This window comes from Dermacentor albipictus, chromosome 5, assembly GCF_038994185.2.
Source record: "Dermacentor albipictus isolate Rhodes 1998 colony chromosome 5, USDA_Dalb.pri_finalv2, whole genome shotgun sequence".
Lineage (NCBI taxonomy): Eukaryota > Metazoa > Arthropoda > Arachnida > Ixodida > Ixodidae > Dermacentor > Dermacentor albipictus.
Window position 1 is genome coordinate 70,352,416 of NC_091825.1, and position 576,716 is coordinate 70,929,131.

General features: G+C 46.5%; 3 protein-coding genes and 1 long non-coding RNA gene across 7 annotated transcripts in view; 2 read left to right on the top strand and 2 right to left on the bottom strand.

The window, feature by feature from the left end:
* Positions 1-86,479: 86,479 nt before the first annotated feature.
* On the bottom strand, positions 86,480-224,962 carry LOC135899776 (uncharacterized). Its single transcript, XR_010563722.2, has 3 exons — positions 224,508-224,962; positions 119,134-119,226; positions 86,480-86,610 (listed from the first exon to the last, which is right to left on the bottom strand). It is a non-coding gene; the product is annotated as an uncharacterized lncRNA (long non-coding RNA).
* A 10,227-nt stretch (positions 224,963-235,189) lies between these two features.
* On the bottom strand, positions 235,190-472,109 carry LOC135899735 (solute carrier family 35 member F2-like). Of its 2 annotated transcripts, XM_065429062.2 has the most exons (8): positions 471,389-472,109; positions 363,859-364,307; positions 259,192-259,301; positions 248,594-248,787; positions 246,797-247,125; positions 241,663-241,718; positions 238,486-238,640; positions 235,190-237,371 (listed from the first exon to the last, which is right to left on the bottom strand). In XM_065429062.2, the coding sequence occupies exons 2-8, from the start codon at positions 364,110-364,112 to the stop codon at positions 237,075-237,077; spliced, it is 1,395 nt and encodes a 464-aa protein (XP_065285134.1). In that variant the 5' UTR covers positions 364,113-364,307; positions 471,389-472,109; the 3' UTR covers positions 235,190-237,074. The 2 variants fall into 2 exon arrangements, with proteins under 2 accessions (XP_065285134.1, XP_065285135.1); XM_065429063.2 differs by lacking the exons at positions 363,859-364,307; positions 471,389-472,109 and adding an exon at positions 338,648-338,787.
* Positions 472,110-489,974: 17,865 nt separating this feature from the next.
* On the top strand, positions 489,975-536,674 carry LOC135899734 (venom serine carboxypeptidase-like). 2 transcript variants are annotated; one of them, XM_065429060.2, is made up of 6 exons: positions 489,975-490,165; positions 506,826-506,968; positions 511,262-511,442; positions 522,085-522,436; positions 523,764-524,010; positions 535,378-536,674. In XM_065429060.2, exons 2-6 carry the CDS (start codon positions 506,868-506,870, stop codon positions 535,937-535,939), a joined length of 1,443 nt encoding a protein of 480 aa, XP_065285132.1. In that variant the 5' UTR covers positions 489,975-490,165; positions 506,826-506,867; the 3' UTR covers positions 535,940-536,674. The 2 variants fall into 2 exon arrangements, with proteins under 2 accessions (XP_065285132.1, XP_065285133.1); XM_065429061.1 differs by lacking the exon at positions 489,975-490,165 and adding an exon at positions 490,206-490,336.
* Positions 536,675-560,984: 24,310 nt separating this feature from the next.
* Positions 560,985-576,716, top strand: part of LOC135899775 (uncharacterized) — a 48,251-nt gene continuing 32,519 nt past the window's right edge. For both annotated transcript variants that reach the window (XM_065429110.1, XM_065429111.1), the window contains exons 1-3: positions 560,985-561,079; positions 564,736-564,785; positions 569,465-569,543. In XM_065429110.1, coding sequence (XP_065285182.1) covers positions 561,076-561,079; positions 564,736-564,785; positions 569,465-569,543 — 133 coding nt within the window. In that variant the 5' untranslated portion in view covers positions 560,985-561,075. The remainder of the gene's footprint in view (positions 561,080-564,735; positions 564,786-569,464; positions 569,544-576,716) is intronic.

Consider the following 576,716-nt stretch of genomic DNA (forward strand, 5'->3'; position numbering starts at 1 on the left):
TTCTTATCTAATGGATCAGTAGTGCAAAGCGATTGCTGCAGTGTTTTGAACAATGTGTTTGTTACTCATTTTCATAAGAGCACCCCCAGAGTACGTCAGCGCATATACCAACGGCCAACTTCTTACTCAGGGATCATTCATTCATTTCATTGATTTATTGATACTGTCAGCCGAACTTTGCGCTATTACAGGATTGGTAGGTCACAATACAAGCAAAAATATATTTACACAATAAAGAAAATAAAGTACATTTTGGCTAATGCACTGATAGTAGCACCATGGCAAATACAGCATGTAATACAATACACAGGTGCACAGTATAACCATTAGGCCAAGTTATGGTATGCGTGCACATGTGCTTTCGATATTTTCAAGAAAATCACGTTATGATGACGTCCTTACAGTTGAGTCTGATAATAGATTCCATTGTTTTATTGCTCTCGGAAAGAAGCGGTATTTAAAACAATCATTGCGAGTAATTGGAGGAGCGATATACATACTAAGGCGATGACGAAAATAGTTACTAGGAGCGAAGAGAAAATAGCCATCTTTATCAATTTTAACATGGCCAAGAATAATAATAAGAAGAAACTTCAAAAGGTCATACTCAGTTCTAGACTCTAGAGAAGCAAGTTCAGCAAGTTCACATAACTGGGTAGGAGAGTAGGAACAAAGACATTTGTTAAAAATAAACCCTGCAGCAAGCCGTTGAATTTCGTCCAGCTTAGACTGATTAGATGAAGTCGATGGGTACCACACAATTTTTGCAAACTCCATAACTGGTGGAATCAAAGTTTTATATGCCAGGAATTTAGTTAAGGGGTAGCATTATACAGATTTCTTCTAAGCGACCACAAGGATTTCTGGGCCTTGGTAGATACTGTCACGTGGTCGTGACGTTGAATAACACAGTAGCAGTACTGTGAACGACAAAACTAACTTTTATTGGGCGAACCTGTGCCCACAAAACGGGCTACACTTATAGCGCAACGATAGCGGCGAACACGCTCGGCGATCGTCGAAAATCTGATCAGCGGGTCAAGCGCGTCGGCTTTTATACAGCAATCACCGAATGTTCCAGATTAAACGTTGGGACCCGCATGCCTTCTAAAATGTTCTACACCATTCGTGTCAAGCGATGAAATCAGATAACACAACGTTCGGCGACAACAGACAGCGGATAGAAGCATCGATAACTTTCCAGAAACTTCGGACACATGCAGGCGCGTCCCGCGCTCTGCGATAACATTTGTTAGGCGACAATACTTCTCGCCCGATAAAGACAAGTACACGTGTCAATACGCCCCTCTTAAAAAGCATCGACCCGATGCTGCAAACAAACGAAAGTAATAAGTAAGCACTCATAGCAAAGAAAAAAAAAATAAGGAAAGTTCGTTAGCGTCCGTAAAATGGTTTAAGACGCACCACGTGGACCACTTCAGGTCGTGCGCGACGTCGCTGTGAATGCGAAATGCCGTCTGGCACGACCTCATAGTCCAGAGCGCCAATACGTCGGATGACCTTGTAGGGTCCGAAATAGCGTCGGAGTAGTTTCTCACTGAGTCCTCGTCGGCGTATCGGTGTCCAAACCCAAACACGGTCGCCGGGCTGGTACTCAACAAAGTGTCGTCGCAGGTTGTAGTGTCGGCTGTCGGTCCTCTGTTGGTTCTTGATCCGTAGGCGGGCAAGCTGTCGGGCTTCTTCGGCGCGCTGGAGATAGCTAGCGACGTCAACATTCTCTTCGTCAGTGACGTGGGGCAGCATGGCGTCGAGCGTCGTCGTCGGGTTCCTGCCGTAAACCAGCTTAAACGGCGTGATCTGTGTTGTTTCTTGCACCGCCGTGTTGTAAGCGAATGTTACCTACGGCAGGACGGCATCCCAGGTCTTGTGTTCGACATCGACGTACATCGCTAGCATGTCGGCGAGGGTCTTATTCAGCCGCTCCGTAAGACCATTCGTCTGCGGGTGGTAGGCCGTGGTCCTCCTGTGCCTTGTCTGACTGTATTTCAGAATGGCTTGGGTGAGCTCCGCTGTAAAGGCCGTTCCTCTGTCGGTGATGAGGACTTCTGGGGCGCCATGTCGAAGCAGGATGTTTTCGACAAAGAATTTTGCCACTTCGGCTGCGCTACCTTTCGGCAGTGCTTTAGTTTCAGCGAAGCGGGTAAGGTAGTCTGTCGCCAAGACGATCCACTTATTTCCGGTTGTTGACGTCGGAAAGGGTTCCAGCAAGTCCATCCCGATCTGCTGGAATGGTCGGCAAGGAGGCTCGATTGGCTGTAGTAATCCGGCTGGCCTTGTGGGCGGTGTCTTGCGTCGCTGACAGTCTCGGCATGTTCTGACATAACGGGCGACGTCGGCGGTCAGGCGCGGCCAATAATACTTTTCTTGTATCCTCGATAGTGTCCGGGAAAAACCGAGGTGTCCAGCGGTCGGATCGTCATGTAGGGCGTGCAATACTTCTGGACGACGTCCTGACGGGACAACAAGAAGGTAGTTGGCGCGGACTGGTGAAAAGTTCTTCTTCACGAGGAGATTGTTTTGAAGCGTGAAGGAAGATAATCCGCGCTTAAATGCCCTGGGGACAACGTCGGTGTGCCCTTCCAAATATTTCACCAGGCCTTTTAGCTCCGGGTCTACCCGTTGCTGTTCAGCGAAGTCTTCCGCGCTTATCATGCCAAGGAAGGCGTCGTCATCTTCGTCATCTTGCGGCGGCGGGTCAATGGGGGAGCGTGATAGGCAATCGGCATCGGAGTGTTTTCGTCCGGACTTGTAGGTTACAGTGATGTCGTATTCTTGTAGTCTGAGGCTCCACCGCGCCAGTCGTCCTGAAGGATCCTTTATACTCGCTAGCCAACACAACGCGTGATGGTCACTGACGACTTTGAATGGCCTGCCATAAAGATAAGGGCGAAATTTAGCTGTAGCCCAAACGATGGCGAGGCATTCCTTTTCGGTCGTAGAATAGTTGCCTTCCGCTTTTGACAGCGACCGGCTAGCGTAAGCTATCACCTGTTCGACTCCGTTTTTCCTCTGGACTAGAACGGCACCAAGGCCTAGGCTACTGGCGTCAGTATGGATTTCTGTATCGGCGTATTCGTCGAAGTGCGCAAGTACAGGCGGCGACTGCATGCGTCGTTTGAGTTCTTCAAATGCGTCGGACTGCGGCGTTTCCCACTTGAACTCAACATCACATTTAGTTAGACGTGTCAACGGCTCGGCGATACGTGAAAAGTCCTTGACAAAGCGCCTGTAGTAGGCACACGTGCCAAGGAATCTACGCACTGCCTTCTTGTCAGTGGGCTGCGGGAACTTTGCGATGGCAGCTGTTTTCTGGGGGTCGGGGCGTACTCCGGATTTACTGATGACGTGGCCTAGGAACAGAAGCTCGTCGTAAGCGAAGCGGCATTTTTCTGGCTTCAGAGTGAGCCCTGATGACTTGATGGCCTCTAGTACTGTCCTAAGCCGCCTAAGGTGATCGTCGAAATTTTCGGCGAAGACGACGACGTCATCCAAGTAAACAAGGCAGGTCTGCCACTTCAATCCTGCTAACACCGTGTCCATGACGCGCTGGAAAGTTGCAGGTGCCGAGCAGAGTCCGAATGGCATGACCTTGAACTCGTAGAGGCCGTCTGGCGTGATGAAGGCGGTCTTTTCGCGATCTCTCTCGTCGACTTCTATTTGCCAGTAGCCAGACTTGAGATCCATCGACGAGAAGTACTTAGCGTTGCAGAGGCGATCCAATGCGTCGTCTATCCGTGGAAGGGGGTATACGTCCTTCTTCGTGATCTTGTTCAGACGACGATAATCGACGCAGAAACGTAGGGTTCCGTCCTTTTTCTTCACCAGGACAACAGGGGATGCCCACGGGCTTTTCGACGGCTGGATGATGTCGTCGCGCAGCATTTCGTCGACTTGTTCTCTTATAGCTTCGCGTTCTCGCGGCGAAACTCGGTAAGGGCTTTGGCGGAGTGGTCGAGCGTACTCCTCGGTGATTATGCAATGCTTGGCGACTGGTGTTTGTCGAATCCTCGATGTCGTCGAAAAGCAGCCTTTGTATCGTCGGAGCAGACTTCTCAGCTGCTGTTGCTTAATCACTGGGAGACTTGGATTAATGTCGTAGTCTGGGTCGGGAACCATGGTCGTCGGGGTAGATGCGGCGGAATCCGAGAGGACAAACGCATTACCGGTTTCCACAATTTCCTCGATGTACGCGATCGTCGTGCCCTTGTTGATGTGCTTGAACTCCTGGCTGAAGTTTGTCAGCAACACTTCAGTTTTCCCTCCATGCAGTCGAGCGATCCCTCTTGCGACGCAAATTTCACGGTCTAGCAGGAGACGTTGGTCGCCTTAGATGACACCTTCTACGTCAGCGGGTATTTCGGTGCCGACCGAAATAACAATGCTGGAGCGGGGCGGGATGCTCACTTGGTCTTCGAGCACACTCAAGGCGTGGTGACTACGAGGGCTCTCCGGTGGTATCGCTTTATCTTCCGACAGCGTTATTGACTTCGACTTCAGGTCGATGACTGCGCCGTGTTGGTTCAGGAAGTCCATACCGAGAATGACGTCTCGTGAACACTGTTGGAGGATAACGAAGGTGGCAGGGTAAGTCCGGTCATGAACGGTAATTCTTGCCGTGCAGACTCCAGACGGCGTGATGAGGTGTCCTCCAGCGGTTCGAATTTGAGGGCCTTCCCACGTAGTCTTAACTTTCTTCAACTGGGCGGCGATGTGTCCACTCATGACGGAGTAATCAGCCCCTGTGTCGACTAAGGCAGTGACTGCGTGGCCGTCGAGAAGCACATCGAGGTCGGTGGTTCTTTGTCTGGCGTTGCAGTTAGGCCGTGGCGTCGGATCACGGCTGCGTCGTGTTGAACTGAAGTTGGAACGTCGCGTCGTCAAGTCGTCGTTCGTCGGTGTAGTCTTGCCTTCCTGACTTCGTCGGGACGGTGGCGTGTCGTTGTTATGTCGTCGAGATCGTTTCGTCGTCGTCTTCGTCGGCGGCGGAGGATCTTCGTCAGTTCGACGAACAGCAACCGCACCTCCATCGGTTGCTGCTTTTAGTTTTCCGGATTAGGGCTCGCTGACCGGCCCCGGGCTGGGCCAGTGTATGGTCGGCGCTGCGGCGACAGGTAGCGTCCTGGTGACGGCGAACGGGATGGCCGTCGAGGGCTCCACTGAGTAGCGGCGAGGTAATCGGCGATGTCACGTGGGCGCTCTCCAAGCCGTGGACGCGGCGCGTTGACGGCGAAACCTCGCAGTCCCATCTCCCGGTACGGACATCGTCGGTAGAAGTGACCCGCTTCTCCGCAGTGGTAGCAGAGCAGGCGGTGGTCAGGAGCACGCCAAATGTCCGTCTTCCTCGCGTAGGTGCGCTGGGCGACGGGTGGTCGTGCTGGCGGCGGCGGCGGCGGACGACGAAATTGCGGCGTTACAGGGCCCTGTCGCGGTCGCTGAGGAGGGCCTTGACGGCGTACGACGGCGGCGTAGGTCATCGCTTCGGGTTGGGGTTGCGGTAATTGAGGTTGCACCTCCGGGACTCCAAGCGACCGCTGAACCTCATCTTTGACGATGTCAGCGATCGAGGCCACTTGAGGCTGCGACGACGGGAAGATCTTCTGAAGCTCCTCTCGTACGACTGCCCTGATAGCCTCGCGCAGGTCTTCGGAGGCCAGTGATTGAACTCCGGCATAGTTTGTAGCCTTGGTGCGGCGGTCGAATTGCCGGTTTCGCATCTCGAGTGTCTTCTCGATGCTAGTGGCCTCGCGAAGAAACTCGTCGACAGTCTTCGGTGGGTTTCGTACCATACCGGCGAAAAGTTCCTCCTTAACACCACGCATGAGTAGCCGGACTTTCTTTTCCTCGGACATTTCCGGGTCGGCGTGGCGGAATAGGCGGCTCATTTCTTCCGTAAAAATCGCGGCGGTCTCGTTGGGCAACTGTACTCGGGTTTCCAGTAGTGCTTGGGCTCGTTCTCGGCGTACGACGCTTGTGAATGTCTTCAGGAAGCCGCTTCGGAACAGCTCCCAGGTAGTCAAGGTGGCTTCTCGGTTCTCGAACCACGTCCTGGCAGCGTCTTCCAATGCGAAGAAGACATGTCGGAGTTTGTCTTCGCTGTTCCAGTTGTTAAAAGCAGCGACCCTCTCGTATGTCTCAAGCCAGCTTTCTGCGTCCTCGAACGTTGAACCGCGGAACGTCGGAGGCTCCCTGGGCTGCTGCAGCACGACGGGGGATGCTGGGGCTACCATTGGGGTGGACTTGGTGGCGATCTTCCTGCACGTCTCAGGTAGGAGTCCGTGCTCTGGGGGCAGTCCTTGCAGCCGGCGGCTAGCTCGCTGGTCTTGGGCGACGTTGGTTTTGTCCTCGGGCTTCGGGCTTGGATCGCGTCTTGGCGGGGGCGTTCGGTACATGAACGCACAAGCACCTCCACCAGATGTCACGTGGTCGTGACGTTGAATAACACAGTAGCAGTACTGTGAACGACAAAACTAACTTTTATTGGGCGAACCTGTGCCCACAAAACAGGCTAAACTTATAGAGCAACGATAGCGGCGAACACGCTCGGCGCTCGTCGAAAATCTGATCAGCGGGTCAAGCGCGTCGGCTTTTATCCTCCTGAGACCCCGCTATGGGGATTTGTCCAATATATTGGACATTCAGATATGAGACAGTACTCCTGTGACAAGGCTTTTATCCTCATAAAACCACACCGTACAGCTTATTGGACATCTGCTTGTGCCATCTATGCAGCATTGATGAAAATACATCGTTTACATTCCCGCCGAAACAGTTCCACAATGGCGGAATTCAGCGGCGCGGCGTTTTGCGGCAACTGCCAGAGAAGTAAGCACTGTTTCTAGTATTTCTACCTGATTTTAGGGCATATCTTTGATTTTGTATTAAAGTTAATACAACAGCGTACGCGCAGCAAAAAAAAAATTTTAACTGTTCGCGCGCTTACATTATTTTAATATTCCTTTGATTTCGTGTGTCCATTACGTTGGACGCTAGGACTCATCCCGGTTATTTTGACCGCGCTTTTGTGATGGCCTTGTTATGAACAGCAGGCGAGTACTGTTGGCGTTTAGCGGCTTGTGGATGAAATCGCGTCTCTTTTTTTCTTCGGGGGACCGGCTTCGCGTGTCTGATGAATTAAGCCGATAATGTTTCTTTATTCAATCCATGGCTTGGACCAGCAAGACACCTACTGTCGCAGGTGGTCTCGTAAGGGAAAAACATATCAATATCCCTCTACCAGATATTGTTCGCATGTACAACGTCAACATGGGCGGTGTTTACAAGGCAGACCGAATGATAAGTTGCTACAGGGTAAAAGCAGGCGTCAACAAGTAGACAATCAGAGCCATCTTTCACCTCTTCGACATTGCCCTCAACAACTCCTGGCTGAGAACACGCGGGACTTACGCTCCCTAAAGAAACAGCGGAAAGAAATACTCAAATATATGCAGTTCCGCCAATCTGTTGCTGAGACTCTCGTGGCTCAAGGGAAGAAACAGGATGAAACGGAGAGTGAGAACGAAGCCGAGTGGCCTCCGCCATCAAAGCAGGCTCAGCTGTCTCCTCGAGAACCCCAAGAAAAGAGCACTACCCACTACTCAATATTGGCAGACACTGCAAACGCTGCCCGTTGCAGACTACAGGGCTGCCACATGAAAACAAAGTTCTTTTGCACCAAATGTCTGCTCTTCTTCTGCATCACCAAGGACAAACAGGTGTTTTGAAATTGCCCACGAGAAATGAACACAAAAGCAGAATTTTTTTTTTTGAGCAGAGGAATGCTCTTTTTATGTACTTTATTGACTACTTTGCCTTTTGAGTTAATAAAATATTTTAGCACACGAGTTTTTCGTAATATCTGCGGTGCGTCATTACGTGCGCACTGGGTGAAGAAAGACCGGGTAGCATCCCAGTGTCCAATATATTGGACATCGCGCTCAGCTTGAATTATCACGGCTATTGAAAAAACATTTAACACTTTTCAACTTCATAACCATACTGATTTATTCTGAAAGTTTGGGGAAAATCTGTGCACCCAAATGCATCCCGGGTCTCAGGAGATTATACAGCAATCATCGAATGTTCCAGATTAAACGTTGGGACCCGCATGCCTTCTAAAATGTTCTACACCATTCGTGTCAAGCGATGAAATCAGATAACACAACGTTCGGCGACAACAGACAGCGGATAGAAGCATCGATAACTTTCCAGAAACTTTGGACACATGCAGGCGCGTCCCGCGCTCTGCGATAACATTTGTTAGGCGACAATACTTGTCGCCCGATAAAGACAAGTACACTTGTCAATACGTAATCAACGTGTTCCTTCCACTGCAAATCTGAGGTAAGCTTAAAACCCAGGTATTTAAATAATGACACTCTTTTTAACACGACACCTTCAATGGAATAAGCGTAATCAATAATAATTTGTTTTCTAGTGATTGACATGTAAACCGTTTTGTCCGAGTTCAAAACCATTTGCCAGCTGTCACACCAATTTTTTACCTTTTGCAAATTTGAATTTAAATCCGTCTGATCGGCAGGTGATTCAATGCGGTTATATACGCAATGATCTGCGAAGAGCCTGATGGGAACTTTAATGTAGTGCGGCATGTCATTCATAAATAATAAAAATAACGGGGGGCCCAATACATTTCGCTGGGGTACTCCAGACTCTACAGGCAAAAAAGAAGACCAGTATCCCTCACATGCGACAAATTGGTCCCTATGGCTTAGATAGGACGAAAACTATTCAGATAAGCGAGAGTTTTTCAATATAGTTTTAATTTTTAAAAGCAACTTTGGGTGTGACACTTATCGAAAGCATTGGCCAGATCTAAGAATAGCCTGTTTGGCCTGTTTGTCCTCGGTTATTTATTATATGTGTGAGATCGTGAACAGTCTCCATTAGTTGAGTCACTGTAGAGAGTCCATGACAGAACCCGTGTTGGCATTTGTTTAGGATATGGTAGTTGTCAAGGTAGAACAACAGTTGCTTAGATATGATATGTTCAAGTAGTTTCGAACACGTGCTAGTGAGGGAGATCAGCCTATAATTTTTAACGTCTAATTTGCTACCGCTTTTATGAATTGGGATAACTTTAGCACGCTTCCATGCGCTGGGAAAGGAACATTGGTTAATAGATGCCTGAAAAATGACAGAAATTTAGAAACCCACTCTGCGCACTTTTGCGAAAATTCATTAGGAATTTCGTCAGGCCCCATACTTTCTTTAGTGTTCATGTGGAGTAAGAGGTTAAATACACCTTGTTCGTCAATTTTTATATCTTGCAAAGCAGACCTTTCAGATTCATCTGTCAAATCGGGCAGGAAGCCGTTATCGTGTGTGAACACTGACGAGAAGAAAGAGTTGAAATCGTTTGCCTTCTTTAGAGCGCTATCTCCAGATTCATGCTAACGAGAAGCAGCTGGGGGGTTAATATATCGCCAAAATTTTCCGGGGGCGTTTTTCAGAAAAAAATGTAAGGTGACATTATAGAATGTATTTTTAGATTCTTTGATTAGCCTTTTTTAATTTGCGACTCATACTAGAAATGCAGCTTTTGTCAATTGGCCGGCAATCCTTTGAAGACGCCTTTTGCTTCCATTTTAGCTTTCTTTTTGCGTGAATCATCTCTCTGGTTACCCAGGGATTTTTTCGTTCAGTTGTTTTTAAACGTTTTCGGGACAAAGCTTTCCACGCAGTGCTCGACCATGTTTGAAAAAAAATTCCATAGCTCGTCCACGCTTGCGCCAAAGTGGACAAGACATAGGAACTTATCTAACGAGACTTCGAGGTAACCTAAAATATATTCATCATCTGCTGATGTAAAATTCAAAGAACGGTATTTTTGATGCATGGAAGAGTTTGCGCAGACAAATTTAAAGATGTCAATACCATTTTATGGTCTGAACTACCATCCTCGATGTCACAGCTCATAATAAAATAACGTAGGCGATTTGAAACGAAAACAAGATCTAAAAGCGTTGAAGATTCCGCACCCACTCTTGTGAAGCCAGACAGAATTTGAGTCAGGTTATAATTAAATGCAATATTTAATAACTGCTCAGAACTCCGTACTTCGGTTCCGCCTTAAGAAGTCGACGCCCAATCAATTCCAGCCAAATACATACGCCGTAAGGCATATGTTGTCATGTGGATGCACGTGCAAGTTCATAAAGGTTTCCAAGCTTTATAGTACTTCTACAGAGGAGTTGGGAGGCCGGTACACACCACCGGTGAGCAAATTACGGTCATTCAAGGTAGTTTTATACCAGACTGTTTCGAGATAGCTTGGATCATAAAGTACTGTAAAAGAAATGCCGCTTTTCAGAAGTATAGCTACCCCACCCCCTCTAGTGCGCCGATCCTTTCTTATTATAAAATATCCGAGGGGTGTTACTTCGACATCAGTCAGATCCGGGGTCAGCCATGTTTCTAATATTACCATTGCATCTGGATCGTGCTCTATTACAATGCTTTCTAGGCTATCTTGTTTGTTAAGTACGCTCCTTGCATTCAGGTTAAGGACCTTAAAGCATGCAGATTGATTTTGGTCGAGTCAGTCGGCACCCGAAGCCGAACGAAGCGCGGCCGCCGGAGCCTGGTGTGCGTATCGGCGGCTGTTAACCTCATCCTAGGCGTAGAGCACATTGTTAACTTTTATCTTGTCACAAGCCCATGTGACCTTGGCTCCGGTTTTCCTCTCCTCAGTTGTCGACTTCCACAAGTTTTTCCGAGCAGTAGCAACTCTTTTAGAAAAATATTCTTGCACGCTGAACGGGGTTCCCTTTAATTTTGGGCAGTTTTTAAACATTTTAGATTTTTCCCTGAAGTACCCTACTCGGAGTATCACTGGTCGACATGTTCCTGGGACCTTCTTGCCCAACCGATGAATTCTTACGATAGAGTTAAGTTTTTTATTTTAAAATGTTCGCGAACACATCGTCATTAACCTTCCGTAGGAGTATTTCCTCAGTTTCAAGTCTGGCCACTTCTATTCCCCTAACACTAATGTTATTGTGCTTTGAACAATCCCATCGCTACTGATGCAGTTGGTGTTGAATGGCTGATTGTCAATTTAAAAGTGTCTTTAATGACCGGTCCAGATAGAATCTAGTTCAAGATACAGAAGCGTACATTAATTTATTCTTCGTTGATATCGCGAAAGCTTTCATTGCAGACGTTTACACTGCCCTCTGATCGGAAGATAAGGAATATGGTCTCTGTGTATAAATCTGTTGATGATCAACCAATAAGTACCATCCCATATCATTAAGATCAATTCAAATAAAATCTTACAAAACATAATATACACACACCTCATTGAATTTCTTGAGTTCAATTCGTTCTTCAGTATTTATCAGCATAAATACCGTAAAGCAGTTTTGTGCGTAACGCAATTCCTAGCGAGTTATTCATTAACGCGGATCATGACGTTTATACTCATTGCTTATGTTTGGATTTTGTTAAAGCGTTTGACTCCGTCTCACGCGGTTAACCCATCTTCAAGATTAATCCACTTATCATAGATCCCAGTGCACTTGCATGGATCAAGGAATTTCTCTCTAACGGTAGCCAGTATGTGAAGGCTAATGACTTGTTCACCTAATTCAGCCATACCATCTGTGTCGCGCAAGGGTCCCTTTTGGCCCACTGCTCTTCGTGATTTATATTAATTATGGTCCTACTTGCCTTTCTTCCTCAGCTATCTGACTGTTTGCAGATGACTGTAGGTTACCAGAACATTACTCACCACGCAATTATCTCAATCTGCAACGCGAATCAGATGGATTATCTTAATTGTGCAGTGAATGGCTCATGGCACTAAATACAGCAGATGTAAAAGCATGCGAGTTTCTCGTTCGACCATTACTCATTGTCCACGTACTTACTCCCTCGATGGTATATCATTGCCATGTTTTGACAGTTGTAAATTCCTTGGCGATGACATTTCTCCTAATCTTTCGTGAAATGCGCGTGTCGGATATGTAACTAACAACGCGAATCGCGTGCTTGGTTATCTCCGATGAAATTTTGTGGATGTGCCATCATCCCTGAAGTTAACACTTTCCAAAACCTCCACATACTCTAATTTAGTGTACGCATTCGCCATATAGGATTACACTCAGGCCACCCACCTTCAACCCCTTGAAGGCATTCAGAATCGAGCAGCAGGTTTCATCTTGTCGAATTATTTGCGTCATTTTAGTGTCACTTCTGTGAAGAAATTGCTAAACTTGCCTCACCTTTCGTTGCGTCGAATGTCATCTCGCCTTAACCTCTTTCACGAAATCTAGTATTGCAACAACGATTTGATGGACGTCTTAGAAAGACGTGTATATATTCAAGGGCTGATCATGACTTCGTGGCGGGTCTACCTCTTGCCACTAAAAAAAAAATGTGCAAGGGCTCTTTTGTTCCTACAGCAAGGGTCGCATGGAACCACCTTCCCTGCACAATCGCAAGCATAACTCATGACCACGAGTTGAAGATCGCTTTACAAGATGCCTTCTAACATTTTGTTGTTAGCTGCATGTCTTGCCATTTCCCCCACTGCTTTCTGTAGTGCCTTGCGCACCTCAAAGCATTTTTAGTAAATAAACAAATAAATAAATAAAAATAAATAAATCAATAGTGTGGTGATACCTAGGAATGCATATGCCACAATCTTCATGGCTGCAATCACACTATTCATCTTCACCTACACAGCGGAGCCCTCAAGCTACATTCTACGGTGTTGTAGCTTGTTACTAGGCTGTTTTCGAATTACGGCCCCTAATGATTAGCGCCTCACCCCAGTGCATGCGCAGAACCCAAACGATTTCTTTAGGTTCCGGTTTTCGTACGCCCTGTAACGCTAATATTAAATATAGCGTGGGTGCCTCAATCACCTCATAACTGCTTTGCGTCATCTCAACATCGCTGCGAACATCTACAAAACTTGTCAGTGCCACCTCTTTGAAAATAATAAACTCCCAGGTCTACTCTTCATCCTGTAGAATATGACAAACTGCATTCTTTCATGCTTCTTTCTTTGTGACATTTAGGTTTTTTTTTTCTTCAGCGAGCAGGAGCGGCGCCCCAATCATATCACGCTAACGCAAGCCGGGAACCCTGTACTGAAGCACCTCCCCTGCGGGGCAGACCGTGAATGCACAACGGTTGCTTGTTGGGGCACCCTAAGCTCGAGACCCCTATTCTAAATCTCCCTAATAATATTCAACACCATCTTGATTCAAGCGCCCAAAGTGTGCACTATCTGCGTTTGCGACGTCTCCGATAGCCTTACGCGTACCTCCAAATTTATGGGATTGCGAGAAACGTACACCTGTCCCCGCTGTATACAGCCGTGAAGCATCTCTCTGAAAATTGAAAACGCGCTTTAATTGTGGGCTTTCATGCGCAGTTATTTTTCTCACACGTACTGGCCATTCACCTACTTGACATCGCGTTGTCAGCGGCCCAGCGATGCCCCCGCTGAGAGATCGTGAGCCTGAATCCTAGAGTCGTGTTACCAGACGCTTACCCGTCTGCCAAAGATAATTATTTAGAAAGAGTGTCATCGCAAATGTCGAAATTATAACCAATTGTAACAGCAGCCAATCCGGCATCCACGACGATCATAACGCCACCTCATCTACGGTATCCAAGCCTCGCACTTAAACTCTTGACACATAAAACTTAAGGTTCCTCAAGAGACCTATGCTCCTTAACTCACACCCACGTTTTTTTCCAGCATATACATACTACACAGCCTCACATAGTGCTAGGTTCATCATCATCATCATCATCGTCGTCGTCATCATCATCATCAGCCTGGATACGCCCACTGCAGGTCAAAGGCCTCTCCCATACTTCAACTACACCGGCCACTAGGTTTGTGCCAGGTTATTGCACGCTTAATTATCTGTTCCTATGTTCAAGCGCTCTTCAATGAAGGGCACAAATAGCAATTGGCAGTGCACAGCCATTCACTCACAAAGAAATGGTGCAAATATTGAATGCCATGATGGCCCTTATGACTAAACTGCACACTAGCATAGTAGCTGGTCTGCTGCGAACATGGGAAACACGTTTGCGATATGTACGAGGAATGGGATGAAATTGTCATTTATTTAATTACCATTTCGACCTCCTTCACACCACCTACATTCTTTGTCCCTCTCCCTCATCCGTCTCTTTCCCTCATTGTGCAGATACATTCTTGAGACATGCCATTCAGTACAAGTTTTCCGCCACCTACATCGCTATAAGCAGGCCTGCAAGAGCAGTGATGGCTGCTTCAGCAAGCACGCGGAGTCGCGTAAGCTAATGGAACCGTCGACATAGGGGTGAACCCTACGTGGAAGGCACACCACGGTATACTTAAATTAAGGTTCCTTTCTTTATTCGCGATACACTCCGCCAACCATAACCATACTCTTTCGAGAGACCGAGTGCCCACACAGCATTCGCTAATGAATACAGTCGGAATGACGATTCTAAGGCCGCCTGCTTTCTGCTGGCTGAACCAGCAGCCTCAAATCCTAGCACTTCGCGCCAAGCCGGTGCACAAGCGAATCACCGTGAGCCCGGCGACGAGCAACAGGCGCGGCATGCAAGCGCTGCAGTGATAGCACAGCTTCCCCAATTAGCGGAGAACGGCGTAACAGCGCGCGAAATCAATCCCCGGCAACCATCCACAACCGTGTTCTTACGGCATCAGTTCGTAGGAAGAAACAGAGCGTGCAAAAGCCATTGCACCCCCCGTCTCTACTTGACACGTGACACACCCCACTGGACTCCCACATGTTTCGTTCAACTTTCCATCCACTTCAATCCTTACGCGCCCTGCCTAGAACAAGCGCTTCTTCTGGTCGCACTAGCAAAAGGTGCACGTCAGCGGTGCATGTGCCAAATACTTCTGCTTTGCAGGTAAGGTCACACCTAATTTCTCCCAATCTCACTGCTGGACGCTACTTTATTACTTTCGAGAACACGTGCGCGGCCAACATCCTGGAACGGGATAGCTCAATTGACGGGCGCGCACAAATTCAATGCTACTTAGGCAGTTTCCGAGCGTGGAAATGCTTGTAGAACTCTGTTTGACCAATGGGTGAGCGCGCGTCTGGAAATTGTTGCACGCTGTAAAAGCTGTAAAGCCACTGGACTCAAAATTTTAGCGTATGGTCAAGAGACACAGCAGCGCGAAGCATTACCACAGCAAAGGCAAGAGTTTTCTCGCATCGTGTCTCTGATATTGTGGCTGCCTTGAAACTAAGTGCCAAGGCACTCGGTGGTGCCGAATTCTAATAGAACTCGAACCTGGTGTTTGCTGTTGATCATGACTATCCTCCATTGACGGTTATTATCAGCAGTTTACGAAACATACTTAAAGTGGCGAGGTTGTTTTGAGTATGTTTAGAGCGCTTGGAGTGCGATTGCCACCGTTTCCATCGCTCGGGAATGAACAGAAAGAAAGCAAAGATGTGTAGCAGCAAGTTTGGTACCCTTCCTTGGACACATTAAAAGAAGTTGCATGGGGAATACGTAGACTACTCGTTTATCAGTTTATTTGTCCATTTTTTTCTTCCTTCTGGCTTCACTATGTTTTCATTTTCAATATTGAGCGTCATTTTGTCTTTTTACTCTACGAAAAATTCTTGCTCAAAGCCCGCCTCTCCTTTTTTTCAATCATGTACTATACAATCTAAGTTGCGAAAGCGCAAGAAGATTTCTCGCACTCTAACTAGCTGGCGACGAGACGTCTGTAATGTGTTAGATATCGAGCTTGTCCAAACATCGGTGTTGTCTGTTCACACACTGGTGGGCTTAAACTCGCCGGCACAGAATCTTTATTAAAGCCATACAATTTTATCTCACGCACTTCCGACATGTTTTGACACTTAATCATGTCCGCGTTCTGCCTTAACATTGTATTAGTGCATATCCTGTGCATTTAATAATGTTTCTCGTTACAAGAAGTTAAACGCTATTGACTCTTTTCACTAATATTTACGTGCATATTTTCAGAGAAATATTGATCTATGAAGATCATCGTCTACCTTTTTTCTGATATGTTTCTTTCGGTTTTATCCATCAGGCAGCTCATAAAGAACGCTAAATAATATTTCAGTCGGTGCCTCCTCCCTGCAGCATCCATGGAAATGATCGTGATCAAAAGACTCTTCAGAGAAGCGGTGTTGTGCCAATTCAGTTCTTTGTGGAGCTCACCTCACAAGCCATGTGTGATCAAGGGTCTCAAAAGAAACCAAGCCACTTTACTGCTCCGCATTCGCACGGGCTCTGCTCGTACGCCTGCGCGGATTTATTAGACTGGTCTGGCGTTGTCTCCATTATGTTATACGTGGGGTGTGTGCGGTGATATAGAACTTTACCTAATGTGCTGTACTCTGTAGAACGCAGAAAGGAGTGTGTTATTCGGGTCCCTCAAGAAGACAGGAGTTCCTCACAGTTCTCTTCAGGACATCGATTTCCCGCACTGGAACCAGTTGTATAGGAAGGAGGTTTCTCGTCTTCTTTTAAATTACCTGCAGGACACGGATTTGGCCTCCACATGGTCACCTTAGGAGTGACCATTTGTAATTGTGAGGTCTGTGTATGATTTATGTGATTTATTTATTTTAAGTGTCGCTACGGTGGAGCAATTGCCGGCAGCAAGTGCAAAGCTAATCCTATCTGTAGCCTACAACCACTCAAGTCAACTCAACAACTCACTACTAAGAGGCGGCGTCTCAACAGCGTGCTGACCACGTATGCAGACGGAGCGCGCAAACACCCGCAAGCAGCATGGCTCCTAAGCGTGCATTCAATGTCAGAGGACACCCAGGCCGTGGGATAGGAGCATCTTCGCTGCGGAGTGAAACGTGCAATATAACCATTGAATTACCTACAGACCTTAAATTAAATTATAGTTTAGCACTTCTGCCATGATGCGATGTGCGATGTGTGATGTGAGGCAATGATAACGCTTCACACTGTCAGACGAACAATGACGCACAACAACGACTTAAGCAGACACGTCTCTCTTTGTGTTCGGTGGACTACGCAGGCAAACACTAGTGGTGCGCGCAAGTTAATGCGTAACATCAACTCAGCACTCTCATATTTGACTAAGCACTGACGAACTTACACGTTCGCCACCAACATCACCACTAATTATCGTCAATCACAGCAAACAGCATACAAAAAAAGCTTCGTTTTCATCAATTCCCACAGTGCGTGGGATCCGCCGACGTATTCTCACCGCTGTTCAACTCGTCTTTCATTTCCACTGACCCGTCCCTAGAGCAGGGTAGCAAACCAGAATCTTATCCAGTTAACTAGTTTCCAGTGGCGGCCTGTCGGAGTCCAGAAATTCTTAGCACCCTCTCCTGCTTTACAGGTCTGACCACCGCCTTGGTCTTCCCACCTCCGAAGCTGGTAGGGACTGAAGGTCATTGGTCGATTGGAGGAGTTATGAGGGAAGTAGTAGGTCATGTAGGCGGTGAGGCCACCTTATGACGAAGAAGTCCGGCCTGAAGGATCCTACATGCATAAAAGCTCCCTTGATTTATCTGCGATAGACGGGTTTTGCTGACTGCGATAGGTAGATCAAAATAGCGTTATTTGTAAATGGTATTAACCTCGAAGTTCTAGAATCCCACGTGCGCAGGTGACCGTCAACGCTGCTAGGTACAAAAGACATTTTCGATGAGATTGAACAGCTCTTAAAGCGAGTAAGGTGGAAAATAATTACGGAACTGGTCGCACCGATTACCCGAAAACCACGAGTCACGGACGCACGGAGGTACATCATGGCGCAGTGGAACACTTTATTCTACGTCTGTGGTCGTTGTGCCCTAATCGAAGTCTTTATATTTCTAGTTGACGTTTGTCGCCATTACATTCACTTTACCCTCCATGCAGCTGAACAAATTCCCTTGCGACCCTTGTTCAGCAATGCATGCAGCAGCAGCTGTAAGTCGTCCTCGACCATTCCTTCTATGTCTGAGGCTGATTCTGTGCCGCCGGAAATCGGGATACTGGAGCGAGGCGAGATGCTGACTCTTCTCATATATTCGGGGCACGGCAACTCAGACTTTTATTCCCTAGTATCGCTTAGTCTGTGAACAGCGTGATCGACTATACTTGGAAAATGACGGTGCCGAGCTGGCTTCGGTAGTCCGTCCTGAGCATTACATCCGCCGAGCAGCGTGGCAGGGTAACGAAAGTCGCTCGGCAGGTCTGGTAATTTACCGTAACTAGTTGTGCGCAGATTCCAGTAAATGGCGGCAGGTTATTTCCAGCTGCCTGAATTTCAGACCGGTTCTATGCAGTCCTTACTTTAATTGATTTGTCGGCGAAGGTTCCAGTGATGAGAGTAGTCAGCTTCTGTATCCGCTGCCTTGAGCCGTCGATAAGCATGTCACGGCACGCATTGTCCCCTTGCTGTATTCTCAAGTCGGAGGTCTGCGCTGAACGGCCTTGTCTCTAGTCCGAGGCTTCGTCTGGTTGGTGCCTTTTCATGACTTACTTATACTACAATATGAGCCGCAAACATAGTAATAACATTTTTTAGCAAGTCAGCTATAAATATCCATGCAACGCTAGGTGAAAAGCGAGTAATCGTTTTCACCCGCCGAGGTTGCTTAGTGACTACGGTGTTGGGCGCCGAAGCACGGGGTCACGAGATCAAATCCCGGCCAAGGCAGCCGCGTTCCGATCGGGTCGAAATGAGAAAACACCCTTGTACTTAGATTTGTGTGCACGTTAAAAAACCTCCGGTATCCCAAATATCCGGAATACCCCACTAGGGCGTGCCTCATACTCAGATAGTTGTTTTCGCGCATAAAACCCCATACTTTATTTTAATAATCGCTGGTGTTCACATACATTAGAAAATGTTCTAGAGTACATTTTTCCACGCCCAATTTAGTTACACGAGATATTTCGCAAAAGAATTGGCCACAACGTTAAAGAAGTTTCGGGTACTGTAAGCGCATGACGCACCGACTGGCTTCTTCATCACAGGGATAATACTGTGTGATAATGGCCACCGGCAGGAGGGAAACCAATTGACGTGCGACAATCCCTAACTCAGCTTCTTTACCCAGTAAATAAAGCTCTGGAATATGTTATTTTAACTTAAATTAAACTTTGTAACTTCTTGTAAGGCAGCCATTCAACTTGCTTAGCTTTGTGTGGCTTATACGAGATTTTCATCTCTGACTCCTATATACTGTATGCTTCTGAATAGAAATGACCTGATAAAATTAAGCCAGCCGTCCTGTCGGTGGGCGTCCCTTCGTCTGTGCTGCTCAAAATTTTGGACTAAAACCACCTACTGCAGCTTGGAATTACAGTGGACTCCGCGGGTGCGATTTCTGAAGCTTCTAGGACCTATAACGCTTGCCATAATTTTGCGGGAACGCAACGTTGTGTGCACCGTACCGTGGCCTGCGAGACAGTAACGACACACCCGATGAAATTGCGGAGGGCACGGCAATACGCTTAATATCACATGGAAGAGTTACAGGCCACCACATAACTTGAAACGCAGTGCAGTTTGTCTACCTGGTCCGGCAGTGCTATTTGCGACACTACCAATTCCGTAAGAGAGATTCTAGCAACACTGCCAGCCAATTGGAATTGACAAGATCGCGCATTCCAAGAAGTGGCGGAATTCCGCAGTGGCCACAATAAGACCGTGGGTCGATCTACATCGAAGCTGCACACCTTTATTCTGGGTGTGTCGTGCTGCGCATCGCCCCTCATTTGATGTGACCTGACGTCACTAAGCTGCGCGCATTGGCTTGTGCTGTAGTTGCAATTCATTCTCCGCAAACAGCACCGTCGAAACAGCTCATCGACAGTCATTGTTGCGCCACTACAGGAGGCATTGAAATAGAAGGCTGGGCTATGCATCATATTACATAAGCGATTCGTGCCAAATATAAGGATGCCATACTTGTCCAATTTGTGCTATTATTGAACACCTTTGGAGCTGTTGTCCCCGCCAGTACGCCCTGCGTATAAACGCCCCTGGACAGCATAATACCGCCTGGTCTAAAGTCTCTTTTCAGTAGCGAAGCCCCGTGAACCGTGGTAATGCACGACAATCTCACAGAAAACAGCCAAATTGTTTATATAGGCTACAAGTGGACAGATCTGTGTGACTGCTAGTAGATTTGGAGTGCAAACTCGCTATCGCCATTTCTCTCCCTTTCTTCCATTTTTCCGCGTGTTTCTCCGCTTTTCCAAAGTGCAGCGCAGCAAACTTTCTTTTCTCTGTATGTTATTCATACTGCTGTCTGCAGCAAAATCCCTATGTGTGTCTCTATCTATCTCTATCTGCGTCTCGTACACATCTGCCATGAGTGCCTCTACATTTGTTCGTTTACATGCGCGTCTGTAGCTGCACGCGCCAGCAGATGACGGTAAGCGATGGCAAACGTTGCGAAAGAGGGAGTAGGCATTAGCTTCCGCTATCGTGCGCCCCATCGCATGCCTGAAGGACGTCTAGCTCCTCCTCTTCCACCATAGCTCCCCGCTCACTAACAGACGCCTCTAATATAACGGTCTTCGTTCGCGAAGGCAAACAGCAGCAACTGAATATTGGAAGCGATTGCAGAGGCATAGAGTCGCGTGCTTGCATAAAGTTTCGCTCCTCACCTTCGTTTGGCTTCGTGGTGCTGGTGTTTAATGTCATCCTCTAACCTTAGTCCTGTTTCTCACTGGTTGTTAAGCTGAGTACTTTGTTCTCGTCTCTCTCTTTTTTTTTTCAGACGCGTTCATTGTCCATGGCTTGTTCGTGGTTCCGTTCGCCCGACCCGTTATTCCCGGTAATGAATGCATGCAGCCGCAAGTTTCCCACGCAGCCCCTGCGGGCGAATGGAGCTGTTTCTATGCGCACGCTTGGCTAAGCGAGGCGCGAAACATGCTAATGGCCGTGGTACTCATAGCGCTGCTGGTGTCTCGCTTTCAGCCTGTAATAAAGCCTCTTGTGTAATACGGTGCATCCTGCATATTTGCAGGTAATATTACAATGTTTTTTTTTCTACGTACCGGCTTGTGCAAAGATATTTATGGAGCACTCATGCGTTGATGCATGTTGTAGCGCCACGCTGACAGCATCGGTTCATTGCTCACTAAGCGAGAGCCTATATTCGTCGACATGCTTCCACCAGTTCTGCTCTTCTCTGTTCATGCAGTCAGTCAACAACTCCTCTTCTTATCGAGCCACTCAGTCATCTCTTCATGGAAACTAGAGGGAGCTCTTTAGTTGTTTTCATGGAATTTGTCGTGCTAGAAGCACTCATCTACAGGCTACTCTGCAAGAGGAGGGATTCCGGAGCAATTTCAACAACCTCGTATTCTTTAATGTCTACCAATGCATGGTCCAGGGGCGTTTTTGCATTTCGCTCTTATCGAAATGCGGCCGCCGCAGCTGGGATTCACTCCAGCACCCTCGGGGTTAGCAGCGCAATACCAAATCCAATACGCCACCGCGGCGGGTAAGACGGGCTTTTAATTAGGCCAATGCAATAGAAGAGGGTGTTTGCGTACGCGACGGGCCGCGTTAAGTCATATATAGCCGATGGTAGGCTATCCCTAGCTAGGACGTGAACCCCAACACAACACGCCGTCGTCGTCATTCCATCATCATCATGAATTTGTGGACAACCGTCGTCATGCAGCCGTGGTTGTTCCTCATTCTGTTGTACTTATGTCCGTTTCGTTTCCTCATTGTCGTCATCACTCCAGAGTTGTCATCATGTTGTCGTCACACTATCCTCGTCATGCCGTCGTCCATATTTCAACATTGTCATATCATGTCCTCATGTCACCGTCGTCATTCGAACGTGGTCATGTTTTTTTTTATCCTTGCATCATTGTCACGCGACCGTCGCATTCTGTCGTCGCCATTAGGATGTCATCATAACACCACTGTAGCCAATCTATCATCCTCACAGAGTCGTCGCCATAAAGCCACTCATAAGGTCACACCATCATCTTCATATTTTTGTCCTTGTATCATAGTCATTCCTTTATGTCACTAAGTTAAGAGGGACAGCCGTGCAAGCTCGCGTCCCATTTTCGTACTCGGCCACTTATGCAGGTATTCAAGGAGTCCCTGTTGGGTACTCTGCGGGACAAGGTGCCCTGTCAGCTTGCAGGCACGTTTCCTACAGCCGTAATCAGGAAGGAATCATCACAGAAGCACGTCGAAGATCAGTAATTCTTGAATTCACCAAGGATTGTCCCATGCCATAATGTGTGTTAATTGGATTGAACAGTTACCCTGTGACTGAGGACGTGGGATCTGCAACACAATGTTACAACTGCCTAAAGCATGGTGATATTACAAAATACTGCAAAGGTACTATCCGCTGCAGGTATGTGCTAGACCCATTCAAGCCAAGATTGTGCTTCTAAGGCTCAACCACGATATGCTAATTGCGGTGGATGTCAACCGACGTCGTACGGACGATGCTCAAAGAGAAGGGCAGCTACACTTGCACATGTATTCGAACAAGCACTAGGAAAACCCTCACCGCGTCGAGAGCCCTCACCGAATTCAGAGCTCGTATTTACGAGCCCAACGGCTGTCTACCACAACGCGTCCCATCGCGGAGCGATGCCGAAAAAGAGCCTTGTCGATTCTGACACCACGACGTGGACAAACATAAAAAAACCCAATGCTTCATCTCTTCGGGAATCCCGAGAACCTACTGAGTCACTGCACAAAACCTCACAAGACCTAACAGCTAGTCAACGTACCACCACACCCCGGAACACCGGGGAAGTTAATGTGCATGCTTCTACCTCGACAACAAGTGAAATAAATATCGAAAATTTGATTGTACCTATGCTATTTGGTGCAATGATAGCTTTTCGTGGCACTAATCCTGCAGTTAGTAATCTCCCTTTGGTTGAGGCTGTCATGGCTCTTGAGCCCCTAGTGACAGCCTCTTACACGTCAAACTTCATTTCTTTGTTGAACCAACAATGGCTTCTTTGAGTACCTCAAGGCCAGAGTTACCACAAACATTCATCTTAATTTGTCTACTAGTTTTCAGTGGGATGCGCGAAGTGTGCGTTAGAAACTCTGATTATCAGCACCTTATACGCACCTACAACTTTCCTTTTGTGGTAATACTCGAGTCTCGTGTAGACCAGACCTTCCAGATAAGTTGTCATCATTTCCTCCATTCGCAGCGGACGAATGGTATCAGCCGGCTACTGGTTGGCTTCCGCAGCGACGTTCCTGTAGCCGAGACTGTTGTCTCCCCACTTAACACGGATGAGTACATCTGCGCAAAGACAATCATTAGCAAGCAGACGTTAACTCTAATAGCTGCCTACTTGGAGCCAGGGGCGGTATTTGATGTGCAAAGATTAGAAAATTTAATCTCAACAACAGCTGATACACACTCACTTGTGGCGATTTTAACACCCATAACGTAATTTGAGGCAGTATGCGCACCTGTGGGAGAGGACATAGGCTAAATATTTTACTCATGGACCATCATATTGAACCATTGTTCAGCGGTAGCATTACTTACCTGAAGGGGCCGCGAGTCATCAGGTGCATTCATCTATCCTTTATGTCAAGTACTTTTGTTGAATGGTTTAGCTGGTGCACTGACCTCGAGACAAGGGGCAGTGACCACTACCCGATTCTGATATCGGCTTTTGGTTTACAAATGCTTTTGCTTAGAGTAAAAATAAAATGCGAAGACTGGGATGCTTTTAGAGATACCCCTAGCCGAGGTATTACAGCTGTAACTCGAAACAGCAAACTTGTGCCGACAATAGCCCATTGCCTGAAGAAAACATTGCGTACTACATTTTGGCACCCCGATATTCCTGCTAATGATGAAGAGTATGAGCACCTTCGCGCTATCCGAAGACGTGCGGAAGGAAAAGCCCTGCGTACTAAGAATTGAAGCTCTGCGTTCTTCTGAACGAGCACAGCGTTGAATAAGACGCAATCTCACGAAATTGTGTCGACAATGGTGGAGAGATTTCCGGGAAACGCTAGATTTCCGTAAACCCTTGGCTATTATCTGGCGCGTCATCAGACGATTGCGGATGCCAGCCGAACAGTTATACCCATTCATCGCCCTCTCCTTAAACGAAGGACTAACCACGAAACAAACTGCAGAAAAATACTGTAGGCTTCTTTCTGGATCTGGGCATCGCGGTACATGCAGCGTGTCTCCGGCTGACAGGCAACCTCCGCGAACGTCTATGGATGTAATGGGCCTCCCGTTCATCATGGAAGAACGTTCAGCGGCTATAGGTGATACGAACAAAAAGTCTTCTCCCGGCCTTGATGAACTCCGCTAGCAAGCTACAGCGCACCTTTCCCGCGACTGCCATCTCCGACTGCTGGAAATGTACAATACTTCATGGACAAGTGGTGCCTGTCGAATGGAAAGTCGTTGAAATTGTACCTGTCATCAAGCCTGGAAAAAGCAGACTAGCTACACATCTTTCCGACCTATCACCCTGCTCAGCAGTGTTGGGAAATCAGCGGAAAATCTTATTCACAAGTGAATGGCATGGTTCCATGAAACGCGAGGCATCTATCCCAAAGAAACGAATGGATTTCGGCAGAATAGATCAGCACTGTACAACATAATATCACTGATTTCCTCAGTAGAACAGCATCGAACTACTGCCCGTATTCCCATTGTCATCTTCCTCGACATCAAAGCCACCTTCGATTCTTTTTAACATCATTCAATTCTTCAGGTCTTTGAGGCTGTAGGTCTTGGAAGGCGCATTTATACATGGCTATATAACTATCTCAAAGGACGGCAGGTTTTTATGGTAACTACAGAAGGTCTGACATAATAGCCTGCGTATTTGTCTCGGTCTTCCCCGGGGGCATTCTTGTATAAAGACAGTAGCCGAGGCCCACTGTTCAAATCTTGACCTGCTATCTATTCAGGAAACCCCCCACATTCATATGAGGCACCTGGCTCAAAACAAGGATAATTTCTTGAGAAATATCAAAATGCAAAACAAGTCTGAATTCGAGCAAGCTCTTCGCGAAATTCGACTTACTGCCACCAAGCAGGCACCACAGATCATGCCACTATAATCCCCTCCGAGGATGCTATTTCATCTACACATTTAAAAGTACATCCCTGGAATAGAGACCAAGAATAACATGCCTCAAGGAGCTACTTTACAGACAGCACTGGCCTAGATGAGCAAGTACGCCACTACGAAGCATGTATTTACTGAGGGCTCCTCTACGCAACGCAGTTCTTCTTGGGGTATTTTCGTTTCTTCCACAGACCAGACATATTCATGGCGTTTAGAGCAAGGGACGTCATCAACATCGTCTGAGCTGTACGCGATGAATCAGTTGCTAAAATACATGCTACGGCAACTTCAACAACAATGGACAATCTTCACAGACTCGAAAGCAGCATTGCAAAGCTTTTCAACGACAAGCGCTAAATCAAGCAAATACATTTTGGTCCAGGACATAGCATACCTACACCACTTGGCATCTAGCGATAGACGAGCGACAGCATTTCAGTATCTTCCAGGGCATTGCGGTATAATAGGTAATGCAAAGGCGGATGAATCTGCCGGCAAAGGACATAACCTTATAAAATTTATAAAAGTATTTTGCACTAAAAGTGAAGCTGCAGCTTTGCCGAGCGCTCTACTTAAGCTCTACCCTGGGCAACCCGGCTCGCTGTGCGCACCCACCGAGAACGCTGTGCCTTGAAAGCCATCTGTGACGGGGACACAGCTCTGCCGTGCGCTGTGTTTCGGCGGCTCAGTTGGCATTGATGCGAGACGCCGAACGAAGGTAATTTCGCTCGTTGCTACTTCCGCGCTTCCTTACTCAAGCGTTTTCACAGCTAGTGTCCGCGGTCATCGCGTGAGATTCATTCACGTCTGATAGTGCGCGCGTGACACCATGCTTGCTAATTTAGTTAGTATGGCTATCTTTACAAGTTTACAGCGCCGATAAAACTACTATCCTTACTTCCTATAGCAGTCCACTAGTTTCCTATAGCGATTGATGCTTCGCCTTTAGGGCGAAACGGCCACCTTTTCTTCCGCAAGCCAGGATCTCTGACTAGCCCATGGTTGAACGGGCAGCCCGTCGGGCTGCTCTGCTGAACGAACAGGGTTCGAAAGCAACCATCGGACCAACTTGGGTCACTGGATATGTGGCAACGTTTATTAAGGTGCCACTCCTCAACGAAGTTCTTTTTTTCTTTATTCTTTATTCAGACATATCCCCGCTTTGCCCGAAAGCGTTACAGCAGGGGGGTTACAAGCATGAAAAGAATACATCTTGATTCTCACTGCACACCTGTTCACATGACAGTCTATTCCACTGAGCGATAGTTTTTACAAAAAAAGAGTTGGCATACAGGCCCGTCCTAGCCCGGTATTCTCTAATTTTGCACAGGTGGTCAGTGCGAGCCGATATATAGTGCGGCGGTTTTAAGTACATTTCCCTATCAATTCCCGTTTTGTTATGATAGATTTCATATAGAAGCTTTAGCCGCAGCCTCTTTCGGCGAGACGACAGGGACTCCCAGTTGAGCTCTGTTTTCATTGCTGTACAACTGTGCCTCCTCCCGTACCTATTCAAGACGAACCTGGCTGCTCTGTTTTGTAGTTTTTCCAGTTTATTTATCAGACATATCTGTGACGGGTCCCATAAGGTACTAGCATATTCCAAAATAGGTCGTATACAAGTTAGGTACGCCGTGCTTCTAAGGTTGGAATTTGCACATTTTAAATTTCTTTGAATGTAATTCAGAGCAACTGCCGCTTTGCCAACTACATAGTCCACGTGTGCCCGCCAAGAGCAGTCACCCGACAGCATTACGCCCAAATATTTAGCCTTGGATTTAGTACCTAATATATTATTCATTAGACTAGAGCTGGCATCGATTACTTTTTTCTTCTTTGTAAACCGCACATGGACGCACTTTCCGGTATTCAAATTCATTTTCCACTTTGAGCACCATTCGCAAATACGATCTAGGTCGGCCTGCAGTTTGAGAACATCGTCTTCATTATCGATTTTTCTATACACAATACAGTCATCTGCGAAGAGCCGCATGTTAGAGTCAATACCTAAGTTAATATCATTAATATATATAAGAAAAAGAAGAGGCCCCAGAACTGATCCTTGCGGGACGCCTGATGCGACCTCAAGATAATCTGAAGTAGTACCATTTAGGACCACACTTTGACGGCGACTTGACAAATAGTTCTTTATCCAGCTAAAAACACTAGAATCTATACTTAGCATTCGAAGTTTATGAAGTAGTAAAGAATGGCAGACAGTATCAAATGCTTTGCGGAAGTCCAGAAATATGCAGTCTATTTGTCCACCCATATCAACCACTGACGCCAGGTCATCATAAAATTCAATCAGTTGTGTCGAACATGAAAACCCCTTGCGAAATCCGTGTTGTCTGTTTGTAAGCAATGTGTTGTCCGTTAGATGTTCCATAATAGCCTTATATATTATGTGTTCCATGATCTTGCACGAAATCGAGGTAAGTGAGATAGGCCTATAATTAATAACTTCTTTTTTAGAGCCCGCTTTGTGAATAGGGACTACATTTGCAATTTTCCAGTCCTGTGGCATCTGACCAGTAGTTAATGACTTGTGAAATATTAAGTAAAGGTAAAGCGAGATGGCGTGAGAACACTGTTTTAAAATTCTCGGAGAGATACCGTCAGGGCCAATAGCCTTACTTTCATCAAGGTTTTTTAGCAGAGATTCAATGCCGCTAACGCTGAGTTCGATTGGTTTCATAAGAGGAACGTTGCTTTTGGATGATTTTGGGCTGCATGCAGATTGAGAAAGAAAGACTGATTGGAAATATCTGTTTAGGCATGTCGCTTTTTCTGCATCGTCAGTAAGAATGCGTTCATTGTAAATAATTTCATTTATTCCAACAGGATCAGACCCACATCCCTTCAAATATTGCCAGAACGGTTTAGGATTTATTTTCATTTTGTCATTTAATCGTTTAAGATACTGTTCTTTTGCTTTTTTCGACAGGTCTTTGTATTCGCGTGTTAATTCTTGCAGCCTTTTAAAACACGCGTGTGTTTTTGTTCTTTTATATCTTTGAAACACATGCCTTCGTTTTTTAATTAACCTCAATACACGAAAGGTGATCAATGGTTTCTTACGCTTTTGGAGTCTAGCCGATTCAATACTTGGTACGAACTTCTCTGTAAGGTCAAACAGCTTTTGTTTAAATGTGCTCCATAAAAATTCTACTTCATGTTCCTCCGCAAAGCATTCAAAAACAGGAAGAAAATCAAGAAGTTTATCAGAAATTGATGAATAATCGCCCTTTTGAAAGAAGAAAATTTTTCTGCTGATGCACTTTTTTATGCGCCGTACTTTCGTTTTGATCTCTGCAGCCACAACCCGATGATCACTGATACCTGGAATGACATCAACATTACCAACTAAATTTGGCGAATTACAAGGGAGAAGATCTAGGGTACTATTAATTCGTGTGGGTTCGAGGACATACTGAAAAAAGCCAAAGCTATCAACCAGGTTCCTCATTTCTAGATTAATACGGTTTGCACTCATTAACTCGCATGTACCGTTTTCCCACTTTAGGTCGGGTAAGTTAAAATCACCCGCAAGCAGTATTATTTGCCCAGATACCTCCGAAACGATATCGCACAGTAATTCTAAAACACTGAAATCCGTACTTGGTGATCGATAAAACGCTCCAGTGACAAAAGAAAGATTATTAGCCAGTGTAACTGTGCACCAAACCGACTCGACTGAGTCATGACCGATGTTCAACATCGAAGACGAAAGGGACGAATGAACTAATATAAAAACACCACCGCCATGACCCGGCCTGTCGTTGCGATAAGCAGTATAGTTGCAGGGGAAGACCTCGCTATCAGTAATGGATGGGTTTAGCCAGGATTCAGTACCAAACACTATATCTGCCTTTAATGACTCAACCAATCCGGCAAACTCATCTATCTTGTTGACTATGCTACGGCAATTTACCACCGCAATAACTAAATCACGATAAATAGAGCAAATATCATTTGTACGTCACCGTTTTGACAGGGCAATAACTTCTTCCTTCTCATTGTCCCATGTAAATGCTCTGCCATTTATGATCAGTTTATCGTCCTTCAACTTAACCTGGTTTTTCTTATCCGCCTTCTTTACTTTGCCGTATTCCCAAAGTTTCTTTCGCACTGCTCGAGTTTCAAATGAAAAGTACTGTTCTACACTGTAAGAGGAGCCCTTGAACTTGCTTGCATTCTTCAAAACGGCCATTTTTTCTTTATCGGATGAAAAATTTACAATTATAGGTCTTTTCTTCCGTTCATAAAAACGACCAACCCGATGTGCCCTTTGAACCGACTGCAGTTCGATTCCCAAATTTGTAGCGCAGATACCCTTTACCAAGGCTTCAGATTGTTCCCATGTTTCGGACCGATCATTGTCATCTATCCCGTAAAACACGAGGTTCGATCTACGGCTTCTGTTTTCGAGGTCTACATTTTTCTTTTGCAGAATTCTTACTTGATGGCTTAGGTCCCTAATTACAGTTGCTTGTTCCTGTACTAGCTTCATAACGTTTCCTATCTGGTCTTAGGTTTTATCAAGCTTGCTGTCCATTTCAGCCATTTTGGCATCGTGACTGGTTATCCTGGCATCAATGTTTTCTAACTTATTCATAATAGTATCCTGTAGCGTCTTTAAGAAATCCATTTCACCTTTATCAAAAGGCCCAGGGTTGAGCTCAATGTCGCCGGAAAGAAGCAAGAGCAAAACGAGCCATAAAACTCGGTTCACAACCAAACGAAAACGTCTATCACCTCCAGTGCACTGTACTCGCGCTGTAGATGCAACACATGCCCGCGTGGGAAGAGCCGGAAACGCCATGACTGCTTTAGAAATTTCAATTAGGTGAACAGTACTAACCTGCAGAAACAACAGTGGCGTAAGCTGCATGTCGGCAAGCGTGCCGGCTCTAAATCCCAGGCAGTCAAGGTGATGTGCAGCTATATAGGCCAGTCCTTGGTCACGTGCTTCGCAATGCTCGACGAGCCTGCCGTCGACGTCATGGTCGAAGAAACCATCCCAGTGAGCCTTGCAGCGTTCTTCGTACAGCGATGAGCTTGCGTCGATACTCGATATGTGCGATGATGGGGCAGAAGATTGCTCGGGGTAGCACGGATTAACCGCACGCCCACCAAGCGGTCGATGTGCGATCACCGTCCAGGAAGCACCGAAAACCTGCAGAAACAACAGTGGCGTAAGCTGCATGTCGGCAAGCGTGCCGGCTCTAAATCCCACGCAGTCAAGGTGATGTGCAGCTATATAGGCCAATCCTGGGTCACGTGCTTGGCAATGCTCGACGAGCCTGCCGTCGACGTCATGGTCGAAGAAACCATCCCAGTGAGCCTTGCAGCGTTCTTCGTACAGCGATGAGCTTGCGTCGATTGTCGATATGTTGACGCCATCATAGATCGCTGGGGTTGCTGGACTGGGTATGACATGGGTGGGTGCCCCTTCTTTAATGAGTCTCTCTCACCCTGACTTGGAGCATGGTGCATGTGCCACTCGGTGTGTTTGGCTCTCCGTTGAACCTATTTGATGCCAGTATAGGTCACTGCATTCCTAAATAACTAATTACAAAAAACATTTACCAAAATAATTACCTGAAAGTTTTCTACTAATTATTTTATGTCTCATAATGCAATATAGAAATTGGAGCCGGCAAGACCACAAGCCATATTCACTTTAAAAAAGAATCTGTGGAGGACATGATTTACGAGATATGTACCATGAAACTTGAGGTAAACGATTCACTGTCGTAGCGCTCACTTTTCAGGCAACACGCTGTTTTATGCTTAGAAACCTAATATTAACTGGACCGCCAATGCATATCGTCGCAAATTTCGGGTGTAACTTGAAACTGGTGTCATCTTGACAATTCGTTCTAACTGAACCCACCTAGCAAACTTCCCGGCTATAATTGACAAATTGCAATATTTCGCGCAAAGTATACAATAAAAGTGGTACTAGGGAATTTTGAATAATTAGTTGTTTATGTATTTCGATTTCTTGTGCAAGTAACGTCCACCTATTTTAGCAATCCGGCTGAAGGATTATGGCTCTGCTATTTTTTACAGGTGATTTTTTTTAAGTTACTTAATGTCTTCGCAGAAACACTCGATATATTCCCCAGCCATTCTTGATCTTTCTTTTGTCTAGCTTTACCGTTAGGCGCATGACGATCGTTCCCCTCACAACAATATCCACTTGGGCCATCGCACATTATTCGGTCTACTTACTGCCCACTGTTTCTGAAAGAACAGGAGGTGACGTGAACTCACAGCCCACTCAAGGAGTTACTCCTGGGGTATGCAGAATAATTTCAGTGTAATATTTATCGCCACGACAATGACCTTTATTTTAAATGCGTAAGTCCTCAAAAGCGGATCACCGCGTCTTGCGAAACGCCTTAGCGTAAGCCGCAACAAAATGGTGAAGCAGACGCTTCACGAGACGAAGCCAACTGCTGTTGGCTTGAGTCTGTCCGGGGCCACAGTTTGCAAGACAACCTGGCGAACACTGAATCAGAGGGACAGCAGCGTAGATATAGCGACACACGGCTGGCTGTACGCTACAGTGCTGCACAATTTAGAAGCATGAGCTATTTATTAGTTCTGAAAGATTTTATCAGCAGCTCAAGATGTAAAGGAAGAGCAAGACAATTATTATAACAATGAAATAAACATCGAACTCCATCACTGGTTACGGTACTGGACCCATGATAATCATCTTTACTGGTGCCAACGTAAACAGAATGTACAAGATACAGCATTGATGTCTTTTACGCATCACGGAGACAGCGCAAAATTCTATTTTAATACAACGGTCCACAACTCTGCTTCGTATTCGCTTCTTCTATGCAATGAAGTGCGCTGTGATGGGCGGTGAAAAGGCAAAGTGCTGTCAAACAGTAGGGACAATGGTTTGACTTAGCTGTCTGTCCCAAAGATATGTGATAAAAGGTGTCTTAAGCTACGGGGATTCCTATCTAAATATTAGGAAAAGGAGAAATCGTGTTTTGGGGCAACCACTGCACCAAATTTGATGAGGTTTGTTTCATTTTAAAGAAAAAAATTATCATGTAGTGACTGTAGCAAAATCTTTATTTCGGACATCATTATAATAATAAATATTGTAAAAAATTGCAAATTTTCAGAGAATGATACTATCAAATATAGAAGCCTGTAGCTAAACAATAAAAAACAATATCCAAATTCTGAAAATTGCATGTACTAGAGCGTCTAAACCCGACATAATTGATGTATTATACATGGTCTTCAACTCTACCACTAATATGTTAGTTGGAATTTACCAATGCCGCTGTAAACAATGCAGCAAGTTCAAAGAATATATATATCGCCACAAATTTGTCCGCTTTTGATGATCTAATGGACGGAGTTTACAGAACTGCGATATCTGTTGTTGGTGCAGCCCTGCAAATTTGTCAACTTCGTGCTTCTATTTTTTTTTTCAAACTGACCAATCCTTGAGAATCCCTTTGTAAAATGTCAGGCCATAAATCAAAATACCTCTCCCAACAGTCACTGAAATTTTGGGTTATCTCATGACTGGAACAATTTGAATTCGAATGGGCCCACCGGTTATTTTAGAAAAGGGTTTTTTGCGTTTTACATGTAAATGAATAGGCGGCATTGGAGCTGGGCGCGAGCTAAAGCTTCCTTTTAAGTCTACAAAGCGGGAGCGAAGTTAACGCTTTAGCAATTGGCTGTTGCCCTTCAACGGGCATAGAGAACGTAACCATGCATCCAGAGCTTCAGCAGCCAGGACATAATGAGTGCCAAAGCCTAAACGTTCTACTAAATTATCGTTCGACAAAATTATCTACCGGTCCTCACAAAATGCGGTAACCTGCGCTTTTTTTAGCATACCGTTGTTTTAAAGCTAAGACTGTGAAAGGCAGGAACACCGCCAGCAAGCTCACGTTCATAACAACGCCACTGCCGCTGATTGTTCACGTCGGAAATCTAACATTGCAGTGGTTATGGTCGTCGTGACTCCTCTGCGTCGTAAGATTAGAAACAGGATTGAGAAAATCCCGCGCAATTCCATTGAGAATCAAAAAAATCTGTAACTCCCAGAATTGGTGCACAGTCATCTGCAGCGCTCCTCCGATGACTTCTGAAGCTCGAATTGCTCGTCTGAGTCCCACCGTTCAGAATATAACACCATCCCTTAGCAAACTAGGCATTCAGCAGCAAGCTTAACCGCGGCCGGCTTGAAGCACACGCACACTTCTATAATGGAAAAAGAATACAGAAAGAAAAAATATATTCCGACCGACTCTTTGAGCAATGCCTACGCGACAGTTGCAAAGGCAAAAGAGCCCGCCTCGGCGACAGAGTTTGGAAAGAGATTAGGGAAGCCCCCACCCCCCGCCCTCTGTAAGGACGGAGGCAGCTCTGTCGCCCGAGGTACAATGCATGGGAACACGCAGAAGCGGTGTCGAAGACGCCCGACAAAACCGATTTCGGAGCATTCACCGAAAACCTCGCACACTCACTCACTGTCACTTTTGACCGCCGCTCTGAGATCTGACTGGCGAGAAATCGGAGGCAGAGAACAAGGCAGCGTCCCTCTTATTCTCGGGTTTCGAGATTGCTCGAACAATAGCTTCATCTATAGACGTGCCGTCGGCCTATTAGCTTGTTTCGATCCGTCGGCTTTAACATCCAATTTATATTCCTAAACAGGAAGGGAAGCATTGCGAACGCGCGGTAGGGCCTCTTGTTGAAAGAGTAAACTAGTTCATTGACAACGAGCGCTATTCAAGATCAAATTTCCGTTTCGTGACTCATATTTCTCTCTTCCTGTCCAATGAAATCTCTTTTGCTTTCCCCTTGTGCTGAAAATCCACTCAAACTGTTTTGTTTTTTTCACATACGTATATAAGCTGCCTTCCCCCCCCCCGTCTCTATAGCACTAAAACAAGCGACAGATGTAGGCACAGACAACTGTTCATGATATTAAAACATCATAATTACTCTCTATTATGTTTCTCTGTCTTTTTCAATCGAGCACTAACCTATGCTTCCACTATGTCTGCGCTTAGTTCTGTACAGTGATTCAAGGATGCAACATATATTCTAAGAAATCCAACAGTAGAAAGCGCAAGCCCTAATCGTGGTCAAATTAAAGGTGAACAAGTTTTGGATAGCCAACAGTCCCACTTTCTGATAATAAATTGTCATTCGGCATAACTGAGCGTTTCGGAGTCCGAGCGCTTAATTTGAGAAACATATGACAATCACTGATTCATTATTTTTATTCAACGCAGTGCCCCACGATCCCGCTTCCATATACGAATGCTCCGCTCTGATACGACTACATCGTGATAGCAACAAAACAAGAAACACCCACTGAAACTTGATCAACGAAAGAAAGAAAAGATCGAACGCAAGCCGATACCAGAATGCCCTACTTTATAAATAACTACCTATACTTTGCATGGAATATTCTAACAGACCAATTTATCAAAGCTTTAGGGAAAAAAAAGTAAATTGACACCAATCGTGGTGGTGTTCTGTGGAGCGCGCGTATGACTTTATGAAAAGTACAGGGGAGAAAGAGCACCAACTTCCCACTTATCTTTATTTTCGAACTGCTAACCTTACCCTTCTTTGTAAAGAACCACTTCTCCCTCTCAGTTCATCTTAAAGTAGAGCAGGATATATGCGTAGGTGTCTAAAAATTATAACAAAATCAGGGATAATAGGTCGAGTCAACTCGCTTGTAGCCCGTGCCCACGATAACCCCTCAACCTGACCAAGTAATCACGCTGAACGCGTGTTAGTGCGATAGAAGGGGCTCTTATACGCCGCTTTCACGGAGCGAGCGAATTGCTTCTGCTTCTATTACTTCACGTGTTAAGTGCGACCTGTGCCTAGCCACTACTAGGCACGGATAAGAAGGGGGGTGCATCCACAATCGCATCAGTGAATGCCAAGACGGCCCTCATTGGCCTTCATTATTTAGGTGCGTGCGCAGCCTTTCGTTGAGGCATTTGCTGATCTGGCCGACATATATTTCTATCCATACATCAGAGGGATCGAGTGGGACCTGTGCTGCACAGAACAAGAAAACATGTTAGCGCGAGGTGCGTCAACTTGTTTGCACAGTTTTTGCGGCTTCTCAGGTGCCGAAAAGAACCATCTTCACACTTGCGCGCTGACCAGTCTTCTTTAACCGATTCAAAAAGTTGTGTAGGCAGTGTAGAACAACTACCCGGCTCTTTATAGAGGTATCACGTTTTTGTTGAGGGTTGTCCCCCTCGTTTGACGAGCTTTAGCAACTTCTAGGCCACCGCAAGAAGCAAGTGGTTTAGGCAGCCAGAGCCTACCAAACGCCCCACCTGTCGTGCGAAGCTGCAATGCGTTCCGAGAGGACAGGTCCTCTTGACAACGTTGGCAAAGCATAGTTGGTGATGCCTCTTTAAGCGCAGGTTGGTGACGCCTCTCTTCGGTAAGTTCAAGTGAGTGGTGTTGAAAGGCAAAATTGGCTTACCGCTTCTTTGCTCATACAGCCCGGAAGCATGAGTGGGTTACATTGAACATCTCAAGTCAAGGAATCGTAAAGTGTCATAAAAATGCAAGTCATATGTCAGCTCTAGAGGCTGCAAACAGGTATAAAAAACGGCCACAATGTCAGAAATAAATTTATGCACATTTTCACTGTCACAATCAACAGGTATTAGAACATCACCGACGTAACGGCAGGCCTTGAATATAAGAGTTATCATGTTTATTTAACAACCTGCGATCATGATGAGCAAGAAAAATTACTCTGAAAAGGGTGGAAGAGAGATCCAATAGAGATCCAAAGAGACTCCACTTACTTTAAATAGTTACTGTCATTATAGGACACAAAGGTAGCTATATACATTTATACCGTACCTACACAGCGTTTCGGACAGGCTAAAAAAACTGGTCAGCGTAACAGTGTAAGGATGGTTTTTCCGACACCAGAGAAGTTGCGAAAGCTGTACAAACAAATTAAGACACCTGGCGCTAACATACCTGTGAAGCACAGGTCATGTTCAGTCCCCTGCATAGTGGGCTCGCGCTTACTCGATCTCACTGACGTATGGAAAATAAAGATATGTCGGCGAAACCAGCAGATGTTTCGACTAGAGGCTGCGTAAGCACCTAAATAATGTGCGTAAAGTGATGAAGCACAATCTCGGCATTCACTGCCCTTGGTACCAAGTGGTACCTTGGTACCAAGTGGCATGCTCGGTGAAAGCTGCGTATAAGCACTCCTCCTATCGCACTATCACGCCTTGAGCGTGATTACTTGGACTGGTTGGGAGGCCATCGCTGGCACGTGCCATACGCGAATTGACTCGTATTGTTATCCCTGGTATTGCCATTATTTTAAGACACCCACATATATATATATATATATATATATATACATACTGTTCCTCTTGAAAATAAATGTAAGTTGCAACTCATCATCCTTTCTTCTTGCTCCGTTTCCTAAAGCAACACGTACACTGTGCAAAACACCGCAATGAGCTGTCTTCAAAGTCTTCAAAGCTTTCGCCCGTGGCACCAAACGCAAAGGCACCCATCTAACCCCTGTCTTCTTTTCGTAAGCTCCCACGAACTGCAACTCACAGAGGAAGTGCGGGAGCTTGATGGAGCCTTCTGCAGCCAGGGCACAGCCTTTCAAAACCACCCAGGAGTTTCACCATTAATTAGTACCTTCAGCAACAGAAGACACGTTGAAAGTGTCCCGTTTTATTATCGCCGCATATAATTAGCGGAAACAACATGCGGTGGCTCCAAGCAGGTGATATCTGAAGAAAATGACCTTGTATCCGCGCACTCAGCGCTACAAACAGTTTGACGTTATTATGCGTGCCGAATAATAGAAAAGGCAGCAGAATGAAACAGAGCGTAGGAATAAACGAAACAGGTAGCAAAACCGAATGTTGGGTTGCGGGTAATGGAGCGAACCTGCTGAAACTCATCTTAGTGCTCACTTTCATGCGGGGACCGAGAAGCCCTTCCTTCGACCACCGTCTGACTGCCTTCATTATAAAGTATAATGAACGCCGTCTAAAGCAGTTACTAAGAAAAGCTCGGAAGCGGCTTGGCCGCTGCGGTTCGATGAACAATGACCGCGAAAATAGGCACCCGGCAGTGGGAAGGCGGTTGGAAAGGCGGAACAGGGGCTGCTACACTGGTGACAGCCAAACTATGCCGCTACAGAAGCGGACTAGGCATGGGCGCTGCTTTCAACACAGCCTTGAAGTGGTGTTGTTTATTTAGAAAGAGCAATACGCTTCTAACCGATTGTCCGCTGAACAAGGGACACGCACTGTGTTTTGGGGCTTCGAGTGGCGCAATCCGGAGCTTTGACAACGGAGGCGATAACGGGGTTGTGTGTTTAGACCTGTTCACTATGCATTATACGTTTTCAGCGATGCTTTCAGTTTTACTTCCTATGTTTTAAGACCTTCAGAAAAACAATATTGTGTACTGGTGGTTACAAGTTCCCGATAGCATAGGTGGCACCAGCGCAGTTTGTTAAGGAAAACCGTAATAACATAAACAATTCTGATTGCTTTCAGGAGGCAAAGGTTTGCAGAGGTGGGTATCATCTACATTTTAACGCGCCAGGCACATATAAGCGCGAAGAACGTTGCGAGGAAGGACTCTTAGATCCCTGCAAACTACCAGCATTGGCACAGTAGGTTGCGGTAATGCAGGCCAAGCAAATTACTGCTTGGTCTGCAGCTTCTGTGCGCTCATCTTTGCAAATTGGCATATACATGAGGGTAGTAACACATTGTTTTAAAAGAACGGGTTCTGGCGCAGAAACGTGCACATCGCAGCTGCGATGTCCTCGCGTTCTCAAGATCCGATGCTCGTGTTGTATTTCACCATGTGGCGTTATCGTATATAGCTTCTTCAGGTTCTTAAGCTTCTGATAATGATGGCAATGATAATAATGACAAGCAGAAGAAGAAGTACAACTACCTCAAGGTTCCCCTCGCTGCTTTTGTCTACGCTGACATCGTTGTCCTCTGGCATAATCTCGTGATTGCGACTCGCGCGAGATAGAGATAACTTTTTTATGGGAAGCAGGGAAGTTTTATAGCGTGTTTAAAGTCATCCGCATGCTGCTCTCCATGAGGAAGTGGACTAATAATCGAAAAGCTCCGAGAACAACGGCGGGAAAATCGAAAATGGAGAAATAGGTTAGATGTTATTTGGTGTGGTATATGAAAGATGAAGGCGGTGTGAAAAGGAAGTTAGCTTTTTCTAATACGTATGTTAAGCCTTTCCTGAAGCTTATCGAACCAGCCAACATCGCGAAGAAAAAGAAACGACAAGCTTAAAGCCCGCCGCAGCCTAGAAGGACAAAGCATCTTACGTAATGTGCTACTCGGCGTCAGTGGCGGCTGAGTGAGTAATTTTGCCCGTTTGGTCTTCATAGAAAGTTGTTTTATTGTTGTAGGCTGGATTTCCGGCATTTCGGCAGTACTACATAGCATTGATTGGTGTATTGTCTACGTCGGCGTAAAAAATGTTTGGAAATGAAGCCTTCAGGCGAAGAAAACGATACAAGGTTTCTTTTCACCGGGAAACCTGCCGTAGAAGTTTCAATCTCGAGACAGGGTCTCACGAGTGAAGGAAGGTGCACCGGCGAATTGGTTGGTTTCCAACGCGGTTTCTTACTGCATGAGGATAACGTTTCTGCATCGCCGTAGCATCACTTCTCGTTAAATGTATCTTTACGTACGCCTTGTTCTGAGGAGCTGTTTAATCCACTTCGTCCGTTATCTCATTTCTGTGCCTGCCATGGTATCCTGAAAGCTATTAGAATGTAATGTAGCAGCGAGCGGTGGTAGGTAGGCGCCGAAAGTAGCCGATATCTCTACTCTCAGGATGTTGGTTCTGTCCTATTAATCTTCCGAGCGTTATGGAGGGCTGTTGAATCTAAATATAGCCCAATAACTTGGTGACTGCATGAATGTGTAATAAACATAAAAGCAAATAAACGAACTTTTTTTGCGGTCGCCGTACGCTGTGATGTCGATGAAAGATAATAGTAGTCTGTGAAACCATAAATGCCCACTGCTCTGTTGACCGATTGTTGAAAAATTAATGGATTCGCAGCCAGATATTGTAATAGCACTTCACAGGTAAACGCAAAACGTTTAAAGCCAGGGAACGTTCGTCATGCTTACCGACGTGCGATTCATCGCAGAAAGGAGACAGGAGAGGGTCAAAAACTCATTGTGAAACGATTGTTTTGCAAGAGCAGCCCGCGCTCTCCCGCTAGGTCAGTTTACATCGACTGGTGAACAGAGAGGTTCGGAGGGACTGAGGCTGCTGGCGCTGGCTGTAGCTGCCGGGTGCTTGAGGAGGCGTGATGTGATGTCGGCATCTGGGAGCCCAGGCATGGGCGGTGACGCTTACTGTGGCCGCGTGTCAAGGATGCCTCGTAGTTAGCCCCGCCACGCCCGGGCCCGGGCCTCACGCACAGCAGTCGTCACTCGCGCAGCCGCCCTCCATCTCGGCAACCCGTACCCGCTGGTACCGAAATTCTAGGGGGCCCTAAGACCCCGTTCGTACTCAGTGGTGCCAGGCTATGTGCCCTGACCGGGGCTGAGGACCATTAAATATTCGGGGCTATCCGCAGCGTTCGGTTTCCTTGGGTGGTGGACGCCGTCTCGCTTCTCCTTCCAGTTCTCTCGACACCATCTGCTTTGCGCTCATGCTCCGCATGTGTGGTCCAATCGTACTACAACGCACCGCTGAAGCATCACGAAGCCCTGTCATTTATTGGGCCACTCACGCGCACGCGAGGCCAAAAAACATGACAGTCATTGCCGTACTTCATCATTTTTGCTTTCCCATGGCTCATTCAACCATTCACGTGCACACGTGAGCCAAGTCCCAATGGCACCCGGTGAGCCTTCGTTGTCGCGGTTATCTCATTCGTCTTGCTTCACCACGCGTCTTTTCACCGTGAGCATGCACGTGGTTGCGCTACTTATTTCCGTTCATTCACCACATTCTACGCCCCATAAGGAAAGTTGTTTGAGGAGAAACAGCGTTCCCAGGCAATCCCTAGAAGCAAGGCAGAGCACACGTATTTCAGCACAGCGACCAAATGAAAGGAACAAGTAGAAGGACCACGGCACTGCACGACCTAACAACGCGACCGTAACAGCATATTTAATTCAACCGGTTAAGCAGACGCTCGAGCACCGAGATGTCAATAGGGGCCATTTCTTTTAGCGAGTCCGCTAATTATATGCCTGCTTTGCCAGAATATTCTGAAGACCACTGCAATACAACTTGTTTTCGTTCAGTAGACTGAGTTATGCAGTTCAGTATTGCATCGATATATTGAAGGCATGCTAAACCCGGTAAGGAGTCCGTACAAATGACGCACTTTTTTGTTTCCTATATTTATATAAGAAATTCGCGCTTACAGAGATGCAATCAATTTTCTTCCATCAATGCTACATGTACGAGGCTCATAACTTTGTATTTCATGCAAAATTTGGGTTGAGAATCATCCTCTTGGGCGTGTCAAAATGCGTCGTACACAACAAAGTATTTTTCGTTGTGCTAGGACATAGGCGCCCGATGCTTTGAACTGGCGTAAGCAACGGCCATCATGTTGGCAAAGTGAGCCTAGCGATAGCACCAATAAGCGCTAGAACTACATTTTTGTCAAGGACGCGTATTTCTGTATTGCTACTTTAAATTAGGGACATCGGGTAGCCGGTAACTGTCACAATAACACATACTTGGATAGTGGTCACAACGGACGTAAGCGCTAAAAGTAACTAGGGCGCTAGTTCACTTTCTACGCTGTACGGGCCTGGGCGATGGGTTGTGATAGTGACTTGAGCCACCTCAATTTCGTGCATCCCTTTCCTTTCCTGCCCATGTTTGGTAGCTAATCAGAATTTTCCGCTAAAGCTCACCACCTTTCCTTGGGTTCTTTCTCCTTCGCTTTATTTTGCAGGGATCAAGCTCTTTCTGTTTTTCCTTTGGAGAAACAATTTGCTCAGATTATATTTTACGCTTATTATTTCTCGCGCAGCTAAAAAACCGAAAACGGCAATCCAAAATAAACAAACACGAACTGATGGCAAGGTACTACGCGTTCTTCTCAAAAGCCAGAAACCCAAGCGGACATTACATTCTTCCCGCAGCAAAAAAAGTGAAACGACGCGAGCCCCTTCATGGGAATCAAAGCATTTACAGCGATCGATTCAACGAAATCACGAAGCAGTGACGTCGAGAAGCGCCTGGGATACGGAAGAGCTGGCTTTAACGAGCCGTTGCTAGGAAAATGATTGTGCGCTATTAAGTCAACAACAACGGCTCGCGCACAAAGAAAAAAGTGGAAAAGAGAAAAAGAAACAAATGAATAAGTAAAAAACAAAAGCAGGAGACCGGCACAAAAGGCATGGAAGTACAGAATTCAAAAACTGAAATTGCTGCCACGGTGAGTAAACGGCAGTGAGTCATCCATCACATTCCGTTGTGTTATAGCCTTGCTTAAAGTAAAGCACCATAATGCCGACAGCCTGCAGCTTTTCCGAGCCATTTCGACCATGAAGTTGCGCGATTCATCGGTGTGTTTGTGTTTGGCAGGCGTCCAATAACTTCCGTTCAGTAACTCGCTTGCTGTTACCGCCGATGCATCTTGGCCGTTCGATGTCTGCTACCCAGAGTGTTATGGTCCGCGCTTGTATTCCGCCTGACGGGCTTAGGGCAAAAAGCACAGTGCCTGGGATTGGAACGCAGAGTACTTGTTTTATTTTCTGTATTCGCCGCTCTTTTAGCAAAATGTGTCGTTAGTAGCGGGTTATATTAACTGTTATAGTACATTTTCTTTGTAATTTGGTAAAGCAATTCTCGAAAACGGAGCGCCAAAGCCCCATATACGCTCTGTGTTGCAATTTCTTGTTGTTCAGCCTCGTTCTTTCCAAGAGGAAAGGACCGACCGTTAAATCGCCGATTTAGACAAAAGTGTACAAAAGTCAAATGGCTACCTGAATATCCATCATTTATAATCCCTACTTTGTGTGCCAAGAAAAATAAATTTTCTTTATGCGGCTTTGCCATTTGTTATATTATTATTATTATTATTATTATTATTATTATTATTATTATTATTATTATTATTATTATTATTATTATTATTATTATTATTATTATTATTATTATTATTATTATTATTATTATTATTATTATTATTATTATTATTACCACTCACCGGGATGCGCTCGGCGCAATGGCATCGCAAGTGTAAAGGAGTCGATTTGGCTATATAAGTCAGCCTACTGCGCTGTGAAATATTGTTGACTGGATCTTATATGCAGCTGAATATTTCCCCTGTTTTGTTTGATGAGGTCGTATCTTCTATTGAAAGAGTAATATCTCCCCGTAGTAAGCGCAGAGTAATCCTTCTTAGTGAATTTAATGCGCCTGGAATTGATTAGAGCATGCTTAGATTTTCGCATTACAATCATTACGTACAGAAGCAATGCAGCCTGTTGGTGGAGTATAGCATAAATTGATCGCCAGTTTATGTGGCAATGTTTTAGACCTTTGCATCTCGAATGCTCAAGTTTTAGACGTCTCGCTTTTGACATGTCCTTCGTCCGTCAAGATAAGCATCATCCGTCGATTAAGGTGACTGCCTCTGTGCCAGCCCTGAGGCAGAGCTCCTCCAGTGCCACAAATGAATCATTTCGTTGTGCTTTCAAGCTTGGTAATCATCTTGGGTCATATGATCTCTTGTGCGCCACCGAGAGGTGACTGGCTACAGAGAAAAACAATGTTGATGATCAAGTTTACGGAGCTTGCTTTGAGTGGTAGGCGCAAATGCATTCCGCTATGCAGACCTAAACGCTCTAAATGTCCCCACCGATTCTCGTCTGAACTCATAATTTCCCTAAAACATAAATATCGCCGGCACCAAAAATCTAGAATTCCTGGGACGAAGGAGTGGAGAGAAGAATTCCGCATTTTTCGGGTTGTCTGTAAGCGCCTCTATAAGCGTGATCAGGGCTCATATATTGCATACTTGGAAAAGAGCGCCTCCGACCGGGTGCCGCAATTTGGAAAGTACATCTGTAAGTGCTCTAATATACGTGGAGAGTTCTTGCCTGCTCGACTCCAGGAGAGTAGAAGTCCAAACAGTCGCGGATTGGTTTGCTGCCCATTTCTCACCACTATATATAGCTGCAGGTCTCAACGCTGGAGTCAGTCAGCAGCACACGACGGTTCCTACATTTACTGCTGCTTTGTTCGATGAAAACCTTATCTTCGAATTCCTTATGCGCTTGAATCCTGTGGCCCCGATGGCATTCCCTCCGCAACTCTAAAACCCTACAGCAGTATATCTGCTCCAGTATTGACATCTATATTTAACAACTTTCCCCATTTTCTCACATGTGCAAAACTGCTTGCGTTTTCCCTGTTTAAAGTCTGGCTATAAAACAGACGTCTTGAATTGTCGCCCGATTTCTCTTCTTTGTGTCTCGTCTAAAATGTTTGAGCTTGCTTTTCACAACATATTGTATTTTACTGTGAAGAACTCTCATTTCGAACCATTATGGATTTCACACGAGTCGCTCCGCTACCACAACTCTCGCAAGTTTCATGACTCAGGTCTCTGCGCGGGTGTTTCAAAGGTGGCAAGTTGACAGAGCTTACTGTGACCTGAGCAAAGCCTTTGGGGTAATATTCCACTCACTGCTTCTGATCAAGCTTATGCACTGTGATGTCGACCCGTCAGTTGTGAACCTCATGCGAAGCTATCTTCTTGATGGATCATGTTATGTTAACATCAATGGCCAAACATCTTCTTTTTACATGGAAACTAGCGGCGTCCCTCAAAGATCAGTATTAGGACCTCCCCTCTTTTTTATTTTTTTATTACTGACAACCAATCCGTTATTTGGAACTCTTTTTTCCTTCTATATGCCGATGACTAAAAATGTTAAATAAAATTCACAGTTCTGATGCCTGTAGCACCCTGCAGGCAGACCTGCTTTCCTTTTCTAAATGGTGCAAAGGTAACATCTCCATGACTGCAGCTAAGACCAAAGTCATAACTTTCACACGTAAAACAGCTAGCATTTCTTTGTCTTATTCTGTAGATTCTGTGCCGATGTGTCAGGTCTCTGAGATCAATGATCTTAACGTACATTTTGATGCAATCTTACACATTTCTGCTCGCACTAAACCCGTTGCTATGCGCGGTACGCGCTCTCTTGCCTCTGTTTGCAGACTATCGAGGGAATTTAAGTCGCCTACACTGTTGCACACGTTTAACACAACTATATGTCTTCATCAGCTTGAATATGTGTCGGCTGTCTGGAAGGGCTTTTCCAGGTCCAACAGTGATATTATACATCGGGCCCAGAAAAAGTTTCTAAGCATATATCATCGCTTCGGAAGCACTCACATTGGACCTTGTTCTAACCCTGTTGGATTATTGTCATTGCAATGCTTCACTACCGACGTAATCGTGCTGACCTCCTGTTTCCATTCAAACTCCTCCACGGTATCCTCATCTGTTCCGAACTCCTCAGTTGTATCCTGCTTCGTATTCCGCGCAAGGTCACCAGAGGACATAGACCTTTCCATGTCCCTGCCTGTGGTCAACAACATGCAACTGTCCACAGAATACGGTGTCTTCATAACACCTATTTCCATGATCTTGATAGTTTTCATAACTCGTTGTCATCCTTCCTTTATGAACTTTCCGTTGTTGTGTCATAGTATCATGCATTGTTAAACTGCCCTTCTCCTCCTTTCCCTTTTGTATTTACATTGCATTTTGTTGAATCTTTGCCATTCACAATTGTTCTTTTTATTCATTGCTTTCTTTTATTATATTGTCCTGCAGTGTTCTTTTTATGGATCTCAATGCACACGCGCGCCAACATTCAGACCTTAGTGTTGGGTCCGAGCTCATTAAATTAACATAATTTATTCATTATTATTATTATTATTATTATTATTATTATTATTATTATTATTATTATTATTATTATTATTATTATTATTATTATTATTATTATTATTATTATTATTATTATTATTATTATTATTATTATTATTATTTGCCGACTGCGCCAGCACTCAGACCCTCGAGATTGTTCCTGGGTACTTTAATAAACACCTTCGATTGACTTACTGATTGCTTGCTTGCCTGATTGATTGATTGATTGATTTCGACGAAACGCTTGCCTTCTTTTGAAACCCTAAACATGCGAAACAACGCGCTGTTCGCGCTCTTGGTATTCTTGTTGTACTATGTAGCATAACTTTCATTCAGCTGTTGCCCTTTTGAAATTGTATTCTACTGTGTGCCTTCCAATACTTGTTCGTGGCAGAATGTGCAGATCTAATCCTGACTTCATTGAAAGTGTTCAAAATAAATATATATCTATTTTCAACCACCACTTTTCTCGTTCTGGTGGTTATAGTCCCTATAAGTGCCCTATAATCAGACCTGTTAGAGACATATCTTCACAGCATGACGCACACATCATGTGGGCAAATGGCCTCACAGTAAACTGGCTTTGCAATTTTGAAAAGGGTCTATTTCCAATTAATACAGTTTCTTGCGAGTCAACGCCCCTGCGGTACTGTCATTTCTTTTGAGATTCGTAACTGTCGACATAGCCAAAACTGGCGCAGCGGGGACACGCTGGCTGATTATAGTTTACTAATTAGCCAGCGTTTACTAATAATAGTTTACTAATATTGATATCACTAATTGTTGTGTTACGAATAGTGTGCGTGCCCCCTTATGCATGTGCATTTTTTGTATGTGGGTGTCTCATGTCATCACTACATATATTTTTAAGGATTCCTCCCCCTATACGTCATAATAACTCCATACTAACTCAATAATAACCATAATGCACGTGTTTGTATGCATTCTGCTCTATGTATATGATAGGACAATTTGTCTATGTGCAACTGTGTTCCTGCTGGTCCAAGTAAATATAAGTGAGATCGTGTGTACTTGGATATTTCTGTCAAACCACGCTGTCTATATAGGGCTCAGCTCTTTTGTATCGGGGCACTAGCGTAATTGGTAATGTTCATATCGTCTTTGGTTGGAATGAGCTTTTTCTATGTACCTAACGAAAAAGATTGTTATTGTATGACGCATGTGCACCAGATATCAAGCCTAGCAGGAAGAAATCATGCAGGATGATCCGATTTAAACAGTCGCGTGCGGGAGTTCCGGACAGATTTGCTTTGTTTCCATCAGCTGACATTTTTTGTCAGCTTGACACGACCACCACGCACAAGCTAGGACAGGAACACTCCAGATACCAGATACGATAAGCGCCAGAGGCGCTCCCGCCAACCTGAGGGACCAGTAACTTTATGGATATCGGTAGAAAAAAAAAAAGGACCTCGTCTTTCCGCCGCTTCGGAGGCACTGACCTCATATCCATCCTACGTTCTATAAAGTCTTAGGTGCCTTCAATTCATTCAGGCCCGGTACGTATGACAAAGCTCATATGCGGATGCGGTAATAACTTGCTCCTTTTGGACATCTCTCCCCATAACGCCGCGGCAATAGCCCCTCCTTCCTGCTAGCCTCTAGGATGAAGGCGCTGAAACTGGAAGATCATTTTTCATACAATCTTCTTCCGTCCCTCCTCGCAGACTTAGACGTGCACCATGTCTTTACGATATACAGCGGCCCGTCACATTTGCTTTTCGTAAGATCTCCAAGTTGCCTAAGCTACGGCTATCACATGCCTGAACGAACTCAGTGGGTTATAATAAGCTGTAATCGATCCAACAGCCCCAGTATACATCAAGCGTGTCTCAAGAATCGGTCCTGGGACCTTTTATTTGATTGATACGTATCAATGATATTTTGCACTGTCATAATATCAAAATCGAGAAGAAAAGTGAACAAGTACAGGGCAGTGGATTAACCCGACGGACGTTGGGCTGCCTATCCTTCACGAGAGAATGAGGATAAGAGATTAAGGATGCGGGATTGGGAGAAAGAAGGTGGTGGCGAAGGCAAACGCGAACGAACAGAGTTGTCGTGCACAGTGGTGAACACAAAGTTCGCTCAGGAACATCAATTTTAGGACAGTCGTTAGAACATGCGCAGCTTTCTGCGTTCATGACGGGTTATGCCATGCCCCCTTTATGCGGTCGTAACGTAGCACAAGGGTGAAATGTTGCAACAGGAGAGGCATGATGATAACTGCAGCTGCAGTGATGAACACAACATGAAGAAATCCCGGTTTTAATTCTCCTAAGTGTGCTAAATCACCAGCGTGATGTCGCGACTAATTCGGCGCAGTTGCTTAGTTGCATTTCGTCATTGTAGCGGGACAAGCATTAACTGTGCGCTATGACCATGTTGGGCAGCGTCATCAAAAAATAAGTTGCTGGAAGTGCCGCAGTGACCTGGCAGTCACCAGCCAATATCATTAGGACCTTTTGTGACAGCGCAATAATAACGTTTATTATGTGTGAATTCAACTGCTGTTTATTCCCATGGTGCAACGTCATCTGCAGGCATTGGAGGGACCTTTCGGGATAACACAAGAACGCTCGTGTACATGGTGATTGCTGTTCAACATTGTCAACAGCGGGTTTAAAGGTGGCAGTGTGTGATCCTGTGGAATTTGTCATTAGTGACGTTCAAAATTTATTTGTGACCACGCAGGCCACACTTATCACATCGATCGCCCAACTGGGAGAAGTGGCCAAATGATCCGCGTAAACTTAAACACAGGCGGTATATGCTGCGTGTAAGATCGATACAGTGAGCCACTTTAGGACCGTTCATGATATTTTGGTCTTCTTCGCAACATTTGGCATTTGGAGGTGTATTTGAGGCAAGAGAACGCAATTTATATCGAGATACATCGAAATACAAGATACAAGATTTATGGAGATACTTCGCAATAGAGATAGTGATCGTGCGGCAGGTGTAACGGTTTTTTAGAGGGAACGTCCATGACCAACGCCGGTTCTTGAACATGCATCCTGAGGTATCTCCACTGACAAGAAAGCAAGGCGCTGATAATGAATCCAAAAGAAATGTCGAATACGGCGTCTAGGCGTACTGGGAGCTATAGGCGCCGAGAATGGATGCTATCTGGCAATGGCTTGCAGCGGTTGAGTTACACCGAGGTAGGCCTTAAAATGTGCGAAGAGCCTGGTGTTGTAATGCCTGAAGAGCACCAAAGCTGGTTTTTCCTATGTTAGATAAAAAAAAGCAGTATCGTAAAGATCGCAAAACTAATGTTCTGTTTAGTTCAAGCATGAATGTTGCTGATCTGCACCACGTCTTCCTACCGAGAAATCTGAGCAGGTGCGCATTGGACCTTATATTCTCCTTTAGCTGGGAACAGTTTCCCGGGACTCTGTAAAAGATCTCCGTCGATGATGACGCCTAGAAAGCGATGAAATTTTGCATGTGAAACGGCTTGCTTATTGGCGGCAGTTGAATATCATGCCACTCATTTGCGAATAAAGGCTTGAACTTCATCGTCGAACTGTTCGGACCTGGCGTTCTAAATAAGCTCCTGTGACCATGCGTGCGTGATTTACTGAGCGACCCAGAATGAGTCTGATGTATCTGGTCTGCAACATGTCTCAACATCGAAATATGGTGGGCAAAAGAGTACAAGAGGCCAAATCTTATCAAGTGTTGGTTGATTGGCTATTCTTGCAAAGTCTTAAATGCAATCGTCCAACTTCATTGAACATAACAGAAATAAAGGTGCCGGCACCATGATTTACTTGTTTGATGGCCCCGGAAAACTTTTGAATTGAAGACACAGCGGCTGTTCAAATAATCGGTCACCTGTTGCTGTTTTTGAGTAAAACTATTTTAGCATATATTTTAAGAGAATGTAAAGTACGTTACAGAAAACGTTTCGGTAAATTCTGGTAAACGTGACTTTAGGAAAGGCTGAGCAAAATTTGATGAGCTACTTTGTGTTACTAACGTAAGGCCAGTTCTTCCTTCTCGAGATACTCAGAGTTACATTAAAACAGGTCCAGGACAACGTCGTCCGTTTTCTGACGGCTAAAATAGCTGATAAGCTCGTACAGCTTTAGGAGTCTCTGGTGAAAAAAAAACAAGGTTTAAGGCAGACAGCAATAAAACTTGGCCTGCTTTACTCCATACACCTTTCAAACATTTGTGCCATTAAGGCTTTTCACGCTTTCGCACCCCTCTTCCTCTCATATTATTTCTATGAATCCAAGCTGGAATCGAATGCGATTATTTGGTCGCCTACAATCCACCAGCGGCAGAGAATTGAAATTAGAGCTAAAAGAAACCTTGTTACGCATGGTTCAATAAACTCTTCTTTTTATGATTTAGCTACGCCTTAGCAAAACGCTGTTTCAGGCTTCCGATAAAGTTGTCGGGATACGCCATAAAATACTTTTCCGTTAACAGTGGGGTCGACGCCATGAACACCTTGCTTTCTAGAGAAGCCTCGCAAATGAGCTCTCTGCCTCTCAAGCGAAGACATTCAAATAAGAATTTGCGATTTGTCCCTGTTTCTTTTTTTTTACTTTCTTACATAACTCGTTGCACGCACCTCGCATTGACAGCCACTTAATTCTATTAGGCACGTCTCAACGCTTTGAGGATAGCCGTCGAAAAAACCCGGAGTGTGAAATGGATTTTCTTAACAGGTTTAGGGGCGCCAGATGACGGAGATCATTTTACTCATTTCCTTCTTTCCATGCAATATTTTTTGAAGGTAGCTGAACCCTAGAAAATAAAAAAAGAAAATATAGAGCACGTGAGCGGTTACATAGAGTGCATGGAAAAGAAAAAAATGAATAAGTAAGAACTGAGACGGAAGATATTCATATAAGAAGTGAGAGGAAAAAACGTGCTGCTCGTAATTTTCTGTTACGGAGAGTGATGCGGAGACGATGCGCAGAAACCTTGCTTCCTGCTTCCTTGATCAATTCTAGCAAATGTGGAGAACCATTTTTCGTGTCCCACCGGTGCGCCATTGTTTCCTCATTCTTTTCGACTTCTAACTTTGGACCAGACCTTTAACCTCGAATTGTTCATGGCATCGTGACGACATCATAAATTTGCCACCACCAACAGCCGACGATGTCGTGGCGAATGAAAAGGGAAGAAGTAGGAGCTGTGTGTCAGCGTAATTCACGGCTATGCAGATATCGTTGGGGAAGTGAAATTAGCTGAAAAGACACAAAAATCACGTAGCCGTTGTAACAAAAACGGAAATGTTGGGTTTTCGTCACTCATGCTAGTATATTAGTTCTTAGCCTTTGTTTACTCGAGGCTCAGTAGCTTAACGATCTTTTAAAGCGAATGCCTTAAGTGGATCATGGGTAAAAAAATCTGTTGCTCGGCGCTTTGTAAAAGTTGACCGCCTGGCGCTATGGCCCAAATTCTATGGCACCAAGCAAAATTGATGGTGTCACCCACAGCCTTTTATGGTAGTCGAACCCATGACCTTTGGTGTTATTTAAGGCAAACTTTTTAAGACATGGTTAACTAAGATTGAAGTAAATAAGGCACTCGAACCTACGACATTTGGTGGGAGAAAACAAATAATGGGAAGTAAGAACGCATCCAAATGAGGATGTCAAGTGACTTAATGAATGTCTCGTTAACCATTTCAGATGGAAAACAAAACTCAAGCAGCTTTTTTTATGCGAAGCATGTTACTAGAGCTCAACCCAGCTCCTCAGGCGCGGCGGTGTCGCCTTCAATACCACGTGACACCGTGACGTCACGACAGAGGAGAAGTGGCTTTGGCTCAACTCTTGCAAGATGGGCTGGGTGGGAATCGAACCAGGGTCTCCGGAGTGTGAGACGGAGACGCTACCACTGAGCCACAAGTACTTTTTTTTTCACGAGTACTTTTTTTTATTTCTTTTTTTCTCCATAGCAGGTACCATGCACGGAAGCGTTCTTTCTTCACAGCTTTTCTAACACACACACACACACACATACACTGCGAATTGCACATCTATATGAGTATTCATCTTTGCTGCAGGCGCTTCTGCCACACCTGCCATCGCTTGCTAAACTCATCTTCGCCGCCCAGCAGCGAACTTGTATACGCAAAAGCATCACAAAAGTGCGTCCACGCAGGTTTTGCGTTTTCTAGTGCTAGGACGTAATCAGTTCGGGATCTCCAAATTGCATACAAACGTAGCAATAACAGGGTTTCAGCACTGTTATTTTTGTCATCTTCCAGTGTCAGATATTTAACGTTATCCCAATTTGGGTATATCTCCACGTCAAACACAATTCGTATGTTGTGCCAAAATAGTACTGCATTTGTACAAAACAAAAATACGTGCTGCAACGATTCTGGATAGGGACAGAGAGGGCAGTCCGTTGACCATGGCACGAAGAAACCCTTGTTACGTAGCCATGTTTTTACAGGTAGAACTTCGACATGTAACCTAACAAAGAAATCCTTAATCGCTGTTTTTACAGGATATTTTGGCAGACGCTTGAAAACGTCAGACTCCAGCTGGCTTCCAACTCGAGACCGATATAGGGATGGTGGGAATAGCATATCTATAGTGTTCCAGTACAGACTCTTCCGTTTTACATTTTTTAGATACTCTTGAGAAAAACGCTGCTCGAAGAAGCGAGCTGCCTGCTCCACCTCCCTGTAGAATTTTAGGGTGCGGGCTCGTGGGACTCCTTGGGCACCTTCGATCCACTCGCTTAAGTATCCCCCTCCTAATTGTTTGAAAGAATGACGTATTATATGATGAGTTTGGTTTTTGAAAAAAAGGTACCTGTGAACTTTGAGTTTTATCTCTACGTTTACCAGCCCTAGGCCTCCTTTTGCCTTACTTAAGAATAAGTTACTGCGCCTCATGCGCTCAAACCGCGACTCCCAAATATATGTTGCGCAAAATCTATGCACTCGATTCACCTGAGCCGGCAAACAGGGCATCACCTGCGCTGAGTACCATATAGCTGGAAAGAACACAGTGTTACACACAAAAGCTCTGTTCATAAGCGGGACCGTTCTCCCATGCCACTGTTGCACTTTTGCCGCGAGGGTACCACTTCGAATTGTATTTTGTCCATTCTGTAGGTTGGCAGTATTAAAACACACACCGAGGTAGCTGATGATTTCAGACGTCCACTTCACCTCTAGGAAGGTGGTTGGTTTTAAGTCCCAGGCACCTAGCCATGCACCCGCGCACTTTTCTCGATTCACTTTAGCACCAGAAACTTTACAAAAGTCCATGACATGCTGCACACCTTGGCGGATTTCCTCTCTGGAGGCACCCACAAGCGTAAGGTCGTCGGCGTAGGCGAGGACTTTCAGAGAAGTATCTGCGAAACTGAAGCCTGTTATGTTGCTGTCGTTCAGAATTGTTCGGCACAAGGGTTCTAAGTACAGAGTGAAAAGAACTGGTGACATGGGGCATCCTTGCCTAACGGATCTGTTGAGCTGTATGGTGGGAGTTGTTTGTCCGTTGATTACCAGTCGCGTCGTCACTTGTCTGTAGCAGACACCAATATATTTTAGGAGTCGGTCCCCAATGTTGCAGGCCTTAAGCAAGTTGAAGAGAAAGTCATGTGTTACTCTATCGAAAGCCTTGCTCAGATCCACTTGCAAAACCGCTGCCCTGGATCCACCAACGGAGGTAGCTTCGCACAGTATCCTCATAGCGTGCAGGTTATCACTGATGCGACGGCCTTTGATGCCATAAGATTGATGGTTGCCTATAACTGCTCCGAGGGCAAAGTCCAGCCGTCTAGCTATAATTTTAGCAAGTATTTTGTAATCAGTCGTTAAAAGACTAATGGGGCGGAAATCGCTCACTGTCGGCACTTGCCTTGAATGCTTCTTTGGCAGTAAGACAGTAAGACCTCGTCGCATAGATGGAGGCAGTAATCCTCGTTTCAAAATGTCATCATACACATCTCGTAATATTGGGACTAATTCCGGTGAAAATTTCTTGTAAAAGGCAGTGCTGAGTCCATCTACTCCTGGCGATTTTCTTGGTTTTAGCTGCTGTATGGCCCATTCTATTTCGCTTTCTGATATACACTCATCTGTTTGCTGTTTTGTCTCGTCATCTATGCAGTTTAACGTTGAGGCATACTTTTGCAAGAGTTCACGGTCGCATGTGTAACTTCCGTGTTCGAAGAGGCCTTTGTATGCTTGAGTGAAGGCAGTCTCGATGTCATTTTGTGATTTGAGAATACTGTCCCCGCTCTGTATTGCTTCTATTCTGTTTTTCATGCCGCGCTGTCTTTCTTTTGTCTTGAAAATCTTGAGCGGTTCCTCATCTCTCTGCTGTGATTCCGTCCTAGACCTGATCATAGCGCCTTTATATTCTTTCTCCAAGATTGACAGCAGCTGGCCTTTGCACTCTTTGATATCCTCTGTGAGGGTACCCGGGTGACAGTTTTCGGCTTCGATTAGATTTTTGAGAGTTCGTAGCAAGCTCAGCTTTTCGCTCTTCTTCAGTGCTGATTTTTCCTGTCCTTTTGCAAGTAGAAACATCTTACATTCTTCCTTTATCTCTTCCCACAATATCGTATCTACCTGTCCTCCTTTCGTTTTTTCCTTGATTAGATTCTTAATGCTGCCGAACATTTCTTTGTCATCCAGCAGACTCTCATTCAGCTTCCACAACTGCCACTCTTTGTGCCTCTTTCTTGTTATTTTCTTTTCTTCAAATACGGCTGTGACAAATGCATGATCTGAGAATGCAACAGGTTGCACTTTATAACGCACGTTGTACGATGAGAGGTCACTAGACACGTAAAACCGATCAAGCCTTGAATGACAGTCCCCTTGCCAATGTGTAAAACCATCATTATCTCCTGGCGCAATCTCGGTAACATCTTGCAAGTCATAGTCTCTCAAAAGCCTCCTGAGCTCTGCTAGGCTGGTATCTGGCGATCGCTTTTTCGAACAGTCTGAAGCACGTAAAACACAATTAAAGTGTCCGGCAAATATGGTACGGCATGGTGAGTCAAGATACTGCCTCAGGCCTGAAAAGAATTCTTTTCGTAGCGGTGCGTCATTCGGAGCATGAATGGAAACAAGCTTGTATGGTTCATTCCGGTATATCAAATCCACACTACATACACGGCCGTTTCGGTCCTTGTCCCACTCGGGGTACACTAGTACCGCTGAGTGTTTCTTCACCAAAACTGCCGTCCCTCCGCTGTAACCACAAGCAGGCGAAAAATAAAACGAGTAATGGTTACGAACAAAGTGGTCCATCTCTTCCAACTGCACACTCGATGAAAGTTTTGTCTCCTGAATAAACGCAATGTCAACATTTTCTTGCAGTAGAAGATTGAGAAACCACTGCTTCCTCCTGCGTGCGACCAAGCTCACGCAGTTAAAGGTTGCTAGCTTTAAGTAAGCCATAGTGATAAAACTGCCGATACTCCGGCCAATGATGCATACCTTTGAGGCGTGGTCTTTCCGGCTCACAAGGAGCGCTTGTGACGTTTTTCCACGGGCGCTTTCCGAGGAGCCGTGGTAACACGGTTCCTCTTCATGGCCGCTTTCGATTTTACTTTTTGCACCATGCTTCTCATCTCTGTAATGCTCCCTGATGTGCCTTCATCCTCGTCCGAACCAAACTCAGGCATCCTTGTGGCCCTATTGCTTGCGTCCTCCGGCTCAGACTCCAGGGAATGGTACACCTCTGGCGTCTCCGCTTCCATGGGAAGGTACGGGGCTTCAGACGCCGCTGGCGTCTTGGGACATTCCGCTCCTAAGTCCGCAATCCCTGCTTCTGTCGCAGATATTGCGTCGTCAGACGCCACGGGCGTCTCGAGGCGTTCTAGTTCTGCTGGGTAGCTCACTTTAGACGCCGTCGGCGTCTCCACAGGCACTGAAGGGCACGGAACTTGAAGCACTACACTGCACTTTTCTTCGGGCTCCCCCGAGATTTTATCCGTTGTTACAGCGACAACAGGTGATACAGGCTTCATTGGAGAGTCGGCCTCAGCTTCTTTTTTCGTGGTTGGTGTTGCAGGCTCAGGCACCCACGAGGAAAGATTGATGTTACGAGGCTGTAAAGATTCTACAGCTTCATCCTCGTCCATGAGCGCATCTGTGTCGTCGTTCTTGCCGTCTTCCCGTGTCATGGCAGCGTAAGTTTTCCTGCAGTCGTCAGCTTCGTGACCAAATTTGCGGCATGCAGAACACCGCGGGATACGACAATCCTTTCTTATATGGCCCGATTTTTTACATCGCAGACACAGGGGTGGTCGTCCAGGCACAATTACAAGAGTGTTGCTGCCCTGAATACGAATCTGATGCGGAAGCGATTCGACAGTAAATCCGTGTTTCAGTCTCAAAGTCACCGACCTAGATGAGGTTTGCGCTCCCTTGAATTTTCCAGTCATCCACGTTTCTCTACTCATTTCTTCAATTTTCCCGTATGGTTCCAACGCTTTTCGCGCGGCGTCGTCACTGATATGGTAAGGAAGCCAGTGAAGTTTGACTCTCACCTGACTGTCGTTGGGGTCGATGACAAGGCATCTTTTACCCTTGATGCGCAGTTCCTTTGCATCTACGAGCACTTGTTTTGTGGCCATGGAATATGTCGTTAGCGCCCAGACGTGATTCATCTGGTAGGCACCGATCGATGCTACATCCTTGACTACTTGTAGGCGCTCAATTTCTGCTTCGAAATCGTTGATTTGGTAGGGCCTGGCAGACACATCGCAATGAAGAAATACAGTGTTCAGGGAAGCGTTTCCAGTTGGCAGTTGGGGCAGAATAACCTTGTAATCCTCATCAGATACAGTAGAACCACGGCCTGAAGCCGCTGACACCGCTCGGAGAGAGCACATGATCCCAGCGTCCGACGCGCACGAGAGCCGACGAAGGAATGACCACTGAGCCACAAGTACGACGCTTCAAAGCGGTACAAAAGCGCCTCTAGTGAATGTGGTGTTGCCTTAGAAACGAGCTGTTTCTAAGACTCAGGCGTGCGTCGCTTGCTCAGGCGCACATTGCGTTGCCGCGCCGAACGCTGCGTTGCTCGACGCTCACCGCGTCCAATGCGGGGCGTCCAAGGCGAAGCAGAGTAACGCATGAGTTGTTTCTTCGTCTAGCCGAACCAATTATAGCCAAGCAACAGCAGTTCACCAGGCTAAACAGTGGTTCAACAACTAAAATAAAGGCTAGTATGCTTCGCATCCTGGGCTTAACCTTACCTAAGCCACAGCCATTTTTTTTTATCTAAACCGCTCTCAAGCTATACTAAAGTGCAAAAATTGAATCAGGCGGATGCGCAGCGTAAGGCGCCGACGCAGCGATGTCACGACAATGAAGTTGCTATAAGACGTTTGTCGAGAAAAAGAAGTCAACAGGTGTGTACACAAAGCAGCACCACACAAATCTTGCTATAGGGATTGTGTGCCTCTTTTGTCACAGTGACACGTATCCACTCTGGGCTATCGGCGAAGAATAGGCACATCGAGTGCTGCCTAAGAAATGGCTACAATCATACAAAGTAAAGCAAATCAAACCCGCTGAACATTCTAATATAAAAATAATATATTATAATATACTAACTATTACTATATAGTTAATAATAATACTAATATGAATATTCTAATGCTATAGTGAGCGGATATTAGGACGTTCCAGCCTTAACTAAGAATTTTATTTGTGCGCAGAACTTAGGTGCGTTTCCTCGCTCTACTTTGGCGATCAGCAAATACGGTTTAAGTAAGACTGTTTTCTGCTATTTACAATCTGCATATAAAGGCTCTATATGCATGTGCAAACATTATTACAGTCTGAAAATGACGCACGTAAATCCTCTAATTGAAGTAGTAACTTAGCGCGATCAAAACCACATATATATTGCGCTAAGTTACTACTTCAATTATGGAAAACCAACTAGCTCCACAATGAACTCTTCTAGTAAATGCCGTGGAACAACGAAACAAAAAGCTTCGGTTTAAAGAGAAATTACGTCAATGAAGCGTTGCGCAAATAATCCTGTCGTAGTGGTCACAGTTAAGAGTTAGTGGTAGTCCCGTGAACTTGCTTTGTGCGTGTTTTTACTTTTTTCCAAGTAAATATTTCAAGTACCAGTCGAGCACTTTGCTTATACGCCGCTTTGTAGCAAATGGTTGCTGTGTGAATCACCACAGCGGTTGGGCAGAATTTCCAAATGGGTCAGGGCGCCGCCCTTCATTACGTACTTATTTATTGACATGGCTTTTTTTATTTTAAAGCTTGTCTCAGCACCAGGGGTATTTCATAAACATTACTTTGTTTGGTTGAAGAATGAACACGTCTTAGATCAATCTAAGACGTGTTGCGGCTTCAAAAAAGCCACCAGAAACTGTAAACTCAAGTATGATGGACGCAACCACGTCGCCGAAGAAAAACGTCCAAAGTGTATTTTACTTTGCTTTGCGTATGCAGCTAATGAAAGAAAACGACCAAAGAGAACCAAAACCCCCAGCATACTAAACGGAGAAGTCATCGTTTGTTCAGTAATGCCGGTGCCAATAAGGCATGATCGTGCACCTATGACAACTAAAGATGCAATGTGGGACCACTTCTATTTTTTTATGCAGCAGTTTACCTGGGAAGACGCATAATACGCATCAGCAAAGGAGTATAAGTAAACAAAGAGAGCGACAGAGAGGGAAACGCATGAAGGTTAACCGAGTACGTGCCTGACTGGGCATTTGGGGAAGAGGAAAGGCAGACGAGAAAATATAAGCATAACTATAAAAAAACAAGGCAGTCATTATGAACACGCTCGCAGGGAAATGTTCGATAAAAGTCACAAGTATATTTGCAGTGCACTCGCATTCGATACGCGTCATAAAAATTTTGTGGCCACCTGTGTTCTAAAATTTTTAGGCGAAGATCCCAGAATGTATTGCCTCTGAGAGCGGTCTGTCATCTAGGCGGCTGAGACGAATTCTGAGAGCACAACCTTGAGCGTTGAAGGATGGGCGCTGGCAGAGAAGAAGGCATGAGCCAGAAATTACGTAAAAACCAGAAATACGTGGTGAAGCCGCCTTGAAATTTCCGCCACAGTGCGCTGTAACGTCATGGGCTTTTATGGCATCTGCTCGGGGCCAGGTAACTTTACCCTGAAAGTGTTTTATGTCGGGTCCCACCAAAAATCGGTCCTGTATACGTACGTCAGGCAATCATATTCACGCAAATCCGCGAGATGTCGATACTTTGTCCAGCTAATGGTTGTTATAGCAGTCATGTAGAAACGTTACAAAGGTTTAGTACATTAAACGAATTGTTCGCTTCAACATGTGTATTTACTATACGCGTATACGTGTATAAGCGAGCGCGCGATGCTGCCGGGGCTCTAACCGCGTAATGTAGCCAATTACACGCTTGCCGTTTTCTCACACACCTATGATGCCTGGTGGCCTCCGGGCTGCTGTTTATACTGGGCAGCATCACTGACCCCGCGTGCTTGCTCTCGCTGTCATTGCTTGGCGCTTCGAGCGAAACTATCTTTAATCAAATAATGCCCATTTATTAACTTGCATTTTTGAATGTACAACGAGGCTTCCCACTGCTTTTATTATACACCTTTCTTTTTGCATTACTACCGGTCTTTCTGAAAGAGGGTAGAGCCAAATTTTATTGATGGATGAACTACACTGTGCTCTAAACTGGTCAGTGACATAACTTAGCAATTTGAGCAATTCGAAAGCACCTAAGTGTGCCTTAATGGCCTAAATTCCATAAAGTCCTTTGAAATTTGTTACGTCACACTGATGGACTGACTCTGAGCTACCGGTGTGAAAGAAAAGAAGCTTGACCTTAATTATTTCTTCGATCGAGTAAGCAACCTTTTACCTGAAAGTAAAGGAGATTATAGTTTTAAAGAAATACTTTCACTGTCTAAACTGATTTAGCGTTCTTCTCTAATGTCCCTGTAAAGGAAGACGTAGAGGAAAGGTTGAGCACAACAGACACGGAAAGAAACTGGGACACTAAAGGGTCGCAGAAGACGAAGAGCAGCGTGATCCACATTGCTTTCTGGCGAGCGCCTGAGTAGAACCACAATAAGAATAACGGACCTTATATAGGTCAGCTGAACGTAGAAAAGAAACGTAGAGTTACAACACAAAGCAAGTGGCGGAAACAAAAGAAAGAAATGCAGGCCTAAAAATTTCGAAGCAAGCTTGCACCGTTGCATTGCTGGCGATCACTCCGAGATGGTCATGTGGCAACGGGCCCGGCCACGCTTGAGAACGGCTGGCCTTATTACAGCTTTGTATTTCATATTTGCGCGCCAAGATATACCACTGGAAAATTTAACTACGCTTCCTTTGCGTCTGATGTTTTCAAAAGTACCTTTTTTTTCTTTTGCAATTTGTTTGTACTGTTTAGGAAAACAAGAACCCAAACAAGAACTCTGCGAAAGGAAACGACATTCGCTGTTACCGAAAGGCGCCTCGCAGGCCCTCGGTTTTGGAAAGAGGGCAATGGGGGTGGGGTGAGGTGAGGTGAGGAGAATGAGCGTGAGAAAGAGCGGATGAAGACGGCCGGCCATCGGGCACACACAACAAAACGCCTCTTGCTCGGCTTCCTGCTTCTGATTCCGCGCCCGCTCTGCTGTGGTCAGTGCACGTGATTAATGCCTCGACTCCGATCCCCGGCGAAACGTGCAGACTCGCGGTGGCGGTAGCGGAGCGTCTCGGGAAGAGGCTGCCGTGACCACCCAGCGAGACGGACAGGGAGACGTTGGACCGGCACAGTTGCCCGACAAGACCCGAGACTGGCTTTCATTGTCCGGAGGTTCTGATTCCCTGAGTTCTTGGCGTTTCTTTGTCCTTAAATGCATTCGCGTTTGCGCATCTGCACTTCGGTTCAGGAGTAATTTTGCATTTCTAATTTGTTTCGACACATTTACTCACAAGAGTAAATTTATTTTGACAACTCCAGAGCTAGTGACGTCAGCGACTACGTTTCCATCACATTGGCATTCGTTCTCTTGCTCTAACAGGCAAGATTACGTGTTGTAGGCAATGCATGACTTGCGCAACATCATTTTAGCCTCTTAATCCGAATTATAATATCTGCTACCACAACATGCTCACTAACCCACGTGGCCAGCATCCTTTTGTTGACATCATAGCAATCATTTTTCATTCTGTCGCTCGTTGCATGGTCACTACCTTCTAAAGCTTTTTTACACTCCAAGTTTCATCCCCTTGTGTTAGTGCTCTTAAAATAGTAGTGATCGTGTTTTTTTATTCAAGGGCGAATGATGAGACCAGAGAATATGCAGGTATCAAATATGAACGGCTGATTAAAGAAAAGGCTAATGCGAGGTTGCTGGGACATGCCTCACTCCATCCTGGAATTGCATGAAGACCACAAAAATTGTGCATGTTGCTAGTGCATGCAGAAAAAGATTAAGAAAACGACTGGTTCCCATTTATGGCACAGAGACCGAGCCAATGGAGAAAAAAAGAAGAAAACGAGTTTCCAGATGACGCATGACCGAGCGAGGCCACAAAATAAGAATAATACAGCCAATCACAGACTGAGAGGATTTTACAAAAATTAAGACAGATAGATAAGGAAAAAATCAGTTCGAAGCACGCTGCCCTTCAAGGGGTGCTGGAGAAAGTTGTCAGGCCCTAGGTCCGAACGTCACAACCCCAAGCCGAGCGAATCGAATTTCAGCTATGGCAATCACGACCTCCCCTTGCTGCCGCCGCTGGGACACACGGACCTGACGCTACTGATTCGAGTTTTCCCGAGACTGGCCAGAAACAGAATGTGTCTGTCGTCATTGTTCGTCCACCTTGGATGCCGAAACTTCTTCGACGCAACGTTATGATGATGATTATGATGGTGATAATTTATTGGCATCCTCTGCGAAACGGGGTGGTAAGAAATACTCACTTTGCCTGCCTAATCTAATCAGCCAATCTGCACATGCATGTCTAGGATATTGCCAACTTGTCCCTAATCTTTTCGTGTATATCTACCTGGTGCGGTCCACTCGAGGTCTGGTCTGCTTTTTTATTACGAGTAGATTAAACTTCTCTTGCTTATTTCCACTGCTGACCAGTTAATGCTTCCACACGCTCTGAATTTCAGGGCTTCTGAATTCTGGACGTCACCTATAGGTCTCGCTGGGCGAAAACCTTCATATTCCATTATAATTGGCTGTGTTGTTTCCGAATTATTTGCTGCAGCCAACAAATTATTCATCCTGTGACGAATATTTCCTTCAGCATGTTCTTCTCCTTAGGCAAGCAGCCCGGACCATGAATAGCAATTCACTGCTATTTGTGTTACTGTACAGCTTTCCCTTTATCATTCTTTCTTGCAATTCGTGTACATCGCCATGGTGTGTTTTGTTTCCGTTCGTTTCATCCAGTTTATTCTCTGTATTTTGTCCCGCTTTCATTTTGATTACTGCTGGTTGTCAGTTCACCCTTTTATTTGCACTTGACCTGCTATCATACTTTCTTGGACCTCTTGCTCCATTCTTACCTTCACAACCCTTCGCGTCACCTGGTGGCCACTTCTTTGAGACTTTTCCGGCCACATTTCAGTCGCATTTTACCAGGAAATTTCTTGAACTCCAACTGGCTTCCTTGATTAAGCTACGAACTTTTGCTGCTATCAGTTTACTGACACCTGGAGATTGTGTCCTTTGTGTTATATTTTTTTTTACACAAACCGCGGGGTCGGGGTGGGGGCTTGTCCATTAACATCGCGCTCGGGCTTTGCCTAAAAAGCGACGTTACTACCCTCAGGAACCTCTTGCATCGGACATGAAGTGTGATGACTTCTTCACGCACAATGCGGGCGCCTGAATGCGAGCGTGCTTCGCTGCCCACTGCTGAACATTGGGCGAGTACGTATATCGTTCGCTCTGATTGATAGCACACATATTCTGCACAGCACAAAAGTCATATACACACAGCGCCCCCGTGTGCTCCTTTATGCTTGCGTACATGCTGTCGAGGTGGGTGCGCGACTATTCGTGCCGCATAGGTCTTTGCCCTCATTTTCTCTAGCCCCCCCCCCCTCTTCCCCTCCTTGTCATGCACTCACGCTGTCGCGCCGCGAGCTCCTAATGCGCCTCACACTTGATCGCAACTAGCTGGACCAAGATCTTGCTTCGTGCGTGCTCGCGTGCGTGCGATGGTGCGGAAGTCATCGTCATCCTGCGTGTCTGGCGCCTGCCATTCCGTTTCTGCCCGCGACGGGTGACAACGCCAGCTGCGCGTCGCCTGGCCAAAGAAGCAAGAGAACAAGAATGAACCAAACGTGGTGTTAATGATCCGAAGCGACGGCTGTCTCTCTCTGCCGGTGGGCAGCGGTGCGAGTTGCTTCGGGGGCGGCGTCGTTGTCGTCGCGCACGCCTACAGGAGACACGTCGCCCTGCGGTGCACAGAGCAAGGACGATTTGTCCTCTACGAGGTTTCGCGTCAAGATTCATAATCTCATTGAGAAACAGAGAATATGTTGCAACAACTTAGTTATGCGCAGTGTCTCGCTTCCTTGAACAAAAAATAAGTGAGAGCTAGCTGACTCTACACTGCTGTAAAAAACGATTAATTACGAAATTTACTCGGAACGTTCTTCAAGCACGAACACACTGACGCGAAGGGCTCTGAACTAGGCGTTATACCTTTGCCATCTGAGGTTCACCATTTCAACGAATCGCTTCTCTGAATACTTTTTCGTTTGCAGTTGTGTGTTAAAGTAAGACCACAAGGGCAATAATATTGTATCCTGTTTAGTTCACCAAAACGTATAACGGGACACCGTACGAGTCATGTTATTCGAGAATTTAACAAATACGTTAAGGCCACTTGCTGTACCTCTACTTTCCTATCGCAACTGCACCTCATTTGAATATTTGCCGAGTAGCCATGAATTGCAGTGTTATATGACTAGGAATATTTCAGTGTTAAAGCATATTCATTTGATGCCGGCCATGTGCCCGTAGAGCTCACTTGAAGATAGTTTTGTCCGGCAACAGGAATAGATGTGATAATGACAATTTACATTAGATTAGATATTTTACTGATAGGAAAAAGGCATATTATAGTATGTGTGTTCGACTAGAGATCACATCGTCATACTCACCGTTTCTGAAACCGCTCTGGAACACACTGGTGAGTATTGAATAATCGCATGTTGCACAAGTGCTGGCCAAGCGATTGTAAACATTTCTAATATCAAGGAAAGAACGAATCAACATGAAGCCACATGTGCAGGTCGCTGCGTTACAATAAAATTGCCGAACACAGACGGGCCTCACAACAGCAGGAAATTATCTTGACTCGTGAGACAATATGACAAAACAGTTAAGACAAACAATATATAAGCAGAAATGACTTTATTGAAGTTGTTTTCACAGAGCTTAGATGTGGCACAACTAATTTATTTATTATTTATTTATTTATTTACATATACTGAACCCCAATATTGGGCTATAGCAGGAATGGCAACATTATGCATTACTATACATTACACATTAAAACACACATACACAAAAAGATGAATGATCAAATAGAAGCGCTTTGCATGTTAGTGACGTGCTTACCTATGGTAGCTATAAAATCTTTTAGTGATAGTGAATGAATGTTACCGGGTCGAAGGAAGAAATCCGCGTAGAGAATTCCAAAGCTCTATTGAACGTAGTAGTACGAGCACAAATAGATGGCATGTTCAACGCGTGGGAGCAATGGGTGCAACTTGCGTTAGCAAATGTGAAATAGTTAGAATCATAAATACCAGAGGTGGAGTTATTCATTGCATAAAAAAGTTTGAATGCTTCAATGCGATCACGCGAAAGTAAAGGCTCAATGTAATGAAACTGCGGCTGTAATTTTGACAAGTGAAACGGCTAGATTTTCGTTGAACAGTATTGTGCGAGCTTATTTCACATTGTTTGTAGGTGAACCAAACAACAGATGCATATTCTAGAACAGGGCAAATTAACGTTTTATATAATACCAGTTTAGTATAGCGGAGGATCTTAGCTAAAGTTCGGCGGAAATAACATATTTTTTAGGGCTTTCCCGTTTACATATTCAACATGTTTAGACCAAGAAATATTTTCTGTTAGAATGACTCCTAAGTATTTATATTGAGATAGTCTTTCAAGTTGGATGCCATCAAGATAATAATCGAACGAGAGGGGCGCTGTCTATTGTCAAACGACATCACGACTGTTTTAATAAAGTTGATGTTCACTTGCCATATTTTGCAATAAGCGCAGAAAGACGTAAGGGATGGGGCAAGATGGTGATGGTCATCAATGGAGTTACCAGATGCGCATTGTACAGAGTCATGTGCATAAAGTCTGAGTTTAGTTGAGGTGCTAGGAGGCAAGTCATTAATACATATTAGAAATAATACCGGGCCTAATATGGAGTCCGGAGGGACGCCTGACGTAACGTCGACAGGACTTGATTCCACTGAGTTAACAGAAACAAATTCTGAGCCACAATGAAGAAAACTGGCTATCCAAGAAGCAAGAAAGTGATTGTTAAATTTGACGTATAATTTTTCCGGTAGTTTAGAATGAATCAAAGAGTGAAAAGCTTTAGAGTAGTGAATAAAATGGCATCCACTTGATTACCTATGCCTAAGTTAGAAGCGATATCATAAACCAAATCGACTAATTGCGTTGCAGTGCTATAACCACGACTGAAACCGCGCTGTGGCGATGTTATATTGTTATTAGAATTAAGGAATTCGACCATATTTTAATAGATAATGTTCTTTAACGTCTTGCACGACTGGGGCATGAGAGACATCGGCCTGCACTCAGGCAGACGTTGTTTATCACCCGATTTATACAAAGGCACAACTTCGGCGGTTTTCCATATAATTGGTAACTTCACTGGAGCGTAAAGATTTCTAGAAGATTACAGTAAGGCGCTGAGCTGTCCATAAGGAGTATCTTACTACGAAAGAATTCAGGATGCCATCTGAACCGGTACAATCTTTAGTGTCGAGAATCAAGATTAGTTTTAAGACACCATCGGAACTTATTACGATTTCGCCTAGTTTATTGGCTTGTGCATCATGACTGAACTTTGGTATTACATGGTTATGGAGGATGAAAACAGAATGTACTTACGAGTTAAAATGGCTGTGGCTTAGCTAAGGTTAAGCCCAGGATGCGAAGCATACTAGCCTTTATTTTAGTTGTTGAACCACTGTTTAGCCTGGTGAACTGCTGTTGCCTGGCTATATTTGGTTCGGCTAGACGAAGAAACAACTCATGCGTTACTCTGCTTCGCCTTCAAGAGTGGAACGCGACAGCGTTCCCGTCGACCCGCCAAGGGGTGTAAGACAATGGGCTACGGCGCAGCGACTACGCGCCCCGCATTGGACGCGGTGAGCGTCGAGCAACGCAGCGTTCGGCGCGGCAACGAAATGTGCGCCTGAACAAGCGACGCACGCCTGAGCCTTAGAAACAGCTCGTTTCTAAGGCAACACCGCATTCACTAGAGGCACTTTTGTACCGCTTTGAAGCATCGTACTCATGGCTCAGTGGTAGCGTCTCCGTCTCACACTCCGGAGACCCTGGTTCGATTCCCACCCAGCCCATCTTGCAAGAGTTGAGCCAAAGACACCTAGAAAATCAGTCTCTGTAGCATGCCGCAACCTTCGCTTCTCATTCCAACGAGCAGCTCTGTCTCCAGGAGGCATCTCACCTCGTGAGTGTCTAGCAGAGGCAAGCGCAGCTGCTTATATACCACCGCGACGCCGCGAGCGACGGTGCGAGTTGGAGCCCCATTTCTCCTCTGTCGTGACGTCACGGTGTCACGTGGTATTTAGGGCGACACCGCCGCGCCTGAGGAGCTGCGTTGAGCTCTCGTAATATGCTTCGCATAAAAAGCATTCGAAACTACGATGGGGTTTTAGTAATAGCGTCGTTAATCTTGAAAGAGGTACTGCGCGTTGCACTATAGATAAAATTGGTGCCCAGAGCCTGCGAGGATTTGATTTAGGTATTATAGGAAGTTGCACTGAAAAATACGAATCCTTAGAACTTTTAGTACGAGTGCGAAGTTCCTCCTTGGCTTTTGAAAAGAGACGCGAAGCGTAGGATTATAATGCTTTGGTTTACGTAGTCTACCAGCACGGCTTGCCTACTTCTCAGACCTGCAGCTTTGGATTGCAATTTTCTAAGCGACAGCCACTTCAGCAGCAAATCAAAATGCTGCAGCGCTGCTTGCAACTGGTTCTGTTTGTTCCGCTAACTTCTGCGGATGGGAAAAAGACGCATTCCGTTGCCTCTGCCGATGACTCTCCCACCGCCTCATTCTCTTGGATTTCCCTCTGTCAAGTGGATCTTTGGCGTCGACGAAGCGAAGAACGAGTGCTCAACAAATAAAACTCAGAAGGACCGGACCAAAGGCAAAGCCCCTTATCGAGATGTACTAGATCCACCGAAGGGAACAAGTCGTGGAACTCTACCCCATCAAATGCGCGGCGTCTCGCCGAAAAAAATATATGTATACATACAAAAAAAGAAGAGGGCAGGAGCAGAACATGGGGAAGTCGAGACACTTCCCTTGTCACGACGAAGGAGTGGCCGCCCCTCCCGTTCGGTTGCCACCGCATCCACCGCCCACGAGTCCTCCCGGGATGCCGCCCGCCTCCCCCGCCGGCGGCTCCCGTTCTCCGACTAGAGATGCCGCAGCGCAAGATCGATTCTACTGCTGAACTCAGAAGGGGGCCAAGCGGCATCGAATGCCTCCCTTCCCCCCAACCTTTTTACGCAAATGTACCCCCATTGCGAGGAATACGGATTTTGGTGGTTTGGGTAGAGGCGGTAGGCGCGGCATTCGGTTTTTATTCCTTATCGGTCTACCATGTCTTCAGCCCCGCTCGTACCTTTTTCTCCTTTGATGAATCGTATATTCTTCGTCTCTGCTTTCCCGCTCGACGTGCCCCTACAGCCCATGCGCTGTCTTCAAATTTCAGGAAATCTCCCCAACAGCGAACGCGGCTCTGGTAAACAGATTTTTTCACGAAGAAACTATACGAAATACAAATAACAAATTCAATAACAAATTCTTGTATGACATAAAACCGCACTTTGTTTCTACTGCATATTAAGGTCGACTACGACTAAGGCGACGAGAATTTCGCACTGGGCACCTAGTATGATCACATCGTGGCAGCTTCCCACTTCTAAGAGTCATCGGCATGCTTTCGCAGACACGTAATGTTTTATCAGCAGGGGGCTCTCTTTCGGGTATAGCCACTGCATTGATGCATTGATTAGGTGGTTGAGATATCTGACAGGTCTGAATAGAGCGCACTCAGGAAAAGTTAAAGGAAGCAAAGAAGAGATAGAGCCATGGCCATTGCAGGCGCAAGTGACTTGACGATATTAAGATATGAGTTTTAATTAAGAGATAAAATATCAAGTATGGATAGACAAAATGCTAGATCGTAAAATAAGTGGTATAACCAGATTAGCTGAAGCAAGCTGAGTCACATATCCTTTTATGCTCCTAAAGCTAGCTTTCCTGCTATTGCAGGCACATGCTTGGATAAGCACATACTGGAGCTTGTCAGCTGGACCATGTGCGTCTAAGCTGTGCTCACTCGTTCACTCGAGGTATTTGCTTACGCTGAAAGTCACTGCCACTATTGTTTCTTCACAATTTTTGTACACGTGCTTTCACCTGCGAACTTCCAGTGCCCCCGGCTAGCTTGGTTGTTGTGCAGCTTTATGTGCTAGGGGAGACATCTGTAAGAAATTGCATCCTTAAAGAACAAAGAAAGGATGTCGGCACTGCGAGGCCTTCCATTTAAAACTTTCGAAGCGTAATAAGGCTACATTCTGCTCGACCGAGTACCCTGACAAAACATAAAGCACATTTGACGGAATTAGATGTATACCAGCTCTATCCTTTTTGTTTTTTAGCTGCCCCAGTTCTTTACTTTAAAAAATTGCCTATGGCAGATAGCACATTTTTAAGCCCCGATTGAGAGGACATTACTTCTACGAGAAATCAAACTGCATAATCAGCTCATTAACAAGAAATCACTAATTAACTTTTAAAATAATTACTCTTAGGTACGTATAGCAATTTATGCATTGTAGCCGGTGAGTTCGAAAGGTAATCCGCTTGAAACGAAGTCTACAGGTGACTCTTTTTAACCTTGAACGAGCGCACAAATGCGGTCGTATATTTATCAAGAGTTTACTACCGCCACAGTTTACACAAGTAAAACGTTATGTTCATTGTGAGCTATGTGAATTTTGAGCGTCTCGTATTTCTTTAGTGAATCTCATTCTTTATGAAGAGAAATAAACTACGTTTCTTCATGTGTGAGCGTCTAGTGAGCGTGTAGTGATTTTTTATCTTTTCGTTTACTTAGTAATCTACCTCTCTGTATGAAGTGGCAGGGAGATTTATCGATCGAATCGGACGTCTGAAAGCATCTGATCAGTGAGAAAAGATGCATTGGGGTAGTCCGATCTACTTTAACGCCAAGTCCTTAGAATGGCAACACCTAAACATCTCGTAGGTAGGAGTGCTGCATTCATCCGCCACACGGATGCGGTCACCGTGGCAGAGAAACATATGGCCTTCATATTCAGCAGCAGAACTCTGAACGCTTAACAGTGCCTCCATGGCGGCAGAAGCTTGATCTGGGCGAGTTTGTTTAACATACTTGAAGAAACGAAATGAGCGCTACAAAGACGCGGACTAAAAAAAGAACATGCATGACGGTCAGGTGCATTCATAGCGCTTGTTCATCGTACATGCTCTTCTGTTAGTCCGCGTCTTTGTACAGCGCTCATCTCTTTTCTCCACGGCTGGTACAGCAGTTTTTCCATTCTCGTTACTACCGCACGCGGAAGTAAAAGTTTGCAACCACTACGCCATTACCATGCGCAGTACACAAGGCAATGACGAAAACCTTTCTGTTGAGCAGTTGCTCACGAAGTGCTGCTCTCGAGGCATCATGCACAATGTGTCTCACTCTTTTCTCAACGATGCTTAATTTACCATTGGGCCGCGTGGCAAAAGCACACGTTTTATAGCAACGTCATCAAGACGGGCACGAGAAAGCAAACAGCAGCGTGCATGAGCGTTGCTAATGAGTTGCAAGCGAACGTTTGTTGTGGCTTAAACGGGACGCTTGGCTTGGTAAAAAATGTAATAAAAGCATTACTTAACTACATCAAAATCGGCGAGGTGACAACTGGAAGTCTAGCTTCATATGCTCGACACGTAGCTAACAGTTTTTCACGGCTCCTTGCCACACTCCACGCTACTGTACGCGCTCTTTATCATGAACATCATGCATAGGTACATCGTTGTTTGCTTTCTAGACCGTTTAGTTTCTTGGTGTTCACTTAAAAGCAAACTTTTCGCCTTTGAGTGGTAACTGCATTTCTGCAATGAGGTCATGCCGTTTTTTTCGGCACGTTTATTTACACGGAAGAATGCAGCAGATTTTCTGATCGATTATGCACATGAAATCATTCACGGTTTGGTAGCCAAGATGGGCGGCCTATGTGTAGTTTGTAACCAAGGTACTATTCTGTGACGCTTGATGAATGTTCTATAACGACGTGACATTGATAGCGGCTAGCAATGCGAACTTGTATATTTTCGATGAAGCCACCAAAATGCACAAGCAAATTTATGCGCAACGTCATTGCGCTTCGGCCAATGATTAAAACTCCGACAAATGCGTTATCATACCGCAATTTGATTGCGCCAGCAAGAAATGTGCCTGCATGTCAAAATTTTTTTTCATTACTAAACGCTATTAGAAATTAGGTGCCAAAAGAAGCAAGTACCTTAACATCTTTTTTTTTTATTTTAAATAGCAAATACCCGAGAAACGAAATGAACGCAAATGTAACTTCTTGTTACGAATACGTACATAATTGGCGATGGCAAAATATTGTTGCAAAAATTTATTTGATTTGCAGTGCGCCATACGGGTCAGGAGTATTGGCCTTTTTTTTTCCCAATACAATATTACCGAAACTTTTTGAGGTAAAGTTCTGTATTTGCTCGTTTTCTATTTTGGACGAGAAATCCGAAGCATAGTCACACAGTGCACCGTGGCTGCTTTGAATTTATTGTCTTGCACGACCGCCTTCGCTGATCAAGTTTCGGGAGCTGCGGTTAACGTTCCAGGGAACCGGCCTCTTGTTTTTGTCTTTTTTTTTTGCCGAGAGACGAGGAAAAAAAGTGAAGGAATGCAATGCAAAAGGCACTGCGATGCAAAGCAGAGGCAGCTAAACCTGCTGTTTCCTCCCCAGATGCTGCGTTTGCCGTCCCCCTACCTCGGTATGGTAACTACACATTCAAGCCATGATCGCGGCCCGCTTCTGGCCTGAAAGAGAGCTCAGCGGACCGCAGCGAAGCAAAACTGAGCTGGAGAAAGAGTGAGTGGGAGAGAAACGGATGTGCTCGCTTGTCTTTGCTTCTGAAAACTGAGCACGCCTCCCACATGTGATCCAGTTTACACAAAACCGCTGTTAGGGAGATTTATCTTTATTTTTTTTTACCCGCCAGTTTCCTTTCTACAAGAGAAAACGGGAAAACCTAAAAATAGCCAGACAAGATCTGTATTTCTCGTCAGTTAAGACGCTTTTACTTTCGTTTTTGGGCATTTGGTGGAGCAACCGTGCGAAAAAAAACAAAAGATTTACGAAACAGATGTTGGCAGTATTCTTCCGCCTAAACCGTCTGCGCTTACCGCCGGTGACAGCAGTGCTGAAGAGAAAAAAATGCTAAGGACATAGATCAGTTGCATTTTCTGCTTCTGTCTCTGTTCATCGCAAGCACAGTAGGCTAGAAAAATAAGATATGTTTATCTGCAGCCGTTCAAGTTTAATGCACCTCTGTAATGAAGGGCGAGGGCACGATCCCAACGGAGAAAAGCTTTGCGACCAAGATTTTCCCTTGCTTCGAATACACAAGGATGCAACGAACCACAGCGTATGCGAACCATCCATCATCGTTCACAACACGTCTACAACATGGTAGCTTAAAGATTGATCGAAACGAAGATGAGGCGCACAAACTTCTCGTGCAAAGAATGCGGAAACCCGATCGGTGGCAAATTCCAAGCTCAGACAGTTCGCTTCCTCTAAGACTCGCTATTGCTGCAGTAAAGCCCGCTCTGCAAGAACGCTGTCACTCGCGCTTGACACAACATTCGCTGCGCGATTTGCAAACGCAGACAGCACGCTCCCTCTTTTAAAAAAAAGCGAATGTCGCAGTAAATAAAGGTCTGCAGAATTCCTTTTATTGTGCCGAGCGCGGCCAGTAAAATTCCGTCAATCCCGCACCAAATGAAGGATTCGCGAAGCACTTTACCAGAAAGAATCAGCCTGCTACAACAGAAAACACGCTTGTGGCGAACGAGTGACAAGCAATTTCAGAATTTGGAAAAAGAAAGTCGCCATGCTTTTTTACAAATGCAGAAACAAATGAGCGAAATCTTGCCTTGTTATTGTATTTCCAGTCAACCCTATTGTTTCAAGGACTCCATCTCATACACAGAGCAGAGTTGCCACGCTTTCAATACGCGACGTCCTTACTGCAAATTTCAACTGTGTGAGGAGCGCCTGAGATGTACGGTCACATTCGCGCAAGCAGCGTCGCCTTATACCATGAAAAAATCAGATGTCTGGGAAATCCGGGCAAGACAGCCGTCTCACAACTCTCGCATGAGATCGACAGTAAGTGAAACCAACCTGCCTCCACGCAGGAATTGCACTTTCCTGAGCAACCACCGTCTGTGACGCTCTCAAATTCTGTAGCGAAAGTGCAGGTCTAGGCATTCCATGCCACGCGACCGTGCTCAATATAGTTGCAAAACAGCAACAAATTGAACAAATGCAGCATTCCAGGCAGTTGTTCGTTGTATGTGACGTGTAACTGCAGAAGGTTGCATACATCACCCGATTTCCTTTATTTTTAACGAACAATCGCAAACAAGTTCTCTCCAGTGAGCCAGCAACAGCTGTGATGCAGGAAACAATGTTATATTTTCGTCTCTGTACACGCTACCACTGTCCCCACTAGTGACACAACCCTTACTTAACTGCAAATTAGTTTTTGAACAGCCGCAAAACTACCAAAAAAGTGTGTGCATAGCAGGTTTTTCTGCTAAAAGGTTTAAGCGAGTTCCCCACCGAGTCCTACTGATTGATTAAAGTTGAAACTTTCCGCTTAATGAGCTGCGAGGTAAACAGCGGCAAACGAGACACTGAGCTCGTTAAATAGTTTTCATGCTGCCACCATTACCTGACTGCAACGACGGCATCGATTTGGTAGGTAAAAAAAAAGAATTTGTATTTTCATCAGACAAACATTCCAAATTTTGCTCAAGAAAGCACTGGCGTATCAAGAATACTGGGTAACGGCTTGTTTACTGAGTTTTTTTTTGGCAAACTGCATTACAAGCACACATACAATACAACAGACATACAATGTGCAAACGTTAAAGCACTTTCCATCCTAATTTGGAGTAGACAACGCCTTATTGCCGTAGTGGACACGCAGGCATCCCCTCAAATAGGAATGCCTTGCGAAGAACGACAGATTGGTGAACAAAGGATTACAGTAGGAAATGTGAATACGGAGGAGCACAGATTCACGGTATTAAAAAGAAGAGACTCATTGGGTTCTGTAGTAATTGAGCTAATTCCCACCCATTTCTTGCCGGTAGCTGAACTGTCTGCCTTTATGGAATGCATTTTTTTTTAGGAAGGGGGGGGGGGGGGGGCGAACCACTCAAACTGCCTGTTTCAGCTTTTTTTTTCCTTACCTCCCCCATCACATTGATGGAAAGAAATAAAGGTTAAAGGTTGTATGCGCCAAATGAACCATTTAAACTACCAGCCATGAAATAGTTGACTAATGACTAATAGTTGACATGACTAATAGTTAGGCAGGAAAGAGGACTTTGCCGAAAGAAGACAAGATGTTGACGACCGCAAATACACAAAACGTCCTGATTAATCTAGCCCGCTAAGGCAAGATATAACCACGTTCGTTAGGGCGTTTAATCCGGGCCATTCATTAGTGCTGTTATTCTAAGAGTCATGAGAAAAGACGCGAGAAAAAGAGGAAACGGGGCTTTTTTTGTTGTTCTTCTTCAGCCATTTCGGGCATGCAGCCTAACCTGTGCTGCGCAAGCTCATTCACTTCTGTTATGCTGTACATGGCTGGCGCGCGCGTCCATGTGGAGGTAAATTATGGCAGATGGTGGGGTGTGTGGGGGAAGGGGGGGGAGAGGGTTTGCCGGCGGAGTATTCTAGCGCAGGCGTGCACGTAATCATACCAGCAAAGCAAGGAACGAGTGCTGTTGGCGTGGGTCTTGGACGTTTCATTACTCGTCGTTGCAAAAAGCGACAAGTCGTGCCTCCAACCTCCACTAACGTCCTTCATTAGAATCCTGTCCCGGCCTTTGCGGCCGGAACGCCTCTCACGCCACGTCGCGTATGACGCAGAAGAAATCTCAACGCCGCTGACGTGTGCTAGCTGAAGCACAGCTAGTATGGAACGCTGCGCGTAATCAAAAGTCCCATACCTTGCAGGTGTCAGAAGGCTAACGAGCGTGTACATGGTTATCAGAACGGTAATTGGATGGAAACGTGAGACGCCAAAAGTAGAGCGATAATGGGATTACCGAAGTGTTCCTTTGCAGTGATTAAATAAAAGCCTGAACTCATCCACTTCTCTGAGGATGCCACCACGTATTTACTTGTGCTTCATCAGGTTGTTTTATTTTACAAAACAGTACTGCGCAATCCCACAAGGTGGAGGAAGGGTCGTGAAATACACAAAACCGTTTGATTATTTTGTTTTATGTTGCCATGGTATTAGTAAGCCCGGAAGCCGTCGACATGTTCTTTTGACGAGGGCCTACAGTTTGGACAGTTTCATTATATTTTGCATCTCTCCCATGGAGACGAACAGAACACAACGAGTTACACACAGTTTGCACTGTGCGTACAGTTTCACAAAGAATGCAAGTGAATTCTTGTGAAAGTGTTTCACAAGAAACAGTTTCACAAAGAATGCGAAACTGTTTGGGCAGGCAGGTTTTGCCTTCTTTCAAAATAAATAAATAAATAAACAAATAAATAAATCCACACAGTTCCCATCCTCCAAAGAAGACAAATCCGTCAGAAACAATCGCAGGTATACAAGCATTCCTGCAGATTCTAGCGTAGACGCTATTTGGACGCAAGGCCGTAGTCAAAGTTCAGTTATCGTTCAGTGCAGCTGCTTTAGCGCTCGACATAAATTTCCCTATTTCTAAACATCACTTCAAGAAAGCTGCAAGATGCCATGACAATCCGTGAGTCTTTTTTTTTTTCATCCAGTAGCCCCATTTTCTGGGTAGTTTCGATGTTTCCTTTGAGGTGTTAAGCACACAACGCTTTGACACCTTCGTGCCGCTTTTGAAGAAAGCAATAAAAGCTTTTTTTATTTGTATAATTTGTACTGGCCGACGCTTTCAATTGAAACTTAGCACTCAGCTTCCTAAGGCACGCTTGGTGCCGCATGACTGATCAGGCAGCTTGGTGCTGTCAAACTGCACTTAGCAAACAGCCATATCTCGCTCAGAAGTGCTGGACTGTCAAAAATCTTACAGTGGCATCTTGGAATATAAAAGCAAAATTCACGCCACCTTCCAAAACATAACAAGAATAAAGTAAAGCTCCCCCTACGGGGAACGCATGACTGCATATATTCAATACAAGAAAACTCTGTGCTTTAAACATCACTGCTTCTATATGCTCAAAAATGACTTTTCGATCACAGTTAAATAAACTACAGGATAAGTTTGAGGGCGTATTTACTGTTTAGTTTTAGCGCTGGAGCCATCCCCATCTCAGACTTTTCCTCACATTCTTAGTAAACATGTCGTTGAATGACGCCAGACTGATCGCGCGCAAATGCTGCCGTGTTTTAATTAATATCTGAAAACATATTTATCCGAATTGTACAATGACGTAAGTGGTCCCGGTAACAAAAGGGTTCAATAATGTTTCCGCAGGCAAAAAAAAAAAAATACAGCGTGACTGCAGCTGAATCCTTCTGGACTCAAGCAGTCACAAAAACCCTTTATGAGCTCCTTATTCCGGCAATACCTTGGGAAATTTCTCGAGTCATTAAGCACTACCTGGCGTCCTCGAAAATTAAGCAATCATCGTCAGAGCCATCGGAAGAGATCCTGGAAGCTCTTGAATACGCCCAAGAGGCTCTCTGATAGGCTAAATAAGCATAACGCTTGCACGTAGCAGGACTGGGCTGTCGGCAACGTCATTGAATGTCCAGGACGACAAGCAGAACATTTCGCCGCCTGCAACAACGCTGGGACAACGAGAAACATGCTACCATATATTCCGCGTCTTTACGGAGCGTACACATCACGTGCAGGTATCATTTAAGTTCTCAACCACATGAGAACCACGAAGTGTTCTCTTCACAAACGTTATGGGAATTCGCAACGACTATGGATTTTCTAACAATTTCAGGTTTGTAGCGAGAAGAAACGTAGAAAGAAATTGCGGATTTGCTCCCTTGTTTGCTTGTCGGCTTCATTTTACTTGTCTTGCTTCAACTTAAAGAGGAGCATGCAGGCGGAAAGCACACTTACATAAATTGGTTCTGTACTTTCTTCTTTTTTTAAAGGTTACAGTGCCAGTGCCGCTGTAACCTTTAGTGAGCAAGGTCGCTTCTACCTTGACGTGAACTATGGCAAAGCTGTGCGCCATACTGGAAGCAAGGAAGTTGATTGCCTGAAATTATCCGGCTGAGAAATAGATAGTCTGCGCGCACCCCAAAACCCTTGAGCCCATTAGCGACATCCGCGCAGACGACTCCATGACATTATTGTTTTGCTTGAGAAAACGTTGCACGGTCGCGGACACCGTCCAAAAGTTCAGACTTTCTGTTATCTTCACCATCGGATGCGAAAACCTTAGCGTGGCCTTCGCCAATTGTTTCGTAGTGACTGAAAACACTGATGTGTCATACTGTGCTGTTAAGTTGTCAGCGTTGCGCGCAGGAGAGGCAGGAACTGTGCAGCAAGCGCAGATATATCGGGCATCGTAGGGTTTCCCTAGACCCTATGAGCGCCCACCATCGTCTTCTCCATATATTGCAAGGACACTATCATATGATATACGATTTTTTTCCCTACGCGTGACCCAGCGCGAAGGTACTCGTAGTGAGCGTGCATTGGAACTTAACATTTCTTTAGTTCTCTTTTTCTATCTGAAGCTGGGCATGTATTCTGTCATTCACTATAATTTTTTTCTGCGCTTTCCAGGAAGGGTATATATATATATATATATATAAATATATATATATATATATATATATATATATATATATATATATATATATATATATATATATATATATATATATATATATATATATATATATAGGTCATTTTTGTCACTGATAGCGCCTGAGTCCATAACGCGATGAAATGGAGTTACAACAGGAGAACAGTGCATCCACCCTGGCAACCTGCTGCAGCAGATACACTTTCTGGTCCCTGCCTAATGGAGTTACTATTTTTGCTTCATTGCACTTTTTTTCACACTTTCGCTGAACGTGGGGAAAAGTTCAAGCCTAACCTAAGATGCTTTACAGCTGCTGAACAAAGACCGTAACGTTATGAAACAGCTCTGAAACTACCTTCGCAGCTGCAGTGACATCGCTCAGTGGGAGTCCGTACATTCATCAGTGGCGCCACTGTGGCTCTCCCGTGTACTAGCGAGAAAGTCTCGCGCGAACTGAAGAAGTGCCCCTGCTCGTCCTCTGTAAAGCACAATGCGTGCACTTTGCGTGCGGCAGAAAGTGTATCGCGTTCGTGCTAAAACGTGATTCATATGGACGTCGCGTCGCATTGGATTATGGTGGAAAGTGGACACTGCCACGTGAGCAGCCTTGAATACCTGGCAGGGAACGCTTGGATCCATCTAAATGGAAAACGCTCTTTCCTTCCGCACCAACATAACTGGGCCGAACGAACTTGCGAGCAGCGCAGTGAGCCGGTGGTTTCATTATTGGAGGCTGTGCGTACCGGATATATGTCTGTATTTACAATGCCAACTGTCATCTAGGTGAAGAACGGTCAGCGATGGGGTGAGCGAGGCACGTCTAAATGGCGTTCATGTGGGCAGGCAATTCACGCATGAGGCGAGAAAGGCGTGCAGCTAATTAGAAACAGGCGCCGCTGTGGCAACGAGTGCTCCTGGATGAGACGCTTTTAGGGAAAGTGACGTTGACACGGTGGACCTGTTCCCGAGGGAGACGGGATAAAAGGTAGCCCGTGACGTCTGCCTCGAGAGAGGGAGAGCGGTCATTCTCTTTCTTTCTTGCAGCGACATTCAACTATAGCGTCGACAGAGAGTGCCACTCGCAGCGTGTCAGTTCAAAAGCGAGGCCGCGTTTGATGGGCCACTTTGAGGGCAGCTCGAGTCCTTATTAGAGAATCCGCAGCGCAAATGTGTCAGTGGTCGCACTCTGCAAATGCAAGTGGAACTGCTCGCTCAGAGAGCGGTCGTGGCAGGCGTCGTGGGTGCCCGTTCTGGACCGCGTCAAATTCCGCCACACTTTCCAAGTAGTCTTAAATCCTGACAGCTATGAGAGGCTCCCGTTACCGCTATGCCTCCTCTGTTTGGCTCAATATAGCAGGATAGTGACACTGGACAATATAGTGGAATTTGACGCTTCCACAAACGTAACCCCCCCCCCCCCACCATCTAGTGCACGTTTACTGGTTTCGGGCTCCGAGGCATGTCGCGCGTTCCGATGGCTCCAAACACTCGAGGCTGCAGCCGGGCCGCGTTTCCTGCATTCGCTTAAACAGGCAGCCTCTGCAACTGGGCTGCCTCTCGGGTTCTTTCCAGTAATATGAGTCATGGCGGCGCTTGAATGCGAGCTCTGTGCTCGCTTTCCAGTGGTCCCATAGGTATGATCAAAGAAATACGCTGCAGAAGAACTGAAAGCTGGACAAATTGTTACTTATACTGCGTATTTCAGGATAGGCACACGGAAGAAAAAGGAAGGCATGGACGAAACGAGCACAAGTGCATTCTTGTCGTAGGAAATTGCATCCTGTCGTCCATGCCCTCCCTCCTTGTTCTTACCGGGCCACCCAGAGGTGAGAGAATTGTGAGGCAAATGCCAGCCGTGTCACATGACCTTGTATTGCTTCCTTTGGCGGCTGCGTTCGCCTAAGTGGATCACATATGGCCCGTCGTGTGACAACTTTGAAACAAAAAGTGCCAGTCAAGGCTGGCGCAGCGGCATACGCAACGCTACGTATTCTTGCCGAGACACAAGAATATGAACTGGTGTTTTCTATTTCTATTCTTTATTCGTCAATTACCCCGCAGCACCCAAAGGCGTTACAGGAGGGGGGTTGCAGCATGGAATAAAATAAATCTTTGTTCGGACAATGCACTTGTTTTTCAGTGAGCTGTCCTCTAGCATAAACACATGCCATGAAGGCACCCCTTTATAAGTAAAATTTATTTTTTCCTTGATTCACTTGAATTTTCTTTACATAAACAATCTCACTATAAAACAAATATATAGATAGAATTACTACGAACCGGCATAGTCGGAATTGATTCATCGTGGAACTTTGCGATACAGAAACAGGGACTGCTTTCACAACTGTGTTTCATACAGAACTGCTTTTACCGAATCCTGAGATGTTTTGCGAACTTTGGTAGGGTGCTTAAATCTCGTGTTTTCGAATAGTGAGACCAGTTATTAGAAAACACTCCTTCCTTGTGTATCTTTCTTCGTCCCTGTTTGTGTAGCGCAAAGTTTCACGAGGGTATATAGATATTACGTACGCTGAGTGAGGGTAGTAGGAGAAAAGACAAGTGAGAGAGAACCTCGTGCCAAATACTAGCCAAAGTCAACTTAATTACTCAGTAGTTATTGAAACGAAAAGAGGAAGTCAGCCCTAGAGCGGTTTAGGATTCTGGGGTCTTCTCTGATTTTAACACATGAGCAGCGGGACATTTTATCAGAAAAGCAAGCACCAACGTAGGTGCCTTAACTGCATTCACCTAAAGGAGTCCTGAACCACCCCTCGGGCTTGGGCGAAAATCACAGTCGGTGAATAGCATACACTGCTCTGAACATCTAATCCCAATTTCGCAGTCGTGAGCGGTGCATGGAACTCACAAGTGGAGCACGAAGTCACCTTTCTCCCAAGCACCCTCTTTTCAAACGAAGCCTGCTCGTCGCCTATTTCTGGTCGCTTCATTTTGTAATATAGCAGAGAAACATACGCGGCTTGTATTGCGCAACAGCTGACATCAACCAGAAAGGGTGCTTCAATTGAATTCAATTTTTCCAAAAAGTGTGCATAGCTTCTTACGATTTCAGTATACCAATATGCGCAGGTGATTAGGTACTTTATCTTTAAGGGCAGAGGTCAATTATACGGACAAAATGCTTAATAGCCTTGCGTATATTGCAACACGAGTGCTACAACGACAAGAAACAGTGGAACCAGTGGGTGAAACACCAAAATTTGCGCTTACCGTTGACATAGAGATCTTACTCACGGGTTTACTTAATGCGTAAGTTTCATAGCAGCCAGCGATTCATGGGTCAGTTGCGGCTCGAAGTAGCGTTTAGGCCATGAATCTTCCTTGCGCAATGATAAGTTAAATAAATTATGGGGTTTTACGTGCCAAAACCACTTTCTGATTATGAGGCACGCCGTAGTGGAGGACTCCGGAAATTTCGACCACCTGGGGTTCTTTAGAGTGCACCCAAATCTATCTACACGGGTGCTTTCGCATTTCGCCCCCATCGAAATGCGGCCGCCGTGGCCGCGCAATGATAAGTACGTCCAGTAGTAGGCATGAAAAAAAAGGGTCTATTTTACATTATTTACACTGGTTCCAGATACGAAAGCCCACTAAATGTTGGAGCACTTAAACGACAGTAGTTCACATGAGAACACGTCAGCACAGCTCCCCTCTCACTGCACCAAAGGTATCTGCCTTTAATGCCGTCGTCTCCCCTACGATACTAGACTAGGGAATTTGATGACTTTATCTCATCCCACAACAATCGGCGAATCGGTCGCAATATCCCTCCCATGATGTCGCACCATTCTGCCTCCTATATGTTGCACCATCGCCCCCGCATATGACGCAAGCGCGTAGAATTCTGAGAAACCGAGGTCGACGCTTTTCCCATGGCAGCCTTCGACGTTGGTCACCTTAATCAATTAGTTCAGCTTGTCAGGGTCCGGTAGAGTAATTTTCGCAGTAGTCGTCACCTCTATATCAGCTCCTTTGTTTGCGGCTCACAGTCTGTTTTGAGTCCCGGCATTGGCTGGGCGCACGCTGATGAGAGAACTGCTTCGTTGGAAACGTCTAACGAATGCTCATCGCCGTATTGAGACGAAACAGTAATTTCTTAAAAGAATAGCTGCAGACACGTGGACTTATTGGAATCATTACAACTAATTTTTGATGCCACAGCGAGCCACTGACAGTGCTCGCCCTTTCATAGTTGTCAATATCTCCACAACCACTTTGGTTATACGTCAATTAATGTGTGTCAAGAGCAGCTATACTGACTGTAGCTACATACCTTGGTGCGTCAGAAGCAACGCGCACTTGTTTATTCAAAGCAGAAGGTGGTGGGCCCAGAGCAAGGAAGCAACAAAAGAACAAACGAAGCGGAAGACGAACACAAGGAGTCACATGTCCAACTCGTATGCACTTAGCATAGCAAAAACATGCCGCGTTGGAGTCTTCCACTGATCACATCAGGCATGCAAAAGCAAACAATTTTCTAACTATGCGAATTGCGCCCCAAACTTTCCACTCCACAAATACTGATAATGCAAGAACGACGAAAGGTGTAGACTATTGTCTGCCGCTCTGTTTGTTCGTTAAGGCGAAAGGCAGGTGAAGCAACCTCTTCAGCGTCTAGCCTGGGCGCTACAAAGATCGCGTTCTGTTCGTGCATGTACGCGTATCGCGCGCAGTCACGCTTCGCGGCAGTGCCAAAAGGGAGGGAGGGAGGAGGTGCTGCGGGAACATCCGTAAACAAATCCGTGTCGGCAGCTTCCACGGCGATCGGGACAAAGGCGCGTGCATATAAGGCAGAAGCTTACACCCTCGCTCCCTCGAGATTGCGGAGGATGTTTACAGAAGCGTCGCACATTGCTTGCTGAATCGATATCGCACCTCACCTCAGCGTGGATAGCCGCTCTCCTTCTGCAGACAGCTCCAAGAAGTTACCGGCGGCTTAGGGTGACCTCCACACGGGCTGGTAGAGGGGGGAAAATAAGAATAAAATTGGATTGAGGCCCGCTTGACTTAAGGGAAGAAATTGATCAGTGTAGGCGTGTATGTATTCTTTGCCAATAACGTTTCGATCGATCAATCAATCAATCAATCAGCAGTTTAATACAGGAATAGAAAACATATTAAAAGAAATATACTATACGATAACTTATATTGTCATAGTTATCGGTCCACTCTGATCCACACGCTTATGCACGCCAGTGAATGAACACAACTGCAATGACTAGGTTACATATGCATGGGTATAAACATAACAGCCGCTGAATTTGATAATCACATGCAGGATAAAAAATTCAGTACTAATCATGTTCAACAGTGTTCAGCATAAAGCACAAACCAAAAAATGCATGAAAGTTCCACACTACAAGTGACCTCGCCTGCGAAACATTGCAGTAACACGCTAAAGCACTTACTTCACTTCGATCTAGTCGTTTGATAACATCATCTCCCATTATATCGTTCTATATAACCTGCCTGCTACAGGCCACACCAAAACACAAACTACGATCACGTCAGAGCCAGTTAGATGCAGTCAGTCGACGCCATGGTCCTACACGGCGTTTTTCTCAATGCACACAACGGCGGTTTCGTGTGGTAACCGCAGACGCCGTACTCCCTAATTTAGTGCATATCTGACAATCTGTTTCATTACTCGTAAAACAATCTCGTGTGTAAACGGCAAGCAGGTCGAGTCTCGTAGGCTTGCGGCGTGATAAGTGTGGCCCGTCAGATTACCCAGCCTCTAAATATCTGCCTTTCATTTCCAAGTGGCATTGAGAGTAAAGCCATAATGTGGAGTTTTTGCCGCAGCCTGATTAAGAAATTTCAGAAGAGACAGTATTGCGTAGGAGAGTAGCGGGCCAGTATTATAACAGTAGTTGCAACAATGGCAATAGCTGCTGGAGAAATATTTTTTTTCAAATGTATTCAAGGTGGTTATGATGTCGCGCCGCCCTTTGTGTACGAGGATGACTTTAGGGGCGTCGCGTAGAGAGTTTTGCTCAAAAGATGGAGACTGGTTGGCGTGCAATATATCGTTCTTGTGCTCGTGTGAACGGTGTCGACGGCACAAGGAAGGCGTACATGACAATAATGACGATCAGCCTTAGATATGGCGCATACACGAAACAGAGGATGCACGGAGATTCGGCGGTTGATTAGAAACAATGTCGAAAACGTTGACGGCGTGAATGCCAAGAATGACATCGCAGCAAAAACAGTGCGTAATTTGCAGAGTATCTCGCAGGACTCCTGCTATACCATCAACTACCAGATATATAACAAGGCGAAAAAATTAGAGGGAAAATGAACGTTGCCCAATTCTGTGATACATGCGTCATTGCGCGCGTTACAAGAGTAACATCAATTATGGGATAACTTCTGGTCTCAGAATTGGTTAGCCCCCGGTTGGAGGCCTTTGAGGCCATTCATGAAGCCTAAATGCAAGAAGCATTTAGCATGGCAGATTCGTCACGATGGTGGCTCAAACATTAATATAGAAGCACACTGATCTTTAAAAAAATGGTGTAAAAAAACTTTATATTTTACTGCCATTTTCACTGCTACGCTGGTGACACGTTTGGAAGCAAGGTGCTTGGACGTTACCTTCCTAAAAGATAGGAGCAATATGGCTGTTCGCAAATTGTTTAAAATAATTACACTAACCACAATGCAACCTTAATAATATTAGTAAACATAAGAATAGAAAATTAACACGATGCAGCAGGATTGCCTGAATTGACTTTAAACAGTGAATTCTTGAGCCACCGTGAAAAGAAAAAAGGAAGAACTGGCAGAAGCCTTTCGCTAAACAGCTGCGAAAAAAAGATTTTATATAAAAAAGATACTTATATATGGCAAACCTAATAGTGTTAAAGTTTTTTAGTATACGCATTTTAAACTTTAAAAAACATGCATTACATTGCCATAGAAGAAGGAGGTTGCATACACCTAAAGGAAGATAACTTCACAACTCATTAATGCAATGGACGCTTTTATTTCCGTAACATTACATTATTTATAATTAGCATTGAAATATACAATGCAATTTATCTATTTTACTCAGATTGTTACTTTGAATGTATACAAAATATATATGGGACCACACCCCTGCCCCGAACGAACCGGCTAATAACGTTTGCCTTTGTTTCCGGTGTCTCGCACTGCATGAGCGCAATATATTGAGAAAAAAAATGGCGCAAGGGAAAACAAATTGGTTATAAATTATGGCATGTGTACTTACTCTAATTCTATTATTTAATTTTAACTTTCAACGGCCTTTACTCGAGCAGTTACCAAAAATTATTTCCAAATATAGCTTTGAATAAACCATCAATTTCATGGCTAATGCCGCACAAAAGGTTTCAGTTACTACATGTTCGCTGGTATAACAACAATAGCTTCGTTTTGTTTACCGTGGACGAATTCTGTTGGAGTAAATGAGCTCAGACGCGAAGTATATGATGGAATCTCCTGCCTACTTTTTTTATTTGCCTCTTTCTTCGTTGTAAGACGATCCGAGTACGTCCACTGGCCGTTGGATGTTTAGCTCGGTTGTCCACGCAATGAACAACGACTCTACGACGAGCCACTGGCCACTCGTTGAACGGTGCAATGTGCGGAAGCACTCGGTGACCCGCGCTCGTGGCTGCCGCTTGCGGTCAAGGTACTGACAGAAATGTGTCAGTCACTCGCTTCGGACAGGCGTCTCGCCTTAACGGCCAGCTACTAGACGAGGTAACGCCGGAAGAAGTAAAGAAAGCCTTAGGAGATATGCAAAGGGGGAAGGCAGCTGGGGAGGATCAGGTAACAGCAAATTTGTTGAAGGATGGTGGACAGATTGTTCTAGAGAAACTGGCCACCCTGTATACGCAATGCCTCATGACCTCGAGCGTACCGCAATCATGGAAGAACGCTAACATAATCCTAATCCATAAGAAAGGGGACGCCTAAGACTTGAAAAATTATAGACCGATCAGCTTACTGTCCGTTGCCTACAAGGTATTTACTAAGCCAATCGCAAATAGAATCAGGAACACCTTAGACTTCTGTCAACCAAAGGACCAGGCAGGATTCCGTAAAGGCTACTCAACAATAGACCATATTCACACTATCAATCAAGTGATAGAGAAATGTGCCGAATATAACCAACCCTTATATATAGCTTTCATTGATTACGAGAAAGCGTTTGATTCAGTCGAAACCTCAGCAGTCATGGAGGCATTACGGAATCAGGGTATAGATGAGCCATATGTAAAAATACTGGAAGATATCTATAGCGGCTCCACAGCCACCGTAGTCCTCCATAAAGCAAGCAACAAAATCCCAATAAAGAAAGGCGTCAGGCAGGGAGATACGATATCTCCAATGCTATTCACAGCGTGTTTACAGGAGGTATTCAGAGACCTGGATTGGGAAGAATTGGGGATAAAAGTTAATGGAGAATACCTTAGTAACTTGCGATTCGCTGATGATATTGCCTTGCTTAGTAACTCAGGGGACCAATTGCAATGCATGCTCACTGACCTGGAGAGGCAAAGCAGAAGAGTTGGTCTAAAAATTAATCTGCAGAAAACTAAAGTAATGCTTAACAGTCTCGGGAGAGAACAGCAATTTACAATAGGCAGCGAGGCGCTGGAAGTCGTAAGGGAATACATCTACTTAGGGCAGGTAGTGACGGCGGATCCGGATCATGAGACGGAAATAATCAGAAGAATAAGAATGGGCTGGGGTGCGTTTGGCAGGCATTCCCAAATCATGAACAGTAGGTTGCCATTATCCCTCAAGAGAAAAGTATATAATAGCTGTGTCTTACCAGTACTCACCTACGGGGCAGAAACCTGGAGGCTTACGAAAAGGGTTCTACTCAAATTGAGGACGACACAACGAGCTATGGAAAGAAGAATGATATAGGTGTAATGTTAAGGGATAAGAAAAGAGCAGATTGGGTGAGGGAACAAACGCGAGTTAATGACCTCTTAGTTGAAATCAAGAAAAAGAAATGGGCATGGGCAGGACATGTAATGAGGAGGGAAGATAACCGATGGTCATTAAGGGTTACGGACTGGATCCCAAGGGAAAGGAAGCGTAGCAGGGGACGGCAGAAAGTTAGGTGGGCGGATGAGATTAAGAAGTTTGCAGGCACGGCATGGCCACAATTAGTACATGACCGGGGTTGTTGGAGAAGCATGGGAGAGGCCTTTGCCCTGCAGTGGGCGCAACCAGGCTGATGATGATGATGATGATGATGATGATGACGACGATGATTAGACGAGCGGAAAGAGAAAATGCTTTCGTTTTCTCCCTGTCGATTTACAGTTGGGAAGTGTGTGTGTGAGCCCACGCGTGTGCGTATGCTTGTGCGTGTGAAGAAAGGGAAGAGTGTACAGTCTACCACTTGGCCTAACGCTTGCGTTCACAGCATAGGCTAAAAAAAGCTTCCTCGATGATTACAATACTTCTTAATGCGAATTTCCAGGCAGCTGTTGAGGTCTTTTGAATTCATGATAATAATAATATTTGGGGTTTTACGTGCCAAAACCACTTTCTGATTATGAGGCACGCCGTAGTGGAGGACTCCGGAAATTTTGACCACCTGGGGTTCTTTAACGTGCACCTAAATCTAAGCACACGGGTGTTTTCGCATTTCGCCCCCATCGAAATGCGGCTGCCGTGGCCGGCATTCGATCCCGCGACCTCGTGCTCAGCAGCCCAACACCATAGCCACTGAGCAACCACGGCGGGTTGAGTTCATGATATATTATGGCAAAGAATTTGATTTGGAATGACAAGGTACTCTCGGCGGTGGTGCTGAGCCTCTGCTCTGGCAGATCGTTTAGCGGCAGCGGCAGATTGAGCATTTACACCGGGTGCGTCGCTCATTGTTCGGAAAGAAAGCGTGAACGCGGGATCGCGTGGCTCTCGCGCCGCGCATTCTGTAGCGGCAGCGTCGCCGCAGGCAAAGTAGTTCTTGCGCAGTGGAGCCAACGCCAACTCTGTGTTTCCCCGCTGGCCGCATGCCTGCTCTTGCCGGCACTCCGCTTCTCTCCTCACCCTTTCGCCATTTCCTCCTCCGTATTCCGCTTCCTGAAATAACCAGAAGAATAAGAATGCGCTGGGGTGCATTTGGCAGGCATTCTCAAATCATGGATAGCAGGTTGCCACTACCCCTCAAAAGGAAAGTGTATAGCAGCTGTGTGTTACCAGTACTCACATATGGCAGAAACTGGAGGCTTACGAAAAGGGTTCTGCTGAAATTGACGAAGACGCAACGAGCTATGGAAAGAAGAATGATCGGTGTAACGTTAGGGGATAAGAAAAGAGCAGATTGGATGAGGCAACAAACGCGGTTAAATGACATCTTAGTTGAAATCGAGAAAAAGAAATGGGCATGGGCCGGACATGTGATGGAGAGGGAAGATAACCGATGGTCATTAAGGGTTAGGGACTAGATTCCAAGAGAAGGGAAGCGTATCAGGGGGCGGCAGAAAGTTAGGTGGGCGGATGACATCAAGACGTTTGCAGGGACAACATGGCCACAATTAGTACATGACCGGGGTAGTTGGAGAAGTATGGGAGAGGCCTTTACCCTGCAGTGGGCGTAACTAGGCTGATGATGAGGATGATTCCGCTTCCTGGTTGCGCCGCACATTCCTCTCCACTTTCCTCCTCGCGTCTTTTATGCCCCCCTCCTCGCTGCGCTCTGCGTTCGCTTTCATCTTTCGCTGCGCTCTCAGTTACGCCGAAGGTCGCCGCAGGAACGGGCGTTTAAGAGCTGAGTTCTAAAATAAACAGCGTGAACGGCTAAGAATGAACTTGTGGTAATCTTGCAGTACCTGCTTGCGTAGCAGCGCTTATACGAGCGAGCTGGTTGATACTTGAAGAAAACAAAACGCAACTTGAACAAGTCGAGCGCTAGAATAACGCGGTGGGAAGAACCGAACGAATAAACACGCACCGAATGCCCAGCTTCTGTTCGCAGTCTAATGAACGCCGCTCTAAACAGCGCCGCTTCCCATTCACAGCGCTCGTTTAGGAAACACTTCTGGGCATCACAAACGGTCCACAAATAAACACCTACCACACAACATGGCGAAAGCGACCGAGGTTTCACTGGGTTCGAGGGCTACGCTCAGTTCCCCCAAAAAATAATCAGGGGAAAAAGACGCAACATCGAGCAATTAGAGATTCGGAATTCAGGTCGAGGGTCATTTGGCGCCCCACCTGCGCGCTGCAGTATCCTGAGAGTGTGCAACGTGACGTCGTTAAAACTGCGCCTGGCCATTGGAAGCGGGAGTGCGTCGTTCACGATGTTTTCCCGCGACGCTGTTAGCCGATTGCGCGATAGCCCGGAGCATGTCAGTGGGTGAGATCAGGCCCGCGAGGACGGAAACCGCGGCTCAGCTTACCGCGCACGGATTCGTATTTGTTGCTTTATCTGTATTATAAGAAGCCAACAATCAGAGGCACCAAGGACAACGCAGGGGACATTATTTTACTTACTAAATGAACTAAAAAAATCATAAGTTAATGGATTTGAAAGTCAATGAAAAAACAACTTGCCGCAGGTGGGGAACGAATCCGCGTTACCGCATTAGGCCTGTGATGCCCTAACCAATTTGCGAGTGGTGGCGCTGGCTAACGCTCTCCGGGTTAGTCCTAGTAGCAGCACATAAATACCCTGGAAAGTAGACGGGGAAGTGGCGCCGCCGTAGCTCAATTGGTTAGAGCATCGCACGTGTAATGCGAAGGCATGGGAACATTCCTCGCCTACGGCAAGTTGCTTTTTCAACCACTTTCAATTCCATTAGTTTTTAATTTCTTTATTTCAATTTCAAAGTACAATTAATTTTCCCTGCGTTGTCCTTGGTGTCCTTGTTGGCTTCTTATAGTATTCCTACACGCCTGTGGTATTTAATTGTTTGGACAAGGTGTGTGGCTGCTATCACTCGAGAAAAGAGGAGGAAGAACGAACTGGGCTCGCGCTGCGAAACTGACCGGTAAGCGCCACCACTGCTGTTGTAAATATAACCTGTAAATAGTTGCTCGTCTTATTGACTCGTCCTTCGCGTAACATTGTGGTTGAGGTGGAACGTTCCCCGTCCTCGCCACGGAGCTCCGAAGCGGCCGCACTGTCGTTTTCACAGCCATGGCTTCCACTGAAACCATCCCGTCACTACCTACACCTGCGGCGCCAACCACAACGTACGTTACGGTTCCTAGTCTCCGTGATCCTGGGACATACTCCACCGAAAATGACGTTGACGTCGACGACTGGCTAAGGATGTATGAGCGTGTCAGCCAAAGCCACCACTGGGACTCTACCATCATGCTTGCCAATGTGATCTTTATCTGGACGGGACACCGCGTGCATGGTTTCGCACCCATGAGATTTAGCTCTCCACCTGGGACATTTTCAAAGAGCGCCTTCGTGACCTATTTGGCAACCAGTCAGGTTGCAAACAGGCTGCGCGAAAGCAGCATGCCGCCCGTGTGCAGTCGTCGACCGAATCGTATGTCTCCCACATACAGGAAGTGCTCGCGCTTTGCCGGAAAGTCGCCCAGCACATGACTGAGGTTGACAAGGTGAGCCATATCCTAAAAGGCATCGCAAATGATGCCTTCAATTTACTCGCCTATAATGACGTTTGTACCGTCGACACCATCGTCAAAGAATGCCGCCGCTTCGAGGTAGCCAAAAGCCGCGGCGGCGTCCCACAGTTTTCCCGGCTCCCAAACGTCCCTGCCACGTCCTCCTGTACCACTCTTACCGCCACACGACCATTGCAATAGAACATCACACGTATCGTTCGCCGTGAGATTGAAGTGGTGAGTCCGGCCCCCTTAATCCACTACTCCCTGGTGGTACCTTTGACCAAGCGGCCCGCAGTATTTCCGTTATTCAAGCAGCTGTGCGTCAAGAAATTGCAAACCTTGGCATCACTACCACCTGCTCTGTCTCCCGACCTGATTCGGCAGCCCTTTCCATGTCCACAACCTGTAATGACCAGTATTTCTCCCCCAGACCACGCAATCCTGCTGAATGGCGAACCCCCGACGACAAGCCGATCTGCTCCCACTGCCACCGCCTTGGTCATGTATCCCGCCACTGCCGCACCACCTGGATGCCACCGTACTGGAGCTCATTCCCTGCTTCTCGGCCATACGCTGACGCTCGGCGTTATTCACCTCGCCGTCTGTACCTTACTTCTGATGCCCCTGACAGCCGCTCCTGCGTGCGATCACCGTCGCCTCAACGCCGTCGCTCCCCGTCACCTTAACCTCGCCGCTTTTCCTCGCCAAACCGACGGACGGAAAACTGGGTCATGCAGCTCTTGGAGGTAGTACTGCATCACGTTCATCCTGTCCAAATCCTCCGTTGACGCTCCTCACCAACACGAACCTAATTGCAGTAGACGTAAATGTTCCGTTCACGGCATTAATTGATACTGGAGCCCACATATCCACAATGAGCGCTAACCTATGTCGTCACCTTTAGTGAAGCTATTAGTGAAGATAATGAATAGAAGGAGCAGTCCTAACGTGCGTTGTATGGGGTGCGAGTGTCTCTAGCTACCCTTTGGATGTAACGCGGTTTGAGTTAATAAGCGATGCTAAGGGCGAAAATTTTGCGTGTATGATATGTGTGTGCTATAGGCTCCCAATTAGACCGTCTAGAGCACGAAAAAGATAAGCTAGGGTAGCCGGTCAATAAGCGCTGAAACGAACATGCTAGTCAAAGTAGAGCAACAGCTGACGGCCGCCATTCTGCGATGCAATGGTGGACGCTTGGATGATTGCACTTCAGTGTACTAGAATACGATTGAGTGTGAAGAGCGGCTGGGCCGGCGCATGCTTTGCTTTGCAGTGAGACGCGTGACGACAAAATTACTGTGGCAGCGCTGAGATCGAAGCAGATTTAAAGTGCCTCTATAATTTTGAAGTGCGTAAAGGCTTTTATCCAGTCGATGGCACCAGTGATAGGCTGATCAGTCACATGTGACCTTTCCCTGCCCCTGTGCCGCCATGCAAGTTCCGGCGCGCCGTGCGGAGAGCGCGCGTTTCGCCGGTTGTGCCATGCACATTGCTGCGATAATTTCGTTCCGGGAGGGCTGAAATGCCTTGTTGCTGTGCGGTTGGGTGCCGAAACCGGATGGAGGACTGCTAGAAGACATTTTGCATCCCGCGCAGCAAACACAACCTAACCAGAAGAAAAGTATGGTTGCGTGGAATTGGACGGAAGGACCTTGAACCGTCGGTAACTGCACGATTATGAGAGGTAAGTAACCTATAACGATGCAAAGGTGCTACAGAAAATATACACGTGCATGTGTCGAGCTGCGATAGTATTAAGCTCGCGCGCATGAATGTTAATGACCGAAGTTAGGGAAGATTATTCATTTTAGTTCGTTATGAGCCCGCTGAATAGCTCAGTATGACCTAGGATGCGAAGGGCCGAAATGTCTTGTTGCTGTGCGGGTAGGTGCCGAGATCAGACGGAGGATAGCAAGAAGTTATTTTGTATCCCGCACGACAATCAAAACCTAACGAGAAGATAAATGTGGTTGCATAGAATTGGACGGTAAGACTGAACCGTCAGTAACTGCACGACTATGCGAGGAAAGTAATGTACAGCGATACAAAGGTGCGAGAGAAAGTATATACATGTGTGTGCAGAGCTGTGATAGTATTTCATTCGCGCGCATGAATGTTGACGGTCGAAGCTTGTGAAGATTATTAATTTTAGTGCACTATGAGCCCGTTGACTTAGCACATGCAGTATGACTTAGCATGCAAGTAAATATCCCAGCAGAAGCGCATTAACTCGCTGACAAATATTCGCATTGCGTTACGTGGTATGGGAATTCATAAATTTCAGCAGTAAATTCTACTTTTACACTTTCCTGTGTTTGTGCGTGCGTTGTTAACTGCGCCTTACAATGTGTCCAAAAAATCATTTCCAACTCTGCATGTCCTAATCGTATTTCGTGCATTGCATATGTGAATAAATATACTCCTAAGGGCCTGCATTACTCTGCTTCTAAAAACAAATACATAGCCACTGCTACTCACCATCAAATAATAAAGTAAAAAGCAATATGTCAAAGTACATTACATGCAGCTGTGAGCTCGTTCCTTCCGAGTTTACCTTACCCTCAAAAATGCTTCAGTAATCGGCGATGTCATTCTACTGATGAAAAAGGCACAACTGCAAATTAATACAAGAAACATGCCAGAAGCGACACACGAATTGCCAGCAAAACAAAGTGCAGTAATAGCTAGGGCAATTCGCATGCGTTTTGTATAAGGTCCATCTAATTCCTAAGGGGCTTTAGCGGTGCACGAAGGGGCAAAGGCAAGCCGAAAAGGCATAAACATAATTCGCGTCACGATTCAAGTTTACGTGGCGACGTCACATGGTTTACGAGAACCGTCAACCGCATTCACTCACGCGCGCACACTACGCTCGATGTTGGTGTGCCGCTGGTAGCCCGAACACGATCGAGGAAGAGTGGCTGACACGATCCATACCACCGCTTTAGAATGTCACGACAGTTGCACTCGCTCGTAGCACTGAACCGCAAAACACAACAGTCGTCGAGTAATCACTACACGACAGACACGCTCAGTGGCAAGAAAACTTGGCGCACCCATTTCAACACATACACACACAGGATGTTGTTTAGTTGCCGTGAGGATCACACGTTTCAGCAACTTTCTATCGAAAGTTTTTCGGTCCGAGCCACTGTCAGCCTTTATTTTCACACGCATTCTTCGTTAAAAGCAAGCGCTTCTAAAGCCGTGCGGATTCTGCGACCCGTCTAGCGACCTCTCCATCGTCACTGCCTCAACTCTTTCACCTAGATGATGCCACCCTCCTTTTAACAAGAAAGGAGCACCTCCGGCGCCGCACACATGCTCTCATACCTCCGTGTGCGGTAAACCTTCCCCGCGGTCTTACCCGTGCAGAGGAGGTTGCGCTTCGGAGGATCCGGGTCGGGGTTGCCCTCACTCCTGCCATGACTAGGAATTGGCCGCACTTTCGCCCGCTATATCCTCGTCCTGAGTGTCCACTCTGCAAGTCGCGAAATGTTGAAGCCGACATCCACCACCTGCTGTGGGTTTGCCCTGCACCAACACCGACGAGGCTCCGGCACGTCGCAGCAGCGGGACTCTCGCCGCATAATCTCAGCCACTACACTGCTTGGACGCAGGGACTGCATTATCGATCCCTCTTGGACTTCATTAGGTCAGCAAATCTTTTTTCATTCATTTAATCATCCTTATTCACCCCCATCCCATACCCTTGTATACCCTGAGGCATTTATCCTCGCATTAAAAAAAATCGCTATGTGTGCGCAGCACCCTTATAAGCAAAAAAGTCACAGAGCAAACAAAAGTAAGCGCAAGCAATCACCCAGGCTCGCGCGAATAGACGCAAAACATGTCTCGCGTTGTCTTCGGCTCCGACTCCGTGTTGTTCACCGTCAAGTGCTTCGACTCTTTCATGAAATGCAAGTAAATCCAAACTTCATGCTCTTATTAAATATATGCAGATAATTTATGCTGTAAAAGTGTAATGTAATTTAATACAAGTGCAAACGAACGAAATGTAAACATGCGAAATCGAGCCGATCCAGCACTCATTCCGCTTTCTTGAGCATTTTTCTTACAGCTCTTATTAGAAATTCAAGGACTGGTTTTAGCAGTTCTGGCCCTTGTTTCGTTTTTCAGCACAGTCAGGCACCAGTAGGTTTTATTTCCGCGCATGTGCAGATATTTGTTCACCTGGTGAATGCCGCGGCGCCATGATTTAACGTGGGCGCCGTCTGCTACAAGAACTTCCTTGGTAGCGCGCGCGGCAGATCTCTCTACCTTAAAAACTAAAGAGGTACCTTAAGTGCATAGAGTTAATACAACCAACTCTAGAGGAAAAGCTGGGCTGAAAAAGGGGACCCACTAGGGCACCGCCCTGTATACTTGTCAATGTGGACAGCTCAATTACTTTGAAAGGGCTGAAAACAAGCAGAGGTCACCTTATGCTTTATCATTAAGAAAGGCATACCTGGGATGGGGGGGGGTGGTATTCTGTATGAGTCCACCTAGTGGAACGTCCATTTCGGCCTCTGCTGACTGGCTAGGGCAGCTCGTACAGCTGCGTTCAATCAGCAGCAGCTGGAAATGGACAGTCCATTAGGTGGACTCTTACAGAATACCCCCACTGATCGGTTTATGACGAGGATGTGGGGATGCTAAGTTCACAGAAAGCGATTGCTAAGCGCGTAATTTGTGTGGATCACGTGTACGCATTGTTTCAACAAAGCATAGCGCGAATTTTGGTTTCGGATCTCTGTGTTTTTGGATTAGTACTATCGTACAGTTTAGGTTTGACATGTGATCGCGCGACGACATCGGGCTCTATGGCACATTCGTGCCTTTTGTGCACCCCAAGAACCGAAGTGCTCTAGCATATACCTTCACATGTAAGTGAACGAATGTATCTTTTTGTTCAGAACATCACGCGAGCATACAGCTCTTGTGATGCATCGCAATCGTTTGAGAAGCGTAGTAGTAGAGCATTTTTTTACGTGCGGAGCGATGTTCTTATTTGCAGGTTTCCCTTCGGTAGCGAATTGCTGGACAGGTGAAGCAGCGCACCAGAATTGTACTGGCGAATCTACAAGCAAGCCATAAAATCTGTCTAATCGTTGCACTTTGAACAATGCTGCTTTTACAAAGACCAGATCAGAAAAACAGCCTGATGCCGAGTATTTCTGTGCCAAGAAGCAATCATCAGGCGAGTGCCTAATACGGAAGAAATCGAGTGCATGAACCAACATATTAATAGCGTGGGCGTTTTATTAACTGTGCAAGATTTTCAACACTTCCCTGCATACCATTTTATGTGGCGTGTCTTTTCTGGTCACAAATGTGTGCAGCGAATCTCGAAGGTCCCGTTGCAGTCTTCGACTTTGGGACCCTCGTCTGTATATTGTCTCCTACCGCGCTTTGCGGTTCCCGATTTCAATGCATGAGCCCTATGGGTATCTTGTTCTCTAGAGTCGGTATAGTAACTCTATGCTTAAGTGGATTCGGCCGCATCAAGGTCGCGCCGTTGGAAAATGTGGGCGATACTTATCGGAAGGGTCATTCGTACTACTTCGCACGCTGGTAGCTATGTGCATTCAGGCCGCTCAAACGCAGTTTATAACTGGACATGACACGTGTTTATGCCTTAAGAATTGATGCTTTTCGTTCTCGTTTTTATTTCACTTCATTTTTTTTTAAATTCCGCTCGGTGATTCGAGCGGTTTAATGCCGCTGTGTCGGCTTCCATTCTGCCATGTTATTTTAGTTCCCTTTACAGTACAAATATTTTCTTGATCTTCAAGCAGCGTGTATCTTCCGTGTGTAGTTTTGCGCATATAGTTTTCCATCAGTAGGTTTTGCGAAACGCAGACGGAAAAACAGATAAACTTCCTGCTTGCCGCTTCAAACAAATAAAACATATCTGCCCCATCCGGCACCCTGTACTCGGATTTACAGAAAGTGTTCTTATAGAACAGAAAAGAAACTGCAGTGCAGCATTTCATTCATGTTTCTGTCTTCAACGCATAACTGAATGCGGAGTAATTTGTACGGTTTCGTTTATTGTCGCCGGACCTCGGGCGCCAAAAAGAGTTGTAGGTAGCCACTATACATGCTAATCTTTGGCCCGTAAGCCGTGTGAAATTTTTTGCCCAGTCCATGCTTAGCAACAACAACGAAAAAGAAAGGCGGCGTGGTAGCCTAATTAGTAGCTACATATTGGATATGATGTGCAGCTAAACTCGAGCTCACGGGTTCGAACGAGGTCGTAGAATTCGATGGGAACGGAATAAAAGAAAAAAAAAACAACACTCGTGTACTTCTGTTTAGGCGCACGTGAAAGAACCCCAAGTGATGAGAAATGAACCGGGTGCTTCATAATCATGTCGCATAGGTAAAATGCCAGATTTTTAAATTTAAGAATACAAAAAAAGAGGTAGCTGCGTTCTTCGGCTTTCTTCAAGGGGTGTAAATGAAAGACATTATTCTAGAGTCTGATTTCTGAGACAAACAAGTTGCGCTTATCTTATATTTCATGCCTCAATTTAATGGTGGTCCCAGCTTTACGTCCGCTCAACTAAGCCGTTTCTGTATTATAAATGGCTGCTTTCAGTTATCCGGTGCGCTATCATGAGAACAATAAAGAAGCAATTAAAGGAACCGCATGCCTCAGATACACGTAGAAATATTTGTAGATTTGTTCTGTTCGTGGAAGAATGTAGATGTGGTACCACATCCGGCAGTGTGGGAATGGGGAGGTCAATCCCACCGTTCGTTACCAGTTGTCAAGATTGGAGTCGGGCATGAATTAGATGGTAGCTGGCCCATGCCGTCGTCTGACTTATCCACGCAGAGGATGTTGTTGAAGGGAAGGACTGCTTATCAATGAGAACTAGGAATATAGGCTTATTTACAGTATCTGCATGAGGACGTTGCAGTTCATCAGTCTAGCATGACTGCGAGAGAAAGTACACTGAGCAGCCGCACAACAGCGGTTCACAAACACTCGGTCCTCCCTCCATCCCAAGGTGAGGGAAACGTTCGACCAGGCACCGTAGGTGAGGGCTTACACACACGCCTCTTTGCGCGAGGTTCACGGTCCCCAATCGACGTCAGATGGTCTTCGCAGAACTCGGAGCTGACGTCAGGAACGGCACATCCGATTCCCCGAGCTGACCCCCGCAGCGCGGCCGCCGGTTGTCCATTGCCTTGTGCCTTGAACGGCGCGTGGGAAGGGGCCTCCGGAGACGTTCCCTCGGCAACCCCCCGCTCATACCAGATCAGGTCGGCGGTGACGGGTTCAGTAACAATAGTTGATCCGCCGATCACGTTTAGTCACAATGGCGCCGAGACAAGAGCGTAATGGTGGCTTTCCAAGAAAAGTTGACGCCGCTGTCGCAACAGGCTGGCAAAACTTGCACCTCAGTGGGCCGTTCTTAACAGCAGCCAGTTTTAATGGGTGTCGGATATGGTGATACTGTCAAAAAACGTTTTCCTTCCATGAATCAAGTTAGCAGATTTACAGGCTTGCCCAAAACGGGATGTTTATATTGAATGACAGCTGCGAACTTGTTCAGTACAATCAATTAGCACCCGTGCGTTAATTCCCTCAGGAACTTGTGCGCCTATGCGCAATATCAACGATTCACCAGTATTACAATCATTCGGAATAACAATCCCCACTTGCATCGGTCCCTCACCTTGAAGACTTCGAAAGTGCTGTTTGTTATGCGATACATTCAAATGGAAACGGCTCTTCGATATTTTTAATAGTGAATTCTGAAGTCGAATACGACCTGCTGAACAGAAAATACCATTCGATCCGACTATTTGTTTCTACTTCATTTCGCCTGCGGCCACGTTGAAGATCGCCAGACAAACCACGAATATTACATTGGTAAAGACTTCCCGGTCTCCCCTATTCAGTCGGAGTACATATGCAATGTATTTCATATTATATTTCTTATTATTCATGTTAACGTCCAGTAACTGCCTTGATTCCTTTTCTCGGAAAGTCGATCGGGTCACCTGGGACTGGTGGAGCTTTTAAAAGAAACACGCTTATTCCGGTCGGGAGTTTTTATTTTTCAATCAGTGAATTTAGAATATTCGATAATTTTTTCCTTCCATGTTTGTCTTTGATATAATGTCTATGTACCCTCAGATTTACGTAGAGGTGCATTGGACATCTGCAACTCTTCGCACCACACAGGCAATAAATATGCCTTATTTCGCTATAATTTTACTGTTTTCTTTGATAATTGTCCCTGATCGATATTGCACCAACAAGAGCACGTAAAATGACATAATATCAGCGAAATTTTCCTTCCTAGCTTCATGTTACAGATATGCGGCGTCTGTGGCAAAACTTACTTGTCACTCTTAGAAAACAGTGTTAAAAATAGCAGTTCGCCAGGCTGAAACTACAATCTGTACCACTCCACAATAGTCGGGGGTGCACCAAAGCGAGTGGACCATAAAAAATTTTACTGCACAAATTTTCTGCAAGGAAAACTGGGCGTCCGCCAGCGTCTGCGCAACGAACGCGCGCTCGCTAGTAGATGACGCACTTGACAACGACAGCAAAACTGAAGGTGTCATGTATAACCCATGCTTGAAATATGTATACGTAGCAAAAGAGTGTCAATATAAATTTTCAGTTTAAATAAAGCACCATTATAAGTGCGTACGCGTGCAGTCGGTCTGAGCGCCCGCAGCGAAATTACGATATTTATTTATTTATTTTTATTTTCAATACTGCTGCTCTCCTTCGAGAGCGTGGCAGTTGGGCAGTACAATAATTCATTTGTACAATGCAAAGAAATCAAAGTATAGATTATACAAAAAGTAAGAAAACGACATAAGCAGTGCAAGTTATACATAGTACTATACAAGTAAACCATGATAAGATTAAACGTAACAGTAAATAATAAAAAAAGATGTAAAAGAGCAAAATGCTTTATAACAAAAGCACAGATATTACTAAGGGCTAGTAATAAAACAGAAATAGCTAAAATAAACTACGAGTGTTAGGGAATCATTATGGCAAACGAATAAGCTGTCGAAAATTAGAGTGTTTATTAAAATTTCCTAACGAATAAAGCAATCTGTGCCGGTGTCCCTGCATGCATAATAGGTACTGTTATTCACACACAGTTTTTTCTATTTGTGAGATAAATTCGGAAAATGATTCAATGTTGGTGATAGCAGGATGAAGTTGGTTCCATTCTGCTATCGCGAGCGGGAAAAAAGAATACTTAAATGTGTCATTTTTGCATGTGTATTCTGTCAATGTGTGCGCATGCTTGTTACGTGTAGCTCGAGTTTCGGAGAATGAAATGTATCGGGAGGTATCTATTCTATAGTTATTTTTTAGTAGTTGAAACAAGAATTTTAAGCGAGCGTGTTTCGCTCTTGTGGATAGCGTTCGCAAACCAGACTGGGTTAAAAGATGTGTTGGCGAGTCTGTACGTCTATATTTGTTATGGATGAACCTCACAGCTTTCCTTTGTATTGATTCTAGCTTACTTATGTTAGTCTGTGTATGCGGAAACCAGACTGTGTTAGCGTATTCGAGAACAGGCCTTACAAATGATGTGTAGGCTAGCAGCTTCGTTGACTTGGTTGCGAGCGCCAGGCTTCTTTTTAAGAAAAATAGTTTGCGCAGCGCCTTTGAGATTATATTACTGATATGGTTGTCCCATTTGAGCTCCGAGGTTAATGTAACGCCTAGATATTTGTGTTCTACAACTCTGTTAAGTGGAGTGCCATTAATTGTGTAAACAAAAATTGATGATACCGTTTTCCTGGTTACAGACATGATCGCGGACTTTTGTATGTTTATTTGCATCTGCCATTTGGAGCACCAATCAGCTATGTCAGCTAGAGAATCATTTAATTTAATATGATCATTGTAATTGTTAATTTCTCTGTATATGACGCAGTCGTCTGCGAATAGCTTTATATTGCAATTGATGTTAGCTGTGATATCGTTAATATAGAGTAAGAAAAGCAATGGTCCAAGCACAGACCCTTGGGGGACTCCGGATGTTACTGCGACTGTGTTAGAAAGAGTTTTTTCGTAGACCACAAATTGCGAGCGGTTACTTAAGAAACCTTTTATCCAAGCAGAAAGTTCTCCTATACCAAAAACCTTTTCAACTTTAGCTATTAATTTGCTGTGACATACACAGTCGAAAGCCTTGGACAAATCGAGTAGTATCAAGTCAGTTTGACCGCTGTTATTAACTGTAATAGCAAGATCGTGGACTAGTTCCGTTAGTTGGGTTACTGTCGATAGACCACTGCGAAAACCGTGTTGGTTGGGTGAGAAAAAATTAATGCGTTCTAGGAATACGGTCATGTGCTTTAAGATTATGTGTTCTAGAAGTTTACATGACGTGCTCGTTAGTGAAATGGGTCTGAAATTTGAAGGTAATGTTGTGTCACCTCCCTTGTGAATCGGGATTACCTTTGCAATTTTCCAATCATGAGGTAGTTGCGAAGTCTTAAGTGATTTCCGGAAGACTAGGCCAAGGTATTTACTGCACCACTCTGCATATCTTTTGAGGAAAGTATTGGGTACGTCGTCGGGGCCACTACCTTTCTTGGGGTCAAGTTTAAGCAGTAGATTGAAAATACCGGCATCCGTAATGTCTAGTTTATCGATTTTCGCGTGATGTTGCGTTGCAAATGGGGGAATAATGTTATCATCTGTAGTGAACACTGACCGAAAAAAATCGTTATATGCGTTAGCCTTAGCAGTTTTTTCTTCGGGAAGAGAATGTGATGTAGTATTTTTATTAGTACGAAAGTAATTCCAGAACCTCTGAGGGTTATTAACAAGAAAATTAGGTAGTGTTACATCAAAGTAGTGCTGTTTAGCACGTTTAGCTTTAAGCTTGAATTCAGCGATGGCATCCGGTAATTTCTGAATTCTGGATTCTGCACAACCTTTTGTTTTTATTGCCCTACGTAACCTTTTCAAACGTCGCTTTGCTTGAATAACTTCTCGCGTGATCCATGGATTATTTTTTGGAGGACGCTTTGTTTTTGTAGGAACGTAGTGAGTGATGCAGTAAAGTACAACCGATTTGAAGTGAAACCAAAGGGAATTTACATCTACTGAAGCATCGGAGCCAATTTCTGAAAAATGCTGGAATTCATGAGCGAGGTGCATTAGTATGCTGTTATCGTCAGCGTTTTCGAAGTCTGTTACTATAGATACAGAAGAATGAGTGGTTATGCTGCCACCAAGAGGCACGATGCACACTGGTACGTCGTGGTCTGATATACCATGAACTACATCAGTTTTTATGCGATTTATGTCGAAGTGGTTACTGAAAAAGATTAGATCTAGTATGTTCCGAGTATTTCCCTGTGAGCGGGTGGGGCATGAAACGATCTGATGAAGATTGAAGGTTAGCATGAGGTCAAGCAATGCATCCGAAGCTGATGATGAGTAGCACATACTATTCCAGTTAATGTCTGGCAGATTAAAGTCGCCCAAAAGGACAACGCGGGAACCAAACACGTGGCGTTCTATGTAATCATCAATGACACTGATAGAAGCATCATCAGAGTTTGGGCTTCGATAAACACAACCTATGAATACGTTTGTGCCGTCACAAAGAAGTTTACAAAAAATGGCCTCATTGCCTTGTACCTCTGGAAGGGCTATAAAGGAAAGGCCCTCTTTTATCAATAACGCCACTCCACCACCACGTGTGGGGCGGTCCTTCCGGATCACAGAATAGTTGGGCGCTGCGAACTCGTGATCAAAAATATCAGGTGTGAGCCATGTTTCTGTTATGGCTGCTAGGTCAGGTTCATGATCAATTATCAGATTTTCAAGTGATTCCGTCTTGTTGATGACGCTTCTTGCGTTCAGCGTGAGGAGTGTTAGTTCGCTAATTTTGCAGTGCGACGAGTAGTAGCTCCCTTTTTTGCTTGGTCGCTGGACGCACTCACCGCCTTTGATGTGCCTGCAGTAGCTACTTCTACGCGTTTTTCATTAAGTGGTACCTTGTCCTCTTTCTCATCGCTCCAAACATATGCTCGATTATTTATATGTAGCTTATCAAAGACAAGGGAAACTTTCATTTCATTGTCGGTTTGTTTTCGCACTGTTCCAAAGTTTCCTACGAGTATCGCGTACGCGTTTCGAAAAGTCTTCTGCAATGGATAGGCCTGTACCTTTAAGTTTGTATCCCCGTTTTAGTATTGAAGATTTGTCTCTCGAGTCAAGTAGCTTAAGAATTGAAGCGGTCTGCGCTGGACGCATGAAAGAAGACGAAGGAAGGTGCTAGGGGAGAAGTGAGAAGGAAGAAGTGGGAATAAAATGGCGGACGACACCCGTCTCACTTAGATGATGTCATTTCTGTTGCCGTTCTAGTTAGGAACGCTACATTTTGGCGCAGCCGACAGTTTTCGAAGACCAGCGATGTGGGTGACGTTTTTCGTCGACCAGGCGTCATCAGAGTCTGTTGTGTTCACCCGATACCAAGTGCACGGTGAGCCAGCGACGGACCTTCCTCTTGAAGTTAGTTCTACCGCGCTGATCAACGTGGTACTGCAACAAGCTGCAATCAGCCGCCAAGCCCTCGTGCAAACAGGATCGGTGACAGTGAATCTACAACTGCAGACACTGAGCGAACTCGTTCTGGAACCCATACGACGTGGCACCCTCAAAGAGGAAACGCCTGCCGGGAAGGTGAGCCTAGACTTAAGTGTTATGGAACTGCAAAGGAACATTATACAACAGATCGAAATAATGAGAACTTTCGTCCAAGCGCTTAGTCGAGAGCAGTCAGCACGAAGTATTGTTGAACCAGATGTTTTTGAAGGAAAATCGCAAAATGCACACTACTGGCTGTGTTTTTTCGAGTACGCCTGTGACAAGAATCTGTGGCACTCCGACGACACAAAGATTTTGCATATGCGCCGCTATTTGGGCGGTATAGCCAGAAAATGGTATGACGTGCAACTCATGGATTATGGAACAACATGTTGGGAACTGTGGAAAAGCAACTTTTTAGGGGCTTTCGAAGGCAACGCAGTAGAAAGATGGGATGCGGCACTGCGGTTCAGTTATACAGGTGGCTCTCTGCTTGAGTACTGTCTTGAGAAGCGTCGCCTGTTGTATTCTGCAGAACCGAAGCTGTCGTCTTCTGCTGTTGTAGCTTTGATAACGCAAGGGTTGTGTATCGAGATCCGTTGTCATGTCCAGCTCAAAGGTCCAAGAACGTTTGATGACCTTCTGAACTTTCTACAGACCTCAGTGCCAAGAATTACATCGAGAAGACAGCCAGATGGTAGAACAGAGCAACTTGATTCCAATCTAGAGTCGTTGCCGTCAACTGAATGTGCACACAGCTTCATAAACAAATCTCTGGGAAGCGTAAATCATGACTGTGAGGATGGTGAAGTACCAATTACCGCAGTTCACGGCAACCTACTTCCACATAATCTGTCTACCGTGCGTCACAAGCCCCAGAAAAAGAGCTTCAGTGAGACAGTATATTTGGTGTCGTCAAGCTTATTGTACGCCCCCATTAAGGTAGATGGCATTGAAGTGAAGGCTCTCGTTGACAGTGGAGCTTCGGTATCTATTATCAACAAGACTCGAGTGGATGCCAGTCGTCTGCACGCTGGTAGAACATTGCGTGTCCAAGCCTACGATGGGTCAGTGACCATGCATAGCGAATGGGTAACCCTGGCTATTGAATTTCAAGGAAATGCTATTACCAGTGACGTATTGGCCATTCCCAATGTCACCTACGATTTTCTTTTGTCCCGTCCAGACATGAAAAAACTTAAGATGAACCTCTATTGGGATGACAAGGTAATGGCCGAAGACACGATAAGAACAGAAGACCCTGGTGAAGAACCTAGTGTATCAAGGCTAATTTTTCACCACGAAGACATCAAGACTAAGTACCCAGAGCTTATATGCATAGGAAGCTACCCTCCAGCAATGAAATCCCATGTCGTTCCTTTCGAGCTCGCAGATAAAACAGTGGTTCGTAGAACCCCCTATAATATGTCCAGAGATAAAAAGGTGTGGCTGAAAAAGGAGTTGCAAGAAATGTTAGACGCAGGTATCATCCGGCCTTCTGTATCCCCATTTGCTTCTCCTATCACTATTGCACCTAAAGAAGACGGGACATTCCGCCTGTGCACAGACTACCGGGCTCTCAATCGTCAAACTGAATTGATACCTTATCCAATGCCGAGAATCGACGACATCATTGACGAAACCGGTGGTTGCCATTGGTTTTCACGAATAGATCTCTGCAAGGGCTTTTGGCAGATTCCACTAAGTGAAGAAACGAAGAAGTACACCGCGTTCATAACCCCATTTGACTTGTTTGAGTACAACCGCCTACCATTTGGTTGGAAAAACTCCCCTGCGTGGTTTCAGAAGATTATGACGGACATTCTGAAACCTTACCTGGGCACATTTTGCAATGTGTACATCGACGACATCATCATCTACTCAAAGACAAAGGACGAACACCGTAGTCATCTTTCAAAAGTTCTTCATGCCCTCAGTCTTGCCCAACTCAAAGTCAACTTCAAGAAAAGTGCGTTCTTTCAAGATACCGTAGTATTTCTTGGCAGGGTGTTTGATGGACAGACTAAAAGCACCAAGCAAGAATCGGTTGAGAGAATCTCCAAGCTGGTAAAGCCTTATGATGTGCACTCCCTGCGCGTTTTTCTTGGCCTTGCAGGACACTTCCGGGCGTTTATCAAAGACTACGCACTGAGAACAAGGTGCCTCACACGTTTAACTCAGAAAGACGTGCCTTTTCATTGGGACGAGAAGTGCGAAGCTGTCTATCGTGAGCTTGTAAAACTAATATCGTCGGACCCCATCTTGCGAATACCGGATTTTTCCTTGCCTTTCGTGCTGAACACGGACGCATCACATTATGCTACCGGTGCAGTTCTATACCAGAAGCCATCCAAACAAGCTGATCAAACCAAACACTACGTCGTGGGGTACTACAGCTATACCCTGAAACCCGCCGAAATCAATTACTGTACCACAGAAAAGGAAGCTCTGGCCGTCTTAAAAGCTGTGCAGTACTTTCGTACTTACCTGGAAGGTGCCAAATTCATACTTTTCACGGACCATCAAGCATTGACTCAACTTCTGAGCATGGCCCAGCCGAGAGGCCGCATTGCTAGATGGGTGAACTATCTGCAACAATTTGATTTCGTAATTTCGCACCGTCCTGGCCCACTCCTCACTGACGCTGACGCACTATCAAGATTACTTGTACAGGAATCAAGCAATAATCCAGATACAATCAATCATATTAAGCTATGGGAAGGTACAGAAGAGCTCCAGTTTATCAATGGAAGGTATCACGTACCACCAACTATGATTCCAAGGATTCTTCATCTATACCACGACACCCCTGAATCGGGTGGACATGATGGCTTCTGGCGCACTTATAAGAAATTGCTCATGAGATTCACATGGCCGGGCATGAAAAATGACATCAGCCATTACATCCGTACATGCCACCTCTGCCAGGTGAACAAAGTTAAATTCAAGCAATCGACAGACGTTATGACAAACCCTGAATATTCAAGCATCCCGTTCGAAGTAATTCATTTGGACTTCGCGGAGCTCAAAAAGAAGGCGGAAGGAGTCAAGCGAACGCAAGCTTTCTTGCTCTCCATAGATGAGTGCACACGGATGATTACGGCTAAAGCTGGCAAAGAAGACGCAAACAGCGTAATAGACCTCCTCAAAGCTGAGTGTTTTAAACACACAAAGACGCTCGTCTGCGACAACGGGCCGGCTTTTCGGAGTGCCATATTATCAAAGTGGGCCCAGGAGCACGGCATCATGATAAAGTATTCTTCTCCATACCACCCGGCAACAAACGGCCTAGCGGAACGTGCCATACGAGACATCAAACAGTATCTGAAGATGTATCCAGACTTTGCCGGTGGCTGGAAGTGTTGTCTCGAGGCCGCTGTGAAGCATCACAACAGATCATACACCACGAGTTTAGGCTGCAGCCCTCATTTTGTAACTTCAGGTACAGCGCCCATACTTCCTGCAGATCGTGAGCTAGGTCTCCTAGAGAACCTCGAACTTGCGGAAGTAAGGAAAACTGTCAAAGAACAGGAGATCTACAAGCGCCGCATGAAGCGAAACTTTGATAAAAGGCACAGTAGCCAGATACCGGACATACAGCCTGGAGACTATGCCCTTGTAAGGAAAGGAGCTGTGCCCTCAAATTCAAAATATTGCGGACCATTTCAAGTTATTAAGACTGCATGCCAGCATGGAATATTGAAAAATGTCTGGTACGCCGGAGCCTCGGGCCAAACGGAGTGCGCCGCTATTGGAAACGTATTCAAGTATTACCCCAGGAGGTGTAATTAAAAGAAATCCGGAAGAGTGAAGCGGTCTGCGCTGGACGCATGAAAGAAGACGAAGGAAGGTGCTAGGGGAGAAGTGACAAGGAAGAAGTGGGAATAAAATGGCGGACGACACCCGTCTCACTTAGATGATGTCATTTCTGTTGCCGTTCTAGTTAGGAACGCTACAAGAATTACAGGCCTAACCTTGTTCGGCGCTCCTCTACCAATTCGGTATATACGTTCGATTGCTACTTGTTTTAATTCTAGAGTATCTACAATAATGTTTTTGTTCACCGCACTTTCAAGTATCAAGGGTGTCTCTCCCTCTACCTCCGGTAAGCCATATATTAACAGGTTATTTCGCCTGCTACGATTCTCTAGATCGTCGATTTTTTCTTGCATGTCTTTGATAAGAATATTCATGTTTGCTATTTGTTCTTGACAAGAGTCGACCTTTTCTTCTAGTTTTGTTAGTTGGTCTAATTTCTTGTCCATTTTAGCCAGGCGACTTTCCTTAATCTCTTTTATATCCGCAGCTATTTCCTTTAATTGTTGGCTGATTTCAGTGCCTGGATTCGTCTCAATGTCTCCGCCAAGCAATAAGAGTTCATGTACATGCATCGCATGCTCAATCACAACAGCACAAAGCCGTGGGCACGGCAGCACAAGCAAAAAGGGGTCATTTGAGCGGATACACTTTCCATATCGCCTCCTCACCTGTAGGATGAAGATAAGCGGATTGTTAGCTGACCGCATTCCGTGAGTGCCACCGTGCCCAATGGCTCGGCCCTGCTTGAGGTGGTCTTTTATAGCTGGGTTGAGTGGTGGCACTGGGCACAGGTCATGCGCACAGCCCATGCTCCCAGCGTCCGCGCAGGTGGATGACGAGTGATGCAGCACGGGGTCCCATGACTTGAGCGGCACGGAATCTCGTTGTAGGTTGATAGCGGTGGCATTCCCGACGCATGTTGTTCCGGCTTGTCCTGGTGGCTCGAAACTCGGACCGACATAGAGCAGCAGTCCGGGCACAAGCTGTAGGATGAAGATAAGCGGATTGTTAGCTGACCGCATTCCGTGAGTGCCACCGTGCCCAATGGCGCGGAGTGCGTCTCCGCCCCAATCCAATTCGCTCGTAGCGCCATCGCTAAGTTTCTTCACACGCGGCGCCCCAGCGGGAGAGTGCCGTTTGTCCCACCTAACGATTGTATAGTACACTCTATGCACCGTGACGAGGGCTAGCGCCGAAGCGGGAAATGGGCAGCAAACGAACATCTCCACGCCGGGAAGCACTTACTGATACGTTAGTGATAGTCTCTAGAATAACTAAACAGACAAGTTTCAGAGTATCGCATTGTTTTCACCACGCTGCCTGCCCTCCCACTGGCTCGCGCAGATCACGTGGTTTGTCACCGGTATACGGTTTCCAAGATCCGGCTGGCAGACGCTGCAGGGCATGCGGTGGTGATGGAGAATGCCATGTTCGTTGTTTGTTGTCGAGCTTACTTGACTACAGAGTGCAATTCCCATTGTTTAGAGCTCCCTGTCTTCATACCCGGCAGCTGCGCAGGCGCCTGCAAGACCCGAAAAGCATTTTTTTGTCTCGCGGTAAGGGTAGGCTTACCGGATACGGTGTGCCTTGTGGCATCATTGAATGGCGCAAAATTTCTTGGCCCCCATCTTGAAACACTCACACATCAGAGTTACTTTTCGTTGCTAGTTCTTGTCTCCTTAGCGAGGTTTAACCTTAACTATTCAGGTAACGTTTGCGCAGCGCACTTTTTATTTGCAGTAGGCCAAGTTGCCATGGTGCGCCGCTCATAATGGCGGGCTTGGATTCCAAACTCTTTGGGAAGGTATTGAGCGTTGTTTTCATAATGGAGGAAAGGAAAAAAATCTAGGAGGGAGGTCACGTGATTCCGCTAGCCTCGGCAAGCCATCCTCCTCTGAAGCCGCTCCCCTCGCTCTCCGAGGCCTTGTGCGCGGTGCCTTTTGCGTAGGATTAGGCCCACATAGTTGTCGGACCATTCGAGATTGTTTGGTACGTGGTAACTTTCAGTGGCGCACGCCTGCCGTCACAGGCATAAAGGCACGCTGGAAGTATAAGCCTCGTGCGCGACCGATGGCGACGCTGCGAACGGCGCTCCAGTGACGTCAATCGGGGACCCGCCTTTGTCGTATGCTACTCTCCTGCGATAGAATAGCTTGATTTTCATGCGATTTCTCGCGCTCTGACTGCATCTCGCGTAACATGGCGCTCTCCCACCACGGTATGTACTTTTTTGCTAATATTATTACTATAAATGACAGCATTAGTAAGGCAACAAACGTTGCATATTAAGCATGAAATGCTGTTAGCTCCCTTTGTCGGCGACGTTCAAGCTACCTTGAGTGAAAACCTAGACTCAAACGAGAACATTAGGGCAAGCTGAGAGAAAAAAACGAAATCATCCGGGCAAGAAAGTGCGATGTCTGGTCCCCTACCAATTGTACAGGGCCGCATTACATACGCTACTTAAGGCCCGAAGAAGTTATAAGAAATATTGCTTCCGAGTTCTTCCTAGTGTTTGTTCACAATATCGCTCAAGCTGTAACTTCTAATACATTGAGGTTTTATTTGTCATCTCCAATAGGGACGTTCAAAAGGCAGGTACAGGGCACCGTACCCTTCATTGTCATATTTTGGCGCTGAGCACCGAACGCCAGTGGTCCGGGAGTTCCGCGGCGTGGGTTAGGCGTCGCCGTAGTGGAGGACTTCGAAAGGTTGGACAACTGGGTATCTATAACGTCCATCCAATGGACGGCACTCGTACGTTTTTTTTTTTTTTTTACTTCACCTCCATTGAAATGCGGCTGCCGCAGTCGGGATTTGATCCCGCGACCTCGTGCTTAAAAGCGAAACGCCACAGCCGCTTAGTTATTTGTGATTTTGGATTATATTGGCGATATATAGGATAGACAGTGCCATAGCTAAGTGCAGAATAACCATTACTTTATTTCGTTTGACATACTTAGCAATCGTACCGAATTTTCCGCATTCTTTAGAAGTTGGGGCTTATTCTACAATTTGGCGACTGTTGTGTGAAGTGTTACAAAAGGAAACTTGGCACTTTCACAAAAATTACCTCTGTTCGTCAGCATTGTTTTAAAGACGCTAAAATCATTGGGGGCACAAGATTGCAAACAAAAAAGTGTAATGCTCAATGTGCCACATACCAGAAGGGTACTCCCTCCCAGCAAGTATATTCAGATAATTAACTTCCTAAAGCAGGCAAGATCGGCTGCACCAAAAGCGATGAAGAAAATAACTGTGCTCTAGAAACAATTTTGTCAATATCTGCTGTTCCAAGTTTAGTGATGCTTGCGTCAAGCGGAAGTCATGGCAAAGGCCAAGCAACACATGTGGTTTAGATGAAAATGATGATTTACTGACATCCCCCTTTTGCAACGGTGGGGTCAGAAATATTCACCTAGCCTAGTTGAGTTAATCGTGCATGCCACGCATAATACCTAGTGTAGCGCTTTGTATAAATCTCCTTAATGTTTATTTCTCTTCTCCACAAGTTTTATAGCTACCTTGTACCGTTACCTACGGCTGTAACGGACCGGGTCCTGCCAATTTCTTCACCACATTTTTCCCCGTCAGTACTGTAGACATCTCTTTCTTTTCTCGACTGCTGATGGGCCGATGCTTCACTACTTTAAATCCATGTGCTTCTGCAAGATGCAGGTTACTTACCGTTCTCACTGAGTGAATGCCTTTCCATTCCATGAGGACGTGCTGAGCGGTTTGCCGCCCAATACACATGCCTCAGTGCGCTGCGAGTATTTTCTCTCGTACTTTTGGCTTTAGGCCACCAGCCCAAACCCCAAACAGCAAGGCACTGCGCTTTGTGGCATCGTACAGATTTTCCCTTCTAATTTCTTTCTTCCCGTTCTTGTAAATCTCCATGGTGTATTTTATTGTTTCTTTCCATTATTTCCATCAATTGCACTTTCAATGTTTCTATCAGTTTCTTTTTGATGACTCCTGGTTGTATACATGCATTTTCAGTCACCCTATACTTGGTTGCTAAGTTTCTTGACCTCTTTCTCCATTCTGTTTCCAAGCTTTTCAAGTAAGGGTACTTGTGAACTAAAGCCGCCTATTTATTTTATGGGTGTTCCTGAGCTTTTCTTCAAAACTAACTGTTCTCTGCGCTTCTATGACTTCAAAAGAGGCCCAACTCATGCGCCCTTGCACTGCCTGATTTGTGGTTATACCGTGGGCTCCTAGACCTACCGACTTACATATGTTTGGTTAACTTCCAGCCACTATCCGATTTAAAGCACAAAATGAGATTCGCAAACCTTACCTCAGGCACCATTACTCCTTTCGAGATTCCGCACACCATTTAATATTTATTATGGCCCCGAAATTTTCTGTTTCATTATTGCTGCATTCCACTTCCTCTTTATTTTCAGATTATCTTGGTGGACTCTTGAGTAATTCTTTCTTTCGTTTACGCATGCACCCAGTTACTTTTATTGTTTGACTAACCTTGAAGAAATAATGAATCATATTCAATTGCAACCCAACAGCTACTCTATTGAAGGCGACATAACGTCAAGAGAAACAACAGTATTTCTATACCGATATTTGTAAGGATATGGCGATGACTTTTTATTGAAGTGACACAGGGTATTTACTTGTCTCTTCATTAAAATTCCGATTCCCGATTTCACTATGCTAAACCGAAGGCCTAGTTTTGTGGCTACATTGCCACGCACATTCGCAAGTTTCTTTAAATCTTTTGCAATGTCCGCTATAGTAGCACTGTATCTCCCTCATACGTCAATCCGGAACCTCCTGATGCACTACTAGCCCATTACGCATGATGAATAAATCAAATTCTAATTCACAATTGGGACAGAATGAAGGGACATAATGTAGGAGAGACTGTGGTGATAATGGGTGGCGTAATTGACTTAGCGACAGGACGGGGCTGAATATTGCGAAGCAAATATTGAAAGGGGCTGACAAACTCAGGACAGTTTCCAAGGAGGCGCAGTTCACATTCCGCACTGTGCGAGAATTAAAATGAAAGCTAGTTCTTGCAGTAAACAGAGTTATATTGGACGTTATAACGCAAAGTTATTCCTAACCTTTCTATTCTACTTGGGCAATCAGCCCTCCAATATTGGCCAAAATTCTTCCGGGTAGCCCCCATTTCACTCGTTGGTTACGCAGCGTCAGGAAAACCGCGAAAGCTCATCATCTGATATGCCGTGTAGACACTGATTATACATGACTAGAACGAAGGAAAATGAATTATTACCGATTCTATTGCACTATCAGCCCTCCGCACATGGTGAACAGTTCTTGGGCTGTGCCCAAATTCCCTCTGTCTGTCAGCGACGTGCGCGCATTAAGATGCACTAATATGCCGAACAAAACCGAAATATATTTCGGAATAGCCTGGGACTGCCCCGCTCTGAAATGAATAGTTGGCTGCCCGCCGATCTCTCTGGCACTGGCTACTCGAAGCTGCCGGGGACAATGGATGTATTTGCGTGCAATAAAAATTTTTTGCTTGGCAGCATAATGTTGCCCAGTCCTTTCAGCACGTACGCGATACCTCTCTACCAAATTGTCTTCGCTGAGTTGTCTTCGCTAGTTGCACTTTTACCCTTCGGTTGCATGCCGCGGCGATTGTCTACCTGACACCAAAAACTATTTAAGATGAAGCGGGTCAACCGCAGAAGTCGGCACCACCCTCCTCGCCAGGTTATCTACTTTCACTGCGCTAGCCTGGGCCGACGCCTCTCAGGTAGCACAAGGCCTGTGTACTTCGATCCATGACGTCATGCTATCTTCTCCTACAGCCATAGAATCTAATGGGGATGCTCTCGAGTACGCCGCGGTAATTTTAATGTCACCGCTTTTGTCCCACCTGGCTCGACAGGGGAAATTTTCGTCCAAGTAGCATGACGTCATAAAGCAGATTGCACAAGCCTGCTTTCTAGAAGGCATTGCCCGGAGCCACGGAATCTCTTTCCCCTTCTGCGAGCTCCTGGTCCCTGGTCAGCCAATTAGATAACAAAAACTTGTGAAGTAAGACAATGCCATTCGATTTGAAAGCAAAAAAAAGTAATCGCCTATACACGAGGATAGCGTTTCATTGGCACGTTCAAACAAAGCTGCTTGTGACCCCTGATTGCTTGAGTTGGCGGTTATGCAAATCTGACCTGAAGAAATTAGAATAAAAACAGATTAGAATAGCTTATATTTATAAGGCCCATGGACTCTAGATAATGCGATGAATTTCACAGTCATTGACATAAACCAAGAAGTGCACCGGAAAGACTGCGACGACGCTTTTATGCGTGATGGGATACATTTTAGACAGTGTTGTAGCCCTGGTTGAACGTTGATTCGCGGAACACACATTTTTTAAGGCGTAGCGCAGATACTCAGGAAGGCAGACTGAGTACCGAATCAAGCAACAAAGCAGCACGGAGCGAAATTAAAACAGCCGTTAAGTAAAAACGCACACAGGATAAATATAGAGAGTCTTAAGATTTGCTACACACTAGACATGCAAGGTAGTCGCAAGCAGAATAAATGATTGGAAATTCAAAAGCAGCAGAATAACAAGGCTATAAGTATGTATGCCTTGACTGAAACGCATCTACTAGATTTCGAGCAGCCGCCTGTTATTGACAATTTAGTATGGAAAGGCTGGAACAGAATGACTAGACCATGGAAAATTGGAGGTGTGGCATTACTAACTAGCTGAGATATGAAGTGGGGAAAGGCAAAAGTTACATTTCAGGCACATGTATTGATTAGCTGTACGTGGGAAGGAAAAGAAAACGTTGCTGGAAGTACCTTACGTATGGAGAGGTATTGATAGCGGGGATAAAAATAGAGAATTTATTGACTATTAGAAACAACATTAATGTGTTTAAAAAACAGCTCAAGTGATATTAGAAGGAGACACGAGGCGCACACGAAATGTCTAGACGGATGTATTCATTACAACAGTTCTTTAGTGCTGAATTTATGCGAGGAACAACAGCTTGTACTAATTAACAGGGAAAATATCTGCCATCGGCCGGTAATGCAGCAATACAGAAATAGGCCGTCATGTGTCGTGTACGCTTTAATCTCAGAAGCAATTTATGAACGACTAGACTAAATGCCGATAGCTGAACACGGAACAGATAGCCTGGGTAATGATCATAAGCACATAACTTTCACATTTCGGAGAGTCACCGACGCAATACACAAATCAGCACAATCGAAATACTTAAAACTAGATCAAAAGCAAAGATCGTAACTTGCAAGGAGCGTAGAGCAGTTAATGTAGGTCCTTCCTACAGCAGTCTGGAATTGAAAGGAACTCGTAGGAGTCACAGAATAGGAGATAAGACAAACGTGGATAAAACATTCTTGGAGGGGAAGGAGAAAACCACGCAAGTAGTGGAACAAGGAAATAAAGCAAGCTATAGCAGAGTGTAAGCAGGCGCCCATAGAAGTCAAAAGCAGGTATCGAGAAGCCAAAAGTTGGCATTATACGAAGAAGAGGTCCTGCTAAGATGGAACAAGTACCGGGAAGAGAAGTGGGTGGCGGGCAGACAAGTGCAACGAAAAATGAAATCTACAAGTGAAAGTTATTGGCATGACATTCGCAAAAAAAGAAAAACGCACTAAAATGACTCCGGAATAGCCGAACTACACTCGAAGTTCCAACTAAAAATAGACAACGGCTATAAGAGTTGAGGACGGTAACGTCCTTCAACGACACCAGACGCTACGGTATATCAAAGATGTTATTAGGAATAAATTTGGTAAGAAAGCGAAGTCCAGACTCAAACGGATGCAGCAGCTGAAAAGTCTGACAGATTTAAGTTTATTGTAGAAAGATTTCACTGAAAGAAAGCTGACGAAAAGGTTCCTAATAACACGGCCGTAAGACCAAATGAGACCTCAATACAGTTAATTAAACAGCTGCGTCCAAAGAAAAAGGCACTGCTGAAACGAATACCAAGCTATTTCGGTGCTGTGAAAAAATCAGTATGAACCTCATCTGTAAGGGTAGAGGAAATAAAGATAAGACGTGCTCGTACAGGCCAGTTAGAGTACCGTCGGTTGTATCAATAATCGTATTTCAAGCCCAAAAGTACAGTTCTCGAAGCGAGTGCAGAGACACGATATACTGGGGGAACTACAGAATGAGTTCAGACCAAGCAGATGCTTAGAGAATAATATCTTTGTACTAACGCAGTGCCTAGAAATATTAGTAAATCTGAATGGCCCTCTATGGAAAGCATTGGCTATTCGCAATGTCCTTCCTTTTATATCTGAGCGAACTCGGGAAAGAAAATTAATGTAAGGTCAGATTGCCTAGAGGTAAACAGCGATGAAATGTGTTAATGAAGTTGCTCAGTTTCATAAATCATTTTCGTAATTGTAAGGTTAGCTTTACCGCGATGCAGTATGACAAGGTAATGAGGTGTAGTCAGTGTCACAACCGGAAATTTTCCCTCCGCAAAAGCCATTTCCTCTACATTAAGTAAAACCGAAGAAATAAGGTCTCCAAAAAAGATAACACATATAAACATTTATATTAAAGAGATGAATCCGTAGTCCTCGATAAAGACTTGAACTGCTGATTTCGATAGCCTGACTTACAGTAGGACCAAATTTCGTCGATTACCTGACTACATATGCAGAAGGCTATGACAAAGACATGAGCGTATGAGACAAGGGTAGAGGTCTGGAGCTAACGCGCTGCGAACTACCCCGTTAAAAAGCTATTTCTCTTTAAATTTTCTTTTCGCTTTGTCTTTGTTGATTCTTTGAGACATGTTTATGAGATGTTATATATATTCATTCTTATACCACCAAGTTTACGTCACACCCGTAGTTTGGGTGCAATCTGAAAGAAGATAAAGAACTCCAGCAAAGCTGAAAGACATTCTTTTTTTGTTTGTTTTATGGGTGTGGCAGAATAAACGGGAAGGAGAGGCAATGATACCCGTTTCTATGACCAGAGAATGCGTCCCAAGAACACTGCGACGCGCAGCCCGCACGCGCCTGTACACCTTACGTAGCCAAGAAGGTGCAATGAAGGTGGCAATACAGATTTTGGGCTCATTTCTTCCGCAGTAGAATCCCAAACCCTATCACAAGAACAAGGACGAGAGGTAAGAACAGCAACGCGTTAGTACCAAGTTGAAATTTGGGCTTGTTGGTAGGGCATTCTGATTGAAACCACGCGTTAACTGGGACAAGAAGAAAAAAGAGCGCTCTCGTTTTTTCTTGTCTCAGTTAACGTGCTGTTTTACTCATAGTGTTACTAACCGCTCCTCCTGTAAAGTGCCCACACGTCGCTGCAGCCACCGATGCGAAGCTTGGAACGACACAGTTGGGCGACAAACCCACATGTCATCGTTGCTCTAGAGTTAAAAGTTTTGCCTGTAAGGTAAAAAAAAAAAGAAGCTATGGCCTCAGCGCAGTGACACGGTGACAGTTTCAGCAACGGCAGCCTTCTTTCGTTTTGCTTGTGAGCGAAGCCCATTTTGTTGGGCGCCCGTTGTTTGGTGGCATGACCCACTTCCCGCCAGCGGTTTCAGCCGTTCTCTCGGTGGCTTTTGAAACTGCAGGTGGCGGCGGACGCTGTTAGCGACGCTCTTTTCAGCTCGGCCGCCTCCGTGTTTCCAGCTCCCTCGGTGGGCAATTTTTCCATCAAAGCCACGCTCTTCTTCGTCGGCCTTTCCCCCTTCCCCTCACATGGGCGGCAGCGTACTTGCCACACCACAAATTCGACGCCGGTTTTCAAACCTTCCACAATCTCTTTCGACCCACACCCAATTCAATCACTTACCTCGCCTTCTCTGCGCTAAGCTTGCGTTCCTGGTGTAAGTTACAGAGAATGCTGCCTAGCACAGGTCTGTCCTATACCCCCGCCCTTGGTAAAACGCTCGTCGTGAGCCTTTTGCTAGCCTCAATTTGTTTCCTTTCTTACAGAAAAAGCCCAGCGGGCACACGTCACAGATGTTCCTGGGAAGTATAATAGGGGATCAAAGGTAAGATACATGTTGAAAGACGCAGGTAACACTATGATAAAAGGGTTCCTTGTACAGCTGCGCAGCATCGCGGAAAAGGACACATGAGAAATGCAGAGGCCCGTTGTGGTGTATCTTTCCGCGATAAAAAATGGTTTTAACGCGCGGAAACATCGCACCGAAGAGCTGTCCCTGGTCCGTAGCTCTATGAGTACGGGTAGGTTTATGCTGCAGCTTTTCACTTAGCGAACGCTGCTGTATAAACGCGGTAGACTTTGAGGATGTATGCCACACTGAATTGGACGATGTGCCGCAGTGCTTCGCAGAACAACATGAACTTCCCTGCTCGTTCGCGCTAAAGATTTGTGCCCGTTATTTCCCGCGCCACCAGGCCACATCTTTCGGTACCATCTGGCGAGGAACTAACGATCTGGAAAAGCACTCTGACGGCTCTGAGCGTCTATCTGTGCCCGTCGAGAAGCCGTACATGGAAATCTGCGCATAAATGTCGCTGTGAACGCCCAACGTTTTCTTTCAAGCAGGAAGCATTACATAAGCTTTTGGCCGTAATAATGGCGTTTTCATTCATGTGCAAAGGAAAATAACATCAAAGTGTGAACAATACAAATATATTTTGCTCAGGCCTTACTCTAGCGCAAGATGCATGGCCAGAAACCAAAAGAAGAAAAACAAAAGTCAGTACCGTTTAGTTATTCCATTCGTCATTCAGCAACTTGTGGAAGTTAGCGCTTTCAATTCATTGTAAGGGCGGTCGAGAAAGAACCTCTTCACACATTCAGCTTTCTCGACGTGCCTGAGTACTCTCTTTTAGACAACTTTATTTTCATGTGTGTATATCACATGGTGTCCGATCGATACAAGAGACTTGACCATAAGTTTTCTTAGCAAGAACATACGGCCGGCCAGTTAAATCTTCGGCTAGGCCTCGCAAACGCCGCGTCTGTACAAGAGCGCAGACGGAAGGCAAAACTGTGAATGCTAAGCGCTTGCATGCACAGCGAGTGCTTAAAGGGACACTAAAGCGAAACAATATATCAGTTTAGACTAATGAAGCATGGCTTGAGAGCCCTGCAGGAAGTCTTTTAAAAAAACAGTTTGATTATTAGATGAGAAAATGAAGGTCCAAGTATCAGTATTTGAATTTCGCGCCGAAACCCCAGCGCCGGTACGTCAGCCTGACGTCAGGGATTCCAAAGTATGTTTTCGCATTTGGGCCGCGTTGGCTGAATAAAGGTTCCCGAAACTTGGCATGTTTATTATTTCGTTCCTTTAGAACACAATGTAGTCAATCTGTACCGCTATATATAATTAGTAAGCCCTAGAAGGCGCCATTAAAATCCACGAAGTCACAGCCCTCAGGTACGGGAACTTAAGTAGGCGCCGCCACCCGTATTTCGTTCTTGCGCTTTTTCTGGCTTACCTAACGTGTTATCGTTGTAAGAGTGGTGTTTCTGGTGTTGTACAACGGTAATTTATTGATGCAGAAGAAATCGTTTTTCACTTTAGTGTCCCTTTAACATCGGCTGCCTTACAAATTCTCACCGTCGTGAGGCGCTGGCGGACAGAATACGCCGCGCTTGCGCCGCCTAGCTAAGATTTAATTGGCAGGCGTTACGTCGGCACGAGAAGCCACCGAGGTAGTCAGAGGGCTTCCTACACTCGATGCGGTCACGCCGTATGGCTTCAGGTGCTCTACTTTTAAAATGCCGCACATACAATGAAGCCACTCAAGCCGGGTACATTTTGTTACAGCGAAGCTGCTAGCCTCTAGTTGGTCGAGATTTTTTGTGTCAGCAAAAAAATATATATATATATATGCACCGAAAAAAATTGCACATCTCCTTTGGAAGCAGGCATATAACACACAGCTAAGTATTCAGTTCAATAAAGAAAAGCACGAAACAGGAGCCAAAACCACATGATGGATGACAAGGCACGCGTGAAGAATGCGAGGCAGGCTCCTCCTCCCCGCTTGGGTTTCCCGGTAAAGATAACGGTTGCATCAGCTGCTCCGGTGGGAAAGGGGAAAGAGCAGTATACAAATCAATGAGTGACGTCACCAAACTTCATACATAAAAGGGAGACCTGCCTAGCCACACATTCAGTTCATTGCAAGACCGCTATAGGTAGACCACGAAAAGTTAACACTCCCGAAGAGAAGCGTGATTACGATGAGAGTCGCAGATTGCAAAATCGTAATGCTTAACAACGGTGTCATGCAAAGTCTAGGCAGAACAGTAAAACATTTCATGTCCTCATTGACGGCATTTGAGTGGTTTTCCAACAGCTCCGGTGGCCATCAATTTTCGCAGTGTCGCGATGGCGAGTCAATTTTTTTCTCTTCCTGTCGTGCACACTCCGCCCCAAAGTCTGAGGAGTGTTAACAACAAAGCTTCTGGAACTAAGTGTGAGTGAATCTTGTCGGAAGTACAAATAAAATGCAACACGTATCTGCGTTTTCTAAAACCATTCATATAAGGGGTAGCACGTACGCCTCAGGCGCATGTGGCATTTTTTATATGTGCGCTCATATGAACGATGTTACATGTGCTCATATGGGTGAATTGATATGTGGTTATTATATGTGCAGTCTTACTTATTGAATCGTAACCGCAATATTACGCCGAAAACATCTCGGTGCTCGGTTAAGGGTTATACAAATGTAAGGCAAAGTGAAATTACGGAAAGTCTTTGTAATCCGAGCACAGCCAATAACACACTGCTTGAATGCCTTCCCTGCTGAAAATAGGCTTCTTCAAGTTAAGTCATTTTGATTGCATTTGTCTTCCAGACCTTCAAACACGAGTTCCAAGATCTCTGAATGCCCCAAAAAGTGAAGTGGTGTTGCCTTGGCTTGTGCATTTTCCAGCGAAAATACTCAAGAGGCCGAACTCCACAAAGCTTTCCGTTCGTAACTGCTCCTATTCACTGGCTTGTGGTCTTCGCTAATCACATGCCTATCGTCAGGATTAGATGGAATATGCTCTCACTGAAAATCCTAGCGTAAGAGCTTTTTGTGACTACGTGCCCTGATTCCTTGCATCCGCAAGAAAACGCGTCAAAGATGCCTCGGAACCGAGATGTTCCACGCATTCATCCGATGAACACAGTGGTTGCTCCTTTTGCATTGGGTGGTCAGTTTCAGCGTGTGGAATAAAGCCTCACACAGTAAAGCAGACGCACTCAGAAAATGGAGGACAAAGTCAAAGGACAAGTTCAAGGTTAGCACTTGGTTCTGTATGCCGCTTTAGTTCGCCGCAGCAAATAGGTGCACAATGAGACGCTAAACCCATCCAAGTTTCGTTCACGCAAGTCCGCTTACGGCATTGGCAACATGCGCTCGTTTTCTCTCGTTCGCGCCCGTGCACAGTACTTAAATCCAGCATTTGTTTCTGCACTTCCGGCGTCTCTAACTATAGAAGACTTCCATGTTTACAGATGCTCCGGCTGGAAGCGCAGCCAAACAACATAGGCGACTCTGCAAATACGCTGCTCCGCCCTAGCACAGCGCCGCGTTACCAGATACAAACACCGAGAAGCAAAAAAGTAAAAAAGTGAACTCACATGCCGTTGAACCACACGTTCATGTTATATCAGTGATTGCTGGGGTCGGAGCACAAGATCTGGGCCTTCTTTATCTGTTTCACTGGTTTGCTGCTGCAAAGATAAGAAGTAGCCAACATGTGCACCAACGCCGTACTCGTCCATGCGACTGTTATGATGCTGGCTGAAATTAGCCTCGCGGAATTTAGTAGTCTTAACGATTCAGCGAACAAAAATCAAATATAAACCTTCCATATGCATTAGCTTATACTAACGTGCCAGAGTACACTTATGTTTCGCTATAAACCAAAGCGCAATTTTTGTTGGACTCGTTCATATTTATACGGTCTGGAAAAAAGAATTCGTCCAGTGTCTCGCCCAACAAATCACGACATGTTTTCTGGTTAAATCGCTAGTGTATGTTTTTATCCCTACCCGTCTTAGATTGCGGAGTTTTAGGCTTTATCTAATGCACCTAACTGCAGTAATAATCAGCAAATTTTGGACAACTATAGCTGTGTCACCGGGGAAAATGTAGGCCCACTGCGCAAATGAAACAAGAAGATGAAGGGCTGCATGTGGGACGGACAAGAAAATGGCGGATGTGTTAACGCATTGTTTGACTTCAGCGGCAACGGTCCCTGACAAAATTTAATTAGTAATTATCATAAAGCTATCGATGCCCGCCGTCAATATTAATAACGCGAGCACCAAAGACAATGAATTCTGACCTGCACTTTGCTTGTTATCGTAGCCAGTTCTGACCGTGCCAGTTTTAACGTGGGGATGTAATAGCCATCGCATGCCAGCACTCCCGTGTACGCAAACGAAATTTCACAGTTGCAAAAGGAACCATGATATATATATATATATATATATATATATATATATATATATATATATATATATATATATATATATATATATATATATATATATATATATATATATATATATATATACTTTGCTACTCTGCACTAGCACACTGAAAACCCTGAGACGATTCCAGCGACCATCCCACGAGAAAAGCCACAATTTATATGCCCAATGTTATGCGATAGCCATGATATTCTGACGGGGAGTAAATGTAAATGCATGTGCTGGAGCTCGGCAGGTGATGTAATTTCAAGAGGAGATTACCAGTAGTGTGTTGGATTAAGAGAACAGACGGGACTGTATCTTAGCGGCAGCTGAACAGCCGACACGTTGATGAAACTAGAACATTTGGAGGCATGTGACAGACATGCTGACTTTAACGAGAAGCTATATAAGAATCGTCTTTGTCTGACAGCCTGGTACGCTTCTCCATGCGCTGGATTAAAAAAAAAGTCGCAGCATCGCCAGAAAGGCGAAGCATTGATTGCAATAAAGAATGTGAAATTAGCCACACGAAATAAGGACTGCACATTTATCGGCAGTACCAACTTGTAAACATTCGCTTACTAACAAAATTAACAATAATTGTGTCAGCCCGCGCAGCAAACATGAACACATGACATTCGATGACCGCGGACACTCGCTGTCGAAATGCTGGCGTGTGTTGGCGCGACAGCAGTAGTGAGGGAAGTGACCTTCGTGCTGTCTATCGCTTCAACGCTAACTGAGCACCGAGAACACAGCATGCACAAAACTGCGAACCATCGACGCACCTAGACTCTGCCACCAACGCACATCGCTCTCAAGATACGGCTGCGCGACTGTGCGCAGCCGGCACATATGCAGTTCTAGCCGGAGTAGAACACCATCCGCCTCCACCCTTCCCTCCCTGGCCTCGCCCCGGTGCCTCGCAACGCTGGGAGCCTCGCGCGCGACGGAAGACGGCGCGCTTCCTTCCCGCTGTCCTCCATTTCACGCGGGCAAGATTGAGCCCCGATCGTCGGTTCCCCTTGAACGCTCTCATTCGCACATACAGCGCAGGGTGCGCGGCGACGGTGTTATATCGAGCTTCTACTTTATACGGAACATCATGGCGACGGTGCCGGTGATGGCGATGCCGACAGCAGCGGCAGGAGTGCTCCTGCCGTGTCCATATCGTAATAAACAATGTCGCCGGCCTGTGCGGCCCATCCGGCGCGGCAACTGCGTAAGCCGGAGGAGCGGTTTCACAGGAGTTCCATTTTAGGCAGCACGCACTAGAGAGTCTTCGCGGCGAAGACTCTCTAATTCGTTTTTTAGAGAACAGACTCAATGGTCCGCCCAGTGCCTACGGCGAGCTGCGGCTTGTGCTGCTCTCTGCAAAGTAGTCTGCTTAGCGCGACGTTGCCTGGTTGCAGCCGCGCGCGTAGCTCTACAATTCGATTCTTCAGCAGTGGTTTGTATCTTGCGAGGAGGCGCCACAACATGTACCGAAGAGTAATCACAGGTACCGAGACTACGTGGCGCACATGCAACATCCCTTGACCCGTGGCACCATACGATGCTGTTGATGATGATAATAATCATTTATTGACATCCCCTTTCAAACACCGTCGCGACAAATAGTCACCTAGCCTGTCTGAGTTAAGCAGGTCTGGCTATATGTGCCATGCAACTGCTACCATGTCGGGAAACCTAGTGGAATACAACGAAACTACAACGCAAACTATGCCCATATCGACGCTACGCAGCGCGTATGTCACATCACATGGCAAGTGGCACGATACTTACACGTGTACTTGTTTATGTTCATTGCGTGGGTGCATTTCACCATCTAACAAATGTTGGCGCTCAGCGCGGGACGCACCCGCATGTATGCGAAGATTCTCGAATGTTATCAATGGTTCTGTTGTCACCGAATCTTGTGCGATCTGAATGCACGTGCCATGCGGATTGTGTAGAGCTTTCTGGAAGACACATGGGCACCACCGCTTACCCTGAAACATTTGATGACTCGTGTGTAAAAGCCGACGTACTTCAGCGGCAGGTCAGTTTTCGACGATCGCCGACTGTGTTCGCCGCTATCCCCGTTCTTTAAGTGTAGCCTATTTTTGAGGGCACATGTTCGCCTATAATAAAAGGCTAGTTTTCCATAACCAGTATTGCTGCTTTCTTCACCGTCACTACTATGTGACAATGCGATGCCAATCTTGATGATGGTGATTATTTATTGACTTCCCCGTTGGAATGGGGCAGTGACGAACAGTCACCCTGCTTGATGTAATCAGGTATGGTATAAAGGGGAAATCATACATCCACCCTTTACCCAGCAATTGCTACAAGGGAAACCCATACGGGTTCGTCGAAAGAAGATCCTCAGAGTTGAATAAAAATTCGTCCTGGTGCAGGACTCGAACCCGGGACCACCGCCTTTCCGGGGCAGCCGCTCTACCATCTGAGCTGACCAGGCGGCTAGCAGATGGCAGGGTGAAGTCAAATTTGTCGACAACACGAAGCAAAGACGAAGTTCGTGTATGCAACACTTGCCTTTGCATTTGTCGCTCATGGTTTGGAGTAGTTTTTACTAGTGGATACTGCTAACTCACCGGAATGACCACAAGTCGAGCATTGGATGTTTGCGGGTGCGAAGCGGTGGTGCACCTTCTTTGTGACAGCCGTCGTTTCAGTGCACAACGAAAGGTCCGCAGCACCATGATCGACAAGATTGACAACGGTCCCGTTACGGAAGCCTGGTCATAGCCGACGTAGGCCCGAAATGCTTTAAAAGCGGTGGTGGGCTTTATAAAAGAAACGGGACTAACTTAAAAGCTGTGGAATTCGGGAACTCATGCGTTGTGCTTTTCTTAATCTTCTCTTGTTTTCTTATCTTTTCTGCCCTTACCTCATTCCCCGCTGGAGAGTAGCCAATCGGACACTTAATCTGATTAACCCCTCTGCCTTTCACGTCTCTTGCTTTCCCTCCCTCCTAAGGTGGGATACACGAGCCCCTGGCCGTGATGCCCTTGTGGTCGTTTCATTGTCGTCATTCCAGCTTCGTGATATCCTCGTGTCGTCATGCCATCGTCGTCACGCCGTCTACCCCGACTAAGTGGTCCAAGTTAGCTAATAGCTTGGGCCGCCAGGTATGGGCTCATGGTCGTGATGCCGCCCTGGTGGTTGCATCCTCGTTATTCCAGCTTTGTCATCCGAGAGTCGTGATGCCGTTGTCGTCGTGCCATCGTCTTAAGAGAGATGTCATTCATTCGTTGTCATACCACCATAATGACACCGTCGTCATCTTTCAGTCGTTCACATTCTCGCTTTGTAGTCTGCCACTCGTCATGCTGTAGTTGCATCCACTCTAATACAACCCAGGGGTCCAAGTGGTCTAATAGCTTTGGCCGCAAGGTGTGTTCAGGGTCGTGATGCCATCGTCGTCGTTGCATTGCCGTCATTCAAGCTTTGTCATCCGACTCTCGCCATGCCTTCATCCTCATGCCATCTTCGTCAACAGACCTTATGCATTCTTTGCCACACCGCCATCGCAGTACCCTCGTGGTCGTTTAGTCTTCGTAATTCCAGCTTCGCGATATGACACTCGTCGTACTGTCGTCATCGAGCCTTCAACTCCGAGTCAGTGCTATCGCTTTACCACTGTGATCACTTCAACAACGCCACCCGATTGTCATCATGCCATCACCGTCATACCGCTTATGTCGTTCCAGTGACGTCAATCTTTGTTCGTCATTCTATCATTCTATAATGATTATGCTGTCCTTGTCGTTGCCTAATCACCCGCCAGTCATTATTGTGCATTCGTTAGACCATTGTCGTCGTGTCGTCGTAGTTGTGCAGCAGTGGTCGCATCAGCCACATCACCCGGCTCTCATCATGTTGTCATGGTCACGCCATTGTCATCATACAGGTTCCGTGAAAGCCACTGTCAACATACACTCATTGTCATGTCGTGGTCCCTATACCGTTGGTACACCATCGTCGTCACTGCTTCGCCGTCATACAGTCGTCTACAAACACTCGTTGTCATACCCTCGTCTGGATGCAGTCGTGGTTGTTACAACGTCATCGTTGATTTCCACACCCGACGCCCATCATGCCATCATCGTGAGCCATAGTTGTCGGAGTCATCATCATATCGTTGTCATTATGCCATCATCGTCATAGTCTAATCTTACCATCTTTGTAACTTCTGCAACGCCATCGCAATCTCGTCATCCCGTCATTGTACCACCTTCGTCGACCCATCGACGTCATTCTTTGTTCGTCATGTTATCGTAACCATGCAGTTAGCATACAATCATTATTAGGCCACCACTCTCATAACATTGCCGTCATCGCATCGTTGCCACAGAAGAGCTATCAAGCATCTGTTGTGATGCGGTCATCGTCACGCCATTGTCCTCACAGAGCCATCGTCATCTCGTTGCCCTCACATTGTCTTTTTACTTTGTCGTTGTTATACCAACATTATAGTTGAGGAATCAACCTCATTTTCGTTATGGCCTTGTCCTTATACGCCCTTGTCAATCCATTCATATGATTCCTTCTTCGTCATTCCATCGTAACTGCGTGGGCGTCATGCAATCGTCGCCATGCCTCCGTGCTCATGGGCGACCATGGCAAGCGAGTGTGATAGCAGAAGGGTTGAAATCTGGGCCAGTTGGTACATACTTGAACGAAAAAAACCAGTCAAAAACACAAAGGCCAAGAGGAGAAGTTCACACCACAACGACTGGTACCCAGTCGTTGTACCCAATACCCAGTCGACTGGGACCCAGTCGTTATGGTGTGAACCTCTCCTCTTGTCCTTTGTGTTATTGACTGGTTTTTTTTTCGTTCGAGTGTGATAGCAATTGAATGATTTCGAAGTATGTCGCAAAGAGCTGAAGCAAGAGAAGTCCCAGAAGCACCACTAGACGTGCTAAATAAACAACTTCGGGAATGTGATCTGCCGCTACTTGTCTGAGTGCTATTTGCATTACCATCGACAGTGATGGTGAGATGAGTTTTGCCGTATTTTGTTTATCATGTCATGTATGTTAACAAAGCAGCTCCAGAGAAGACCTATATGCCGCATTGACGATTTAAACGACACCGTGCTCTCTGTTTCACGCCCACACTATCACCGCGTGACACGTAAAACAACTATAGCGAAAGCGTCGTCGTGTTACGCAGTGTTTTGTCCAGCGTGTAAGCTTCGCTTTCGCCCTCCAACGAGATCATTGAAGGAGTGTCCCGTGAGGCCGAACATACCTCAGATTGGACCCAGCCGACCCTAAGGAGCTTAAGGACTCCGAGATACAATGAAAAAGAAATGAACCTAGACGAAATCATCAGAACCTCATCAACAGGAGCCAGAAGGAGCAAGCAATTAACGAGACAAGCAATTAGCGGAGAAAAAAGTGTGCACTGGGCTAAAATACAAGGAAGCTAGCGAGGGTGATCCGACTCGAAGAAGCTGTCGAGCGATGAAGACGGCATAGAGCAGTGCTTGACGTCAGCAAACGGAAGCGGGGGAAGAGGATTAACAAAAATCCTAACCGCTAAGACGGCACATGTGTTCCTCGACAATCTTCATCTTGTGTCTTCCTAAATGCGTTTTTTTTTTCAGGGCATTACGTTGGCGGCATTCATGCTCGCTTCATGTGAATCGATCACTTACACGTGAAGCCAAATGTTTAAACGAACACCTTCTCTCCACAGCTACGTGACGTCATAGGCATATTCTGCAGTAGTTCTCTTCTTTTTCTTTTTGTTCGCCGCACTCTCCGTTTCATAAGCCACTTGCGGCATTGCAATGCGGTGCATGCGAAGACAGAGGTAACGTCGACGTCCATACCATTACTGGGTCTGTGACCTAGTCACAAATGTCGGGCGCACGTATGTACTCGGTTTTTAAGCAATATTTTGCTAGGCGACGTGAAGCACGTGCCAATTGCTTTAAAATGCTTGTTGGCGTTGGCACAAGGCAAGTACTCGTGTGTATTTGGCACTTTGGATGAGCATTTGTTCTTATGAGAACCCACCATTTTACAAGCATGGACAGGTATTGGACAAATGGCCCGAAATGAGACGTCCGACGTGAACTTATATAGGGTGTCCCAGCTGTCGTTAGCAACGTTGTTAAAAGAAGCTGCCGCCATTTCACCCACCGCAAGTGAACGTACAGCGATGCTGGTGCGGACGTTAGACAAGTACTACCAGCCCATCTGACGTTGAATGACAATTACAAAAAACCACCACCACAAGCGACGTTTGTCACGCTTGCACGCACGTTTGCGGAAGCGCAGCATACTTCATCATTCTACTAGCTTGCCCGCCAAGCTCAAGTGCCTTATTGAACTAAATAATTCTTTCAAAGTAAATTGCGCCTTAAACTCCGTAAAGTACGAATCAAAAACAAACTGCAATCACGATAGTTTGCGATTGTAATTCGAATATGCGAGAAAACATGAATCTGCTACGCAGAAACTCAAAGGCAAAGCCCTCTTCCAGGTACTGTTTCAAGTCTGTCAGAGCGGCCGTGGTAGCTAAGTGGTGATACTGTCAGCGCAGCATACATCCTCATTCTAGTAGGCCCTCCACCTAGCGCAGTTGCGTTATGGAATTGAATTTCTCAAAGTAAAATGCGTGAGAAAATTTGTAAAGTGCGGCTTGCACGCACCCTACAGACAGGACAGCATCACATTGTAATTCGAATACACGAAAAAGCAATTCTTTTATGCCGAAACTCAAAGACAAACCTTTTTTTTTTTTCAACTGCCGTTTTCATGGGTGAGCGCGCCAACAAAAATCTCAACTAAGTCGTAGTGAACACATTTTCTAACGCAATGAACTCTTAAACATTAAGATGAAGCTTTAGCTCGGGCCCAACTTCGACGCGGCCTATTCAAATACATGTAAAACACAAAAAAGTTTTTGTGCGGTAACCCCTGGACCGATTTTAATGAAATTTGTTGCATTTGAGAGAAAAGGTTGGATTCTAGTGACTGTTGGAAGCGCAAATTCGATTTAGGGCCTGGACTTGTGTTTCAAAAATTTTCAAAAATTCAGGAGTTCAAAAAAATATAGAAGCACGAAGTTTAAAAATTAATAGCCCTACCTGAACAGATATCACGGTTCTGTAAACGGAATCTATTAGAGCATTCGAAGCGGACAAATTTGATATGTGAGTTTTTATTTTACGTGAATTTCATATCTTACGTTGTGCACGAGGGTTCTGCAACAGCTGTATTTCTATATTACAGAATTTTTTCAGATTCCTGTATAACATATCAATTTTGTCCGCTTAGATATACTATTAGGTGCGATTCACAGAACTTGGATATCATTTTTTATTGCTAAGTTACAGAGTTGTAAACTGCATAGTTTCGTTCTCTAAAAAGTTTCCATTTTTGCCAATTTTCAATAAACATTTACGACATAAATGAAAAACTCGAAACAAACAGTCACTATATGTTAAGCTTTTCTTTTAAGTGCAACAAACCTCATCAAGTTTGGTGCAGTGGTTTCCGAGAGAAATGAATTCTCCTTTTACACGTATTTAGATAGGAGCCCCGAGCTAAACCTTCCTCTTAATTAAATTCGATAAGGCACTTGAGCATGGCGGACGGCATAGAAGAATGAGCATGTATGCTGCGCTTAAGCATTCGTGCGTGCGCACCTGAAGAACGTCGTGTGTGGTAGCAGTGCTTCTGTGAAAACTTCTAACATCAGTACTTCGTCTAACGTCCGCACGAGCTTCGCTGTGCATGCACTTTTACCGAGTGTAATGGGAGTGGATTATTTTTTTTTATTTTCAGTGGTAATCCATAGTGTCGAATTGCACTCGAGGTGTTTCTGATGCGTCGGTTTCTTCTAGTGCGATTGCGGACTGAAACGTGTAAAGTGTCTCAACGCACTGGCTTGACCACGAGTAAGGATGTTCGACGCCGCTTGTCGACGCATGCATCCATGGCATAATGGTTTCAATATGACAGTTGTGTGCTAGAGGACCTGTGTTCGAATCCTGCCGTCGGACAATTCCACTAATGTTTATTGATAACGGTGCAATTTGTTGAAATTTCGGCGTTTGCAAAGTCACAAATTAGTTTGAAGCAAAAAGGAGAAGTTTAGGCAAACCCATGTAGTAACAATCGTTGCCGTGCTGGCTAAGTTAGCCTGCTTGCAGCTTGTATAAACACCATCGCCGCAGGCCTTTCTATTAATCATTGTACGAAGCTCTATGCATAAAATGGTAAACTTCTTTTCCCGGCACAGTTCCTAGATGGCGCCACCACGTTAAACACGTTCGGCGTTAGAGGCCAGATACGTACAAAAAAGTGCGTCGAATTCGACAAGAAAGTTGCGCATTACAAGTCTGCTGAAAGATATCAAATTAAACCCAGAGTACTCGGAAACAATAAATAAACAGAAAATACAGTGCTCAAAGCGGCTCAGTGCGATGGGAAAGGACGCAGTAACAACCTTTTTGGTCGAATGTCGCGCCCCAGATTAAATTAGAAAGCTGAATAATATTTCCCAGCTAGCCAGGCAGTTACCATGCATAAAGCACCCTGGCGGCGGAAGATTGACGAACGAGCACCATATAGCCACATAATAGTATGTTGCTAGCTAACGTTATCTGGGACGGTCTGCATACCTAGGTTGCCGTATACAACCACAACGAGCCTGGTATGGTTCAACAAAAGGGCTCACTTTGAAAAAGTCCATAACTACCCTTTAGGTTTCATGACAAATTTTGCAATCAAGAGCGGTACGTGGAGCTCACAAGTGGAGCGCGAAGTCACCTTTTTCTCAAACAGTCTCTTTTCAAACGAAGCCTGCTCCTAACACGTTTTGAAGCTGCAGGCGTCTTGCATATGTCTTCATATGCAAGATTCCTGTAGACAGCTGCTATTGGCTCATAGCTGGTATCAACCAAGAAGGATGCTCGGATGTGTCTGCTTCTCCATAATGTATACTGTATAAACTAAGCACTCGTAATCTGGATTATAACCTTTTGAAGTGGATCGACTGTCTTCTACCTCATCACAATTTGTCAGCAGCAATGGTCATAATTATCCTTTCTCTTTTGTGAAATAAAGTATACCACACGGTTCAGTACTGCGTCCCCTTTTATTCTTCATATACATTAACGACCGACCTTCTAGAATCTCGTCCAATCTTCACCTCTTCGCTGATGATTGCGTAACTTTTCTTGAAATAAATATCTATGGGAATATAAAATTGTTACAGGCAGACCGTAACACTGCTGATGTAAGAAATGGTTAATGGAGCTTAATGACAATAAATGTAAAGTGTTAAATCTATCTCGTACAGCCCCTAATTCACCTACATATTACCTAAATAACAGTACTCATGAATCTGTCAACACAAATACCATGGCGTTCACATAGCAAGTAATCTCACTTCGAATATTTGTTCTGATCAAACAATTACATAATTTACAAAATTACATATTTAGCAATGCCAATAGGACATTAGGTTACTTTCACCAAAAAATTTCTTGCGCTCAATCTACCCCAAAGCGATTGCATTATAAAACATTAGCACACCCAAATTTAGAATATGCATCGGCAGTTTGGAACCCATCTCATAGCAGTCTCAGTATATCTATTCCAATAAATCGTAATGGTTCTGTTCGTTTCATTTTATCTAACAAAAATCTGAATGCAAGCGTAGATGACATGGAAACTATCCTCTCATCTCCATTATTCATTCACCGACACTAGATATCCAAATTAGCTATATTTTATAAATTACACCATCAAGTGGTACTGCGAAACGATCTCATTCCGCTACCCATTTACGTTTCACATCGCACTGATCATCGTCACACTGTAGGCATTAATTTTAAAAAAGAACTAATTAAATCCCTTTTCTTCCTCGCCTTAACATCACGGCAACAGAACCACCTTCCTTTTGACATTATTTTAATTAGACTGATATAAATACTGTAAATAAACCGATATTCCTCGTTCTCGATGAGAAGCAGTGCTTCCCTTCATCAACGTCCTCAGCGTGGATAAGTTGGACGACGGCATGGGCCAGCTACCTTCTAATTCATGCCCGACTCCAGTCTTGACAACGGATCACGAGCGATGGGATTGAACCCCCAATCATAACAGTACAAAGCTTTGAAACTATCGCACAAAAATTATAAACATGTATGCATGTATGCATATCGTTTGTATGTAGGTCGACCTCTCTGTCTTTCCTATCAATAAACTCTATTCATTCATTTGTATGTATATATGCATGTATGCATGTCGTTTGTATGTTTGTATGTATATATGCATGTATGCATATCGTTCTTATGTATGCATGCATGCATGTATGCATATCGTTTTTTTTTATTGAGATGAATATTAGGAGAGGTTGGCGCCTTTATGGTGGCACCGGCTACTCCTTGTCACTTGGCAAATGAAACAAATTTGCGTAAAAAGGGAGAATAGCGACACGAAATATGGCCCTCAGTAAAACACTGGATGAATAAAAACTATACAGTCCAATAGTACACGAGTCGCAAAGTTCTGTGGATTAGTTCAGTCCACGTACGCATATGTAAAGTCAGATATTTAGAACAGCCATAACACACAACACATGTAATGCACTGCAAGTACACAACAGAATTATACATATTGCATAAAAGTTGCGATCGCCACATAAACCAATTATGAATCACGAACAACGTTTATGTTACTCATTTAGCGCATTCGGATTATCTGATACCTAATATTTTCCCAAAATGTTGGTCTCCTCTAAAACCTTTTTCAGACCAAGAAGCGCTCTTTTTTGAAGGCCCGCAGTTGGCCATGGGCCAAGTATTTTTTTTAGAGTGAATGGTCTTCTGTCTAATATTAACAAATTTGCTTGCAGTAGCCTTCTTTGTGGATTGTATTTAGCGCACTCGAGAAGAAGATGACGCACATCTTCATCTGCATGGCCACAAGAACACTGGACTAGAAACACGTTTTATCCTGTACAGGAAGTGTTTAGTGAATGCAGTACCAAGACGCAGGCGGTGTACCAATGTTTCAAATTTTCTGTTGTCTCTTCGATTTTCCGGCATTGTTAAGCTTATGCATGGGTCTATAAAGTATAACTCAAAGTTTTTAGTTTGCCGATCAAACCAGGTAGTTTTGCTGAGGCGACAAGAAATCTGTCTCAGGAGCAGACGGACTTCACTACGCAATAGAGGAAGATTGGTTGTCTCCAGGTTATTCTGCGCCCGATTCGCAGCGTTTGTACGTATGTATGCATACATGCATGTATGCATATCGTTTGTATGTATGCATACATGCGTGTATACATATTGTTTGTATGCATGTATACATATCGTTTTATGCATGTATACATGTCGTTTGTATGCATGTATACATATCGTTTGCATGCATGTATGCATATCGTTTGTATGCATGTATGCATATCGTTTGTATGCATGCATGCATATCGCTTGTATGCGTGCATGCGTGAATGTATGCGTGTGTGCATGCATGTATGCGCGCATGCGTGCGTGTATGCGTGCGTGTATGCGCGCACGCCTGCATGTATGCGTGCACGCCTGCATGTATGCGTGCACGCCTGCATGTATGCGTGCATGCGTGCGTGTATGCGTGCATGCGTTCATACATGCGTGCATGCGTGCATGCGTGCTTGTATGCGTGTATGCATTCATGCGTGTATGCATGCATGCGTGTATGCATGTGTGCGTGTGTGCATGCGTGTATGCATGCGCGTGTGCGGGCATGTATGCGTGTGTCCGTGCCTGTACACGTGCGTGTGTGCGTGCATGCGTGCATGTATGCGTCTGTGCATGCATGCATGCATGTAGGCGTGTGTGCATGCTTGTATGCGTGCATGCGTGCTTGTATGCGTGCATGCATGCGTGTGCACATACATGTATGCGTGTGTGCATGCATGTATGCGTGTGTGCATCCATGTACGTGTGCGTGTACGCGTGTGTGCATGCATGTATGCGTGCATGCGTGCGTGTGCATGCGTGCGCGCGTGCGTGTGCGTCGCAAAACGTGAACTACTATACGTTTCTGCCAAATGACGAAGTTTGCACAGATATTCCGCTGCTACGTACCCACGTCAAACTTATGGGAATATGTGCGGATAAAAAAAATTTGCACATTTAAGAATAAGTAGGCACCAGCACACACTATTGCTCACGCAGACTTTCAGCGGTGATTTTTTGAAATTTGTAAAGTGTTACATTGAACAGCGGAATATTATTTTTTTCTCCCCTCATCCAGTGTCCATCTCCACGCGTGAAGAGCCCTCGATTTTGAGCGTCGCAGCGCGGACGAGCCATACACGCCCACCATTGCCACGGCCGCAGCAAAACCTGTAAGACTGCGCGATCTCGGAGGCCATACGCTACGTAGCGTAGATGCCGCGGCCGCCGCTGGTTGTCACGACGAGCCTGCTCACTAAGCACACTGCGACTCGCTGAGGACTACCGCGTTTAGCGGATCGTAGGTGCCAAAGCCGGAAACAGTGGCGTCTAGGAGGAGGAGATAAACTTTAATAAAGAAGAGGTCTTAGGCGGGAGTTGGGGTGACGTTCCCCTCCCCACGGTGGGCTCCTCTTCTAGGCCGGACGCCAGGTGGCCGACCGACGATGTCGTTTGGCGACCTCTTCGGCCCGCTCCGTGACTCGGAGTTGAACCTCCGGGTCCGTGCTGAGCAGCACGGCCTCCAACTGCGATTGAGTAGAGAGCTGCAGACTGTTCGACGGCTTGTCTTGATTACATGAGTATAGGAGGTGTGGTGTGTCTGCCTTATAATGACCACAGACAGAACAGACGGGGCTGAACTGCTCTGGGAACCATATGGAGTATATGTACGGATTAAAGAAAGTTTCTGTTAGGAGCTGCCGCCAACTGACTTGTTGTGTTTTACTTGGAGATCTATGCGGTTCTGAGAAGATCTGTCTTTCTTTCTTGAAGTTGGTAGTAATTTCTTTGTAGGTCGTCATTCGCTCCTTGGCCGACCTGAGCTGGGGGTAACGCACCTTCCGGTTAACTACGAATCCTCGGGCAAATTGGTGCGCCGACACATTTCCTGGATGGCGTGACTGGTTGGGGACCCAGATGAATGTGATCTGGCGGGTATTGGAGATTTTTTGTAATATTTTGATGGCTGCTGAGTGGGCCTTTCCTTTGCAAAAATTTCGAATCGCGGTTTTAGAGTCGCTGATGATGTATTTGGCATTGGTGGAGGTAATGGCTAAAGCTATAGCAGCTTCTTCGGCCTCCTCCGGAAATTTTGTTTTATCGGTTGTCGCCGATACGAGGAGAGAACCTCGATGATCGACAACTGCCAGGGAAAAGGCGTCTCTGTCCGCATGTTCTGCTACGTCCCCATGCGCCGTGTCTTTCTGAACTGAAAATCTTTCGTGAAGTTTTTGTGCCCTAGCCTTTCTTCTGTCTGTATCGTAGTGTGGATGCATGTTTTTGGGCAGAGGATGGACTATTAAGTGTTCGTGCACGTGTCTTGGAATTGTCAAGGTGTGTGCACGCATTTCTTCATATTGTATTCCTTCCTTCTTTAGGATGAAACGACCCGTGTCAGTGCCTAATAGTCTTTCGTATTCTGCGGTGAGGTGTGCTTCGATCATTTCCGCTAAGGTGTTATCAATTCCTAACTGTAGTAGTTTTTCATTTGGGATATGAGGAGGGAGGTTGCGCGCAATTTTGTAGGATTGTCGAATTAGAGAATCCACGTCGTGCCTTTCTCTGACTGTGAGGGTGACGTATGGTGTAGAGTAGATGATTCTACTAAGAACGAAGGCCTGGATTAGTTTCCTGGTCTCGGCTTCTTTAACTCCTCCTCTCCTATTCGCGATGCGTCTGATGAGGAAGGAGATTTGGTTGACGGTGTTTCTCAGCTTCTTAATCGTCGTTTTTTTGGTTTGACTGTGCCAGCATTCCCAAGACTCTTAGTGTTTCCACTTCTGGGATGGCTGCCCCTTCCGCGTATATTTTGATCTCAGGCGCTTTACTTTTTCTTTGACGCTTTTGGTGTAAGATAAGGAGTTCAGACTCTTTGGGGGAACACGCAAGTCCCGCGGCTTGTGCCTCCTCTCCTACTACATCTGCCGCTTGTTGTAGCGTATCTTGTATCGTGCCGATACTCCCCTTGGTTGTCCAAAGGGTGATATCGTCCGCGTACAAGGAAGGTTCTAGGTCTGGGATTTTGGCGAGTTCGTGTGCCATTTTGATGAGGGTTATGTTGAATAAAAAGGGGGAGAGGACCGATCCTTGCGGCGTTCCTCTGTCTCCTAAAGTGAAGGTGTCGGATTTGATTGTGCCAATTTGAATTGAGCCATTATATCGGAGAGAAAGTCCTTGATGTAGTTAACCGTTCTTTCGCCTGCATTCAATGGTGAAAGAGAAGCTAGGATTGCCCTTGTGCTCCTTTCTTGCTCCTGAGAAAGGACCTCGGCTGCTAGTCTGAGCATCGTGCTGATAAATGTGGACTAAAGCCGACCATAGTGTTCGAATATAAATTCTCTTTGTGCATGTGGGACTGCAGTCTGCCTAGTATCACGTGCTCTGTCAGTTTTCCTATGCAAAAAGTAAGCGAAATAGGTCTGAGGTTTCCAAGCGTGAGCTTTTTGCCCGGTTTTGGGATGAATTTAACGATGGCATGTATCCAAGACGCTGGGAGTTTTCCTTCCCTCCAACACCCGTTCGCAAAGTCCGTGAGGGCTGTGATGGAAGCGTCGTCTAGGTTTCCGAGTGTCTTATTGTTGATGCAGTCCTCTCCCGGAGCGGATGTCATGCGTATCTTAAGGAGGGCTGCTCTTATTTCCGCCATTGTTATGTCAGCGTCCAGGATGGGGTTAGGTTGTCCTTTATAATCGGGTAGGGACTTCGTCTCTCGAGTTGTGCAGAAGTATTTCTGCTGTAGCGTGTTTATAATATATTGATCCGTGCCTGGGTCTATTTTTAAAATTTTGGTGGTTTCCTTTTGAGTAGTAGCTTTGTTCGATTCCGGATCAAGGAGATGCCGCAGAACCTTCCACGTCTCTCTCATGCCTAGATTGCCGTTTACATTTTCGCAGATATGGTTCCACTGCTGTCTTGCGAGTTCTGCGGAGTGGTGTTGAATTGCTTCCATGAGTGTGACTATCCCGTTTCTAAGCTTTTTGTTGTATTTTTGCTTAAGCCATCTTTTTTCTAGGCTTTGCCTTGCCTCCCACATGTGTGTGAGGCGGCTGTCAACCGTATTTACGCCTAGGTCATGTACTACGTCTTCAGAGGCCTTTGCCACATCTGATAGGAAGGTTTGTGTCCACTCTTCTAGGTCTGCGATCGGTTCCTGATTTTGGTCGCGGATCGTCCTCAATTTGTCCCAGTCAGTGATTCTGTTTTTTCTGGGCTGAGGTTTGAGATTGCCAATGACAATTTTAGGCGTTAAGATATAATGGTCACTTCCCAGATTTTGTCTGGTGTTTCTCCAGCTTAAGTCTGGGAGATTTTTGCCTATCGTGAGGTCCGGCCACGTGTCCCTGTTCACGCTGTTGCCTATCCTGGTAGGTTGCATGGGGTCCGTGTATTGGGTTAGCCCTCTTTGCTGGATAAAATCCATTAAGGCCGTGCCTTTCCTGGATATTGTTACGTGTCCCCATTGCACGTGTTGAGCGTTGAAGTCGCCCACAGTTAGGATTTCGTTTTGGTCTGCGATTTGTAGGGCTTTGAGTATAGCGGCTTTCGCTGGTCCAGCCTGTGCCCTGGGGTGGCTGTATGCGTTAAGTATGAACAGAGAAGAGGAGTTTCTTTTGCTAGGTAGAATTTCGATTAATATAGAATCAAGCTCTACGTCTTCAATCTCATGGTTAACCATGGTAAGGTTTCTATGTATACCATCGTATTGGCTTATGGCTGTTCTGCGATGTGACATGGCAGAACTGCCCGATACCCTGGCAGTTTTAGCCGAGACATTCTGGGTTCCTGGATCGCAATTACGTCAGGTTTTTCGGATTGGGATTGAATGTGTAACTGCAGATGTGCTTTTTTGTTGCGCATAGACCTGCCTGCCAAATTGTTATGGCTTTAGGATTGGCCATTTGGCTGGGATTGATCGATTGGCGCCCCTTGAGCTTACGGAGGAAGCCGACGTAAAATTTCCTGCAAAACAGTGTCGAGTACTCCGAACTTGTGATTTACATCCTGTATGTGTTGTTCGAGGCTCTGTGTTAGGTTGTCAACTCTTTGTGTTAGGTTATCGAGTTTCTGGCTGTGCTCTTCCACTTTTTGTTTGAGTTTTGGGGCTCTATCTTCCAGTGAGGGATTTCTAACGTCAGTTATTGCTCGTTTTTTGCGAGGTGTTTGTTCCTTGCTTACTACGCTTACTACGCTTACTGGTGTTTTGACTGATGCGGCCACAGTAGTTTCCATTTCTGTGACCTCCGGCATTGGGAGTGGTTGTGGAAGAGGGTCCTTAGATTTTGCGGGGACTTTTAGTTTACTATTTTCTTGTTCCAAGTGTTTGATTCAATCCGTGAGTATTTGAACGTGGTGGAGTGCCTGATCGAGTTTAGACTGTAATGACTGCAGCTCCGTCCCCTTTCCGTGAGAGGCCACACCCACCCAGCTCACCTGTTTCGGTCCGGGACTCTGAGTCCGGCTGCTGGTGCTGTTGCCACCTCCGCTGCGGCTGCAGCTTCCGCTGCGGCTGCTGCTGCATCCGCTGTCCAAGGACGGGAAGGAGCTCGAGCGACCCTTCCTTTGGGTGGATGTTGCGCCGTCGCAGGTGTGGGATTTGGATCTTGACAGGTTCTCCGATGTTTTCGTTTGGGGCCGTTGAAATCGTTTCTTGCAACTGTTATCGCCTGTGCGGTGCCCTCCTCCGCAGAGAATGCAAACTGGGTCGCAGATTTCTTCCTTTAGGTGCTGGTTGCCGCAGTACGGGCGCCGTTGTTGCGGTGGCTCCGGACATACGTCTCTTCTGTGTCCGACTCTTCTGCAGTTCGTGCATGCCTCTATTTTCGGAATGAAGGGGTAGACTGTGTACAGGACTCCGAAGTATAAGATGCTATCCGCTAGTTCGTCCGCGTCGAAGTGGAGCACAAGGGACTTTGACGTTCTTCCCATGGTTCGTGCTTGTACGATTTCAGGGTTTCTTTTGTGCAATTCTGTCGTCATTTTTTGCTGAGTTTCGCCATCGTAAGCCCAATAGATGATGCCTTGCAGGGCCCTGTCCGGAGGGGCGATGTACGATGTCATGACGTCTTTGCCTTCTGTCTTGATTTGCTTGACTGCGACGTAGCGTAGTGCTTTTGCCTGCACCGGCGTCGATATGGTAAACACATTTTTTGCAGAATTTGTTCTAGAACTGGTCTTTATCAGCCTCGGTATCGGTGATGCCGCTTGCTGCTGCGATCGCGTGTCTGATGGACTTCTCTGTGTAGCGCGTGAAATCTGCGCCACCTGTTGGTCTGTAGATGATTTTATAGTCCTCCTCCGAGAGTCGGGGAAGCGGTTTCTTAGGATGCAGTGGAGGGAGAGGTTGCGCCTGCGGCTTCTCGGTCTGCTTATTTGGCTTCTGAGCTGTTAATGACTCAGCTTTCAGGTTCTTATTACGATAGGAAACAATCGTTTTCGAATCGGTCGTATCGACTTCGACGTGCACATCTCAAATAAAATTCGAACTGCGTGCCACGGTGACGTTCAGTAGGCGGAACGTTGGGGGTATGCCCCGTTCCGCCGTATCCATCGCAGTGCAAGACATTGAAGAAAGAGCGGGAGCACCGCGAAGGAGGTCTAAGGTAATCTTTTATTGCCAATAACTCCGCTTCTGCTGAACGCATGGAAATTCTTTTTGGCGTGAAGTATTTCTCAAACAGTCTAGTACAACTTCAAATGCGTTTTCTGACTTCGGTAAGAAACGTTTCAGGGCTATTTTACTATTTGGTGCCTCAAAGGAATAAAACACGTGATCACTGCGTGCTGTATTTTCGTGCACGTCTGTGTTTTCCACAAATGAGATATTCTGCCGCCGTTATATCGCCGCGATGGGTCGGACATCCAAAACCACTGCGACACGCAGAATGCCATCGCGTCTAACAGCATGAAGTCCGCCGCTACTCCCTGCCACGTACGGAGTGTTGCGCCAGACGATGGTAATACGAGGCGGTTAGAGGTATGCTGATCGACCTGCGCCCGTCTCCATTTGTTTGCACAGCTGTTTATGAGGATGCCTCCGTAGTCCTGAACAGCGATTCGGGGCTATGAAAAATAATTAAGTCTGTACCCGACACAAACGTGCAACGGCAACCCATATGTATCCATTAGTAAAACTAATACAGCGCAGTGTAGCGCGCAGAACGTGGGCGCGTGCGAGTCATCACAGTTTGTGTTTGTCGACTCTGTCGCCGTCCAAGAAGTGTTTGACAATGTAATCTACCAGGCTTTAACACTTTATTTATTGAGTCTAACCAACACTGAAGGACGGGGAATTGGTAGACGCTTTTTCTCTCTTTTATGCTCTGTTTCTACAATGCGTATACTATAGTGGATTTCGAGCGACTGCATGTTGCGTTGCGACGTCGTGTGAATAAAGCCTGCACGTTTAGGCATGCTCTTGCAAGGGCAAATTACAACGTGGAGCTTTGTGGCCAAGCAAAAATAGTGAGAAAATTAATCATACGTCAGCGTTCCAATCCAGTGCCAGCCCAAACTTCTGAAACTGCTGGCTGAGCACGATTTTCTCTGTTCTTGGTGCTTCAGTTAGCGTTTCCTCACATCATGCACGAAGTGCTTTCCGACATGACTAATGACTTTGGGCCCTAATTACGTCTTTTCACGGCTCTTGACAGCGCCGATGCTAGGCGACCATTAACCTACCTACCCTAAGATTGCTACAGCTATAAACCATTATGCCGTAAACTCTGGTGCAAGTGTGGCAACGCAAGTACACTGTCATGAGTGCTGAATGGGAACTGGCGACTTTTATTGAACCTAGCTGGCTCACTAGAAACACGGCGGCGAGACCCGGCTATCGAGTGGGGTGGGTAGCAAGCGTCTTTCTTCTTGTCCTTTTCTGTCTCTTCTCGAGCACTGCGCACACTACTGCGGGTGACATTGTCCCGCTTGCTCGTAAACAGCATCGGCTCGATGCTGAAGAACTGGTGCAAGAAAGGAAGAGAAAGACGACGCAAGGCAGAAACTCGCGCATAGAACACAGAGAGAGCTACAGGAAAGAAAAAGTGCAACAGAGGTGAAGCGTAACGTGCGCAGTCTCAAGAAGCAGGTAACCGCATTAGCTACCAATAGGAGAGTGAATATGAAAATGAATAAATATAAAAAAATATGGTCACCAACGCGCAACAGATAGTTTCACGTCTACGACGTGAACAATATATCATATTCACCGCAACTAAAGACGGGGACAGCGGAAGAGAACACATAAGAACACGGGCGGTACCGCCCGTGTTGTTTATGTGCTTTCTTCCGCTGTCCCCGTCTTTAGTTGCGGTCAATATGATATGCAGTAAACACCAACTAGGCCAAACTGAAGTTCTTCTGACAAGAATGAATAGAATTTATTGATAGGAAAGACAGAGAGGTCGACCTGAGCTAGTACGCTCTAGTCTGCTACTCTGCACTGGGGAAGAGGGAAGGGGAGTGATAGTATTGGGATGGATGATGGTGATAAGAGAAGTGGTGAGTGCTTATGTACATGAGACAGTTGCCTTGCTAGAGCCGCTCGTCGAGCTTGGTGTCCTGCAGGAACTTCAACAATACTTTTGTTGCACGCACTGAAATGGCAGTGTCAGGCCATGGGCCGAGGGTAGCTTCCTATGACAGTAGTTGTCTGCCAACGCTGGCTAGGAAACTGTCTAACGTCCTTCGCTCCAGCATATATGCTGGGCAGTCGCACAGTACGTGTTGCAGTGTTTCGGGCATCTGGCAGTGTACACAATCAGGGCTGTTCGATTGGCCGAGGAGGTGTGCGTAGCGGCGGGTGAAAGCAACGCCGAGCCGAATCCTGTGTAGCAATGCTGTTTTGCTCCGTGTAAGCTTCGGGGGCAAACAGAATTTACCGTCTGGGTCAATCAAATGTAGACGTCTGTGAATGTTATCAGAGTGGGCTCTGTAAGCCTTGTAAGGTCCTGCATGAGTGCCTTGATCATGGAGTTCATGTCAGGTCGCGAGTAGGCAATCCGTACTTCATCAGAGGAAGAGGAGTCCGATCTTGCCTCACTGTCAGCGAGTTCATTACCAAAACACCACAATGGCTAGGCACCCATTGAAAGGTGATCACGTGGCCACTTAACTCGGCACTGTGATAAAGTTCGACGATTTCCAGCATGAGCAGATAGTATGGTCCTTTCTTTAAAAAATAATTTAGCGCCTGTAGCGCTGATTTGGCATCGCACAATATCGTCCATTTATGGGGTGTCTGCGTTCTCATAAAACGGACAGCCTCCCGTATTCGCGCAAGTTCCGCAGCCGTAGATGTCGATTTGCGGTCTAATCGAAATCGTTGAGTAATTCCAAGTTGTGGGATGACAAATGCGGCCGTTGTGGCAGATGGCGTGACCGAACCATCGGTATATACTTGTGCAGTCCCACTATATAATGTAAATATATGGGACAGGGTGAGCTGCTTCAAGCAATTCCGGGTATCTGAAGCCTCACTAGTGGTCTTGGCAATGTCCATGGAAGTGTCGCGGAGATGTCGGTGGCCTGGAATCTTGCAGGTACAATGCTTGCGTGGCATGCAATAGCGTTAGAAAAGGCCGTCAAGGCTGGTGCTCGGAAGTGTCGACACATGGGTGGTGTGAGAGTCTGGTCAGCAGGCGAAGATAGGTCCACACAGGTTCACAAGACCTGTATATGTCGATAGGACAAGCCCGTGCTTCCGCTATTGTGCCCTTAGTTGACGTGCAGCGTGGCAAGCCAAGACATATTCGTAGTGCTCGTGCCTGAAGGCTCTCCAGCGTGCGTATACAAGATGCCCCATTGTTAGATAACACAGGCATGCTGTAGCGTATGTAGCTCACAAAAAGTGCCTGGTACACTTGGCGCAAACTTCGCTCAAAGGGGCCCCATCTCAGTCCTGATATTACACGAAGAACGTGCATGAAGTTGGTCAGTTTAGCCCTAAGCGCAGTAACACGTTTGGTCCAAGAAAGACTGCGGTCTATTATCATGCCAAGATATCTCTTGTGGGTGACTAAAGGGAGCGCCGTTCCGTCGACAACGATTGGATAATGTGACATTGATTTGCGCGCGAATGCATGACTGCACACTTAGTTGCTGAGAGTCGCAGGCTTCTACGGCGCAAGTACTTCGCCGTTATGATAGCCGCACGTTGGAGCCTTGCACGCACTTGTGGACGTGTGACCCCAGATGACCAAATACAGATATCATCCGAGTACGCACTGATACGCGCTGTTTCAGGTAGCTCGTGTGCAAGGCCCACCAGTATGATATTGAACAATATTGGGCTAAGGACACCACCCTGCTGACATGAACAATGTCAGAGCTAGGTGGTTGCCTGCGCCGTGTTTGCATCACACTGTCCGGAACGACTTCGTAGTTCACGTTACTAATGCGGTGCAGCATTTTTTATGGATCTAAATATCGGCTCAGCTACTTATCACAAAGACGACGGCGGTGAACAGGCGTCCACTCCCATACTCGGTCTTCAGGATTGCGGCACACTTCTCTGTGGCGGTTGTTATAACGCACTGCATCCACGTGCTGCTGCTGACCGATGTGCAGGTGTGCGAGCTGGCGAGCTTCCTCAGTGCGTTCAGCAAATTCCTTGGCGCCAGTAGTGAGGCGCTGGGTGTCTTGACCCGGAAGCATAGCGTACAGCATCGTTTGAACTTCGCGGCTGTAAAGGACATGAAATGCTGTGAAGCGCGTTGTTTCTTCTACGGCGGTATTGTGCGCGAACGCCACCTACGTAGGGCAAGATGCGATCCCATGTTTTGTGTTGGATGTCGATGTGCATAGAGATCGTGTCTGTGACTCTCTTGTTTAATCACTCCGTAGCACCGTTGGGCTGCGGATGGTAAACAGTCGTCGTTCCATGTCTGGTGTTGCTCAATTGAAACATTTTGTGCATGAACTGTGCTGTGAACGCCGTCTCTCTCTCTGTGATTACAGCGCGCGGGGCACCGTGACGCAATACAGCGCGACACATGAAGAAATGCGCTACCTCTGAAGCCGTGGTTCTTAGGCGCGCCCCTGTCTCGAGATAGCGGGTTAAATAGTCAATCGCGACAAACCCTCATTTGTTGCCGTCGGTTGACTAAAAAAAAGACAAGAATGTCCAAGCCGTCTTGACCGAATGGCTTATGAGGTGTTTCGATGGACTGGAATAACCCGGCGGGCTTCAGTGGGAGTAAATTTCGCCGATTCACGGCAGCCTTTGACATACTCTTTGACGCTTACCGTAAACCCAGGGCCAGTAATACATCTCGTGGACTCTGGCAAGAGTTCGTGAGGAGCCAATGTGAACAGATGTCTTCTTGTCACAACAAGCGAAAAGAATGTTGTCCCGCAACACTTTTGGAACCACCACGAGGCAGACTCGGTCATTCGAACGGACGTTTTTCTTATACAGCACATTGTCTCGTAGACAGAAGGACGTCAATACGCGAAGTAGATGGCGTGGTATGGTTTTTGGGCGGCCTTTTAGGTGGTCGATGATAGGTCGTATTTCAGCTTCGTCATGCTGCCGTCTGATGAAGTCTGATTCAATAATCGCGCCCAGGAAGCACTCATCGGCCTCTGACGCTCGACTGACAGGGTCGGTGGGTGTACGCGACAGTGTGTCAGCGTCTTCGTGCATCCGGCCAGGCATGTAAATGATAGTAACGACAAATTCCTGTAGCCGCAAGCTCCACCATGCCAGTCGTCCTAAAGGATAGCGTATGTTTGCCAACCAACATAGATCGTGGTGGTCAGTCACTCCTCCGAAGAGACGGCCGATGAGGCAAGGGCGAAACTTCGTGATTTTTGTTTCGTTTCATGTTTTTGGTGTTGGTGCGGGTACATGCTCATTAAAATGAAAATAAAAGAAAGAGACGTAGTCACCTATAGTGCTGACGACGACGCAAACACGGCAGCTAGACGTCGCTACCAGCTATTTAACCCGGTACACCGAAGCCGAAGCTAATCCTCAAGGAAACGCTTAAGTTCTTTGTCCGCCACATCCTACGGCGTGGTGCACCCTATGTTCTCGTCACCGATCACGGTGCAGCATTCACAGCCGAACTTATGCAGGGTATACTCCTGCTGACGCATGGTTCTCACCGCAATAGCACTGCCTATCATCATCAAACAAATGGATTAACAGAACGTCTCAACATAACGCTGACTGATTAGCTTTCCATGTATACTGACGTAGAGCATAAGGCGTGGGACGAGATTTTGACCTATGTGACATACGCCTATAACGCTGCTGCACAGGAGACCACACAGTTTACGCCGTCTGAACTTGTATAAGGGTGCCGCGTCACATCACCAATTGACGGCACGCTACCTGTGGCTGATAATAGCCCGACCGACGAACACGTGGAAGGGTTCACACGAAGAACCGAAGAACCATGCCAGCTTGCTCGGCATCGTATCCAGAGACAACAGCGTAGCGACACCGTTCGAAATAACCAGGGTCGACGTGACGTCTATTTCAATCCTGGAGACTGCGTGTTGGTCTGGATGCCCGTCCTTCACCGGGGCTCTCGGAAAAGGTGCTGCGCCGGTATTTTGGTCCCTACAAGGTTACACGCCGCCTCAGTTACGTAAGCTACGAAACCGCCTCCAACAGTTCTGACCCCGGTTCGCTCCGTCGTCGTCCTCGCGTTGAATTTGTCCATGTAGTGCTCACGAAGCCATATTATGCGCCTACGTGAACGTCCGGACTGCACCTCAGGCACACTAAGTTGTAAATGAATAAACCAATGGTCACCGAAAGGCATCAAGGAATAAAACTTCATCAATCGTTTCAGGCGCACTGGAGAAGGCAAGATCTAGAAGGTTTCGACCGCGAGTTGGTACAATAATCAGTTGAAAAAAGTTAAAGTCTAAAGTCAACTCAATAAGCTCAGCTGAAGTGCGACACAATGATGAGGAATTCGACCGATCTATCTGCGGCAAAGGGAAATCACCAACCAGGTAAATGATTCCAGCTGGATATTTTTGGATGGCAGAAGTAAACCTGCTATGAAGTTCAGAAATGAAGAAATGATCTGATTCAGGCGGGCGCTAGCAGTCACCAACCATTACTTTCACCAATAGTGTTGCAGAAGCAGCCCAGATTATTTCAAACGATGAGTCTGTATGGACGCGAAAAAAATGTAATGCTTTTTTGATGGCGATTAGAACACCGCCACCTCTTTTGAAGGAGCAATCACGCCGGTATATGCTATAGTTTTCTTTACTGAGAAATATTTTATCGTCCGCTACATCTGGATGTAGCCAAGTTTCCATTGCTGCAACAATAGGGATGTTAGTATAATCTAAGAAAGAACTCATATCGTCACGCGTAGGGAGCAGGCTTCCGATGTTAGTAAATTATAATAGTAAACGTGGAGTAGCACCAAATGACCTGGAAATTGCCCCTTTGCATTTGCCCTTCTTTAACTATCTTGTGGAGAGGACAGCGGAGTCAGTTGTACGGTCATAGACTTAGGTTTTCTTTTCAATATAAAGTTTATCTGCTACCAGTTTACTTTTCTTATCCTGCAGCTTGGCGAACTTCATCAGTGTTTGGCTTGCTTGCCTTGTTGGCAAAGAAAAATCTTCTGGAATGGAACAGTTTGAACCTTCCAGCTTAGGCGATGAAGAAAGAATTAGCCCCTTATCTTTCAAAAATCGTTGGGCGAACTTTCACAATCGATGTACACGTTCAAACTGGGATCCTGTGAGTGCAATTCCTAACTTTTCATAGCAGAAGGAAATTACTTTTTGCTCGGGATCATCCCAGTTTTCATTCTCGTCCGCAATACCAAAGAAGAGCAAGTTCGACCGACGAAGCCTGTTCTCGGCCTCGTTACATCTCTCTGTAACATCAGCCAGTCTTTGAGTGATTTCACGCAAACCGGGGTATACCGCGCTGGCATCGGGTTGGCCAAACGGTTCTACCTTGTCCTCCAGAGCTGTAACATTGTCGGAAAGCTTCTTTACGGATTGGTGTGCAGCATCTTGCTTTTTTTTTCTTTAACGCCCTTCAGCTCATTCAGCATTTCCACTTGACAAGACTCGAAGAATGATGACCACTGCGAAGAATGAGGTGGGACTTCCACACCACAAGAAGGCGCGCGCAAAGGTCGACGCAATGAAAGACGATGAAGGTCATTGGCTGCACGCTTCTCTTCTGGTCCTCCATTAAAGAGGCAGCCTCGTTTTTGACAGCTCCCCTTTTTAACCCATGTCACAATATTATCTGATTAGGTTCTTAGTCGGTAACTAGAGGACTTTATTGTCTTTATTTTCACTGTAATTTCGGCTCCGTTCTAGTCGTTCTTGGTGTAGTCTACGGACCAAATATCGCTGTTTCGGTGTCACTTCTTTTTTTGCCTGCTGCCATAAGCACAAGCCATCAAACGACTGTCACATTCTTCCGTTGCACTTCAACGGAAAACTTCGAGTTGCTGCAATGTCAACGAAGACGACACCCACGTGGCATCAAACAGAGCGTGTCTTACTGAAAAAAATCTATACGTGCAGCCTCTCTACAGGCAAATAACTCATCTATGAGGCCACCTCCAGCCGCCACATGCATACATCTTTTTGGACAATAATGGAGGAGTGAGAACTAGTTCTCAGCAGCGAGTGCGGCAGCGCAAACGCATGCAGCGAGAGATGAGAAATATTCACTGCGGTACTCGGCCTAGGAAAGCAAGGGAAAGCAGAACGAAAAGGAAAGGTGAGCGCGAGGGTTCAATCGCCACAGTGACGTGCACGACAATCAAGCACCCGGTTACACCCACACAAACAAAAACACGAAGCCCACTTCACACCGGGTGAGCAAGCACAGCCAGCGCATTCCATTCGGACTGCATTCAGCGCCTCCCAACTCCCATTTCGGCGCGTTTCATTTCGCTCCATTTACTCTCGCTTTCTTTTCTCTCCACTTCGCGCCCTTGGGCCTCAAGGACAGAATAGATAGACCAAATGTCGTACGCAAAAAAAGGAAAAAGAAGAAAAAGAAGGTGGAGGGTGAGCAGGAATGAGGCTGTGCACTTTTTCACCCTCTTTTTTTTTTTAGAAGGCTCCACTACTATACTATGCATTCTACCCAAGGATAAATAGGATAACGATGACAATAGCCCTTGTTTCTCGAAGTACTCTCATTCCCTGTTTCGTTCGCACTCTTCAATGAGGCGTTTCACCAAAAACCAATCGAGAACACAGCTTTGAGGAAGCACTACCACTACTAGAATTAGTAAAGAAAAAAAATAATGGGGCTTGTCGCCGCAAGAATTAGCTTATATTGCCAGCATCCTTCGTTAATCAGATAAAATGACATACAAAGGCTCGCGCGAAGTTAAAGCTTGTTAATGACAGCCTTTTTATCAACGCAACGCATTCGACCAGTGCGCTCATGTTCATGTAGAAGTGCCTAAATATACAGCTTCTCTGTCTCGCGACAACGTACGACGTCGAAAGCCATAGGAAAGAAGGCCTATTAATGCTAACACACGAAGCATTGCTAAAAAGCAGAAATGATTTGAACGAACATATTTGTTATATGATATCCCGATAATAGGACTAACGGAAACTTAGTTGCACATTGATATTCAGAACGATGAGACATTTCCCAGCTGTTACAATGTTACTCGCAAAGACAAGAGCAGGGGCGGTGGCGTTGGCCTATTGACAAAAAAAGAGTGAAATATGAATCGCTCCCGAACATCGGTGATCATGAAAGTGTTTGGTGTAGGCCATTTCTCGGTAGGGCTGTATTACTTACAGAGCGCCAACAAGTTCACTAGATTTTTTGGGGAAAAATCATACTCATTTGATTACAGTCACAAATATAGGAAGTAGAATAGGACTTCTGGGTGATTTCAATTTACTGCGTGCTGATTGGAATAGACTAATTCCAGGTTCCGTGAATCCCTGGCACGCAGACCTAATGCTAAATATAATGGTAAGCCACAACCTAGTACAAATAGTGGATTGCCCAACACGGATACAAAATCGTTGTGAGTCAATTCTAGACAATATTTTTCTCAGATGAAACTTTCAGTCATGGTGTCACTGTTGAAGATGGAATTTCTGACCATAAATCTGTAGTAGCTGTCCTTAGTGCGACGAACAAAAAATTAACTAAATCCTCAACAGCCTACGTGTACGATGTCCATCGAGCTGGTGACAGGTCAATTCTGGACGTTCGAGAGGTAGGTTTCGACATGCTTCCACAGGAAAAAAGATGACTAAATCGCGGGAGCACTTTAAGTCCATGATATACTGATTGTTTATCTCGCTTCGTTCTTAGAAACGTAAAGCGAATAGAAAGGGCAAACCGATAGGTATCCTAAAATATTCCTTTAAAGCGTCGACTCAGACGTGCACGAAAGAAGGTTCGAAAGGCAGCTGCAACGATATCAGGGCTTGGTAAACAGCTACGAAAAGAGCTGGAAGGTACCCTAATTATTTTCTTTTCGTCTACGCTTACTGATTAGATGGTTCACAGCCCGAAAAAATTTCGGACGGGCTTATCTCATTCAAAGCTAATGATACATAGTGTCATAGTCAATGAAACCATTTGTAGCTAACCGGTAAGAAAGGCTGAGGCATTTAACTACTTTGTGATAGGGTTTTCCTCTAAGAAAGAACATCTGGTAGAAGTTGAGGTAGACGAGGGGCATACCAGTGACGTGATTATTCTTGAAAAACGAATCATAGCGCTGCTAAATCTATATGCGATGAAAAGTTGTGGTCCTGGTAAAACACCGAATGCTTTGCTGAAACGTTACTTTGAATGGGTTTCTAATTTTTTAGCTGAATTATTCTCAGCTTCCCCCGAAATCGTTTTGTTACCGGATGAATGGTTAGTTTTCCGCGTGGTTCCAATCTTCAGAGTTGGCGACAAGTTAAAGTAATTACCTTCTTATCTCGAAAACGTGCGCCGTATGCAAACGATTTGAACATGTTATTAACAAATATCTGGTACAATATGCCCAAGACAATCAATTATATCCTAAGCAACATTGTTTCCGCAGGCACTTGTCAACCACTACGCAACTGTGAGACAATTCCGGGTTACCGAGATACTATAAAACAGAAAGGGTAAGCTGACGTTATCACCCTGTATTTCTCAAAAGCTACTGATAAATTGCCACGTAAAACTTATTAAAACTGAAAACGCACGGTATAAGGCCCATGATAGTAAGAGGGATTGATGCGTATTTGCGTAACAGGTGGCAGCTTGTGAAAATAGCCAATTAATACTCAGCTTCTATGTATTTAACCTCTCGCGTACACCAAAGATCTGTGACAGAATCCCTGCTACTTTTGCTTTACATCAACGATATTGCTAAAGATGTGGACCCAAAATTGAGGTTCACCCTTTCGCGGACGGCTGTGTTATTTTGTCTAGCGAGGAGCGTCTGCGACCAATCCCTGATAAATATTTCCTTAAACATAATTTCTAATTGATGGGTAGCATAGGAAACAAAAGTTAACTTCAATAAATCGGTCAGCTTGAACGATAGAAAAACAAATCACCATTGCAATTGACTTACAAAATTGGACGTTAGAAAATACGATGAACAATGAAGATGAAATATCTGGATGTTAACATCACACATAACTTAAGCTGAAACGAACACGTTGTCAATATTTGTAGATCGGCGCAGCAAAAGCTCGAAATGTTTCGATGGAAATTAAAACAAGCGTCTCTTGACGTAAGGCTGAAGGTTTACACTAGCATTTGTCGACCTATCCTGAAGTTGCGAATACAGTATGAGACCCGTACCGACTAACTATAATAAATCAGATCGAGCAAGTACAGCGTTTTGCTGTAAGCTTTATTTTTTCTAATTACGAGATTTTTCTTACAAGATTATTTTTTCTAAATACTGGCACACTGACCGAATCACTGCTGCCTGCAGAAGGCCACAAATTCCCTACCGGTCTTATTGAAAGCAAGCGACCTGCATGACTGCCCGTGACTGTTAGTCAGCAAACCTCTACGAAAGTTGTGGTCCCAACAGAGTGTTCACACCGACTTCCAATTCTTTCTTTTCTTACCACTTCTCCGAGTTTAGGGTAGCAAGCCGGACAAAGCCTTGGTTAACATTCCTTTCTTTCCTTCTCATTTGCATGTCTCTCAACCCTCTCTTTCTTTTCCCACGTCACTTCCCAACTTTTTCCGTTGCACTAAAGGACATCAAAAATGCCATACCCTTCCTTGCATGCAGCCTGGGAATAGGATTGTATGATCAGTTCGTAATATTGTATGAGCGATATCCCGCCAGCACGACGCAATCGCAAGCCTAAGAATTTTCCACTTTCATCACTCTATTCAATCAACAGGGGGTTATGAACTAGTTTTTCTTTCCTTCTTATATAAGAGATCACTGGTTCTCGCTTGCGAACATTAAATGACCTGATCAACAATTTCTAGCTCTTGCTTTCATATACTAGTGGCGGGAGGCCAGGAAGGGAGGGAACGGGGCTATTTCATGGTTTGGAATGCTTGAGGCACTTCGGTGCTTGCCTACTAGCCCGATCACGACGTCTATTCACAGGGCTCAAGGGAATGTCCCATAGCTTCGGCGTCGCATCGCGGGCGATTACTTCGCACTCCTCCCGCGTTCTTTGAAATCCTATCTCTGGTCAATTCAATAAAGTCCGGTGCGTTAAGACTGCTTTATGCGGCCTCTAATAACGCGCGCCTTCTCGTGGCTTGCACAATATGCCGACTGCAATAACCTCTTCGTTCAGGTCGAAGAATACTGGCTCAGAAACTGGAACGAGTGTTTCTTTAAAACTGATCTCCATAAGTTGAAAGGAAGTTGAAGTTTTCGTTATCAATGCTACATATTACTAACCAAGCCAAACTTCACTAAACGAGAGCTAAAATTACATTAGGTCTCTAATCCACAGTGTGTTCTTCGTATGTATTATTATCACGCCTCATATTGACCGTCCCGTTTCCGTTGGACGCCCCTTAGCTTCCCTTGAATTTTTTTTTTATTTAATGAAAACAAAGATGGTCATCCGCCCGAATGTAGCACGAAGTTGCACGTTTTTCAGAAACCCGTATGTGTTCTGAGAAACCCCTTCGTGTTTCCTTCCTAGCTTCGTACAACATTTGCGTGGATGACAATTATCCCTTTCACGAACCCTCCTCCACCTTGCGGGATTCCGCTAAACTGATTTACCAGACTTCTTTACACTCTTCAAGCTTAAGCTTCAGAAAAGGTTACTTGGGAAATGTAGTGATGGTACGACGTGTGTCCAGATGAACAAGTCGCCAAGGGATCGTACTCTACACAAATCATTGGCTGTGCCTTTTAACCCGCCGTACAAGGTCCCAACCGCTCAAGTTACTCATCGGTCAACATCGCCTGCATTGGCAAGGACGTACGCCGAGATCTTCGACACATGCTTGGGAGGACTCGTCTTCTGAGCAAGTTCCAGCAACAAAATGTTGCTCGAACGGCGCTCCATGATTTCGTCTGTGCGAAAAGTCATGGCTCAGCGCTATAGGGGGCTCACGAAGCTTTGCTAGAGTTATTCGCAACCACGGGACTCTAGTTTCGCCGGAAGTTGTAATACTCTGTGGGTGATTCGTTGTCTTGTGGCGTGCGCGAGGAAGGCGCCTTCCACGTCCATCTTTTTGTTTAGTATTTTATCTCATTAAACCAGCACGCGTGGTGTTCCATTCAGAAGACAATTGACAGCCCGCTTCTCTTTCACTCTGTAGGGCGTTTATATATATGTACTGGTGGAGGATGTGGCACATTATTTCTGCCGCAGGCGTCATGTCTACGTGAGCTTTTTGGGTGAAGGTAACCGGTCATAGACCCACACATGCTAAGTGGAGGCGGCATCAAAGCTGCTAGATTCGAGACCCTTGCTATGTAATGAACGAGAAGAAAGGAAAGCGAGGGGCCCAATTTTAGAGCGCATCTCTTAGGAGCCCGTTCCTGCATTGAGTGCCGGCGTGTCTCGTAGTCGTTCCTCGGCGTAACCGAGCGAACGAGCACACCGAAAGATGAAAGCGAACGCGGAGTGCAGCGGCAGATGAAAACAATAGTGGTGCGAGGAGGAAAATGTAGGCTACAGTGAAAGCATGAGGAGGAAAGTAGAGGGGGAGAGTGTGGCGCGAAGTTGAGGAGAAAAGCAGAGTGCCGCACGAGACTTCGAGACGGCGCCATAGTATCTGTAATCTGATTCTATGGCCTGCGCGAATGACTTAGTACTTTCTGGAAGTCACACTATTACATTGGAATCTTCGATGACTCATACATAACAGACGCGCTTAACCCGCAGATCAAATTTTCGACCGTTGTTGAATCTGCTCGTCACTGGCGCTGTGCTTGAGTGTTACTTGTTTTGCTGAGCACAAGTGCAACCAATAAAGATTAAAATTTTTAACTCACACTTTCTATTCTGTCTTTCTTCACTGTCACCGTGTAATGAAAATATAATCATAATGCAAAATTATGTCTGCCAGCTCTTTCTTGATAATAAGCGACGCAACCAGTGGAAGCGCTTGGTCTGACGCCGCTGCTAAACTAGCTGTCCGATCAGAAGATCAGCGGCCCCAAAGTCGACCTCCAGAGGTACACGCCGCCGCAGCACATGCTAAGGCTCGTCGCTGAAAATAAAGAGCTCGATAATCGTGAAGTGCTCGACATATCGCAAAATGAAAACACGTGTAGAGATGCGCTGAAATTTGGCATTAGGAAGTGTCGTAATCGTCAGTTAATTTTTTATTCGTCATATCGTAAGAAGCCAACAAACAATGGTACGAAGAACAACATAGGGTAAATTATGTGCTGTTCTGAAGTTATTTGAAAGGGGATTCTGAAGGCAGATTGAGGGCGCCGAGACAGGTGGAGCTTTATCAGGGGAAGCAGGTGATGCGAGGGTTGAAACACGTGTGGTGAGACCGGTGATGCGACTCTCCGCGGAGTACATACGCTGGACTAAACAGTTCGTCAAGGCATGCTTGAAAAGAGTCCAGGAGAGCCGCTAGGTCGGGCGCAGGCTAACAGTGAGTGGAATTCGAATCGGGACGGTGGATGTTTCAAGGCATCGTACTGTTATGCGTGGGATCGCTGTACGCGCCTAGGGACGCGTTGGATGGTTTCCACCACCATTCATGAAAAACACTCATGCGGAACTCACTACAAGCAGACGCTTTTTTAATTCTATTACGTCCAAAAGCCATCACCCATCACCCACGTGTAGACAGGCTAGTCACATTCAAGACTTGGTTGGATAGAGGACGCTAGCTGCTGCTGTATATAACACGCCCCTTTTTCGGGTTTTTTTTTTTTGCAAGTCCATGTTATTTGGAGGACTAGTCTCCCAGATCGGGTATATGTCGGGGCTCGCTGAAAGCCACTGCGTACCTGCGATGTTCATTTGGGCATCACTGACGTTCGAGTGCACGTTCGAATACGCGGCTGCATCTGTGTATATTGTGTTGTACGTGGGATTATTTTCATACATTGTTCTAATATGTTGTACACGTGCTTTTCGCCTTACTTTATTGTATTCAGGGTGCATGTTTTTGGGTATGGGTGCCACTGTTATTCGAGCTCGTGTTGAGGTTGGGAGTGGCAATAACTGTTCGCTGATAAATTGTGGTTGCGGGGAAATACGTACCCTTGTCAGTAGGGCCCGTCCTGCGTGAGTGTAGCTCAATCGTTCCCTGGAACGATTGAGCTACACTCACGCAGGACGAATGTGTTGTGTACTCCTAAGGCTAGCAGGCGATCTGTGGGCGTCCCCTTGGGTAGTCCGAGGGCCGCTTTATATGCTGATCTTATTATGATGTCGACCTGCCTTTCCTCCTCGCGACTAAGGAAGTGATAGGGCAGGCCGTATGTGACTCGGCTTATTACTAGTGCTTGAACGAGCCTCTGCGTGTAGTGTTCTTGCATGCCCACTTTCCTATAAGTTACACGACGGATCATTTGCGCAATGTTATTTACGGTGGTTGTCAATGTTTTGATGGTGTGGGATGCGTTTCCGCTACTTTGGAGCCAGAAACCCATGATACGCATCGCCTTAACTTCTTGGACCGTGTGTCCTTCCACAACGATATTGACAGGTCCGTTGGATATGTAGCCCAACGAGTGTACCCGAATGACCTGCGATTTTTCGGGGGCACATTTGAGGCCACTACTCTTCGAGAATTTGTCTACTTCCTCGGCTGCTTGTTGTAGCACTTGTTCTTTGTGTCCCAGAGAGCCCCCTGCTGCCCATAGCGCTATGTCGTCTGCGTACAGTGTGTAACCCAAATCGGGGATTTGGTCCAGCTGTCGCGCCAGGCGACACATCGCTATATTGAACAACAAAGGTGAGATTATTGCCCCTTGGGGTGTTCCTCTACTGGGCATATTGAACTTTTGGGAAGCGAGTTGACCGATTCCTGTCGTGGCGGTGCGGTTGGCGAGAAAAGCCCGCACGTAGTTGTACGTTCGTTCTCCACATCCCGTCAATTCGAGTTCCTCCAATATTGTTTTGTGCGAAACGTTAACAAATGCTCCCTTGAGGTCTAGTGCGAGCACTAGTCTTTCCTCTCCGCAGGCGATGTTAGCTATAACTTCTTCTCTGATCAGTAAGAATGCGTCTTGACAGGATAGCCCCGCACGGAACCCTATCATGGTGTTTGGAAACCGTCTTATTTCTTCGTGGTACCGCTGCAGTCTTGTTTGTACTACTCGTTCGCACAGTTTACCCAGGCAGGACGTGAGAGAAATGGGCCTCAGAGCGACTAATGAGGGGGTCTTTTTAGGTTTGGGGATCATGATAATTTTAGCGTGTTTCCATTCCGGGGGCAATTGGCCTTTGAGCCAGCTCTCGCCGTTGAACACTCCAGGTTCCGAAGCATCGCGTTCGTGATGGCATCAGGGCCAGGAGCCGAGTTTTTAGCGGCTGCTTGAGCTGCCTCAAAGACTTCTGCATATGTGAAAGGTTCATCTAATTTCGAATTCGCCTTTCCAAGGTATGGTCTCGTCTCGTTTGGGGCGTCTGTGTTTGGTGGTGGTCCTACGTATCGTTCTTTCAGTTTCTCTAGTAATTCCGCGTCTGTGCCTGGAAAACTGTCCGATAGGATTTGGAGAAATAATCAGAAGAATAATAATGGGCTGAGGTGCATTTGGCAGGCATTCTCAGCCATTATCCGACGAGAGAAAAGTATAAAACAGTTGTGTCTTACCAGTAGTCACGTGCGGGGCATAAACCTAGAGGCTTACGAAAAGGGTTCTACTTAAATTGAGCACAACGCAACGAGCTATGGAAAGAAGAATCATGGGTGCAACGTTAAGGGATAAGAAAAGAGCAGGTTGGGTAAGGTAAAAAACGCGAGTTAATGACATCTTAGTTGAAATCAAGAAAAAGAAATGGGCATGGGCAGGACATGTAATGAAGAGGAAAGATAACCGTTGGTCACTAAGGGTTGCGGACTCGATTCCAAGGGAAGGGAAGCGTAGCAGGGGCGGCAGAAAGTTACCGTGGGCGGATGAGATTAAGAAGTTTGCAGGGATACCATGGCCACAATTAGCACATGACCGGGGTAGTTGGAAAAGCATGGGAGAAGTCTTTGCCCGGCAGTGGGCATAACCAGGCTGCTGATTGTATATATATATATATATATATATATATATATATATATATATATATATATGTATAATGTGTGTGTGTGTGTGTGTGTGTGTGTGTGTGCGCGTGTGTGCATACTACATCTAATACTGTCTAGCATTAAGAAAGGTATGGGAATTGAAACACAGTCAGAATTCTTTTGAAGCAGCTCCATATTTTTGATATACTAGATAGACTAAGTGCACCAACTTAGGGGTTAGTCGGTAATCTAAACCACCAAATGCCGACGCGAAAACAAGAAAAAACAAAATCTCTGGTTTGAACTAGTTGGTAAGCAATACTTCATGAACAAATTTGTTCTTCCGGAACTTGTTCTTCGGAAGAATTGTTGTAGTGAATAAAGTCAGTTGGATGTTAAGGCCCGTCTCATCGTGTATGCTCTTTATTCGCGTCTTCTTTTCGCCGTTGCTTTTTTAAATATAACAAATGGAGCTCGTCGATATCCCTACTTCCCGGCGGTGTTATTTTTACGTCTTGTCCGATTGCAAACTTTCGCACTCATGCTTCTTCGAAACTCCAATTCAACTGGCGGCATTGACCGAGGCACTATTCCTAACGCAGAGCGGCTCGCCAACTGTAGAACACCGCCCGTGCGTTGTCTTTACCGCCGTTATTTTTCTCCGGACGCTCGCGCTCTTTCCATACGTCGTCGCAATATCTCCTGGTAAATTGAACCCGTTTGTGTAAGGGCAACGATGTGGGAAGCTCATCGCTGTTTTCGTGCTTTGCTGCGGCTTTGCAGTGTTTTTCTCCTTCCAGTGCGTTACACCCAGCCTACGTTTTCGAGTGCTCGTGCGGCAGTAATTTCTTGCCCAATATCGTCCCAATTCGAGCATGTTCAAACCTGCGCGAAGCAAAAAGCAGGAAAAGCACCCCAGATTGCAAATTCGCACAATGCTCTACGTCCCGCGCAAAAGCAAGTCAAGTTGGGTGCGGTTCTGCAGTATAGCAAGCAGTATAGCTTGCTCCGTCGGCTGCTCACTTTGTCTTTTCTTATTCTGCTTCCATTCTACATTCGCCTATGAACTGACACTCGCGTTATTTTAGAAAACGAATGGCTATACCACAGCGGAATCGCGTTTCTCTCGCAGCAGGAAAACGTGCTCCGAAATTTGAACCCCTACTAAAGACCACCATAATAAATACGAGCGAAAATTGCACGCACAATAAGATAATCGAGTTTTTGTGTTTTTTTTTAGATATGAGAACCCCGCCACATCTGTGTTAGCGGCGCAATATTTTGGCCTCGCGTAGATGGACAACCTTGCCTCTCTCTTTTCTCTCTTAATGGTCAGACCTAGCGCTGTAGCATTTGTTCACTAGACAATTTATGGCTGTAATACGCACCCAGTAAGGCAGGAAGTTCTGTCCGTACGTAGTTGGGTGACGGCGGCGTGGGAAAGGGTGAATATATAAGCCGGCGCACGAAGGTCTTACGCTTCCTGTCGGTGGAACACCCACACTTTCTCTTTATTGCACGTCTCTTTTTCTCAGAGAAAGATTCATAGCTCGTAGTTTGTGCAGCAGCTTTTATATATACTCGTGTTCAACTTTTCCACTATATATATAGTCGAGCTAAGCCGCGTTCATCGTAATCATAATTTTTTTATTCAGACGAATATTTCCATTCGCCGGAAGCTTAGGAGCTCAAAAGCAAAACCATTTACCTAGAACGTTCTCTGTTCACAAACGAAAAACCATCATCATTCCTTTTTGATGATGGAAGGAAGTACAGAACGTGGCTTATCTCATTCTTCAACGATGTTCCAGGATGGATAAAAAAGTTAATTGCAGTATGCGCGCTGATTCCTGCGCTTCTGTCCTCTATTTCCACGTTATCCGTACTACATTCATCGCTGAGGTCTAATTTCTTTTTCTCTCGGCTAGATATGTTCGTCCGGAATCCATATCGCTCACACACTTACAGTGGCCGTCGCTAATGAGAACTCAATGACTGGGGCGTTCTACGTTTTGGTCTATTTTTTGCACACGTTACATTTAGCCTCTGGAAGGCAGCTTATTGCGAGTCATCAGACGTATAATGTGAGGCGGCTTTGCTCCTTCCCTGAATGCGAGGTTTTTTTCTTTCTTACTGCTATATATAGGAAGTCGCTATATTAAATTTCAGGGCTTGGTTTGAGTAGAGCCATAAGTATATCTCCTCTCCGGTATTCGCCTTGCTTAAGCTCTTTCTGCGGTACCCTAAGCGGCTACATAAAAACAAAAGAAAATTTCTTAAATCAGCTTACAACACCCGGGTATTCTTTAAACGAACAGCTGGCAACGCCTTCAAATTTTCGCCTTAGCGAAAATGGGCTATCTATCAGCGGAAAAAAATCATGAGCCATTGCACTCTGTGAAGGAGGATGACCAGCGAAGCTGTTTAGCACACGACACAGAGGTGACCCAGAATGCCGAACGAAAGTACGAACATATTTAGGTAATCGTGACGACACAGGTACACACACACACATTCGCGTATCACCTCCTGTCAACTGTGTCCGTCACGTAAGACAATGAATGGCTTATGGCTTATGCCTCCGCGAACGCGGTCTCCCCATTTCGACAGAAGTGAAATTGTAGGCTCGAATATGAGCGGCAGCGGAGCCAGCTGCGGACGAAGACGACGACCGGTGCATGAGCAGCCGCACGAGCGCGTTCAAGTGGTTGTGCCAATACTTTTTACATTCCTTTTTATATAAGTTGTACAAAGCTTTTTTAAAAAAATCTAATCTTACCTTTGTACCAGAGACCTCTTTGGGTCTCTGGCACAAAGTGTGATAAGGGCTGTTTGTGTGATAAGGGTAGTTCCAGGGCGCGTTACAGGTGCCCGAGCCCACAGGGGCATGTGCCATTAAGCTTAGGCTATTTCTGCACTATCACGAGGATCGGCCCACATGATGATAGTTTCTGCACAAAGATGCCGAAAGACCCCGGATCGGAATCATATACAGCGTCGCTGTAAAAAAAATGGGAATATACATATCTGGAAATCACCCCAGAACCGACGCGCCGATTATTTCACACTAACATCAAAGATTTCACGACATTGGGATACTTTCTTACGCGTGCGTGCGTGCGTGCGTGCGTGCGTGCGTGCGTGCGTGCGTGCGTGATTGGGAGTTTGTGTACACGTGCGCATGTCTGTAAGTACGCGTGTGCATGCGGGTGTGCGTGTGTCATCGAAAGAAACTTGGCTTAGACTTCATTTGCTTAGACACCTGAACCACTCGCGGCTCGAAGGCGAGTGAAACACCGCACCCCGCCTTCTGCTTACCCTCCCCACAGCCATCATTTTCCTTCTCCCTTCGCACTTGTCTAGGACACACTCGGTCACTGCACCAGCAGCCAGCTTCACGTTGGCGCTCTTGTCACGAAACACCTGCTACTTCCGGATACCAGGATGCCCCGTTTTTCGGCAACATGCTGTTGCCACCGGACATACCTTGTAAAACACGTGACACGAAATACATGAAGTAAAATCATAGTTGCACGTTAAAGAACCCCAAGCGGTTCAAATTTCCTGAGTCCCCCGTTACGGAGTGCCTCATAATCAGAAAGTGGGTTTGGCACGTAAAACTCCATAATTTAAGAAAGGAAGGAAAAAACCATCTGTTTAAACCTGGTCCCCTTGAAGACCCATTCTGGAGCGCTTCCACTTTGATCAGAATTTTCCTTTGAAGACTGCAACTGTTACCCCTTTGAGTATTCGAAAGCAGCGAATATTTCAGGACTTCAAATCGGGGATGATCGAATTGAATATTAATCGCTTAGCAAAGACTATTCAATATTTAATGAGATTTTCAGATATTCGCTCACTCTTAATTACGTGTTTAAAAATCATATCATTAGTAAGTGATTTTGTAAACTATCCACAACTGAAACTTCATCCTAGCTATCAAAAACGCTATTATGGACTATCGCTTAAGTTTCACGTGCTTAAAGCAAACTTTCTAGGAATCAAATACCGATTTGCATAATGGTACGTCTGGCATTAGAGAGTTAATTATGTTGTTAACGGAAACTTTCATGCGTAGAGGTCCATTAGTTTGTACGGCGGCGACGCAACACTGACTCTGCCCCTACTCAAAGTAAATAATTGGATTTTTTTTGTGCCTGCGCACTAGCTAAAGACCTTTTACGTATTAGTTAAGGCCGTCGCGACAGCTTCCCTCTAACCTCCTAAATGACTACTACGCTGCTTTTTGACTATGTCTCATCCCTAGACATAAGATATATCGCTGCACAGCGTTCCTGCTAGGCAAGCTGAAAGTGCTGATGCCTTGCCTCGTTGCGGTGTTGATTTGTTGACCTTATGCCTCACCGAACGCCGCTCCCTATACAAGACAGCTAAGCCAGCGGTGGCCTGGCTCATACGGCGGCGAATGTTTGGCAATAACACAGTTCCAGCGATGACGTCCTTTATGTCGCTCTGCAATATCACGACGAAGGAAGCCACACCAGCCAATACGAGGGGACGCTGAAACGCACGTCACCGCTTCCCATTGTTTTCGCTTGCACTTGTGATCTGCACTATGAAGCACACGAGCAGACCTAACGCACATATACATAATCAGGCAAGATCGACGCAGCGAAATAACAAAAAAAAATACAGGAAAACGGTACGGCGAACAATGGGATGCGTCCTAGGCAATATACAATCACTATGAGAAGTCATTCGGCGTCAAGAGTGCGCTTGCGGCACTACTTGACTTTTGCAGTTCGACACAACTAAGAGCGCGGCTCTGAGACCCGCATTCTCTTATGTTCTTTTTTTCTTTCTTTGCCGCCTCCTCCTTTCCTCTCGCATCTTTATCTCCCCACATCATTTTCCCCGTGCAGTGCTATTGAGGTGTTCTCCTGTGAGAGACAGTTACGGCACTGCACTTATCTCTTCCATTCTCTCTAAAATCACTTCACACACACACGTCAACTTGTTGCTGTCGTCATCCGCCAATAACGCACTTTAATGGAAAGGCTCAGCATAAAGCGGCTGGATCTTCTGAAAGTAGCGAACAGCCTTGATCTCGCCACCGCGCTAGACTACTGAAAAATAAATTCAGCCCTGCTCCTTCTTTGGGCCACGAAGAGCTGGCCTCGCGCGCATCGTTTTCTGTTCTCAACCGATGTGCAAGTTTGCATCCGGAGGTGCACTTCGATACAATATGGATTTGATGAGATAACGGCTTTCGCAATTGTCCTGTACTTCTTCGTGTCTTCACGGAAACGGAGATAATGTCTTTGAGAGAGGCACCGAGCTCCAGTATTGGCCACGTAGTGTCACACGACGCTTAATGTAACCGGCTCGTAGCGTACACATAATAAATATTTTCCTCTTATCACACACCACGAAGCGCTGCCGGCAAATACTGCTACAGTGAGAAGACCCAGGCATAGAGGTTCGTGCATAAATTACTTGAGGAAACTCTGGAGATAAATTCTGCGGGAGCGGCAAGCGGGGCGTTTCAATCAGCATAGAGATGATAATCAGTTCACGGATTTGCCTAAATTTCGTCCATCTGGCTTTAGACAGCTTGGTGACTTTGTAAACTCATCATTTTCAGCAAGATGATGTGCTACAAATAATCAAATATTCTTAAAATTGCCCACCAGTAGGATTCGATAACAGGACCTCTAGGCCAGATGACCGATATTGATACCATTACGAACAGAACGCATGCGACTACGAACAGATTAGAAGAACCTTAGGATTTTCTCGCGAGCAAGCCAGCGTACTGAGACACTTGGGACGTTTTCGATTTCGCCACCTCATCAGGCTGAACCATTAAGATAAGTACCTGTGCTGAGTGCTTGCACAGGCTTCTGCCTTTAGAGAAGTGCTGAGTACTGTGAAACTTAGGACAATCAAGACAGATAAAGCGAATTGAACAAAGCCACAAGAACGGCTGAAGTCACAAACACGAACATCAGACATATCTATGTACTAACCATCATTGCCACGGTGCCTAAGCAGTAAGGGTGGCTGGATGAATGTCATGAGCGTCCCCTTTGAAGCGGGGTGGTGGGTTGTGCCACCATGCTGTTCTTATTTTGTCTAATGTCCTACCTATCTTTTTGACAAGCACACACAAATTCCTAGTATCAAACTTTCTGAATGACTACTGGAAGCATTGATTTTGTACGCCTTCGTTTTTTGTGGTCTCGCTACTTTCTGCCACCAGACCTCTAGTTGCCCCATGCTAATCTCTATTGCGGACATGTTTACATTCCCTCTGCTCTCGCTCAACCCAAGAGCATCAAGGAGGCCAGAGAAGCCAAAACCGACAGCTAGGTAGATATCTTCATATTATAATAAAACATGTTCCATTGTTTGGCTAGCTTTACGAAAGCACATGCTTCATCCTTGGTGTACCTCGCTCCATAACTGCGCGTTCTAAGTCATCCTAATATTGCCTGGAAAAGTAAAGAGCTTCCCTTTGAGTTATCATGAATTTTCTTTCTCAATTTCGTTTTTCCCTCTGAGGTAGTTACTCATACCAGGTTTCTTTTCAATTACCGCCACCCATGAGATTTCCTCAGCTTCTCTTTGCGTTTACCGGTCGCATACTTACTTGTAAGCTTCCGAGTTCTTTTCCTCCACTGGGAATCAATGTGTTTCCTGTACAAATGCTTGAACGCTCTCGCAACCCATTTACTTTCTTTGAAGTCTTCAAAATTAATTTTGCTCTGAGCTTCCCTCACTTCAAAACTTGTCCAGCCCATATCATCCTGCACAGCCTCATTTTTAGCCCTCCCGCCAACGCCCAATTCGAGGCCTGCGACTGACCATTTATTGCCATCGAGCGCTGATTTTACCCCTGACTTCAAGCGAAGAATCGTATTTCCAAACGTAAGTCTTGAAACCATTACGCCTTTAGACATACCCCGAAAGACATCGTACCTATTGTATCTCCATAGACCTCTGTGTTTCATTTTGGCCTCATTTCTCTTCCCCTTTGCGATTATTGTTTTTTTCCTGTACTTCCATATATTTATTGCCTTCGGTTATCCATACACCAAGCTATATGTACTATTTTAGTCGAGGTATTTTCTGCCTCTGTATGACGCTGTATGTTGACTGTCTTATTGAATACCTTAAAATTCGTTTTTATGGCTAAGTTTTAACCCTAAATTCTCCCGTTCCTGTCCACAGATATTAGCCAGACGTTGATTATAACTTTGCTTGTCAGCAAGCAACCCAATGTCATCCGCATAACACAAACCAGGAAGCTGCTGCTCTAGTATTGGACCAGCCTGGTTTTATCAGAGATTAAAACCGATATTGATTCCTTCTAGCGCCCTTACCCTCCTTACCTTGTAGAGTATAAACAGCAGAAGGGATAATGGACACTCTTGTCTCATCCCCTTAATGTTATGAACTTGTTTCTTACTCCTGATCCCTTCCTATTCAACGCAAACGGTATTTTCTAAGTAAATCTCCATCAAAAGACGTATACAGTCGCAACCTAAGCCTTCTCTTTCCAGAATATCCCGGAAAATATGGCGGTCTACGTTCGGATATGCTCCAATAATGTCTAATAAAGCCACATGTAACGGCCTCCTTTCTTCTCTGGTTATTTCAATACACAGAGTAAGAACAAATACTCATCATCTAGACGTCTACCAATTTTGAAACCATTCTGAAATCCTCCCATTGTGCCATTATGTTCTGCCCATGCTTGAAGTTTTAATTTAATCGCCTGCGTCGCTAACCTGTATATTACCGATTTAATGGTCAACAGTCCACGTGAATAAATTCTATCTTTTCTCCCCTTGCCTTTATAAATTAATTGCATTCTACTGTGCCACCAACTGTCACATACATTCTTTCTTTTTTGATTTCCTTTCTCTCCCGTATTTCTGGTTTCAGCAGAACTTCCTTACTTTTTGGTCCGCCTTCATTAATCAGCCTGACGGGAATTTCTAACTGAGTAGCTATGCTCTTAGGCTTTCTTCCAGATTAAAGTTGTCAGGACCAGCTCCTTTTCCACCTGGTTTTCTTTCATGCTCTTTTTTCTTCTAAGAAACCACCTCGTCATTGCCTTGAAGTTATTTGGCAGTTATTTTCAGGATGTAAGTTAATGCCACGACCGATTCCAGTTTGTTTTATACTTCATCTGGGATGTTTTGTTGTACTGTTCCAGACTTCTTGCCTAATGGGTTAGTGTGCTTTCAAAATATTCTTGGTGCGGCCTTCTTTCTCGCGTATTTCTGACAACCAACGTTCACTTTCACCTTTAATATTTGCGCGAATCCCCCACTATGGCCTCCCCCATAATCATATCGCGGTTTTGGTTCATAAAAGGCCTTAATTTGTAGCATTTTAATCAGTTTCGACCCGCTACATTTCCTATTTCCTATCTACTTCATCCTTCGGCTAATGCAACGTTTTTTCCTGCCTATGCGCACGTGATGCTTCCTCTCGTTCATCGATCGATTCCCATGTTTCCCTGTTCCACTAGCTATTCTGTTTCCTATTTCTTTTCCAACAAACATGTTGCTTCTTCTTCCTCAATTCTCTCGTCATTACATTAAAAACTCATCATATTCCCACTCATCTTTTTGGCCACTTGCCATGTTCGTACTCGACTCTTGCAACTATATTTGTTATTCTTTCAGCGTTGAAATTCGGACTGACCATTCTTCTCTTCTTGCGCTCTTTCCCAACTACGAATCCCATATTCGAAATGATGCGTTGATTGTAATTCCCTATGTTTCTGCAACCTTCGTTGTGAAAGACCATTTCTCTGAACTAATTTCTCTCAACAATCACTGCGCCAGAGTTCCCTCTAGTAATTGTTGTAGGAAACTCTATAGATTCAAAGGGGCTTCAGCGATGATGATGCGAATGATGATGATGATAATGATGATAATTTCTTGTCATCCCCTTTGAAACACAAATATGACAAGTAGCTAGTCTGCTCGAATCTATCAGGCATAATGCTATACAAGCCCTTCCCTCTAGCAGCCCAGCATACATATCCTTAACCTTCCCTCTCTTCCTCAAAACCTATCTGTCTACCTTAGACGAATACCTATGCCTGCAGCGGATCCGGTCACATTAATCTCTTCCATGCTTTTTTTCACCAATACTCCCATGTCTCTTGCTTATCTCAACTTATTACCGGTCGATTCTTGCTCCCACTTTAAATCCAAGTGCTTCCGGACGGTGTACGTTACCTAGGGTCTTACTGAGCGAATACTTTCGCATTCCATTAGCATTTGCTGAGCGGTCTCCAGATTTTTTCTGCAGTAGGCACGTGCCATATCTTTTTGCGAATACGTTTTCCTGTATGTTTTTGCCCTTAGACGACCAGTTCAAGCCTCATATAGCAAGGAATTACTGTCCTCCATGTTATTGTAAAGATTTTTATTTCAATTTTCTTTCTTTCCGTTTTTGTAAAGCTCCAATGTCTTTTTAAGCTTCCGTTCTCTGCATCCAATTCACCGTCTCTGCTTCTCTAACTTTTTTGTTTACTCCTGGTTCTCTATTTACACTTTCAATTACCTGTTACTTGGCTACCAGCTTTCTCGACATCTCCGCAAGCGATGGATGGATGAATTTTATTAGCGTCCCCTTTGAAACGGGGTGGTTGGTTGTGCCACCAAGCTCGTATTTTTAGCTTGCATAAAGTCTTAAAATGTTTTAACAGACAAGAATGCTCTCCGCAAAACTTCCTGAACCACTATTGGGAACTTTGTTTTTGTACGCCTCCATTGTTTGTGGCCACCCTACTTTTCCTGCCACCAAAACTCCAAATCCCCTTTTACTAATTTCTATTGCTGGCATGTTTACTTTCTGCCTGCTATTCCTGAACCCAAGGGCCGAGCATAGAGTTGCTGTACAGGCCCTAAAGGGATCATACACAGTAACTTTAGCGGAGCCCAGTCTGCTGCGTCGTCTATCACAAGAAAAGGCAAGTTAGCTCAAAGGCCTTTCCTCATTCCTGTGCTCTTTGATCAAGATTTGGTGCGCTTCCAGCTCGGTACCCTACCGGCAAGTTCTGTCACGGCACTCCAAGGCGGTCCTCGACACTTAACGCCGGAATAAGCGTAAGAGATAACGTTTTCACTCTCCCTATTTCTTTCTCGGTCGCTCTCTATTATCCCATGCTACTTGCCTTTTGTCGTTTCCCGTAAAATCTGGCAGTCAGTGCGAGAGATGCTCTGCGGCAGAATTCACGCATTTCTTTTTATTAACGTGATTTCAAGACAGAAGTTCGCGCCTTGAAGTGACATAGGCTACTCATCTTCGTTTGGCAAACAAATCGACTCAAATGCGCCGAAAAAAAAATCCTGTATGCAGTCACTTAGCTAGAACAGCTACAATACTCTGCACCATATAGCCCATAAAACCACTGAATATAGCACAAGAAGACGCACAAATATGTAGGAACATTCACATATTCAGAAAGTGGTTTTGGCACGTAAAACACCATAATTTAAGAAGCATTCACATAAAATGAATATACTTAACGTCTTCCGAAAACACGCGCAGACGTACGCCGCCGACGCTCAAAAGCTACCTTCTCTTGTTTTCCGTTGTTGCCGCTTTAATTTCCCCTTAAGATAATGTCACACAAAGAGAGGGAAAGCAGTGCGCTCATATTCGCAGCGCCGTCGGCTACGATGCGGCCGCGCATGGCCAGTCCGGTTGGTCGTCAGCAGCCAAGCACAGCATCTGAACTTATGTCAGAGCTTTCGCTCACGGTAAACGTTTCACAATCGGTGCCAGTGTTCACAAATATGCGTACCATTGATGCGCCGCTTTTCAAGGACAGACGCTGTAGCTGGTATATGTATCGCCTTTGGCGGTGACGCACTGCAGCCGACCTGCGAGGAGCTGGCGCTGACGCTTTCCAGCTTTGCAGGCCGGTCATTCGCGCGTTGATCGTGCGGCACGCCAGCAAAACTGTCGTATGCACTGCTGCATGGCATTTGAATTGTGACACTTCTCGCGTGGCCGACCACGTATGGCTCCGGAGGCCCCTGTGCCACCACGACTTGTTCGCAGCTAGCGTGAACATGCAGCGTGCATTAGTTTGCTGTAGCATTTCCTTTCTATGATTTCAGCGTTTCTCACGTGCCTTTATGAAGTATATCTATTCGTAGATATATTTGACACACTCTTGACGATGCGTCCATGGCGCACAAGTCGCTGCTGTAGCGACTGCGCTGCATACGCGACCGAGAATGTTCATTGCGTACAGTTTTGGCGATCGATTAATTCATTTTTTTTTTCGAAAAGGGGAGGAGGTTGCTTTATGCCCTCTTAACGCTTTATTTACTATACTCATGGCCGTCAGCAGTTAATATTGCACAAAACGCAATCTTATGTATTCATATACTTGAGGGAGCAATTCACTGTCACGTCTCTTGGTTGCCTTTCTAATAATATCACAATATAGGATTTGATCTGATTCTTCATTCTAAATTGTGGGATAAGGAAAATGAACATTTTCCGCTGCAAATTTGCTCGTTTTTTAAATTTTTTTTCCCAGGTTCTTGGTCAATAGTGCACGTATCCAACCGCTGCCTTACTGCGACAAGCACACGCAAATTCAAGCCAATTCTTTGTTCCTACAAATGTTTTCAGTTGCTCGTGGCTGAACTCGTTGGACGGCTTGAATCGGGCATTCGCTATTCAATGTATCTGTGTTACTAAGAGTGGGCGCGTGTTGAATAATATGTGCAAGCGTTTTATTAGGCGTGCTCGTGTTTATTCATACCATATTACAACTGATCTGATTTGGCAAAAAAATATGAGTTTCCTGGGTTGTTTTTTTTTTAGCATTGGCAATGTTTGTTGGGGGGCTTGCGAGCTGGGGCAGCTTCGTCTCTGGTTGTAAAGACATGTTATGTAAAAGCTCATTCCAGAAAATGCAAGAGCAGGGATGTCAATGTTAAAATATTGTGACAGTTCCTAAATATGCTGCAAATCTCACTGAAGACTCTCAGAGTGTGCATGTTACGTATATTTTTGTCATGAACCCGGAAGGCCACCCTCATATACGAGAAAGTTTTACATAGGTGAGAGTGGCCTTTTAGTCTTTAGACGCATATGTACAATGCAGCAGTGAGCCTCGAATAAGTATTGCTGCGTATACCTAGGCATAACAACAACTGTTCAAAGTTGGACGCTCCTGCTCTTGTAATTTCTGAAACAAACTTTCAGTCCTTATTCTGCTTTACAAGCATGGCTCAAGTTGCTTTAACTAATTGCCGCAGAGCAAGATCGACACCACTGCAGTTACTCTAATCATCTGCAACAGATTTACTGCCGCTACTCCCCCCTTCCCCGAGAATAAATTTTAACTACTCGACGGCTACTACGTTCCTCGGAAGTGGTCGAGTGCATCTACGCTACTACTGGTACAGTACATGTAAGCCAGGAAAAGCGTTGTATATGTGGCACGCAACTACACCACCGATGGCGTAGCCTTTAGAACTTCCTAACGCCTTCGGTATTTAGAGTTGGGTTAGCCTCTCCCCTTCCTGCCTTGTTTCTCTCTCTTCTTCTTACTCGCGTGCCTTAACCATCGTGTCTTTACTTGACTTCTGAAATTAGTGGGCAGATATATATCGCGTCTACATCTTGTCGCCGTCATAGCATCGATATTAGAGAATAAATGAATTTTTTTTTCGCGATTTCAGGAAAAACACTCGCGCACATAAATTTACAGTATTAAGCTGACACCAACAAATTGCGGGTTAGTAGCCGCCTGATACATATAAGCTTTCCTTTGAGGCGGAAAAACTGTCCCTGCGCAGAATCCGCAAAATATGGTGTGGAGCTCACACAATTGTTACTTACCGTTCAACACAGAGAATTCCGGTGCGCGATTGGCGCCGAAGAAAAACGCGTGTTCATGCAAATCAATTTTTTGTGAACCCTCGACAAGAAATGCCAAGACAAAACACACAAAAAAAATCTCGCACCTTTTGAGGCTTATTTATTTATTTATTTATTTATTTTATTTATACATACTGCTGCGCAATTTGCCCTATAGCAGGAGTGGGTTAAGAAAAGGTACAGAAGATGCAATGGAATATACAGCGGTAAACACAAGCGAACACTTTACAAACGAGCACCGATGGAAGATTTTGCCCAGTAAAAATAATCGCCATCTGTTTTGCGCGCATTCCCTTCACTTAATGATCTGCGTTTACAACGTTGCTGTCAAGAACGCCATGACCCGCCCGTACGCAAATGCAGTTCGTGAGCTTAAGGTATCGGGCGCTCGGTGGTCAAGAAAGAAAAGAAGCGCAACTATAGAGTACGTTTGTTTGTCAGGGACCAAGATAAACCTGAAAAGGAGTACATTTATTTTATAGTGCTGAGGAAACAAATAGCCGAGTTTATGCCTGAAGGGCCTCTTCCGAATCGCAATGAAATTGTTCACAGCTTCTCGTAAGAATTATCGTTGCGCTCTGGACTTGCGCGCGTCATGACCAGTCGATATAGGACATTCATTTCGCGGCAGTAACCATTGCGTGCACACGCTGCTGCTTGCGCTCTCGTAGGCTAGCGGGCGAAATGTCCGGCACAGGAGTCTAGTAATGTTATTTGATCTGTGGATACTCGCTAAGCTTAAACGCGTTCTGTCGTTGCTTCTGTTTTTTTTTTCAACGCGGTAGCGTTGTTGGCCACAAATCGCAGCAAACCCGGTGTCGGCGACAGCGGAGTTGTCCGTGAGCGAAAAATTGCCGTATATGTTTAGGTATATGTATATATGCCACGCCTTGGTACATGACATGCGATAAGCGCGGATTATATGGCCCCACCGTTCTAGCACTAAAGTTGGTAACACCATGTCTTACATTCGTGAAAAAGTTATTCCTCGCTACATTGATAATCATAGCCCTCAAACAAATGTCACGAAACTAAACATCGATAGCGCATGCCTTTCTTTTTTTAAACCTTCTCACACCTAAATATTAGAAGTCCGAAGCAATAACAGAAACCTGAAAATTATGCAATTTCTTTTTTTTCTTTGAGCGGCTGTGCACTGCCTCTGGGATCGGCAGACGCAAGAGGCCGCGTTTCTACCAGAAAGCTCACCTTGGTACACAGCATTCTTTGGCAGCGTTTTCCAGTTCGCATTATGGTTACGAAAGCTGCAGTTGCCGGGATGCCCCAGGAGCAGTCAGGCAGCTTTGAATGATATCGCGTTCCACTCCAAAGGCGAAGCTTAAGCGTCCTCCAAGTTCTTACATGTTTGTTTAGAGAATTATTCAGGTAAATGCGCTACTACGCGATCATGCATAATATTTGAGACTTGGCGACATTGCATGAGCAACACGCATATAGCAAATAACTCCCGTGTGCAATTATTTGATATTTCATAACGTATTTCACCAAATGTAGTCTTGATCCCCCTTCAAGCCCCTTGTCCACTGAGCACCCTGCCATGAACAATAGGTGCATCCTGACGAGATTTTCGTTACTATCTGCCCACAGGGCACACGCCATAGCTAGTTGTGGCTGTTTTTTTTTTTTAACTAGCACACAAAGGGCTACTGAATGTTGCGCCCGGAAAAGGTCACAGGCCTGCACGGCACACGTAGCACATTCACAGCGTTAGCTGGAGGAGCGGCTCCATGGGAGCTCCATTTTCGGCAACATGCACTACAGGGCCTTCGCGGCGAACTCTTTTCGCGTCGTGTTCACGAGAACGAACTGAATGGTGCGCCCGGCGTCGACAGCGAGCTATGGCTCGTGCTGCTCTCTGCACAAGGGTCTGCTCAGCCCCATGTTGCCTGGTTGCAGCCGCGCACCTAGCTCTACGATTTGTATCTTCAGAAGCGGGTCGTACCTTGCGAGTAGGTGCCATAACGTGTGTCGAAGAGTAAACACAGGTATCCAGACTACGTGGTGCATATGTCGCCTCCGTTGACCCGTGGCAAGGTACGTTGATGTTAAAAAAAAAGTTATGTGTTTTTTACGTGCCAAAACCACTTTTTGATTATGAGGCACGCTGACCAATTTCGACCACCTGGGGTTCTTTAACGTGCACCTAAATCTAAGTACACGGGTGTTTTCGCATTTCGCCCGGTACGTTGATGTTGATGATGGCGATGAACGAACGTGTAGTTTTATTGGCATCCCCTTCAAAATGTGTTGCTGACATGTAGTAAGTAACCTTGTGTACTTGAGAAATAACCGGTATGTCATGCATGTTTTTTTCTTTACAATGACATTTATACGTCTCCATAACATTCATTTCCTTCCTCAAGACTCCTCTATCTACCTCATACCGCTACCTTTCAATCTGCCACTGAACCTACCATCTGGCGTAATAATATGCAACTGCAATGCAAAGGCGCACATCTCTAGCTCCCCGTCATCCGTAGTTGTACCAGATCACCAGATCGCCCGGCTGAAACACACGAGGAAGGTTCTACTACGGGAGTCCATTCCTAGCTTCCTTTCTCCATTTTCCACCCACCACCCCAGAATAGCCCAGGTTCTCATCCACAAAGCAAGAGCTAAGGCATCCATTACACCGGATGTTCTGGGCAAGAAGAGAGGAACACAAGTGGAATGCCCCAACTGCCCTGCGATCAACGTCGATCTCAAACGTCTGATCTGGTCCTGTCCTGCCACAGCCAGCCTCACGGACAAGCACACCCGACCTCTAAAGGTGACATCGTACGAAGACTGGGTAGCACCGCAAGCAGATGCCACCAAAAGAATTAACGCATTGCAGTCCTTTGCTAAGGAGGCAGGTATCCTTCCTTTCACCTGATCCTTTACCCCGATCGTAGGCCACGGACCATCCCTTCTAATAAAAGCTTCAATCAATCATATAGACGCTACATGGCGCAAATCTCACATCGCAAAGCAAGTGGCACGATGCGGGGCTATTGATGATGATCATTTACTGGCAACCCCTTTAAAAGCAAGCGGTGACATAGTCACCTAGCCAGCTTTATTTAATCAGCTACACAATGTATATTTTTGCTAACATTATTCCATACATCTCCTTAAACTTAATTTTCTTCCTCAAGCCCTCTTTAACTACCTTGTACCGCTACCTCTGCATCTGCTACGTCACGTTCTACCTGGTGCAATAATGAGCAACTGCATATTGGGACACTTGCATCTAAGCTACGCGGCATGCATTTCACGTCGCGTGCCTCCTTGCGCGCTAGCACACGTTCATAGGGCATTGTACCGCTTCATGCTAGCAAGCAGGTTGCATGCTGCTGTAATAAATGCCATGAAAGAAAAAAAAGCGCTGGCATGGCTCAATAGTAGATTAGCTAACAGCCACGCAGCGAGCACGAGTTCAATCCAGACGGCAACTTGGTATGTTCTTTTTTGTTTTTGTTTTGTGCTTACAGCGTCAGCTACTGTGGGATCATTCCAATCCCAATTTCGGTTGCTGACGATGTCCGCCGCCGCCGTGAATAAGCAAACAAAAAAAAACAGTATGCGCCAGGATCGGGCCTGCTGGGCGCAAGTCAGCTGCTCTACCACTGGGCCACGCCAACGCTTGATAACCTGCTTTATAAATACATCGCAGACACGCGATGTGACATGTGCGCCGCATAGCCCTGATACGTGAACGTTTTCCATATTCTTATCTATGCCAGGTAGAAGTCCATGTATCGGATGCACCGATAGCGGTTCAAGGTAGTTAGACAAAGAGTTTGAGGAAGAAAAAAAAATTAAGCAGATGTATACGAGAATTGTAAAAAAAACCATATGGTGAATCTAATTAAATCAAGCTGGCTAGCTGATATGTCACCGCTTCGTTTAAGAGGAGTTGCCAATAAATCGTCATTTTCATTAGCATCGTATTGTGCCACTTGTCTTGCGATGTGAGGGGCGCACTGCGTAACGTCGATACTTGCGCGCTTTTCAGTACAGTTGCATATTATAGCACCAGGCAGCAAGGCATACAGAAGTTGCATACATAACGGCACAGGGCAGATAGAGAAGTCTTGAGGAAGAAAAAGAAGATTACGCAGATGCACAAATATTGTTCAAATGACAAACATCTATCCCATACCTGATACATTCAAGCAGGCTTGGCTACTGTCACAGTCCCGTTTCAAATCATCATCATTAGCTATATTTCGTGCCATTTGACACGCGGTATCACATGCGCGCCGCGTAGCGTAGATACATAACACTCTGCATTAGCAGTTCCGCTATATTCAACCGGGTGTCCCGGCATGTAGCAGCTACATGTTGCATGTAGCCGGACCTGGTCAGCTCTGGAGGCAAGGTGTCTATTTGTCAACACCCCGTTTTGACGGGGATACCATTAACAATCAACGCACCGTGCCACGGGTCATGGGGCTTATCGGCCCGACTCTTAGCCAATCCCCGTCATTGGGTATGTGCCAAACACATTAAATTCATCATCATCATCATCATCATCGCCACATGTGCGCCACGTAGTCTGGAGACCTGTGTTTACTCTTCGGCACACGTTATGGCGCCTGCTCGCAAGGTACGAACCGCTGCTGAATACGCGAATAGCAGAGCTAAGTCCGCGGCTGCAACCAGGCAGCATCGGGCTCAGCAGACCGCGGTTCAGAGAGCAAGACCATCCGTAGCACAAGTGGCAGCTCGCCGTCGACGCCAGGCGGGCAGTTCAGATCGTTCACGTGAAAGCAACGTGAAGAGACTTCGCCTCGAAAACCCTGTAGTGCGTGGTGCCGGAAAGGGAGCTCCTATGGAGCCGCTCCACCAGCTTACGCTTTGAGTGTGCTACGTGTGCCAGGCAGGCTTGTGACTTTGTTGTTATTCCCGGCGATGGCTGCTACGTACATTGGCCACTGGCGGCGGAGGCGGCAGCGGTGAACAGCACAAGGCAAAAGGCTATTGGAATGAGCTCCTAAAGGCTTACGCTGTAATAGAAATAATCGCGCGTAAAAGAGTTGTCGACTTGTTTGTCGTTTGACATTTGTGTTTTTCACATTCGTAAGTGAGAGATAAAACGCCAGAGAAAGGTGGCAGTTCAATCACAGAAGAAAATGTGGTTTCCAACCCTACTCTGGAAGCCTTGGAGGGGAAGAAAAAATACATATACAACGATGGCCGAATTGGTAGCACAAACCAAAGCCAGAAATATCTTTCTTTCTTATGTTTGCCTACCGTATGATCTGCCTCCTTTTACCTTCTACGGCGTTCTTGGTAAAGGTTTCAGGGCATCTGCCTATCAATAAACATTGCTCTTTACCACACTATATCAAAAATAAGAAGAAGGAGAACTGATGAAGGTAAAGGACAAAGGCAATTGAATGAATTAGGTTTTACCGGTTACGTGAGAAGACGCGTAAAAAAGAAGGGTAATTTTGCACAGTATGATACTAGATAGAGCTCGCTTATCTCGTCTTACAGTTGACAAACATTTTACAACGACGCTAACGATGACCATCTTAGCGCAGTTACTTGAGGCACAACTAACCCCGAAAACTTTCCACGGTACTGCGCACTGGCAATGCAAGGAGCGTCGCCGGATGCGGGAAACCCTGTAAATTGCTACTAAGTGTTTCAAACAAGCTAAGGAAAACAAAAAGGAAAATACCCGATGCAATAAAATTAAACGAAATATAAGCAGTACGCGCACCTAAAAACCAAAGGCACGGGTCGCGTTTCCTACATATTCGCTTCCTTCGGTGTTAGCGCAGAGGAGCGTATTTGTACAGCTCCGCAGCCTGCTACGTAAAGAACGGTCTTCGCACATTTTACTACTATCTAGAGCGCCAAGGGGAAAAAGTGGGAACCAAATTTTCTCTGCTAAAAAAATTTAACCATGCCAAAAAGGCAAAATCCTAAGGAAAGCAGTGTCCTACATAGCTCTGCATTAGTCACTGACACAGAGTTATAAGCCAGTCAGACTGCGCCCACAACTACGTTCAGTGAAGGTAACGCAGCACCACTCCTACTGATCTGACCGTGCAATCGTGTCCGACTTGCTGTTTCACGTGTCTGGCTGCGTAAGCTTCGAATCTAATTAACTAGAGCCACGGGGCCACAAGCAGGCAAATCAGATAGATACTGCAGGTGATAGGTTTTAATGAATCGGGTGAATATAATAATCAATGTTTCGGATGTAACAGCCATTAGCAATGCTGTCGGGCTATTCAAGAAACCAAAACAAGGAAAACAGATGCGACCTAAAGTGCCTCATAGCTAGAATATTGCACGCGCAATGGGGAAGCTGTTTAGCTGGCTTAGTGTTTTCCTTTAGAAAATCAAAACATTGTTAATGTAACATAACATAGTTATAATATGAAGCACGAATTTTCAAGCTGAACATTAAACTTCAAGAGCTCTACAGAGCTGCCTTTTCGCTCACCGCAAATCAGGATAGATGTTCAGTTGTAGACACTCGCCACTGTGACCTTTTTCGTTTGTTTGCTTTCGGAAGAAGGGCGTACAGAACTCGGACTTCTGTTGACTCAAAGAACCGGCACATTAATTGCGTGTGCCGGAAAGCGCAGGGGGTGGAAAAGAGTAGCAGCAGAAATAGTTATTACAAGAAGACGGATCACGCAGTACCGGCTATAACAAATGAGATTTACAGCAAACGAGATAAACGAGATTCTAGAAAGCACAACCAATCTTTCCAAAAACGAGATTCCGTTGGCTCACAGTGAGGCCAGAGTGGATTTCCAGGCTTGATGGCCAGAAATGGAGCAGACGGCGCAGTTGTAAGCCTTTGGAGTTGCGGTCCAATAAAACCAAGTCGCAGACAGATGGGAAAAGCGAGAGACGAACACGGGCTTTTCCTACAAACAGCCGTCTCTGGAAAAACGAAACGAACATAAAAAATAGGACAGCTACACAACAAACTGCTAAGCCACCACTCTGCGTGAATCGACGAGGGTCATCGTTGGTCCATGCACGCCACCCTTCAAGTTGTGAGAAAAATTCTTCTGTGGCCAATAAGAACTATAAGAAATGCAGTGTGATCTAATAAGAATATGTGTGAGCTCTGTTGCACCTATGATCACGTCTGTGATCATCATCTGGGGAAGAAGTAATCGCGTTTCCGAGCAGTGAGATCCTCCTTAATACCATCTTCGAAGTCCTGTCATCGTCGCTCCCTCGTCTTCTTTACAACTGCCATTCGGCTGTCTTCTTGTCGCATCGCCTTCACGTTGTAAGGTTGGTGCAACTTTTTGACCCCCCAGTGACCTCTGCCGAGTTCTTCGTCATCTCGGAGTTGCGTCTTTAGTGCATGAGGTTTGCCTGTTCATGACGACAGTGAACGGTTCTTCTTATTACGCTCGTAATTATGGAATGTTCAATATTTAATTGCTGCTATATACTACTTCTTTTATATCTGAATGCGCATGCTTTTATTAAAAATAGCAAAGTACAATAAGCGTAACTTCGCCATCACGATTAACTCTTGCTCCGACAAGGGCAACTTCTTGAGCAGTTGCAATTGCAAGAGAAGGAAATCCAGTTATGATTTCCTTTCCTTTTTAGAAGAAAGCCCAAAGCGCGAACGTTTCCGCACTTTGCCTTCATTGTGATGTGGTCAGCGCGGCAGAATTTCGAAATGGCAGCGAAATGCAAAAAGAACGCTTGTCTACTTAGATTTCGGTGCGCCTTCAAGAACCACGGGTGGTCAAAATGAGTCCAGGCTTCTCCACTGTGGCGCCTCTCATTATTATTTGCGGCCAGGACACTAAACACCAAAATTTAATAATTTTTATCTATTACTTCACGACTCAAGTGACATTGAGAAAACTGATGGAGACTCTTACACCAACACAGATTATACAGCTCTTGTACAGAAAGAGAAACGAATGAGGTAAGGCATGTGACCAACGAACTACGATAGAACAAGCACGACAGTTCCCTATTCACAAAGCCCTTTGCAACTTCGTCATTTATACGCTCCGACGAAATGCAAGATAGCTTGCTTCAAAAATTTATTGAATTTCACCATCAGCTCAAAATGACAAATATCTCTCTGAAGCAACTCATAGTCGGTTATCAGCCATACTGAGAACCCTTTAGCACATTTTGCGAGTAGCCTTAACTAGCTGATTCCAATACATATTGTCCGTATTTTTCTACACTTGAAATTACCATAAAGAAAGCATGCCAGCTATTTCTGGCCTAAAACTGAATAGTTCTGGGGCAAATAAGGTTGCCGTGGCGGTCCTTTCGTACTTCAATAGTTTTTTCCCATTGGTGGAACAAATAACTAAATGCATTGTATTAAAACTAGTGAATTTATGTATTTATTCGTTCTTTTAAACTGTTTGAACTTACCGATATCCGCATAAGAAAAATTTAAGATCAATTAATTATTCATTTGCGATATGCTGATGAGGCCATACAGAAACATGCTAATGGTTACTATCATTATATTATTATTCGGCCTGAAAACGTATATGCGATGAGAAGAGGAAAACAGGGAGCAGGGTGACGGCTTGCAGCTGCCTCCCAAATGGGCATAACGCCTGCATATACTTTAGTATTTTTTTTAATAAAGAATGTGGTTCAGACGCACTCTCGGTGTTTTAGAGCCTCTTCTTGTTCGACACTTTGTTCGCGTCAGCTGGGGCGCGGAGTACGCCGGAGCTCCGATCATCACTATCAAAACACTTCGCACTTAATGGAGAATTAATTATAGAACATTCGAAAAAGAGCGATGCGCCCGATGCACTAAGCAAAAATAATTACATTTCTTGCTGGGTGCAGTCGCAACACGAAACACGCCTTCACAGCTCTGCCGATGCGCATTCCGCACTTTCTCGCCTATAGCCGAAATTCGCAACAAATTAAGCTGTATGCGAAGCAAACATACAAATGGATCGGATATGTAGGTGTTTTCAACCATTCCATCTACATATTTTTCATCAGAAAGCTAACCATGTGAGGAGTTCCTCAATTCATTTCCAAAATATAATGACAATATGAATTCCATGACCTCCTCTTACTATTAAACGCCGTATACTTATAACGACGTACACTGGAAATAGTAAATTCTCAAGATTCCTCCTGATGCAGCCAAAAGAACCAGCAGCGAAAATTCCAGCCCATATCTAACGTCTATTTTAGCGCGAAGGGAAGGAAGTAACATCCGTGAAGCCAGAGCATAGCACACGTTGCTCTCACGGTTGCAACGAAAACGTAAAAATAACGCAAAGATATCGCACCAAACATTGCAAACAAAACTCCATGCACGTGTGCACTCCTTTACCGGCATCAAAATCAGCGTTGCTTCCCACGCTTTGAGCCCAATACCAGGCGAGACCCGCCGAAGCAGCCGAGCAAGTTCCCGTGAGACGAAAGAGCTCCGATCCTGTGCTCTCGAAATGATTGCGCCTGGACAGGGGAATCAACGAATAAAATATCAACGAAAAACTCGAATGGGAGCTCGTTATGAGATGGTCCAAGGAAAATAAGTGTATCACGCCGAAGGGCAAAACGCGTCAGCGCATTGTATACTCGCGAGAACGATCTATCAATGGTGCGCTACATTTCGCGCGAGATATAGTGGTCCCGATTGAAGGATGCCTCGGGTGCCGTCTCCTCCATACTCGCCTCGTCTTCTGCGCGTTTGTGTTTGCAGCGTGGCCATAAGCTGCCGTTCGTTCTTATACGCCGATTCCTACCATCGTCTTGGACATACGATTTCTTCGTATTCGAGATGGGCCTAGCCTGTCAATGCATTCGATATAAAGAAAAGAATGGCCCCAAGCCCGAGTCTTCACTATCTCGGTTTACTTTTCTCTATTCCTCTTCGATCCACTCGAAGTGATCCAACAACGTATAGCACTGTTATAAAGGCTTTTTTTGTTGTTGTTGTTCAAGCACCACTACATTTAGGAGAGTGGTACTCAAGTTAAGATAGTGCAGTTGCTTCAGAAGCAATATTTATGTTCTCAGCTTCGCCTTTGTTGCCCATTCCAGTTCGAACACAGCAATACGTTCCACTAAACTTCTCCTAGATCAAGGAACATCCGGTTTAGCTGGCTTCTCAAAAGCGTCGGAGCAGTTTCTCCCTCCTTGATCGAAATTCAAGCAATAGAAAAAAAATGTCGAGAAAAAAAATTCAAGGCAGATCAGAAAGTAAAAGGGAGGCAGACGTTCACCAAAAGCAACGTTTTGCTGGGAAGATGCGAGGAACAAAAAGGCGTCTTCAACGTCGGGTCATAAATAACTCTCCCACTCTGGAAGGCGGATTGATGGCGGGAAGGACATGAGCTATGTCATTTTCTTTAGTACAACCGCTATTATTGGTGCTTGTTTAAATATGTCATAGTTGCTTGTTAACGTACACAAATCTCACAAAAATTTAACGAAAGTTGAGCATTTATTTTAATATTCCATCCGAGGTCCATCGTAGTACGAAGGACATCGGAAGTTTGATGCGAACTGTGTGTTTGACCGTAAAGGCAAAACCGTTTCTTGGTACCTGCGCAAATGATCTGCCCAGCCTTTGATACCGAAGGTTTACATGAACCTACTATTCCACCAATTTTAACCCAGAGACATATGGAGCGAGAAAATATTATCATGAAAGGATGATAAAGCTGTCAGAATAGGCGGAACAAGAACTTGCGACGCAGTTGTACTGCTTCGCTTGTCGGCGAATAGGTCACAAACGTGTTGTTAATATGTATTGCCACCAGGCCTATCGCGCACAGTGGGTTTGTGCCATTAAATAATGCATCATCATCGGCATCGTCACATAGCTCGTCTATTAGCAGTTTTATTTATTTGTGTGTCTCGGGCTGCTTGTCATCTCGCATACTGAACTTCTGAGGGCCAGACATGCTTCAAGCAATGGGTGTGGTGCCCCCGGGGTCGCACCCTATCATGCCTTCTGAGATTAAAGCCAGCTATTACGCCAGACCACCTCCTCCAGATACAAGCGGCCGCAACCAGCCTGGAGCATGGATTGCACCCTTGTACAGCCACAGGTCACAATTGTATTCCGTCCACACTAAATTTCACACTTGCACCTGTCAAGATACTACTGAGACGCTCTCCTGTTAGGACGTCAGCCTGCCTGAAGGTCAGGACGATGTTCCTGATACGCCAGAATCCCGTGCTACTGTGACGTATCTGGACACTACCGCGAATTCTCGCCATGAGTCAGAAAAAAACACACTGAAACACCACCCCCTAAAGGCTGCGGCTGACCAAGAAGGTCGCTCATACCAGTGAACTTTCTGGCAGCTGAATACACGCCTAAGCCGAACTTAACCATAGGCATAAGATAATATATCCTGAGTAAATTACGACACGCTTCATTCCGCTCCCATTCAAGACATTCTTTTAAGCGGTAGCTCCAGCTGAAGTACTGCAAGTACTATATAACTAAATTTTGAGCCACCAGGCTGTCATTATACGCAGTGCAGAAACTTCTGAATGCCTTGTGAAAATCTAAACTATTGCTGAACTAAGTGTTGAGGCCTACGAACCATGGTCAGCAGTTACGAGCACGCACCATCAAGTGAGTTTCTGTAGACCTTTATCAAGCGAATATCCTTACAACTCTTCGAAATAGCTCCCTTCAGGTCTGAACAGCGACTGGGAGCGTCAGAAAACGTCCGTTTTGCGTATACCACAGTAAGTGCTCATGAGTATGTCACTTTAGTCCACACACTTTATTCGAGTTTACTTGTACATTTACGCTCCGAAACAGTGCTCCAAGTGCCAGCCCTTTGGGCGCATTGCTGGTACTTGCAGGTTACAAGCAAGGTGCCCACACTGCGGGGCAATCCCCGACCGATCTGCCTGTGGAAATGAGGAGCGACAGTACTCCAAATTCAGAAAAAAAGTATGAATCCGCATCTGCTCACTGCGATATTTTGCGAAAAGAGAAAGAGATACATAATGGGTTTTAAGTCATACTTTAGTTAAGATCTCTCTCCCTGGAATAGAGGAGTGCATTCCCACATTGGCTTAAATCTGTGCATATGCAGGTGACATCTGCATATGGAACTCTGGTCAAAGCAGGCGCGTCCTACATGCAAGATGGCAGAACGCTATCAATTATATTGAAAAATGTATATTCGCACGAGTTCTAACAATGTCGCCAGATAAGTGTGCCGCCGTTGTTTTCACTAGGCGTTTTGTCTCGCGCTACACGTCAAATGCTGCGCACTTTCTCATTGGGTACGTGTCAAGTCATGTTTCTGTTCGAATATTAAAAGAAAATATAGATTGTACGTAAGCATCTTCCGTATGCTATCAAGCAACACTGTGGGCATCTCCGTGAATGCTCTGCTACGCATGTATACGGCTCTCTATGAAGCTGTCCAGCTTATGTTACAGGGCATTCCCCAAACCAACATAAATTCGCTCTCTATACGCAAGCAAAAGCTTTGAGGGTGTAAGTGAATGAATGTTTGATGTTTATGTTTAATGGCGCAAGGGCGAGATATGGTCAAAGAGCGCCATGCATACCTTTGAGGGTGTACCTGAGCCTATCGAAAAACACGAAGTGTAGGAACCCTTGCAGCCTATCGTTTCTGTGCTTCTGTTGCAGGAGTTTTTTCGAGTCCACATGGCTTTGCTGCCAGAGTGCTGGATCATCCGCTTGCTTCAGACAGGGTTCCAATCGTGCGGAGCTTCCTCCTGGTTAATTATCAAAGCCCTTCGATGCCGACGGAGCCACCGCAGAAATTTCCTTTGCGCTCAATTGCCACTGCCATGCTAGGATCAAGAGCGACATATACTCCCCGTCCAGCGCTGATATATTTACTATAGAACAAATTAAGACCAGCCACAGGGCTCACCGTCATGTTTACAATGATGGCTCCGTTACCTCTATATCATCTGCCATTGGTGAGCGGCTTCATTCGTCGAGTATTACCATCTACGCCACTCTCAGTCACCGCACTTGAGCTACAGCCACTGAACTAGCTGCACTGCGGGTAGCTTTTATTTACTTCATAGACCACAGGGCGTAGTGTTAGGGCTATCTTCACTGACTCAAGAGAAGCCTTGCAGTCCACTGAGTCGCCACACACGCAGGTGGAACTTGCCATTTACATCACGCGCCTATGCAATAAACCCTGCGAAATGCATCCTAGCGTTGTTCTACAGTGGTTACCAGCCCACAGTGGAATACAAAGTGACTTTCAGGCTGACTGTGCTGCCAAAGCTGGACACAACTCTTCGAGAGAAATGGTACAGACACCTGTTTCGAGAAAGGGCGCTGCGACACTTGTATGCGCACGAGCTTCTCGTTCACAGCGAACCCGCTCGACAGATGCAAGCCATCATTATCTACCCCGGTAGAGAATCGATCCATCTTGTTACTTTTATGTGCCGCGAGGCCGTAATAGGCAACACAAACAGGCTTTCGCCGCATACGACTCAACGTGGCCTACACGAACTACTATTTGTGCAAAATTCAACTGACGGATTCGTCAACGTGCACTGTGCACAACGCCCCTAGAGACCAGCAAGATGTTTTGTGCGACTGCTGCCTTTAAGCGTCCGAGAGACGGTCTTTGAAGGAGGCACTACACTTGCAACGGAACTGAAGCTTGGAATAGTAGCACTTTCTCCGCCCGTCGCAAAGCAAGACCTGCGCATTTCGCGCCACTAAAGAGCTCATGACATTCTTTCGGGCTACAAGCCTTAAAAAAACTTTGTAAATATCTTTATAATGAATATGTGTATGTGTGTTACTGTATGTGTTGTTTAAGTGTTTTTCACCTTCTATATGACAATTATCACCCAGCACTTGGAGTAGCATATCGTTAAAGCTTGTTTCTCTCTCTGTCATAAAAACGTAGCTCAATGAGGCGCTTTGCACACTTTCTTCAAATGAAACACAAAACTTCTATGAAACATGCGTATCAATTAGAGTAAATTTGTAGCCGCAGGCAGTGCCCATCGACCAGAGGCATGTAACAAAGTCATTGCCCCAAATATGGCTAGAAAACTACCGCCACTGCGTTATACAAGATAAGGAAACGCCTTGCGTCCGGGAGCGTCATACCATAAGCGGATTACAGCCAGTTTGTTGAGCATTCGAGGAGGGTGCGGGCGGGGGGGGGGGGGGGGGTAGGTGCAGCAGCACAGGGCAGACAGCGATTCAAGACGCTATAAACAGATGCGCGGCTTGTGGTTTGTATACTTATGGAACTGCACCCCTGTCGGTCCTGCGCTGTAGCCCACATGAAGGCAGTCCACGTCTTTCCTCGAGCGGCCTCATATCCTCCTCACCGTTCCCTGTTACCATACTTCATGCATGTACACAACGTTGCCGGGTCTCTTGGTTCATTTAAAGGCAATTTACCCCATGTTTAAGCGTGCGGGAACTGGCGACTGGCGCTCGAGGCGCTTTTCCTCTATTGGCGTACTTCTTTCAGACCCTGAAAAACAGTTATGTAGCACGTATACAGCAAGAGAAAGCTTTATCAGGAGTTTCTCATGTATCGCTGCATTTTTTTTCACTGCCGCTTTTCATCTAAATATAATAATAGAGCAATTGTTTAAATATTTAAGACTGATCTTCTAATTAAGGGAAATGCAAAGAAATAATGCATCTCCAAGCGACGCCAAACAACGTTACCTTGGTTCGGTCCAGATACGGGGAATTTGCATACACCTTTAAAATTTGGCTGGAGTTATGTTCGGGCACGTAAAATTTCGTCATTTTTTATAAGCGGGATTTATTATACGCGTCATATATAAACAGCGGGAACTTTTCACATATGACGTTCGAGCAGGGGGGAAGCATGAAGCACTATAGCAAAAAAAAATTGTCTGAGGTTTAACTCTTTTAAACCTAGATATCACGACCGAAAGGTCTGTTTGGCGTGGTTTTGCAAAGACTATGAACATAGTGTTTCATTAAAGTTAGGCCACACGTTGCCTACGCTGCCGAGTGGCTTGTCCGTGAATTTGTGGTGAAACTTGGCTGTCGCCGTACAGCTTGCCGCCAGCCGGAGGGCACGGTTCTTCAAACGTTCGTTGTGGGTGCCGTTGCTTGTATCCAAGGCTTCGTCTCCTTCTCATTGTACGTGTTACAGAGCGCGATGGTGGCGGTTGCAGCATCTTTGATCTTGGCCCGCTTCCGCATTCCGTAAGCTTTTTATGCGAAGCATATTACGAGAGCTCAACCCAGCTCCTCAGGCGCGGCGGTTTCGCCTTCAATACCACGTGACACCGTGACGTCACGACAGAGGAGAAGTGGCTTTGGCTCAACTCTTGCAAGATGGGCTGGGTGGGAATCGAACCAGGGTCTCCGGAGTGTGAGACGGAGACGCTACCACTGAGCCACGAGTACGATGCTTCAAAGCGGTACAAAAGCGCCTCTAGTGAATGCGGTGTTGCCTTAGAAACGAGCTGTTTCTAGGCTCAGGTGTGCGTCGCTTGCTCAGGCGCACATTTCGTTGCCGCGCCGAACGCTGCGTTGCTCGACGCTCACCGCGTCCAATGCGGGGCGCGTAGTCGCTGCGCCGTAGCTCATTGTCTTACACCATAGAGTTTCTCACTATAACACCTAGAGTGAAATCTGGCGCCACCGTCTATGGGAGTTTCTTAAGGGGGCACCGTGCCGTCATGGGAATGATGGTATATGTGTCTGCGAGGCTTGTGTTGGCTGGTGTTGTAAGAGGCTTCGTCTAAAAAGTGGATATGGCTACACAAATAACGCGTTCTCTAAGTAAAATCTTCATAAAATGTTTTCATTCACGCATATTACATCTTTACTCACCTACAATGCATGATCATGAGAATAAAAGCAAGAACAGACGACAAACTGTTTCAAAGCGAGCGCGAACCTTGTCGTCTGGCCTCCAACTTTAGCGGCCCGCTGATACTTTTTACGTAACATGTAGTCGTACACGCAATAACAAGTTCTCATAGTTAAACAAAACATGTTTTTGCGTGATAATAAAGCTAAAACAGCTTTTCACGTGCTGTTTTAGTAGAAAATGAATCATTGTGACAGACAGAACGGTTCTTGCCAAGCGTGTCTTCAAGGTGTCCTGTGTCTCCGAGAACGATGCCAATCCGAAGTCACAATATACCGGCATTCCCATGCATACCACAGCGCAGCAGCGCCAGATTTCCCTCTAGGTAATGTAGTGAGAAACTCTATGTCTTACACCTCTTGGCGGGTCGACGGAACGCTGTCGCATTCCACTCTTGAAGGCGAAGCAGAGTTACGCATGAGTTGTTTCTTCGTCTAGCCGAACCAAATATAGCCAAGCAACAGCAGTTCACCAGGCTAAACAGTGGTTCAACAACTGAAATAAAGGCTAGTATGCTTCGCATCCTGGGCTTAACCTTACCTAAGCCACAGCCATTTTTTTCTCTTCTTCCTTCTCCTTTTATTCCCTTTACCCCTTTCCCCAGCACAGGGTAGCCAGCCGGTACTTACACTGGCTAACCTCCTTGTCTTTCCTTCCCTTTGTATCCTCCTCTTTCCCTATAACGTGCTAACGCGGCGTCACTTTGCTTCGGCGTTTCAGCAGGCAACTTTGCCTTTGCTTCAGATTTCGCAGCCTGGCATCTAGCTATATATACTAGATTATTGGATTCAGCCTGACGCTTGCGCTGAAGCAAACGTGCATAGGGCCCAGCGGGTGCGCCATCCATAGCGAGACTGAGCGAATAAGCGCCGGTAAAGCAGCCGTTAAAAGCAGCCCGTTGTGCCATTACCACAAGCCCGGATTCCGAATCTGCAAGATGCAGAATTTATCCTGCGAGCGCCCAAATTCTCCCTTGAAAAGTTAAGATGCTGAGCCGTCAGGCAGCGGTGTCCTGCGGGAGAAGCCTCGGCGAGCAGCATGTTCAGACGTTTCAGCGAGTGCCAGACAGCCCGGCGCCGCACCTCCTTTTGCATGGAGGTCACCGTGCGCGCGAACTTTGAACCGGGTGGCCAGCGCGGTCGCTGGTTGGACCTCTCGGACGACCGCCGAGTGCTGACTTTGTATTGGGCCGTTTGAGTGACAATGGTTCCTCGGGGATTATAAAAGCGGCGACGCGCCGCCTGAAAAACCGGATCCGCCGACCCTCCGAGAGCACAGTCCCGCTCTCGACTGGGGTGAGATGTGTCACGCGTTTTCGCCGGACGTCGCCGTGCGGGAACAGTCGCGTTTGCTGTGAGATCTCGGCCCCAGTGCCGACCCGTTCATGTCCTGTATAATGACCTGTATATAGTGTATAAAGTCACTTTTGTTATTCTCATCGACGCCTGGCTCGGAGTCTTCGATACCAACGCTCTGTCACGAAACGGGTGACGAGCGCTACGCGACCACAAAGTCGTAATAGTGGTGCAGCGGTGCAAAGTCGTAACAAGCCCCACTATACGTGGTAGGCGAGCGTCGGAGCGCGTTGGCCGCGCCCGGTTACCTTGGCTGCGCCAGTGCGTCGAACCATCGGTCGGTCGAACTAATGGACGTTGTCGTTATCGTCAAAATGTGTAACATGTACACGCTTTCACGTTACGTCGGACTATATTAAGGCGGAAGCCTTTATTGGCTCATTGTCAAAGTCATCTGCCGTTAGCAGAAACTGTCACAGCCTTGACTGGTCTCATCTGTGTCGTGACGTCACTGTCGCTAGGCGCAGGTGTGTGCCTCCTGATTGGCTCGCATGCGTGACGTCACTGTCGTCAAATGCGGGTGTCGGGATGGTTCGGCGCCGCGCGGGATGACTCATCACATCGGCACGCGTGGCAGCCGTGTGTTCGACGGTGCGCAGTGACGTCACTGTCCAGAGGCGCCCGTGGCGATCGTCTGCTTTGGTGTGGTGTGGTGGCGGCGGTGGCAGCAGTTTACTTTGCGGTATCGTGTGGGAAGGATGCCTCGTCTCGCCAAACCAGTGTCTCCCAACACGCGACGTGCGGCAGCCCTTGAACGCAAGCAGCGCTCAAGAGAGGCTGAGCGTATACGTCGCATGCATCAGGCTGGCGAGGCGCGTCGACACCAAAGAGTCCAGGGACGCAACGTGCCAACGCAAGACAGGCAATGCGTTTGAAGCGACTAGCAGCATCTCCGGGAACCAAAGCAAATGAAGCTCGGATGCGCCATGAGCCCCATCTCGCCGCGGCAAGCCGAGCAAGTACAGGGCACTCGAGCGAAGTGGATGAAGAGGATGACCAACTACACCCCGACACCGCCATGGAAGACACTTCTGCTCCTGATCCACAAGCGGCGCTGCAACAGTTCGGCGCTGCAAAGCAGCCATCCTGGATGAGGATCCCCTAAAGCACAAGGAGTTCACCGGCAATGAGTTGCAAGCCGACATCCTCCTACATGACAGCTTTGAAATGATGGACTCAGAAGACATCGAAACGATAGACACAGGCGTAAACAACGTTGCAGGCATTTAATAAACAAACAAGCATTCACATACCAATGTACGAGTTGTGTGCCTCCGTGGCGCCTCCGACGCAACAAATCATCATTGGCATTGGCGTCAGGCTTCCGCCGTTTCACACTTTAGTCTCGACAAAGTGTCTTCCGTTTTTTTAGCGCTTTAACCCTCACCTAGTCACGTGGTACCGCAGAGGCGAGGCTCCGAGCAAGCGCAGCTGCGACGCCTCTCCGCAGTGAATCACGTGGCGTGACATGCCACCTGCCACACTTGCGCTCGGGTGGCTCAAGAGCCTTGCGACGCGATGAATGACATTGGACACACGGCGCTGTAGAGCTTTCGCTCTAAAACATGACAGGACTTTTTCTGAACCATGTAGTCTGGCATGTCTGTCATGCGCCCATTTCAATGTACACTTGCTTCATAGCGACGACATTCCAGGCGTGAATGTCAGACTTACTTGTTTAATACGGGACATACAGTTGAATTAGCTGGAAAATAACGGTATGTGGGAGAACAAGACAGTAACTTTGTGAGTTTATAGTGTAGCCTCATACGAAGAAGGAGGCAGAGCATTGCCCACAAATTACGTGTCAGCAGGTACACCCAGAATATTTCTTGTTTTTAGCTATTTCATATCATATGTGCTCGTACATGGTGAAGGCGCAGAAATAGTGCCTGTTTAGCTCAAGAAAAGGTACCTCTTGATACCAAAGTATACGACTTATAGGCCAACTGCAAAGAAATTTCACTTTGGCTTAATTCAGTTTAAAGAAGTAGTAGGCGCGCCTACACAAATCTTTGCAAAGCCGCGTGGCTCGTAATTGCATTTGTTTTTATTTTTTTTTATTTTTGCAGGCAGCTCCATCATATTTGAGCGCGCCGCGGTGAGCCGTGGGCTGCGCGTTATCTCGGACGTCATGCGTAACATTCAGCGAGCGGTGATGACGTAATTTTTTTTTCAGATTAGGAATTAAAAACGACCACTTTTGCGGGCTTTTCGTGACGCTTCCGCTCGAATTAAAAAAAATCAAGTTTTGCACGTGGTTCCCCTACATATACCTACACAATCTTAAACTAGTTAAATTCAACTGCGAGGCTTTTCTTTCGAGGAACCCGCATGGGTTTCCTTTGTAGCACTTCGCTACGCTTGGGTAGATGTTTCATTTGCGCTTAATAATTACATTTCTCCACCTCGCGGGTTTACGCAGAACTATTACGTCAAGATATTAAACTAGGTGTTCAAAAGTGAAAAACTACTGGGACACAAGCTAAGGCGCAAGAAAAAACAGGACACGGCACTCTGCAAACAGGAAGTGCCGCGTCCTCTCTTCTCTTGTGCCTTAGCTTGTGTCCCAGTAGTTCGTGCTCTGAATTAAGCCGTGCTGAACTAGTCGTTTTGAGCGGTCCAAAATTGCGTTGCAGTTTACCCTTTAGGTGGTAGAAGATACACAGTAACGAAGTCAGATTACTACCGTATGAGCAGTATCCTTCCTAGTGTCAGTATCGCGAAATAACTGAGGCCTTTAATGCAAGCGGAAACTAAACTCATCAGCAGCATATTATCCGTTGGGCCACCAAGGTCATTGCTCGATAGCAAGTAATCTTTTTCAGAACAAATAGTAGAGACACCGAAGAGTTGAGCGCAAACTTACAGGAGTAAGAAATTGTGCAGGAACCATCTTACGAACAAACAGAACAAACGAAGGAGTCAGACAGCAAGCGAGAGGGGGAGCGAGAAACAGGTAGCTTGAGAGAGCGAGCGGACGAACAAACGAGTGAACGAAAGAGAGAGAGAATGAGAGAGCAGAGAGCGAGTTGTGGAACATCTTCCTCGCCAAGTCCGGCCACACACCTTCGATCGACCATCCGCTACCCACCAACCATGAAAACGGCTGAAGGAGCCAAAGGAAGCTGTTCACTATAAACATTGTGAGCGTGCGGAAATTAGAGTTTAGCGAAAAAGCAAGACAAGTGTATATGCCACAGATTATGTAATTGTTTTGTTTTAGAAAAGAATGCTTACATATGTATATATATTATTTGCTTTTTTATTTTTAAGCTACAGGCATTGGGGCAGAGGAAAATACTCTGGCGAGTTGTAGTGGAAAGCATGTCACCAGATAGCTAGCTTTAGTTCACAGTTGAATTGATGAAAGGAATTGTTCTGTCAATACGTTTTTGCTTGCCTAAGTTTGTTTGGCGAATTATGCGATAACTGCTAATTGAACGATTACTAATCTAAATTTATATTCTTCTGAATAATACAATAGCGCTTATATTGCAATTTCCAAAATCAGTATATATCCAAACATCGCAATTTTCCTGCATCAAAGAAACGGCACAAGTGGCCCACGTAGTGCCTCCACAACGACCAGCACTTAAGTTTACATGCACCTTTCCTGCATAAACATGGCTTTAAATAACAAAAATTTCTATATAGCCACCTACCCGCTTGTTCACAACTGTTGGGGCAACGATAAGACGATAAACACGCGCTTAAGGAGCCAGGTAAATTCTCGTACGAACGTGGTTGCAGAGTTTGTTGGAGCTAGTTTGCAGTGCGTGCAAAGGGTGAGGAAGTTCTCGCGCACTCATTGTTGCAGGCCGCTTAATCCCAGGTTTCGGAGACGCGATGAAGCGAGAGACAGTACGAAGCGCTCGCGTCCCACTGTCAGCGCTCTTCGATCAGCACGCCGTCGTTGTGGCAGCGAGTGCCCGCGGTCATTGAGTGTCTGCGGTCATCGAGTGAGATCTTTTCGCGTTGGCCTATGCGGGCACGTGACACCACGCTTGTTACTTTCACTAGTAGACGAAGCTTTGCTTAAATCTATATGGCCGATAAAACCATTGTTATACGCATACATATACAGTCTTTGAAGTGATCTTGTGGTAAACAAGGCATTCATGTGCGAGACGACGTAAGCAAGCTGACATGTTATTGGGAAGATTAGTAATGTAAATTAGAGAAAGCAAGGGCTCAAACACGATTCCCTGTCGTGTACCAGAGGTTACGTCACAGAGTGGTGAGGAAAAGCCGCTGACAACTGACTTTTTGTCGGAACGAGAGAAAGTAACGAAGACAAGATAACGTGCGAGAATCAAGACAAAGGCTAGATAATTTAGTAAACAACCGGCCTTGCACAACTCTAAGAAATGCTTTTCAGAAATCTGAAAAAATATATCGTCTGTTTGCTGGTTTTCATTCATGATAATATGCAGGTCCGTAGTAAAGTGAAATAACTGGGTATCAGGTGAGTAGCCTTTCCTAAAGCTATGCGGACTTGAAAAGAAAAACGTCATTTCATTCCAAATGGTTGCAAATGTAAAAAGCGATAACATGTTCATTTAATTTACATCATATGCATGGTGAATAAATGGGATGATAGCTATCAGATGAGTTTTGGTTACCCGTTTTGAAGAGAGGAATGACCTTGGCTATATTTTAGTCGGTAGGCAGCTCCCTGTATGATAATGATTGCTAAAAGACATGACAAAATCTGGTTGAGAATTGAATTGATTTGATATTTTTAAGAATTTCCAAATTCAGGTCGTCCGCTCCGGCTTATGGGAATAATTTAAGGTGGTTAATTAGAGGTGTAATATCCTGAGAACTATTCCTGATGGGCTCCATGATTGAGTAGTCGCGATCAGGAATAATTGGCATACTGGAATAATCTTCATTTGCAAACACTGATGCAGATAGTCTGTTAAACGCAGTGGGACGTTAAGTGTCAGTGGTAAGCCATCAGTATAACCTAGATATTTCGGGTCTTGTTTATTTTCGGTGATATAATTTTCCAGGAGTTCCTAGGATTAGTTTGCAATAGCAACGAAAGACTGAGAGTAAAATATTTGTTTTTGGCAGTTAAAATTAAATTATGGGGTTTAACGTGCCAAAACTACTTTATGAGGCAAACCGTAATGGAGGACTCCGGATATTTCTACCACCTGGCGCTCTTTAACGTGCACGTTGTTGTTGGCAGTGGTAATAGCAGAGCAGTAAGTTTTGAGATAGTGTTTATACTTGAGCAACAAAGGCGGTGAGGAAGTAGATTTAACTGTTCTGTACAGGCGCTTTGTTATTCCGTAACCGCTGTAGGGCCTTGTTGAACCATGGATTAGTTTTACCATTAGGTAATGTAATGAGAGGAACATGCTTATCTATAAGCGTAGTGTCTGAATATAAACCGAGTTGCTTCGGTACATCGTTGGTTTCTTAGTGGGGAAAAATACCTGATTAATGAATGTGGTGAGTTCAGTGTTAATTTCACCATATTTTGCTTAACTATATTCTCGAATCTTTTTAGTTATACCTAAACACAAACAAGGAACTAGGACATCAAACTACAACACCTCATGATCGCCAAATCCGTCAAGAGACATAATTTGCCCAATAGTTTCGATAGCAGTGGTTAGAATTAAATCTAGTCTGTTAGAACCACGGGTATTATGGTTAATCACTTGAAACACGTAGAAATGTAGAGTTAGGTTGATGCATTCGGTCGCGACATGATTAGATGAATACAATTTAGCACATTCTATATAAGGCAGATTGAAGTCACCAACAACTAGATGTCACTAGGCTAACAAAAGTCAACAGTGGCAGAAAAGCTAGACCGGAGATGATGAATTAAAGAAATCCCATAGTCAGGTGGGCAGTAACACACCCCAATAAGTCAATTCCAAGAGCTAGTTTTGCAGGCAGTCCATACTATTTCGAGATTAGAGTTGTAGGTGATAGCTATGGGTGGTAACGTTCTTTCAATAGCAAGAAACGCCCCACCCCCTCTTTAATCTTTGCAGTCATGTCTGTTGATATTATACGCATCGGCGCCAGGCAAATTTTCATTGCCTTCGATAGCGGCGTGCAACGAATTTTCAGTTAAGGCAGTTGTGTCAGATTCACTATATTGAAGAAAGGAATAAATTCATCGCGCTTAGACATCAAGCTTCGGATATTAGAAACTGAAAGGGACAGCGTCGGAGTATAGGGGCATGACGTGTGATGATGACGCTCCCACGGTCTTATTACATTTCCTAGTTATAGTGTGATTAAAGCGACCGAATCACTGGCGCGGTAATACGCATACGTATGTATCCGTATGATGCGCATGGGTATGCATTGCGTATGATGCGTTGTATGCGTATTCGTTCGTTCTCGCTTCACAAATAGCAGCAGAAAAATTCTCGCGGATAACGAAACCGGTATCGCTCAGTACGCACCCATTAGAAAGAAGATGCTGTTTGTCCTTAAAAAAAAGGTTATATTGGCTCTGATTAGTCTGTGCCTATAAGACTTGAATTTACCCAGTCTATGAACGCTCTGAAACTGGGAAACAGGGATAGATAAACCTAGGTGCTCAGAACAAAATACTATAATTTTGTTTTCAGAATGTGCCCAGCTTTCGTCATGTACATCATCAACGCCAAAAAAACAGCATGTTGTTTCGACGCAATTTGTTTTCAGTATCATCGCATCTTCAGTAAATGGTACAAACCTGGGAAGAAATGTCTTGCATAGGTAGTATTGTCAGCTACAAATGAAACAGCTCTATAAAATGAGGTAGTTGATTAAAGGGCTGGCACTCTCAACGTCAGCTGTTTGGCTTCGTTATCGGTGTCATGCTGCGTTCCTTTAACGCTTCTCGAATTCGTTCAGGATTGTAGCTTGGCCAGATCCAATTCTTTTCACACTCTGCAAGAGGGCCTCCAATGTTTCCTTTTCAGTTGAATTCACAGGCTCAGGATTGCTTTCGACGTCACCCGACAAAGAGTAGCTTACCATAAAAAAATAAGAGAAGGCAATATCATAAAGACATAACAGGCTTCACTGTGCATCAATATTCTCTCCAGCGCACGACACCGCAAACAAGCAATAATCGCTGCTTTTCACACGGTAGCTCCTCCTAAATAAATAACCTGCAAAATCCATAGCGGTACGATTTCCATGAGAGTCACGGTGCCACTCCAGGCTCGCTCTCATATGCGTTGTCGATGTGGAGGATAGCAGTGGAAAATCCCCGTTGCCAGGTGAAGAAAGTGTCGTGAACCAGGTCTGGTCAAGAAGCAGAGAAAACGAAGGTCGTTCAGCGGCAGCGGATGGTGGTGAAGCAGCATGCTCCGGGAAACAGAATGAAGCACGTGAGAATGCAGCCTGCAAAATCCCCAGATTTCCAAGACTTCCATGACGGTCACGGCGCCGTGCCCCAGTTATTATTTGGTTATCAGATTACCCTTGTTACTGAGCGACTAAACGTTAGGGTCTTATTTCACTGCGAGGGTAGATGCGCGCTTTGGAAATTTTTGACAACACACTATATAAATAACGACACGCAAAATAAATGCACTTATTTGTAGTCAGCGCTCGTCCTGTCTTTTCTCCCGTTTTTATCGCACCATTTTTTTGCCATGACGTAGTGCCTCCTCGATCAAAGAAGTGCGCTTTATTTGCTTTTACCGACAAACCAATGATCTTGTAGCCTGTTTAAGATAGGAACCAAACATTTTCAAGACCAAATCATCTACTTATAGGTGTTATTATTGACAAAGATATTTCCGACCGCCCTACCCATGTGCTTGAAGAGGCTCACCTGTATCGATCGCATACTAATATTTAGAGCCCATAAAACTTGGGTCACATGCGCTAAATCAGTGCTTCAATTATAAGGAATGATCTTCCAAGGATACTTGCGGCACAGCGTAACAGTGTTGTCCAAGGCTAACGAAACGAAAAAGAGTATTCAAGGTCGAGCCTTTTGAGCATGTCTGCGATTACCGCAGTGTTCGTCAACCACTACAACAATTGTCATCGCCAAAGACCAGCGCCAAACGACTTGCTATACCTGTCGAAAGACTCGGATTGCATATTCCACACATATTCTATATTCCCGATGACCGACTTCTCGCTTGCCAGAGAAGAGACCGCAGGCTACTTTTCTACCGTGGTTGCGTCTAACGAACACTCCATTGAGGCACCTGAAAAAGCATATTTTGTATGTTGCAGTTCCAGGCATCGCGAATAAGAATAGCTTGTGCCCGTCGGCTCTTAAGGAGATCGCATTGACACTCCTAGATACGTCGCACGCTGAGAGAGTCCTATGTATACACGGATGGTTTGGTCTTGGAAAACTACAGGGGCAATTTTGTTGTACTAGACCGTTCGGTCATCAAGTTCTAGAATTCGCACGTCGCGATGTCTAGGGGATCAAAGCTCACCGCTGTTTGGCGCTTCCGCGAAATATGTTTAAGATGAGTAACCTCTCAAGTGTGCAACACTATGCGATTCTAAGGGAGCTTTTTAAGGCGTGACAAGTTATGCCGTAGAAATAACGAACAATGGCGTTCCAAATAAGCAAACTTTGCGCTAGCTCCGCTCATATAAACCATATTCTTCCAGTGGCTTCCGGAACATTGTGGCATCGTTGGTAACCACGCTACCGATGACGCTGCCCACTGTGGCCACGCTGGAGCGCGATAACTATGTATTACCATCAAGATTCAATGCAGCTGGACAGCTTCGGTGTCTTGCACGTAGTATAACATTGGCTCATAGCACAACCCAGCACAACCCACATACCCAGCACAACCTTAATCATCGCTTGTATAGTGTCATTACAATTGCAGTTATTAATAAACGCTTCACGATGTGACGCAGCACTCCTGTGTAGGCAGTGGGTAGGAGTAGCGTCTGCTAAGTCGTACAGCTGTCACATTGAAATTGCTGACTGACTGTTGCACGCTATGTCACCTTATCTGCCACTGCTATCCGCTTCGACAAACAATGCCAGATTCTCCATCATGCCTTGAACATAACGGACAATCGGACTTTTACCTAATAAAAGGTCCTGCAAGCGTGCCATCAAAACTTAAGCGCCGAGAAAACAACATAAGCTCTTCTTCAACACCTCAAGGTGACATATTTGTGCTCTCTAGTGTAAAAACACTGAGCACTGCCTAGCGCCCGCGTATAAATTGAACTCTTGCCTTCTTTCTCACTCTTTTTCCCTCTGTCCTCCCCTCCCCACGACATTCTTGCAAAACTATGCGAAGTCTAGCTAAACTTCTGCATCTCCTTCCGCCCCTCTCTCTTTCTGGGGCCCATATTGCGTGTTCTTCAAAAGCATTTTTAAGAGGGACTTTCCAGACTCAAGTTAAAGCAGGGCATACAATACCTTCTGATCTCAGAGGTATGTTCTAAACTTCTACAGTGTATAGTGCACTTCTATCAAAAAGGCATAGTTGAAACACGCCAGGAGAAAGTAGGCAAATGCAGTTTTGCATGAAAGTCATTTATTAGCCTAATGTGTTTTTTTAAAGTATCATGATCATTGTCGTCTGCATGCATGAAAAATTCCCAAGCAGAGATCGGGAGGAGGAAACTAGGCTTCGTGCCAGCCTGAAGGAAACAAAAAAACATGAGAGGGATAAGCTTTAACTTAACCCGATAGGGGCGGGCACAGAAAACACAAGACGATGAGGCCATGAACGATGTAGAAGGGCCCCGAACGAGCAACCATCCTGATGCCCTACAAGAAGAGTCAGGAGCAAAAAGAGGCTCAGGGTTTCCAACTTCGCCGTTAAAAGCGAGCCTTTACGCATCGCACATTCATTACCTTGCCCGGCGTACATCCCTTTTACTCGATGAATACGTATAAAAGTTTACTCTTCCATTGCAAGTTTCTTTTCTTCTTTACGTTGTTCATGATCTGACGTCGTCGCCGCATGCACTTTGCCTCCCTCACGCTTAATGTCCATTATGACAATCCCGTTTTGTATTTGATGAGAGCAGTTTGGCCTTCTTGGTGCATGACGTCATAATTTGTCGAAAGTTGGCGCGTGTGTGGCTCGCCTCCTGTCAGTGTCTCGTATTGGCACCATTTGTTTAATATTTATTTTGATACTTCACGCACCAGGTGTCGAGTGGGCATATCTAAATACTAAAGGCGTCCATAAAGAGGTCTGTTTCGGTTCTTGGTCCCATCTTAACTCCGTCTCAACAGCTGCATCGTACTGAAAGTAACAGCGAGGCGTGACCACCGAGACAACAATCTGGGCATTCCCAAAGTAAAGTTCAAATGCGTTCAGTATAGGAGGGGAGCATGGAGCACGTGAAGTCGTTCATCCAAGTCACGTTGAATTATTTCTTGCCTATGTCATCTATTCCGCTGTCTCTCCATCCCCGTATAAACCATACATTTTTAAGTCGCTTCTTTTGCTTCATGGGGAATGGAACAGGCCGAACAAGTAGCTGCGAAACATTAGAGACGTCTGCAACTAATATTGCATGTAACTTGTTGATATCCTCGTGGCTACATGGAGTCACGCTCTAAGTGAAGTTAATCGAAGATAACAACGCCAACTGCCTCTCGGCGGAAGAGGTATATCTAAGCAACAAGCACATGTTGAAGTTTAGATGAAAAAGAATGGTCAACACGGAGAAAAAAAGAAACACGTGGTTGGATTCCTTGCCCTACATGCAAATCAATCTCTTGGCGAAGACGTACCCACCGCGGTATCTTAGTGGCTATGGCATTGCACTGTAGAGCTTGACGTTACAGGTTTGATCCCTGCCACAGCTTCCAGATTTCTACGGGTGAAAATGCAAGCACGCCTTCTACTTAAACTTAGACGCATCTTAACCAATAGAGAGTTATAGCTCAGCGAGTTTACGGGCCACTGCGCTGTGTGGTATGCTGGGGCGGTTAGCGTGTTTACCGAGCGGGTCGCTTGCTCACTGGTCTGGTCTCCCCAGTGCAGCGCGCGCAGCGGACCAGCGTTCTCGCGAAACAAGCATGACGGCCACCCACATTAACAGCGGCATGTCGTCGGCGTCATCTTCAAACGTGGTGCTGGCTCGTCTGCAGGCGAAAATGCCTAGGAGGTGCTTCACCGCTGAAGAGCACCACTGTATTCGGTGAGAGGTTTCATCAACGAGGCCCTTTGGCGAATATTTGAAGGGGATGATCGCGATCTATAACCTGAAGCGAGGGTACTGATCTTTTCACACTAAGCCCAACCTTGTTCTACAGGTGGCGCAGCGAAGTCAGCAAGTGCTCGACGGACCGAAGGATCGCTCAGCTAAAAGTCTTCCTTTCGTGCGGCGCTCAGCTGCCGTTCCCGCTCTGCGCTGGGGGCTCACTGATCCGTAAACCGGCTAAGCTTGCGGTAAGAATTATTACGGAGTCGAACACTACTGCATGCATAGGCGCCGACTATGGAGGGGGGAGGTGGGAGGCGGCGGTTTCCGAGCCCCCTGCAGAATTTTCCGGAGGGGCTTAGAAACCGGAGGGACTCTCAGTTGACCGGCTAGGTCACCTGACCTCTCCCCACTCAATTTCTTTCTTTGGGGTCATCTGATTGATCGTCACGGACGCCAGATGAGCTCAAGACAAGGATAACGGATGTCTGCCGTAGAATTAATTCCAGTCAAGGAAAGCCATCGAAGATGTGATCAAGTGCACTCAATACTGCGTAGATCTGCAGAAGGAGACCTCACCGAACACGTCTTTTAGGCAGCTGCTGGTGTGCAAAAGCGCTTGCGAATTTATACACAATAAGGGCACACTGAAATCTTATGGTTTTAAATGCGTAAGCATTTCCATCCTTACCCTACGGAAAAACCATCCGTCCATCCTTCCGTCCGTCCGTCCGTCCGTCCGTCCGTCCTGTAAGACGATCGCTTTCAACATAGGGCCCGCAGCGAGCGAATTCACCTGGCTGCTGCCCCTCCCTTCAATGCCAACGAAACGGCGAGAACACAGCGCTCGCGAAGCTCTCAGCAAATGCCGCATTTTGCCGCTTTCGCATATCGCTTCCAAGCAACAGGCCGCGCCGGCGAGCCAGTATTAGCCGCCTATGCAGCACGGTTGATGAGAGTTCGTAATGGTTCCGTGTACTGAATAAATGTTGCATATATTTCCTTCATTTGCTACATCTCCCTGGTCATTTCATCCCACGTACATGTCCGTTGCGGGCTATTTATAACACCAATGAACATTGCTTCTACTCCCCTCTTCTGCGTCGTCTCTTGCAGGTCTCACTAAACTGTTTGGCGTTGCAACCACGCTTCTCCGTTTGACGGTTCTTTCGCGGTCGTTGTCGCAATTATACGAAACGAACCAGCATACTACAACAAAACATCTATGAGTACTACGAAATGCTTATGCATGGTTCAGATAAATCCCACAGAAGTTTCGGCGAGGATTTTTCATTCATTCTTTTCTTTTTCGTGCCGATGTCTGGATTGCCAATTAGGCACATTTAGAAGCGATACATTTACTTTGTTGAACGCATCGGTTTCACCTTCTCTCTAAACGTGAGTCCCTTGCAGGTCTGTTTATTTTCCTTTTTTTTCCATCAATCTGCTCTTGCAGCACGTGTACACTACAATGAAAAAAGAATACCTTGACTTTAATTCGGCTTTGTTCCAAAGCAAGTTTCTCGCACGACATAGTGCTGCGCGCCTTCTCTTCCGATGCGGTGCGAGTAGAGCTGGGATATTGAAACGGGCTATGCCTTTTCCATAGCTTTCCGCGTTTCGTGCGTGGCAAGAGTGGCACGTCAGCCGTGTTATCAAGGGGCTTTGGTTATCAATTCAATCAGTCGGCCTTTAGAGTCGGATAATAAGTGTGGCGTAGAAGTGAGAGGAAGGAATAGCTGCAAAGCCGAGAAATCTGCTGTTGGTGCTCCTTCCATAGCATTATCATGGGGAGATGCTGTCTCTTCGGGTTTGCGGCAGGTAAAGCAGTTCAGAATCAGAATTCATTATTATAAGGTAGGTCACATTCAAGTATTTAGTATACAGAAGGCGGTTCTATAGCCAAAGACTGTATCGAGACCTGCCGTTTCTTTTAATCACCTTAATTGAGGGCACTGCTTTATGATGCGACCGGGAGCGCAATCACGTGGTATTTGTCATTTTTCGCGGGGTTTCTTTACCAGTCGGAAAAAATCAGTGCGCGATTAGTACGTCGCTGAAATCACCGCAGTTAGGTGCCATTGGGGGGTGCATACAAATGCCTCATTTACACTTTCATAATTACGGCAGTACTTCTCGAGTTAGGTAATTAGTTATATATATACCTAACCAAATCTCAGTAACGAAAAAAAAATACTGGCGGCTTTTCCACTGTGCTGGAAACAATATGCCCTTGGTTTTCTGCGAGTAACGCAATTGCTCTTTTTTTTTTGAAGTCTTGGAGCACGATAGTTCATTGGGACACCCTATATACACCCTGCACACCGAAATGAGGCCAAGCCGCATTTGCTAATAATCACAATCAACAGCAGCCATGCGCAGATTCGCCTATACTCGAACTCACAGAAAAAGAACAAAGAGAGAGACAGAGAGAGAGGCTGCAGTTTAGCCGGATAGGCGAAACAGTATTAGTGATAGCCAAGTATGCGACAATTACACGACCGAAGATAACACCACCAAGAGACGCCAGACTTTTGGTGGTGCGATGCGAGAGGGCTCAGGCTACGAAACAGAACTGTCGCCTACTACGAGTTCTTGTGTATACTGATATAAGACGGCCACTTCAGTGAACAATTCTTTGGAGGCACACGAAGTTTCTTCAAGTGCAACAGGTAATATATATATATATATATATATATATATATATATATATATATATATATATATATATATATATATATATATATATGAGGTTCGGAAAGCTAGTCAGGCCTATGCCCTCCAGCCTCACCCCCCCCCCCACCCCGCCCTGGACAAATTAAAACTTTCCGCCTATGACTGCATGTTGTCAGGATTGGGGGCTCAATCCCATCGCTCGTGATCCTTTGTCATGATGGGAGTCCGGCATGTATTCGAAGGTAGCTGGCCCATGCCGTCGTCCAACTTATCCACGCTGAGGAAGTTGATGAAGGGAAGAACTGCTTCGCATCGAGAACGAGGAATATGGGTTTATTTACAGTATTTAAATCAGTCTAACATGACTGCTTGAGAAAAAGAGTGTCAGTCCAACATGACTGCACTAGAGAAGTGTGTCCAGCATTCGCACCACAGCAGTTTTAAACACTCGGTCCTCCCGCGATACAAGGTGACGCGAACGCTCGTTTACTCATTGTCAACTTGCCGCCGTTCCGCAGAACAGTTTACGCACACATAGGTACACACATTCCGATGTCCGGCGCCGATGTCAGAGGGGCGCCGTTCTGGGAAGCTCGGAGCCATGGTGGGTAGCTCGTTGTCCTGCGTCCCGGAAGGCGCGTGGGAAGCAACAAAAAAACGGCTTTCCCGGGGCGCCTCGTTCACGCGTAGCAGATCAGGTCCGCGCAGGAGAGCTCGGGCACAATAGTTCGCCCGCCGAACTCATTCTGTCACAACGGCGATGGGGCTGGAGGATGGCGGCGGTGTCAGCACAAAGCCCGCTTCATCGAACGCATCCTAGCTGAAGCGACGGAGAGTGGGGGATGCGTGTCTTGTTCCCCGGTCGTAAGTGGGTGGCAATCTTGCATTGCAGCTCGCCATTCTTAACAGCGCCTCCATGGCCTGAAAAATCTCGACTGTCTAGCGCTGACAGCCGCTAGGCAGGGAGAGAACGGCTGGTGGTCAGGGAGCGATTGATGTCTTGGCTCGCAGCGACCACTTGAGTATTGATGTCACCGCCCGAAAACATCCAACAAGGACAGGCAACTGCAAAATGAACCCCACAACACGGCTCTGCGCCGAGATGACGTGCATTGGCTCTCACTTTAGACCCGCTAGGCTTAAAAAAAAAAAAACATAGGTGCAGAAACAAAAAAAAATGCTGCATTTCGCTATGCCAATTTCTGAAGCAAGTTCCTGCTGAGAAATTCAGCAGTCATGGAGGGAATCCTGCTAAATGAGAGGGGATCTTCTTCGCTTAATAAAATTAACACTAGTAACCCTAAAATTTAGGCGGGACCCTCAAACGCAGAATTCAAATTAGCCTGCTCAAACCATCCGCATTGCTATGCAACTTTCCCTTCATATATCTAACGGAGAAGTTGTACTCTTGGAGAGTGAGGCTACATCGGAGCAAGCGGCCATTTTTGTGTGACATTTGATTGCGCCACGTCAGAGGACTGTGGTCGGTCTCGAAGATGAACTTCACTCCGTACAAGTAACACGACAACTTCTGGGCGGCCCAAACTAAACAAGCACATTCCTTCTCTGAAGCGCTGTAGGCTTCCTCCCTTACATTTAGTTTACGGCTGGCATAGAGGATAGGATGCTCCTCGTTATCGTCGCCGACCTGACTAAGCACCACGCCCATACCTCTGTCGCTTGCATCTCAATGAACTATGAATTCCTTGGTGTAGTCTGGCGCGCGAAGCACAGGACGAGAAACCAATAGCGTTTTCAAACTTTGGAAAGCGTTCTCTTTGTCCTTATCTCAGTGTACGTTACTCGGTGCTCCCTGTAGGAGGGCGTCTGTTAATGGACTTGCCAATTGCGAGTAATTCGGAATGTACCGTTGATAGTACCCCACAAGTCCCAAAAATGAACGAAGGTCCGTTTTCGTGCGCAGCTGAGAAAATTCTCGAATCGTAGCTATTTTCAGCGCAGCAGGTCGTCTCATGCCCTGACCGACAACATGGCCCAGATAAGTAACCTGCGAACAACCAAACCTACAGTTTTCCGCTTTCATCGTTAAGCCGGCTTCCCTCAACCGTGAGAACACCTGTTTGAGGTTTGATACGTGTTGTTCCCAGCTGTCCGAAGAAATTGCTACATCATCAAGATAGGGCAAGGCGAACTCCTGCAAGTCTTTTAGGACAATATCCATTAACTTAGAGAAGCTAAACGGCGCGTTCTTCAGCCCGAAGCTGAGTGCGAGAGGGCGAATAGTGCCCACAGCTGAGATGAATGCGGCATAGCGGCTGGCTCTTTCTGAAAGGGGAACTTGCCAGTACCCCCGCACAATATCTATGATTGAAATGTATTTAGCAGCGCTAACTCTTTCAATTCGTTCCTCAATGTTGGCTATCGGGTACAGCTGATCCCTAGTGATGGCATTTAATTTCCCGTAGTCAACACACGGACGAGCGTGCGTCCTTGTTAAGGGTTTCTACGAGTATTAGCGGTGACGTGTAGTCACTCTCTGCGGGCTCAATAACTCCCAACTCTAGCATGCGCTGTATCTCTGCCTCCATAATCTCTCTCTGTCTTGGAGACAACCTGTAAGGTTTTGGTCTTACTGGTTCGGCTGATGTCAGCTCTATTTCATGCGTTATTAATTCGGTTCTACCCGGCCGATCGCTGAATCTGTGGAGATATTCCTCTAACACCTCTTTTAGTTCATCTAGCTGCTCGGGTCTTAGAGCGTGTGAGCTTACCGAGTGTTCTACTACTTATTCTAGGCCGATTTCAGAGTTGGAGGTCACCCTATGCTCCTTAAACTTGGTACTAGTGCCATCCCCCTCTTTGATGGTATAGTTAACGACTCCACTCCGCTCTACATACGGCTTCATCAAATTACAGTAATATATCCTCACTTCCTTCCTGCGACCGGGTATTCTCAAAGCATAGTTAGTATCTGAAAGTTTGTGCAACACTTTAACGGGCCTGTCCCAGTGAACTTCAAGCTTGTTCTTTCTTGAAGGTTTGCGGATCCTTACCTGGTCTCCGGCGTTAAACGTAGGAAGCCTCGCATTCTTGACGTAATAGAATTTGGCGTTCTTTTAAGCTATTGCCATGTTCTTTCCCACTAGTTCTTGGGTTGCGCTTAGCCGTTCCAGCAATTTTAGCACGTATTCAACCACTGTTGGACTCTCCCCTCTTTCCTCCCACATCTCTCAACATTCTCAGTGGAGAACGAAGTGTCCTCCCATACACTAGTTCTGCTGGTGAGAACCCTGTCGCTTCATGTGGAACGGTTCGCAAAGCAAACAAAGTTGCCGGCAGACAGTTCTCACAGTCCTCCTTATGCTCGTAACAGAGCGCACGCAAAACTAGCTTAAGCACCGAATGCCACCTCTCTACACTGTGTGACTGAGGGTGATAGACAGAACTGTGTATTAACTTTACCCCGCACTTTTGCAAGAATGTGGAAGTCAGTGCGCTCGCGAATACTGACCCTTGATCTGCCTGAATTTCGGCTGGAAACCCAACTCGTGCAAACACTGTCAAAAGCCCGTCTACTACTTCGGTGGAACTGAGCTCTTTCAAAGGGATTGCTTCTGGAAACTTGGTAGCCGGAAACAGCATGGTAAACAAGTACTTGTAGCCCGCTTTTGTTTTTGGAAGAGGCCCTACCATGTCTATTACAAGTCGTCTGAAAGGTTCTGTTATTAAGGGCACTACCTTCAGTGGAGCTTTCCATGTCTCTCCTGGTTTACCAGAACGATGGGAGGCGTCGCAGGCGTCGCATGATCTTACAAAGTTTTCTACGTCTTTGAAACAGCGAGGCCAGTAGTATTCCATAAGCAATCTTTCTTCTGATTTGTTTATGCCTAGGTGGCCGGACCACCCATTTCCATGACAGAGACTCAAAAGGTCCTCCCTATACTTAGTACGTACGCCTAACTGATCTAAAATCCTACCCTTTCGATCTCTGTAGTGCCGATACAACAATGCTCCTCTCTCATGTATTGTCACGTTGCGCCTAGCAATGTCTTCTTTAGTTGTGTCATGTAATTTAGCTAAGCTCTCATCATTCTTTCGCTCGGCTGCCAGTGACTCTCTATCCACACGTAAGAGCTGATCAAAGTTCTTTGAGGCCGGTGATAATAACGACCCTGTCTCGCTTGTGAGCGCGTCTACTTGCTCTTCCTGCAGGCTAGAACTCTGACACTCTAGTGCTATGCTCTCATTGAGCTGGTCAGCTGGCAGGCTCTCCTCAACTGTTCTTTTGTCCCTCGGGCCTAGCTCGGATTCGGGTATTGAAGTTATCCCCTTTTCTGCTTCCACTGAAGGAGCTAGTGCATTTTCAGTCGAAAGCGCCGCGACCTTACGAGCTTGGCCTCGGGTCAATGCCTGTACTATGCCCTCTCCCAGTTTGAGACCTTTGTCACGCAGTAACTGATTCGAACGATTCGACAAGATGTAAGGATACTGCAGTGACGAAAATTTGGAAACTGCAGCCTCAGTCTCTAGCTCCCCGAATGGTCCACTGATTTTGACTTTGGCCATGGGCAGACACACGCTGTGTTCTTCTACAACCTGTTTTATCCATGCTACTTCTCCGGTGAAGTCATCTACTGTCACGTAAGACGGATGGACAATGTCCATCGTGGTGGCACTGTCTCTTAGCACTCGGCATGGTTTTCCATTGACTTGCAGGTCGTGAAGATATGGACTTAAAAGTTCCATATTCTCATCTTTTTCCTCCACGTAGGAGAAAACTACGCTAGGCTTCCCCCAGTTCACAGCTATATGTCCCAGTTTGTGGCATTTGTAACAGCGAATTGGTCTAAAAGATTCGAATTTTTTTTCTGTTCGTTTTGTGCGGTTACTTCGTTAAGTTACTCCTCGCTCTTTTCTGCGGGCTTTTCAGCCATGTCTACAGGCTCCGATCGTCTAGTCCGCGCACCCATTTTGAACGGAAATGGTTTCCGCGGTCCATTTAGACCATCCCAGTTTCCTTCCTCGGCGTTCAACTTTCTACGGGTTGCGTACTCTTGGGCTAATTCAGCCGCCCTTTCCACAGTGTTTACATTACCTCTGTCTTGCACCCACAGTTTCACAGCTTGGGGGATGGTTCTGTAAAACTGCTCTAGACACATGCATTCAATGATCATGTCTCTGCTGTCGTACGCTTCCGCGCTTTAAGGCCACTCGACTAGGTTGGCCTTTAAGCTATATGCAAACTCCGGATATCCCTCGCTATCTTTCTTGCCTGTGCTCCTAAACCTTTGTCGAAAAGCTTCGGCTGAAAGGCGGTATCTCTTCAGGAGACTAGCCTTAACTTTTGCATAATCATATGCATCCTGTCTACTCAATCTGGCGATTACTTCCGCCGCCTCACACGGCAACATAGACAGCAACCGCTGTGGCCATGTACTCGGGCCGAAGTTCATCTTTTTGCAAGTCCTTTCAAAATTGCTTATGAACAAGCCTATGTCGGTCCCGACCTCAAATGGCTTTAATAGCCTGTCCATGCGGTGCGATTCTGCCTCACTTGATCGTCCCAGAGCGCCTTCACTTCCTTGAGACAACTCCAAACGTTTGCGTTCAAGTTCAAGTTGCATTTTTCTTAACTCGCGATCTTTATCGCGTTCCTCTCTCTCTAGTTTTTCTCTGACCCGTTCTTCTCTTTCTCTTTCCCGTTTCTCTCTCTTTTTGAGACGTTCCAATCCCATTTCAATATCTTCCTCACTGGCCTGATTGGAAATTAGCTCCAATAATTCCGATTTTAGCATTTCCTTGCGCACATCTAGGCCAAGTTCCTCGCCAACAATCAACAATTCGTCTCTTAGCAGTGTTCTTAACTTCAAGACTGCTGCTTTACTGCCTTGATTCTGCTCTCTAAATCTAGCTAGGAAAACACAACCTAGCTAATACTCGACAATCTAGCTTCCCTACTGTTCTAAACAGAACAACCACAAAATGAAGCCTAGAGAGTCAAAGCAAGACCCAAGCACCATGTCGCAAAGTCCATCTCACCGCTGTCAGCCAGTTGTCATGATTGGGGGCTCAATCCCATCGCTCGTGATCCTTTGTCAAGATTGGAGTCCGGCATGAATTCGAAGGTAGCTGGCCCAAGCCGTCGTCCAACTTATCCACGCTGAGGACGTTGATGAAGGGAAGAACTGCTTCGCATCGAGAACGAGGAATATGGGTTTATTTACAGTATTTAAATCAGTCTAACATGACTGCTTGAGAAAAAGAGTGTCAGTCTAACATGACTGCACGAGAGAAGTGTGTCCAGCATTCGCACCACAGCAGTTTTTAAACACTCGGTCCTCCCGCGATACAAGGTGACGCGAACGTTCGTTTACTGATTGTCAACTTGCCGCCGTTCCGCAGAACAGTTTACGCACACATAGGCACACACATTCCTATGTCCGGCGCCGACGTCAGAGGGGCGCCGTTCAGGGAAGCTCGGAGCCATGGTAGGTAGCTCGTTGTCCTGCGTCCCGGAAGGCGCGTGGGAAGCAACAAAAAACGGCTTTCCCGTGGCAGCTCGTTCACGCGTAGCAGATCAGGTCCGCGCAGGAGAGTTCGGGCACAATAGTCCGCCCGCCCAACTCGTTCTGTCACAACGGCGATGGGGCTGGAGGATGGCGGCGGTGTCAGAACAAAGCCCGCTTCATCGAACGCATCCTAGCTGAAGCGACGGAGAGTGGGGGATGCGTGTTTTGTTCCCCGGTCGTAACTGGGTGGCAATCTTGCATTGCAGCTCGCCATTCTTAACAATGTCTGATATCATATTGACGTTTGGCATGTAAAGTCCCCAGTATTGATTATTTTAAAGCTCTGAAAAGAGGTATGCAATGCAATGGTATGTGATGTCCCGTTTAGAAACCTTTGGGGTATAATAGATTAAAAAATAATTAAGTATCTGCCGGTTCTGCTCTTGGAAATTCGTTCGCACTGCATTGTGTTCTGTGCCTCTATCAATTCATCCAGCGTGTTAAGTAGACCCAGATCGAGTAATCTGCTCATGCTCGTGTTCATTGATAACCCTACAGCCTGCTTGTGGCTTTTCCAATCAGCCTTTCCGTAGTTTGTTTTTACGTTTTCTGCCACTTGAGGTAAGATGGCACGTACGTTATTCGGCTAATTACGAAGGCCGGAACTAGTCTGAACATGTTACCCTTTTTCATCCAGCTGTAATTTTTGGTTATGCCTCTGACTAACCTAACGATATGTACGACCACGCCTTCCAGCCTCCCGATGGTCTCGCCGTTGTGGCCGTTACTGGAAAAGTTAGGCATCGGGTATCACGCTCAACACGGCATCAAAGTCGGCGTACCGAGCAACGTCAGGGAGAGGTTAGTCATCCCTCCGCTAACGAGGAACATGCACCCGTAATACCACAGCGGTAAGAGGGAAAAGAGAGCAAAGGGCGCGCAGAGGAAATTGGTAGATTACGAGAACGTTTTCAAGACTAGCGTCATGGTACGCACGGCGCACGTGGAGACGGCAAATCAGGTGTCCATCGCGCTCACGGGGGGCCCCACCGCGGCCGAAGTGGTAATCAGCGACTCTCAGATGGCAGTTCGCAACTACGCCAACGGCCGCATTTCCAGCGAGGCATTACGAATACTACTCGTGGACGAAATCGAGAATACGGAAGTTTACATCGTATGGGCGCACGCCCAAACCACCTCGCTCACCAGCAACGAGCCGGCGCACTTGGCGGCTCGAGGGCTTGCGGACCGCGCCGCCACCATCACTACTACCACCGCCGCCACCTCGGCCGCGACGTCGGGTGAAGGGGGGGAGTGGGAGGATCGCCTGACGAATACACACACAGAGAAGTCACACAACATTACATACTGGCGACGTACGAATTTCCGCCGCCACACCAGAAAACGAATAAGCGACAAGCGGTCGCTTGGCGACAGGTGCAGACAAGGATGTTTCTCAACCCGGTGATCTTGAATCTCTGTTAGCCATAGCTTTATTCGTCAAAGCAATGGAAGCTTTGTGAGGCCTGCGCAACATTGGAGCACATGTTGTGGGAGTACGAAGAGGGGGGGGGGTCCCAGAGGGGGACGCAGCCTCCAACCGAACGCGCTGGGAGGCCACGCCGTTCAGCTCTGCCTACGAAGATCAATTCTGGGCCGTCCAGCGGGCCGAGGAAGCCGCCAGAGCTCAAGGGCTCATGGCCGATGCATAGGCGGGGACATTCCTCCAATCCTCGAATAACTCTCCGTACCGTTCAATAAAGTTCTTATACATGGTTCAGTGCAACAGACGGTGCAGTAAAATGCCATGATATAAAACGACAAAAGAAACATAGCCCTTTCCGCATGCAGTTTCAGACAGAAGCCGAGTTCCTTCGACACCTGCCCCCAGTTTTATTTGGCGGTCGCCTGTCTGCCAGCGTCTGCGTGCACATCCTTAATTGTGCCTGGTCAGTCTGCTTGCGCCTATCTTTGACAATCTTCATGTTATTTCGTTTAAAGCGAAGGTTTCTTAACCTCTTCCTCGGAATTTATTGCTCCTGAAACTGCTGCTGACGGCGGTATTGCCGAATGTCTGAGTCATAAATAAGTTAATCTCGTCATCAAGCTGTTGTTGCCGTACCAATGTCATCACTGCTATTTCCTGGCTCGTTTTGGATGATTAACCTGTACTGGATGTAGTGCGAATATAGCTCCGGATACTGTGCATCAGATGCAATAGAACTAAAACAACGTGCGGCAGCAAGTTATTCACTAAGACATTTGTCGTAGTAAATCAACTGCCGTCCTCATTTTCTCGCCATGTCTTTGTCATCACGACTTCGTTGCCATTCCATCGTGATCCCTGCATCTTCATTCCACCTTCATCCCATCGCCTTCACGTCGTCGTCGACGCACCGTGGTCATCCTTCCAGCATCGCCATACCATTGTCCTCAAGCAATCATCATCAGTTTATTGTAATTATTTTAACATCACCAACCTATTGTCGTCATACCATCACTATTATGCCAGCCTCATTATAACATGGGCACCATTCCAGCATCGGCAGCACGCTCTCATCCTAGTCATAGCTTCCTCGTCACTTCAATGTAGTCATCCAATTGCCGTCGTGCCCTGGTGAGCACATAGTCGTTGCCATTCCGTCATCGACATATCATTGTCATCACTGCATCGTCGTCATGCCTTAGCGGTTGTTTTTATGTCGTAGTAATTCCCATTGTTGACAGGCCGTTGTCATACTAGAGTAACAATTTTACCACCGTCATCATATTGCCGTCATACCGTCCTAGTCATTTCATCTCCATAATTTCGTTCGTCACATCGTCGTCGTCACGTAGTCGTACCAACCGTATTGTTCTAACCACCGCCTCACGTTATGACTTTGCCATCGCGTAGTGGTGGTTAGAACCCTACCTTGCTGCGTAAGTGATGTACGGTAACACTGCGTACGACTAGGAATGCCTTTGCGGGTTGCGTGACAGTGCCCACAGAAATAGTTCGTGTGCACGTGCGTGTGTGTGCTTAGGGTTTTTTTTTTCTTTTTTTACCCTTCTTTCTTTCTCACCTATTGCATCCCCTTTCCGCTCCCCCAGTACAGGGTAGCCAACCGGAGATAATCTCTGGTTAACCTCCCTGTCTTTCCTTTGCATTTCTCTCTATATATTTATAGCTATCGAATCTCTAATCCCCTGGAAATCAATTCCTATAACTTGCTGCTTATGTAAATCAGAACAAGCACTTACCTAAGACATGTACCACATTAGAAAACAATAAAAACAAGCTCTCAATTTGCTGTGAAGGGGAACTGGAAACACTATTCGAAAGCCCTGCTTCCGCGCGAAAATATATAACAAATTCGAGCTAAAGGTGAGAGGTGTGTCCACACAGTAGTGCGTTTCAAAAGAAAGATAGCAAACTCTTCATCATACGGAGAACAAAATAAAAATGTCTAATCTGTATACTACTGAAGTTCACGAAACATTTTTGCCGTAGATACCTCCACAAGTTTTCTTTAGATCGTCAGGCATAGAACGTTTGCAGACAGTGCCAAGCATCATAACCCCAACCTCGTGCCAGCTACATTAAAATTCCGGATGACGCATGCATGTCCCCTCTAATTCAAACTGCTTATGTTGCTGTCTGCCGTATGTCGCTGCAGTTGTCAAAACATTGTCTCTGCACACAACGAAGCAGAACAAAAATGACCTACGAACTACGCCAAGTCAACACGACTATCATTTTCGATCTCTTTTAGTTGTGCCATGCTATCGCCGTTGCAGCTCAATGGCTATGACTTTGTGCTACTGAGAATGAGGTCATGGGTTTGATTTGTGGCGGCGGAATGCAAAAATATTCGTGCACTGCGCTTTGGGTGTGGGTCAAATAACTCGAGGCGGTGAAAACTAATCAGTGGCCCTCCACCACGGAGTCCCTGATAACTTGCTCTGCAGCTTAGACATGTTAAATTCCGCAATTTAATTTTATTTACCGTGTCTAGTCGGCGCTTCACATATAATCCGGAGCTTCATAATTTCAGCATGCGCGTTTCAACGACACCTCCGAGTTAGTGAGTCGCAGAAACGCTCCGTAAAAAAAATGAAAAGCAAATGAAAGAAAAACAAAAAGATAAACTTTCATTAGTGAGCCAGGACCCAAACACTCGATAGTTTTCGAGGCGGGTACATTATTGTATAAGCAAGAAGTAAGACCCACAGCGCATAAACACGAGGACAAAGATGCAAGACACGCACATTGTCATGTTTGGTGTCTTTCCAGCTAGGATTTTTGTTTACTCCTTCCTGATGAGCCAACGCATCAACGACAGCGCTTTTTCTAGATTATCGCTAGCATCACGGTACACTCCGAGCGGCAACAGGTGCTTGCAGCTAAACTCCGAAAATAAAATAGAGAAGAAACGTTAAAATTTAATAAAAGTAAAATGTGTAGTACGTGCCCATGCCAAGGTCTGAATATTAGGCATGCCACTGTGGGAGGCTCATGAATAACTCTGACCAGCTGATGTTCTTCAGCGTGCGCTTAAGTTAAAGCATACGATGGTTTCTGTATTTCATCCGTATCGAAATGTTGCCGCCGCGGGCCGGGATGAAACCGACAACCTCGAGCTTAGCAGAGCAGTGAAATAGCCACCGACCTACCTCAACGGGTCTCTAGCGAAAAAGAAAGTTCAATCAGAAACACGGAGTTCGAAAAGCAGAAATAAAAAGGAGCTCAGCTGGCAGGTGGTTCCTAGTGGGTAGAGGATTTTCACTGCAAATCACTTCGCCTTTCAACAAATCTGCAATGCTCACTCATATGTGCGAATGTGCAATCAACAAACAGACGAAAGCATACTGCCAATTGGCACACTGCACCCACACTTGTATGTGCGCATTTTTTATATCATTTCTGTACACTCTTTTGACGGTCCAATGTTGTGCATAAGCCGGCGATGAAAGTTGCCAATGTTTTCAACAGCATCATACGAATAAATAAAAGTCACTATTTCAAGGCATAACCAACGCTTGCGCTATCGGCGGCAAGTACGTACGGACTCGCCATCTGTCGGAAGCGCCTCCCTTGCGTAGTATATAAGGGATCACGCAGCGCGATCCTCATAGGTTTGGCTGTTGGCGCCCAATAAAAACATCACGCGGGAGCCATCCTGGTCATTTCTCTAAGTACTCTCAACGCAAGGGAAGTTTTTTACTGTCAAAATAATAATCTTGGGCAAACAGAAAGCCCAGGACCGCTTACAGACTCTCTCTTTACCGAATACGCACAGTTAACGCCCACTGCGCGCGGTCGCCGCGACGGAGTCTCCCGAACCGGCTTCTTGCGTGAAAGGTAGGCAAACGCTGAGAACAAACTATGCGAAATATGTTCTTAGAGTGGGCCGTCTGTATAACCAAATGGAGCATAACAGAATGAAGCCTCAAATACGCGATCGCACGGTTCCACCGCGACCGACTGCGCTTCTGCATGTATGTCGGCGCACAATGTTTCCCTTACGCAGTGAGCGCGTTTTCGCACAGTAACAGTGCCGTGAGCTTTAGGCGGCAGAATATGAACATTTGACAATACACTAGCAACCATTGTTGCGTGGACGCCATCAGAAGTGTTCAAAAGTAATTTCATTATAGAGACTGACGCCTACGGCGACTGTGATGTGCCGTCGCGACGATTCAATCTCTTTTTTTTAAGTTCTGGAACACTTCAACATTTCTGAAGTTGCGTCGCACTGTATGTTTATCGGTCTTCTCAGCGTGCGATTTCTTTCTGCTTCTTTTTCGCAATCCAGTGCATTAATCCATAGCAGAAACGTGACCATATACCATGCCTTTCTTTTAATGTGCGTCTTACCGTTCCCTTTCCGTTCCAGTGAACTTGCCAGTATCTAGCATCAACAAGTTCATAGACCAAACCGTCATGACATAAACCGTGCAGCGGGTGCGGGCGAGCGTCTCAGTGAGCGTTTTCTGCTACTTACCGAACATCGCAGTTCCGGCGCCGTAGCAGAAATCTTCCTCGCGTCTGTGCTTGTTGCATACCCGAGTTGCAACCGATGGCTGTTTGCTGGTTCTAAGTTTCGCGAGCCAAGCTTCACGCAGCTCCTTGTCCTACGGCTACATGTGAATAAGGCTGTAACCGGGCTCCGTTGCATATGTCCGCCACTGCAGCACCGAGCAGTGGCCTACCATGATGCACGCCTCCAAATTCAGCCACTAAATATTATAGTACTTTCAAATGTTGTCAAGCAGACACCCAAGACGGTAAAGCCTCACCACTTAACCAGAACCGCAGTGCAGCTGGGACCTTAAACTTTCGTTTTCAGCTCGCATCGGCGCTTTCGAAGCAGCTCATGCGGCCGCTGTGTCCACGTGATCCCTCATTCCACGCCACGACGATGTCAGAGCCAGCTTTTTCAGTGGTGGAACTCGTCCCTAGTACGTTTAAGAAGTAGCAATCAAACTGCCGCTCTCGGGTTTTTTTTTTCGCTCTCTTTTTGTTACCGTACTCCAGACATCCGTGAGCCTATGGCCTTCGAAGAACGGTGCAATTCGTTCAATCACCATTTCGTTCACGTCGACAGAGATCATTAAGGCGAAGTAAAAAGGCAATCAAAATACTAACTAAATGCCGGCCGGCTAGTGCAAAGCATGGAAGGAAAACTAATATCCTAGTCGGTGAACGCCGTTTACGCTAGAGAAAGCCCTGTGGGCGCGTATATCGTGCGCAAATCGGCCTTGCTCTTCTAATAACCAGTACAAGCGCCGGACCATTCGTTGATGAGGTCGTTTAAGGCGATTTTGGACTCCTACTCAACACGGGAAAAGGAAGAGAAGAGGAAAAGGAATCCGTGCGTAGCTGTAACAACGCACTCTTAACGAAACATTCCGCCCCTTACTCTTCCCTCTTGTTCTCTTTCTTATACCTTTGCCCATTTCGTGATTTTTTTGCTTCATAATTCTTTTTTATACGTTCGCACTAGCGAATGCATAGAGAATATTCTTCTCAGGCACCTCCCGCTCTCTAAAATAAAAAGCTTTTAAAATTAAACTGGCATGAAATAAAAATGCATCGCGGCTCCGATGAACGGGGCCACGGGCTATGAAAAGAAATGGCCCCACAAAAGCACTGAAACTTCCGCGATGCCCCACTTCCGCAAACTCCCTTTTTCGTTATTTTCGCATCCGCCCATTTCCCGACGGCATATTTCGTCAGGGCTCTCATACAGTGCCCCCCTAGATCTGAAGTTTAGGCTTCTAATAAAAGAATGATAATGATCATTACCTTAGATTTAAAAAAAGGAGGGCGCAGTTGCAGGAGCGACATGTCACAAAGTGTTTGTTTTCTGCTCCTTCCGATTTTTAAAATGAGACAGAGTCCCCGCTCATAATTCTCCCACGACAGTCTAGTTCCTTCCCGAATGCTCCTTCCATTATCACTCTTTCCAATCCCCTTATCTCTTTCTCTCTCTCTCTTCGTTTTGAAGACAAGCATCATGCATTTACACCTGTTGTCGGTAACGCGAACTGAATCGCCTGTACACTTTCGTACTTGGTCTGCGTTCCTCTCCGTTTTATTGGCAGCGCCGGGGACGACGAGAAACGATGGCTGTAATATTTGCGCGAGCTTGCGCTCAGCTTTTGCGCACCGCCACCGCTGAGTTCATGCTCATTGCAAGCGACCAATGATAGGGTTAACTTTATCGGCAAAGGAATAAATGAGATTGTATAACGTAGGCAGGTGAAGCCAACTTTTTGCCTGCCTTGAAGGGCAAACGTTTGAGCTACGGAAAGAGAAAATAGCATGGACGAAAGGTTACGTCAAATTAAGCGTTATTTGAGCAACAATGTGCTTCCAGCATGTGACGTAGTCTGTTTGTGCTGCGAGGGCAAGTTGCACTGTGTGGCCGCTGGTTGCAGAAACGCGCCACTGCGCTCGTTCGGTGGTTCCTACGCTTGACATGCGGTCGCTTCCGTGCAGTGAGTACGTCGCATCTTGCGACGTGTGAAGTACGAGACCTAATTTTATTTATAACTACAGGACGCGCACCTATATATTTCTTTCATATCTGACGCGCAACTTTCCCGTTACGGTTGCCAGCAGTGAGAGAAGTCTGTCTTGTCTTCGTGGCATTGTCTGCTGCGTGTGAAACGGAGTATGGACGGTGATTTATAATTTACTGTGCATAGCGAAAATTTTCGACGCAGCCTAGTGAGGAGAGAATACTTCACACACAAGAATAAAAGTTGAAGTCATCCTAACTGCTTCAGGCGCCCAATAATTCTTTTGACTTACACCTTAATTTCCCTGCATTTCTTACATCTTCAGAATCATATGTAAGCGTACTGCTGCGAAATAGAACATCAATTTTGAACTCTTTAGTGAGTTTTGTGAAAATTACAGAATGTGGAATCCATGGGAAAACTCACTATGGAACATGAGATATGCGAACATAAACTGTTTCACGTCTAGCAGCCTTAAAAATCACCTACTTAGCCACTTGAAAATTATGCCTGCTGCGACACACAGTGAAAAACAATAATCGAACTGAACCCTCCATATACGACATACTGACACCGAGCAAAAACACTCAACCTTTTACTTTCCCACTCATTTTACTAAAACATTTTGCATATTTTATACAAGATTGCCGCACAACTCCAATCAGAAGTGTTTTAAGATGTATTCAACATAGCTTAAATAATATTATTTTAATCGATGTTCTTGCTATTGATGCAAAATTTCCGCATACACATTTGTGCACACTGCGCCTTCAAAGGCTAATAAATAAGTCAAAGAAAGACTTTTTTTTCCAATTTTTGTACGATAGCCCGATACCGCCGCCTTACATGTGTCATAAGTACCAGGCATGTTTGACTTTTTTACAGTGATCCATAGCAACTGCTGCACGAAAACAAATTTTCTTCAAGACAATGCCGGGTAGCTTCTATGGCAAACCATGCTTAACGGCGATGCAGATTAGCAGATTCGTTATAAATATAAATTATCTTTTCATCTATCCATCTGTATATAATTGAGCCCATAAGAGTAGCTTCAGCGATACGCGCTGCAATTGCAAAATTACAGCCAGTCGGTATTCAATATACATGCACGTTAGGTAGGAATCCTGACATTTGCATCTGTTTAGGGCTACTAATCCCTGAATTTTGTTTAATAAGCACACCCGGTTTTCACGTATATATATTTAGCAGTGCTCAATTGAGGTTGGGGGAAATAAGTACATAGAAGGTAGTTTTACTGTCAAGAATGCTATTAAATGAACGTATGCCTTTAACACTGACCAATTTCAAGATCTCACATGTAACGTATTTTTCAAGTAAGTAATTGAATAGTTGACCATAGACTCTCTCACACTGTGATAACTGGTGTAGGGGTTGAGGACGGATTTCGGGATGAAAACAAACTTGGGAGGGTTTATTTTACATTATATACAGAGAGGTGAGAGTCAAGTAACAGTCGTACAGTCATTGCGGGCCGGCAGCAACTCGGACGCTGCGGCCCGCGGCAAGAAGTTCGAGAGAGGTGAATCCGGGAATGCTCTGGTCTCTCTGAAATACTTCTTTTAAACCCTTCGAAGACTGGAAGTCGCGTCATGTTCGGCCAATGGGAGAGTCCGCTCAGATGACGCTATTTTCGGCCAATGGTAAGGGCCCGTGCGATGGTGTCATACCCGGCGAAGAGAGTCGGCGCTTGGTCCCCCTGCGGTCTTGCCTTGGCGACTCACAACTCGCCGTCACAATAGCCAGGTGGGGGCGACGGCGGAACAAGGCGGGCAGGGTGCCTTACTTTCACGGTGCCTTACTTCTCCCTGCGGTCTTGCCTCCCTGGCGTGCGACGCGTCGGCACAATGGGCGTATGGGGGCTACGCTGCCAGGCCTTCCCGGTACATCAAAGCCGTCTTACTACGGGACCCACTTTCCTTGCAACAGTGCCGGGCTATCCCTTCACTTTCTGGAAAAGTCAAGCGTTGAATAGCTCCGCCGGCGGCGTACGAACTTGTTTGCAAGTGAACTTGTGGCCTCCAACTTGTTTGCTCGAGCGCCCCTCTGGAATGTGCTTTCCGCGTTTCTGCGCTTCTCAATTAGCTGTGCTGCGATTCGATGTGGTCTGGGGAACTCGAAGTAGGCGCAGGAAACAGCTCCATATCTAACACGGGCAACATAAATAACAGGAAGGTAAGATAATATTATCTATACTCTGGCACTGACGCTAGCATACAGTGACCTGTCTCCAGTCATTTCGACCGGATATTACGAGAGGGAACAAATGATGTGAGACTTGCAAAAGTAAAACAGCTTGGTTAAACGAAGTAACACCGTCATTTAACTGTTACTTTAAGCATTTAGCCCCTGATGCTTTCTTGTGCACAGCAACCTGACTAGTTCCTGGAGCGTAGTAGTGTGAAATTTGTATGAGGTATTTTTCTTATTTCAATCAACCATCATGACTTCCATGTATCGGTAGCATTTCGTGTAATTCGGTGCAATGTTTTTTCAATACATCAGTAAAACGCCATAACGATGTTATCCCTTTAGTATCATTTTATGCACATCGCTGTGAGTTCGGCTTGTCATCACATTAAGGTGTTATTCGTGCTTACATGTTACGTGCTGATATGTATATATTTGTAACTTTGGCTCATGTTCCCAGCACAATGAGAGGAATTCTTTTATTAGGCGCCTAAAGGATTTAACTATTTCTATTTACTTTTAAGTACAGTTTTCTTATCTCCACTCTCTGTGTTTAACTGCAATTTCTATTGGGACAGTGGGCTCTTTAGAAGCCAAACTTCCTATTTTGTTGCACTTAATAACAAGCAAGGAAAAGCAACAACATTATCCGATTTTGTGCTGCGATACGGGCCTTTGGTTGCAAAAGTCCGCGACTCACATCCGCTGACCCCAAGTAAGAAGGAGACAATGGAGACAGCCATAGATGAGGAAAGAGTGCCGCAGTTTGCCAACCGATCTCTGTCAACATCTTATGACAATTGCTATGGGCGCCCGCAGCCACGAATCACACGGCTTCGTCTTCCGGCGACGTAGAGGAGGGGCCTGTTATCCTTCTCAAGTTATCTCAGGATGTTATCCCTCTCAACGAGATAGTGCACTGGATGGCATGGCGCATGCTGCAAAACACACAAACTGACCGAGCAGATCAAAAGTATAAAACACGGGAAAATTCACCTCGGCGATTGATTCGTTTTCCTGTCTCTTTTTTTTGTTTGCCCTCTCATTGTAGATAGGAAAAAATGTCAGCTTTTAGTCAGCTGTTTCATCAGCTAATGCAAAAAAAGCAATGCACACTGGAAAACGAAAAGAATTCCAAGCAATTACAAGGGAATATTTACACATAAGTGTAGCATTATAAGAAAATTACATGGAATGAGCATGTAGATCATCTCCAATCTAAATTGTCATCTGCCATTGGTGTTATTGCTCGTCTGCGTGGCTTACTCCCGACCAAGGTAAAAATAATGCTGTACAATGCTCTGGTGGTATCTGTCATGCAGTACTGCGTCATGGTGTGGGGTACAACTGGTGTAACAAACTTGCACAAACTACATTTGCTACAAAAAAGAGTTGTGCGTTACATAGCTGATGTCCATTATACGCACTCCACAAAAACACTTTTTTCTAAATATGAAATTCTTCCTGTATTTTGTTTTTACAATTATAGGTTGATGTTGTGCTACAAAGATTTCGTAAAATTTGGCATTGATGATACAATTCATCTGGCAAAACTTCGAGAAATTACAAATATTCGACAGACCCGACATAAAGAAATGTGATTCGTACCTACCCCAAGAACCTCCTATGATGAGCAATCTTTATCTCATACATTACCTTCGCTTTTAAACCTATTAGACCTACAAAATTTTGATCCCTCCAGAAACCGAAACTCTCGCATTAAACGTTTTTGTCAACTTATTTATTTGCAAGACTAGACCATGCCTTCTTATTCTCCTAATTTTGTTCCCCACTGTTATTTATGAGTGTTGATTATTTATTGCCGTCTTGTTTCACTCTGTATTACCCGTTACATTGTGATGCTTTTTTTATTTTATTTTTTCATTTCTTGTGTATGACTGGCTGTCATCTTGCTGTTATGCCAACTTACAAGGGGTCGGGACCTCGTCAAGCTGTCCAAGCTTTTAGTCCTGTACTCCTCCTTCTTTAAGGAAATAAATTGATTGATTGATTGATTGATTGATTGATTGATTGATTGATTGATTGATTGATTGATTGATTGATTGATTGATTGATTGATTGATTGATTGATTGATTGATTGAATTGTACCAAGTACCTTCTCATCCGATGTATGTTTGCCTCAGTTGTGGCCTCTGTCGTCGAACAATTATTTATTCGAGTGCAAGTGTTGCGCATATTTGTAACTATTGTACCCGAACGTGCTTCGCGAATTGTCCTGATTTCAAGAAGTGCCGTTTTGACTTTTTTTTTTGCGAAGCCGTGACCACCCGCTCCCTTGCAGCATCTTAAGCGCGACGGGCATCCTATTACGTCACAGGTCACGCTGCTGCTGTGTGCCATGTGCACTGAATTTTGTTGTTAGCCGCGACGTCGTATAGCGCACCATCGTGTTCGTCATCTTGCCTCCAGCGCCCTCTCCGATGGACGCGGTCACGGACTTCGCATCGCTCCTTTGTTTTCTCAAATGATTCTCGACTCCAATATGTTCCTTAAATCCACCCGGCTGAGCACAACGCCCACCCTCGATTGAAGAATGCGCTAAGCGCCCTCAATAATGGCTTTAGAATGGGGGCCTCAAAAGTTAGGAGCCACAAAGAGCTTTTCGGGTGTTAGCATTGGGGCACGCAGGAGTAAATAGCTTTGGAATAGGTCTTTGAGTTTGCGGATAGCACCTTTCGTCAGACGAAAGATGCCATAAAATAAAAATAAAATATACCATTTCATGATAAACGAGTAATTCTTACTTTCGGCTTTTCGCGTTTAATTACGATGTAGAGGTCATTCTATTAGCAGCAGGCAATCTGTTGCACTTAGTTTTGGGTAAACAAACTTGTGTGCCTTCGCCAGCCAAGTCAATTCACAAGTTTTAGACATACGAGCCATGAAATCGCCAATTGAATTCGGAACCGGCAGCGTCTAATGAATCAATCTTCATTGCACACGTTATTCGAGAGAAAGCGATAACCGCAGTTATTTCTCCTAGCTTACGAACGTAACGCGCTACCACGAATCGAGCCCCATTTCGCGCTAGGTTAGAGCCGTCGCTTCGATGGTTGCCTCCATGTTCGTTGAGGAAAAGCTTCTGGAGCAGTTTTGGGGCTATCACTTAATCAGTACAATAGTCGGAGAGAAGCCAAAACGGCCTAATCGTCGTACACAGGGTCTTGTTTCATTGATGGATATTCGGGAGTGCCTGCTGGTAGCTGTGAGCTTGGCTGGCGAGCTTTCTTTGTAGCTTCTAGCTTGGTAGGGCATGATGCGAAAGTGATGTAATGATCATGATTGTTTGTTTCGCTACTCTTCATCGGAATGATGCTGATGCTTAATGTTCCATGGCGTTGTTTTTGGTTCAGTAAGGGCATCATGATTTCGAGTGTCCATGTTTGAGACATAAGCAACAGTGCAGCACAGAGGACTCGAACATAAGGGGGCACCATACGCAGCCATAATTCAGGATACGTTCTCGTGGAGAAAAGGGACCTTAAAGCGTAATCGAGCACGTGCGACTGCTTCCCAGGTAGTGAGAGGCCGCGACTTCGTGCGTGGGGCGTGATAGCTCCTCCAGAGGCTTGTCAGGCCTCTTCGTTGAGGTTAGCGAATTTACCGATAGCGTCTTAAATCAGTACCAGTGGCGAGGTAAGCCAGTACCCAAAGGACACATACTTCTGAAACCTGTATCTGTCGCAATTCTTTCAGCTTATCGACTAGTGTCATAGCAGGCAGCCATAATGTGGCGGTAGTGGTAGGTTTGTGTAGAGTCAAACCCTGAAATCGAAGTCTCGAGCCAGGCATCCACGGCAGCTTGGATGATATGGTGAGGCAGGGCGGACATGTCGTAGCGAGAACGAGGCTTGATAGCAACTTTGTACTTCGATGCCGTTGCCTACAGTGGAGTACATGTACGGGTCGGTCACATGGGCAGACCTTGTGATAGGAAGTCTTTTTCCGTGCCGCGGAGCTACCTTTCCCTCTGGTGACAGGCCAGTAGCTTCTGTCGTTCACTGGGCCGAGGTAAGCGCTGTGACTGCAGGGCTGCAGTCAACTTCCATGCTGGTGGTATTCATGCCCCCGCTTGAATTTTGCACGTTGCTCTACTCCCCGAAAAGGCGATGCTCTTGGCACGAATAATGCTTCCATGATTGAGGACCCACTCCTTCGGCACAGGGTGCAACAGCTTTGATGGGCCAGGCCTGTGCAGCGAGCGCCGCGGTGGCGTTCTCGCTCATGAACTCGCACGTGCAAGAAGACTATCTGCACGCCGCAGCAGAAAGGTGTAGATGCCAAGAAACCATGTTTTTTTTTATTGCAGCTATGGTTATGTAGTAAGTAATGAAAAATAGGCAGTAAAATCACCCCACAAGACACCACGACCGGTACTTTTTAGGGTTTAAGAGCCTAAATCAATATAACTGAACAGTCCCCACAGAAAGCGGCAGTAAATGTTTGGTGTTTCAGGCAGCGAATCACCTTTCAGAGATAGAACAAATGCGGGAAACACTTTTGACGTAATAAATTCTAACGAAAATATACAATCCTTATACAGTAATGGGCAATGGAACTGCTTCAAGTTAAACAACTTCGTAGCTCTGAATCCTCAATACCTCTTGTTTGCATTCCCGGATCAAAATAATATTGTTTAAGAATAAGAACGTAAAAAATGTTGCGCAATGCCCAGGGGAATTTCAGGTAATTGTATTCTCAGTGCACGATAGAACATAAATGCCATATATTTTCAATCTATCAGCGACGTGTGTTAAATGTCAGCTTGCTTACATTTTCGTTTTAGTTAAGCTCTGCAGGTAGTATGCAATCGCGCATGTTACGTTGTTCATTCGTTAAAAGAGTATTTTGGGGCTTCATTATTAGAACATACAAACTGCGATCAATATTCTTTTTACATAGAAATAATCCTTGTATGTTTCACCCATTACCGACTTGAAGCATGTCGTTAAAAGAGGAGAAAAAGTCACTCCGAAACTCCTGCAACGGTTGTCGAAGTATGAGTAAGCACTGTGACACTTGCTCATCTCCACGCACTCCGGCGTCATTATCAATGCTGTGAAACAATGACAGCGCTGCGGCGACACCAACTGCTGCGCCCGGCGGCGCAAGGTGAATTGATGACGCAAACAAACTGCTGTGCGAATGGCGGCACCAGGTGGGTGGATGACGTTCCGATCATACCAAGTGGTTGTGTTCAGCTCCTTATCCATTCGCGTCGAACTATTAACTGCAATCAACCGTACTCCGGCAGCCGCTGCTTATGGATCGGCCACGCGGGTCATATCTTGAAAGTTATCTGCGATAGGGACACAGTGCGCCGGGTGCTGATAACTTCGTATGCGCTGTGTTCTCTCCGCTTAGTTGGCGTTGAAGTGAGGGGCAGCACCAACGTCAAATGGTGCTGCGGGCCCTATATGAAAGCGTTCGTCTTACTTGACGGACGGACGGACGGACGGACGGGCGGATTTCTTCGTTAGGTAGGCAAGAAATACTTACCCATTTAAATATTCCAAATTAACATTAACATTGAAGAGCTTAGCAGGCGCCCAATTTCTGGGCGAGCACATAAACTTCCTGTAGCCGGGTGAGCGTGCGAACGTGAGATCGGCCAAGAGCCATCCAGCAAATTTTAGTGGACATCAGTGTCCAATTTCTCCTAACGGGCTGCGTGCCAACTACAGCGCCTAATCGTGTAACGCGCACCTCGTCTAGCCGGCCATGCAAAGTCAACTTATCCTTTGATAATTATCCCAGCGAAGCGTCTACACAAGCCAGATCTGTAAACCTAGCACGCCACGCCGAGTTTACGCCCCCCCCCCCCCCCAAATTTTGGGTCTGCGTAAGCGGTTTAATTGGGTAGCGCCCAGTTAGCCGCACTGTTAAGCCCTTTGGTGACCATATTGTTAGCATGAGAATAACATAGCGTCGGTGCTGTTGAATGTGTCCTCCACCCATCCACCCCAAGTCCCAAAAGGGGACTCGCGGTTCCATACAAAGCCGCACTAATTCTCAAAGTGGACAACTGCTTTTACCGTATGCGGCCACAGATTCGCCGCTTCACGGGCTGTGCTTCTTTTTTTTAGTTTAACGAAATCCATTAGCCAGCGCTAAAATACGGTTACCTTATCCTTTGCGCGCTCGACTTGTTTGGCCTAGGTAACCGGTGATTTGAGCGCTTACATGTTTAATCATAGGATCTAGTTTCATGGTGTTTAAATCAGTAATCCTATACCGGTGTGACACGTACACTTCTGATCGCGATCGGGGCCGGTCTGGATCGGTTTTCTTGATCGCGATCAACAGTGGTCGTTACTACACGGTCCAACGATCCGTATCGAGTTCAGTAAACATATTTTTATGCCATCTGTGCATGGCAGTAACGTGCTTCAGTGTGCGTTAAGCCTAGAGATACACCACATTGCCTCGAATACACTGTCTCTGGTAACGTTTTGAATAACGCTGAGGCTTTCGTATGTACAGGGGTGTGGAGTCGTACGCAAATCACGCGGGTTAATGAACACGGCCAATGTGAAAGAACAAGCTTTATAATTACTTTTCTCGGCGCCGGTTAACGTTAACCTTGTGGCCTTTTTACAACTACAGCAGCAACGTAAATAAAGCTAATGGTTTTGTTTGTTTTCCGTTTCCTGCTGTAGTTCCACCTCGATGGTGCCGCCAAAATCAGTTGCTACAAAGACCTTTGCGCTTTCATTTGAAACCACTGAAGTAGAGTACCCTGCAGTCAAACGCAAGAGCAAGCACACACCACAGAGCAATGCGGAAGCTGCGGCAGACATAAAAAAAGAAACCTAGCTGTGTTTCTGGCGCCACAAATTGCTGCCGTGGCCAAAAGTAACATTAACGAATGCCAGCAGTCTGACTTCCTTTTTTTGGAGGGGGGGGGGGGGGGGTTGCGCATTCGTTTAGTTCTTCCTTAGAGCGAAGCTACGCTTTTTTGTTTTAGTACTTATTCGCCAGAGCGCCCTCTAAATTACATTTTTAATTGGATCCGCTGAAAGAACGTTTCCCCTACTGCGGATGATCACATAGCAACTGTAGACACGACACAGCGCCTGTACGGGAAGCGGTCTTGACATAGCAATGTTTCGCACACTCTCGTCTTTCAAGAGCGTCTTCGTGCGCTGCTTGAAAGAAGACGCGATGAGACGAATGTTTCACTCACACCGGGAAAAAAAGCAATAATAAAAGTACTGCGCAGAGGTAGACGAGTGTGCTTGACTGTGCGCAAACTTGCTCGTACGCAGCCGAAATTTTCGATTCTGGTTTGTTAGTTCTGGAGCTGCCGTTTCGGGAAGCCCCCAGAAATGAATACATTTTTTACAGCACTGCGAGGCAAAGCGCGGAGAGTGAAAGGCGAAAGATAAGTAGGAAGAAAAAAAAGAAAGCTACTTCCTCGAATCTTCTTTCAACTCGCGAAATGACTTTGCTTTGCGCCAGGACTTCTGTTAGTGACAGCAAGTTTTAGAGCACTAGTATATATTTTAGCTTCTCGATAGGTTTAAAAACGCTGGAGTTAACGGTCCTGGTTAAAGAAGCAGCCCGTAGAGACGTTGCTGATCTCGTGTTTCATTTATGAAGAAGGTGCCATTTGGCCGAGGCACTCGAAAGAGCGGAACAGAAAAAAAAAAGAAAATTAACGCACCACAGTCATTGGAAGGGCACAACTGGCACTTCCAACGGGGAAAAGGGTTAAAACATTAGGTGTTACTAAGCCAGACAAGTCCAAGCGCGTAACGCGGGTAAACTGGTGACTAGCACTAACAGAGAACAATTTTTAGCAATTACCCCATGCAATAATCGCTTTCTATGACATTGACCAAGTGAACACAGTAATTTCCAAAGTTATAACTCCCGTGTTGCGCGTACACCCTAAGAATGTTTTAATAATTCAGCAGCATTGTAGCGGCGAGGGCAGGCGGGATCGGAGAAATTATGCGCGAGCGTGCACGACAATTCACTCTGCGAGTGCTATCTGCGGCGCTGTTCACTTCGGGTGTGGCCCTCGCCGCTACCTGCCGCCGACACGAGGTGCGGTCGACGCTCGCGCGATAATATTAAAAAATTGCAAGGTTGTACAGTCGAAATTGTGCAGGAACAACGATCGCGTGATCTATACTGCACAATAAAGCGAGAACAATTTTTGGAAGTGTACCGGCATTCTGCTGGTATCCAAACCTGTCAGTATAGACGGCGATCACGCTACGTCGTGGACGAAGTTTCTTGCGGTGCTAGTAGTACCCGGACGTGGCGGCCACAGTGATTTCAGTGCAGCATATTTTCACGCGCACATCGCTTTGCTTTTTTGAAGGGAACCGTTTTTAAAGGGAATATTGCTGTCATGTATTGGTCGCTCGGTGGCCGTCACGCTGCCAGTTTTCTTGTTTACGCTGCTTGTCGACGTACTAGTGCACAAAAGTGGCGGATCCGTTGGTATCAATTCTAATCACCTATAGCTGTAGGTAGAAAGCAAAAGCGTAGCGTGTTAGCATGCCGCGCGCCGAAAGTTCTAGGCCATGGCCTAGAACTTCCATATATGGAAGAAAACAAAAACAAGCGTATAGCATGACTTCACGACAATGATGAAAACAGACCGGAGCATGCAGCAAAGTTGCTCACGTGTTACACGCCAGCTAGGCTCACTTGCAAGCAACGGACCGTCAAACGTTCCACTCCGACTCCTTGTTCCTATGCTGGTGAAAATATATTTATACTTAGGCCCTCACGTTCAAAATAGGCCTTGGCAACAGTGTTATGAGGGCGACGACGTCCTTGACCCAGAGCGGATATTTGTTAGGAACGTCGTCGAGCACACAGGTGAATTCCTTGTTCAGAAACCTTGAATAGTGAAGGCTCAGTGACGCGACATAGTCAAAAACGAAGGAAAGAGCCAGGCTAACGCGTGGCTTCGCCGATTACAGAAACCAGAGTGCAACTATGGCTATGACACACGGCAGTGATAGCGTTTTTTTCATGCGTGAGAGGCAAGTACGCATCACTTAAATCGGCAATACTAGAAAATATTGGTGCTGTAATGGCACTAAATAAGAACTACTAAACAATATGACCGTAACCAAACTTACCCACACTTCCGTGCTGCAGCGCACGTACGATAACGTTGGCCCCTTAAATACGCCGTGAGGATTCTCGTCGTCGCTGTCTTTGAAATGAGTTCCGCGCTTTCGCTACGCTGCCAAGTCCAGAGCTCAGAAGAATTTTCAAACACCGACACAAGTCCCTGCAGGGCAACGAAGCTACAAACGCAGAAACTCAAATAACAGATTCAGCAACACCTAAGATGCCTACGAAAGCTGCCAGGGTCCGCACTGTGTGGAAATGTTCCTTCTTTAAATTTTATTCCTCAGTGTCTTTTCCCCGGATTGGCCAACCCCGATAATAACGATAACCTGGCTAGGCGACGGTGTCCGGGTCAATCAGGAAGCGCGAGAAGAAAAAGAAGACAGTCGTTGCAAATTCTGGCCTCATCTTCACTTACATGACTGACTAGTGGATGAAGGAAAAAATTGACCGGGTGTGACAGCCACCTAGATCCAAGAAAAAGAAAGAAAAAGAAGCAGTGGGAGAGCTGCCAACTCTGGACAACGCCCCCTAGAAAGCATAAGGCCGGTGCACATCAATCCATGACGTCATACTACCTTGCCCGACTGTCATTCAATCTAATGGGGATGCTCCCGAGTTAGCCGCGGTGATTTTGACGTCACCGCATTCGTAACACAGTGCTTTACAATGGAAATTTCAGTCCAAGTAGCACGGTGTCATAAAGCAGAGTGCACGAGCCTGCTATGTAGGAGGCGTGCTATGGAGCCAGGTTTCGCAGTACCTTGCCCTTTGCCATGGTACACTCTACTAGACGGAGGTGGTGTGCTCAGGGAAGGCTGAGGCTCCTTTTGTAGACTCCTTTTGTAGACTCCTTTTGTAGACGTCACCAGGTGGCGCCACTTTTGCATGGGCATCATGGAAACCACCGCATCTCCGCTGACACGCTCTGCAACGACGGCTCGTTGCGCCGGTTGCGCTTGTGAATGTTTGAGGCTGTACCATTGTTTTTTATTCAAGGTCCTCACATACTCCGAGGTGAAGTTGTGTGTGTGATGGGGTCTAAGAAAGGTTAAAGCTATTGAAAAAGAGAGCGAGCCAACTCGCTACAAAAAAAATGGCAGTATAATATCAAGTGTTACACAATAGGTAGCTGTAAAAGTCACGATTGTTAGTTGCACATCATTAGGCTGAAGAAAATCAATAACTGTGGAAATGCAGGTGCAATTCTTACTATTATGTGTCACAAATGAGAAGAATTATCAGTGACAAGCTGCTCCTTCGTATGCAGATATCACTTAAACAATACATAGACAGTCCGTAAAGAGTCTGGCTACTTAATTTCTAAAAGTCCCAGGACCAACACGTTATTGGAGATAGCAACAGTAATTAATAACACAATGATTATTTACCTAACTATTCAGTTATTCAAAAAATATCCGTAATGCAAACCAGCAGCACACCTAGTTCGAATTTCCTGAATAAATCATAACTAATTCATTACTTCACTAATTCAATAAATATTTGATAAATACATAAACAATTATTAACTAATGTTTCACTTACATGAATAGTTCCAATGTTGTGTGATTAAAATTAATACGCTACCTAATATTGCACTCGGATCTTTATATTGCGTTGGCAACCCCTGTGTATAATTCAACTTGGAACACTTCGGGGAAAAGCTAGCCTTTATTTTAAACGAATGCGTCGTTTGCACGACATAAACTACAAAAAAATCACTAAGAGCACAAAGTTCGACGCACACGGCAGCTGCGCACAACCAGCACTACTGACCAACAGCAGGAAAGAGCGACGTTAAGCCCTATGCGACGGGTGCTTTCCCATGGGCTGGCATCCGAGTGCCGAACCTTTCCGCATGGTCCGCCTCACGACAATGCATGACGTGAGCCGCCCCTGAATACACTGGCCCCTTCTAGTACACTGTAGCCATGGGCTTCGACGCCGCTGCGACACCGCTATCATTTGGATAATCCACTTAGTGCCATAAATGATAAGAAAAGTTAAAACTCGAAATCGATCATGATAAATTACGGCGCACAGGGTAGTGTTAGGAATGGCCGTACGGGGTGGCAACGTGCCAGCTTTCAGCCCGATGCACGTGTTGCAATCCCACCAGACGGGGCGCACTTCAGAGAACTGCGGATGACCGGCAGCCACGTGGCGCGCGGTCAGCTCAGGAATGTGGTACTCGGCCGCGCCACCCGGGACAAAGCAGAGTTCTACGAAGCCCTCTGACGTCGGCTCCGGACCTTTGCACATCTGTGTGTGTGCGACACGAGTATGTGCGCCCGCCTCCTCCAAAAGGGCGGGTCATCTTCGGTGACGTCGAACGGTGACGTCGAACGATGACTGGACGAACGTTTCCGTTCGCTTGGAACCAAGGGCTTATAAGCAGCGGTTGCCGGCTGCTAGAGTGTGCTCGTCGTCGGGTGCTGAGTGCTCGTTGTCAGGCTAGAAATGTACTAGTGAGCGGTGTGCTCGTAAGGTGTTTGATGTATGTTCGTCTTGCGGGCTCCATATGGGAGTCACGCTAGAGTGCCAATGTATCTTGCTTAAAATGTAAATCCTGCAAATAAATACTGCTCGCCTAGTCCTATCGCCCCAAGGTACTTACTCCCTACATCTACGACCGCTCCAAATCTTACAGTAGCAAGTACGGCAGTCGGCTTCGTGCTTTTTCTTTCACTCTTGACAACCTATGCAGGAGCACTTTTATCGTATCAGGGACGAGCGCTACCCCTGGAAAGGCTAGCGTGCTGTGTCGGTGTAGTTGTGACATGAAGCACCACGTGGGCACAGGACACAGCTTGCACACTGACCAAGTCGGAAGCACTAAAGCGACATGACAATTAAAGGAACGAAACTTTTTAGCATGCCACGTCACACACAGAGGCAACAACATGGTCTCTCATTGGTGGAGGCGCATCAGGAACAGGCCAAAAGAAGAACACAGACGACACAAAGCTTTGGCGCTAACTTTCAACGAGTAGTTATAGCTGGATAACAGCATATGTATATATTTACACATGTACTTCTTTACGTTTTTCGGGTAGCCGCTTTTCACCGTCTAGCAAATGTTATCCCTCAGCGCGGGACGCGTCCGAATGTATCGGAAGTTTCTCGAATGTTATTGATGGTTCTTTCGGCTGTCTGTTGTCACCCAAGCTTGTGTAATCAGATTGCATGTGCGACGCGAATTGTGTAGTGTGTGTACACGCGTGCCCTTCTCTTAAACGGACACTTTAGCTCGGGCCCAACTCATGCACGGTCTATTCAAATACATGTAAAACAGAAAAAACATTTTTGTAAGATACCCCTGGAGAGATTTTAATCAAATTTGTTGCATATGAGAAACTAAGTTAAATTCCAGTTACAGTTGCAAGCAGAATTTCGATTTAGGGCCTCAAATTTATATGACAAATTTTCAGTAATTCAAACGTTCGAGAAAGATACAAGCACTAAGTTTACAAATTAATAACTCTCCATCAAAAACAGGTACCATGGTTCCTTAAACGGCAGCCATTAGATCATTAAAAGTGAACAAATTCAATATGCCATTTCATATCTTACCTGAATTTGTTACGTTGTGTGAAAGGATGCTGCAAAAACTGTGTTTTCGTATTATTAAAGTTTTTTAGATTCATGTGCAACTTATCAATTTTGTCCACTTTAGATGTACTATTAAATGCAATTCATATATTTGTGATACCATTTTTCTTGCAGTTGCAGAGCGATAAACATGATAGTTTCGTTTCCTGCAAATTTTAGATGTTTACCAATTTAGAATACAAAGTTGACGACCTAAATTGAAAATTCGGGACCGAGAGTCACAAGATTCTTTTAGCTTTTCTTTTAAATCCAACAAACCTCGCCAAATTTGGTGCAGTGGTTGCCGAGGAAAACGAATTCTGCTTTTACATGTATTTAGATAGGAGCACCTGAGCTAAAGCTTACTCTTAATATTTTGATGTGCTCCGACTAATATGAAATGCAACTATAGCGCCTCCCCTCCACCTCCTCCACCCCCTCCCCCCAACCACAGGTGGGTGGCTTTTGTGATTGATCGCTTCGACAGCGTATGCACAATTACGAGCAATTCTTCCTGTCGGGCGGGTTTTTACCTCACACAAGAGCACGCAGTCACTTTCAGACCGACATTCGAGCAAAGCTTGACTAGTCTTACATTGTGAACACTGCCTGTGCCCTTATTCGTTTCTGCACGCTATTGTGCAACAACACACGTCAATGCACAGCACTGTAGCGCAACATAACGAAGTACGTGGAGGTTCCAGCGCCAGTTGAACGCACACTAAACCACCTTGTTTGAACAGAAAAACTAATCTAAAGCAACAATCAAGTATGAGGAGGTTTCTGAATGCTCTACAAACTACCAGCTATTGATTCGCAAATCTAAAGAATGCAGTAAAAAAACTAACCAGGTGTCTGCTGTAATGAGCAAAAACTAATGCTCCCGGTAAGATAGAAACTCACCTGCTTTCGCATTTGCGAACCTACTGCTTGGCTGCGTAGCATGAGCATCAAGCCGGTTAGTACTTACGCGAACAAATATTCAAATTTCTTTTTGCGTAACCCGACTTACAAATGTTGGGAACTGGAACCAGGTGCATATTGTGCACATTTCAGATTTTTTTTTCCTCTCAGTAGTTACAATAAAGTAGCAAATTATTACTTTCATTCCTGTTCCTTGGAGTGCTTCTTTGAAGTTTGACATCATAATTCTAAAAAAGTGTCTGAGCAATTATTACCAGCTTTAGATTCATTGGAAACACCGGTGATAAGCGATATATTTAAGTATCGCGGCATACGTTGCGACTATTACGTCTTGAAATAAAACGTTGTAACATAACATGACCTCAAATGAGCACGTTCCCAGCGGTAACAAAGGAGTTAATTGAATGCTCGCCCTACTTACGTGCGTACCGCAAAGTGCCTGGAATGACGTTATGGATGCTTCACATCCGAGGTGAAAACCCCTTTGCATGTGTTTTTCGTTGGAGATTGAGAGTCCACTAGCTGTTCTTCCTCGAAGGTCGCTTCTGGTCTTCTGTTCGTGTCCGATGCCGGGGGTAAGACGAGATCGCGTCCGTCGAAGGCACGTGCTATCGTGGCACGTTTTTTAGGGCATAATCCTTTAGTGGCTAATGAGTGTCCGGGCGCAAACCATGGTGGACGCAGGAAAGCGGTGATCACCGGCGAGGGGAGCATGGAGAGGAGGCGCCATGCCAGTGGCGCTGTGCGAGTGGGCGCGTGGGCGGGCGCGGCTTGGGGGGGCGCGCACATCGTCGACAAACCTTGCAGCCATATGGCAGTGATTGCTTCTCGTGCTTTCGGCCACGAAGGCGTCCATTTGCAGAACAGTTCAGATAACAGCTACAGAGGCATTCATACATAGGCTGCCGCCTATCGCAGTTTAGCTGAGCAAAGTGCCCATTGATTTTTTTTTTGCTCTTTCGAGTTGTTTCACCAACGTGCCGTTGTCCTCATCGAGGCCGCACGAGCAGGTGTGCATATTTTAGGGCGGGCGTGGCTTGCACAATGCAATATTCCTCCTGTAGTACAGAACACAATAACATAATAGCTTTCGGTTTCGATAAAAAGAACTGTAATTTATTCTACAAATATTCGAGAAACAAGAAATAACATCTCAACCCACCTAAGCCCGAGTGTTCCATGGCATATATACAAGTAACAGTTCCGCATTGCCCATCGGCAGCGTTGTCAAAGTTTTCGCAAGAACAACTGTTCACACACCTCGCAGCACGATTGCTGTCGAACCTTCTTGCGTTTGTTCTGAGCTTTATTGCACAAGTTTTGATTCAAAATTGCAACAACGAACGCAGCTATGGCACAGTAGTGTGAAGCGACAGAAATTAACACAGACACATGGCGACGATATAGTTAACAGCGTACATCTCACCAAAGCGAAGCAGCTTGGCGCAATTAAACCACGTCTTGCGCACCACATGACACAAAAATCAAATAGAAAATGCGCAGTAGATAACATGAAATTGCGTGGCGTGCGAACCAATTCAACACCTTGAACCATCAGAATGTTTACGCACTCATAAAGTCCCATTAGTCGTAAATACCCCACTAAAAAAAGAAAGACACACCAGTCAGTGCTCAATAAACGTTCTACTGACGTGATCCGGGCACGTGTACGTATCGCGGCGATTCACGCAAAGAACGCGGCCCCCCACAAAGTTCTGTCAACTCTAATCCAAACGAAGGCTTTGGTGGTCGGTGGTGGCCATTTGCGGTAGTGGTGGCCCTTTGCAAGGTCGGTGGTGGCTATTTGCGTTGACATACTTACACCAAAAAAAGCTGCGGTCTCTGATGTGCAGGAATGGTTGATGCGCCACACGACACAACTTGACACACCGTCACCTTTGAGAAGATGCGTACAAGGACATCTAACAAATCGAACTCGGAGAAGTGGTTCATTGAGGGTCCTAGACGATTGGACGGTAGGGCAATTTGTTTCTGACAGTCACTGGAATTCGAGAGGTGGACGCCGCCATTTCCACATATATCCTATTTATTGTTCTACTTCAACAAAACAATCAAAACGAGTGCGCCTTTCTATGCGGTAGCTTTGCCAGTGAAACATGAGCTTTGATTCAGTAACATTACTTTGCGAAACACACGCTGAAAGGCGTCGCGTCCGCCCGTTTTCATGTGGGATGATACAAGTCAAGCTTGGTTACGCAAAAACAAAGTCACTTTTTGCTGCCGTAAAGCGGGGCTCAAATAAATACGGTAGGTCGATACACATCGAGAAAGTGTCTCGCAAAGCTCGACAAACTTGCGACACAAATCCCGCATTACCTTCATTAGAGCGGTGCATCAAGAAAACGCTGCAGAGATTCCGAGTACTATCTACTAATGCGTAAGCATTCTTTGGCTCGGCTGTTACTTCGCTTCGGCGTACTTGTTTCTCCTGGCTCATGCATGCCTACCCAGTGCTTTTCCGTTGCTACACAAATGAAACCCGTGTACTGAACGTTGTGGAGGTGAGTTGCCAGGAAGCTGCATGGCCCCTTCAAAGCGATCGCATCAATTTACCCCGAGCGCCGTCACAACCGGTTTCACCGCAGCTATTTCTTGCCTTTTTACAGGGAAACTGTATATGTATAGACGACTCGTCCGTCCATCCGTCTGTCACCTGTACGCCGAAAACTCCTGCATACGCGAGAAAAAAAAAAGAGAGGCACACGATTGGCTGCGCCAGTAGCGACGTCGTTGCTCTCCACCGCAGCCGAGTGCGCGCGCAGCTGTTTATATCAGTCTCCGAAATGGGCAGGCCACGCGTCATACGTACTCCTAAGGAGCAGGCAGCTTTCGATCAGCAATGCCGTGAGCGGAACCGCGAACGAGCTCGTCTACTCCGTGCCGATGCTGCAGCCGGGCACAAGGTAAGCTGGTGCAGCCGAGCGCAAGCAGCCACCGCGTACCGAGGATCAGGCAGCCTACGAAGCCGTCGTTTAATGAATCGTCGCAATTAATCTAGTCATGAAAACCGGGGCCGCACGTTTCAGCTTCGCTGGTTAACCATATGTACACGGAGAGCTTGGTCAGTGATTTTTTTTTATTTTTTGCTTTGCTACGACATTGACTTGGTGACGGCGAGTTTGCCCACTTCATTTAACGCCACCAATCATTCGTTAAAATCATTACTGTTATTAGTAATATTATTATACTATCATGACATGTATAAATAAGTTATTTTTACATTGCGCAGCCCCACAGCAGGCTTCTCTGGAGACCAACCCGTTATGCGACAAAGTAAGCTTTCAAGGCAACCTGACTAGAATGGTTTTCTCGTGGGATTTACACTACTGTAACGATTAAATGTGTTAACTTCGCGAAGTACGCATTTTTGTACACATAGGAGGCATTAAAATTTTCATGTGACAGATAGATCTTGCTGGGGTACTCGCCAAACAATGCTTACGCATTCAAATGTACGTTTTGTATGCATGGCTCGTTTGGTTCGATACACAAATACGCAATTCTCCGTAAGCACAAAGTAGGCTTTCGCCACACATTGCCTTTCCTCAACTTGCTTCCAACGTCAATAACTAAACAGAGCCCTCCTTGGCTAGATGCTTCGAGGAATTCGAAAAAAAGTACTATTATTCCTTTTTTTTTTTGCTCCGATGGTGTAGTACATTCGCAAATGCTTTAATTCCAGCAGTAGTTTCATTGATATGCATACCCTCGTGCTTTTTTCGCAATGTCTAACCAAACGTTTTCTGCGAGAAGTCCTCGCATTTTGCCGGATTCACGGGCTTTGCTCCGAGATGAGTAAAAGTAAAGATTTTTCGAGAGAGAGCCGTTATGCAGTGACTCTGAGTGACTTTTGCCCCTCAAACGACACTGAAAGATGTCAATAAACTTTGTTAAGGTGTAATATAAGGCTCCAATTGACTTTTAGGCTGACCGTCAGCGTTCGTGGCGTGAGTGACAAACAAGGAAAGAAGAAGAGGCGCAGAGAGAGAGAGAGAGTGCGGTCAAGAAAGAGCCTTTTCAGAAACGCCCATGACTTAGCAGCAGACATTCATAACATGAAAATAAGAGAAAGAAAAAAAAACATGACATAAAAGAGCGTCCTATGTATAGTGCATTTCCCATTAATTATCTGCCAATCAGTTCTTTGAGTGCGTACAGAGCAAAAGATGAAAAATGGCTCTTCTTTTTCAGGCTGCGAAAGCTGTTCTGCAGGCGTTCTAGCTCAAACACAGGCAGAAATCGATATGGTTTCAAGACTATGCTTTTTTTCACTTTCTGGCTCATTTCTCCCACTCCCATCTGGACGCACCAAAACATACCAGCTTCTGAAAGACTAGCAGCTCGCCACGGACAGCGTTTTCTTGCATTTCATTAGTGTGGTTGCGTGAATAAATTACACTTCACCATGAATCGAGCCTTCAGCTTCCGGAATCCTATTAATGCCATCAAAACGTGCTACACTACGCTTCGCGGTGGACGCCTCAAACGAACTAGTATTGTTTGCTACGTGATTTTATGGGCAGCCAGTATTAGCCGGCGATACTTGGAATGGCGTAATTATTACTCATTCCTTTGTGCACTAAGTAAGCAAAACGCTTCAAGAATAGTCGCATGCATTCGCTAATGAAGCTGTCAGTGAGCAGAAGCCAGTTCCGAAGCTGATGATTTGCGTCCGCTTGCGCTTGCAAATTACGGCGCAAGTTCTTTCAATGTGTAAGCACTTTTAGAGTCAAGCTTGTAAATGTAGTAAAGCATTGTGTCGGGCCAGTTGTTGCACATCAGTTCGAAGTATGAAACACTGCAGTAAAACGTGAATGAAAAGAAGGTGCCGAAATGTCAGAATGTCTTTTCAGTGCATTCCTTTCGTCCATGTTTTATCTGGCAGTATTTACTTGAGGGTACTTAAACAGTGCGCGCTCAAATTTAGTTTTTGCAACTTGTACCTATTAAGGAATATGTTTTATAACAGATGCACGTTTATCCGACGTTTAGCGATTCCTTTCTCACGTTGTCGTTGTTTCACATACCATGAACAACATTAGAACATAAGTGCACTGGTACCATAAACGAATATATGCCTCAATAAGTTAAGAGAATTGCTGTATCTCAAAGATTCCTTTTATACGTGTTTTTGGCAGTAGCACGGCAATCTGGTCAACAAGCTTTTCGGAAGCTTTATACGCGATCGCAGTTCCCAATAAAAGTTTAATGCAGTACCATCAGACAATTGTAAATATTCCTAAAACATGGTGAAGCGGCTCAAATCAAGTGACGCATTCCTATCGCTGCGAGCTAAAATCCCGAAAATTCGACAATACTCATCTTTTCATCCGTCAGTGAAGCAAACTGCAAAATCGTCCCATCATGGGACAGGCAAATTCTACACGAATCCCATTCGCAAGGCCTGCTATGGTGCAGCGGTCGCACTCGTGGCGATCAATAATACGATACGAAATTTTTATACACCCCTACTGCATAGGTGGTGGTGGTGGTACTGCATAGGTGCATAGCCTACTGCACCAAATTTGACGAGATTTGTTGCATTTAAAAGAAGATTTTAATCTATAGTGACTGTTAGTTTCGAATTTTCGATTTAGGTCTTGAGTTATTCGTAAAGAATTGTCAAAAATCAAGAATTTTCAAAATACGAAACTATCAAGCTTACAATTCTATAAATGAGCAACAAATTATGATAATAGTATTCTGTTAATTGCATCTAATAGTAGATCTAAAGTGGTCAAAATTCATATGTTACACATGAATCTCAAGAAATTTAGTAATATGTAAACACAGATTTCACAGAACCCTTGTAAACAACGTAAAATAAAATGACATATGGAATTTGTGCGCGTTCAATGGTCCATTCGGTGCCGTTTACAGGACCGCGAAATCTGCTCTTGATGCAGAGCTATGAATTTGTAAACTTCGTGCTTCTATTTCTCTAAAACTTTCAAATTTAAAGAAATTCTTGTAACAACATTCAGTACGTAAATCGAAATTCCGCTTCCAACAGTCACTAGAATTTAACTTTCTCTCTCAAATGCAACAAATTTCATTAAGATCGGTTCAGGGGTTATCTGAGAAAAACGTTTTTTTTTCCTTTTAGATGTATCTGAATAGGCCGCGTCGGAGTTGGGCCCGAGCTAAAGCATTCTCTTAACGCCGACTCAACTAACAGGATGGCCCTCGGCTCTTATATGCTTCTCTATTGAAGCCGATGGAGCACGTGCCCAATTACAGCGTTGAATAACGGAAGAAACATTTAGTGGCAAAACTGCTTAAACCAGCGAGGGCATTGTCAAATAAAAACAATAACAAGGAAAAGATTGCTTTCTTGATCACTATGCGTGCACATACAGTAAGGCATTTCTTCACGCTCAGGACTTAAGTTAAATGCATAAAGTGGAACCAGATAAATAGGTTTATATATTTAATGCTCCCAAACATAGGCAAAATCAACTTTGCAGGAACCTTGAAACGCTTACATCACTTGGAGCAAGTTAGCGAGCAAAAGAACTGAAAATCAACATTGCATTTTCATTTATACTGGTTTGTTTCTGAAACTACTATAACACTGCTTTAAACATTACGTAGACTTGCTGAATCATTAAAACGCTGTCTCAAAGAAGATCTACTTGATTCAACATAGATTGCACTTATGTAATATTCCGTCCCAACATAGGAGAACAGCCAACCTATCAGTGACTTCTCAGCATAAAGATTAAATTTGGCGCTAAAATTATTTGACTAATTTCAAAGGAACTCAAAAATGACCCTTGACATTTATTGATCCTCTTTAAGTTGACACAGGCTGACAAAAACAGACGTTTCTAACAGTCGCTTCCGGAAGCAATTAATGTTAGCAAGCACAAGCTGAGGGCTTGCTTGAGCCATAACTTCTGTCGAACAACTGCTATCGACACCTTGTTGAAGGTTTTAGGCGTAAAAGCGTTATGCCCTAGATGAAACACAAAAAATTCAAGGACGCCCTGTCATTCCTTGTTTAATTCAGGAAGAAATCATAGTAATCCAAGAACATGCGCATTCTAAAACCATAAAAACATCATTATGCAAGAGAACACCGATATTTGCGCACAAACTTGCAGTAATGAAAATAAAGGTGATTCAATCACTATACCCAACACTCGTCTAGCTCACACAAATCAGCGTGAAAATTTCGCAGAACTTCGCCTGCATATTGAACAGAGGCATCTAGTAGGAGCCTTTCATTTCAACAAGATCAGATCTACGTGCGTCATACTTCCAGATATTCAACAACATGACGTCACTACGCCAGGTAACAACAAATAATAGGACACATGCTTCCTCTGCGACACATGTCATTTTGTTCTTCAAGAAGCCATGCTACGATTATTATGCCAATAACATGTTCACATGGCAGAAGCACCAGGACAACTTGCCTTCCCAACCTAGAAACCCTTCTTGAAGTAGATCGAAGAAGAAAAAAAAACCCAGTGCTGATTGCTTCTTATCAGGCACAACAATCCTGAACTCATACTTAAAACTTCACTTGAGCAAACAACAAGAACAATGAATAACTCATGATTGTTTTTCTTAATGAATGAACGTATGAAAAGAAAGCACGTGTCGCTTATTTATCAACAGATTAAATGTTTCCCAAGTTTTCCGTACAGTGAGACCCTACAGTAGGCAGTCAACACAACCTAAATGCCACAATTGTGTCCGGTATATATAGCACATTGAACAAAACTGTGAGTACACTGAAGGGCCATTAAGGCTGTTCAGTATATTTCTTATCACACATGCGGTAACGAGCACACGTGCGCGGTTACAGAGCATGTGAGTGCAGTTTTGAACACGTTATTCGGCAGGGCCCGACGGGCAGGTTCCATGAGATCCACACTGACACCGAGATGTTCCCAAGCCTGTTAAAAATACGTTCGTTCGCGCAAACCAACCCACGGCGTCAACTAGAGGGAAAGGTTGGTGATTCATTGAGCAACGTTGGTCGTCGGTGTTGGCGTAGCGGGCGGTGGCGCTGGGCAGCCGCATGATCAGGAGACAGCACCGTTGGTCTTGGGACTCGGCTCGTGTTGGTGCGTTCCGTATGCATGCACGCTTACGGCGTGCGACACGGAGATAAGAGGCGCCGAGCCGTGCTCTGTGCCGGATGACCCGTACTGGGTCACGTGGCAACCGCCTCCGGCCACTCCTACTCCTGAAGGTGTGTAGGCCAGCGCTTCCTCCGAGTCCCTCTCCTGGTGTCCGAGACCCAGAGGAGTCGGCTTGGCCGAGTACAGCGCCACGCCCGCGATTACCAGGCTAAAGGACACCATGTACAGCCAGTGGAACTGCGATAGCAAATTTACAGTCACATTGAAGTAATGCAAGTCGAGAACGTTTTAATAGAACAACGGCCGTCAATGGACGCGAAATAAACTTCTGTTAACAATGCTTTCGCGTTCTAAGCGAAGTTTTCTTGTAAAATGGCTCCCTCCCAGACGCTGCGACATCGCGTCTCCACAGTTCTCCCCAAGAGCTGGGCTGGTAAATCCGACTATCCATTTCGCTCGATTATGCGCCTTTCTTAACATCTACCGTTTCAGACCGACCGATCGTGGTGATAACGTAGTCGGAGCGCGGCCCGGGCAACTGACGGTGCTCGAGAAGAAAAAAAAACCAATAGAATCGCTGCATTATTCCGGCCCTGAGCTATCTTTGGTGGGTTCAGGCTTGTAGAAACTGTTCACTGGCACTCGACTATCACCTGTAAGTCTACTAAAATGAATCAGTGCACACAAGATATCAACAGCGGATCACGAAAGCCACATCCAGTTGGGATGGGATTTGGCTAAGCACACCCGGACCGACACACACACACCCACACGCACGCACACACACACCCGCACACACACACACACACACACACACACACACACACACACACACACACACACACACACACACACACACACCGAGACGCACACAGACGCACACGCACGCATGCACGCACGCACGCACGCACGCAGTCTGCTCTCTGAGTTCCCTTTGACTTTTTAGCCACCAGGCATGAATTATGACAAACTATAAGAGGCTCTGCCACAATGACCACTGCTATTCCGAAAATAAAGGATGCCATAATTCTCCGCATTTACTAACGCACCCTCCGGTACAACCCTCTCGCTCTGGAACGAGACGTCCCGCGCTACCACCACGGGAAATGGAACTAATGTACTCGAGGTACTGTGCAGTTGGGTATCAGACGTCCTAATTACCACCTAATTATCGCGCAACACTCACGCTTCACAATTCGTTCGGTAATTCGTGCATCACTTAACCGCCGAGTGGCATCGCAAACAGAATTTTAGGAGTGAGCAAGATTTGAATATGTGCAAGGACGTTAACCATGTAAAAAAAAGAATAAAAAGAAAGCTCGTCCTAGAAACACAGTGCAAACTGCAATACCTTGTAATGGAAGACGAATACGCCAATGGCGAGGGCGTAAAAATCGGCTGAAAGGATGGAGAGGTTCGCGGCAGTGGCGCTCGACAGCCGAATGACCACCGGCATCAGCAGGTACAGCAGGAACAGGCACCCAGAGAAGCCCAGCAGCATGGACACTGGGCGGATAAGGTCGGGCAACGTTGAACGGTTTATGTGTCTCGCGTCTCCGTACGAGCGACAACGCTAAGCGGGACTTTTTTGAGGTGGCCACTCCAAAACGCACCGATATCCGCGCCTGTATGCAGTTAAGAGTTCAACTACTGGATGAGTGATAAGAACAAAGGATAGTGTGTCCACACAATATTTTCAATGGCATTAAAACGAGGAAAGCGAATGAATAACTGCATGAGGCCGCGTATTAGATTCCCTACCGCGGCGACCACGTACCGACGAAGGTGAAATGCGAAGGAGCTAATTAATGCACCGTTCTTTAGGCGCACCTTGAAAAACCGCAGGTAGTCACAATAAATCCGCAGTCATTCACATGCTGCGTCTCTCATAGGCTACTGTACATTGTCCTATAAGTTAACTTACCGAGGGACTACCCTAACGAACATGCTTCTTGCAACCAGCGGCAAGCCATTGCCTTTCTGCACTTAGGGAAATTAGATTTAAGCAACTCTTGGCGAGCTTCCTTTTACATACTTTGTTGCCTCACATGTTGTTCATAAAAAGGCACTAACATGACGCTGAATACATCTTCCCTTTTTAAGGTAATATAGTTCAAAATGCAATTGATAGATTTATTAAGAGGAAGCTTTAGCTCGGGCCAAACTCCGACACGGCCTATTCAAATACATGTAAAACGCAAAAACGTTCTTTTTTTCAGATAACCCCTACACCGATTTTAATTAAAGTTTGTTGTATTTAAGAGAGAAAGTCTATATCTAGTGGCTGTTGGAAGCGAAATTTCGAGTTAGGGCCTGAGTTCTCTTAAAAAGATTTTCGAAAAAAAAGTTTGAAAAACATAGAAACACGAAATTCACAAATTAATAATTCTGCATCAAGAAAAGGTATCGCGATTCTGTAAATGGTGTACATTAGATCACTGAAAGCGGACAAATTCGATATATCATTTTATATCTTACGCGAATTTGTAACATGTACAAAAGTTCTGCAAAAGCTGTTATTCCATATTACTAAATTGTCTTGGAATTCATGTGTAACATATCAATTTTGTCCGCTTTAGATGCACTAGTAGATCCATTTCCCACAATTGTGGTATCTTTTTTCGTGGATGAGTTACAGAGTTCTAAAACTTAATTAGTTTCGTTTTCTAAAAATGTTCCATCTTTGCCATTCTTTAATAAAATATTCACGACCGAAGCCAAATATTTTAAACCCACCGTCACTAGATTCTAAGTTTTTTCTTTTAAATGCAACCTCGCCAAATTTGGTGCATTAGTTGCAGAGAGAAACGAATTTTCCTTTCACATTTATTTATATAGGAGCACCAGAGCTAAGGCTTCCTCTTATTCAATTTATCGACATATTTCTGGTATATGTGCTATCCCGAGTCCACAGAATACGCTTTAACCTACACAGGCAACCTTTGGCACACAACCATGTTTCATTTCCTTCCATTACTCCTAGGGCCACTCAGGCGTTATCTAGAGAAGAGACCGTAGAATTGCGCTTATCAAGTTAGGTTATACAACTGTGCTTGTAATTTTCTTTCTCTAATCACGCCTACGTGCATGTTAACCAGTGAAAAAGCTTGTCTGCCGAGGTTGCCTGACGACCAGCTGTAAACTCAGCTACGTACAGAGTTCCCACGGACAGGAATATTGACTCAAGCATGAGCGTGGCCGGCCATCATTTGACTATTTTCGAACACGCCACAAGCTGAAAACAAAACTCCAGCCTGTCTAAAAGGGGCACCGGTGTCAGACTAATGCAGTGCAGTAACCTCGAGTAACATATAACCTCGGCCTTGAGGTTCTCCGAACAATGGAGAATTTACAAGTCTAACGTGCCAGAAAGTAAAATTTCCATTCTAACTGAGTTAAACGCCATAGAGTTTCCTACAATAATTATTGCAGGCAACTCTGGCGCCGCAATCATTCAGCCACCATGGGAATGGCGGGAAGTACATGGATTTGCCTTATTTCATGCTTGTGGATTGAAACGTTCGTATGGCTTTGTTTATTACGCTTCATATGCATTCAGTGTCGTAAATTTCAGAGCAAGCAAGCTATACTTTTTGAATTCCAGAAGGCGCTACGAACACGCACAATTGCTACTCATTATAGCGGTTCAGCTTGTCGAGGTGGCGAAACCGAAACGCGCTAAGCATCTCAAGGCACCGGCTTGCCCGCGATAGATTGCCAAGGGCGTTTTATGCCGCTTGTCAATGCATGCGTCCATGGCTCAATGGCTTCAATGTCGTGCTTGTATACTACAGGTTCTGTATTTGAGTTTCGCCGTCAGACTATTTCAATAATGTTAGCTTAATTATTTATTAAACATTACATCGTCGAAAATTACGGGTTTACAAAGTCACGACGCGGTTTCAAGTCAAACGGACGAAGTTTAGGCAAATCCATGTACTTCCCATAATTCCCACGCTGGGTCAACCGACCCCATTGTAGCTCCCATAGATACAAGCACCAGAGTTGCATAAAGTAATCACTGTATGAAACTCTATGGGCACGGCCACACTAGCCGAAAACGGTGCGCGAAATGCCCATCGCGGCAAAACGCGCCCACACTAGCATGGTCACACATGCGGACGTGTTTGCCGCCAAGGCAAAGCACGCGACAGATTCGTTCCCAGCTGGAACCACTATAGCAATTATCCACCACGTCGAGAAAGGCTGGTAGTTCCTCGTGGAATTTGCTCACGCGAATGAACTATACGCTCCCCGCTGGTCTCCCCTTTCGGCTGCGACAGGCATGCCACAAAACCAGCTCCCAGACAAATTTGCTTCGCGGCATTAAAGATGCTGCCGCTCGCCAGCATTCGCATGCGCTTTCTGACACCTGTGGCAAGCCACGCACGTTTATACTCTGACGCGGCCGTGTCGTCTCAGGCACGTGATAATTGAACACAGCGAGTCATAGCACCTTGTTAGTCAGAGAAAATGTCACATTTAGCCCGATCGAGTCACAGTGATATCCCGTCTACAATGCACTTACCTTCTTGCCAATCATCCCATCGAATTTCGCCCACTTGTTCCTTTTCCAGTAAGGCACTGTGGAGGCAGAGGAAGAAACAAAAAAGACGTTCCATCATCCAAGCAAAACTGGCCATGCACGTTTAAACATAGTTTCGGCAGAGTTTCATAATATGCAATCACGCCATTTTCCCCCTGAATCTCAACCGAGAAGACGGCTTAGTCACGAACAATTCCCGGACGTGAAGCACAGACTAACGAAAGAAAATTATAACACAAGCGGACGCCTAACACAACGCACCTTCTGATCTCGCACATTTGAGGTCGAACCATCGGTATAGATGTGTATTCGGCCCCCGTATGTCTCATTGATTATTGGCAGCGTCATCTATTTCAGAGCTATTTTTAGGGGGATTGGCTACTTCTTTACACCCGGAATACTTAAGCGCACCTGAGGCTGTTGGAGACACCAGAAGGGCAATGAAGGCCTTGCTGCTGGTATGTATCATAACGGAAGATAATCGGTATGGGTAATCATACCTTCAGAAAGCGCTGCACGAGGTCTCTCCGATGGCAAGAACACCAACTGATGATCGGGGATGCGAGAAAGAGGAATTCGGAACAAAGATACGAACTCATTTTTTAACGCGATAGCGTTAAGGAGCTCGTGTCGCAGAAAAGCCGGTGTCGTCGGCATCGGTGTCGGCGTCGGCGTCCGCGGCGTTGACCGTGAGCGATAAATCACGGCAGGCACTTCATATATAAAAAGCAACTTCCAAGATGTGCTGGGTGGGAATCGAACCGGGGTCTCCGGAGTGTGAGACGGAGACGCTACCACTCAGCCACGAGTTCGATGCTTCCAAGCGGTACAAACACGCCTCTAGTGAATGCGGTGTTGCCTTCGAAACGAGCCGTGGAAAGTTATACTGCGGTGTATATCGGTAATTATGAACATGTAACTTACAGAAGTCGCAATTACACGAGTAGCGAAGTGCGTTTCTGCTGCATTTCTTCTGCGCTTTCCGCACACGCAGAGCCATCTTGCGGCAAACACAGAAGACCCCCTCCTCTCCATGTACGGCGCTGCCCGGACAGATGGCGCGCCACGCGCGCATTGGAGCTGCGAGGACCGGTGCGAGGCGTTCGCGGCCCGGACTCTCTCTCCCCTGACAACGCTTCGCCTTGCTCCCTCTGCAGAATCAAGCGTCCTTCCTTTCTTTAGATCGCTATCTGTCTATCTCTCTGCCCGTGCCGATCACGACGTTTGGCTGGCGTGCATCATTTCCCCCTCCGAGATACCGAGTTCTTCGGTTCGTTCCGCTTGCTCAGGCGCACGTTTCGTTGCCGCGCCGAACGCCGCGTTGCTCTTCCATATGGCTCGACGCTCACAGCGTCCGATGCGGGGCGCCTCGTAAGTGATGGCTGCCCTGTAGCCCATTGTCTTACACCCCTTGGCGGGTCGACGGGAACGCTGTCGCGTTCCACTCTTGAAGGCGAAGCTTAAGCGTCCTCCAATTTTTGTCTTGGTGGGTGGTCATTGTGGCGAAAGGTACGCACGCACATTTATTATCTTGATCGGTGGTCATTATTCGACTCGAAACTGCAAACACATTCTTTGATAATGTTGGATTGATGCACGTACGCCGCTGAGTGGTTGGTTGAGACGGATCGGTGCGGCATCACAAGCGCTATGTCTGCAACACGAAACAATTAAACCGCTGCCTTTTCACCCACATTAAAATCACCGACAGCGATCACAGGGGTAATGTCATCGCAACTAACCAACGCAAAGTGAGTAGCCCTGAACCCAACGGCGCTATGATCCATTACATTTTTTTGCTTGCTTAGGGGGGTATGAGCCATTGATCCTGGCAGTTTTCAACATGCTGTTTTGTATGCTGTATGCGTGATTAGAACGAATGTAAGCACTGTACGCTTCACTTCGCTGAGTGCTTCTAGCACCTGCCTTACGGGGCTGTGAGCCATTACATTTCTTGCTTGCTTACGGGGGTATGATCCCTTCATGGCGATAGTTTTTGTTCACGGAGAGCAAGAATGCATGGAACCCTAGCCATACAGAGCTTCGTTGTAAAATATTCTGGCTGTCTCGTAATCGAGAGTAGATGTAAGTATGAAATGGCTACCGGCAAAGAGATTGGTTGGAGATGATACAAGCCACAATCTTAAAGTAGGTGTAGTGCATGTTCGCGAGGGCACACCCCTACGGCACACTGGTCCATATAAACGCAATAGTCTCCTGTCAGAGACACAACCTCATTGCAAGTCTCGTCTCAGTCAACCAGCCATCCGCGATGCACCAGAAGCTGCCTGCTTGGATGATGCGGGGCGCTACCGGCACGCCAGACACGCCGCGGACCTCACGGACCGCCGGCGTTTGAAAAGAGCCCAGGAAACTCTGTCTCAGATAACAATGTAGTGCCCTGTATGTGCCTTTTGAACGCCGCTGTCGGAAATGATAAATAGAACTTCAGCGTACTATAAGCTACAGCTTGAGTTATATTGTGAACAAACATTTGCAAGAACTCGGAAACAATATTTTTGTACTTGTTCGGGAAGTAGCTAGAGTATGTAATGCGATCTTGACTGGATTTCCGAATGATCTCGTTTCGTTCTCGTAATTTGCCCGGATGTTCACATATGAGAGCCCGGATAACGGTGCCGGCTTTTGGCTCAAGGTCGCTTGAAGGCAGCCGGCAACGGGCGCTAAAAGCGTTTCATGCTTAAACATGTGGGGGCCATATATGCGCCCTAATTCATAATTAACGATGAGCGCAGCAGCTGCGACAAAGCGAAGCATGAGCCACACAAACAAAGCACAGCCTTTGTGCTCACTGGTGTCTTTTTATCAGTGTCTGGTAAGAATACACCCGTATAGAAGCCTAAGCACTTACCTTGTCTTAGGCGCGGTCAAACAGGGCGCACACAAATCCGTGTAAGAAAAATCGAACGGCTGTAGCTCGCTCCAGTAACAGGTCCTCTGAATCAGTCCCCATGTAGAAGATATACATCGGGGGCTGCCAACTTACCGTTGTTTCACACACGTCAGTATTTCTACAGACTTAACCACTACGCCGGCCCTGCGGCGATGGCATATTTCATTGCTGAAGAAGTCACCTGTTCGACTCCCGGCCGCGGTGTTCACATTCTGATAGGGGAGGATTGCAAAACTACTTGCGTTCTTAGATTCGTGTGCAGGTTAAAGAACCCCGGTTGATCAAAAATGTACCCGCAGCAATACACCACTGGGGCTCTCGTAGCACCAGCGTTACTGTGGGGGCATTAAACCCAATACATCAATCAATATATCGCCAAGAAGTTTCCTGGCTTCACAGGGGCATAGGGCTGTGTTGGTTCTGGCGTGAATGCAACTCCGTTTGTCTGCTTCTACGCGCTTTTACCGACAACGGAGACGCCCGGCATGGCTTTGTAGCGCGCCACCATTAAGTCACGGTCGCGCTTCTCGACTCGGACCGGCCGGTAACCGCTGCCCCTCGCGACGTCCCAATCGGCGGCGGACCGCTCGCTAATGACCGTGTGTAGTCGCATTGACGGTTCGGAAGCGGACGTGAAGGCCAGCTCACGTTCGGCAGGCCGAGCACGCTCGGGCAGGCAGCCGCGCTAACGACAGTCCCACCGCGGTGGCAGCGAGAGACGCGACACGCAACCGCGGTAATGACCACAGGGCTTTCCTAATTAGCATCCAACGGTTCAGCCGCCCGACCCATCCCGATTCTCTGAAAGAGGAAGCCAAAAATCCCAAATGAGGAACAGAGGGGCCGCATTTGTTCGAAAGGCGGCGCACGTAACCGGACGTTGAACCTCCTCTTGCTCTCTGCCTCGTTCGATCCGCGATGACGGCCTCGTTTCTAGCGTCGATGTCCCTCCTTATCTCCCGTGCGAACAGTGCGTTGACTGGACTTTAATAAAACATCCGGTAGGTCTCATTTGCTCATATTACGCTTTGAGTTTTATTAGACGGTGTAAATTGCACAGTTAAGGTTACACTCACAGCGAAACTGACATATAATGACGGAACGAACACTCATATTGCGCTCACAAATCTTCCGCTATCGTAGTGCGAAGCGGCCGAGACTCCTATATAGAAATAAAGACGGCAAAGGCAGCTCGGGCAGGAGCTCCACCATATGGTCAGCCGGTTTCGTTAGTTACTCGCTTCTGGCAATCGAACATATTCCTACCGCTGTAATCTGAGGAACGCTAAGGTGTGTGCTAAGTAGATTAGCGAAGTAAGTATGCAAATATCGCAAAGTGGGAACAAATAGACACACAGATAAGACTGCTTCGATCAGACACACTCTCGACATTGTGGCTTTCTGTTATGCTGTTGTTCTTGGTACTGGACGGCCAGAAATTAGGCAGTCAAAACTCAAAGTCAAATGAGGCACTCACACGAAGAGGTACAGTCCAAAGCCATAGCAGTACTCAACGTCCACTTATGGAATGTGCGCAACGAATTCTCTCGGGTTAAATCTTTTGTCAAGTCTTAGCCTACGATCATAATCGGCTGCTCGTCACTCACGAAAGTGATGGTAACAGTGATTCACGTAAAAAGAAGTGGTAGGGACACCGTAAAAAGTAACTGTCACTATAAATGCAAAGAAAACTGGATCAGCTGCTTTCTGGGCCTTACCCTCTCATCACGTTCTCTCAAACGAATTTACATGCCCTCAGCGACAGCTGTTGTCAACCACTCCGGCTTTAAAGCCGTTTTTCATTTGTAGCAGTAGTACTTGACTTTGGCTGGTTGCATGGTTTTTCGGGAATTGTCGAACCACAAGGAAAACACATGCAGTGCAACATGAGCGCTGCACTTTTCGACGAGTGTCTTTCTTTCAGTTGTACTGCGCTTTAAATTTTGCTTCGTGTCCGCTTAGTACACGGTAAGAGTGCGTGGCAAATCACCTACTCATGTGCTTCCATCGGACCACCCAAATCAGGCGCAGAGCTTAAAAAGTAGTGCCGCAAATGTACAGGTGTGAAAACACATTCATTGCTTGAAAGAGCGAAACGGATTGTCCTCCACACGATAGAAGCAGAACGCTGCCAAGGAAACCCCCTACTGGTTTCTCGGAAATAAAAGTTTCTCAGTCCAATGAAACCGGCAGCACACTCACAGCTGTATGCCATTTATGACGCTCCCGAAGAGCCCCAGCGCGCCCAGAAACTCGACGGTGCCGCACAGCTTGACGGACGCCTCCTGCGCCACGTTGGAGATGCCATAGAGCGCGGCACCTCCGAGGCAGAGCATGTCGCCGAGCAGCCGATTGGGCGTCGCCGACACCTGACCCGCCGAGTGGGACGCCTCGTGCGCGTCCGCCCACACCAGGCAGCCGACGCCCAGGAGCGCCACGCTGACACCCAGTACGTGCACCGGGTGGTAGCGCACCTTCAGGGCGAGCCACGACAGCGCCAGCACCACCGGGATCGTGAAGCAGTCCAGCAGCTGGGTTTTTGACGGCCATGCGGGGAAGACACGCCAGTTAAATTTCCGGGGTTACCAAACCCATGATATATGGCGGACGTCAACAACACAGAACATTTGACACTCTGAGCCGGTTTATAACATTTTAGAGAGGCAGTGTAGCACATTGACGTTTACCGTCACAGCACACAAATCTGTAGGTGAAGCCCACAACCCTCGGGCAAATTTACGGTGAACCATAATAGGCCTGCTGTGTGTTGAGCATGTTCGTACTCTAACTTGGAACACATTTTCAGCGCCAGTGGACGAGTGTAGAAGAAGACGACAACACAAACAATGCGCTAGCTCCAACGATTTTATTCCCAGCAAGAAAAAAAAACATCTTTATACACCGTGCACAATAACGCCACACCTGATAAATACGCGAAATTGAGCTTCACAAAAAGGCCGTTTCTTCATCGAGGAGTTCCACAGGCAGAGTGCTTACGCAGCTTTGATCATTCTGATTGATAGCGTGTGCCCCAATAATTCCGCGTACATCTTTATCACTGTGCTTCGCCAGAACCACACAGTCAACCAAGCTAATCACCAACTTTGTGTTGTGAACATCTTTCCTTCTGTCCTCGTCCACAGGTGCTAGAGAAATGTACTCCGAATCCTTATAGCCCATGCATTTAGCCCGCGCGTTACACTGGTATGGTTCGAACAAATTCATAGATTTAGGTAGCCGCAAGGAAAGCTGCATGCATTGGATATCTGTAGATCTAATTCACCAAATTGACCCTTTAGTTTAACTGCCAGTCCCTTTGCCAGAAGCGGACAGCAGCAAATCATGTCTGTTTGATCTCCTTACCATCCCTATTTTTTCTTTCCCGCTCTATTTCTCTCTATTGGACATTGTCACACCTATTGCCACAAGGTGTTGCCATTATGGTGAAGAGAAACCATGAGACTAGGTAAATTTTTATGCTATTTCCTATCCTAATGATGTGATACACTGCTGTTTTGTATTGGCGTTGCTCCTTAAATGGGGGCAATAACTTCCCAGGAACATCAAGATACCCGTATGTTGACCTGACACAATTTTATAAATTTCCCTTGATCACATCTGGCAGACGTCTGCCATACCACCCGCAATGCTGCTACACGCAGTGTCTTGCTCATGCTTGCGCCTAAGATCACATTTTAGGTGATTGAATCATGCATTGTTATAGGAACCTGAGTAGACACTAGCGCTACATATTTCCACAAGGCAAGTTTAGAAATTTTGGAGCCCAAGCCGCTGACCCTTCTCAACGGTGATATAAAGACAGGCCTCCAGCGTAAGAGGGGAACGCTGATATCGGTGTTTTTTTTTTTTAACTGGATAATGTTGAGAAAACATAGGTCCAAACGGAAATGTGTCCGGGCGCTTGACATTGCTCGTGCGACACCGAATAATTGCGCCGATGGTTTGCTACGTGTGCCTTCCCCTCGGGGAGCGACGTACCTGTACGCTGGTGAGCGTGGTGTACTGGTAGGCCTTGACCAGCAGGAAGTTCGCCTCAACGTCCACCAAAGCAAGCAGGAAGTAGCGTCCACCGCGGGCTCTTAGCACGGGTATGAGGCCCGCGTCGCCGCCCCGGCACGCCAGCCACGTGGTGAACACCGCGCACAGCAGCACGTAGTTGACGAAACTCTGCGCTGCAGCCCAAAGAACCGTCGGCGTTGCGAAAACAACGGACTGAATCTCCTGTCAATACGACACTCATAATCATAGTAGTTGTTTCATTGCACCGTTTATTCCAAGTTTCCTTTTCCCAGAGAGTTTTAGCAGCGCCAAGTTACTGTACGGTAAATGCGGTAATACCGTACACACCAAGGGTGTGTGGCATTACCACGGGGTGCACGAAGTGTTTCGTGTGCACTGTACCACCCTTTCTATGTTCGCATCTTCTAGCGCGAGAACCATCTCGTAATAAATGAACTCATAAGGACGCCTGAAGCCACAAGCACAAAGATCCGACAAATCCACGTGCTAACAATCATTCCCATGGTGCGCTCGTGTGTCCCCCTTCACTAAGTCCTTGTCAATAGTGCGTGCAAAACATTTCACTATGTATTCCCATGGTCGCTGAACGATTGTAGCGCGAGAGTTCCCTCTAGTAATTATTGTAGGAAGCTCTATCATGGACACCATAATGAAACGGGGCAAATAATATGCGGCATCACTCCAGCCTTTCAAGTCGTGCTGCTCTCTCCGTAGACATACCCTCACCATTCTAGCTCTTAGACGTAATTAGAGAGGAAGCCAAGCTGAGCTTCAATGAAGCTCCCATAATAGCGCCTTTAGGTTTCTATGCGTTTTCACGATGGACGGCTACTGGTGGGCTACGAATTTTCTGGCTCTTCAGTCCTCCTCTTTCCCGTCACAACGGTGAAATGAAAGCGAAGCCTGACTTGCAAGCTCTAAGGCCAGCAGACAAAAGCACAGCATACCTATTGAAAATAGCTGCCCGAATGAGCAAATCTTTCAGCTCCCGGGTAGATTTTCACTTGTTGTAGTGAACGGTGTTGCGCCTGGGCAAATGACCCTGGAGTGACAAAGTCGTCCATCTCGACTGTAGAATCCAAGTTTTTCTGTATAACGAAAGTCTTTTTGACGTCGCTTTTCAGTGGCACGCTCACCCAGACACGTTATGCAGATCGAACGCACATGTTGGAATAGAAGCTGTCGCGAAGCAGGTGTTTAAATTTCATTCTACTAAATGCTCTGCGTAATGTTTTCATTTTATGCAACGTGTTCTTTCCCGAGTTATTTATGCACAGCACCGATCATAACTTTAATATCGTGCAATATGCCCTAGACCTAAGCTAGGCCGATGTGCAAACAGCAGCTCTTGCGAAGGCACACTGAACCGTCTATGCAGTGGGGGTACGAGCACGTAGTCGGGGTTTAATGTTTAAGAAACGATAGATTGAACCACTTTACTACCCTTAACCATTGATTTCTTCGGAAGCCTCCACCTTCTCTCCGCACCTTTCCCATGGCTAGTTGATTGCCTGTGCGACTCCAACCGATGGACTCCTATAGAGCTAGGTTTTCATCATCATGCTTCAGGCAAGTCCTTCGATTCACTAGACTTCGGGTCAGGCGAACACTTTCAACCTCTTGAACTTCAACCGTGAGCCAATGACAAAATGGAATCAACTTGTGGCTGAGCTTATTCCGACACTGAGTACGTCTAGATGCACTAAGACCTTTCACCACGCTCTCACTTTGGCTGGACCAAAATGTGCATCCGAAAACATCGCAACGAAGATCCGCCACAAATCGATCTCAGAAACTGCAGAGTTGAAAACGTGTTTGTCTTTCCTTCCTCAGCTACCAAAGTGCAAATATAATGGCCGGTGGATGGCAATACTGAAAGACGTTAAGGAACTCTAAATGAATGAAAAATCTGTGATCGTTATATAACACGATGCCGAGTCCTTGCCGTAACGTGTGGAATCATAACCTTGTATTTCCTTTGATTTCCTTCTGCTCTTATCTCGTTACGATACATTTTCCATGCTTCAAAAGTTTCGGGAAAGAAAGCTGTTTCTTTCATTATCTTTCTTTTTTGCATGACTTATTGAATAGCCCGTAAATTTTACGTGTCTTCTGTCTGGTCTTGTCGTACGGCGCGTGACGCGATGACAGCGCCAGCGCTGAATTTTTCCGACCTTTTTATCGCAACAGCCAAACTCTGGCCCCCCAGGGCAAGATAGTGAATAAGCGTTGTTCTTTGCATCATAACCAGCCCTCTCTTCTATTGTGCCCCAAGGTTTAACGCTACCCAGCTGTCAACACAGCAAAAACAAGCAAATACATAAATAAAAGGGTATCAAAGATGGGGCAACTGAGTTTATCTTTCACTTTCAATAAACTTTACTTTCAGGCCCCGACTAGAGAGGGTACTTGCATGATTTCGCAGGGCGCTATCGCGTCAGCTATGCTTCATAGCATTTTCTAACCTCGGGGCTCTTTTTCGCTGATCGCTTGCACATACTTAACCGGATCTTTTTCGCTGCAGGAAATTTTACTTTAATTGCTTAATGCGCTTTTCTGCGGGCTCGTTCGGGTGGCGCTCTTTAGCGATAACAAATTCATAGTTTCTAGATGCCACGCAATGTAAGAATCTATGTTGATGCACAGCATTCGCACACACAATGCACGCAAATAAATTTTCACTAAATGTTGATTGCATAGCTACCCAGTAATGTGGTATCTGCGCAAGACATGGAAGAATGGCAAGCACCGATGTATTCGAGTCTCGCTTATGTGGCAGCACTTGAATTACTACACGCTTGCTCGAATGAAACATGGTTTAATAATGTGTCGGCGTGCTTAGACCATGAATTTGGCAAGGTTATATTGAACTACACTGGTTGACAGTACTATCATGCTGGACCATGGCGCGTTGGGATGAGTGAATCTATAAAGAGTGAAGTAGGACACGTAGATCTTTGAAACTGCGAAATACCTTTGTCAACTGATGATAAATGACACTCCGTGCTGTCAAGAATGGCGAGCCGCTAAGCAAGATTGCCACCTTGCCACCCGATTACGACAAGGGGTGCAAGACGCGCACCTCTCCCTCTCCGTCGCTGCAGCTGGGAGGCGTTCAAAGAAGCGGCCTTTGTGCTGAAAACCCGCTTCCTTCCTCCAGCCCCATCGACATTGTGACGGGACGAGTTCGGTGTGTGGACAATGATTCCAGAGTTCCCCAACGCGGAGCTGATTTGACACGCATGGACAAGCTGCCCTGGGGACGACGTATTTCGGAGCGTCTCACGCTTCGGCCTAGCACGGAACAACGAGCGACCCTCGATCGGCGCCGATAGTTTCCCGGAACGGCACCCCGCGCGGTTGCCTCTGTGTACAGAGCGCGGTTGCCTTTGTGTACGTAAACTGGTCTGCAGAGCAGCGGCGAGTTGGTGATGAGTAAACGAACAGTCGCCGCGTCGTAGGACCGGCGCATCGAGTGTATAAAAACTGTGGTTGTGCGAATGCTGAGGACACTTCTCTTGAGCAGTCATGTTAGACTGAGTCACTTCTCTCATGCAGTCATGTTGGACTGTTACCCTTTTTCTCAAGCAGTCATGTTAGACTGAGTTAATTTCTGTAAATAAACCCCTTTTCCTCGTTCTCGATGAGAAGCAGTTCTTCACTTCATCAACGATCTCAGCGTAAATAAGTTGGACGACGGCATGGGCCAGCTACCTCCGAATTCATGCCGTACTCCAATCTTGGCAAAGGACCACGGACGATGGGATTGAGCCCCCAATCCTGACAACTGGCTGACAGCGGTGAGATGGACTTTGCGACATGGTGCTGTATCTGCGGTGAGTGCTTGGTTTTTGCTTTGACTCTCTAGGCTTCATTGTGTGGTTGTTCTGTTTAGAACAGTAGGGAAGCTAGATTGTTGTGTGTTAGCTAGGTTGTGTTTTCCTAGCTAGATTTAGAGAGCAGAATCAAGGCAGTAAAGCAGCAGTCATGGAGTTAAGGACACTGCTGAGAGACGAGTTGTTGATTGTTGGTGAGGAACTGGGCCTAGATGTACGCAAGGAAATGCTCAAATCGGAATTATTGGAGCTAATTTCCGAAAAGGCCAGTGAGGAAGAAATTGAAATGGGGTTTGAACTTCTGAAAAAGAGAGAAGAACGAGAAAGAAAAGAACAAGAGAGAGAGGAACGCGATAAAGATCGCGAGTTAAGAAAAATGCAACTGGAACTTGAAAGCAAACGTTTGGAGATGTCTCAAGGAAGTGAAGGCGCTCTGGGACGATCAAGTGAGGCAGAATCGTACCGCATGGACAGGCTATTAAAGCCATTTAAGGTCGGGACCGACATAGGCTTGTTCCTAAGCAATTTTGAAAGGACTTGCGAAAAGATGAACTTCGGCCCGAGTACATGGCCACAGCGGTTGCTGTCTATGTTGCCGTGTGAGGCGGCGGAAGTAATCGCCAGACTAAGTGTGCAGGATGCATATGATTATGCAAAAGTTAAGGCTTGTCTCCTGAAGAAATACCGCCTTTCAGCCGAAGCTTTTCGGCAAAGGTTTAGGAGCACAGGCAAGAAAGATAGCGAGGGCTATCCGGAGTTTGCATATAGCTTAAAGGCCAACCTAGTCGAGTGGCTTAAAAGCGCGGAAGCGTACGACAGCAGAGACATGATCATTGAATGCATGTGTCTAGAGCAGTTTTACAAAACCATCCCCCAAGCTGTGAAACTGTGGGTGCAAGACAGAGGTAATGTAAACACTGTAGAAAGGGCGGCTGAATTAGCCGAAGAGTACGCAACCCGTAGAAAGTTGAACGCCGAGGAGGGAAACTGGGACGGTCGAAATGGACCGCGGAAACCATTTCCGTTCAAAAGGGGTGCGCAAACTAGACGATCAGAGCCTGTAGATATGGCGGAAAAGCCCGCAGAAAAGAGCGAGGAGAAACTTAACGGAGAAACCGCACAAAAAGAACAGAAAAGAAAATTCGAATCTGTTAGACCAATTCGCTGTTACAAATGCCACAAACTGGGACATATAGCTGTAAACTGCGAGAAGTCTAGCGTAGTTTTTTCCTACGTGGAGGAAAAGGATGAGAATATGGAACTTTTAAGTCCATATCTCCACGACCTGCAAGTTAATGGAAAACCATGCCGAGTGCTAAGAGACAGTGCCGCCACGCTGGACATTGTCCATCCGTCTTACGTGATGGTAGATGACTTCACCGGACAAGTAGCGTGGATAAAACAGGTTGTAGAAGAACACAGCGTGTGTCTGCCCATGGCCAAAGTCAAAATCAGTGGACCATTCGGGGAGCTAGAGACTGAGGCTGCAGTTTCCAAATTTTTGTCACTGCAGTATCCCTACATCTTTTCGAATCGTTCGAATCAGTTACTGCGTGACAGAGGGCTCAAACTGGGAGAGGGCATAGTACAGGCATTGACCCGAGGCCAAGCTCGTAAGATCGCGGCGCTTTCGGCTGAAAATGCTCAAGCTCCTCCAGCGGAAGCAGAAAAGGGCATAACTTCAATACCCGAATCCGAGCTAGGCCCGAGGGACGAAAGAACAGTTGAGGAGAGCCTGCCAGCTGACCAGCTCAATGAGAGCGTAGCACTAGAGTGTCAGAGTTCTAGCCTGCAGGAAGAGCAAGCAGACGCGCTCACAAGCGAGACAGGGTCGTTATTATCACCGGCCTCAAAGAACTTCGATCAACTCTTACGCGTGGATAGAGAGTCACTGGCAGCTGAGCAAAAGAATGATGAGAGCTTAGCTAAATTACGTGACACAGCTAAAGAAGGCATTGCTAGGCGCAACGTAACGATACATGAGAGAGGAGGATTGTTGTATCGGCATTACAGAGATCGAAAGGGTAAGATTTTAGATCAGTTAGTCATACCTACTAAGTATAGGGAGGACCTTTTGAGTCTTTGTCATGGAAATGGGTGGTCCGGCCACCTAGGCATAAACAAATCAAAGGAAAGATTGCTTATGGAATACTACTGGCCTGGCTGTTTCAAAGATGTAGAAAACTTTGTAAGATCATGCGACGCCTGCCAGCGTTCTGGTAAACCAGGAGAGACTTGGAAAGCTCCACTGAAGGTAGTGCCCTTAATAACAGAGCCTTTCAGACGGCTTGTAATAGACACGGTAGGGCCTCTTCCAAAAACAAAATCAGGCTACAGGTACTTGTTTACCATGCTGTGTCCGGCTACCAAGTTTCCAGAAGCAATCCCTTTGAAAGAGCTCAGCTCCACTGAAGTAGTAGACGCGCTTTTGACAGTGTTTGCACGAGTTGGGTTTCCAGCCGAAATTCAGGCAGATCAAGGGTCAGTATTCACGAGCTCACTGACTTCCACATTCTTGCAAAAGTGCGGGGTAAAGTTAATACACAGTTCTGTCTATCACCATCAGTCAAACAGTGTAGAAAGGTGGCATTCGGTGCTTAAGCGAGTTTTGCGTGCGCTCTGTTACGAGCACAAGGAGGACTGGGAGAACTGTCTGCCGGCAACTTTGTTTGCTTTGCGAACGGTTCCACATAAGGCGACAGGGTTCTCACCAGCAGAACTAGTGTATGGGAGGACACTCCGGTCTCCACTGAGAATGTTAAGAGAGATGTGGGAGGAAAGAGGGGAGAGTCCAACCGTGGTTGAATACGTGCTAAATTTACTGGAACGGCTAAGCGCAACCCAAGAACTAGTCGGAAAGAACATGGCACTAGCTCAAAAGAACGCCAAATTGTATTACGACAAGAATGCGAGGCTTCGTACGTTTAACGCCGGAGACCAGGTAATGATCCTCAAACCTTCAAGAAAGAACAAGCTTGAAGTTCACTGGGACGGGCCCGTTAAAGTGTTGCACAAACTTTCAGATACCAACTATGCTTTGAGAATGCCCGGTCGCAGGAAGGAAGTGAGGATATATCACTGTAATTTGATGAAGCCGTATGTAGAGCGGAGCGGAGTCGTTAACTATACTGTCAAAGAGCCGGATGGCATTGGTACCAAGTTTAAGGAGTATAGGGCAACCTCCAACTCTGAAATCGGCCTAGAAGAAGTAGTAGAACACTCGGTAAGCTCGCATGCTCTAAGACCCGAGCAGCTAGATGAGCTAAAAGGGGTGTTAGGGGAATATCTCGACAGATTCAGCGATCGGCCGGGTAGAACCGAACTGATAACGCATGAAATTAAGCTGACCTCTACCGAACCAGTAAGATCAAAACCTTACAGGGTGTCTCCAAGACAGAGAGAGATTATGGAGGCAGAGATACAGCGCATGCTAGAGTTGGGAGTTAATGAGCCCGCTGAGAGTGACTACACGTCACCGCTAATACTCGTAGAAACCCCTAACAAGGACCCTCGTCCGTGTGTTGACTACAGGAAGTTAAATGCGATCACTAGGGATCAGCTGTACCCGATACCCAACATTGAGGAACGAATTGAAAGAGTTAGCGCTGCTAAATACATTTCAACTATAGATCTCGTGCGGGGGTACTGGCAAGTTCCCCTTTCAGAAAGTGCCAGCCGCTATGCCGCATTCATCTCGCCTGTAGGCACTTTTCGCCCTCTCGCACTCAGCTTCGGGCTGAAGAACGCGCCGTTTAGCTTCTCTAAGTTAATGGATATTGTCCTAAAGGACTTGCAGGAGTTCGCCTTACCTTATCTTGATGATGTGGCCATTTTTTCGGACAGCTGGGAACAACACGTATCGCACCTCAAACAGGTGTTCTCACGGTTGAGGGAAGCCGGCTTAACGATGAAAGCGGAAAAGTGTAGGTTTGGTTGTTCGCAGGTTACTTATCTGGGCCATGTTGTCGGTCAGGGCATGAGACGGCCGGCTGAGCTGAAAATAGCGACGATTGGAGATTTTTCTCAGCCGCGCACGAAAACGCACCTTCGTTCATTTTTGGGACTTGTGGGGTACTATCAACGGTACATTCCGAATTACTCGCAATTGGCAAGTCCATTAACAGACGCCCTCCGAAAGGGAGCACCGAGTAACGTACACTGGGATAAGGACAAGGAGAACGCTTTCCAAAGTTTGAAAACGCTATTGGTTTCTCGCCCTGTGCTTCGCGCGCCAGACTACACAAAGGAATTCATAGTTCAATGCGACGCAAGCGACAGAGGTATGGGCGTGGTACTTAGTCAGGTCGGCGACGATAACGAGGAGCATCCTATCCTCTACGCCAGCCGTAAACTAAATGTAAGAGAGGAAGCCTACAGCGCTTCAGAGAAGGAATGCGCTTGTTTGGTTTGGGCCGCCCAGAAGTTGTCGTGTTACTTGTACGGAGCGAAGTTCATCTTCGAGAACGACCACTGTCCTCTGACGTGGCTCAATCAAATGTCACACAAAAATGGCCGCTTGCTCCGATGGAGCCTCACTCTCCAAGAGTACAACTTCTCCGTTAGATATAAGAAGGGAAAGTTGCATAGCAATGCGGATGGGTTGAGCAGGCTAATTTGAATTCTGCGTTTGAGGGTCCCGCCTAAATTTTGGGGTTACTAGTGTTAGCTTTTCTTTAGGCGAAGAAAATCCCCTCTCATTCAGCAGAATTCCCTCCATTGATTGCTGAATGTGTCAGCAGGAATTTGCTTCAGAAATTGGCATAGCGAAATGCAGCATTTTTTGTTTGCTTCTGCACTTATGTTGTTGTTGTTTTTTTTGAAGCCTAGCGAGTCTAAAGTGATAGCCAATGCACGCCATCTCGGCGCAGAGCCGTGTTGCGGGGTTCATTTTGCAGTTGCCTGTCCTTGTTGGATGTTTTGGGGCGGTGACATCAATGCACAAGTGGTCGCTGCGAGCCAAGACACCAATCCCCCCCTGACCAGCAGCCGTTCTCTTCCTGCCTAGCGGTTGTCAGCGCTAGACAGTCGAGATTTTTCGGGCCATGGAGGCGCTGTCAAGAATGGCGAGCCGCTAAGCAAGATTGCCACCTTGCCACCCGATTACGACAAGGGGTGCAAGACGCGCACCTCTCCCTCTCCGTCGCTGCAGCTGGGAGGCGTTCAAAGAAGCGGCCTTTGTGCTGAAAACCCGCTTCCTTCCTCCAGCCCCATCGACATTGTGACGGGACGAGTTCGGTGTGTGGACAATGATTCCAGAGTTCCCCAACGCGGAGCTGATTTGACACGCATGGACAAGCTGCCCTGGGGACGACGTATTTCGGAGCGTCTCACGCTTCGGCCTAGCACGGAACAACGAGCGACCCTCGATCGGCGCCGATAGTTTCCCGGAACGGCACCCCGCGCGGTTGCCTCTGTGTACAGAGCGCGGTTGCCTTTGTGTACGTAAACTGGTCTGCAGAGCAGCGGCGAGTTGGTGATGAGTAAACGAACAGTCGCCGCGTCGTAGGACCGGCGCATCGAGTGTATAAAAACTGTGGTTGTGCGAATGCTGAGGACACTTCTCTTGAGCAGTCATGTTAGACTGAGTCACTTCTCTCATGCAGTCATGTTGGACTGTTACCCTTTTTCTCAAGCAGTCATGTTAGACTGAGTTAATTTCTGTAAATAAACCCCTTTTCCTCGTTCTCGATGAGAAGCAGTTCTTCACTTCATCAACGATCTCAGCGTAAATAAGTTGGACGACGGCATGGGCCAGCTACCTACGAATTCATGCCGTACTCCAATCTTGGCAAAGGACCACGGACGATGGGATTGAGCCCCCAATCCTGACAGTGCGTGCGGTAGGACTGTGTCCGAATTTACGAAGTTGAGTGCTGGCGTTGCCTCCATGAACGCGCGAAATATTTTTTTGATCGGTTTGATACGTCGATGTCCTCAAAGCAGGAAGAGGACGCGTTCTTTTTTGTTTTACTTGTGAACCTCGTTGGCACTCCGCTTCACGTTTCACCACGATGCGATGGCGTATCGCTTCAGCACGGCGATGTCTACGCAATTCAATCTCTTCGGCTGTCTGCGCTCGCTTATGCACCAGTACAAGACTTTTAAGTCTCACATTTTAACGTTTCCCGTAGAGAAAACGAAGTGCTGTCCCCGCGGGCTTCCCGGGAGTGTTGTCGCTGTCGTTGTCTTTGTTGTGAACTGAACCGCGAATGAAGACGCGGTGCACTGAGCTTCGCTCCCGTATATGACCTTCTATTTTCCGTCGCTTCCATTTTTCGGTGCGGACGGTGTGAATGGGATAACGCAATAGCGCACGTGACATATGCAAACACTCACACTAGTCAACTGTAAGTCATGAAGAAAAGGAGCAGGCGAGCCGTGACATCGCTATTTTTAACAGCACCTACAAATACTTTAGGTAATTGCTTCGGGCTAAAGAAGGTGTAAAGTGGACTCTAGCAAGCTGTGAGAGTCTGCGCAGACGCAAAAAACACGCGAGAAATTCGTGAGGTCACACTGGCGCAGAGGTGCGGAATTATGGGCACGAAAACCACGAACGAAAAGTTTTCTCCCTATTTTTATAGAGTAGTTATCGAATATTTCCACAAAATAAATGAAAATTGGGTCCACAAGGACCAAATCACTGGCTTAAAAGGGTAAAACATTGCCCTTCAGTGTTACTGTAGCAAACTGAGCGCCTAGAAACATTGTTGCGCTCACCCGTGGGGATTTGCAGGTTGTGCTGCGACTGCAAGATTTGGCTGGTGACTCCCGTGCCGCAGAGGAGGCCCGACAGAACTTGACCGAGGAGCAGCGCCTTCCACACCTCCCTAAAAATCGGAAGGGAAAAGGGAAGTTGTAGAGACGTGCGTTTCAGGGGACACGCATAAATGCGCTAAAAGAATCGCACAACTGTCAACAGGACGGCAAGGTAAACGGGACGTGCGATCAGCCACCCGATGATGCGCTGACAAAGTATAGGCTAATGCAAAAATGTAGGGCTCCAATCCACGCTGTGAAGGTGACTGGCCAGCGAAGCTGTAGTTATCACCTGATCCGACAGACCAATGTGACGAAGCCTTAACCGACTGAGCAATGCACTACATAAAATTACTGACAACAAGACAGTTAAATGCACGGTACTTAACTAAAAGGCACGATATAAAAGGCGTCCTAACTGTGCGTGACTTGCTATGAGTATAAACCGCTTCATCCTGCTGAGCCTGGGCAAGACGCCAATTTTCGTACTGACGTTGCTGTGCCCGTCATCACTCATTGTCTCCACGCTGCGCTTCGGGAGTCTGAAGTGTGCGTGGACTTCCCATAGTGCTACGACAACACAAATGATATCAAGTGCTAGGCGCGATTATATATATATATATATATATATATATATATATATATATATATATATATATATATATATATATATATATAGGAACCTCTAGTGGCGTCCCTCCCTGCTTCGTAGGCTACAGTTGCCAGTACCCGGAAACTTCAGCCTATGCCACCGTGCTCTTGACCGGGAAACGCATGCCATGCGACAAGGACCACTTGCTTGGCATTATTCGAAGGCGCCTTATCATCTATCGTGCGTTTTTTTATTCAAACGAATACTGTGGTGTGTCTTGCATGCGTAAGTGCAGTGGGGATAGGCACGTTCCTTTTCAATTCGTGTAATGGTTTTCGGTCAACTGTTCATTCGGCGGAGACGAAAAAAACCCCAGGATCCGAGTCACATACAACTTCGTTGTAAGATGCGGCAAAATTCATTCCATGACGACTATCGATGGTAATGCGTATATAATTCGAGCACTGTAATGACAAGACTGTATTCCTGAAATGAGGTTTATTTAACACGTGTAGTAGTAATTTTCAGACTTCCGCTGTTTCGGCTGAATGTCCCATATTCCGATGTCATGTCACTTTACCATGGCACTCGTTTTCCAAGTTCACCCATGATTATGGCGATATGTCGACGACTTTATTGCGCCGACGCAGCGACAATATAATTACGAGGAAGGAACGATATCGATGCGACGACAAAGACGGTATAACGACGACGGGATGACGACAATGAAGTTCTGATTCATAAATTATGACTACGACGTAACGACAACATTATGGCGACGACGACGAGATGATGACAATTAGGTGTCGACGGCTTTATGTCGACGATGGCGAAACCAACACGGTATGACGACAACCGGATTAAGAAGCTATAATGACCACGATGGCCCGACAACTGCGGCATGACGACGAGAGTATGGCAACGGATGCATGATAGCGTCTGTCTGACGACGACGCAATGATGACGATGGCATGGCGGTGGCGTAATCGCGATTGTATGGTGAAGGTATGCGCACGGAAGAATTACGAAGATTGACGTCGATGAAGCGACGAAGGTGATATGACGATAACGGCACGACGACAATAGGATGACATTACTGAAGTGATGCCAATAATAAAATGACAGTGTGACAACGACGGCCTGATGACGACTGCGTGGCGACAATGGCGTGATGACGACGGCGGCATGACGAGAGTCAGATGACAAAGCTGGTACGACCACTTGGACCACTTGGTCGGAGTGGAAGCCATGACCACGTCGGATCAAGATGCTGGAATGACGACGCTTGAACGAGCACGACGGCATCTCGACAAGGCGCACATACCCAGCGACCCAAGCAAGCTGAGACACTCGGTCGGCATAGGAGGATAGGTGAGACACACACACACACAGAGAGAGAGAGAGAGAGAGAGAAATATTCACAAAACGGCTGAAATAGACAAATGATGCTACTCGCAATAAGACAGCGAAGCTAATTCACTTGCCGCAATGCGTGCCCAGCCGGTACTTTTAATCGCCGAAGAGAATTGGCATTGTAGGACCAATCAGTGTCTTGCCGTATGACCTTCCACAATAATACATGACTTTCTGTTACATTTCCTGTTACTTTCCATGACATTGCGTTCAGCTTTTTTGTTTTTTGCGCACTTGTGCAGCGAGTCAACAAGCGCATTTAGTCTTATTAGAGATGGTTTGGGCATTTCAGTTTACTTATGGCGAAAAACAAAAAGAGACACCGACCGAGGTGAAAAAATTATTGTTAAATCTCGATGACCTGGCCTCTAAACGGAAGCCTTGTCCACGACCAACTTACTTGCTTTCCCGATTACTCGCTTTCGCCAAAAAACCTCGAAAAAAATATCCTTAACAAAACTATCCCATAAAACTCCGCACATGCGACACAATACCTTTGATAAATCCTGTAGGCGTACCTCTACTAAAGTCTGTTTATTGCGCTAGGAACACAATACTGCAGCAGTTGAAAGTCACAAATTATGTACCTAACTAGAGAACATATACCGACGGCTCATATATGCCTTATTAAACGAAGGGCCACACTCCGCCAGCTTTTCAAGTTAAGGCGCACGTGTCATTTCGGGTGTTACGAACGCAAGGAATGGGCGCTAGTTTGACCTGCACATTTTTAGTATGGCCCTCTCGCCGTTTGACGTTAGCATAAACTAAATGAGTTTTCCCATCAAGTTGCACCGCTCCATGAGACACAGCGCCATGCTTCCGGACTTTTGGAGGCTCCAAAACGGCGCGCATCCTAGCAGACCCTTAACGACGGTGCCGCGAATTGCTGAAAGCACTGAAGCAACCAAGTGCTGAAAGCAAGCGACTCAAGGTTTCGTCAGGCATGTCGTGCAAATAAAGATAAATGATTCAATTATTACGGTATTAAAAATGCAACAAATACCTCGCCGACTTCTCCTGTCCACAACTTTTGCTATTTTTGTGTGACAAAAGGAATTATTGTGCTCACTGAATCCTTACAGCCATTAAGCATTCGACTATCCCACACGAAGCACTTTGTGCAACAATAAGAAAGAAACAGAAACCTCTACCTGCCATAAAGAAAAATTCCTCAACACACAGTCTGAGATAATGCGGAAAGAAAAAGCCATCTATGAAACACAGGCAGCCATTTTACATAGGCAAAAAGACAAAAAGAAGGGTTGCCTACTGGTTCTCAATACAACGCATTTTTGTGTAGTATTGCGCGGGTATAGCAGACACGAGACATCACCAAAGCCGCACACCGAAACGAGGCCGCTGTTTGTGCGGCCGGCCGTTGGCGTTTTTCTGCATAGTACAGCCGAGACATAGGCGAGAAATAAAAACATTGTGATTTGGGCACTGAAAAAACACTCAAAAAAGGATATGACCAGCCCCCTGGGGAGGACCTACGGCAGTGCGCGTAGAATCGCGGCCTTCCTTTCTTACCGTCCTTCTTTCTGCATTTTAGTCTGCTTCTTCTTCGCATTATTATTTGCTTTATTTCATCTTACTTTCCCACCTGCCTTCTTTCTTTCAGCTCGAGTGCAGAAGGACTTCATTGGATGCGCGCCACGCACGGAAGAATTCGCAGCCTGGCTCGCACAGATGAGCTGAACCAGTCCACGACCAACTATATGAAAGCACGGCTTATAATACGTGCGCGGGCGGCGCAGCGCAATTGAGAGAAGGGAGGCTTAGAAAGTCGACAAACATGAGAAGATGAGGAAAAAACCTTTATCTAGAAGAGGCGGCGGTGCTTTGACTTGCTGTCTGGAGAGGATTAGGGAACTGGGTGCATCGTTGCAGAGACAGCTTGTTAAAACATCTACAACAGGCACAGTACCACCGACTTCCCTGGGAAAGCTTAGAGAAAGCCATAGGCCGCGTGACAACATTGATAAATTGATTGCTTTTTAGCGTAGAACGTGCCAAATCTCCTTTAGGCTCAAGACGCCGTATAGTACAGAGCTACGGATTAGTTTTGGTCACTTGGGGTTCTTGAACGCGAACTTAAATTTAAGTAAATTTAAGTACCGAGGCTATAATTGAGTGGGGGCTAATATTAAAGGTTTCTCGCCACCCTCAGTTTCTTCTCTGAAGCTGAAATAAAACTGAACTGAAGCAGCCAAGCGTTCTTGTCTTTCCCCCATTGAAAGGCAGCCACCGCGGCAACAAATTGAACCCGCGACATCGTGCTCAGCAGGCGACGACCGTCTGAACACGCCAGCGGACTATCGTTAAACGGTGACGATTCAACATTCAGCGGCTCGCGACACTGTTGCACCTGCCGTGACTGCGAAGGGTCGTGAGACATACAGCGAAGCACTTCATGTGGGACGGCAAGGCCTTCCTTATGACACGCTAAAGGCACCTTAGGCAGGAAGAGACCACCAGTTGCGAGAGATACGAGGTTCGACCAGTGGGCGGTCCATAAAAAAAACACGAGATAAGTTCGAAGGCGAGAGAATAGAACGGAGTACCGAAAAAACTTCAGAGCACGATGCGTTGCTCCAGTAGCCAATCAAAAGTTACGCAGCACAAATCCTTTGTCGTCTGACGCAAAATAGCGCCGACATTTCTTTTTTTTTCCTTGTTTTTCTCTCCCGCTCAGCGCGGCAAGCGGTTTCATCTTGGGAGAATCTCCTTGCACTGCAGTAAATCCTAGACCGACTGGATGCTGAATTGTATTCCGAGAACTTCACTGAATAGTCTCGCAACTCTTTAGAAAACTTGCACCTTGTTCCGCTAATGAGCGATATACCCACAGGTGTGCGGTGAAAGGGTCGTCAATTATCCAAAGGACGCAAGCCCTCGAACTACCGCGCCGCATTTGATTACCTTTTAGGCAGATAAATAAATCAAGGTCTTCTAATATGAACGCATTGTGAGCATACGAAGAGTGTAGCGGGTCAAGCCTCCACATCTATCACAAAAATGTGCATTCTTGTAACACAGCCGCATTACTGAGTTAATTTTATAACAGACGAGACCGAATAAATTTTGTCACCTTGTATTCCCAACCTTTTTTTATTAAAGTGAAAGCCTTATACGTCTCATTAGTCAGCCTACCTTGGGCGTGAACTCGTCGACGGCACGAAAAAGTATAAAAAGGCTACGAACCCTCGATCTTTGGTGGGAGTCCACGACCATTTGCGGGAGTCAAACCCATGGCCTTTAGTGTTAATGATGGCGAAGTTATTCAGGCACAGTAAATTAAGATAGCTTTAAGGCACTCGAATCCCCTTCGGTGGGAGCCAGACCCCCGAACTTGGGTGTTAATTAAGGCTACGAACCCTCCATCTTTGGTAGGAGTCGAACCCATTACCTTTGGTGTTAATGAAGGCGATGTTAATTCAGGCCCAGTTGATTAAAATGAAGTTAAGGCACTCGAACCCATGACCTAGGGCAGGAGCGGAACACTCTGCCTTTGGAAGAGGGATGACTAAGCGAAGTACACTAAGTGGATTAAGGGGGATGACAAAGCAAATTAAGAGGACGAGTAAGCGAATTACGAGTATGAGAGAGCGGATTAAGATGGATGACTAAGCGAAGTAGACTAAGCAAGTTTAGGGGGATATGTACGTCATATGTATCCGCATTTAATACATCGGTATTTGGGCTTCCCGCTTCAAGTTGTCTCAGAGATGACATATGAAACCCTGTAATTTTTTTCTGTTTTTCTTTTTCTTTCTGTTTTGATTTGATGTAGTAGGAGAGGGTGCCGCTTTTTAGGTGGCATGTTCTACTCCTCGTCACTTGGCAGACAAAATGAAGTCACGAAAACTCAAGAAAAGCACTGAATAAATCCAGACTTTTCGTTCGTGCTTCCATTTCTATCGGTCTCGCTTGTTTACGTCAAACGGTTTCCGTATCGGGAGGCGAGAACATTTTACTATTGTGCGGCGGCTGTAAGACCGACTGAAGAGACGGGTCACGGTTCGTCAGCGAACGAAAATAACTACGGCGGTTTCTCCCGAAGTTCGCGATAATATAGAGCAGAACCTGCGCATCTACACCTCGACGGCTATATATTGTGGTCCAAGGCCCGATTTCCAGAGCCTTCACCCGACCCATTCCGACACCGTCACGGCCTAGGCGCGCGTTAGGAGAGTGCCTTTCCTTGACGGTTTCTTCTCAAAGAAGGGTTCCCGGAGACTTGAAGAGACAGAGACAGAAGCCAGCGAGGAAACGCTTTTCCTTGACGGAAAGTCGGTGTCATGAAGGCCACGGGACAGGGCGAATGATGGTTTTGGGAATGAGGCCAAAAAAAGGTATACTGGCAAAGGTGACAGCTGCCAAAAGGTGCTCAGTGCCTGTGAAGAAAGAGCACGAGCTCCCTCGCGATCGCGGCACTAGTCGCCCTCGTCTTTCCGGAGTCCCACCGAAAACACGGGGGCACGACGACTTCACTGCCGTAGATACATTAGCATCTGGGTTGAGACTAAATGCAGTGCGCCTTGGCCAACGAAGCCCAAGGGGCCGAGTGACCTTCGCTAATGTTTCGCACCAGGTGACACGGGGTTGGCGCGAAACCACATCACGGCAAAATGGAAGACACACTGACAACGCACCGGCACCACTGCCAGTTGAATTATATATGGTGCAGACCCACGAATAAACACACAAACGATCGCACGCGCAGACAAGGTGTGGTTGAGTAATATCATTTTCATATGATATAATAGAAGCTATGCATCTCTGGTATGCTGCTACACTCTTTATTATATAGTATGATTCCCCTAACTCACGTGCAGTCTTTAACTACTAATACTGTTGGTGAAACAGTCAAAATGCATGCGCCGTTATGAGTGCGCGGTCAAGTTCGCGTGGTCACATGGTGACGCCGGCGCCCAGCCACTGCAGAGACTCAGCCGGCTGAGAACGCATGAAATGAGTTTGAGCGGCTGGAACTGGGCAAAAATATTGCCGCCCCGCAGCGTTCACCCTTTGGCACACGTGACTGAATCGCAGGGCAAGAGGAGGCGTTTAGCATTGAGCTTCAGAAAAACGTCCTTTTAGCCGCCCGTTATAAACAGCCAACACTAGAACTCGCCTTCTACACTGCGACTCTCAAGGTACGAGTGCAACGAATTTGTCAAAAAAATTCGTTGCAATCCCTGCGACGCTGGTTATGGCTATAGGCTTCCCTGCATTTGTGGTCTGCGTCGACAAAGATGTGGACCGACCCTGGTGGTAGTGCACAAAGGGTCCAAGCGCAATGGCACATACCCCTGTGGACTCCGGTTGGTGGGCTCCGAAACCGTAACGCGCCCTTAAACTACCCTGGTCACACCTGGGACCCAAAGAGGTAGCAGGCAGAAGGATAAGAAGAAATACCAGGATCGGACCATGGCTGAAAAGGCCGACCCGCGTCGGCCACGTCTACTTTCGCACCACCCTAACTTTGTCAGCGTTCCAAGCGCTTGCCCATCTAGTTTGCTTTCGCTCTCCCGTGGTGGCGGTGCCGTCGAAACATCACACGTGTCTACTTTCCTCCGGCTCCTCAGGTCGGCGGCCTCATCGTTCGCACGAATGTATCTAAATGATCAGGTATGCAAGTTGCCGTTCTCCATCTTGAATTTCACTTCTCTTCTGTAGGCATAAGGGGAGGCGACGCATAGTCCGGACTCCCAAAGAGGAACGCACCCACAAAGAGTGACGTCCCGCATGCGCTTTGCATTTTTTGTGCACGATCTTCACGAGTGGTGTTTGCCACTCGCCGGCGACGACTGCGTTCTCGTCTCTGTTCCTGCCGTCGCTCTTCGTAGGTGCGTTGCTCCTCGGGAGTCTGGACAATTTGCGCGAATGTGATTGAATTAATACAGAAATAACAGAGGTGATACGAGAATGTGTGTGCGCACCTATCGTCACGATGGGCACCGATAACGACGATAAATGTGTTCGCCCATTTGTTCAAAATACGGTGTCACCTCTCTGTCGTGTGCAAAATAGCTTCGCTGGTCATCCACCTCCACAGAGTGGAACGGCTCATGATTTTTTTTTTCATGCCCCACAGTACCGACTGAGTGACAAGAACTCTACGTTCTACGTTTGCGTTTCTGCTAAAGAACAAGCTGCAGGGAAGGGCTCGATGTAAGTTTATACTGGACGGTGCTTTTTAAACAGCCTTATAGAAACTTCGGGAGTTTTTGTGTTACGCAGCCGGGCTTTGTTTTTCACCAGTCACTCGTGATCTTGAAGGTATCAGCAATGAACGAGTGTTGATGGATTTCGAAATCGCGGTTCTCCATTACATGCGCCAAAATTGAACCGCGTATTTTTATTATTACTATTATTAAAATTATTATTATTCTGCTCTGAATTATACGCAGATTGCGGGTTCAGTAGTAACGTCTATGAAGTTGTGCCCAAGAGTGGAAATGCCTCTGCTGCTGAGCCAGCATCAGAGGTATGTGTAAGAGCACTACCAATGCACTCACTTGGTTTACCTTGCAAACGTGATGGAGACGAGATAGAGTTACGGAATTCGAGCCTACGACTTTTGGTTGGAGTCGAACACACGACCTTTAGTGTTAAGGTACTCGAACCCTCGACCTTTGGTGGGAGTCGAACCAAGACCATGATCGCGCGTTGAAGCGCGCGCAACAGCCGAAAGATTTCACAACTCTTGTTGTTTTTGTTGTTCTCGTCATCGTTGTTGTTCACTACCTGCCACAGAATGAAAAGTTTGGCTACTAACAGTCCGCTATTTCAAAATCATAGTTAAGGCAAAAGAAAACAAAAAAAAATAACTGAAAGCACTAAACGGGACAAGAACACAGATAGTACACGTGCACCGGCACCGCTCAATCGGCGAGCTCTCTCCAGCATGTAGCGCTAGTCCTGCAATCACAAAGCCCCATACAAATCGTACGAGTGTTCCGGCGAAGTCATTAATGAGCAACAGGTTTAGTGAACTGCGCACTTCTATCAACAAAAGAAAAGCAGGGGGAGGTCATTACTTGCGCCTAATCCGCGTACAACGTACGAAAGTCACAGTAATGAAGGCGAAGCGCGAGGCCAGCAGAGATTGAAAGGAGATTACAAAACGCACCTCAGAGAATTCCGACAGTTGCGTCAGCCGGCCAACAAAAGACTCTGCGGGTTAAGTGCAAAAACAAATTCTTCCTGTTCTCGGGCAACTCACATCCCACTCACTCTACCCGACACAGCCGCTCAAACGAAAAGAAAGAACGACAACAAAGAAATCTCGGTGGATCCCGCGCCGAAGTCGGTGCTAGAGGAGCGAAAGAACGCAAAGAAATATAACTGACGTACCCGCAACTTCGGCAGCGCATTTGTCGGAATTCGTGATTTCCCGCGACAAGGGTTTAGCCTCGCAGTCGCTATTTTATTTTTCTTTCTTTCTTTTTTTTTTTACCTTTCACTCCTTGACCTCATTTTCTCCGCGTAAAGGACAACCAAAAAAAGAAGCAAGAGATTACGTAAAATTAAAACGAGGCGAAGCGCAGTGCGCTCAGCATTGCGAGCGCTCTAATCTACTCCACCCGCTATGGTCGGTCTCTTCCCGGCGGCGCGAGCGACGGAGCGAGCAGGCAGCGTTTGTGCAGGCGTGGAATCTCCATTTCAAATGAACACACAGCCGTCAATTCATTGTGTTCTTTTCTTTGTGCCAGCGCGGAGCGCTGTCTGATTACTGTGTTCCGCTCACTCAGCGTGCATTTCGTGGAGTGCTTGTCGAGTGGAACAGGGTGGTGGAAAAAAAGGATGAACGAAGAAATAAGTGCTGAGCGCAAACCACAGGAGAAGCAAAGCAAGAGAAGGCAGCGAATAGACTCAAAGATGTTCGGGTCAGCGGCGATGAAGCGAGGTGGGCCGTAAGAAACTTAGCCGTGAGGTAATATTACGGTAAAACCAAATACGTGGCCAAGAATAAAACGAAATGAGCAATCAGGGAGCTGCATTTTCCGAAGGACATCCGGGACTTGTCCTTGAAGAACGCTCCGAAAGCCGGACGAAGTCGCATAATACAGAATTCGGGATTCATTTTGAACCCTGACGTAAAAAACACAAAAAAAAACAAGAGAAGAAAGCAAGAACAGCGCTACGCACTGTTCTCTTCCTCGTCGCGTTTTTTGTGCTGTTTTTCAGTCATGAAGCCGTACCAACAATCCTGAATAGGTGTACTGAAGCCCGATTAAAAGACAGGATAAGAGGATACACAGAGGGACACTCAGCGCTGTGTGTGTGCCTGTGCGTCTTCTTTTGTCCTGTCTTTTCATTGCGCAACCGTGCACCTATCCAACATGCGTTACCAACCAGCCCACATTGCAACCCTCGTACCAACAAGCTCAAGTTCAGAATATCTTGCAGTGTTTTGAATGTATAGGCAGAGCGGCCGCCAAACATTGCTATAACATCACACAGCCGGCTCTGTCCACAACGCAATCTTTCTAGCATTCCCAAACCACTCTGGAACAACCACTTAAGGGTAGCCATTTATGTTCGTTGCCAACTTCCTTCTTTTGTGCTTTCGCTTGCAGGTTGGTGCGTGCAGCGATAAAAACATGAATCGAAATTGGCATGATCGCAAGGGAATGAGAGAAATACTTCTTATAAGAGAAATGCTGTCGGTCCGCCTTCAACAACTGTGTTCTCGCTTGTTAATCAGTGAAAATGATGCCTGCGAGAGACGTTTAGAGAGAAAGGATCGGGTAACGAACGCTCCACTTCCACTCTATTTAGCGTCCTGTGGTGCATCGTCGACTGAACTATTATAGTGACTGGAAGCGCGAAACCCTGACGTCAAAGTAGCGCAGCAGGATCGACGTTTGAGCCAATCGTAACGATTCATTTTTTTAGGTTCTCTCCCTCGACTTCTCTGCGCTGCTATAATCGAGCGTGTCACAATAGTGGGCGACTTTTGTGGCACGTGGACTCACATACAGCGGCGCCGGCAAGAGAATCATCCTAGAGCGAGCAACAAAGAAGAAGAAAGAAATGGATAGTAAGAAATAAGCTTTAACGCTTGTTGCTCAAGATGGACGAAGTGAAAGCGCCGAAAGGTGACTAAGAAACGAGCTCTAGAATGTTGAGCCTGTGCACAATGGGAGCTGCTTCTGTCGACTGCCAAGTATATACATACGGGCGTCTACGCCAATTTGCAGCCCTTTAACCTATGCATTTTATGACAGCTTCCTAGTTAAAGAATGTACTCGTATTACACCTACGCACAAATGCATCTAACGGTCTTAAGGACAACGCGGCGGTAGGCTTGTAAGGAGCCAAGTAAAATGCGTCCAAACGACGGAGGCCACACACTGGCGTCTTGTTGCGTCCACGTTCCTACTTTAACTCGCGCTGTACTTTCACGTCAGTATCAGTCAACCCACTTGCGTCACCAGTTCTGAGTAAACGACTGAACAGCCTATCAGAGTTGGTGGTCATTTCCTCTCACTTTCCTTTCTCGCTTTCTCTCCCCACCCCCCACCAACTTTTTTTGTGACAGCTTATTTTTGATTTCCTTTATTTTTGCCTCATTACTCCAGTGCAAAGTGGCCAGTCGAAGCTCACTAACGTGCTTACCGGCCCTCGGCTTACTCAACCATCTCTTATTTGCTTTAATTCCTTGACAAAACAACCGTGAGGGCCGCTGGACTCTAAATATAGACGGTAGAATTCTGCGCCACATACAGTTGTGCGTGGCAAGTACATACGGGCCTTATCACGACATGACAGGGATGACAGAAAGAAGAAAATGAAGGCCATAATTGCGAACGAAGCTGCGCGATTTCCGGTGCCATGGACGGAGACTGAACAGGGCATCGCCTGCACCAGTGACCCGTTGTCTCTCTACAGCTTCTGTCTGTGCTCCGCGTCTTTGACAAGACACGATTGAGGCCCACAAGAGTTACAGGCTAGATAAGCTAGATTGCAGCACTTTTCGCATGATGTTCTTTGGTTCTTCATCGTTGCATGCGCCCTCTTTCTCTTCGTTTCTCGGTTACCGTAGCTTTTCAGGCTTGTCACGCAAGGGCAATGTCAAGGCGGTGATTCTCAACGCCATTGCTTTTCTACTCTGTCATTCTGGACTCCTCTCCTTGTCTTTCTTCTTTTTTTCTCGCGCTGTAACAAGGGCGGAGGAGGCGGATGTTGTGGCTAGAACATTGGAGGATAGATTGAGGACGCAGCAGCCATAAACCCGAGGCGTGTGGGGCGGCTGGTTGGATATAAGGCGAAGGTGAAATGAAAAGCTCGGTGTTGCAGCGGCTTCCGATCTTTTTCTGGCCGCCACCCCTGCATCGATTTCCCTCACAAAGGCCGGCGACCCGCCCGGCCGGTTTCGCTAACCAATGCTTGCGCCCGGCCGGCTCAACAGCGCGCTCAGCAATCTGGTTTTCGTTCTTTCCGTTCTGCGCAGTTATTAGCGCGACAAAGGCTGGATCAGACCTTCTAAAATCGTGGGCCATGGAGTCAATCTGAATACATTTTCCACATAATATTTTCTTGATGTTCTTGTTGTTCTTCATCGACAATTATCAAAGAGAAGCTTTCTGTGGCTCTTCCCTGGCATTTCGAGTTTGTCATTTCTGCACCGAATATATTTATCGATGAATATAGACAACTTTGTCCACTGGTATTCGTCGTCGCTTCCTCGACGTACACATCTGTGACTAGTGTATAGGACTCGTTACTGTGACGTAGAAGCGTCGGGTTGTGATTTGGCAAGGGCGGTGTTCTCCCTGAGCGTCACGATCTAAAATAAACATATGCACAACAAATCAACATACACACAACGCCAAATAAACGAGAAACTGACGACTCAGACAACCCTTGCACTCATTTCATCAGCATGTGCACCCATGTACTCGCGAACATCGATATACTTATGCACAAACGTTGTACAGAGCTTCGCTTCTCACAGCTTCCAACATGTGCGCTGGATCTGCATATCTTTCTTTTTAAATATGTTTCAGTCTGTTAACGTTTCGTAGGCACCTAAAGACGAATCAGGCGCTCCTGACAAGCTTCGATAGCATTCTAAAGCTCACGAGGATGAATACATCAAACCGGCAAGCAACCTATTTTCCTCACACTGTACAACTATAGCTTTCTTTTTTAGGGACGGCGGTTTGAGCTAGCTGGTAGTTCATTATTTATATTGCAAGGGAGTAAATCAGGGGAACAACCGAGTTACTGTGGCTTGGTTGCTTGATGCTCTTGTTCCTCGAGCCCTCTTGCGTGCATTGCTTTCTGCCAACCTGGGGCCCTATAACGTAACGTTATTCCATTATGTTTTTATTCCAATCTTCTGACGACAAATGTGCGTATACGCCGACGCAAGCATCGGCCGGTCAGCCGGAGGGTTGTCTGAACGGACCAGTCAAACGTCCTCCTCGTTCACAGGAGGCAACTTTTGTTTGCTTGAAAACAAATAACATTGCCTCCACTGGGCAGCTTGTCTTATCTAATTGGCTGACAAGAGGCGAGGAGCACGCTCAAGGGAAGATGGATTCGATGGGGTCGAGCCCCTACACTGAATATCGATAACCGCACCAAGAAGGTTATGCCGGCGTCTGAGATTGGCCCGCTTTCCCTCGCTTAGCTTGCAGTGGCTGGTGACGCTATGGATGACGGTAAAACGGATCCTCAGGAAAGAAGAGTTGGCAGGATGAGGTCGTAAACGTGCCGAAAGAGTTTGAAAACGTTACACGGCCACGCAAAAAGGTTTATTATACGCAAATAAACCCATGCTCTCCGGCAGGTGCGAGTAGCCTGTGCCTGAGCGATCGGCGGCTGCCATCTTTATTCCTTTCGGAACGGGGCAGTCTGCGGCTATTCAGAACAAAATTCAGTTTTGTTCCGCCTATTAATGCATCCTTAACGCGCACACGTCACTTTGACGCAGTGTGTTTTTGCGGTTTTGTGACGTCGCGTGACAGGCAGGTGAAGTAGGTGCAGCCAGAAAACTTTTGGCCAATAGCCGAGGGCTAATGACAAAAAGGCGTCCAATCAGAAATAACCATTTTACTTTTGTTCGGTCAAATCGTGCATAATCAGTGTGTACACGTTATATCATATGAGGAGCTATCACGGTTTTCGTGACGTCGCGTGATAGACAGGTGAAGTGGCGGTGGCCCAAAAAAGTTTTTGACCAATCGTGAAGGGCTGATTGCAGAATTGGAATAGAAAAGTTTCGAATAGGTTTACGATATAGCAGCCCTCCATACATCCCACGGAATACAACAATAAGCCTCGGTCAGAAGCAGAGCTCGTAATTCTCTCTTGTCGTACTGTTCGAAGGCTTCGCGTAATGCGGCCTTGCAAATAACACAATGATGCTATATTCCAATGAGCGCGTGAAGGCTATATGAAAGTTTGGCACCTTTGGTCATTCACTGTTATTAGATATCGTTAAACGCAATCTACAGGAACGAAGGAAAAATATTATATATATATATATATATATATATATATATATATATATATATATATATATATATATATATATATATATATATATATATATATATATATATATATATATATATAGATATATATATATATATTGTGGGCACACATCAAGCTATGTGTCATCTGCACATGATCATCGTCGCTTGTGGGGTTTTCCGAGTGTGATCTGTGCTTTGGGACGTGGTAGGATCGCAGGTTCGCCGCATCCGACGCGTAATGAACGTCGGGATAACTGCTGCGTCACAATATTATATATATATACATACGCACAGTTTTAACGAGCGCGTTGGGACCTATATCATACGAAGCTGTCAGGAAGCCGTCAACGAAATGCAATCGCAGACCTATTTCATTCATGTGCGTTCGGGCGGGAAGGAAACTTCCGGTCGCATGTGCTCTCGCGTTACGCGCATGCGCGTGTTACACAATGTGACAAACATCATGTGTGGCTTGCTTCTCTTATTTAATTTTTTCGTATTTATTTAAAATTTACAGGCTGTTTCTTGGCCGATCCTCAATTGCGAGTATGTGCCATAGTATGGAAACGATAATCTTCATCAACATGTAGCGACCATCTGAAAGATCTAGCTGGTATTATCAGGAGCGAAGTATACTTGCGGCTATGACCTAATAGATAAACACATACAAACGTCAACCATTATTCCACAACCAGATATATGCTTACTTGTAGATACCTCGCAATTAAATAACAGATTGCGGCCTAGTGCTTAGGGCATTGGGCTCCCCCTCTTAGGAGGGGCGGGGGGGGTGTCGCGGGACGCCGCTGAGGTTCGAACACCACCTCCGGGCGCCCATCCTTCTTTCATCCTTTTTTCTAAGGGTGCGAAGTTTGCTCGATGAGAACCCGAGTAGCGACCGATTGACCGCTCCATGCGAAACTTCGGGACGGAAGGCACAGAAAGCTTCTGCGTAAAAAAGAAAACGAGTAGACTAGCATCAACCACGGAGATTATTACAACCGTTATATTCCGTTCCAGAAGTGCACAACCTTTCGGGTCACCGAAAGCAGCAGCAATCTTCCAAAACTTTCCGCGAGCGTTTCAGCATAAGTAATTTCCTGTGGCACATAATTTTCCCATCTGACTAGCTTCATTAGCTCTGCATAGAATTACAGAGGCAAGCGCTCGGCGCCAACATTTGGGGGAAGCACGAAGCTGAGACGACGTGGCAAGATACGTATGCGCGCCATGCCAAAGTTGCGAACAGTGGCTGTTCATGCTGCGCACGAATAAAAGGAAAGATAAAAAAAAGAGGGACCCCATCCAAATACGGCACAGAAAAATACCGCAAGGAGGAAAAAAGAAGTATCAGGCAAACAGAAGGAGCTGACCTATACCGAAGCGCCCCCTGCCTGTGGGCGCTGCAGGTGGCCATGGGGAGCCTGCACCTCGTGCGACGTGCTTCCGATTCGCTTCGTTATAAAGTATAATGAACGGCCGCTAAAGCAGTTAGCGCGGAAAGTGCTCGGGAGCAGCGAGAGCAGTTGCGGTTCGTTGCACAATGATCGCCCGGGCAGACTCGCCGCTTCCAAGAGGGCGGGGGGCGAAAAGACAAAGCTACCCTGCTGCGCGGTCGATCGCCGAATCGGAGCATAATACGTGGCGATACTCGAATTCGTCTCGACCGCCGAACCGACGCGGCGACTGCGTTTCATCTCGGACGAGCCTTTGACTACGAAGAAAAGGCCCGCCGAATATAGAAGGAAAAAGAAAGCCTGTCTGAACGCTCAGCCAGCCAACCGGAGCGATATACAAGAAATATAAAGGCAACGCAACAAACCTACTTATTAGGCATAATAAGAGTTAGGCAATACATTAGCTGTACTTCTGTCCGACTGAACGAACCAGAGGAGATAATAGTATGGAATCCTCAAGGAGCTGTCAGTACCAATAACAGAAATGTAACTGGCCAATGCCTTCTTGCACAGAAAAAAAAATTCAGCCTTGCCGACTCTCCCAAAGTGTGGGGACTTGCTGTGAAATCGACGTCCATGTCCATGCCTGCGACTAATGTTGAATTCCAATGGCGGAGTCGGAGCAGCCGACAAACACCGCGAGCGAGCACTCGACTCTGGCGCAGAGCAACGCCTCCAGATCCGCGAGTGGAACACAACCTGCGCAGCCGGAGCAAGGCGGAAGCGGAAGTTCTATCACCGAGTTACCCAGGATACCTTGCGTGTTGTCATTTCCTTCCGCTGTTTGCTCCCAGCACCGCTGCACCGGTCACTTGTCTCTTCAGCGCCGTTCACCTGTTGTTTCTTTAAAAGTACGAAATGGATATCTCGCCAAGCGTGCAGCAGCTTTTGCTTCGTGGCGAGTCGTGACCGATGGCGCCTCCTAGCAGACAAACGTGGTAAAGGAAATACGTCACGCAAAGTTCCGGTCCACTCCACCGATTTTGGCGGAGCATCTTTTTCGGCTCCACGGACTGACTCCCACTCTGAATCCCCTCCGACTCTCTCATTGGAACACCTTACTCCCGCCCTCACTCTGCCATTGGAACTAACTTGCTCCGAAACGAGCAGAAAAACTTGCTCCGACTCCGCCATTGGAATTCAACATAAGCTTCCTTAGTTCGTGAATAGGCTTCGGTGAAAGTGACGTAACGCCTTTTCATAACGACGTCCTACAAAGAAGTGACAGCGCATTATTATAGAGCTTTAGAATTGGGGGTCCAAGGCTCTGGGCCCCCAAGCCGTGTTGCGTCGGTTGCTCTTGGGGTTTAGAGGAGCAGGGGAGTTTGAGGATTGGGTCGAACGCAGACAGCGTTGGGTTGAGCGCTCGGGACGCCGCAGTGTGGAAAATAGAAAGGTGCTTGAAGGCAAAAAAAGATGAACCTCTTTTCTTACAAGTGAAAACGAACAGAATGCATTTTTGAGCAAGAACAGCGAACAATAAAACGTAAGAAACGTAATCACTGTGTTAGTACCGGTTAGTATTACGAATTAAGTGTGCAATTCTAAGCCAAGCAAAGCCAATCGAAGCCAAGTGCTCTTAGTTGGTGTTTTCTTGCGACGCACTGCAAAAAATAACTGCGAGTTCCCCCGCGTGAAATGGCAGAAATCAGTCGAAGTACAGCAAGTTTGCTCTGGGACCATCTGCTGTAGGTCATCGCTGTCACCCGCGAGGGCGGCCCAAGACGGCTTGGGGGCCCACGCTAGTTTTCGATCTTTGGGTCTTGGCTTAACGCGAACGCAAGCACCCAAGACTGGCTTGGGTTCTGCGCATGTGCGCTTGCGGCCCGCAATATTCTCGGGTACCCAAGCCGCTTGCGCCCCCCATTCTAACACTCTCTATTGTTGCGATGGTATGTGCAGCAGTTACTTGAAAGTTGCGTCAACTTCTCTCGCATTTTGTAGAAAGACACCGAAAATGAATGTTAAGGCAAGTTAAAGTATCGGTGCACTCAAATAAAACGAGTCATTTGCGTTGAGAAGGGAGCGCGCGTAAGTGACGAAATTATGCGAGAAGGCAAATACCTCCGTGCAGTGAAAATGCGGAACCAAACCTCGACCACGTACTTCCAATTGGCTAGAAAATATATATGATTGTGTAGTAAGCGAATAATAAAAACGGCAGATGATACTCCTTTCGGCAATCACTGATAATGAAGCGTTTCCACTCACTCCACTTTGAAAAAGCAGGAGAGCACAATTATTTCCTCTTCACGAAACTCTCTCCGCAGTATGTTCTAGGCATGCAAGGATAGTACTTACTATTAGCTAAATCTCTAGAATAGAGAGCGCCATCTCCACTTGCTGCCGCTCTGAGCTCTCTCCGGACATTTAGGCCGATATTATGTGATGGTGATGATGTGCCGTGAACTAATCATTAAAAGCTTAGCGATTTTTTTCTAAATTCTCATTATGCACTACGATTTATCGTGCAAGTATTGTTCACCCATTCGAGCAATCCAGTTGAAGCATTGGAATTGTGCAATCTGCCACAACCCCACAACCAATTTCGTTGTAAAGGCCTTAGTTGTAGAGGCCCTCGACTGTATACCGGTGATTACTGCGCAAATTACCACGATTTCCTAAATACATACCAGCACCCCAGACCCGCCCAGACAGCACGCTTCGATTAAAATTCGCTCTTGCCACTTGCTGCGCCTTCGTGACAGGAAAGAAATAACAGTAAAATTCGCCATCCCTTAGTCCCATCTCACTATCAGCATTAGCGATGTTTGTCGTTATCATTGAGATTAGCTGTTTGTTTTTAAACTGCTAGGCCTGAGCAACGGCGCCGAGTCATTTTACGGCATCGAGGCTTTTGCGCATTGTGCACTCTATAACGACGCGATCACGGCACGTGTTTCACCTATTGGCACGTCTACCGTGGTTATGCAGAGAGGCGGCCCATGTGCAGAGGGCGAACCGCGTCGCGTATCACTCGCTGTAGCCGTGTCACGTGTCATGCAAAGCTAACGCGACACCCGACAGGCGTTGCGAGCTTCCGCGGAGGCTGGCGGTTTTTCGTGTCGGCACGCGATGTTGGCGGCGGAGCTTGCCCCGAAGCTGCGCGGCGATCGGTTGACACCGCCTCCGTAACAGGAAGCGCTCTATCGGCCAGCTTTCCATAGCCATCTTGAGGCGCCAGCATTCGTCCCACACACGGACGCACGAAACACGCAAAAGCACGCGCGCATCGGTTGCCGCACTGGTTCAGCCTCGTCTGGCGGTCACGTTGACCGACGAACAATTCGACCACACAAAAAACAACTGTCACGTACACTCGCGTTTGCACCTAGCTCGAGCATACAGGGGAAGAGCTGCACTGCAAGCTACACAAACCCAATTCTTTATTGAGTGCGACAGTCTGGTTTAAGTCTTGCTACTGAAGAGACCGCTATACGAGAATGGTAGCTAAAAACAGAGAACACTAAAAGAGAAAACGATAGAACAATAGACAAATTAGGAATAATTGCAGGCGTTCATAATGGCTTAGAGCGACACATATTACATAGACACTGCAAACGTGCTAACACCATCACATATTGCTGCAAATACATGCAAATCATGCATAATGCCGACCTTGTGCCCCGTGAAATCTGTGCAGAGTCAACGCATGACCTGTGACTTGAAGAGTACTCCTCGGTCCGAAACCGGGCTAGATGTTTAAGACCATATTGTTGTTGTTGTACCTTCAAAACATGGCAGCTACTCACAACAAAAGTTGGGCAAATAATTGGGCAGTTGTGCGTTCAGTTAACAGCTAATAATAAAGGAGTTATTAAAATCATGTGGCCCTGAATTAAATAATTTTGTATTTTGAGCAGTAAAGTCGGATAACTGGACGGTGAAATTCAACATAATAATTAAAACATAAGAACATTGATTTTACAATTTACAATGTAAGAAATTTAGAATAGTTACAATAGGAATGGTAAGGAACGGAGGAATGAGCATCGTTTGCATTTTTTTGTTTGGATGAAGGCAGTCCGTGCATCGAAGACGTCCCTATGACTAAATACCCAGTACCGTAGCACCGAAAGACAGTAATATTTCACCGCTCAAATTAAAACCAAGTTTAACAAGCGCCATTTCAACGAGTCCTTGTAATTTAAACCGACGACAAAGTAAAATATTATGACCAATAGTTTGTTACTATTTCCTGGCGGAATTGGCATAGTGGCGATATCACGAGATCAGACCTATGTAAACATTGCTTTTAGTAGGTGAATACGGCAGCGCAACCTGGTAATTGTACCGGGAGAATATAAATGCGACATTGGGACAATGTGAATTATTGGTCCTTTCAGCGATGCTCGCACTAACGAGTCGACTATTTCGTAAAAATGTAACCCAGGGTGACCCGGCACCCCTTATAACCTAACAAGATTTGGCTGGGAGGCAACTATTGAGAGCAAGGCTTTGAGGACTGGTGAACTTGATGAAGTTGCAAGTGAAGTGGAGAGGGTCAGAGAATCTGCTATAATGACAGCAGTCACTGCATTCAAAGGGAGTTTAGTAGTTCAACAGCCACTGTCAAAAGCTCCGCTTCCAAGAGGAAAGTAAAATCTGGAAGCGTTAAAAAGAAAACGCCAACCAAGTGAAGGAGAGAAAATACCTACATCCACCTTATCCTCACCCATTGAAGCATCAGTAGCTATTAAGTTGTTAGTTTGTAGGCGTGCAAGGTACTGCCGCAAACAGCTGTTTTAATACATGAATGATTGAAATCTAGAATTTGAGGGAGAATTTTCATCGCATTAATTCTGAATATTTTTATTTGAATTATTTGATGGAATTACATTTCAGACGGACATATATAAATGTTGTAGTTGCCTTTGTACAAAAACAGCTTGTGGAGTGTGAAATCGTAGCCAATGTCGGACAAAAAATTTGTTTGGTTTAGTAACAAAGATGTATTCAGATCACTTAGGCGAAACGTTGCACACTGCTTTAAAAATGTTTGCACTTTTGAAATACCAAACCTGCAGTATAATGTTCGCAGGCGCTCTTCCTAATATGTAACAGTGTTCGCCGCAAACCTAGAGAGCCCCACACATATACACGGAGCTTCCAGTTCTAAAAGGACCAGAGGTTTAGTTTTACAATCAGGGCTGCCGGAAAATAAGATGTACCAAATTTCAGGTCAAAGCTTCACTGGTCTTCTACTTCCTCTTCCTTTGTGCTCACCCTGCCACTGGCCTAAGATCGCATCGCTCGCGGATGGATTGGCAACCGTTCCCACGCTGCCCTGCCTCTTCAATGAAGTCGTTAGCCCCCGGCGGAACACCGCTAGGGTACCACAGTTACTTCTATGGTGACACGTACATCTCCCGCTATTATCCTTGTTCACTTTTATTGTCAACAGAGCACTTTTTAAGATAGAAGCAGCAAATCGTGTAAATGTTTTTTTCCTGGTCCTGAATCCAATCTCGCAGCTACGCAAAGGAGTTGCTGCCGCCACTGCCGTGTTCTTCGGGCAAACCCTTCGAGTTGAGATCCATGTACCATGGATGCTGGTCTTGTGAGAAGTAGGCGACCACAGCGTAGCTGGGTTCCCACTTACGGTGCGCCGATGTGCTTACTAGGCCCGAACCCCGGCTAGCGTTCTTTGATGATGATTATGATGTTATATTTCGTGGTGCCTACCCATTGCAGGGATTGGCCATAAATCAGACGGACTTGGGAAACGTGTTTAAGGTGCGAATTTATAAATATCTAATTATGACGATTAAGTGAGTCAACAGATACGTTTTCTTCAACAGTCGTTATGATCCAACAAAAGAAAGACCAGCTTCTATAGTATGATTAGTCTTTACATACGGTGAAATAGCTAAGTGCAACGCAAGCGCAATAAAACATCAGTAACACGCGAAAGGTACATTAGATTTAGAGGGACAAAAGAAAAACGAACGAGCGTCACGCCAAAAGACACAAAATGCCAATCACACGAAAAAAAAATCCCGATAACATCGCCTCACGATGAACACAAGGAAATAGTTGGTTAAAGTATCGAAGTTTTTTATTTTTTTATTTATTTATTATTTTTTTTGTGGCTCCACCGGAATGACTTTCGTGATACGCACGCACGATGAAACTGCCGCTCGCTCAGTTGAAAAAGACGGCAAGTTTTCTAATTGATGTTGCACGAAGTTACCTGTCGTACTCCTTCAGTTCATGTGAATTAACGTGCAATTAAGTACTTGTACTCCCAGCTCATTCGTGTTTCTCCCAGTAGCAACAGGCATACCGTTCGGGCGTTTGTGTAATGAAGCTGCGCAGAGGCGCTCGTAAGGTGTCCTCTACTTTCATTCTCGTGTTTCTCGCGCTGTACCCACCATATAGTAAATGCGCATAGTATCGGGAGCTTCCTAAAAGGAAAACACAATCCTCCCTCGCCTCGTGCTGATAAACGATGCACTAGAGTCAGTTAAATCTTCATTTTATATATGAATGGCAAAGTTCGTAGGGGTCATATTTCTGAAAACAAAAGTGTGCAATGATTTCACGGCTGCTTCGGGGCTCCCAGTCAGGCTTCGTTGCAAATAAATCCTCATTGGCAAAAAAAAAAAGTGAAGGCAACATTACGATAGACGACACTTGGAATCCGATGATCCACCTACTGCGGTGCCTTCCTACACCGATGCAGCATCCCATGCCCGCATTACTAACAGGAGAGCCGCAATCGCACTGCATCGGCTCGACAGTGGCGTGGCGCACATCACTGGTAAAAGCGTTTCCCGATGCGACCACAGTTGGGACTTGCGGCCCACTTTAGAAGCGCGCTACCCTGGCAGAGAAAAACCACCGCCAACTTCCCGACTGCACACGTTTCCCGATAGCCAGCCGGCAGTCCGTGCGCTAGGCCCACTGGACGATCGCCATGGCCAACCATCCTTAATCGGGAAAATCGGAGCAGAGTCCCTCGTACTGCATCGCTAACATAGAATCGCACTGACTGTTAAGTGGATTCTCGGCCACTGTCAAATAGCCCACGGGGAGGCATGCGCAACTGTTATCTTCCACTCGCGGCCTCCCAACGTGTGCCGAGTCCGCTTCCTCCTCACCCCCCCCCCCCCTTCCCACAGACCGAGAACACCATACTCCACATCGGACGGCTAGAACTACGCAAGTTCTTGAGGAACAACATATCAGTGAAACCTCGCCATTTCTACGCTCAGGCTTGCCGCGGGTATGTCAAGTCTTAGTACTCGAAAAATTTGGAGGACGCTTATGCTTCGCCTTTAAGAGTGGAGCACGGTAGCATTCAAAACCACTTAGCTGCTTTTCATGCTTTCCGACAACTGCAGCTTATGAAACCGCAACGTTTACCGAGAATGCTGGCGGCAAATGCTCTGCACGAAAGCCAGCTTTCTGGTAAAAACACGGCCTCTTGCGTGGGTCGATCTCCTGTTATTGTTTCGCACATTTAATATTTCAGTCTGCGAACAACTAACGTAATGAATATGCGCTGTCCGTGTTATTTTTATTTTCATTAATTTGTTTGTGGGCTGCCGTTCTCAAAATTCCAAGTAATAACTTTGTAAAGAAAGACAGACAAGGTATGATACACTTTGGTGGTAGAAGAGTGGTCGGGTATTCGTGGTTCGGAATTTGGTTGGAAACTCTCTTTGCCGAAGCGACGCCCGACGCTGGTAAACACGTAAGGAATGCTCATCGCCGTATGGGGACGTATCGCCACACGCCATCTGTTATGGGATGGTCCTGCTTTCAACAGTGCTCCCCAGAGGTGCGCAGCCACCATTTCATCACTCCACGTGTGGATTACTCCGCAGGGTGAGACATGGGATGGTCTCGTGGCCCTCTACAAATATGCAAGGAAAATCGGCATCGTCAGAATTATTTGACGTATTTTTCATTCTTATTTTGTTTTATTCCCCACCCCGTCCTAACTTGGGCCCATGGGCCATAATGTCTTGAAATAGAATGGTTCATTGACTCGTTATACCGAGCAGTTCAAAGATCGCAGCGAATCAAGAAGTTATGCATATAATGGAGCCGATAACAATTGCACAAAAACAACACTAACATGTCAAGCGCAATGTATAGATGCAATACTGCGTTTGCTTGGCTTGTTCAGATTCAGCGCACCCTCCGCGTGAGTATAATCTTTGCTACCTTGCGCTAGTCTGCTACAACAAAAAATGAAGCAGATCCCCCCGCACTGTGGGAATAGCCGGCTAGTCAGCATTGTTCGGGATTACACAAGGCTTTACGTGATGGAGCAATGTGTTTGTGTAAGACGTACAACTATGTGTCGTGTGTGTGTGTGTCGACAGAAGCTAGACGACGTTGACGAGGATCGCGATAGGCCGACCGCATGATTTCAACACCGGCCGTTCGACGGGAGGTTACGACACGCCGATTGCGGGGCACTACATAGGTACATCGACGAGCGTAAACGAGAAAAACACGGATCGCGACGACCTCAGCAGCTACGTATTGCACAAACCCAAGTACAGGCAGAGATAATACTGGATCCCCGAGCCCCTGCCAAATCGCATTATTTGCGCCATTTAACCAAGCAAGCGTCATCTGTCTAGACATGGCATGGAGGATGCGAGTCCTTCCATGCTCGTGTGCCTGCCCATTGATCCACTTTTTGCCAGCCTGCCATCGCAGTTGCGATGATTGCAGAAAGGTCTGCTATGAATGCGGTGTCCTTTTCGGTTCGCAGAGCGCGCAGCCCATTGTCGCACGTCACAACGGCTGCAACAGACACGTCTCTACTGGCGTAATCTACCCTTCCTATCTACCCAGTATTCTTATTTCCCCGCCTGTACCCACAGCTAGGTCATGTGGCAGACGCTTAGACGTCGACCGTAGTTGCGATGCGGCAGCGAAATGTTAAATCTAGGGGCATACGAAGAGTAAATTATCAGACTGAATAGGAGGCCAATCTACTTATGCCAGAGGGCAATCGAATAGAAGAACAAATACTTTTCGTATATATTTTGAATGATGAACAGCTTTTTTCGCCGAAATCATAAAACAATGCTCTCATCCCAGCATTAACTACGTTCCTGTCATTGCATTGCACGTTATGAAGACTTGCTCAATAAAATCCCAAGAGTTACTTTAGGAACAAATATGCAGCTTGTTCGCATACCCAAGACTATTTGGCGAGTGCAATTCATCGCGGTTTAGCCTGTAAAGTCCTGCTGCTTGAATAATATAGTCTGTTCCACTACGTAATATTTTAATGAGGTTTTATTACTAATAGACAAGATAGAGTACAAGGCGATATTATACAGAAGGAGGTCCCGAGGTCAAAGACTGTAATGGGACGTTCTGTACAGTGTACAAGTAAAAATATAAACAACAGTTGGAACAAATAGTGTAAAATATTCAAAAGATAACAAACTTAATATTGCTTTAGGTTTGGCGGTACTATACAAATCAGCTGCATAACGGGTGCGTCTTGAAGTCGAGAGAGAGGCTTACGCACCATGCGCTGAATCTTTCCACTATTGACAGCAGCGTTAGAACACAACCTAGCGAGTTCAGGAAACGAGAATGGCAATGATAAATTTGGCGATCACCCTTCGGAACGCTTTTCGCGCTCGAACGCATTCCCACGCTTGGGCCTCGGTAATTGCATAAAGCCTTGGGGGCCTTGAATTGGGCCAAGTTCAGTGTGATAATGATGACAATGATGGTGGTGGTGGTAATTTTATGCCTACTATGGCCACGGGTACAATATTTATCGCAATTTCGCTACACTTTTTCGCTTGATTGAAAAGAGTTGACTATTGCAAAATATTAGAAAACTATTCGAACTATATTCACATTTCCGAATAGTGACAATTCGATTTGAATACCGAATCGAAGCGGTCAATTTTCGATTAGTTACTTGAAAGTCGGGGATGTTTACACGCGACTTGATTAAACCTGTTCGGCCTCCGATCCTGATAGATGTACAACGTCGCACATTTTCTAGGAAGCGTTAGGTGGAAACTAATGGGTTAAATGTGGGTCGAAACTGAAGAGGATGCAGTCAAAAACAATGTGTCAACGCGCTAGCTGACACCGGGAAAGAACACGAGAAACTGGCAGAGGACCTACACGCCAAAAGTCTCAAAGAGCTAGTCGGCCTTGTCATTAGAACAGCGTGAGCGCGATTGTGGCAGGCTGTCTGAAGCACAGGGCTGCAGTGATAGAAAGTAGACGCTTTATTCCTCTCTCACTCATGCTTCTCTTTCTTTTACGTCGGTCCGAAAGGCGGCGAGACAGGAATTTACCTACCGACCTAGCACGGAGTGCCTCAAATTAGGGTAGACAATGATTTCCATTAAGAATGCTCGGGCTATTTGATTTCTCATCCAAGCAATGTGAGGGCAGAAGCTGATGCTGGTGAGCGCTGCAGAAAAAAAAAGGGTGATCGCAAGGACGCGTGCGAATACCACGTGTTTTGCGATGACCGCCCGAAAAGCGCAGTCAAAGCCTTCTTCTAGATTGCTTTGAAGGCTCTGACACTCTTCCGACGATCTTAGCTAACTTGCTCCGTTGAACTCTTTGTCATTGGTGAAGCACTTCCTTACGACAGATATATGGCTTATTGTGGTGAAATTAAATAAAAATTCAATGGCATCCCCTTTAAAACGGGGATGTGAAAAATAGTCACCTAGTCTGCTTGGTTTAATTAGGCATGCTACACATGTTTTTTGTCTGGCATTTTTGTATACATCACCTTAATCTTATTTTTTTCGCTTCGAAATCTACCTTGTCCCGCTAGCTATGACTGTAAGGGATCCGGTAGTATGAATCTTTCTTCCTGCTTTTTATTCACCAATACTCTAAACGTCTCTTGCTTATCTCTACTGCTGGCAGGTTGACGCTTCCGTCCAGTTTAAACCCCAGCGCTTCTGGAAGGTGTAGGTTACGTACCGTTCTCACTGGAGGAATCCTTTCGCATTCTGTTAGGTTGTGCGCACTGGTCTCCGTATTTTTGCTGCAGCATCCACATGCCTCACCTAGTTCCGAATATTTGCTCCGGTATGTCTTTGCCCTTAGGCAACCGGCTCGACCTTCGAAAACCAAGGAACCACCCTTTGTGTTATAGTGCAGATTTTCTCTTCTCATTCCTTTCGTGGCGTACCATTCAGACAACCGTCTGTTGGCGTTTGGAAGGTCGTCTTATTTTACTCGCTGCCCGCTAGGCCAGAGAAGAAAATGAGACGCTTGAAGCATCCCTTTGGTGATACAGCTGGTGCCCAGAAGCCTCCTAACACGCTTGTGCGTTTGTCTACGTAAATCTGCATTTCAATGTAAAATCACATTTTCGCCAGAAGCACATCGTTTATAATTTTGCATAGCTTGGGCTGCTAGACATATAAAGAAGCTAATCAGCATGTTTCGTCGCAATGTGCGCCGTAGAAAAATAAAAAAATGAATTATCTCCTCGTTACGGTGGCGCGCGGTCGCCGTCGAGAGCGACCATGAACGCTGTATTCAAGACGCAGCCCCCCCAAAAATTAAATTATAGGGTTTAACGTGCCAAAACCACTTTCTGATTATGAGGCACGCCGTAGTGGAGGACACCGGAAATTTCGACCACCTGGGGTTCTTTAACGTGCACCTAAATCTAAGTACACGGGTGTTTTCTCATTTCGCCCCCATCGAAATGCGGCTGCCGTGGCCGGGATTCGATCTCGCGACCTCGTGCTCAGCAGCCTAACACCATAGCCATTGAGCAACCACGGGGGGTCAAGACGCAGCCACAAAGCGGGCGATAAGCCGAATATGGAGTGAACGCCCGCGTTAGAAAGTTTCGTTTTTCACTCGTTTTTAATCATGGGAAACCTTCCATCGAGAGTGCAGCAGACCGCGATGTAAAAACTAAAAAAGAAAAGCATAATTGCGGCTGCGAGCCCAGACGAGTGCGCTGGACGGTTCTAAATCTGAAAAAAAAAGTACCAACGACCAGTTGAAACGATTGCCGTAGAACGGGTTCCAATTGAAGATGTGGGTGCAATCTATGAAGGTGGCCACTTTCATTAATTATTTTAATTCGAAAGCATTATATAGCTCAAGAAGGGAAAAATCCGGCGGCGTTCCTGGCGATGGCACAAAAATTCAAGTGGTTACAGCCGACCAATGGGCGTCTGTGATTTCCCGTGCAAGGGACAATAAGAAAATTTACGCAGAAACTCCTCTGGGACTTGTCTAAGTGTGTGTAAGCATTGTGCCACTTGAATCATACCCACGTAGCAACGGAGTTTGATAGAATGATTACAAGACAGAACTGTGGCACCAGTGCATACGGGAGCTGCAACGGAAGCGGTTCAGCCAGCGTGGGAATTATCGGAGGTACGTGGATTTTCCGACATTTCGTCCTTCTGGCTTCAAATGGCTTCTTGGCTTCGCAACCTCGTCATTTTCAACAATATTATGCGTAATAAGATATATGAAATAAGCAATATCAATAAGCAATATTAAAGTGGTCCGACTGCAGTATTCGAACACAGGATTCAAACACAGGATTCAAACACAGGACCTCTAGCACAGAAGCCTATTATTAAAACCATTACTGAACGGACGCTTTTCTTTTCCTTCGTTGCATTACCCCACGGACGCATACATCAGCAAGAGACATAAAAAGGCCTTGCAAAGTTATCGCGACTATGCAAGTGCATTGAGACATTTGGCGCATTTCGGTTTGGCCACCTCCACAAGCTGAATCGTTGCAATTACTAGCGATTGTACGCATTCACGGCGTTATTTACACTTGCAAAAGCATATATTCCTCTGAAATTTACGACAATCAGGGCACATGAAGCGTAATAAACAAAGCCACACGAACGTCTGAATCCCTAAGCACTAAGATCATACAACTTTATGTACTTCCCATGGCTCTTGCTCCAATACTTGCCGTAGACAGCTAAATAGACGGCTAAGCCGACAGGGGCCATCTTAAATCTAGTTCCATTTCTTACGAAGACGTCAAAGTAGACGGCTTCGCCAAGAAAGCAGCGAAGTCAAAAACGATACAGGCTACTTTCCTGTCCAAACAAGATAACGGCTTAACTGGACGCTTGGAAATTCGACAAGCAAATAGTCTGCGCACACCAACAACGTAGACACGCTTTCTTACGCTCTTCATGTAAGTCACGTCATGTTTTTCATAGATTCGCCCGCACAAAGACTTAAAGTACAGAAATAATGTGCGCTTCTCTCAAGTTTTTCTTGTCGCCGCGAGGTGGCGTCACGCCGCAGAAACGTGTTCCATATGTCTTCCAGACGGTTGGAAACGCGTTGTATTACATGGCCTCGAAGCTGCCTCGGATGTCTCATCAGTGGTCTACGTAGGCTGTCTCTGACGATGGTGAGAATTGTAACACATATCATCATTTGAACAATTGCAGCGCCACAGTTCCCTCTAGTAATTATTGTAGGAAACTCTATGCACGCCACCCGGTGGCATTATTGTTATGAAACTTGGCCCGACGGGTACAAACAACAGCGCCGCGGCGATGCGAACTCCTGCCGACGGCGGCGCAAGGGGAATTGACGACGCAAGCAACTACTGCAGGTGGCGGTTTCAGGTGCGCTGATGACGTTCCGATCATTCTAAGCCGTTGTCGCTCTTTGGCGCCTTATCCACCCGCGTCGAACCTTTATGAACCGTGATCAACTGCACTCTAGAAACGGCTGCGTCTTGCGCGGCCGCGAGAGCTGTATTGTGAAAACGGTTTGCGATTTGTTTTCTCGCCGCTGAGTTTACGTCGACGAGAGAGGTGCGGGCCCCCATTTTGAAAGCGCTCTGTGACGGGGCTCTGTGTTCTGTGCTCTGTGTTCCAGCCGCGAGCTAGCTTTGAAGCGAGAGGGAGCACGAAACTGAATTCGCTCGCTGCTGCGGGCGCTATCTTGAAAGCGATCGTCTTACGGGACGGACGGATGGACGGAAGGACGATTTTTCTCGTCGGTTAAGCGTAGAAATGCTTACGCACTTGAAAGAGTCAAAAAGCTCGCCTTCACACATAGCGCTCGGGGCAAGCGTTTCCCGATAAAGGTTACGGCTGCATAGGCTGCGGTTGCCGGGAAGCGGAAACTGTGTGGCCGGTCTACATATAGTACCGCGCGCCGCGGCGCTGCCATGATTTCGGTGATTTGTGCCGTTCACTCCGATGGACGAAACTTTGAATCCGACTTCTCGGTCAGTAGTTGCGCCTGGTCCCTTTGGACGTCTACGCATGTAAGCGAACTACGCCGAAGCATCATCGGAGAATGCTTTCGAATTCATCCACGTAGGGATACGTAAGCACCCTTGATTTTTGGTTTCAAAGTAAGATAGCATGTTCTGAAATCTTGGGACTCAGTTGTCTCAGCTTGAACTGTGTGGCCGAAGAAAACTTTTAGAAAAACTATTATTTCCGAACTGCTTCACAAAACCTACATTAAAAGTAGTTTCTGGGCTGAAATTTTATCAGGAATAGCAGTGTATATGTATATTTCTAGATTTTGTGAACATAAAACATGATGACATATCATAAATATGGTGACAAAAACAAAAAAAAATGAATTAAGCCTTAGAGTGACGACATTGCTACAGGAACGTAATGAAACACATGCGACTGTATCTATCCTGCACCATAAGCCTCCCCCCTGCAACAGTATCTAACTAGAACAATAGGTGAGTCTTCATTATTTGTCAAATTAGGTTTTCCTGAGGCAACATGCCTAATTGGTCCGTATGACAGCCATAACTTCTTTTATATTTGATAATTTTCTATTTTTACTTTGAAGTGATTTTTTATCATCGATGCGAGGACAGCAGAGTTAGTTGGGAGGACGCTCAAACATAAAACAGAGCTCTCCAAAATAGAAATTGGGAACTAGAAACTAGAAATAGAACTGGAAAATAGAAGTAGCAATTAAAATAGGAAAGTAGGGTAAACTGACCAAGTTGACACGTCTTCATGTTTAACGTTTCAGTGCATAATTGCACGATGACACAAGCGAGACCTCAAGACATAGCGGTCGTGTGGTGTGGTCTTTCTTGTGTCGTGGTGTAATTCTCTCGCTGAAAAGTTAAGTTCAGTTTACTGAACTGAAAAAGCTCAGTTCACCCTACTTCTACAACATTGTTCGCTGCGCGTGAAGATGGCAAGCTGTTAGAAACGGCCGCCCGTTCAGCCTGAAGCAGGCAAGCCACGTGCCGTCTTCTCGAATGATAGTGCAGTTCCCGTTCTATTCTGGTATCGCCCACCTGCGGAGATCTAAAGACAAGCATCGCTTCCGCGGTGAAACCACATCGACGAATCCGTCTTATCTTCCACCGATTAGTAAGGGGGGGAGGCCAGAACCGGACCAAAGATGGCGTAAAGGAAGAAGCTCGGAACCGAGAGAGGAGTAAATGCCGGCATCGTTTCGCATACTCTACATGGGGAGCGATCCATCACAGGGGACGACGTCGATCGCCACTCTTTCTCTGCGTCCCGAAATGCCTCCCGCTTTCGCAACCGTATACTTCCTCCCACCTCTCTCTCTCTCTTTCTCTCTCTCTCTCTTTCTCTGCTGTACGCTTTTCGCCGGCGGCAGGCACGTCTTTCAACGGACACTCAGTTCTGTACAACTTCTTCTGCTGCTACTTGCGATGAAACGTTGCACATTTCTCGCCTTTGCCGTTCGCTCCAGAAGCATCGGTTTCGAAATCGCAATACGAGAACTGAGAGCGTCTTCTTTTTTTTTTTTCTCCGCATTCTAAGCGACATCATCTCCCTTGAGCAGAGTAAAAGTCGCGTATACGTTGCGTGAAGCCGGTGCTTGCAATAAAACTACTCTCTTTACAGTTTTTTTTGTTTTCATTGAATGCACCGAGAGCCAGATCCCAGCTCCTCCGTTAGTAGGTAAAAGAAAACACGGGTCAACAGGCCCTCAAAACGCGCCATGAGTTTTTAATGCTTCAGTGCTATAAAAAAAAAAGAGAAATGAGAGACAGAGGGAGGGAGAGAGAAAAGGCAAGACGAGGTCAAAAGCCCGAACTGCGTCTGCCACATATATGCGCACTTGTATGTGTGTACGAAGACAAACTGAAGGTGGCGCAAACGGGATCACATCGGTCACAGTCGTAAATAACTCTGCGATACAGAAGACAGCTCAATCCTGGAAATACAGAAACTATCTCGCCTTCACTACTGGGGCAGAGCTTCGCGAGTGCCGAAGAGATAGCAATAGCGCTTGCAGTCAGACACTCGAATCTCGAGCTGCCGTCTTTAGAGGGCAGCGCTGTCGAGGGCCATCCGGTTCCCGCAGGCCTGCAACCCCATAGATGTATCATGCAAAACCAAAAATGGTGGGTTAAAATCGAAAAAAAAAGAGCAGAGAGAAGAAACAGGGCGCCAAAGCGCAGCTCGCCAAGGAGAAACGAATTATTGAGGGAGCATTTTTTTTTTTTTATCTGCACGCATTCTTGTTTGTCGGGCGAGATATTATTGGAGCCACGTTATTGCACGAGGCGCGCGACAGAACGCCCGCATTATATTGCGGCAGCATATATAGCCTCCTGAAGCGCCAGACCTGCATGAACAGACGGCAGTTATTAATGCACAGAGCAAGTGAAGAGCGTGAGATAATCGTCGGTAAGGCGGTGGTAGTGCTGGACGGCTTTCTCTTGCGCCTTATGAATAGACTTCGCGGTCACGCATCCGAGTAGATTACAGCAGCACGAGTCCCCCCCAGTCGGTACGCGGAACATACCTTCTTGCCTCCTCCTCGCTGTGACATTCGGGAGCCTTCATATACGCACAGACGCTCGAGCGCTGTGGCGTAGGCACGCGTATGAAGGCTTCCTGTGTGGCATCGATAATTAGTCCTCTTGGCGAAAAGTGGCCCAACCAAACAAACAATAAAGCCAAAGTATCATGCCATGAAGATTGGTTGGTCCGTTGACTCGAAGTGAACTGGCAAGGGACAGGATCTTCCCATTCAATCTTTTTATCGTGTTCACCGTATGAGCGCATGTGGCGCGCGATATTTGACACACTCAACTTTCACAATGAGACGAATGCACGTCGCTTTGACCAGTACGCCCATCCATAAGCAAGAACCGGAGGTTAAAGAATTAAATTATGGGGTTTTACGAGCCCAAACTCTTTTCTGATTAAGATGCACGCCGTAGTGGAGGACGCCAGAAATTTCGACCACCTCAAGTTCTTTAACGTGCACCTAAATCTAAGTACACAGGTGTTTCCGCATTTCGCTCCCATCTATATGCGGCCGCCGTGGCCGGGATTAGATCCCGCGACCTCGAGTTCAGCAGCCCAACACCATAGCCACAACCGGAGGTTGAGCTAGATTCTTAGTTTAATACTTTTCAGTAGGGGAATACGCTAGCCATACCTTGATCAAAGCCTTAGTAAACCAAAAAGGCGTGAAAGACGAAGCGCGGGTAGCCACGCCACATTCCATCGCGGCGGGTGTGGGTACTTTCTCCGGAGTCTCTATCCTGGTCACATGTACTACGCCTTGCGGAGTTAACACCAATATTTCTGGCTGAACTATCAGCCGTTATCTTAGCTCTTCGAAAACGAGCGGTGGGAGGTACAGTTGACCGGCGATACCCTGGCGGGACAAGAAGCTCTCGTCCAGCAAGTACGTCGAGTAGCCATGACCAGTGGAGTCCTCGAATGAGGACATCACCCACTCGACCTCAAGAGCAACGACCTCGATGGTCCAAATAAATGTTTTCTCTCTTCCTGCGAATTATTCAACAGCGGTTATGGTGACCGATTCACTGTCAGCATGCAAATGACTCACTTCATCTTCGGACACGACTGTAGCCAATACATCTAAATCATTAATGCTCCCAAACTTAAGCCTGGCGCCGTTGGTATGGCTTTCAGGCCATCGTGGGATATTCCTAAATAAAATGGCAGACACACTTGCGCGGATATCTCTTAATGGATCAGCTATATCTGTTATGGCTACGTCGGCTTATGTCACTGCGGCTAGGTTATGCCACAACATGCCACAAATAGCAACTACATACCGGTCTTTTTTTTTCAATTTATACGCCCAGTAACATCCTCAGTTTCTAATGTGCGTAGTTTCATAAATCACAGTAAATTTCAAAATCCCTTGTGATCCTCATTGGCTTCTCTGACTGATGCTAGTCTCAAATCGAAAGCACTGAGAATTTGTTCTGTTTTAAAGGATTCTTGGGAAAACTCAGAATTTCTGGTACAATCAGCTAAATCTATTTTTTTCCCCTTGGTGGAATGATGATTGTTCCCATGACTACAGGCGAATAAAGGCAGCTTGAAAGAAACTGTTCCATAATCAAAGCCCTCAAAACTAGATGGATGATAAATTCTATGCTTGTAATTTTAGACGCAATGTGTTGAAGGCAAAGGATGAGTATGTCATTACGCATTTTGAATTTTTTTTCTAAATCAAATAATAAACGTGCCCTGTACAGCCTTCTGCACTCAAAGACATTGATTCCACAGCCGATAAATGTAGAATACGCAGTTTTGCCTCACGAAGGAATAAAGTATTCATTGGAGGCAATCGCTAGAGGGTTAGAACGTCGCTTTCCTTCTGAACTTCAATTAGCTCCACTGATATCACCAACGGAGGAAGATTTTACGGAAATCTCCAAGGCTGAATTATCCGATTTTTTTATAAAGTTTTCCATCAGCGGCTCCGGACCCCAATGGAATGACTTCGTCCATGTTAAAACTTTAGTATAAAGAATCATAAGATTATTTATTAGACATTATCAATTATTCCGTCAGAAAGACATGGCTTGCATTGGAGAGGAAAATTTACAAAGTCATACCCTTGCTTAAAAATCCAGGTGACGGTTACGTGTTAGACAATATTAGGCCCATCGCGTTATGTTCAAATTTTGTATAATTGATTGCTAGGTTATAAATATTCGTAGGATAAATTTTCTTAATGAGAAATCAATCCCGAGTCCGAAACACATTAGTTTTATATCACAGTTCTCAATATAGCAGGATCATATTGACCTTGAAAACCCTATTCAATTGGCACGGCGCAAAAGGAAGTATGCGGCATTAGTCATTCTAGAGAGATGCAAATGAGAGAAAAGCAGGGAGGTTAAGCCGAGTTAGAACCTCCGGTTTGCTACCCTGCACTATAGGGCAAGAGAAACGGGAAGTGAAGACGGAAAGAAGAGCGTGTCAAAAATAAAAGCAACAAAAAATACGAAAATGGATGGAACGGGATCATTATAGTCTTTCTAATAGGCCACAGACGTCTCAAAAGCTTATGATAGCGCTGTGAATGTGATATTGCTCAATCAGCTTCGGAAAATTAACTTTCCAAATTACCTTCAAGCATGGATTACGTAATTCTTAAGGGACAGATGATTTCGTTGCTTCCAAAGCGGCATTTCTTCGGCTGGGTACGCGCAGACAATAGGCGTTCCACAAGGGGCAGTACTTTCTCCAGTCTTATTTAATATTCTAATGAGCTTCATACCATGTCATGATGACGTACATACTTACGTGTATGCTGATGAAATAGCGTTTTTCTCGTAGGCAAATGATATTCAATATCTTTATAACATACTTCAGACACACTTGTCAGGTATGGAAAGATGCCTTGATGCGATGCATCTCTGTCTCAGCGTTAATAAATGCTCGGTGCTCGCATTTCCTATAAAAGACCCCATATATATTTCTCTTCCTTATCTCGATATCATCCCACAAGTAGAGACTGTCAAGTATACTGACAGTCTCTGGAGCACCTGCATACGAACTTCGCCCCTTGTTCCTCTTTTATATTTTATATCTTTTATAATTTTATATCTGGAAGCTAGGATCCTCTCTCTAATAACGCGGTTTCAATTATTAGCTGTACAACCATTCTAAAGGCTATATGAATCCCTTATAGGGCGTTCCCAAACAGTTTTTTATCTCCCAGCCGGATTTGTTTTTTGGCTTGTACTAACTGGCCGCGGTTCTACACACCTCAAATTATTTTTACACAAACTCTCCTAGACCACTTAAACGTCCGAATTCGTGAGGTGACTCTTGTTTGCTGCAACACCAATGCCGTTAAATTTCAGTTCGAAGATATTTTCCCCAAAATGCAAAGGCACTATCTTACCGCATGGTAAGTTCTATCCTATATGATTACTTTCTGCACATACCGATCAAGGCAGTTATTGCTACTGACGCTTCTCAATATGAAGGAAAATGTGGAATCGGAATATTTTCTCCTATTCTCGATTGCTCATTTCCTCTTCAGCTCCATGACTTCGTACCAAATTTTCTACCAGAATGTTTTTGCAGTAACTCTAGCCCTTCGTAACCTAAATATTTCAACACGTTCCGCAGCCGTCGTGACGGATTCTCTGCCTCTGTGCTCCTCCCTGACTGCTTCTAATGACTCCCAGGGTTTTGCGAGCTTTTAAATCGTTAGTGCCTCCTCATTTAGTGTTAATTAGAATCGTATGGGTACCCGGACATAAAGGCCTATCTCCAAACGAAATGGCAGATTTATTGCCGAAAGCGTCCCTGAAAAGCCCAGGCATTGAAATCCTACCGGCGTTAGCTTTCATTTCAATAGGTGAAGCGGCAATAGTGACCGCACACAAGAAGGAATACAGACAGGACAAGGCGCCTTGTCCTTTGTGTATTCCTTCTTGTGTGCCGTCATTATTGGCGCTTCACCTATTGAAAGCTATCCACCAACTAGCCCCACAACGTGTTTTAGCTTTCATCATAGAGGCGAGATTCCGGAGTCAAACGGCGCTGCGTGAACCTCACGCCTTTTCTTTACCAAACTCTACAGAATTTCAGCACTTGTCACATCATTGTGATAGTAAACTCTGTCACACGCGTGCACTAGAAGTCGCAATCACTGGACTATGCGGTTGAATTTCATTTCTAAATTTTTACCTACACAAAAGCTGGTCTGGATCCATCACCGTACTGTCCTTCTTGCGGGGAAAATGAAACAATATACCATTATCTCATTGATTGTTAAAGATATCCTCAATTGCGAAAAAGAACATTGGAAACTCCGTTCCGTCTTCTTAGATTAGGCTTAAACGTTGAAAATTTACTATCTTTGGAGTCCTCGACCCTTGGGCACAGCGACAGGAAGGTTGGCGACGCCATCCACGATTCTAGCGAAGGGTCAGAAAGATTTCGACTACAATGTAAGAACTTAGGGTTTTGGCATACACTTCAAAAACCATTACATTGGCTGTATATTTGTTTTCATTTGTTCTTATATTCTATTAAACTCAGAAGCTAGAATCTTACTTCCCTTATACCCATTCACCAATATATGACAGCGAAAGGACACGACGTCGTGTTTCAGTGGCTGCCCGGCCATTGCGGTATCTCCGGCAACGACCTCGCTGACGAAGCTGCTAGGAAAGCACACGAGGGAGCAATCCTTGTTCCTGTAGCTTTATCGCGGACCGACGCAGCCCAACACCTAAGCAAGGTAGCACACCGTTTGACATTAGAGAAGTGGCACACACCTGAATTCACCCAAGAACGATTGCATTCCGTCGACCCCTCTATGCAACTGCGGCTGTTACCAGGACTTCTGCGAAATGAGGAAACAATGCTGTGCCGCTTACGCTTGGGCGTCGCATTCACCAATGCCTGTACGTTTTTGATTGGAATGACTGATAGCGCCGACTGTAATGCATGCGGTGCCGAGGAAACTATAGAACATCTACTGTGCTACTGCCCATCTTTTCAAAACGAAAGACATGACCTCTGCACAGCTCTCAATCAGCTAGATAGAACACCGTTTACCTTGAAGAAGACATTGGGACCATGGCCTCGCATATCGCAGCTACAAAAGGCCACAAAAGCTCTGCTGCGATATTTGAAGGCTACTGGACTGAGCGTCTGTGATCCGGACTGAGGGACCGAACGATATCCCCAGTGGACTTTCTCTTCTTCTTTTAATCTTTCCGTCCCCTTTTCCCTTTCCCCAGTGTAGGGTAGCCAACCGGGCTCAGTCCTTGTTAACCTCCCTACCTTTACTTTATGATTTGCTCTCTCTCTTGTTTCCAGTTATTTTATAATTCCTTTTCTTTTTAATATATGGAACTACACGGTTCTTGGCTAGAGAGAGAGAGAATGAAGAGGAAAGGCAGGGAGGTTAACCAGATATAAGTTTCCGGTTTGCTACCCTACACTGGGGACGGGTTCTTGGCTAAGCCCTCAGAGTGGGCATGCGCTACTAACATCTAGGCTCTACATCTACATTCCATAGCCCACGCCAGCGTTTTCTGACGTCATACATTTTGGTCCCGTCCACTCGACGGCCGTGAATTAATTACCGCTAAAAAACTGTTACGCCGCATTATCAAGCGAGAGGAGTCCACAAGTAAGTACTTATTGACTTTTCACACAATATAGGAGCCCAAATCAACAAAGAATATGGCACCCCCCGTAGTTGCTTAGTGGCTGTAGTGTTGGGTTGCTAAGCACGAGGTTGTGGGATAGAATCCTGGCCACGGCAGCCACATTTAGATGGGGGCGGAATGAGAAAACACCCGTGTATTTAGATTTAGGTGCACATTAAGGAAACGCAGGAGGTGCAAATTTCCGGAGTCTCCCACTACGGCGTGCCTCATAATGAGATCGTAGTTTTGGCACGTAAAACACCGCAACTTAATTAATTTTTAACAAAATATACGACGAGATTCATTATGCGACTAATCTGGAGTTATCTGTACCTCGGTTTCAGAGCAAAGTTTAATAATTTCGGTCTATGATTCCCTTTATTGATAAGCAGTTCTTTTTTCTTTACGAGCAAAGTACAACGCAAACAAAGCTTTGGAATAGAGCAAACTTACCAGACTGAACCAATTTGTTTACTCTTTCTTTCGTCGGCGATCATTTCTCCTGATTCGCCGATCGGCTGAAACTCGCGTTAACTTACGCACAAAAAAAAAGAAAATGTTTCTTAAAGACATCATCTGACGCACGTCACGATCACCTGACGCACGTCGCGCCAACACGTCCGTTCCAGAAACTTGCCTCACTCGTCTCCGAAGAGTTCTCACGCTCGCTTACCTCTCAGCTTCGGTCTCACGTCGAGCCAGCCGAGATCATATACGTTACCGCACTGCGCCACTTGTGGTGGTGCCCCGCACAAAGCACAGCTCTAACAGCGCGTGACATCGCGGTTGCGTCGGCAAGCCTACGCCCCTGACAAGGTCTGAATCCTACAGTCTATTTTTTGTCTGTGGGGTGTCGCCTGTCAAGGCGTCGTCAACGGAGACCGGGCGTGCGAATGTTTCGACGCGCAGCGCTGGTTTTTCACTCGGCAAAGCACGGGTATCTGCGCATGGGCACCTTACAGCCACACTGCGACGCTTCTTCAACGGACCCGTACCACGCGGGAAAATTTAATCAGCGAATACCCCGAGAACTTCGCTTGAGTAACAGAGCGTGCTATAACGGCCGCTCTAAACAGCGGGTTCCGCCCAGTATCTTCTTGTTGGTGGTGGTTTGTTTCTCGGCTGTACTTAATGTCGGTACGGTGTTGGCTTCAGCTAGTTGGTTAGGTTCGATACCTGAAAAAAAAAATCCGCACAGGACACGTACGAGCGAGCAGACGACACCAGCACCTGTGTCGTCGGCTCACTCGTCCGTGCCCTTTAGAGTTGCTTTACTGTTTCTTTTTGTCTTCAACATTGTTACTTTCAGTAATTGCTTTCGTTTAATTTTTAAAGCAGGCGACTGTTGTGCCCATTACGGTGGCAGTTGCTAGCGTGTCTGATACTTTTATTTCTTGGTCACTAATTAATATATTATTTTATGTAACTACTGATCAAGAGTACATTTTCTAGCGCAGGAACGTACAACCGTGCGTGTACAGGTGCGTGTTCGAGCGAGTTGGAAAGGCCGGCGTCCTAATTCCGACTCGCCACCTGTCGCGCTTGCACGAAACCGATTTCAGTGAGATAGACAGAAGCGCCTTTCAGCATCGAGATCGGCCGTTCGAGATCATCGAGATGTAGTTGGAGAAATGGTGACGCGGTGCCGCGTAATCGGAGGCCACAGCGCCGAATACGAAACCCCCTTTCCAAAAGCAGCCGAACTTTTCCACTGCCAACCCGATGCGATTTCGTTAGTAGTTTGCCCAGATTGCCTAAGAAGTCGGTCACACTTACGTCACGTGCGTCAACTCGATCCGTCCCGCCACCCGCTCACGCTCCTACCCGTTAGGACTTTTGTCAATCCTGCGATCAAATATTGTCGCGACAAGCCAATCCGAACTTACTCAGTCGATTTCACGTAAGTAGATGGCTGGTTGCAAAAAAGACGCGTTGTCAAGCGAAAAACTTCAAAATCTTCAAGCTGAAAATTCCCGCGTTATTCTCAATCCATACGAAACACATTCAGCCCTTACAGAAAAAACAAACGCTTTAAGAAGCCCGGTATGTTTTACTAGAATCAGATCTGCATTCGACGCACAGACGGATAAAAATATACTGCAGCGGCACTGAGTGGACGCTCCCGGAAGGACCTGGAACGCAATTTCAGAGACTACTCCTACGAAACAACGCTCCCAATTAACTGGGCAAATCCTATCAAAACGGAACTGGCTTTCCTCTAACCTTCTCGCCCCTCCTCACTTTTCTTTGTATGTGTTGCACTCCCCCCGTATCAACACGCACTTAATTCTATTATGCAGGTCCCAACAGCTTAGAGGAGAAGTGCGAGAGGTAAGGGAATGATTTTCTTAAGACGAGCGGGGCAAGCAGTAAGAACGGGATCTCTAAATGTCTGACTATTACACCGAATACAAGAAACATCGGCGGCAGCCATGAAATTATGAAAAGAAAAAGCAGCCCAAGGGACAGAAGTAATAACCAAAAATAACTAAATAAGAGAACTGATAGACCAAGCGACTAAAGGGTGGTCAAACGAGCTCCACCATTAAATGGAGGGGGGGGGGCATTCAACTGTGCGGCTCTAACATTAATGACACCATAGCTGCGTGTGGCTAAGGAATCAATGTCACTGAACTGCACAGGTGTGTCGCAAAGAGTCATGGCTACCAAGTACAAGTCATCTACTGCAAATCTAGGCTATGGTACTCCTGCGCGAGAGGAAAATGTGGACGATCTCTGCACTCAAGGCTTTCCTTAAACATTCACACCCCTCTGTTCATTCGAGTAAGAGAGAGTGAGAGCTCTTGCGCAAGAGCATAGCGAAATCGGTATTCTGGAAAAGAGGATAGTAGCAGTGTTGTTAAGAGGAGGGGGCAAGCGGCCAAGAGCAGGCAACTTATGGACGCGCTGCATAATCATCGGTGTTAAAGTTTGATTACGTGGGTGCGCAGCATGAGTGTGTACCGAAAGGCCGGTCGCAAACGAAGCGACATCTTGGGAGTAATCAATGAAGGATGTGGACACAGTCGACAACGTTTAAAGCGCCTAAAGTTGTAATCATTCGATCATTCTGTTAAATTCGGCAGAACACATCTCACGATGACACTCAACGCTAATACGTTTAGCACTGAATCAATATGGTGACACAACGCGGTGCCACCGTCGAAACGAGTTGCGGTATGCAGGAGGCGTGTAGTGCAGCGTGATTCGTATTTCGCGCTTCCATAAGAACACTCTGCGCCATCTAGCGCCGCCGCCACGAAGCCTGCGCACAGCGTGCCCGTGCTTGCGAACGCTGAGAAACGCGTCATGCAGCAACCGGGCTCCTCCCCTGTTTTTTTTTTTGTGATTGCACAGTGGTACACAATTAGACGCACATATCCAGTGACCCAAGTTCACATCAAAGAGGTTCGTTGTAGGCCAGCATAGACCAAGTGGCGCATACTCAGTTGAAGTCGGTGTCAACGAGTCAATGAGTTTCTTGGACGATGAAAGGTCGGGGCACTTATCACGCATGAGCCGTGTGATCACTCCTCAGTAGAACCAGTAAAGGATCAAACGCGGGGGCCACCTCATGCTGGCAACCCGAGTAATGAAGTAGCTCCCTCTCTAGCAGCAGATATCCGCGAGGTGAGATGGCTCGACCCGGATGACCGGCTTGAACCCATCCTCACCTATCACGCATCCACGTAATTGTACAAGAATTCGCGCAGAGCGTATTCGTTCCCAAGCAAGACTGTCTCCCGGGAGCAGGCCACAATTGTACGGCGGGTGCAGACTCGATACGTGCTATGCCTCAAAAGGTTGGCTGAAATTTCCAAGCAAAAGTTCAAACCTAAATACACTCACTCCGAAGCGTTAACCACAGACCAAGATCACATAATCTGGCACATAATCATAATCTGGCATAATCGTCCAAGCACTCGCCAAGGACGATTCTTCGGCAAGCCCACAGGCTCGAGGCCTGGGAGTGTGCGATCAATACGGATGACCCAGAATGCCAAGTCATGCCGGCAGAGTCGGCTATCCGCGTCGTGGCCATATTACTTCCACGTTAGCTCCGCTGCCAGGGTCTCAGCTGCTAATTTACGCCCCCCAATAAAGTTTATTTCTCTCTAGAAATGCAGCACTTACCCTTTCCCACATCTACGGTGACCCATATCAGCGGGAAAGGCGTTTTTTCAGGAGCGGCAGTGATCTAGTGACTCACATAGTCAGTGACTGAAGTTGGTCCGACCGACCGACCGACCGACCGAACAGGAAAGTGCATGAAGTAACCTAAGAATGCTTGCGCATTAAAAAGCATATCAACTGTAGTTGTAAGATTCGCTGTACAGGTTGATACTGCTGCAGCTGTGTTCGTACGCCTTCCGTCAAACTTAGCTTCACTGCGAAGCGGCGTGATGCGCGGGTATTTTAAAGCCAAGTTTCCTTTGCGAAGTCTGATGGGTCATGATACTGCGGTCATTTGACTATGCAGAGAAGAGAATGTGAAGAGCAGGTGCGGGTGATGAGGGAGTGCTTTGATGAGTAGAATGCACTGAGTCATCCGTAATCACGGCGGAGTGGACAGCTTTACGCATATTGTACACACAAAACAACCGCGCTGCATGCAATTAAGGACCGGGTGCGTTTTATTTTCAAACTTTACATGATATTCTTTTATACACCTATCATACTTACTGCCAGCCAGCCACATTGCGCGCGGCCGTCGTTTACAATGCATTGTGGCTCCCCACAAGGCCACCTGTGCACACCCATAAAGCAGTTGGCACCATCGGGTTTCAGTTGTTCGAAATGCTGCAAAGCGCCTACATCAAATGAATATAACCTATGTGAAAGGAGAGGTAAGTTGCAGACGACTAAAAATTTTACTACATTGATACGTGTACTTGTTTATCTTTATCGGGCAACAACGTTTCACCGCCAGCAAATGTTATTACACAGCACAGGACGCGCCTGCATGTATCGGAAGTTTCTTGAATGTTATCGATGGTTCCATCGGCTGTCTGTGATCAAACTTTGTGTAATCTGATCGCATGTATGCGCGACGCGAATAATGTAGAACTTTGTGGAAGACACGCGAGTCCCAGCGATTAATCTGGAACATTTGACGACTGATCACGACTTTACCCGCTGATCACATTGCAACGACTGCCGATCGTGTTCGCCGCTGTTGCTTTCCTTTGAGTGTAACTTGCTTTTGTTGGCACAGGTTCGTCAACTAAAACGCTAGATTGGCTATTCACGGTTTTTCTTTCTTCACCGTCACCACCACGTGACATCTCGTGGAGGTGCTGGGTAGGTCCGGTCTTGAACTGTAATTCTTGCGGTGCAGATTCCAGTTGGCGCTATTAGGTGTCCTCCAGCGGAGTGAATTTGAGGGCCTTCCCTTGCAGTGTTAACCTTCTTCAAGTGGGCGGCGATGGTTCCACTTATGACGAGTAGTCGACTTCTGTATCCACTAAGGCGGCGACGGCGTGGCCGTCGTCGAGAAGCACGTCGAGGTCGGTGGTTCTTTGTCTGGCGTTGCAGTTAGGCCTTAGCGTCGGATCACGGCTGCGTTGTGTTGAACTGAACCTGGAACGTCGCGTCGTCAAGTCGTATTTCGTTTGTGTAGTCTTGAATTTATAGCTTCATCGGGGTGGCGGCGTCTCGCTGATATATCGTAGAGATCGTCTTTTCGGCGTCTTCGTCGTCGCCGGAGGATCTGCGTCAGTTCGACGAACAGCAACCGCACCTCCATCGGTTGCGGCCTTTAGTTTTCCGGATATTGGCTGACGGACCAGCCCCTGGATACCACATGACAATATATAAGAAAAACTTGCGGCGCATGGGGCCCGGAAGCTGCCGAAAAAACCTGCCTATTCTCAAAGTCCCTACACGTTCGATCCGCCTGACCAAGCGCTACACGACAGAAGCATGGCCATCAATCTAACAGCCCATGGTATCATCACTTAAGTGTGCGTTTCTAATCCATCACGCCTCCCTTGCTGCGCTGTTTTGACGCAGAACCCACACGCTCACCTGCCATTCCCTTACGAGCACCCCAGCGAAGCCGTTAGCCAAGCACAGGTCTCCGAGCGCGCACCTTGACAGGGAAGCGAGAGACGCAGACTGCGAAGACGAATGGGTACGCCACCATGCGGGACACGCGATGCATGGCAACCTATACGAGGCCATTGGCCCGTCCCTCCTCATTTAGTCCCGTCTCGTCCGTTGCTTTCTCTTGCACCAGGCACACCCGTAACACCCCGTCCCTTCTTATTCGTTTACCTCGAATGCTTCCTCTGCACGAAGGCATTACAGGAGGCAATGGGAATGCATAAACTAATGCAACACGTAAACACTGAAGAAGAAATGAGACAGCATAAAACAAAACGGGTGGTGAACAGAGGTTCGCAAACATCCTATCGGGGGAAGCCTGATCACGGCTCCCTTCGAAGGTACTCGGTGTTAGAAAGAGCATTGTATAAGTTGGACATGATGTAACAAAAACATACATAACTTGGGATCCAGGAAGAACGATCGCGTGGAAAAAAAAGAAAAAAAGGGGCATCGTTTAAAAAAAATTCAAGTGGTAATTTTTTTCTGCTTAGTTGCTTTCTTCCTTAGACCAGAGCGTTTCCTACGAACATCACCAGAGGGAATGCCAGCGCTCCGATCGATCAACTGCATGCAACGCATATTTGTGTATCTTAGTGCTTGTAGCTTCAGACGTTCTTGTAGCGGCATTTATCACGCTCCATATTTCTGAAATTCCCCACGAACATATGTTTACAAACGCATGAGGGCAATCAATATTTTGAGCACATACAATTTAATCAAGAAATACTGCATTTGTTACGCAACATTTCATTCAAAATTACATTTCGCAACATCACGAAGCCCTTTTATGCCAGAAGTACGACATGTAGAGAAACACAACTAACAATCATCATTGCCACGCTGGCTGAATGGCCATACCTACGATGTCGCCGTACGCATTGGCGCCAGAGTTGCCTCTAGAAGTTTTTGTTAGAAACTCTACCGTTAATCAGCCTATTTAATGTCCGCTGTAGGTGTGAGGCGTTTACTAGAGATCTTGAATTACCCTCGTCTTGCATCAGGTGACCTCAATTGATGCCTGCAAGTTTCACAATTTCACCACGCTACCTATTTACCTGCCGTACACGACAGCGCTTCTCCTCCCTCGGCAGTTATCAGGTGTAGACCATCGGCTATCATCGCTAAGAATTACATGCCAGGTCCAATTCTATTTCTAGCTCTTAGTGTCAAGTGGACCATCGGTTACCTCCTTTTGCTGTCTAATTACGACGGCTTTCTTTCCGTCTCTTAACGTTGCAGCCATGATATTTCGCTTCATCTCTCGCTGCGCGGTCCTCGACTTCCATGCTGGTAAAGATCCACATACTCGTAATTCCCATACTCGCTAGCGCTCGAGTTCCTTCTGTTGATTTCTAGAAAACTCGTGCGCCTAACAGCCTCCTTTCTGATTCTTTCTCATTTTTCTCATAAAATACTGAACCAGATCAGTCACGGAACACATTCAGCATGATGGGAGAAGCGCTCAAAGGAACGCGTGTGCGTGCGTATCCTCAACTCGAACCTAAAAATAAATCAAGTAACAGAGTTAAGCGAGAACACGTCTCATACGAAGCCAGGAACAGTGGCATTATTACTGACTCCTCCATGTAGTCGCGAATTCTCTGAAACAAGCAGGTACCTGAGAACGAGCAGCGAAAACGCATTACCAGGATGTCATAAACGCTCAAGGAAATTTCGCCGACATCTAACAGAGAAAGGAACAGAGCAACACAACGTGAAAAGCTAAATGCGAGCGCAGCAATTGGCGAACTCGAGCTGGCTGAGGACTCAGCCCGCCAGAGGCCACGCGACGGCAGCCGAGCGAGAGCTGTCGCGGGTAACGACAGCGAAACTGCAAGGTCAGACACGCGAATGACAAAGGACACCAGCCAACAAGCTGTGACGGCAGCCGCCGCGCACGAAATGAAAAAAAAATAAGAAGGCGCGAAAGAGCCAAAGTAATAAATGAGCCAGGCGCCGGCCGTTAGGCAATAACGTCGACAACGAGATACTGTCACGCAACTACTTTTGGAAGAAGGTCCAACTTTACATACGTCCGCGCTGCTTCCCGCGTTGCGGAAATTTCCTTCGCTTTTTCCCCCGTTCAGTCCGACACAGAATGCCTCTTTCGATCTTTCCTAGTTTCCACAAACGCACGCAGATCACGTGGTCCTTTGGAGGAAGGATTGCGACACAAGCTATGGAAGGCTCGAGGAAGAGCGATGGGCGTGTTGCGCCCTCCCAGACTTCTTTCAAATCCTTCTCCTTCCCTGCTTATCTATGACGCAGCGTTCGAAGCAGCAGCACGGGGCATTGTGCAATGCTTGGAGAATGAGAATAAAGCGAAGCGGCCACGCGATAGAGACAAACCACGAAGCAGAGTCAAGACGTCTCTCGCCAGTTCGATAGTCCTTTCTTTGCGGCCGATAGCACGTATATACGTAATCAATGAAAGACGTACAGGGAGTGTGTCGAAAGGAACAAACACGGAGAGGGGTCCCGGTTGTGAAAGAGAAGCAGAATATGAAAAAGATAAAGCACCTCACCCAGGATTGCCTTGCGGTGAACGCCGGAGCGGAAGCGCAATAAGAATAAGGGGCCAATAGTGACTAGCCGTAGGAATAATATAGACACAAACACAAAAAATAGGGTGAGGGGTGGGAGGGGGGGACACCCGGGAAGAAATTGCGGCGCAAGCATGCACTGCGGCGCTTGCTGGCGATCGTTCCGAAGTGACCACGTGACCGGCGGCCCGCCGGGCCTGGTTGGAGCCTTGTATTTTGTCTGTCTGCGTTGGCCACATACCGCAGGGGCATTCAATCGCCATTCTTCCTTGCCGCATTTTTTTCCCTCAGAAACTACCTTATTTACAATATCAGCTTCTTCCCATTTCTTTTTCTTCGTGTATCTGCGCTTCCTCTCTCTCTTTTTTTCCTTTCTTTCGCGGTACGATGATTCAACGAGGAAAAGGCAAAGAGAAAAGGGAAGCCTCGTTGTGCAAGAAAGGCGCCCATTAGGCCCTCGGCATCGGGTGCAGAGAAGGACGGCGGCAACGATGAAGCTGAGGAAGAGGGAGGGCGACCAGCCTTCGCTTGCACACAACAGAACGCCTCCTCGCAGCCTCCCTTCTGTTCTCCTCCTCTCGTACCCGCTCTCTACTGAGGTCGGTGCGCGTGATTAATATCTTGACGTCCGGCTCCAGGCGAAATATGGAGTCCCTCGGCGGAGGCCGTTCTCGAGGGGTACTCGCCGCGGCCGCCCACAGAGAGCTCAGGCACAGCCTCGTCGCCGGCTGTGGCGCGGCGGCGTCTCGCGTTGTCTCGGGGTCTTCTTCGCATTGTTTTCTGCCCTACTTCTGACTGTTTAATCAGCATGCGCTACAACACGCGCGTGCGCTCTCGACCTTTCTTCCCTTACTTAAGCTAGCTCTATGTGTCGACATGGGCGTACATGCTTGATTCCTGGCGATGAGCGCAAAGAAAATATCACGTGGACCAAAGGCACTGTTGGCATTTGTGCAACAGGAAGCTTTGTACGTTTGCATAAACGACGTTTCAAACTGTGCTTGTGCAGTTGCTTGGTTTTTTTTTTTTGTAGGGACGATGTTTTGAATTGCGTTTACGCTAACCCTCAGTCGCGGAACGCACGAGCGAAATCAACTAAATCAGAAGGGGGAATATATTCTGCATAACGAATGCTTTTCTGCTCTGTTCGGAGCTGCTTCTGGGTTTCGTTCTCTTCGTATGCTAATACACGCTAAGTACCTACTTAAACAATAATCTGCCTGCTTCCATTACGCGAACATTTTCATCCTCGCCTACGCGAAAATGCGCCTGCTCTCGCCAACGCCGCACGTTGGCGAAAGTGCGAAGCGTGTAGCGTTGTCTTCATTGGCTCACAACTGAGGCAATTGAAAATGCCTGGAAACTACCTCCGACGCCCAGTGCACGTCGGGTATTATTCATCATGACTACGGCACTGACGACACAATAATTTCGTTGCTGTAAACTGCCGTTAGGCGCGACTAACTCGCATAAATACGCACGCTTAAAGGAGTACTGACACAAATTTTTTGTGCTCTGTTTATTGCGCTTCATGAGTGGCTATTGTTCAAGTAATCGTGCTAAAGAAACTTGTTTGCTCCAGCGTGCAACGACTGTTCCGTTCGATTGCATCTCACGACCAGTCGCGGATTCGATTTCGAAGAGCACTTCGTGCCCCAGAACGTTAGATACATGCTCGTAAGCGGCGATGATCACGTGGGTACGCACACCTATGACGCACGCTAGCGCACCATCTATTATGACATCTGTGTTCATGTTTCGTCTGCTAGTTTGGTGTGAAAGCTGTGCATCGCTACAGCGTCGTAACACCTCGTCGCGTAAAAGTCCACTACGCGGAATGACCCCGCCATTACAGTGCTTTAGCCAGTTTTTAGAGCGTCCACAAACTTCTTACCATTTGCTGTTTGCTGGGTTCTCGGGGGGGTGTAAAGGAGGAAAATTTGGTATCGACATTTGGTGACGCAATATCTTACCCGAGAGCAAGCAAAACTAATAGTTCAACTCACAAGTTCTACCTATCGGTCCGTTCAATGGGTTCGTAGCGACTTAGCCGTGAACGCGCAGTAATTTTACGATAGTAATTCCCTTCAACAACTACACTGGCGCGACAAAAAAAGGCTAGTTAGTTATACAAATCAACACAAGATGTGGCCACCAGCTTTGCTACTGACAGCCGCGACACCAATAACCTGCTAATCTGTAAACGTTGAGAGGTTTGCACGCACACTTTGTGTGCGCACGTAAATAAAGTGCACCCCGTGTGCGCTCAGTGCAAGACAATGTGAATAGTGCTGAAACGTATTGCGAACGGCGAGACAAGACAATGATGTCGCACGTTACCGAAATTAACTACTAAAATTTGCGATATAACACTGTTAACAAACCGAAACTACGCTCACAATTACGTCGATAGGTGCCGTATTTTCCAGATCATCGCTTGCACGAACTTCACAATTAAATTAAAATGCCCTCTATGCTGCATTTGCTATTGCAACGTTACAGATTATGTCTAAGCACTCGCGCCAGTGCAATCTACCAAATATTTCCAGTTAGAATCTTTTGTCGCAATCCCTTGAACGTGTAGGTGAGGCCTCAGCACTTGGACCCTTGGCGTCCAGGGCTGAGCAAAGATGCTTTACGAATGTATCACGATACGATACAAGATACTCGGGCAACAAGTATTTGAGATACAGGTAGAACATACTACCGCATTTATATTCACCACGATACTTTCCATTTGCATCGTAAGATTCTTCGATAGATGAGCAAATTTCGTATTATGGATCTATATGATGTAGCATCAAGCGCGTACACACAAGAAAATGTTTGCTTCGAAATTTCTTAACTCCGACCAACCTTGTTTTACTTGAATGAAATCTCCATTAATAACTCGAAATGTTTGTTTTTCTTGCTCTGAGTATCATATTTTCATTCCGGCATAATTGGGTTCGCTTGAGCTGCTTAACATAAAAGCTCTTTATACGCTGCGCTATCAGCTGTTTTTGCCTGTCGCTTTTGTAATTGATGGGAGTCGTGCTCTGCTTGGCGACAAGTTAGCCATCTAGATGGTTTTGATTAGATGGGTTGACATCAGTGGCGTAGCAACAGAGGGGGCAGGGGGGCCATCAGCCCCGGGTGCAGGGGCCAGTGAGGGGGGGGGGGGGGGTGGGGGAGGTGTCATATACGTCTGAAGACACCCCTCTTTCCGCCGGCTACACCCCGGGGGGGGGTGACAGAATACCTATGGACCCCGGGTGCCAGACGACCTAGCGACGCCACTGGTTGACATCTAATTACAAGAGCGTCAATAAGAAGCCTCTGCACAATGGACAAATTACCGCTGTGGAGTTTCACCTGCATTAACGCTGGCAGCGACATTTTCTTGACGCATCATGCATACAGAGAATACATAAAGCTGCAATGACCTTTGATATTCTACTTGTCTGCTGACGTAAAGCGTTCGTTAGCGACATATTCATTAACGTACAATCAATTTACGATTTTTCTTCGACGAGAAATATTGTGGAGCCCAAAAGCGTTTCATACGTATTGCAGTGGCACAAAGCGTCGCAGGATACCGCCACTATTCACACTACTACCACATATAGCTCCGATTACCTGTTGATTTGTAACAGTAAAAAGTTTAAGGGTGTGCTAAAGAAATATATCCAAGCAAAATAGAAAAGCGGCTCCGTATCACACAATCACAGCTAATAGGTAGAAACATGATACTGGCACCACCACTACTAGCTACGAAAATTAAGAATGAAGTATTGTCAACCTATCTGCTAAGGTAAGACAATAGAAAATTCAGTGCCTGTGGAAATTCAAGTGGCTTGGCGGCCGCTGTATCAGTTTAAGAAGAGTTCAGCCAAAGTTTATAGTTGGCTGAACGTTTATTTTGCGATAGCAGTATCTTGTATCTTAAGATAAACGATACATTCGTTCATGTATCTGAAATACAGATACTGGTACGCGTATTGTCAGACAGATCATGACACAGATAGAAGATACGCAAAGAGTATCTAACTGGTACGCGTCTTGTCAGACAGATCATGACACAGATATAAGATACGCAAAGAGTATCTAACTGGTACGCGTCTTGTCAGACAGATCATGACACAGATAGAAAATACGCAAAGAGTATCTAACTGGTACGCGTCTTGTCAGACAGATCATGACACAGATAGAAGATACCCAAAGAGTATCTAAGATGCATGTATCTTCCATACTGCCCAGCACTGCTGGCGCCTTCCCATTCGGCCCACTCATAGAGGGTTCCTCATATTCCAGCCATAATACTGACACGTGTACTTATCTTTATCGGGCGACCACGTTTCGCCGCTTAACAACTGTAATCGCACAGCGAGGGACGCGCATGAATGTATCCGATGTTTCTGGAAAGTTATCGATGCTTCTACCCGGCTGTCTGTTGTCGCCGAACCTTGTGTTATCTGATTTCATCGCGTAACACGAATGGTGTAGAACTTTGTGGAAGGCACGCGGGTCCGAACGATTAGTCTGGAACATTCGACGACTGCTCTATAAAAGCCGACGCACTTGACCCGCTGATCAGATTTCGACTACCTCCGACTGTGTTCGCCGCTATCGTTGTGCTTTAAGTGTAGCCTGTTTTGTGGGCCCAGGTTCGCCCAATAAAAGCTAGTTTTGTATTTCACAGTACTGCTACTGTGTTCTTTCTTCACCGTCACTACCACGTGACAATACCTTCTTTCTTTATTCTTTTTTCTTTAAGTGACGCAAAAACTGCGCCACCTTTTGAACCATCGTACTTTCCTGTCCCGTCCGCGACCCTCATGTATCCACTTCCTAAGGTTGGAAACTTTATTTATTATTTATTTAGGCAAACGTTCAACAACAACTACACCTGTATGTGAAAGAAAACGAGCTTCCCCACCTGAGGCCTCTTAATGTGGAGAAGCCAGCTCTAACGGTCGTAACAGAAGCACCTGCGCGTCGAGCTTTCGATGTGCGTCCCACATGTCGCATGCTTGCACAAGGGTCGTTAAAAATAAGGCCAAAGTTTTATTGCTCTTCTGCCTCGAAAAACAACTATAAATATAGTGCACATGTCCGCTTGTGCTACGAGGAGAATAAAACGCGTAGTGCTTTTCCGCGCGTCGCTCATAGAGCACAAAAAAAAAGCAGCAAATGCGACCGCCCCCTCCATCGCACTCTCTCGTTTCTCCCCGGCACGCAGAGACATTCCCGACAGTAGCTGCCTGCAGAATCGTCCGCAGAGGTTTTCTATCGCTTGGCGGTGATGAGCACGTGTTTTTTGTTGGGCCGCGCTGAGCACCTGGAATGCACCACGGGACAAGCTCGCACTTGAATCTACAATACATTCCTCGACCTCCGCAGGTGTCACCCCAGATTCACACGAGCGTGCACCGGCGCGACGGCAGGTCGAGAGCAGCGACTGCACGAGACAACCTAAGGGTGTCCTGGCCAAATAAATGCACAGTGGGCCTATATATCGAGCCCACCTATCCGCCAAGAGGCGGCGTGTGGAGAAATAAACGTGGGTCGGTGGGGTTCGACGCATAGCAAAGAAATGCACAAGCTTTGAGTAGCGACATGCTGCGGCACTTCGGATAAATTATGAACCTTTTTCGGATACAAATGGCAATACGTTGCGCTTTCGGTATTTCACAGAAACATTGATCTGGTACAATTGCAAACGTATTATTTTTGGCGCGTACTAATGAAGTAGTGAATAAATCGATTGTGCGGCCACGTAATAGTATTTGAAAAGTAGCGCGCAGCTCAGATAACTTTCATATTCTGAATAACTGACAGAGCGAGGCAGTCAAATGTCATCCTTTAGCGCCGTCTATTACATAACTGCTACAAATTTATTAAAATTCATTACGTAGAGTAGCGTTCAATATGAGCTGCGACATGGTGGCCGTGGTCGAAGGGTCCCTAAGACTGCATGACGGCGATGACACACCGAAATTAAACACATAAACATCGCTTCAATTACTAATATTCATGCAATCAATCTGCAGTATGTCGGTGCTTACGTGCAGCCTTGGTGCCCTTTCACCCCGGGACACCATGTAGGCACTGAAATTTAAAGCGACTGTAACGATCCGATCATAGCTTCCCCATATATTAAGAATGTTTGCAGCACGCCATCGAGCAGTGCTGCAAACATTCTTAATATATGACTATAATAATAATATATAATATATATATATTCTTAATATAGTGCTCATGCAAATTGATAACGCTTCCAACGTTGCCGACTGCAAATGCGGCAGGCAGCTTGGTCCCTTTACACGCAGCAGCACAATATGTCAGCGTCTAAAGGCAATGCGCTGTTCAGCGCATTGGCAGGATAACAACTGTAAGGCGCAGTCTTTTTTCCATTTTTATTCTGCAACTGCAAAGCTTTCATTTCGAGTGAAAAATTATAGTGACGTTTCACATCGTGAACTCGGCTCATGCGCAAGCGTATGGGTGCTGTTCCAGAAATTCTAAGCTATGTCGTCTTGCCTGACATACCCGTATTGCCTCAAGCCGCCTAGCTCGTTCTTAGTAGGCTGTCTTGGGCACGCATAGGCCGCTCCTTTATTTGGTCTTGTTCAGCTCGTGCACAGCTCTTAAAGACAACTTCGGTATCAGTCGGCTAACGTTCGGCCTGCCGCCACTTGCGTTGTTGCTTCGTTGTTGCTCAGTACTCGCCTTGTCTACTGCCAGACGACCTCGGTACATCCATATCGCACGAAAATTCTGCACCAACTACCAGAACAGACAAACCTAGCGCACCTCCACCGATCCTCCTCCTCCGCGGCGCTCCGCCAGATTCCTCTTCCCTATCTCCGCCGCGCGCCCCTCCTCTCCACCTCCAGGCACCCTGCGCCTTCGGCGTTCGCTTCCCTATTCGCGCTCGATGGCCTCCGACTTAATCTTGCCGATTTCACAAATGGGGCGCGTACGCTTGCTCGTAAATAACATGTTATATAGAACTTCTCCTTGGGCCTGTTGGTGGGATTTAGTAAACATGTTTTGAACACAACTTAAGACATACAAAAGGTGTCTGTGCGTGTCTTTCATTTTGAATGTCCTAACGCCCAATAACATATTTCCCAAAATAAATTGCGTTTACGCCGTAGCTACGTGCTGCATACCGATGTACGCTAGCCTTCCTTTTCAAGAACGAATCGATGCAGACCATCCGAACCAATTTCTGGCATAACCCGCGAGAATAGTTCCCTACGGGACCGCCACACCGGGAGCTCATCAAAGGCTACTCTAAAACCATCCGCTCTGCTCGAGCGTCCTGTGTACTACTTAGAATGGAAGAAGGAGCGTCTGCGTTGCCGGTTCCCGTCACTTTAAAACTCTCCTTCTTTAACTGGCTCTTTGGAAACCACGGGCTGTAGTGAATGGGTATGAAACGAAATGCTCAAGGAGAAGGCGTGGGAGGCGAGGCACGTAGATGCAAGCGCCCACGAGCCACCGAAGAGCGAGAGAAAGAAGCCATGGAGCACCGGTCCCATAGAATGCGCAGCGGATCGTCAAAGACGAAGAAACAGGAGGCGAAGAATAGAATGGGAGGTCGAGACAATTCCCCTTGTCTCAAAGGGAGAGTGCAGCCACAGCCTTCGTGAGCCACCTATTTCGTCGCCGCCCCACGACTTAACGCACGGGTCTTCTTCCCTCGCCCGACTGCTTCCCGGAGGACCGACAGAGCCACAACGCGAGATCGATTTTGCTGCTGGGCGGCGGAAACCTTTTCGAATGCCTGATCCGCCCTCCACCGCCCCGCTGCCCTTTTTACGCAAATGCGCGAGAAATACGGAGGTGTTTGGAGAGAGCGCGGAAAGATGGGACGCCGGTCGACCAGGGCGTTCGGTCTCGCTTTCCTTTCTCGGCTTTCCAAGCCGCGATAGTCCTTTATATCCACCGGAGCGACATATCTTATTTTCCTTCTCTGATATGTTTTGTGCGCTGAATCTCTCTCCGCGCTTCCTAACAGCGCGAATAAAGTTCAATGCACCCCAAGTAAGCATACTTTCCCGCTGCTTTTTCCTTTACTGATCCAGGAGAGAGAACTATACTTCGACGGCACAACACAAAAGAACATTTTGAGTTGTTTTTTTCTGCTCACTGGAGAATTCGTTATTAGAGCACAAGCTGAAAGACAAATCTCCGAGGAACAAGAAAACGCAGCAATCCGCCAGGAGAAGCCGAATCGATGGCGATAATGTCGTGGTTGTCTCGGATCATTAAAGCGAAACTAAAGAGAAAATACCTTGAGCTGCATCAGTAAATCACCTATCTACAACGATAAACAAGCACTCTTAAGCATTAAAAAATAGACGCAACAACGAAAGACAAGTGGCCACACTGTCTCGCGGCCCCAAACCAGCTCGTCGTGACGTCATGCCATTAGACGGCGCCTCCTCGGGCCTAGTCAATTGTTAATTGGTGAAAATAGACTACGTACAATTCTAAAGGAGACAAAGACTAAACAATTCAAGTCCCGAAAACGTTCACTGCCCCATAGCGTTCCGAATGCCAAAAAGAACTACATTAAAATCTGTGATGTCACGTTGAAGTTGTGGCGCCGAAGTTTCTGCACGAAATTTAAAACTGAAAGTGAATTGCTTTTTTTTCGTCTAACGATCAACCTATTAGCGCAAAGTTTATGAGAGTTTCGAAGGAAAATTACAAGAGCCTAAACTGGGGTAGGATTTCCTTTAGGGGCCTTTCAGTATTTGCGTACAAGAACAATTGGGTTTAGTTTCCTGCACATGTGCATAATGTGTATGTATGTATATTATCCGCAAGCACAAGCTGTCGGCTAAACGGATGCCGATATTGACTAACCACTGCAGCACATTGAACACCAAGCAAGCTTTCAAAAGTATAGATTTAAAGCATTTCACGCTTAAATATAGATTATGTTTGTACTGCATTGAAGAAGAACGCGCAGTATGCACTGCTTCGAGAAAGACGAAGACGGCGAGTTTGGTCTGAGCCCTGTGCCTCTATTACTTGAGCTGTGTAACATCTCGCTGGGGCGCTCTACTTTCTGGGAGCTTTATTATAACATAGGAACACCTCTCGACAATTTGGTGGAGGTGCTGGGCCCTTTACCGACCTGGAACTGCGCAGCCGGACGCTCCCTCCCATTTCTGCCATCCCTGAGGACGCCACGCAGCCCGATCCTCCCCAGGCATCACCTACCGCTTGCTCCGGTGCTCTACGCCAACAAGATCCTTCTGTGTTCAGCGGCACCGATGATCATGACGTGGAGGATTGGCTCTCGTCATACGACCGCATGAGTTCTCGTAACAAATGGGATAACACAGCCGAATTGACTGACGTCACCTTCTATCTTTCTGGAGTCGCTAATCTCTGGATCCGGAATCATTAATCTGCCCTTTCCACCTGGACGGCATTTACCAATTCTTTCAAAGAAGTCTTCAGTCGCCCTGCTATGCACAAGCTTCGCGCGGAACATTGCTTGCGCCGTCACGCTCAGCAAAAGGGTGAAAACTTCACCAGTTACGTTGATTATGCAGTTGACCTTTGCCGGCGCATTAATCCGCCTATGTCCGAAGCTCAAAAGATAATGAATGTGATCAAAAGACAGAGGCTGACGCTTCCAAATGCTCTTGGTGGAAAATCCTCAAACGGCTGACGACGTCATTAAACTGTGCCAGAAAAACAACACACGAGAAACAGCACGAAATATTGGCGGAGAGAGGTGGTGGAGGTGTACTGAAGGCACTGGGCGCGTCACTGGTGAAAGAAGAAGACGACGAGAAGCGCTTGCTTGCCCGCTTTGCCATAACACCAACTGACTTGCTTCGGCCTACCACTGCAAAACTAAAACTAGTGCCGCTAGGCGAACACCCCCGTTGTATTTGGCGGAGGTGCGGGGTTTCTTTTCGATACCCTGGAAGAGCGCAGTCAGACGGTGGCAGCAGCTATTGAAATGGATGATCCGGGACCGTCCAAGAAAGCACGGCCACCGTCTGCCCTTGCGCCATCCGGCAGCGCGATCCCGCTATATTTTGCGGAACAGACGATCACCACGTGGAAGACTGGATGACCGAATAGGGCCGTGTAAGCGCTTGTAATAAGTGGGACGACCATGCCTAAAGAGAGACAGAAGAAAGGGAAAGGGAAAGGTATGTCATGTCCTACCTAGGACATGACATACCTATGGTTCCGCAATCATGAATCCTATCTTACCACCTGGTCGACTTTCAGGACAACTTTGTCAGAGGTCGTCGGCCGTCCCGCCGATCACCGTCTTCGTGCTGAACAGCGCTTGCATGGTCGAGTTCAACGCCAGGAAGAGAACTTCACCCGTTACATAAAGACGTGCTGTCGCTCCGCAACTCATCTATGGACCAACTCATCTATGCGCCAACTCATCTATGGACGAGGCTGACAAGATCAAGCACGTCATGGAAGGCATCTATGACTATGCCTTCCAGATGCTCGTCGCGTAGTCCCCGGACGATTGCCTAGGTCATACAGCCCTGTCAGCACTATGACGAGCTGCGCAAGCAGCGTGCCTGCGGACACCGCGGATCTATCTCTCGTCGATTTCGGCCGCGACGCTACCGACATCACTGATTTAATGCCGGATATGCAGCAGTTCATCCGCCAGGAAGTCGCACGCCAACTCTCTCTGGCGGCTAGGACACCCAAGCCATCCACAACCTTGGCTCCTTCGCTTCGTCACCTAATTCAGACGCAAGCTGCCGCGGCGTTCCCGCCTGCCTCCCCTCCGCAACATGTTGCTGGACCGCTAACTTACGCTAACGCTGCCGCCGGGCCATACGCTCCTGCAACTGCTGACGCCTACCGGACCACCAGTAGCTTCCATGTGCCGCCGCGACCTTCACGTCCAATCCCCCTTCCTTACTCGGCCGCTGGAGCCCATGTCATCAGTTGGAGCAGAGTTGGAGCAGAGGGCGAGAACGCGCCGCAGTTCTTGGAATGCGTCGTCGCACGCCGGGGACCAGGCCTATAGGTCAGAACTGCCGGTGAGAAGCTGCGTCAAGGAGGCGATGATAGAGGCAAAGTTACGGACGAAGCGTCGGAAATATGAGCATAGGCTGATGAAGCTGCGAAGCTTTTTCATGGTAGTTGGTTTTGGGAACTCGGTTACGGCGCTAAGCTTCGTAGGGCCCGGGAGGATACCGTCTTTTGAAACCACATGACCGAGTACAGTAAGCGTGCGAGAGCCAAAGTGGCATTTCCTAAAATTTAGTTGCAGTCCTGCAGAGGAAAGAATAGCGTTTTATGTCCGTCCACTGCTCCAGTTCTTTTCTTCTTTCGCCAGCATTTTGCGCCATTGCTAGCATGAAGGTCAAAGATGAATCAACCAGCCCATATAAAAATGTTGACAGAAACAGTCGAGTCCTAGTTATTGACCTTTACACGTTTATGTTACTAAAGAATGAAGAACGTTTACGCAATACTGGTTTTTCTTTGCTTGTTTGTTTTCGTTATACCGTTTTGCACTTGGCGCCCCTCTGGGAGCCCTCGAGGGACGCCGAGGATAAGCAGACCCAATGCCGGAAAGCGCTGTGTCGAAACGAAAGGCCTCGATGAAAAATAAAATATGAAGGATAGTATCAGCACCCATCCTGCCTTTAGGGCAAGAACACTGAGCAACATCGGGCGCGCTGCTTATCAAAGCTGGCGGAGAAGATGAGGTGAGGGAAGCTAATGGAAAGGTCGGCAAGAGAGTGCTCGCTAAGCGCAGGTGCTCATTAGCTGTTGTGGCCCGCATTTCCCGCAGCCAAAATTCATTCTCCTCGTTCCCGCTTGTTGCTTCATTTACCTTCAACATCATTCGGCGTGCACGCCAGTTTTGTTTAAACGCGATAAAGGAGTGGGACACAAAACAAGAAATAAAATAATAATAAGACCAGACACCGAAACGACGCGCTTAAGCACATGCGCAAAAGTGAGCGAAGAGCGTGCGCTCGTCATTGCGTTTGTTCGGCACCGCCAGTGCACGCAACTTCCACAAACAAGAGAAGACTCGATATAGTCGCTCCGCCGCTGATGCGCTGCAAGCCGTGCCGCCGTGCAGCATCGCTCCATGGCGCTGCCGGCGCGCGGGATCTTTCTCTTTCCGGCCTCGCTATGCAGTGCTTCACGGTGGCCGTATATCACGCAGTTATCGTCTCGCACAGCCGCAGCCGTCGTTGCGTGCTCAGGACTGCTTTTTCGCACACGCTTAAGGTTGTCGGGAACCGTCTTTCTTTCCTTCTTTTTTTTTCCTTTCTCCATCGCACGGCAGGGGGGCTCAGTACTGAACCGCAACAAGGGATGAAAGGGCGCGCGAAACAATGCTGATGACGGCTGCTGCCGGCACTTTCTGCTGCTGGTCGTGCCAAAGGCGCATACGGGGCAACTCCCCGCTGAGAGCGTCGGTCGGCGTGCGACGCTGAAACATTCAGGCGATGATCACCGCGTGGCTGCTTCCCCGCAAGACGAGCCGCCTAGCGACGCGGTCGTGGTAAGAGAGAAAACGTGGTGGAAAGGGATGGGGGAAGGGGGGTTGCTAGGTTTGTCCGCGTGATTCCTCGTTCCCCTTATCCCCTTTCCCCGGGAACGGTCCCTACCCTTTCTTTCTAATAGCGCACTCCTGCAGATTTCGTGGCTGCAAGAAACAAAGCCAGACGCCGCTCCAGCAGAGAAACGCCGTGGGGCGCCCCGTCGGCGGATGACATTTCCCTTTTGTGCCCAGAGCGCTCGGCGACGCCGCTGCGCGCATTAAAGCCGGCACAAAAGCGTCAACCGTATTTTTGCGGTGAGACCGGCGCCTGCGGCACACCCACTGCAAAAACAGATTAAAGGAGACGAGAAAGTAAGGCGAAGCAAAACTGCAGCAGAATAAAATAAAAAAAGACGGAGAGAGACAGGACAACTATTATCTTGCTTTGTCTGCTGACGCTACATCAGTGCGGCGCGGAGATAACGGTTGTCCGCTATAACAATGCATGTTTATTAAAAGTGTAAATTTATCATACCATCCCATAGAAAGTGGAGTCATAAATTTATCCACCTAGTTATGAAAAGTTTAATCTACCGAAGGTAAACTAAAGACGACTTCCAATCTGTGAGGCGGGTGCGTAAAGAATCATCTCCACAGCTACAGCAATGGGGAATTTAGCCACGCAGTCTCCTTTCCACAGCAGAGGCCAGCCAGCCGCCGCTTATACTTGGTAACTTATCTGCCCTTCCCATACTTTATTTACATACGATACCGTTACGGGCCCCGTGTCGCATGAAATATGGCGTCGGCGTCCCGCATCCGGCGTCGGTACCAGTGTTGACCGCCGTTTCGGCAAAAATCGTTCAGAGCGGTTCACACCAAATCACGCAAAGCCTCCATCTAGGGCAAAAACTTACTGAAGAAATTAAATTTATCAAAGTAAAATACGTCAGAAGAATCGTAAAATCCCACTTACACACAACCTACGAACATGATAGCGTCGATTGTAGTTTGAATATACGAGAAAACGTAATTATGTTACGCGGAAACTCAAACAAACCCCTTTTCCAGCGTTTCTACCAATCATAGACCGGCCACGGCGTCCGCCACTTGCGCGCGCCGGCGCACACAAATCTTGGAGGCCACGGAGCGGCGCGCCCGGTTCCTTGCAAGAGCTCCGATGGCACTCGCCTCCACCGCATCGCGGCCCACGCAAGGGGCGGCGTTTCTACCAGAAAGCTCGCCTTCGTGCATAGCGTTTGGCGCCAGCGTTTCCCGGTAAATATTACGGTTACATAAGCTGCAGTTGACGGGAAGCGTGAGAAACAGTCAGGGATTTTAATGCTGTTGCGTACCACTCTTAAAGGCGAAGCTTAAGCGTCCTCCAATTTAGTTTCCTCCTTCTTGATCCACGACAACGTACAGCCGCACCTTAATTCAGGGTTAGCCCTAACTGTCAATTCTCATCCTCGTCATTCCTCATGCACGTCATTTTTCATCTCCGCATCCCATAACCCGACCACACGGGGGTGCTTTCGATCCCGATCGAGCCTGACGGAAATGAAATCTCCTCATTGCGGTTGGCTCTCTTCCGCAGCTTGCGCAAATGAGCCAATCCCGATCGTTCTCGGTCGCAATCAGAAGTGCCCCCCCCCCCCCGTGTGACACCAGTACAAAGCGGTCCTCTCGACTACTTGCATAGCCGGGGCACACAGGTCACATGTCTCCCTCCTACCAAAAAATTTGAGTGAGGATCATCACTAGTCTATTTTCATGGCCACCGCAGGACGAAAGCCTCTATAAAAATATCCAATTACCCCTGTATTGCGCCAGCTGATTCCAACTTGCGCCTGCAAATTGCCTGATTTCATCACACCACCTAATTTTACGCCATCCTTGGCTGCGTTCCCCTTTCCTTCGCACCCATTCTGCAACCCTAATGATCCATCCGTTATCTACCCAACGCATTACATGGCCTGCCTTGCTCCATTTCTTTCTCTTAATGCCAACTAGAATATTGGAAATCCTCGTTAGCTCTCTTATACAAACCGCTCTCTTCCTGTATCTTAATGTCACGCTTAGCATTCGTGCCATCACTTTTTGCGCGGTCCTTAATTTATTCTCGAAGCTCCTTCGTTAAGCTCCTGTTTTCTTCCCCATATGTTACTACCACCCGTAGAATGCAATGATTGTGCTCTTTTTCCAACGAAAGTGGCAAACTCCCAGTCAAAATTTGTTTATGCCTGCCGTATGCAATTCAACACTTTTTAATTCTTCTGTGAATTTCCCTGTCATGACTGGTGTCCCATGTGAGTAATTGAACAGATGAACGAACTCCTGCACAGGCTCTAGAGGCTGACTGGCGATCCTGAGTTCTTGTTCTCTTGCCACGCTATTGAACATTTTTTCTGTCTTCTGTATATTGATATTCAACCCCACTCTAACACTTTCCTGGTTAAGGTCCTCAGTCATTTGTTGTAATTCATCCCCAGTGTTGCTCAACAGGACAATGGCATCTGCAAACCTAAGTTTCCCGAAATATTCGCCTTGAAGGAAGGTTGCTGTGGAGCAAGGAGTGGTACTAAAGCGACTGAGAGAGAGAGAGAGAAAATAATGCAGAGAAAGGCAGGGAGGTTAACCAGAGGTAGTTCCGGTTGGCTACCCTGCGCAGGGGGAAGGGTTAATGGGGATAAAAAGAGAAACAGGGTGGAAGGGGGAGATAGAAAGAAAGGGAGACAAGCACGAACAAAGCGCGTACACTACATAGCGGTAGGGGGCGGCATTCTTAGAGTCTGTCGTGAAGCCCCGTAGACCGCAAGAACCTTAATAGCGCGAGTAAGGCCTTCAACGCGGATGTTCTTTGGGAGCATTGGCCTAAAGCTTTTAGTTCTGAAAGTGGGCGATTGTCCAACTGGTCCAGCACTCTGCACATCACTTGTCCCTCAGCACTGTATCGCGGGCAGACACACATAATGTGTGCGCGCGTCTCGTCGATGTTACTTGTGTCGCACGTGGGGCTGTTGGCCATTCCTATGAGGAAAGCATATGAGTTTGTAAAGGCAACGCCTAGCCACAGACGGTAGAGCATGGTTTGTTCACGTCGTGGTAATCCAGGTGGGAGGTGCATCTGTATGTCCGGAGACAACGAACGCAACCGACACATGGTGAAAACATTTGAGTCCCACAGGGGCAAAGTACACTCATGGGACATCAATCGCAGCTCAGCCGCAGCCGCAGCGACTGAAGAATACAAAGAAAAGGCTTTACCGTGTCGCTAGGCATTTTCACTCCAAGTGCGCATGGCATAAATACCACACCGCTGAAAAAACGTACCTATCTCTTGCTAGTCCAACAAAACGTTCTTTTCTTTCGACTACTTTACCAAACATTCTGCGGAATAATTCTAAACAATTCTGGAATATAAATCCGAAGCGTTCACCACCACTTGCACTGCTTGACGATCAAAATAACCCTATTCCCAATCAGGAAATCACAGAAGTGCTGAATCATGTATTTTCTTCTGTGTTTACTAATCAACCCAAAGGTGAACTTTCTGAATTTCCATGCTGAAATTACCATACCGTGCCCACAATCTCGTTTAGTTCTCATGGCATCAGGAAATGTATTGATCCTTTGAAGCTGTCATATTCACCTGACATCGATGGTCTCAATTCACAAGCCTTAAAAATACTAAATATGTTACTTACGAGATTTTATGTAATATTTTTCAGCAGTTTTTGTCGTTACGAGTGATGCCGGATGACTGGATACTGGGTAAAGTTAGACCAGTCCCCCAAAAAGGGTCGTTCATCATTGTGTTGTAGTTAATGCCGAATTTCTCTAACCAGCGTCTGTTCGAAATTAATGGAACGTGTACTTTATTCTCACATTGCTACATTCCTAACGTCTGTCAATTTATTTCACCCTAACCAACATGGCCTGCGTAAATGTGTATCTTGTGATAGCAAATTAGCTCCATTTATAAATGATATAAGTTCTAACCTTGACCAAAACATCCCAGTTCATGTCCTCTTCTTAAATTTCGAAAAGGCGTTTGACAAAGTTCCGCATTGACGGTTTCTCCTAAAAAAATTATCCCTTGCACCTTGATCCTCTTGTTTCAGACTCGATGTGTAATTTCTTAACTAACAGACATCAGTTTGCGTAAGCTAACAACCACTCCTCCTCTTAAAAGCCTCGTTCATTCTGGTGTACCCCAAGGAGCAGTCCTTGGGCCCCTTCTTTTTCTTATACAGAATAAAAACTTACGATGCAAACTTTCTTCTAACATTAGCCTGTTTGCTGACGACTGTTTCATATATCGCCCAATCCTTACTAGTAGCTACAACCGCACACTGCAAGATAACCTTCACAAAGTTACCACTTGGTGCAACATGTTGCTAATATCACTGAAAACTACGCAGACTTTACTAGTAGCTTTTCATCGTCGGAAGCATCACCACACTCCGGAGTACGTTCTCTGCAACTCGGAAATATCATCTGTGGAGTCATGCAAGTACCTTGGCCTTACACTTTCAAGTGACGTTTCTTCGTCTCTTCATACTACGAACATCACTAACGAAGCCCATCGCGCACTTGGTTACTTCCGTCCGGCAACTTTCGCTTCGTACCCACATCCTTAAATGTACTGGCTTATCTAACTTTTGTCAGACCTAAGCTAGAATACGGACCCTCTGTTCGGGACCCACACCACACAGCCCTTTCTAACACTCTAGAAGCAGTTCAAACTCGTTCAGCCCGTTTTATTTATTCTGATTATTCATACCCCGCTAGTGTCTCTCAACTAAAATTAAAAGCAGGAATTTCCAATCTACATATAAGGCGTCATATTTTTAGATTGTGTCTTTATCACAAATTTTACCATTCTGCTTCTATACTTCAACCATACTTCCAGTGCACCGTCAATCTTGTCGATTACGTCACGAAAAATCTGTGTACCCTCTGCCTGCCCGAACCATTGCGCATCTTCAATCATTTTTCTTGTGAAGACTGCCATGGACTTGAATTACCTTTCCGCCGACGCCATGGACCAATCCTATCCTCATCATTTCAAGGCTCCATTAAATCCACATTTCACATAAGAGATCACCCACCCCTCATGCAGTACCCCACGCCGAGGCCTTTGAGGTATTAATAATGAATATATAAATCTGATTATGAGGCACGCGGTAGTGGGGGACAACGGAAATTTGGACCACCTGTGGTTCTTTAACGTACACCTAAATCTAAGTACACGGGTTTTTTCGCATTTCACCCCCATTTAAATGCTGCCGCCGCGGCCAGGACTCAATTCCACGACCTCTTCCTTAGCAGCCCAACACCATAGCCAGTAAGCAACGACGGCAGGTTGGTATGTACCAAAATTTTCATAGTATACCAAGATTATAAGAGGAACATAAATGACAGGTCATGGCATGAATGTCACGACACGTGTGTCATGTAGGACATTCAACAGCCGTATATGTCTTGGTGCTCTCATGGTCGTTTCGTTAACTTCGTAGGCGCCCTGCACACTGCTTCGCATAACATCGATTCTCCAAGGGCGTGGGACCACCTCGCTTCCTTTACCATATAGTTGCTATATGCCGTTGAACTGCACAGAGGGGTATACCACGCTTTGACAAACTGTGTCCCTTTGCCCCTTGGAAATGATTATCTTACACTTTTAATGAATGCTGTAGCATGTTTGTAATAATGCTCGCAGCAATGCGTTCCTGTACATGTCCAAGCTGTATGGCATTGCAATCATGCTGTATGAGAACGTTTTGAGAGAAGTTGAAAAAAAAATTCCTTGCAAGTTAGGCGGTGGCTGGCTGCTTTCGTTAGCGTTATAGGTGGCTGCATGAAACGGCATTTTGAATTTACTTTGCCGATATCTGCTGCGTATTTCACTGAATATCATGTATACCTCCATGGGATAAAAAGTCTGCGCGAGTTGAATTACGCAATGAATTTTCAGATGCGTGCCAACCGATAACAGCTGAGATAACTCAGTTCAGCGGGAGTTTAGCTAATGCATGCGTAATCTATTTCACAGACTTGTTTACTTGTAGATGCCACTGAATTTCTTAACAGCCTCGATAGGAAAAAATGGGAAAAAATTAGGTCTTCAGCGCAATTTAAATTTTATTGTTCCTCTGCTGATTTTCCTTTACTGTGTCAGCTGCCTGTATTTCTAGTGCTGCAACGCAAGAAGGTTGTGTTTGTAATTCTACCTATTACGACTCGATCAGGCTTCCAGAAACTTGTTCTCGAAGTAGTCACCGGCGTAAATTTACCTATTTTTTACGCCTGTCGGTTCAGTTACAATGATGTTTCCGCACCGCGACATTTAGTATAAAAGTTTTTTTTAAGAGGTCCGTGCTACTTTTTAGTCATTTTTGTGTACAGGAACACAAGTTTTATTGCACGCACATTAATTTAGTAACCCCCAAAATTTGAACGTTGCTTCCACGCAATAAGCTCCAATAAAACTCGTACATTGGCACAGCCTTTTCCGCGGCAATGTCTTCACCCTGAACGCAGAGACGTGGTATTGAGGCACCACAACATGGCAGCGCCACCCCTCGAGTGTGTTGTAGTCACTATACTGAAATAATATTCCACAGTGGTCCCTGAGCGAAAACATTACAACCACGCGGTCTCAGCGCCTGCACGAATGCACTGGAGTGAAGGTGTGTTTCTCAACCAACTGCTAGTTGTTGAGCTCATCGTATAACATTATCCAAACTCAATATCTGTGTAGATTCGAAGAAAACTATTTAGTCGAAGCCCTTTCGTAAAAAATGGGGGCGAATTGCCCCCCCCCTAACGCTTTTTTTTCTTCTTTTTTATAAGGTGAACCAGTCCGGGCCGGGAGGCACCACCAGCTATGAATATAGAACCAAAATATGCTGATGCGGTCCGACAGGGATGCCAGGAATATGGTACAACTCTGTGAATAAAACAAAACAAAAAACGATCCGGAATCTCGAGCCTGCGAGAGTGAATGTCTAGCGAAGATGTTGAAAACCATCACTACGACTTCTGAAGGAGGTATGCAACGCTTTATTATTCAGTTCCTCCTCCAACGCATTATTCAGCCACAGGATAATGTGGGTGTGCAGGCTTCCCCTGCGCTGGATCCAATTCCACGGCAATACTAGCGCCGCGCTGCTGGTCGCATTGCCATTTCTTCTTCCTTTGCCGCTCCTAGTATTCACATTGCTCCTCGGCAGTCCTAACAATGCGTTGCCACCATAGCGGTGCTGCAACAACAATGAAATCAGTTGCAAGGCTGGTTCCTTTATATATGAAAGGCTATTGACGTCACTCCCCGCGTCGCCAGTTGCAGTCGCCGCGGCGGTTTGCGCAACAATGATCTTTACCGGGAAACGTTTGCGGGGAGCGCTACGTGCTTCGCATTGTTAGCAGGAGCGCCTTATCATCAATTATAAGGTCCGGATGCTTGTTTTGTACTTATACTTTGTTAAAACGAATGCTGCTCTGCATGTTGCATGCGTGATACCAGACAATGTATGCATTTTTCGCTTCAATGCCTGATGGTATGTTTCTTACCCTCCCTTCCTGGGGCAGAGGATCGAATCCTCACCGCGGCCCTATCTGTTTAGTTAGATGAAGGAGGGTGCAGCGGAACCACGAGGCGGAAAGCGGAGGGGAAGGGTATGGAGAAAGAGTAAGTAGAAAAGTGTAGCGCCGCGCCGGACGGGCTACAAGATGCGCCGTTTCTCAGCCATGGCTTTCTGTCCGCCATGGTTGCTTATTGGCTTTGGCGTTACGCTGCTAAGCACGACATGGCGTGATCGAATCCCGGCCACGGTCACCGCATTTCGATGGAGCCGAAATGCAGGAACACCCTTCTATTTAGACTTAGGTGCAGGTTAAATAACTTCGGGTGGTCAAAATTATTCCGGAGTCCCCCACCACGGCGTGTCTAGTAATTAAATCGTTGTCTTGGCACGTAAAACCCCGTGACGAATTTTAAAATAAATTTCACGGCTTTCTGACGACGGCGGGCTTGCACGATGAGCCAATTGATGTTCTTGCATTGATAACGGACGCACGTCAGTATCAGCTCTTCATTTAGACAAATGGGTTCGCTCTGAGGGAACGCCGGCTTCCAGTCAGGTAAAAAGTTCTACGCGTGCACCTCCAAATGGAGTGCTAAATTTCCTGAGAAAACATCGCACCACCTCCTACTGAAAACAGATGTCTCCAGTCGCTACGCTATGCATTACGGCTGCTGCTATTGGCATGCGATGTTGCAGCACAGGCTGTGCATTTTACTATTTGCGAAGGGAAAAAGCAATATCCCAAGGGGTCCTGACACTTTTGAGAGTTCTGCTGCGGCAGTTTTGCATTACCCGCAGTAGTACATATTGCATCTGGTGCCGCAGATGCTCTGGGACCCGCAGATACACATGATAGCCTTCACTTCATTATATGCGACACTATTGCACAATGGGCTGTTCCTGTTGTGCTCCTGTAGTATCAAGTAATGCGTTGAACGCGAGATCGTACGACTTTCCCTCATCTCGCTCTAATAATAATAATAATAATAATAATAATAATAATAATAATAATAATAATAATAGTAGAAGAAGAAGCAATATGCGCGCCAGAAGCCATAAAAATTACACCACACATTAGGAAGACACTTCTAAAACGGTACTCTTGAGTAAATAAGATGCTACAATCCGCCACAAAAGTTTAAGGGGCACCTGTTCCTCGGCAAATAATTGTTTTTGCTCTATCAAAGTGTGACGCTTCTATTTAAACAGATGTCTGCAGAGAACGAGATAACTACTACGGACTGAGGCTTTGAGATTGAAGCTGTGTCCTCAGGCGTCACGGTTATTTAGCTCTCTCGAAAATCCCGTGTCCTGTAAAGCTTCGTCGCGGACAGGCGCGGCGTTAGTGGCTGCACGAATTAGAGCGTTTTTCATTTCCTTATTTACCAGGGATACACGCTCGTGCTATGCAGCGTAGCAGTCCCCTGGCCCAATATGAATCTTAGCAGAAGTATTGTTGAACTTATCTCTAAAGGCGACACTAAAGGCCAGAACCATTAATATTGATGGTTTTGATGATTAACCATTTGTACTGCACCCATGCAAGCTGAAATCAGCCAACCATCATCAGAAGCGGGTCTGGGAGAATATTCACTGACATCGCAGTGCAAGCACAGCGCTCATTTGCTGTATTTGTTCATGACCTGCCCTCCAAAGCAAAATGAACGACCACGGAGCACACCCGCCGTTTCCATTTTTTACAAACGAAAGCGGTTACCTTCTTTCCAGCAGACCCACCATCGTTTGGACCTCCTCTTCACAAACAGATTTCTTTACCGTACCTTCTCCCTTCTCAGCCTTCAAAGTGCGGGTAATTAGGGTAACAGCCTCGGTCAGTGCGCTAAGAACACAACCAGTTGTGAATAAATCCGAGTGCGCTGATCAGCAGAATGTTCTTGACACGCCAAAACATAATCAATAAAAGAACAAAACGAGAACTAGTCTTCGTTTAAGGTTTAACCCTTTTTTTGCCGTAGTTTTTACTTGTTTATGCTTCATCTTTATGTTTTCGTAAACGCATTGACCGTCCGGCACAGTTCCGGTGAAGCATTCTTGCGTTTAAAAAAAATTGTACGCGAGCACACGAAACAAAGGAGACACAATATCAACAGCGTGTGTGGTCGTCGTGAGCACAGTATTATAGCCTTGTGTAGAATTCTATAACATGAGAACCAACGCGGAACTGCCTTGCTGCTAAGCGGCAAGAACAGCGCAACCCTCTCGTTTTTTACATTTGGACAGATCAAGCGGCGTCTAAAGAGGGTTGCTTTATTTCGGGACTGAACCAATTTCCGTGGTCAAATACATGCACGAGAACACAAGGACCCCAAATATACGCTCATGATGCTGCCACAGCACCAGTTTCCATAAAAAGCACTGACTTTGTTCTGCTTCTTCTTCTTCTTCTTCTTCTTAATAAATCAATCAAATTCTAGCGTCTAATGGAAACAAAATTTCAATTCAGGATCTCTCTTTTTTTGTTTGTTTGTTTTTTCGCAAAACTGAAGAAATTAGGAAGGGCACGCCATGTTTTCCACTAGATAAGTCCGTAATACAGGTTTTCAGCTGGGCAAGTCTGAAAATTTAAGCGAGACTGCGATTCAGGAGCTTCAGTCAAAATCACCTTTCAAATAGGTTGTATTTGATTTTTAAGAGCGCAATCATTCTCTGCATATCAGTTCCGCAAACCTTATCAAACCAGCGTAAAAAACTCTCGTTTTGGTGGCGTTAAGACTCGTTACCACGCCTGTTCAAATCGATCACCGATGATCGATGATGTCGATCGCCAATTTCGGCAGATGGAAGCCATCCTTTCAGATGCCTTACGCTATCCAGTAAGTGCCTAAGGAAAATAGCTTTCAGGAGCAGTTTTAGTTTTCTTTTTGCGGCAAAATTGACTTTTCTCCAACTTTTGGTAAGCTGAGTCCAGCGTCGTTGTGGCGGGAATTGAAGTGGTCCTGCTCATTTCGGATTCCAAAAAGAGAGAGGGAAAAAAATGTACGCCTGGGTCATAATTACGGCACCTCAAGATAGAACTTTTGTAATCAGAACAGTAGCAGTGGGTCATAAATTACATCGACCAATTTACGATCTCACGGCATTCAAGAGTGATAATCGGAATGAAACGTCGCTGTTTCGCCCGAAAGGCGAAGTAGTGATTGCGATAGCAAATTATTAGATAGTCATACGCAGTATGGGTAGTACGTTTATCAGCTGCATCGATTGCTGTAAACATTCGTTTATTGGCTAAATTGACAAACACGGTGTGATGCGCGCACAAGCAAACACGTACGCATCGCACACGACGAGCGCGCACAGTCGCTGTCAAATCCCTGACGTGATAAAATTGACCTTCGTGCTTCCTCTAGCTTCAACGCGAGCTAACTGGCGATAACACAGCGCACACGAAGCTATAAACCCTCGGCACGCTCAGACTCTGTACCCATCGCATATCGGTTTCAAGAGAGGTAGTGCGCCCACGCTCAACCACATAATTGCGCAGCCGCCGCCGTAGTAGAACGACCTCCTCCGTCCCCCCCCCCCTTTGCCTTGGCGCGTTTGCTCCCCGTCCTCCTCCCTCGCGGGCCCGAGATGGAGCCACCACACTCGTCCCGGCCTGGCACGAATTCACTGGCACCCACCGCATACGGAGCGTGGTCAGGATGTTATCGAACTATAGGACTTTATAAGGAACATCATTGCGAATGCGATGACAACGACGGTAATGCACCTGGAGTGTCCATACAATTGTTATCGCAATTAAAGAATTCCAGCATGGAAAGAGCGGTCCGTCCTTGCCCTTGATCTGAACTAGTGTTTTTTTCAACGCTGAATGGCATGTAGTTAGTGGAATTGGGTAATGTGTGGTTATTAAATGCGGTAGTCGAGTCTAATAAACATCGTCGGCGGGCACATTATGTACAGAATTTTATGTTGTTAACAAATTAGTGGAATCGCTAGCCAAACCACCGTCCGGAGGAAGCCATGGAAGTTGCATGGTCTGTTGTTGTTTTTTTCTTTTCTTTTCTTCAGTTTAGGTTTTACATGGGAGGCCGAATATATGTCGCTTTCTTATCGATGACAAAACTGCTTGAGGGCCGGATATTTTCAGAAGGTCGATGCGGACTTTATAAGCAGCAAAAGTGTTACAGTATCCAGATTTGCAGAAGTCCCCAAGTTGGAGTTCTGTTCTTTTTCGAAAGCGCCTATGCATTGTCCAGATGGTTCGTCCACTCGTCAAATCTGGCGTCGATCCCATCAATAGTTGCCGCTTCGTGTAGGGACAATTCCCCATGAATGAGTCTTACGCAAGCGTTCAAAATAATATAGACCTTATTGACGACAAATCTTAGAGCCCTTTTTAAAGGGGAATGTTTGAATTAATTGGAATAAATTAGAATTAGATAACGATTCCAGCATTTTAATGTTCAAAATTGTGCAAGGGATGTTAGCTGACGCTTGTTTTGACAAAAAAAGGAGATTTCAGAATGTCTCACAGTTATAAGCTTCATTATTGCAACTTTTATCACGATGCTGTATTTGTAGAAGTGATCCTATTTAAACACATTTATATATATCCATGTTTACCGTATTCACTTTTATTATCATTTTCCTACTCTTCTACATGTGCTTGTGTGTGCTGTGTTTTCACCAACATAAATTGACGGATGTTAGGACACAAACACTGAAACACATGTGAACTGCTCAGAAACAATTGTTTTCTTGTCTGCTTGAAAATCGTCATTATACGGGCGTTTCTGCGAATACTTCCAGCAAATAAAAATAACCTGTGGCTGATAGTGCAATTCTAATGTAGTCTACTCGAAGAGGCGGACACTACTTGCACAACAAATCGAAGTGGCTAATCTACTAACTAAAAAAATCAATAATTAAGTTTTAACTTGTTACCTTACAATTGCAACTTACAGATCTTAGCGCACGCGAGACTGCAAGGCACATCCCTTGAATAATTACGTAAACGACAGCATTTTCGAGATATGCACCATCAAACTTGCTGTAAAAATGCATTGTCGTTCCACTGACTTTTACAACAAAACGCCGTTTTATGCATTCAATCACAAAAGTAACTGGACCACCAATGCATTTCTTCGCAAAGTTCGGGAATTATTTAGAAACTGGTGTCATCCTAAGAATTTTTTCCAAATGGATGTACCTTACGAACTCCCAGGCTCCAAGTTATATATTTCAATGTGTGCTATAAAGTAATTAGTTAAATAGACAGTGATTTATCGTTAATTTTTCAATTATGCATATCGATTTATCGCAAAGATAATTTCCGCCTGCTTGGCCAATCCAGTTCAAAGAATATGTGCGAGGTGGCGCGAAGAGGTAGCCGCCGTAGCCACGGCTTATTTACGCCGACCAGCTACGGCGCCACGGTATATCGGGAGCGGCCGACACCGTGGCCGCCCAGGTGTAGCGCGCGAGCGTGTTCTATTCGCGCGCTAACTGCACGTAAGCCCATCTACTTTGCCTGCTCTGGAGGCGATAGTCGCGTGCTACAGGGCGCCCCTCCTAGTGCGAAGTGCGATAAAGTCCAATGGTAAAGTCCGGGTAAAAATGTACAGATGGTGTCGTCGTTGGTAGCGTTGGGTTCACGCGATCCGAGAGAGATGTACCAGACAGCACCGGCAGCGTAGGTTGTGAGCGAGGCGCAGCCACAATGCTACCATAGTGCGAAATCGCCACCTGCCGCCGGTTCTCGTAGATGCCCGGGCCTGTATAAGTCGGAGCTCCAAAAGTAGACCATCTGGCAGCTCGTGTCTTTCGTGTAGATAGCGCGAATGTTGGTTACTGATGTTGTTGACGTAGAAGTGATTATCGAGCTGAAAAAACCAGATGGCAGAGGTGCTCCTGCAAAACTTTGGCAGGCCATGCATCCGCGGATGGTGTGAGCACAGAACATGGGAAGGCTCGCCTGCTGCTGGTCGCGGCGAAATCTGGAATGTCGATAGCATCCGGGCAGCGGTGGTCGATGAGCGCATCGCCAAGGTTGTACTTGTGGCGTCTCCGTTTCTGCGAGTGAAATTTGCGCCGAGTGGATCCGGTGGAAGAGCCTCTGGAAAACCGGACAGCTTGCGGGAAACGTCCAAGGTAAGAGAGCGGCGGACCGTAAAACAGCCGGAAACGCTTACGTTTGGCCCAGTGAATTTCTCGGAAAGAGTCGTCGCTGACAGTTGTGTCAGCCATGACAGACACTGCATGGAAGTTTGCAAAAGAACTGTCCAACTAGCTGCATCGGCTAGCTATTATGACGTCGGAACAAGAGCACGAGTGTTACGAGTGTTGTGACGGGCCCCTACCATGAAAATTTTCTCATCTGTGACGACAGCTGCCAAATGTTCCTCATTCGCGGCCAGGGCCAACATAAGCCGACATTTTGTTTCACCTTCACTTTCTCTGCTCCTCCTCCCTATGGAACCCCTTGAGGTTCCATCACACGGCTTTTCCCATTGTTGTCGCCAACACAGTCAGCTCAGAGGCTAGACTTCTGATGATTCTCCGTGGCTGGCATTCTTCCTTACAATTTTATTAAGTTGACAAGTGGTCAGATAAGCCACACGATCACTACAGGTTACTTCCTTAAGAGAATCATGTTGGAGAACCCAGTGGTAGATCTTGCGATGAATTCTTGGGCTTTTAGAAACCTCTGAAGGAGACCAGCCGACCTCGCTCAATGACGAGGTTGCGGACGACATAATCCAGGGCTTGCCATTTCCCGGAATATGGCCAAACCAGCATAAAACAAGGACGAAATAGAGATGAAATCTTCAAAAAACGTTTGACGAAGCGATGTGGAGAAACGTTAAAAAATGAGAGGCAGAATTTGAGATCAAAGCATGTGACAGTAATTACGGCCGCCCTGTGTTAAGGAACGCTTACCAATCATTTCTATTGAAGAAATTGGAAGTCTTACAACATAAAGCAGCTAGGTTCGTCATGAAGCAGTGTTCTTACGTTCAAGCATTTCAGCTATTAAAAATATTATCGATCTGCCATCACTCGAAATTAGAAAAATATGTTCTGCCTCAGCATTTTTTTACGAATTTTACCATTATCCAATAACTGTACAACATTGTTAATTCAACCGAAGGACATTGTCCTTTCCCGCATTGATTAAAACCAAAAGGTTCAGTACCCGTTTGCGTGCACGGATCTCGTGCGCTTTTTTTCTTAACCTGTCCATTAAAGAGTAGAATTCCCTTTCAAAAGCTGCCGCCTTTATTAACGAACATCATGTATTTGTGGACAAACTTAAAGAATTCCTTGGCAATAATCTTTAACCTAACTACACCTGAAGAAGTATGTGGGCAGTCTGGTTTGCACAGAATTAATATATAGCCACGTGCATTTCATTTCATGCACGTAGATGCGGCATTTACTTCGGCGTATCTATATGCATAATTTTGATTTGATCACTTAACATCTTGCTTCACTTTGTTATGTCATTACAGTTTTTACATGTTGCATCTTTCTGTATATATGGTCTCCATCCCTATGTAATGACCTCAAAGGCCTTTAGGGTAAATAACATGAAAGAAAAGAGAAAAGGGGAAATAAAGCACTACACAGCTCTTAAGTTTCATACATATGCACGTTTTCAAATCCGATACTCCCAATGAATTGATAATTACCAATTACATCCAGCCACTACCCCTTAGAAAAAAGGCTTGAGTGCCTTGCTTTACCCCCTTCTAGCAAATTATTCCTCAATCCATTTCATCATTTCTCGAAGTTGTCAGCTATAAATACTCGTCACCTGAAGCGGGACTTCCTAGCGCCATATTTAGCACGGCAAAAATATGTCCAATTTTTCAACGAACTAGAACCCATTTTTTTTTTCTTTTTTGTGAGTTGAGTATGTGATATCGCAATGACGGTTTTCTGCTCTTCATCGCAAAACGTTTCTTCATTGCTCGCTTGTTTCTATGGTGTGTGTTTCCCAACTTTATTGTAGCGCAACACGTAGAATACAAGCCCTACTGCAGATTCATCTTTATGCGACACGGCTCTGGGTCCGAGTCCGGGCTTACCCATCGCGCCAAGCGTGGACGTGGAGAACCCGATCGTCAAACTACGTACCATCAAAACTTTCTCTTCCCTGCTTCCATCAAAACTAAGTCCTGAAATTCCGCCCAAGTTATGTCCCGAAAGCAAGAGCTTTTCGAAAGAAAACCGCGCACAAATGCATTTACACATGTCGGCACCCGGAACGCCGCGCGCTTAGCAATGAACTGGACTATCTGCATCCCCTCACATTACATGTTAGTGCGGCAAAGCACGCTTTCCAGGCAAGTTCTTACGGCCGCATGCGCTGCAAGATTTCCGCCAAGAAATTAATCCGTAAAAGCGACAAGTTATTTGCGCAGTATACCGACAAAATAGACACCTCATGAAGCAAGAACACCTTTGTGGTTTTTGCTTATCTTTTGCAATCAAATTAGGAAGAAACGCCTTTGTATGAGTCATGCCACAAAAAAAAGAAGTTTCCTTAAAGCAAGGTTTGTACTTTCCCTCAAGCCCACCTAAAGTGAGAAAAAGCACGCTTTACAGTTATCCACCTAGAAATAAGTTGGGACGCTTCCCAAATGCCGCCCACAAAGTGTGCAGCAGTAGTGAAAACTTGACAGCCAGCGAGTCGCTTCGCTAGCACAGCTGGCCAGTCGTACACAGGACAGTTCCAGCGTCGCGTGTTTGTCATGCGACTGTGAAAGCTTAGCAGTTGCACGCGACTGCGGAGTGCGTGGTGCGTAAGGAGCCGACCAGATATAGGAAAAGCGGACCCTATTACACATCTTTAATGCGCACTACAGAGACTGAAGCACTTACGCAGTACGCTAGTTGCACATTCACCGGATGGGCACTGATTAAACGAGTCGCAACCGTGGCTGCAGGTAGTCGCAGTCGCAACGCATGACCGCAGGTAGGCTAAATTCCACATTAAAAGCTAAGTTCCTTTTTATCTATATTCAAAAGGTAGAGCTTCTTTTTTTTTCCTTCTTAGAAACTGGTCGATGACACCAGCACGCCGACACATCATTAAAGCCTGGGGACATTAGCCGTCTTTTGAACGAGAAACGACGAGCACATAAGGCACACAAAACTTCATATGTAGTGAGCGTCTTTTGGCAAGATAGCGAGGTCATCGTCTGCACCAGTGACTAATCTACTACACATTCACGCATCATTTACTTTTCTTGTAGCTAGCGCAATGCAACAGGCACGTTCCTCAAGACCTCGGCTCTTCGCTTTAGGGCTCTTGCCGCGGCTGCATCACTTCGTTAACGTGATTAATTGAAGCTCAAACTTCCCACTTTGTGAACTTTGAGGTACAGAGTACCGACTGTGACTTACGGCATGCTAGAAAGGCTTACTTAGATCACGTTTCTCGACCCACAGGCCCGGTATTTATAGGCTGAGAGAAGAGACTGTGAGCCAACGGGTTTCCTTTTTTTTTTTTAATGAAAGTCGCCGCATAAGGCCTAAGCCGCATAAAATGTGGAAGCTCAAAAGCTCCCCTGAAAGTTATCATTTTGCCATTTATCACAGGACATCCTATGTCACCTTTCAAACTTCCTGACGAAAATTGTGACACAATAGAAAAAACTTCGTAGTTCCCTGCGCCAAGACTTACCTCCCATTCCGAGGAATATGAGTACTGCCCGTTTATTTCGTGGCCAAGTCACGTTGATATATAGTATGTTTATAATATTTTCTCTTCAACAAAACGCGCAGAAATAAATTAAAATTTAATTTTGTAGTTTTACGTGCCAGAACCGCGATATGATATGTACTGGAGGACTCTGGAATAATTTCGAACCCGTGGGTTCTTTATTGCTCGGAACACAGACTTTTTTTACATTTCTGCACTCCATCGAAATGCGCTGTGGCCAGAATTCGATCGCGCGCCCTCTGACATATCAGCGCAACGCCAAATACAGTACACCAACATGGCGGGTAAAAGTGCATAACTAGCAAGAGTGACAAGTACCTACATATTGCGCGCAGTAACTGCCGCAGTGTCTCGTGTAGTTTTAGCTGTACCGCTAGTAGCTTATTAGTATAGGACGAACTGCTCGGCTAGTTGGTTATACATGTCTATTGAATCACAGCGCACATGAAATTGACAGGGACTGGCAGAGTAAAGAAAAAGACAGAGTAAAGACACCACATCACTTGGTGGTTCCTAATCTGTCAATCCCTGTCGATATATTGCACCCTGTGACCCAATAATTATTAATCTAGGCTACATCGCTGCTATAACCGAAAGCAATAACTCGCGAGATATCACGCGCACTAACAGCCCCAGTGTCTCCACAGTACAAGTTGCATTAGACGCTCTCAACAACACGCAGTTTTGAATTAATCTGCACCGACCGATAGGAAGGAGACAGAGATAAGGAAAAGTACAGCTGTTGGGAGGTCAGTTCCCAATCTACATGCAAGGCAGTGCTGCAAAGTCCTTCATGGAAATGTAACTACTTGTCTCATTATCAAGACACTTCAAGCACTCAAATAAAGAGCGCAAGAGAAAGATTAGATTCGCTTAGCCTGCGCGCAATCAGTGCAACGATACACCACAAAGAAACAGGCGAACTCTTGAAAATATATTTAGAATAGGGGCAAAGCATTCTTCCCGTAATAACGGCTTGTCAAAGCTCGCACCATTCTTACAGTCCACAGGCCATGGCAGAGCGCAGGCTTTCACGTCTGCCCTTGCAAACCAGTGCCAGCCTAACAACGAGTACCCGACTTGGTACACCGGTCCAGCGACCACGGTGAACGAATTTTTTTTTTCGGAGCCTCTAAAATTCGCCCGGTAAGAAATGGAAACTCAGTTCTAGAACCCGATTCCCTCAAAGAATTGCAATGAATTTTGTTATTTGTTCTGTACTTAAGGTATTGCTCTGGCCGAGCAAGCAGATGATGCTTTCGTTTCTCTTGCAATGCATGCATGCCTCGTTATCCAATTTAGTGCTCAGCAACTAAATTGCACAACCTCTTCTTAATTATTCTTTTTAAATGCATTTTTTACTTGATTACTGTAAGTTTGTTCTTGAACGTATGAATCGTAATACCGCTGTCATGTACGTGGGCCTTTAGGTATTTTCAAGTGGTGTTACTTCCGCTGTTACTTGTTTTGACTCCACTCCTTTCTGTAACGCCTTCGGGCCTTGAAAGTACGTGAAATAAATAAATAAACTGAAAACTTAACTAGCCAGGTCAGACGTTTCCGCAATCTGTACCATCGCCAAAGGCACTCGCCACAATTTCTGGATGGATTCACTCAATCAATCAATCAATCAATCAATCAATCAATCAATCAATCAAATCTTTATTTCCAACGACAGTTGGTGGTCCCTTAGGCCAAAAGCGGAAGTAACACCACTTGAAAATACCTAAAGGCCCACGTACATGACAGCGGTATTACGATTCATACGTTCAAGAACAAATTTACAGTAATCAAGTAAAAAATGCATTTAAAAAGAATAATTAAGAAGAGGTTGTGCAAATACAACAACGGAAGAATAGAACAAATAAAGTGAATATATAACTACACTCCAGAAAAGTAGTACATTATAGTTGAAATATTCAATGTTCACGTGGACACACATGATAAAATGACGAAAATAAACGTGTTACGAAGAGTAATGAAACATACTTGATCATGTTCGGGCAGTATAAAAGACATTAGAGAGAGGTAGAAAAAATTCACGCATTTCTTTTTTTTTTGTAAACGTAGAAAAGTTGGCCTCTTTCTCTTCATATTTATTAAGTAGGGACGGCAGTGTGAATCTAAGAGACTGCAAAAAATAGGTCGTGCGAGAACGAGGAACAAGCCACTTGTTGGCGCTGCGGGTGCGTGAATCTGTGCAATACATGCTTATATTAGATAAATCTTTAATAAACACTTTGAGTTGTTCGTTTGGGAAGGAATAAGCCTACAAAAAACGAAAATCGAACATGCGTTTCACACTGAATATCTTATAGCGGGTAAACAATGTAACTGGAGAACTATTGCGCGGGACGTTTGCAATATACCGAAGTGCTCTTTTCTGCAATAGGTGAGCGCATTCTGCATTCGTCACTTGTCCTTCGGTTTTGTCTCGTTCGCTGGGACACCACGCTTCCTAACTCGTTGAAAGGTGCGCCTCAGGTATACAGTGCAGCCGTCCGTCCCTCATCGGCATAGCTTAATCTTATATCTTGTTTAGCGTTCCCCTAGAACGCTTTCGAACAAAAGCAAGCCTCCGTAATATCAAAAAACAACCGGTGCTCACAAAGGATGCATCTCGGGTGAACGCTGAGTTCCAGTGGCAAATGTCCTGGTAGCGAATGTCCTGTACCGGTGGCGAAGCTGGAAGCCATGCTCAACTGCGCGAGAGAGCGTTAGGGAGGCCGTCATTCCTTTCGCCCGACGCCGCGATCGCGTTATACGCGGAAACGCACTTTCCTCCCCATTGAGCCACGTGGTAACAGCGCGCACTTTTCGCTGGCGACAACCTCAGCAGGACGAGTGACGTCTGCGCGTCGGATGGAAACGTACCCGCACTTCGTAGATGACCCCGAGCTTGGCCTACACGGCGAGCGAGAACCAAATTGCCGTTACCCTGACGACGCGATGCGGCGCCCACTATGGGAAGGGGCGAGTGGCTACGCGCCAGCCACGCGGCGTCCGTAAATACAGGAAACGCGCGGACGAGGCGCGAACGATGGCGCGGCTAATTACAGACGCGCGGGCGTCGCGGATGCGGCCGGGCGAAAGCTTTTTTTAGAGAAAACACACCGTGGCTGCCGCGAAGCAATTCCCAGGGGAGAAATGGATGCAATAAGGGGATTTGCCCGCCGAGCGTACTTCGAGCCGCGGGGGACGTTGCCTCTCTTTTTGTTTTTTCCTCGCAGCGGCAACATGCAACTGTCATCTGCGCTGTGCGCGCAGCAAGCGACGTGCCCCTCCCGTTGCCGGGGCCCACAGCATCTGATGGGTCAATTAGAGAGTGGCGGGCGTCGTTATGCGTCAGCGTGCAAATGTGTCGGTGGCCGGGCACGCGCTCGCACGCTCATTCCAGCATCGTTCTGAGAAAGGCGTTGCGGAGCCTCGCCCAAGGCTCGGGATGAGGATGGGTTTCTTTGGCGCACGTCGCACACCCGACGAGAGGCTCTCTCCGTTCGCGAGACCGTCCCGCGCTTTGTGTCCTCGCCCGGATGGGGGAAAAACTTTTCTGACGGCTTCTTTAGCGTGCCTCCCGGATAAAGAAGTGACATGCGACGTGAGTTTCCATCCCCGACTCGGTCACATACGGGCCGAACTCGTCTGTTTCGCTGCATCCGCCGAACACCGAAACGTTTATGAAACGAGTACTTTCTCAAGAATAAGGCAACTGAATTGAGTGAGTTGGCCAGTTCATGACGTGAGCGTGGTGTAAAGCGCCTGCGGGAAGAAAAGGACAAGCACCAGCGCTGGCTATCAACATAATTGTATTGATTAAAGAACGTATAAATCGGCACATAGGAGGTGAGAGAGTTCCATTCGCTACCCGAAATTCGGTGCGTTACCAAGAGTCTCCACAAAACAAAGCAAGATAAGGCGAAATCGTGCGCTCGTACATGACTGGCAGTACGTCATCACTGGTCAGTGTGCAGGCCATTCTCTTCCAAAGCCGATAATTTGTTGAAAGATAGTGCTAATACGGCTAACGATAGTCTATCGTTTGCGATATCTCGTATACAATAGTGTATGCGAGAAAAGGCATTAGAACGCAAACAGTGGCACAGTGAGGCGATAGCTGTTTGCGTGTACAGTTGTACGGCGACAAATAGAGGATTTTTCGCGTCGAAGACACTCGACGCTCATGAAACGGTGCCGCTTGGAGATCACGAGAAAAGGTGGCAGATAAGTGAGAAAGCGTCATAAATTGTGCGAAAGCCGAGCTGAGATAGCCGCACGCGAGCTGCGGAATTCTATGAGACCACTTCTGTGGTAGTGGTAGCTGCCAGGCCTCGCGTAGGTATAGGAAGCGCAAGGAAATCACAAGGAAACCCATCTAGCACAGTAGTCCGAAGTATTCTCGCCATAGCTAACAAGGCGTTGTTGAGATTTCCTTACGCTGCTTCTCTGAATATAGACGATGTCGCGCGAGCGATAACTGTAGCCCGCTAACAGCAATGCTTTTTCTTGTAGAATTCTTGTATACATCGCTTTATTGTATCTACCTTGTAATACCACCTATGCCTGTAATGGATCCGGTCCTATCAGTCTCTGCTGTGGTTTTCTTCCACCAATACTCAAACGTCTCTTGTTTATCTCTACTGCTGACCGGTCAATACTTACGTCTACATTAAATGCAAGCGCTTCTGGAAGTTGTACGTTACGTACTAGTCTCGCTGGGTGAATCCCTTCGTATTCCATTAGAATATGCTGAGTGGTATCCAGATTTTTGCCGCAACATACACACGACTCATCTAATTGCAAATATTTACTTCGGCATGTTTTTGTCCTTAGGCTACCAGCTCGAGCCTCAAATAGCAAGGCACTTTCCTTCGTGTTGTCTTACAGATTATCCCTTCAAATTTCTTTTTTCTCATTCTTGTAAATCTCCATGGTCTTTCTCGTTTCCATTCTTTGCATGCAATTCGCTGTATCTGTTTCTCTCATTTTCTTTCTAATTACTCCTGGTTGTCTTTCTACACTTTCAGTCACCCTGTACTGGGATGCCAACTTTCTTGAGCTCTTAATAGTCATTCTGTGTACGCGCTATTTAGGTACAGATACTCGTACAGAGCAGCGAGAGCCGAGACAGACGGCTGGATAAAAGGCGTGTGAACAAGGGAATTCCACAGCACCCCCGCGTAGCAGTCCCGCCAATGGCCACGGCATTCTCGCCGCGGCGCTTCTGATGCCAACCTTCCGCCTATTTGCTGAGTTACTTCTACTTCTCTCTTCCTACTTCCCTCTCCCCACTTCTAAATTCCCCACCTTTTTGCTGCGCAATAACCGAATCTCGAAGCGAATCCCAAAGAGAGAAGTTTTTTCCTCCATGGATCCTGCGCGCGCGGCCTACGCCATGCTGCTTAGTTAACGCGCAACGAGGAGTCTATATATATATATATATATATATTCCCTGGTGATTTTTCGTGCCCAAAACACCACACGATTATTAGGCACGCCGTAGTGGGGAGACTAATTTCGAACATGGGCTTCTTTAACGTGCCCTCAACGCACGGTGTTAGGAATGGCCTGCCGAGGTGGCAACATGCAAGTTCCCGAAGAGAACCATGAAAGCCTATCGCAATTGCTGCGGTGACTCATTTCGTAGGTACCTCGAGGTGCCGCTTCAACACCCCGTCGGCGCCGTTGTGACTAAACGTGATCGGCGGACCAACTATTGTTACTGAACCCGCCACCGCCGACATGGTCTCTCTGCAGCAAGAAGAGCTTCCCTAACAAAAGGGTGCTTTGCGGTACGTGCGCCCCAAGATTCGTCACAGTCTGCTGACACTCGTGCCGGCTACAGGACGCAAGACAATGGACAAACGGCGGCACGCTGCGGGGGTCAGCTCGGGGAACCAACGCGCCTTTCAAGGCGTAAGCGCCGAGTTCTGCGAAACCCGTCTCACCTCGGAAGGGGCAGTGAAGCCTGTGTGGAATGTGTGCGTGTAAACCCCCTACCCCCTTCCCTCAAAGGTGGGCAGGCTACGAGGACTTTCTACGCTGACTGGTCGAACGTTTCCCTCACCTAAGGATCTAGGGAACACGGAGTGTTTATAAGCAGCTGTTGTCGGCTGCTAGAGTGTGCTCGTGAGCTGCGTGCTCGTCAGTGTGCTCTGTGCCGGTTTTTGAAGCTTCATGCTCGCATGCTGTATGGTTCGTCTTGTGTGCTCCATTTGGGAGCCACGCTCGACTGTCGAATGTATCTCTTTTTTAAAATGTAAATACTCTAAATAAACCCTGTACGCCTAGCTCCTCCCAAGTTACTCTCTACGACCTTCAACCCCTTCAAATGGTGGCAGCGGCGAGATCGTCCGACAACTTTTACAATGGGTGTTCTTGCATTTCACCGCCATCGAATTTCGGCTGCCGCGGCCGGGGCTCGATCCCACGACCTCGATCGTGCTTTGGAGTGCAAGGTCATAGCCGCGAAGCCAATACGGCGGGTACCGCGCATGGAGTAATAGCGCTCTTAACCTATGGTATAGCCGGTGACAGCGTAAAAATGCAGCAGCAAGTAGACCGGTGTCCAACTCCTAAGAGAATTTCTACAGATGCACCAGCTTAGTAGGTTAGCTCTTATTCATGACGTCACGTTTGACCCGTTTAAATATTATCAGACTCTAATCGGGAAGTATCTCTTTACGGCGCTCTTTTTTACACACTTGTGTGTGACAAGATTGCGCATCAACAGCAAAAGCATTGATGAAAGTAATGATATGCAAAATATGTCGCATATATCTTGAAACACCTGCAAATGGAATTAAGGTTGGATAAAACTTTTAGTAAAACCAGAGGGGAGGTACGCGACTGAGTTCTTTTTATCGGTGTGAGTCGGTCGCTCTATTAAGCGGGTTCACTTCTTTCATCTTCCCAGGAATAATTTTCAAGCGGCTGGATACGTGCACTTAAGGCCTGCTAGACATGAAATAGTCGATGTTTTTACATTTGACATTCGAGTACAGAATATTCGCATGGAGTTACACATTCTGTAAACTTGAGAAAACTCACTAGACAATTGAAAATTCTTGTTCTATTCTGTAGCGGTACGCTTTTTATGATTCCGACGATGCAAGAAACGTGGTGAAATTAAGCTTTAAATCGGCAAAATTAATCGTCGCCTGAAAGGGATATGTTTCGCAGTGCGAAGGCACAAAGAGCAGTGGCCATCCAGTTCTGTTGGAGGAACTCGTACTAAATTACTAGTATACTCAGCGAGTATACCAGCTTAGCGCTAGGTCTCTAATAAATTGATAAAACGACGATGCTGTTGTAGGCTGTGAAATTCACACAAGCGGTTGGTCTTGCGTACGCGGCCAAAATCAATACGAGCGACGGCTTACGATAGCGATATGCACACGGAAGAGCTCGAAATATTCGCTGCCTAAGGACCAAGGAAACTTTATTTAGATTCAACGCGCAAGATTAGCGTGCCCGCGGACGGAGCTTTCGCACAGCTACGTATTCCTATCACCGTCTGAGTGCGTCCACTTGATGCGGGAAGAATGCCTTTAAGGATTATCATCGTATACTATGGCCATAGCGCACTTACACATCGCTTCAAAGCACTGCTATGGAGAGCCAGTTTGAATCATCTCCAACTCGGAGAAATGCTGCACGCTGAAAGGGCGGTTTAAGCAAAATCCTCTGGCGGTATAATTTGAACTGTTATTATTGGAGTCATTAAAGGTTTAGTGCGCCGCTATAGACTTATCGTGTTTAAGCCAACTCTAGCAGTCGCCTAAGCGCGCCAACTGATATGCCTGACCGGTTAGTTCAGCCCTCTCTCGACGGCGAAACGACTTCATCAGGCGCGGATTATGCTTCACGCTGGCGCATGCGTTCCTCAGAAGGTATTGGCAGCAGTACGCAAGAGTTCTGCGGGCCTCTCCTCTTCGTGGACACCGTCAAAGCAGTGTGATGCCTGGTCCGCTTTTCAGATTATAAATCGCGAGATAAAACAAAGAAACTTTAATAAACCTCACATTCTAGCAGTCGCGGCACTCCATTCCTTTTATTTATATATTTATTTCTAGGAGCGATAGAGAGAGAGAGATAAGTGCAAAGTAAATATAGGGAAGTTAACCAGAGGATATCTCCAGTTGGCTACACTGCACCACGGAAAGAGGTGCGAAAGATCAGATAAAGAGAAGAAGAAATAAAAAGAAAGATTATAACATACCCTGCAACCTTGGACCATCTTGCACTGTGTCATAATTCGAGAATCACTGCTAGCAAAACGACTAAGCTGCGTCGACGTTTCGACCGGCTGGAGCAATTGAGATGGCCGTACATAGGTGATTCTGCTTAAATCTACACGGACGCGGCGGTTAACCCAAGACAAGGACAAATGCTTTCTGTAGTCTGAAACGTCGTAGTATCCAAGCTACCCGCATCTAAGCAACTCACTTTCCAGATCTATTGATCCTTGACCCGCAGACTATGCAGGACGCAATCGCAGCTTTCGTCAGTCCGCCTAACCAAAGCACTGCAGAATCGTGGACAGTTGCATGCGCTTTCATGTATCCACGTGTTAATATCACAGTTCTCGGGGTGCAGACAAGTGATCAGGAATCCATATACAATGACTTTGGAGACTAACAATGCCCACCCTTTCTTGTAACCTGCTACCACTCCTATTTCCCTATCCCTCGGACCTGCAATCTGTCTTCACTGCTCCAAAAGTCCCTTTTTTAGCCGAACACTCGTGCACTCATCTCCCTGCACCTATGCTCCCTCCCCCACAATATACGTGAGTGAACACTGATCTGCGGGTGATCGCGCACTGACTCTCCTTCATGTCTTCCTTTCCCTTTGTTATCTTTCCCAACGTGCAGGGTAGCTAACTAGGCGCAACCATGGTTAACCTCCCTGTATTCCTTTTTCTATCTCTCTTCACGAGGTCTCTATCCGTAGGCTATCTCCTGCAGGGACAGGACTTACAGCGGCTCACAGTTGGACTTGGAGGTCTGCCGTCGGAAGAACATCTTAAATATTCCAAGACTTCCGCTCTTGCGTCTGAGGCGGAGATCCATATAGATTTGAAATACTGCCCTTGAAAAGGCACTCAGGGCAGTTAAACAGCGACAAAGCTGATGAGTTAATGGCGATGGCTAATGAACAATTAATTTCAGCATAGCTCTTGCAATATCTGCACGAAACAGGCCTCTATGCTATAGTGTATTTTCATGTCCAGATTATTCCGCGTGGTAAACCAAGCGAAAAAAGAAATGGATGCTCTTTGAAGAAATTCCAAGAGCCGCTATGAAGGGATCTTGTTGGATTAGGCTATTATGAAAAGAATCTGGATCCATCGGCGAGCGGGGGTATAGTAGTTACATCGTGCAATTAGAAGAAAGGCACATACTGTAGAAATTTTAAATAGCGCTACAAACGTACTAAACGGTAGTGTGGTCGTGTAACACGCTGTGCCAACGACCGGTGGTTGAAAAATAAGTAGCCGATGAATAAGAAGTACCAAAGGCTCTTCGCTGCGATTCAAAGGACAATAGTAATAACAAACTGGGGTTTCTCTTGCGTGCGATGACGCTCACGTTACGCGCTGTTGCTCATTAGTCGGCGCTTCAGGTGTACGTCATAAGTCGGCATGCTCACGAGTAGACTCACTCATGCTCCCTTCAAAGGCGTGAGTGAGAGTTTGTGGCGAATGGTGTGAGCACACATGAGTATGCGGCTGAAGGAGTACTTATGTTGTGCGCTCTTTTGACGAACATGCGCTTAGCATAGCGCACGTGTAACGCCTTCTCGTGAAACGTTCGTGTTTCCGGTGGCAAAGTGTTCGGGCGCCATCTAGCGTGCATTTGGCGAATGAGGATTGTTACTTATGAAATACCGATTTACAGTGTTGCGTTTTCTGCAGCCTGTATTTTCTTTTTTTTTTCCTTGGTTTTAATTTCATGTTATTTACATACATAGCACAGCAGATGCTTCGAGCAAAATAAAAGTTTCCAGCACTAAGCACAACTTGCTAACACAAAAGACATTCCGTACAAATCTCTGAGGCACTTATGACAGACAGGAGGCTTCTCGAGCCTGTGAAAATAATAACTTCATACCACAAGTAAAAATGCAACACAAAGTTTTAAACCAACACATACTTCGTGATTTTGTCGTTTATTATTTTTTTAATAGGCAGACCCTGGCCAGGAGAGCGCCCCGAACAAGAGAGAATAAATGCTCAAGCGAACTGTAAGTTATAGAGCCAAGCAAACAAGCAGTTATTGAACTGGTGTGTATTCCTGTGGAGGAATATCTCACTCCGAAGACTCTGTGACAGCATTCCCGGGAGTGAGTCAATGAATTTCGCTAGATATGGTTGGTCGTATATCCCAAAGTGTAGGTGGTGGCATTGTTGTCGTTCGATGAGCCCAGGGAATGAACTCTTCTCTTATACACGTGCTAGTTTTAACGGAAATTCGATAATGTGTGATGACGAAAAGAAAAGCGCCTGCCGAGAGAGATAAGAAACAATTTTTCGATTAACTGAGTAACCAAACAAAAAATAAATAAGAGAGACGGCGCACGAAAACCCATTCAACGCGTTAAGCTCCGGATGAAGAAGTTTTTCGGCTTGGTTTACCCTTCTCGCCGGGAAAGCACAGCAAACACTGCAAATCACGACCTAACTTTTCCCGCAAGAAATTTTGTCGCGCGAACACGAGAGAGCGAAGGAAGACGTCAGCAAACAAAACAAAACGAAAGAAAGAGCAACAGGGAGTGTGCAGACAGTACACATAGTAAAATAAGGATGACTTAGACATGGCCCCCATTCGAGCACGTTAGTGACCGTCAATCTTGACAGGTATAAGAAAAAAGAAAAATGAGGCGCGAAGGCGTATAAAAACGCAAAATATTGCCAGCGGAGGCCATCGATTACGCATCCTAAGCCGACAGGCATTATTAACGGCACAGCGACCGGCGAGTCCGGCGAACTTGCCAAGCTCGCCTCAAGGCTCCTTGCGATGGGGCCTCCTCCCACCGAGCGGGCAATGAGCTATCGCGAGCTAGCTTAGGCAAATGAGCCTTTCAAGGAGGCCTGTTGATCAAGCAACACTTGCTTCTCCACGAAACGCGCTGCCGCCCTTTCGAACTAAGCGACGAAGCGAAGGCGTGTGCTTTCGCACCAAGCACCACGGAAGCGGACTGAAAGGCTCGTATAACGGCTGCAGTTAGGCACGTTATTTACTTTGCTCTCAAGGATCGGCTGGCGCCTAAAGCAGCATTACGATGCGTCGTTCTCTGTTGGCTCCGCTCTGTAGAAATTTTTTTTTCACTTCTGTATTGGCTCTCACACGCCGCAGTTATCGCCTGGATCCGCCACTCGGTGAGACGAGGGATAAGAAGAAAATACACTAGCAGCGAAAGACTGCTCTGAAAATATTTCCTTTGGCCCCACTTCAAACCTCTCCTTTTATTCCCGTATATGATCGGCCCTCCTCAAAAGAAAAATCGATTGATGATACATATACGTGCGAACAGGTGATAAGCGAAGCTTCCTTTGATGTTTACTCAAATGTTGTCCCTTTACTACTTTTTCCCTTCTCCATACGTAAATGCTTTTCCCTTAGTGCATTCATTGGGCCCATCTTGATCACTTCTTTCCGCACACCCGGCTGCTTCTGCAGCGAACTTATGAAACACTTTTCTTTTGTTCTGCTCGTCTATTAGAGAACCTACCCAGCGGTAAAGCACGCCGACCTATTCCGCTTCATCTCATTAAAGCTCCTTTCTCTAACCAGTGGCGAAGACTGCAGTGTTGTCTTCGAGTCGCTCAATATTGACCATCTCCGAGGTAGTTCTTAGCTGAGGAGACAAAGTGCATCGCGAAGAACTGCAAGTTCCGTTGACGTTGATGACGCCAGCTCTACGGCGCGGACGACCGCACGAACTGGTATCCAACGTTAAATATGCTTATCCATACCATGGCAAAAAGTTTAAACACGTGACATTTCTGTAGGTTCTAAGTTACAGCAACGTCATAGTTAATGAGCACGCCGACAATGCTGCTCGGTCCGCTTTTCAAGGCGGCAAATATGAGTCGATGCCGTTATGAAGGTAACATGCCGTTTGAAAACTTCGAGTGCTGGCGTGAAGCACCACGTTCTTCATGTTGAACAACCCAAGTTTTCAAAACCCCCGGCAGCACCACCTGGAAGCTTCTCTCCACCTTCGAATCCCAACTAGACCCTGCCAACGCGAGATCACCCTCTTTTATCAGCTAAGGCCGGGAGTACATTTACGACGAAAAACTGAAAATGCCGATGAAAAACTGAAAAAGCATTCACTGGTAAAAAAATTATTTGACAGAAAATTTCGGCTTCCTCCCGGAAGCCTTGTTTACCATAAAAATAAACGTCCTTTCAATTATGCTTTTCCCTAAACGTTTTCCAGTTCTTGGTCGTCGTTCGGTATTATTCATAATACCTCTTCCCGACCAGGCACTGTATTTCCTTTCCCAAGTATTTTGTGACAATAATAACAGAAATTTTCGTATCCATTAGTACCATAAAACTCTGTGCGTCATTCCTGAGCATTGCGAGCAGTATATTAGATGTTGTCAAATCCATCGTCACTATTGGACTAGAAAAGACTCGTTGCTAATCCTGGCCTTCTGCTATTCGGCAGGAAAAGGGAAGCCCATGAGTCTGTCAGCTACGATGCTACCAACACAGCGTTCAACACAGTGTTCAACATCGAAGGATGGTTGGCTTGTTCAAGCGGCCCAGCATTAGCGGCCCAGTGGCAAGCAAACGTGGGCTGCCCACATAAACGGTACTTATGCGAGTGCAAGACGCCGTCTCTTGAATGCGGGACTCCCGCTTGAATTCATTTTCGCAGCTCTCGCGTTATGCCACATACATAGGACTACGGTCGCGAACGATTACTCTCACATATCGAGATGTGCAAGTTGGAGTAGTTTTCTCTTTCCACAGCAGTATTCAAGGAAACTGCCTGATTGGTGCTTAGAGAAGGAGGTCTCGTTCCGACGACCAATTTTGTTTGCCTCAAATTTCGTCTTCAAGCAAGGGCGCCGCACACTCCAAGGATCGCTTGCGGGGTCACTGAAACGCAACTCGCACCATTTCGGTGCATTTTCTTCTAAGTACAACTGCCAGTTTTTCGCGTGATCTTCATCATTGTTCCGTGTATTGTTTTCACATCAATATTCGTAGAGCCTTATGCAAGGCATCGTGGAAGTAGACTCGCCATCGATACACTCCGGTTGCGCAATCACCTTGCACTTTCATCGTGAGTCATCAATCGCTGTACTGAACAGTTTCATAAGATGCACCAACTGTTCTAGCTGTGCGGCCTGTAAGCGTAGCAGCTCTTTAACAGCACTTGTAATTGCTGCTTGGCTGAAGGTGGGACTGGTCAAGCTTGCCGACCAATAGGCAACCGTTATATGCTGTAAAATATTTCATCTTAATTTACACATGTCAAATGGCTGAAGTATTCTGCTCGTGCGTCTGCAGTGAATGAACATCGCCAAAATTTGACATGCCACTCTTTGACAAGTCACTCAGCATTGCTTGGCCTGGCAACTCTGAGGGATGGATAATCGAGAGTGTTTCATCAATGATTCATTCAGTATCGACAGAAAACGGGAGTGCATGCTTTTATTTTATTTATTCATTCTTTATATCGCGTGCAAATATATCCGAAATTTAAAGTCAACAAATTAGGCTTTTAGGGAATAGGAAGCGCTAGCGCTGTGTGGCATGTCAGCTACAGAAGCTGATATTAAGGGCGCTCTTCTAATCCGCACCAATTACCTCGGGAATTTACGATTCCAAAAATAGTTCTTCAGATTTACATTACCGCATAATAAGTGCATGGGAATTTTACCCTTGTTACAATAAGCAATAGCAGTGATAGCGCGCTCTCAAACAAAACTTCATAACAAACATATTTGTCGTTGGCGCGTCGTGTCCTGACGGCTTGATTCGCGCAGAACGGGCCACAGAGACAGCACCAAATCTCAGATAATGTCGCAGTGATAGGCTATGTGTGCCGCGGCTATTTGGTTTAGCGCACTACCTTTCTGGCCGGACAAAGCTCATTGAATAGATTAGTAAGGGCGTTGTGCTAAGGGTGTCTGCATAAGTGAAGAACAATTGAACGGATATCGAAGCAGAACAAACTCGTTTGGATAAACCCAGATATGGTTCTTGGGAGCCAGCGAAAAGTATCGCCAGAAGGGCTATGAAAGAGATACAGTGTATCAGGTTGCCCTACTAAATAACAAATTAAAAACCTTATTTTTTCCCTTAGAGTGAGAATACTTACTATATCGAGAAGAATGAGCCAGGAGGCCGTCTTTGTTCTTAGTGAAATCCTTCAGAGCGTATCCTGTTTACTCTGAATTCCTCTTTCTCTCTTTCGTTACTCATCCCCTGTTCTGGCCTGTGCATTTCATCCTTACAATAATGCTGTAAAAATCTGGAACACAACTTTTCTTTTTTGTTATTATTGGGAAGTTACCACAGCGCTCGGACGTCGCTATGACCCCACAGATTTCAATGTGCTTTCTCGTTGAGAGGCGTACTTCGGTTTCGAGTAACTAATCCTTTTAATGTTATCAGGAACGGAACAGCAACGAAGAAGGCAATCTACGCATTGTGTTAACCTTCTCTTCTTCCAGATGGATATCGTGGGCTATCCATCTGGTGATCCACTTGGTGATCCTCTGCGTTGTAAGTCGCCACTCTTGACGAGTATAACGCCGCTGTATGTACGTTCTCTCTGAAAAGCACGCAACTTGCAAACATCCCTATTCGGAGGCATGCGAATGGCGAAAAAAAAACCATGTTCAAATGTCACAAATATAAGATATTTTCACGTTTTTCTGAAAGGGAGTATAAGTATAACACCCGTAGGCTGATATTAAACAGCTATAAGAGTTTTTATCAGCGGAATGAGAAGGCGGGGACGAAGCGACACGTAAAATACTGTGTGTATTATAAGCGCGCGTGCATGTGACACTACGCAATGACAACACTATTGATGATGACACTAAACGGGCAAGGTTTATTTTAGTTGATGAGTGAGCATTCGAGGAAGCCCGAAAAGTTATCGAACCAAAAGCCAAAGGCCAGTTAATCAGCCGAGAAGAACTGAACAGCCGAAATGTTGGTAGATGGGAGAAAAAACATTTAAATCCCCACAATGAAAATTACATCACCTAGAAGAATTTTGTCAATTTGTAATGAATGAAAATGTGGTGGAAGTAAAATAACCTACAAGCTGCAGCAGTCACAGGCCAGTAGAAAAGATCACTTCATGAAACACTGTAAAAGGTGTATGCACGAAACAAGCAAAAAAAAGAGGGTAATGACACCACTAAGAAATAGAGCTCAATAACTCATTTATTAACTAAACCACTGAAGTTTGTTGACTTTGAACTCTGGCGGTAAGCAATTATTCGACTACACATCTCCTCATGATCGTTTGTTCAGAGTGTTAGGTTGAAATTGCCGTGTATAAGCTACTATGTGTGATTGTCTCGACGTGGCGCTGTTGTTGTTGCAATGCGGTGATGTCGAGGAAAACCCGGGGCCTCCAAGGGTGCAGAGGACGGGCCAAGGTGACTCTGCCTCGAGTAGTCTTCCCGAATCCCAGTCTGATCAGATGGGTACCGTCCTATTAACGCTAAAAGACATAAAGAAGTCGACAGTCGAGCTTACTAAAGGTCGGTCCGAGATGAAATCAGATATGAAGGATGTGAAAACCAGCGAAAACTCAATTGAAGGCAAGCCAACCGATATTTTCCGCCGTCTTTAATCACTTGAAAATAAATCTGAAGCACTAGACACATTTTGCAATGATTTCACCATACTTCCAGAAAGCGCCGAGTGGTTGAAAAATCAGCAGGACACCGTAATCTCGCGCTTAGACGACTTGGAAGACAAATCAAGGCGGAATAACTTGTTTTGTTTTTTACGGCATACCCGATTCCCACGAGTCATGGCTGCAAACTGAACAGAAAACTATGGATTCACCACCACCTACATTTACGAAGTCATTTGCTTTTCGTGTCCTTATGGCCGTGTCCTGTCTGCGGTGGCGAGGAGACCCTTCAACGCGTTCTACGTGTCAGTCTTCGCTACAGTACGGAGACGCGGTCATTCTAATTTGCACTTCCTTGCTTTTATCAAAGTCTAATATCAAAGCAAGCCATTTTGGAATGCCAACTTCATAAGCCATCGCAACTTAGGGCGACGAAGGCGCTGCTACAGTATTTAAGGACAAACGAATGTAGCCAGAACTGGTGTTCATTTTGGAGCAAAAAACCATATGCCGTGAGCATGTTTGGGTATCGTGACCGGCTGTAATCGCGTGTCTCTGCTCTCCGTCTTTGTCGCTTTCTCCAATTTCTCATCTTTCTTCTTCATCCGTTCGCCAGTGTTGAGTTCAGTTAAGTTTGTTTATTTTTCACAACATTAGCACATACCATGGTGTACATAAGTGGCAAAGTATAATGGAGTAAAAGCTACGTTATGTCAGTTTGACTAGCCCCACTACCCCATAAAGCGTAGAGTTATCAGACCAGATTTCCCGTTGTGGTTAACCTCTCTGTCTTTCCCCTGCCTTTTGACTTTCGCTCTCCCTCTACCCAGCCTCACATACCCTTTCTAGGAGATTGAGTCAGAATGTTCACATGCAGAATAGCACATGTCCAGTGGCAAATACTCAATGTCCCAAATTGTCTATTCTGGCACATACCGAGTAGCACAGAACACTGCGCAACGTCGTTGTGCAGAGTTCATCGGCACACCTCTCGTCTCGCGTAACCATTGCTGGCTTTCAGGCTTTGTGCATATTGAATACTTCCGCATCATGGTGAAGGAGCGCGTCCATACAGCTCAGAACTCTCGCTATTTTCGAAAGAGAAAGCAACGTTCAATCATGGTACGGGAAGCCATGCGTGCAAACACGGAAAGAACATGTTTACCGCAACTTCTCGTTATACATGCGCATGTGTGTTTGCGCGCAGGTCTTTCCTTAACATGATACCCTACAATCTTGCTGAACTTTCAGTCGTCCTGACGTTCAAATACTAATAAGTTCGACAATACTGCATGTGTGATAACAAACATTAATTTTGGAGGCCTATTTTCCTTCAGCTCTCACACGCAAATTTTTTTTCTCCCTACCAAATTGAAAGTCCCAAGTCGGCCGTTTTTCTCCTGCCAGTTGCATTTTGCCGGTTAGTTCCAGGCACTCACCCTATTCCTCATCACGAAAGCTTGTGAAACTACGCCTCGGAAGTCGGCTACTCGCAAAGGCAAGCCCACGAGGAGCATCTCAATCATCGCTCCTAGCGCAGCCAGGCAAGGTGGGTAGCAGCCGTGCTGTGACTGGACGTGTGCATTTGGAGGCCATCAATTAATCCTGAGAGTTAGTTATTTTATCACACTTTCACGTATTCTAGATATTTTCGCATTCTGTACAAATATAGCCCGTCGCGCAGTTGGGTGCGAACATTGAAAGGCTACAAAGGAGTTCTCACGCCTGTCTTCGGTGGCCCCTGTGTGATGCTTTGTTTGTGTAAGCAATATCCCCGCATCAGATGTCTAACAATGACAAGGCAAGACGGCGCGTATAACACCGTGAAAATGCAAAAACAATTGGCGCACGATGCGGCGGTCGGGCATGGCCTGACTGTCCCAACGTGGGAGCGACCCCAAGCGCGCTGAGTCGCGTACCTCAGGACCTTCATTAAAGTTTTGCATCCATCCATCCATCAAAATTGATGTTTAGGTGGTTGCCATCTTAATTTTTCTTAGTGATGATGATTGTGTTTAATGACATCCCTTTGAAACAGGGCGGGGACAAATAGCCTGCTTGATTTAATCAGGCTTGACTTTATCTATCGCTACGCATCCTTTTGCTTATCTGACCTCAATCTTTCCTAATTAAGGCCCCTCTCGCTATATTGTACCATTACCTACGCTTGCAATGGCTCCAGTTCTATCGATTTCTTCCCTGCTTTTCCTTCCGCCAATATTCTAATCGTCTTTCACTTATCTCGATTGCTGACCAGTTTATCCTTCCGCCTTCTATGAATCCCAGCGCTTCTGGAATGTGGACATGCCTTGCTGGTCCTACTGGGTGAATATCTTGGCATTCAGCCAGGATGCGTCGAGCCGTTTCCGGCCTTTTTTTCCAGCACACACATGCCTCATCGTGTGGCACATATTCGCTCCGGAATGTTTCTTGTACTCAGAGTGCAAGCTCGGTACTCAAATAGAAATGCAATCCCCTTTGCACTATCGCGCAGACTTTCCCTCCCGATATATTCGTTACCCTGTCCTCTTAAATCTCCGCGGTCTTTTTTTTCTTTCCATCCTTTGCATCAATGTTACCATCTCTGTTTACCTCACCTTCCTTGTAACTCCTGCTTGGCTGTTTACCCTTTTAATTATCGTTTACTTGATTGTCAATTTTATTGACCGCTTCCTCCATTCTATGTCCACGCTTTTGAGGCACACATATGCACGAACTTTAGCCGGCCATATATTTTCATCTATGTTCCTTAGCCTTTCTTTAAAACTAACCTTTTTCTGCGCTTCTTTTCTGCCTTTAAAAGAAGCCCATGCATACGACCTTGCGCTGCCTCACTTGTGGTTTTAGCGTGGGCCCCGAAGCCAGTCGGCCCACCGCCCCCTCTGTTTATTCTCCGACCTCGAAAATATTTCTGATTTACGGCACATAATTGCATTTACGAAAGGACGTGCTGGCAACATTACACTTTCTCGGATTCCTCGCATCACCTCCTATTTATTGTAGCCCCAAAGATTTCTGTTTTATAATTCCTGCATTCCACTTCCCTTTTATTTTTAGATTACTTTGATGAACGTTTGAGTAGGTCCTTCCCTCGTTTATATAAACACCCAGGTATTTATATTGCTTGACCTTTTGTATGACTTCCTGCTGAATTTATGCCACGTCATCACTCGTCTCTTCATCGATCTTGATTCCTGATTTCTATGTGCTAAAATTTAAGGCCTGATTTGTCACTGCATGACCACTTCCATTCGCAAGTATCTGTAATTATCTTGCAGTGTCTGCTAATAGCACCATATTGGCCGCATATATCAGGCCAGTGACCTTCTGCTGCACAGCTTACCCATTACGGATGTAAAACAGACCATAACCTGATTCCCTGCTTTCCAGTAGTCTTTCCATAATCTTAATATAAAGCGTGAACAACAATGGAGAGGGCACACCTGCTTCAATCATCGGTGAATTTGCCCACCTTCACTGTGTTTTCGGCTTTCCAATACGAGTTGCACTCGGTTGTCTCTCTCTCTCTCTCTCTCTCTCTCTCTCTCTCTCTCTATATATATATATATATATATATATATATATATATATATATATATATATATATATATATATATATATATATATATATCTTCCATACCGATCTGCCATATCGTGATCTACTGAAACGTCTACACGCTGCTTCAGTACGATTATATTATCCTCTCAGCGTCTGCCTGGTCTGAACCCACTCTGTAATTATCTCAGTATATTGTATTTCTCCACCCACTTGGACAGGCCTCAGCTCAAATTTTATGGCTTGCATTGCCATTCCATATTTCACCGACGTTACTACAACTTGCCTGTACAAGGTCCTCTTATCCTTATCACCTATGACGGCGTAGAGAAGGTCCATCTTACTTTCACGACACCCAATCTCAATTTTTTTCGTTTGAATAAATTGCTGTATGGTGTTAGTCAGCAGTGCCCTGCACTTTGGGCCCAACTATTTAATTAGCTGCATTAGAATTTCCCAGGGTCCTGTGGCCGGGTTATTAGGGATATTTTCTTCTGCTTTTTTTTTTCAGTAAAAGCTTTCTACGCTAAATTTCTTTCTTGCCGGAACTATCCATAATAACGTATTTGATGTACCACAGTGCGTCGTCTCCTTCGAAGACGTTACCATCTTTATCCCTTATAGCCGTTTGCGAATATTTAGTAGGAGCTCCGACTGTTGTTACATGGTTCCAGAATCTTTTTAGTGCACCTTTATGTTTTTTTTTCTTTTGCAAATGCCAAGCACACAAGTTTCACTTGAACATTTAATGTTTTGTTACACTAGTTCACTCGCCGCCCTCTTGTTCCATCTATGTAGTACTTCTTCGTGCAATCCTAACTTTTTGGCTTCTCAATGATCCCCAGATGCCTGCTTACGCTCTTCTATAGCTTGCTTTATTTCTTTGTTCCATGCTTGCGTAGTTTTCTCCTTACGCTCCAACTATTATTCAGCCATGTCCGTTTAACGGCGTTCCAACGATGTTTCAGCCGTAGCCGTCCTGCTGCGTAGCGTTTGCGAGTTTCTTGTAATCCCAGCCTGCTGTAGAAAATGTCTTCATTGTCTTCCCCACATTTCTTGCTATTTTCAATGTTTGCTTTTCATTTACTTGTTAGTATTCTGTTGCTGTGTCTTCATGTCTTGCGTCTGGATCTCTCCCAGAAGTTATGCTTATACGCTAATGAACACTACGCAGGCTATCTCGCCCTTGTTCATCTAAAGTCATTTGGCCTCGTCGTTCATAAACCGGTTCTGAGACTAAAGCGTAGCCGATACATGACTGCCGATTTCCGCATTGCCACGTTGCCTGTCCATGACATTTACTTTCCCTGTTAACTACTATAAGGTTTTGCTCATCGCACAGATCGAGCATTAAGATACCGTTGTAATCAGCATATCCGTCTAGACCTTCCATGTGCGCCATTCATATCTCCTACTTGCAACAAACTTACAACTAAACCTTGCGGATTTTCAGAGAACCATTTTTTTGTTCAAATCATTTCATTTCATTCGAGTTCACCTTCGCATTTGCTATAATCTCCAGCTTAGCTTATTTGCTACAGCGATTTACGTGTAAAGACGGAGACGCAGTGTTTGATGGACAGACCAGAAAGAAGATTCGAAACTTTCCTTCCGAAGCAACCGAACGTATTTCCTTCATCGCTGCACGGTACCTTTTTTGTTTATTTTGCGTCCAACTCCAGTCTTCGCTTCGATTCATGAATATTTGATGCACCTGCACACACTCGCATTAAACCTGGCCAACCTGAACGAATATTCCACCGCCCAGTGCCAAGCGAAACCGCATTGGCCGAAAACGCGAAACTTCCTATCTTGCGGTACCGTTCCGGCAGGATCTTATTACAAGTTCATACAGTCCGTTTGCACAGCGTTCAGGCACGCTAGATACATGCGGCTGCGCGTGGCTAAATGTGTGAGGAGTGTGCTTGTATCCCCCTTTGCGCTGGCCGCCTTTCTGGAGGATATGTATACGAGGCGTACACGAAATTGGGGGAGGGTGCCCAAACACACACGCGCATACACACAAGCACACACACCACAGCCGATTTTCCGAGACATCGAGCAGAACTGGAGCACTCCCGAAGTGTATGTATGTGAGCGAACTGCTTTCCCATCCGACATAGACATATCCTGGCGAGTAATTGCTGTCACGTCCATGCTGATAGCCGAGGCTGGCGGGAAATGAAGGAAGCATGGGCCTCCTCTTCGGTCCTACCGCGTCGTCGGTACACTGACCGAGAAACCGAAAGGAGGGAGCTTAATCGAGAGCACGGGGAAAACAGTGGCAGCGACAGAGTGTAGGCTGATGCCCCCCAGGACGATCGGCCGCCTTTCGCTGGCTGCAGAGCAGGAAGATGAGAAGGAGGAGGGGAAGGAGGGAGAAGTCGACTGCTGCTGCAGCAGGTGCGCGTGACATCGGCGTCTATACTGCCGTAATCGATGGCCGCGTAGGCTGCGCGCGTAGCCGCCTGGGAGCGCTCCGGTGACAGGCACGAGGAATCTTCCTATCGACTGAGTAGGAGGTGGGATTAAGGGGATGAAATAGAATGGAAAGAAAAATGTAAGGTGTATGAGGGAGGACGGGGACTAGTTAATGACTTTGCTACCAAATGCTGAGCCTTCCTTTTCTTGTTGTTGTCCGCGTTGCTCTTTCTATTTGCTTGTTTTTTTTTGCAATGGTTGTAATCCCGATGTTCCTCGCGGCAGATTAACTAGATGGCGCCGGAGGACGCGCAGCTTGTCTCTATCCCGTGTCAGGCTCATCGGGCCGAGAATTGATTGCTTGCGGACGAGATTTTACACCAAAGACCTGTCTTCCTTGTTATTTCCTTTTTTTTCATTTCTGCCTGATACACAAGAGGCTTAGCACTGGCTACTGTTAACTGTTATCTGCTGTGATGAATGGCAGTAATAGTGCGCATGCGCTCTGTTTCTTTCTATGTTCTTATACTTCTACGTCCCCCTCATTCGCCCTCCGATGTATGATAGCAAACCAGATTTTCTTTCTATTTTCTTTCTCTCTATTTTTACTTATTTCTTTATTTTCTCTCTCTCTCTCTCTTTCATTTTTTGAGAGAGAAGCTTTCTTGCCTAATTTCTCGAGTTTGGCACGGCTGCCTGGCTGTAGCGTCGGTCGCCGTCTCGGCAGATTTACGAGGCCGAATGAGAAAGTATTTGTCCCTATTTTTTTTATTAACCCAAATAAGGTACGTACAAGTAATTACAAATACACGTGCTATCCTACGTACCTTACACTATTTTCACGCGGACGCGATAGCACTCAAAGATATCAGACTCCTTCTGCGACCCTAATGTTTACCAGGAAACGCTGGCGACAACCGCTATGCGCGACGGCGAGCTTTCTGGTAGAAACGCGGCCTCTTGAGTGCGCCGAGCCCTGAGATTGCGGGCAGCGGCGCAAGAAAAATTTCCTCATTTTGCGGTTTCTGGTATTGTTAGGTACTTTTCATGTTTAAGTCTGTGAAGATTTTTAACATAAAAGGCATGCGCTGTGGGTATTTTGTTTCATGGCGTTTGTTTGTGGGCTTTCATTCTCAGAATTCCGGTAAATGTCTTTGTCAAGAATGTAAGACAAGGTAATACACGTAACTTTAATGACACAATGGTGCGGCATTATAACCCGCATATACCTCAGGTCGTATAGCAAGGCGTGGCATATACATATACCTAAATATATACATAAATTTTCACTCACGGACAACTACGCCGACTCGGACACCGACAACGCATTATGTGCGACACGGGTCCCTTCCCCCTATCGCGTTAAATTGTAAGCGTAACAATATGCAATGCAGACGGCTAGACAGACAGACAGACAGACTTTATTGATAGGAAAGACAGAAGGTCGACCTGAGCTAGTCTGCTACTCTGCACTAGGGAAGAGGAGAGTGAAAGTACTGGGATGGATGATAATGACAATGATGAGAGAAGTGGTGAGTGCTTATGTTATGAGGGAGGAAGAGAGGGACGGACGGACGAACGGATGAAAGCATGGACGGACGCATGTATGGATGGATGGATACTGTAAAAGTGTCAAATGCTCGCCAAGAAATTAGAGCTTGGAACACTTATTTCACATCGCAGAGCACAGTGCATTTATGAGGTGTCTGCTTTCTCATAAAACGGCAAGCCTCCTGTATCGCAGCCAGTTCTGCAGCCGCAGGTGTCGATTTGTTGTACAATAAAAATCGTCAGGTAATGCCAAGTTGTGGGACAACAAATGCAGCCGTTGTGGCAGGTGTTGTGATCGAACCATCGGTATAAACTTGTACACTCCCACTATATATTGTAAATACATGGGACAGCGTGACCTGCTTCAAGCCAATGGAAGAAACGTGGAACTTCATCGTAACTCCAGATATTTGAAGCCTCACTGGTGGTCTCGGTTTTGTCCAGGGAGGTGTTTCCGGGACCTGGTGGCCTGAAACCTTGCAACTATATGGCTTCCATGACATGCAACTGCTTTAGAAAAATCACAGTCAATGTTGGTTTTTGGAAGTGGTGACAGAGGATGGCGTGAGCGTCTGGTCAGCAAGCGAAGATAGGTTCGCACAGGTTCAGAGGACGTGTACACGCCGGCTGGGCAAGCCCGCGCTTCCGCTATTGGTACGTTTGTTGACGTTCAGCGTGGAAAACCAAGACATATCCGCAGCGCTTGCACCTCAAGGCTCCCCAGCGTGAGCATACGAGATGACCGCATATTAGATACCACAGGTATGCTGTAGCGAATGTAGACCACGAAAAGTGCCTGGTACACTTGGAGCAAATTTCGTCCAGCAGGTCCTTGTTACGAACGGCCTGCAAGGGTACCGACCTACAAAATTTTCCCAGCCAGCCGCAGCTGCGAGGGTGGCGAGCTTCCGAGAAGCGACCATGGAACCCTTCTCCACCTGCCGCGGTGACTCGTTTTGTAGGGACGACGGTGTGCCGCATCAACATCCCCTCGGCGCCGCTATGACTAAACGCGGTCGGCGGACCAAGTATTGTTCGTCGATTCGCCGTGGCCACCACGGGCTGTTTGGAGCAGAGGAGTTCCTGGAAGATATTTTGCGGTGCCGTCTCACGCAGCTTAGAAGTCATGGACAGACGCGGCGGCCATTATCTGCGGAGTCAAGACTGGGATGAAGAGGCGCCTGCTCGAGGCAAAACCCATGTCTGCGAGAACCCGCTCCCCTCGGCGTGGTCAGTGAAACCTGTGCAGAAGTGTTTGTAAACCCTCCCCCTCAAAGGCGGGTCGGCTACGATGGGTTTGAACGCTCCGAATTGGTAGCAGGTCGAACGGCCATTTTCCCTCACCTAGGGATCTAGGGACGACAGAGTGTATTTAAGGAGCCGTTGGTGGATCCTCAGGGCGCATTCCTCTTTCAGTCATGTTATACAGATGAACTGTAACGTGTTCATGTAGATACTGTAAATAAATCCTATATTCCTCGTTAGCATGGATAAGTTGGACGACGGCATGGACCAGCTACCATCTATTTCATGCCCAACCCTAAACATTACAGCCTCATCTCACTCCAGATATCGAGCGAAGAACGTATGTGAAGTTTGTCAGTTTAGCTCTAAGTCCAGTAGCATATTTCTTCCAAGAAAGATTGCGGTCTATTAGGACACCAAGAAATCCGAGTGGGTGACTAAAGGAGGCGCCGTTCAGTCGACAACGATGGCACGTTGTGACATTGATTTGCGCGTGAGTGCCAGCACTGCACATCTAGCTGCTGTGTCTTGCAGGCTTTCACGGCGAATGCAGTTAGCTGTGATAGTAGGCGCGCGTCGGAAAGAAAACCTGCCTAACCAATACGCCAAGTCGTCCATGTGCAAGACTAAACAGCGGGGCCAGGTTATAGTTATACTGCACCTATGTGTTTTGAACGCGCAGTATAGCTGCAGAACAAACAAGCGTCCCGAAAAACGAGTACGTAAGCATGAAGCAAGCACGCCTGTTTGCGAAGCATAACATAATTATATGAGACAGAAAAGCCATATCATTTAGAGATCCCATAGGAACTGATAAATTCCTTGTGTGCGGTAGGTAATGATAAGCATCTTTAATTTCCCCTATGCTCACATTAGTTGTACATTAGTTGTGCAGTCTAATAACCACATTTCTTTTTCTTTGTTTATATCTACGAGCTGCTTTGGTGACGTTTTGCCGCTATTCTGTTGACTTTTGACCGCATTTTGTATTTTCATTTATATTTTTGTTCTTTCTTATTGTTATTGATTTCCGTACCTATAACTTTTTGATAGCCGACGCTGCCTGTGGCATATCTTTTCATTTTACACATTTAATAAAGAAAAGAACTTGTCAAGCAAATATGTTCGGAGACAACAACAACAACTGACGAGTCAACTGCATGCTGTTGTAAGCACAGCGCAATTGCGCACACGTACTCGCAGACTGCGCAACGCGACTACCGAGACTCATCAAATGGCGTACAAAGTCGTTCTACAGAATGCGCTTTCATACAGCCTAAATTCGAATGGGCCTTCACCCAGCGATAGCAACGCCATTGCAGATCTTATTGTCGTGTTTCTGACGCGTTCACTCAAAGAACCTTTTTCCTCAATTTCAGACCCCTGTAACTGCTTCCGGTAACTGCCATGAAGTGCGACTCAACGCCCTTTTCGGCGCTCGTTCTAAAATAATAAAAGCAGCCGTAACAATCGCTTCTGGAGGCCCATTTCTACCGCAGCTCGGGTGTCTTGGACATCAGCCACCGGCACCACAAAACACTTCTTTTTTTCCTCAAACTAAGAAAACTACAAACAGCGGAATGAAAGAATACGTTCTTTTCCCGTGTGTCGTGCACTTACGCGCGGAGACAGTTAAACAACTAAGAACGAGACGAATACGAGAACGTCGGCCCTGGTATTGACGAACCAGTAAGGCGGTAAGAGAAGTGTTGACATAGACTCAGTTTCGGACTTAGTATTGGTCTTCTTTTTTTTAGTTGCGTAAAACTTCAAACAGAGGCAGGGAAACCGAACTACGAGTTTCGCCTAAGTACTGTGTACGCCGTTCGCCAAGAACTCACACAAAAAAGATGATAGAAACGAGGAAATGAATACGAACTTTTTCAGAAATCAAAACACGGCAAACGGTAGCAATACTCCGACACTTTCATGTCGGTGAGAGCGTACACCGCTGCGAGAGCTACGCTAACTCCCACGGAAACGGCGCCGTGTAAGAAGCTGTACTCGCACAGCTTCCCACAAATAGATAAACAGAGAGAAATTCGCCAGCAGTGCATGGCTATACGGCAGTTGCAAATACTGCGGTTCAGCCAGCGTGAGAGTGGCTGGTATAGTGCATGAATTTTCATTAAGTTCGTCATTCAGGCTTCGAAACGACCTCGCGACTTTAGAAATCGATCGTTTTAAACGAAACTTTCTGTACCCGCAACATTTCGCGATGGCCATGCATGCGTGCTGAGACTTATTGCGGTGATTCGTGCTTAGAAAACCAATCTCTCAGGATTTTGTAGAGATAAAGCGTTATAAATAAAAAACCGCGACAGCGTCTCAAGCCACAGGCACGAAGATCAAACAAATTCGTGTTCTAACCATCACTGCCATGGTGACTGAACGATCACAGCTTTTCCTTGTAGTAAATGTAGTAGAAAATCATGATAGCGCTATAGGCTTAATCACTGCGCTTCCATACTCGTAGCGGTACGGAAAATGGTTCGTATGTGACAGCAACCTCGACTGCCTGTCATTGGTTGTGCTCAATGTACACCCATGCCGACCACCCACGAGGCGATTCTACGAGTGAATTCGGCATCTGCTCGGGTAGCGTCCTCTCCCACTTCCACGTGTGCATTTGAGAGATCACGTGAGATTCGTCGCACTGATGGCGTCGGGCTATCACGGCCCGGATTCAGACACCCATCAGCGTCGAAAAAAAATAATAATTGGCGACTCAGAAACTCCCGCGTCACTGACTTGCGATTGGTAAGCAGCAAGCTTGCCTCCCAACCGGGCAGCTGAACCAACGCTAAGGCTAGGAACAGTCCGCTAGCCATCAGCCTCGGGCGCCATAAACTTTGTCATTGCAAAGCCATTATCTAGCCCGCGTTGCTAGTGGGTTGGTAAATATGACAGGTACTGAAGAAGGAAAGTCGCACTACGGAGCGCTAGGGATCGAGCGCTAGGGAGCGCTACAGCAACGCCCATTTCCCAATGCTTTGCCTAACCCAAGAGTTATAGTCGATTCAGTCGCTACCTGTAGCAAGAGAAATTAAACGCCGTGCATCCACTGCCCCTAAGAACCAAGCTTTTCCTTTGCAAAGTAACTTTTCTTTTGTTTCATTTCTCTCTTTTTAAACGAAAAAATAGTACGGCATCACCCTATGGCATCACTAGTCAACACGGAAGCGTGAAATCGCACTCACCACCGCCCAAGCCTGGAGAAGGAGGCACAGGCCCTGGCGCACATCGAGCGGGTCCTCGTGGAGCTCGAGGCCAGGTCGCCGTCTGCTCCGCCCACCGAGCCCGTGCAGGTGGTGGTCACCGCGCCGCCGGTAGTCGTGATTGCGGTCGCGGTGTTTGTGCCGGCCGTGCCCCCTCCTCCCCCCCTGGCGTCCAGGGAGGAGGGCAGGCCGTTCATGTCGTAGGCCGAGAGGACGCAGAAGCGGCCCTCGTCCATGCAGCAGTGCGGGCAGCCCGACAGCGTTACCGCCGCCAGGGCTGCGCTGCTTCAACGGGGAGGCAAGTGGCCCAATGAACGACGCGGTGTGAGCCGCGCCGCGATGGTCACCCGTCAGTCGAACGGACGACGGGACGATTGGGACGGATCTGGCGGTCTCGAAGGGCTCTGCCGGGAACAGCAACGCGGGATGTCCTGTAAGCAGTAAACGAAGACCAGGCGGATACGTTAGAAAGTGTGATTTTTAATGTGCAGTAAACCCTCGTTGTGACTAAGTCACTGTCCTCTTCCGAGGACATCGCTACAGCAAGTATTTACGGCGAGGGTAACGAAGAACAGAAATTCAACTTCATTATAAACAGTATTTCGTTTAAAGCGGAGGAAATATAAGAGTAGTAACGTGGGAACACAAGAAACTTGAAATGAAGCAATATTTAGAATAGGGCAACTTCTTCAAAACGAGCGTTTATTGTAGGTCATCTTTCTGTGCCACTGTCCTGCAGCAGGACCGTCTTTCGAGAAGTAGGCCTGACCCTTAACATTGCAACTGCATTACCAGTACCTTGAGTATTCTATCAGATAATTATGAACGGTCGTTCTACAACCAAAGTCTCAAGGCTCACGATAGGAGGGGCCCTTTCTTCTAGAGCATTTGTATAAGTCACTACGATCCCTGCCTAGTAATAAATGATCTGGGAACATTCTGTTATAGACAGCCTATAGACGTCATGCCATACCCTTGTGATTGTGGTGCTGGTTCGTTCAATGTCTTTCACGACGGCGTTCCCTGTCGATGTAATGACAGTTCTCGAGCAACAGAACTCAGCTGTTAAAACAGCTGTGTCGAACAATATATCTGCCGATATAAAAACCTCATCACGTGTTACTGTCTCGTGGTGGTGTCGTTACTTCCGACAAATGAAGCAAGGAAGAGCGCTTGGGCTCCTAAAATACTCTAGGTATGTGACCATTCCGTAAATCAGAGGCCTCAAAGATGTTCGGCGGGGCTCCGAAATGACCTTGACATTTTCCCCAATAAATAGGGTACGCATATTGTATGTTGTGACAAGCAAGCACTGCTGCGTCAGAGTCGCTTGCTCGGATCAGTACATGACGAGCGACATAACTACGGCACTGAGCACACTCAGACGTTCACTGACCGACTCATGTAAACTTTGGTATTTGCTGTTGTATAACTGCACACGGATGGGAAAGTAGACTACGCAAAAACCGGCCATCCCAACACACAGTTGAGAAATACAAACGCACGCGTCAGAAACACACTTAGATAGTCTGCAAAAAGAAATGTACACTCTATACAGTGCAACTAATGCTGCCATCAGTTCTAAGTATACGGAGAAACTTGCATCAAGAAAAAGCTAATACTTGGGATATTTGGCAGAGTTCAGTCAAGTGTTATCAGCATCTATATATACCTGCAGACCGACCCCGCAGTTGCCGCTTCCCGGCAACTGCAGCTTATGCAGCCGTAACCTTTACCGAGAAACGCTTGCAGCGAACGATGTGCGCGAAGGCGAGCTTTCTGGTTATTTTATTACTTTCCCCTGGACGGCCGGCACCAGCGTGGATGCATGGATGGACGGATGCTATGAGCATCGCTTTGGAACGGCACGGTGGGTTGCGCCGCCAAGCCCTGGCGCCAGCGCAGGTGTGCGGACTTGAGCACCATTTGGTGGTGCTTCAAGGTGGCTTCCTCCGTTTTCTCCCTCGCGCTTTCTTCTCTATCGCAGTCTGCTGCTTTTCTCCTCACCCTCTCACGTACTCTCTTCCTCCGCTTCCTTCCTAATGCTTTCCCTGCAGCCTTCTCTTCCGCTCTCCTCCTCGCGCTCTCATCGCTATCGCCTTCTTTCATTCCACGCTGCGCTCCGCGTTCACTCGGTTATGCCGACGAGGCAAGCCGACGCTCAACGCAGAAACGGACGCCTAAAGCTGCTCTCTAAAACAGTTATTTACGAAGAAAACGTGACACATTAACAAAATCAAGCCGAGAGGCCTGGGAACCGGGAAAATTAATACAAAAATGAATACACTTGCGTATTAAGAGTATTCATTTTTAGCATTAAATTTTGCTCATGTGCCTAGGCTGCCCGCAGACCAGCCACGTGTCATGCCTGAGCACTGGCTATTTTGGTTTTCACTGTTACAGGTGTATATCACCTATCTTGGGACTGATTATCTTAGTGCCTGGGTTGTTTTCTAGTGTGTGTATTGTATGTAATTAGCGAAAGTCAAGCGAGTTGCTAAAATACTCGCGGAACTAAGCAGTAAATTTGACACATTCAGCTCGAAAGCGTGCACATAGTGCAAGAAATTCACAGTTCTGTGTCATCCGTGAACACACAGTTCCAGGATTTAAAAGTGACACTTGAAAAACTGAAGCAGGAACAAGTAATACTGAAGAATAAAAATAAACACATAAATGATCCACTAAGTAAGCCCTAGGAAGAGCTTATCGAAATTAAACAATACAATCGTCAAGGAAATCTTGAGATCAAAGGCCTTCCTAAGATGCCCAGTGAAAAGCTAGCCGATGCCTCGGTAGAAGCAGGAAAACATTTGGGCATTCCACTGACATGCTTTGTTATCATACGCGGAAGTAATTCATCTCGTCACGAGCAAGGACGAGGAAAGGCCGAACGTGGTCGTCAAGTTCGCGTCTCGCTCATTCCATGATAACGTCTTGAAAGCGGCTACAAAGATAACAAAGGCTACAAGATACAAAGCTGTTTTCTGCAGACTTGGCTATGAAGGCAATGATTTACAGTATATCAATGAGCATCCATGCATATAAAATAAAATTCTTCTGGACAGTCCATGGGCATCCATCCATCCATCCATCCATCCTTGGACAGTCCACTGCATGCAAGAAAGGAGAAAATCTGGAAGTACACTGGCGTGGCGAACGGTAACATTCTTCCTAGGAAAGCACGATATCCTAGCTTTTTACTTGCTCAAACTGAGGAACGCCTACGCAATATCTGGATGATGATGATGATGATGATGAACAGTAAATCTTGTTCGCTGATACAGTGCGGTGTACGCAGTTTACAGCAAAACTATTGACACTATCTGCTCCTTCCTAGCCGTTAATTATTTTGAATTCAATTTTATAGGTGTTTCCGAGACTTGGCTGAAACCTGGTGAACTTCAGAATATCCCCGGCTATTCATTCTTTTCTAAAGGGTGATCATTTTTGAGTTTTACATAATGTTTAAGGATTACCTCTGGCAATAGTGGTATAAGGTTTGTAAACAGGGATGAAGTGCCTCAGACAGGCTGGCCAACGTTTCGATAGGAGGACCTATATTCGTCAAAGGCGGCAATAGCATAATTCTTGTCCCTGAGTTGGATTATTCAAAGAGGCGGACATTGCTGGCACGAGAAATTGAAACACATATTTGCTTCATTGTTAGGAATTCACCAAGCAAATTATTAATTAATTGCTTTACGGTGCATACTGCAATTTTTGAATTGTAGCCAGCGAGCTTGCAAAATATTTAGCACGAGGGGGTCATTAACGTGCCCCCAATACATGGGACACGGGTGTTTTTGCATTTCACCCCATCAAAATGCAGCGGCCGCGGCCAGGATTTGATCCCGCGACCTCGTGCTCTGCACCGCAGCATCATAGGCACTAAGCCACCGCGGCGGGTGAGGCGGTGGTGTTGGTCTATTCACGAATGGCAATATCAAGTGTAACTTCGTTCCTCAATTTTCTTGCACTGATGTGCATGACTTCTGACTTTCTGGCACCGAAATTCGCCACCATTTATAGTAATTGTTGTAATCTATCATGCCCCGAACCAATATATGCAAAACATTATGCATCATTTTGAAGCAATGGTTGTTTACTTGAACAGCTACAATTAAAACATTAACCTGTAGGGACTTCAGCACTGACTGCCTGAAAAATGACAGCAATGAATATTTTCCTCTTGTGAGCTCTTATGGTTTTCCTAAGGTAATACATGCTCCACCAGCATCACTGCTTGTTATCAACATGAAACGACCACATCCTGCGAAATTTCGGCACAACAACCAGTGAGAGCAACGTTTATGACACGATAATTTCTTATCATTATCCGACTGCTGTTTCAGTTCCCTGAACTGATAACACTACCCAACGAACAGCAACTTATTGCAACACAATCGATCTTCGCATTTTAAAACAGCGCTTGTTAGCAGTTAGTCATATTGGGCTAGATCATACGGATGCACAGCAACAATATGACATGGTAAGTTTTTAAGTTCTCATATAACGGAAGTCATTGTGCAGTTTTTGCACAGTGCCTATTTTTTGCCCCCCCCCCCTTGAGGATGAGTGTTGAGACCCAATTTATTTTCGCTATATGTGAATGAACTTCGATTAATGCTATATAATTTCACCCCTGTCATGTATGCAGATGACACTGCTCTCCTTTGCGCACATGAGTCCATGGCTGATGCTTTCCGTGCAGCTAACGAAAAAATGACCCGCCGTGGTTGCTCAGTGGCTATGGTGTTAGGCTGCTGAGCACGAGGTCGCGGGATCGAATCCCGGCCACGGCGGCCGCATTTTCGATGGGGGCGAAATGCGAAAACACCCGTGTACTTAGATTTAGGTGCACGTTAAAGAACCCCAGGCAGTCGAAATTTCCGGAGTCCTCCACTACGGCGTGCCTCATAATCAGAAAGTGGTTTTGGCACGTAAAACCCCATAATTATTATTAACGAAAAAATGAGGCGAATTTGTGACTTGTTTCATGCCGATAAACTGCTCTTAAACGTTAAGAAGACAAAGTATATGGTGATTCACTCTTCCCATAGAGCTATAGCCACTCGACTTTTGCGTAATTCAGGCTGAAGGGGAACACATAAGAAAACTCATTAACCTAAGACACATAGGTGCTCTGTTAGGCCACCATTTCTACTGAAAAATGCATATTGACTGTCTGTGCAAAAAGCTCAGCACCGTCTGCTTTAGGCTTTTCAAATGTCGCCATTTACTTGATGTAGCGAGATTGAGAACGATTTATTTTGCCCTATTTCCTAGCCAGCTATCTTATCGTATATAATTTTCGGGTCATACATACCATCCGTACATAAAACCACTTACAGTGTTGCAAAAAGATGCTCTGTTTATTTCAAATCCGTTTATGTCAAACTCAAATTATGCTACCTCTACTAAATCCCTATTTTTTCAATAGCAAATAATACCCCTGCAGCTGTGACAAAACTACGGTGATGATTTATATCTTTGACTAGTAATTTCCCACTTCACCCTACAGTCTTTATTCCTTCTCATTGTAAAACAAGAAGCCATGAATGTAGTAACTTCCTGAAGCTACTAGTAAAAAATCTGTATGGGAAAAAGCGACTTTTAGTGTTGGTTGTTCTTTATGGAATAATTTTTCTGTTCAGCTGAAGCAACATAAAGCTTTTTTGTGGGTGATACTTAAATGTTATTACAAAGAACTGTATCAGTTGTCGCAACTCTTGTGTTTAGTGTGTTAAATGGATATTCGGCTAATATGATGCATAAAGGGTCTACTGCGTTTAAGTACAAGCATATATTGTTGTAACTATTTCTGCATAGATTATTATTCGCGTGATGCTACTGATACAGATGCTTCTCAACACGTTTCTTGTAGGGCCTTATTTTGTATTAAAAAAAATTTCGAAAAATTCAAATTCATCTCCGCATTCATTAAATGGTTTTATTTAATTTTATTTAATTTATTTATAGCTGAGGGACACCGCAGTCGGTTTGTAAGTCGAGTCCTGCCGCATGCCAATGCCGCACTCATTTCCCAACAAGGACATTGAAAAACCTCAACGAGAATAGCTAATAAGAATGGCAAGTGTACAAAGCAGTCTTCGAACCTAGGCGCCGCCAGTCGTGGCTTCCGATGCCAGGCCTAATCAATGCCTCCCTAACGAGCGACTTTTCCCATTCACGGCGCCCATTCGGCGAACGGCTTTCGGCATCACAAACGACCCTCGAATAAACACCTATCGCCCTGCAGGGACAGAGCGAGGCAGCTGTTTTTTTTTTTTTTGCTTTACCGGCGCTGAAAGTGGGAGGCAGGAGAGAAAGAGGGGGCTACAGATTAGCGCTCCTCAAATCGTACCAAACGAACAACACAAATCACGAGCAATTAGCGACCCGGGCCCCGAGCGGGAGGTCGTTTGGCGCCCCCCCCCCCCCCGGCTCGCGTGCAATCTGCCGCGAGCAGGCGACGTGGCGCAGCCGCGGCTTCCCTTGCGAAGAGAGTTTCGCCCGCGACGCTCTTCACGGGACTCGGACTACGACGCCCTATTCTGCTTGCAAGGCGCAAGCGTGCGAGTCTGCGAGGCTCTGGCCACGCAAGATTGGAAACGCCTTGCTCCAAACCCTGTCCGAGCTGATTGCGCGCCCGTGGACGGCGCTGCTCAAATACGGGCTTCCGAGAGACGTCGCCTCGAGATAAACGCGGCGGGACGCTATCGTCGAGGGGCACGAGGAGGTGGGGACGAGCGTATAAGCATGAGACGGGTCAACGGAATCGATTCTGACGGGGTCCTCGTTTGGCAGGGCTCTAGACGATGTCGGCGGAGTGTGGTGCGGCACGTTGCGCAGGAAGCGGGGCGCCGCGCTGGACAAAAGGGCTCATTTTCATCTCCGAGACGGAGCCCGTGGAAACCGACTCGATCCGGTCATCAGGAGCATTCGGAAGGGACCGAGAGATGCTTGCCACATGGGCAGAATTTGGATTTGGACCGAAGCCTCCCGCGCCCGCATATAGGGATACGTAAGCTGTAATACAGGCGTGATCGTGATGATTATGGCCTGGCACGTGCATAACAATAAAGAATAACAAATTATATTTCAGAACGTCACGCAAAAAGAAAAGTGGGAGGGGGGGGGGAGAGAGAAAGTAGACGCTGCTCGCTGGCGCATATGACAAGAGGGTCGCGACGAGCAGTGCCTCACATGCGACTCCGCGAAATGTTATTAAGCCCCACTAGAAAACAAGAGCGCGGTTCATATTATCAAATGCGTGGCGGGGCCCGGGAAGGTTCTAACCTGTCTAATTTTTGTGAATATTTTGTAGTATTTGGTGTTTACCTGTATGATTTTGTCACGACAGTAGTACATTCGTCCAGACACCCCAAACAAGTTTTATTTTTTAATATTAGGAATGAAATCATTAAACCCGACACACAGGGTGTCCCAACTATAATGCACCAAGATTTCAGAATACGAAAATGCCACGTAGCTGGACAGAATCAAGTTAATGTTGTTTTGCGTCGCTCGGAGATAGATAATCTGTTGCATTCCACTTGATTACATAATTAGTTTTGATTATTCAATCAGCTTCCTTAACATTATAATTAGATTAAAAGTGCCAATGAAAAAATTGTAGAGCAACAAGAAAAACGCCCCATACAGCTTTCTGTTGATCAATGCGCGCTACATAAAAGCGTTTTTTCGAGCGTGAAAGGAGCCCGCGAATACAAGCAAAGTGCCTCGAGCGGCCAGTCGCACGACAATTTTGCGTGTATTCGCTAGCTTCTTTCACGCTGGGAAAAACGTCTTCATGTAGCACGTATTGAGCAACAGAAAGCTACATAGAGAGTTTTGCTATTGCTCAACAGTTTTGCCATTGACACTTTTCATCTAATTATAATGTTCGAGAACCTGATCAATTATTCAAGACCAATTATGTAATTAAGCGGAATGCAATAAATAATCTGAGTATCTGAGCGACTGAAAACAATATTACCTTGGTTCTGTACAGCTACGTGGAATGTGCATATCTTTAAATCTTGGTGCATGATATGTGGGACACCCTGTATATAGCCACGGTTGCAAATGACGCCTTTGGAAATATTAAAGGCACTCGTCACAGAGGAGCGACGAACACAAATCCAAAAGTTTGAAAGCGACATTATAACCTTGCATCGTGCCCACTTAGTCGCCACGTGGTTAACCGTGTAGAGCCAGCACACATCATGCAGCATATGAAAAGACCACGAGTTTTCCTGGGGCGTTCAAGCAATTACCCCATACAGTATGCTGTCGCAGACCTGCGGATTGCTTGAACAAGACAGGGAAAACACGGAGAAGGTGGGAGACGGGAATTCAAGAGGATCAGCAAAACGAGAACAAGCAAAGTAATACTGTGTTTCCGACAATCCAATAAGCGCGATGACATCCCAGTGAATTTTTTTCCCACATTATCTTGATATACAACAAACTTCTATTTTCCCTTGGTGCTATATCATTGAAGGTGCCATCGGCAGGCGCCATTTCCTTGTCGGCAGCTTCCAACGTGAAAGAAAAATTCACCGAACATTACTATACTCCCTAATGCGAAATTTGAGCTCTATACGCGTTTTCATTTCGCGGTATATTTGCTCGTGCGGACAATCTGTCACGTGCGGCACGTTCAAAACGGAGCGAAGTGTGGCGCGTCTGCCTCGCTAATCATGAGATCGCGAGATATCGAGAGGCAGGGCGTGGGTGACGCGTGGGTGCGATTCGCAACAGCCACCGCAGACAGACTGCGCTCATGCAGTTCTTTGTTTCCATACAGGCAATGCGCGCTATACTCTCGCGCCATATCGTAGCCATCGTCGCCGCACAACGCGTCTTGCGCGGCACTGCGCCTTTCTTCTTACGCTTTTCTTCCACCAGCGAGGAGAGTGGCCCTTCGTCGCAGGTTGTCGCGCCACCAGTTTCAGCGGTGACAACACCCAGGAGATCGCCACATCGAGCCTTACTCGTAGTGTTACGTTCGACCTGTAGAGGCTGGCGATCTTCGGACAAGTGATAGACCCCAGCCGAACGGCGCCACCATGTCTACTGCGGCGACTCGCTTGGAAAACCACAATGCGCCGAGTGAACAGGCTGTTGACGCCGGCATGTCTGCTGCGGCGACTCGCTTTGTAAGGACGACAATACGCCGTGACTTCAAGGGAGCGGCGCCGGGATGTCTAGACGCAGTCGGCGGACCAGGTATTGTTTGTGGAGTCGCCATCGCCTTCACGGTATGATTGGAGCGGGGGAACTCCTCGAATGAGAAGTTTAGTGGCGCCATCTCACGGTTCTTAGAAGTTGTCAATCAATGGACAGACGCGGCAGCCACTGTCTGCGGGTTCCACTCTAGGACCAAGCGGCGCCTGCTCAGGGCAAGACCCGTGTCAGCGAAAACCCCTCTCACATTGCTGCGGTGAGTAAAACTGAGCGGAAGTGAGTGTATAAAGCCTCCCCCCTCAAAGGCGGGTCGGCTGCGATGACTTTGGACGCTCCGAATTGGTCGACGTTGAACGGCCGTTTTCCCCCACCTAGGGGTCTAGGGAGGACAGAGTGTTTATAAGCAGCGGTTGCGCGGCTGCTGAGTGTGCCTTCTCTCTCAGTCATGCTAGACTGATGAACTGTAACGTTATCGTGTAGATACTGTAAATAAATCCTATATTCCTCGTTCTTGATGAGAACAAGTCTCTCCCTTCAACAACGTCCTCAGCGTGGATAAGTTGAACGACGGCATGGGCCCCCTACCATCTATTTCATGCCCGACCCCCATCATTACAGTAGCCGCTCGCCATCGCCCCTTGCAGGAGCAGTGATCCGCATCACACACGCTGGTACCGCGGACTGACCTCAGTAACAGACGCCGCAGACGAGCATAGCCCTCCCCAGCACATGACATTCTGTACGCCTCCCCCCCCCCCCCTCAGAAGCGCAGATGAGGTCGCCCACGCGGCTGCAGATACCACGGCCGCCGGCAACTCAACGCAGGCGCAGGCAGTCTCTTCTCCACTCCTGCTTCTCTCCGCTATGGCCTCCGCTTTCTTCGCTATGGCCCTTCTTTCCTCCGCTTCTCTTCGCTATGGCCCTTCTTTCATCTACCACTACGTTCCACGTTCGCTTTTATTCTTCGCGGCTCTCGTTCGCTCGGTTATGCCGACGCCGCCGACGCTCGCCGCAGGAACAGGCTATTAAGAGCTGCGCTCTAAAGAAGTAAAGAAAGACAAATCTGAACGGCGTGCTGTTCCCTGCAAGCAATCAAACACATAGACAGGCACAAACACCAGCACGATGCATGTGTGAGGACATTTGCACGATATCAGCGCCGTGTATTGCGTCCTTATTCAGCTGCTATATCGCCTTAGTGCTGCTTCTTCGCCACAATAATAGACACGCGCGGGCATATGAATATAAACTAATTATAATAATAATCAATAAATAAATGCCACCAGTTTCAGCTCTCACGGTCACGCATTCTCCGAGATAAAATCTGCCTGTCTCGGAAATACCGTCCACAGTTATCGGGCTTCAATTCGTGAGGCACTCGCCTGTTTTCTTTCTTTTTCTTCCTACCGAAACAACCCCAATCTCACAATTCTTCAATATGACATTTTCATTCTTTCTTCTGCTCCTCTAAGTGGAGTTGCCCGCTTTCAACCCCTTGGGCGTCAGCAGAGTCCCCACAACAGGCGCAACCTTTGACAAACAACAATTCTCTCCACGCCCTGAAGCGCCTCGGGCATTCCGTGGAATGCTTCGGCACCCAGCCCAAACGCTGGCGCCACGCGTGAAAACCGAGATAAACGATTCTCTTTCTCTTACTTAAGTCGCTGGATATTTATTCTTGCTTTCCCGTTTCCTTTATGCCCCCCCCCCCCCCTACCATGCCACCCTTCATATTTACCACCTGACTTTTTATATTTATTTCTTTAGGGAAATGGTGGCGCAAACAGAAAGAATCAACAAGGAGATAGGAGGACACAGCCACGCGCATAGAAGTCAATTGTTTGCTCGGTTTCTATGTTTATGTAGCAGGCAGGGGTAATTTTTTTTTCATAACCCAACTATAGCAAATGTCTTCCACACTATTGTCTCTGCTCGCGACATCTTTTTATGCTTCTCGTTTTCCTGTACTCTTTGGTATAATATATATGCATATATATCATTCTAGTTACTGTGTTCTTCTTGCTGACCACTCATCATGGCGCATCGCAGGCCGCCAAGCCGCCGTGAGTGCCCAGCGCCGGTTGATAACCCAGATGGCGGGTGGCACCTCCTTCTAAATTTAACGCAGAAAGAAAGTAAGAAATGACTTTCGCCCATCACTGCAACAGTTCTAAACCAGTTTAGACTCATAGCCTATTCCTCGAAAACTCTAATTGCGCAGAAACAGGTTTATTACTTGAAGGGAATATGAGAAACCAAGCTCACATTATTATTATTATTATTATTATTATTATTATTATTATTATTATTATTATTATTATTATTATTATTATTATTAGGGCGAATCAGAAAGTCTTGGCCCTTGTAGTTTATGAGCCAATATAAGGCACATACAGGTCATTACAAATACACGAACTATACCCCCTACCTCACACTACTCTTCCACACAGCCCCACACTTATTCAGACATTTGTCCCATCGTAGTGCTAAATTTGACATGCCCCTGTGGTAGGATTCTTCCGGCTGACGAAGCTGCGGGTTTGAGTCCTTGCTGTGGGAGGCGCACCCCGATCACTGGAGACGGAATGGGAAAGCACCCCTCGTGAACCACGCGTTGGGTGCCAGGTTAAAGGAAGCCGAGTAGTCCGCCGCATTTTATCGGGAGCTGCGCACTACTGCGTGTCACAGTCCCTGCTTTGGAACGATCATCATCATCATCATCATCATCATCAGCCTGGTTACGCCCACTGCAGGGCAAAGGCCTCTCCCATACGTCAACTATGGGAGAGGCCTTTACCCTGGAACGATAACTCCCATCAATCAATCAAAAGTTGACATGGAATCAAAGCTCTGGAGAGCTCGACGGGTCCCGGACTCGTCTAGAGCTAAACATATCCATAACAGTCTCCGGTATACCGCTATCACTTGCTTCCATCGAGAGAGGAGGCTTTCTCCTTTCCCATTAACATAGTTCACCGCGTTACTGTACGCAATTCTGTTACCAGACGTAATGTGACGGTCTCGAGACCATATCGGACTTCATAAGTTGGGCTCGGTTGGAGCGACTGCCGTCAACTCTTGTGAGGCTAGGTGCACCTCCAGCAATCAACACTCCTCCTCCTCGCGTACGCAACGGATAGTGTTCCCCGAGAGATTGGGAGTATGCGGTTTCGCGCCTTCTATACTCTATGGCAAGTAGTATTCTTACGCCACACTCGTCTGATTCGCACGCGTTGTCAGGATTGGGGGCTCAATCCCATCGCTCGTGATCCTTTGTCAAGATTCGAGTCCGGCATGAATTTGAAGGTAGCTGGCCCATGCCATCGTCCAACTTATCCACGCTGAGGATGTTGATGGAGGGAAGAACTGCTTCTCATCGAGAACGAGGAATATGGGTTTATTTACAGTATTTAAATCAGTCTAACATGACTGCTTGAGAAAAAGAGTGTCAGTCCAACATGACTGCACGAGAGAAGTGTCTCAGTCCAACATGACTGCTCAAGAGAAGTGTGTCCAGCATTCGCATCACAGCAGTTTTTATACACTCGGTCCTCCCGCGATACAAGGTGACGCGAACGTTCGTTTAGTCATTGTCAACTTGCCGCCGCCCCGCAGAACAGTTTACGCACACATAGGCACACACGTTCCGATGTCCGGCGCCGACGTCAGAGGGGCGCCGTTCCGGGAAACTCGGAGCCAATGGTGGGTAGCTCGTTGTCTTGCGTCCCGATCGGGGCGTGGGAAGCAACAAAAAACGGCTTTCCCACGGCAGCTCATTCACGCGTAGCAGATCAGGTCCGCGCTGGAGAGCTCTGGCACAATAGTTCGCCCGCCGAACTCGTTTCGTCACAACGGCGATGGGGCTGGAGGAATGGCGGCGGTGTCAGCACAAAGCCCGCTTCATCGAACGCATCCTAGCTGAAGCGACGGAGAGTGGAGGATGCGTGTCTTGTTCCCCGGTCGTAACTGGGTGGCAATCTTCCATTGCAACTCGCCATTCTTAACAGCGTTAAACACCTTTAGGAACAGCGAAAAGAGACGCTCAGGCGCCGCCCCAACATCAGCCCAATCCTGCCTGCGGCCAGCGTACCGACCAACCTACGAAGCAGGTGTAGAATTACCACACGTACAAGCACACACAAACAGAAAAGCAAACAAGCAAACAGATCACATGCAGCGTCTAAAACACGGCCTTGCGCGCAGTCTCTACTGGTTCACACACTTCAATGCACTCTAAAGCATGCCTTTTCTCATTGTTGAAAACACTCTCGGCCTTCTTTCTTTCTTTCTTTCTATCTTTCTTTCTTTCTTTTTTTTTCTTTTTCTTTCTTTCTTTTGCGCGTAATCGGCGTGTCGGTGTCGTCTTTTTTAATTTGGAACGCTGCTCCACACCACGAGCACGCATCGGATCGGCCCGGTTGTCGAAAGTACCTCGTTCGTGGGAAGTGGAACTCCTGTCTCCAGTGAATCGACTTGCCCTTCCACGTCACTGGAGCACCACGGTGTTCAGCCTCCTTTCTATTTTAGAGCGGTCACGTGAGAACGCAGTCGCATCGAATTGCCTTTTGCGATGGGGAATGAGAAGTGTGGCTCAGCGCGAAGTTCGTGAGTTCAAGCCCTGTCGCGCACAAATCGATGGAGCGCCTCGAAGAGATATCGCGCTGCTCTAGAGAGGCATCGATTGCGGCCCTTCTTCCATGGGCAGTGGTTCCGCGTTGTGGCGCTGAAACGCGTGAGGTATTTTTTAAGGTATTCTCATATTAAGTCTATTCTGCCAAAATCTATCAGGCCAGTACTTGAAGCTCAAGAAATTGATTTCAAACAATGCAAAGCACCACACGCGACTTTGTTGCAACTGTGTGTGTGTGTGTGCGTGTGCGTGTGTGTGTGTGTGTGTGTGTGTGTGTGTGTGTGTGTGTGTGTGTGTGTGTGTGTGTGTGTGTGTGTGTGTGGCAAAAGAAAACTAGGAGGGAGCATCACGTGATGCCGTCATGCTTAGCGAGGCAACTCTCCCTGAAGCCGTACCCTCCGCCTTTTCTTCTCTCTCTGAAAAGAGTCGGTCCAACGCGTGATTATCCGCCATGCAGCCTCAGCCCAGTGGCGTTTGGTTCTCTGTAGGTTTTGATCGACGCGCAACTTGTTCGCGTCCTTTCCTAAGCGCTCTGTGCACTTTTTCTGCCGATATGCTCGCGCAACTTCGGTCATTTACTGTCAGCGTATGCATTCATCGTACTGGTTGCAGAACACGTTGCAAACACGACGTTGCTATCACAGCCGTTGTCTTTTCAGACAAGCCTGCGCTAAGCGCGACGCTGGCTCACGCTTACCGTGCTTCACCGGGTACGAGCAATGGAATTTTAAAGCGACGCAAAACAAATACCGCACTAACTGATTTATTAAAGATTTTTAAAAAAAGACGGGAAACTTTAGTTCATATATGCACTATGATTTGCTTGTGAGAAGTAACATAAAATGCAAGTACACATGTAATATCTAGAAAGACGATGTCTAAGGGCTGTAAAGCGCGAAGTGCCGTAATTGAGCTGTAAACTTAGGGTTAGTGCGAAGGAAAGTGCCCATTGCGACGAGATTACAGCGAACAGGAACCAACCGGTCGATTCAGGCGCCGACAACTGACGCCTCTAAGATTCGTGGCTTGACCCTTGCTAATAGCTGTCAGCGTAATTAACCTCAGCATCTTGCCGCGCGGCCCGCGACACATAATAGCAGGCACGATGGCGAGAAACGGCGTTCGTCGGTTGACGATAGTTTTCACCGTTTCACTCTCACACATACATCTGTGAGCAGTAGTGTGCACACATCACGTTCGCCGAAAAAAATGAACAAAAAAACTGAATTTATTAGTCATCCAAAGCGAAATTGACGAGTGTACTGGAACGTTTTCAATGACAAGTTGACGTTGCAGTTCTCAATTATAAGCTGTTTCCATAGAGGGAAACGAAAATCGGCCTTAACGCCGGAATCCTTGGTCCAAAAACTTTGCTCAGGGGAATACTTGCAACAACAACAAAAAAAAACAAGAAAAATTGGTCAAGTACTTTCTTCTCGATGAGTTTTTTCTTCTGGCTACCTGTGCCAATCAGTTGCAGCGCTCCTAACTCGGCCAAAGTGCCGAGATTAAATTCGAGCCTAATTCAGCTCTTCGAAACCAAAGCCATCAAGCTGCATATCGGTAATTTATTCAGTTCTATTACCTAAATTTCTTGGATTTGACTCAGATTTTGGGACGTTTCATTTCTTACGCATCGACTAAATTATTTTATTGCACTGGTGTCAAGTTCCACAGTTCATAAAAGAAATACGTCATTACGCTCTCGAGAGACAAGTCAATGGTGCGCTTCGTTACGCGCCCTCATTACAGCAGAAACATTCCCTTACGACAGTCGCAGTCTCTTTTTCTGGAGTAAGACAAATAGCTAATAAGAATAAACTACGCAGTTTGAAGGAAGCGGCAAGCTCGGAGCACAAGTTGATCATAAGAAAGCGTGCTCGTAGCCACTGAAGTCTCGCGGTCAAGAAATTTTCATTGAAGAGGAGACAGGTTTATGATAAGCCACACACATCGTTTTTGATATTTACTGAGCATCATAGAAAGGGGAAAGGAGGAATGCGAAAAAAATTCACGCAGTAACTCATCTGGTAGTTGCCTAAGCAGGCGTAACCGTTGTGTAACTTGTTCATCTCCATGCCACCCGGTGTCATTATCAATGTCATGGAACTTGATCCTGCCAGTATGAACCCTTATCAACCCTCATCAGCCGTTCGCTTATCATGTTGGATAGGGAACATGATAAGGCAGGTTTAATTAAGGTAGAGTTCCATACGGCACACAAGCCCATGACCATTGTTAATAATTAAGGTGAAGTTCATTGCGCAAGTTAATTAAAATATAGTAAATTAAGGTACTCAAACCCTTTACCATTGGCGTTAATTAAAGCGAATTAGGGTAATTTAGCGAAGCTGTTGAGAAACCACGACTACATTTTCTGAGGGGCGTATGCAATGCTCTAGCGCTGGTGCGTGTATTTGTTTGCAGCTTGTTTTTTTTACTGAAACGTGTGCTGTTCTTTGTGTTGTGTGGGTGAGTTCAAAAAAATGTATGCACTGTTCGCTTCACTTTGCTGACCGCCTGTGGCCTCTGCCCAAAGTAGGTGTGAGCCACTGCATTTTTTTTTGCTTGCTTACGGCGGTATGAGTCATGCATTCCTTGTCCGTCTTACGTGAGAGACAAATTACTCGTTGGGCATGCATAGGAATGCGTACGCATTAAAGAAAGGAAAGACGGCAACCACTGACAGTGAGGATGCAAACGACGTTCGTCACCTTTCATTAACTTGACTTCAGAGAAGACCAACTTTTCACGATATTTCGAATAAACATATGAGCGATTCTTCGTAACAGAAAGCGAACATATTCTGGCAAGGCAGAAAGTTGAACGTCAGTGCGTCATAAACTGCCGTGTAATAAGTTTTCCTGCACGACAGATGCGTTATGCGCCATAGACTGAATCTTACGCCAGTGCTGTCACCACACTGCTGCTGTTTTTGAAGCAACCAGCAAAGAAACGAATATTATGAAACAAATAAAAGAAATTCATTTTTCAGAGCCTCTTGCAATACAAGGAGCAGAACCCAATGGGAGTCCTTTGTTTTTCGATACGACGCTGCCAAAGCTATTCAGAGACAAACCAACACGCACAAACACGCACAAAAAATAAAATGTCTAATTCACCCCAAACTGGCAGGACAAGAGTTAACAACGTGCCGATCAGTACAAAATGCACTGCCAGACGCGTGTGATACATGCAAAGAACGAAGGTGTTAAGCGTATTAGGTAGAGCACAATGGGTGCATGCGCGAGCGCTACGGCGACACAAGCTGCGCGGTTCACGCGCCCGCCCGCTCCTTCGCGCACAGGACCCAACGCGGCAACAATCACAGCGGCGCCCGATCGCCGAAGACCCGCTGTCATCGGTCCCATTTCCAAAGCGAGCGCCAGCCGTCGCCGCAACCTCGAATGCCGAGATGAGCGAACACGACGACGCCACCAGGCGCGGTTATACGATACAGCGACGGCCGGCAACAACCACAACGGAGCGCAGTGCAGCGGCCTGGAGAGGGTTTCAGCGGCTGCTTTGGGGCAGGGTGCTGTTTGGGCCCCATTTTGTTTGGCGGCGACTGTTTCCTGGCACGACCCATTTCGGGCTCGTAGCTACAGCTATGCTCTCGGTGGTTTTTTTCAAACTGCAGGTGCTGCGACGGCTGCCGCCGCATGCCCTCTCTCTCTCTCTCCCTGTCTTCTCCCACTACAACATCGCTCCACCCGTTCGTTCCCTTTTCGGGCCGCCTTTCCGTGTGCCTACGCCCTCCTCCTTCCTCGCGAGCTTCCAAACTTCGCCCGCATCGTAGGCGCCACAAGGCACAATCTCTCCAACGCCTTCTTTCTCAAACCAATTTCCCCTTTTCCAGGGCCTTTCAATTTCCTGTCTTCCCGCCTCATTCTCGTTTCGTACGCTGCGCCTGCGCCTCTGCCAGATTGCGGGAAACGCCGCAAAGCGCCAAATACAACCGCCCGCCTCTCCTTCTCCCAGCCGCCTCGCGCTTCCCACAGCCACGTTTTCCATCCCGCGCAATGCGGCCAGCGGGTTAGGCCAACAAAACACCTGGGAGTCGCAACGAAGCGACGGTCTAAAAAGGCACATGCACGGAGAGAAAAAACGTTAGACAGTACGATAAAAGGGTGCTTCCCGCAGCAACGCGGATAAGGAACATAAAGAATGGGAGACTGGGAAGGTCTGCTGCGGCGTATCTCTTGGCGATGAAAGAGACTTGGAAAGCTTGCCGCGAACTGCGCAGCCACCTCCAGGTGTACTGTGTACGCAAGTGTGGCGTCATACACTCTCACTCCAGTAAAACTCAGTACTACTACTACTCTCACTCCGCTGGAGTCTCTGTTGCCACACCTAGCATGTGCCGCCTGCAACCATGTATTACACAACACTGTATCTAGCAGTTTGCACCGACGCTTTGCGAGCCGACGTGGCAGTATAACGTTAGCTAGCTTCGCGGCTCATACGCCAAACGCTTCCCAATCGCAACTATAAACTACCGCCTGGCATGACGCTCGAAAATTTCCAGGACCTCGCGGCCGCGATCATTCAATTTTGGCTTGCCGTGGTGAGAGCTCGGCTAATTTACTAATACGAACGTGCACCCCTCTTTGTTCTCGTTGCTTCCACCCACGCCTCAATAAGGCGCTCAATAAGTATTTACAGGGGGCTTTATGCTGTACTTAGCATATATATATATATATATATATATATATATATATATATATATATATGCGCGTTAACAGGTAAGCGTATACTAATACGTGAATATACACTCACTGATACTCATTTAAAAGACGTGAGCTTGAGTGAGAGGCGGATGGTGTGATAGTAAGTGCAGAAGCACACTGTTGCAGACTAGATGGTTCATACAGACCAGGTACATGCATGATGAAAAAGCGAAAGGAGACATAGGAGAAAGTGCAGACAGTTCATTGCATGAAAGTGCATGAAGCAAATATATGAACGTATTTGCATATATGTATGCATCCGTGTGTTTTTCGCAGCACGTTACCTGATCAAGGTGAGCGTGAGCAGACGTAAGTAGGACCTATGCGCGCGTTACAGGAAATTAGTGAAAACTGTCGAAGGAAATCACTGCATAAAATTTATATTTTATCTTTCAGTTCGATGTGAGGAAAGTAGGTTAATTGGGATTTTGATATTGCCGATTCTTAAGGGGCGCACACCTTCCATTGTACTTTAAACTTCGTAAAAAAGCAGAACGGTATCAAAAGAAAGTAAACTGATGTGTCTAACTATACTTGCCACGAATGGTTAGTTACTAGGTTCTTTCCGCGATGTGGAGCAGAAAGCGCTTGTCAGCACAACGGGAATATAATCGAAAGAGGCGTTCCCTTACACCACAAACTGTCGCCATGAAAGTAATCCACCAACCTTCATCGGACACCTCATCCACCAGCCTTTCCAGACACTAAGTCAGCACGTCTGCACAGTTTGTGGCTGGGAGCGGCGTTCACAAAGGCACGTTGATTCTTTATAGAAAAGTGTAAACGCGTTCTCTCTAAATTAAGAGAAAAGAACAAGCCTTGTACAGCCTCTCTTGCGAAGGAATGAACATACCGCGTCCGTTGTTTCACACACATGACTTTCAAGCGTACGAGCACAGGTATCGTACGGCGACTCCCTATATCTTTTCATTTACATGGACCAGACGCGAGCGGATCAATTCGGAAATTGAGCGGACTAGGCGTGACCCGGCTGCGCTTACACGCATCTCGCCATGCGTTCAAATAAACCCTTCTACCCCAATTAGGCCCGGCAAGCCTATTCAGCACCACCATATCGTGTTCGTGTAGACGCAGTTAATAATAAAGCGTCGGCACGCTTCCTTGCTATATGCCTTGCCTTCCTTCATGAGCGAGCGCCAAGTGATGCCGAACACGGCTAAGCTGGGAACCAATAGATTCGGGGAGTCTTAAGCACGCAAAGATATATAGAAAAAGAAGGAATCCCACGAGAGAGGAAGCGAGAATCATCAGACGACATGAGTCAGACGGTCCAGCAAGCAATTAAAGAGGACACGCGATCAGCTTAACAAAACGTGTGCTGGCATATAAAGAAACGAAAATAGCGTGATCGGAGCTAGAGCAGCAGTCGGGTAAAGAAGACGACCCAGAGCTGCAAGCGACGTCAGAAAGGAGAATCCCTGGAAAAGAGATTAACGGAAATCCGAACCGCCAAGACGGTACAAGTGCTTTCTCGCAGTCTCTCATTCCCGCCTTCATTTCTCTCGCTCTCCATGTTTTCTTTTTATCTTTATTTTTTTCGCTGCTCTATGTTGGGGTACTCCTCGGGCATCCAGGCATTACGCTTTTCGTGAACGTCCGAGAAACACAGATGTCCGAAGGTGGCCCTTTTGTGCTGGAGGCATGTCAGGGAGGTCATTCCTTAGGCGCCCCTCTTGCGGACTTGCCTGATTCATTCTTTCTTGATGTCGAAAACGTTGGCGACATAAATAAACATTGTCACCACTTCACCAATCGCTTGAATGAGTTGAACAAAGATGAGAGGTGAAAGTGAATGCTCGCAGCATGCGATTCACTAAATCTTTACCATAGGCGCTGCCCCAGATGCGTGAATAAAATTATGAAAATTCCCCATTAAATTACTGTGATTCCCTTCACTCAGTTACTGCATGCGAACGCCAGTTATGATTCATTTAGCTCGTGCATTCCGCGCGTCTAGGACAGACACCATCCCAGGCGGGTGCCTCTCGTATGTCGTACCGGAAGAATCATAGATAACTGACCATCAGGACGTTGTATTTCTGTCTAATTACAAGATTTATTTGTTTGAAAATGCTTTCTTTGAAGTGCCTGAGCGCGCAGCTTGGCTTTGTGCATTTGAGGTTTGTCCTATAACAACGGCTCCTGTCCTCTGTGCTTCTTCTCTATCGGTTGAAATACATTCAACTACATTTTGCGCTGCGAGCAAAATGAACTTTTAACCAACTTTCGCAGCTGTAGCACTCATGGGCGACCAACTCACCGACACGTTTTGGAACTCCCCAATTTTTCTTTTCTTTTAGACCTGTCAACATTTTTGAGACCTTGACATTTCATTGTGAATTTTTTGGGTTACGTGTAGCGCAGTGTAAGAGGTAAACAAACTTGATCGGCACAACGAAGGGGAAGCAATTACCATATATTCAGCGATGGAACTTAGAAGGAAACAGTCCACTAGCACTAGCGGAGCAGCCACTTGACGCACTATACACAGAGCACAGCAAACCTAGCAAAGAGATTATTGCACTTTATTAAGAGATTATTGCCGAGTGTACGAGTTAGGTGCGCAGGTGATGAACAAGTCTTTCAACCGACGTTTAACAGCGTAATGAGCGCTCAAGAAAAAAAAGCGTTGCGTGTTCGATTGTCACTCTGCAGCGCTCTCATTCGGTCATAATTCGCTCAACACCCACATCCCTAACATCCCTAACCTAACATCCCTGATGTTGAAATAAAGGTATTTGTGTCGCAGCGCCGCGGTTTCTGCATGGACTTCAAAGCGGCCCACGGCACCGAGGGTCACTGGTGACGAAGCTGCTTCCACCAGACGAACATGTGAACACACATGTGGAAGCACACACGTGAATAAAACAAGATACAGCGCGTTAGATGGCCTGCTCGCGACGACTGTACAAACCGCAAAGGGACATGCAACAGAAATGAAACTGTATGCGCCACGGCTACATGCTTTATAGAGCACGATACCGAGTTGACTGTACAGAGAACCACTTCCAAGCATTTTAGTCTGTTACTTCCACCGTTTGACGGGAACGGTTATTCGTTATAAGGCCAGCCTGAACCAAGAAGTTGTGCTCAAGCATTCACAGTGGGGAAAGAGATGTAGTTTATGAAAAATACAAGAACATTGACTGTGATGACTACGAAAAGTGAAATCATGACCCTACGCACAAAGAGTCAAGGTCCTACGTGGAATAATATATAGAATCTGTACGGCAGTCTCAGGCAATACGTTGACAGTGGCGCTTATCATTCATGTACGGAGGATCATATTAAGTTTTCCTGATTCTTAAAAAAAAATTGCCCGTGGGAGATTGCACAATTCTTGTCCTCGAGATGCATTATTCGATGAGACGGACATTATTAACACGAGAAATCGAAACACATATCCAAGTTATTAACAAAGATTTGCTAATTAACGTCCTAATTAATTGCATTACCGCATGTATTGCCATTTACTAATTGTAGCCGGTGAGTTTGCAAGACGCATCCACCTGAAATGAATTCCAGGATGACACCATCCTATTTCCGAAAGTGCGGGACGAAATACATGGGCGTTTCAGTTGCTTTTGTGTTTAAATGCATACGAGAGCGTTTCTTTAAAAAAGCAAGTGCAATTACAGTGCGTTTTTACGGCGAGTTTGATGGCGATTATGTTCTAACTGGTCTTATTCTGCCAATTCATTCCAAGTGGATGCGATACACTAGGCGCAATTCATAAATTGCAACGTGCGCCGTAAAGTAATTACTTAAATTATTTCGTGATTTTTTTAATTAGCTGAATCTTTGTGTCGACTTATCGTGCACGCAATGATCGCCTCTCTGAATAGCCTAACTCAAGGACTAGAACCACGCTACCTGCAACAGGTGATCTTTAAAACATTCCTGGAAACTTAAAACTGATCACCCCCGATATCACACGCACATAAGAGGTGTTAAAAGGCAGTAAGCGGATAACCACATTGCCTCGCGTACTCCTCCCACAATTTATTTTATATACTGGTGTTTCCGCAACCATAGCGCTAGCGTGATCAACCTCAAATCTGTCTAATTGCGTCCAAAATTTTAGCTTTCGTCCAGCAAGCAGAACGAGTAACCAAATTGCGCAAGAGAAGACGGAGGGAGACACAAATGGAGGCCCCTTGCGGTACAATACGAAGTTGTGTAGTTCATCCCAGAGAAGTGCCAGCAAAGGATAAAACTCGTTTAATCCGTAAACACGGCATCCTGCGACGTGGTTCGTACATCTACATATTGCTACGGCACAATATGTGCGATCACGAAAGGCCAGCAGTGTGCAGACGACGACGACGATTTAGAAGCTAGCGCGGGCTGTTGCCTCTTGGCCAAGCGCAGCGTATTTTCCTTGTAAATATATTTGTACATAGCTTGTCGTCTGCGTCTTCCTACGTAACATATTTGGTGGAGGTGGACGTTCCCTGTACCTCGTCACGGAGCTTCGCAGTGGACGGTACGTCGAGCCTACCTTCATGGCTCCCGGCGACGCCAACCCGACTCCACCGGCTCCGACACCTGCTGCCACTTCGACGACCTACATCACCCTCTCCGCCCCCCGTGATCCTGGCGTATTCTCGGCAAAAGATGGGGAAGACGTCGAGTACTGGATCAGCCTTTACGAACACGTCAGCCGCAATAACCGGTGGGACCCAACTATCATGCTCGCCAACGTCGTCTTTCACCTCGGTGGTACACCTCGAGTTTGGTATCGGACGCACGAAGATGAGCTGACCAGTTGGGATTCGCTTAAGCAAAAGCTTCGAGACTTGTTCGGCAACCCCTACGGTCACCAACTTGCCGCGCAGAAGGCGCTTTCCGGTCGTGTGCAGACGTCAACGGAGCCCTACGTCACGTACATTCAGGACGTCTTGGCTCTGTGCCGCAAAGTTGACACCCACATGACTGAGTCAGACAAGGTTTCCCACATCCTCAAAGGCATTGCCGATGACGCCTTCAACTTGCTCGTTTGCAACAACGTAGCCACGGTGGATGCTGTTATGAAAGAGTGCCGCCGCCTGGAACTCGCCAAAAGCCGACGTATTGACCAGCAGTTTGCCCGTCTGCCCAACACCCCAGCGACATCTTCCTGTGCCGACGCTCCTCGTCCCAACAACACTGCCGATGTTACCAGGATCGTCCTGCGTGAGATCGAGGCCGCATATCCGGCTGCCTTCGACTCCAGTCCCACCACCACATCTGCAGTCACAGTCTCACTGATCCAGGCAGTTGTCCGCTAGGAGTTTGAAAACATGGGTCTTCACACCATCTGCTCGGCCCATCGCCCTGATACCCGCCCGGCTTCTTCGATTTCGCCCCGTCCCGCATCTTCTTACCCACCACGTTTCCGCAACCCATCTGAATGGCGCACTGCTGACGACAAGCCTATTTGTTTCCACTGCCATCGCATCGGGCACATTTCTCGGCACTGTCGTAGTCGCTGGAGTTCCCCGATCCGGTCTACTTATACTGGCTACTCTCGCCCCTCAGGTGGCCCTTCTCGTCCCTATGCCGCACGCTCCGATAATGCCGCCACTGATTCTCCTGCAACGAACCGCCCCTATTCTCGTTCGCCTTCGCCCCTACGACGACAATCTCGCTCTCCCCAGCCCCGTCGCTCCTATTCGCCGACTCCCTTCGGCCGCCGCTCCCAGCCGGAAAACTAGACGATGCAGCGCCTCGAGGTGACGCTGCATTGCCCCCTACGCCGCCAAATCCTCTACTGACTTTGCCCACTCATCTGAACCTTCTTGCCGTGCAAGTCGACGGTGTTTCTGTGTCTGCTCTCATAGACACTGGGGCGCATTTGTCCGTAATGAGCGCTGACCTTCGTAACCGGCTCAGGAAAATTATCACGCCCGCCACGACGCCTGTTGTCCGTGTCGCCGATGGCGGAACAGTCCCCGTCATTGGTATGTGTACCGCCCGCGTCTCCTTCGCCGATCGCTCAACAATCGTGCTATTCACAGTCATCGCCCACTGTCCCCACGACATCATCCTCGGCTTAGACTTCCTCTCCGCACATTCTGCTCTCATCGATTGTTCCGCCAGTACTCTCCGCCTTGACCTGCCTGTTCTGGATCCTGCTGAACCACACCCCAGTCGCCTCAGTTCCGCCGACTTCGTTCGCTTGCCACCTTCGGCACTGACCTACGTTGACCTAGTGTCATCCCCACCAGTCCCCGACGGTCACTACATCGCGGCTCCTATGCCAGACGTCCTCCTTACACACGGGATCACAGTACCCCATACAGTTTTATCTATTACGGCGAATTGCGTCTGCCTGCCAGTGGTCAACTTTGGCTTGACGACACAAGTGCTGCTACGTGGAATGTCTTTGGCCCAGCTTTGTTCATTCGAGGATCACTCAGTAGCATCCATTGCAGTAGACGACACTTCATCCGATACTCCTCTCCCTTCGCAGTTGACAAATTGTACCATCGCTGACTTACGGAAAATGATTGCCCCCGACTTGCCCTCCGAGCACGCTCGTGAACTCTACCGCGTTCTGTTTTCCTACCACGATATTTTTGACTTTAACGATCGTCCTTTAGCCCAAACTACAGCTGTCAAACATCGCATTAATACCGGCGATGCCCCTCCTATTCATCGCCGCCCGTATCGAGTGTCCCCAGCTGAGCGTCAAGTTATTCACGCGGAAGTTCACAAAATGCTTGCCAAGAACATTATTGAACCGTCATGTAGTCCTTGGGCGTCACCGGTTGTGCTGGTAAAAAAGCAAGATGGCTCATGGCGCTTTTGCGTGGATTATCGGCACCTTAACAGGGTTACCAAAAAGGACGTGTATCCCCTACCTCGGATTGATGACGCCCTTGACTGCCTCCACGGTGCTCGCTATTTCTCCTCTATTGACCTTCGCTCCGGCTATTGGCAGATTGCCGTGGACGATCTCGACCGCGAGAAGGCTGCCTTTGTAACACCCGACGGTCTTTATCAATTCAAGGTGATGCCGTTCGGCCTATGTAACGCTCCTGCCACTTTTGAACGCATGATGGACTCCCTTCTTCACGGTTTCAAATGGTCCACGTGCTTGTGCTACTTGGACGACGTTATCGTATTCTCCCCAACGTTCGCTACGCACCTCGAGCGCCTCTCAGCAGTCCTGGACGTTTTTCGGCGAGCCGGTCTGCAACTCAACGCATCGAAGTGCCAATTCGGCCGTCGCCAGATTACCGTCCTTGGACATCTCGTTGACGCGAACGGAGTGCAACCGGACCCAGGCAAGATCCATGCTGTTACGCACTTCCCTGTTCCGAAGTGTGTCAAGGATGTGCGCAGCTTCATCGGCCTTTGTTCGTACTTCCGCCGTTTCGTGAGGAATTTCGCCGCCATAGCACGACCACTAACCGACCTTTTGAAAAAAGACGCTCCTTTCCAGTGGGGCGATAACGAGGCCTCTGCATTCTTTCATCTAATCGACATTCTCACAACGCCTCCCGTTCTGGCCCATTTCGATCCTTCTGCGCCTACCGAAGTCCGTACTGATGCCAGCGGTCACAGAATTGGAGCAGTACTGGCACAACGCCAGCGTGGCCACGACCGTGTTATCGCTTACGCCAGCAGGCTCCTCTCACCCGCGGAGCGCAACTATTCCATCACTGAGCGTGAGTGTCTGGCCCTAGTTTGGGCGGTTGCGAAATTCCGCCCATACTTATATGGCCGATCCTTTTCCGTTGTCACAGACCATCACGCGCTTTGTTGGTTATGCTCATTGAAAGACCCTTCAGGAAGACTTGGTCGCTGGGCCTTACGCCTCCAAGAATATTCGTTCTCTGTCACCTACAAATCTGGCCGACTACACAAGGACGCTGACTGCCTGTCTCGCTACCCGGTAGACGAGCCTGACGACGCCGACAGTAGTACCGCCGACGGCATTTTCTCTGTGTCTGCCTTCGCTAACATCGCCGATGAGCAGTACCGAGACCTATCGCTGCGAGTACTCATCGAGCGTCTGCGCTCTACACCTACCGACGCATCCGTTCGCCGATATGTCCTCCAGGGCGGCATTCTGTACCGAAGGAGCTTCCTCCCTGATGGCCCTGATCTTCTTGTCGTGCCAAAAAACATCTACGACAAACTGTGCTCTTTGAGATGCATGACGCACCCACTGCAGGACATCTTGGGGTAACCCGCACGTACGACCGCGTCCGCCGCCGCTTCTATTGGCCTGGTCTCGCTCGCTCCGTTCGACGCTATGTTGCTGCCTGTGATCCCTGCCAGCGTCGGAAGACACCTCAGGTGCTACCTGCCGGTCATCTCCAGCCGATCACCGTCCCTGTGGAACCGTTCTTTCGTGTTGGATTAGACCTGCTCGGTCCCTTTCCCACGTCATCCTCTGGGAACAAATGGGTAGCCGTCGCGATTGATTACGCCACCCGATACGCTATCACTCGGGCTCTCCCTACCAGCTGCGCCACTGACGTCGCGGACTTTCTCTTGCGTGACATTATCTTGCTTCATAGCGCCCCGCGACAGCTGCTTACTGACCGTGGTCGAAACTTCCTCTCGAAAGTTATCGCTGACATTGTGCATTCCTGCTCCATTCAACACAAACTGACTACTTCATACCATCCTCAAACCAATGGCCTGACAGAGCGGTTAAACCGTACTCTTACCGATATGCTGTCCAAGTACGTTTCCAAGGACCACCACGACTGGGACATTGCCCTTCCTTACGCAACATTTGCGTACAATTCTCCCCGGCACGACACCGCCGGATTTTCTCCCTTTTATCTACTGTACGGTCGCGAACCTACCTTGCCCCTAGACACGGCACTTCCTCCTGCTGCGGTCTCAACAAGCGAGTATGCGCGCGACGCCATCGCCCTCGCCGACCATGCACGGCAGCTTGCCCGTGCTCGACTTACGGCCTCACAGACCACTCAGCAGTGTCAGTACAACGCCCGCCATCATGACGTACAGTTTTCACCTGGTGCGCTCGTGCTCCTGTGGTCGCCCTCTCGCCACGTCGGACTTTCCGAGAAGCTTCTTTCGCGATACACAGGGCCCTACCGCGTGCTGCGCCAGGTGACGCCTGTGACTTACGAAATTGCTCCTGTGGGCTCACGCTCGTCCTCTCCTGTGGCATCTAGTGATGTCGTACACGTCAGTAGGCTCAAGGCCTACTACACTGCTTCCGAGTCCGATCTTTAGTCGCTCCGGGACGGCGCTTTTGCAGCCGGGGGTAGTGCTACGGCACAATATGTGCGATCACGAAAGGCCAGCAGTGTGCAGACGACGACGACGATTTAGAAGCTAGCGCGGGCTGTTGCCTCTTGGCCAAGCGCAGCGTATTTTCCTTGTAAATATATTTGTACATAGCTTGTCGTCTGCGTCTTCCTACGTAACAATATTAAGCGAAGATGTCTCGTTCTTGTGAAAACCAAGGCATGCACATAAGAATATTTTTATAGAAAGCACTAGACGGCACCGATGCTTCAAACAGAGGAGCACTCTAGATGCGGCCGCACCTGTCGGAGCAGGGGCACCCTAAACACCGTGCGAAATCAATTGCTACAAAAGTTTATTACCCATTAGCCTTATCCCAACCGGCAACGTCGTTACGGCCTAATTAGGTTCCCAATCAGTGAAAGGCTCATGCAAGCACTTTTAATTGCTCGTTCTCAGTGTTACAGCGAACCCGTGGCTATTCTGGTAAGCTGAAAGATCACTCACCATCTCCTGTACACGGGACCTAATGTCGGAACAAGCTTGTTTCCTTTCCTTAACACTAGGTTCAATGTCACCTTCTAATGTTAGTCAAGTCGAGAGTATACAGGGTGTCCCAACTGACTTTAGCTAGAGCTCAAAAATATGCAAATGCCGCCAAGATGAGCAGAACAAAGGTAATGTTGTTTGCCGTTGCTTGGAGACACTCAGATATTTTTTCTTCATTTCGCCTAATTGAATAATTAGTCTTAATTATTTATTAACTCTTCAAATATTTTAATTAGATGAAAAGTGTCAATGAGAATATTGTAGAGCAACATGAAAAACTACCGCTACAGCTTTCTGTTGCTCAATACGCACCACATAAAACTGTTTTTTCAGCGTGAAAGAAGCCAGCATATACACGCAGAATTGTCGCGCGACTGCTCGTTCGAGACACTTTGCTTGTATTCGCGGGCTCCTTTCACGCTCGGATAAACACTTTTACGTAGCACGTATTGAGCCACAGAAAGCTGTATCGGTAGTTTTTCATGTTGCTCTACAATCTTGTCAATGGCACTTTTCATCTAATTATAAAATTCGAAGAGTTGATTAGTTGATTAAGGCTAATTATCCAATTAGGCGGAATGAAACAAATATTTTGAGTATCTCCAAGCAAACGCAAACATTATCTTGGCTCTGTCCAGCTACGTGGCACTCGCATATTTTTAAACTCTGGCTAAAGTTAGCTGGGACACTCATACAGAGCTCTGTAAAAGCTCTCCCAGCAGTTGCAGCCAGTATTTTGGCCTGTCAATTTAACTGTCATTTCTCCTTTCAATTCCTCATGAATTTACGCTGCCCTATTGGAATCCCATTAGGTGACGCCAATAAATTTCCTTACGTAACTTGCTACAGCGCATCTCATGAAGCGTCTAAGCTCTGATAATGATTTACAAAGTGAATAAGTTCACGCGAGCGTGACCTTTGTTCTAAGCTCAAATGCAGCTCACAAAAAAACGTCGTTGTATCATTTTGTGACTCTTAGGCAATGTTTTGTTGGTCGCAGCGCCAGCGAAAACCATCATCGTCAGACGTTGCACCGAGAGGACAGCGCGAGGCATCCCATGGCGCCATTTGGCATTTACTCAACTCACTTTCTTTTTTCGCGTTTCCCTACCCCGTGCTTTTTTGTCGGTCCACGACCCCAACGCAAACAGGAAGAACGATCACGACAGGCCGAGCGCAAACGGCGAGGGATGAAAAATAGCCCCGACTGAAGTGAACTTTGGAATACAAACACGAGGGCCCGAGCGAGATGCAAAAAGTCGAATTGACGAGCGCGGCAAACAGTGGTGAAAAATAGAGCGCTTTCCTCTCGAAAGAAAAGGACGAATGAATCATCATTGCGCTCGCAACGGTTGTAGCCATCCTTCTACACTTCTCGCGTCCGTTGCATCAGAAACTAATACAGACGTACGTGTACACACACACACACACACACACACACACACACACAAGCGAATGCGCGTACACCAGTAGCAGCTCTCGTCAATCTCCGCCGGATAGCACCACGCACATCGCTGCCTCGGCAATATCTGCTGGAGCTGCGTCGCAGCCGAAACTCCTCCACTTTCTGTTCAAATTCTTCGCTCTCCGCCCTCGGCTAACTTCACGGCCTCACGCTTGGCAGGCCGAACGGAGCCGCCAGATGAGAACGAGCGAAAGGGGGAGCGGCCTGCGTTCAACTCGGGCGTGTGGAATTTCTCATTGTTTAGAAAGCCCCATCTACACAACGCCCGCCTTCGCAGAGACAAAAAATCGAAGTCAGCCCTTTGCTCCTACTTCCCCCCGCTGCAATAACTCCGTGCCATCTCTCTCTCTGTCTTCTCCCTATCTTGGCCTTGTTCTATCGGTCGCGGTTCAATACGAACCAATTCTGAAGACTGCTTCGCGGAAACGAGAGAAAGAAAAAAAACGAGTCTGGATGCCGGAAGCGCCAGCGGATACTTGCACCATTCCATGGCCTCTGCCCAGCCAAGTTTCCCGGCGGGGGCTTCAAGCTACGTCTTCGCTTCCATTCAAGTGCACGCGACTGAAGACATTGCGCACTCCTCTCTCCCCCCTTCCCTCTCCCGAACGCGCTTCGCCGCTCGCTTGCTTGCTTGCGCCGCCGGGGCCTTTCGAAACGGACGCCACAATCGACGCCTGTCACTATCCGCGTACTTTATGCTTTCCTGCCGGCCTGTTTGCGTGTTTGTGTGTTTTCCCCTTATACTGCGTCTCTTCCTGTTCACGCGTAAAAATTGCGACAAGGCGTATCGCCAACGCTTTCGCGTAAGCGCAAAAGCGCCAATTGCGGTGCTAAGCGGAGATTGGTGCGCGAAAATTGGCGTTGTCCTTGTGTTCCCGTCGACAGTTGTATCGACTTAAACACTCCTGAAAGGTTGAACGTCGGTCAGGATTTAGTGAGGCGCACACTTCTACTACCCAGTGAATGACTTGAGCTAAAGCGCAAGTTAAGTTAAAGCTAAGGCAGCATCACACGAGCCCCTAGGACAGAGGGACACGCTACCATTCTCATCAGCGCATTCCAATTTAGTTGAGCGAGGCGTCATTAGACCTTTGCTTTAAGAACGCTCTTTTTCAATCCTGCCATAACCTCGTTCACAGGAGCTTCGAAAACCAACGCGCCTTAGTGCAGCTGGGTACCTACTGCAGCTGCTGACGGCTGTAGCTGGCAGCATGTTAAGAACGCGCGATGATTGTCCAGATTCCGCTGCCCTGCCTAGCAGAGGCAAAAAGAGAAGTGATTGTCATGCCGTATTTGCACCAAGCTAGCAATAATCTGAAGAAAATTTCGAAACGTGCCCGCGTTGACGTAGTTTTCTCCGCCTCTTTAAAATTTTCTGGTTTTCCCACGAAAGTAAGCAATGCTGAACAGAAGCGTCGTGGTTGCAATAAAAAACACCGAAAACACTTTGTATCGTGCATGGAAGGAGTAGTTTACTGTATTCCATTGTCTTGCGGGAAATAATATATTGGACAGACGGGAAGATGCCTCAATGCTCGCTTACGAGAGCATTCTAACAATGTTGTCAAACTAGCAGAGACCGGTCATCTAGTCGCACACTGCATACGCTGTGGCTGTAAAACCTTGTTCGATAGATCAAAAGAGATATGCAGAAACGCGGATCAAGTCACTGCACTCTTAGGCGAAGTTACACCCTTTGGAGTGCCCCTTCTGCCAAACAACAATAATCGTTATCTGCCTTGATGCGTTTCCTTTCTTGAAAACGCCGCGCCCGCTACTTTCCTGTCGGGAATGCTATCATGCTGATAATGCGCATGCCGTTCGTTATGGGAAAGTACCGGGCTCGCAGCGTTAAAGAAAGGGAACGCATCAAGGCAGATGACGATTATCGTTGCGTGGCAGAAGGGGCACTCCAAAGGGTGTAACTTTGCCTAAGAGTGTACACTCTAAAAATTTTCACACCCTTATGGGTGTAATGCGGGTGTATTCATCTTTTCACCCTCATAAACACCCTTGAAACACCCTTTTTTAACGGAAAAGGGTGTTCAACAAGAAAACACCCTTGGAACACCCCAGTCTTTCTAATTTACACTCTAATTATAAGGGAGTAAGTGAACAAGCTTACAGTATATGATGAATGAACATTGCCAGTTAAGGCGTTGATATTGGCTGTACATGAAACGCGCGCTACCTGCGCTTGAATCAGGTAGCTGGAATGATTAGATCGGGGCACCTAGGAAGCAGCGCACTGGCTCCGAACAGTGGTCAAAAATGAAGTTTCCCACGAATGTTGATATCGAACGGATGACACTAACGCGCAGACTTTGCATAGCCAGATATCTGCAAAAGGCTTCATATGATCAATAGCAAAATATTTACAATGCTATCACTGAATACTTAAAGGTGTGCAACCAGTTAGACTGGGAATGGTTAGGAGTGAGGGGTAACGGTAAATAGCTCACCAACTTACGGTTCGTAGATGACATTGGCATACTCAGCAACGCTGCAGACTATTTGCAACAAACGTTTGAGGAACTTGTCGAAGAAAGTGTAAGTCTGACTGAGAGTTAGTATGCACAAGAGAAAAGTAAATGTTCCGCAGCGTGGCGAGAGAACGAATGTCATGGTCGGCAGTCAGCCTCTAGAACCTGCGCAGAAATACGTTTATTGAGCTTAATTACTCGCAGGGGCCTCTGATCAAGTAAATTAACAAAAATAACACATTAGCTGGAGAGCTTACGGCAGGCATTACTAAATCATGACCAGGGAGCTTACTGCTAACCATTGCTTTCTACCGTTACTAACGTATGGGGCCGAAACTTGGAAGTTACCAAAGAAGCTTGGGAAGACGTTGAGGACCGCGCAACGAACGATGGAATGAAAATTATTAGGCATGATGATAATAGACTGGAAGACAGCGATGTGGATTAGAGAGCGAACGGGAATAGCTGATATTCTGGTTGACATTATGAGGAAGAAGTCGTGCTGGGCAGACATTGCAATGCGTAAGGGAGAGAAGTGCTGGTCTATTGGAGTTGCAAAATGGGTGCTAAGGGAAGGAAAGCATAGTCGAGGACGGCAGAGAATAATGTGGACGTGATCGATTCGGGAAACTTGAAAACACGTGGAACCAGTTGGCACAAGACAGGGGTATTGGAGATCGCTGGAGAAGCTTTCGTCCTGCGATCGACGTCAAAATAAGCTGAAGATGATGACGCTGTGACGACATCCATGCTAGCTTCGCGGCATGTCTTTCATGTTATGTCATGCATGCGTGTCATGCACGTTCTGATAGCTCGATTTGCGTCGATTGCGGGGGGGGGGGGGGGAGGCTAGTAGCGGCGTAGCCAAGTGGGGCACACCGTGCACTTGTAACGCTCACTAACAGTAAAATTTTTGCTGCTATGGCAATGGCCCCGCTCCTTCACCCTCCACGGTCAATTGGGACTCCCCCCCCCCCTTCACACGAAAAAATTTTCTGGTTACGCCACTGTGGCGAGGGGGGTGTAAGATTGCTCTAGACCCCTCCCCCTAACTTGTCAACGGAAACGGGGGACGGGAGGGCAGCTGCCACCGGGCCGCAAACCTCAGGCAGCCCAATTAACGGCTGCATTTCCCTTTGGACGTGAATACTGCATTAATGCCATTACACTGTAGGATTCGTGGCGGTTCGAGGGCATGCGACAATAAAAAAAAAATTATCCGACGATTACGATACTCCCTAATGCGAAATTTGAGCGCAGCTCTATACGTGTTTCCATTTCGCGATATTTTGAAGCAAAGAATTTGAGAGAGACATGTAGCAGAGTCGGTAATGGTCGAAAATCTGATCTGCGGATCAAGCGAGCCGGCGTTTATACATGACTCGTCAAAGGTTCCAGTGTGATCGCTGGTGCCGCATGGCTTCCAGAAAGTACTATACAATTCGCATAGCGCATACAATCAGATTAAGAAACAATCTCACACAATAACAACCAAAACAAGCGCGAACGAGACCGACCCAACAGAACCAAACAGGCGCGGGCGAGAGCTTTGGCGCGAGCAGACGATAGTACGAAACGAGCGGATCGGCTGAGACCAGACACGAGTGCGCATCGAGCCGTAAGGAGGGTCCGCATGACACCAGCATCGCGCGCGCACGTCACTGAAGGGGCCGCTCTCATTGGTCTCCGCCATTCGCGGCTCGCGTCCTTCGTCTCCCACTCCAGCGAAGGGGGGCGGAGCTGGTTACGAGGCCGACAACGCCGACGACGACGCGAAACCCAGGAACGGACGCCAAAGAGCTGCGCTCTGAAAAACACATACAGCCATCAGAAAGTCTTAGCTTGAGCAGACCTTTGGGAGCTGGGCAAGACTCTCACAAAAGAAAAAAAGCTTGGCACCCCTCTTACAGGCATTGTCAACTCTGGGTCCCACCGCTGACTGTACATTTCCGGTCAAAAAATCACACAGGAACTCCTCTCGGATTTGTCTAAGTGTGCGTAAGCATTGTGACTCTTCCTCATCTACACGCAGTCCATGTCGTTATCAATGTTATGAGACTTGATCCGACAAGTATAAGCGACAGCGCTGCGGCGACACGGGCTGCTCTGGTCGGCAGCGCAAGCAAAGTACTGCAGGTGGCGGGGCCGGGCGCGCTGGTGACGTTCCGTTCGTTTTGAGCCGTTATCGCTCTTCAGCCCTCCTCATCCGCGACGAACCATTATCAACCGTTCTCCGGCGGCGGCTGCTTGTGGCACGGCCGCGCGAACCGTATCTTGAAAGCGAACTGCATTGTGGACAGAGTGTGCCCACTGCTGAAAACTTCACGCGCTGTGTTCTCACCGTTTACTTCGCTTTGAAAACAGACGCGCGTACACCTATCTTGAAAGTCCATTCTGTAGTGTTCTAGAATTTCTCGGTATGTGGTTAAGTCTCGCTTTTTGGACAGGGAGTGGTCTGCCTACGCTGGGGCCCGGTGTGTGAGTCCTCGGGCGACATCTTTGGCAATCTCCTTCCCTATGAGTCCACTATGGGTGGGCGCCCATATTATTCTAATTAGTTTATTCTATACAACTACTGTTCGGGGAATGAAAAAAGTTTGCATTGCGGGCTGAGCGAGTAGTTATGCGTTTTATTTTGAACATATTTTCAGTTCGTGGAAATAAGCCTATCTGCAGTTGGAAGATCTGGGGAAGGCACGGATGATGATAAATTTGCGCAGCAGCGAAAGGCGGGCATATCTGCGGCTATGAGATAAGTCATCAAGCTGAGCGCTAGCTTTTAGAGCTGAAATGCCAGTATAGGGTGAATAATAAAAAAAAATGTAACGTAGTGCACGGTTTTGTAGCGATTTGATTTCTTGGGTGATATAGGTTTGGAAAGAATCCTAGATCGCTGATGAATACTCGATTTTGGATCGTATTAACCTGATGTATGCTAGTCTACGTAGTTTAGCTGGAGCATGCGTGAGGTCGCGTTTGAGCGGCCCCAAAGGGAACTAAATTATATGGTTTTACGCGCCAAAACCACGATCTAATTATGAGGCACGTCGTAGTGGGGGACTCGGGAAACTTAGACCACCTGGGGTTCTTTAAGGCGCACCTAAATCTAAGCCCACGGGTGTTTTCGCACCCGTGGGCTTAGATTTAGCACCCCATCGCAATGCACCCCATCGATGTAGCATCGATTTAAATCGATTAAGATTTAGCACCCCATCGAAATGCGGCCGCCGTTGCAGCGACACGACCCTTGAGGAGGCCTAATGAGCGGTTAGGTGATGCCAATGTCAGGCGGATATGATGATGCAACGTTAGATCAGGCTGTTAGTGAACGCCAAGATAGTTATATCAAGTTGTAGGTTCAATTGAGTTGTTATTTATTAAGTAGGATGTTGGCGTACGGTGGTTGCGCCTAGTAAATGATATCAACTTCGTTTTAGCTGCATTAAGAGCCATCAACCATGTTGAACACGATGCTTTAATTGGGTTAAGGTTGGTTTGAGGGGTATCTTTGACTTTGTCACATGAAGTCAATCTACATACTACTCAGTTATCGGCGAAAAGTCTGATGTGAGAAGACAGACAGGTAAGTCATTAATATAGACTAGGAAAAGTAAAGGGCCAAGAACGCTGCCTTGCAGAACACCGGAGGTTACTTTGGTAGAAGAGTAGTTGCTGTTGTTAAAAGATGTGTGTTGTCCTCTGGGTGAGAGGAAAGCCCTAATCCATCCAATAACGGTCGGGTGTGTGCTAATACTCATTAATCTATTGTGGGCAACGCGATTCAGAGCTTTTGAGAAATTCAGGAAGATAGCATGAACTTGAAATCCATGTCGAGGTACAAATGTAAGTGATGAATAACCCCTACGAAAGCTATTTTGGATTAAGTACGTAAACGTTATATATTGCCGCTAAGCTCCAGTATCGGTTGTCTGTTAATGTTCCTATGCAAAGCTCGTGATCAGACCCGATTGATTGATTGACTGATTGAGTATTAATTAATTAATTAATTAATTAATTAATTGGTTGAATGATTGATTGATTCATTCACTCATTCATTCTCCGTTTTTCCTACAATCCTCCATCAAAGTTCATGGCTCATCGACGTGAGCAAGGGAATAGCATTCACTGCGTATTCTCACATTCAACCTTCGCTCCGCGTTCCTTTGGCTGAATTTAAGAAGGGTTAGCTGCATTAATTAAAGTAGATGAACGAGCCAACTTTCCCATAGAGTCAGGTACTATGCCTGACACGACAACAGGAGAACTCATTTTGCAGCATTTCGCTTTCTTGATGCGCACTGAAGCGAACCAGGCGTATACGATTAAAAAGTGGATGTACACTTGCAAAAAAAATAAGGAGAATAATCTCATTAAGCGCCACAATCACGAAGTTCTGCACTAAGAGGGCCTCATTCACGAGTTGCTGCTCCCTCGCGCCCTTATCCTACCTTAGCCGCTCTCACCCGCCGCTCCCCCCCCCCCCCCCCCACCAACTTCCTACCCCGTTGTTCGCGGGCATTAACATCTCCCACGACTTTTACATGTTTCTCTTCAGCCCACAGTAAGATAATGAAGATTAGGCTCTTACTTGCACAGGTCTCCAAAAGCAGGAAAACGCAATTAGTTAAGAATTCCAAAACTTATGGTGCGCGATACTTCATGCTCGTTTTCTTTTTTCTAGTTTACTTGAACAGCTCGTCATCGTTCCTAGTTTCGCCACCTTTTCATTTCCTCTCTCTCGCTTTCTAGCTGACATCAGATATGTGTTTTATCTCATTTATTTTTATTTTTAGACCGGGTTCATTATACTTCGATTCAGACACGCTCATCACATATTCCATTGTAGACGCAATCAGCAGGCTATACCACGCCGTCAAGCGACCAGTTGCAGCTGCTCGCGGAGAACGTAACAAGGCATTCATCGCACTGCACCTTCACTCCCTCTCCTGGAGTAAAGCACTTTCTTTTCTTTCGTTAGCTTTCTGTCGCTGTAATGCGTGTATTACTCATTTCAGCAGAATTCTTTCGGCGTGGTGCAGCCTCGCGAGCGAACGTGTTGAGTTTATGCGCGTGTCTGTTTTGCAGCTTCTTGCTCCTCACTGCCCGCTTGCGTGTGATTTTATGGGCCAATCCGGAAAGATTTGCTATTCGAGAAAGGAAAGGGCAGAAGGGAAATTTTTTTGTAGCTGTAACGCTGCACTGTTCCTCGGAGACGAAGTCTCTCATTCCAAGCATGCACTCGGGATAAAATAAAGGAAGAGAGGTGCACCAGCGCGCCGGAGAGCACAACGGGTGGAAGGAGCGAAAGGGTTCGGGGGGGAGGCGGAGGGGGGGGGGGGGGGACATCTTCTGGCGCAACTTCGCCCCCACTCGCGGGATGATGAACTTCCTTAAATGCGTGGCGGCCAGCGCGGTCCATCAATTCAGTGTCCTTTTTACGCGGAGAGAAATGGCGGCCATGGCGCATTTCCTGTCTTTCCGAGATGTTACTCTTCCGCTTTTGGACTTCGATAATAGAAACTGGTAGCGAAAGTGGCAGTGTTTCCGTTGCAGAAGAAGAACAAATGCTCGTCTGCTTGTTCCGTTCGTATGTGCGCTCGTTGTTGTTATCGAAGTATTTTGAGTTATACGACGAAACGCACGAGGGTGACACAGCCGGGAAGGAGGAGCCGCACTGTGCCAAGTGGGTTGCATGGGATTCATTTCGCGCTTGGTCAGTCCCAAATCACGGTGGCCAGGTTTCACTCCTGAAAAAAATACTGCTCTATGACAAATCCTGCCGTCGCCATCTGCACATTTCGCGCCGCAAAAGGGCGCCGAGAGGGAAGAACCCAGCCAATATGTCCGATGTGCCCGGTCTCAAGCAGCCCAATGTTGTAATCACTGTGCAGGAACCACGATTCACAAAAAAAGAAAGAAAGAAAAAGGAACACCTTTACAAGCGCAGCACTTGCCATGCACATAATAAATGTGCGAAAGAAGAAGAAAGCAATCGCCGAGCTCGGCACTGGACATGCATGGCCTCCGTGATGTTGTAGCCGCTGATCACGGGGGCCCTGTGATCCCGGAAGCCCCAGTGCCCCGCTTGCCAGCCATGACTCCCGGCTGCAGCGACAGGTGACGCTGCAGAAAGCTGGTGCTCTCCCGGCCCCAAGATTGTCTTCGCGAGGGCCAAGGCCCTTATCGACTTTCACGCCAAAGACGAGCACGCACACTGTAAACAAAAGTTAGCCGACATTGGGGTTTTTGCGGCTCATGAGCTTTGAAGACTACCTTGCACCAGAAAATTACTCTGGCATGAGGCAGTAAAATGCGTTACATTACATCGTTTTACTACCATCTCTGAGAAACGTAGTAAAAGGATGTCATGAGCCGGCTTTACGACGTACAGAGTTTTAGATCACGTGACCAAAAACCATCTATTGAGAGTTTAAAACCACGTGATCTGGAACCAACCTGAAGATCACGTGATTAAATACTACCACTTTACTCCCCAAGGTTGCAAGCTCCGCCCAATCCAGTTAAGCCTACGCTCGGCGACAGGCACGGCCGCGGCAGGAATGGCAAGGATCGATGCCGTGGCGGTGCATCCACCAGCGGAACGGCAGAACGTTGGAAACTTGGAACGTATGTACTACATACGTCGCGTAAGAGGTGTCTCAAGTGGACGCGGCTTCCTGTCGGCGCGCCGCCCGTTGCACGACCGACGAGCCAATCGACTGCATTGCGTCAGTGCGAACTCATCGAAAAATAATGTTCCGATTCCGCTCTGCACGGCGAACCGGCGTGGCCATGCTCGCATTCAGCGACAAAAATCGCCTCAAGAATCGTTCCTGGACCGCTCCTCTCTACGGCAGGTAAATATCTTGCCGTTCGCGAGGGATACCGCCATCGGCCGGCAGCCTACAAACGGCTAGTTGTCGCGTCAGCTGCTCCGGCCGGAAGCAAGCGTGTCGTTCAAAGTTCATTGCCAAGCACAAGCCCACTTTTTCATGCTTCTACGAGCGAGAAAACGACTGTCTCTTGTCTACTTTGAAGCTGTGAACGGAATCGTCACGACCCACTGTAGCACAAAATAAACAAAACGTTGGTTAGTTGTAGTGACAGTCAATGGAAAGCCTCACGCACTAGAAATAGATGCGATCATGTCGAGCGGTCTCACCAATTCAAGGTGAGGGCACATAATCTCGTAAACACGACAGCTAGCGCTGTAGGAAGCGTGTATACGAGCGGTGATCATGAATTTGTGCTCAGTAGGCGTCAAAGAAGCCCGTAGGCCATCCACCACTGCAAGCAAACGGAGCTGCACAGACGGCGCGCTGATGGGCTCGTGTTCGCCAACTAAAGCGGGAGACACACCGTCCGATCCGGCGTCCGACGCGCATGAACGGCAGCCGGAATCGAGGTGTTTTGCCGTGCCGAAGCGCCGGATCGGACGTCCGGCGTGCGACAAACCGGGCAAATTTTCATCGTCCGATGTGTCTGACAACCGCACTCTCCGCACCGTCGTTTGCCCGCAGCTAATGTGACGTTCTCTGACGTTCCCTCCACGGAGGCGGCGCTGACAGGCCGGTTTCTCGCCGTCTTTTTTTTTCCCCTTGCCTGCTGCAGTTTGTTGCCGACACGAAATAGTTACCAGTTCAATAAAGTTATCTCAAACATGTGCTTATTATGCAAAACAGCGCCTAGTACACTAGCACTAAGCTACCGTCGAAATCGGGAGCTGCGACGCGAGGGCCTTTCCGCGGACAAACAGCACACACCGATCTCTGCACCGACCGTCCGAGCGAGGCTGCTCGCTTCGCTTGCACGTTTGCCCTTCGCAACGACTGCGTCGAGTAAACCAATTGTATTTGATTACGGGCTACCTAAGTGCACAGCGTTAACTGTTTTGGCAAAAATAAGCCCTCTGCATCGAGCTCGGGCTGAATCAAGCGCCGTCGGCCGCAGCGTGCGCCTAGCTATGCCTACCGGCCGTATCGCTGGCTGTTACCGGAGCCGTCAGTGGACAACGCGCCGTCGTGAAGTGTTCTGTCACTTGCAGGGGCATAATTTTATTGACAGTGTTCACGTAAAGCGAAGCAGTGTTGTGCAGAGTTTTTATATTGCGTTTCTCGACGTGAACCTGAACTCAAGCTGCGGCGGGGGGGGGGGGGGGGGGGGGGTTTGGATCTGGGCGGAGCTTACGCGCCGCTCGACCGTTCGGATACACGCACGTTGGATCGGACGCCGAATCGTACCGTGTGTCCCCTGCTTAAAGCTCGCTCATGGTTCGGCGTTAGTCCCTGTATATTCTTTATAAATAAGTAAGCCTACCTAGGCACTGTAAACCCAAGAATTGGGGCCTAAATGCCTGCCCTCCTCCCAGCTACGGTTTCGTTTGAGCGACAAAGTCTGATTTCGAAGGCCGTGCTTTTGCAAACTGCATGCGACTGAAGTGGTTGCGAATCTTGAAGGCGACATCCGTTTCGTTATTTTTTTATATATACTACAATACATTTTCTTAAACTTCGTATAAAAAAGTGCATATTTATACAAAGTTAACACTTTTGGACCCAAGAAATTTGTTAAAGTGTCCCTACCGATTGTTGTTAGGAAAAAACACGTAATTTTCTCATTTACGACACATTTTTCTAAAAACCGCAGAGTGGCGCCACTGCAGTATTTGTTTGGTGGACATACCAAGTTGGTTGTCGTGAATGCACATTACAGTAAGGCGGTATTTGAGATATTTTAGAAGTGCCTAGACAAAATCTGCTCCTTGTCATGTGCAGTAACCATCGCAAACCCTCCGGACTCGTGTAACGCCGTTAGTTCGCCGTGTGTTTCGTGCGATCTACCAGTGTCGACAGTGAGTGTCTTACAACAGCGCCCGTCCGAGCTGCCTGCCCGCGCTCCTGTGAAAAGTCTGGTACTGGAGCTTCGAATCGTAGTGTATGGAAGGCTGTTGAAGGTTGTGCTTTTGTGGAGTTGGAGTTCATCGGAAGTTCTACAGTGCTTGCGCCAGAAAGACGTCGGTGCCTCGGTACCTTTGAGACGAAGGAGCGTTGGCCAAGTCTTTTTGAAAGGTAAGCAAGTTTGGCCCTTGCGCGCATTCTTGAACTTATGATTTACGTAATGAACGTTGTGTAATTAGCTAGAGCAAAGCGCTTTCTGATCGTAGGTTGGCCGTCTTGCTGTGCACATTTAGCAAGCAATTTCACGAAGGCTTCCTCTGATGCTACAGTAAGTGTACTTGCATTCTGCTGTAAAATATATGCTACCCGCCTTGATTGCTATGCCTGAATGGGCACACAATTATGAAAACACTGATAGTTGCTGTTCGTTCGGTAGTTTTCTGGCAAGAAGTTATTCGTTATATATGCATTCCCGCAAGTACAGTACATGTGTAATGTATCCGTCGATGTATCATGGGCTTTGCGCATTGGCACACGATTCCTATGTTTGACGCTTAAGCGGATAGAAGCTTGTATGAAGATTTTTGTATGTATACAGTTTGGTTTGGAGGACCACGTCGCGAGAACCTGTGTATTGTTTATGTTCTTGAGTGTCTTCGCGTATTTGTCTTCTATGTTGCAAACCCGACATAGGCCGATATTACAGTAACGAAGTTTATATTTAATCGAGACATTTCAGACACCGGTCTTGAAGAAAGACATAGACCAACCAATTCTTACGAACGGGATGCCAGCTCTTGCAATCGTAGGTTATACGGCAGTGCGTAATAAAGTAAGGACTACGATTTTGTAGCGATACTTACCCCTCGATTCTATACCACTCTTGTCGGCCACCGCAAACGGCCGGCTGTTCCAGTACGTAGCACGGGCCGGGGCGGCGGTCAGACCACTAACGAATAACGAAAAGGAATAGCATCGCTACAAAATCGTGATCTAGCTTTCAGAATGCTTTTCATGTGCTCAATATTTTTGTTTAATCCAATGCGCCACGTTTTGCTGCATATATGAGTTTTGTTTTTGATTGTCCTGGTAGCCTGTTGTTGCTGATTTCGTTCCTTCCTGAAACTTCACTTGTTACAAAATATCAGTGTAACCTCCGTAGATATAACAAAGAGCCATTTGTGCAACCAGGCGCGAATTCATGCAGCTTGCTGTGTGAGGCTCTCTTTGCAATTTCACATGACACTGGTAAATCACAAATTCCCAGGTTCACAGCGCAATAAATTAAACATTTCTTACTTTTGAAGGCTATGCAGATTCTGGAGGCATCCCTACATCGAGCAGGAACCTGCTGCACTGCTGGAAGCTGGACAGCACGACAATAAAGCACGTGATCTGTGTGCTTTCTCAAAGGTGCGTACAAAACTGGCGCTGCCTTTCGAGTTGTAGGATACATTTGTGTTATATGCAATCATTTTACTGTATTGCCATTTTCAGGATTTCTAGTGGCTGATCGTGAATTTTATGTTTTGGTGGAGTGCCCTCAGTTTAATGAATTTACCTAAAGTAGCCTCCTCTGAGTTAAATATAATTGGGCGCTTGAGTAGTTATGCCTTATATACTCCATATAGACTATATTAATCTAGCCAAAATGCCTTCTTAAGAACAATGAATTCAGGTTTCGTGCCTTGAATAATGTGCTCTAGAGTGTCTAGAAAAATGCGTTGTACCACCTAAAGACATGGTTTACGCAAAAAGTGCCTGAAGCAATGCTTTCGCACAAAAGTTGTATCATCAAGAGTTTCAGAGAAGCCTGTGCGGTCGGTATGAAACATGACAAAGACAGACATAGACCAACCAAATACAACATTAAAAGCAATACATTTTGGCTTCCATATGGAAGCCTTGTTCACAATAAGGCTAAAAAAGTGGAAGTGCATATTTAATTAAGCTTTAGCATAAGATGGGCGTGGGCTCCTTGGTTTCAGATAAACGTGTGTCCTATTGATTGCATCTCCAGGGAATCTGGGTACAGGCATGGCTTCCAATTTCTTTCCTGGCCGATTATGCTAGACACTATCCAGTCACTATTGTGTTTAGTCATTGCGGCATGCTCTGCCAAAGCATTTGATGCCACTCTTTTCTCATCCACATCGTTCTGATGTTGGCGTAGCCATTGCTTAAAGTTGCCCATTGCTCTAATGTAGATAGTATTCATATACACATGTTATGTTTCATAGGTCAGAATTCATGTCAGTAAAATTTTTGATACGGTTTGTTACTGGGATGGCTACCTCATTGGTTTAACATGGCTTGTCACTGGGATTGCTCTCTTGTTTGTTTAGCTTCTTGTCGGGTTCATATGGATTTGATTTTGTGCACAATGAGATGTTACACACACACCTTGCATATACATGAAAAAAAAAGTTTACAACAGAGATATATATAGAGATAACATATATGCATGGGCATATATATGTGTCCAATAAAATACTCGAGCCTCATTTCTCCCTAGAGAAAAAGAAGTTATTTCTCCTCGAGGGCATGACTGCTTGCAATAATGAACCTCCAAGAAAAGGTTTTCTCTAATCCGTATTTTTGATATCTAAATGCTTATGTGGCATGTACAAACTGCTTGCATCAATTTCTCATTGGGATGAGTGGTCTAAATTTTAATTTTGAGTAATAATTGCAATAAATAACTCATTTCACCTGTGTTCTAATGACTCTAAAATTCTATGCTTCTACCTTGCCAAACCTTTTATGAAATTAGTTTGATGAGGCCCAATATACAGGGCTTTCTAAATTGAAGGCATCAGTATCTATTAAAGACTGTGCTAAGAAAATGCTGCTTGTGTATGTGGTTTATTCATTTCTCAGACAAAAGCTTTACACCCAAGTGCAGTCAGTAAATCGAAAACGATTGAGTCTTGTTCAATAGTTCTCGAGCACTTGTGCGTCACTATAGTCGGATACAAATTTAGAAAAAAGGGGAGGCCCCTAGGTGAATGAAGCGCGACGTCCGATTGCCTCCGCAACTAAAATAATCCCGCTCAAAAAATCGTGCTTAGGAAACGCACAATTCTCAGTATAAATAAAGACTTTGATGACTGGTTTAGTAGAGCTCTCATGTGCTACAGCACATGCCAGATCGCCACAGAAAAATAACCCCGTGCCTTCCACAACGCTGCCCGTCGTCTGCTCTTTAGCTTCATTGCAAGTGGCAAAAGTAGAAAGAGCAACTCTGCATGGCATCTGTGCTTGTTTACATGTACACGGCACATTTACTACTCCTGTTCCGAGCTTCAAATGAATCAGTTGCTGCTGAACAAGTACTTATATAAAACAATGCATTTATCGCAACCATTACAAACCAAAGATGCTCAGTGTCAGCGAAAGCACCGTGTTAAAGGTGAGGAGGGAGGTCAAAGCTTCGCATATTTCGGGTGGCAAACTATCGACGCCCTCGCGAAAACGCCCACAAAATGTGGAGAAAAAAAGAAGCAGCACGAAGTAGGACACGTGTGCGCAGAGGTCGTGTGCACGATTTCTTTCACCACGAGATACCGACGATCGAGAAGATCACTAACGAGTTCTCGAAGCGTATATTGTGTTATGTTTGTGCCCTGGGATTTGCCTGCCGGAAGGCCAGTGCTATGGTTTGTCGACTGTGAAGGCAGCATTGATCCCCGCATAGTGCCTGCCTGCTTCGGACACGACTACGTGCATGGCTCGAGTTTCCTCGCGGCTGCACGGCGTCCACGATGGAAGCAGCCACCGGATCACAGACTGCTATTCGGCCCCTCCCCGTCCCGGCAGCAATGCAACCCCCCCCCCCCCCCCTCGTTTGTCCGGCGGCGCCCGCACCACAAACGACTCCCGCTGTGTTTGGGACAGTTTCCAAAGGAGGGCTGTGTTTCGACCCGGTGCCTTGCAGTTGGTTCCGTTTGTCCTATGCGGGCCATAAAACTTGCCCGGCGCACCATTCTGACCGACCACCAAATCATCCTGACGCCGCAGTGCGGTTCAAGGAAGCGCCGGCCACCGAGAGCAGCGTTAGGACCCCGGAGGCTGCCCGGACCCTCTCTCTCACGACCTTGTTTCGTCCTTGGGGACTGTCTGGGAGATCTTTGGACTGAAGGGTGTTATTTAAGCAGCTTGCAGCTGCTCTGTTCGTCTCTGTCCTGATAACGACGACAACATGTAAACATTGTATAAAGAATTATTCGCAGAGAAAACTCTCCTCGTCTCTGACTCTGCGTGAAGCGAGGTCCAGACCTCCTGCCAGCCATACATACCTCGGCAAACGCAACAATGGATCTCCCATCACTGAAGCGGTGTACTGCGTGTCAAGCACAGCAGCCAAGCATTCTCCCGTGACCTCTCAAATAAATAAGCGGTTCATTTGATGACACATTCCTTCTAATGGAAGCCCAATTCTGAAAAAGCAACGTCCTGCACAGATCATGCTCAATATAAGCGTTGGCATGAAAACGTGCTGAAATGCCGGAAAATCTGAATGCAAATGCAGTTATTAACTCTGAATAACTATGTGGGGCCCGAAATGCTCATTCGGGCAGCCACTGTCCAGCTTCACACGAAAAAGCAGTAGTCAACGTGAATGAAATTGGCAGTCACTCTTAGCAGCCTGCACGCCAAAGAACGTTGTGCTTTGCGTGCAGTTGTGCTGCCCCTACTGTTTTTTCCAGCCCGTTGAGATGAATAATGCCAATGTCAGGAGGCCCAAAATACTCAATTGGACAGCCACCTGTGATGAAATAACAGTCATCAGGGCACGCTTCAAAGGCACCTTTAGCAGTCTGCACATCAAAGCGCAGTCAAGCCGTCGCCACTGTTGGTGAAATGGCAGCAATCAATGCGAGAATGACAGCCGCTGTTGGCAGCTTGCATGCAAACACACATTCATGTGGTGGCATTATTTATTTTGGTTACCTGGCCCAGGCAAGCAATGCGAATAAGAGAAGTATTATCAAACATCATTAGCTTAGTTAGGCCCAATATACCCAGGCGAGTAGCTATGAATAGCAGTAGTCAAGGGCACGCTTGAAAGGCACCATTAGCAGTCTGCACGTCAAATCACAGTCATACCGCAGCCATTGTATTTGTTTATCTGACCGGGCAAGTAACACCAATGTAAGCACAATTATTCACCCTGAATAGCTCTGCTAGCATTGTGCTAAAAAATGCTGAGTGAAGTTCAATGTGTTTTATTGAGGCAATTATTTAATTTACAAGCCATCGGCATGTCGATCAACGGCCAGGTTCAGACAATGTCATTTGTGAAGTAATAAATGGTGAAAGTTGCAAAAGCTCTCAGTGCACTGCTTTGCTGGGCTCCATTCACTGAAGAATGTCTTTGCAACGGCGAAAGCGTCAGACAGAAATCACACCCCACTTCACATTGTTATTCGTGCTGAAAATTTTCGCCATCATATGCGATAGGCAGCGAAACCGTTTGTTTACTAAGACTGAATGCATGAAAAATGCAACAGCATAGCAAGGTGTTTCATAATATGCAGCCTTTCATGTGCACTTCTGGCTAGCTACCACATGCACTGACGCATAAACATGAACAGAGGTAAGAGGCAAAGTTACTGTGCAACCCGCATGACACTTTTAAGAAAATGTTTCTCTCAACCTTTCTGTTTTGATAGGCGATCAAAATTTGTTTTGAGCAAGTTGGTTAATCACATTGCAACAACAACACAAGAAACAAGGACAGAAAACGCAGCAAGTAGGCAGATTGAGAAGACGAGGTAGACCAGTGAGAAAGGTTTTAATGAGATGGAAGAGGCCAGTCCTGCAGTGTACAGGAGTTATGCTTTGAATGAGATTGGCTAATGAAAATGTGTAAGGACTTTGCTGAAAGAAAACTATCAAAAACAAATGCTAATATAAAATAAAAGGACAAATACGAGTAAGTGCAAACACGCATGGAAGCAGGAACGCTGGCAACACAACTTATGCGTGACTGTGCCACAGCACGCATTCTACAGCTTGCGTGCGCGGTGAGCACTGGTGGAAAGAAATCAATCGACAGTGCTATACACAACGCTCGAACACCGCCGTTAGACGCTCGGCTATCTCACTGTTGACAACGATCACTCACGCTAAGTTGACGGCGACAAATCTTTGCATTGGAGGCTTCTTTGTCAAATATTTTCTGTTGAGACGCTCGTAGGTTTGTTTCACGCGCGCTGTTAGATATGGAGCTGTTTCCTGCGATTACTTCGAGTTCCCCAAACCACTTCGAGTCGCAGCACAGCTAATTGAGGAATGCCGAAGCAGGAAAGCACATTCCAGAGGAGCGGCCGAACAAACAAGTTTAAGGCAACAAGTTCGTTCGCCGCCGGGATTAGCAGGTGGGCCTCGGACAATGGAGCATGAGCAGCCCTCCCCTTCTCCTCGTTAGAAGTGCATTGCCAGTCTGCGAGGCAAGACCGCAGAGAGCCGCCAGGTGTGACACCGCGACACGGGCGCCTACCATTGGCTGAAAGTGGCGTCATCGGAGCGGACTCTCCCATTGGTCAAACATGACGTGATTTACAGTGCTCGAAGGGTTTATAAGAAGCCTTCCAGAGAGACCTGAGCATTCTGGAGCATTCCCTGATTCCCTGATTCACCTCTCTCGAACTTCTTGCCGCGGGCCGCAGCGTCCGAGTTGCTGCTGGCCCGTAATGACTGTACGAATGTTAATTGACGCTCACCTCCCTGTACATAATGTAGAATAAATCCTCCCAAGTTTGGGTTTCCATCCCGAAGTCCCGTCCTCCAACCCCTACATCTGGTTGGCAGCGGTAGGATCGCCTCCGAATACATCAGCTGGTGGCAGCGCTACGAATCAACCTTCGTCGAGAGAGATCGTAAAGAACCGGGAAGAGCGAAGAAGAGAGAGCCTTCGTCGAAAGAGGTCCGAAGAAACTGGGAGTAGCGAAGAAGGAGCGAGCCTTCGACCCAGGGAGTCCGGAGGAACTGGGAACAGCGGACGAACGGACCGGATGGCAGGGTGCTGCAACCGTAAGTGAGCGCGTGGTTTTTTTCCTTATGATTCGCCAGACTCAAATGTTGTGTGTTCATTTTGATAGTTCTGGGAATCGGGAGTTTGATGCATGTGTGTTTGCACAAATTAATTAAGGAAAACAGTTTTAACCACCTGTCGGGGCAGCTGCCATGGATCTTAGAAGGTTGACGAGGTTAGACTTGTTGTTGGTGTGCGACGATTTGGGAGTTGAGGCGGACGAACGGATGAAAACGCCAGCTATCAGAAAGGCGATTGAAGATAGTGGCAATGATGACAAAAGCATTGCGCTTGCTTGGGAGGTGATACAGGAGCCACGGGAGCGTGTGCGTCGTGTACGTTTGCGAGAGCGTCGTGAGCTTAGGAGTAAGCATAAGCGTGAAGAACGCGAGAATGAACGGAAGCATGAGCTTCAAGAACTTACTCTTAGGTGTGAGCTTCACGATCGTGAGAATCAACGTAAGCTTGAGCGTGAGCAAGAGTATGAGGGAGAGAAGGCAGTACTGATCAAAGAGATACAGCATTGTGATCAGTTATTGGCACAGAGACAACGGCTGTCTGAGAATTCTGTAGGTAGTACAGAGCGAAAGAATGAGGAAGCATCTAACAGATTTTCGCCAAAAGCCGACGAGAAGAGTAGTGCCTGTGAGATTGGCTGCCGATTCATAAGTGAAGGGAAAACGCTAGCTGCTAACGATGCCTTAGTGGCAACAGAGGCCGTTAAAGGCTGCAGAGAGAGCGACGAGGTGCTGTGCCAACAGATGACTGTAGAGGCAGCTAGGCCAGCTGCGAACAAATTGGCACAGTTACCGAGCGTGTGCGTCGCTGGTAATGTTAGCGAGGTTGCTAGCGAAGGAAAGGGTACTGCTGACCCGAGGGACGCGAGCACCCATGTAGAGCCAGATGTGCGTGCAGAAGTGAAGTGCGAGCTGAGCGGTGCAGTTGAGGGTAATTCTCAGGATTGCGAGCTGCGTAGCTCAAGAGAATACAACTGCATTGTTCAGGGATCGGTGCGGCTCTCCGCCAGTCTAGATAGCCTAGATAGGGATGATTCAGTAAATCATTCGGACTGTGCGCGTGAGACAGCGATCGATACCAACGGGCTGTGTGCCGATGCACAGCGTGAGCTGGGCAATGTAGCAGAGGGCAGTTCGCAAGAGTGCGAGTTGTCTTACTCGAGTAAAGCCTGGTGCATTGTGCCAGAGTCGGTTGAGCTGTCCGCCAGTCGAGGCAGAGAGAGTGGTGATTTAAGTGAGAATCACTCAGACTGTGCGGGTAAGAGACCGATCCGGGCCGACGAAATGTGTACCGGCCAGCACGAGGCACGAGAAGGCGACATGAAGGCGAGCGCAAAGAGAAAGCGCCGTAAAAAGAAGCGCGGTAAAGACCGAAAGTCGGTAATTAATGTAGCGCCGCCAAAAATGGCGAGAAACCCAAAAGGGCAGGGCGCGAGGAAGAAGGTGCGGTCGTCTAGGACGATGTTGACGCATCCAGAACGTTCGAGCCACCGGTCAAAGGGGGACCGCGAAGAATGTTCTGCACGGACGCGGACAGAGGGCACGAGGCTGTTAAACTCCTCGTCGTTCCGTAGTTCTTTTCATAGCTCAGCGTGCAGTTCGAAGAAACGCAAGGTGGCAGGACGAGACCAGGTGGGGAGTAGCGACGCGGTCAATCGAGTTTGTGTTGAAAGCGGGGCGCGAGGACGCAAATTGGCAGGAGACCGTAACGTCTTGGGGGAGCTGATAGTTAGTCAGCCCTTTTGTTGTGTCTCGGCAGCCAGAGTAGCTTTCAAGCCGCGACCACCGCGAGGACGGCTCAGAGTATGAGTCAGACATAAGCGTTTGGAAAGGGAGGCGAAGAGCCCTTCCGTAGAAATGGAGTGTCTTGTTTTTTTTATTTTGAGCATCGGAAAGTTTTTCGCGATTTGAGACTAGGATTTTTTTTTTTCAATGTGTAAGGTTTGAGCTTTGTGTTTTCGTTCGAGAAGCTCGAGATTTGAAAGATGCGTTTTATGTAAACATGTAGTCTCGCGAGATGCTTATTAATAAGTAGATAGGCTATTTTTTTTGTGTGTGTGAGTAACCTGAGGGTCAAGGTTATCGTTCAGAGGCCTATGGTAAAGCGCGTGTGTTATTTAACCTTCTTTCTTTTTTAAGCGTTTTGAATTTTGCAAGGTTAAGCGCGTAGGTTTTCAGTAAGTGCGTGATTTGCACGAAGAAGCGTTTTTAGTTCCATTAGCGCGTGTCCTGTGTGGACGGAAGGAAGCAGACTTTATGACTGGGTTGCTAGTGTGTGTTGAGGGCAGCCGTATTCTGACTTCTTTAGTGAACGTGCGTGGAAAGAGTTAGTAGAAGACGCACCATTATAAGAGTTCTGCGGAGTGTGTAAGTCCCGCGAGTTTAATTGTTCGTTTACGTCACGTGTCCTGTAGGACTTTCAGGGAAGAAACGTGAGTAAGCGTAAGTGAAAAGTTTGCCTACAACGCAAGTACGCGTTTTGTTTAGTGACCACAAGGCTAGTGCGCTTGTGATTACGTACTTGTGAGGTTGACCAGATTGTTCAGTGGCACCATTACGTGCGATAAGTACGCCACTGCGATAGATTGGAAACATGCTGTTCGTGTGGTTAGGCCACTTAAGTTATGTTCGGCTGTTTTCATTTGTTGTTTGCATCGTCAACGACCCTTTTGTTTTGCAACAACAATAGTACTCTGGTCTTGTCGGCATTCGAGGAGAAATGGATAGCTGTTTGGAAGGGTGGTTGGAACTGTTGTCAAAATTGGGGAACTAAAAGATCAGGGTTGATTTTGACTCAGCAATAGCCTGGCGAGTCAGGGGTGAAGAGCCTGCGCTTACGCGTGGTGCAGCGCTGTGTTGTTTGGTTTGTTTGACGTATGTTCTCCAGGGCCCAGGATCCCGAGGGTTGTCAAACGAGGCTCGACCCCAGTACCCTGCAGCTTCTTTCAGCGTTCCTCATGGCCAGCGAATTGAGTTCACCGGCCATTCAGAACAACCGGGGCGAGGACGAGCTGTTAGATATGGAGCTGTTTCCTGCGATTACTTCGAGTTCCCCAAACCACTTCGAGTCGCAGCACAGCTAATTGAGGAATGCCGAAGCAGGAAAGCACATTCCAGAGGAGCGGCCGAGCAAACAAGTTTAAGGCAACAAGTTCGTTCGCCGCCGGGATTAGCAGGTGGGCCTCGGACAATGGAGCATGAGCAGCCCTCCCCTTCTCCTCGTTAGAAGTGCATTGCCAGTCTGCGAGGCAAGACCGCAGAGAGCCGCCAGGTGTGACACCGCGACACGGGCGCCTACCATTGGCTGAAAGTGGCGTCATCGGAGCGGACTTTCCCATTGGTCAAACATGACGTGATTTACAGTGCTCGAAGGGTTTATAAGAAGCCTTCCAGAGAGACCTGAGCATTCTGGAGTATTCCCTGATTCCCTGATTCACCTCTCTCGAACTTCTTGCCGCGGGCCGCAGCGTCCGAGTTGCTGCTGGCCCGTAATGACTGTACGAATGTTAATTGACGCTCACCTCCCTGTACATAATGTAGAATAAATCCTCCCAAGTTTGGGTTTCCATCCCGAAGTCCCGTCCTCCAACCCCTACAGCGCACACTTTTCTAATTTCTCCTCAGAATGGTTTTGCTCCATCACTTTACCCCGTCCGACGAAAAATGCAGCGACACGGTACACGAACTCATCCGCTGCTGACAGCAGGCACCAGACTTTGGCAAACTTTTCTTGTCCTAACTTCACTCAGGAGCGAAATAAAAAAGACATGAAACAAACAGGCAGGATGTGTGTTTGCAGCAGTCACCGAGGCATCCTGTTTTCAGGCAAAGCGTAGCGCAGCATCAGCGATGCTCGCTGCAATGTTTCTTCGCCGGATCACGGCTTAGAATAAACGCACGCGGCAAAGATGCCGCATTGTAAGCTCACAGTAATATTTCCAGCATGATAGACAATGACAAACAGTTTGGGAATTCACTGTGACAAGGCATTGACATGCACAGCTGACGCGACTTGGCCCGGTTCGAAGCCCGGGCGGCCATCTTCTCCGACGGCAGGCCACCGGCTGTCCGGCGCATGACGTCGGTCCAGAGTGCGCACCCATTAGTGGATGCTCGTGTGCATCCGCCTCGGAGGAGTAAATGCCCCTGTTTTTCTAAAGTTGTATCTGACTATAATCAAGCACAGCTTGACCCTTGGCCTAATACTAAATCAGGCTTGAAGCTTTCAATGTGTGCTAATCGCTAGAACAGCACCAGATTTCATTCTGTGCCAAGGGGTGGAATGCATTTGCTTAGAGCTAGGCAGATGAATGTCTTTCTTTCGCATTGAAGTCTAGTCTTAGGTGAAAGTACACAGCTCAGCACAACGCATGTATGGTATACGTAATAGTACTTTGTTCTTTAAACCGTATCAACAAGAAGCAGCTACTTCCGTTTTTGCAAACCTTACCTTATTTCCTAACCTTCCCTTGATCAAAAGTGTAGAAAATTAATCTGTGCTTGTTCTGTTGTTTCACAGGTAGACATCGGCGACGATGTATATGTTGAAAAGGGCCTGCTGAAGAGGCTGCGCCTGGATGCTAACAACTCGGGCTTTCAGTTCGCGGGGGGCCTCCTTAAGGCTCCTTTTACAAAAGAAGAGGTTGAAGGGAGGCGCTACACATGGATGCGCAGCGATTGTTTGTGACAGCGTCACTGCTGGCAGGCCTGGCCTGCCTTTTCGCTTCGTTCTGGGTCTTCCACGTTATCTACTCGAAAAAGGCCCACAGGATTTTGACATTTATTGAGCACTGCTTTCTGGATTTTTGCTACACAAAGCCGCAGGTGAAAGCATCGGATTTACTCAATTTTTACAAGAACTATTGCTAGGCAAAAAAATTTTCAGATGCATATCCTCAAGAAAGTTTCTGTAAAAATTATTTTGCCTAACAAAAGCACTCGTGGGTTCTGTGGCTGGCAGGTTGCCCAAGCCATGTAGCACAGTACTTGCTTTAAAGGGACACGAAAGAGAAAATTTATTTGAGCTTTATTAAATCATTCTTCTACAACACCGAAAAACAACTGCCACCATAAGAATTGGCTTGATAAGCCAGATAACTTGCAAAAACGAAAACTGGTGTCGCCACCACGGCCTTATAGTTCCTGCACCAGCTCGCTGTGATATGGAATTTGACGGTGTCTGTTCGGGTCTAGCTAATGTTCTACTGGCCAATATTGATGAATTCTGTTGTAAAGGTGTCAAAGGATATACTTAGTTGAAGTATGACTCCACACTGATGTGCGGGCACTGCATAAAACTTGAAAAATGAAAGTTAGATCTTCATTTTCTCATGTATTAATCCGCTTATTGCCACAATGTTCATGAATACAGTTCTGAAAGATTCTTTTATCAGTCTAAAATGATTTACTGTTTCTCTTTAGTATCTCTGTAATGGACCTTCAGCAACAAAATGCGTGTTAGTATGCCACAGGTATTCTCAGCGGGGGCAAAAGCACCAGCAGCATGCTGAATCATTCTGTACCAACTGATAACTTGAAGGATGTCCTGTGCCACTAAGGTTAGGCCAACGTGGCTCTGTGTTAATCACCACAAGTGTATTAGGCAAAACTTAATAGCCCAGAGATTGGTAATTCAGGGGGGAGTTGAATTAGCTATATTTATTTCTTTATTTTTTCTTTATCATGGACTTCTCACATTACACTTTGTCACAACGCATTCACTTTAAAGTAACTGTGGAGAATAATGTGGTTTGGTATTCAGACATGCCTTCTGTGCGTACAGTGTTAGATGAGCAATACAAAGATACACCATAGATGCTGACTGGCAACATGAAAGGGTTTGAGGGCAGCTACAAATATACATCCTTGTAGTCGTACCTATAGCACTATGTTCAATTTCTCACACAAGCATATGGCATCCATCACAACTGCATGCCTAGAAACAGACGAGGGCAACACACTCAATTCCCTTTTAGTCTATCTAAGAAGCACTACAATTTTTAGGCAACGAAATTGAAATCTGGCTTGTACCCATAAGTACTGCAATACAGTTGTGCAGCATGTTCCTCTTGTGTGGGAAAAGGGCTGCATATGTTTTCTTTGAGCACAAGGGGGAGTGGTATCAGTTAGAGCCCCTCCATCCACGCGCCACTGCCGCTTTCTTAAGTAGCGGCAACCTTTGTTGTGCGCCGCCTTTTCCTCTCACACCAAATCCGGTTCCAGCATTTCCGGTTTAAAAGTTTCCGGTTCCTGGAGTTGTGCTGCGGGAATTTCCGCTTTGACTGCCGATGGTCAGACGCCCACGCGGGCTTAGCAGAGCTGTGGGAGTCACCATGAGAAGAATGCAAAGGCGACAAGCTGTTATATTCCGCTGAAGTAGTAATTCGAGGTCGCTGTTTTCTAAATGCACGAAAAACGGCAGTAGTCTCCAAGCGCCCAGGCACTACATTCCACTGTACATTGTCTCTCATGGCACAACCCGTTGCAGGTTGACACGAAACAGCGAACACGATCAGATCGCTGATTACAATAGGCGGTGGTACTTGGATGGAATCGCATTCACAGTTTAAACCGCAGCTGGTGCAATTAAAGCCTCTCCATCGACGCGAAAATAAACAACGTTAAGAAAAACATAGCGTTACTGCACTCGGAACAGGAAGCTGCAGCTACGGAAGTTCCGCTTGACACCGGAAGCTAAGGGGGTGAGTGGCAGAGGAGCGTGGAGGAAGAGGGTAGGTTGGCGGTACTTAACCTGGTCGGCGGAAACGTGTATGGAGGGGCTTTAGTATCAGTTAATGGCTGTTTTCACATATATGTTTTGTCGTGTGTATTAGCAATCACCACTTTCCTTATCTGAGCGAGGTCATTTTTTAGAAAGTTTGAAAGTTTATGTTGAACAACAACCATGTTGCTCATGGTTGTTGCAGTTTTCTTCCTAACTATCCATTCATTGCACTGTGCACCCATGTCTTGGGCAACTAGCTGTTTGAAGGTCAGTATGCTATCGATGGGTCTAATGATAATCTCTAGTGCCCTCTCATTTGCTTGTTGCAATACTGAAGAGTTAGATTTCGTATATTGTGTCACTTGTTTATTTTCACTGTACTTTAGTTTCACTACATCTTGAATATGTTGTGATAGTTTTTCTTTTGCAGTGAAAGATATGGTGGACAGTTGCTGACACTAATGTGATAGTATGAATGCTTGCTGTATTTATCACGATTGTTTCATTTCGCTGGGGCACTAATGGTCATTAGCAGCAGATGCTAGCTGCCCTTAAGAGGAATTTTTTTATGTTGCATAGTATTGTTCATGATCCATTGAATGCACTGCACGCACATGTTGTGGACAACTGCCTGTTTGAAGAAATTGTCTGCATATTCAGTGAGTCTAATGTGAACATCTCTACTACTGACTTAGCTTCACTACATCTTGAATGTGTTGTGATAGTTTTTATTTTGCCGTGACAGATGTGGTGGGCAGTTGCCGGCACTAATGTGGTAGTACAAATGCTTGCTGTATTTACCACATGGTTGTTTCATTTCGTCTGAGGCACTAGTGGCCGTTAGCAGCAGATGTCATTTGGCCTTATGTGCAATACAGTGAAAGCTCATTAATTCGAACTTCAATAATTTGAATTTATGGATAATTCGAACTGTACGATTTGGTCCGGCCAAGCTCCACAGAAGTCTATGTATAAAAAAGTCCGTTAATTCGAACACAAGAAGGTTCCCTCACGGATAATTCAAACTACGCTCGCCTGGCACACGGCCAGAGAAACGCGCCTACTGCCTACACACAAGCTGTATTGCCTCCAAAACGGAGAGAACGGCGAGAGAAGGCGAAATCGGAAAAAAATCTAACCGACGCGGTGTCAACCAGAAGGCAGCGGCGGCCGCCGCCTCTACGTTCTACGTAGCATCCGAGACTTCTTGCCCGTTGCAAATCTCGGAGGTTTTGCAAATCTTGTACAGCTGCTAATGTTGTGCGGAGATGGCACGGAAAGCGCCAAAACACAGCGGATCAAGTACGTCACAGCTGCGCTTGCAATCACGAACCAATGAATCAGGGCCTTCGCCACCTTCACATGTTCAGCGTCTGTCTCGGCAGTCTTCATCGGTTGTGCACCTCTGTTTTCAGTTTAGGAGGTATCGACCGTCGCGATTCATTGTGATGGTGTTAAGCCTCGGCTAACGTTCGTTTCGGTGGACGTCGGTGGTGTGGCACAGTCGGACCCAGAGCTTCGACTTGAAGATGGCGTGTGCCCGCGGCACACGCCATCACTTTCTGACTCGCCAAATTTCTGACATGCCCTACTGCTTCCAAATCGCAGTGTACTGTTGCTCTCCTTCACTTTCGTTAGTTCGAACTTTCGTTAATTCGAACTGAAGCGACTTCCCGTTGCGGTTCGAATTAACGAGCTTTTACTGTATTTTTATGTTGCATAGTTTTGTCCATAATCATCCATTGAATGCACTGCAGACCCATGTTCTGGACAACTGCCTGTTTGAAGGAATGATCTGCATATTCAGTGTGTCTGATGTGAACATCTCTAGTACTGCCTGTGTATTTGTGAGTTAGATTTTGTATTGTGTGTCATTTTGTTTTCGCAGTGCTTTAGTTTCCCTACATCGTGAATGCGTTGATAGTTTTCCTCGTGCAGTGAGAGATATGGTGGGCAGTGGCTGGCACTAATGTAATAGTACGAATGCTTGCTGTATTTACCACATGGTTGTTTCATTTTGTCTGGCGCAGTAATGGCCATTAGCAGCAGATGCCATTTGGCCTTAAGTGCAATATTTTTATGTTGCATAGTTGTGTTCATACTAATCCATTGAATGCACTGCACACCCATGTTCTGGACAACTGCCTGTTTGAAGGAATGACCTGCATATTCAGTGGGTTTAATGTGAACGTCTCTAGTACTGACTGTATATTTATCAGTTAGATTTTATATTGTATGTTGCTTGTTTTCACTGTACTTTAGTGGGATTGCACATTGAATGTGTTGTGATCTATTTTCTTAACTACTCTCAAGTCTCGGTAGCATCTTCATATAAATATCTCGGAGTTCACCTCGCTCCTAACCTGTCCTGGGCATCCCACGTCACTGCCATTTGCGCCAAAGCCTCACGAACTTTGGGGTATTTACGAAGAAACTTAAAGAACGCCCCACCCAGCATCCGGAAGCTTGCATATATAACATTTGTCCGGCCTCAACTAGAATTTGCAAGTCCTGTGTGGTCGCCTCATCAAAAATACCTAATCAATATGCTAGAAGCCGTACAGAACAGAGCAGCACGTTTTATTTCTTGCGATTATAACTATTCTCATAGCGTAACTGAAATTAAACAGAATCATGACATCATTTCACTTGAAACTCGCCGTTGCATCGCACTTCTCTGTTTGTTCCACAAGTATGTTAATGGTAATAGGCTGTCTCCGCTACCTCTCGAAAGGCCTTTGCGCATGTCAAAACGCCTCCATAATAATTTCAGTTACTCGCGCATCTTCGGTCACACATTAACCTTCAACAGCTTTGCGCTTCCACGGGCCATTTCTCTGTGGAACGATTTGCCCGACACTATCGCTTCCTTAACAAACCATGATTCCTTCCGCAACCAAGTCAGCAGTCATCTTTCAAAAACACCCTTTTAATCTGTTCACAAACTTATTGCTTTTTATTGATATTTTTCACCTGCATCGTGGTTTGTACTGCGCATCAGTTACATTTTTTTAAAGTGCTGTATCTCTTGTGTTTGAATGCTTTATAGTAGAAATGTATAAGTGCCACTTGCTACATAATATGTTCACTAGCTCATATAGTACTGTTTCTGTTTATACCCCCCCCCCCCTTACGTCATGCTCCTACGGGGGCCTGTAAGGTCATTGTAAATAAATAAATAAATAAATAAATATTTTATTTTGCTATGAGAGATCTAATGGGCAGTTACCATCCCCCAGTCTGTGTGTTAGTACAAATATTTATTATGCTTATCACAGCATTTTATAAGGCTATATTTTTGTGATGATTAACTCATGCCTGACTTTTTTATGAGAAACATGTCAGAACTAATAAACAATCACTCATGCTTGGGATCCATGAAATCATCTTTGTAATCTTTCAATTGTCTTCGAAATATCAGGCCCAAGAAACTCCAGAACGGGCTTGAAAAATTACTCTCGGAAAGAACCGAGAAAACCTGATGAACAAGGTAAAAAAATACTCTGAGATCAGCTCCAACAAACCACACAATGGGCTTGAAAAATTACTCTCAGGTAGAGCTACGAAACCTTGATAACGAGGTAAGAAAATACCCCGACATCAGTACCAACAAACTCGAGAATAGGCCTAAAAATAACTCCCAGCAATAGCCTAGAAAACTGGATGAATGACGTAAAAAAGTAATCCCACATCACCTCCAACAAACTCCAGAATGAGCTTGAAAAATTACTACCAGATAAAGCTGAGAAAAGTTAATGAAAGAGGTAAAAAAATACTCCCACATCAGACCCAAGAAACTGGCGAATGGGCTTGAAAAATAACTCTCAGGAATAGCCGCTAGAACTTCGTCGTGGCAGTAAAAATATAGTACCACTATCGTCCCCAAAAACCTTCCCAGAGATTAAAAAATTACTCTCGTTTCTACATACAAAAACCTTGGTCAGCATGGTAGTAAATTTTTACCTCGACTGGTACGTAGTAAAAAAAACCCAGAAACGGGAATGCGATACAGGACGAGCGGTTTACACCCGTTTCGCGTTATTTTTGTTTAGTGTGCAAGGTTCGTGGATGCGGCAGAATACCAGGGAGACTGCGCGGCGTTCGTAGCTACCGTCATCGAGGCGTCGTTCGGCGCGACGAGGGCAGCGGCGAGCTTACGGGTCCGCGAGGCGTGTCAGGCGGAGGAGGTGGCCATTGCCCTGGCCATTGCCGACCCCGGGTGCCAGACGGTGTTGTACGATTCCCGTTAGTGCAGTGCGGAATTATGCAAAGGGCAAAGTATGTGGTGAGGCTGTGCGCGTTCTGTGCTCGGCTGACCTGCAACGACTGAATCGGTGTGTTAGAATCAAGTGGTTCCCGGCGCACGCGGGCAACGATGCGTCCGAGAAGCACGATAACCACAACGAGACGGCACACGCAGTGGCGCGAGCGCTAACCAACCGCGCTGCTGCAACCGACCGTCCAACGTGGTATAGTGCCAAGGACCGCATGACAACGTTCAACGAACTTACACAGTTCCACCGCCTGGCTCGGAGGACTTTCCCACCCCCGCACCCGGGGCTGAGCCGAGCGGAGGCGGTGCTGTTCAGACAATTGCAAACTGGTTCTTTACCCACCCCAGTATTAATGACTCATCTATACCCTAAATTATATGTGAGTGATGTGTGCCGTGTGTGCCAGCGGGAGAGGGCCGCCCTGACGCACATCCTATGGGATTGCACCAAGTTCCCCAATGAGGCTTCGACAGGTACAACGATTCCTCCGCGACTCGCGGCTGCGGCGGAATGCTACGACCACGAAAGCCAAACCTGGGCCGTCCAGCAGGTCTCGGCGGCTCTTGAAAGACAAAGGCCGAGCGAAACCGACGGAACGTTGCCCCTCAGGGCGACCGACCGAGGGAGTAACACGCGCTGGAGTTGAGTAGAGACCACCCGCTGAGAAGACGTCAGGGCCCGCGCCACGGCGCCATTTAGTCATGGTGTCGTTCTGCAGGCGACTACATGAAGTTGACTCTCTCTCTCTCCCTCTCTCTTCGCAAACACAGGCACATTTCTACGTCGAGGGAGTTGCGCTTCGTATCACACGGTCTCCCTTGCGTCAAGGAAGTTGAAATGGAGATTCTGGCGAAGGCAGTTCGACAATGACCATTACGGCTGGATGGAGTACTCTCGTTCCCAGATAGCCACAGCCGCGAAGAAACCCACGCTGATAAAATCATCGTAACTGGCTCGATCACGTAAAAATTTTAGCAATATTTTTTTTTGCCTTGGTCTACACGCCACGTAATGGGAGTTTTTAATTTGTTTTTAAGGACATGGCACCTGTACCGTCTACACCAATGCTTCGCCATACCGTACGGGGAAATGTCGTTCCGCCATTTCATTTGTTTATCCGCTTCGTCACTCCTCTGGAAGTCGCTGAGCTCACCGCGAACACACGCACGGTTACACAGAACAGAATCGCAACTCAAAGCGCACTGGTCGGACAACGTGACAAACGCTGCCCATGCACGAAAGCAAGAGCGCAGTGTGGCCAGCATCGCTTTCAACTTCGCAATGCTTGAAAAACACGTCTTGAGGTAACATACAGCAAACTCCCTCACTGCGATTTTATTTGATTACACACTGCGTCAAAAAAAAGCTATATTTAACGGCGACGGCATATGTGAGCAGTTGCGCGCGAAAGTAAGCGCAGCGGCGCCGTTTCTGTCCCATGCGGCGCCCGTCGAAAGCTCGCAACGTGCTGCGCGTCGCACGGCCGCAACTCCATTGCCGTAAATCTCCATTAGGGAGTTTCATGTCAACGGAGTTCGCGGGTGCCCATTTCACAAGGGTATAACACTCGCGTCGAGCATGCGGGAGGCCCCCTCGCCCGAAAGCCCGAGAGGCACAGGCTGAGCGCTATCTCGGCTGTTATTTCCGCCAATTCCTGCAGACCCTGGCAAAGAATGGGTGCCAGCTATAAGCGCTGAAATGTTTGGTCCTATGCGCAGAACTAATTCTCGAGGCAAAGCTCACCATAGCACCCATGCATTGAAATCGGTAACAGCAAGGGCGCCGTCATGTTGCTACTCACGGCAGATGCAGACGACGAGATGCTATTCACACGAGACGCGCAATCAACGCGATCTCGAGCTTCCATCGGCACTCTGGCGCCATCTAGTTCAGGCGCCTTCAAACGTTTCCTTTCCCGCACCGTAAATTTCACATCGACATTTTAGAAATTGCCATCGGATCTTTCTCAAAAACATACTCCATGAGCTTGACACATTGCCTTTACGTGCGTGCTACGCGTAAGCTCTTGTTTCAGAACCCAGCTCTTAGTTCCTGCGGCGAGCGTCAGCGTCGTCCCTCGTAACCGAGCGAACGAGCAGAGTGAAGAAAACGAACGCGGAGCGCAGCAGGAGATGAAAGACGACGATAGAGAAGAGAGCGCGAGGAGGAAAGCGGAGTAAGAGGTTATGGCGAAAGCGTGCGAAGAAAATGTACTGCTGCGCAAGACGGGCTTTGCCAACGCCACCTAGCTAGCACAAGGCCTGTTCACTCCTATCCATGATTACCTGGCCCGAAATTTCCAATGTTAAGGTTGGCGTGACGAAAGCAGTGACGTCAATATCACCACAGCTTACTCGGGAAGATCCCCGTTACATTCTATGGCAGTCGGGCCAGGCAGCATGACGTCATGCATTGGAGTGAACCGGCCGCGTGCAACCTAGGAGGCGTCGGCTTTGCGGCCACGATGACTGCGAGATGGCGCCAGAGTAGCGCGTGTTATTTGTATGAAAGCAACTCGCTGAATGAGCGGAGGTCTGTCTGCGGCGGCTGCTGTGAAGCGAGCCCGCGCGTCATCCACGCGCTGCCTCTCGTGATCTCCCGATTAGCGAGACAGTCGCGCCACACTGCGATCCGTTTGCGACGTGCCGCACCTGACAGATTGTATGCTCACGCAAGGTTTGAGTACGGGCTATATAGAAGGTATTGCATGGTATAAATCGTCCCTTACAGCGCATACATAGACGGCAGGAGAAAAAAGGACGACGTAGACAAGCGCTGACTTCCAACTGATTTTTATTTTCAGAAACAAACGTATATACCCTGAAACACCAAGACAAAAGCGCCCTCTACAAGCAGCAACCCGACATGAGAATGCATTCAGAATTTATTACCTAAGATGAACGAGAGCGCATGTTCGATCTCAGGAAAACCAGTTCTTTGTCTGTAAGTGCGATTGATGGCTTACTAACCGAGTCGCCATCGGCAATCGCTGCTGCTTCAATGATAATTCTGGTACTTTCATTGCAATGCCTAGCTAAGATAGTCGTCTCCTCAAAAATTGGGACGCAGCCGCATTGCGCGCAGTGAACACCTAGAAAGCCTTCCCGCCCTTTGCGCGCATTATTGCTGTGTTCTTGTAACCTAACGTTGAGAGGATGAGCTTTTATTTTGGTGTTTCAGGGTATATACGTTTGTTTCTGAAAATAAAAATCAGTTGGAAGTCAGCGCTTGTCTACGTCGTCCTTTTTTGTCCTCCCGTCTATGTATACGCTGTAAGTGACGATTTATACCATGTACGCGCACGCCAATATATCGCGAAATGAAAACACGTATAGAGTTGAACTCAAATTTCGCAGTAGATAGTATCGTAATCGTCGTTGAATTCTTTGCATCATTGTTTCATAATTTTTAGCGCTGCAAAAATGAGCTGTAGCAACACGGCGGAGCCTTTGCGGTTGCCACTTTTCTCGCCAAGATTTTTCGCTAGAACCAGCACTGTCACATTGTGCTGCCGTTGAAGAACACGGCAGCAGAACTGTGAAACTTGTGCCTACAAGCTTCGTCAAAATTAGCATGTACAGGGGACTGCTGTAGGCGTCGTTTTAATTCCTCAAATGCCTTATGGTGTTTCCCGTCTAAATTCGACGTCGTATTTAGCGAGAGAAGTCAGAGAGGCGGCAATGCGAGATAAGTTCCCGAAAAAGCGCCTATAGTCGGTAAACAGACGAATAAACCTGCGCACTGCCTTCTTCTAGACGGGCTGCGAGAAGTTTGCTATGACAGCTGTTTTCTGCGGATAAGGATGGACTCCCGACTTGCTGTTGACGTGGCCCAGAATAATAATGTTAATCATCATCATCAGCCCGGCTACGCCCACTGCAGGGCAAAGACCTCTCCCATACTTCTCCAACTACTCCGGTCATGTGCTAATTGTGGCTATCTTGTCCCTGCAAACTTCTTATTCGTATCCGTCCACCTAACTCTCTGCAGCCGTTTCTGTCCCATGCGGCGACCGTCGAAAGCTCGCAAGGTGCTGCGCGCTCGCAACCTGCTGCGCAACGTCTTGCTACGCTCTCCTTCCTTTGGAATCCAGTCCGTAACCCTTAATGACCATCGGTTATCTTCCCTCGTCATTACATGCCCTGCACATGCCCATTTGTTTTTCTTCAATTCAACTAAGATGCCATTAACTCGCGTTCGTTCCCTCACCCAGTCTGCTCTCTCCTTATCCCCTCTTAACGTTACACCCATCATTCTTCTTTCTATAGCTTGTTGCGTCGTCCTCAATTTAAGTAGAACTCTTTTGGTAAGCCTCCAGGTTTCTGCCCCGTATTTGAGTACTGGTAAGACACAGCTGTTATACTCCTTTCTCTTGAGGGATAATGGCAACATGCTGTTCATTATCTGAGAACGCCTGGCAAACGCACCCCATCCCATTCTTATTCTTCTGATTATTTCAGTCTCATGATCCGGATCCATGGTCACTATCTGCCAGTGCCTCGCTACCTATCGTAAACTGCTGTTTTATTCCGAGACTGTTAAACATTACTTTAGTTTTCTGCAGATGAACCTTTAGGCCCACAGAAACAGAAGGTTTAATAACTCTATGGTCATGTGCGAGAGCATGGATGCAACACAATATTGTTTTTCGCAAGTCGTGGTTGAAGACAACATCGCAAGGTGGCGCTACCAGCATCGCTGCAACCCGAGCTGGCGGAAGACAAAGACACACTGGAGCAATTAATCGCATCAGGATGATGCATTTGTCTGTTGGGGTGCACGAATTCAGACTCAGAAAATTGTGACATGTCCTGTGGGGCTGCGCCTCTGCCGGTCCCCCTTTCACCCAAGTGGAAATGATGAGGCTAATTAAGGCCCAGGACCAGACCTCACTCACTCACTCACTCACTCACTCACTCACTCACTCACTCACTCACTCACTCACTCACTCACTCACTCACTCACTCACTCACTCACTCACTCACAAAATACCAATATATTCGCCTTGCAAGACCCGTAAGGAACGTCTGCTGTTCAGAAGCGCTGAGTCTGAAAGCGGGCGAAAGCATTAACTGGCCTGGAGTCGAGGTAAGCGTATAGAGTGTTGGTGGGGAAAAAAAATCTGGGGAAAAATTTATATAACTGGAGTAGTTAGCCATACCTAACCGTACAATATAGAGACAGAGGTTTTTAATGAAGAAAGAAATATCGAAGAGAGATGGGCAAAATGCTAGACTGCTATGCATTTACATAATACTCATTAGCGCAACCAGGCTAAGTAACTATTTGATGCCACCAGTTTCGAAGGGAATGCCAATAAAGATAATCATCGGCCGTCGACGTCCCCATTCTTCCGCAAACACTATGATACGCTCACGGGCAAAATAAGCCTCCCTAATGTGGCTGGGTGATTGCGGCTTGTTTTACGCGTGGCCTAAAGAGTTCCCGAGAATGTACACGTAATTGACGTTTGAGTGGCGCCGCGGAGGGTCCCTTGTTCACAATCAAGAGGAACGTTGTAGGGTCCTGTCTATGCATACGTAATCGGACACACTCGCATTGTCCTACACAAGCGACAGGTCAATTATATGTATACTGCCTTGGGCCTTAGGCGAGTGCCGGTTCTATTTTCACTCGTTTGCTCGCGATGCAGGCACGAACCAAGGGGCACGTGTCGCGGCGGAGGCCCCGCCCCTTCTCATGACCTTGAGGTCCTGAGGCTGCACGCTTCGGACTGTTTGTCTACTCAGCTCGACGGCCCGGCAATTCCGGTGGCACTAGCAAGACGACAAGTGGACGCTTCCCTAGGCCGCGCCTGGACAGAAAGAACTTACCCGTACATTCGTCTGGGGCAGCCGCGCACGATCTAAGGCAAAAGACTTTCATCTACATAAGTGTGGCAACATTTACATTGTATATTGTATGTACCATGTGTTCTTTACGTCATAGTCTTCCTGTGGAAACGGTACGTGATAAGTCCTGGTGCTTGTGTGAAAAGACTGTCTGATATATAACCTTGAACCCTGTACGATGTATGACGGAACCACTCAAGAGATGAGGAGTAGCCGGCGCCTTAAATTGTGCGCCAACATCTCCTTACATCATATCATTAAAAAAAAAAGGCAAACCGTTTGCAAAGGGGGCGTTCCAGCCAAATCCTATTCAGACCATGCCGAGGTACGCATCATGCCGCAAACCTGCTGCATTTATCACCAGTCTAAGTCTAAGACGTCTACTAGAGCCAGCTTTCTATAAAACGGCATGTATAGGAGAAAAAGGCTTCGAAACCGTCAGCTCACTTGGAAGGGTGTCGGTTCTAGGCCGACAAGCTACGCTGCCCGCTCTGCGAAAAGTTGTACTGCTCGAACGTCGTCCCTTGCGATAACAGGTGTTTGCGGCGAGAGCGAGTCGCAGGCAGCAAGCCTCCACGTGCCGTCACCGGAGTCCGTGTGGAAGGAGCCCAAGTGCAGATGACACCAAGTACCTCGCGTGACGATTAGTGCATCCCGATTCTGGTATCAAGCAGGCAGCTTTTCGCAACACGATGATATGTATACAAGGCGAGTCTCAAAATGGTACAAGAGCTGTCTTAGTATACCGAATTACTGCCTAGTGCTTACTTGATACTTATTCAATTACTTAACTGAACTCAGGAGGCGCACGCATATCGCATTTATTTGGTATTTGAATAAAAAGATTCATTTAGTGATTGAGTCACACATTCATCGCAATGTTTATCATAGCCGTCATGGACTGGTGACTTAGCCTCTTCTCGCCAGTTGGCCAATGAGAGACACTATCGCTGTTCTCGACGCACGCGTTTCAGGGCACTACGGCTGAATCGAGGAAGGAATTCCGCGGGCTGCCCCTGGAATGCGTGGGTTGTGAAAAGCGATAGCATGTTCATCATTCGCTCATAACTTCAAGGACGCGCCACCATTGCTGAAGGAGCGCTCCTCCCGGCATTTCCCGGCGCTCGAGGACTGGCTGCCGGAAGATGAATAGCCATACTCGCGAGATGGGCGTCTGCCGTCCGAGGTCACTCTCTGGCATTACGCCTCGCGTTCTTATGGCCCATAGCAGTTTGTCTCCAGCTGTGCAAATGCAATAAATTTACGAGAACTTCACCGAAACTAGCGTCCATGCAAGCACCATAGTGCTGTACTAGCCGGATATCACTGACCGCACTGCCCAAAGTACAACCGGCCGCAGACACTGCCCACCATCCAAAATATGTCCTTCGTGAAGTGCTTGGCAAAATACTTCCCATACCATTGTATCATCTCGTAAAGTTACCTAACAATGTGACAATTTTGTCCCCACTTCTATCACGCGCTTTTTTTTTTCACCAGTACTCCAATCGTCTCCTGCTGGTCACCACCTCTCACCAAGTAACTCACCCAGCTGCGCTGAGGCCCAGCACTTTTGGAAGATACATGTTCCTTACTCCTAGGAGTGTGCGAATATTCAAAAATTTCCCAAAGCATCTCACGCTTAATAACGAATCCAATAGTATTCTATTCGTCAATGTGAATATCGTTCGAAGACTTTTTGAATATTTCTGGACTTCAGCTGCAGCCAAATAAATTTGAAATGGGAGCAAAAGTATGCTGATTTCTCACCCCGCGGGCATATATATAGTGTACGGATAAAACATGAGAACTTGCGTAGCGTAGCAGGCTAGGTCACTTAGGTAGCCAGACTTTACAGGCTGTACAGCGATCAATCGCACTCTCGATAGAGCGCTGTGTAAGCGATGAAACTACTTTTTTGCTTCTAATGTTGCATTTGTGCTTTTAATTTACAACGCTTTATAACGCACTACGTAATGACAGAATTTCACTAACTTTAAGGATACTTGGATGCGAACACCGTTTCATATTAATTGTGATAACGGTTGTTCCTTTTTCTATAACTATTCGAACAGTACTCGATAATCGATTCAATTAGCTTCTGGCACCATCCGATTCGCATCCTATTCGGTCTAAAAATAACTATACGCACACCCCTACCAACTTTCCATACGGTTCTGGCGAGATATTCGCATTCTATGGCGATGTGCCAAATCGTCTCCGGCTTTCTTTTTTTCTTTTTCTCGCAGCAGACAAAGGCCCCATCCTGCGGAATCTACGCGCCACGCGCCCTAGTGGCGTGAAGCGGCAACATACGAGGCGAGACAGCCAGGCAAGCAAGCTGAGTTATCCACGAAGTGGAGGAATGGGGCAAAGTATGATGTCTCGCTTTAAAGCAATTTCACCGGCAGGCGGTGTCGCAGAGCTATAGCGCTGCTCGGACGCCCCGTTACGAAGAAGGAACAACGTGTATCGGGCAAGGCGCAATTAACGACGCTGTAGCCGCGATAGCAGACACACTGCCGCTGTGCTGCCGTGTTATCGGGTAAAGACGCCCACGTTCGCGCAAACAAGTCGTCCTTAGCGCACTTTTCCCGCGTGCTCGCCATTCTTGACTGCGCGATCGCCTCAACGCCACAGTCTAAAGTACGTGTTTGCAGCAGCCCTCTTTATCGCTAACATTCAAAGCTGAAACTTCGTGGAAGCCGGCCGACCAGCGCGATAGACAGCAGAAGATAGCGCATGGCATGCGTGTGTGACCGTTACGACGTTCCGTAACGACAACAAACAAATTAACTGTACTAGAAAGGAAACTTGGGCGAGCTGGTGGCAATTCACGTTTTGGCAAGTAACACCGGGGGGGGGGGGGGGGGAGTTGCAGGTGCCTTCGCATTGTAGAGAGTGTGGGTGCACGACCGATAGCAGAACAAAAACTGGTCGTTTGTTCTGGCATACGAATCAAACCACGGTGGAGATTATCCAAGCTTCTTATATTGATAGGGAGGGAGTTAGCAAGCCGTCGGTCGCTCTTCGTATAGACAGTTGAGGTATTTGCAAGAAAGTGGATCCCAGTAGACTTAACTTGTATGAGGAAGGTGTTCTAGTGTGTGTGTGTGCGTGCGTGTGCGTGTGTGTGTGTGTGTGTGTGTGTGTGTGTGTGTGTGTGTGTGTGTGTGCGCGTGTGTGTGCGTGCGTGTGCGAGCGTGCGTGCGTGCGTGCGTGCGTGCGTGCGTTAGTGAGGGACAGAGTGCGTTGCGTTGTCAACAAGCACTCTTTAGCAACAATCAGTTCGGAATCGACTGTATGTAGATACGCCTCACAAGTGACCTGAATTTCAGTGGAGCAGCTACGGACCGCATCGTCCCGTTTCACAAACACACTTGTTTTCTGGTGTAGCTTCGAAGCAGCACCACTCGAAGCATAAGCCATTGGCTTCAGCATATTTGGAACGCCCTTTAGGTGTTCTAAGCAAGTAACCCAAGCGCACATTCAACCACAGCTACCTGTTTGAGACGCATGTGTGTCGCGCGAGAGCTTCATGGCGTCGGAAGGTTTAGCTGATGCGGCCAGTGGTGGCACTGTGTCGCGTTCCTACATAGGAAGCATGGAGGAAGTACAAACATAAGCAGGGAACACACCGCAACGCGACTGAAGCCGCACACGGTGGCCCAAACGTGATCGCACGTCAAAGCGCGCGGTCGGTTTTAATGTTCCCGTTCTGCAGGCAGAGCCACGGCAGGGTAGCTGAACAAGCGCGCACCGAATAAAAACTACTGGCATATCTACTGGGAACCAAACGTCCCAGCAAATCTCGATCCTTTCCCCGTGATCTCGGCGCAAGATGTCACGCGTTGGGCCACAATTATGGTTTCATGGAGCGTTCGCATGCCAAAGGTCTGCTGCGTGATGTAATGCTCCCTCCTATATTTTTCCTTATTCCGTGATAGGAAGCCTTCATATGTACGCCAGTATCTTCGACAGCTCTTGTGCTTGCACGTGTCTATGGCCATAGTGACAGCAGCGCCATATCACACAGAATAGCGAGCGGGCAAAGCACAGCTTCTAAGAAACGTTGCGCATTTATGATGCCTTTTAGCTTGTGCTTATCTCCAGTTTAGCGTTTCCACGTTCTACATATATAAGGTGTTTTACAGCGAAGTTCTTAGCATCTAATTGGCCGCAGTTTTTTATGCGAAGCATATTACGAGAGCTCAACCCAGCTCCTCAGGCGCGGCGGTGTCGCCTTGAATACCACGTGACACCGTGATGTCACGACAGAGAAGAAGTGGCTTTGGCTCAACTCTTGCAAGATGGGCTGGGTGGGAATCGAACCAGGGTCTCCGGAGTGTGAGACGGAGACGCTACCACTGAGCCACGAGTACTTTTTTTTTCTTTATTTCCTTGTCACAGAAATGCCATGCGAATACATTGTTAAAAGAGAATCAGCTTAGCTTATGCTGACTCTCTGAAATTAATATCGCTTGAATTTCGCCAACTCATCGAACAGCGGCAACCAATCGGGCGGTTCTTTTTGGGCTTTGTACACTTCACGCATGTAGACGACACTTTCAATAAAGTTTTCTCGTACAGAATGGGCATTCACATCAGCATGACATACCGACATTCTTGTGGACCATATACTATGGAGGCTCAGCAGCATAATAAGGTCATATGGAATATCGTTATTGCCTGTGTCTAAGTATCTGATACCACGTGGGGTTATTGGTAATGCTTTCTTTAATGTTCGTTGTAAGATGTCCCAATGAAAAAAGGGATCCCAACAATCAATGAAGACATGATCGACAGTCTCTGGTTTTTTACACTTTATACAATCGGTGGTCCACGGCACATATATTCCCTTGTCGGCCAGCCAAGTCTTTACAGGCAAGGTATTTGTGTGGAGTTTGAAGAAGAATGATTTTACCGATGGTTTCACAGGCATTCTTTTGACCCTTTTGAAGACATCATCGCCTGAACCTCCATAGTATGCTAACCTATACATTGGAACTGGCATTAATGAGTCTATCATATCATGGTACAATTTCTTTCTTTTGACGGAACTTAAATATTCTAGCGAGAATCGAACACTAAGCATACGGAAAGATAGCACTACTTCCTGAAGGAAACCTTTCACTGGAGGGGAGTGAACAGTCGAACACGAAACAAGGAAGTCAGGTAACAGATTACCTAATCGCACTTGTGTCATGGTGCGCAAAAATGGATCACTGTGGTTCCGCAAGAACTGAGCCACGAGTACGATGCTTCAAAGCGGTACAAAAGCGCCTCTAGTGAATGCGGTGTTGCCTTAGAAACGAGCTGTTTCTAAGGCTCAGGCGTGCGTCGCTTGCTCAGGCGCACATTTCGTTGCCGCGCCGAACGCTGCGTTGCTCGACGCTCACCGCGTCCAATGCGGGGCGTCCATGGCGAAGCAGAGTAACGAGAGTAACGCATGAGTTGTTTCTTCGTCTAGCCGAACCAAATATAGCCAAGCAACAGCAGTTCACCAAGCTAAACAGTGGTTCAACAACTAAAATAAAGGCTAGTATGCTTCGCATCCTGGGCTTAACCTTACCTAAGCCACAGCCATTTTTTTTTTTTTGCGTGCTCACCAAAACAGCGGCAGGTGGAAAAGGGGTTTGTATTTGAGTTTCCGCGTAACCGAATTACGCTTTCTGGTATTACTTAAGATGCATTCCGATGCTATGATATCTGTACGTTGTGTATAAGCCACACTTTACTGCGAATTTTCTGACACATTTTACTTTGAGAGAGAGACAGTTTAATAACCCACTTGGGACAGGCGGAGGTCACAAAAACAAACGGCAGTTGAAAGGCTACATGTTTGAGTTTCCGCGTAGCGGAATTATATTTTCTCGTACATTAGAATTACAATTCGATGCTATCATGTGTGCAGGTTGTGTGTAACCCGCACTTTACAAATTGTCTGAAGCATTTTAAATTGATGAATTCATTTATTTTAATAACGTATTTGCTCTAGGCGGCCACTGAGACAGACCTCAAACAGCCACTGGAAAAGGGCTTTGTCTTTCACTTCCCACGTAACAGATTTACGCTTTCTCGTATATTCGAATAACGATCCGAAATTATGATGTATGCGGCTTGTGTGTAAGTCATACTTTTCACATATTCAGACGCAATTTACCTTTAAAGATTAATTTAGTTCAATAAGGCACTTGCGTTTAGCGGGCGGCCGAGAAGAACGAGGATCTACGTTGCACTTTCGCACACGTGCGTGCGCACGCGTGACGTATACGTCGCTTGGGGTGGCGGTGCTTGTGTGACGTCATCTAACGTCAGTTAGCGTGGTGGTACTTCGCCTAACGTCCGCACAAGCTTCGTTGTGCATCCACTTTCACAGGGTGGAATGGGGGCGAATTTTTTTGTTTAGGTGCACCAATTTTTTTGCGTATTACCTGTTGCAGATAGCAAATTTATAACCGCCCAGCTAAGTTACTCGATGAGGCAGCCATTACTTCTACAAAAAATAAAAATTATTCACTGCATAATTAACATAAATAAACAAATTTAAATTTTGAACTAATAAGTTTACGACACATATTTTAGGGTACTAATCTTAGCTAGTGACTTCACAAGGGATTTTGACTTGGAACGAATTCTGAGGATGGCACCGGTTTCGGGATATGGGGCGTCCAACTTGCGGCAAATGTTCACGGTTGTTCCATTTGCTTTTTTTTTGTGAAAACACTGTTCTATGCATTGAAACACAAAAGTAACTGGAACGCCCATGCGTATCGTTGGACACATTGTAGATTATTATGTCGAAACTGCTGCAGTGCTGAGAACTCTTTCCAAGTAGATACGCCTTGCACACTCACTGGCTACAACTCGTAAATGGAACTATGTGTGGAAAATTAAATAATTAGGAAGGTAATTAGTGCAATTATGTGAACTATTCAATTAAGCATTTTGATTTCTCGTCGAAATAACGGCCGCTGTATCGAGTACCTTATCTGAAAGGTTAGAATTGTGCTATCCGACACAGGCAGCGTTCTAAAATTTTTGCGCAGTTGCAAGAAGGAACACACGTTATAGTGCAACCGAGGTCCTTCAATACCTTCCATCCGGTCACGAAACTCCCGCGTAACGCTATGGGAGAGCTTCGTATAACGCCCACAGTGGACGCACCGCGGCGCCGGGGCAAGTAGAAGGGCAGCGGAGCAGATTCCCGACGGACGCCACACGCATTCTGCGCGTGCACCCGCTTTTTGGGCAAGCGTCGACTGCCATTATCGGCGTGTGAATATTGTCGGCGCAACGTGTTGCTGCCTGCCCCGCTTGTGTACGGTGTTCAAAAATTTAATCATGAACAATTTAGGAACAGCTACAACGCCTCGTTTCATTTCCAGGTTCACCTGCATTTGTAACAGCGGCCTAGTTCATTATTCAAAATCGACACTTGCGACCACTCCATAGTTAGGCACCGGCTGCAGAGCGATATAGCACGTCGCACTTTTATGTAGTTACGCGCAAAAGGCACGCGTTGCTGCTTTTATTCGCTAGTGTTTCAGTTTTCGCACTGTAAATTTATCTCTGTGTAGTGAGAACATGCTTCATGATAGCCACGGCAATGCCAATCCTTTGTTGTGCGCGTGCACATCAGTCAGAGACAGAGATAGAGAAACGGAAGAGAGGAAAGGCAGGGAGGTTAACCAGATGCATGTCCGATTTGCTACCGTGCACAGGGGGAAGGGATATGGGTATGAAGAGAGAGAGAGAAATCACAGTTTCGCGCACATTTGAAGGTTCGCACCGAATCTACGCACGGTTGCCAAGACCTGTCGACTCGAGATATTTCAAGAGCGCTTTCACGACTTTCTGTGCCATCGACGCGTACGGCCATGGACCAAGGATTTTCATTTCCACTGAAACAGCTAATTAACTAAACTGAATATTTACGCACGTAACAAACTACAGTAACAAAATGAATAATCTTTTTGACGTAGTAGTTCTGAGGAAACCCGCAAGGTGGAGAGAAGTAATGAATAAAGGGAAAATCAGACATCCGCCCGTACGTAGCAAGTGCTACAACGGAAACCCATACGGGTTCCTCGAAAGAAACGCCTCATAGTTGAAGAAAAATGCGTCCTGGTCCGGGACTCAAATCCGGGACCACCGCCTTTCCGGGGCAGCCGCTCTACCATCTGAGCTAACCAGGCGGCTAGCAGATGGCAGGGCGAGGTCGAATTTGTCGACAACACGAAGCAAAGGCAAGTGTTTGACGTAGTAGTTCTGCGGAAACCCGCAAATTCGGCTTCGCCCTGCCATCTGCTAGCCGCCTGGTTAGCTCAGATGGTAGAGCGGCTGCCCCGTAAAGGCGGTGGAGTCCCGGACCAGGACGAATTTTTCTTCAGCTATAAAGCGTTTCTTTGGAGGAACCCGTATGGGTTTCCTTTGTAGCAATTGCTACGTACGGGTGGATGTATGAATAATCTTGCAACAAAATCATAACTAAGGAATTGACTAACTAACGAACTAACTAAACAAACGAGGTAACTAACCCCACTAACCAAGCTAATTACGTAACTAGTAAATTATAACTATATATGTTTAAACTAAAAGAACGAATAAAATAATGAAACAAACAAAGCTATTCAACTAATTAACTAAGATGTTTAGCTAACCCCTTCTAACGCTAGCTACTTTCGCACCACCTCTCACGCCACGCTTCTGTATCGACTGTGATTGTGCGTTGCTTTTACCAAAGCCTATGCGTTCCGCATAGGGCCGGCCGACATCGCAACTTGTTACCACTGCAGCCATGAAGAATTGATTGGCCATATTTTGTGCGACTGCCCGCAGTACTGTCCACAGAGGGAGTCCCTTCGCCACGAACTCAACCAGCTGGACGACCGACCACTACCGGAAGAAGGAGTTCTACACAATCGACAGGACCTAACATCACAGAAGAAGGCCTTGCAAGCGCTTGTTGCGATCTGCCGGCCTTTGTGAAGGTCTCTAACTGGAACACCTTTCGTGAGTGTGTCTCTGTGTGTGCATTTTTTTTTACTTTTTCTTCTCTGTCCTCCTTCATACAAACCCCCTATCCATACATACCTATACATACATATCCATACATACATACCCCCTATCCCCCAACCCCAGTGTAGGGTAGCAAACTGGAGACTAATATATGGTTAATCTCCCTGCCATGCGGCTTCATCTCTGTCTTTCTCTCTATATATCTTCTGCCCCTATATGAAGCTTTCGGGGAAGTTTCATGACCAGAAGAAAATTTATGGACCTCGGTACAGCTGTTAAGGCCCCATAGCGCGAGTCTGGCGTCTGGAATGGCGCGCGCTTCAGACTGGACGTGGCCGTATGCATTCGAAACGGTCCCGTTCGTCGGCCAATCCTTCGCTTATAAGATTCGAGCAAGCACTGTGTTCAAGAAAGGCATTAAACAGGCGCGTGCGTCTGTTGGGCTTCGGGAAATCGCCTCGTTTCCGTCGTAGCCCAAGCGGCTGGCGTCGTCAGACCTCGTAGGAAGTTGGATAAGCCGCAACGCCATCTGGCAGGCGCACGGTTCCCGTGGACTAAAGTATTCCTCCGCCGCTAGGGCTGATGGTTGCGGGGTGCTTTCGTCGCCGATTACCGCCGCGCGTCTCTCGTAGCGATGCGCCGTTCCGTCTTGCTGGCTCGGCAAGATTTCGCTTAGGCCGACTCTCGCAGCGCGTGAGATCGCAAATTCTAAAGCGGACGCTAGGACGAGCATCTCGCCTCCGTGAAATAAACGAGTGGAGAAGGAAGTGCAGGTCCGTTGACACGCCATTGTTTTTCACGTTGTCGCCGTGCCGTCGTTCGCCGCCGACACGCTCCCAAGCCGCGTCTACCAAAACTTGTTGACGATCATTTGTGTCGCCAATATCGAAGAGCGTCATCGACGTCAGCGGTATACTTCGGAAGTATTGCTAACATGTCCATTTAACTTAAGCAGTCCGCACACATTATTCACTTACGTTGATAGTCATCTTCGATGGTTTCTGCAGAAATGTTTATGCGCCGCAAAGACTCGCATAAGTTTTGTACACAAGCTGCATATCAATATATATATATATATCAATATATATATATATATATATATATATATATATATATATATATATATAGTAATCATAACGAATTTTTCCGTATTTCGTTAATTTATGCAGCCGTGCATAGGTCAGTTCTCACCGGCTAATATTAATAAGAAGGAGTGGGAAACAGTTCATCTGCGTGCTGCAATGCCCGTCAGTGAGGTGAACATATCGAACAGTGTCTTTCCACAAATTTCGCTGTTTTTCGAACGACGGACGAAGAACATCAATGCGGATCATAAAATCGGCAAAGAAGTAACTCAGACGATAACTGCGCGCTCTCGGAGAGCATTTCACCAGGGAAGGCTTCATTATCCCAGGTAACTAAGCGTAAGCTTTTGTGCTGACTAATCATTTCAGGCGCCATTGAAGGACATCGGCAAATTTTATTAATAACACGGCGCCGACAAGTGAAAAACTTTACAGTGTTGTAACTGCTTTCGCAGCCTCTCGTCGATAATGTCGCATCCGGCATATTGTCGCGCTAATTTTATTGTCGCAAGCTATAGAAGAAAAGACATGGAGCACGTAGCCTTCCGCATCAGCGGCTAGCTCCGCGTCACCGCTAAACAGTGCGACACCGACGTCGCGTTAAAAGCGACCGATGGGTGTGCACGCATTCATGGATCAATGGCCAAGGATCGAGCGGCAGAAGCGAAATTCGTGATAGCTTTAAGTCAACTAAAGGAATTCACTGAACACTGCGATACTCCCTCATGCGAATGTTGAGCGCACCTGCATAAGTGTTTTGAATAGCGAAATATTGTGGCAAAGGATTTGACTCTGAACGACAGGATACTCTCGGCGGCGGCGCTGAGCCTCTGCTCGGGCAGCTCGTTTAGCATGCAGCGGCTGACGAAGCATTTCCACCCGTTGCGTCGTTCATTGTGCAGAAAGAAAGCGTGAACTCCGGGAGTGCGGAGCTCGGAGCGCATTCTCTAGCGGCGGCGGTGCTGCAAGCGAAGTATAGCGCATGCGCAATGGGTCCGAAGGCTACGCCAGCGCTTTGTTTCCATATATGGTATCGGTGGACGCGCTCGCCGGTTGCCTGGTCGCCGCTATGGAGCGCGTCTAGTGCGGCACGTCGCTTTCCTGCCAACTGTCTCGCCATACCCTCCTCCTCCGTTTTCCTCCTCGCGCTCTCTTCGCTCTCGCCGTATTTCGTAGCCCGCTACACTCCGCCTTCGTTGTTTCATCCTTCGCTGTGCTCGTTCGCTCGGTCACGCCGAGGACGCCGAGGGAAGCCGACGCTCAAAGCACGAACGGGTGCCTAAAAGCCGCGCTCTAAAATTAAACGATCATTAGAGTTGTAGTATACCCTAACGCCTACCCACGAGTCTACACACCCAAATGTAAGCTCTGCGGGGTCACAAAGGCAGATTTAAAACACATTTTATTCGAATTCCACGGTCTAAAACGAAAAAAAGAACGGCAACTCTCAAACGAGCAATGCTGGGAGGATGCGGTGTCTAGCTCGGACCCGGCGGTTCAACTGCAGGCCGTCAGCTGGGCTTTGGAAGTCGCCGACAGACAGGGCCTCACGGCCATAACAGGTGGCACTGGAAGAACTGATCGGACGGCAACCAAATCCTTTCTGTTGACTAAATAAAGTTGTTACCACCACCAGAGTTGTAGTTCCGTTCAGTTTATGGTGTTACAGGGTTTGAAGTCAGGAAACGCTCGGCGAAAGGGGAGGAGGTAGAGGGCGCCATACAATATTTACAGTGGGACGTAGCCGTAGCTCACCTGCCAAAATGAGTCGCGTTCAGAGAGCGAAATTAACCAATGCAGTCGACTATCATCAGGGTACACATGAGTGTGAGGGAGTACGCAAGCAACGAAAATACTGCTGAGTGAGTATCGTCAATGGAGTATGTAGCTCGAAGTATTATTATTATTATTATTTGTTTTGAACACATATACACAGGTAACAGGAAATGGAAAGCGAGGAGCAGGCTGGCAACTGCCACCGGAAGGGGCACAACGCCTGCCTACTCTTCTGAAGGGAGGCGACAGCAACACACAAATGGAAGATAGGAAGGAGGGGAGGAAAAAGAAAAAGGAAAGGAGAGCAACAGGACAAATCTAAGTATGTCGACCTATGGAACTACGACATGAACGGTTGCCGGTTAATTGCGTAAATTTTGAAATCTCTCTCACACACACACACACACACACACACACACACACACACACACACACACACACACACACACACACACACACACACACACACACACACACACACACACACACACACACACACACACACACACACATACATACATACATACATACATACATACATACATACATACATACATACATACATACATACATACATACATACATACATACATACATACATACATACATACATACATACATACATACATACATACATACATACATACATACATACATACATACATACATACATACATACATACATACATACATACGATGAACAACTCGCTTATATACGTGAGGATCCCCTAGAACACAAGATGACTAGTTCACAAGGATATTAAGGTTCTTCTGCACTCAGAAACCTTTCGTCACTACCCCAGAGGCAACACACTTCTTTCTCTCGCAGTCTGCCGCGCACCGTCCCACTTGCGCACTGGGCGCGGACAGCGCGCAGCTGCATTCCTGCGGCTTCCATTGAATGTGCGCACCTCGAGGCTCCAATGAGAACGAGCCCGCTATGCTTGCAGTGCCAGTGGAAGGGGTCCAACCGGAAGCGGCTCCGGCGGCGACAAAGCACCCTTTGTTACACGGCGAGGCGCAAACGCATTCGAGAGAGCACTTGTTTCGATTAATTTGCATGCCGGCGTGAACAGCGCGCTCGGACGAAATTAAAACGGCCGCAGTAGTTCCCTCTCCCGACGCGACACCCTTGCCGCAAACGCTGCCGCCACTGTCTTCGCGCGGTCACGCACCGCCAGCCACCACCGAGTGCCTCGACGGGGTGCGCTGCGTAAAATATATGGCGCCGCATATATTAAGCCATAATGGGTCCAGCGGCTGCAACGCCATGCCCGGCTGCTTTAGCCGCGCTTTGCGCCCGCATGCCGTAAATTTTCGCAGCAGCCCACGGAAACGAAACAAAACTTATGAAAATTTTCTCTTTTTTTTACTATTATTGCTTCACTGTTCTTTTTTCTCCTTCTAAGGCGCGGATTATATATCGCTTCTTTCAAGATACCGCCACCACCCACGCTGCACAAACTCTTCCAAAAACTCGCGAATGTTCACGTAGAGCAGCCCTTAGCAGCGCCTGCGTTGTCCTTTTTAAACCTTTATTCGATAAAACAAAAGAAATTGATTCAATTATGCGCAATTCTCCGCGAAGTTAGCCTGAACGGCAGACGCGTGACCGCCATTTTATTTGAACGCATGACAAGCCGCCATAGCCTTTTCATTTTTTTCTTTTCTTTTTTGTGAAATTTTGTATATTTCTTACATCAGCTCGGCCATGCGGCATATACTGGAGGAAAAGAGATGGACGGGTCATTACATATAGGTCAAGTCCATGGTTCTAAAGAAAATCCAGAATGCAGCGAAGAATTCAAGACAGAGAGACAGGCGAACAAAAACGTGCAAAAAAAAAGTTTTTTTTTAAGCGACCGTGAAACTGAGGGACAAAGAAGGTGCAATAAATGGGCCAACATGGCATGAACTCGAAAAAGAATGACCGACCCTTGCACAGTGATGGGACGTACTGCAGCTGCAGAGAAATTCGGGAGAACGGAAATTCTTCGAGTCGGTAAAATGTAGGCGCAACCATTTATCGCTGAATAGCGGCTATTTCAGACACGGACGGCGGGCCTTTCCGTCGCCGCTGTGCGCGCCTCGTGCGGTCATTTCCTGCCTCCGAGACGTTCTGTATAATATATTATACGGCTCCACGCTCAATGCCGCGACACGGGAGGTTATGAAGTTAAGCCGGACGAAAACGGCGCACGTTTCCAGCCTCGGGAACAAAATGAATTGCGATCGCCCGCATTTTTTCCTTTCTCCTTACGTTTCGTTCCGATGGGTCCGCTAAAAATTCTTGATAAAAAGAAGCTCGGCAAATATGCCGGCTTCAAGCAGCTTGTCATCTCGGTCTGGTTGGGAGCAGTTCTCGAACGGAACAGGCAGCAAATGAAGCGCGGTTCAGCGTATTGAACGGAAGTATTTACAATGAATTTATAAAACTACTCGGCGCGCGAAATTTCAGTACATTAACATGCCACGGTGGCTCGGTGGATGCGGCATTCAACTGCTGCATGAGCATTTAAAGACGCGGGTTCGAATACCGGCCGCAACGGTGCAAACACTGAATAGAGAGTTTTAGATTAAACGACGCACGCCACTTGCGTATGCAAGCAGGGGCCAGGGTACTGCTCATGCGCAGTACCGTGGCCCCTAGTTCATGCGTACGCAAGTCGCTAACATCCCATTATCTAAAACTCTCTGATGTCAAAGACCGCTACAGCAAAGAAATACGATGTGACTTCCTCCACACTTCTCCTGGCGCGCGGACTGGGTAGGGCCTCTCCTCAGCTTTTTCCTTCCTCCATGCACGATATGATGCTGCTGCTGCTGCTGATGATGATGATGATGTTAATTTACTGGCATCCGCTTTCAAACAAGGCAGTGGCATATGGTCGTCTAGCCTGCTTCATTTAATCGGGTATGCTATACATGTTATTCATTCAAGCATCTTTGTATACTTCTCCTCAATCTTCTTTTTCTTCCTCAACACTTAGTATCTACCTTGTACCGCTACCTATGTAACTGCTACATATGGCGCATGTCGTGACGTTCGGTGGAATACAACGAAACTGCAATGCAACGTGTGCACGTATCGACGCTATGCGGCGAGCATCTCACATCGAGTGACTCCTCGCACGCTAGGACGCCTGTATAGGGCATGTTTCCGCGGCAGCTAGCAAGCGCTGGCATGGCGCAGTCGTAGAGTAGCTGACTCTCGCGTAGAGTGCCCGGGTTCGATCTCTGTGGGATCTGGGAACGTTTTCTTTTCTATTGTTTCAACATTCATGACGATATCTGCGACAAACATCGGCGGCGGCGGACAACATCGCCAACCGACACGACCATTGGAATGAGCCCAAAAAAATTTAGGCTGTAAAACTCTCCCGCCGCATTGCGCCAGTATGCACACACCTCGCTAAATAAACCGCGTCGTACGTGCCCGATTTGTGGGCTCTCTCGGCGCCGCTCGCCCACACATCGGCGAACGTTAGCGGCGAAGTGGCTGCGCAGCAAATTAGCTTACAGCCAGCGTGCGACGAGCGGGCAGCACCGACGACCTCGGCTGTAGAGCAGCGTGTTGGACAACACCGCGGATGCGCGCGCTGGATGCAGAGCGCCGCTGCATGAAGTAACCGGAGCGAAAGCCGCTGAAAGCCCCGCTAATGGCTCGCGTCTCTCTGCAGCGCAATTAGCAACGCCTACGGACGCTGATTTGTTTTCCTCGTTGGTTATTTTCTTCTTGTTCTTGTTTTACTGTTCGAGGCCGACTGAGGGATGCAGTGGCCACGAACGTTAAACTGTGCGTTGTGTTACAATCTATAAGAGCCGTTTGTTTGTTTGTTTTTTCACTGGACCGGATGTCATATGGCCAATTATGTCCCAGCGTGACCTACTGTCTTGCGACCACTGTTTTACTTTTTGCTCTGACCCGTTTCTGATCGAGTTGACACTTGAGCACGCCTACTGTGTTAAAAAATTCTTGCACGCTGTCGCCAATAAATTTCTCGTGTAATCATGCCGCCCGCACGTCTCCATCAGCGTTATTTATGCTCAGGTGTACGACAACTCCAGGGAGCATTGCAACGTATGTACGGCTCACCGTGTGTAAATAGCGGCCGATGTCCCAGCGTGACCTTGCATTGGACGACCGAAGATTATGCCCGCTGCTATTGCGGTTTAAATTTTGCTTCTGGTCACAAGTTCGCTCAATAAGGATGTCTCAGCTCACCGTTCTGGCAGTGCTTTCGTTCAGCGTTCGATATGTGTGTGCGTGTGTGTGTGTGTGTGTGTATGTGTGTGTGTGTGAGTGTGAGAGAGAGAGAGAGAAACGGCTTCAACTATTTCACGTGCGGCGTAATTGGAAATCACACGACCACTTTGGAAATTAGCTCGTCGAAAATCTTCTCTGACCAAACGGAACGAAAACGGAGTGAAGCTACAATAATTCCTTAAAACACTAGACCCATGAACGACCATCAAGACATCTATGCCAAGCTTTTTTGCCTGGTCCACTTTGCGCATTTTAGTCTAATTTTGCGACTCGTTCTGGACGTCACAATTGCATACGTAGGCGAACAGTACATATGTGAACGTGGGCGAGTTGGTAATTAGCAGTAAACTCGCAAAAACGCGCCAAATGAACATGACAGACCTATTTCTTTGCAACTGTCTTGTTCGTAGCGTAATTTTGCAAGTTTAGCATCATATGTGATTGTGATTTTTGGACTCCCACGTGGCGATGAAAATGACAAAATACAGCAAGAAATGAATTAACGAGCCTGCCTCTTGCGCCGCCTAGCTACGTGTAGCATCTGCCTGTTATAGTTCAATATTCTCTCTTTCTCTCTCTCTCGCTCTCTCTCTCTCTAATAACTAAAATAATATGTACGCTTTGGCATACCAAAACCCAAATATAATTACGAGGCACGCTGTAGTGGCCTGATGACTCTAGATGGTTCTCGATCACATGGCTTTCTTTTTTGCATGAAAGTGCGGCCGCTATATACGGCGGTGATCGAACCACCGACCTCGAGCTCGGCATGTTCACTTAGCTACCCTCGCCGGCTGGTTATCTCTCTCTCTCTCTCTTCCTTCGCTACGCAAGACTATTTGTGCAGGGAAGAAAAACAGCCAGTTCTTGCGGAAACAGTTTCTGTCTAAAGGTGAAGCATCGATTGCGATAGCAAATTAGCGGACATCTATACGAAGGATAGTAGTTTCATCGGCAGCCTAAACTTCCAAACGTGGGCATACTGACTAAAGTAACAAGCGCGGTGTCACGCCCGCTCAAGAAAAACGTGAACGCATCTCACTCGATGACCGCGGGAACTCGCTGTCAGAACGCTGAAGTGAGGAAGCGTGGCTGCAGCAGCGAGCGAATTGGCCTTCGTGCAGCCTCTCGCATCAACGCGAACCAAGCCGCAAAAAGTCCAGTGTCACTGGGAACGTGGTACAAAGAGTTGCGCAGGACTAACACACACACACACACACACACACAGCGCAGCGCGGACTCGGTACTCTTAGTAGATGGCTTTCAAGACACCCCTGCTCGGCCGGGCGCGCGCGGCGGCCCGGCCACCCGTCGTAGAACGCATAGAGTTTCTCACTATAACACCTAGAGGGTAATCTGGCGCCACCGTCTATGGGAGTTTCTTAAGGGGGCACCGTGCCGTCATGGGAATGACGGTATATGTGTCTGCGAGGCTCGTGTTGGCTGGTGTTGTAAGAGGCTTCGTCTAAAACGTGGATATGGCTACGCAAATAACGCGTTCTCAAAGTAAAATCTTCATAAAATTTTTCCATTCACGCATATCACATCTTTACTCACCCACGATGCATGACCAAGCGAAGAAAAGCAAGAACAGACGACCAACTGTTTCACAGCGAGCGCGAATCTTGTCGTCTGTCCTCCAACTTTAGCGGTCCGTTGATACTTTTTACGTAACGTGTAGACGTACACACAGTAACAAGTTCTCATAGTTGAACAAAACATGTTTTCGCGCAATGATAAAGCTAAAACAGCTTTTCACGTGTTGTTCTAGTAGAAAATGAATCATTGTGACAGACGGAACGGTACTTGCCAAGCGCGTCTTCAAGGTGTCCTGTCTCTACGAAAACGATGCCAATCCGAATCCACAATATACCGGCGTTCCCACGCATACCACAGCGCAGCAGCGCAAGATTTCCCTCTAGGTAATGTAGTGAGAAACTCTATGGTAGAACGCCTCCTCTCCCCCTCCCCTACTGCTCTCCACCAGAATCCTTGCGCGCGACGGAAGGTGGCGCGCTTCGTCGCGACTTGCCTCCCTTGCGTGCGCGAGATCGAGTCGCAATCGCCGGATCACACTCGCACGCTTTCACTCGCACATACAGCATACGGCGCGCGGCGATTTTGTCGCCCTTGCACTTTATACGGAACCTCACGGCGACGCCAACGACAGAACTGCGCTTAGGGTGTCCATATATTTGCTATCCCAATAAAAAGCAAAAGAAAAGACGGCATGCAAAGCAGGACACGTTCTCAATGCACGCCCTCCATTATGGAACAAGCCGAAGCAACTTCAACTTGCGTGCAGGAACTCAATTTCTCCTCGCGTTTGTGCGGCTCTATTTTCGAGCACATCCCTCGCGGCTACACAGATTGGTGTTGCCCAAGCAATCGAACAACGAAAGCAAGAAACCCCAAAAAGGACCACGCTATTACTATACACAGAGACGGACCTCCTTTCAATCGCGATCGCTCGCGACGAGAATTTAATCACTCCGGCGTGCCTGCTCTCGGCAGTTGCTTGTTCTCCTCAGAGCCAGCAGCATGCAGAGCTCGGGTCCATTTTTATCAGTATTACTTTTGCGGGCGTCACTCAATTCTCGCAATGCATTGAAAAGCTCCGAGCGCCCCGACAAAACATCGCGTGCTTCGAAAAATGGGAACCAATAAATATGCGAACAACATACTATTGAATGCATTTACGAGCGTGGTTCTGGCTTTGTTTCGCTCTACTTTCTGCCATTTTTCTTTCCGTTCCTCTCTCGGGTCTTTCGCAATAACTTGCGCGCCGGGATTTCCTCGAAAGGACGACAATCTCATAACACGAGCGACGGACTTTCATAACACCCAGGTTCTTCTACTGTTTGCTCACCACCGACGCGTTTGTTGGAGTATATACCCGGCTCGCGAAGGCAGCTATAGAATGTAAATTTGTGCGTTTTGTCTTCGTGTCGGGCGGAAAGTGACTTGACGACAACGTAATTATTGACGGGACTTCGTTCGCAGCGAATTTGCTTTTCTTATGCAGCGAAGTTAAAAGCCACTCTAGAGGGTTGGCTATGCCGCGTAAACTTTCTGCCCTATAGTAGTTACTTTCGTGTTAGTACCGAATTCTCGATTCTTTTTACAGCGAAAGCCGTATATGACTAAACTTCCGGAACTTTTTCGGCGTCCGACAACAGAAATGGGCTTAGCGATTTTTAACAAACCCATACGGGTGCAGTGCAGCGGTGCAGATGTCAAAATGCGGAACAGATTAGAACCCTCGCCGTGAACAATAGCGTGACGGCAAGGTTATCTCAGTATATAAACAGCAGAGGTATCGGCGCTAAGAACAGTTGCATTATCGCTGGGGCGGACACGTATAGTTCGTACACCCGAAGAACAACATGCGTACGAGGAGCGCCACAGGGAACAGCAACGATAACATAAACGGCGCGGGTGCGAAAGGACCCCCGACGAAGAACGTTCCCGCGATGCTGAACGAAAATGACAATAGCAAGCCCGGCTACCTCCGAAAGAGCAACGACACCAGGCTCGAAACGCAAAAAAAAAAATGACGAACATTCCTCTATGTGAAGATGGAATAGCAGCGAAAGCACTGATGAAGCACCAAATGCGACGTCGCAGCATCCCTCTCACTTGTACGTCAATTTCCGTCATAGCGAACCCTGCTAGTAACAGCGCAAAATATAGACAAGGGACGAGACAAGAAGACACCACAAGCGCTGACTTTCAACAACGTTTATTCCGAAAGAATAAACGTTGTTGAAAGTCAGCGCTTGTGGTGTCTTCTTGTCTCGTCCCTTGTCTATATTTTGCGCTGTTACTAGCAGGATGGAAAACCAACAAGCCCAAGCTGCTATTCTAGCGTGATACCGAACTACCGCTTCCAGATACTAAGGCTCATTCGTTAATTTTCTCAATATTTATACTGAATGGCTTACTGTCTTCCAATATTACTTTACAACAGCCTCCTATTTTCATATTATTATTATTATTATTATTATTATTATTATTATTATTATTATTATTATTATTAAATAAATAGATATTGGCCCCAACCGGTCTTTCCGGCTACTCTATATGTTTCACGTGGGTGACATGCAAACGCATCACACAATATCAGAAAAGAAAAGCACATCATAAAATGACACAGTAAGCAATTTATCTTTAAAAGGTGGCTTGCTTCAGCTCACAATTCGCCATCAAGAGCGCAAGCATACAGGGTTTCATCATTCACTGTTGTTCGCCCTCTGACCTCTACCTCGCTTCTTCTAATTTTCGTTCTGTCCAGAGAAGAGGAAGCAGCAAGAGGGATGCTGTTTTCAATGAAAATCTTGAAAATGTTTGATTGGCTAACAACGTGGCACGGACTCTGCGGCTGCTCGGTGGGATTTACGACATACATGGTGATCACACAGACACATCGTGGGCAATGTGACATGCGCGGCGCACACCGATTACGAAACATCCCTCTTTCACAAGGCGATGGACGCAATAGTTTGCGTCAACTGCGTGTCGACACATAAAGGGATGCGCGGTTCGAACGCGGTGGCCAGATCTCACCATTCTGTTACGAACTGATTCGAAAACGCATGTAAATATTAAGCGAAATGTCAGCCGAGCAACTGAAGCAATAACACGCAGGCTGCATTTACAGGAACTGAGAACACTAAGTATATTTTACATAAAATCAGCCGAGCCGTAAGTGCTACCCGCTCTGGCGCGATATCAAAAAACATTGCGCGCCTTTAATTGCAGTCCAACTATAACTTTGCTCCGCAAAAAAAGAAAAAGAAGAAAGTGAAAAGAAAACGTCGGTGCTAAATTCTACATTCTGCACAACAGACTGCTGTCACTTTATTTTTATATTCTCTGTTCGCTCGAGCCCGTTTCAGTTTGACACGTACTGTTTTACTAAGAAAGAAGTAGCCGACCATCATGTGGGAACACGAACTCAAACTCTCCTACACACATACATAGCATATCATTAAAAAAAAATTGCGCACACACCACAGACGGTACACACACAAACGGAGTCGCCTTACGCACTATATGCATATATTGAGGCAGTCTCGTGGACCTACGTAGTTTTCGAGAATGCTAGAAGAGGTTTCGTTGCACGCAAAGCACAGGCGCCGATTCTCCGTGGAATGGGGAACATCCCGCAATTCTAACTCAAGTCGACAGTAGACAGCCGTGCAGCACAGCCTCCAAAGCTTCTATATACGATTGCCTTGGCAGCATTCACGCACTTTCTTCTTGAACTACGTACAAACCGTGCAGACGAGCGGGCGGGTACCGAAAACACGGGCAGATGAATAGCGCACAATGAATGACAAACGAATGGGCGTTGCCTGTAGCACTCCTTTCGGTTTCATTCGCAGTGCAAGAGAAAAGAGAGCACGAACTAGACTCCATGCATCGCCTCTTTTAGCTGCATTCGCAACAATCAGGGCTTGCACACAGCGTAATCAGAACTCATGGCTTATCTCAGCAGCCAAGGGCCATGCACCATGACCTGTTTCTATGCCCTCAACTACGATACATCGACAAAACCAAACAGAGCCAAGGCTATCAGTTGAAAAGGCTGCAAATAAATGCAGTAAGACTATCTACAGGGTGTTCTTTTTTTTCTTTAGCTGAGCCAAATTTTTTGAAGATTGCCCATGGCAAATAGCACAATTCTAACTATAGATCTAGATTACTCGATGAGTCGCCAATACTTCTACGAAACATTGTAATGCTCAATAGAATAATTAATGCAATTACGCTTATTAACTTTAAAAATAATTACTTTATGCCACGTGTTTCAACCTACGAATTATAGCCGCTGACTTCGCACGGCGTATCCGCTTCGAACGAATTCTCTGTACAGCACCAGTTCCGAGTAGAGAGTTTTAGTATAGCGTAAAGCAGCAAACGCAAAGAGTTAGCGTTAGCGTTAGCGTTGCGTGCACCACACTGCGCATGCGCTATACGTAAACGCTGCTGGAGCTCTTACGTACGTACGCTATTCTCAGGATTTAGCGTTGAACGCTAACGCACGCAAGGGGAGCCTTACGTACGGCAAGATGGCGGCGCCAGTCGAAGTGAGAGCAGCCCGCTTCGGATCTATCGAGTCGTCTGCCTGCACTGCTAGGCTCTATCCTTCCCCACTAATGCTCGTGTTCGCCTTAGATTTGTGTGATGATGCTTCGGCAGCGGTGCACAGGTGAGAAATGGGCGTTGTTTACGACATACGCTCTCGATTAGCGGCGCAGTAGGCTTAACGACAGGGTTTGCTCATAGAGTTAGTAGAACAACTCTATGGGTTTGCTAAATGTGTTTGCTGTATCCGCCTCGAGATGGCGCCCAAGTGTATTTCGCTCGTTCGCTTGGTGTAAAGCCGCATGTGGAGCCGATGCATGTCATGTTTTCCGCGGCAAAACACAGTAGTGTGGTCGGTGCTGTGGTCACAATGCGTGTGCGTTTTACCAACGACGACGATATGAACCTCGCAAAGGAGGTTTTCGCCTTGAACCTATTCGGATGGACGTCAAGGTGGGCGTCCGTTGCAAAAAAATGGAAAGAAGTGAGAAATCCGCTTTTTGGAAGCGAAATTGCCGACGAAACGTCCCCTCCGGTATAGCTTCGACGTTGAGTGGATCTTGAGGACACGGAGAACCTGCGCGGTCGCTCTCATTCCCGAAGCATGAGGGTGTCTATGTCATCCCAACTTAAAAAGGACACGTAATATGGGTCCCACAGAACACTCGATCGCAGCATGCCAAGATTAATCGGTATGTTTCGCGACTCTCGACAAAACAACGCTCAAACCAAACACCTACATGCGTAATTAACGCAGCTACTGTGGCTTTCGATAAGCTTGACTTAGGGACACACTTGCGGATTCGGCATTGGATAAGCTCGACATTTCGTGTAGATTTGGCTTTCCAGCACTTTGTGTCTTTACATCTAGATGGCGCTGTATTTGTTTGCGTTAACGTTAACGCTTTCTCCGTTTCGCTATTCTAAAACACTACCTTGTGCCGCGCAGTGCAGTCTTTCTTTGCGTTAGCGTTGCGTCGCACGCTAACGCTAACGCAAGGATTTTACGCTATACTAAAACTCTCTAATAATTTTCAATGTGTCCGTCGAAATTCATTGGTGTTCCAGTTACTTTCCTGCTTAATGCATAAAACAGCAGTTTCTTCAAAAGTAACTGAAACGCCAATGCGTTTCGACGGACACTTTGAAAATAATCTCGGAACTGGTGCTGTCCAGAGAAGTCGTTCCAAGTGGATTTGCCGTCGAACTCTGTGTCTATAATACGAAGATTGAAAGATCTGACGTTATGTAAATAGAAAGTTAATTAGCCTGATTACTTTAATTATTCTACTGATCATTTTGATTTCTCGTAGAAGTAATGGTCGCCTCATCGAGTAATAGGTCAAGGGTTAGAGTTGTGCTCTCTGCCATAGGCAATACGTTACAATAGCTAAACAAAACGCCCCGTTTATATACATGAATGCAGAGTGAGAATGATGACCTGTGGCATTTTTTTAAGCATTAGTTTTTGTAAAACTGTACTCCGCCAGGAGTGTGTGTTTTGTACACGGGATGTGAGGCAACGGTTCATTGGCATTACATATGTCGATTTTGCTCTTTGCTTTGTCGTCGTGTCCAACGAGTCGGTAGCTGTACGATGACAACCACGCAAGCACAGCGCCTCTTCGCTACTAATGCACAGTTTTCCTAGGCACTTTCCTAAAAGATAGTCGCGAAGCTTAAGCAACACTTTATTTTGTTCTTTCAATTACTTTTTTGTTGCGAAATGGAAGTACCGGAACAAACATCCAGTGATTTTTAGATTGGCTAACAATATTTGTACCTTTCAGAATATAAGATACGGGCTGAGTGATATTTCAACCAGCGCATGAAGTACTATAAAATAAATTACACCGCGAATATTTTTATGTTCCTTAGAGCTTTTGCCTCCATGCGTACCTCTAGAAGTCCCACTCATCCAGTCGTTTGTATATACAGAATTCTTATTAAAACGATCAGTGCCTGAGAGGATGGCTTCATTGTTTCAAGCAAAGCGATTGCCCTCGTCGCCACACTTATCAGAGCCTTTTGTCCATATCATACAACATATCATCCCCAATCGAACCTCGGCCACCGCTGCTGAAAGTCTTACTCATGACTTCGTGCCACTGGCTGAGCCACAGGGCGCTTTCGCGCTAGCCCGGTGCCCGAACCGGAGCACCTCTGAATGATGCACCTTGCTTCGGTGCACCCTACTAGCAACGAAAAAGGCGATTCTCTCATAACGGGACCATCACGCTCTCTGTCGGCGGAGTTGCGCAACCGCTATTGGCGCACTGAGACCAGACAGGAGGGTATATGGTGCACTGTCAGGATTGGGGGCTCAATCCCATCGCTCGTGATCCGTTGTCGAGATTGGAGTCCGGCATGCCCATGCCGTCGTCCAACTTATACACGCTGAGGACGTTGATGGAGGGAAGGACTGCTCCTCATCCAGAACGAAGAATATGGGTTTATTTACAGTATTTAAATCAGTCTAACATGACTGCTTGAGAAAAAGAGTGTCAGTCCAACATGACTGCACAAGAGAAGTGTGTAAGTCTAACGTGACTGCTCAAAAGAAGTGTATCGAGCATCCGCACAACAGCAGTTTTTATACACTCGGTCCTCCCGCGATACAAGGTGACGCGAACGTTCGTTTAGTCATTGTCAACTTGCCGCCGCCCCGCAGAACAGTTTACGCACACATAGGCACACACATTCCGATGTCCGGCGCCGACGTCAGAGGGGCGCTGTTCGGGGAAGCTCGGAGCCATGGTGGGTAGCTCGTTGTCCTGCGTCCCGGTCGCGCGTGGGAAGCAACAAAAAACGGCTTTCCCGCGGCAGCTTGCTCATGCGTAGCAGATTAGGTCCGCGCTGGAGAGCTCGGGAACAATAGTTCGCCCGCCGAACTCGTTTCGTCACAACGGCGATGGGGCTGGAGGATGGCGGCGGTGTCAGTACAAATCCCGCTTCATCGAACGCATCCTAGCTGAAGCTACGGAGAGTGGGGGATGCGTGTCCTGTTCCCCGGTCGTAACTGGGTGGCAATTTTTGCATTGCAGCTCGCCATTCTTAACAGCACGAAACGCTATGTAGTCGCATTTCTCATAGCCTAAATAATATGAACCTCGTTATAAAATAGAATAATGGCATTTTTAAAAATAATTAAATTATGGGGTTTTACGTGCCAAAACCACTTTCTGATTATGAGGCACGCCGTAGTGGAGGACTCCGGAAATTTCGACCACCTGGGGTTCTTTAACGTGCACCTAAATCTAAGTACACGGGTGTTTTCGCATTTCGCCCCCATCGAAATGCGGCCGCCGTGGCCGGGATTCGATCCCGCGACATCGTGCTCAGCAACCTAACACCATAGCCACTGAGCAACCACGGCGGGTAATAATGGCATTTTTGCAAACGCGTTAGGCAAATGAAGCTTCTGTGAACATGCCTGTGGCTTATGACTTATTTATCGCTATCTTCGTTATCGCTGGAGAATTCCGCAGTGCTGCTCTATTCATTTGCTCTCCCAATCCTTTGTATCTTTTTCACCTGGAGTGCCTCTTGTGCACTACCCACGCTTGACTTAAACTCCATCGTTTTCCATCTTCTCGGTTCCCCAGCGAACTAACCGCTTAAACTGTTAAACACGCCCAAGACAAATAATAACATTATCGAATGAATTAATTGCATTTTTTTTGCCAGAACCACGATTCGAGTATGAGGCACGCCGTAGTGGGGGACTCCGGATTAATTTTGACCTCCAGGCAATCGTTAATGCGCCCCTAATGAAATGGACACCGGCGTTTTTGCACTTAACCCCCATGGAAATGCGGCCGCAGCGGCAGGGATTTGATCTCGCGTGCTCGTTGTTAGCAGCGCAACACCATAGCCGCTAAGCCACCGCGGCGGGTTTATTATTATTATTATTATTATTATTATTATTATTATTATTATTATTATTATTATTATTATTTCCATTATTATTATTAAATGCAGTAGTAGTAGTAGTACCGAACATAAAACACAACGGGTTCGGCAAACGCAATCCCTCGCAGCCCATATGATGCGAAGAAAGACAAAATCCTCTTAAGGCCGATTTACTCTCGAGCCGCAATGCCTCACCGCCCGCCTGCCGCACGCGTGCCGTCATGCGAAAAACTGCACACGCTACACCATGGTGCACAAATTTCGGTTTACACTGGATCCGCATATGCAGTGTAAACCGAAATTTGTACATAAGTGTGCGACATGTGTAGTTTTTCGGCCGGCCGCACGCGTGCGGCATGCGGGCGGTGAGGCATTGCGGCTGGAGCGTAAATCGGCCCTTACAGCAATTGATTCGGGCGGTTTTGCCGCAGATATAAGCTGAACCACCACCGGGTACAGGCTGAAAACGTAGCAAACAGTCCGATATTTTGTCTCACAGCAGAGAGTGCGCAAAAGAAAAAAAAGTTCCAACGAGCGAACACAGCTGTGATGCTAATCAGCCCAGGAGTACGTGCGGCTGCTATCGCTCGAACACTCGCGACTGCTACGCCATTGAATGCGCAATAGAATGCGACTGAAACCATCGCGCTAGTCGACGCTATGTTATAAGCAATTACGACAAGTACGAGTGCATCGTAATTGTCTTTTCACACGTGGAACGAAATATTGCCATCAAGCAAAGCGTTGCCGCAGCCTGCGAAAGTCTGTCTAAAGAACCGTGGTTTACCCACACTAACTAGTACTGCAAGTCGCTTGGTCTAGTTACGAGCCAGGAAGCGTGCACATTGTATCTCGTGCAAGATTAACATCGAAGCTCATTAACTAAGGCATTCTGCAGAACTGCGCCGCTTCCGGCTCACCGCAGTTAACGCTCAGTTAGTTCCGAAGCTGTACGTCGCAATTGATGCCGCTAGCAGTTGCTCTACCTTAATTATGCAGTTAGGTGAAACAACAACGTCCAGCGTGGTGTGGCTGCAGCTGGGTATTAATTGAGTTGCGCTAGCTGGAAAGCTTCACTTCAATGTAAACCTCGCCGCGTAATGCCCTCCTTTCTTTTCTCTTTTTCTTTTTTTGATACTGCCAGGTTTCGCAACTCTCCGTCATTAAAGAAACGCCTGTCGAGTTCCTATAGTCCATAATTACCCAGGCGTCATTAGTTAAGCTACACAAACCATACATACAGTTGTCATGACGGACTTGTCCGTACCCGATATTTTTTTTTTCTTTTCTTTCCCACGCTTACGAAAGAGCATGCTAGCTTTCGAAGCATGAGGAAAACTTGGAGGACGCTTAAGCTTCGCCTTTAAGAGTGGAACGCGATATCATTCAAAGGGCCCTGGCTGCTTCTCACGCTTCCAGACAAAGGCAGGTAATGTGACCATAATGTTTACCGGGAAACGTTGCCGGCGAATGCTATGCACGGAGGCGTGCTTTCTGGCAGGAATGCAGCCTTTGCGAGGGCCAATCCTGGAGTAAGTGGAACGCCACGCCCAGAAAGTTACATCAATTTCAGGTTTATGTCATTGCTGCGCATATTTAATGTTTACGTCTTAGATTTAATGCTTACGTCTGAGAAGATTTAACATAAAAGGCATGCGCTGTCGGTGTTTTGTTTCACGGCATTTGTTGGTGGGCAATCATTCTCAAAATTCCGAGGAATACATAATTTTGTCAAGAATGTAAGGCCCGATGTGAGCTACTTTAGTGTTAGAATGGTGTGGCAACATGACCCGCATATACTGCATGTCATATAACAATGCGTGGCATACACATATACCTAAATATACGCGGAAACTTTCGCTCGCGGAACACTCCGCCGTCGACGGCACCGGATTTTCAGCGACACGGGGCCCTTAATGTTATCGCGTTAATATGTAGTGTCATGCACTTGCGTTCTTAATGTATCTGGGCATGAACTAGTATTGCTTTCTTTTCACCGAAACAAAAACGACTGAAGTGCACCTTGAAGTGACTGTTTCTTCGGTGGGCGAGTCTGTTCTCTCACGTCATTTTGTCTAAACTTTGAACTCAATTCCACTGTAACTGATAACAACCAACTCGCCTAAACACTTACTTCATCTCGCGGGAGCATAAAAAATTTTGCGACTGCTTTGCCAGATACAAGAAGCAGCGGTCGTTATAGTTCACGCATAATAAGGAGCAACGCTGTCACGGAAAGCACCGAAAGCAGCGCACGAACAATGCGGTTTAGAAAATCTCACTTCCTCATCTTTTCTCGATATCTTTTACTTCACCTGTGCGGCTTCACTGAACGTCTTTCAGCTGTATGCTTGTCAATTATTCGATATAGCTTTAACGCGACAGCGCGAAGGGCTCCGTGTCGCAGAAAATCAAGTGTCGACGTCGGTGGACTTTGTCCCTGAGTGTAAAATGTGCGTATGTGTATTTAGGCATATACTTACACCACACCTTGTTATATGCAGGTTATATTACCCCACCATTATATCATTAAAATTACTCCTACCTTGTCTTACATTCTTGACAAAGTTATTCCTCGGAATTTCCAGAATGGCAGCCCACAAACAAATGTCATGATGCTAAACAGCAACAGTACATGCCTTTTATGTTAGCTCTTCTTAGACTTCAATTTTAAAAGTGCGAAACAATAAGGGAAACCTGAAAATGACGTAACCTTATTGGCCCGACTTAACACTACATCCGCGATCGGCCCATGCAAGAGGCCGCGTTTCTACCAGAAAGCTCGCCTTCGTGCATAGCATTCGCTGACAGCGTTTCCCGGTAAACATTACGGTTAGATGAGCTGCCGTTGCGAAGAAGCGTGATCAGTCAGGGATCTTTGAATGCTTCTGCGTTCCACTCTTAAATGCGAAGCTTAAGCATCTTCCAAGTATTTAGCTTCTCCGTAGACGTATTGTCCTTCCCAGAATGCCGGGTTGCAGGAGAGGCGGACAGCAGTAACAACGCTGGTAGCGCCATCTTGTACCTCCGATATTATACAAAGAGGTAACAAATATGTGCAGTTACAGTAACCCAGCGTATTTTTGTTGTCTACTGGTGTACAGCGCCGGTAACAACAGCGTTAGCATACCGTCCTTTCATTATTTTCCTTCGAGAAATGACTCACGCAACAGAAAACAGCCGCAGTTTCGTCCCAAAGCCGAAGCATCGATTGCGATAGCAAATTATTAGACAGCCATACGAAGGAATGCTGGTAGTTTTATCTGTCGTAAGAACTTGTAAAAATTCGCGTATCAACTAATTAAAGAGTGGTGTAACGTGCGCAACCTAACTGAATGAGCGCGGACAGTCGAATTGTGTACTCAAGTGTTGAAAATGTGTACTACTTTAATTTCATGTGTGACCTCCTGAAAGCCTGCCACTGCCATGTTGCTGCCAATGTACGGGTGGCACGGCCTAGTCAGGCAAATGTTTTGCCTTTAGCCATGTCCCCTAAGACAATCTGTTCATTGTCTTAAACAAATCAATAAAGAAAGAAAAAAAGAAAGAAAACGCTGGGGTAAGGAAGCGAGGCAGCAGCAGCGAGCGAAATGACCATCGTCCTGGCTCTCGCTTCAACGACAACTAAACGGTGAGAACCGAGGGCACACGAGGCTATGAGCCTCCGGCGCACCTAAACTTTGTCCCCCTCCACCCCCCCCCCCCTCCCGCAAATTGGTTTATATATAGGGCAAGCGCTGCCGCGCTCGGCCGTACCATACGCAGCCACCGCCTGAGTGGAGCGCCTCCACTTCGCCACACACCCCGGTGCCTTGCGCGCAATGGAAGACTGTGCGCTTCCTCCAGGGCTTCCTGCCTAACGCGCGAGAGCTCGAGCCACCATCCTCGGCTCATCATCGCATGCTTTCACTTACACAAGCAGCATACGGCACGCGGCCACGACGTTATCGCACTTGGACTTTATGCGGACCATCACGCCGACGCCGACGACGCCGATAGAATTGCCCGTTGAGTGCCCATGTAATTTCTATGGCAAGAAAGGGTTTCAAGGGCGCTGTAGTTGCACAAAGTGTCAAAAGATGTCGTTACTAGCGTTTCTAGCGTTCCTATCCTCGGCTCCTGCAACTCGGTATTTCGTAAAGGGTGATATGCTACCGGCCAAGCTAGAACTATTTATTGGAGAGTTTCCGCGCTTCCGCAAGCGTATTACCGGGTTACCGTATTACCGTAAACGCGTGCGGACGGATTGGTATCGCGCCCTGGTGGCGTAAAACTCAACTAGATTAACACAGGTCTATTATTGCAGTAACCAAAACTCTACTTCGTTGCTGGCGCAAATTTTTCGGCAGCAGTGTAATCGAGAGCACGCAGTCTTTATGGATGCTTTCTTTTTCGACAAGACCACTCACAGAACGAAAAAAATTCTCTATAAGTCATTGTGCATAAACGAAGCGTCACAAGATGTTGCTACCAACGTCCGGTAATCCGGTATTACGCAAACGCCGTTGCGCACACCCGAATACCGGGCACGCTAAAGTTCTCCATTGTCCTGAGCACTGTAGTGTGCACCGCAATCACCATCTCTTGCATCGAGGTACTTCAAGTGTTCTTATACTTTGATAACGTTTCCATGGTTGTGGATGGCTGGTGAATCAGTGTTGAAAGTCAGAAGTTCAATGTTCTATAGAGGATGAGATACTTTCTTCTCTTCAACGCTTTGTCTGATTTCATTATTAGGTGTTACTAAGATTATCCTCGTCACAGGACTACTACACCAAGGGTCTATGTGAAGCCACGAATGCAGAATTATACACCCTGTTTCTGCAACAACTGTTGTTTTGAAAAATAGAATGGTTGTATTTTGCGTAAGTTTCCATCACTCATCTTCCACATATCCGGAAACTGCAGCATAGCCTATTTTGCAGATATTAGTACAACGTTAAGCAAATTTACCGCAAACCTGAAATATAAGATTATTTCGCAGGAATGGCTGCAACCAGAAATGTTTTTTTTTTATCTTTTCTTAATATTTTCGGAACCTCGTTCAAAGCGCCGAGGTTATAGAGTAGCTTAGCTTGCCAATAAACAAACGCCGCAACGCTCATATGTCATCGCGCGGAAATGACACGCCAGAATCTAGTTTTATGTCGTTTGAACGCCCCCGTCGCTATGTAGAAGCAAAACATCGGTACGTCGCGAATGTCCGACAAGTGGACGGGGAAGAGGTTAACGACTTCAGTTCTGCGTAGGGTTTCCATCACGAAAAAAAGAACCTCGCGTGCCACAGCTTACTTGCGTACAACCACTGCCCGCTTCTTTCAACCTCATCGAGTCAATCCATTATAGATATATAGCAAGCGTGTGCGTGCACTCTCGCCAGGACCGCGCTCGAGGAAAAGTTTTCGTCCAATCAATTGCGAACAGCGACTTAGTGTTTGGACCGCGTCTGGCCAGGTGCTAGTCTCGATTATGAAATGCGCTCCCTGCATTATGCGAGGCTGGTTCGATATTTTCATGGCTGCAGAGTGAAACGCGTCCATTCCGAAATTGGAAGCGCGAGAGGAACTCGGGAACGCACCACCGCTGCTCGCAGATACGGCAATTAGCAGGAAACGCACGCAGCTCAAAGTGGTTAAAAGTTACCGAGTGTGTGTGTGTGTGTGTGTGTGTGTGTGTGTGTGTGTGTGTGTGTGTGTGTGTGTGTGTGTGTGTGCGTGTGTGTGTGTGTGTGTGTGTGTGTGTGTGTGTGTGTGTGTGTGCGTGCGTGCGTGCGTGCGTGCGTGCGTGCGTCTCTCTTTCTCTCTCTCTCTCTCTTTCTGTCTGTGCGTGTGTGCGTGCGGGTTCGAGAGATAAACACGTCACGAAAGAATGCTATGCACCATCGAAGTTGGCTTCCAGGCATGCTACCATTTGCACATTGTAATCCAAGAGAGTGCAGCTACAAGTGAGAGCAATCAGACGCCACTCGGTTACGTTGCATCGGCGCGCCATCGAACACTGGTGCTGCCCTGACTGCGTTTAGCAAACGTGCTGTACGCAAACAGTTGGCAATTACCGTTCCCCCACTTATTCACTTTCGCGAGGAGAAAATCTTCTTTTTAACCAGCGTCGCAACGGTACCAAAAGCGCATCTGAAAAGTTCCGCAAAACACTGCGACAGCGAGCAGAAACGCAAAGCTGACCTATATGCCCAGGGCCAACGTTAACCAAACGCCAACCGAAAGAAACAACTCGGTTGACACTTGGAGAAAACACTACAAACGACTACGAAAGATACAATTAGACACGCCTACGAAATTGAAACACAATATCGATGCCGGATTCTACTCATATTCATTTATTAATTTTACTTCTAGTGTTTAAGTACAAATATGCAAGCAGTGTCGTACTATTATTCCGATGTTTTAAGCGATCTGGTGTCAGTTATGCCTATCTGACCTGTTCATGGTTATGGTATGCAAGCTGTTCTATATTATGAAAGCTAATATGAAACCTATCGGCTATATTATGAAGTTCTGAATGTACTTTTACACATTGTTATGCAATGCAAACAATGTTCCGTCTCTTCCTTTCTTTTCTTTTTTTCTCTTTTTTAGGGTTAGTGAAGCCTGTCAAGCACTCGTCTAAACTGGACTTTCTCTCCCGAAGCTCAGCTTGCTATGTAAGAAAATTGGAATAAAAAAAGATTTGTTGATTGAGAAAGCTGCTGAGCTGCACCTCTGCTTCTTTTATTATTCGGGATGTCTTTTTCCCCCTCGCGCAATATCACCGACTCACCGTGATTCTTATTGCAATGTGTTCAATTTGCAGACAACTACCGAAACAACAGCCAAATGCCAGAAGGCCGCTCCCAAGAGAGAAAGATTTCAAGAGTTTAGAACCGCCCGCGAAACAATACTTACCAAGTCATACTGATTAATCGTTCTTGGGTACCAACCTCCGATAAAAAAGTGGGATTAAAGAGCAGCCTCGGGCAAGGGCTACCGGGAATTCCACTTGCAAATGAAAGGATAAATTGTCACGATAAATACACGAAACAAACAACAGACTCCAAAACTACTTGCGAACTCTACACTTAGCCCCCTCCCAACGGCCGGTGCTTCACTGTGCGCCGAGCCACGGAAAGAAGTTTCATTGCGGGAAGAGCTTAGCCGCCGGGAGGGAGGAAGGTGTGTGGGAGCAGAGAGGGAGAGTCTCGATGCTCAGGGCAGCCGGCGACTGTGCTCCCGCCATCCGCGAAGGTTCGCTCCCACAGCGACGTGCCCGGCCTGCACAGTGCAATCTCAAGCTCGCCGAGCGAACAAGCACCCCCGTTCACTCTAAGCACAGGCGCGGTGTTTCCCCTCGAGGCTCGGCTTCTTCCTCCTCTCCGGACACGGGGCGGGACACGGCACGAGGGAGCTCGCTACGGGAGGAGACATTAGCGCCCGCAGGAGAAGGGAGCGCGCAGAACGAGCGGCTCGCGTGCGCCGAGCGCGTACGCAAATCGCGAGGCACCGCAAGCACTCGGGCGAGTGAATGCGCACGAGCGCTTCGCAAGACCCTCTATACCGTACACCTCTGGGCTCGTTCTGCGTAACCGACTCGATCGTCCCGTCTCACGCAGTACGGAGTATAAGCGCAGCCGTTTATAGCGTTGCGCTTGTGCGTGTGTAAACGTACTGTAACGGTACTACATACATACGCAACTGCGGGGTGGCTTCGCTATTGCCGGCAATGCGCGCGCGGAATCGCGCACCAGGCGCGACGCGTACCGCTGCGCATCGCTGACAAGTTTGCGCGCTGTCAGGAGTATTCGAAAAGCTTTAGGGTTGCGTTAAGCGTTTTCTGCTTCCACGGTGTTGTTTTCAAAGGCATCAGCGTTTTATGATCGGGACTCTTCAACAGCCTGCCAAAGTCCGCACCCGAGCAATACCCATCGCCAGCCAGGAGCTAATCACTGATGAACAGCAAACAAGTTTTACCAACCGCGGCTATCTAGCTGCGTACGGACGCCATTTGTGTGTAAAGGCGCGGTCAAGGTTGGTCAACTAAATGTTCGCCTGCATTGTGCGTTTCTCGTTTTCATCACTTCAGTTTTAGCGCGCGCCAGCCGACTTCTCCCGTCTTCGCCACTCGTTCTATAGCTGTATCTGTTATATGAACTATTGACTGTTTTTGATGCGTCTGGAGTCGTCGGCGTCTGTAACACATTCAATACGTACAAGTTCCCACCGATATGTGCATACGGCACTCAGTGGGCAACCATTACTATTGGCAAGCAGTGCGTACGCATCTCAACCGTTATAACAGGTAATACGTACGCATTGAAAGTCATTATGGTTGCGATTCATCAGAATGTTCGCTTAGATATTGTGCCCTACAGACTTACTTTGTCTCTGTGTGGCGATCAAGCAAGTAAGATGGACCAGCGGGTTACAAATATTATGGAATGTAATTTTACACCGCAAGATTACACGTGACCGAGCAAGATGCGCCCGACGCGCCGAAGTCATTCGTCCTGTGTATTTCGCTCTATCGCCTCTAAATCGGCGCCGTAAGATCGTGTTCCATAATGTCACTGTTTGATACACTACATATGCAGCTTAGCTTCCTGCAATAAGCAGCTAGGGCGCGTCGAACAAGTGCACATTCACGCCAATATCATCACAATGCATGCTTGAGCGTTGTGTGCAGCTGTACATTGTGTCGACGATCCCGCAATTCTACGCACGATCGAGACCCCAAATAAAATTGAATCTTCACGGCGCCGAGTCCTCGCACTTGTGCGCATTCAACGGTAAGAGAATATTTTCGTTTTCGCGCTAGGCTCTCTAAGTCTCGCGATTTGTGGACAGGCCTCCCGCCAGATTCCAGTCGCCGTCTGCAAGGAAACTCCCATCGCCGTCAGAACTTGGGTCATCCAATCGCCGTTCTTCTTCTAGTATCAACACTCCTACCATAGCACAAGGTGTAGAGAATGACGTAACGTTGTAGCCATAGAGTTTCCTACAATATACTAGAGGGAACTCTGGCGCTGCAGTCGTTGACCCACCATTGTAATGATGGGGAGTACATGGATTTGTCTCATCTTCGGGCTTATGCATTCAGACGTTCTTGTGGCTTTGCTTATTGCGGTTCATATGTCTTCATTGTAGAAAATTTCAGAGCAATCTATACTTTTAGAAGTCGAAAACACGCTGCGAACACGCACAACCGCTACTAATTGCAACGTTGAGCTTGTCGAGGGGGCCAAGTCGAAACGCGCCAGACACCTTAAGGCACTGGCATGCCCGCGATGAATTCATGAGGGCGTTTCACATCGCCTATCGATGCATGCGTCCATGGCTTAATGGTTTCAATAACAGCCTTCTGTGCTTGAGCTCCTGTGTTCGATTCCTGCAGACGGACAATTTTAATAATATTTATTTAAATACTTACTACGCAGTACTTTGTCCTAAATGACGAGCCTACAAAGTCACGAAGCCGCTTGAAGCCAGAAGGACGAAGTTCAGGCAAATCCACGCACCTCCCACAAATTCCCACGCTGGCTCAACCGCTCCCATTGCAGCTCCCGTGGAGACCAGCGCCAGAGTTCCCCCTAGTAATTATTGTACGAAACTCTATGGTTGTAGGGACGTTGAAGAAAAATGCGATGGCACCAACTGCAAGTCACGACACTGACTCTTCATCAGGGCGGACTTGTGTCCACAAAACGACACGCGCGCACAGCGATAGCGGCCAGTAATTGCGGCGATCGTCAAAATCTGATCTGTAGGTCAAGGGCGTCGGCCTCTATACATGACTCGTCGAAGTTTCCAGTGTAATCGCTAATGACCGCGCGCCTTCCAGAAACCACACCACCATTCGCGTCGCGCCCGCATTCTGATTACATATGACTCGGCGACAACACAAGCAACAGATATAATCAACGAGAACATTCGAGAAACCTCCGACAAATTCAGGCGTGTGCTGCGCCGAGTGATAACGTTTAGCATGTTTTATCCGGTAAAAAGTTGTCATCGGCGAAAGTTGAATTAGTACATGTGTCGACATAGCTTTTAAAATTAGATATCTGTGCGTTTGGGGTTTGTATTTCGGGCTGCTTTATTCACGAAGTGCCCAACTCTGGAAGTCGACGTGGCAAGACGATCAAAATAGAAAGAGAGAGATAGACAAAAAGGGAGGAAAGACAGGGAGGTTAGCCAGTGTACCGGCTGACTACCCTGTGCTGGGGAAAGGCGTAAAGAGAATAAAAGGAGAAATGAGGAAAAAAATGAGAAACATTTGCACAATAACGCGATGCTACGCGATACAACATTCAAAAACGGTCGCACAATTCACAAGCCCTTAAATACTTCAGTACAGAAGACAGACAAGGATAAATCAAATGCAGGAAGGTTAACCAGAACCGAACTCGGCGGTACGTTTCCCTGCACCAGGCGAAGAAAATATTCATAAAAGGACAGAAAGTACATAGGTTATGTCACGAACGTATTGAAAGTTCTCAACTCTGCATCAAAGACGGTCGCTCAGTCCAGTAGCCTTCAGAAATCGCAGCAACGCCTTTGTAGCTGCTGCAATGAGGAAAGAGAGAGAGAATCGGTAGACCGCTATACGAAGTAAGGATGAACCCGGCCTTATCGGCCGGGTGAACTAGCGCAAACATTCGCTCACGAACTAAATTAGCAAGCATGGTGTCACGCGAGCACAGGCAAACAAACACACTTCACTCTCTGAGCACCGACACTCGCTGTCAAAACACTGGCGTGAGGAAGTGCGCTGCAGCGTCAACGCGAACTAAGCGGCGAGAACACAGCGCACACGAAGCTGCCAGCCCTCGGCGCACCTAGACTCTGCACTCACCGCAGACCTCCTTCAAGATAGGGCACGCGCGGCCGCCGCCAGCCGCGCCAAACGCAGCCACTGCCGGTGTAGAACGCCCCACCTCCCTGATGCGTCTCAGTGGTCGGGGGATGCGCCTTCCGTTGGCGCGTTCCTTCACCGAGAGAAATGCCGCGGATCTCCGAGAGCTCACGCGCTTCACGTCGCATAATACTGACAGATAAGCAGTCAGTGAGTCGATAAGGATGATAAGGAGATAGTGGTTCGACGCGAATGGATAGGTACTAAAGAGTAAAAAGGGCTTTTAATGGCCGGAACAATTCTGATAAGGTTGATAAAAACAGATAAGGGCTGATAAGGGTCCAAGCGATTCCGATGAGATTGATAACGACCGATAAAGGTCGAAAGGGCTGATAAGGATCGGATCGAGTCCGATAAGGTTGACAACGATTAATAATGGTTGACAGGGGCCGATAAGGGTTGGATCGAGGCCGATCATGTTGATAACGACCGATAAGGGTTTATAAGTGTTTATACTGATCGGATCAAGAGCCAGTGAAGCATACATTTAATGAACCGTATGCTGCTTCGTCAATCACGGTAAACAACATAAGTAGCGTTGTATCCATGGAGATGAGCAAGTGACATAATGCATACGCACACTTAGGTGAAGTTGCTGCATAATTTTTTAATGACCCCTTCAGCTACTTTTTATGGTCGTTGGTTAATACTTGGGAATGGTGTTTCTAACCTAAAATCTGAAACTGTGGCGAGGATGAGGCATGGCGCGTGGGTGTGACCGCAGCGGTGACCTACAGAGAGCATCAGTCTCGTATGCGTGAGCTACTGGTATCGAAATACGGCACGGCCGGAAATCCACCGGTTGTTCCAATAGGTGGAGATATCCTCCGGCCTGGTGTGAGGATGCTTGTTGGGGTTCGCAACTCCAAGGGATGCCCTATAGAGAGTTCTAGACGCGGTCTCGGGGCGCCCCTTGTTGAAAAACCGACTGTCGTGTAGAGAGCATCATCCACGTTTGGGGGGGCATATTAGAGCTGCAGCCGTGTTCCTACAGGTGAAAAAGATAACCGCGTGCTCTGGCCTCGTACTAGGCCATTACAGGACCTCAACGCTTGGAAACGAGTGTTTCTTTCCAACCCCAGGACGTCCCTAGCTAATACGTGCTTAGGGATGCCATATGGGGAAGTTTCAGCCATGGGATCAGCGCTGACGCTCTTTCGTTCTGTCGGCCCCACGACGCAACGATCGCGAGGACGATGAATCAACCTGATAGTGCTATCTGTACAGGCACTACAGATTTGTCAGTGAGCGGGATGGTTTTCTTTTTTTTTTTTTTTACTACCAGCTGTCTCAGTTTGCCAGCTGCTAAATACACGCTCTTCTGATGATTTTTCAAAATGGCGCATGCATTTTGATAGGGTAGGCTGTAGTTTGTTCTCTGTAGTCGACCGTCATCCTTGCAGTTCTCTTTACAACTATAGTTCCTCCCTGACGCTTCATACGCTCAGTCATATCTTTCGCGTCCCAATTCTGCAATCGCCAATCTTTATTGCTCCATCTAACAACTCCACACAGCTTCAAAGCGATACCGAAAAATTGTAGTGTATACAGGAAAATTGCACTCCTGAATCTGAGAACCGACCGCAGTTTTACCGCGAAATAAGGCATCATCGTAAGTCACAAAGGCCGCATAAACGAGGTACGGTTGGCGACTAATGTAAACATCGCTGTAGAAATCGAGCAAGAAAGTAAGATTTGGATTGCCAAACGTGAACCGACTATTCGAGTTCTCTTTCGGGACGGCTTGCGATAACTGTGTCTTGAAACCATACTTGAGATATAAAGCACCATCAGACATGTAACGCCTCAAGTTACCCAAATTTGCGTGTCCGCATTTAGCGTTCGAGGCGATATGAAAGTAAATGAACAACATTTTTTTTTTTTCAGTCACGCGATATCGCGCTACTATATATGGCAGTAAGCCCATGAAATAATTATTCGTTGGCGGAGAAAACTCCGGCGAGAAACATGACGTCTGCTTTGGAAGTGCTCCGTTTTTTGTAGGTGGTCCAGTCTTGTAGAAAGCAGGTGCACTTTCAGCTGGAGTGGACGACCGGATGTGAAGTGTTTGTGCGCATGTGTGTTTGTGTTCTTTTGCCTTGTCCCTCGGGCATACCGGGTCTACTTCACACTTTCTTTCCCCTGTCATACGCAGACAAATGCGAGATGTATAAAAAAGAAGAGATAGAATGCACTCTAGAGCGATCTGAGCGTTTTCGGCGTGCCATCTGAGGAACCGAGTTCTTCCGCAGAAGTTGTCAAGTTAGGGGACCGATTAATCTTAACCGTTCGAAAAACTTCTGAATGAGCCCGCATAGTATGGCGACTATTTTAGATGTAACATTCTTGCAAACTAAACTGCAAAGCATTCCTGCTAACTGCAAAGCATTTCTGGCGCTACTTCGACGTTACCAGTAGTTTTCTGTTCAGCAGTATTTCTTTCATCCGGTTCGGCAGCCCGCTATCCTGGTAATTGGCGTTCTCTGAGCACCGAAAGCATGGCAAAACACTCTGCATCTTGAACAATGAACATGTACAGGGGAAAAACAGAAAATTAGAAAATCATGTAAATAAAGTTGCTAGGTTAGATGCCTTCACTACTCTTTTCACTCCCCTTCGCTATTTCTTATTTGTTATTTCGTTGGGTAAAAGCCACCTCAGTTTCACGATCTGGGTTAGTTTTCTTACAAGCGCTTGTCTTCGCTTTGCTAAGGAGGCAAATGCAACAATCCCCCTTTTTGAAATAGTCCTTTTTTTGGATAAACACAAACAGAGCAGTTGTCACCCCTTCCTGGCGCAGGCTACCTCTTTTCTCACGACTATTATTACGCCATTGAAAATTTTTGAAGTATACTTTTTCGCAATGAGTATTACTTAGAGAGAGCGAGTTAGGAAAGGCCGGGAGGTTAACCAAGGTAATAATTAAATAAAACGGAACGTGTAATGACACTACGAGAAAATGTATATTTCGAGGTCTCGTTGACGCATTAGTCTTCCGTGTAAGTCGTTGCATTTTGGCGACGCAAAGTCGCCAAAGTGCTTGGTGTACGCTGGACCCCGCACCATAGTAATACATAGGGCATCATTTTTAATTATTGTTTAAGATGCACCAACTTTTTTGAAAGTCACTTGCAGCTGATAGCAAAGTTCTCACATTTGAACTAAATTACTCGATGAGGCGGACATTACTTCCACAAGTCATCAAACGAGTAATTGACTAATTAATAAAATCCCACTAATTACGTTTCTCGCTCAATAATTTACAACATATATTGCAATTTACAAATTTTAGCTAGTTACGTATCAAGGTATATCAACTTGGAACGAATTCTAAGGATTGCACCGGCTTCGAAATACGTGCAGCCAAATTTACGGTAATAGTTCACTGTTGTTCCATTACTTTTTGTAAGAAAACGCTGCTTTACGTACTGAAGCGCAAAGGTAGAAGGAACGCCAATCTATTTGGTCGCACGCCTTGAAAATTATTATATTGAAACTGCTATCATCCTGGAATTTGTTTCCAAGTGTACACGTCTTGCGAACTCGCCGGCTGCAATTCGTAAATTGCTGTATGTGCCGTAATAAAGCTATTTAGAACTTCATTACTAAAATTAAGCTAATCATTCAATTGACGTTTTGATTTCTCGGTGGAGTAACGCCAACCTCATCAAGCTACTTAGTTAAAGGGTTAGAATAGCACTATCTGCTACAGGGGATTTCTAAACATATGGTGCAGCTTAAAAAAAAAAGACCTGACATATTTATTAGTACAAATTTATGTTTTATACCTGCAGACCGTGCTCTTACAAGGCTGATGACAGTGAGAAAGCTTGGCTCGACTTCCGGCTAGATTTCTTCACGTCTCGCCGTATCCATTCTTGCCGTTCGATTACACGGTGATTTGGGCGGAACAATGCCTAAAAAATACCGTCGAAAACCGCATCACACGTATGGAATGAAATATCACGTTACCCGAAGAGCGCGGCTGCATTGTTCCATCGATCACGGCATCGATTGCGGTAACTAGCTGGACCCTTCACACCTCCAGTAGCGAGGCTCCGGACAGAATTGATATCTCCGGAAGGCCGCCGGGCGTTCAGGACGGGCCACCAAATTAATGAAGGCGCCGCGTCGAAAGGCTTGCCAACGGAACTTGCTCGTTGGGCACGCCAGGCACGCCTGCTATCTCTCGTCGCTGCAGCAACGTATCCCAATCTTTATAGCACCTCTGTAAATGAAGGCCAGTAAAACGCTCGTTCCGCGCACGTACGCCGGGCGACCCTCGTGTCCCGAACACCACTTCGCTATTTCCCCGCTCGAAACCTTTGCAGACTCAACGCGCCGGGGTCCAGCCGTCAAATCCTACTACCGCTGACGCAAACCAGTAGTGAAGAAAAGAAAAAAAATGGCGAAAAAAATAAAGCTTCGTGCGAAGAAATTGCGTAAGGTCTGGGGATCGGGATACTGTAAAGGGACGAACGGACGGCAATGTATGCAGCACGTTCGCGGAAAGTAGTATTTCGCATTCGGAAAGGAAATTCTCCGCGCATAGAGACTAGCAACAAGGGCGAACGACAGCGGCGTAGAATTCCGGGTGATGACAGCACGCTTCGTGACGCATGCGTTGGCAACGAGCTCGGACCCACGAGACACGGCAGTTGTGCGTTCCTGAAAAGTCGCACGCCGCCGGGCCGCGAAAGCAGGCAAGAGGAGCGAACTTCACGGAGAAACGCAGCTGCCGGTTCCAGCTCAATGAATGCGCGGTTGACACGCGAAGCGCCGAGTTTCAAAACAACATTTTTCTTACTGTATTCACAGTCGCAGGCCTTCGATGTCAATACGCGACGCAGCAAAAATTAAACGCGGTTTGAGACACAGGTACAGGGCGAAGAACACTAATCAGACGAAGCCGGATAGTGAGTGGGCAATTGTTGACACTGCACTATTAAAAAACGAGCCGTTTACTTTGCGTCAAACAGTGATCCTGGTAAGCTCGTAAGTCAGAAGGCACTCGCTTTGATTTGCCATATAGTTCTCGTATTGAACAAGCTCTTTTATATAATGATATTATTATTATTATTATTATTATTATTATTATTATTATTATTATTATTATTATTATTATTATTACGAGCAAATAAGATTAAGATTATCGCCTTTAAACGCAAACTTGGTGCTTCCTTTCACATCGGCGCACCGCGTCTTTGGCGCTTTCGTATCGTCCCTATCCCACCCTAGATATTCAGCGTCAATCGTGGCGCGGCAAGCTGCTACTACCGTCTCACGGGAAATATGTAACAGCCGCACAAAAAGCGGCCCCGAGAGAACGCAATTCGCCGCATGTGACTTGATGACACTGACCTCGTTGTTGATGCGCGACGTCCGTCCGGGCGGCGAGCACCGAACCGGGCTTATCTCGCTTCTCTCCGGAACCGCGCCGCGCCGGCCGATGACTCCTCTCCCTTTGCTCCCAGTCACGGGGTCGTTTTCGGGAAAGCTGAGCGAGGGGCGAACGGCTCACTCGCCTCCAACGCCGGGCCAAGCGACGATGATGTAGTAGACGGGTCCCGGCTTTCGGCTGGGCCGCGCCGGCACCGGCGAGCGCGTCACTCGCACTCAGCGGCGGCGCTGGCGACGTCGATACCGTGCCCGTGCGTACGCCTCCGCGAACGCGATGACGCCTTTTCGTCTACGGCGGAACGGAGCCGGCGCCGCCGACGCAGGCTGGGCAGAAACATGGCCCCGGAGAAGTCGCCGCCGAGCAGACGGCACCCAGCAAAGTGCACAACCCGCGCTCCTGAAGTGAACACGGGCCGACGGCACACCAAACAATCCACCCACACGCACGCACAAACAGAAACACGGTCGTCGTTTCGTCTGCTTCGGATGCAGCGCAGAACAGACGTGCACAAAGTCGCGCACGCACCAACGCACAAACAGCACGACGGCAGCGATAGGGGGAGAAGCGCGAGCGATAACACGCGGCGAGCGGTCGCTGCCGCCGTCCTCCAGCGCTACTTGAAGCCTTTCGGTGGCCGGTATCGTAGGAGCAAGCAAGCACCCGAGCGCAGAGGAAAGAATAAAAAACGCGGTGCCTATCTGTGGCGCCACCCTTTGGGCCGAAGTGCAAGCCGCCTCGCCGATATTCACCTGCATTGCTAACCGCTTCGATCGATAGGAGGCGCTCTGGCGCTCTCTGCGGGATCGGCGATGTTCCATAGTGGGCCCGATCCCCTTTTTTATTTCCTATTTCCCCATTTTGGACAGTTCTGCCCGTGGTAAGCCTATTAGGGCTCCCGCATATTCTTCCTACGTTTCCCATCTATTTGTTTTCTTTGCAGCTTCTGTTAATGTTTGTTTATGCTGCCCTTTCTACGCTAATAGTTTCTAGACTATCAACTGAACATGCGAAGTGTTTTCGACAAGACCAGCATGTCCTGTGATAGGGTATAAGGCTGAACGAGTTGATTGGTGCTCATTACACCGACAGCGCAAATGACGGTGACACGGAGGAAAGAAACAAACAGCACAACCGCTGCACTAACAACTGTCAGTTTATTGCGATTTGAAAAAAAAATACAAGTTCATTTGGCTGTTGTAGGGGTTGGAGGACGGAGTTCGGGATGAAATACCAAAAACTTGGGAGGATTTATTCTACATTCTATTTACAAGGAGGTGAGCGACAAGTAACATTCGTACAGTCATTACGGGCCGGCAGCAACTCGGACGCTGCGGCCCGCGGCAAGAAGTTCGAGAGAGGTGAATCAGGGAATCAGGGCATATCCCAGAATGCTCAGGTCTCTCTGGAAGGCTTCTTATAAACCCTTCGAGCACTGCAAGTCACGTCATGTTTGACCAATGGGAGAGTCCGCTCCGATGACGCCACTTTCAGCCAATGGTAGGCGCCCGTGTCGCGGTGTCACACCTGGCGGCTCTCTGCGGTCTTGCCTCGCAGACTGGCAATGCACTTCTAACGAGGAGAAGGGGAGGGCTGCTCATGCTCCATTGTCGGAGGCCCACCTGCTAATCCCGGCGGCGCACGAAATTGTTGGCACGTGAACTTGTTGCCTTAAACTTGTTTGCTCGGCCGCTCCTCTGGAATGTGCTTTCCTGCTTCGGCATTCCTCAATTAGCTGTGCTGCAATCCGATGTGGTCTGGGGAACTCGAAGTAATCGCAGGAAACAGCTCCATATCTAACAGCTCGTCCTCGCCCCGGTAGTTCTGAATGGCCGGTGAACTCAATTCGCTGGCCATGAGGAACCCTGATAGAAGCTGCAGGGTACTGGGGTCGAGCCACGTTTGACGAACTTCGGGATCCTTGGCCCTGGAGAACATACGTCAAACAAACAAAACAACACAGCGCTGCCCCACGTGTAAGCGCAGGCTCTTCACCCCTGACTCGCCAGGCTATTACTGAGTCAAAATGAACTCTTATCTTTTATTTCCTCCAATTTTGACCAAACAGTTCCAACCACCCTTCCAAACAGCTATCCATTTCTCCTCGATTGCCGACAAGACCAGAGTACTATTGTTGTTGCAAAACAAAAGGGTCGCTGACGATGCAAACAACAAATGAAAACAGCCGAACATATCTTAAGTGGCCTAACTACACGAACAGCATGTTTCCAATCTATCGCAGTGGCGTACTTATCGCACGTAATGGTGCCACTGAACAATCTGGTCAACCTCACCAGTACGTAATCACAAGCGCACTAGCCTTGTGGTCACTAAACAGAACGCGTACTTGCGTTGTAGGCAAACTTAGCATTCACGCTTACTCACGTTTCTTCCCTGAAAGTCCTACAGGACACGTGACATAAACGAACCATTAAACTTGCGGGACTTACACACTCCGCAGAACTCTTAAAATGATGCGTCTTTTAATAACTCGTTCCACGCATACTTATCAAAGAAGTCAGAATACGGCTGCCCTAACACACACGAGCAACCCAGTCATAAATCTGCTTCCTTCCGTCCACACAGGACATGCGCTAATGGAACTAAGAACGCTTCTCAGTGCAAATCATGCACTCACTGAAAATCTACGCGCTTAACCTTAGAAAATTCAAAAACACATAAAAAGCAGGTTAAATAACACACGCGCTTTACCATAGGCCTCTGAACGATAACCTTGACCCTCAGGTTACTCACACACACAAAAAAAAAAGCCTATCTACTTATTAATGAACATCTCGCGAGACTACATGATTACATAAACCTCATCTTTCAAATCTCGGAGCTTGCTCAAACCAAAACATAAACAAAGCTCAAACCTTACACATTGAAAGAAACTCTAGTCTCAAATCGCGAAATTTTCCGATGCTCAAAAATAAAACCAAATAACACGTTTTGCTTCTACGGAAGCTCTCTTGGCTTCCCGTTCCCGATTGCTTACGACTGACTCATACTTTCAGCCTGACCCGAGGTGGGCGAAGTTTCAAAGCTACTCTGGCTGCCGAGAGACAACAAAAGGGCTGATTCACTATCAGCTCCCCCAAGACGTTACGGTCTCCTGCCAATTTGCGTCCCGGCGCCCCGCTTTCAACACGAACACGACTGACCGCGTCGCCACTCCCCACCTGGCCTCGTCCTGCCACCTTGCGTTTCTTCGAACTGCACGCTGAGCTATGAAAAGAACTACGGAACGACGAGGAGTTTAACAGCCTCGTGCCCTTTGTCCGCGTCAGTGCAGAACATGCTTCGCGGTCCCCCTTGGACCGGTGGTTTGAACGTTTAGGATGCGTCAACATCGTCAGTGACGACCGCACCTTTCTTCTCCTCGCGCCCTGCCCATTTGGGGTTCTTGCCATCTTTGGCGGCGCTACATTAATTACCGACTTTCGGTCTTTACCGCGCTTCTTTTTACGGCGCTTTCTCATTGCACTCACTTTCATGTCGCCTTCTCGTGCCTCATGCTGGCCGGTACACATTTCGTCGGCCCGGATCGGTCTCTTACCCGCACCGTCTGAGTGATTTACATTTAAATTTACTCTCACTTTGCCTCGACTGGCGGACAGCCCAACCGACTCTGGCACAATGCAGCAGGCTTTACTCGAGTTAGACAACTCGCACTCTTGCGAACTGCCCTCTACTACATTGCCCAGCGCACGCTGTGCATCGGCACACAGCCCGTCGGTATCGATCGCTGTCTCACGCGCACAGTCCGAATGATTAACAACTGAATCATCCCTATCTAGGCTATCTAGACTGGCGGAGAGCCGCACCGATCCCTGAACAATGCAGTTGTTCTCTCGTGGACTACGGAGCTCGCCATCCCGAGAACTACTCTCAACTGCATCGCTCAGTTCGCACTTCACTTCTGCACGCACATCTGGCTCTACATGGGTGCTCGCTTCTGTTGGGTCAGAAGTACCCTTTCCTTCGCTAGCAACCTCGCTAACATTACTAGCGACGCACACACGCGGTAACTGTGCCAATTTGTTCGCAGCTGGCCTAGCTGTCTCCACAGTCATCTGTTGGCACAGCACCTCGTCGCTCTCACTCTGGCTTTTAACGGCCTCTATTGCCACTAAGGCATCGTTAGCAGCTAGCCTTTTCCCTTTACTTATGAATCTGCAGCTAATCTCACAGGCACTACTCTTCTCGTCGGCTTCTGGCGAAAATCCGCTCGATGCTGCCTCATTCTTTCGCTCTGTACTACCTACAGAATTCTCAGACAGCCGTTGTCTCTGTGCCAATAACTGATCACAATGCTGTATCTCTTTGATCAGTGCTGCCTTCTCTCTCTCATACTTTTGCTCACGCTCAAGCTTACGTTCCTGATACTCCCTTTCGCGTTCATTCTCACGTACGTGACGCTCACACCTAAGAGTAAGTTCTTGAAGCTCCTGCTTCCGTTCATTCTCGCGTTTTTCACGCCTACTCTTACTCTTAAGCTCACGACGCTCCCGCAAACGTACACGACGCACACGCTCCCGTGGCTCCTGTATCACCTCCCAAGCAAGCTTAATGCTTTCGTCATCATTGCCACTATCGTTAATCGCCTTTATGATAGCTGGCGTTTTCATCCGTTCGTCCGCCTCAACTCCCAAATCGTCGCACACCAACAACAAGTCTAACCTCGTCAACCTTCTAAGATCCATGGCAGCTGCCCCGACAGGTGGTTAAAACTGTTTTCCTTAATTAATTTGTGCAAACACACAATGCAACAAATTCCCGATTCCCAGAACTATCAAAATTGAACACACAACCTTTGAGTCTGGCGAATCATAAAGAAAAAAACCACGCGCTCACTTACGGTTGCAGCACCCTGCCATCCGGTTCGTTCGTCCGCTGTTCCCGGTTCCTCCGGACTCCCTGGGTCGAAGGCTCGCTCCTTCTTCGCTACTCCCAGTTTCTTCGGACCTCTTTCGACGAAGGCTCTCTCTTCTTCGCTCTTCCCGGTTCCTTAGGATCTCTCTCGACGAAGGTTTATCTGTAGCGCTGCCACCAGCTGATGCATTCGGAGGCGATCCTACCGCTGCCAACCAGATGTAGGGGTTGGAGGACGGACTTCGCGGATGAAAACCCAAAACTGGGGAGGATTTATTCTACATTCTATTTACAAGGAGGTGAGCGACAAGTAACATTCGTACAGTCATTACGGGCCGGCAGCAACTCGGACGCTGCGGCCCGCGGCAAGAAGTTCGAGAGAGGTGAATCAGGGAATCAGGGCATATCCCAGAATGCTCAGGTCTCTCTGGAAGGCTTCTTATAAACCCTTCGAGCACTGCAAGTCACGTCATGTTTGACCAATGGGAGAGTCCGCTCCGATGACGCCACTTTCAGCCAATGGTAGGCGCCCGTGTCGCGGTGTCACACCTGGCGGCTCTCTGCGGTCTTGCCTCGCAGACTGGCAATGCACTTCTAACGAGGAGAAGGGGAGGGCTGCTCATGCTCCATTGTCGGAGGCCCACCTGCTAATCCCGGCGGCGCACGAACTTGTTGGCACGTGAACTTGTTGCCTTAAACTTGTTTGCTCGGCCGCTCCTCTGGAATGTGCTTTCCTGCTTCGGCATTCCTCAATTAGCTGTGCTGCAATCCGATGTGGTCTGGGGAACTCGAAGTAATCGCAGGAAACAGCTCCATATCTAACACTGTGCACCCTCATACTACTGCTATCGACCACATGTTCCAAGAAGGCAGACTTCGCAATCAAGCAAGTTGATAGAAGGAACGAAAATGCAAGATGCGTGGTTTTCTTTACGAGGAGTGTCTCCAAGGTTTCACGTGCTTTTTGATCCAAGTGCCTGTATATGATATGTGTCCTTTCAATAGTGTGTTTAGAACCATACGACCAACAATGCGATATACAGATGTGCTGAAGGTGTGCCCTTTCTTCTGTTGAGCTGGTGTAGCCTTTCATTTTGGCAGGCACCACTCTGACCAATGGACGTTCCTCCACTAGAAAGTGGAATGCTGTACCCTTTGCCCCGATTAAACATAGGGAAAAAAACGGTTGCGATGATTATAGAGAACATTTGTTTCGCAAAGTGGCCTGCACTCTTCATTTATATTTTTTTCGACAGCAGCTCAGGCCGTTCCGACTTTTTCCCGAGCCGAAAAAACAACTTTCGCATCAAATTCCTTGGCAATCTTTTTAACCCGGTATGACAACCCATTTATATATGGTATTAATTCTACTTTCTTTTTAGCCCTGACAGTCGGGGGTTTACATGAATCATGCCGAGATACGGACTACTTCAACGCTTTGCATGTACGGTCTAATTTCTAACGCTTCAACGCTTTGAATGTACGGTCTAACGCACGACAAAAAGCCAGCATTCCTTAGACAACGTATCTATTCTGTACAGCTGTTCTTCATTTTGTGCGAGCAAATTGCTGACACAATTGGTGGTACAAGTCGCTGGCACGTTTCTGTTGGCCCAACATGGGGCACAGCTTTCAAGAACAAATTCGAGAATTATGAGAACAAAGAAAAACTGCGCAAAAAAAGAACAAGACAGAGAAAGAACCACACGACACAGGCGCCTGTGTCGTGTGGTTCTTTCTCTGTCTTGTCCTTTTTTTTGCGCAGTTTTTCTTTGTTCTCATAATGTCATACCAACTAGCCCCTCACAGTAGGCTACTAAATTCGAGAAGCCGGCTTCCTTTAGATGAGATCTCTCTTCTGAAATGCTATGCCCCATTTCTGCAAGCAATTTCTGCCAGCAGTCGCGCTGGCTTAAAAAGATTGGCAGGAATTTTGAGGTGAATGTTGTTTTCTCAGCTCAGGGCAAAGTCGGAAGTTTCTGCGCCGTTCTAGAATAAAGAGGGCTGGTAAATCTGCGAAAAACTTGTGCTGCGCAAATCATCGCAATCGTTTTGTTACCAGTGTTTGTGGCGTACTGTACAGCATTTTACTTTCGTGTGAGAGAATGTACATTGGTCAGACCGGCGCCTGCCCTTAACGAGAGGTCACGCCAGCAAAGCAGCAGTTTAAAGGGCACATCTTCATCACATCTGTCATAGCATTCTCGGTCATGTGATTCTATGCGCTCTTTTAAAACAATACACGTAATTATGAGGCACTTTGATCAAAAAGCACGTGAAATACTAGAGGCTCTCCGCACAAGGAAAAAACACGATTGTGGCATTTCCGTTCTTTCTGTCAACTCTTTTTAGTGCGAAGTCTGCTTTCGTGAAGGATACGGTCAATACCCGTAGTGTGAAGGTGCATGCGCAAATGATTTTTTTGTATTTATTATTTTCAGATTGCAATAAACTATTTTGGGATCTGCTTACAAACCTCCCTACAGCTCCAATACTTAGTTATTTTTTGTTTACTACATCGCTACGAATGATGAAGCCAAGAATTTCTTTACTTCAACACAGTGGTTTTCTAATTTCATGGAGCAGAGACCGTATTCACGCAAAATTCTTATGCTAAAACATTTCATGCAAGCAAGTGTCGAGCAATCATGACGTGGGAGACATTATTCGAGAAAGGGACGGGCCAATGGCAAACAGCCATTGCGAAAAGAAAAGGTTGGTTAATTTGGCCCCGAGTCAATATGGTCACAGCGGCGTGCGATATTATCCAAAGAAACATCGTTGAGGTCCGCGCGATTGGGACAAAGACGAAGAAAGTGGGATGATGAACGCAGCGTCAACATTCACTGCTGCAGCTATATCTAGGTGACATGTTATGCTTATCTTTTTGAACCCAGCTACAAGATATTTTGCAGAGTATCGAGGCCTACGATTCCCATGGTGCGGAAATTTCTGTAAAACTCGTAAAACTGAGGCAACCTTCACTCGATTACGGTGTCCAATACCTTAATATTTTAGCAACAAAGGGAACATCTGCCTCCCTCCCCACTGTATCCATTCCGTGGTGAGGATGAGACAATTGTTCATTTGTTCTTATAATGTCGCCGATGCACAAATGCAACTAAAAACATCCTTAGAAACAAACTTAAAGAACAGTATCTAAGCACATTGAAGGGAATTTTACAACGCTTTGCAGTATTTATCTGAAAGCCTCCTTTCTTGCCCAGTGTCACAAGGTTTTTTTTTTAAAACGTTTATAATGGTTTCAAAAAGATTTTTAGTAAAATGACAAATTCGTTATATTATATTCTTGGAATCACTAATCGCCTTCTAATCCCTCCGAACCTTGGCTAATCTTCCATAGCGGGTATGAGCCATTAACAAAGTGGCAACAAACAACAAGGCCAATATAAAGCTTTCTATTCCAGACAATCTTTCTCTGGGTACACCCTTTCTTGGACACTGCCGTAAGTATGCTTGCTCAGCCACGGATGCATTTTTAGTTGTTTCAAGCCGGTTTTCTTCATCAGTTATTCATACAATAGTCTTCATTCATGTCTTCTCGAATATTCCTTTTTATTACCATATCTTACCATTCCACCGACATCAATAACCGTTGGACAAATAAAGTTTATTCCTATCCTAACCTAATGTCATGGCAATCTTGGCCCATCTCCTGCAGTGGGTGTGTGCCATCAGTGAAGGAAAGCGAAATGAAACACAGCGCTGAACAGCTTGTTGTTGTTGTTCTAACCTATCACACGTGTGGCTCCTACCCACGATAGGGGATTGGCTAAGAAATGGGTGGATTATTACAAATTAATATGGAGCATAAATTTCCGAATATCTACGGAATTAGCATTGAATAGCGTGGAATTACCTGCTAAAATAAAATCAGGAAGGCCATGTTGAATGAGTAAGAATTTATTTAAAAGTAAAAAAAAAGAATTTAGGAGGGCATTCGTTTAGATTCTGTAAGGAATGTTTGGACAGCGAAGCAAGCAGCTTTCGTCTCGCATTCTTCGACTTTGTTCCTTGCGCTGCCCCTAACCATGAACCTTAACCAAGTTGCCTAATTCTCTGCTATTCAACAAAGGAAATCGAGGCATGTTTACGATACCAGATTTCGAGCTTGGCCCCGCATTTGAACACGAAACACGTCATCTTTCAACCTCCTTCGGCTGCTTCCTGCGCACTTTGCCCGCTGCAGGTGGCCAATGGCAAAGGCGTGCTCTCGTGTGGCGCAACGAAAGGTGCTCCCGCGAAACGCTGCTAAGGTAAATCAATCACGAGCATGGCTCGGTATCAAGCGTGCATCGTTTCGTTTGATTTGAATTGATCGGCAACGATGTTGATAACACGGCTATATGTGGCTGTGTAATGTCATGAAGTTTGTTAACGTCATTATTAAATTACATTGCATTGTATATAATTGAATTTGTGTCGTACTGAAACACCGCTGAAAAATATAGACGAGAGGAAAGCACTAGGACGAGCGTTTTCTTCTCCCGTCCACGTTTTTATATCGCTCTTTCACTATGAAAGTATCGTACCAACTAGCTCGCGCACAAACCCTACTGAATTTCTCTAATTTACTTATTTTATGAAAACATCTTTTCTAATCTGTGATGATTCCGTGTCTCTCTGCCACCATGTAACACTGAGGCTGAGGGCACCTCAAGCTGCCTAACTGCATATATATATATATATATATATATATTTTGACCTCCTCCATTGTCTGTAAGAGTTCGCAAAGGAAAAAAATAAAGAGAAAGAAAAGAAATATAATTCTGTCACCTCAGTTGATCCACGATTGGAATCATTGTAAGTACTTGAATTTATACTACCCGCGTGTCTGTTAAGAAAGCACGTTTCAGTTTATTTTGTTGTTCTTTGCTAAGAGAAAGCCTTGTCTCTGGAGTTCTTATCTATATTGTTGTTGTTTGGGCTTCAATACCTGGCACAAACAAATCGCAATAGATACTTCTCCAGATCTAGTGAAGCAATTCAGCCCTCGAACAGAATATTCACTAATCGAAAATGGGCACATCTTTCAAATAGATTTCGGATACTTCTCATTATCGACTGTGAATGATCTGATTTGAAATTAAAACAAACATGCAGCAAATTTTATCCCGTTCGCAGCGAACATCACGCAATGCCTGTTAAAAATATCAATGGGATTTCTAATTGGACCATTTTTTTAAAAACACAATTGGACCCAAAGGCACCCAGAGACCCCATGGGACCAAGTGGACTCATACATCAATATGATCAAAAAACAAGAAAATACGAAAATCATTGGCATAAGCCTTCCCACTGATACGACGCGCATATATTTCAAGCTCCATTTGAGAAGCTTGTTTATGCATAAAAAACTATAGCAATTATCTTCATTGACATACCTACCATTCCCTACTCCACTGTGAGATGTTTGTCAGGTGCAATATACGTAAGCGAAGTTTGGTTGGCCAAGTGCTGTCAATGGTTCAACAGCGAAAGTTTCAAGGCAGATTTTTAACTTCGCAAAAAAGTAAATGTCTCTCCCTATTTATTTCAACCAAATACAAGGATATCTTATACTTAGACTCATATTATAGTTATGCTATTATTAAAATCGACTATTTCGTTGTTAATGGGTACCTTCTAATTGGGTCCAATTGACATATCAAGCCTCAAATATATCCAGTTGGAATTCTCTTATACCAACTGCACCTGCAACTATCTCTAATAGAAACCAACTGCACCTCCACTGATGTTAAGCTGTAGCTCATTGGGTCTCATTGAAAAGCCCAGTTAAATTCAAGGTTCTTTGTTCTTTTACTGGGTAAAGCACACTGCGTCGCTCAGAGCAAAACATTTAAGCAAAAATCCGGATAAGTCTCAATATCATTTTGTTTTGACACAACGAGTTGTGCTATTTATCCAAGCAGCACCTGTATGTTTTCATCGGAATAACTGTGAATCTGTTTTATTACAACATGCTTGGCACAATGGCACCATTTGCCGCGACTACTAAAACTAGAGAAAAAAAATTGCCTTTTTTTTCGTTCTGCCGCCTCAGCAGAAGACATCCTTTCTGGTTTGATCGCGGTGGAATATAGAGACATCAGCTTGCCCACAAAGCTGCCTTTCTAAGCTATATGTGATTATGAATGACCGCATACGCTTCCAAGAGCGCTGAGTTTGCAAACAAACTGCTTAGTTGTTCCCCATTCCCCTTTGTGCTTTTACATAAGCATGCGTTATGGTGTGCTGTGCAGTGCTACAAACGTTTTAATGTTGCTCGAATACGACGATGTGAAGATTGTTTAATGATGAAAACGCTGTAAAATATTTATGATGTAATAACATATTCCCAATATTCGATTCGATTCCATTCTGAAAATATTCTATTCGTGTTCGATTAGACCTGAAAAATTACTTTTCGTACACCCGTTAAATCTGTGGTGTTTAGGGAACATACATTTAATAAAACTTGGTGCTGGGCTAGTTGGTGATGCATTCTTTAAAACTGATGGTAGCGCTAAAAAGGACGGACACACGATGAAAAAACAACACGTTCCCTTGATTTGTCGTCTTTTCATCGTTTGTCCGTCCTTTTTAGCGCTACCATCAGTTTTAAAGAACATATATTTTATTTAGTAAAATTATTTTTTAAAACGTCACAAAGTGCAACAAGATGAAGCATCTGGCTTGCAATTCTATTATTCACTAATAAATAAAAAAGATATCGTGTTTCTGTAAACAGCACTTTCTGAAACATCTAAAGCGCACAACATTGATGTATTACAGAAAGCTCTGGCATATAACAATAACTTATGAGTAATACTTTTGCAATAGCTTGATAAAAAATGTAACAATTTTACGCACGGTTCAAACCCATATCCTAAAATTTGATTCAGATGCTGTTACGGAGCTGCGATACTTGATTCATGTTACAGAGCTGCGATACTTGCCTTTTCAACAGCCTTTACAGATTTGTAAACTTCTTGCTTAAATTTTTCTTTCAACTTATCTTTTCTTTAACTATCAGGCTCCGAGTCACCTTTCTGCTTTCTACAGTCGGATAAGTGCAAATAAATTATTTCAAATTGGTTAACCGGCTGTCTAAGGAGAGCAGTTCTGTGTTTCATACAAATCTGAATAAGGAAATCAGGTTCGACTCCGAGCTGTAAAACTTCCTCTTAGTAAATGCACAAAGCTTGCTCAGAACACTTTGACGCTTATGTTTATAACCGGTAAACTAATTCACATAGTCATCGGCGCACAAGTAAATTTTGGTGATTTCGACTATATGTGCCAAAACTGCATTGGCGTTCCCGTTAAGGTCATCCCAAACTGCTAAGGCCCGCTTTCGGAAAATGTGAACGAAGCGCCAATGTATTTCCTATAGCGAATTGCAAGCACGGATATCTCTAAAGCGGCGTCTCAGAATTTCTGCTAAGCAGCTGTGACTTCAGTATGCTCGGCTGCAACATCGCAATTGTATCAAGTGTGCCGGTCGGTAATCGAACACGAGACCTATAGTTGTTATCCGCAGAACGCCACAGCCACATGAAAAACGCGGCGCACGACAAATGCGTGAACACACGTATATAATAGACAATGCGCAATGAAATGTGTCTGATTATTTAACCTGATGCCAGTATACGAGGGAAGGAAAACGGAATCTATCTTTTCTTTATGCGCCAAAACCACGCCGTAGAGGGGGACTCCGGATTAATGTGGATCACCTGGATCACCGCGCAATACACGAGCGTTTCTGCATTCCGCCCCGATCGGAATTCGACAGCCGTGGGGCGGATCGAACGTGCAACCTCCAGCTAAGCTGCGCAATGCCATAGCCCATTGAGCTACCGCAGTGGGTGCGAGCCTCTGGAGGTTTACGCATGAGGCTAGTCTTCGAGCCTTCTGCAACTGAAACGTAATCTTTCTTTCTTTTTCTAGACAGAGCACAGAGGCGTATTCGAGAACCATTTTGGGGAGTAAGTTGCTGCTTTCCATTGTTCGTGTACTTCAAACATCACTTAGACGTCCCAGCGTGTGCTGTGTATACCACGCCAAACCCTTTGCAACCACTCTAAAGAAGCAGTATAACGGTCTAAAATTTAAGAGCTTGGTTGCCAAGCAACCATGACGTGCTAACTTGTTTCACGGTGCACTCTAGCACTGCACTGACACGGTTGGCCAGGCGCGGAATTCGAGATCGGAAACCATCGAAATACAAGCGCAGATCAGCTTTTCCCTACATTTTCATGCGAACGCATTATATGCCCCGTTGAGCGAAAATCTGGCCTTGTCGCCGGCGGCGTAACCGAGCGATGGTGCCAAAAATGGCCAACGGCGCAAAGAGTAAAAACACGTCAGAAATGCTCGGGTTGACGTTGAACTTCTCAGGGAGGTTCCTGTAAATAAACTAAACCGATGGCCTTGAAAAGAAAATGGAACTCAGGGTTGCCAAGCGAGCACGCTTCCCCGGCGTTACGGCGGCTCCGCGGCTCTGGCTGACTAAAGGCGTGCCTAGGGCGTGCGTCACTGCACACGTCCCGTCGCAGCCATCCGGCTCACTAAAGGTGTGGCATAGTGCGTGGGTCACTGAGCACGTGACTGCGCAAGCAGTGGGGAGGTGGCGGCGCCCCATCATGAGTGTGTAGCGCACTACTACGTGCCACAATGGTCCCGTCACGAAAGGCGACGGCGACACGACCAGCACACCGACGGTCCGCAAGCAGCGGAATCGGAGGAATAAGGCTGCCGCCTGATTGAGAGGGCTCGGCTAAAAAATATTTGCGAACACCAGGCGCCATCGTCGCTCTGGTTTTTCTTCACTCAGAATCACGCGCAACACTTGGCCTTCGGATTCCATCGGTGCTGTGTCTACTGAGATGGCGCTGGTGACATGTGGAGATGCTCAGCTAATATTAGCTGTATTGTAGCTCCATATTAGCTGCAATCTATATCCCAAGTATTTATACTGCGGAACTGCATGTAAGTAATTTAATTCCTTTGATGACGAAGATATTGCCGCAACATAATATGACATAATCACGATAAACCTACTATTAGGCATACAGAATCGCATTGTTTCAAATTAAAATTGATCGTTCTGCAGCAAAATGGCCCGTAGATTTCCGGTGTGTGACCAACGCATACGCAAACGCACGCACTGAATCAGTAGAAAGTACTTTAATGCATGTAGAAAATATCAATCGAACAAAATTTGGAGGACGCTTAAGCTTCGCCTTTAAGAGTGGAACGAAATAGCATTCAAAGATCCCTGACTGCTTCTCGCACTTCCCAGCAACTGCGGCATACGTAACCGTAATGTTTCCCGGGAAACACTGCGGGTGAACGCTAAGCACGAAGGCGGGCTGCCTGGTAGAAACGTGGACTCTTGCAAGAGACGCGATGTATGGAAGGATGGATGTTATGAGCGTCCCCTTTGGAGCGGGGCGATGGGTTGCGCCACCAAGCTCTTGCTATTATCCTGTCCAATGACCTACCTAGGTTAAAAAAGAAAGAAAGAAAGAACACACTATGAATTTCCACAATCAAATGCGATGCGGTGGAGGTGAGTGCCATCTGGAAGTATTGCAAGAAACCGGACGTGCCACTCCGTGGCCTCCAAGATATTCGCGCGCTAATGGCGGACGCCAGGGCCGGTCTGTGATTGGTAGAAACGCTGGAAAAGGGGTTTGTTTGGGATTTCGCGTGACAAAATTATGTTTTCTCGTATATTCAAACTACAATCCGACGCTCTCATGTCTGTAGGTTGTGCGTAAGTGGTGCTTTACAATATTTCTACGTAATTTAGCTTGAGAAATTCAATTAGTGCAGTAAATCTCTTGTGCCAGATGGATGGCCTGGGTTTGGCGGGTACGAAAATCTTTTTTTGTCAGAGTGACGTCCGAAGCTGGACGCCTGACCATAGAGAAAGGAATATACTTCAATATTCCTTTCTCTATGGCCTGACGTTGGGTTCACTGCGACATAGGGCCCTTAACGCTCTCCCGTTAAAACATTTCACGAAAGGGACTATAATGCTTTCGCCTTCCCACACGTAAGCATCCTGAAGTGTCCCGGACATTTTTTTTATCCGTTTAGCTCATAAAGTTTCCTTAGATAAGTTTAACGATGCGCGCTGATATTCACCATTGTGCTCGCACTGAACGCGGTCAAACAAAGAGAATGCATCCTAGTAACACATGGCAGTATTGACAAGTTGTTGCAGGATCCAATGAAATGCTGCATGATTGATTGTTGAATAATGAATGCCGAAGTGGATTGTTATATACCTTGCTGTAAAGATCTCGTTTAACAATGGCTTTTAACATCACCTGTACGGACCTTCTGAAACTTCTTGACAGCTCCATGCATCCCATATGAAGCGTGCTACTCGACAACATCAATGACTCAGCCGATCACGTCGCGTGAAACATTGACGCACGATACCTCAAATGTCGTGCTAAACGGCTTCATGTAATCGTTGCCACATCCATGTCATCGGCAAGACGTCATCATCGGAAGAAAAAGTGACGCAGCTTATTGCCACACGTAGTGGTCACCGCAGAAGGAAGGGGGGGGGGGGGGGTCGAGGAAGAAAAAGGGGACATATCACAGAACGCAATGAGAAAAACATTCCCATAAAAGGTTAAACCCGGTTCACGTCCTTGCGTCGTCCAGTTGTCGCTACCGTCTAATGATCACTCAGTCTCGTGAGATACCTTGTATAATATAATGCACATCGCCTTGCTTCGGTAATGATTGGCTACAATATATATACTAGGTATTTATTCTGCGGAACTACATGTAGGTGCTTTACTCATATTCTTGCCGTGCTCGTTCAATAAAATTCACAGCTTGAGCTACACCATGGTGTGAACACAGAAGACGAAAAGTAAACGTAGCTTCAGTATACCATTCCAACTCAGGATATTACGTATTCCTCTGAGTGTCTAAGCAAACAAAAAAGCGGCTTCTTTCATAACAAAGATGGGGCGATAGTCATTTTGTCTACGGACGCGGAGATGCTCATATCTTCATCTAAGTGTAGTATATAATAAAATATAGGTTTTCACATTCTTAAGGTAGCAGTCGGCAAGGAAAACTGATTTGAAAAGCGGTTGTGTCACTAAGTAGTAAAACACGGTGATATTCAGAAAGCTGCACGTTATCATAACGCACGGGTAAACGTTGCTCTTTGTCGTATATAGCCATAAGAGCAACGCATGCATTGGTGCACTGGTTATTTTCCGTTAGGTCTCCGGAATGTATCGATGCTGTTCACTTTTGCAAGGGTAATACACAATTTTTTTCGGGGCCAATTAAGCGTCAATTACATTCTGCAACATGGCTCTTGGAGCGATAGAACATGGTTCGCTCTTGTGAATTTTACTCCGATTCGTTTTAGCTTTAAGAGGAAGCTTTAGATCAGGCCCAACTCTGACGTGGCCTATTCAAAAATATGTTAAACGCAAAAACACTTTTCTAAGTTAAACCCTGGGCCAATTATAATTAAATTTGCTGCATTTAAGAGATAAACTTAATTTATAGTGACTGTTGGAAGCGGAATTTCGATTTAGGGATCGAACTTTCCTTAAAATGTTTTCAAAAGTTCGAAAGTTCGAAACTATAGAAGCACGAACTTAACAAACTAATAGCTCTGCATCAAAACAGATATCGCGGTAATGTAAACAGCATCTATTAGAACATTCAAAGCGGACAAATTTGATCTCAATTTATAACTTACGTGAATTCATTACTTCGTGTACAAGGGTTCTGCAAAAGCTGTATTTGCAAAAGCTGATCTGCAAAAGCTGCAAAAGCTGATCTGCAAAAGCTGGACGACTACCTGATATTTATTGATTGCACTAATCCCGCTTTTGAGCCTGCTGTTTCTGAAGTCTTGGATATCTTTAAGAAAGAGCTGGAGCCTCTAGAACTTACGCATGAGGTCCCCATCGATGATACCTTGCGCTTTCTAGATCTCAGGATGAGCCTTGCTAACAAACATGTGTACTGGTGCATCGAACCGAGAAGTAAGAAGCCACTCTTGCCCTTTAACTCCGCACACTCAAAACTCGTTAAACGAGGTATTATAAAGCTATGTCTCATTAACAGCCTCAATAAATCGTGCCCGCACCAGATGCAACATAGTCTTGCTGCTCAGGTTGATCGTCTTTCTTGGGCTGGTTACCCAATGGCCTTAATTTCAGCCATAGCGGAAGAGCTTCTGAGGCGCACGAAACGTGATGATCCCGCTCAATCAGGGAACCAGCGGCCTGAAAGACGCAGGTTTGCAGTGCTGCCATATGTGCATGATGTATCCCATAGGCTGAAGAAAATAGGGCAGCGTGCAGGGATCACAGTCGTTTTCTCAGCCCCGGAAAAATTGGCAAAGCTCTGTAAGCGTGTAAACGCGCCTAAATCGGATCAGAGTTGTTGTTCTGTCGGGCACAGAAAACGGTTTGTGACGTGCACAACTAATGTAGTCTACCAAATTCCCCTGTCTTGCGGCAGTAAATATGTAGGACAGACGGGCAGGTGCTTAAAGGACCGACTAAGAGAGCATTGTAACAACGTCCGCAACACTGTACAAGGCCACTTGGGCATTCATTGCCGGGACTGCGGCTGCGTGCCATTCTTTGAAGATACGCAAGTTTTAGCGAGACACTGCTCACAGCTCACCAGGGAAATTGTGGAAGCTGATTTCATCAGAAAACTTGGCAGTATGTGCGTTAGTGCGCCCTCAATTGCGCTGACCCCTGGTGAAATCGCGCTTCTAAACAGATAGTAATCGTAATGCTTAATTTTTTTGGTGACCATGTTCTTAGTTCAATGACTTGCTGTTAGGACACCCCCTGTGACTGTCGTATATTTTCTGCGCATGCCTCTTCTTGTATATATACACACGATGTGGCGACGCAATAAAATCTTGTTGGAAGTCAGCGCTGTGTATGTCGTCTATCACTGTCCTTGTCCTTTGCGCTGTACGTTATTTTTGATCTGTATTTCCATATTACTACTTTTTTTAGATTCATGTGTAACAAATCAATTTTGTCCGCTTTAGATGTACTATTAGATGCAGTTCGCAGAATTGTGATATCAATTTTCAATGCGGAGTTACCAAGTTGTAAACTTGATAGTTTCATTTTCTGGAAATTTCTGATTTTTGCCAATTTCTCATAAAAAATTGACAACCTAAATCCGAAGATTGAAACCAACAGGCACTAGATTTTAAGGTTTTCTTTTGAATGCAACAAAGCTCGCCAAATTGGATGCAGTGGTTGCCGAGAAAGACGAATTCTCCTTTCACATGTATTTAGTTAGGAGCACCCGAACTAAAGCTTCCTCTTAAGTCTGACGACCATATGCAGACAGCATACAAATATGGAGAGATGTAATTGTTATTGAAATGTCAAAGCGCCACCTTTATAAACGTTCTTATGTGTTAAACTATAAGCAATCGGCGAATATCTATCGTGGAAAATTCATAAATTAGGAGTTGAGTGGTATAATATGAGTTGACGAGCTAAAAAGCGACCGTATACGCAAAGTCATCCGGTAAGAAAGAAAACGCGAGCTATTGAGGCCGGCTGTGACGCTGAGAAGTCGCATTGCCCCGAGGAAACTGCGCAGCTCCTGCGCTACTCAAAGCATCCAGTGGGTGCCCTTGCCGGATGACGGATAGTGGCAGCTGTGCGATAGGCCTCAACACATCTGCGTAAGGGGTGCGGTGCAACCTGCTAGACATGCGGAATTTTCCTTCACAGGCAGCGCATGCTCGCTGCTGGCAACAGGCGAGAATGCCGCCTCAGACTGCACAGTTTTTACTGCCGTATGAAAGGCCATGCTCATAAAACGTGAGTACCGTTGTTACGCATTCGTTACTGAATATCCGCCTGCTGCTACCGATTCATTCAGTCAAGGCTTTAAACTGCCTACTCTCTTGTACGCGTTTCGGTCACATTGCAAGCTCTTTGGAAGTGACCTTGCAAGCGTGTTTTCCAGCGCATACTTCGGTATCTACCTCCGTAAGTCTAGATTTCATTAACTGACCGACTGGATTTATCTTTTCGAAAACAATACCTGGGTTATTAACAGCGCTGTAGTAGAGTACTTCTATTAAATTTGCATGCGTGGTAATATTCCAACGTGAAAAGGGAAGAGCCTACATAATTTGACTTCTCCGGGGAGTGGCCTTGGGGCTTTTCAAACTACGGTTCGCGGACTCTCCGAAAGATTGTCGAGATGAGGCAGTGTAGTCTGTGGCGAGCGTTTCCTGAGAAACCCACATGTTTCAAATACCCGAGCTCAATAATGCTGTGTGGTTAGGAGCGGTTTCTACGGAGACGGGCGTCTTTAACAAAAGGTCGCAGAAAAGTGATTTCGTGCTTACCGCCACTATGGGTAGTTCAAAATTTGCACCAAGGTCACAACTTCAGCAAACTCAGGAATATCACGAGGTCACAATATCAGCAAACTTAGATTAGTCTGCGCCCCTCGCAATGAGTAATGTTTAGAATATGGCGTCGACGTCACTTCCGCCGTTTGCATTACAGCAAAGCGTGGCCTCCAAGATCGGTTTTCATTATTCGCATGTGTGTGCGTCCGAGAGGCGCAGACGAAGGCAAATTAGCGACTTTTTCCTTGACAAACCAGGTGAATAACAGTGGAAAATTGATATATTTACCGATTAGGAGCATAATATGTGATTTTGCGGCATAATTTGAGCAAGAACAGAGAAGCTAAACGCAAAATAATTTTTCTGCTATTCTAATAGAAAACGAATACCTCTGTTGGCGTTGTCATTGGTTATCGGGTTTCGGGGTCTCTTACGGTCTGTAACTGCCGAATGGAATCAGCGAAACGCGCGAAGAGGCATCTGAACAGAAACCACACGCACGCAGAGAGAAAGAGGAAAGGGAAAGGTCGCGAGGTTAGCCAGGATGAGACCGCTTGGCTACATTGAACTGGGAAAGTACCACACTTAGGGTCTCTTGGGTGTTCCATAGAAACCAAGGAGAACGCTATTCAATGAAATGAAATCTTCATCTGACATTGTGGGTACACATGGCAGGAACACAGACAAAAAAAGAAAGCTGTGCGAAATGGCCTAACTGCTATGACGTTTTTGTTTCATCGAAGACCTTGAGTGACCTATGAATCAGCTAATTCACAACCAATTTGGTTATGGCGCCATCCTGCACATTGAAATGTAAATGTATTTGTTATGATGGCAGCGAACCTGGTTTCGCTCATATGCTGCTGTTTGTTGTTGTTGTTGTTGTTGTTGTTGTTGTTGTTGTTGTTGTTGTTGTTTCATAAAAGAACGTTCTTGAATTACCCGCATGTGGGCCAAGGCATCAGTGATGTTCCAGATATTGAGAACTATTGTCGGCGGTGCGTAAATTTGTGAACCTGAATAAGCGTCGTTTCAGCAATGGTGACAGAGAATAGATGTCAAATCAGCTAGGAAATGGGAAGCAGAATTTCGCGCATCTTCGCTGACAAAATTGCTCAATATTGTATTCCTAATTCCTTGTTACCTACTGACCACTCGTGATCGCCGTGCATCTTCGTTTTGTTTACCAGTATTTGACTTGTGGGGCTCTGAGCTCATTTCTTCGAATAAATTTCAAAGCACGTTCCGTACGGTGATTTCTTTCTTCTCTCGTGCGGTACACGCCCCCTGATAAACTTACATCGGTTGCATGTTGCGATGTATGCTGCATGTTGTCTGTTCAGACAAGCGTGCACTTGACAAATAAGGCAGCGTTTTTCTTTTTCTCACCCAGGCGAGTCCGGGATAAAACATTCACAATGACCCCTAGTCATGACGAAAAGTTTTCTGATGCCTGACACCTGCTGTGAAATTGATAAAGCCCTGCCCCCCCCCCCCCCCCTCCTTATAACGCGGCAGATGGAAATGAGCGCATATTGCCTTCTTAGTTTATAGCGACGTGTGCTCTCTAAGGCTTCTATTAGAGGTTGGATTGCGTAACATTTTGACGAGACACACAGAAGGGAAACGCACACCACAGAGTGCTCTGTGGTATGTTTTTTCTCTTGTGTGTGTCTCGCCAGAATGTTGCGCAATCCAACCTCTAATATGCTGTACCAACACGCCCAGTCTTCAACCTTGGCAAGTTTCTGCATTAGATACACCTTTAATTCATACAGTAACGAACAACCTTGCTGAGCAGCGTCCCATTCTAAACAAATACATGCCCAACATTCTATCATACCTGCCGTTTTATACACTCGTAGACGATGAAAATAATTTGCAAAACCGTTCTTTTCTAGGCGATCTTTCCCATTGCTTAGCCAGCTCTTATTTATTAAAGGAATTCAAAGAGATGGTGGCGCCTGCAGGTGGCACATGATACTCCTCTTATAGAATATCATGGGTGTGCTCAAAGGTATGAAGATAATAGAGCCAACAACAAGAAAAATAGCGGCAGAATACATCTCACGATTACTGTCGACGGTAATGCGTCTAGCATTGAATACAACATAGCCACGCAACGCGTTGCCACAAAAAAAAAACGAATTACGTATGAGACGTGTACTGCTGCGCGATTCTTGTTTCGAGCTTCCTTAAGGACACACGGCGCCATCTAGCACTGCCGCCGCGAATCCTGCGCATGGCCTCCGAAATGCACGGCGGGCTGGTGCGTGCAAACGCTGAGGAACGCGTCATGCGACAACCGGGCTCCTCTCTCGCGCTTCTTTCTGGAGATGCTGCGCCATCTAAGGACCACTTACTTACTTACTTACTAACAGACCACGCGTGGCCTCCGAGACTAGAAGGGTGGCACGTCGATGCCGCCGAACTCTGAGAAAAGTTTCCTGGCTTGCAGCACACTCAGTGGCGCATGCTCAGTGACCCAGGTTGACAAGAGTTTAATGAAAGAGCGGCACATATCCACTGCTATCATGGCGCCTCTCGCCAATAACGTAATGCTTCGCATTACGCAGATGTCAGAACGTAGGTGTTATTTGTTGGTGCGTGCGATACCCAGTGACCCAAGCTGGCGTCAAGGAGGTTCACTGAAGAGCGGCACTATACCTTTGGCATTGGCCCATGAGAACAGCCAGATACCAGATACCCGTTAAACTGAATTGAACTTGCCAAGGATGCTTCGCATTAAAAATACATCATTTCCAATGTTCAAGCCAAAAACAAATGTTCCGTCATTTCTAAAGTTCAGATATAAGAAACTAATACGTTATTTCTGGAAGTTCGCAAGTTAGAAAAGTTCTCGAGCAGGTGCATACGTGGTCTCCCTTGACTGCCACGTTACGTCGAGCAGACCAGCATCGCATTCAGTCAAGGCCGGCGCCTTCACTAGTAATGCACCCGTCGTCGGGACTGGCTGTCGTGCGCTTTTACGAGGAGTTCTGAGAGAAGGGCCTTGTTTGTGAATATGGACCGGGATGAATGGGACTTACCTGAATGTCTGTATGTACGTATCTTCCGGAAGTCATTTCGCATTTGCCGCTAGTCGCACCGTTCTCTATTTCGGCGGGCGTAATGATTAATCAATTAATTAAATAAATGATTAGGTTTTACGTGCCAAAACCAGGATCAGATTATGAGACATGGCGTAGTGGGGGACTCCGCAAATTTGGATCACCTGGCGCTTTCCAACGTGCACCTAAATCTAAGCACACGGGTGTTTTCGAATTTCGCCCCCATCGAAATGCGGCCGCTGTGGATAGGATTCGATCCCGCGACTTCGTGCCTTAGCAGCCCATACCATAGCCACTAAGCAACCACGGCGGGCTCAGCGCGTGTAATGGTCGCGCTTAACGCACAATTCACTCCCTTTCTTTGTTTTGTTTTTATTTCTTCTGTTTACAAAAATTACGTATTGCATTGCATTACATACTTATTATTATATGTCATCACATTACAAATGGCTGACTGACGAAGCTATACGCTCATATAAAGCACACAGATGCAATATTGACGCACCAGTGCAGGGAGTGAAAAGCTGCGAAGCAACAAATGTCGTAGATACGACCGCAGTGTTTGCTTCCTAGTCTTTCAGTCCAGTTCAAACTGCATCGACTGTTACTTATGTTCATATGCACGTCCGAAACGTATGTTAGGGAAGTACACTGAGCCACAATAACGTTAGTCGCCATCTTCTTTTAAATTGTTTTGTGCTCTCGTCATCTGTTATTCCTGCGCTTCGTATGTGCAAGAATGGAGCGGCACTAACGCATGCAAACAGCTGCTTGAAACAAACCTGGGATGGTTGCTTGATGACATATCAAAATGCGGCGCAGCGAAACAAGAGAAGCGAGGATATACCGCTACATGAATAACTCCGTTTGCGTTTGCCGTCTGCAAAGGAACCTCGAACACAGCCGCGCGTTGGTTTCTTTTCCTTTTTTTTTGTCTGCATTTGTTTCCTTTTTTTCACTTCTTCTTTGTTGCTGAAGACACAATTTGAGAGAAAAACTCGTTCGTATCGCTCGATTCGCGAGTTCACTCAACAAGGGGAGCAGGTGCACGGAGCGCGTCCTTTGCGAGACGAGAAATTGCGAGATGCCGACCACTGCATTGCCTCGACTCCGGCTTTTTTTTTTCTCAATTTCTCTTGTTTTCATTTCTGCGGGCGTTTGTGCCGCAGGCCGGAGTTCAAGCAACGCGTAGTTATTGGAGAATTCGGAATCCCCCGAGGCAAACAACTCGGCTTTGAAAGCGTCGGGCCCCGCTGACGGTCGTGGCCCTTTTCTTTCTCGTGCCCCCCACCCCGCCCAATTCTTGTCCGGAAGGGCCCTCGCCCCTTCAGTCTCCTGCGCTACGCACAGCTGTTGCATGTCGCTGCGGTTCGATGGATTGCCGTCGAAATCGAAGAACAATCGCTCCTTCAGAAGTGCGAACCAACATACTCGCTCATAAAAACACGAATGCGCGCGCGCAGCAGAAACACACGCTTGGAAACGCAGCAGGAGAAGCTATAGCACAGATCAGCTTGAAATGGCGTGCCACTGTTTTTCAGTGTTCTCGCTGGCTCGTTTTCTTGAGACAACCATGGAAGTGAATTCAGGAAAGTAGTTCAGGGACTAACCTTTTGTATGATTACTAACATGAGGAAGTACAGACTGGCCACGATGCCAATCCGCACTTCCTTATACGCATTTCATGAAATGGAGGAAGAACCGCGGCCGCTTGCTGTGGAAAAACAATCAAGCGCGAAATAAAAAAAAAGGAAATCCTCCCGAACGTTTGCAAAGCGATTTTTGGGAAAAGAACGTAACCCTGATAAATGGAAACAGAAAGGTAGGGAAGTCAACCATACGATTGTCCTGTTTGCTGGGGATAAAAAAACGGGGTAATGGCAAGGTGAAAAGAGAGAGGGGGAACACTATAAGTACATGCAAGAGACTGCATAGCTAGACTACAAACGGTCCCTCAGGCCAGCTTACTTGAATAACTGCCCTATGGTGCGCAGTAGCTTCTCGGTCTAGCGGCTGATGTGGCCACCAACTTGGTGTTTTAAAGCCGGAAAGTGTCTTGAAGTCCGGACTGTTTAACGCGATCTGCAGAGAGTTCCGCTGCACACCGTATCTAGGATGTGTACAAAGCCGGTGCTCTACGGCATAAACAGCGCGCTCAGTCATAAGCGGACAGGAAATCTACGAAAAAGGTTTTTCTTGGGTGCAGAAACGTGGTTTCAGAGCAGGAGAGGCTATAGTCACCACTTCTAGACACTTGAGGAACTCGAGCAACCTTGCGCGTTGCGCAGATTAAATTCCCTTGCCGCATCCACCATCGCAAAAGTAATTGGAAACATTTCGATTCCTTCACGGAGCAGACAGTTTAGCCTTGTCAGCGAAGTCATTGCCAGTGATGCGACCGCGACCTGGAAGCCACGGCAAGAAGTTGTCGTGCCCTTTTCGCAAAGTATGCGATGGTTCATTTCTCTTATGTCGGTTGCTATACGCTCGCATGTCCTTTGACGTAAACCGAACTGGACGCTCGGAAAAAAAATTTTCCGGGCCACGAAATACGAACCCTTTCTGCGCCAAGTAATGGCTGACGTAGTTTGCAGAGGAATGCAGGGCTGCAACTTCTGCCGCAGTAGATGTCCTTATCTGTGGCACTTCGAATATATACACTATCAATTTCGTTTGAACAGCAGCAGCTCACTTTGCCGGTGAAGCCGAACCTTCAGTATAAATGCACACTCGGTCTCGTTATTATTGAGCAGTTATGACAGCGTCAGCTGCATCACATCCAGAAACAAATTACCGTCCTTCATCGTAATTCCGGGAATAGTGAGGTACATTTGAGAGGAAGATTTAGTTTGGGGCCGACTCCGATTCCTCTGCTCAAATACATATAAAACGCAGTAGTACTTTGTGAAACAGCCGCTGGACGGCTTTGAATTAAATCGGTTCCACTTGAGAAAACTATATTCTAATAATTCTAAGAAGCAGAACATTGATTTCGGACATCGAAAATATTTTTATGAATCTTGCGGAAAATCCGCGTTTTAAAAAAATGGAAGCAAGGAGTTTACATATTCGTAGCTTTGCACCAAAAACCGATATCGCACTTGTATAAGCTGTATCTGTTAGAGCATGCCGACCGTACAAATATCATACATGAAGTTACGACTTACGTAAAATTGTACAATGCTTACGAGGATTTTGCAGAAATCTTACTGACGAATTAGCGATATACTACAATGCGGCGTGCATCAATTTTGTCCGCTTTAGATGTATTATCTAGTGCGATTCCCAGGATTGTTTTTTTTTAATGAGTTACAGAATTGCAAAGTGGGACATTTGAGTTTTCTTAAAATATTGCAGTTTTCAAGAACTTAAAGAAAGTATGACATAAACGGAAAATATACTTCCTACAGTTACTAAATTTAATATTTTTCCTTTAAGCGCAACCAATCTCGTCAACATCACTCGTTGTGGCGAAAAAGATTTTTCTTTTCACAAGTACGCAGTGGCTCTCGAGCTAAAGCTTTTGCTTAAAGCTGTTGAATGGATAACGTGAGGTGATGAAGGTATTACCGTCGGTATATAAATTTACTTCAGAACACTCTTGATAAGCAGCGACTCGTCTTGAAAATGTCGCTCGAGGTCTCTGTGCCGGCCGGCAAGCTAAGTGATAGCCGGCGATTCTTGAAAGGCGGCGGATGTGCGCCCTAGAAAAGTCAAAAGCTGCGTGCTTTGGAGTCAGCGTCGGGCAATGACACTGGCCGCTGGTGCTGTGTTGCATCGAGGTAACCGCCAACAGGTGCGCAAGGGTGCCCTGTATGCTCTCGAGCTATAGATAGCACGAATGTTCGTCTTGCATGTATATGACAAATACTGGTTGAAGAATTAAGGCACCCCAAGAACAGGGCCCCGTATAGCTGAAAGATGTACTTATTTTATTTATACATGGGTACACTAAGATGGTTTCACATGAGTTCGTTTGGGCATGTCCAGCGACCATATATAAATTTGATCAAAAAACATATATTCTGCTGCCTGAGTGCCATGAAAGAGGAAATAAGTCCTAGTTTTTCCAGAATAGAAATCTTTCTTCACGAAGAAAATATGGAAGCGCCCTTTCAGTCGAAGCGCTTTTTGGTAATTTTGCCGGATCCACGTTTTGGTCAGCTCTCAAAGAAGAAAGCGTTGTGGTGACAGTTCTAAAATGTATTTAGTGGTAGAGTACGGGTCAATAGCAATGATTCTAAGTAATTATTACAACTTATGATTGCTATGATGGGAAGAAAAAATGTCGAAAGAAAAAACTGTTGCACAATAATTCTCAAACCCGAGAGTTTTTCCCCGTATCTGCGAAAAGCTCGGTTGTCAAATTTTGTCACCCTGTTTCCGTGAATGTCGCTGACGTGTGACGCATATGTCTGCATCCTAGGTGTCACTAAAAATTTATGAGAAGCCCCCAAGTTTATGCCCATTGCTAAATTAGAACTATTTCAAAATGCCTATTTAAAAAGAAGGCCAAACCTCAATTTTCTTTAAAGTTTCCCAAATTAAGTCTCTTGATTTTAGAGTCCCCATGTGTCACGGGTATAAAAAATGCAAGCTTATGAGAATTACCTGCATTTTACGATTCCTCTCTTGATAGTACTGCAGTAGGAACTACGTACGTTTGTTTATTCTATTCATCCTATTCTCGACTTCCTTAGAGAGCATTAGGTGGCCGATACATGAGGTGATAGCCTATCAAACCATAAATATTGGGCTAGTTGGCTTTGACCGAACATTATCTACCGTAGCGTTATACACGTAACACAATACGAAGGTAACACATAGAAAACAACTACAATCACAGTTAGTTGTGATGGTAAAGCGCTTTGTCGGCGTGTTACCTTCCAATTCTTTCACGTCTATCGCGCTACAGGGTACAATACGTTCAGTGGTAACAGCCAGAGACTGGCCCCATAGATAGTGCAGTTTTAATGTGACTGAACTGGTCAATATACATATCTTTTATTTTGATGTACATAGAGGTGGACACAGAACAATAGTGAGAAAAAGATGAAGAGCTACAACATCTTTTCAAGCAATGAGAGCCACTAGTTTTCCAGCGATACATTATAATTGCACGCGACCCAAAATCACACAGACATATATACTGACACGCAGATTCTTTTAACCAGCTTGGACAATTGAAGGTAACCACGACTTTATCCTCACTGTAGAGCGTGCAGCTGAGCAGCGGAGCTCTGACGATGATAGGCTTAGGCAGAGAGGGTTTTGATGCGCTATTTGAGTTACGTTAAAGCAAAACAATGAAAGGTTATAAATGAAAGAAGCGGACATGTAATGTTTAGGCAAAACGGAAGAAGTATGATAAAACGCCGACGAAGAGGCACCAACATCTCAAAGACGCACTAAAGAGAAATGTTATTTCAGCTGTATTAGCAATTGCCATTTTACAACAGCAAGAAAGCCGCTCTTATCGATATAAGAGGCTTGGCAAGCCAGAAAAGACGCGCAAAAGAAGAAGTAGTAGTAGTAGCAGTATCTAGTTAGTGTCAGTAATAGTAGTAGTAGTATAGCAGTAGTAGTAGCGGTAGTGGTAGTAGTAGTAGTAAGTGTTGCTGCTGCTGCTCTTTGTTTTGTTTGTTTTCTGTACAAATATCTACCGTTACTGGGTATCGCTGATCATTGACTTTTATCCCGTCTGGAATATTGCGGAAGCACTGTAGTGGATCGGCACCGGCGACGCACGAACCGCGCCTTAGGGCACATTCACACCGGCGACTGACAGTGGTCGCGCGATCAAGTTGGTCGCAAAGCGACCAGTCGCAAATGGTCGGAAACGGTCGCTTTTCTTGAAAAGCGACCATTTCGGGCCAGTCGCTCTCTGCGCGATTTTTCAGTCGCGCGACCGTGGTCGCAAAACTGATAAACCAATCAGCGGCGCACCGGAAGTGATCCTTCGTGTGTCTACATCCGGCCTCCTCCGGCGACGCGTTCAAATTACGCGTAGATTCCGAGAGTTCTCGCTGAGAACGATTATCTCCGGGATTGCGACTTGCGGGTCGCGCTCAGCCGGGCTTGCCGGTGTGAACATCAGTCGCCTTCGGCCGCTTTTTGATGGCGAGTCGCAAATGGTCCCGCGACCTCCTCAAGTCGCCGGTGTGAATGTGCCCTTACGCGCCCTCTCCGGTGTTGACGTGAGAGCACGTATAGCGCGATTGCGCAACGGTTGCGAGCCAGCGAGCAGGGGAGCGCAAGGAGAGGAGAAGCAAGAGAGGGAATAGTGACGTCACATACGCTCTGCAAGGCAGATGTTCAGTCTATGCCAGGGAACTGTCTTCTTCTAATTAGCCGGTGAAATGTCATGCCACCTTCTTCTATATGACGTCATTAGTGGCGTCATTACTTTCGCTTGCGACTTCCGGGTTTCTAGGAATTTCGCCAAAGTGGTGCTCACGTGGCTGGTCTATAACGTCTACGATTCTGTGCTTCGGTGCGCTGTAGTCAGTCATTTCTAATCAACTCTAATTATTCCAGACCCTTCAGTGACTCCACTTGTAACTAAACTTATGCTCTGATATCTTATCTATAACCAGACTCATGAATCGTATACTGTACTATTTTTTTCTTTCTATATTTTTCTACTTTATTTTGAATTTCGTGGCCGGTAGTCTAAGGAGGTGAACCGGTGTAGGGGTTGAAGGACGGACTCCGGGATGAAAAAAACAAACTTGGGAGTATTTATTCTACATTATGTACAGAGAGGTGAGCGACAAGTAACATTCGTACAGTCATTACGGGCCGGCAGCAACTCGGACGCTGCGGCCCGCGGCAAGAAGTTGGAGAGAGGTGAATCAAGGGAATCAGGGCATGCCCCAGAATCTCTGGAAGGCTTCTTATAAGCCCTTCGAGCACTGTAAGTCACGTCATGTTTGACCAATGGGAGAGTCCGCTCCAATGACGCCACTTTCAGCCAATGGTAGGCGCCCGTGTCGCGGTGTCACACCTGGCGGCTCTCTGCGGTATTGCCTCGCAGGCTGGCAATGCACTTCTAACGAGGAGAAGGGGAGGGCTGCTCATGCTCCATTGTCCGAGGCCCACCTGCTAATCCCGGCGGCGCACGAACTTGTTGGCACGTGAACTTGTTGCGTTAAACTTGTTTGCTCGGCCGCTCCTCTGGAATGTGCTTTCCTGCTTCGGCATTCCTCAATTAGCTGTGCTGCGATTCGAAGTGGTTTGGGGAACTCGAAGTAATCGCAGGAAACATCTCCATATCTAACAGCTCGTCCTCGCCCCGGTTGTTCTGAATGGCCGGTGAACTCAATTCGCTGGCCATGAGGAACGCTGAAAGAAGCTGCAGGGTACTGGGGTCGAGCCTCGTTTGACAACCCTCGGGATCCTGGACCCTGGAGAACATACGTCAAACAAACCAAACAACACAGCGCTGCACCACGCGTAAGCGCAGGCTCTTCACCCCTGACTCGCCAGGCTATTACTGAGTCAAAATCAACCCTGATCTTTTAGTTCCCCAATTTTGACAAAGCAGTTCCAACCACCCTTCCAAACAGCTATCCATTTCTCCTCGAATGCCGACAAGACCAGAGTACTATTGTTGTTGCAAAACAAAAGGGTCGTTGACGATGCAAACAACAAATGAAAACAGCCGAACATAACTTAAGTGGCCTAACTGCACGAACAGCATGTTTCCAATCTATCGCAGTGGCGTACTTATCGCACGTATTGGTGCCACTGAACAATCTGGTCAAGCTCACAAGTACGTAATCACAAGCGCACTAGCCTTGTGGTCACTAAACAAAACGCGTACTTGCGTTGTAGGCAAACTTTTCATTTACGCTTACTCACGTTTCTTCCCTGAAAGTCCTACAGGACACGTGACGTAAACGAACAATTAAACTCGCGGGACTTACACACTCCGCAGAACTCTTAAAATGATCCGTCTTCTACTAACTCTTTCCACGCACGTTCACTAAAGAAGTCAGAATACGGCTGCCCTCAACACACACTAGCAACCCAGTCATAAATCTGCTTCCTTCCGTCCACACAGGACACGCGCTAAAGGAACTAAGAACGCCTCTCAGTGCAACTCATGCACTCACTGAAAATCTACGCGCTTAACCTTAGAAAATTCAACACTTAAAAAGAAAGAAGGTTAAATAAAACACACGCGCGTTACGATAGGCCTCTCAAAGGTAACCTTGAGCTTTAGGTTACTCACACACAAAAAAAAGTCTATCTAGTTATTAATGAGCATCTCGCGAGGCTACATGTTTACTTAAACGCGTCTTTCAAATCTCGGAGCTTTCTCAAACCAAAACATAAACAAAGCTCAAACCTTACACATTGAAAGAAATCCCAGTCTCAAATCGCGAAAACTTTCCGATGCTCAAAAATAAAACAAAATAACACGTTTCATTTCTACGGAAGGGCTCTTGGCCTCCCTTTCCAAACGCTTACGTCTGACTCATACTTTGAGTCGAACCCGGGGTGGTCGAAGTTTCAAAGCTATTCTGGCCGCCGAGGAAACACAAAAGGGCTGACTCACTATCAGCTCCCCCAAGACGTTACGGTCTCCTGCCAATTTGCGTCTCGGCGCCCCGCTTTCCTCACAAACTCGACTGACCTCGTCGCTACTCCCCACCTGGTCTCGTCCTGCCACCTTGCGTTTCTTCGAACTGCACGCTGAGCTGTGAAAAGAACTACGGAACGACGAGGAGCTTAACTGCCTCGTGCCCTCTGTCCGCGTCCGTGCAGAACATTCTTCGCGGTCCCCCTTTGACCTGTGGCTCGAACGTTTAGGATGCGTCAACATCGTCAGTGACGACCGCACCTTTCTTCTCCTCGCGCCCTGCCCATTTGGGTTTCTCGCCATTTTTGGCGGCGCTACATTATTTACCGACTTTCGGTCTTTACCGCGCTTCTTTTTATGGCGCTTTCTCTTTGCACTCGTTTTCATGTCGCCTTCTCGTGCCTCGTGCTGGCCGGTACACATTTCGTCGGCCCGGATCGGTCTCTTGCCCGCACAGTCTGAGTGATTTACATTTAAATCAACACTCTCTCTGCCTCGACTGGCGGACAGCTCAACCGACTCTGGCACAATGCAGCAAGCTTTACTCGAGTTAGACAACTCGCACTCTTGCGAACTGCCCTCTACTACATTGCCCAGCGCACGCTGTGCATCGACACACAGCCCGTCGGTATCGATCGCTGTCTCACGCGCACAGTCCGAATGATTAATAACTGAACCATCCCTATCTAGGCTATCTAGACTGGCGGAGAGCCGCACCGATCCCTGAACAATGCAGTTGTTCTCTCGTGAGCTACGGAGCTTGCCACCCCGAGAACTATTCTCAACTGCATCGTCCAGCTCGCACTTCACTTCTGCACGCAGATCTGGCTCTACATGGGTGCTCGCGTCTGTCGCGTCAACAGTACCCTTTTCCTCGCTAGCAACCTCGCTAACCTTACCAGCGACGCACACACGCGGTAACTGTGCCAATTTGTTCGCAGCTGGCCTAGCTGTCTCTACAGTCATCTGTTGGCACAGCACCTCGTCGCTCTCACTACGGCCTTTAACGGCCTCTGTTGCCACTAAGGCATCGTTAGCAGCTAGCCTTTTCCCTTCACTTATGAATCGGCAGCCAATCTCACAGGCACTACTCTTCTCGTCGGCTTTTGCCGAAAATCTGCTAGACACTTCCTCATTCTTTCGCTCTGTACTTCCTACAGAATTCTCAGACAGCCGTTGTCTCTGCCAATAACTGATCATAATGCTGTATCTCTTTGATCAGTGCTGCCTTCTCTCTCTCATACTTTTGTTCACGCTCAAGCTTACGTTCCTGATACTCACGTTTGCGTTCATTCTCACGTTCGTGACGCTGACACCTAAGAGTAAGTTCTTGAAGCTCCTGCTTCCGTTCATTCTCGCGTTCTTCACGCTTAAGCTCACTCCCAAGTTCCCGACGCTCCCGCAAACGTACACGACGCACACGCTCCCGTGGCTCCTGTATTACCTCCCAAGCAAGCGCAATGCTTTTGTCATCATTGCCACTATCATTATTCGCCTTTATGATAGCTGGCGTTTCCATCCGTTCGTCCGCCTCAACTCCCAAATCGTCGCACACCAACAACAAGTCTAACCTCGTCAACCTTCTAAGATCCATGGCAGCTGCCCCGACAGGTGGTTAAAACTGTTTTCCTTAATTAATTTGTGCAAACGCACAATGCAACAAACTCCCGATTCCCAGAACTATCAAAATTGAACACACAACCTTTGAGTCTAGCGAATCATAAGGAAAAAAACCACGCGCTCACTTACGGTTGCAGCACCCTGCCATCCGGTTCGTTCGTCCGCTGTTCCCGGTTCCTCCGGACTCCCTGGGTCGAAGGCTCGCTCCTTCTTCGCTACTCCCAGTTTCTTCGGACCTCTTTCGACGAAGGCTCTCTCTTCTTCGCTCTTCCCGGTTCCTTAGGATCTCTCTCGACGAAGGTTCATCCGTAGCGCTGCCACCAGCTGATGCATTCGGAGGCGATCCTACCGCTGCCAACCAGATGTAGGGGTTGGAGGAACGGACGTCGGGATGAAAACCCAAACTTGGGAGTATTTATTCTACATTATGTACAGAGAGGTGAGCGACAAGTAACATTCGTACAGTCATCACGGGCCGGCAGCAACTCGGACGCTGCGGCCCGCGGCAAGAAGTTGGAGAGAGGTGAATCAAGGGAATCAGGGCATGCCCCAGAATCTCTGGAAGGCTTCTTATAAGCCCTTCGAGCACTGTAAGTCACGTCATGTTTGACCAATGGGAGAGTCCGCTCCAATGACGCCACTTTCAGCCAATGGTAGGCGCCCGTGTCGCGGTGTCACACCTGGCGGCTCTCTGCGGTCTTGCCTCGCAGGCTGGCAATGCACTTCTAACGAGGAGAAGGGGAGGGCTGCTCATGCTCCATTGTCCGAGGCCCACCTGCTAATCCCGGCGGCGCACGAACTTGTTGGCACGTGAACTTGTTGCCTTAAACTTGTTTGCTCGGCCGCTCCTCTGGAATGTGCTTTCCTGCTTCGGCATTCCTCAATTAGCTGTGCTGCGATTCGAAGTGGTTTGGGGAACTCGAAGTAATCGCAGGAAACATCTCCATATCTAACACCGGAAGTACTGCACAAGAAACAAGAGTGTCACTCGATGCACGTGCCACTAATAAGATGTATTATTTATATTAAAGGCTTATCGTCGGCGTTAAACGCTATAGGAGTGCAGTTTACACATTTCGATATTAGCTTTTATCATGAAGTTAGAAAATAATGTTGATGTTCATTCTTTCTTTCTATTTTACTTATTTTGCCAAACCTTAAAAATATTAATTAGCATCAGTAAAAGGCCACTCCCATGAATCCCTCTAGAATGCACTCTTTGTTAAAATGGTTTTACCTTGCGTGTTGAAGCGGTTTTTTTTTTGTCCTGCGTAAATTTGAATTGGGAGACCCCTAGGCAATCAGTAGGCTCATTCTTCCTGCGGGAAAAGGCGGTCCCTACAGAGAGACAAAGAGAGTGTGCCTGCGTTACGCAGTTGAAGCTTTCCAATGAATGAACACGAATTGTTAAACCCCCAAGAATGCCTTCACGAGGGGCGCAAGCGAGGCGTTCATCTCCGCAGCGGCAACCGAGTCGGGCACAGGGCTTGGCGAGATTGCTTTTGGTAAGCTTAGAACGGCTCCTACATAGCCCACTGAACAGCGCCGTACGCCTCGTGCAATGTGTTCAACGCAGCCGGCTCACACGCAAGCTAATTCTCACGCTCCAACGCTTCGCAAGAACCGCAAGCACTAGCGAATTGCTATGGTGAACTCATTATCAGTCTAGGATGGCGTCGAAGAGCAATCGGTGCTTTTTAATCCGGACAAAGTCACCGTGAATTCTGCCTGTAATAATAGAGCACGTTATCACTTGCCTTCTGGAAAAGGACACCGAATAAGCAGCCTTGTTCACGAAGCAATTTGTACGCTTAAAGCCCTTAGCAAGAATGCGCGCCGGCATGTACAGTCGATCCCAAAATTTTATAGACCATGGGATCATAGAAAAACGTTCAACTTTCGAGCGGCCTGTAACGGCAGCCGGTATAACCATGTATCAAAATGTTGTTCACTTGTACTAGTAGAAGCTGGAAATGCAAATACCCGAAGCTGCATTGTGAGGCTGCGGAGACATTCAGCATTTTTCTCAGATTTCGTGGTCCGCAAGCTTTTGTGGTCGGCTGTACCTACACGTACGTATACGTGATAGCGAGCACGTTAGCAATCGTGGCCGGTCAGCGGTAAACCGTTGTTACTAAATAAAGTAGCTGCTCATTCAGCCTTATAAGGGCACTGCTTCGATATTATCGTTTATCCCTTCAGCTACCCCGCGCCATTAATTCCTCGTCGAGAAGCGCCCGCTTCTTCGAGCTTACTTGCAGCGCACTTTCGGCGCTACGTCGGCAACGCCTGTTTCGCAACGCGGTGTGGCCCACATTGCGTTGCGGTTTGTCGACACAAAGGCGCCAATCTAATTTCAGCCGAGACAACAGCGCGTTCATCTAGCGTATCACGTCGCGCGGTACTCGCGCCAAAATATACGCGCGCGATTCCCATCACGCGCAGGCATAGCGATTTCATAAACGCCCAGCGCTGTGCGCGTGTAAGTCTTCAAAGCACGACAGGCGTGAAAACGCTTACGCCTGAACAGGGAAGAAAATCTCATTTAAAGTAATTTATGCGTGCACTTGTAACACATTTACGAAAGGGTGCACTATACAGTGGCGCAACGGAATAACTCTGGAGTCTTACACGAAAAAAAAATAAAGTAGGGCTTCATTTCGGATGTGCCGCAGCAGTCGTAGTAAGCTGAAGCACCAGTGGCTGCGTTAACTCACAAAAAACTCACAGACTCAGGCGTTATGTCTGATATATCCGTGAAACTGCCGCTGTTCAATTTATTCTGTTGATCTGTTTCTTAGCGTCTCCTCGCTTGTTTCCCTTTTGTGTTTCATTCGTAGCATTCGTCGTCGTTGCGTGCAAAACTCCACAGAAGCGCGGACATGAATGCCGTAATCCTTCTTCTCTTCGTCATCTGGACCGTACTGTTCACGACGCGCAACATCACAAGGCGGAAGGACTCCTTGACGGACGAAGAAAGGCGGTGAGACTCGTGCTATGCTTCAAGCAGCCTAAAGCGGACTAACCTTTACGTTCAGCAGTAGGTGTCTAGGACTGTATGCGAACTTGATTTCCAACTTTTAGCAAACTCTGGTATAGACAATTTTTTAGCTTATTACCCTTTTTTTTCTCTCTCTCTCTTGATCTCACAGTATTAGTCTTAGTATTGTTACTATTATGAGAAAAGGAGTGACCACCATCATTAAATGGTGACGAAAAGCCAGCATTTTGTAATTGTCTCCTCGTATATTTAAGGTAAGAATAGCAAACTAAATGTCCTTTTTTATTTTCATTTCAACAGAAAGAGGCATGTAATCATTGAGGTGTCTTTTTTTCATGTAAATAAGATTCAAATAGTATTTTCGCAATATTGAGCAGCATTTGGTGCACCTCTAGTAGAAAAAGAATAAAGTTGTTGGCTGTCACCTTCAACTTACGGCACGTAGCCACGCGGAAAGGGGGAGGGGAGGGAGAGGACGTGATTGCCCATGGTCATACAAAGTTATATAAACACGGTCAGCCAGTGTAAGCAAAGAAAAGAAAGAATACGTTAAGGATAACAAAATTACAATGCCGCATCTCACCATTAAATTTTTACCTATACAGGTCTGGTCTGGCACCGTCCCCTTTGTGTCCTACCTGCCCGGAACCTAAAAACATTGATCACTTTCTACTAGCATGCCGTCGATTTCTAAATCAGAGGAAGAAATTATAATTTTTATTCCGAAGATTGGGTATTCCTTTAACTACTCAAAATATCCTCTGCTTCGGGGCTTCTTCTTTGGGCTTTAGCCACTGTAACATCGGCGTGGCCATTTGCGACTTTCTCCGTGACACAGAGGCAACCATGTTAATTCGCGAAATCAGTAATTGTACAGACAATTAAATCACTGATTGTGTGTTGGCAATTATTCTAATACTAACTCCCCCGCCCCCCAATAAAAACAGAATTTGCTGTTTGTTTATAAATACAAACATTCTTATTTCTGCATCTGCCTCGTAAATATATTTCTTAATTAACATGAGCTTCACCCTGATTTACTTTTCCGATTATGGTTTCCTTTCTCCCCTTCCCTTTAACCTCTAACCGCCGGCTTCTTGGCCAATCCCCTGTAGTGGCTAAGCGCCACAAGTGAGGAGCAAGCAAACAAGCAAGCAAGCTTCCGGCCGAGTTTTCTTACTCGTTGCCGCATAAGAATCTGTAGTGAGCTTCATTTCGTGCAGAAAAAACAGGGGCAGTGTGCCCAAGGTCTTGAAACTTAATGTTGCCTGATTTTTTTTTCATCAAGCGACAGCCTCTCAGATGAGCATAATTATATGACTTGTGTTTTACGCTATCACTATAGTTAGTTTTCTTTCTTTTTAATGTCAGGCCTAGGCAAACAGAACTATATTTTGGGGTTTAATGTCCTCGTACCGCGCAGTAGGTCATGAGGAGCGCGTAGGGACTGATTATTCCTAATTAATACTGATCTCTTGGAGTTCTCTACAGTTCACTCAAAACATGGTATACGAGCACTTTACATTTCGCCCCTATCACAATGCAGCCGCCACGGCTGAGAGTCGAACTTGCGACTTCGTGCTCAGCAATTCAACGCCATGGTCAGCGAGCAGCTGCTTCGAGTGCGAATCGATCAGGCTGACTAAAGCCAGACAAGATCTGAACAATGCGGCACCTGTCCGCGCTAATGGTGTCTCACTCACAATAACAAGTGTGGTTAGGGCTCTTAATGAAAATATAAGCGTATTTCACACTCCTATATCCAAATGAGTGAGCTTACGCTGCTGTGGAGCTGGAAACAACATGCAATATATGACTAAAACATCACAGAGAGAGAAATGAACTGGCGAGAGAAAAGAAGAGAGAGGAAATACGGAGAGGTACCCTGTGCTGGGGAAAGGGTTAAAACGAATAAAAGGTCATAGAAGAAACAAACAAAACATACCATTAGAAAATTCAAACAACGCGATGCTACGCGCTGCACTAACTAAATCAGGGTGAAGTTCATGTTAATTAAGAAATATATTTACGAGGCAGATACAGAAATAAGAATGTTTGTATTTATAAACAAACAGCAAATTCTGTTTTTATTGGGGGGCGGGGGAGTTAGTATTAGAATAATTGCCAGCACACAATCAGCGATTTAATTATCTGTACAATTACTGATTTCGCGAATTAACATGGTTGCCTCTGTGTTAGTGCAGTTAGTGCAGCGACCTAACGTGCTACTACAGACCTAACGTGCTACTAACTGCACGTTAGGTCTGTAGTTGAAAGGGTACAGCAGACACTGGAGAGCTCCCTTTGAGTCACAAAAGATGAACAAGGTAATTACGTAAGGTCGCGTGAAAAAAGAAATTGTTTTGCAGGTTTATTCTTGCATAAGGCTGTACATGTGAATGAGGTACTTGCACGCATTACCGTGTGTTTTGCGCCCTTCAATCTCCTAGGGGAAGGGGCCTAAGTAAAGAATTTTCTGTACAATTATTACAAATCGCACTGCATCGATAGTAACGATAGTAACGTTGGCTGGACAGTACTGACATTTCCATAACCGCGAAAGCTATTTTATTGTAATTTCCATGACAGGCACGCAAGAATGCTTTATTATACATTCACGGCCCTTTTCAGGAAGAAGCCAAGTTGTGTAGTTTCGGGCGGTTGACGTGAAACCCCACAATTTAATTTAACTTATTTCTAAAGCAATTCGTAGTGAACAGGAGAACATGACATTTTTACTACTCCGAAGCTAATTGCGAAAGTCTATTCGACTCATATGAAAGACCTAAACGTTCACTCCGGTAACTGAGCGAAAGAAGTACCCTTGATCCCACCGAGGCACGATTTATCGCACATTTCCGAGGAATGAGTATTCATTTTCCAAGCGTTTTAAAAGGAAACAAAAATAAGAAAAAAAACTGATAATATGAATAAAGACTGCACTAATTCAATTGGAAGTCAAGCGTAGATGTATGCTTCCGTCACGAGTGTCCCGTCTGGAAATATTCAATATGAGGGACACTAAAGAGGAAGTTAACTTCAGCTGTATTAGTGAAATGCATTACACGAATAAAAAAAAGAAAGAAGCCACCGTTAGTTTGAGAGGAGGCTTGATTAGCCAAAGTACAGGCAGACCCAACTCCAGTTGACATCCACGTAAAGCGAAGCATTCTTGGTGTGATGAACCATATACATGTGCGTGCATATGAAGTGTGGTTTTAGAGATTTAAATATTAGTATTATAATCTGGCATGTTATACGAAGAAATTGTACTTGCAGTGGATTATAGGCAGGCTTTAAGTTATACACACATATCTTCAGGCAGTACATCAGGCCTATATTATTCGTTTAAACTTTCAGTAGGGATCAGCAGTGTTTCGTTGAGCTCGTGGTGCCTGTGATGCGTCGTTTCTTCCAGTGAAACTGCGGATCGAAGAGCGCCAAGCGCTTCAAAGGCACTGGTTTTCCTGCGAGCACGGAGGCCTGCGGGAAACGATGTTCTATGCCGGTTCCCGAAGTATGCGTTCGTGGCGTTCGGCGATACAGGCCAGATACGTACGAAAAAAAAAGTGCGTGGAACTCGGCATTAAAAAAGTGCAAGAACACAATTTAAGCACAAATGGCGGCGCCGCCCTCAATTTTCCGCGATCTCGCAGTGATGCCATGAGTCTCTATGGCACGTGCTCGAACATGGTTGGGGTGGACTGCGCTGTGTTTGTTTGAAGGAGCCAAATACCGAAATGAACAAACTTCACAAACATCTATGGTGCCACGATGGCATCGACAGAATAAAAGGCTTCGGCATTCATGACGTCGCTCTAACGCCAAGGATCCTGTAAGCATTGGCGCAAAATAAAATAATAGTCTAACTTTCGTCTTGATTTTGTAGGCTAGTGAACGACATTTTACTTCGAAAATAACCAAACTAGACTTTTGAAAGAAAGCTTTATCAGTACAAACAGATCTAGTGTGGTTTTGGTAGCCTTCATTTATTATGGTACTATCAAATCTTGCCCTTATTCGCCACGAATCATGTACTCCCTAAATTTAGCCCAAGCTACTTGGTAGGGTAAATGACTTGCATAGTGGAAGTTGAGCTTGTGCTACAAAAAAAAAACAAAAAAAACACAGGACGCAGTAACGGTCGAATACAAGCACTTTGGGTTGTTTGCCTTTCTTTGCACGCCGTATAAAACCACGTTCCAAAATTAGAAACCAGTCCAAGCCCAAACACGCCTTCAGATTACTCTTTCCTATTGCCCTTTGCTTTCGTAGGCGATTGGACGAACCGCTCTTCCTGACACCGTTTTTGGATGCAAACGACACCGAAAAGGCACGGCATCTCAGCAGAGTCACCCTCTTTGAAGAAGGTTACGGCGTTGAAGCGCACTCGGGCTACATCACAGTTGACAAGATTCTAGGCAGCCACCTTTTCTTCCTACTTACAAAAACAAAGGTAATACACGACGCATTTTCTACTGCGTTTGATTTTAACCATTTTTATGCTCGCGATGCCTGCACACAAAAACTGCATTCACTAAACTGCTCTGGCGCAGTGTGAGCCTTTTCCCGAATCCCTGTGATCGAGCGCGCCCCCAACTCCCAACTCCTGATAGCCGTCGGTGTCGTAGTCTAATGATCGCCGTGGTGATAGTTAATCATGTACGGTAATCAGGTAAGTAGCATGTCTGTGAAATATGAAACTCGAACGAGTAATTTGGGCTAGCTGGTCAAAATTATAGAGGAACTCGATATGACATCCACCAAATTCAGACTGGATAACGAAATGTATACGCACAAGGAAACATCGAACTAGGTTTAATTACGTAAGGACGCTGATAACATGCAAGTAATTGGGGTACAGGGAGTGCACACCTACATTACTGTTTGCATCAATAGTCGAAGAGGGTCATGTTCTTCACACGTGTAGACGAGGTATGAATTTGTTCAGAAAAACTTTTTTCGCCAGGACGCTAAACGGCACGTTGATGCAAATACTACCACCTACTTTCATGGTAGAATAGACTTGGCAGGTATAATGGGCTTAAAAGAATTCCAATTGTTTGTGTGTAGTAAAGGTTCGACAAATGCGTGTTCCGCGAACGTTGAAGAATTCGCATTAACACGCATTACTGGGGCTTTCATACGCATGCCTAAAGATGATTGTTCAAGGACGGTTTTATTGAGAAATGCGGCGAAATTCGCATCGGCACCCTGTCTATTATCCAAAAAAGAAAAGCTTTAGCGAAACAAATTGACGCCTCGTTTATACGTGTGAAGGACGCCATCCTATTTGACTGCAGGCGTGCGCATTGGTTATGGTGTGTTCTCTACGCGCTATATAGTACAGAGACAATCACTCGCAATCGCGATATAGCGCACTTTGACCGAGGACCTCTCACAGAGGAACTTATTTTAATATGCCGCCATCACAAGCCATCGCAGCACAGAGCGACGGGGGCACTGTTGCGATTTTTGAGGGTGACAGAATTGGACAAGCGGCTGTAGCCTGAACAGATGTTGATACTGCTGCAAGTGTTACTGTGCTGTGCGGTGACAGTATGCGGTGACACTGACCGATGGTGATTGTGTCTATGCTCCATTCATTCTTTATCTCTACTTTGTTACCACTTTACCTCCCCCTCCCCTCTCTATCCAGCGTAGGGTAGCAAACCAGATCTATTTCTCTGGTTAACCTCCCTGCCTTTCCCCTTTCCTCTCTCTCTCTCTCTCTCTCTCTCTCTCTCTCTCTCTCTCTCCGCGCATCGGCTACTCCCATGTTATGAGCACCGCTGCGTAGTAAAGACTATAGTGGAATGTAGTGCTTATACTATGTCTATCTCGTTTTATTGCATCGGAAATTGGCGCCGGCAAATCACCTTCCACAGTTATTGTTGCCCTTCCAGTCATGATGCCTCCATATGGCGGCGCGACTTTCTTTGTAGCCCTTTTTCATGAAAAAGTAAAGGAGTCACGCTGCATATTTGGGTGACTAGTATTCGAGATACAAATTAATGTAATGAACGCAATCTGAAATGAAGCGGTGAACTGAAGAAAAGGATGTTTCAAGACGGACGCCTACACGTTTTACGAGAGCTCTGGTGAGTCGCTGTTCAAATTTCTCTTTTACCGCAGCCTCTATCATACAGAACAGTAAAAAAACCACTGTTCTTTGTGAAGAAAAAGCTACGTGTTAGGAAAAGCAGTTACTCGATGCACAGGTTTTTTTTTTACTGAATAGTTTTAACCCTGTTTTCACCCGCGTTTCCATACGGCGACACCGTGACTACTTTCTTTACCGCGCCGGCAAACCATAGGCATCGCGCAAAGATTTAAAACTACCAAAACTTTTATGGACTTGTTGTGCCATCTGGTTCACTGTCGAAGAATTGCGTTTTTGTTTTTTACGTATTCTTTTCATTGTCGAGCGGCGGGAACTTCAATGCCAAATTCATGGCAAAAAAATGGCAAATTCAATGTGGAACAAAGGTCTCCGTACGCACTGTTTCATCGTGAAGATATTAGCCGCTCTCGTTGCCGTACCCTCGAGCTAAATTCGTCCGTCTGACAATCATCTGGCGTCCTTGAGTGGCTGTCCGGATATAAGTGACTCCTAGTTTGCTGCCAGTTCAATAGAATTTTGTTCGGGAGAAGAAGACCCGCAGGACCATTCCGGACTGTTGTTTTTATATTTGAGAACTTTGTCGGCCCTGCAAGTCAGCAATGTTTCTTTCAGTCTCTTTTCTCGATAGCTCATTTTGAGTCACGATCCTTGCTCTAAACGTGCTGCGATCAGTTTTGTGTGGGGCGCGATGCGAAGAACCACTGGCCTCAGCAAGTCCAGTCGCCGTTTCAGCAGCTCTGCAAGTACAAGAAATTTTCGGCGAAAACCAGGGTTCTCTTCAAAGTGCACGTGAGGGGAGAGGGGAAAGATTGTAATAATGCCCGCTACCGAGGCACGGCGCCTTCACGGCCGGATCGTGTTGCTTCTGCCGAGTCCTCGTCCAGGCACACAACACCTGCAACCGCGTGTGCCAGAATAAATAACCAGCGCCAGCACCATTGTCACAAAACAAGAAATATACAACACAGATTATTGGTGCATCCCAGCCACTAGTGAAGCTAGGTACACGCGAAGGCACGTGATCACTTGATGAACTTAACGTCAAACTTCATGGGAGATAATTTTCATTACTCTACCGGCATACCTGCGCCTAGGGCTTTCAGGGCACGGAGATTAGAATTCGATTTCTAGAATTACAAGCCGATGGTTCAAGGCGTGCGTATAAGCGCACATCATGTGTTTTAGGCAGTAAGATTAACTAGCACAAGAGACTAATTTGGATCCTGGTGGAATAGCGTAAAAGAACTCAGTGCGCTACAAGATGCAGTAGTTAATCAAGTAATTTGAGCCGTAGTTGAAACCATGGCATTACATTTTTTTACGGATTTACTGCAAAAGTAGGAAGGCAGAGGGCAAAAGTGGCTGCCAATTATCTATGCCTAAGCGAGTACCTAAAGAAGTTCAGGCCTAAGAAGTGACGTGCATCGGCGATTGCCGCCTGAGCTGTGCCCCAAATTTGTCAGTGAGCCTATAATGACAGTCGGGTAGCATGGCTGTCACTGGTTATTGACGCAGCTGATAGCGCTAGTCTGGAAAAAGGGGAATTATGCATTTCAGATGGTTTGAATGCCTGCTAGCCCCAAAAAGTACTCTGAATGTTCATAAGTATGTTTAAGAAACAGCTGAATACCTCAACAAGAACGATCCTGCTTTGGTAGCTGCAAATAAAGAAGGTTTGTTTTGTGGGCCTGCCTGACGTAGTGTACTGCGAGAAAACGCGTCAAACTATCGAAAATAATTTTGGTTGAGCCAAAGTTCTTATGGATCAAGTGAAAGATAAAACGTTGCAGCTCTTTGGTCAGTTGAATTTAACACGTCTTCAAGAATGTTTGAGAGCACGAAGTTTCTCAAGTTTCTTTATTTCTGCTAATGAACGAGAAGTAAAGGAACTGAGTGGTCCGAATTTTATTGATAATATCATAAGAAGCCAATAAACAAAGACACCGAGGACAACATAGGGGAAATCGCTTGTACTTTGTAATTGAATTAAACAAATGATATATTAATGGAAATGAGATTGCATGAAAAACAAACAGCCGCAGGTGGGATACGAACCCACGTCTTCGCATTACGCGCGCAATACTCTTACGAATTGAGTTACGTGGCGGCGTTTTCCCATCCACTGTCTGGGGTATTTATGTTTTACTACTAGAACTTACCCGGGGAGTGTTAGCCAGTGACAGCACTCACAAGGTTTGGCGGCGGATGTGGAACATCCTTTCTGCCGCAAGCGTCACGAGCATGGGATATATTTGGGTGAGAAGCTCATGTAAGATTGAGCTTCTCATCGCTATCAGAGATTTTATTGAAGAGTCTGACTCTGTGTCTTCTACTAAATGTGTCCCTCTATTCATTCGCAGTTTTTAAGTATTGCTTGGCTTTTATTTGGGCTCTACTTTTATTGCTTTTATGGTCGCACTGTGCAACAAAAGAGTGGTGCATGCATTGTTTTTTTTCTCTTTTTTTGCGTTGACCCCTTTTCATGCATCTTCATTTTAGCTCAGCGTTACAAGTGTATAGCAGCAAGTTTCTATGAATCCAAAGTGATGTTGATCTTTGGATATGTTGATTATTGCATGGCTGTTTATAAATCTGGTGGTTCCGGGGGAAGACATGCTTCTAAGTGATGTTAAAAATTTGAAAACTAGCACTAGTTCACCTCTGAGATGCCTGTTCGTCTGAACAGGCATCTCAGAGGCATCTCAAATGCCTACAGTTTCTAGATGTGAGCCTCTCTTTCTTTAATGAGCATGTGTATTTAATGTACCAGTCTCATCTTCTAAAGGGTGTAATAAAATGTTATTCGGCTCAGTCTAAAGTGAATAAGCGTGGCATCGTTCTCAAATGCTTGCGTGCGGCCTTCGTCAAGTCCTGTGAGTACAGGCTGTCAACAAGCGTCAATGGGCAAATACAGAGCGCCTATACGAACATGACTTCTCTAAGACATCGTTGCATATTTTCTTGAGAGCCTCGCTAAAGAGATTCATTCTGCTGGACGAAAGAGCAGTGGTCCCACGTGACCAAAGAAGCACTCAGTGGCTGTGCCTTGCATTCACCAGCTGCCGGACCGCCTCAAGCTGGTGGCTGGCCAACGTTGCGTTCTAGTTGTATTATCGGCGCCGAACGAACTTGCACGAATATGCCGTGTGGGGAATGAAAGAGAAGAAATAGAAGCAGTGTGTTCAGAGAACCACGCTGCACTTTTCGTGACATGCCAGATAGGAGCGGTTTACAGTACACCACTGAGGTGTGGCAAGCTGGCCAGTCATGGAGGTGCATTGACGAGAAGCTCAGGAAACACTGTGTGCAGGAGCGGGTGCCAGCAGGGTCGAGACATAGTGCAGGTAACTGTAAACGATGCCTCTACATGTACTACTTTGTTTGAAGCCACACATGTTCTGGGGGTAGTATAAAAATTAGGGGTATGCCAATATTCAAAATTACGTGTATGAATCGAATAGTCATTGATCTATTCGATTCGTATTCGATTCTAGAACTTACTAGTCAAAAGTTCTGTATTGTTTTTTTTTTCAATATATAAAGGACAAAAACGCTTATTGCAATCTCGAGAGAGATAGACATGTGAAGTGGGGGTAGCCCGAAATATTTTTCACTATTTGGTAAGGGCTGATTGCAGAAATGGTATAGGAACAATTCGGAATAGATTTACGTTATAAGCACCCCAGGTCACCATCCTTCGAGTGAAAATGTACAGGCCGACACTGCTATAAGGCCAAGAGTGCCCACGCCGCACGCCCGCTTCTTGCGCTCGTAGTCAAGATCTCTCGACCACCACTGCAGCTCGATCATCTAATCGAAGACTATATACAAGCGTGATCCACACTGTAAATGCCGGAGCCAATGTTAGCATAGGACTTAGCGCAAGCAACGGATGGTGCTGCATTTCGCATAAGATAAAATAAAGAACGCGATGGCAGCAGCAAAACACGTAAAAAAAAAAGGCTGAATGCGATCATGGCCAACGGAACAGCCAGCAACGTCAAGCTGCAGAACACAGAAGAGTCAAGATCGTGTCCGTGCTGCTCCTCAATTGATACGATTCGGGGGACGGCGTATCTCTTTGGTAGATTGCAACACTGCCGACGCCAACTTGCAGTGCCGCGCAGTTGCGCTGACAAGGCGCAGAAATTCCGGCTAACCCTTGCACTTTTTGCAACGTTGCATCGCGTAGGCACGCACAATAATGAGGCTCCACAGGGTTTCTTGCCGGCCGAGACCCGGCCGCTTACTCCATGCAGCAGCCAGAGAAGCCTGTAGAAAACAGCAGAAACGAAAAAAAAAGAAAACAAAAGAAAGGACGGCGTCTATGAGCTTACGCCCCGCGGTGGGCCGCCTCTACATGTGTGCTGTGCTGTGTGTGCGAAACAAGTCAGATCAAATCACTTATTTTCGTCCACTTTATTAAAGATAGAAAGGGAGTTGTTGTTCTAGACAATTCGATAAAACCAACGACTTGGGTATTTCTTTCTTTTTGACAACAGCAGCAGATAAAGTCCGGCATCAACTGAAACGGAGAGCAGTGCAGAAAGGTACACACGGGACGTCAGAAGCTAATTTAGAAAGAAAATCGTGAACATTGAATGTACGGGGTCTACCGCGACGATTATTAGGAAAAGTGTTTCACACCAGTTAGGTTTATTATACCAAAGCGCACCGTTTGCTTACATATGTTGCACAATTAAGACTAGTTTCACTGTGCTTATAGGTGGACAGATCGCAGAGCATAGCATATGATAGCATAGAATAGATTCTAAACGCATAGCTAGTGGCTATGCAGAATCAGAATCAGTTTTATTCATGACAAAATGATGATAATTACAACATATGTATATACAGAAGGAGGTCCCGTAGTTAGAAACTGAAATGGGACCTCCTTTTAGAAGAGATGAAGATTTAGAAGAGATGGAAGTGCGTACTGCAGACGATCTTTGCTGTAAGCAAAACGCTGGATTAGAATTTTCCATGATTTTCGCATGTCTCAGGAAATATTGAGTTTAACTTTTTCCGCATATGAGCTAAAGAAGTGATTAATAAAGTTTGCTGTAGGTCTATCTAACACCTAAATTAATGAAAGAATCACTGCAATACGCCTATAAACAATTAGGAACATTCGTATAGAAGAGCAGAACATTGGGCAAGTTGGCTTAGACTCATAGATAGGGGCAGCGCAAGGGATGAAGACGAGGAACACGTCAGCGCCGTGGTAGTCGTCTCACTTTTTTCGTCTGCATTCCTTGCGCTGCCCCCAACCACGAAACTATAAGCATTCGCTATACAGTGAACTCTCACTTGAGCGAACTTCACGGCAACCAAAGAAACAGGTCACTTAAGTGAATGTTCACCAAACTGAAAGTTCACCAATCTGAATATTCACTAGAATATGGAACAGCATAGGACACAGTAGGCATCGAGCCAAAAGTGTGAAATTGCAATTTGTGGAGTTATGTGCATCAATATATACGAAATGCGTAACAGCTACATTGCTGCCTACCTCATTACGAAAAAAATCTGTAATTTTCATTTGCACTGGTGCTCTTAATGCGCAAGAAGTAACAAAGCTGTTCAGAGATTCTGTGTTTTTGTGTACTTCCTCTGGCATAGGGTGTTGCTGAGACACGATGTTTCACAACTTTCCAAGGCAGCCTAGAGCCTCGGTTAGAATACAGGATTCGAATCTGCCTCTGCCATTGCATCCTCCTCTTCTTCTCCTTCGAGGTGAACCCTGGAAGCAATCTCCAGATCTGATGGTTCGGTACAGGTAACGAGCTCACTGTCACACTGCACGTTGAATCCGCTGGAGGGCTGATTTGGGGGCGGCGGGGATTGGCTTCGTCAGCACTGCAGAGCGCGAAACATTGTTGAACTGATCTGAAACATGAGCCCGGGTCCACTGATCAAGTTCGCTCAGCTGAAATATTCACTCTTTAAAAATTTGTTTAACGAAAATGCTCTTTTTACATTAAATACATAGAAAAACTGCCAGAGATTTTCTAAAAGTTTGTTATTTTGAAATATTCGTTAAACCGGCGTTCGTATAACTAAGAGTTTACTGTATGCAAATCTTAATTTTACAACGTCGTCGTGGTGTTCAATGCAACACGGTTCAAGGCAAAATCCTAACTATCCGTAATTTTTGAACCTGTGCTTGTCTATAATTGCTTTTTTCAGCATGCCGGCTGAGATGCACCCGGCGCCGATGCATGTCGGCTGCGCGAAGAGTAATTAAGGCGAAGTGAATTTCTGGCACAGACGCCAGACTACGGAGACAAGACGAATGCTCAAGACTAACCACGGCGCGCAGCAGCCAGCCCTCGAGCGAAACTCGCTAGCGATTTCACAGCAGCCCGTATCAATGGGGACTCCGCATACACCGTTAACTAATGCACGGCGGCAGGACCGTGAGAGACCTGCGGGCTGTTGAGAAAGTTCTGTTCGACGTTTCGCGGGTGCAGCACCGTTATTCTTGAGCTGCCATCTCATGGCTGTAGTCGCGCCGGTGCCGAAAATTCACCTCGCGCCATAGGCAAGTGCCCGTTTGCGAACCCCTCAACGTCGCCCTCGACCACCGGCTACGGTTTTTTTTATAAATTTAGCCAGTATGGGAAGTTCGGCTACAGCAGAGCCTGCTATCCCGATATCGCAGCTAAAGGAAAAGAATTACACGAGAGAAGGAGGGAAATCAGTGCCCCACCCAACGCCTTTAAAAAAGAAGCCTTCACATATGAAGAGCGTACGTGACCTGAAGTTCCAAGTGTATCTGCACATCTTCGTTATTATAGAGTCAGAGCATCATCTGTGATTAGGGGCTACTTCTGCTGAAGCGTTGATGTGAAGGCGAAGCATATAAAAAAATCATTAACGTGAAATTTCCATCATGGTGGCTGCAACCACGGCTACACTCCACAAATACACATGTACACCTTTCAAGGAGCGGGCAGCAGAAAGCTCTGTTATTTGTTTTCCCTGGCCCAGACCAATGAGTACCCTCGCTTGCCCTTCCCGATCGATTTTCCTGTTATTATTCCGAACTGTTTTAGGCTAATGAACTCTGTTGTCAGAGTTGGTGGTAGAGCTGGCGTTAGAGCTGGAACCGGGAGTTGTAACTCACTCGGTTCGTGGTTTAAGCCGACGCTGAACATGACGCGAGCTTACGGCGTAATCCCGATCAGGCAGCAGCGTCGCTCTCCGGTCGCCTCCCGCTCGCGGAATTTATCGATCGCGCCGTCACGCCACGGGCTTCTAATTCAGCGAAATCCTCTCGAGCAAGTGGATTTCGGCTGACCTCACCGCTCGCACGTTCTCTTCGTCTCGTGCGAAGGAGCGCCGATGCGCGGCTATATCGGTTGGTGTCAGCGTGTTTCGCCTCGGAGAAGGCGCGCTTATAGTTTCTAAAAAAAATGAGATTATGAGGTTTTACGTGCCAAAACCGCGATCTGATTATGAGGCACGCCGTAGTGGGGGACTCGGGAAATTTCAACCACCTTGGGTTTCTTAACGTGCCCCTATATCTAAGTACACGGGTGTTTTCGCATTTCGCCTTCACCGAAATGCAGCCGCCGTGGCCAGGATTCTATGCCGCGACCTTGTGCTTAGCAACCCAACACCACAGCCACTAAGCGACCACGGCGGGTGCTTGCAGTTTCTTGATGCGTGATTTCGACTTTGATCAACGCGAACGACTTTTGCGCGTTTGAGCTTTAAAAACAACTCATATTTATAAACGCCATTAGTATGATTCCAACAAGGAATGCCGGCTTGTTGACCAAAGCCTTATAGCGGACAACATTATCGTTTCGACGTTGATTGAGCGTAGAAATGACGCCCGCCACAAGAGACTCTCATGCAAAGGTACGAATACGAGCTAGTTGGTAGGAGTTCAAGGGCGAAAAACAGCGCGAAAAAAACGCGGACAAGGGAGGAACGCAGGACAAGCGCTGAATGTTTTGATATGAACACAGGCCAGCGCTTGTCCTTTGTTCCTCCCTTGTGCGTGTTTGTTCTTTCGCGCTGTTTTTCAAATACATTCTGCACAGCTATTCTGTGCGAAGACAATAAAGAAAAGGTAGAACAGGTAGAAATGATGTAATGGAAGGGAAGACAGAAAAAATGGCTGTGGCTTAGGTAAGGTTAAGCCCAGGATGCGAAGCATACTAGCCTTTATTTTAGTTGTTGAACCACTGTTTAGCCTGGTGAACTGCTGTTGCTTGGCTATATTTGGTTCGGCTAGACGAAGAAACAACTCATGCATTACTGCTTCGCCTTCAAGAGTGGAACGCGACAGCGTTCCCGTCGACCCGCCAAGGGGTGTAAGACAATGGGCTACGGCGCAGCGACTGCGCGCCCCGCATTGGACGCGGTGAGCGTCGAGCAAAGCAGCGTTCGGCGCGGCAACGAAATGTGCGCCTGAGCAAGAGACGCACGCCTTAGAAACAGCTCGTTTCTAAGGCAACACCGCATTCACTAGAGGCGCTTTTGTACCGCTTTGAAGCATCGTACTCGTGGCTCAGTGGTAGCGTCTCCGTCCCACACTCCGGAGACCCTGGTTCGATTCCCACCCAGCCCGTCTTGCAAGAGTTGAGCCAAAGCCACTTCTCCTCTGTCGTGACGTCACGGTGTCACGTGGTTTCAAGGCGACACCGCCGCGCCTGAGGAGCTGGGTTGAGCTCTCGTAATATGCTTCGCATAAAAGAAAGGGTTCTTGGAGCACGCAACATATAGCGAAGGATGTATAGCGTACAGGATGTATAGGACATAAGGATGTATAGCAACCTATAGCGAAGACAATGTTGTACATCCAGAACTCTTAAAAACAAAGGCGCACCTTTAGAGCTTCTCGCAGTTACGTAGGCTGGAACCGGCTTCCAAGATGTTCCTCTCCTACTATTCGCGCAGATGTACTTATAGGCCTCGAGAGTAAGCCTTTTTAACTGGATTTGTCTGCGTTCTTATGCAGCATTCCTCTTCCGACGAGGCCCCTCTGATTCTCTGGACGTTCGGCGGTCCCGGTGTGTCCTCACTACTCGGACCGTTGCTCTTCAACGGCCCCTTTACTTTAGATGCGCAAGGGCGACTCGTGGCAGCATCTCCGGCAAGCGGCCAGCTGCAGTCGTTCGCCCACGTCCTCTACCTGGACCACCCGGTCGGCAGTGGGTACAGTTTCGCCGAGCAAGAAGGCGATGACAGGACATTCGCCAAGAGCATCGACGACGCCGTCGACGCGGTCGATGACTTTCTCTACCAGTTCGAGCTCCTCTTCCCCGAATTTCGGGGCCGGCAGTTTTACTTCGCCGGAGAATCGTACTCGGGTACGTAGCGCATTCTTATTTCACTGCGAGCAGCACTTCAGAAATATAGGAAATGCACTTGTTGTGCTTGTTCGACGCGCTTTGATTCGAGCACGGCGCAGTTTGATACAAAAACGAAAAGACAGGCACCTTCGAATTTAATCATGGATCGTGGCTTTTTTTGTTTGTTTGTTAGCATCAAATCAATCTAACTTAACCTAGCCTTCTAGTTATTACACGACTGATGGTCTGCGGAAGCGAAGAGGCAGTGTTTGCATTGGACGTTGACAAACGACGATGGTTTGCTGCCGGGCTCAACATGTGCACCGTACCACACTGCCCAGCCATGCAAAGGCAGGCACTTTGCATTGACTGATACGCAGTGATTTGATTTCGCTCTACCATAATGCATACCAACTACGGGGGATGAGCTAAGAATCCGATCGTGCCCAATAACATCCGTGTTTCCAACAAATCATAGGATGACGTAATATGTGATTAATAGTTCCTTGCGTAGTAGTGTAGAGATAACGATGTACAATGCAGTCATTCGAGTAAAACAAGTACTTCTTATTTATGATTTGTTGTGATCAATACGTACATTTTTTAATTGCTCTTGTGATTAGAATTGCAGTGCGAGTTTCTGTTACGCATGATGAAAGCCGTAGCCGGTGAGTCGCTGCGGCTGATATTCTAACAGGCAATGTCCCGGTCTTCTTATTTTGTCTCTTCCTTGAATCGCTCCTCACATGATCACTGCGCGCAAGTTTGACTACGCGTACGTTCGTAGACTCGGTATTGCAAGCATACGTCACGTCCATGGCTCGCCATGTAACAAGTATCGGCACATGATTCGGTTTGCCAAATCATTTGTAAGGCTTAATGGAGGCTGAAGCTCGTGTAGCCTAAGGATACGACTCGGAGATTTTTGTAAAGCTGCTCTGACGAGCGCGAAAGTAGGCGGGCAGAACTTGTGTCGATACGCTTGTGTTGCAGCTCGTCGCCATTCACAGCGGCTAATGCAGACCGACTCGGAGGTGCGTGAGTGTGTCGTCCGACGCTTTCCGTGGCTCTCCGTGTGATTGAGGCGTTTTTTGTAGTGCAATTGGTAGGACGCTTATTAAGGCGCCTGTGAAGAAACACAAAAGATTCTACTTGCGCGAGCGCATAATTTGTTTCTTATACCCGTTACACATAATTTCTTACACACGTAAGTTCAAGCACATGCGTGCGTAGGAAGGCGCCGTAGCCTCCTAACTAATCCTCTAATTTCGACGCCACTCTCTTTTACCAATCCGACATCCTTTCGTGCTTTCTTTTGCTTTCCCTTTTCGCTTGACTCGGCCAGCGAGAGACGCCTTCGGCTACGCCAACCGGTACCACGGCAAGGGGGTCAAGACGAGCCTGAAGTTGGCCGGCATCATGAGCGGTGCCGGTTTCATCGCGCCGCTGCTGAGGGCCGCCAACCCCGCGAAATTCCTGCTCCAGCTCGGGCTCATCGACGTTCACGGGAGGCGGCTGTTGGACGAGAAGTTTAGGCAGATGAAGGAATCGGTGGACGACGAAGAGATCATCGTGGCTCTTTTACTGCTCAGGTTGGTGGCCCGGCCAAGGGACTCTTCTTATTCCCCGTTACCGTCGCCAGAGTAAAGCTTTTCCAACTACAAAATAATGACTGTCGCCTTTCTAACTTACCCGCCGTGGTAACTCTGCTGCTATTAAGTTTCTGCCACTGATGTTAGCATGAAGTCCAATGAAATAAAGTTAGCCGCAGACGTAAATGCGTGTTTATATAAGAAAAGTGGAGAGGAAAGTGAAACTAAGTGAATTCCTGCTCGTCGGTGCTGATGTTGCTGGTGATCTTCCTACACGCCAGATTAGCCTGGAAGACTTGGCCGGCTACTGCTGCGTGGGAAATCCCGCGTGGCAATTTCCAATTTCCGTGCGGCGATTTTTCCGTCAAATATGTCGGCACAAGTTGATCGATTCTATCTCTCGCAGAAATGACACTTCGTTGCACACTATCTGCAGTCCTTTTGAGATAACTAACTGTTCTACACATTCGATGATGACAATTATGATGATGGCCTCATACTATGGCTCATACCCTCATAGGGGGATTGGCCATGAATTGTGCGCTTGCACTTTTACTTAAGGTTTTGAAGTATTAGCTCGATCAAAACAAAAGCAAAAAAACAACAACAAACAAACATTAGAAAACTTATTCGTTTAGTTGACTGTGTGTAACTACAAACGACACCAAACACGTCTCTGTGACTGGCACCTATAACTGACGCACCGAAAGATAGTATTATTTCTGATGATAATATTAACCCCCATTCAGCACGCGGAATTTCTAGAAGTCTTTTTCTTAATTATTTGTATCGGCGACATAACAAAAATTAGTGATCTAGCGATTCTGTCTCTTTGCAGTATGCACACATGGGTGACAGCGTCAGACTAGTCCTATGTAAATACAGCTTTAAAGGGGGGACACAGCAGCATAATGTGGTGATCACTACTTCCGATTGTCTTGATGGAGACCGCTGGATTTTCCATGGAAACCTTAGGTGCTGAAATTCTGTTCATGTCGTTATTGATTCAACGATATTACGCTCCACTCAGGGATGCTCGCGTTAATGAATCTGTCATTTCACTTAAGTGTAATGCACAGTGACGTGGTACCTATAATAGTTTTTAAAAATTCAACTGTGGAGGAACTTATTTTAGAAACGTCTTCGGAGTTGGTGAATTCGATGAAGCTGTAAGCAGATGTAAGCTGTAAGTATACAGAAAGAAAGCAAATATGTTATAATAACCGCACTGATTGCAAGTGAGTTTCCGAAGAGCTAAAATCATTGCCAAAAGCTCGGCTTCAAAAACGGGAGTGAAATTTTGCTGTCTCAAAGAGAATGACGAGCCAAGTGAAAGCGAGGAAATGCCTACGCCCGCCTTATCGGTGTTCCCTGATCCGTCTGTGGATATTATGCTATTCGTTTGTACGTGTGCAAGGCAATCTTGCAGCAGGTTATTTAAGAACGTTACTGATTGCAACTTAGGGTTTCGGGGGGAAAATGTAATCCAATTCTATCTTAATATATTGACTGGATTCGTTTGATGGAATTACCTCTCGAATTTTCGCATTCAGGCTAATTGTTTTTCTACAAATACAATCTGTGGAGTGTGAAAACGAGGCCAACGAGAAAGAAAGAAGAAATTTGGATCATTATGAAAGGCGTATTCAGATCGTCTAAGCGGAAAGCTGTAAAATTTTAAGAGATGTTTGAATCGTTAAGATGCGAAACCTGCAGGGCAATGTTGGTAGGTGCGCTTCTTGATAGATAACATTATTAGCCACAAACCTGGGGAGTACCAGACACAGGCGTAAAGCGTTACGCTCGAAAAGAACCAGAGGCTTTGTTTTATAAGCAGGTCCACCTGAGAATAAAACACACCCGAATGCCAATATTGGGCACATATACATTTTGTAAATCATTGGCAGAGAATGCCTACGTAGTCCACATGGTCGGTTACTCAATCTGTGCAGTATATAGACCTAAAGCACCTTGTACCTTAGGAGCTACATTTTCTATGCGTGGACTCTAGTTGAGTTTTCTATCATAGATGATTCCCAAATATTTTAGATACTCAATCTGGGGAATGAGTTCTTGTTATAAGATATAAAAATTGAAATCAGATCCGCAAGTGTAGACACTAAGGTTGCGCTTTTACTTACATTTACTGACGTGCAGATTGTTTAAAGTCATACCTCAAGCATACTCATGTATCTTTGCAATTTTCGTTATAGAGGGTACACATTCGTGAGAAAGCCTTCTTCTTCTCATGGCGTCCAGAAGTCCATTACTTTCATAAAAGAAGTGCTTGCAGGTCCAGAGGAAGTGGGGTTCTGTATCGCCCACTTCGGGGCACTCAGTGAACGCGGGACGTTACACCAGTAGCTCTATAACTGCCCTGCTTATTCTGCTGACACCTGAACAGTGATCAGCAGCATGGGGTTGAGAGTAGGCGAGTAAAGGACCCGGAGAGAGGACAGCGGAGAGGATACAGTAGGAAGATGAAAGGAAGAAAATATGAACGTGACGTAGTTGCTGACGAGAGGTGGGTGAATGCCCTCATTCTTTTCCTCCCTCACCTTTAGGAAGCAAGTACCGTCCTCGCCTCATCCGCCCCCTCACGTTGCAAAATTTGACCGCCCTCCTTCACCCTCGTACTCATCTATAAAAAAAAAATTGTGCGCTCTCCCTCACCCTCAACCTCACGCTGAAAAGGCTACTATCCTTCTCTTACCTTCCGTTTTCTGCAATTTCAAATAAACCATTTGCGCGAGCCGCGGGCTTAGTTTAAAGCACTGATCCCTCAAATGCCATTCCTATTGCTTATGAATGCGTGCCACGCTCCCTTGCTTTTAGGCAGTTGACCATAGGTCAGCAAAATATGCGACTCACACTCACGAAAATTCTACTCCAGCGAGTTCCCTCGCATCGACTAAATTAGACCCAGAAAGTTCTTATTGGACCACAGATTTCACGAACTCAGACTTTCTCTTGAATTGAACAAATCAATGACAAAAAATACCTTCATACCGGGCTCATATATATGGAATGCAGAGCGATTACAAACGCTAATAATTTAAAAATTGGTCGGTCTGCACGAGAGTCGCTAATATGAAAGAAATTTCCTTATTTCTTGTTTGTACTTTTATTGCCGCGCGAATGGCCGCTAGAGGCATTTTGCGTGTATTCGCAAAATGCTTGTTTCACGCTCGGAAAAAGACTTTTAAGTAGCAGGTACAACGGAAAGTTGTATTGGGAGTTTTTCATGCTCCTCTACAATTTTCTCATTCACACTTTTCATCTAACTATAATATTTGAGAAGCTGATTAATTAGGACTAATTACGTAATTAAACGGAATGCAAGAAATTATCTGATTACCTCCAAGCGACGGCAAACAACATTACCTTCGTTCTGCCTAGCTACGTGGCATTTGCATACTTTTAAATCTTAGTGAATGATAGTTGGAGCACCCTGTATACAGTATACTATGTACCATAAGTACAGATGTTCAATTTCAACAGTGATACTGCTGAGCTGACAACCATATTTGCTTTCAATCACGCTGAACGCGAGCATCGAACACGGAGGATGGAAAAGATCTAAGAGGGAGCGTGACGTGATCATATTGAAGCACATTCATAAAGGTATACAAAAAAAGGCTTATTGTAAATAGGCCCTCACCACGCGATGCGACAGCAAAAATGTTTATGTGCCACTAAAGCTTACCGTGTACCACACTTTCTTTGATAGAAGCCCAATAACCTTGCAGGGCCTACTCCTGAAGACATTGCGCAGATTGGTTCTAGAGAGCACGTTGTGAGGCGGCATTATAGGAAGCTGGCTTGCCGAGGCTAGCTGCTCGGCATGATGTTCCCTGGTATTTGCGTTTTCCGTCCGTCAACTCACCAAATCTTCAAGCGAAAGCTGCATCGGCGACGTTCAATCGAACTCCAATTCACGAGAGCAGGGCTAAAATCCATCTCACCTAATTATTTTCCAAGGTTGCACTGGGCACTGATCATTTGGAATGTACGGGTCGCTACACAGAGGCAACAGTAGTACCACGCACCATATAGGCAATGCCACAAGCGTAGTTAAGCAGCCCGACCTGCTGGTCCCTGCCCTGCCATGATGCTAAGTCATGCTGGACAGCAGCCCCCACTTCTTCCGCACGACGAATTCCAAGCAAAGCAGCGGAAACGAACACTGAGCTGGTATGGTAACTGTGCTGACGAAACCTACTACGCTAGAGAAACTCAGACGGCGTCGAACTTGCTCGCTTTTCGCAACAGCGCAGCCCACATCGCGCCTTGTTTGACCTTGGCCGCAAGGGAGAAAGGGAGGCTTACACGGCATGCACTATACTCGCAAGTTGCAGGATGCTTCACGCTTTGCAGTGACCCTTACCCCACAACCGTTCCCAGCCTGCCTAATTCCAAGCTGAGCAAATACATTCAGAGAGAGAGAGAGCGGCGCGGGTAGTCGGCATGCAGTGGCGTCGACCTTTGCTACCGGTCCTTGCGAAAGACGCGGGTAAAAGTGGAGGCGCGCATTCATGAAGGAGAGGGGTAAGCCGCAGTTGCGCCGCAGAGCCACATATTCCCGTGCTTGATCTTTCTTTTTATGCACTTGTGTGTCGTATCCAGTACCATAATGTCATCCCTGCCATGAATTTAGCTAAGTTTTACGGTAAAGCTCTTAGTGTCTAGTTTCTCGGGATTTTTCGTGGAGTGCTCACATTAAAAAACAGTAACGGCATGTAGCAGCCGTGGCCACTAAGGCAAACCTCAAGCGGCAGCTGGAAAAGAGGCATTGTGTTTGAGTTTCCACGTAACAAAATTATGTTTTCTCGTATAACCGAATTACAATCCGATGCTATCACACCAGCAGCTTGTGTCTAAGTCTTACTTTACGAATTTTCAGACGCATTTTACTTTGAGAAATTCAATTAGTTCAATAATGTCCTTGCGCTAGGCAGTGGGTCTACAAGGATGAGGATGCATGCTGCACTCGCGCACTCGTGCGACGAACGAACGCGCGCACGCCAAGTATTCGTCCTTGATGCGTCGGCGTTGTGCCCGTTGCATTTGTCGCACAGCGTGTGGTGCGTGCGTAATTAACATTAAGGCAAACAATGGACCGTTTTAGTTGGGCGTCCGCAGCAAACCCACGGAGGCGTTAGTGCGCATGCGCCGTACGCAGGAGCACGCACGATATCTTGCGCGCGCCCGCAGCATTTCAGAAGATCCGTAGCGTGCGCTGGGCGCTTAGCGGGGTCTGCGAGACGTTCTCGCGTGTCCGCGAGAGCGCATTTTTCCATATAGGATACGACTCCGGCTTGTGGTTTGACTTCGTGGCGTCTCATATTGGCCGCACAGTTCCAGAAGGTGTGGCCTATGGCGGCGCTGAGTAGCGCGCTACCGGCTCCTGCGCGTGCAAGCCAGCAATCGCCTTCTCAACATTGGCGTCCGGCCAGCTGTTGTCGTATCGTGCGTGCGCGCTCCGCTACGCCCGCACAACCTCGCCCATTGCGCACGTGGGTAGTAGCGGACGCCCAACTAAAACTGCCCAATGTCTAAAATGCAGTGCCGCAACCTAGCGGCCGCGGCCACTCGGGCACACCTCAAACGGACGAGAACGTACGAGAAAGCAATTATTGCTTTCTCGTACGTTCGTATTGCAACTCTAAGCTATCATGTCTGTAGCAAGCGTGTAAGTCGTACTTTAGGCATTTTGTGACGCCATTCACTTTTAGTCATTCGTTTGGTTCATTAAGGCACTTGCACCTGGAGAAGAGCTTAGGATAATGAGTATGTATGCTACACTGCCGCAGAAGTGCATGCACGCCTGACGTACATCGCTCGGGCTGGTGGTGCTTGTCTCGCGTGGGCAACATCCTCGCTCTTCGCTCTACATGCACTTTCACAGGGTGGCATGGAGGCGGAATGCCTTCTCTGCGTTTAGGTCTCAGGCTCATTCACAAAATATATTGATGCGAAAGCGTCAAATGGCCCATTGAGCAACATAGCCGGCGCTTGTCATCTAGCACGGCACCTAAACGCGCACTGCCATTGGCTGCGACGTCACGTCACCAGTTGCGCCTCGACGGAGCTGAGCGAGGGAAAGGGAACACCTGCTCCCCGCGACGCATCGCCTGACAGGCGTCGCCTCGTCGGTGGCATGCGGCGTTGGCAGCGCAGGCTGCTGCTCGCTTGGGCAGCCCGTACCGCTATGGTACAATACTCGCAGCACGAAACTTCAAGGACCACTCTGCGCTTTTCAATTGGACATTAATGCTTTCGCATTCACAAGTCATAAAAAGGGCTTAGGTGCCCCCGTATCTTTTTTTTTTCTTTTTTTACTTGCTCAAGGCTCATTCGGACTAAGACTCGGCAAACTTTTACTCAGCAGGGCTCACTAGCATTCAGACTCATAGATCGCTCTGAGTCTGAGTGAGTGGACTCATGGGTGAGTGTTGTATATCAGTTACGCACTCTGAAAACGCCAGATAGGAATTTCTTGTGCCGGGCTTCTCAGACATTACCCTTGCCCACAGACGTGTTTATAAGCAGCTGTCACTGTCTTGATTCGGTAACTTGTAACGTAATCTTAGAGTTGTTTACTGTCAGCCAGGCTGCTGCCCGGTTACTTTGCCATGCAGTAAAGACACGCCATGCCATTCTAAAGGTCTGACTTCCTGGACGCTGCGTGTATCTACTACGACAGTGCCGACTGATGCGCTTGACTAAAACTAAATATTAAGCTGTCGGCAAAGCTCGCGGAGCTACCATCGCTTTTATTACTTTGTAGTATGACACGCACTATTTGACGTAGGAGTCAAACTCTGCGGTCACCTAAACAGCGCGTTTCTGCCCTTCAGACGTACCTGTACAGGAAAATCTTAGTCGTACTTAGAGTTGTGGCTTCCTTTGACAAAGACGTTTCAAGTTCGTCCACCATAACAGCCACAAAAAGCCCGATGTGGCAAAACACAACGTCTTATGCAAAGCAAGCAACTGTCTGTAAGAAAAAAAAAACTGTTTACATTCGCACAGTTAAGTTTCATCAAATGCAACCGAAGAAAACTAGCTTGAATGGCGTATATATTTTTGTTTTATATATATATCGGGGTGCAGAGCCTTATAGTTTGTGGGGTCTGAGTGGGATATCTCCTCCCGTACTCTTGGGACAAAGGAACGACAACACAGTAGTTTGAAGTTTGAAGTTTATTTCCTTTCTTCATTACATAAAGAAAGAGGAAACAAGAGCTAAAGGCCATACGGCCTGACAGGGGCTCTTGCTCCTAAGTGCGTTCGGGTTACATGATGATACGATGTACAAACAAAAAAAGCAAATATAACAGGAAAACAAGCAAGTACGATGTACAAAAGACAAGTAAACAAGATAATGTGTACATTATACAATGACTATGTGTAAAAGACATTTATGCTACAGTTTTTGTTTGTTCAATCACATTTACCGCGCAGGTTAAGCAATACATATATAGTGCATTATTAGAAAAAAATTAGTGCGAGAGCAATTTATGTGTAATTAATTTGATAGTGTATTAGTAGGTTTTTTATATATTGCTTAAAATTAGGCGCACAGAAATCAACTTTTTGCTCAACAATGTTTAGTAGCCTAGGTATTTGATAGCTTATATCCTGACGTCCGTAGTTAGTACGCGTGAATGGTATTTTCTTGATTTGATAACGTAATGGGTATCGAAAAGAAGTGGGTATGCTGACAACATGGAGCCTGTGTTTTTTTATATGTAAGAGTAATCTATAATAAAATACTTGATTTGCTCGGATCATTAAATGTTTGTCGAAGAGATTGTGTGTGGGTAAGTCACGCGGCCTACCATGGTAGTTTTCAAAAATTCGGACTACTCGTTTTTGCAAGCCTAATAACTTATCATAGTTTTTTGTTGTAGTTGTTCCCCAAATCAAGTAGTGCAAACAGTCACAAGGGCATTTATTGCACCTTTCATACATCAATGCCTGCTAGCCGAGTTGCTATCCACAAAACATGCCGATGGGCGCGCGACAAATCTAGAAGTCCGACTCACCGCGTCCTCGTGAGCGAATATGTTCGCTCCATGCTGGATCCCAACGCCTGGTCGTTCGCGTGTATAGTCACGCGAATCGTGGCGCGTTCGAAGGCGGCCACGCGAGGCGGTCTCGCAGAAGCCTAGGTCGCCGCGCGCTCGCGGGAGACGTCCCCGCGGCGCGCCGACCCGCCGGGAAAGAGGGTTGCTGCACGTGCAAGCACGTCTGTCCCGCTCGCTGTCTGGAACCCAAGAGAGCGCGCCTCGTCTCTCCCGCCGAGGGTAACCCCGCAGCCGCGCAACACTAGCGCCATCTCTCGCACTACGCCTGTACCACTCGGACCGCCGAGTATGCGGCGAAGCCGCACTACAGGAGACGCGCTATGCGGGAAAAACATCAGGGGAGGCGCGAGTGTCGCGCATCCCCACATCCCCCCAACCTTAAATCACTTCTCATTCCGGCGAAACATGTGACACGGTCTAACATTAACCCGTGCTTCGCGAACAAGATAGTACATGCAACAGTGGTCGCGCCGAAGAAATGTCTACACGCTGTCCATAACATGCGAGCCGACTGTCCTTGTGTGCACCGCTGGCGTCCGCCGGTCACAGCAGCAGCTTTGTAGACTCGACGGCACGATTCCAGGTCAGGACTCCGGAGGCGACGACGCAGTAATCGGTACGAGCAAGCGCCGCTCGCGCCGACTCGCCCCGCTGGCGGGAGCCGCAGTAGCTGTCGGTTACCGCCGGCTCTTTTGTCCGCCGCCGAGGGTTGTGAGCTGGATGCAGGAGGCCGCCGAAGTCGCTGCGCCGAACTGGCCACAGCATCACCATCGCCCGGGGTGACTCGATCGTAGTCCGAGGCAGCAGCGCAGATGATGTGCAGGTGACGGCAAACCAGGGGTGACTCCAATCACACTGCGTAAACTCAACACACTCGGCAAACACTAAAGTAGTGCAAGGGAGAGGAATTCTGCATGCGTATCGCCCACGTGGTACGATGTTCAACTCGGCTAGCAAAAGATCGGGCAGCAACTCAGATGCTAAGTTCACGTGAACGAAGCTCGCTTTCTTGAGTCGAACGAGTAATTTCAATTCGTGCGAGGCTAAATAGAATGAGGGAAGCAAATTGCAACACCTCAACGCCACGGTCCACCAGGCTGTGTCCTTCCACGTGCGACAGGCAGCTTCGTAAAGCCTTAGGCCTAAAGCGTCGCTACCCTGACAACAACCGGCATCCAAAAACAACAACGCCCAAAATGAGCGCAAAACAGGCAGCCGCGAGGAGACGTCAGCTCTGTGAGGTGGTCCTACTCCACTCGGTGCACACAGCATCCGAGTTGACGGCGCCCACCGTCCCAGACGGTGTCGGAGCGCCCGGTGCCAGGCCGCAATACCAGTCAGCCCGTGGTGGCACCCGTGGCCCGCGGCCACCCGGCTCCCAGAGCCGCGACTTCATCCGAGTCAAAGAGATAGAAGAAGCTATTTACATAAGAAATTCGGACCACCCACGAGGCTTCCGTACTCACTCGCTTCAGGCTTGCCACTGCTCCGCGGGCGCTCAGCCTCGCTCTCCCAGGATGCAGACCACGTGGCTCTCGTGCCAACGAATGCCATTTTAAAAAGAACACTTGCGAAAAGGCTTAGCATGTTGACATCTGCAAACACGCTACAGCCACCGTCACCTCGCTCAAGAAAGCATGCCGCCGACGCTAGCGATCAAAATTCACGCTAGGCCTACGCTTCGGTTCAAACAAAGGTCTCGAACGAAGCAACACTTAAAATTATCGTCCGATGCCCCAAGAGTCCCACGTTGGGCAGCCAGATGTGGGGTCTGATGTGGGATATCTCACACCGTACTCTTGGGACAAAGGAACGACAATACAGTAGTGCAAACAATCACAAGGGCATTTATTGCACCCTTCATACATCAATGCCTGCTAGCCGAGTTGCTATCCACAAACATGCCGATGGGCGCGCGACAAATCTAGAAGTCCGACTCACCGCGACCGGAAGCGAGCGAATATGTTCGCCGCATGCTGGATCCCAACGCCTGGTCGTTCGCGTGTATAGTCACGCGAATCGTGGCGCGTTCGAAGGCGGCCACGCGAGGCGGTCTCGCAGATGCATCGGTCGCCGCGCGCGCGCGGAATGTCCGCGCTGTTCGGCGACCCGCCGGGGAAGAGGGTTGCTGCACGTGCGGCACGCTTCCTGTCTCGAACCCCAGAGAGCAAGCGCCTTCCTTTCGGCGCCCAAGTAATCTCGCGGCGCGCAACACTAGCGCCATCTCTCGCACTGCGCCTGTACCACTAGGACCGCCGCGTGTGCGGCGAAGCCGCACTACAGGAGACGCGCTATGCGGGAAAAACATCAGGGGAGGCGCGAGGGTCGCGCATCCCCACAAGTTGGAGCCTCACAAATTCTGCTTTTGAACCGGTCTCTACAGCAGTTCATTGCAGTCGCGCCATTTTATCTTCGTTTTGGGGTTCGGTGTTTGTTTTCACACTTACTAGCGGCTTCGGTTTATTTTACCGGCTTTCTAATATCTGCTGCTTAGGCATCTTATTTCTCCTGGTTGAAATTCGTTACTAAGAACTTTTTTGAAGTAATGGGGATATAGACGAAGCTTCATAATGACTGGTGTTTTTGACCATCGTACTATATACAGACAGAAATTCTACAGCAGGACAAACCTTTAATGCTGTTAACCACATTCCCTATATCGTGGGAAGCAACAAGAAGGAAGGAAGAACACTTTATTGGCATGACCACTCAAGTCTGAGTCGTCCCCGCTTGTGGAGGTGGTGCTCAGCGCTGGCGAATCGGCGATTGATGCCATCGCCCCCTGCATGCGGCGGCGGTGACGCACCAGAAGGAGCCACAGAGTCTGGCGCACGTTTTTGGTTGATGCGACCCAGCTCACCTAGGTGTAAGACATGCACGGGGTATGTTGGCGCGCCTGACGATGTGGGATAAGGAGAAGGCGCACGGACTCTCTCCCAGTACGAGTTTACCACATTAGGATGCTGCGGCCTACAGACCTGACAGATGGGGTCGCCTGGTCTACGCTGAATGCGATGAATGATTGCCCCACCAAGGAGAGTGAGCGTCTCTGATTGTTCGATTACAGACGCACGTGGAAGGCACTATGAGGGAGTCGGTAGGAGCATGCGGGATTCGCGGGTCTCTTTGAGGGGAGCGCGGTGTTGCTTGCGGTGCTCAGCCCGTCCCGCTTCTGGCAATGGGAGTGGGACGCTCTGTATGCCTATGCGAGCTACAACAAAAAATACTCAGTGGTGTCCTCGGCTAACGACATCTCGTTGTTTTCGATTTCCAGGGAGGTGTTCACCAAGACAGAAGAGGGCGGACCTTCGCTGTTCGAGTCGCTGACGGGGTTCCGCCACCGAGCGTCGGCACTTCGTTCCACTGAGCCACCGGAATTCGCGGCTTACCGGAAGTACGTCACGAGCGAAGACTTCAAGAGGGCCGTTCACGTGGGCGTCAACGCCACTATGGAGCGGCAGCGCAACATCGTGAGCACCACTCTCTACTCGTACGACGCCTTCAAGGACATCAGGGAGCTCGTGGCGACGGTGCTGGACAAGCAGCGAGTGCTTGTGTACGGCGGGAACATGGACGTCGTCTATCCAGCGGATGACGTCTACGGGTTCCTGCGGTCTCTCCAATGGAAAGGCGAAGAGGATTTAAGGGTAGCGAGGAGAAGGCCGTACAGGAACGCATCAGACGTAGGAGGTGAAGTGGTGGGCTACAAGATGATTGTCCGCAACTTCACGTATGCGTTGCTCGTGAATGCCGGTCACTACGTGTCACTGGACAGTCGCGGAGCAGTCGTGGATCTCTACAGAGATTTTGTGCACTCCAACACCACTTCTACTTAGCGAACCATTTCGTGACCTCGTCCTAATATGCATACGACATTTTACAAATGCTCGATGAGGTTCTGATGCAACTCGTATCTTCGTGTGATTTTGACCTCCCAGGTGCCCTCGCCCGCCAAAAGAAGGTATCGCTCCGAAAGGTTTGCCTCAATGGGGCTTTCACACATCACATGCGCTAGGCATGGATCTATCGGCACCTCTTCGAGCTGCCCGCTCATCTATCCATTAGTGCGGGAGGGACACCCGCTTCACCTTTTATTGATGGGCTCCTGTCTCCAAACAGCCCATCGACGTCCGTGGTAATAGCAGGGTTGTTCATACCATTCGGCATCAATACTTGTACTGCTGCATCCATGGACCATATTATCACTGTTTATTGAACCTCATGTGACAGACAAGCCTTGACAATCATATGTAGCTCTTCTTTTAATGCCAACTAACACTCGAAACAAATGTCTACGCGCTCGTCTCAGCTGCCTAACGATAGAACTTTATTAGAAGAAAAGATTCTGAGACCTGCGCCGACGTGCTCAAGTATGTAAGTACAAGGCCACTAAAGCGCTATTGCGTTGTTTAAGGCGACTGGACTACACGATTACCTGTGAATGTCAGCGCACGTTCCACTGCAGCTGTGGGCGCAATTTTTTTTCTTATGTTTCTGTGCCTATTTCAATTTCCCAGAGTGCAGGTTAGCCAACAGAGTGCAACCATGCATATTAAACCAACATGCCCTTCGTTGTTCGCCATTTCTTTCTAGAGATAATAAATCAGTAATCAATGCATACAAGCGCATTGTGGTATCGCCTAAAAATAAAAATAAATGTAATATAGACATACAAGCATACCTTGCAGTTACTAATTGAATAAAGTCCTGGCTACTTATCTCATTTCCTAAACAGATCAGGAAGTGATTTCTTACTATACTCATTCCTATTAATACGTTCCGTTCCCGATCTAGCAGACTTCGACGGACACTATAAGAACGTCAACAGTCTGTCTGCGACGAGAAAGGATACTGAGACCTCCTGATTCAATTACTACCTTTATTATCTGCGATTCGCCAGGACAAATCTAGAAGGGCAGAATAACGGCTAGGGGACCACTCGATTCTATAAAGTATTAGCTCTTCACGTTCGAATCCTCCACCTGATTACTGTCTGCTGAAACTTTCTCGGTAAATAGCAGGTCTCGTCTCACTCATGTAAGAACCGCATTCATCAAGAAAACAGGATTGTTAGCTAACGTGTCCTGTATTGCGTCCCTGTTTGGATGAGCTTAACGAAATAGTTACTGTGTACACACGGCTGGGATCGCGGCTGTCTTACACGGCACAGTTTTCGTCGACGTTAATGCAAAGCGTTAGCCTGGTCGGCACACATCGTTAGTGTTAGCGTTATAACTGAAAATTGCTGCTTTGTCAGCGACACCTGGGGATGCTGAGCTTAACCAAAATATGGTTTCATTGTTTCCTACGGTTTATGATGTGCCCTGGCACAAATAACAGTTATATCAAAATGATTATCGTATCCGACAGGGCTAGCTGAAGAAAAAGTTTACCATGATACTACTGCAAGATACTTGGCGGGATGAGTATCTTAAGTACACATACAACGTACAAGCGGATTATTTGAATCCAATATGATGTTTTTCTATTTGTGTCTGACGGCACGTTGATGAATTTGTGCATTCCTTACTACATAGGCGCACTGAAAAGGCCGCTGCAAGCTTCAAATAAAAAAATATGGGGTTTTACGTGCCAAAATCACGAATTTCTAAATCGGGTGATCACCCTGTTCCACTTAACTACAGTCCTATCTCATTAACTAGCAACATATGTAAACTTCTCGAGCACGCCATAAATAAGTCATCAACTACCTAAAAGACCATGATATCATTCTCAAGTACCAGCATGGTTTTTGCAGGGGTTCTTCATGCGGCACTCAACTCGCCGGATTTACTAACGATATATTTTCCGCGTCGAACGAAGGATTCCAAGTTGACGCAATGCTTCTTGACTTCTCTAAAGCTTTTGATCACGTTCCTCTTAACAGGTTTCTAATCAAATTCACACTTAAATGTTCACCCAAACGTTCTTGCATGGATTAAAGATTTCCTCTCCAACAGACAATTCACCTGTGCTAATGGCTGCAACTCTTCTTCTGTTCGTTTAGCATCTGGAGTCCCCCAGGGCAGCGCACTTGGTCCCCTACTTTTCTTAATTTTTACTAATGATCTACCTAAATGTATCTCATCTCGAATTCGATTATTGCAGATGATTGTGTTATATATCGTAATATTAATAATGATGCTGACCGCCTTTTTCTACAAACTGATCTTGATGTGGTGACTGCTTGGTGCTCCTCGTGGCTAATGTCTTTAAATACGTCTAAAACCAAGCTAATGTCCTTTACCAACCATTCCACTCGACTTCCTACCGCCTACTTTCTTAATAATGCTAGCGTATCTACAAGTATCTTGGCCTTCATATTCAGTGTGATTTCACTTGGCATTACCATATTGACAGCGCCTTAGCGTCAGCTAACCGAGCATTCGGTCTTCTTAAACGTAACCTAAAGCACGCACCTTCACACTTAAAAAAAACTTGCTATATCACGCTGATCCATCCAAAAATTGAATATGCTTCTGCCATATGGGAAGTCTGTGCCTACGAGTTTATAGCAGGCATTGCATTTCGGGCATACCATTCACTGGATTGGCGTCTCATTTTCCACGTGTATAGGTAGACGTTTCCAAAGGAGTATCCCAAGTTTGAATAGTTTCGTAATCGCCCCCTGATCCAGCTTCAGATTGTGCATTGGTAGGTTGGTCCGTGCTCCGGGAACTAAACGGGTAATATACAAGATGTTTCAGCTAACCCTGGCAGCGCTTTAAAAAAAAAAGTGACCTGACATGTAGCACAATTCTACTTCTTGAGTTCGATTACAATTAGGGCAGACACTATTTGCCCTCCTGCCCCCCCTCCCCCCCAAAAAAAACAAATATGGAAGTGAATATTTCACAACACAACCAAATTTTGTTGGTTAGCTTCTAAACTACTTGCTTTACGCCGCATATTGAAATTTACGAATTGTAGCGGGTGATATTTAAAGTCATATCAACTCGCACCAATTCTAGGGACAACACCAGGTTCGAGATATGCATTCCCAAATTGGTGACACGAGAGAGAGAGAGAGAGCAAGGACAGGAAAGGCAGGGAGGTCAACCAGACGTGCACCCGGTTTTCTACCCTACACTGGGTGTGGGAGAAAGGGGAACAGAAAGAGGAAAAACGGAGAGAGTAAGCACTGGGTGCGTGTGGGAGGATGCATAGGGACACCATAAATGGTCTCTTAAGCCGGTGCACTTCAAGTATTGTGCTAGTGCACGAATCGCTTTTGGTGCCAGTGATGGGTGTGGCCACGGTCCGAGTTTCTTTGACTCGGAGAATAGTCTTGAGTCCAGTCGGTTTAAAGTTTGGTGACAAAATGCCCTGGTCTTCTAGTAGCCTTCCAGCTATGGTGCAGAACAGGGTGTTTTGTTAAAAATGCAAGCGAAACAACAGGGCATTTTTACGGCAATTTGGAAACTGGTGCTAGTTGCAAAACACGTTCCAAGTAGGTGTGCCTTGGGAAATCGCTGTCTCTTATTAGTACAGCGCAGCATGTGCACTAAAGTAATTAGTTGAAAAGTGAATAAGTTGAAATTGTGTTGATTACTCAATTATATGTACTGATTTCCAGTGTAAGCGATGTATAGCGCTTCGAGTATTCCAGCTCAATGCGCAGACTTTCGCTAAACACCACACATGATTTCTGACAGAGCTGTTAAAGTAACACGCCCATTAGGGAAGATATTCAGGCAGAGCTGTATGCGCCGTTGATGATGACCTTGCACAACGCGCGTCATGCTTCGATTTCAGCCCCGTGACGCAGCAAAGTGTCTCTGAACTAAAATGGCATGCCCGCGCTCATTAGCCAGAAGAGGAATTTCAATAAAATGTGTCCGAAACTGTGTCGCAAACATCGCTGATCGCCTGCGCTTGGCACTAGCACTTGTCGTACGGCAGCTGAAGTGCTTGTTTGCGTTCTAATGAAAAGGGGTTACTTCGCGTGGCTTGTGAAGCGCAGCCACGTTTTAGTGCGAGTGTACTTTGCGTACTTGGTGTGAGACACGCTTTCAATGCCGCGTTGTCCCGAGGCCAATTTGGCAGGACCGCAAACCAATAACCGTTTGACAAAAAGTGATAACGACCCAAGAATAAGGATTTGCACTTTTGCAAAGGAGCAGACGCTAGTTCCTGCCTATGGAAGACGATGGGACGTGTGGTGCCCTCTCATCTTGTGCGCCGTTAAACGCAGCTCTTGCTTTGCCAGCCTCCGTCCACCTCCTGCATACCAGTTCCCGATGCGTTGTGGTCTAAAGCTTAAGTTCATTGATCATATATACCCTGAACAAATAACAATGGCGCGTTGCCTCTCAATATATTTTACAGGGACATATCCGTTTCTTGTTACCTTGACGACCCGACTATGCAGCTTTATCTCCACGAACATGGAAAGTGGTGTACTTTCAGATGCACTACAGGGAGCCGTGAAGAAAGACTTTCCGCTAGACCCAAATGCAATTAGACTTATGTGGGACGTCACCGGAATACCGCTGAGGATCTCTAGGCTGAAGTTAATGGAGTGGACAACCCCATTCTCGGCCGTCACGTATGCTCACATTCATCGTGACATTGCCCTCTCTCTATCTGGGGCCTTACGCGGAAACATTTGCCATCAGTTCAAAGGAAAACAGAAAAAAAGTTCAAAGCACAAGTGACAGCCCTCCTGCAGTGCTTTAATCAGACACTCAGTCGTGCTCCGTCTCCTTCACTTTTTATTTTCACGTTCTCGTTCCTCTGCATGGACGCTGTTTTCGACAGACGACACTTGAAACGGAGCCGCCTGCCTCTCTGTGCAACCTCGGCGCACGACAGCTACGCTTCCTAGCTTCCTGGAGTCGCGGTACCGGAACCACCGAACATCCCGCAAATTGGTACAGACAGCCGCAGCCGCGCTAACTTTTGGCGGACATTCTAGCTTCCCTAAATCCTCAAGAGCGCGCGCAGTCCTCCGAGGAGAGCGAGCTTGATTGCGGCCCGAAGGAAACACATATAGACAGATGCCACGCGCTGCACTGCCTTCGTGCACCCCCCCCCCCCCTTTTCCTTCCGTCTTCGGGGTTTCCCCCTTCCCGCTCGCTCCATTTGCAGAGACAGGGCCAGGGCCCCACGGATGTGTCTGTGTTGCTCTGCGGCGAAGTAACTCCCGACGGGAGTTGGGTCAACGGCAACAGCCGGCCGCCCGCCACGGCGAGCCAATTTCCATTTCGCGAGTGGTACCGCACGAACTCCCCTAGGCACGAGATGGTGAGACCTTTCCCGGTCTTCTTCCCATTGGCTGCGCAATTTACCGCACCCTTTCTCCCGACGAAAAAAACAGAAAGTGCCGCCGATGGTTGCGAGGGGAAGCGAAAGGAAGAAGGCCCGCTGCGGCGCATCGATTCCACCGGGCCGCAGCTCCCCCGTCTGCCTATAGGTTCAATACGGTCGACGCCGTCTCGCCCTTCGCGGCCGGCATCCAACACACTATAGCGGCCGTGCATCCGTTCCTTTTCGCCTCTTCCCGACACGCCGGGGCTCAATTGCACCTCTATTGGAGGCGAAAGATGCTACGGGCTGCGCCACATTTCTCTCCCTTTTTGCTCTCCCAAGACGGAGCGCTTTTGTATACGTGTCAGCCTGCGCCGCATGTGGGCGGTTCGGTTTCCCACCCTTTTCTGTCGTGGCTCCATATAACGGCGAAACGCGACGTCGCGTGACTATAGAGGTGCGGCTGGAGACTGCATAAGACACCTTTCTAGAATTGATGGAGCGCCTACAGGGGGAAAGCTCGAAGTAAAAGTGACAGCAGCGAGGAACTGGGGCTTCGTGCTGGCTCTTCTTTTTTTTTCCTTTGTTTGTTTGTTTGTTTTGTTGCGTGTGCTCTTGCCTCTCTGCGCTGTCAATTGTAGCGGCGCTGAGCCAAATGACGAGTCGCGGTTCCAAGTGTAGATAGGATTGCGCTATATAACACGTTCGCGTTATCGAGCTACTGCTTCCGCATGCACGGCTAGCGTGCATCTACAGAGGTAGTGCCATGGATACTGCCAACACCCATGCTTCGTCGTCAGCGGGTCCAGGACCATCGGCACTGCCAAGGAGGAGGAGAAGTAGATTTTAATGAAGAGAAAGGAGGAGAGGTCGGCATGGAGAGCGTGTCTATAGCTTGCTGCTCCTCACTGGGGAAAAGGAGAAGTGGGAAATACAAGGCAAGGTAAGTGGCAGCTGATTATAGTAATGTACAATGAGCTTCTATATACACGTTGTCCAATATGCGGATGAGCACTGTAGACACGTTACACGCAAGTCTAATCTTGTCCATACAAGAATGCTATCGCGCAAACTCATTTCACATTGCCTGCACGTCTCGCGGGTTCTAGAGGTGATCGTCTAAACCAGTCTCACGCAGAAAGTTCAGGAGGACTTTAGGGTACGTTGGGCACAGTCAACTCTTATCCACGTGCCCAAAATCTTTTCTTCCGAAAAGGGGCGGGAGTCCAAGCAGTCAACACTAGAGTTAAGTGTTCTTCGTTCGGGCTCATACTGAGGGCACAGGCAAAGTACGTGAGCTATTGCCTCGGGAGTGCGACAGAAGCTACAATCAGGATCCCGTGTTTGCATAGAGCCAAGAGCCCGTGCGGCCTTGGTGTCACAGAGTGCAAGCCCGCGCCCCTCTCAAGATGACCGTCATTACCACAGCAGCAGCAACGCCCCTTGCACGGCGATGGGGAAGAGAGCTTCCCATTGTCCCGAGCTCGCACGACCTGTTTGGTCACGTGTGTCGCCTGAGCGCGGCGGAGGGACGAGGCGGCTCGGCGAGCCGGCAGAGCGGCTTGGAAGACGGAGCAGGTTGGTCGGGCACCAGGGGACAGCTGAAGATGTGGTCGGCAGGCTGAGATCTCCAGGCCGAAGTCTTCGCCGGTCGAGCGACAGACGATGCAAGTCCGTCAGGATTTTCGGCAGCGAGGTTGCAGCAGCCCGACGCTCTTCAGATCGGGACCTCGGCAAGCACGCCCCAGATAAGCCTCGTGTTCCAGCCCGCTCTCAGAACTTTCCACCAGACTCTCTTTTCTAATCGCGTTTAATCTTTCATTTGTTTATCCATCGCGTGTTAATTTTTGTATATTCTGTTAGTGTAGTGTTTGCCGTATTTATTGTCGCGTATATTTTTCTTTTGTGTCGCGGATTTTTCGTTATTTCGCGAGTGTTAATGGTTCCCACGTGGTGGGCTTAGTGTCGCGCGAGTGGTGTCAGCGCGTGTGTTGTGTGACCCGCACGCCTTCCGCGAGCTAGGACCCACTACTGGAAGTTTGCATGTTTTTTTTCCATTATGTCTCGGACATGATTTTATCTTATTAAATTGAATGTGTGTGTTTTACGTCGCCTCCCATCTCATGCCTCTGGTTCACGGTCGATCAGGCGTGGACCTTATCGCCGGTCAGCAGTCGAACCCTCATTAAACGCACGCGGGGTGGGTTTGTTGTCGCCCCATCCCCTCCGGTTCGGAGAGTGTGAATTACCCCACCACCAATCTTTGACACATGGGGCAGCGCATTTGACACGCAGTCTGGAGTAAAAGCACCAGTTTCCTCTTGTTTAGACGATTACACTTTGCAGGTTCTTGTTGTGTTCTTCTGTTGTATATATCTTTATCTACTAGGCCCACACGAGACATCAAGGGCAGTTATGATTTTTTTTTCACTCACATGCAGTGCGCACGGGGAAATCGCTTGTATAAAGAAGGCCTCCTCGCGCACGTTTCTGGTCTTCATCGTAAAGCGGGATGTTATCACAATTACTTAAACAGGCTGAGTAACTTACTTGTTAATTTTTTCCGGCTGGTAACGTATCTGGACCCGAACTACGTATGTGTGCTCAATAGCCCTCAGTCGGATGTGGTTCGACGACGTGTCCGCGTAGTGACTCTTCTTCACACGTTAGATTTTTTTTTCAATCGTCCCTCCCTCTCTCCTTTTCACCGGGAAAGCTGGGCTTGCCCCCCATAACAGCTACGCCCAATACTATGTCCACTGCTGGTGGACAACATAAAACGCGCCAGAGGATCCAGACAGACGAGCTCAGCACCACGACTGGGGATCCATTTGGACTCAGACAGCGTCGACTCCGACATACAGTCGTTAAGAAACAGCTTCTCCGCATCTCCTCTCTCTTGACGTAGTAGACCACAATGTAGACTGTCGCAATGTGTCCCTAAAGGTACACCATAGTTACATCTGAAGCACAATTTCTAAAATGTGGCTGTCTTACAATGTAAGGGCATTCAGGGTTGACTACGTCCAGTGTCTGAAGTGCTCCACTCCTGCGTCTGCAGCGGACGCCCGTCATCAGCTTTGCATGCACCATAGGACAAGGACAGTCCGCGAAAGTGTATTTAGGTGGGCGAAGTCTACAAGCGACCAACTTGAAGTCTACGAACGATGGCTCATAGACAACACATTTTACAAGTTACCTTTTGGAAAATCTGCATGAAACGGTTCTACATGATTACATTTATGTACGTGCCTACTTTATGCAGCGTGGCAACTCAAGTGAATGAGAAAAAGGGAATCCAGGGGCTCCAAAGTGCGTAGATCGTTTTTCATGATCACTGATTGAAGAAAAGAACCTCGTAAAACAACTACCCTCCCCCTCCCGCAGTACAGCTCAGTGGCCGTGACGCTATTGGCGGCGAGGAGTTACGGAGTCGCCATCTGTCGGAAGCGCCACCCTTGCGTATAGTATGAGGGATCACGCGGCGCGCTCCTCATAGGTTTCACTTACGGTGCTCAATAAAAACACCACGCGGCAGCCCTCCTGGACATTTATGTAAGTACTCTCAACACGAGGGAAGTTTTTGACTGTCGATATAATAATTTTCGGCAAACTTAAAGCACAAAATTGTTTACAGACGCTATCTCTTTACCGAATACATACAGCGAACGCCACTACGCGTGGTGGCAGCGATGGAGACTCCCGAACCGGCTTCTTGCGTGAAAGGTAAGCAGACGCTGAAAGTAAACTATGTGAAATATGTTCTTATAGTAGGCTGTCTTTATAACCAAATGGAGCATAACAGAATGAAGCCACAATGCAGCTAACGCACGAGTTCGCAGCGACCGACTGCGCGTCTGCATGCATGTCCTCGCACAATGTTTTGCTTTCGCTGTGAGCGCGTTTTCGCACAGTGCCGTGAGCTTTAGGCGGCAGAATATGAACATTTGACAATACACTAGCAACCATTCTTGAGTGGACGCCATCAGAACTGTTCAAAAATAATTTCGTTATAGAAACTTCGACGCCTACAGCGACTGTGATGTGCCGTCGCAACGATTCAATCTTTTTTTTTTTGTTTTCTAAGTTCAGGAACATTTCAATATTCTTTCTGAAGTAGCGTCGCACTGTATACATGTTCATCGGTCTTCTCAGCGTGCGATTTCCCTCTGCTTCTTTTTAGCAATCCAGTGCATAAATTCATAACAGAAACGTGACCATACACCATGCTGTTTTTTTAATGTGCGTCTTTGCGCTCCCTTTCCGTTCCAGTGACTTGCCAGTATCTAGCATCAACAAGCTCATAGACCAAAGCGTCATGACATTAACCGTGCAACGGGCGCGAGCGAGCGTCTCAGTGCGCGTTTTCTGCTACTCGCCGAACATCGCAGTCCCGGCGCCGTAGCAGAAATCTTCCTCGCGTCTAGGCTTGCTGCGCACCCTAGTTCTAGACGATGGCTGTCTGCCGGTTCTAAGTTTCGCCAGCCAAGCTTCACGCAGCTCCTTGTCCTGCGGTTACGTGTCAATAGAGACCTTTAGCGCGTCCGGTAATCGGGAAAGCGCGGGCGGGTTTCCGGTTTAGCGGGGGCGTCAAGCTGAGCGACCAGATCGGTGGCGCCAGCTGGTGGCGCAAAGCTCAACCACACAAACACAGAGCTAATTACTATGTTCTGCTTAGCTGCTGGCCTAAATTTTCGACAGTGGCGTAATCGTGTTCACAATTACGCCGCTGCCAAAAATTTGCACGAGTGGCGAAGCAGGATATGGTGAGCTACTGCAGTTTTAGCTCTGCGTTTGTCTGGTTGAGCTCTACAACACCAGGCGGCTTCACCACTCACGTTTACGCCCCGACCATCCGGTAATCCGCCCAAACCGCTCCCGTTTACCGGAATAGCGTACAAGCTAAACGTCTCTAATATGGCTGACACCGGGCTCCGTTGCGCACGTCCGGCACTGCGGCACCGAGTAGTAGCCTGCCATGCTGCACGCTTCCAAAGGCAGCCACTACCTATTATAGCGATTTCCGGCGATGTTGTCAAGCAGACACCCAAGGCGGGAAAGCCTCACCACTTAATCAGAACCGCAGTGCAGGTGGGACTTTAAACTTTCGTTTTCAGCTCGCTTCGGCGCTTCCGAAGCAGACGACGCGGCGGCTGTGTCCACGTGATCCCTCATGCCACGTCATGCCGACGGTGGCGCCAGCCTTTCCAGTGGTGGAGCACGCCGCCAATGCTGCTCACCGCGAGGTCACGCGCTGTGACCCGGCCGCGGCAGCCGCATTTCTGTGAGGCCTAAATGCAAAAACACGTTTGTGTACACAAATTTAAGCGCACGTCCAACAACCGCAGGCGGTCAAAATGATTCCGGAGTACCGGAATCATATCGCGTACCTCATAATCACATGATCGTTTGGCACGTACAACTTCCGATTTTTTTTTTAAACTTTCATCGAAATGCGACCGCCGCAGCCAGGATCTAACGCGTGATCTTGATCTTAGCAGCGCAACGCCATTGTCACCAAGCTATGTCGGTGTGTCGTACCCTTCTTTTATTTTCTGTACTGTTTTCTAGGGCGTACAATCCGCACGCTTAAATGTCGCTAACAATATGTCGCCTTGAGGCTAAGTTCTAAACTACATCAGCCGCGGACAACAGCGCAGAGGTACAAGCACGACAGCCTGCGTTCGCACGGCCCAGAATATATAGGGGAGAAGGTAGGGCAGGTCTTACAGAGCTTCTCTGGATCCACCTGTGCAGACCTTGCCACAAGATATATATATATATATATATATATATATATATAGCACACGGGCTTTTCAGTGAGACCGCGTTGACCTTTCCAGTAGAGCAAACGTCCCTTAACAATTATTACAGTAACAATAATCTAGAGCCAGGACCGATACATGTTACAACACGCAAGGCATATGTACCCTATTGATATGCGACTGTCATTCGGAGCTGGGATCATTTTTGTATTTCTTGCCTGTCTGCGTTTATTCGCGCTGCAACGAAGGTACACTGTGCCTGCCACCTGGTGAAACTTCCTTCTCATGTTCATCCTTTTTGTCGCTGCGAAGGCCTTCAGAATCATCACCCCGTAATGCTCTCTCCTAATATATATATATATATATATATATATATATATATATATATATATATATATATATATATATATATATATATATATATATATATATATATATATATATATATATATATATATATATGGTGACTCCTCGCACATGAGGGTTTGGAATAAGTCAAATAGTTATCTAAAGAGGAGAGGCGAGCTGAATTCATTAACCTGTGAAGGAATTTTACGCATTCAAATTTGCAACGCTCTGCAAGAGGAGTGAAACCAAGTAGAGGAAGAGAGTTAGACGGCGAAAATTCCCTTTCATATCTCCTACTAACAAAACGCACTGCCTTTCTTTTGCACTGATTCTAGTTTTTTGACGTCACAATGTTTGTATGGGTCCCATACAATGCAGCCATATTCGAGGATGGGGTGAATGAGGGTTTTATATTTAAGAAGTTTTGTTCCTTGAGGAGCGCGACGCAACGTACCACGTAAGTAACTTAGTCTTTTGAGGGCCTTGTTACATTTGACATCAATGTGTTTCGACTATGACAAATCGTGTGTTAGTAGAATACCTAAATATTTGTATTCGAAGACTCAATTTAAAGCAATATTGTTAAAGGCTTCGACAAAGAAGGAAGAGGATGAGCGTCATGTAAAGGAAAGGGAGACAGTTTTGGAAAAGTTGATATTCATTTGCCATGCTTTGGACAAGTTACAGAAATCAGCAAAATAATTGTTAAGGACAACATGATCAGTAGGAGATTTAATTGTATGATATAAAATACAATCATCTGCAAAAAGGCGTATTTTAACTGAGGTGTGTATGGGGAGATCATTAATATAAAGCAGCGATAAAAGAAGACCAAGTACTGAGTCTTGGAGAACTCCTGATGAAGTAGGCATCAAGGGTGAGTTAGTAGAGTTGATGCATACACATTGCGAACGCTGAGAAAGAAAGTCCTATATCCTGTCAACCAAAGATGCATTTTTTAGTATAGCGAACAGCTTGTGCATAAGTTTAGGGTGTGAGACAGCGTCGAAGGCCTTTGAAAAGTCTACAAAAACAGCATCAATCTGGTCACCTATATCTAAAGAACTACTGATATCATGAACGAATTGTGTCAGTTGTGTTATAGTGATAAGGCCACCTCCAAAACCATACTAGAAAGTGCATAAAATTTTGTTAGTTTCAAGAAATCATAATATGTTTGATTTAAAGAGTAATTTACATGAGTGTGCTGTTAAGGAGATTGACCTACAGTTAGATAACAATTGAACGTTACCCGACTTAAATCAGGGCAAAACTGTAGGAAGTTTCCACGAGGGTGGAACGGTGGCGGTTGAGAGAGATTTTCTAAACATAACTGTTAGATATCTGCTGCACCAAAGAGTGTATTTAATGAGGAAAAAGGGTCGGAATACCGTCAGGACCGCACGGCTTCTTTATGTCTAAGCTTAGGATTAAGTTAAGCACACCCTCAGTAGACAGTGATATGTCGTCGTGTGGTTCGCAATGAATAACAGGGGTTACAGAGTTATCTGTCGTAAAGACAGAGTGGAAGTAGGTGGGAAGTAGGTGTTAAGAGAAGCTATTGTCTGCTAACCAGCAACTGCAACATTATTAATTAAGAACGTGTCCGAGGATGACCCAGGTGGTAGGATAGCTTTCCAAATTTTTTTAGGATTAGCCAGCATTAATTTCGGCAACGTTACTTTGTAATAAAATTCTTTTGCAGCAATCATTTTAGAACAGAGTTCGTTTTTAGCGCTATGGAATTGCATGAATTTTGTTGAGTCACCCGAGCATTTCGATCGACGTAATCTGGCCACACGACGTGATAAATGCAAAAGAGCCCTAGTCATCCAAGGAATTTCAATGTTTGTTTTCTTGTTTTTAAAGGAATAAAAAGGTTGATACACTTACTGAGAAGATTTCCGAAGAAGCTTGTCAAGGTATTAGTATCACTAGTGGTACTTATTAGTTCAAACTCACGAAAAGAATCGCATAGGGGGTCCTTTATTGCCATATCACCCACGCGGTTAAAGTCATGAAATGTGCGGTAGATATAACGGGATTTAGGTACGATGCCAAGAACTGAAATAACGCAACATTGTGGTCAGATATTCCATCGATAACATCGCATTCGTAACCGGCACTAAAAAGAGATGTAGAAAGAAAGACAAGATCAAGGACGGAAGTTTGCCGAGTGAAATCATGAACAATCGGGTGCAATGATGTGGACCAACTCCCGCCCGGTAGTTACTTCGTGTCCGCTTATTTTCATAGAAGAACAATCAACACCAGGAGCATTAAAATCGCCTATGCAGATAAAGTTGGACGAAGGAGAATTATGGCTATACAAATATTAACGTAGATTGTGTAAATGCTCAATATTAGAACTAGGTGGACCGTAAACGACCCCTATAATCAAAGACATATTTTCGAGTAGAACTTTACACCACAAAGACTGATCAGTATCAGCTGGGGCAAGGAGTACAAAAAAATGAAAGTGAGATTGAAGAAATAGTGCAACACCACCGTCTCTCCCGAATTTTCTGTCACGCCGAAGCCTTTTGAAACCAGGGGAGGGGGGGGGGGGTTGCCTCATGATCATGTACACCATCATGTAACCAGGTCTCAGTAACACCGGTAATATGTACCGAGTAGGACGAGACCAAGGAAAGAAATTTAGAGAAAATGCTAACAAGGCTTCTTGCATTAACGTTTAAACTGGACAGCTTATTGCCAGTACCATGAAGTCAAGGGGATTTGGTCCTAGCAAGTGTTTCGGCGGATTTAGTGGAGCCAGCAGATGATCTTACGAGAGTATTGTATTTGCTATCCCAATCGTATCGTACCCTGTCAATAAATACGTGATCAAATCAAAGTTCGACAGATGAGCCACTATCCTTATGAGAGTAGGATGCTTCCCAGCGCTTCTTGCAAATATTGCGAACCTGTGGCGATGATGCCATAAGGCTCGGCCTGGCGGTGCCGACGTGGACGTGGGCTTCAAGACACTAATAAAGTTTTGGGAATGAATGAATGAATGTGGCGAAGAGTCTTCTGAAACACGAAAGCTGGTGTTTTATGTTGATAGCAATTCGTCAGAACCAGCACCTTATCCGGAAAATCAAGGTTGAAAATCAAGGTTGATATAACAGCGACAGCGGCTCGATGTCTTACCCACGGTGCAGGTATCGATTTCTGTCTGTGCGAAATTGTAGTGTTTTAAGGCGACTTCTGCAAAGGAAAGCCGATTCCGATTTGCGTTGTGATGACACCTGACACAGGCGCCACGAATGCTGGATAAACTATGACTTCCACGCTAGATCCCCAAAGCAGAAGCTGCGATCTTCGATCTGCGATCTTCGAAACCAAGCCTATTTCACATTCCCCGTGTTGTCCCTGCTTGACTCACCAGAAGCTGACAGTACTTTTCAGTTCAGGAAACGGGAAACGGTGTCCCCGAAACACTGAGTGACTTTGTGCGAAAATAAAGTTTCATTTTCTCTACTTCGTCGGACATTTCGCGAGGCGTGGGCAAGATCTTCCGCTGAGTTTGCGTCTGTTGGCAACCATTCCTAGCGGTGCCATTCTTTCTCCTCAGCCCTGCAAAGTTACGATCATGCTGCGTTTCTTTCACTTTCTTCAAAGTGCCTGCTCTTTCCTTCCCATTTTCCTCCTCTCACTGCTAGCATTGACAGCTAGAGAAGGTCGTATTTTATGTTTAACTCAACTAAGTGGTGAGGGAGAGAATAACGGTTGCACATTTATCTCCCGAAATTAATTTACTTTCCGCCCTTCCCCTGAGCGTACGTCCCTCGCATACGTTAATCTATAGCCTGTCCGCTTTCTACCTCTTTTTTTGTATATTTCTCACTGTGTTGCGTTGTTATTTCTGTTGTTGCCCCTAGTGTTCCTGTTGCTATTGCAGCTGCTGCTGCTCGGCTCCTGATTCTCCTGCTGTTATTGTCATTGCTGCTGCTTTAAAGCGAATAGCATTTTCGACTCTTTCGCCCGGGTTTCTTGGTGGTCGGGCTTTCAGCGCCGAATCGAAGGCGCCGATGCAAAGGGCACGGGCTCTTGTCCATCCGACTTGCGTGGTGCGTTCACCGCCGGAGGCGAACTATTACAGATCTTTCAGGCGCACGTGCTTCCAAGCGAGAGCTTTGGGGTGTCAGCAGGTGCAGAGAGAGAGAGAGGTCTATTGAGAAAGAGAGAAGGGGCTAGAGAGAGTGAGAGCAGGGTTTATAGAAAAAGAGAGAAGGGTTTAGAGAGAGAGAGAGAGGTGCTATTTCTGCTTCCCTCCACGGCTCAGCGCCTAGATGCTGTGGTGGAGCGATCGGGAAAGACAGCGCTCCTCTTCCCAACCTTCCCTTTCCCACTGTGGAAGCTACTGGAGAGCGCTCCAGTGTCGGGAGTGGAGGATGGCTGTCGCCTCCCGCGACGGCGTTCGCGCCGCTTGAGACATATGAGGAATTATGTGTGTAGTCTTCTATACTACTGCCACTGATGTGCCGGTTAACGGCTCGCTTCTGTACGGAATCACGCAGGGAAACAGCGAACGCTACCGACAAGTACGCATATCCATTCTCTCGCTGCTCAGAGGTCTATAGTAAGAGCGTCGTAAACTGTGGCGAGTGATATCCGTGGACCAGTATTGTACAGTGAGTTTGATTCGCGCGTTTGTTTTATCTTTGCATTGCTTAGTCGCTGGGGCTTATTTTGCTACTTCCTGAGCGAGTTGGCGATGTATACCGTGTAGGGATACGCTAGACGATACGCCCTGCGCGCAAAGCACGCACATCTCGCATCCTTATATATGCGTGACTCAGTGTTCGTGTTCTTTGGCGCATTCCCACATAGTCAGTACTTGTTTTCCTAATTCTAGCATATCTAGGTCTTTGATGCTCTATTTCCGCTTGCTTAAATTGGTCCTTAACGGGAAGCTTTAGCTCGTTGCTGACACCGGCTTCCCTATTCAAACAAATGTAAAACGCATAGATGTTTTTTATGAGACAACCACTAGCCAGATTTGAGTGAAATGTGTCGAACTTCAGAGAAAACATCGAAATTCTAGTAATCGTAACAAGCTAAGTTTCCAGTTCTGATTCTAATATTTATAGAAATTTCTAAAACAATTATGTTTTAGAAAGCTTCAAGCACGAAGTTAACAAATCTGTAACTTTGCACCAAAAATAGATGTCGCAGTTCTGTAAATTCCATACGTTAGAGCATCTCAAGTTGACAAATTAGGTGTAGAAAATTATAGTTTACGTGAAATTGTTCTCGTGTTGACAAGGGTTTAGCAAAAGTTCAGCTCACCAATATCATGCGGCACTACAATACATCACTTTTGTTCGCTTTAGATGCGTTATATGGTGCAGTTTAAAACATTGTGATATATTCTTTTACTGATGAAAACAGAGCTGGTCATGAATGCGACAGTAAAGTTTGCTCTTTAGTACTTGCGATTTTCAGAAATGCTTTAAAAAGAATTGACCGCTTAAATAAAGAATTACATTTCCTAAAGTCAGTAAATTAACCTTTTCTTTTTAATCCAAGAAACCTCATCAATATCCTACAGTGGTTGCTGGGAAAAAAACGATTTCTCCACACTCTCTTGTATTTAGACATGAACTCCCGATGAAAACATTCCTCTTTCACAACACCGCAGTTCAGGGTATGACGAAATGTCCAGAATTATTTTAGAACATCTGGTCTTGTCTAGGAATTCCAGCACACTGGTGTTCCACGGATAAAACACGCGACGACAGTGGAATCAGACCCATGACCTCTTGTTATAGCAACGGGCGCTATAGATACCTAATGTTGCCTGCCGGCTAGCGACATCTCGTTTCTCTCGATTTCCAGGGAGGTCTTCACCAAGACAGAAGAGGGCGGACCTTCGCTGTTCGAGTCGCTCACGGGGTTCCGCCACCGAGCGTCGGCACTTCGTTCCACGGAGCCACCGGAATTCGCGACTTACCGGAAGTACGTCACGAGCGAAGACTTCAAGAGGGCCGTTCACGTGGGCGTCAACGCCACTATGGGCCGGCAGCGCAACATCGTGAGCGCCACCCTCTACTCGTACGACGCCTTCAAGGTGGCGACGGTGCTGTAGAAGCAGCGAGTGCTTGTGTACTCGGGAACACGGACATGGAGCGGGAACATGGACGTCGTCTATCCAGCGGATGACGTCTACGGTTTCCTGCGGTCTCTCCAATGGACAGGCGAAGAGGAGGAGATAGCGAGGAGAAGGCCGTACAGGAACGCATCAGACGCAGGAGGTGAAGTGGTGGGCTACAAGATGATTGTCCGCAACTTCACGTATGTGTTGCTCGTGAACGCCGGTCACTACGTGTCACTGGACAGTCGGAGAGCAGTCGTTGACCTCTACAGAGATTTTGTGTGCTCCAACACCACTTCTACTTAGCGAACGATTTCGTTACCTCTTCCTAATATTCTTTCAACATTTTACAAACGCACGACGAGGTTCTGATGCATCTCGTACCTCCGTGTGGCTTTGATAGCCTGCAGTGAAACAATAAAGGCTCCCTACATATCGTCCCTGCAACAACAAAAAAACGCTTTGAAGCGCACCATTCGTTTACTCAAATGAATAGCTTTCCGGAAGCCTTCGGCTGTTAGCTTACACTGATAATCATTCTCGATGGGTTTCTGCACAAGTTTCACGTTAATGCTTGTCTCGTAGCTTAAAGTGTCGCAGCGGCCGCTACTGTTTTTTGTCGTTACTGCGGCTCAATCCTGCTGTCGTTGTTGGAGCTATCGCAGCATTTGTTGCTTTCGTGGTTGCAACTGCTCTTGTGCCAGTACGTGGTTCCAGCCACCGCTAAGAGATAGGAGAAAGAGCACGCACTGTTATGCTAAACTTTTACGGTTGTTCAAATTCTACATAGCAATCTCTTTATTACCTCTTAGTAAGTCAAATTGGCTTCTCATTCATTTTAAATGTTCACATTGTTTTTTAGACTCGTATATCAGAGGTATTTTATGTGCTTTCTACGAAAACTAAGGATAAGGTGACGAATGACTTTTCAGCATTCCCCGAAGTATTCTGGCGCCTACTTGATTTGGTTAAAATATTTATTGCAACAGAAGCTAACTTAAAGCAAGTTTTTTTTTACAACCAAAAATTTAGAACATAATAGATTTGTCGTTTTGAGGCGTTCTGTGTGTTGCTCTATTCTATGCTGTATAATGTACTCTAAGCCCGAATCACTATTACAAACTACGGCAAAAGATTCGTCACAATGTTTGCAAGTCATCATAACGGGTTATTACATTGCAGCCTGTCATGGCGACCAACGGTGCTGTGCCGGCTTCTTAAGACTGGTACTACTATGGGCACCCTGCAATGCAGTTTGCCTGTACATGTCGTGCCACCTGGCAGCGGCGGTGAGCATCCGCGGGTAGGCCGTCACCGTCATTTCACCAGTGGCCGCGGTGCGCTCAGGCGCGCCTGCAAGCCTGCTTTTCCAATTTTCCAATAGATTCCCCGCGGCCTCTTGGCAGCTCCTTTGTGAGAAGTGTGAACAAAAAGAACAAGCGCAGATACTGCTGCGTTAAGAACTGTCACAACCGCGAAGGGGATGTCGGCATCAAATTGTGCCGCTTCCCTTCGAAACCGGGGGAAGCAACCCGACGGCCGAAGTGGATCGTCGCGGTTCATGTCGGTCTTGCGAATTTCTGCTAAACGAACTAAGACGTAAGTGCAAAAACAAGAAAAAGAAATGAAAAAGAGACAGGAGTGGCATCTGTAAAAAGACACAATAAAGCGTCAACTGCATGAAAATGCGTGAACTGATTCCTGCTGTTGTAAATTACTTTTGATAGTTGTTTAGCTCTTCTTGCTCCAAAACAAACTCGCAGTGGTTGTTAGGTGTCAAATCTAGCTTCGTAAGCGCTCCGTGCTGGAGCTTTGCATGCACTTGCTTCCTCCTGCGCCGAGATCCAGACGCGAATGCTGGTACCGAGCTCATTCGTGCCGATGTTTTCTCGCGCTTAGAACAACAGAACTAAGGTTGCAGTACACTGCAGAACACGACGAGTATTCGAAAATTAGCATTTCCCTCGCACACACAAGAGCATATTTGTTCAATCTTCACGTTGTTTAGTCTCAGCTGATTGCTCTCTATGATTCCTCAGCGGTAATACCTTCTGACATTCGAGCCCGAACGACAATATCAGAATATGCTCGAGGCACTTCGTCAACGGAGAAAAAAGCACTTCCCTGCCAATTCGCCAAAACCTCTACAATGTGAGGTGCAAGGCACGCTCCAAGTAAGGAAGCGACAAATGACAGTTCAAAGACGTTCACGGCCGTATTTCCTCACTTAAGTGGCATAAAATAATGATTTGGTAACGCACTTCGAAATCGACGTCGTAAGCATACTTACTTTGTTGTGAAAAATACCTCGCTACCTGCGGTGGTTGCTTAGTGGCTACGGTGTTGGGCTGCTGAGCGCGAGGTCGCGGGAATAAATCCCGGCCACCGCGGCGGAATTTCGATGGGGTCGAAATACTAAAACACCCGTGTAATTAGATTTAGGTCCACGTTAAAGAACCCCAGGTGGTCCAAATTATTCCGGAGTCTCCCACCTTGGCGTGCCTCCTAATCAGATCGTGATTATGGCACCTAAAACATCACAATTTAATTTAAGCACCTCACTGGGATGTCCGTGCTGTTTACTTCTTTTACACGGTATACGTGGTTGTAGTAAAAGATTTCACGTCCTTTCTAAAGCGTCGGTGGTCCAAAATGGACCTCGACGTTTTCGATTGCCTTAAAACCTCAATTTAGAACGTCCGAAAGCTTTCAAACGAGTGCCGCGAAAGCATGCCTCCGTAGCAGCGGCCGCCTCGGTGTTTCGCGCAACTGACACGGTGGCGCTGACGGCTGAGCCGATCGCCGCGCCGCCTGACCATTGCAGGGAGCCCATAGCCGAGACATTTGCTGGGATTGGACAGTAGAAGGAGTGCAACGAAAATTTCGGCAACTTGATAGGCGAATTACCTATTCCTAAATTCTAATCATAACTACCTGCTGCGGTGCGGTGCCAATAGAGAATCTGTATGATTGCCGCACAAGGAAAGCGGACTCGAATCCACCCTGTTGTTGCGTTCATAAGGTTTATTAATATACGAATTGTTTGCCCTTTGACGCAGCATATATATGCGTCTAGGAGAGTGTGTCATTATATAATTCCCACTGCTTCTTCTGCCTTAATCCACGCCAAATATAAAATTTGAATCGGCTGAAGCAAACAAACAAAATAATATTAAAATATACACACTGCCACAGAAAGTTCAAGTGACCCCATTGTAAGCCACGTCAAATGCACATTGCGCAGCAAGTTCAAAGAAGTGCACCGTACAGTACAACGAACACATGTAAGATTACAAGCAGTTTAAATATACAGTAGGAGGTCTCATGGTTCGAGAGCCGTAGGCGGTAGCTGCTGTCAAAGTAAGACAACGAAAAGAACATATTATTTTAGCGACAGAAGGTTTGCAGAGCGCGTTGTTGAAAATGAAATCATCCCAAGTCATTAACAGGAAATAGCCATGCGATAACACAGATCTTTAAGGAGAAAAGTAGCATATACATCAAATAAAAACGATTTCAATTCATTCTTTGAGCAATTCAACAAATGTAACGTCTCTAACATTTTCGTCTAGGAAATATGAAAAGGATGTGGAAAAAAGCACAGCTCGTTTGCCATAATTAGGATTTATACTTGGCAAAAGAATGCTCTTCGCTAAAAAGCAAGTTGCGACAGGATTAGAAAGTAAGTGAGTTGGAACAACCTCTAAACTACGTAGGTGGTGATAAACTTTAAAAAATAAGATGCCAATGGCTGTACAAATATAAATTGTAAAGCGGCAAAATTTTTACTTCAGAAAAAAATAGAAAAAGGACGGTGATATCCTGGACCAGAAAGTGAGGATTCTGTCTGCTTGCTTTTCTAACTTTATATAAAGGCCAGGTGTGACTAGTGTGCCAATTTCCTTCAGGAGATAATAGAGTGGTTAGTATGACTGTGTGCATAAGCACGGTATAAGATGCTAAGGGCGTGGGCTGGTAAAAATGCCCTAGATTTGAGCAAGGCTCTTAACGCAAAGAATAGGTTTCTGCGAACTGATCGTAATTCGATCGTGAAACTTTAGGCGAGACTCAACCATGATGTCTAAAAATAATGAATGTTCCTCTCTTCGCATTGCTCTTCCATTTACATGTAATGTCTGAGTAATGAGTGCTTTTTATTCGCGGAATAGAAATATACACAGCTATCTTTATACTGATTTATATATAACCTGTTTTGTTTGCATGCACCACTGTTGGAGCGAAGTTAGGTCGTATCGCTAGTGTGGCGTTAGTATGGTGACGCAAGAGTGCTACGAAAGATGTGTAGTGTCGTCGGCATAAAGAATAACGACGAATACAATAGGCAAGCTGGCATATCATTAATGTACAATAAAAGTACTAAGGTCGCCAGGATTTACCATTGAGGCGCCCTTTCGTTAACCGCTACAGGAGGGAAAGTGCACTTATTAACAGATACTGCTTGATACCTGTTAAGCAGGAAGTGTTTATTTTTGGGGTAAAAACTTGTACCTATGCTACCATACCATTCAAGCTTCCACATAGAATGCTGTGGTCAAAGCAATCAAAAGCTTTGGAAAAGTCAGTAAAAAGTGAGCAAGCAATATCACCATTGTGAATGCAAGATTTAACTTTCTGAGTGAACCAAATCATTGCTAAATCCGAGGAGAGCGCAGCAATTAATGAGAGTTTGCAAGAACAGTAGCGAAATAAAAGCAAAGTGTACGCACTGCCCTCTCGGTACACGTTATGTTCCAGTAAGCACCACTGCAGCGCAGGAGGGCGCATGGTTAAATGACTCGTGCGAAACGTGCATTACTCGAGTAATTTTAAGCAATCCTTGTTTCTGTCCAGTTGAGTTGTTGGACATGGCCCGAATATATTGTTTTGCTCTTTTTATTATTTTTTTACGAGAGAAGCTTTCTGTCCATAGTGTTTGATTTATCGTTCAGCCTCTTTTTCTATCAGGAGCATAATTAGCGGAGTGCAAGAAATGGGATCAGTGTGTTCTCTAAGTTCAAGCAAGAGCACGCAGCACTTTCGGCTCGGCCGATTTTATGCATCGAAAACATTTTGTGTGCGCAGTGCCTAGACGCAGCCTGTTAAATTAACAAGAATCTTGCTAGCTATCCGTAAATTAGGTACCTATGAATCCAGGCGCATAGTACGGTCTACTTTTACTAAAAGGAACGCCAAATTAGCACGCCAGCACTGATAACAACTCCGATCGCATACGAAAGTCTGGGAAAGTTTGTGTGTGTGTGTGCGTGTGCGTGTGCGTGTGTGTGTGTGTGCGTGCGCGTGCGTGTGCGTGTTCGTGAGTGTGCGTGTGTGTGTGTGTGTGTGTGTGTGTCTGTGCATGTGTGTGTGTGTGTGCGTGCGCGTGCGTGTGTGTGTGTGCGTCTGCGCGTGCGCGTGTGCGTGCGTGTGTGTGCGTGTGCGCGTGCATGCGCGTGCGCGTGCGTGCGTGTGCGTGTGTGCGTGCGTGTGCGTACGTGTGTGTGTATGTGTATGTGTGTGTGCGTGTGCGTGCGTGCGTCTGCGCGTGTGCGTGTGCGTGCGTGTGTGTGTGTGTGTGTGTGTCCGTGCGTTTGCATGTGCGCATGCGCGTGTTCGTGCGGGTGCGTGTTCGTGTGCCTGTGTGTGTGTGCGTGCGTGCGTGTGTGTGTGCGCGTGTGTGTGCGTGTGCGCGTGTGTGTGGGGGTGTGCGTGTGCGTGCGTGCGTCTGCGCGTGTGCGTGTGCGTGCGTGTGTGTGTGTGTGTGTGTGTGTCCGTGCGTTTGCATGTGCGCATGCGCGTGTTCGTGCGGGTGCGTGTTCGTGTGCCTGTGTGTGTGTGCGTGCGTGCGTGTGTGTGTGCGCGTGTGTGTGCGTGTGCGCGTGTGTGTGGGGGTGTGCGTGTGCGTGCGTGCGTCTGCGCGTGTGCGTGTGCGTGCGTGTGTGTGTGTGTGTGTGTGTGTCCGTGCGTTTGCATGTGCGCATGCGCGTGTTCGTGCGGGTGCGTGTTCGTGTGCCTGTGTGTGTGTGCGTGCGTGCGTGTGTGTGTGCGCGTGTGTGTGCGTGTGCGCGTGTGTGTGGGGGTGTGCGCGTGCGTGTGCGCGTGCGTGTGCGTGCGTGTGCGTGTGCGTGCGTGTGTGTGTGTGTATGTGCGTGTGCGTGCGTGCATGCGTGTGCACGTGCGCGTGTGCGCGCGCGTGTGTGTGTGTGTATGTGTGCGTGCGCGTGCGTGTACGCGTGTGCGTGCGCGCGCGTGTGTGTGTGAGACTAAATTCCATTTTGGGACGAATTAGAAATAGGTTCATTCCCGCCAAGTCCTGAGAAACGCAATTTAAAAGTCAGCGCTCCTGAAAAAGCCGCTGCACAACACCATAGAGCTACGCACAAAAAATTGCCAGAGGGAACTCTTGGGCTGTGATCGCTCGCCTGCTATGGGGACGATGGGTAATGCATGAATTCACCTTAGCGCCGCGCCTGTGCTACAGACGATCTTGCCGCGGTGTTTACCACTCCTTATCTCTCTAATTTCTAAGCAATCATAGGCTTCTAAACAGAGTAAAGCAAGAAATATCTTTGCACGTGCACAACTATTGGGAATTGCTGCGTTTTCCGGAATACAAATGAATAAAATATACTTCTCCTTGTCCCACAATTCTATGGCACACATCCGGAGTGAAGAATGTGAAATGTGTGTAGATTATTGCAGACACCTGGCAAACAAAAAATAAACGAGCCTGTCCAATTATTGTTATTAAAAAAAAAGAAGAGTTTATGAAGTGAGCGACCGACATCCAAAAAACGGCAAAGCAATTACGGGAAATAGAGGCCCACTCTACGAAGTGATTTTTCTGTTATTCCTTCCTAAGATACAAAATGTTGATCGTACAAAAATGAATTACGGTGGCAACAGATATTACATTTTTGTTACGTTGCTACGTTAGGTTTTTTTTTTTAGCAATAATTCTGTACCCTCTTGGCCTTTGCTTAACCTCATCTTCTTTTTTTCGACACATCACGCCATGCACACTTGGATATAACAAAATGACAAAGAAAAAGAAGTCCGTTCTTTGTTCTTGTCGTTTTTATATACCCTGCTAGACACTGATTCTTCTTTCTAACGCAGAAGACTCACACAATTTTTAGACTTTTTCAATTTTTACCGTAGTAACCTCATCGTTTATATTGAGTTGTTTTCAAAATGCATCTCAACCTCAGCCTCAAATCTTCTTCGATCATCTTCTTCTTGAAGTACAATATGCTACTAAACTTTTTTTTAATGATCATGACTGCAGTGGCATCCGCTCATGCTATCCGTTCCTCCATGTCTTTGTTAGCACGAAAGCAACAGCCTCTCTGTAGGAATTCATTAGTCCCATTCGCTTTGAAAGCCAGCAGCTTCGGTCATGCGGTTTGGCCAGTTTAACTGCCAAAGGATACTGCACTGAGGCGAAGAAGAAGAAGAACGTGCTCCACCATCGGCGTTGTCCACCGGCAGGAACGGATCAAGCTCAGTCATGGGTAAGAGCGACAGAGAGCTGCTCGTGTTTCGTAATGCTTTCGATACGTACTATAGTGAAGCACCGTGTTCTTTAGCAGTTAAATATTCTTTGGGAAGAAATAAGACAGACAAGAAAGACGCTGGGCTTGAAGCTGAGGTTTGCTGAAGCAATACCACCGTGGTGAAGGAGAGAAGGAAACAAAAACGGAATGAACCGCGCATGCATGTCAACTCAAACCACGAGTGAGGTAATCCGCTCCATTGTCCGAGAAGTGACGCGGAATGAATACTATAGTGCAATTATTTTGTCGCATGCAGAAGCCTTTCTAATTGGAAGAATCAGATTCATTACCGCAGTCACAGTTTTGGAAGAAAAACATGAGCGGGAGAACTTGTTTTTGATTTGCCTTCTGTCTTGCACACAACTACACAGCTTCATTAAACCTCAGTTGTAAGTTGTAACGTTTCTTACATAGAGGGTGTTTCAGCGAAGACTTTCAAAAATCTTTAAAAGTTGTCTGTGGCAGTTATCACAGTTATAGTTCATGCGCTGACCTATCGAAGCGGCGGACAATACTTGCACAAAAAACAGAGATCCAAAATTGAGTTATTAATGAAACATTCACTGATTAAGTTTTTAACTAATTACATCATGGTCTATATTGCAATTTACAAATTATAGCCGTGGAGTTCGCAAGGCGGATCCCCTTCAGAATCGGAATCGGCTTTTATTGAGATCATTAGGTAGATTACAAGTTGTTAATATTGAGAAAGAGGTCCTGAAGTCAAAGACTCCAATGGGGCCTCCTTTACAAAGTAAACGTAATAAAACAAGAGTACTGCAGTTTCAACACATCGTTGACATATAAAAATTACAGGTTTCAATTACATTTACAATTACAATTTTCAGGACGACACCAGTTACGATATATAAATTCCCGAACTTTGCGGAGAAATTCATTGGCGTTCCAGTTAACTGATTAACGAAAAGTCGTTTCATGCACTGAAGCACACAAGCAACTGGAACGCCAAGGCATTTCTCCGCAAAGTTAGGGAATTTACATCTCGAAACTGGTGTCGTCCTGAGAATTCGTTCTTCCCAGTGTATCCGCCTAGCGAAGTGCACTTCTAAAATCTGTAAATTGCAATGTCATAAGATAATTAGCCTAAAGTTAATTAGTTAGTTATTTTTAATCAGCTAAATTTGCATTTCAATTTTTTGCAAGTGGTGTCGGACGCTTCGAGTAGACCGGCTCATAAACTAGAGTTGAGCTATCTGCCACAGGCAACCTTTAAAAAACTTTGAAAGTGTTCGCTGTATATTTTGCACATTTAACTCACGTACGGATGTTCGCTGCATAGGCCTGCGTGCGTTGTTGTGCGCGTGTCTCTCTTCGTTATTAAAACCGAAATAGTGCCCGATGTGCTGTGTCGGATATGGCGGTACGTTGACAGGAAATGCCACATCTCTCTTTTGGAAACAGTGTCCGCAAAGCTACGTGCAGTTGGCACCCGTTTTTACTTGCGACAGTGTATTTTTCCCGCTTCTCAGGTCGCACTCTGCATAGAAAATACTTACACGTAATTCCATAAAATTTATAAATGATACTCATCTCCCGGAACAATGAAAACCCCTGACCAAACGGGCAGACACATCCTAACACATACTCCTTCCCCACTCTCGTCGTTCTTAAATTAAGATTTATTCATTTGCTATGCACTTACATCAACAGCGTTACACTTACATCAACAGCACTTACATCAACAGTGGCGTGGATATAAATGTATTCCTAGGTGTCTGGGAATATAGTTTCTGGGAATAGAGAATTTGAAGCTTTTAGGTCTTCAATTCTTGTACTGAGAACGTACTTTTAGCAACTGAAACTTGCAGAAACAAAAATATTTTACGCTCCATCTCACAGGTGGTTTGTAGCACAGCTGAAGGTAAGAGGAGCACACAGACAATGCCACTGCACAGCGAAAGACATTTCCGGGCGTAAATTCCTGATTAGCGACGGGAATAAAGAGTTTTGTTTTTGCTTTCGTACATGATACATTACAGCGATAGGCGACGGGTTACGAGCTTCGTGCTTGCACGTCCTATGCCACGAATTCAACAGCAACTGAGCAGACGACCAGGCGTGGATGAATGCATCTCGAGGGGTAGTCGGCCTTCCTATTGGCTAGGGAGCCTAGCCCCTTCCACAGTGCTGCAAACGACTTGTGAGAGGGGGCATAAACAGGCGTTCTCCTTGGAATTGAATGTGTTTGTATGTCACGTTGAACCAGCAGCTTCTGGGCTCTACAGTAGAGACAACTATATTGTGGACTGTTACTTAGTGCTACTAGTACGAAGTATCCCGTAATACTACTACTAGGTGAGCAAGCTTTATGGCATCGGCTAGTATACTAATTTGCGCAATAATTGTCTATACGATCGAAGAAAAAGGAGCGGGGGCATGTAGCAATTGCGTAACTGAAGGCCGCCAGTGCTCAAAGCATTTCCCTCAGCTACAAACCATGTGCCTTGCGCGAATTATTGATGTGTACCCAAAATCTGGAGCAGAATGACGTTGCGATTCTGGTTAATGTGCTTCAATTGTGAGTGTTTAACGTACGCACACAGCACAGCGAGTTATGAAGGAGGTATTAACGCAGTGCTTCGCAGTAAATTTGACCACCTGGAATTCTTTAACGTGTGCCAAGATCTCGGCATACGAGCTTTCTTTTTTCATTTCCACCTCATTTAAATACGGCCGGCAGTGGCCGAAAAACGAACCCTCGTAGACCGCAGCGTCATGCCATAGCCACTGAGCAACAGTGACCAAGTAAATTAATTTTTCAAATACTGATGTTAATGGCATGTTGTATTTCAGGAATTGAAGTCACAGTGCAACGTTTTCTTATAAACTTTGTCTTGCACCTGTTTTCGAGAATTAGTTCTTTAAAATCTGCAGTGAAAAGCATTTGTTTTTCCGTCAGTGTTTCCAAACTGTAAAAAAAGTGCAGCATGGAAAAAATTTAACTCAAACAGCAATGCATTCGGCGGAACGTTCTTAGTCAGTGTGTTTCGAAGCTGGTGGATAAGTACAAATTTTCTATCAAGATGTTCCCCTTCCAGTGCTGACATAAATTCTGAAATTACAGTATGCTTCCTGTAGTCAATAATTAAATAATAATTGTTCTCCTTTTGTTATTACTACTCGTATTGACAATTATCGCCATAATTATGCTGATGCCCACTGTTGTGAAGGTCAGTCAGCAAAAAATCATTTCACATCGAATCCTCTACTTTTATTAATCTGAAACAGACGTCCCAGAAACACGTGGTCTAAGCAAAAACATCGCTTCTCATTCTTTGTTTTTTTTTTCTTGAACGGAAGGTTATTCTCGTAATTTAGAACGGGCATTTGGTGAGTTTGTGCAGAAATCAGCTCATGTTATTATAACAATATTCCCGAAAAAGTCATGAATGAATGCAGGAGGACGAGAAGGAACTGCTGAAGACTACGACAGCATAGAAAAAAAAATTTATATCGCGTTTTCTATCCTGTATTTTGGTTGTCTACATTTTTCATGCAATAGTGACCTCTATTTTGGGATCTGCACTTCATCGAGTGCATTCTAATGAACTCAAGTGACCTGCATCCTATTTTATTCATGTTTTTTTTTACAGCGTCGCTAACCAGCGTACAAGGGTTCGTCATTGTGGCCATTATTTACGCCGTGAGTATCAACAACTACGACGAAGTCGCAAGTCGCATACGTTCATGGTTTTCTTACACACAATACGAACTCTGCCCGGCACTCGAGAAGCACGAGTAAAGTTCCGCACCCCTTAAGCCGTGTGCAAGCAGTTTTCTTGTGTGTTTCTATCAAGGAGACACCTGGCGTACGAGCCCACTTTACGCCGCGTGATAATCGTGCTTGTTTTTAAACGCGGCCGAAACGCGCGCCACTCAGCTACCGAATAAAGCGCACAAGAACTGTGTAGTACGAAACCCAGGCCCAATCACAAAGCCAAACGCGATATATTTTTATTGATAAGCAAAGCATTGCGCGAAACTGTCTGCATTCTGATACCCATGACTAATGCCAAAAGTTTTTCTAAGGAATATTATAGTAGACGTCCGTAAGATAAAAGCTATTGATTGAACTTTAGCAATAGGCAAAGAATTCGTTCCCATATAGAAGTTCGGCAAAATAAATGTACGGTGAGACACGAAAAACTACCAGGACCCTTTCAGCAGGTGTATATCCACCCGCAGTATATGCTTATTGAACGCCGTGATGAAAGGTCTGCTTACTAGTTTCGATGGATAAACGCTGACAAAATTACCTTCTATAGCTTTGAAGCCCTAAAACACAAAAAATGCACAGTAGTGTCCCACGTGCATAGCGCATGCTGAGTGACAGATGATGTCACTATGGTCATTATGTTGCGTCAAGTAGGTGCTAACACCCAAGCGACGGCGGTACGAAAATGCTTCGGAAATAAATTACATACGTACGCTGTCTGCTCAGCGACTACGTGACATTCCTCTGTTCAACGGGGGCAATGTTCTGGACATTATCAAATTAGGAGAAGGCTTTAACTTAAGAGGAAAATATAGCTCCCTCTAAAGAGCAAGCTCTAGATGAGGTAAATGAATTTGACCGTATTTGTTACATATAAAAGCAAAAGTTGAAATCTAGTGACTACAGGACGATCTTTTTTTTCCTTTAGGTCATCAATCTTCATTTTCATCATATTTTCAAGACAAGAAAGCTCAAGTGCCAAGTTCTGAACACTGTAACGAAGTAATCAATAATGATATGAGAATTTAGGTAACATGCGCCTGCCAAAGACATGTAGAGCAGGCAAAGTTTAGGTACGGTACAGTGCTTCCAAATATATACCGAATTTGTAAGTAAGACTACTAGACGACCCTCGTTAAGCATCGCTAAACTTTGACGTAAGCTTAAAATTACACATCAAAGTTATCCGCTTGAGATGTTCTAATAGATGCCGTTTACGAAACTGCGATGCCTGTTTTTCATGCAGAGTTGCGTGAGTTTGTGCTTTGTTCTTGTTGTTGTTGTTGTTGTTGTTGTTGTCGTTGTTGTTGTTGTTGTTGTTGTTGCTTTCTTTTCTTTTTTTCAAGCTTGCCAATTTTAGCCAATTTTCGTAAAGCTATAAGGTCAGAAATAAAAATGTTCCTTCCTGTAGTTACTAGAAGTGAGATTTGTTTCTCAGATACAACAAATGTCCTTCAAATCGCACCCAGGGCTGTCTGATCAGAGCATGTCTGTGTTTTGTATGAATTTGAGTCTAAGGACATTGCAGTTGGCTCCGAGCTAAGTCACGTACCGCAAGATTGAGCGTTAGCACAGTATAGAGCCCTCTGAACGGACTTCATCTCCATCTCCATGTGCAGCGCGGTATATATATATATATATATATATATATATATATATATATATATATATATATATATATATATATATATATATATATATATATATATATATATATATTTACACACTACAACCTCCTGACTGCACTTCAGTGCTGTTGGCTTAACTTAAGCGACAAGAAATACATACCATTTTCATAAGTGGCTTTCTAGTTGCATGGTCTACTGTAAAATTAAATACATTGGAACGCAAGAATCTCGGATGGCGGGAAAATACATCAGGCTTCATCCATTTATATTGAGCAGCAATCACTGGAACAATCGATGAGCATTCACTGATTAACTTAAAGCATATTCGGACTGAAGCTGCTCCAGCCGTTATTCTGCGCGCCATACAAAAAAAAAGAAAGAACCATTTCAATCAAGGCACTCCGGGCGGTTTGGAAAGAAATGATTGTGTGTGGGGGGAGGGGAGGGGAGAGAGAGAGTGAGAGAGAGAGTGAGTGTGTGTGTGTGTGTGTGTGTGTGTGTGTGTGTGTGTGTGTGTGTGTGTGTGTGTGTGTGTGTGTGTGTGTGTGTGTGTGTGAGAGAGAGAGAGAGAGAGGGAGAAAAGCAAGCTGGTCCACGGAATACTTCCATACTGCTTTGAATATGAAACAGCTCGTGTTGTGCAACTGGAATAGATGTTTCTTTTTCTTTTAATAAATGGTGCGCGTATTTTCGTTTAGCTCTCCACATGTCTTTATTTTACGTTGTTCCATTTACGTTGCATTTTTCGCTTCCTTACGAAACTCAGTCGTAAAATAATATAAAAGAAGTTAACGATAACCAAGAAGCGTTCGATTTAAGAAAAGCTAGTAAGCGCCGAGAAAAGATTGCGACAACAGCCGTTTCTCCGCTGTCACGACACAAATTCCTGTCGTATTTTAGCCAAGGTCACTTTCGCAACGCCATTAAGGCTGCCGCACGACAGAAAGGACTTTCACAGCATGAGATTTGTGCCTGCCGGCTTAAACTGCTGCCCTTATATTGCAACCATCTCGCCAAGCACGCAAGTTGCAGCCGTAGTTGCCAACAGCCGAAATGGATTATAGACGCTACATTATATATATATATATATATATATATATATATATATACATATGTTCAAATGCCTACCATCTTTGTAAGTTAATTTTCGACGGATTCTCCGAAGACATTCTCTCACAGTTGGTGCTCGCGCTCCGCAGAGGCGGCGCTTCAAATAGCAGTTCTTAATAGAGAAATATAGCAAAACGACTTTTTTTTTCTCTAAACCAACAAATACTCTTTGCTTTCGAAATCTAAAACCCCGAACTCTAGCACTAACGCTAGAAACAATTGTGGTGACGCCCGCGATACAGCGGCGATTTATTTATTTATTTATTTATTTATTTATTTATTTATTTATTTATTTATTTATTTATTTATTTATTGCACAACAAACGAAAGAATTTGGGACCTTTCGTTCACGTTTACCCCTCCACCATACCGCGGCGTACCTTTATATTCACCATCGCTTAACAAATGCTCTCAGTTTAAAAAGTGGTGCAACGCCCCCCCCCCCCTCCAAAAAAAAAAAACACTGACGTAAATCACAATATTCGACAAATCGGCGAATTTAATGAGCGATTAGGGGAATGAAAAATAGGAGACCTTAGTTGGGATCGAAGCACCGGACTTACGAGCAGTCTGCTGTCGGTTTAATTGGTACGAACCTACGGCAGCGCAAAACAGGCACTAACACAGATGGTAAACCAATTTACAGCTTTAAGGGTGCTTAAAGTTTCAAAACGGTATACAACTCACGCCCTAGCACCGACAAAAATGTAAGGGCACGGATTAAAGACAGAAAGCACCTTTAAGGCTGTAAATTGGTTTGCATCATACGAATGCTCGTGTAGTCTATCCGTGAATATCCAAGTGGACGAGTTCAGAGACAACGAAGCTATATCTGCAATTAACAGAATCGACACCAGTGCTGGAGCAGTTATATTCCCGTATATTTCCGCATTGTTGCTTATGATTGGATAGATTTATAAGTACGGCTTAGCGTTGCCGGTTTCAGTTTCTTATATTCGTGAATTTCGACTTACTTCTTATGGTTTTTATTTACGCCAGAAAACGTGCACTCTCTATTTTTTTTTTTGCGAACATGTCTTTTCAGATAAGCTCTCACCGGTGTTATTCAGCGGATAACCTCCCTCGTCAAATCCACCGTTTTCTTTTCTTTTCTTCTTTTTTATGGGAGGTGTGATTATTTGGTTCGGTGATGATGCAGGCGCTAAAGCGATGCTGCATAAACAAAGGTCGTATTCTTCTGCATTGTAGTTGCATCCAGTATAAACAATAAGAAAGATCTAGAAAATTATTCTTGCAATAGCACAAATCCATACGGCTACGTGATGGTCCAAATAATTAGGAGTTAGGGCACTACAGATAGACTGAAAATTTACTCGTAAAATTATGCTGTTATACACATCTCCGAGAAACAATGCCGAAAAAATGACTAGGGTTCGTATGACTAAGCCCTAATAGCTATTCCTGAAAAAAGGGCCAAAATGAATATTAACTGATGCTAGGACAACCGAACCTTGCAATTTTCTCGTTTACGCCATGCATGTGTGTGTGTGTGTGTGTGTGTGTGTGTGTGTGTGTGTGTGTGTGTGTGTGCGTGCGTGCGTGCGTGCGTGCGTGCGTGCGTGCGTGCGTGCGTGCGTGCGTGCGTGTGTGTGTGTGTGTGTGTGTGTGTGTGTGTGTGTGTGTGTGTGTGTGTGTGTGTGTAAATTATAACTTGCGAGCACTGTTTGAACACGGAATGTCGCCAGCGTTTGGACAAGGGGACTTGTCAGGCCCTGGTGATGGCAAGCCCACTTGTCGAAACGTTGACTCCAGCGACACTCCATGTTCTCGGAACACATTCCGTGCACTGAGGACTGATCTGCCAACCACGTGATCACGTCGTTCTCTCTGCGCTTGCGCTTGGCGCAGCTGGTCAACACTCTGGGCATCATGGAGGCCATCATCGTCAGCGCCGTACCGACCGTCGAGGACCAACCGTTCCCGAGAGGTGAGCATTTTTATAAAAACATTGCTCCGTGTTTTCAAACGACGCTCCACGATGCAAAGTGCACATAGGGTGTCCCAGCCAACGTTGGCCAAGCTGTCCAACCAAATTAAAGAACATGGTGCCAGATACCATCTTAAGAAAAAGCTTTAGCTCGGCCCCAACTCCGACACCGCCTATTTATGTAAAACGTAGAAATGCTTTTCTGAGATAACGCCTGGGCCGATTTTAGTGAAATTTGTGGCATATGAGAGGAAAAGGTCAATGCTAGTGACTTTTGGAAGCAGCATATTGATTTATGGCCGCAGTGTGTTTGTAGGAATTTTTATATAATTGTGTATTTAAATATAGGCAAGCCCGATGATTACAAATTTGTCCCTCCGCATTAAAAACAAATATCACCGTTCTATCAATTGCATCCATCAAAACATATAAAGCGGACAAATTTTATTTATTAATGTAAGTCTTACGTGAATTTGTTACAGTGTTTGCGAAGGTCTTGCAAAAGTGCTGCTCACATGTTAGTGACTTATTTAAGAGCCATGTATAATACACCAACTTTGTCCGGTTTAGATGTGCTATTAGATGCAATTGACAGAATTGCGATATCGTTCTTTATTGCTGAGTTACAGAGTTGTAAACTTGATAGTTTCGTTTTCTGAAAATTTGCGATTTTTGTCCATTATTATAAAAGAAATCAATGGCCGAAATAAATATTCCGCTTCAAACAGTGACCAGATTTTGACTATCTTTCTTTTACACGCAACGAATCTCATCAAACAAGGTGGAGTGGCGGCCAAGGAAAATGATTTCCTCTTTCCCATGTATTTAGATAGGATCCTCCAAACTAAAGCTTCCTCTTAAGACCTACTATGGTCGGTTGTCACACCTTTGACGAATGGACACCATAGATTTTATTATTGTATGTTTCACCATATTTTCTTTAACTTTCTGTTCCGTTATACAGCTTGGCTAACATTACCTGCGACGCACGGTATAGTAAGACGCCTACAATGACAAAATTTCTGCTCAGTCCGTTACTTTCAATGATAATCCCCTACACAACAAAGACGAATTCTTTTGAAGGCTTTCTTGTCGAGTTACTCAAAATTTTCCGTGTCAGGTACATTTGCTTCGATTGTTTTTCGAAATCTTTCGTCCTTGACATCGCGTCACCCAGAGAGGTAGCCCGCCGTCCTCTCTCAGAGTGTTTACAACTTTGAGACTCTTTCTCAATAATGTACGTGTGCTGCAGTCCATTTCCTTACAGACTGTTTCTATGTTGTTATTGTCTGTCAGGACGTTTAAAACAGCAAATCAGTGAGCCGTCTTCGAATAAATCAGGCGGGAAGCAGGAAATGCCAGGACAGGGAGACGCACTGCGCTCTGCTTCCCCGTACAGCTGCCACCGGTCATCAGCGTCAAGGTTTCTCACCACCTAAGTACGTTGCGCATCGAAGTAGTATTTCGCTGCAGCGTCAGCGCCGGCTCATCTTAAGCAGAGTAGAAGACCCTGTCAATCTTACTCCATGCCGTAATCACTCGGGAAGCCGGTTCACCGAGGTCGACAACTGGAAAGAGCAGCTGAAGTGCCATTTAAGGGCACTAGGAGTGATAAGGGGCCTAGCTAATTAATACACAGGTCAGTACACTCGAGGTTCACTTTATTTTTTATTTATTTTTTCGTATGGCTGAGTTGAGTTCGCTCAAGAAGCTATCTGTCGATATTTGCAGCAATCTCGTTCGTATTCGGCGTAACCTGGTTATCACTGATATATCGGACCGTCTTGAAGTCAAAAGGAAAACTAGAGGTGTCACATTTTTTGTTACGTAGAAACGCAAACGACTGAATCTGAACGGCTGTCAGATTTATAACAGCAGGTATCCGGACAATTAAAGGGAGCACCGATAAGTGAGCCGCTTACGCCGAGCATATAGAGGGGCCTTTATATGACCGGCCAGATACACGGTGAAAGCCGTGTTGTTTTGAAAAAGCGTGGATAAGGTGATTAAAACGAGCAGAATGCCCTGCAGACGCGTACTCGAGGCTTTTGTGGGCCTGGCGAAAGTCTCCACTAAGCGATGGAAACGTCAAAGCGTCTCGTTAATGCAATGACAGGGAACTGTATACTCGCAAAAGCCACTCCAATCACTCTTGGGCAACGGCACCGTCCCCTCTGGTTTTCGCGGATCGAGCCCGCTTGCACTGATGAATTAGGGGGCAATTTAATGAAACTTGGCCGTTCGAACCATGGCGCGACTCGCTTTGAGCTTTATTATTCGAAATTCCCGCGTTGAGGCAGGCACGTGATGTACAGTACAGGCTAGCAACTGTGCTGAACCGGGGTCGTTAAGTCGACAAAAAGGATAAATGAGCCGCTTGTGAGTTCGCCGCTTTAATACCAGTGAAATTACGCCCACATTGTCATCGAGAACTAGCGCCGTTTGTGGGAACCGTCCGACCATGGTCCCAGTGTATGCTCCAGAGCGTACCTGGTGATCTACCCTTAGGAAACAAATTAACTGCTGGCCATAATAGTAAAGCAACGTCGCAGTATTGTGTCCCCTAAAATGTGGCAGCTTGTGAATAAGAGATTGATTGATTGATTGATTGATTGATTGATTGATTGATTGATTGATTGATTGATTGATTGATTGATTGATTGATTGATTGATTGATTGATTGATTGCAAAATCACATGCGTACTTTTCTAATAACAAATAATCTGTACTAAACCTGTGAGCCTAGAGGATTTAGCACGGTATAGAAAACGACAACGTCCACCAGCCTTTCTTTTGGGCGATCTTCTAGCGCTCTGTGTCAAAATACGAAAAAAAAGAAGTACAGTGCTCACGGAATGAAATGGGACACGGAACATTTAGCAGAACCCTACATATGTGCAAAGTACGCGGGAGCACCATGTCATGTCGCTAATAATTTGATCACCAAAGGTGACGAGGACCCCGATGTAAGTGTACGCGCCAGAATTACGTCGATGTGATACGAACTCCAGCCAGTTGAAACGAAAGTATGCGCATTACTTAGCCCTAAATTGACGCGTTTCATTCCGTGAGCACTGTACATCTCCTATCACACGGCCGGCAGTGCCGGCGTGTTCAAAGGTGCTGGAGGACAGTTTTTACGATGGTTGTTGCGACTGGTCCCCCGTGTAAATAAGTAAGCGCGCCATTCACGACCCCGCGCACCGTGTCGATAAACCACTCAGCGCCAGCGTGTCCTGAGATCCTGCAACTTTGACGAAGCCGTTGGGGTCGCCCAGTTGTCCCACTCTCATCGATTTTGCACGACATCCCAGTGAATCGGCCTGCCTTGAACTGCTGCTCACCGAAAGTGTTTCGTGTGTACGCTGGGGTGGGCGTGTGTGCGTGTACAAAGACAAAAATGCATGAACGGCCGCTTAAAGAGAAAGATAGGTAATTAAGTTACGCCGCTACGCTTCTACAAAGACCACTCTTACCTTGTTAGGAAGCTTGGTAAGCCTGAAAAAAAAAACGCGAGAACGAAACAAGACTGCCGATGCTGGCCTGAAGTTTCATACCAACTCACAGTGACGTCACAGATTTTGACGGCGTCGGCTCGGGCATAGTTTACTCTTTATCGGTAAATGTGGGACTGAGGTTAGCAAGTATCGAGAAAGTTTTACTGCGCTACAACAGTCCAAATATGAGAAAATGCATCAACATATATGACGTCATACTGACGTATTGGCATTGCAGTTAGGGCGCGAAATTTAAAATAGAATATTAAAATGCTTCTTTCATTTGCTTTTCTCTCTTCCAGACTCTAGTAATCAGCCGCGACATTAACATGAAACGAGTTTGTAAGGAATACTTTATCACTGTGAATTGGCTTAATGTTTCTTCTTAGTGACCCTTTCAATGATAAAGAGAAAAATAAATACGACGCAACAACTTGCTTAATAGTCTCTCCGAGGCCCACGTATGAATACTGCCATAGTGCCGTTAGAATGGAGTCGACACCATTCTGTTAATCGGAGCACACGGTATTTTTTGTTGTTTTTCTGCTATCGCCGATCCATGCGCTGACCTAGTCGTCATATTAAAAGTTCTAGCCACGCTCTGTCACGCTGCGGAAAAGCGTCTCACTGCATGCTCTACTTTCCGTCCGCTGAAAGAGAGCTGTGAATTAGCGTGTATATTCGCACCGATGACAGGGTAAAACGGCAGAGCTGAGTGTTCCTTTAGATGCAGATCTTGCTTGTATATGCGTCATGGCGAGGGGACAGGAGACGTATGCCATCAAGTGATCGTTAACTGTTTCTGGTGTTTCCTCTCCGACCACTACACTTTTTTAGCCCGGCGACGGTGTCATATGAAAAATCACCCGGCCATACGGTAATCCGCTCCGGCCGACAAAATGAAGTAGCTGCAGTGCAGAAGGTTACTGTACGACCGTACGGCTGTCTCATACGAAAGCGGAGTAACGATAAAACTCCGTATTATTAGTTTTGACCTCACCGCTCCGAAATGTATACCTAGACGAGCGATGGCCGTTTTCGTCTGGCGAAATGCCGCAGCTGCTTGAGCAGGCGCGTGTCGATTATTACCGAAAGGCATCGGGCATTTTCGTACGCTAGTACAACAGCCTTTAATCATTCTGTAGGAACAGAAGGCCCACAAAGAATGGCCGTTTATTAAACAGAAGACTGCGCTGATGTCGCGGCCACCATCGTCGAGCCTATGCCTGATGGCGCTAGTCCAGTCTCTTCTTCCACCACGGAGCTCTATGAGCACTGTCCATTATATTGACACGTGTACTTATCTTTATCGGGCGACCACGTTTCGCCGCTTAACAACTGTAATCGCACAGCGAGGGACGCGCCCGAATGTATCCGAACTTTCTGGAAAGTTATCGATGCTTCTAACCGGCTGTCTGTTGTCGCCGAGCCTTGTGTTATCTGATTTCATCGCGTAACGCGAATGGTGTAGAGCTTTGTGGAAGGCACGCGGGTCCGAACGATTAGACTGGAACATTCGACGACTGCTCTATAAAAGCCGACGCGCTTGACCCGCTGATCAGATTTTCGACGATCGCCGACTGTGTTCGCCGCTTTCGTTGTGCTCTAAGTGTAGCCTGTTTGGTGGGCACAGGTTCGCCCAATAAAAGCTAGTTTTGTATTCCACCGTACTGCTTCTTTCTTCGCCGTCACTACCACGTGACAATATACAATTGTATTGCCCGAGCGTTCTCGGCAATATAATTCTCGGCCACCGCTTCAACGCATGCAGCCGTGCTGCTGTACGGATTATACCGTAATGTGTTGGCGAAGCCGCATGTAGTGCAGGTGCTGCACCCGCGAACAATTTGCCAAGCTGCAACTTCAATGGGCTCCATGACCTCCGCGGGCGCACTTGGTCACCTGAGGCTGAAAATAACGCTAGCCACCGCGGTTGACTTAGCGGTTATGGTGTCGCGCTACTAAGCACGAGGTCGCGGCACCAAATCCCGGCTGCGGCGACTGCATTTCGATAGGGGACGCGAAATGCAAAGACGCCTGTGTATCGGGCATTGGGGGCACGGTAGAGATGTCTGGTGGTAAAAATTAATCCGGACTAATCCGCTAAGGCACGCCTCATAATCAGATAGTGGTTTTGGTACGTAAAACCCCAGAATTCATCCACGAATTAAGGCTAGCATATCGCGAATGACAGTGTGCTATAATGTTCTCAGGCCTATGCCACGCAGCAGACATAATGGAGCTTCAGCATGGAAGGTATGCGTTGTCTTTAACCTATTCGCCATGATACCGAGAAGCAGACGAGAACAGCGCTTGTAGCGAGATCTTGCGAGGCGCTGATTAGCCAGAATGCAGGAAAAGTGCTCACGTGGTACGTCTCGCTACTCGGTTAGAAAAGAGAGGAAAGGCTTTACAACGGTGCGTTAGCTTGTGAACCCTTGCAGTCTAGCGGATGAGTTAAATTGTCTACCGTTGCCTGCGCACTTCAGTTGGACGTAGCCCCAAAGCTGTCGCCATCAGCTCTCTCGTGTTACGGCAATGAACTACTACGTCTGACAGTAATCCTCCGCTCACTCAAGTATCTGATGCGTAGATGACCAGCTTAAGCTTCGGGGAGAAAAACGCGCAGCTTAATAAAAATAAACAAAGCGGCGCGCATACCGATTACTATGTTAATGATAGGCAGGTGGGCTCAGCGACCAGGCAAACAGCAGCATGGTAGTTATAGGCACAACTGTTCGCAAGATGAAAGAGCATGCATACTCCGTGACCACAACATCGGCATCGATCCCCATTTGGCGCCCTTTGTCACTCTTCCTGCTCCTTCACAAACCTACTTAAGCAGTTATACATACCCGAAGCAACCGCTCAGTTGTCTTCAATGAACTATGTTGCGTTTTGAAGAGTCCAAGTTATTGTTTGTAGCAGCTGTATATATTTATTTATTTCACCAGTATCGTGTTACAAAACAACGAAAGTACGTTTTGGGGTTTTACGTGCTATGACCACAATATAGGGACTGCGGATTCATTCTCGGCCACGTGAAATTCTTTAACGTGCACCCAATGTATGGTACACGAGCGTTTTCGCATTTCACCCGCATCAAAATACATCTGCCGCGGCCGGGATTCGATCCCGCGACCTCGGGCTTAGCAGAGCATCGCCACGCCAATGCCACTACGCACCACCACGGCGGGTTGTCTTCTACGAAAACTATAAAAATAAAAACCTTTCACTAGAATTAATGCATCAAGTTTTGCAATGCTAACTTCGCAATAAAAGTAAACATCGCAGTGCGGCAAATAGCAACTGATAGAGCGTGCAAATCTGACGAACTGTATAAATCGAACATGTCCAAACTACCATTGCTACGTAAATGTAACGTTTACAATATTCTAGAAAGAGAAGCGATTTATCGAAAACGTATAACATAAACGTGCCCGGCGAGCGACTCGGTGTGCCTTCTTCTCGCTGGAGTAGAGCGATAGTTTGTCGAGGATGGTGAGGATGAGAATGATGATGGTGATCCCTAACTGTATACCATCTTTGAATCTTGGTGGTGACAAATAGTCCTCTACCTTGTGTCAGTTAATTACGCGTCACTACATCTACTGTAAACAATAACATTCGGCCTATTTCTACTATATGTTATCAATTTACTTATATCTGTCCTGTT

Coding starts and splice junctions, on each gene's coding strand:
- LOC135899735 (XM_065429062.2), bottom strand. CDS start 364,112: ATGGACGAGGGCCGCTTCTGCGTCCTCTCGGCCTACGACATGAACGGC. Junction 238,641..241,662: donor ATGGGATGATTGGCAAGAAG/GTAAGTGCATTG, acceptor TTATCCGCCCAG/TGTCCATGCTGCTGGGCTTC. Junction 237,372..238,485: donor TATTCGTCTTCCATTACAAG/GTATTGCAGTTT, acceptor TTGCTATCGCAG/TTCCACTGGCTGTACATGGT.
- LOC135899734 (XM_065429060.2), top strand. CDS start 506,868: ATGAATGCCGTAATCCTTCTTCTCTTCGTCATCTGGACCGTACTGTTC. Junction 506,969..511,261: donor TTGACGGACGAAGAAAGGCG/GTGAGACTCGTG, acceptor TTGCTTTCGTAG/GCGATTGGACGAACCGCTCT. Junction 511,443..522,084: donor TCCTACTTACAAAAACAAAG/GTAATACACGAC, acceptor GTTCTTATGCAG/CATTCCTCTTCCGACGAGGC.